Source organism: Lepidochelys kempii, chromosome 4 (genome assembly GCF_965140265.1).
Source record: "Lepidochelys kempii isolate rLepKem1 chromosome 4, rLepKem1.hap2, whole genome shotgun sequence".
Lineage (NCBI taxonomy): Eukaryota > Metazoa > Chordata > Testudines > Cheloniidae > Lepidochelys > Lepidochelys kempii.
The window spans coordinates 37,899,348-38,394,686 of record NC_133259.1 but is presented as its reverse complement, the minus strand read 5'-3'; the positions used below and the strand labels follow the sequence as shown (position 1 = coordinate 38,394,686).

Here is a 495,339-nt window from a genome sequence, read left to right as displayed (position 1 = left end):
TACCACCCTATGCCTATAACATGTCCGTTTGCACATACAAATTAAGCAATTGTACCTATATGTGCACACACAAACCTGAGAAAAACTTGATCCTAAACATATTACAGCCTCTAATATTGCTGAGCATTATGGATGTTCAGTGACTGATATGTAAGCATTATTATCTTTCTTAGCACCTACCTTACTTCCTGGTATGTCACACTATAAATAGATGTGGTCCAGCAATTCTATAGGGGGGAAACCAGGAAGAAGGGGAGGTGGGGGACTCTTACTAGTAAAATCATCATTTGTTACTTCCCAACATCAGAGTTGCTATAGGCTCTGTACAGTATTAAAAATCAAAAACTCAAATAATTTGCTGGAAACCAGGCCCAAATATGTATACATTTTCTAGTTACAATTATTACATGGTTACAATTTTTCATGTTGAAAGTTTTCCCACCAGAACACATGATTTTGTTGAAGCCAAAATTTTTCATTGGGAAAATACCAATTCTGAGGAAAAATTTCTTCTGGTGAGACATGTCAAAACAAAAACTGTTGTTGAACTGACCTTTCAAAAGGAAACTCTGGCATTTGATGTCAAAATGTGGATTCAGAATGACCATTTTTGTTTTGATCAAAGATGTAAAAGTTTTTCATTTCAACATTTCTGATTCAAAACTTTTCAGAATTTTCCATTGTTTGAGATGTTTTAATATATCAAACTTCTCTTCTGTTTTGGAATGGACTCTAATTTCAAATTTTCCTGCGGGATAAAAATTCCATGTTCCAAACAGTTCCAATATTTTTTTCTCCTGAGTCAGTACTGATGTTATGAACAACTGAAGCTTTTGTGAGTTATAGCCACCAGATGGGATGGAAGAGAGAGTCTCCTTTCCCTAATGAACTTCCACCTAGTGGTTACAATTTACACAATGTGAGACTAAGTGAAATAGTGTGTATGTGTCAGTGTGTGCTACTGTCAATGCTGCTGCTCCTATGGTTGAGCTGTGGAGGCTGACCTCTGGGAGCCAGAAGAGAAGGAGCAGATCATAATACGCTTACAGCCCATTCAAGAGCCATGTTGACAAGCTCCAGAGAGAATTACACACAAATTTACCTTTGCATATAAGGGGAGAAGAAGAAGAATCACGTTCCCAAAACTAGAAATTTCACACAAAGGTTTGCCTTTTCAGTTAGCAGACCCCTTTCACTTGAGCCCACAGTGATAGCATGTCCACCCCACACAAGGCCCAAAAGGGTTAAGGTGGCTTGGTGGGCCAGTTGACTGCCCAGGCTACACCTGAATGAAGAGCTAGGGAGCAGGAATTAATTAGAGAAAAGGCTCAGCTGAGCAGGAAAAGAAGTGGCCTGGATAAAGCCGAGGAGCTGGGAGCAGAAGGGGGTTGCTGGCAGGGGTGCAAGAAGAGGGTGAGCCAGGGGACCATGGCCCCATTACTTTTTAAAGTGTGAGTGCTATGCCCTTCTACTTTTTACCAGCCTTAAGGGCAAGTGATGGGGAAGGGGGTGGAGAGGAGCAAATGGAGGGGGGCGGGGATCTTGAGGGTAAGAGGCGGCATGGGGACTGGGCCTCAGGGGAAGGGGCAGCCCAGGGGTGGGAGCTCAGAGAAAAGGGCTAGCATTGGGGGTGGGGCCATGGTTTGGATGCCAGTGCCCTCCCCGCTCACACACACACTTTTAGGGAGCTTCTGCCTTTCTTGGCTGCTGGGAAATAGGCTGTAGTTACTCTGTGGGAGGAGGGAGTTGGGAGGCTGGAAAACCTGGGGTGAGGGGAGAGCCAGGAGGTAAGGAAAGAACTCAGGGAAAGGCAGTAAGGTCTAAGGGGGAAGACTTTGGCTATTGACTAGCGGGTCCCTGAGCTGGAACATGGACTAGAGGGTGGACCTGGGTTCCCCTGCCAGGCACTGGGGAAGTGCCACCAGCTGGGCAGTGAATGGGAAAACTGCCCGAGCTCATTATTAAGAGGGGACCTCGATACCCCAGAAGGGGGAAACATGCTGAGTGACCAGGCCAGAGGGCTGAGTCAGACAGAGAAACCAGGAGCTCCTGGAGCAAGAGAGGGGCTGCAGACCCAGAGAGAGAGAGGTGGAGAGATGGCATGCAACTGTGGGGAGGGGTGTTGACCTCATGAAGCTAATCCCCAGAACGGCCAGGAGGAGACATCATCCTAGCACTGAGTAGCGCATCCTGTCACAACATGGTGGAGAATGTAGGCACACGATTACCTAAATAAAAGAGGAGGGTGAAAGACTGTAGGTGATTACAACTGATAAAAGGGGAATGCAAGAGACTGTGGTGGACTGTGAAGGGCCACATATAAAGTGGTCATCCCTGATACATGGAGGAAGTGGAAGGCCACAACAGAAAAAAAGGTAATGAAATAATGGAGCTGCAGTATGTGGCAGAGTATTTCTGCAGAGGGCACTTATACAGAGATGAATGTGGGCCGATACGGGCCAGTATGGCATACCAGTAAGAAGTGGCCACCAGTACACAGCCCACGTTAAAACGCTGCCATGGCAGCACTTTAACGTTGCTGCCCACCCCCCAGCCAGAGCTGCCGACTGGGGGGGAAGGGTCCGTTGCCCTGGGGCCTGGCGATTTAAAAGAGCAGCAGGCGGAGCCGTGGGCCCTTTAAATCACTGCTGGAGACCCAGGCAGTACAGGCCAGATAGCATGGTAGGGCTGGCTGAGGGAGGCTGACTCCCAGCCCCGCCCCTTCTGCCTGAGACCCTGCCCCTTCTGGGGGCGTGGAGCCCCCAGTAAGCCTTTTATCTTACTATCTTATCATACTTATACCTTCTCAGGCTGGACTCCAGAGTTGCCACCCCTGCAGAAGGGAACCAACAAATGGCAGGGAAGGATCCAAGCCCTGCTGAGGCAGGTGCTACGGAACAACAGAAAAGATGGGAGTCAAGCCCTGTGATACCACTGTCAGCTGCTCTGATTAGCTTCTCTTGGTCATTCCTGTCTAGCTCACCTACAGTATTGGAGGGAATAAATCACAACAGGTTGAGTAGATGGTCACTAGAAGGATGTTCTCTTTATCCCCACTCACCTGGATGATGCTTCTTAACAAACCAAATTTGAAACAAATTGAAGTGGCTCTGGAAAAAAAGAACCCTATGAAAGCAGAAAATATTGTTTTTAGGAAACCAGATATAACTTATTGGCATTGATGCTGCCAGTGGAAGTTGAAAAGTAAAAGCTTTCACATTTGCTATTTTGATAGTATAAGTAGAGGGAAAACATTACTTTTTCCCTCTGAAGAGTACTTTTATAAGCCATGTGCAGGAATAATAGCCATGTAGAAGATAATTTACAGAATCGTTGTATAGGGTCGCAGCCTGAAAACTATGGAAATTCTTCTCAACACAAGGGGAAAATATTTCCTATATTATCAATGTAAAAGACCTGTACATTCATCAAACATATCCTTCTTCTCAACCGAGAATTGCTCCTAATTCTTGCAATGCAAGTTTCCTCCTGCCCAGTCCAGTTAGGCCCAATTCTACAGTCCTTATGAAAGTGTACTGCTGATGGGGAGAAAAGAGGGAAGGGTGGCAGGGTGTTCAGTTTAGTCTGGTTTTTTTTTTTTTTTTTCAATGAACAGATTAGTTGGGTGTGTTCCTAACAGATATGAAAGAAGACAGGCACTTTCTTTAAAAACCTCCATGTTACATATGGCTAATCTAACCACTATCTTGCTATCTAACATGCTATCAGTAAAGTGCTCCCATGAAATCTCAGTCCTTAGGTGCAATATCAAGAGGTTATTATGATTACTGGATGGATATTCCTCCTTTATCTATAACTAGTAATGTGTAACCTTGAATGTTTAGGTTAGGTTTAACTGAACTCCAACAAACTTCCAAGTACAATGCCCTACGGCTGGAATATTTGGCTAGATTAAATTTTATAGGCATCTAATAAGAAATATAAGATGTGACTGTTATATATAGGTACAGAAGAGTATAGAATATCTGCTGGGAATGAACAGAGATGTAATGTCCCAACAGGATGAGCTTAATTTACTTCATTGGGAGAATGTACATGGTAGGGCTGTAGGCTCATGCTACTATATAAAGTTGTACAGGAGAAACCTATTTAAGTCTGCTGAATTTGGAAGTCTTTGCTCCTGGCTCAGCCAGGGATCCCAGGGCTTCTAAGTTTTTGACATTTCTAATTTTTTTCAGAATTTTACTTTGAACCTTTGGAAACTAAACATTTTGAATTTTTTTTTTCAAAATGAATTTTTTGGGGAATTTCCCTTTGTGGGAAATTTCTACTTTTAGTTCCAAAATGGAACTTTTTTTTTTTTTTTTTTTTTTAAATTTCAGAATCCCCAAGGAAGGGAAATGCTAAATTTTGACCAGTCAGTCTTCTCCTTCCAAAGTGCTGATTAAGGTAGTGACAGTTTCTGGATGCTCTGGCGGGTCAAAGGGTTTTAATTTCAGAACTTATACTCACTGTGTTCACAGTGACCAACTTTTGTGTCCACCTCTTAAATCTGTATGTGTGCTGTAAGAACACATCTCAGGAATTTTAATTTTGATTCATGAAGTAAGATGGTAGGTGGACAAGAAGTAACCTAGAGGCTTCCAGACAAAACATGGATACCAGGGGAACGGACTATTTGGGTAAGAATAGCCAAATCTCCCATAAAAATAAAGATGCAGTATAAATTCCTAGACTGAAATTAAAAGTGGGATTTTTCCAGAAGCACTTAAATGACTTACGTGTCCAACTCCCCTTGAACATCTACCTAAAAGGGAATAACATCCAGAAGAACCAGCCAGGTTAGCAGTAGAAGGAACCTTGTGTTTAGCCCCCAAGCAAGTCCACAGCCATCAGTTTATCCAAGTAGCTCTAATAGTCATAGGTTCTTAGAATCCACTTGCTAGAAAAGTGGCATTGCAGACCTTGGTCTGACACCCTTAACTTTCTCTGTGTAGCTTGGGTTCTGCTATGGTGGCAAATTATAGGACTGACAAGGCAAGGAGGAAAGGGATGCTGCATGCCTATCAGGGGGATTAGCAGAATGACATCTCTTGTAAACACATGCATGTCCCCCTGATCTTTGGAATGTCATTCAATTTCCATAGTACAGCTTTACGTGATATGTTCTTGATTATCAGTGATGGCATGATTAGATGGCTGTGCTGGTTAATTATTTCTTTCCACCCACTTCAATTAGAGGTCAGTACCTGGCAATACAGATCAAACTTCAATGTTAAAATGTTGTGTAGTCTATTTTCTGCACTTTAAAACTGATTCAGATTGGAGAGGAGGCCTCAACCGGAAGCCTCAAATTCAACCAGGTAGGACTCCATGCTATACAATGTCATGCCATGAGCAATACTAAGGGACAGATTTTTCAATAGTATCCTCAAAAACTGAAGACACAGTTTTCAAATGCAAACCTGTGGTGTCAAAAATTGCACAGACAACCTCTTAGAGGAAGAAAAAGGCATGCAAAACAAAAGCATGCACAACACCTCAGTCACGGGGGGGAAATGACTACAGGCCTAATTAGAAAGGCCAGGTCGAGGCCTCATTTGGGATAAAACAAACAAATGAAAAACAGTGTTTATTATAAGAGCCATGGCAGAAAAGATTTTAAGATGAATAAAGCTGGCATAATTTTTACCTGTGAGAAAATCAAGATCAGATTTTACTGTATGAATATTCTAAAACTGCACAGGTGAATTGTGAGGGTGGAAAAGTACAGCATGTTCTATCATTAAAAGACCACGAGGCTTCAGAGGGACAATGAATGTCTATGTGGCGAAGTGTGTGGGGGCCCAGAAGGGTCCCATGCTCCTCCCCAAATGCTGGAGGGCAAGGGACCAGCAACCACCACGGCCAGAGCCAGAAGGGAAGAGGCAGGGCCAGAGCTTGCCAAGTGCAGTACAGCGGGACAGAGCCCCCCAACCCCGGCAGGTAATGTGGGATGGGGAGGGGAGGGGATGGGGAGAGCATGGGGCCCCGGGCTCAGGGCGGGTAGGAGTCACGTGGGGAGGTCACGTGCCCCCCCCTTTAGCTGGTGCCCCCTTTTGTGTGTCTCCCACGTGTTGCTGAACATCAGGGGGGAGGGATAGCTCAGTGGTTTGAGCACTGGCTTGCTAAACCCAGGGTTGTGAGTTCAATCCTTGAGGGGGCCATTTAGGGATCTGGGGCAAAAATTGGGGATTGGTCCTGCTTTGAGCAGGGGGTTGGACTAGATGACCTCCTGAGGTCCCTTCCAACCCTGATATTCTATGATCACAAATACAGGTCCTGTGGCAGATCTTTCCATTTATCTGCCAGATCTTCAGAGGCAGATTAAAGCAGCATGCTTGGGATTCAGATCCCCAGGAAGAGAGGTCAGCATGGAGAAATGAGAGAGAGCCAAAGCAACAAATTGTAATGGAGAGTACAGAATACAGATGATAACTGCCCACATGGCAAGTTGACTTGAGCTGGCTAGTCAGCTTGACCTGGGAGAAAGACCAAAGACCCATGAATGGAAGAAAGACAATAGCCCAACTGTGAGATGAGTGTGTGAAGGAAGATTTACCCAGGAGTGGGAGCTGTTGGGTGGAAGAGACTACACAGAAGTTCTGGGTGCACAGAAGTTTTGGTGAATCCAGGACTCCTTTTAATTAGCACCTGGAAGCCCCCTGAACACAGAAGTAATTTTCTTTAAATGTTCGGAAGAATTGTGGGATAGAGAAACCCTTCCTGGCCCACCACTACTCAGAGTCCTTTTGTCAGTAGGAATAGTTTAAGGTGATACTTTACAGAGTGAGCGGTGTTAATAATAATGAGGTAGGGAAGTCAAGCAGTAATAATGTATTTAAGCAAAAACTGAACAATGGCATGATCTTTATCATGTTCAGCTCAGTATTTCCTGAAAGAGATTTTTTCCAGAGGCTACTTGAGAAAGAGAAGTTTTGAAAGGGGATTGAGGCAAATTCAGTAGGGTAGCCCTCGAGCAATTCTGTCGAGTGCTCAGTGATCTGAGTTGAGCAGGCTTTTGCCAAAATGAAATCCCGTTAGATGCAGCTCAAGTTACAGCCTCATGTGACATCAATATTTAGGTCCTCCAAAGATACCAGCAACTCCTTATAGCAAGAAAAGGAAAAGGGAGAACCTGACAGATACCTCTGATGTGAAAAAAAATAAGTATTATAAAACCTTTTAGAAGTGTAGGAGGCCGTCTTTATCCAGCACAAAGGAGCACTAAAAGGCAAAATAATTTTTTTTTTTTTTTTTAGCTTCATAGTTCACTTCCCTGAGAGATTGGGACACTGAAATTGGTGGGTAGCTTTTCACAAACAAAGCAGGGTAAAGCCAAGAAGTAGGTTGCTTCTTTCAGCATGCTCCAAAGAAATGGGAATAGTATACCTATTTGCTGGACATTATATGCTTCCAAATAATGTAAATCAAAGGTCTCTTTCCACTGTTTCCATGCAAAATTGAAAATGTTCCTAGTTGCTGACAATAGAGGAGCATAGGCAGCTAATTTTCTACAGCTGTAAAGTGTTAGGAGTGCTTGGTATTATGTTGGACTTGAATTTAAGGTGCAGAAGCAGCATTGCAAAGGCTTTCTATTTTACTGGATTGAATAGGAAAAATACATTATTCAGAAGTTGCATGAGGCCAGTGGCAATAGATTCAGAGGTGGGAAAACTATGGCCCGCAGGCCACATCCGGCCCGCGGGACCCTCCCATCCAGCCCCTGAGCTCTTGGCCCTTGAGGCTAGTCCCTGGCCCCTCCCATGCTGTTCCCCCTCCCCCGCAGCCTCAGTGTGCTGCGCTGCCGGTGCAACGCTCTGGGCGGCCAGGCAGCGTAGTTGCAGAGCCACGGCCTGACTCAGCGCTCTGGGCGGCCAGGCAGCGTAGTTGCAGAGCCATGGCCTGACCCAGTGCTCTGGGCGGTGCAGCTGTAGCACCTGGAGCACTGGTGGCTGCCGGCACCGTGATCAGGGGGCGGGGGGTGGTGGTGACTAGAGGGCAGGGGAGTTCGGGGGCTGTGGTCAGGAGTCAGGGGTGTGGATAGGTGTCAGGGCGGTCAGAGGGTGGGGAACGGGGAGGTTGGATGGGGCAGGGGTTCCGGGGGGGAGCAGTCAGGAATGGGGGGGGTTGGATGGGGGGGTTGGATGGGGCGGCAGGGGGCAGTCGGGGTGGGAGGTGGGTGGTCAGGGGACAGAGAGCAGGGGGTGGTGGATGGGGCAGGAGTCCTGGGGGGCTGTCAGGGGACAGAGGATGGGAGGTTGGATGGGGCAGGAGCCCCAGGGGAGCCGTCAAGGGGCGAGAAGCGAGGGGGTCAGATAGGAGGCGGGGGCCGGGTCACGCCTGGCTGTTTGCGGAGACACAGCCTCCCCTAACTGGCCCTCCATATAAATCTGGAAATCCGATTCAGCCCTCAGGCCAAAAAGTTTGCCCGCTCCTGCAATAGACTCACCACTGTAAAAACCATGAAGAAAATAAAGTTAATAATTTATTAACCATCAGTAAACTGCTATGAACTATAATCAGACACAAAGCATCTATAAACTTAACCTATAGTATCTGACATATAGGGAGACTGATAATTTTGGAGATCAAAGGAAAATTCCAGTGTAATAAAAAAGAGAATTACTATATCTGCTTGCAAAAGAAGAGTAATTCATCACTGAGGGCTTGATTATGCCTTGTAGACACAGCACACAGTAAGCCTCTAACCCCAGTGCTCCAGGCAGCACAACAGAGCCAACATGGGGAAAAGTGATCTCTATCTGCTAAGGCCCAGTAGATTACTTCCCTCCCCACCACCACCCACCCCCAGCTCCCAAGCAAACAGGATGGGCAGGGAAGGAATTGTCACTCTCCAAGTCACACTTCCTTTCCAGGGTTGCACACTGCACCTTACTCAGGGCAAGACGCAGTTTTAATTTTGCCCTTAATGCAAAAGGGATGCAGTGCTCAGTGCTGGAAATGATGTTTAATGTCTGATATTTTAACCATCAAAATGATCTTTTATTTTTCCACCAAAAAAAAAAAATTGCCTGCTTTTTTTGAGTGTGCAAAGTTTGCTTTTTGCAAATTTGTTTGGAACTTTTCCATAAGCACTATGTAATGTTAACCTGCATTTAGACATTACTATAGAGACTTAAATGTTGTTGTTAAGGCAGCTCCCCTCCCCCCCCCCGCCCCATATATATATATATATATATATATATATATATATATATATATATATATATATATATATATATATATATATATATATATATATATATATATATATATATATATATATAGGACTATGCAATTTTGCTCCATACTCTGCATTTCTTTACTCAGAGTGTTTCACATTTTATTTTTTAGGGTAGAAGAAGGGGCATGTTAGTTGTGCTACTTTATTTTGCTTCTCTGGTACGTTAGCTGAATAAATACACTGAAACTGGCTGGAGTGAAAAGCCATTCTACATTATCTGGCATAACAATCCAAAGAATTATCTTAATTGATTTTGAAGTTACACTTTTAATGAAAACTTACCTTCTGTCTTGCAATCTGCAAAGGTAGAGGAGCTCGAACTATTGCAATGACATCTGGCACTGTTATAATTCTACGTGTAGAGAGCAATCAATCACACAGTGTATCAGCCAAAGTCCAATCTAGCGAGCTACCACTCAGCCAGCTGGCACTATTCACCTGAGCAGTAGGGTAACTTCAGTGAATTAAGAAAAGGAGTACTTGTGGCACCTTAGAGACTAATGAAGTGAGCTGTAGCTCACGAAAGCTTATGCTCAAATAAATTGGTTAGTCTCTAAGGTGCCACAAGTCCTCCTTTTCTTTTTGCGAATACAGACTAACACGGCTGTTACTCTGAAACCTTCAGTGAATTACTACTTTTCACCACCATGTGTAACATGAACACAGTAACTATTATATCTTTTAAGACAGAGCAGTCAAGTATTTCGTAGTTTGACAAGGTGGGGCAAAAAGACAGGTCACTTGAATATCCAGTCACTTGACCTTGAAGAGGTCACATGATGAGCTGAGCTTTAGCCAGCCACATCATCCTGCAAAGATAAGACAGATCATAAATTCCCTTTTTAAAGCTGAGCTGCATCTCAGGTTGACTAGAAGCTGTCTCAAAGAAGCTCCTGCTTCAGTCAGAAAAATGGCATTTGATGGCAACTGGAAGGTAGACAGAAGTGAAAACTATGACAAGTTCATGGAGCAGATGGGTAAGCTTTTACTTTTCCAGTTCCTCATTATTGTCTAAGAGCAATCACTGAATGCTAGTGCTGTCCTTGGTCCTCCTCCTGTTAACTGCCTCTCTGCTGACCTCTCCACCTGCTGACTACTTCATATTTTCTTCCAGAATAATCTTTTTTTCCCCACTGTAGAAAGAGACAGCATCAAGATTTTGGGACAGATTCTGATCTCTGGAGTAACTCTCTTAATGCCAGTGGAACTACTCCTGATTTACGCTGGCATAACTGAGAAAAATTTTCCCACTTCACTGAAGTTTTTTTCTTTTTTCTTATGGAACAGTCCTATAGAATTTAAAAGAATTATAATCGTTCTGTATAATTCTATAGCATGAATATGATTTTCCATTACATTTGATAAGGTGGGTTTAAAAATACATAGAAAGATCATTCTCTCTTAATATACAGGTTTTAGACTTATTTCTAGAGAACCTATTTATTTCCTATAGACTGCATTTGGTTCCGTCCCTATTAAATTCTATAGCACTTTTCCATAAAGTTCAGAAAGAGAGCAAGGTAGATTACTGCAGAAATATTCATTGACATGTAAAGTTCTGTAGGCAACATGCTGACTGGTACTGAGGTGTAATTTAGGTGTCTAAAACTGGGGATCCCATTTTAGAAGCTGCTTTTGAGAATGTCCCCTATTATGGCTGATGGGCTTCAATGTCTGGAAGGGTGAAGAGGAATTTTCATGTGCAGTTTTAGAAACAGGGAAGACAATATAGAGCTAAGCAATCATTTATGTCTTGTGATATTTAATTAATTAATTTCTGATTAGTTTAATTGCTCGGGGTGGGGGGAAGGGGAGATTGGGAATTTTCCTGCTTTTTCGGCCACAGGACTAAATCATCAATGGGGAAAATGAGTTTGAAATGAGTTTGGTTCAGTCAAAGTGCACCCACAAACACAAGGCACCATACTGAAAGATTAGGCACCTGGAAATAAAACAGAAAAAGAAAAATAGAGATTAAGTTCTGCACGTATGACCAGTCCAACAAAGGAGCTGATTTGCCACTGCCTTGCACCCTGTGTAGTCATTTAAACCTCTGCAAAGTGGGTGGGAAATGCAATCATTCCCTTGGCAGTGTCTTGCACCAACTTTGCACAGGTGAAAATGGCTACACAAAGTGAAAGATGAAGGTGAAGAACCTGGACCAAAGAGCTCCAGCAAGGCTCATAGTTTATTAAATTCACTTGCCCAAAAAAGGTAATTGGAAAATATACAAACCTGATGCTGCAATTTAAGTTGCTTGATGTCCAATTGTTTTTCTAGGTATTAATATAATGAAGAGAAAGCTAGGAGCCCATGACAACTTGAAAATCACTATTCAGCAAGAGGAAAACAAATTCACTATCAAGGAATCAAGTACTTTTCGAACCATAGAAATAATATTCATGCTGGGAGTCCATTTTGAATACACCCTGGCTGATGGAACTGAGCTCAGTGTAAGAAATCCACTTTTATATGATAAGCCTGTATTTAATAAAGTTATTGCTGGGATGTTTTATTCATCTTTCTGATTTTATTTTAAATTGTACTCTGTCTAGGAATGTGAACCCATGTAGCAGAGAGCAGAATCTGTCTTTTTAAGCATAAGGCCAGAGCAATGAAATATTTATTCACTTGCTTTATATAAAAATCAAATCCCTTACAATGAACAAGGATATCAATGTGGTGTGAGCTAACAGGAGTGTATTACACTTGCCCTTTAGCAGTTGCACTGGTTTCATGTTTGCCTGAGCAATGTCCAAGTGTTGACATTACTGTAGGAAATTCAATGTGACATCGGACTGGCTACCTGAGAGACAATCTTCTGCCACATGAATTACAGTGGCAGCTGAAATCAGTTAGAGGGATTGACTAAAAAGGATCTAGGAGAAATGCTGGTACCACTGAAGTCAAGGAGAGTTTTGTCATTGACTCTAATTGAGCCAGGATTTCATTCCCTAGCTTTGAACATGATAGGTTTGTAGGCAGAGCCTTCTTACAGGCCCCTAATTCTGCAATTCATTGCCTGAGCTGGTCTGGTGAAGCAAGGGTCTTTTGGCTCTTTGAGTGCAATGAAACACCCACTGTCTCTCTCAGACATTTGTCTGAGAAGTAGGGAGGGTCAGAGTCCATTGTAGGGTGTGATAGAGAATGAAATGGGATTGGTTATTTGTGAGGGACTATTCTTTCTATGTCAGAGAAAGTGGCAGATTAATGTATTCATTTAATTATGCGTATGGACCCTGAGGTCTGTGGGAAGGAGAATTGTAGTCACCCAATACATATTATAATATTTATTATTATTATTTGTATTACTGTAGCAGCTAGGAGCCTTAGTCCTGGACCAGGGCCCAATTGTGTGAGCGGCTATACAAACACAGAACAAAAAGATGTTCCCTATCCCAAGAGGCTTACATTCTAACTATAATACAAGAGCCAACAGATGGATACAGAGAGGTGGGGGAATACAAGAAAACAATGAGACAATACTGGTCTGCATGATAAGCAGTGGTCTAAGCACACGAGCAGCCTGACCGTTGTCAAGCTTTATCTATGCATCATGGTAAAACAATTCTGAGTAGGGATTTGAAGGTGGATAACGAAGCAGCTTTGTAGTGGTTTCTGGGATGCAAGTCCCAAGCATGTGAGATAGCCTGGGGGAAAGCATGCAAGTGTTTGTCTGGAAATTTAACAAGTGGGCAGTGGAGGCTGGCATCATGGGCTGATCAGAGGTGAGCACAGACCGCTCAATGGTGAATACGAGATGATATATAGGATGGGCATTGACTGTGAAGGGCCTTGAAAGTGAAGATAAGTAGCTATATTTGATATAAAGGAGAAGGGGGAGTCAGTGGAGGGATGCAAAGATGGGTTACATGGTCAAAGTGACAAACTAAAAGAATGCTTATATATATATGTGTGTGTGTGTATGTGTTTATAAACTTTATATATATAATCAAAACTAGAAGTGCTTTGGTTGTTGTGGAGGGGGTAAAACTCCTTTACTATACCGGCCATTTTGCGAAAACCTGATATTCATTGCTTTACCACTTTGGTGCTTTTTTAACAGCCAAAGAATACATATATAAGATCAACATTGTCATGAATTCCTTAGATTTTTTTATTTTTACACTGTAGGGTACTTGGAATCTGGAAGGAAATAAGCTTGTGGGAAAATTCAACCGGAAAGATAATGGGAAAGAGCTCAAAGCATTCAGAGAACTGGTAGGAGATGAATTAATTCAGGTGAGTTAAGTCAATTTTTTTCCTTTATGCACAGCATCAAACTATAAAGATCTGATCCCTCTCTTAAAGCTGAATGAAACTGGTAAGTATCATTAATTTATTTTTTAAAAAGCCTATTTTTTATTAAAAATTTAAAATTTTGAAATTCAAGAAATCATTGAATTTCAAATATTGAACTTTTTTGACTTACACTAATCTTTCTATTTTCCTATCCACTTGCATTCTTTTCAATTATCTGAGTGCAGCCTGAGCTAACTCTAAAGGAGCCCAGTGCTGAGTCCATGCTTATTCTGACCAAAGGTCCTGAATCTGTTAGGTTCTGTTAAGGCCATTCTCACAATAGGATCTGAGTTCCTCACAGCTGGTAATGAATATGTCTTCTCAAGCCCTTATGAGGTAGAAAAGGTATATTATCCACATATTTTAGAGATGGGGAGTTGAGGCACAGTTATATTAAATGACATCCCAAATCACACAAGATGTCTATGGCAGAGCTGCACATTGAAATCTGGTATCTTGAGATCCACTCCTGTGTCATAACCACAAAACTTCCATCCTCCCTTAATGATCCAGCCTTAATCTTCACGCCTGGATTAAGGGCTTGTCCACACTTGAAACGCTACAGGGGCACACCTGTAGTGCAGAAGCGGTGCCACTGTAATGCGTCAGTGTAGACACTGCCTATCCCAGCAGTTATATGGGCCTGTGGTGCCCCTGCTCCAACAAATTCAGGGCCTGGGGGCCTGGCTCCACCAATGTTTGAGGCCAGGTCTCTCCCCCGGCCCCACCTGCTGCCCCCGTGCACCTCCCCTGGAGCATCCCTGCCTGCATCCTGGGCAGCTGCCCTGCTGCTCCGCACTGTGCTCCCTTGCCAGTCACTGCTGGCTACAAAAGGGAGAGGCAGCGGCTACAGAGGGGGGAGGTGCACATGTGATGGGAGCCCTCCCTGCCCTCCTGGCACCCACCACAGGGGAGGCAAGGGGGCTTCCTGGACCTGAGAGGGGCCCAGCCCCTAGGAGCATGTGCATTGCCGGTGTCGGGTGAGTGTGCTGCCTGGGGGGAGAGGGCTGGGAGGCCTGTGGAGTCCACCTCTCTGGCCCCAGCCCTAGGGCAGCCTGCCTGCACCCCAAACTCCTCATCCCCAGCCCTGCCCCACCCCAGAACCCGCACCCTAAGTGAGAGCCCTCACCCGCCCCCGCACTCCAGCCCTGAGCCCCCTCCTGCACCGTGAACCTCTCATCCCCAGCCCCACCCCGCAGCCCTCATCCCTGCACCCCAACCCTCTGCCCTAGGCCTGAGCCTCTCCCACACCCCAAACCCCAGAGCCCTCAGCCCCAGCCAGAGCCCTCATCCCCCCACATCCCAACCCTCTGGCCTAGCCCTGAGCCTCCTCCCACACCCCAAACCCCAGAGCCCTCACCCCCAGCCAGAGCCCTAATCCCCCCGCACCCCAACACTCTGCCCTAGCCCTAAGCCCTCTCCCACATCCCCCAGCTCTCACCCCCCCACCCTCTCACACATTGTGCAATATAGGGAAACTGTTAAACTCTTACTGTTTCCAGTACATTTTAACATTATTTTAAAATATGTATCAGCTTACAAGGCAAGCGTGCATCGGGGGGACTTGGACCCGTTCAGGCACCACCAAAAAGTATACAAACCTGCTGCCCCTGAGGAGGGGTTCTCCTGTCAGTGTAGGTAACCTACCTCTCTGAGAGGCAGTAGCTAGGTTGATGGAAGAATTCTTCTGTCAATCTAGCATTGTCTATGCTGAGAGTTAAATTAGCTTACCTATGTTGCTCAGAGCTGTGGATCTTTCACACCCCTGAGCAACATAGCTGGGGTAAGCTAACTTCTTAGTGTAGACCAGGCCTAATTAAGGGAGTGCGGGTCTAGGTCTGAATATTTTAAAAATCCACAGTCCTGACCTATAGTCTTTCTCTTTGATTTTGATGGAACTACTCACATGAGTGAGGGTTACTGATGTAGTGGTTACTGGATTGAGCCCTTAGGCTGTAAACCTGTGATGGATAATAAACACTCTCTTGATGGGAACTGTAAAATAAATCTCAATGGAAACAGTAAGTGATGAAAGTCTTTTCCTCTTCATTAATCTCTTTCAGACTTACATATATGAAGGAGTTGAAGCCAAGAGAATCTTTAAAAGGGTTTAAACCTCAAGCTCAGAAAGAAATCTGATGCGACAACAATCATGTTGTATGTGGCAACTATTTCCCTTGCCCAACAAGCACCAAGTTACTGATTGATTAGTCTTGATTTAAACACAGGCCAACATTTTGCACTTCCAGTCTGCCAATATTACATATTTGTATTACATATCAATAACTGTTTTGATATATGGCATTGTTAAGGGCTGTAGAAACTATTTACATTCTGTAAATGAAAATAAATATTGTTTCTGCACTGATTTTTCAAGTGGCAATTTGCTTTTATCACCATAAAAGGTGTTTGTTGTTGTAATGTTTCTTCATGTATTGTATATTGAATCACATTGGTTGTATAATTTTAAACAAACAAAAAACAAATAACCTCCCCTGCAAAAAAACAAATCCCCAAGATCCTGCAGCCCTTCCACATACATAACTCCCGGAAGTTTGTGTGTCTGTAGATGTAAAGATTGTGACTCTGATAATATAGTTCATTTCCGAGAAAGATCAATCCAACTCCTGCTGATGTCAATGGGAGTTGGATCAGGCCCTTACTATACATTTACTTGTTTGTTTTTTCAGTGAAGTCATGCAAAAACAAAGGACCTCTAGGACAGCAAATCCAATAATCAATTTTAAATTAATAGAGATATATGTGGCCCATGCCCTTATCTAATTTCTTTTCTAATATTTTTACTGTAACATTTTGGAACAGGTTGTAGATACCAGAGCTGTAATCCAATCTAACTACCTATTATTTGATGTAATCTGTGTATGGGCCAATTCGGAAGAAATTTGGCCTTCTGTGTTTTTCCTTCTATATTCTCTAGCTCACTAGCCTTTTCCATATGATTTTTTCCAATGGGATTGTCATGAAACTTTGCTAAATAAGATAAGAGAGTACAACCAAAGTCTCTTTCCAACACAGCACAGGAAATGGAGATATATTCAGTGATATTAACAAACTCAGAGAACAGGTAGGTAGGATCCCCACGGGAAGAAAAGATAATGGAAAAAGTAGTTCAGGAGAGGTGGCAGTTTCTCAAAGAGACAATATTAAAGCCACAACAGCAAACTATCTTGTTGCAAAAGAAAAATAGGAAGACTCGTGAGAGCTGCTTAGTGACCTGAAAAAACAAAAAGGAATGCTACAAAAAATGGAAACATGGATGAATTGCTAAGGATACGTAGAAAAGAGTAGCATACAAATGTAAGGACAAAATCAGAAAAGTTAAGGCACAAAATGAGCTACACCTTGGGACATAAGAGGCAATAAGAAGCGAATCTGTAAATGCATTGAGGCCTCACCTGGAGTAGTGAATCCAGATAAAGAAAGAGAGAGGCCAGAGGGGAGCAACAAAAATGATAAAAGGTTTTAAAAATCTGACCTGCAAAGAAAGGTTAAAAAAACTGGACATGTTAATTTAGTTTTAGGAAAAGAAGACCGAGCGGGGACCTGATGGTTTTCAAATATGGTAAAGGCGGTTATAAAGAGAATGGAGATCAATTATTCCCTGTGTCCACCGAAGCTAGGATAAGAAGTAACTTATCTGGGGCTTAATCTGCAGCAAGAGAGATTTAGGTTAGATATTTGGAAAAGCTTTCCAACAATAAGGCTTGTTAAGCATTGCAATAGGCTTCCAAGAGAGGTTGTGGAATTCCTATCATTTGGAGGTTTTTAAGAATGGGCTAGACAAATACCTGCCAGGCTGGTCTAAATTTGCTTGGTCCTGCCTCGGCACAGGGGGCTGGACTAGATGACCTCTCAAGGTCCCTTCCAACCCTACACTTCTATGATTCTATTACATGCATTCCAGATACTGCAGTAGCAAGTATGGAGGAGGTGGCCAAATAGCCCATTTTTCAAAAGAGATTCATATTTAGTGGTCCTGATATTTGGAAACACCTGCACCTGAATATGATTATTATTTGAACTGACTTTCCACCTCCCCACTGCAGGACTGGACTCCATTTCTTTACCTTATATAGACTTCTGAAGGAAAGGGGTGGAGGTCAGACACAATGGTCCCCTCTGCAAGACCTAGAGGTTACCTCTATGTCCTGCTGCAGAAGAACTCAGTGAAAGGGAGGCTGTCCCCATTCAGGAAACGCTGGAACCTAATGTCTGGGGAGAGCAGCCATACCAGACTGGCTCCCCAAAGAATCAGGATAGGGGAAACATGTCCACTGGTTGATCCCTAGAGAAGTTTATAGGAAAAGGTTGTGTCCTGGCACAAGTCAACTTTTCTTTCTCTTGGGCTGTTAAGGAATCACATATCCAAACAGCCCCAGGAAATTGATGTACCAGAAAACATCTTCCTTACCCTCCAACAGCTGTAAAGAATTAGATCTGACTGAAAACAACCTTTGTTTTCCTCTGCCTGAGGCCAGTGGAGGGGAGAGTTGGGATATGTCCTCTCCTCCAGCAGGACTTGGAGGAAAGGGATTGAGGTTTCTGCTGGCCAGGCTGTAAAGCTAGCTGTACAGCTTAACTTCTCTAGCTCAGGTCTGTCAGCACTTCTGGAAGCAGCAGATGTGGGATGGCTGGTTAAATGCTCAAAGAACATGAATATGGATAAATAGGGCAACTATTTGTGATGTTTATAGATTCTTAGATTTTAGGACCAGAAGAGAACACTATAATCATGCAGTCTGGCCTCCGGTATAGCACAGGCCATAGCATTTAACCTAGTAATTCCTGCCATGGAGAAATTATTCTTTCCCACTATTTAAGTAAACACTATCAAGCACAGTAACTTGTGGTTGAGATAGAGCACTGCCTTCAGAAAGACATCTAAAATCAACACAAAGGTTCCAAGTGGTTATGAATTTACCATAGCCTTTGATAAGCAGTTCCAATGGTGTCCTCTCATTGTTAAAAGGTTGCATCTAACTTCCAATTTGATTTTTTCTAATTGCAGCTTCCATCCATTGGATCTTGTTATGCTTCTGTTTGGTATATTAAAAGCCCCCTAGTGGCAGATGTCTATCTTCTCCCTGCGTAGGTGTTTATATATCATGATCAAGACCCTCTTAACTTTTTCTCTTTAACAACACATGTATTGAAGGCAATCTCTCATTTTTAGGTTTCAGAGGAACAGCCGTGTTAGTCTGTATTCGCAAAAAGAAAAGGAGGACTTGTGGCACCTTAGAGACTAACCAATTTATTTGAGCATGAGCTTTCGTGAGCTACAGCTCACTTCATCAGATGTTTACCGTGGAAACTGCAGCAGACTTTATATACACACAGAAATCATGAAACAATACCACCTCCCACCCCACTGTCCTGCTGGTAATAGCTTATCTAAAGTGATCAACAGGTGGGCCATTTCCAGCACAAATCCAGGTTTTCTCACCCTCCACCCCATTTTTAGGCAGGTTTTTCAGATCTCAAATAATTCTTGTAGCTCTTCTCTGGATCCTCTCTAATTTTTCTACATCTTAAAGTGTTGACAGCCAAACTGGACTTGGTATTCCAGTATTTCAGTCTAATCAATTCAATATAAAAATGCAAATGTAAGTAAAAGAATTCCCTAATTCTGTTTGATATTCCCCTGTTTATACATTTAAAGATTGCATTAGACTTTCTCAATACAACATTACATCAAGAGTTCAAGTTCAAAATTACATACAAAATTACTGAAGACAGTTAAGACCCAGACAGACTGTGAATAGCTACAAAAGGATCTCTCAAAACTGGGTGACTAGACAACAAAATGGCAGATGAAATTTAATGTTGATAAATGCAAAGTAATGCACATTGGCAAGCATAATCCCAACTATACATACAAAATGATGGGGTCTAAATTAGCCGTTACCACTCAAGAAAGAGATCTTGGAGTCATTGTGGATAGTTCTCTGAAAATGTGCAATGTGCAGCAGCAGTCAAAAAAGGGACAGAATGCTGGGAATAGTTAAGAAAGGGATAGATAATAGGAAAGAAAATATCATGTTGCCTCTATATAAATCCATGGTATGCCCACATCTTGAATACTGTGTGCAGATGTGGTCGCCCCATCTCAAAAAAGATACATTGGAATTGGAAAAGGTTCAGAAAAGGGCAACAAAAATGATTAGGGGTATGGAACGGCTTCTGTATGAGGAGAGATTAATAAGACTGGGACTTCTCAGCTTGGAAAAGAGATGCCTAAGGGGAGATATGATTGAGGTGTATTAAATCATGACTGGTGTAGAGAAAGTAGATAAGAAAGTGTTGTTTACTACTTCTCATAACACAAGAACTAGGAGTCATCAAATGAAATTAATAGGCAGCAGGTTTAAAACAAATAAAAGGAAGTATTTCTTCACATAATGCACAGTTAATGTGTGGAACTCCTTGCCAGAGGATGTTGTGAAGGCCAAGACCATAACAGGGTTCAAAAAACAACTAGATAAATTCATGGAGGATAGGTCCATCAATGGCTATTAGCCAGGTTGGGCAGGGATGGTGTCCCTAGCCTCTGTTTGCCAGAAGCTGGGAATGAGTGACAGGGTATGGATCATTTGATGATTACCTGTTTTGTTCATTCTCTCTGGAGCACCTGGCACTGGCCACTGTCAGAAGACAGGATACTGGGCTAGATGGACCTTGGTCTGACCCAGTGGGGCCATTCTTATGTTCAGCTGGTCATCTACAAGGATCCCTAAACGCTTTTCACAGTCACTTCTTTGCAGGATTAAGTCATCCATCTCATAACTCACCACTCATTGTTCCTATTCATTTGAGCTTGCATTTGTATTAAAACACACTTATCTGGTTTGTTCCCAGTTTATCAAAAGATCAAGATTTCTCTGTGTCAGTGACCTGTCTTCAACATTACCTCCCGCCTCACCAATCTTTGTGTCATGCAAACTTTATCAATAATGATTTCATGATTTTTTTTCTAGATCACTGATAAAAATATAGAGTTTGATTCATCCATCTCTTTAAAAAGAGCTAAAAGGTGAATTCACACTAAACTGGTCCTGGATCCACAAACCTTTACCACTTACCATGGTAGCCACACATGTGTGCTACTCGTCCTTGAGTTGCTTGCCTCCTAGCCATTCCAACCCTGCCCCACTTCCCTTGGTTCACATCATTTCCTTAGGGTTCTGGTGAACACCTTGGACTCTAGATGCATCTACTCCCTGGATATTGTACATGCAGCAGATGGCTAGCCAGCACTCTGCCATGTATTATACTGCTTGCAGCTTCTAATCTCTAGGATCCTCCAAATCCCAAGGCTCCTTCTTGAATCTTTTCCAGAAAGAATACATTCAAATAAACTTTGGTGATATTAATGGCTTTTGGAGCAGCTATTACACAGTAATTATTCTGGCTATTTCTTTCTTAATCTTCCTGGACTTTCTTCCTTCTGGGCATTTAAAAATTTTTCTTTAGGTGAATTTTTTGGCAGTTTCTGTAACTTCACCGACCAGAGCTATTATTTTCCACAGAGTCTAAGAGCTCCATCTACTGGTTAGATGCTATCATGAAACACTTTTAAAAACAGTAATAGCCTGATTCACCAACTAATATTCCAGTTGAATGTGCCATAAAGAACGGGGCACCCAATCCTACATTAAGGATTAACTAAATTTGTTTTCAAAAAATTACATATATCATTTATTTTAATATACTTATGTATATCAATTTATTTTATCATACAAATATATATATATATATATATATATATATATATATATATATATATGTAGCAGGGCAGCCTGCCTCTTTAAGGGCCTGTGGAACCAGTGAACAGCAAGCGTTGGCCTAAGGAGAGCCTGTGACATTGCACCGCATAAGGCTTTATGGAAATATACTTATGAATGTATATATGACATAACTGAAATATGTTTTATGCTACATATGCCACGTAATATATCTCTGTAAAGGTTATGATCTATTGAATCTATTCATCCTATTTGTATGCATGTATCATTTTTGTATTCGAAGTTATGAATATTGACTGTGTACTTGCTTGATTTTTAAGTAGCCTTAGTAAAGCATTTGGACAGCTTCTTGAGAAAGGAAGGTGCAAATTAAGTGCCCAATCAAGAAACACTTAACAAACAGGTTTCAGAGTAACAGCCGTGTTAGTCTGTATTCGCAAAAAGAAAAGGAGTACTTGTGGCACCTTAGAGACTAACCAATTTATTAGAGCATAAGCTTTCGTGAGCTACAGCTCACTTCATCAGATGCATATCGTGGAAACTGCAGCAGACTTTATATATACACAGAGAATATGAAACAATACCTCCTCCCACCCCACTGTCCTGCTGGTAATAGCTTATCTAAAGTGATCATCAGGTGGGCCATTTCCAGCACAAATCCAGGTTTTCTCACCCTCCACCCCCCCACACAAATTCACTCTCCTGCTGGTGATAGCCCATCCAACTAACCAATTTATTAGAGCATAAGCTTTCGTGAGCTACAGCTCACTTCATCAGATGCATATCATGGAAACTGCAGCAGACTTTAACTAACCAATTTATTAGAGCATAAGCTTTCGTGAGCTACAGCTCACTTCATCAGATCACTTCATGGGCTATCACCAGCAGGAGAGTGAATTTGTGTGGGGGGGTGGAGAGTGAGAAAACCTGGATTTGTGCTGGAAATGGCCCACCTGATGATCACTTTAGATAAGCTATTACCAGCAGGACAGTGGGGTGGGAGGAGGTATTGGTTCATATTCTCTGTGTATATATAAAGTCTGCTGCAGTTTCCACGATATGCATCTGATGAAGTGAGCTGTAGCTCACGAAAGCTTATGCTCTAATAAATTGGTTAGTCTCTAAGGTGCCACAAGTACTCCTTTTCTTTTTACTTAACAAACAATGGCTCTTGGAAGGCTCCAATCCACATAAGAAGTCTTCCCAGAGACATTCAAGATAGCATGTGGGCAATGGCTGCTGCCTGTAAAAACTGAGTCATGCATGAACATGTGACTTGCCCATGTGATTCCAAAACTCTATTTAAACCCCTGGGAGACCACTCTATTTTGTCTTCAGCTGGCTCAAGAGATAGCCTCTCCACCCCAGAGGATACCTGAAAGAAACTGGAACAAAGGACTGTAACCACAGGGGGTGTGAATGATTCCTGGACCCAGACTAGAAGGAGATTAGTCTGTATAAGGAAGCTTACTGGAACTCTTCTGAGGGTAAGGTTTTATCTGTATTCGGTTTTCTTACCGTATTAGGCATAGACTTGAGTGTTCTATTTTATTTTGCTTGGTAATTCACTTTGTTCTGTTACTATTTGGAACCATTAAATCCTACTTACTTTATTTAATAAAATCACTTTTTACTTATTATTTAACCCAGAGTATGTATTAATACTGGGAGGGGGAACAGCTGTGCATATCTCTCTATTAGTGTTATAAGGGTGAACAATTTGAGTTTACCCTGTATAAGCTTTATACAGGGTAAACTGGATTTATTTGGGGTTTTGACCCCACTGGGAGTTGGGCATCTGAGTGTTAGAGAGGGGAACACTTCTTACGCTGCTTTCAGTTTAGCTTGCAGTTTGTGGGACGTGCTTCAGACCTGGGTCTGTGTTTGTGGCCAGCAAGCATGTCTGGCACAGCCAGGCAGGGCTCTGGAGTCCCAAGCTAGCAGAGGCAGAAGTAGTCTTGGCACATCAGTTGGCAGCCCCATGGGGGTTTCCGTGATCCAACCCATCACAAAGCCCCAGCAGATAGGTGTTGGAAATCAGCTGATCCAGCTAAGCAGCAGCTAGTGATTGGCTCTGATTCCCAGCTGGAAGATATAAATGAGATCCCAGCTCTCCAACAGAGAGTGAGAATTTTTCTAAGCAGTAACAGAGGGTTAGTCTGCTCTGAGGCTAAAGAAGAACTGTAAAACTTAAGCAACTAGGGAGTGAAGGACCAGGTCAGGACTATCACTTTTGTTACTTTTTCATATTTCTTACATTTGTGTGGCAGAGGAATAAAAGAGTCTCTGTAGAAGGCTAACACAGAGTTGGGCTTGGCTGACTGTTTTGTCCCCAAGCTGGTGGACAGACCCATCAGACAATAACATATTTCTGGAGCTAGCATACATTATGAAGATGGCAATGTTAACTTAAATGGGACTAATCACATGAATAAAGATGTGTAAGGCTGGATACTGAATGTAAGTAGAAGTAAATAACTTTCACCCCTGGTTCAAATCCAACTACAAGACCAAAACTGAATGTGATGGAATTTTGTATGCTCATTGGGGAAAGATAATGGCCTTTAAAGAAAAATGAGAGAATGGGTAAAGAATTGACCTTGCAATGAGCTTCAGGTGAGTAGATTGACCCCTGTGCCTGTATGAACCCTATTAACTTCAACGGGGCTCCATGCAGGTATGGGGGCCTACCTACCAATTTCAGGATTGGAATCCTAATAACAAAAAACATGTTGCGGAACTGAACCTGTGATGCATGGCATGCTGTCAATATTACTACTATACTATAAAGGACAAAACCGATGAGGCAGCTTCCAAATTTTCAAGGATTCAAACGAAATGTTTTTTGAGCCCATGAACACACGCTTCATTGACTAAGAGAAATATTGAGTCTCATGATATGCCTTTTCCTTTCCCCTTGAATTAAGCATGCTGCCTCTGCAACCCTAGATCTTTCTGGCTAAGGAAGTGGGAGAAAAGCAATAGAACTCCAACCCACATAGTCTACTGATCTAGAAACCCAAGGGAGGTGAGGTAATATCTTTTATTGGACCAACTGCTGTCTGTGAAAGAGACTAACTTCTGAGCTACACAGAGCTCTCCTACTGATCTTCGGCATCTGTACCACACCCAGCACTGTAACATAAGTATCTGACACATGGCTACCACTAGGCTACAGGATCTGTTTTGACTTGTTTGTTTGGAATGTGTTTCTACAAGTGTTGTCATGTGAAGGTGTGATTGCTAGGGACACTACTTTATTGCTACTGAATACCAGAGAAAGGAGACTGTGTATCAGTGGATTTATACATGAAATCCTCAGGTAAGTGACACAAAATATGAGGTATTATCATAAATACTCACTGGAGACTATGTAACACCTCTAGTAAAGCATGTCCATTGGACTGCTCATCAGCTATATGTTTGTGGTGTCAAATAAAAACCGCACATCCTTCAGCTTCAAAAACCCAAATCTCTAGCAGTCTCTAAATCAGACTCCCCATTAGCACAGAAAGGTGTTTATGCCCTTTGTAAGCCATGGACAACCTGATCACACACTTAAGCCAATACATGAAATAATAATTTCAAAAGAATAAGTAACATCAGCTGTTGTGCTAAGAAACTTTGTTTCGTTCTGGAGTGCTATGCAGAATAAAGCAGAGTGCCATAATTTCAAAACCCATTCAGAAAATGATTTACCTCAGGAAAGGTGTTATCCACAACTAGACTATGTATGTAGATCTACAGATTAATTTTTAGTTACTCATGTTGATACTGCAGTTTAAGAACACATTTTACTTAATTAATTCCACATACTTAACTGGAATTTTATTAAGGCCATGTCTACACTTACAAGCTTACAGTGGGATATCTGTATGAGAGCTCATGTAGCCGTGTTATGCTGATAGCAGAGAGCTCTCCCGTTGACATAATAAAACCAGCTCAATAAGTGACATAGTGCTGTGCACATGAGCACTTATGCCAGCAAAAGTTGTCACTCGCGTGTTTTAAGGACTAATTAAGTGGCTTTAGGTAGTAAGATAGCTGGAAACTGTACAAGCCACCACCTAATGTGACAAGTCACAGGGAAAGGCCTGAAGAGAAGCCAGCCCTGTGGGCTCCAAAGTTCCCTGCTTGCAGACACAGGGGCTAGGGTTTTGTTTTGGCAAGCTGTGTGTGTGTGTTAAAGGAGAAAGCCAGTGGACAGGGAGAGAAGCAGTTGTGAGCACAGCTCTGAGAAAGAACAGAGACAGAGCTCCATGGGGCACAGAAATGACTGGAGGGGCAGACTTGCAAACTGAGTGAGGAAACTGCTGCTTGTTGTTGTGGTGTTTTCTAGTGTGTTCAGGGAAACGGACTTTTGTGTACATTCCTTGTAAATAGATGGATTTGCACTTAAGAAATACCTGACTGAAATTAAACAGAAATTAAAAGGTACAGTGACTAGAGTGAAATCCTGCCAGCTGCATGGACACTTTTCAAAGACACCATAATAGAGACCCAACTTAAATGTATACCCCAAATTAAAAAAACACAGTAAAAGAACTAAAAAAGAGCCACCGTGGCTTAATAACCATGTAAAAGAAGCAGTGAAAGAGATAAAAAGGTATCCTTTAAAAAGTGGAAGTCAAATCCTAGTGAGGTAAATAGAAAGGAGCATAAACACTACATTAAGTGTCAAAATGTAATAAGAAAAGCCAAAAAGGAGTTTGAAGAACAGCTAGCCAAAAACTCAAAGGGTAATAACAAAATGTTTTTTAAGTATATCAGAAGCAGGAAGCATGCTAAACAAACAGTGGGGCCCTGGACGATCAAGATACAAAAAGAAAAGGAGGACTTGTGGCACCTTAGACTAACAAATTTATTTGAGCATAAGCTGTCATGAGCTACAGCTCACTTCATCAGATGCATGCAGTAGTAAATACAGTGGGGAGATTTTATATACACAGAGAACATGAAACACTGTTACCATACAGACTGTAAAAAGAGTGATCAGGTAAGGTGAGCTATTACCAGCGGGGGTGCGGGTCGGGGAGAACCTTTTGTAGTGACAATCAAGGTGGGCCATTTCCAGCAGTTGACAAGAACATCTGAGGAACAGTGAGGGGGGCAACAAACATGGAGAAATTGTTTTACTTTGTGTAATGACCCATCCATTCCCAGTCTTTATTCAAGCTTAAGTTAATTCAAGCTTAACCATTAAGCTTGTTAATTAAGTTTGCAAATTAATTCCAATTCACAGTCTCTCGATGGAGTCTGTTTTTGAAGTTTTTTTGTTGAAGAATTGCCACTTTTAGGTCTGTAATCGAGTGACCAAAGAGATTGAAGTGTTCTCCAACTGGTTTTTGAATGTTATAATTCTTAACTTCTGATTTGTGTCCATTTATTCTTTTACGTAGAGACTGTGTCCATTTTGGCCAATGTACATGCAAGAGGGGCATTTCTGGCACATGATGACATATATCACATTGGTAGATGTGCAGGTGAACGAGCCTCTGATAGCGTGGCTGATGCGATTAGGCCCTATGATGGTGTCCGCTGAATAGATATGTGATCACAGTTGGCAACGGGCTTTGTTGCAAGGATAGGTTCCTGGGTTAGTGGTTTTGTGTGGTATGTAGTTGCTGGTGAGTATTAGCTTCAGGTTGGGGGGCTGTCTGTAAGCAAGGACTGGCCTGTCTCCCAAGATCTGTGAGAGTGATGGGTCGTCCTTCAGGATAGGTTGTAGATCCTTGATGATGCGTTGGAGAGGAGGCTTTAGTTGGGAGCTGAAGGTGATGGCTAGTGGCGTTCTGTTATTTTCTTTGTTGGGCCTGTCCTGTAGTAGGTAACTTCTGGGTACTCTTCTGGCTCTATCAATCTGTTTCTTCACTTCAGCAGGTGAGTATTGTAGTTGTAAGACTGCTTGATAGAGATCTTGTAGGTGTTTGTCTCTGTCTGAGGGGTTGGAGCAAATGTGGTTGTATCGTAGAGCTTGGCTGTAGACAACGGATCGTGTGGTGTGGTCTGGATGAAAGCTGGAGGCATGTAGGTAGGCATAGCGGTCAGTAGGTTTCCGGTACAGGGTGGTATTTGTGACCATTGCTTATTAGCACAGTAGTGTCCAGGAAGTGGATCTCTTGTGTGGACTGGTCCAGGCTGAGGTTGATGGTGGGATGGAAATTGAAATCATGGTAGAGTTCCTTGAGGGCTTCTTTTCCATGGGTCCAGATGATGAAGATGTCATCAATGTAGCGCAAGTAGAGTAAGGGCATTAGGGGACGAGAGCTGGGAAGCGTTGTTCTAAGTCATCCATAAAAATGTTGGCATACTGTGCGGCCATGCGGGTACCCATAGCAGTGCCGCTGATTTGAAGATATACATTGTCCCCAAATGTGAAATAGTTATGGATGAGGACAAAGTCACAAAGGTCAACCACCAGGTTTGCCGTGACATTATCGGGGATACTGTTCCTGACGGCTTGTAGTCCATCTTTTTGAGGAATGTTGGTGTAGAGGGCTTCTACATCCATAGTGGCTAGGATGGTGTTTTCAGGAAGATCACCGATGGATTGTAGCTTCCTCAGGAAGTCAGTGGTGTCTCGAAGATAGCTGGGAGTGCTGGTAGCCTAGGGTCTGAGGAGGGAGTCTACATAACCAGACAATCCTGCTGTCAGGGTGCCAATGCCTGAGATGATGGGGCATCCAAGATTTCCAGGTTTATGGATCTTGAGTAGCAGATAGAACCCCGACCAGGGGTATTCTAGGGGTGGGTCTGTACAGATTTGTTCTTATGCTTTTTCAGGGAGTTTCTTGAGCAGATGGTGTAGTTTTCTTTTGGTAACCCTCAGTGGGATCAGAGGGTAATGGCTTGTAGAAAGTGGTGTTAGAGAGCTGCCTAGCAGCCTCTTGTTCATATTCCGACCTATTCATGATGACGACAGCACTTCCTTTGTCAGCCTTTTTCATTATGATGTCAGAGTTGCCCCATAACCAACAAACATGTGGACAAGGGGGATCCAGTGGACATAGTGTACTTCAATTTCCAGAAAGCCTTTGACAAGGTCCCTCACCAAAGGTTCTTACATAAATTAAGTTGTCATGGGATAAGAAGGAAGATCCTTTTATGGATTGAGAACTGGTTAAAAGACAGGGACCAAAGCGTAGGAATAAATTGTAAATTTTCAAAATGCAGAGGGGTAAGTAGTGGTGTTCCCCAAGAGTCAGTCCTAGCACCAATCATTTATGAATAAGTTAAATAGGATCTGGAGAAAGGGGTAAACAGTGAAGGGGCAAAGTTTGCAGATGATACTAAACTGCTCAAGATAGTTAAGACCAAAGCAGACTGTGAAGAACTTCAGAAAGATCTCACAAAACTAAGTGATTGGGCAACAAAATGGCAACTGAAATTTCATGTGGATAAATGTAAAGTAATGCACATTGGAAAAAATAACCCAAACTATACATACAATATGATGGGGGGCTAATTTAGCTAAAACTAATCAGGAGAGAGATCTTGGAGTCATCGTGGATAGGTCTCTGAAGACGTCCACACAGTGTACAGCGGCAGTCAAAAAAGCAAACGGGATGTTAGGAATAATTAAAAAAGGCATAGAGAATAAGATGGCGAATATCTTATTGCCCTCATATAAACCCATGGTATGCCCACATCTTGAATAATGCGTACAGATGTGGTCTCCTCATCTCAAAAAAGATATACTGGGATTAGAAAAGGTTCAGAGAAGGGCAACTAAAATGATTAGGGGTTTGAAACGGGTCCCATATGAGGAGAGATTAAAGGCTAGGACTTTTCAGCTTGGAAAAGAGGAGACTAAGGGGGGATATGATAGAGGTATATAAAATCATGAGTGGTGTGGAGAAAGTGAATAAGGAAAAGTTATTTACTTGTTCCCATAATATAAGAACTAGGGGCCACCAAATTAAATTAAGGGGCAGCAGGTTTAAAACAAATAAAAGGAAGTTCTTCTTCACTACGTGCACAATCAACCTGTGGAACTCCTTGCCTGAGGAGGTTGTGAAGGCTAGGACTATAACAGGATTTAACCTCCATGAATTTATCTAGTTTTTGTTTAAGTCCATTAATGGCTATTAGCCAGGATGGGTAAGGAATGGTGTGCCTAGCCTCTGTTTGTCAGAGGGTGGAGATGGATGGCAGGAGAGAGATCACTTGATCATTACCTGTTAGGTTCACTCCCTCTGGGGCACCTGGCATTGGCCATGGTCTGTAGACAGGATACTGGGCTGGATGGACCTTTGGCCTGACCCAGTATGGCTGTTCTTATGTTCTTACTGATGTAGCCAATTTCTCCTCCCAGTGGAATCAACCATTAAGGCTCCAATATTGACTAACTGCTTGCCCCAAAAAAGCAACACCACCTATAAGCCTCTGCCAAAACTGATTTAACCTGCCTTCCAGGTCCATTGCTGAGAGTTCTCTCTGCTGAGGGTTCCAGTATTACTATTCAGAAATTTATTGGCACATTTCTCTGAAAGGCTTTCAGCACAATTTGGGGAAGGTCACTTTGAGCCTTCTGTCTCTGGTAAATCTGAGTTGCCTTAACTCTTTAGAGTTAGAACAATACTAATTCCTAATCCGGTGGCAGGTTGCTAAACAGCATGATGCCATTTCTGCCATCTCTTGCTCCTTTCTTTGAAGATCAGGCACCATTTTTCTTTGTCACTTTTTGGTTAGAAGTCTTCTGATGCCTGACATTTTGAATATATTCTCTTTTTCATTCTAGTAGAAAGTATTTCTTTATCTCAGAATTCCTCTCTTGCATTGGCTGCATAGGCTCTCCTCTCTGGGTTTATTGTGCTTCATCTCTGCCTCTTTACAACCTCTAATCTGTGGTCACTGAGTCTATATCTAGTGAGAGTGTACCTCAGGCTTGGATATTTCACTCCAAGTGGTGGGGTAGTTTGCTAGGTGACAACCAGGGTTTATGTCTAGTTTTAAACTGAACCCGACTTCATTCCCATATAGTAGAATAGGTTGGATTACAGCCATCAAATAGTTTGAGTAGTAGTCTTATTGGAGAGGTGTAGATATCTAATGGTTTCTTTATGGTGTTGAAGACCCACAGAGTTTCAGCCACATGAGGACAATTGGAAACCATCTCAGATTCCATGAACCTCTGTTGATACAAACATGTGTATGATAGTTGAAATATTATGCAAGTTTGTTTCTCTAGAGTTCCATTTATGCTAGAGGAAAACTGTTAGCCACAACTGTTTATAATATGGCTCTTCCCAGAAAGGTGCTTGTACAGTTTCCTGGGCTAGACTAGAACAAAACTAAATCATGTTTAAAAACATTTTGGGCTAACCGTTTCCATTTAGTGTAAATGGGAACTAAGCACGGGCCGGGAATCCTTGTTCTTAAAGCCACCTTTGGAAGGCTGGGATGGATGGAACAAAAGAAGGAATGTTTCACTGATGTTACATATTTTAGGCAGTAATTTATTTTAAAAATAATGATAGAAACATAATGTGTTTATCAGATAACAGCTGTGATCCATCTAGTCAACTCGCCTGTGTGGCAGTGGCCAGAGGGACATGCAAAATCAACCGTAACGGGCAACTGTGAAATCACATGCTCCTATAGGAGAACTTGCTAGTGGATGCATTATGCCCTGTGGGTTTCTGTTTGGGTGGACGTTTTCGGAAGCTCGTGTAGGAGTTTGACTTACCCTGTCTATAGCAAAAAGAAAAGGAGTACTTGTGGCACATTAGAGACTAACAAATTTATTTGAGCATAAGCTTTTGTGAGCTACAGCTCGCTTCATCAGATGCATTCAGTGGAAAATACAGTGGGGAGATTTATATACATAGAGAACATGAAACAATGGGTGTTACCATACACACTGTAACGAGAGTGATGATCACTTCCGGTGAGCTATTACCAGCAGGAGAGCCGGGGGGGCAGGGAGGGACCTTTTGTCGTGATAATCAAGGAGGGCCATTTCCAGCAGTTGACAAGAACGTGTGAGGAACAGTGGTGGTGGGGGAGCAATAAACATGGAGAAATAGTTTCACTTTGTGTAATGACCCATCCACTCCCAGTCTTTATTCAAGCCTAAGTTAATTGTATCTAGTTTGCAAATTAATTCCAATTCAGCAGTCTCTTGTTGGAGTCTGTTTTTGAAGTTTTTTTTGTTGAAGAATTGCCACTTTTAGGTCTGTAGTCGAGTGACCAAAGAGATTGAAGTGGTCTCTGACTGGTTTTTGAATGTTACAATTCTTGACGTCCGATTTGTGTCCATTTATTCTTTTATGTAGAGACTGTCTACTTTGCCACAAGGGGCCACAACAGTGGTTCCCTTAACCCACCCAGCAATATTGTTAATCTATCCAACTATACTCTTACGACAGATTCTTCTGCTGGGCTATCTCGGAGCCTCTCCTTCTGCCCCTCCACCCCCACGAACATGATACAGTTCTGTGGTGACCTAGAATCCTATTTTCGATGTCTCCACCTCAAGGAATATTTCCAACACACCTCTGAACAACATACTAACCCACAGAGACCTTCCTACCAAGACTACAAAAAGAAGGATTCTGGATAGACTCCTCCTGAAGGTTGAAACAACAGACTGGACTTCTACATAGAGTGCTTCCGCCGCCATGCATGGGCTAAAATAGTGGAAAAGCAGCATCACTTGCCCCATAAGTGGCAATTCTTCAACAAAAAAACTTCAAAAACAGACTCCACCAAGAGACTGCTGAATTGGAATTAATTTGCAAACTGGATACAATTAATTTAGGCTTGAATAAAGACTGGGAGTGGATGGGTCATTACACAAAGTGAAACTATTTCTCCATGTTTATTTCTCCCCCCAGTTCCTCAGACATTCTTGTCAGCTGCTGGAAATGGCCCACCTTGATTATCCCTACAACAGTTCCCCCTCCACCCACTCCTGCTGGTAATAGCTCACCTCACCTGACCAGTCTCCTTACAGTGTGTATGGTAACACCCATTCTTTCATGTTCTCTATGGATACAAAGTCAGGTTTTAACTGAGAGCTCATTCTTAATCTTTCCCTGTTTATGCTGAAATAAATGTGTTTGTTAGTCTCCAAGGTGCCCTAAGCAAACTCCTTTTCTTTCTAGGTCTATAAATCCCCACTGTATTTTTCACTGAATGCATCCCATGAAGTGAGCTGTAGCTCAGGAAAGCTCATGCTCAAATAAATGGGTTAGTCTCTAAGGTGCCCCAAGTCCTCCTTTTCTTTTTGCGAATACAGACTAACAGGGCGGCTACTCTGAGACCTGCCCCTAGCGTTCTTTCTTTGTGTACTTCGCCCCTACAGCGGGGCGCGGCAGGGCGCGCGAGGGGGAGCTCTGACGCACGGGCTGCCTGCAGCGCCCCTCCCCCGGCCACGGCCACGGCGCTGGCAGTTCCGGCCGCGAGCGCAGCCGGCTGGGCAGATAGGTTGCGTAAGTCACATGCGGAGGCAGCTCGCCCCCGGCCCAGCTGTAGCGCTGTCACGTGACCAGCCCCGCAGGCGGCCGCCGGCTGCTTTCATTGGTGCAAAGAGCCGCCGCCCCTGCCCCGGAGCGAACAGGTGCGCATGAGCGGTGGGGCCACGCCCACCGCCCCGCTCTGGGAGGCGGAGCTACTGCGGACGGGGAGCGATGGAGGCCGCGGAGCCGGAGCGGACCGCGGCGAATGGCGACTGCAGCCGCCCCCTGTCGCTCTCCGGACAGTCCTACTGGCTCGACGTGTGGCTCTTCGTCCTCTTCGACCTGGCGCTGCTCGTCGTCGTCTATCTGCTGCCCTGAGCCCGCGGGTGAGCGAGACCCGGCCCTGCTCTTCCCCCGGCCCTGCTTCCTCACCGGCCCCGGCCCCCCCGTCGGTGTCTTGCGGTAGCCCCGCCCCCCCCGGCTCTCCGCTGCACCCCCGCCTCCTGCGCAGCCCTGCTCTTCTGGGCAGCCCCGGGTGGTTATTGTTCAGGGGGCTTCATTTACGTGTGGGAAGCAGGGCCCGGCCCGGGTGTTGCCCCGCGCTCTTGGCCGTCGCGTGTAAGTTGGGCGAGGGGACCGTAGACTGCTTTGCCCAGGTTAGAGAACGTGCTGGCTGCTCGTTCTTGGAGCAGCCCAGGTGTGGCCATGCTTTGGAGCAGGGACTTAAACGTTAGCACGGGGCAGCCTGGTGTCTGGATCTGCCTTTTGCTGTTCCTGTAAAAATTCACCCGCCTTGTAAACTTCTGAAACGCTGCAGTTTGTACGCGCTCAGCAGGGGCTTGTTAGCAGCTTAGGACGGGGAAGGTTCTGAGCATGCCACACCCTGGTGCCGAACAGGAGTTTCCTTGCACTTGTAGTTTTGGGCTGCCTCGCGCTGTTGTGGGTCTGGGTCCAGACACCAGAACCGAGAGCTGGGAGACTGCCTCTTTGTGGGGCTCTCAGTGCCCTCCCGCTGTGCCCAGATAGCTGGGTGCTACCTGATTTGGGAACATGCGCCAGAATTGCGGGGGTAGGAGCCAGTGGGGGACGGATTAGGGAACATAGGCTAGGATTTGGTGGGAGTGTCAAATTGAGTGGCTGGACACGGTAACCAGTATGAGAGGCGTGAGCAGTGGTGACTGGGCCTAAGTGAAGAGAATGGGACTAAGAACCAGGGTGGGGAACAGGTGGGACTAGGGTTGAGAGGTTGGAGGGGAACAGGGCAGGAAGGGGTCAAGCTTGGGTATGAGGGGGAAGGAAGGAAAAGTCTGTGCTTACTAGATCACACTCCCCTCCAAAATCTGCAGTGGAGTCACCCTTCTTCTGCTGTCAGCGTCTATGCAAGTGGTAAAGTCTGTTGCTTTTAGAAGTAGAGGATGACAGTCTGTCAGTTACTCTGTTAGCTCAAGTGACAGAGGTCTGTGCTGTGAATCTAAATGTCCCAACCCTGTTGATGACCCATTTGAGTGTCAGTGTGAAGCCACATGATGGAAACTAATTTTTGTTTGCTTTTTTAAATAAAATCTTGGAAATGACACACTCTATATTAAGAGTATTATTGAGGATGTAAAGTCAAGCTAGTTAGGAAATGCCAGAATGCCCACCCAGTTGTAAGGAGTGCCAAAGAAAAGCCCATGAGGAGGGTTTGATTAAGGTGCAGGAAATAAGGCATAGGGCTGCACACTGAACAATGGGAATGTAATATTAAATAGTTGCTCATTAAGTGAGCACTGTCCATCCTGTGCACTGAATGAGCCAGGAATTCAGTGGGAAGAAATACGATTCATAGGCACAAGGGTTCTGAATTAAAGTTGTCTTAATTCTGGCATTTCCTAACTAGACTGCTTGACTTTTCAACCTTTATGTTCTTCTAACATAGATTTTTGGTTGTGTATGTACATATACCCACGATCATCCATCCCTTCTTTCCAAATAAAACACCTTGCAGTTTCCACCAATTACTCATGAGATTTCCAGACTTGACTGTGTATATCTGTGACAGGATGCTTAGCTAAACTACAAAGCATCTTTATATCTGTGGCTTTGTCAATAAAGGGTAAGTGCAGAAGTTAACTATCAGTAATGGCACTATAATGAATATCACTAACAGTAAAGCTGTCCGTTGCCAATATACTTTTCCTGAGTGGTTGTGTCTTGCTTGAATATTTCTATTTTAGGTTTAGGAATCATGTAGAAATGCATAAGCCCAAGATATCCAAAATGAGTACAGAGCTTCTGATCATGGTTTGCATCTTGCATTAGAAGGTATAAGTTCAGATCAGAAATGTCAGTTCTGTCTCCATTTCTGTGGGTGGGAAATGACGACAAATAAGCCTTATTTAACAGTGTTGCTGACTAAAAGAACGTCCTGTCACATCTTGCATCTCTGTGAATGATAATTGCAGTATTTTATACACCTTGGAGGGCTTTTTCAAATGGCATCCAAATGTGCAAGCATAGAAAAACATTACTCCCTTTGCAAAAGGAATGCTGGCACACACAGGGCCAAAGTTCGTGCCTGTGATCTCATTGGTATATTCCTGGCTCTGTGCTACCTTCCCTTCCCTTCCCCACCCTTTTTCTAGAATGTGGTAGGACAGAATGAGATGTGGGTGAAGTGTGCTGTGGTTTGCAGCCTGCTTGGGGTAATGCTCCTTCAGGAACTGTTAGAAGTAGTACAAGTTGGAGCAGTCCTGAATCTATTCTAACTTGTTCCAAGGGCCTAATCTGCTCCTGTAGCCTTAAGGTACAAGGAAGCACAATGGTTTAAAAGCAGTCTTCCCTTTCTCGAAGAGAATTGTTGTGTTGAGCAGAGTGCTGGCACATGTAAGACTGGAGGTGACTAAGCTCAGTTGGGTGTCTTAAAGTGGAAATCTGCAACTAGAGCTCTGATTAGATAAAGTATGGTGAATAAGCCAAAGTTCTGACAAACAATCTTTCTACCAAAAATAGATCTAAAAGCTTTTGAATTTAAAGAAAGTTCTGTCCATGCAGTTTTCCCATTTACTTTTTTCTCCCTATTCTAGTTCTGTTTCTGTTGTGCTTCATTTGTGACAGAAATTAACTCTGAAACTTGAACTTCCAAGCAGAGATTAGGAGGAAAAATCTATAACAAACATGTCAAACAGCCACAGTGCTATCACTGGTAACACAGCAAATTTCAGATGTTTAAATTTCAAATAGTGATACTATTGACAGATCCTGCTCTGGTTGGTAACAGATATTAGTATTAAATATAAAGTCTTAAGTAGATAAACTTTTTGATAAGTTTATAGCTCAAACAGCACTGTCCTGGTATAAAGGTAATTAAAGTCTGATGTTCCCTTTAGTATATTGAAGAAAACAGCACCTAATGTATGGGTATAGATGCTTCCTACATTGAGGGAAGGGGTTTTTCCCTCTGTGTAGTTAATCCACCTCTCCAAGAGGCCATAGTTCTAACCCTATCTACACAACAGATTAGGTTGACCTACTGATCAATGGTGCTCAGGGATGCAAAATTTTTCATAGCCTTGAGTGATGAAGTGAGGTTGATCTATTTTTTTAAGTGTAGACGTATGCTTATTTCCTTCCTTCCCCTCCTACTGACCTTATACCACTGAAAATGTAACCTGCCTTTTCTGTTCCTTATAGTGGCAGCTCCTGTTCAAGATGATGATCCTTATTTATGAAAACATTCTTTGGAAGAAGAAGATGATGCATGCAACAGGACAATGAGAAATGACTCTCAAAACTGTTGAGCCATTGAGTGCTAGTGATACACATTGATCCATTCATGGATGTACGGATTTGAGGGGGTCCAGTTCATCTATAGCCTGTTTGCCCTTGAAGTAATGTAAATTGTTCAAGTTAAATTACTTGAAAAGTTTGAGGATATTCTAGTTTCCATGGCAGTAAGATGGATTGCTCATGTCTTTTACATAATGTTTAGTGTTTGAATAAAGATCAATTGAAAAAATGGAACTTCAGACTGGCTGAATAGCCCCATCTGTAGGAGAGATGGATTGAAATAGAATTGTGTAGGAAGATGTTGCCTGGTTTCTCCTGGGTTAGTTTATTAGTTATAGGTTTCAGGTTTTATAGGTTATGCCTAAATTTGTTTAGTCTCTAAGGTGCTACAAGTACTCCTTGTTTGTTTAATTGGGTATGACCTCCTTTTCTGGCCTGGCAAGATCAATTCCCTCTTTGCAGCACTTCCATGCAGCTCTATCCCTCTAAGGCTTTTTATAGGAGCTCTGTCCAGAGACAGGTAATGGCCATAATAGTAAGGTTTTATTGGTGTCTTAAATTACCCAACATGACTCTGGTTACTGTGCTGGTTGATTATAACCACTATCCTTTCCTAGAGGAATAACCTGTAGTGCTGTAAGTACACAGGGTCCTGTTCCTTTCTAAAGGGGTCTTCCTCTGTGCTAACCACTAAATCTCCTCTGGAAGATCATGCAGGTTTTGACATCAGAATCCCATTGTAATTAAGTAAGGAGTGTAAAAAGGCAAGCCTGGCTGCTTAAAGCTTTCCTACATTTAAAGGGCTGCCCTGGTAAAGATGTCACCTACACCACTGGGGGGGCTTTTCCTGTTGGCATAGGTACTCCACCTTCTTGAGAGGCTATGTTTATGGCAGAAGGTGGACCATTGATAAAAATCTTAGAAGAATGGAGGTTGCCTGGTACGTGGCGAGATCCTGAATGCAACTAGCAGAAGATAAACTTCATTTTTTTTTGCACCTCCAGCAAAACAGATGGTTCAAACATGAGAGATCTGGTCAACTTCAGTATTTATGCTCTGCAATGTTAAGCAAGCTGTCAAATATAAAGGGAAGGGTAAACCTTTAAAATCCTTCCTGGCCAGAGGAAAAACCCTTTCACCTATAAAGGGTTAAGAAGTTAGGGTAACCTCACTGGCACCTGACCAAAATGACCAATGAGGAGACAAGATACTTTCAAAAGCTGGGGGGAGGGAGAAACAAAGGGTCTTGGTCTGTCTGGATGATGATTTTGCTGGGGACAGAACAGGAATGGAGTCTTAGAACTCAGTAAGTAATCTAGCTAGATATGCATTAGATTATGATTTCTTTAAATGGCTGAGGAAATAAGCTGTGCTGAAAGGAATAAATATTCCTGTCTTTGTCTTTTTGTAACTTGAGGGATTCTCTATATTTTGAATACCCTGTAAGGTATTTACCATCCTGATTTTATGGAGGTGATTCTTTTTACTATTAAAATTCTTCTTTTCAGAAACTGAATGCTTTTTCATTGTTAAGAGCCAATGGTTTGGGTCTGTGGTCACCTATACAAATTGGTGAGGATTTTTACCAAACCTTCCTCAGGAAGTGGGGTGCAAGGGTTGGGAGGATTTTGGGGGGAAAGACATTTCCAAACAACTCTCTCAGTAACCGGTTAAATGTTTGGTGGTAGTAGCGAAAGTCCAAGGGCAAAGAGTAAAATAGTTTGTACCTTGGAAGTTTTAACCTAAGCTGGTAAAAGTAAGCTTAGGTCCCGCCGCGCCCCCCCCCCCCCCCCCCCCCGGTCCAGGTCTGTACCCTAGAGTTCAGAGTGGGGAAGGAACCTTGACACAAGCCTTCTTTTTTTAAAACACTGTTCGTGGCTAATATGTTTCAGTGAAGATGTATCATCACTGATCAAATTAGATAGGTGTTCCAGCATTTTGTTTCACCACTTTTAAATCACCTGTTTAAAATAATACAGAGACTAGAGGTAGCAGCCACCATAGTAGTTAGATTTTTATCTAATAGTCTGAACAAGCAGAAAAATGTAACTTGGCATGAAAATAAAATTCTAAAGACTGAAAAATATTAGTTACAATACCTGTTAAATGCATTAACACATTACAAAATGTCTGTTCTTATACAAATCTATAACCAGGACACTTATAAAAAAATAAATAGGCACTCTAGCTAAATCAATGTCAGATCACACAGTTAACAAATATTAAATAAACATAGGACCTGTAGAGTAAATATAAAAACTGAAGGTGTCAATAAAATAGTGCACATAAAACTTATCTGGTAAACAGGTCATATACAAAAGATTTTGCCTGGGAAGACTGCTTCAAGGAAAGACTAATTCATCTAAATGACTTCAATGAAGATTGTTGCATTTCAGAAGAACTTAAGAAGCTATTCTTGAATATGCTCACTAGCTTTCCAGAAACCAAATTCACTTGTGTTAGGAATTCACTTTGTTCCTTTGTATATAAGTATGAATGTTTGCTATGCACATTTAAGAATATTAAGTTTGCTCTTATATAGTATTCAGTGTTGTTCTGTTCATATGTTAAATTACTGCAATTTCAAATAAAAGATTTCTGGAAAAGCTTGACAAGTTCTAATACTATGTATTTAAAAGATGACATTTTAATTAAGTAGCTGTGTACATTAAGTAATGCCTATCTGATATGGGTTAAAAATGTCAGCTATTTTGAACAAAAACAACAATGGTGGGAATCTTCCATGCTTTCACACATCCAAGTGTTCTTAAATCAAGTTCTTTCTCCCCACCCAGTCTTATCCAGAATGTAAGGATTTACAGTAAGTTCAATTTCATTTGCATTCATATCTATACATGTTGAAAATATTTGCTTTATATATAACAATATCAATTCCAGAATTCATTGTTTCAAATGCTACTGGGTGATTGAAAAGTGTAAAGAGGCTGGCTTGAGATATTTAGTCTTCAGCATATCATGGTAGCATATTAAAAATGACAAATCTTATATTGAGTTCATGGTAGGATATTGGCAAAGTAAGCACAGCTTCTGTTTTATATTTTGGATAACTTAAAATACACATGATTGTCACCATTTGGCTGAAGCACTAATTCACATAATGTACAAAAACATTTAAACCTGTCTGACCATAGAACAAGTATAACATACATATGTAGCATTAAGCTCAGAACTAAAAGGCATTTTACACTTATTTTTAAAATTGGGTGGTACTGATTAGTTATGCAAGCCATGAGCTTCAACTACTCATTTTACACAGTCCTGATTTGATAGTATTCATTACAAGTTACATTAGTTATTTCAGTGGCTAACAAATGGTACAAAGCATGAATGGATTACCGTGAAGCTGAATTATGAGCCTCCCTAAAGGGTGCAGATTCAATTAAAAGCTTATCCAAAGGGGATGTAGATTTGTTTAGCCATTCATTGAAAATACAATCTAGAAGTGTTTTGGAGTGGGAGACTGCTAGCTGGGGACAAAAAGTTCTGTAACAGTAAGTCTGACTGACTGATCCCATAAATTTGCTCAGGTTTATGTGAACCATAGTGATGTATTTTCAATAGGGAACGGGAAAAAGACAGACAGGTAGGTACACAGTAGGGATGAGTTTGCATACAGCTGCTAAATCAATCTGACCTGAAGACTAAGGTCTTGAATGTAAATGTACTGCTTCTTAAATTAATCTGGTGTAGGTACATGTGACAACTTCATATCCTAAAATATATTTGTTTCTACAGCACATTGCAGACTATATTAATTTGTAGCTTACATAGCTAAATTAAATTTCAGTAATAAGTTAAGGTATCACAGCTTTGCTTGTGGAACACTGAGTAGAATTTAAATTAAAGGAGCAAACAGTTGGGTAAAAAAGTGTACAAATATGGAACTAGAGTTTTAGGATAATTAAAAAATTCTAATTCCCTTGTAAATTCCTTTCTTCTGTCCATGTAGACTAGACCAATTTGTAAAATCACTCATTAAGGCAGCATTCTGAGTACTAAAAATCCAATTCTCTGGGTAAACTTGCATTAAAAAAGACACTTAAGGATAAAGGAAATTAAGTTAGACTTTCACAGAAGTCAGATGAAGAAATAGGGAACATTGTTACTCATTAGGAAAAATGGTTCCATAAAGCAGATGTTCTGTATGTACCATGCTATGTATGGTACTGTACTTATTAGCATATCACTAGCTAGTTTAAAGGATTACAGGTTAATTTACACCTTCTCAGTCTGTGGCACTAAGCCACAAGTGTATTAAGTTCTTCAGTAAAATGAACAATTTTAAGTTAATCTTGTATGTGACTGATCTACCTTGGTATTAATTAAAAGCACACACTTTTAAGGGGACCATTTGTAAGAGACTTACAAACTTATTCAGCATCATTACATGGAGGTAAACATAGTTAAGGCAAGAAAGAAAAAGACAAATCCATGAACATAGGGCCAAAACTTTAGCACCTTTTCCCCTGCTCACCCAGATTTGCAGAATCATTGAAACAGTCATCTCTCTTAAAAGCATGGCTGACAGGACACCTAAGTATGCAGTGTTGTAGTTGTGTCCATCCTAGGATATTAGAGACACAAAGTGGGTGAGGTAATATCTTTTATTGGACCAACTCCTGTTGGTAAGAGACAAGCTTTTGAGCTCTGGATACCTGTCACCAAACATTGAGAAGTCCATGCAAAATGCATAAGGAGGACATAGATTTGACAATTTACCTGTTGCAGTGTATGCCTTCTATGCTAGGTTTGTATCTCTGTTCAGATGTGGGATGACTGGAATCAAGAGTACCATGGTATACAATGCCCAGATCTAGTCCAGTTGGTGGTAGATGCTTATCTTTGTGGAAGCCACCACTGTTGGCAAAATACAGCTTGGGTCTCTGATGGTATTTCATCCTGTATGTATCTGTCATGCAACTATCTACTGAAAAATAGGTTGTTAGACATACACTATCATTTGCATCAGGAGAGCTAGCTCTTGGTCCTGTGTGCTGAGATCCTTTATTAAAAATACTGCCAGATACAATCTGACAGTCATTAACTGATGAGCTAGGTGCGGAATCCAGTTTGTGAATGGTGTGCTCATTCCCTTGAAATGTTTCTTTAAATCTTTCTTCATTTGTAAATGCACCTTCTGATGCAGTTTTTGAAGCAATAGCTGTTTGCCTTCCAAAATTTGAAGGGTTACTCTGTAACACTTCTGGCAATTTTAAATCAGCTGTGGATTCATTTTTTGATCCCAGCAAAACATTCAGAGTATATTTCTTTGGAGGTAAAGGAGGTGGAAGATTTTGGTAAATTACTTCTGGACTCTGAAGATTATTAGTCCTACCAAACGACTGAACAGCACATTCACCAGATAAAGACAGCTCTGTGTGGGACTGTTCTAACAGATTCTGTTGTACTAACGATGCGAGCTCTGACTTTGATCCAAGAGTTCTTGTATGAGGAGACTGCAGCTGAGATGAGAGAAATTCATTGTTTTTCATTCTCTTTCCACACACAACTAAGAGTTCAGTGTTACAAGGGTGGGCTGAGCTCTCAGCACTGTAAACTGGCATACTGATTGTCTCAAGTTTACCTGGATTAAGCCACTCTGAAGAGCTCTGTTCATTTAACTTGCCGATCTTGGTTTCTCTATTAACGTGGTCCTTAAAATTTGGCTGTAGAGTCGATGAAGGGAATATTTTCCTGTGTGGCATCTCTACTCTAAAATATAAATGTGCACAGGTATTTTGGAACCAGTCACAAGAGATTTCTTCACAAACATTTACACATGCAGTTTTTTTTTTTTAAAGCATACCCCACACCCATAAATCCTAAGTACTGTGAATGTATCTTTTTTATAATGGTGTTCTTGGAGACATTTAAATATCCTTTACCCTGATCTGACTGGAGGATTCAGAGACTTATTTAACAAATATTCATTTAGCTCCAAGGTATATCAAATCATTGCAGATTTTCTTTCATAAGAAATTTGAAGGATTAACAAAGTTCTGCAAAAGATTCATAGATTCACCTCCAATAAGGAAAGAGGAATCTTGCTAAAGCACGGAATGGAGTCAGGTCTGGATTCTTTTCCTGATCCTACCACACTGACTTTTGGACAAGTCAGGTATGTCAAAAATTTGAAAAAATGTCCACCACTTTTGGTTGCCCAATTTTACACTCCAGGTCCTGATTTTCAGAGAGGCTAGGCACCTGCAGCTCCCACTGACTTCAGTTGGAGCTGTGAGTACACATCACTTCAGAAAGGCAGATCTAGGTGGTAGGTAACTGGCTACCCCATTTTTAACTACAGTTTTCAGAAGACAGTTTGACCAATCATTATTTGTTGTATGAATGTACAAAAGACATCACTTTAAACTCCTGATCTAGTTAAGATGATTAAATATCAGATAAAGGGCCAGACTGTTAGATGCCTAAATCCCTTTAAAAATCTGGCCTAAAATTTGGTTCTCTGTTGGCTGATCCTTATAAACATCAGTCAGGTTTCCTTGCGTTTTCAAAAGGCAAATTTGTCAGCCAAGTCATTTTTGACACACTAGGTACAATATTAAAATAATGTCTGAAGACTAGGTTTGAAATGCATTTGGATACATTATAGGTTCTCTTTCAGTCAACAAATGGAGCTCCACATGGACACTGTATTTCAGAGAGAAAAGTTTCACAGTAAGAAACACAAAAGTTAATTACCTCTTCAGTGGAGGACTGTGCATCTGCAATTGAGATTCTGAAGGAAAGTTAGTGTGTGGTCTGTAATTAGCTTCCATAGTCATTTGATTTTTCCTCAAGTCTGGAAAAAAATAGCCCAGTTTTACTTTACAATAAGTAAAATGCTTCCTCTTTCTTAAGGGTTCATTACAAGTTACTTACACTAACAAAACAAACCTCCACTAAACAGGATACTGTTCATTATTTTCAACATTACAATGAAAAGAATATGGATCAACAAAACCACTTCCAGTAAAAAACCTTCTACACTGTTTTTCACAAGTTCGATTTGTTACACTTCAAAAAGGGGCTTTTTAATAAGAAAGACCTAATAAAATATCTACATACTGAAGAGCTTAATTACTAAAAATATACCTCTGATTTCTCTGTTAATATCACATGCTTAAACACCTAGCAAGTGATGGACACAGTTCATTTCTAAGATTTCTAAATGCTGTGGGTCCATGGAGGCACAAGGTTAAAGGTTAACTTCAACTCCCAGAAAAGTATATAGAACAGGTATTTAATCGTGCAGTATCTGTGTTCAAGATATATTTACTATATATGCTACTGGTATCCATGTCCCCCATGTGCATAAGGTCAGATTCTTTTCACCAGCAATGTCCACTGGGACCATGCCTGTGCCCTAGATGTTCTCATGTCCCCACCATCCAAGTGCATAAAGGGGCAGAACAGGCCCAATTACCCTTAGTTACTTCACCAATATAGAATCACAGAAAGGTGGACACCATAGCAGCAGAGAAAGAAGAGTCATTGAATCCACATGGACAACACATTTTGAAGAATCACAATTACTTTAAGTAACCATTCTTCTGAGCAATTGTTTACATGGATTCCACTCTGGGTAACTAACCAGCAGTTGCCTGTTTGCTTGGAGGTAGATACTAGAGTTCCTACTTAAACAATGACTGCAGGACAGCCCTACCAAAATGGGCATCCCATCTGGAAGTCTCTACACCAAGGTGCAGTGTCTTCTAAAGGGTAGGCCAAACTCCCCACACCTGCACCACAGATTGCAGGAAGAGGGACATTCTTCAAAAAGACAACAGAGGATGCATGATTTCCAGTAGAATGAGCTCTAATGTAGCAAGGTGAATTTAACTTGGTTAACTCGTAACATGTTCTTATATAGCTGGAGACCCACTTACATAACCTCTGTGATGGTATACATTGCCCCTTAACTATCAGCAAAGGCCATGACTAGATTGAGCATGTTCTTGAATGATTTTGCCTTGTTGATGTAGGAAGACAGTTATCCTTACTACACTAATTGCGTGTGAAGTTTAGCTTCTCCCAGGGTTGAATGAGGTTTGAGACAGAAAACTAGGAAGCAAATCGATTGGGTCATATGGAACTCAGACCACCTTGAAACTTCAGTGATGCCTAAGAGAGACCTTGTATTTATGAAACCCTGTATAAGGGGAACCTGACATGAAAGCATAAGTTTCCCCTACCCTTCTAGTTAATGTACCAGCCACTAAAAAAGCAACTGAAAAATAGCAACCTATTCCCTGTACCAAAGGTTAGGGTGCGAAAAATCAATCCTGCTAATACCGTATTGACGCCTTTAAGGAATCTTGGCACAGTAGTGAGAGAAAATGTAGTATGGCCCTGCATAGGAGGGTAATGCCCAGATATTGCTCCTAAATGGACCCGGACCCTGACCCTTATGGACCTGATAAAGTTCAGATTGTTTCACAGCTAACCATCTAATACTGCTGAAACTGGGGATGTCAAGAGAGGCAGCTGGTGCTGAGATGCCCTAATGGAAACCCTCTTCCATTTTGCTTGTAATAATTTTGCTTTGTAGTCTGGTTGAAGGTTTCCTTCTTTGGAACAGAATGTTCTGAACTTCAGTTGAACAGCTTTTTTTGGTAGATGTCAGCCAGCCGTATCCAAGCTGTCAGATGTAATGAAGCAGTGTTCAGGTATAGGATTAAGCATTGTTCTGAACAACAATACTGAGCAGGGCCCGTAGACCAATGGGGGGGAAGGGGGGAGGACAGGCTGTGTTGAAAGGTTCATCAGTTGTGAATACAGGAACTGCCTATCCTATGCTAGGGCTATCATAAATGCTCTGTCCTATGTCTTGATTCGCCCTCCTCAGAACCCTTGGTATCACAATGAATCAGCAGACAGGCATACATCAGTCCTGGCATCCAGGAGATGAGAAGGGCATCTGTCAAGGGGCCTGGGCTCGAAACGCCCCCTGGAACAAAATATCTGACACTTGTTGGCCTGGTCTGTGGCATACATATGTTTCTAGGAATCCTCACTTGCAAAAGTTATTCTGTAGTACTGAATATTTAAAACAGACCACTCTTGGTTGTCTGAGAACTTCCAGCTGAGTTGATCAGCTAAGGTGTTCTAAAGGCTGGGAAGGTGCTGATCCACTAGGTGTATTCTGAATAAGATCCTACAATTCCAAAGCTGCATAGCCTCCCAACAGAATGGAGATGATCTTGTTCTTCCCTGCCAGTTGACATGCACAGGTATGAAGTTGTCCGTTGGCACTTGTACTGTCGAATCCTGAAGAGGCAGGAATATTTGCATGCCAGGCAGATGGCTCTGAGCTCTAGGACATTTATATGGAGACAGGCTTCTTGAGGAGACCATAAAGCCCTAAATCCAAAGGTGATCGAGAAGATGAGGAAGAGGCTACTGAATAGAGGACTCAGAGAAGCAGCCGTATTAGTCTGTATTCGCAAAAAGAAAAGGAGTACTTGTGGCACCCTAGAGACTAACAAATTTATTTGAGCATAAGCTTTTGTGAGCTACAGCTCACTTTATCGGAATGCATCCAATGAAGTGAGCTGTAGCTCACGAAAGCTTATGCTCAAATAAATTTGTTAGTGAATAGAGGAATGTCACCCAAGTCTCGGTAAGCAGAGGGTAGAGAAAAGTACTTTCTTGCAGACCTGAAGAGGATCAGTCTTTCCACCAGTTTAATGAGATTACTTCTTGTGGGACCATGATCATCACATGCACATGGTGTCTACTGTAGATATACTGATTTGAACACTTGAATAGAGTATGGGTGAAATCTGGCAAACTATGTCATACAGGAGCTTGAAGCCATGTGTCCAAGAAGTCCAGCATGTTTTCACTGATTTTCTTGGGTGATCTTGAAGTTGGTTGGTAAGATCTATTATTATTTGGAATCTTTCCTTTGGAAGGTAAACTGTTGACCTAGAGACCACTGCTCCTGCTCCAATGAAAGCTATACTCTCACCATAGTGGATTTCTCTCTGTTGACTGAGATCCAGGAAGGCAAAAAGCTTTAGGGTTACCTGAACTCAGTTGTTCACCTGGTTGGGGTCATCTTCCTTGAATTAGTTAAAGTATGGACAGAACTGGATTCCTGCCTTTTTTAGATGAGCTGCCACAATTGCCAAGCACTTGATGAACACCCTTGGTGGTGTGGAAAGACTAAAAGGCAGGACCCTGTATTGGTAGTGTAGCGAGGCAGAGTGGTTCCCTGCCGCCCCAGAGTGGGATGAGCCCTTCTCCACACCAGAGAGAGCACAGCCAGCGAGTCCCATGCCCGCCCCCCAGAGGTCAAGGCACAGGACAGGAAGTATAAAAGCCCAACCCCAGAGCTCACTCAGGAAGCAGCTGCTGGAGAGGCCAGACACCGCCGGCCTAGCTCCCAGTTGGGAGACCCCGGTGACCTACGGCGGACCTGAGGACTGGCCTGACCTGCCAATGCTTGACACCGACCAGAGCCTGGAGGAGCTGCCCAGCCTGCTCCTTGCCAGTTACCCAGAGGACCCCATGGTGCTTGACCTCACAGAGGACACGCACCGGACCCAGGTATCTCCAGAGGGAGAGTTCGGAAGTAGCCCGGGGGCAGCCAACCCTATTCTGGCTGCAGCACTGCCAGAGTTTATGTCAGTGTGTTGCGGCCAGGATCCCCACTGACTCCACAGCAAGCCTTCTGCCAAGATTTCTTAAAATAAGAGGTGGTTGCCATCAGGAGGCCAAGACATTAAAAATATTTCTCAGGCTTTTGACAGTGGCATCAAATTTGTTGTCTGGTGAAAGCCCCAGACTGAAGAGGAAACAGAATAGGATTGCCTATGGTGGAATCTCTCTCTCCTTCAGCTGATCTGAGGTCCTCTTTTGTCCGATAGTAATACTTGGCAGAGGAGTGCTGTCTGAAAGATGGCTACTGGCATTTGCACTTTTTTCTTGAAGGAGGAACCATGGGTCCAAAGAGCAGAAGTCAGGAAAAAAGGTTGCTTTATCTTAAGAACCTCATACTCAAAGACATTCTGCGAAAAATGTCTTAAAATGTTGTTCAATAGAAAAAAAGTAGACATTTTGTCTTGAATTCCTCCTCCCCCCGCATAATATATTGACCTGAAAATATAATAAGTTTAGATCCAAAATTAGAATGTGGGCATGGAAGAAGTTTAACTTTTTAAAGTAAAAAAAATAAGCTAACAAATACATTTTAGCCTAACAGTTGCTACTAGGTTTTCTGTAATTATACTTAAGCTTTTAACATGCAAACTCTAAATTTATATCTTACATATAAATCATTTGGTTTTTATTTTTATCTAGATATGTTTTACACACAAAATTGCTCCTTACTCCCCATAAAATGACAAATGTGAACTGCGGTTCCTAGCTAAACAATTCAGTTAATGATTTTACTGAATTTTGTTTCAGGAGCTGTGAAGTCCCTCGGTTGGGCACAAGGAGGCAGCAGCGATTTGCAAGCAATCACTAGAATGTCACTGGGGCAGGCGTTCAATCACAGCCGCTCTCAGACACCGGGAGGTTGTGCATTTGGAATTCCAGCTAATTTAAAAATAGCTGTGCTATTTTTCTCTTCTGCTGACATGGAGATCCATGCATGGTTAAAAGGCTGGGGGTGAGGGGGGGGAATCTATAGGGAATTTTGGCTCCAGGTTCTTTGCAAACCTAAATACAGTATGGCAGATGTTACCATACTGCACAGCAGAAGCCTCAACACCATCATAAAAAACTCAAACAATAAATTAAAGATAATTTTGGCATTTCTCAAATACAAGCCAGTCAGATTTTTGGGATTTACCTTCTCACTTAAATATCTGAATAGATAGCCTTGTTTTTAAAAGACAACAGCCATTCTTCTATCCACCGAGTAATCTAACTCCACCACCACCACGCCACCCCAAAAAGGTGAAGATTGTATTTCCACATGCTTTAGAAAATATTTTCTATTGTATTGTCGAAATATTGCAAATAAAATATACAATACCCAATTTTAGTAAACAAAAGGAACTTCACTCCTTTATGAATGAATGTGTCCAGCAGTTCAGATTTGATTATATATATTTTAGAATAAATGTAGAACTATTAGTAAGAAGCCAAAGTATAATGACTGACAGTATTTTCTGTGTGACAAATGTTGTTTTTTTTTTAAGGTTATATTTGAAGAATTTACAGAGGGATTTAAATTTGGGACTGAACCTTGGAAAAACTAGACTATAGTATTACTGTCATGGATGTTTTAACAGAAATGAAATGAAGGACCTTTGTAATTAACAGACATCCACTCTTGTTATATACCCTCCCTTCACTTGGACATGCACATCGCACTTGCTTATGTACTTTCAGAAATCATTGTTTAAAAAAAGATCTGATAAGGCTTAATCTGATTGTCAGAATTAGTTTCATCTTGATCCATGTTAGGTTTCACGGTGCTTTCACTCTACTCAACCCCCAATTAAAAAGCGCATAGTATTCTTAATTTTACAAGTAATCCATCTGCACACATTTCATGACTTCTCAGAAACCTGCAAATTAAACATTTCCTTACCTCCACTGCATATACACATTGATTTAATAACTAGAATTGCCAGCAATGATTTCTACCCTCCTACACCACTTTCTCCAGTGGGCACCAACTAGTGGGCAGCTTCTCCCTCCATGCTACAAAATTAAGCACAAATTTTATTTGGGTATTTATTAATTGTTCCTTCCAAGTTAAAAAGAATCAAAAAAGATCTTTAAAAAATGGAGGGCCTGAGTTTTAAACTGGCTATTGAGAGTGCGATTTTAAAAGCCCCCTAAATAATTACAATCCAGAACTTTCCCATATTAGATTAAAATAGTTCCTCTTCATTTGGGGGAGGGCAGGGGAAGAGATGGAGGAGAGGTAGGCTCTATCACTTCTCTCTCCTGGGGCAAGCATCATGTTCCACTTTTCTCCGCCTCCCATAGGAGAAGGAAGAAAGGGGAGAACTGGGCCTCACTCCATCCAGCTTTTCCTCCCTACAGAGGAAGACTACATTGCTTCTTTACATCCCGATTTACATACTCCTGAATGGTTTAATCTCCTCCTTTTCAAGGAAAGTCCAGTATGTGGCAGCGGGCCCTAGGTTTTGTCCCTAGGGTTCATGCAAACTTTGCGCGTGGGTTTCAAATAGCAACCTGGCTGAAAGAAGGGTCAAGACCAAAATAAGAAATTAAAGCACACATGTAGACAGAACAATGGATCAGATGTGTGTGAAGGGGTGTCTTGTAATAACTTTAAAAACTGGATTTAAATTGGTGTTTCTTGTAAATATTACCAGATTTTTTTTGTGTGGGGCGTGGGGAGAAAGATTTAGTTTAAGGGATAGATTAAAATCTTGTGTTCTTGTTATTTAAAATTAGAGACTGGGATGTCATTTCACACTTACTTGCACTGATGTAATTGTTATAAAAACAGGCTTTTAAAAGAATCACATTTGTCATCACAAGACATTTTATCCTCTAACTATATTTGACTAGAAGGAAGACTTTAGACAATTAAATATGGAGTAAGTCACAACTAAAGCCACTCTAAACAAATATTCTTGTTATAGTTCATGGTTCACATTATGCAAATTAAATAGCTGTACACTTCAGTACACAGATCTGTGAATATAAAACAAGAGAGACTGTCATATACGTTTACTGTGCCTTTAAAGGCAGTGACTGGATTTTGTTAAAGAAGCAAAGAATAATATGTGAAGTTCATTTGGACAAAATTTAAAAGACATATTCCTATTTTTTCCTTTGTAAATTTATGCTTTGAATTTTCACTAGGGGAATGAGACATCACATTTCTCCTGAGTAAAAAGTATCCTTACACTACGTCTCTTTCTTCCCCCGTTTTTACTCAGGTAGAGATGTGACGTGACACCTATCCTCAAATGAACTGAAACAATTTGAGCCTTGTGTTTGAATTCATTGTTTTTTTCCCCCGTTATTAATTCAAAAAGATTTCAAACGAACAGTTGGTTGTCTGATGCTGTTAAAACAATTGTGTTTACAACAGATGAGACACTGTATTAGCAGTATGACAGAGCTAACATTTTATTTAAAAAGCACTGCAGGCTTTAGTAATGCAAGGAATTAGTTGTTAATTCCTAAAGAGAAGAGAACTGGGAGCCGAGGACTAAAGATCTGTATTATCAGTTTTACCCTTAACTCACTTCACTCATTTGCAGAATGTGCAGCATTTCCCTTCAAGATCCTTGAATAAGAAGGTGCTATGTAGATGGGGAAGTAGCCATGGGGAGCAGAGGAAGCTCAGATGCCCAGAGGTGCCAAAGAATAGGAGGAGGAAGTAGGACAGAGCCCAGGAAAATAGCAATCAGGTCTTGGAGTAAGTAGACCATAGCTGCAGAGCACAGGGTCCCTGTGTGGGAACATGGAGTACAGGGTGGGCCTGGATTCTCCTACCAGCTACTGGGGAAGCTGCACCGCCTTAGACATAGAATGGAGGACTGCCAGGAAGGGCAGGGCGACAGTTAGTCTGGAGGGATTTTGACAGACCTCAGAAGAGAAGGTATTGTGATCCAGTTAGAGGGCCAAGTCATGAAGAGGGAGCAGCCAGAGTCCCAAAGACAACGGCTACCCTGAGTCCTGTAAGACTGCGACAACAGCTGAGTGACCGCAGGAAGGGGAGCTATTGGTAACCAGTGGTGAGCTATTCCCCAGGTGAGCCATGAGGAGGCACGCCAGCAGAGAGTAGTGAACCCTGTTACAGCCTCAAAACCCCATTCTAAGGAGAGCAGCCTAAAGGGTGACAGGGTAATTCCACTCTCCTTCAGTCCCTAGCATCTGCAGTTGTTTTGTGAACACTTAGCCACCAGGATTCAGGTGAAGACTCAACTCCTTCTACACGTCACTAAAACCTTTATGATGAGAAAGGCTTTAGTTATTATGGAGCTTCACTAGCTACAAACATCCACAATACTCACAAAATATTCCATAACCCTTTATCAATTCTCTAAAGTCCTAAAATCTCTACATATTGATGACTAACAAAGGCCAAAGAGAGAAGTGTCTGAATATTTCCACATCACTGCATTTAAATGGATAGTTAACTTTATATATAGAGACTGATTTCCAGTTCACCTTTTCCATCCCATTCATCAGGGTGAAAAGATATATAACAAGAGTTGTTTTAATGAGTCATTCATACATGACCATGGCAAAATAAATTATTTGATTGAAATACTGTAATTGATATTTATAAATTTTGCTTATAATCCTCTTGCTTAGTAGATAAGTATGAAGTTTGAGACACATTTATTGAAATTTTACTGCCTCTGTCAGAAGATACAGAATGGATCTAAGGTCAATGGAGAATAACCATATTCAGTTTGGAAATAAATTATTATGATAACATATGATTCAACAAAAATGTGATAAAGCAGGCAGAGAAAAATCCCAATACAATATGTAGACCTACCGCATTATGTCAGAGAGGGAGTCATCATGAATCAATTAATAAGTGCTCTCTCCATTAATTAGCATGGACAGGTGTCCACATTGCAAGAAATTCCATTAAATAGGCTTAAGTAACAGGCTGTCTGTAGGCAAAAAGATGGGAGATGAAAGTAAACTTTCCTCTCACCCACGAAGGAGGTCTCTTCAGCTTAGAAGTTTGAGAAACACTGGCAGGGACAGCTGGAAAGCTTGCATTGCCACTGCTTATGCCATCTCTCCCTTCTAAAATAAAAGGAGTTCAGTCTCTTGTGCAGTCAAGCTGGCAGCTTTCTTGAACACTAAATTCACTAATAAATATGAATGACTATGCAAGTGTTGTATCAAAACTGATCAGAGTGAACAGCTGAGTCAAGGGTGGGATTTTCAAAAGTACTCAGCACTTTCTAACTGTACAGTAATTGATAGCAGAATTAAAACAAAGTTAATTCCATGATAAAGATGGAGAGGAGGGGAAAGGGGAAACAAGACAAAACCTAATCAAACAAGTAGCCAGTGAGAGCTGGAATCTGAACTAGATTGAATTCCGTTTTTCTGTTCGGGGTATGTGTAACTTTCTACAGTAATATTTCTTGTACACCCCATCCCTAAGAGGTTAGTACAATAGCTGGTCGGGGACTTTGGTTGGTTTAGTTTGACTACTTATTTCCTTAACTTAATTGAAAGGCACATGAAGTGCCAGACAGACATCTTTTTTGTATATTTTAGACAAATCAAAATAGAATCTTTGGCCCAATGCAAACTTAAAATTTACAAGTTTCTTTAAACAGACAAAAGCATCTCTATTTCCCTCTGCCTCCAATAAGGTTTGTGGTTACACCTATGTATCTGAGCATATGCCAACCTGATTTGTTCCTTTAACTGCCCTTTATCCCAACATTACTCCCCCAAGTGAACTGTTAGAATGCACTATACCCATTACTTACAATTTACACTAATTACACTTGCTTTAAAAAGGAAAAAAATTTGTTGCAACTTGTAAATACCCATTTTGATCTGGAAGAGTACATAGATTCTGAATAGTTTAACAGTAAATATTTAGTTACTGAAGTGGAATATTTAGGATTCTGTATACAAAACATCAGCATCATTTGGAACTTATGCATTTTTGAGGAAATATTTGCCATACAAATAATATTTTTAAATGTAGTATTTGAACACAGTTTATTCAGTAACCTCTGAATACCTCAGCAACTGAAAATTTCAAATATTGTTTGGTTATATCTAATTTGCATTAGGTACTGAAGGTATCCTTTGATACATTGCCACTAACTTATTCCTACTGCCGGTGAAGACCAGTGTCCATTCTCCCACTGATACACAAAGACAAAACAACAACAATTTGTAGTAGCATAAACGTAAAGGGCAAATATATTCTAGGTAATCCACACAATATCTGGCAATTTAAGTTATTCACTTCATGTGACAAGGAAACCAGATTGAAAAAGTAGTCCTGTATATCCAATAAAGAATTAGAATAATGGCAGAGAAAATATACTGTAGATTTGGATTTAAGGTTAAAAAAAACCCCAAAAAACCAAACTACACGAGTCCAACAGAGGAGTAAAAAAAACAGTTAGGTAATTATAAAATCAAGTGTCTTCTTAGCAAGTGGCCTAATGTTCATTGCCAACAGCTGACAGATTGCTTTGTACAATTACAGAAAATGTAACTTTCACAGACATGAGGTCATGATTTTGGCTGACCTCATACTATTTCCTGTAATATTTATATGCTGAGGCACTTACCAACCTTATAAAAATCCAGACATTTTAATATGTAAAGGAAGTTGATTTCCTTATTGTAAGTATTTCCTCCTAATATTGCTACATATAGGATGAAAACGAAAAGCTTCTGACTGACGTGTACAGCTATTTAAGATCTGACTTAGTACTGAGTTTATACCCAGCAGAAGATCTATAGTTCTGGAGAAGAAAATTCCTGAAGGGCACCCAAGGAATTTAAAAAGGCTTAACAAAAAAAATGTTATACATTCTCATCCTCATAATAGAAAGATACTTATAATGGCTGTCGATTGTTGGCGAGCAGTAAAAATGGAGATTTCAATTTAACAAGTGGTAGAGAAAAAGTTTTGAAAGGCAGACAGAGGAGATGGAACTCTGGGACTATTTCAAATAAGGGTATATAGGCTAGGTTTGGAAGGACTAAATTTTTATTGGTAAATGTTGATTTCACCTTTGTGACCCAGAGAACTCTTGGTGCCAACTGGCAGGGACAACAGGAGTGCATAAGGGCTACAGGGATCCCTTGGCTCTGGCATTTACTTTGCTAGTTCACCAAAGTATATTATGTAAAGTTTCTAATGAAAGCTAGTGTCCTACGAGTCCTCAATGATTGTGAAATGATGGACAGCATGTACATGGATAGCATGCAAGGAGTTATGCATATATGATACTGAAAATTATGTTCTTAAGTTCTCTGATTTGGGGCTGGTCACCAGTAAAGGGGTGAGAGAGGTTTATGTTTATCCATCTGTCTACACATAAATTGCGTAACGTAAGGTTCACAATGGACAACCCACTTACAATCTGAGCAGAATGCTAATCAAGTGATTGCGAAGGTTCCAGAGGAGAAAAAAAAAGTACATGCAATGAAGGTTATCCTGTCTGCAAGTGCAGACAATGAACTATAACTTTAGGGACAGGAAAAACACCCCTCTGAATTTTTCCACTGAGAAGGCACAACAGCATGCTTGTTTCGTAAAGGAAGATCACAGCCAAGCCTGGCTGTAATACCATGGAAGGATTTTAGGTGAGCTTTTGTTTTGTCTTATGAATATATCTTTTTAGTTAAGTTTAGCCTCTACTATGCATGTTATGATTTTACTTTATATGTAATCCTTGACTTCCAGTGTTTCTGCATGCTATCATTTGACTCAGTTCTATGTTGCATAAACTTGCTTTCTTTACAAACAAAGCAAAGTGCTGTGTGTTAAGTGGAGCTGTCTTCTATGATATCACTGGTAAACTGTGATGTACTGTTCCTTTGGGTCTGGGAATTCTGTGAGCGTCCAGTGGATCAGGGGCTAGGCACTCCAGGCAGATACTTGGAAGACTTGTGGGTTGGACTGTGCCTATCATTAACCTGTAAAGAAAGAGTAAGGCCTGGAAAGCAGTTCTTGTATTGCCAGAGGCTGGTGGTATTGGGAAACTGATCCACAGCAGGCACAGACAAGGTGTCGTCTTGCTAAGGGCAGGCAGTAGCAAGGTTCCTCACAACCCTGGGTAACCCCAGGAAACATAACCCCTCTCCCCCCCCTGCCAAATATTTCCATCAATAATAACTGAAATTTACAGCTAGGCAAAGAAAGAAAGACGCTGTTTGAGAACGTAAGAGTTTGATTTAAGGATATTTCGTTTGAATATTTTGATATGTGATGTTGACAATTTGTTCTAACAGCTATGAAGCTTTAACTTTTTGAATCTCTATGTCTAATGTCATTGGATAATTACTGTTCAACCTCCACATTGTCTCCCCTCCCTCCCACCGCATGATTTCCCAAAATTATGAACATTTAAATCTATAAAAAGTGAAAAGCTCAAAATTATTAAAAAAAGTTGAATTCTGCCATGCCTATGTATAGCATACATAAGGAAGGATAAGTTGTTTGTGTGACCTAGTGCTTAGAGCACTGCACTGAGACTCAGGAGACCTGGGATCTATTTCCAGCTCTGCCACTGGTCTGCAGGGTGACCTTCTACAAGTCACTTCCACTCTCTGTACCTCAGTTTCCCACATCTATAAAAAAAGTGCTTGGAGATCTACCAATGGAAAGCACTGTATGAGAGCTAAGTAAACTGTAGAAACAAAGGCAGTCTAATTCAGCATGCTGAAAGACATGGGTAACCAAAAAATTGCACTAGCGCACTGCAATCTGAATTAGGTAACAGTCAACTCAGCTTTACAATGAAACATGATTTAAGTGATAATTCAAGGATTCAACAAATATCAGTTAACTAACAGAGAGGATCTTCTAATACATGGGTACGTGACAGTCTGATGAGCCTCATGACCAGATTGGGGTCATAGGGTCTCCCAAGCTTTTCTCTGTTGCAGCAAAGGGTAAACAGTATGGAGAAGACAAGAACTACTGTTCCAACACACTTGAGTGGTTGGTTGGTTGTTTTTAAAATCACTTGGTGTGGTTTCTTAACAAATGAGGCTGCCTAATAAAGGAGCTCTCTCATACAGATTTATTAAAAGTTGTAAGTGTTCCTAGAACATGTAACATGGTTACCGAAATACCAAACAGCATCAGTTTAGCCTGGGTTACCAAGTTGTGATGTGAAAAACTCAAAATTATTAAGATTAGTCAGAACACTGAGTAATGGAACAGTATTTGAAGAATAAATCAAAATATCAGTATTCATTGTGGAGAAAGAGAGCCAGCTTGCCACCAGGAAGACAGGAGAAGGCTACAAACACATAGGATATGTACAGAATGGAAGCAATGCATCTCTCCATGGGAAAATGGTGGCCCAGTGGGACATATTCCCAGTACTATATAGATTCTGTTCAGATTCACCCCAATACAAATTAACTTCACGTGAACTTGCCCATTTTGCCAATGCAAATCTAAGACTTGGTCATCTAATATTAAGCAGCAACAGTTGGCATAGTAAGAGAAGGAGAAGTTCACTTTTATTGGGTTGTCAACTCTGCAAATTTGAACTATCAGTAACTATGCAAAGTCTATCTGGAACCTTTCAACTTTTTACACAGTATTAAAATTTAGTAATTGTTAAAATAGCAATTTTGGACAACAGCACATCTAGAGTTTCTTTAGAAAACTTTGTAGTAAATATGCAAGTTAAAATTCTCACCATCAAAATAATTTCTGTTCTGCTGGGAGGTAGACTGCAACACACTTTCAGCATATTTGATCGACAGATTCTGGTCACTGAAAAATAAAATAGACCTTGTAGTTTAAAATTTAAATATTAGTGCACAATTACAGTTGCCCGTATATGTAAGTGTACACACAAAGAACTGCATGTATTATAGTATAAAACATTAATTTGGCTATAAAAACATTAATTTAGGACCTAATCCTCTCCTTACAAAATTTACAAGTCTTACGGTTTAAGCAGTATACTCTGCAGGTGAGCAGAATATCTATAGTTGGTTCTCAAAGTTATCAGTGATTGAAAAACGATGTGCTGGATGTGAAAGGTGACTGACAACTTACATTAGTTGGGAACAAAAATTACTTGAAACTTGTCCTTAATGAAGGCCTGGGAAAAGGCAGGATATAGTTTTGAAAATTTCCCCCTTAAATGATAAATATTCCAAAGCATAAATGGGAGTTAGGTGCCCAATTCCCATTTTGCCTTTAAAAATCTTCCTCTCAGTTACCAGAGTGAGAAAAAGACACCTTTTAAAGAAAGGACAAGCTCTCAACTCCAAATATTGATGAAATTTCCAAATGGGCACATGCAAAAAAATGTGGTTTTAAATATTTAACTTTTCAATTCCTCCTCTCCAGAAAGATTTTATATTATATACAAACATACATACACAAGCACACAGACACACAAAATTTTATAGAGTAGTAGCTGTGTTAGTCTGTATCAGCAAAAGCGAGGAGTCCGGTGGGTTTTAGCCCACGAAAGCTTATGCCCAAATAAATGTGTTGATCTCTAAGGTGCCACAAGGATGACTCATTGTATTTACACAATTTTATGTTATTGCCATTTTCTTCAAAGTTTTTTTAATTTTACCATGCAGTTAGAACCTTCCTTATGCACTAAAACTTAGTTTAATACCTTCAAGGCAGAAAAACATTACCATGTCAAAGTTAGATTGTCTGAAACAAGCAAATTGGTCAAATACAATCAAATGTGGTGTTACAGAGCCAGAATTACATTCCCACCCCCTGCCCCTATGTAAGCCTTAATGGAAAAATAGCACTTCATTTTGATTTGAGCATCCTGAAAGATTGCAATAATACATACTATTGATTCAGCTTCAAAGATGAATCTTGTAAAAGTACATGAACATCCAGCTACAAAGAGTAGAAGAGTTACTCTTCCTCCCTCTCTCCCACAATTGTCAATTGCTCAACAGACTAATAATCTAAAACTCTTTTCAGCGCTGTACAAGCTATAGAAGGAAAAAACAGCTCTGCCCCAAAGGACTTTTAACCAATATAAGGGAAAATAATGGATCAGACAGAATCTGTGGACCAGATAACATCAAAACTCAAAGCAATTAAACTGGAAGTTTGCTTAATTTATGTTTAAATATTACCACCTACTGTAATGTTCTTCTTTAGAAATCTTTAAAGAAAAAGTCTGTTTTGAAGAGAGATCTCAGTGAAGAGAAGAATGGTCTTATGTTGGGCTATAGACTGTTTTATTATGCACTTTTCAGATTTACATTATTAGATCTGTGCTTATGCTGTGGTAAACAATGGATAGATTTACCATGGCAGTTGCCACACAAAAACTTTGGTAAAACTCATCCTCAAAATACTACTTCTGGCAGAAATTTTCAGCAAGGGTACTTGGCTTTGGAATTTGCTTCCTTCCTTATTTCAGAATATGGAAATTTTCAGGTCATGCTGTAAGACCCATCTGTTTACCTCTTGGGGAAGAAGGGGGTTGATTGTGCAGAGTGAACAATTAATGGGACCATAATCTGGGGAAATATTGCATGTCATTTTCCTTGAATGAAATATGGGCCCAAGTGAATGTTCCATGTCACTTTTACATAAAACTATTCCAGAAAAACCATTAAAATAAGTATGGCTTAATTTTTGTCATTCTTGACACAGGAGAAATGGATTTTATGATTTTTCATTCCAAAAGAGTTATATTTTGACAGATATTTACCATCACATCCACCTAGATACAAACAACTGAAAATATATCAAAGTGTTACAAGTTTAAACCCTAAAATGTTTGGGGGTTAACACAGCAGAGCCTTGTGCTGACCACTAACCACTGACCAGCTAAAATATTTTTTAAAAGCATAAAACCTGTTTACACTAGGCATAACACATTTTAAACACAACCTATTTTCCTAGTCTAGACATGCATTTACTCATTAACATCTTGTTTGTATCAATATTAAAACTGAACGAGGAGTACTTGTGGCATCTTAGAGACTAACATTAATTTGAGCATAAGCTTTTGTGGGCTAAAACCCACTTCATCAGATGCATGCAGTGGAAAATACAGTAGGAAGATATATATACACACCTACACACACACACCATGAAAAAATGGGTGTTGCCATACCCACTATAACAAGAGTGATCAGTAGGAGAGAAAAAAACGTTTTGTAGTGATAATCAGGATTGCCCATTTCCAACAGTTGACAAGAAGGTGTGAGTAACAGTAGGGGGAAAAATAAGCATGGGGAAATAGTTTTACTTTGTGTAATGGGTCATAAAAGTAAAACTTTTGTCTGTCGGGGTGTGAAAAAACACTTCCGACTGACAGAAGTTTTACCAATAAAAAGCACCGTTGTGGGCAGTGCTTTGTCAGCAGGAAACACTTTCCCACCAACAAAGTTACCGCCCCTCATTGGGGGTGGTTTTATTTTGTTGGCAGGAGAGCTCTCTCCTGCCAACAAAGAGTGGCTATACAGCGTATCTTACAGCGGCACTGCTGTAACAGCACAGCTGTGCCACTGTAAGGCACACAGTGTAGACATAGCATTGGAAAAGTACATATAAAAAATGGTATAAGCAACTTGCCACTGAAATTCAGTTATTTATCTGCAGTATTTCTACTACCAAAAATAGTCATTGGCTAGGAAAGTAAGGACCATTTTAAGTGGCAGAGCTTGGTGCTTTTAAAAAACCCCACCATGGTTCAGAGGAAGAGAAAATTTGGATTCCTAGCAGGTAGAACCCACTACTCAAGGTCTTCAGTATTAGAGAGCCATGAAAATAAGCTGTTGAAGGTTTATATCATCTAATGTTCATTGTTTCAGTATATTACAGTTTGCAAGAAGTTTAACAAACAGTGCTTAGGATTTGTTGAACTGGTGTGTTATAAGCTCTTTGAGGCACAGATTTATTTGGCGCACTTTACCCACTGAACTGCAAGATGTACATCTAAAGTTCTATATAAATTAAATGTTTCATTCTAGATTACATGCAACAGTGCTTTCACACCATTCTCACCGATTTGTCCATCAGCCTTCTCATAAATTCTACTCGCTAAGGTACATGTAAGGGCTGCAGAATTGGTCCAAGTCTCATAAGAATTAATGAGAGTTTTGAATGGTGAAAATGTTGGGCCATGGTGATTATACAGAATTCATAATTAGTCTAAGAGTTTATTTGACTTTGCACTGGTTTCCTACACAACCTCCCCCATTCTCTAGGGCCCAATTCCAGTCTTTCCTAGTTTTCCACAACTGTTTCCTACAATAAAAGATGGAACGTTTCAGACAGTTAACTTTACCCACAATCCAGAAAACACCATATGGCACTAAAACAATTCACACTTGGTTAAGACTCTTATTTAGAGTATTTGTTAGCATTACCTGCAGGAAAGAGTTTCTTTAATACCCTTGATGTCCAGTGGGCTAGTTCCTTCAACAATAGGCGAATCCAGATTGGCAGATTCATTGCTGATATGATCACTACTTTCATATCCAGACTCAGTCCTTTGCATCTGCCAACTGTCAGCATGGATTTTTCTCTCTGTAAATCCTTTAATTTTCTCAGTATTTCCTTTTCCTTCTGAATCCAAGGAACTCCGACTTCCTGTCTCCTGTTTTGTTTCGTCTTCATAAATAGTCATTAACCCTTTCTGGGTTTGGTTCTCTTTTGGCCAATTGTTAAAGCTCTGCTCCTTTTCATGTTTAGGTTTACTGCTTGGACTTGCCTTATGCTGTGGGCTATGCTGCTTCTTCTCAGTCTCACGGAAAATGCTGTCCACATTTAGTGTCTCTCGCATAGGTTTCCAACCTCTGTTTCTGCTTCTGCTGATACTTCCTTTGTCCCTAGAATCTTGGCTGCTGTCTGTATCATAGCCAGTGGCACTGTCAGCTCTAGCCCTGCTCATCATTTTCTCCCCAGCAGGAAAAATGTCTCTTTTATTTGACCCTAAGACCTGGGCAGCAGGCCTGGGTTGGTTTGGTACTCTTTCATGGTTGTAAGGTCTTCTTCCCTGGCTACCATATAGGCGCTGATCAGTGTAGTGTGTAAATCCATTTCCAGCAGGAGGTGATCCGGACTTAAAATGAGAGCGGTCTTCCCCTATTAGATCTTGTAAAATGAAAGAGAGAAAGAGAGAGAAAGAGCTGTATTGAAGTTCTCCTTCAAGTACATTCTTTTAATAAAAATCTTCCCTGTCTGACGTTGTGCATAAGACAGCTATTTATTCCTGCTATGCCATCACAATTTAAAGAAAAAAACAAAACCACCTCGAATGGCACAAATTTTAAAAACATCTGTAAGAGTGGAGACTTTAATCTTGGGATTTTTTTTCTTTAACTCAAGTAGCAAATTTAGCACATATCAATTTGTCTAGATTAAAAATGTTATTTTAGCCATTTGTTTCTAAAGTTTGATTTTTAAATGTACCTCTTTGTCTCCCAGAGTCTCTTCTTGGTCCTCTATCTGCAGCTTTTCTTAGGTAGGATGAAAAGTTTCTCATATCAACTGCCTTCTGGGCACACTCTTTGGAGATGTCCTTTAATTTGTCCTTCTGATCACTGTGCCCTAACTTAACTGCAAAAATATTATTGCATCTTATCTAAATAGCCATGGCAAAAAGCATGTATAATTATGCTTACTATACCTTCACTTTCAAGTTAATGTTAATAGAATTACTTAAAAAAAAAAGACCACATAACCACCTTTTATCTACCTCAGATTTTAAAAATCCCAGACAGTCTGCACATAGCAAAATCCATTAAGGTTAATACAATAATATATAAAACTTACCTTAAAGGGATCCTTACAAATATAAAGTTATAAATTTGACAAAATAGGTACATTAACTGCGCTTCATATAATCAAGATTTAATTTTAGCTATTGAACATACAGTAACTCCTCACTTAAAGTCGTCCTGATTAACGTTGTTTCATTGTTACTTTGCTGATCAGAGAACATGCTTGTTTAAAGTTGTGCAACGCTCCCTTATAATGTCGTTTGACAGCCACTTGCTTTGTCCACTGCTTGCAGGAAGAGAAGCCCGTTGGAGCTAGCTGGTGGGGGCTTGGAACCAGGGTGGACCGGCAGCCCCCTATCAGCTCCCTTAAGTTCCCTGTGCGGCAGCCACCCAGCAGGCTATCTATTGCCAGCGGTTCAGCTGTCCCTCCCCCGACTGCCATGTGCTGCTCCTGCCCTCTGCCTTGGAGCTGCTCCCCGGAGCCTCCTGCTTGCTGTGCAGGGGGGAAGGTGGGGGCTAATGTCAGGGAGTCCCTCTCCCCCCTGCGCCACGTTTACCCCATTTCCATAGAGCGGGGTTGGGGGGGGTGAGAAGATACGACAGGGCTCAGGACGGTGGTAGCTTCCTGGCAACAGCTTCTGTCTCAACTTGCTGATCTATTTAGAGTGGGGTCAGCATACTTAAAGGGGCAATGCACATCCATCTCTCTCTCTCACAGTGTGTCTCTCTGTCTTTGTCTGCCATGCTGCCTCCCCTCCCTCCATTCATGCTGCCTTGTAGAGTGTGAGGCTTCCTTAACGAGTTAACCCTTGAGGGCTCAGCTGATTGCTAGTTTATCATTTAGCAGTAAGGCATTCCCTGGGAAATATCCCACCCTCTGACTTCACCACCTCAACCAAGCTTCAGAATCATCATTGCTGTGTACCAGTATTAAATAGTTTGTTTAAAACTTTATATTATATACAATATACACATACACACAGAGTATAATATAGCCTTTGTCTGGTGAAAAAAAATTTCCCTGGAACCTAACCCTGCCTATTTACATTAATTCTTATGGGGAAATTGGATTCGCTTAACATCGTTTTGCTTTAAGTTGCATTTTTCAGGAATATAACTACAACGTTAAGCGAGAAGTTACTGTATTTGATCTGAATGAAAATCAACCTTTAGGGCTCATACTAAAACAAAGCAGAGAGTTAATACTTATTACTGCATCAAAAGCAAAGCTTTGTTTTTGAGAATATAGTAGAGTTTCAAGTAAATAATCTTGAATCTGTTTTATTTAAATTGATATTTCCCAGTCAGTGAGCAGTCTCCAATTTTGGGTCACCCTGGGTTCCAAGTGAGTTAATAGCAAGTTGAACGTCTTAAAAATTTACAATGAAAGAAAAAAGTACTTTAGCCATCAAGTCTGATTTCAAATCGTAAGAAAAAAGTAATTTTAGCTAACATCTAGACACTAGGAGACAGGTGGGGTAATTAACAGAGAAAAGAAATAAATCTCTTAATTAAGCAGAACCAGTTTCTCTTGGTTAGGTCCTTCATTCCTTCTCTCTTACTGGTCTTTAAGGTGTAAACCACATTGGCAACCCAATAAAGGGGGGCGGGGGTGTGGAAGTGAGGGCAAGTTGTGCCCTTCCTGCATCAGCATCACTCAACTGTGATATCCTGATAGGAGTATTTTGTAGTTTGTCAACTTGAAAATCTGATTTACACAAAAATGGACTGATGTTTTAACAAATATAGCAGAAACCCACCATAAAAAGGAAGTGACTATTGCCACTTATGCTTTCCAAACATATGACAAGGAAAGATCAAATAAAAAGCAAAGAATTATATTAAATAACTACATCCCAATATTATTACAATAGTGGATTTTTAGTGGGGCAGGAGGGCAGTGGAGACTTATGTGTATGTATAGTCATATGGTGGCTAAGTTCAAATATAGTTTTTCACGTCATTTAATCATTCTCCATGGTAGGTGGACTGAAAGTTCAGTATCAATGATGTAACTATTTCAGAACAAGCTTTGCAGCTTAAGAAAATGGATCTAAAGTAACAGTGCTGTGACAAAAGTTAGCAAACTACATATTTAAGAAGGTACTTACCTGGCCCCCTACCACCACTTGCTTGAATAGGGCTTCTACTGAATGCTGAATTGTCTGTCTGAAATTTTTTAATGCCCTTCTGACTAGCACATTCTCCAAATCCATTCTCTTTTGTGAGATCTGACTTTGGAACGGATGACTTCTCAAATCCTACAACATTAAACATAATTAATCTTCAGAAATGAAATTCTTGCTCATTTAGATCTTTACCACATTTATTTTTAATTCCAAGAATTAGAAAGTTTAGTTTTGGATCACTAAGTTTTACTTAATAGTTTACTTAATAGTTTGTGGCATACAAGAAGATTTTTGTAATATGTTACATATTATGCAATTTGCCAAAAATAAATATGGGGATGGCATTCAATTCTGATTTTCTTCCTTGAGATGGCCACCATCAGGCAACAGTGCACAAAGTGAATGGGAACAGGCCAAATCCAATTTTCCTTTCGTCATCACTTTCAAATTTTATAACACAGATAGGACCACTAGAAAACAACAGCCAAACACTACAGAGTTGAAGGGCTAGATTCTGACCAGGCACAGAGACTACACTGCCCTTCCATAATGAATCCCTAAATAAGATGTTTCCTGCAACCTCAAGGCTTCAAGGTTATGAACTGTTATCACTTGCTCACAGTTTTTCCTCAAAACATTTTTTCAGTTTTATCCTATTTTGGGGGTATCAAAAAAACCAATACAAATATACCGTCACCCATCTACTCTCATGCAGACAAACATGCCATGACTACATATTCAATACTGTTTACCAAATAAATACAATTAGTTATACTATTTAGTCACAAACAAAACAGAACCCCACACAATAGAAAAATCAAAGTTCTCTCTTTCTCGGTTAAGTGAGATCACTTAGGTCAACATAAGACCATAACAGCAGCCATACTGGGTCAGACCAATGGCCATCTAGACTAGTATCCTGTCTTCCGACAGTGGCCAATGCCAGGTGCTTCAGAGGGAATGAACAGAACAGGTAATCATCAAGTGATCCATCCCCTGTCGCCCATTCCCAGCTTCTGCCATACAAAGGCTAGGGACACTTCAGAGCATGGTTTTACATCCCTGCCCATCCTGGATGATAGCCATTGATGGACCTATCCTCCATGAGGTTATCTAGTTCTTTTTTAAACCCCATTATAGTCTTGGCCTTCACAACATCCTCCAGCAAGGAGTTCTGCAGGTTGACTGTACCAACTTAGAGAAGTAAGTTTTACTATATTCTTCCAATGTGTAATTTTAGTTTTTTAGCCATGTGAATTTTTACAGTTAAAGAACGTTTCTAGTTAGGAATCCTTTAACTGTGTGTCAATCTACATTTTTACATTTGCAACAAAACATTATTTTTGATAGTTCTAATGTTAAGTATACACACACCAAATGCTATCAGGACATTTAGATAATTATTGATAAAGGCACTTAAGATCAGGACAGCTAATCAATTACCCCCCAGATATTGGTCATATTCTATTAAAAATGGTATTAGTCAAAACTTTTATTACCCAAGTCATCTCCATGTCCTGCAGCTGCTTTGTAATGAGACCAGTGAATGATATGCTTAGGAGCATCTTCCGTTGATACAGCTGTACCATCTGGGTTAGCATAAAATAGCAGCAATGGCTGAAAGTGACATCGAATGCACTTGGAGACCACATCTTTCCATTTTGTTCCAACCTAATAAGAAAATGCCCATATTTTTGCAAATATAAAACTAATTGGTACTTAAACCCAAATTTCAGCATATCTTTATAAAACAAAGACATTTTACATGAATTGAATGTCTGATCCTGAAAACACAGAACAACTGCAGCTGTACTATTCATTTTAAATGTATGCAAGTTAGGGCAGAAAAGCAAACATTTGCATATGAGTCAGCATAGTAAACATCAACACATTACAGATACCAGCCAGAGTTTATCATATTCATTACTTATTAAACCTATATTTTTAAGAAAAATCGCACTAACATCTACTATCCAATTATTGCACATTTTAAGAACAGTGAAGTTCATTTTTTTTTATAACACTTAAAACTGACTTGTCAAACTACTTTTCATGAAAATGAGGACATTTGTTTGCATTTTAAGTCTGGTGTCAAAAGAATAAGTTCTGTTTTAATGCAGAAAAAATATTTGGGGCGCAACGTACCATTAAAAAAATAAAGGTCATTAAATCTAGCAGCAATAATACAAAGCCTACCTCTTTCACATTTGCATCATCGAACAGCACCCACTTGCAACTCTTCGTATGAAAGGCAAAGGCACAGTAATGTCGACTCGTGTAGCAAATCATACCCACAAGAAAAAGTTCACTATTTTTGGCCTGTTCATCTGTAACCCTATAGAACAGCTGTAAAAATGATTATGTATAGATTAAAGAAAAAGCATGTCTGAGATTGTAAAGTTAGATTAAGTCAAGGCTGCATGCATGTCTTCTTGTGTGTCTATCTGCATTATGACAGGAGTTACATGAGCATGTAATTTCTAAAGTATCCCTGCCTCATTCTGTGTACAAGATGACTGATGCTCAGAGAACTAATCCATTGTGTGATGGACAAGTATGTTTTTAGGACTTTTGCTTCATTTGCTGCAGAAATTTGAAGGTATACAGTGAATGAGGTGAGGACTGCAGGAAAAGAAAGGATGGTCTCATGGTTAAAGCAGTTGAATGTCACCATAGAGAACTGATACTTTGGAATCACTTAAACCAAGTTTTCTACAAGTGGCCACTCACTAGGTGTTCATTTTCTGGGTACTCAATGTCGATTAGACCTGTGCCTTGAACATATAAAACACTATAAAAATGCTATGAAGTCTGAAAATCAGGCCCTAGCCATCTCAAGTTAGCAGACACTTGACAATTTTGCCATTACTCTCGATGCTTCAGTTCCCCAACCATAAAATGGGGTTATCATCACTTTACCACAGATGTGTTGTGAAGATTAATATAATATTAGTTCACACAAAATATACTCCCTGATCTATTTTTTAAAATGTTAATTGTAATTCCAAAGTTAGGTATATATCAACTTATTTTAAGAGGAAAAAAAAAAGATACGAGGAAAGGCATGAACATGATGCATCAGCTGTTGGGACTGAAATTTTAAAAACAAGATAGATTAGTTTTAATTCAGATACCCCAGGAAGATAAAGTTGTGTTGCCAGATTCCGCATGACATCTTCTGTCAGGTCAGAATGTTCCGAATCCCAGACTAAACCAATTGTCACAATCTCAGGGCAGTTCATGAGAACACGACGGATTTTTATTTTTTGACCACAGTTACTCTAGAAGAAAAAAAAGTGACACACAAAAGAGTGAACATGCCAACAACTTAGAAAATGAGAAAGTTATTGGATGACCAGAGTAAAAATAAAGAAGTTCCACACTTCTTTCCTAGCCTCAAGTTTAAATTTATTACCTCTAAATTGTCAGTAGCAACCATGAAGACATGTAATCGCATACTGTTATAAAATATTGGACACACATCCTGATCATGTCATCTTCAATGTTAGCTAGGCTTCATTCCCCCCAACCGCTTATGGCAAACTTATGAGATGGAGGACACTGACTTTATTATTATTTTCTTCTCTTTGATCACTGTTTAGTATTTTTCTGGAATATTTCTCTATGGCCCTGAAACAAACAGTACTAGAACACAAAGGCAGACAATTATATGAGAGAGAGAGAGACAGAGTGAGAGGAAGGCAGGCATAAGCAAGAAAGAGGAGACTTGAGATGAACCAAATGGAAGACAGTCTGTTTTATCAAGCCATACCACTACCAAAAACCAGCCTAAAGGAAACTGCATTTAGTCAGCATTTATCATTCAGGTTCATCAAGTACAGCCATGTAAGTAAGTGAAGAGCTTCAACTAACAAAATATGGACTTAAGTACCTCATTTTCACAATGGCCATTTGTGTGTCAACAATTTCGTATGTGCAAACCCTCATACACAGATGATAGCTGCATGCATAGGTAAGTACTGAAACTGTCGCTCAAAGAGTAGATAAAGCGTTTGCATGTTTAAAGTTGAGCTGCACTCAAATGCAGTTCAAAATATTACTGAATCTGAATCCTAGGAAATTATTTCCTGTGTCTAAACCACAGAAATGTAAGAATTGTTTATTCTGTCTACTTACAGGGCACTTCCTGAAGTCATCAGTAGTATTTGCTGCCTGTAGCAATTCTGCAAACATTTCTGGCTTGAGACGCTCATGCCTTTCCATCATTCTGTCAACTTCATTGCTGTAAACATGAAATAAAAACACATTTCATTAGAAATCATTCACCTTAATAGTAAACAGATTTAAACTACCTCAGTAATGCTTCAAAAATTTAGTGTGGCAACGTATACCTAAGAATTAATGCAATTATTTGCCAATATTTTTTCTTTAGTGAATTTATTTCTCCTGAAATTGTAGATTAATCAGCCCCGAAGCCCTCTGTCAAGATAGGAGGGTTATAATGTGGACTGCAGACAAGCACACGTTTCCCTACAATTGCACTGCAGTGTGTCTTAAACCTGACCCGATTATGTTTCAAGTGAGAGGGTAGTCCACTAGGAACTATGCCATAAAATTAGTTGATCTTAGTAAAGAGTCTGCTGAACAGCAGAATTTTTGTATGGAATAAGTTAACTTTAACCTCTTACTGAAATAATCAGCTTGAAAAAGTTTACAATTGATGGAAGCAAGAGGTGACTCATTAGAGGTTAACTCTAATGTATAGTAATTGTTTTCAACCATAGGAACAGAAATACTGGGTCAGACCAAATGTCATCTGACAGTGGCCAATGCCAGGTGCTTCAGAGGGAACAAACAGAACAGGTACTCATCAAGTGATCCATATCCTGTCACCCATTCCCAGCTTCTAGCAAACAGAGGCTAGGGACACCATCCCTGCCCATCCTGGCTAATAAATTCATGGAGGATAGGTCCACCAATGGCTTATCTAGTTCTTTTTTGAACCGTTATAATCTTGGCCTTCACAACATCCTCTGGCAAGGAGTTCCACAGATTGACTGTGTTGTGTGAAAAAATACTTCCTTTTGTTTGTTTTAAACTGCTGCCTATTAATTTCATTTGGTGACCCCTAGTTTGTTTTATGAGGAGTAAAAAAAACTTCCTTATTTACTTTTTCCACACCCGTCATGATTTTATAGACATCATATCTATCCAAGCTGAAACGTCCCAGTCTTATTAATTTCTCCTCATATGGCAGCCATTCCATACCCCCAATCATTTTTGTTGCCCTTTTCCGAACCTTTTCCAATTCCAATATATCTTTGAGATGGGGCGACCACATCTGCAATCAATATTAAAGATGAATTTATATAGAATTTATATAGAGGCAATATATTTTCTGTCTTATTATCTATCCCTTTCTTAAAGACTCCCAACATTCTGTGTTAGCTTTTTTGATTGCCACTGTGGGAACACTGCTATTTACCTCTCTCCATTCTGAAAACTGACCATTTATTTCTAACCCTTTGTTTCCTATCTTTTAACCAGTTACCAATCCATAAGAGGACCTTCCCTCTTATCCAATGACTGCTTACTTTGCTTAAGAGCCTTTGGTCAGGGACCCTGTCAAAGGCTTTCTGAAAATCTAAATACACTATATCCACTGGGTCCCCCTTGTCCACATGCTTGTTGACCCCCCCCTCAAAGAATTCTAGTAGATTGGTGAGGCATGAGTTCCCTTTACAAAAACCATGTTGACTCTTCCCCAACAAATTATGTTCATCTATGGGTCTGACAATTTTGTTCTTTATTATAGTTTCAACCATTTGCCTGGTACTTAAGTCAGGCTTACTGGCCTGTAATTGCTGGGGTCACCTCTGGAGCCCTTTATAAAAATTGGTGTCACGTAAACTATCCTCCAGTCATTTGATACAGAAGCTGATTTAAATGATAGGCTACAAACTACAGTTAGTAGTCCTGCAATTTCACATTTGAGTTCCTTCAGATCTCGAGTGCATACCATCTGGTCCTTGTGACTTATTACTGTTTAGTTTATCAATTTGTTCCAAAATCTCATCTAATGACACCTCAATCTGGGACAGTTCCTCAGATGTGTTACCTAAAAAGAATGGCTCAGGTTTGTGACTCTCCCTCACATCCTCAACCATGAAGACCAATGCAAAGAATTCATTTACTTTCTCTGCAATGCCCTTATCGTCCTTGAATGCTCTTTTGATCATCCCCACTGGTTGTTTAGCAGGCTTCCTGCTTCTGATGTACTCAAAAAAATGTTTTGTTATTACTTTGAGTCTTTGGCTACCTGTTCTTCAAATTCTTTTTTGGCCTTCCTAGTTATAGTTTTACTCTTCATTTGTCAGAGAGAGTTTATGCTTCTTTCTGTTTTCCTCACTAGGATTTAAACTTCCACTTTTTGAAGGATGCCTTCAAAAACCATGAAAGGAAGATAAAGTCCATCAGGCAGGGAGTTTGCCCATCAGTTTTCATCTCACTTCCATACAAGAGTTCCCAGTACACCAAGAGAACATTTTAAAAAAATATTATGTGCCCTTCTCTATGCTGTTTTATGGATATATAAAGAAGGCCTGAAGAGTTTATTTCCAGTGTTTGTGGAGGGATTTCTTATATTATAAAAACCTCCACATGACCCTCTCTATATAAACAGCTCCACTTTCAGGTAACGCACAAAGTTCACAAAACACACAGACACACTGGAGATACTCCTGCAAAACCAGAGGAGACCGGACCTGATGACATTAGATTAAAAAAACCTCTCATACCTCAAGGAAAAGCAACAACAAAAATTAAGAATCCTTTGCATGTCACCTTTAACTATTTTAGGAATATTCAAGAGTTTTTCTAATAAGAGAAAATTTAAGACAAGCATTTGAATTGGCATGCAAACCATAAAAAAAAAAATCACAATTTAATTTAAGATTCCACCATCTTTCTTGTCACCTGGGCTCATAACCTTGTCATTTTTCACTCTTTTCTTTCACACTACTAAATCCTGTTACTTTTCCAATCTATAACTTCTCAAAAATCCATCATTTCCTCTCCATTATCACAACTAAAACCTTGTCTGGTCACTGCTCATCTCACTCTTCAACTATTGAAACATATTTCTCTCATGCCACCTTCCTGCCTTTTACCCCAGCATATATCCATATTACTGCCAGTAGTAGACCAGCTTGTCTGCTGTTCCAAGAAATATACAGAAGTGTTTATACAAATATAAATAAGGAATCTGAAAAAGATACAGTAGTGGGCAGTAGGGGAGAGGGATTTTTTGCATTACTACTCGTATTTTAGTGACCATAAATTTTCCATCCTTCTCAGAAGGCTAGCTCCAGTAGGTGTTTGATCCTCCTGCAGCAGTCAATGACACAGGTGAAATAAGCACTGCATGAAGTATTTTTTTATTACTTCAAATTAAAGAGCAGTCAATTTAGAGCACTTCCTTGTTCAGTGACAGGTTAAACAGAAGGGAAAGCTAGTTTTGCACCATATCCTTGATTCTGAATACCTCGATCAAGTCCTCTCCACCCTCTTATTTGCTATTTAACATTTTTTTTTTTGGATCATTTATCATATGTCAATTTCAGCAAAGAAAAAACATACAAAATATGAACATTTATAGGACTAATTTGCATGGAATTTTGAATTTTGCAGGGGAGGGAGGAGTTGGACAGGGGAATGAGGAGAAAAGGAACTTACCACAGGGCTGTTGTAGAAATGTAGCGCACAAATTCTGTAAAAGGCAAGGGATCTGATGATGCCCCACAACTTCGGCATACACACTACAAGTAAAGAGGATGTTTTTATTTTCACAAATTCATAAAATTGGAAATAAAACAGATAAAGTTGTAACACAAAGATCTTACCTGTTCATATAGTGTCATAGCAAACTTCTGATGAGTGATGCAAGATTTAGAAGTGCACATGTCTGTTTCACAGCTTGGCACAAGGTGGAAATGAATTCTCTCAAGTATATTTTCCTAAATGAAATGACGACGTTGTAAATAGCTGGATTTTTATCTCTTATCAATTCACTTTCTGTGAACATTACCAGTAGTGTATTATTCCGGCCACCGCTCCTGTTAGCTCCAGCAAATTTACCTCCTAAATGTTGGCAGGCAATTTGCATTGATCACTATCCTGGTTCATGACAGCCTATACCCAATCAAAGTTTCTAGCATTAAGAAAACAGAACTGCAAAATAAAATTAGTGTTACCTGAGTGGCCTTCCAGACTTTGGTCTCCTTTGTAAAAAGTCAATTTATAAGCTGGGACCAAAGTTCTCCTTTCTGCAAGAAGTACCTTAAGGGTATGCCTACACTGCAACATAAGCCCGGGCTCAGACTCAGGCTTGAGCCCAAACCTCCATTCCATCTACACACAAATTGCTCAGACTCAGCTCAAGAGTCCTAGGGCCCTGCAGAGGTGGTAGGTCTGAGCCAGAGTCAAGCTGGGATCCGGGATTCAAACTCTATTGCTATGCAGTGTAGATGAAGCCCCCTCGACTGGGGTCCCAGAAGTCCACCAAAAGTGTCCCACAATCATAGAAATGTAGGACTGGAAGGGACCTTGAGAAATCATCAAGTCAGCTGTGACAAGGACCAAGTAAACCTAAACCACCCTGATTGGTGTTTGTCCAACTTGTTTCTAAAAGCATTGAACAATGGGGACTCCATCTCTATCCCTGGAAGCCTATTCCAGAGCTTAACTACCCTTATACTGTAGTTAGAAAACTTTTCCTAATAGCTAATCTAAATCTCCCTTGCTGCAGATTAAGCCCATGACTTCTTGTCCTACCTTCAGTGGACATGGAAAACAACTGATTACCATCCCCTTTATAATCCCTTGGGCCAACTGCCTTTGTCTTCTCTATCCCAAGAATTTCCAATTGACTCCAGAGAAATGAAAGCAACCCCCTACTAATGTAGTTCACCAGTTTGGTGAATCTGCATTTAAACCATTGTCACCTACTCGGTAGTTGAAGCAAGGCTCAATGGCATAATCATCATGGATCAGTGAGAAATACAAAGATGGAACAGAGACGCAATGACAGATGATAGCTGATGTCTATGAATGCAAAGAAGTTTCTTGTCTCCACCACTGCTATGACAGTCCAGATAGTCTTGTGAGAAAGAAAGGAGTTAATCTATGTCAGATCTAAAAACTAAGCTCAGGTCCTGTGTGTGGGACCTTCACCCTGCCGTGAGAAGCCAGGGAAACCCCAAGAAACATGACCCCGTCCCTTTGAATGCATGGCCTCATCCAGCATGGGAGGAGCTAGAACTGAGCCAGAGACCTGGAGAAGTGTGTAGTGGGGTCAGAGTGGCCTCACATCATATTTTTTCCCTCTTTTACTCTGTTTACAGGATGGAGGGGAGAGCTCTGTATTTTCCTCTGCTTGAAGTGTCTGCATCACAGGGTATCATTTAAGTCTCTTCCCCCCACCCCCCCGCCGAGCACTGTTAGGAGCGGTCATCATCCTGAGGGAAGCGCTACCAAGGGGCTTTGTACTGGGTGTGCCTGCCAGGTATTCCCGTCTTTACTCTGATGGAGGGCAGTTCATTCAAGGACTTTGAGACAGTGGATGGAAGACGCTGAATGTTTTCTTGAAGAGAAGTCCCTTCCCTGATTCAAGAGCAAAGAAGGGTGTTGAGGTTAAAGACCTGGAAATGCTCTATGGAAGAGTTGAAAGTCTAGTGCTCTGGCTTCCTCCAAGTAATATTGCTGGCAAAAGAACTCTGGTTCTGAACATAGGAAGGAGCTCTGTGGCACATTCATACTGAGAACTGGCCTCTGGAACTGAAGAAATCTACCTCTTGCTCCTTCCCTCACCAGGCTTTTGCTGGTCCCTGTTGACTTCCCAAGAGATCCTGTTATAAGTTTCTCTTCCAAAGATCCAAACAAAGGCTCCCAGAAACAAAAGTAAGCCAGTATAGTGTGCCAAGCTAGATGATAGTGTTAAGTCTCCCCTTTCCTATCTTGGGTGGCAGGTGTGAATTCTTCTAGCAGCACAGGTACACATCCAAGAGACACTGGATTCCCTGTGTGGTGTGATCAGGAAACTTTGTGGACTTGGCTTCTCTCCTAAAAACTTGCAAATTAATCTATTCACCCATCTCCTTCTGCCCAGAAAAGACTGAGGCTGTAGGCAAGGCTTTGTACCCGTTCCCTGTATATGAAAATAGTAGTGCAAATCCAGGAGCAGAAACACTTTGTGCTCAGACACTATGGTGACCGTGGAGGGGGGGAACCCTACTGGAACCACATAGAAACGTACTCTGCTGTTTGTGGTACTGAAGCTGTCCAGAGTATCTAGAACAGAGGTGGGCAAACTACGGTCCAAGGGCCACATTCGGCCCATGGGACTGTCCTGCCTGGCCCTTGAGCTCCCGGCCAGGGAGGCTAGCCCCCAGTTCCTCCCCTGCTGTCCCTCCTCCCCCACAGCCACGCCGCCGTGCGAGCGGCGCAGCTTGCGCCCTCCCACCCACCTCCCAGGCTTTCCAATAAGCCAGTACTGCTGCTGTGAGCAGCATGGTAAGGTGGCGGGGAGCAGGGGATAGATAAGGGGCAGGAGGTCCCAGGGGGCAATCGGGACAGGGAGCAGGGGGGTTGGATTGGTCGGGGGCAGTCAGGGTATGGGGAACTGGGGGGTTGGATAGGCATGGGAGTCCCGGGGGGCCTGTCAGGGGGTGGAGGTGTGGATAGGGGTCGGGGCAGTCAGGGGACGGGGGGGGGGAGGGTTTGGATGGGTCACGGGTTCTGAGGGGACGCAGTCAGCCGGCGGGAAGTGGGAGAGGGCGGACAGGGGTGGGGTCCAGGCTGCAGAGGCCCTCCATACAGTTTTACAGTTTGGCCCTTGGGCCAAAAAGTTTGCCCATCCCGATCTAAAAACTGAGGATACACCACAAACTGCAGCAAGAAGGGTCAGTGCTAGGTCGGCACAAGTTGTCGAACAGCTAGCGGGTGGAGCTAATCAAGCTAGAAGAACCAAGAGGAACAGTGGCCCAGTTGCAGACTGGGACTGCTCCTTGCAGAAAATTAATCTAATTATAGTAGGCTATAACATTAATCAAAATGAAATACTATTAAGCTTGATATCAATCTTGTTAATCGATACAAACAGCACCTCAGTAACCAATTACTGTAATTAGTTACTAGATCACTTCCATGCAATCAGGTATCAAATCGGTGCATTACAAACAAGCAAGTTTTTCTAAGCAATCTTTTCATTGCTTTTCAGAGTATGAGAAACAGGGCCAAGTCCTCAGAATTCAATGGAGATGTGCCAATTTACACCAGTAAAGAACTTGGCTTACGTTTCAAAAGGTCTTGTCCCATCAGTTTCATTATGAAATATGAAGGAGAGTAGTAATAACTTAAATGAAGCAAGCAGTAATTTTTTATAAAGCTGCTCTGAAAATCTTAACCATATTGGGACAGACGGAATGTTTACTTAACAGTCATGTAGCACTACATGGACACAAGGTGATTTATTTTCACTAAGGAGCTTACAATCTAGATCAATTTACAAAAAAAGGAGAGAAAGTGTGTCAGCCATCCCAAATTTGTGCATGGAAAACAAGAGTTGAAATACAATAAAGATACAAGTCATTCATTGGAGTCTACAAGCCATTAGAAACAATTTGAAGCTACTGGTACAATAGTGTGCCCCATCAGGGATGACAGGATCTGTATGAAAATTTAAGACTCTCTCTACATTAACATTTTTTCAGGGATCTCCCACCAATGCAATGAGCAACTTTACATGACAGCATGGTAAAAGAAGTCTATCTTTGTCTACATTAGCATTCCCACCATTGGTTCTAGTAACACTCTGGTGCTAAACAATAGGAGGATTTCAGATAAGATTTGCCTACATGAGCATTTAAGACAGACATACCTCAAATCATACCTCAAATCTATGATCAGCAGGCACCATTTCATGTTATATAATATTTGAAGCAATTACCTTTTGTGGACAACCCTCACATTAAATGAGCTAAACACCAGGCAACTGACTAGTCTACATGTCCAGCGAAATATTTCTTAGATGTGTGAGCTATGTTTTAGTACATGAAATACAAACAGAAATGGCTATGTCACACTTATTTAATCTAATGAAAATGTGAGTTTCTTTCACTGTGTTAAGCACATCTCATTGATCAAGAGTATACTGTATTTCATTACATTAAAATAGCAACTCAGTTGGGTAATCTGAAGAGCACAGTTCAAGTCTTAGAACTGCTGACTGGGTTCAATGCTCTTTCTGTACTGAACAGCTTATTTTGAAAATTTTTGTACAAGATGGTACTTTCAACTGGAGAGGAGAAAAAATCACTGGTAAATGCATAATATCCACTTGGTAAAAAATAATGAAACACTGTGTTGTACAAGGGCCTTAATAAATATAATAAATCCTTCAGGACCTATTCCACTACTCTGCAAGAGTAAACTGTCAGAGTTTAATGCAAGGAGCCAATTTGGCAACGTAACAAAACACAAAAAAACCCCAAGAAAAACTCTTAACAAGAAACAAATTAACACCATTGTAAATACTTACAAAGCATTCCGCTGCATCATCCATTAAGCCAAGCTGAAAACGCTGTTCATCTTTAAAGCTTTCAGCCAAGGCATGCCTCATATTATCTGATGGTAGTGCCTTTTCTCGACTGTGTTGAAACTGTGCAAATATTGTCTGGAAGTAAGTGAAATGATTGATAACTTCACTGACATTTCTTTTTCATATTATATCAGCACAGGCCAACAATTCATAAATAAATGTTACTGCTGAAAGGAAATTATGCCACTGCATTTAATACAAAATTCTGTTTAAGTAAAAAAATCCCATTAGCTTTCTTTACCTATCCAATGTTAAATGGATATAAAAACATACAATGTAGTAATTGTACATTTTGAAATTGATCAATCGTTTCCTTCCAAATCAATCTCATTTCTGTGTTTTTGCTGAGATGTGGTCTATTATACACTTTACTCTGACTAAGCTGAGCCATATCATTATAGAGCAGGCAAGCAGATTTTACACTTGGCCTATTAAAATCATAAAAATGTATAGAACTGTGATTAATACTTATTCACGGCTTTTATACTGTCCATATTTATAAGCTTACTTTATATCTTAGTCACTAAAATAGTTAGCAAGCCATGCGTTATCTATCAGTTTAGCTTTACAGCTGGTGTGCATTCCACATGGATGAAATGTTAGAGTAACCTGAGCATTATTTAATGAATGACTGATTTTGTAAAAAATAATGTAAATAGGTAGATTATAAAGATACACCTCTCTCTAAAATGGTAAAGAAATATGCAAAATACTTGTTTAGAAATTATACACTTCCTCCGTTAGGGATGGCTACGATCAGCACCCCATTTGTTTTGTTTTTTTAACAAGAAGTTTGTATAGGGATACTAAAAAATACTATAATTATGTCAGTTAACTGCAGAACCAGTGAAAGTTATAAGAAGCTGGGTCAGCTGACGCTAGAGTTAAGTATACTGTGGGTGCGTGCTTGAAATAACTATGGAACAACTTATTGAAGGTTACATAAAGACCAAATAACTTTAGCCCAGCAGAGGTATTTGTATGTACTGGTCTAGTTATTCAAAGCTAAAAAATTGAGGGGACATGAAGTTAAGTAGTTGAAATAATTTGAGACATTAAACAACAGGCAAAAACTAAGGTGGTAGGTGAAGTCCATTTCTAGGAATTAGTTTTAGGTTTCAAATTCTTAGTCTTATAAGGAAAGTCATATCAACTCTAAATTCTCCACTTCTTTGGATGCTCTGTCCAACAGATCTTCAGATACAACAGTTAAGCTAGTCTTGGATGTTCATGAAAAAAGGTGATGCTACAAACCATATTCCAGTTAATATCAAAATGGCAGTACAATATTTAACTTCTCCCCTGCCCCCCAAAACACCAGTTACGATGTTATTACTTTGATAAAAATTACAAGCAAGGCCTCCAGAAAATGGAGGTTAACATTTATAAAATCAAACATTCAGTTCACTTTGATTTGTAAATATTTATCATGTGCCACCTCTCTGCTCTGCCCGCTGGTTCAGTTTTTGGATTCATCAGAGTATTAAACTTAAGAATCTTGAGATCCTGTATGAGAACAGGACTTTTAATAATTTAAATGCCTTGCCACTTCCAAGAAACACAAGCAGTAGGCAGGGTTGTATAGACAGTCACACTCATGAACCAAAACAAAGATTTTTAGGTCTACCTTCAAGCCTTTACAAAAGAACAACTGAATAAATTCTGAACAGAAGAAATACAGAAAACCTTTGGGAATTTCTCCCCAAACCCCCACATGTAGGGCAAAGTGTTCTTCCTATTCTCTTATTTTTAACCCTCCCATTTTATTTTATTTTAATCACCCCCTGTACCTCAAAATCCAAATCTTGTTGCCCGATTTCCTTTCAACTCCCTTTCATTCAGTCTTCACTTGCACCATTCTAGTCCAGTTGTGCTGCACAGCATGTAATACTACTTGTTCAGAGGCACTTTGAAACCCACACAGCCCAAAGGAAATGCAGCTGACAACCAAGCTGTTCTGCTCCTTATCTGTGTGCTGTACACACACCTCGGACCACAAATTCAGGCAGTACAACAGATAGATGTACTCCCAAAAAGCAGGGCTGTACTTACATACAAAGTAAATGTACCACAGGCAGAAAAGTATCTCTTCATTGAATGTATTTTTCCCCATATTCCATGTTGTATCAGCTACTCTTAAGTTCTACATATCACTACCCATTCCACATGATCATATTAGAATCTCAAACGTGTTTACTGTGGAATTTCAGTTAGCCAAGAACACACACAGGAATAAAAATACACGCAAAGCGTGTGAGGTTTCCCCTTAATCTTACTTATTTGGCTATTTCCCCCAATGTTAAACATAGGCAATCAAATACTACAATAAAGAAGGCAGCATAAAAACATGGACTAGAACAGAACATTTGTTTATGAACTTCAAGGAAATTTTGATGCAGTTTTAGATGTAAATGTGTCAGACAATAGTTGAAATATTTAGATTTGATGCTGATGTACAAACATATAGCACTTACGAGCTTTATTTTAATTATCCAGTAACTACGATAACTGCTCACTGCTTTCAAACGGGGAAAAATAACCCAAATACACTTAAAGTCAATTATTCAGTTACAAACGTCTTAGAACTTATAAAACAGGGTTACCTTTTGATAAGATATGGTCAACTTAAAACTTAAAGCACAAGATTCCAAAACGGCAAACTGTATCATGCTAATTATTAACTTTCAAACAGTTTAAGTCATCTATGCAAGGGACAAAGTTGGAATTCACATTTTGTTTAAAATATAAATGTGCCTCTGCTACATAGATGTGAACAAAATTTTGAAACATTGGCTGCAATTTACATACATCTAGAGATCAACTCCTCATTAGTAAGGTCTCTCTCCACAGCAGACTGAACACGTGTACCAATGGTTAGTGTCTGAAAAGTACTACTTTATTCTGATGAAAATTAGTCTCCTCATTTCATGAAATAGATAGAAAAACTGGAAGTACAATTTGATTTAACTTCCATTTGAAATATTCAGTATTTACCTTTAAAGCACAAAATATGCAAGCATCTCCCTGACAGATATGTCCAGTTAGGCCTCTTAAACTCCGTCGGAATATGTCAAGCTGCCATAAAACCTACAAGAAAAATAAAGTGGAACAGAAAATAAGGATCCTAGTCCAAGGACTTCTTACCTAAAAATGTAAGATTCATTTAACCATATTTATTAGACTATTTTTTTTTAACTTTATGTGGCATGTACAATATTAGCATAATAATTACTACAAGAAATAAAGATAGATGCTAAAATGAATAAAGTACATTTGAAAAAGTCAGAGTACAAAATACTTTTATAGGTGGGAGGAAGGGGAAAGGGACAGAAAAAACAACACACTCCTCCTTATAAAAGGACATTGTTGTCTATTATCTCTCCTCCAAATCCTCTGTTAACATCTGTGGATTGGTGGGTGGTAGGACTGTCTAAAACTATAACTAAAAATGGACTTTGGGTTTAATTTTAGGGCACCCTAAGGGAAAAGCAAAACTAAACTGAACACAGGTCAGGTTGTTCCCATTAAAATGAATGTAAAGCAGCATATTCATTCTGCTGTATCCATATCATTCCATGTTGGTTTAAATAAAAATACAGCCAGACAATTTAAAAATAGTAACATTTTGACAGCTGGCATAGATCCATTGATGCTGCAAACTCTTTGTCAAAGGACAAAATTGCCACCATAATCTAAAGAGTACTGCAATGTAGTTACGCTGGTATGATCTAGAAGGCTACACATTGTTTGTATTGTTTAGCTTTTTACATAAAACTGTTTTACAATAGATCTCACTAAAGTGTAGTACAACAAGAGACCGATGTTCCCTTTCATCCTTTTTAAAGATAGCGTAAATATCAAGAATAGGAAAGATGCCCTACAGCAGGATAACGAAGGACAAACAGAAAACACAGCAATATGCATGTTAAAAATTGAATTTCACTAAAAATTTTGTTTGACATCAAAACCTTTTGAGATCCAACACTACTCAGACTGATTTTTGTTGGTATTCTGCCCACTGGCAACATGGGAAAGATTATCATATATTGTGGAACTAGGTTTTCTCCCACGCTAACAAGGGCTTTTTATTGGGCTGGCATCACAGTTAGGAGAATAATATGCATTTGTGGGACTGACCTACAGAACATAAAAAATAGCTCTATATTTAGGCACAAAATAGCTGCCCTCTGAAAGGAAGTTTATCACCAGGAGAATGCCTTTAAGCTTTATTTATGGTAAATTTTGAAACCTACGATGGTATTTAGAACATGTTGATAGATGAACTACAGTTCTAAAAAACATGCAGTATGTAGCAAGACATACACATGTAAGAAAATTTTTAAATATATTTTTAATATATATGCTTTTATACAGCAAAAGCAAATCTATGTTTTATTTCCTTGATAAGAAGGGAACATGGAACAAGTTTCTGATCATAGATACTATATAGATTTGTTGCTATATACACATGCCTGAGATTAGAATCAGGTCTTTGACCAAAAAAAGGATAAAACAGAATTCATTCCAAGGTACCAACAAAAACAATTTGGATTAAGCAGCATAGATTTATACACTAAATTCTCAAGTGACAGTAGTTTCGGTAAAAAAGAAAAACCCTGGTCCAATTAAGAAAGTTGTCTGGTACACCTTGTGAATTAATATGACTACAAACATATCCTGCCCAACATAAATTCAGTATGGATCATTATCAACAGATTAAGAAAAGCATGATCACAGTCAAAACCATAAATGAAAAACTTACTGTACTTCTACAGTGCAAGAAACATATACATTACATAAAAGCTTTAAGAGCCTTTCAAAAAGAACAGATATGTATTCATAATACAATTTTCTGTAAACATCAACTTGTTTACCAAAAAAAAAACACGTGTAAAAGTGGTGACAATCTTTTCTTACCTGTACAGCACTGTTAAGAAAGCAACTGTTTTGTCCTGGCTCATTTAACAAGCCTTTGGTAGGGGCCAAGGACAACATACTTCCAGGCTGATACACTTTTCCAAGGTTACCCGCAGGTTTCCGCAAGAACTTCGCCCACGCCATTATTTTTTTAAAATGTATATAAAATCAAGCTAGTTGCACTTTTAATATTTTTAAGGATATGATGAGTGCAAGGCAAAGAAGGACGACTTATGAGAAGTGCCTTAAAGTCATGGCATTCTGTTCAGATAGCACAATGGCATCCACGTAAAGAGTTTGTCTTCTGCAGCTATTGGCTATTTATCAGGAACAGTCTGTCAACTGAACTTGTAATCCCACAAAAAGTTTTGGAGCTTTGGAGACTAAAAAAGAATGAAAAATCCATAAAACTGATGATGTCCTGTTAAGATTAAAATATTTTGAAGGTCCACCTTTGTTAGAATGAAAGTTCTTGCTGAGCATGCCACGCAGTATCTGACCTTTCCTTCTAGGGATGTCTTTGTTTCAAAGTATTACTGGAAAACACGAGTTGGAAGAGAATTCTTAAACACTATGGCCTTAATATATTACAAAAATAGAAAATTCTTGTCTGGTTTTATATTGCTGTTCTCTCATTTCCTTAAGTCTTCCTTTTCCTTCTAACAGCATAGGGTCTCTCCCCACTGGTCCATGAAATATATTCCAGTAGAGAAAACTCCGTATTTTATTTCGTTATTTTCCCAGTAAATCTGTAACAGAGAAAAAAAAAGTTTTAAAGTACGTCCTTTAGAACAGTATGTTAAGAGAATAAAACCAGGTAACAATTAAAGGTAAATGGAGTTTCATAGAGAGAGGAGTTAAACACTATTAAATGGAAAAAGTGTTAAGATGGAAAAGGTCAATTTGATGTGGTTCGGTATTCATCATAGTCCAGATATTGTTTGTTCTATTAAGACCATAATCAGATTAGTTTGGGTGTTGACTTCTGAAACCATACAGCACAGTTGCATGAAATCTGTTTTTTCTCACTTAGGACCTCAAAGTTGAATTAATATTGGGTTGCCTTTGATAAGCTGTACATCATCATGTCAGGGTTCCCTCCCCACTCTGAACTCTAGGGTACAGACATGGGGACCCTGACATGGTGGCAGCACAGTGGGATCATTTTGAACCAGAAGCACAGACCTTAGGATTTTAAAAAGAAAATATTTTTTCTTTTGGATGCTTGAAGTCAGGGAGGTTTTTTTGTTTTGTTTTTAAAGGACACTTTTGTTTTTAGCTGAGAGCAGCTGGAGGTTTTTTTTTTTTTTTTTTCCTTCTTCTTCTGTACCTCAGGGCGAAGTAGTTAAGCTACAGCAAGATAATTCACAAGCTGGGTTTTGTTTTGGTTTTTTTCTTCTCTTTTTCTTTCCAGCTCTCAGGTTAGGCTAGATTAAGCGCAGGGAGGCTAGGATGACAGAAAGTGATGTCCAAAAGAAACTAGATTTAGCCAAATTGGAAGCTGAAGGAAGAAAGAACGTACATGAAAGACAACTGGAATTAGAACAGATGGTGATTGATGCACAAGTGGCCAGAGAAAAGCTGCTACGGAGGAGAGGGAAAGAGAGAGGCAGCATGCTGAGAAGGAGAGAGAAAAAGAGAGGAAACATGAACTGGAGGTGATGGCGTGGAAATGACAGAACCCTTCAGCCGCTGGCTCCACCTCCCCAAAAATCCACACATGGGAGCGACTATGTCCACAGTATGATGAATCCAGTGATAGTGCTGAATATTTCATCACCTTTGAGAGGCTGTGTACCCTCCATGCAATTCCTGAAGATCACAAGATGACCACATTGGTAGCAAAATTGACTGGAAGAGCTCTGGACATATTCAACAAGATGCCTATTGAGGATGCTTCTGACTATGGTAAATTTAAGGATTTGGTTTTGAAGCAATTTCAAATTACACCTGAAACTTACAGAGTAAAATTTAGAGCCCTTAAGAGAGGGGCTGGACTAAGTAATGTGGCTTATGTAAACCAGATGAAGGATTTGTTAGATAAATGGGTCAAAGGAAGGGGTGTAACTAGCTTTGAAGGAATGTGGGATTTGGTTGTCCACGAGCAGTTCCTGACTATGACCAATGATGATGTAAAACAGTGTTTATGGGATAAGAAAATGGACTCAGCAGAAAGTCTTGCTTCTTATGCTGATCGATACGAGCAGTCCCAGACTGCCAGAGAGGCAGGGCAAATGGGAACAAAACGGATGGAGGTAGCAGAGAGGAACAACCCTGGTCGCAGTTCACGGGGATAGCAGAAGGGGCACCCCAAGACCACCCCATACTACCGGGGGCAGCCCCAGGCCCCACCTACACCCCAAGGAAAACCTCAGATACCTTATCATCCCACCACACCATTCTCCAGCAACCCACCTCGCCCCAGTGACCAGTCAGCTGGGCGATGTTTTAAATGTAACGAGCTGGGGCATGTAAAGGCCAACTGCCCCAAGAACCCCAATGGATTGCAGTTCATTGCACCGGGGTCACACCAAAGGTCCTCAGACCCAGATGCCTCCCAGATATCCTCAGAGTGAAGGGAAACTGAGTGTGGGCGGGAAGGTGGTTATCGCGTGGAGGGACACTGGAGCACAGGTGTCAGCTATCCACCAATCCCTAGTGGACCTCAAATTAATCAACCCAGAGGCCCAAGTGACGATTCAACCCTTCAAGTCAACCTCTTTTGACTTGCCTATAGCCAAGTTGCCTGTCCAGTACAAGGGCGGGTCAGGAATGTGGACTTTTGCAGTTTATGATGATTATCCCATTCCCATGCTGCTGGGGGAAGAGTTGGCCAACCATGTGAAGCTAGCCAAGAGGGTGGGAATGGTCACTCTCAGCCAGGCTAAGCAAACCTTCACACCTCGCTCTGTTCCTGAGCCTTCTACAAGGGCCCAGTCTGTGTTACCACAAACCCAGACTGAGGTGTTGGAACCGGACCCCATGCCAACGTCTGCAACAGCAGTAGTGGATCCAGTCGCATAGACCCAGCCAGAGCCAGTCCCAGAACTGGAACTGGCAGAGCAACCAGCAGCAGAACCATTGCCAGCACTGAATCCAGCGCTTGCAACCCCATCGGCAACTCCAATACCAGAGGGCACCACCAAGACCGCACTGGCAGCAGCAGCTAAACCTGCGCAAGAGGCTCAACCGGAGCCTGAAACACAACATAGTGCACCAGCGGACAGTGGTTCACAGTCAACAGAAACTGTCCCATCACCTACATTGCTTTCAGAGGGACCAAGCCCAAATCCTCAATCCAGTGAGGAAGCCGAGCAGGAAGCAGATGAAAGCCTCCAGGGAGCTTGGATGGCAGCACGGAACAACCCACTGCCTCTCAGCTCGTCTAATCAATCGCAGTTTGTTATAGAAAGAGGACTTTTATACAAGGAAACTCTTTCTGGTGGGCACCAGGAAGACTGGCATCCTCAAAGACAGTTGGTAGTTCCAACTAAGTACTAAGTAAAGCTCTTGAGCTTAGCCCACGATCATCCTAGTGGCCATGCTGGGGTGAACAGGACCAAAGACTGTTTGGGGAAATCCTTTCACTGGGAGGGAATGGGCAAGGACGTTTCTACCTATGTCCAGTCTGGTGAGGTGTGCCAAAATGTGGGAAAACCCCGAGACCAAGTCAAAGCCCCTCTCCAGACACTCCCCATAATTGAGGTTCCATTTCAGCAAGTAGCTGTGGATACTCTGGGTCCTTTTCCAAAAAAGACACCCAGAGAAAAGCAGTACATACTGACTTTCATGGATTTTGCCACTCGATGGCCGGAAGCAGTAGCTCTAAGCAACACCAGGACTAAAAGTGTGTGCCAGGCAACAACAGACATTTTTGCCAGGGTATGTTGGCCCTCCAACATCCTTACGGATTTGGGAACTAATTTCCTGGCAGGAACCATGAAAAGCCTTTGGGAAGCTCATGGGGTGAACCACTTGTTGTTACTCCTTACCACCATCAAACAAATGGCCTGGTGGAAAAGTTTAATGGATCATGGGGGGTCATAACACGTAAGTGAGCACTCCAGTGATTGGGACCTAGTGTTGCAGCAGTTGCTCTTTGCCTACAGAGCTGTACCACATCCCAGTTTAGGGTTTGCACCATTTGAACTTGTGTATGGCCGCAAGGTTAAGGGGCCATTACAGTTGGTGAAGCAGCAATGGGAGGGGTTTACGCCTTCTCCAGGAACTAACATTCTGAACTTTGTAAACAACCTACAAAGCACCCTCTGAACCTCTTTAGCCCTTGCTAGAGAAAAACCTAAATCATGCCCAGGAAGAGCAAAAAGCCTAGTATGATAAACATGCCAGAGAACATTCCTTCAAAGTAGGGACCAGGTCATGGTCTTGAAGGCACTCCAGGCCAATACGATGGAAGCATTGTGGGAAAGGCCATTCACGGTCCAAGAGCGCCTGCGTGCTGTTAACTCTCTCATAGCATCCCCCACCTCAAACCTAAAGCCTGAAGTGTACCATGTTAATTCTCTAAAGCCCTCTTATTCCAGAGAATTAAAGGTTTGTCAGTTTACAGCCCAGGGAGGTGAGGACGCTGAGTGATCTGAAGGCGTCTACTACATAGGAAAAAGTGACGGTGGCATGGAAGAGTTGAACCTCTCAATGACCCTCTGACATATGGAGCGACAGCAGATCAAGGAGCTGTGCACTAGCTTCGTGCCAGTGTTCTCAGCCATCCTAGGACAGACCAAACGGGCATACCACTCCATTGACACAGGTAATACTTGCCCAATTAGAGCCCAACCTTACCGGGTGTCTCCTCAAGCCAAAGCTGCTGTAGAACGGGAGATCCAGGATATGTTACAGATGGGTGTAATCCACCCCTCTGGAAGTGCATGGGCATCTCCAGTGGTTCTAGTTCCCAAACCAGATGGGGAGATACGCTTTTGCGTGGACTACCGTAAGCTAAATGCTGTAACTCGCCCAGACAACTATCCAATGCCACGCACAAATAAGCTATTGGAGAAATGGGGATGTGCCCAGTTCATCTCTATCTTAGACTTAACCAAGAGGTACTGGAAAGTACCACTGGATGAATCCTCCAAGGAAAGGTCAGCCTTCATCACCCATGTAGGGCTGTATGAATTTAATGTGCTCCCTTTCAGGCTACGAAATGCACTCGCCACCTTCCAAAAATTTGTAGATGGTCTCCTAGCAGGATTGGGAGAATCTGCAGTCGCCTACCTTGATGTGGCCATCTATTTTGATTCATGGGCAGAACACCTGGAGCATCTACAAAAAGTCTTTGAGCGCATAAGAGAGGCAGGACTAACTGTTAAGGCTAAGAAGTGTCAAATAGGCCTAAACAGAGTGACTTACCTCGAACACCAGGTGGGTCAAGGAATTATCAACCCCCTACTGGCTAAAGTGAATGCTATCCAAAAGTGGCCTGTCCTAAAGTCAAAGAAACAGGTCCAATCCTTCTTAGGCTTGGCTGGTTATTATAGGCGATTTGTACCGCAATACAGCCAAATCGCTGCCCCACTGACAGACCTAACCAAAAAGAAACAGCCAAATGCAGTTCAGTGGACTGAAGAGTGTCAGAAGGCCTTGAACCAGCTTAAAGCGACACTCACGTCTGACCCTGTGCTAAGGGCCCCAGACTTTGACAAACTTTTCCTAGTAACCACAGATGCGTCCGAGCATGGTGTGGGAGCAGTTTTAATGCAGGAAGGACCGGATCAAGAATTCCATCCTGTCGCGTTTCTCAGCAAAAAACTGTCTGAGAAGGAAAGCCACTGGTCAATCAGTGAAAAGGAATGTTACGCCATTGTGTACACGCTGGAAAAGCTACGCCCGTACGTTTGGGGACAGTGTTTCCACCTGCAAACCGACCATGCTGCACTAAAGTGGCTTCATTCCGTCAAGGAGAGTAACAAAAAACTTCTTCGGTGGAGTTTAGCTCTCCAAAATTTTGATTTTGAAATACAAGACATTTCAGGAGCGTCTAACAAAGTGGCTGATGCCCTCTCCCGTGACAGTTTCCCAGAATCAACTGGTTAAAATCGTCCTTGAAATGTGGAAAATATTGTTAGTTTTTATATAATCAGTAGTATATCTAGAGGTGCATGTGTCTTACTAATTCTGTTTTCTCCTAGAGCTCCAGGAAGAAGTCACAGCCAGTGTGGAGCAGGGTGTCCAACACCATCTATGATTTGGGTGGGGCGGGGGGGCTGTCATAAGCATACAGCTAAGGGTAGCATAAAATCCCTCCTTTACCTGTGAAGGGTTAAATCAGTTCCATTAACCTAGTTGGCACCTGACCAGAAGGACCAATGGGAAAAGAAGATACTTTCAAATCGGGGAAGGGGAAATTTTTTTGTGCTCTTTGTTGTTCTCTCCAAGACAAAGAGAGAGACCAAGCAAGTAATCCAGCTCCTACTGAATGATACTATTTCTGTAAGTAATAGCAAGGAAATGCATTAGAGTATCTTTTGTTTTAGCTTGTGAATTTCCCCTATGCTAAGAGGAATTTCCCTTATGCTAAGAGGGGAATCCTCTGTGTTTTAAATCTTATTACCCTGTAAAATTACCTTCCACCCTAATTTTACAGAGGTGATTCTTTTACTTTTTTTCTTTATTATAAAGTTCTGTTTTTAAGAATCTGATTGGGGTTTTTACTGTCCTAAAAACTCAAGGGTCTAGTCTGTGCTCACCTTGTTTACTCTCAAGCCTCCCCAGGAAAGGGAGTGAAGGAGTTTGGGGGGATATTTTTGGGAAACAGGAACTCCAAGTGGTCCTTTTCCTAAATCTTTGTGGTGGCAGTGATACCGTCCACGGACAAGGAAGAATTTGTGCCTTGGGGGAAGTTTTTAACCTAAGCTGATAGAAATAAGCTGAGGGGGTCTTTCATGTGGGTCCCCACATCTGTACCCTAGAGTTCAGAGTGGGGAGGGAACCCTGACATCACTACTCAGTAAAGGTTTTGATTTGATAATCCTAATGTTTCTTTGTGTGAAATATCTACTGATAAATATTTGTTTTTTTTTTTAAAAAATCGAAACAGATGATAGGGATGGATTTACTTGATACCAGGTTATACTGTATTCTCATTATTTCATAGAATTGTCTATGAATGTTTTGAAAAACATTTCTTTAATAATATGGCAATTGGGTTAGCTGAATTCTCCTACATTTTGTACCAGTATCAACTGAACTGGCCACCTGAGTACTCTGTTGTCACACCTCGTGAATCTTTGCATCAGTTCTGGCTTCTCAACGTACAGCCACGAAGTTGTTACTCTTGTATATACATTATATGACAGCAAGAAGGTTATCATCGTTACATATTCAGAGCCAACATTTTAAACTCAAAATACTGGATTATCCATTTAGGTCTGCATCACAAAAGTCACTGGCATACTATAACTTATTTCAGAGAACAGCCCAAAACAAACCCAAGGATTAGCTGCTAGGCAAGAAGAATTAAAAGTCATGTGTATAGAAAAGAGAAAAGGAACCAGGGATAAAAGTTCTTGATGGCAGTGAGGCCAGGAAGCCAGAATTTCACCCCAGATCTTAAAGTGCACATAAATAAGCTACTAAAAATAATATACTAACGGTTTTGAAAGCGCAACTTCATCCCTATAATCATCTTTTCCCCCATACTGTGGCAACCTTAAACGTCATTTAAGTGCCAATTAAGGATTACAATTTTTGTTTAGAATGCTGTAAAGAACAGATAATTGTTTCATCCAACTATGTAGTCCCAACAAACATTTTTATGGCTAAACAATTCAACATCTTTTAAACTGTAAAGAAAACGAGACTGCATATAGAACCAAAAATATTTGCCTTTCAAAAACATCCCTAATGAGAAAAAACTTTGCACCCCTAAAATTATCTCCCTTTTTATTCCTAGATTTCCTCTCATCTGGATGCCTCATCTTTAAAGGGCATATTGGAACTCCGTGTTAGTAAGAATCAATAACTGGAACTTCACCAAAAGTCTGTGTTGACTAGTGCATAACCCCATGATTTTGGTTTACTGATTTTACTGTATCTTAAAAATGCAGGAAACAAGAAGCATGATCTACAACTGCATTGAGCAAAGAATTTAAGAGATTTCAATATAAAATTTAAATCTCTATTTAAAAATGACCTCAAAGTCCATGGCAATAGGTTATTACCAAAATGTGATGATTTCATTTTCCTTAAGATTATTTAAATATACCCAGAAGAAAAAAAGCTCCAATTTAATAAAAATTGTGAATGCAAACCAGATGTATAAGAAAACATCTTATAGAACCTTAAAATTATTAAAACAAAACACCTGAACGTGAGAAAATTCTAAGGGGAGAGTCTTATAGCGAAAGTGTCCTTCGTTACGTAACTGCCATTCTTCCAAAAAGGAGCAAATGCAATTTAAGCAAAGGAAGACAGAGGTGAAGGTAACTGCATAGTACTGATCAACATGAAAAAGGACTTCTGAAGTCAAGGCAAGCAGAAGTGACAACAGATATGCAAAGTATTGTTGTTACAGTTGGAAGCTTTACTGTGAAACAAATAGATAATAATGGAACACTGCACTAAGGAGGAGTTCAGAGAGGATGCAAGGAGAGCAGTGCTGCAGAGGCCAATGTCACTACTCAAGGAATCAGCACTTCAAGGGCTTTCCTAGCATACTGAAGCAGCAGTGCTACAGAAGACCCGTGGCGCACCAATACCTCAGCCCAGAGAGAGAGAGAGACTGACACTATTCCCATAGCACTGCTGCCTCTGTACGGTAGAGAGCTGATGCAACAGTGCCAGGGAATTCAGATCAGAATCCAGAACTACCCTTATTGAAGGAAAAGCTGAAATAAAACTACAGTCTTTTCAGTTAGTGTAAATCTAAACAACATTCTTCCTTTTCCCCCTCACAACTATCAAAAGTCTTTGAATATTTCTGGGTATAAGATTTGTGTGTGCATACTAGAAAAATATACCTAGCTTGTGATTGGACTGGAATGAAACAAGTACATACATTGTTTCTAAAACAAAGTTATGCCAAAGAATTTTCAAAATAAAGGAGTGTTTAATTCCGAAAACCTTATAGATTTGTGTATAGCGTTTTACAGATAGCCTAGAAACAAAAATCTTCCACGATGTATGTATTCCTTTTCCCTAAATTTGATCCAACAACTACAAAGACTCACTGCAAGAGCTGCATCAAAACAAATTCTACACTCACTGTCATGGCAATTCACAATTCTCACTCTTTTATCTAAGACTCCACAGAAATAAAATGAATTTGACCAAAATAATCACATCAATGAGATGCATGTTACATTTCACAATGCTCTAATGAAATTCCAAAGTAAATTTACTGTCCTGTTTCAGTAAGTTTTTTCTGCAAAGTCAGGGATTGACCCATGAGACATAGTGATACTATGTTCACATCTAAATTACTAGTACTACTACCTCCAAGAGGGAATCTAAATAAGATTCCTAGGTCACACAAAATTTATAAACCTGTAACTGTAACACTGCAATGATAAATCTGGAGAACTGTCTCTTAAACCACCACATTTATATAACAATATGCTCAAATTACTGTTTCTCCGAATACAAATGGCAAATTGGCATCTGTTATATTAATTCTTTAAGTTGTTTGTGTCAACCTAAGAAAGAAGCCAAACAAGTTGATATTTAACTGCATATCAAACATTTTAGAGGTCCAAGAACAGAATGCCATAAGACTTAACTGACTGTGCAATCCTCACGATCATGCACCTTAAAAGATGCTCCCACAATTCTTCCCCAGGCAAAAAAGTCTGTTCACTTGGAGCTGCACCTCCCTCCAATTGAGCATACAAGCCCATCACCAGCTAGATAGAGGTCTAGTAGAATTTTGAATCTATTACCCTACCTCTCTCACCTTCGCTAGCATGCTAGAGTCACCGAGAACCAGCTCAACACAAGTGACAGGAAGAACTTGAATGCCCTGAGAAGGAAGCCTTAGTTCTATTCCCACTTAACAATCTGACCAATGACACCAGTCATCAGTGGTGTGGAGCGGCTAGAGTCACCTCTTTCCTGTCCACAATAACACCCCATTGTTATTATTCTATATTATATAAATTCTGGTTACACAGGACTTGGTTTAGAGGGAAGTAAAGGCAGCTGTAAAAAAACAAGTAAGTATAACAAATGGAAGAAAGGGGAAATTTATATTAGTGAATATAAATCAGAAGTTAGGAACTGAAGAAAACCGGTAAGCGAAGCAAAGGGACAGAAAAATCTATGGCTAGCAGAGATAAAGGACACTAAAAAGCAATTTTAAAAATATATTAGGAACAAAAAAGATTCGGACAACGATAATTGTTCATTACTAGATGGAAAATGGTACAATTAATAATAAATAAAATAAAAATACAGAAGTATTCAATAAAATATTTTCATTCTGTATTTGAGGGAAGACAGATGACAGTATCATATGGTGACAATCCAGAGATACCAGTGGAATGAAAAGAATATGTTAAACACAACAGAAACCACTAAAGTCAGACATTTTTAAATCAGCAGGTCCAAAAAACTTGCATCCAAGAGTTTTTGAAGAGCTGGCTCAGAAGCTCCCTGGACTATCAATGTTGATTTTCAATAACTCTTGGAGCCCTGGTAAAATTCCAAGATGGGAAGAAAGCTATTGTTATGCCAATTTTTTAAAAGAATAAAAAAGGACGACCATACCAGCTTGACCATTGATTGAGCGAGTTAACGGAGCAGCTGATATGGACTCTATTAATAAAGAATTAAAGAAGGGACAAATAATTAATGGCAATCAACATGGGGTTTAGGAAAACAGATGTCAAACTAACTTGATATTGTCTGTTGATGAGATTACAAATTTGGTTGATAAAGGTAACAGTATTAACTCACAGACTTCTGTAAGGCATTCGACTTGGTACTACACAACATTTTGATTAAAAAACTAGAACATAAAATTAACATGGCACACACTAATAGATTAAAAACTGGCTATCAGATAGGCCTCAAAATGTAACTAAATAGGGACAGTCATTGAATAGGTGCGTTTCCAATGGGGTCCCACATGGATCCGTTCTTGGCCCTATGCTGTTTCACATTTTTATCAATGACCTAGAAGAAAACAAAATCATCACTAATAAGGTCTGCATATGATAACCATTAAGGGAACAGTAAATAAGAGAGGGAACAAGCAGATCGTTCTGAATCAGTGACATCACTTGGTAAACTTGTCAGAAGCAAACAATATGCATTTTAATATGGCTAAATGGATATAGCTACGAACAAAGAATGTAGGCCATAACTTATAGTATGGGAGGCTCTATCCCAGAAAGCAGTGACTGACAAAAATTTGGGGGTCATGGTGGATAATCAGCTGAACATGAGCTCCCAATGTTATTCTGTGGACAAAACAGCTAATGTGATCCTAGTATGCATAAACAGGGGAATCTCGAATTGGAGTAGAGAGATTTACCTCTGTATTTGGCACTGGTGTGCCCACTGCTAGAATACCATGTTCCAATTCAAGAAGGATGTTGATGAGGTTCAGAAAACATGCCTCAAAGGGTATGTCTACTCTGCAATGAAACACCTGTGGTTGGTCATGTCATCTGACTCAGACTTGCGGGGCTATAACATTTCAGTTTAGACATTGAGGTGTGGGCTAGAGCCCAGACATCTACACTGCAATTTTATAGCCCCACATGTCTAAGTCAGCGGACATGGGTCAGCTACACGTTTTATTGCAATGTACACATAAACTGAACAGACTGTGCTCTTTGGGTATCCAAGAGGTTAAGGGTGACTTGATGATAGTCTAAGAATCTATACGAGAACAGATATTTAATAATGTGCTCTTCCTGTCTCTGCTAGACTGAACACCACACTCCAACAACTGGAAGTTAAAGTCAGACAAATTCAGACTGGAAATATGGTATACACTTTTGACAGAGAAGGTAATTAGTTGCTGGAACAATCTACCTAGGGACATGGTGAATTCTCCATCACTGAATTTTTAAATCAAGATTATATGTTTTCCTGAAAGATACCCTTTAGGAATTATTTTGGGGAAGCTCTATGACTTCTGTTATACAGGGGGTCAGACTAGATGATCACAGCAGTTCTTTCTGCTCTTAGAATCTATAAATCTTATACTGTGTGCAACCACTATTGTGAGGAAGACATTAAGCAACATGACTACCATCTGTCACATTTGTTCTCTCATCCTTTCCACAGCATACACGCAGTGAAGTAGGGGGTGGGGGGATTTTATTTATATAGAGAGACAGAGAGAAAGAGAGAGAAAGACATGTTACTATGCTTATTAGAGAAGGCAAGGTCAAGGAAAAGAGCCTTGCACTTCCGAAGGTGGTGTAGTCTGTGATGGTTCTTAATTCCTGCGGGCATTGATTCCAGAGTCATTGGCCAGCCTCTGAGAAAGCTCTGTCTCCTGCAGAGATGAGTTCACTCTTACTGTAGAAAGTTGCACTATGCCAGAGGAGCAAAGTTGTCAACCACAGTCTTCATTCCAGAGCTTTTGGCAGTCTTTCAGATACCCTGAGCCCATGTAACTGAGCACCTTAAAGAAAAAGGACCAAAACCTTGTACTTGACCTGATATTCTACAGTAAGCCAGTGTTTGGATTGGAGAACCGGACTGATGTGTTTGCAGTAAGCCAGTAATCCTGAGGAGACAATGCTGCAGCATTCTGTACCAGCTGAGTTTCCTAAGCACTGAAAGGTCCATGCAAAGATATGCTACATTGCTGTACTACAGTCAAGATGATGAAGGCATGAACAACTGAGGCCAGGTCATCGTTCTCCAGGAAGGGATGGAATCTTCTAGCCAACCAAAGGTGGTAGGATGTTGCTAGGTGACAGCTTTGCATCAGTGAGGAATCCAGGAGTACTCCTGAACTACAAACTAATTTGACAAATTGTGAGCAAGTACCTTCAACCAATGGAGACTGCATTGCAGCTGCAAACTCTTCAGAATGCTTTTCTTATCCCATTAGAATAGAATAGCAGCAATGTAGCACTCAGGGACCTGGGCTTCAGCCTCATGCGGTGGGGCTTCAGCTTTCTGCCCTGGGCCCCAGCAAGTCTAATGCTGGCCCTGCTTGGAGGCCTCCCTGAAACTTTGAGGCCCCCTAGGGGGCCCCACATCCCTGGTTGGGAACTACTGTTCTCATCCATCTCCCCTTGAGCAGGCAGAGTTAAGTATACCTAGACCATTCCTGACAGGTATTAGTTTAACCTGTTCTTAAAAACCGTCTCCATCTGAAGCCTCAGCAATGCTCAGTAGACAACAGCAATGTATCTCCCTGTGTTTTACATGCAACATTCCTGTGAATACAGAATAACATTGGTCCTCTTTCTTTCTTTCTCTCTCTTTTTTTCTCGGCACAACAGAACATTCCACTACAACCTCCTGATTTTTTTCAGCAGTAGTACTGTCCAGCCAGGTATTTCTCATTTTGTAATTGTGCGTTTGATTTTTCCTTCTTAAGTGTAGTACTTTGCACTTGGTCTACTGAATTTAATCTTATTTATTTCAGGCCAATTCTCCAATTTATCAAGACCATTTTGAATTCTAATCCTGTCCTCCAAACAGCATTCAACCCCTCCCACATCGGTGTCCCCTGCAAATTTTATATGCATACTCTCCACTCCATCACCCAAATAGTACCAGACCCAAGGCAGGCCGCTCTGGGACCTCAGTTGACATGCCCTCAGAGTTTGAAAGAGAAATATTAATAACTACTCTTTGTGTATAGTCTTTCAATCAGTTGTGTACCCACTTTATAGTAATGGTGTAAATGAGGTATTTCCCTAGTCTGCTTATGGGACTGTGTCAAAAGCTTTACTAAAGACCAGATAGGTCATGTTTACTGCTCCGCCCCCACCTGCAAATGCACTATAGGATGCTTTGGCAGGATTTGTTCCCGACCAAATCAATGCTGGCTAATACTTATGACCTTATCATCATCCAGGTTTGAACAAACTTTTATAATTTTGTTCCAGTATTTCTCCGGGAATCAAAGTTAGTCTAACTGGTCTATAATTGCCCAGTTCCTTTTTAGTCCTCTTCTTGAAGAGGACTAAGAGCTATGCTTTTTGCTCACTCCAGTCCTCTGGAACCTCACCTATCCTCCACGAGTTCTAGAAGATAAACACTAATGGTTGCTTTGTCTAGTTCCTTAAATACTCTAGGGTCAATCTAATCTAATTTACATATTCTTTAACCTGTTCCCCTATTCTGGCCCAAGAGCCTTCACCCTTGTTAATATTGTGTTAAGCATTAATTGAGTTAAACATTAATCACCTTTTTAGAGAATACCCTGTATGTTGCTTGGGTTCAGCTTCTATTAACTATTCTTCATCCACAAGCTAATCTTTTCCAAGCACTGGACCATCCTAGTGGTAGTGCTACGGTCACACATAGCAAAGGGTAAGTCATCTGATTAGTGCTAGCACTTTCCTTTGCAGTGTCCAGAATTTTGTGATGCATCAATGCACTGCACTCCAGAAATGCAGGTGAGCATAGGTGGAGGAAGCTTGTGATGAGGTCACAATGAAGCCTCTTGTCTATAACAGAAAAGTTGTGCCACTAACTAAATTAATTTAGAAACAGATTTCATTAATTCAATACACCCACTTGTGCACTCATTTCAGTTTAACAGTGACTAGTATCAATTTAACTTTTATCAACTTAAGCTAAATAGAAAAGACAGAAAAAAAATGAGTGTCAACACAAGAGGGTGCACTATATCAGCTGCTAAACTGATTCAGTTCAATAAGTCCATGTTTTAAGATCTAAAATGAGAAGAAATAAGAAGCGGCAATAACCAAATGCATTGTTAGGGAAAGAGCAGAAGAGGAAAGAAATTAAATGGGTTTAATTTGGAGTGGGGAAATCAGACTGGAATTTTGGCTAGTGATTTAATGAGATCATTACAGATATGAAGTGAGCTGTAGATCACAAAAGCTTATGCTCAGATAAATTGGTTAGTCTCTAAGGTGCCCCAAGTACTTCTTTTCTTTTTGCGAATACAGACTAACACGGCTGTTACTCTGAAACCTGTCATTACAGATATGGTCATTTTTTCTGCTAGAAGCAAATGACAAATCCTGCAATCAAGACAGGCTGAATTTCAGTGTTCTCTGCAGCATTTAAGTGGATATTTAAATAAATAAATAAATAAATAAATAAATAAATTCTAGTCCTGGTTATTTGGTCTTCCTACTGTAGTGTAGTGTCTCAAGGCCCCAATCTAATCTCTTTCCAAATGTGAAAGAACTGAGTGATGCCTCTTCTTGAAACTACAGAATGAGACAAACCATTTACTCTGGAGGTGTGAACCTCATTCATCTCAATAGGATCGTAACTCAAAAGTCAATTGAGAACAGTGACCAAAAGATTTAAGTTTCATTTCAAGTGCAGATCCAGTCTGCTCTGAACTACATTAAGTTTGTCATAACAACTGGTCTGTTTTGTAACAGTAATAATATCCAAATATTCTACTTTAGTGCAGTCACCTGCCGGACCTCGTCTAGACATGATAAATCCATCCCCGAATCGACGCCTGTACTCCACCATGGCAGGAGGTGTAAGTGGAGTCGACAGGGGAGCCGCCGCAGTCAACTTGCCGCTGTGAGGACGGCCAGGTAAGTCTAATATACTTTGACTTCAGCTATGCGAATAGTGTAGCTGAAGTTGCGTATCTTAGTTCAAAACCCACCCCCAGTGTAGCCCAGGCCTAAGGGTATGTCTAGAGCAGGGAGATGGGTTTTCCAACTCAAGTAGACATACGCTTACTAACTTGGCTCAAACTAGCACCTAAGAATAATGGTGTGGCTGAGGCAGCATGGATGGTAGCTTGGCTAGCCACCTGAGTGTATACCCTGGGGGTCAGGTGGGATGATTGATTGTATACTGGCGGCTAATCCAAGCTCCCGCCCTTGCTGCTGCCACCACACAACTATTCTTAAGCACTAGCTCAAACAGTTAGTGCATGTATACGTACCTGAGTTGCGAATCCCATCTCCCAGCTGCTGTATAGACATACCCTACAAAAGTTGTCACTCTTATGTTAGCTTTGAATAGGAAACCACATACTTTTAAGCTTTTGAGCAAAATATTGGCTTAGAATACCAATTCCGTTCCCCAAGTCCCTGCCTATGCAAAACAAAACTACCACTGAAATAGGAAATCAATAGCATATTTAATCTATTTAAAGTACAGTTATTCTCCCATAGAAGTTCCAATGTTCTACCCTAAACTGATAATGTAACACCAATTTTCCATTTGTTTACTTTGAACAGAAATGAAGAATAAGTTTTTGGTTTACAAAGTAGCCTAACACATTTCATGAGGACTCCACTTTAGAAATACCCATCATTGCAATGCTGAGCAAAATTTCCCCAAAGCAACAGGTCATCTTTGGATTTTGTCATAAAGAGACAAATTTCCACTTAAATAAAAGTATCAGCATACAGTTTAGTACAACAGCTTTCACCAAAGTCTCTTAACAACCTCTTTCTGTTCAAGTCTCAGAACTGGTATTCTTTGCCTTCCTTGTGTATTCAACACAGTTAATCATGCTCCCATTTGAAATTTTTTCCTGCCTGGGCTCTTATTCTATCTTCCTGCCTCTCTAATCATTCAGCATTTTGGTTTCAGGATCCTTCTCATCCCCATTCCAGCTTTCAGTGCAGGTTTAACAGGCTCAATTCTTGGCCCCCTCCTCTTTTCATACCACAACCTCTTTTGCAGATCTCATTCGAAGACATGCCTTTATAACTATAATCTTTACACTAAATGATTCACAAGCTTATCTAAAATATTGGTTGGGCATCCACAAGGGTATGTCACAGGCCATCAGATTACACTCAACACAACCAAAACGGAGCTCTTTATCTTCCCCCTACAAGCACTCCCCACTTACACCATCATCATCCCTCAAGTCTGTAATCTGGGAATCCATCTTTGACTCGGACCATTTTCTCAACATGTGGAAGGTATCTAAGTCTTGCCACTTCTTCCTGCACAACATATTTAAGATGCAGCCTTTCCTCTCTGTCCATACAGCTAGAACTCTGGTCCAGATTCTCATTTTACAGCTTCAGTACTATAACATCCCCCTTTTGATCCTCACAAATGCCACCTTGCTCCCCATCCATTCAAACAGCTGCAAAAAATTGCACCCCCCCCCACACACTTCATGCATTTCCACTGAATCCCCATCTCTACTACATCAAGTACAAACTACTTGTCTTCACTGTAAAACCATACATCGCTTTTCCCTGCTGTACATATTATTTATATTGTACAGAGCCACCAAAACAGCCCTCTGTTCCACAATACCAGCCTTTGTTCTCCTTTAGTGAAGTTTTCCAACAAGCACCTTCTGCATTCTCCCATGCCACCCCATATACACAGGCAGTTCCCTGTAGTAATCCTCAAAGCCACTGCCGTAGCCTCCTTAAAACTCACTTATGCTCACAAACATTTGGCATGACTAACCAGTTTGCTGCTTATTACACTAATCAGGATAGCGTCACTGTTATTTTGTGGTACCCCTGGCTGTTTGTGATATCCACCTGTTGTCTGTCATCATATTCTTTGGAGCAGGGAATCCTCTTTTTATTACATGTTTGTACAATGCCTTGCTCAATGAAATCCCGATCTAGGACCCTCTAGGCACTACTACAAGTAATAAAATAACCCTGAAATGAGTACATCAAGAGTTTCTTAGACTGAGATGGCATCACTGGAACAATGCTGCACTATCAACACAATCTAATTTAAAGTGACATTATTGATCTCATATCTATAAATGAAGTTTGCTCTAATATATTTGGATGGAAATCACTGACCTCTACTGTACATGCACAGATGCATGATCCATTTCCTCTCTGAAGAGATATTTTTAAAACATTACTTTTATGTAAAAGTTGCTAAATATTTAATCAAATGAAGCTGTTTAATCATGTTTAGTAGGAGGACTCTTGAGAAATGTGTTATCTGCTCATGGTGCCATACAACCTTTAGAAGGCAGGTGCTACTTAGCTATACCTTAACAATTTCTGTTAAAGCATCATTAGTTAATACATTTACTATACATAAAAAAATAGAGGGCACATTGACAAATATCTGTAAGAACAGGCTTCAGTGTCTAAGGCTAAAAGTTCCACTCCCCATACTATTATGTACTAGTTGTTCAGCTACTATTCTCCAAGCCACAGAGATTTGTATATTTCACTGTGATATGTACTTTGTAATGTATTTTGAGATTCTAAGGGGAAAAAGAGATTTTTGCAAGATTAGTTGAACTACGTTTTCCTCAATCAGACATTAGTACAAACAATTTATCATTTCCATAAGTAACATTGCAAAAGATTCTTCTGCAGCAGGTATCATCAGTTGTTGTGAAGCTTGAGATGCTTTATATGAATACTAATGCAGTCTTTGTATTTATTAATACTGACTTTATATATATACACACACATACACTGTGTGTGTTTCTATACGTACACACCCACCCACCCCCCTTCTGAGGAGGCTTTCTACAGAATTCTGTTAAAAATGTTGATATATTTCATACATGTTGAAAAACTGTGTATGACTCTGATTCAGTGAAGTATATCCTTAGAAGGGTTTTTATTATCTACAATACACATTTATAAACAAAAATAGTTGATACAAATGTTGTGACTTTAATAATAATATTGTTTACTTTTGTTATAAAAACCTTTATTGGTAACAAACAGCACCACTTTGGTTAATCAAGCTGCAAAACTCTACTTTTCAAAATATGGTATGAACTCTCACCCTCTTAATACCTCAAATTATGCCTTCATTCCATAAGAATAGGATAGTAAAACAGAAATGAGTCAACCATGTTTAGATTCACAAATGTACAGTAATTTCAATACATAATCCAAAGTAGCCTCTGGGGACCTAATCATGGAAAAGATTTATGCTTAATTTTTGGCACTCTGAATGGTCCCATTGACTTCAAAGTTAAGTAAATGCGTAAGTCTTTATAGGATTAGGATGCAAGTAAATATATTTAGCAGATGCTGCATGTTTTCTTTTATGAAGCACACCAGGAAAAAGATGGTTTACAGAGAGAATGGACAATACAACTACATTTCTCCATGTTTGTTCTTAAAGGTCTGAAAAGCTTGTCAGACAATGAAAGTGCACAGAAAACCAAATATGTCCAATTAAGGAATAAATTTACATAACTTCTACATTTCAGGCCCTGAGTGTGCAGTTCACACATAGATATTTTATATGAAGAATGTTTCAGAAGCTATCTATCTAGGAGCTGTATATTATGCTACAAGTGATCAAATTTCAAGCAATGGAAATCCACTCCATTATACCTGTACTTGCATTTCCTGTTTTCAAAGAATGTTTACAACAGGTCCATAAGATACTACTTAATGTTTAACCTAGCTGTCACATGCCTCGATAAAACCTTTGCATTATACATAAATATGAGCTTGCATTGATTTAATACTACAGTCGATTAGGAAGGGACTAAATCAATAAGTTTGTTTATAGGAGTTGTAGTAACATGTAAAGTATTAATATCTTTTTTGAAATACGTTTTAATGTAAACACACCACTGTTCTCAATTTAGAGGGCAGAGTAGCATTTAATCCCTCGTTGCACCACCAATGTAACCACACTATCCCCCCCCCCCCCCTTCCGCCATATATGCCGTTTAACAAAACGGCCACTTGAAAACCAAATAATAAGCAGAAGCATCGCCCGGAGGAGAGAGGCAAATAGTTACCCCGAGACGTTCGCATCTCTTTAGAGCCAGGGTGGCACTACCGACTTTAGTAAAAGACATTTTAACAACTGATCACGCCGCGCTGGGAGAAGGGGACGGGTGGGAGGAAGCCTGAAGCCAAAGGGGGTTAGGAAACAGGTGGGGAGGTGCGCTCAGGCTCCGCGAGGCTGGTGAGCACCAAGACAGCCAGGGCCATGTCACTGTAAAGTCCCCCCACCCCGACACAGCCCCCACCGCAGGGCAGAGCGGGGGCAGGCGGCTGCGCTCGGCAGGTCCCCTCTCCCCGCGGGCGGGCGCGCAAAGCCACAGGGCGAGTCCCCGGGGCAGGCGGACCGACCCCCCGCGCCAGGGCTGATCCCTGCCGCCGCCGCCGCCCCGTCCTTCCGCCGCGCTGCCCCACCCCGCAGCTCCGGGAGCCGCAGCCTGGCCCCGGGACCCCCCGCCTGGAGCGGCGGAGTTGCCGCTCGCCCACGCTCCGGCTGCAGACCCGCGGCTCCAGCGGTCTCACCTCCAGCCCCGGACGGCCCCGCACGCAGCACCCGTTTCTCCCGGCCCGGCCCGGCCGCGACTCCGCTCCGGCTCCGCCCTTGGCAGGTAACTTTCTTCCAATGCTCCCCGGCTGGCGCGTGACTTCTTAGGTGGTTTGGCGGCGCGCGCCCGAGAGCCGGCGGCGCGAGGGGAGCGCGTCTCAACAGCCCGGATCGTCAACAACCACAGCGACCTCCGGCGCGCCCCGCAGGTGAGGAAGACGCGGTCTTCGCGACCGGGGCGAGGAGGGGAGTGCAAAGCACCCTGACGCCGATTGGAAGAGCAGGGGAGTGACGTATAACGCGCCAAACCAATTAAAAAGTCGTGTCCCGCCTCAACCGGAGAGCGCCTGACGGGAGGGTCGATCGGCGGGGGAGCAGCGCATGCGTGGTTAGTACTTGTGACTAAAAATGTACTAAATACTGTAGTGTTAAAATGGCAAGATTTGGCCACATTCCCTCTCCTGCCCCCTGTATGTTTAGGCAGGTGGGTCCAGAGGGTGGACTCTGCCCCCACCATCCGGGCAAAGGACTCTGTTTGGCTTGGAGAGGGCTTTGTTACTTATTAATACCACAGTAAAAGAGTCACTCACGATGGAGTGGCAGCGAAGGCACACGTCCCTGCGGCTCCCCCCGCTGTCTGTCTAGACCAGAGCTGGTGATCCAGCCTTCAATCATTGATTGTCAATTAATTTGAGTTAACTAACACACTTGTAAATTCAAGCCTGGGCAAACCCTGTCTGTGTTCAGACGGGATCACAACTCTACGTATAGCCACAAAGGCCTTCGTTGAGAAAGTTTTAGTGGGTTTTACAGGTAATAACTGAGCCCTGGTCTACACTAGGACTTTAGGTCGAATTTAGTAGTGTTAAATCAATGTAAACCTGCACCCGTCCACACGATGAAGCCCTTTATTTTGACTTAAAGGGCTCTTAAAATCGATTTCCTTACTCCACCCCTGACAAGTGGATTAGCGCTTAAATCGGCCTTGCCGGGTCGAATTTGGGGTACTATGGACACAATTCGATGGTATTGGCCTCTGGGAGCTATCCCAGAGTGCTCCATTGTGACCGCTCTGGACAGCACTCTCAACTCAGATGCACTGGCCAGGTAGACAGGAAAAGAACCGCGAACTTTTTAATCTCATTTCCTGTTTGGCAAGCTGCAGGTGACCATGCAGAGCCCATCAGCACAGGTGATCATGATGGAGTCCCAGAATCGCAAAAGAGCTCCAGCATGGACCGAACGGGAGGTATGGGATCTGATCGCTGTATGGGGAGAGGAATCCGTGCTATCAGAACTCCGTTCCAGTTTTCGAAATGCCAAAACCTTTGTCAAAATCTCCCAGGGCATGAAGGACAGAGGCCATAACAGGGACCCAAAGCAGTGCCGCGTGAAACTTAAGGAGCTGAGGCAAGCCTACCAGAAAACCAGAGAGGCGAACAGCCGCTCCGGGTCAGAGCCCCAAACATGCTGCTTCTATGATGAGCTGCATGCCATTTTAGGGGGTTCAGCCACCACTACCCCAACCGTGTTGTTTGACTCCTTCAGTGGAGATGGAGGGAACACGGAAGCAGGTTTTGGGGACGAAGAAGAAGATGATGATGAGGAGGAGGAGGTTGTAGATCGCTTGCTTGCTATGAGCTGAGAAACTGGTTTTCCCGACAGCCAGGAACTGTTTCTCACCCTGGACCTGGAGCAAGTACCCCCCGAACCCATCCAAGGCTGCTTCCTGGACCCGGCAGGCGGAGAAGGGACCTCTGGTGAGTGTACCTTTTTAAATACTATACATGGTTTAAAAGCAAGCATGTGAAAGGATTACTTTGCCCTGGCATTCGCGGCTCTCCTGGATGTACTCCCAAAGCCTTTGCAAAAGGTTTCTGGGGAGGGGAGCCTTATTGCGTCCTCCATGGTAGGACATTTACCACTCCATGCCAGTAACACTTACTCGGGAATCATTGTACAACAAAGCATTGCAGTGTATGTTTGCTGGCGTTCAAACAACATCCGTTCTTTATCTCTGTGTTATTCTCAGGAGAGTGAGATGTCATTCATGGTCACCTGGTTGAAATAGGGTGCTTTTCTTCAGGGGACACTCAGAGGAGCCCGTTCCTGCTAGGCTGTTTACCTGTGGCTGAACAGAAATGTTCCCTGCTGTTAGCCACGGGGAGGGGAGAGGATTGAGGGGGTAGCCACGCGGTAGGGGGAGGCAAAATGCGACCTTGTAACGAAAGCACATGTACTATGTATGTAATGTTAACAGCAAGGTTTACCCTGAAAGAGTGTAGCCACTGTTTTATAAAATGTGTCTTTTTAAATACCGCTGTTCCTTTTTTTTTTCCCCACCAGCTGCATGTGTTTCAATGATCACAGGATCTTCTCCTTCCCAGACGCTAGTGAAGATTAGAAAGAAAAAAAAATGCACTCGTGATGAAATGTTCTCTGAGCCCATGCTGTCCTCCCACACTGACAGAGCACAGACGAATGTGTGGAGGCAAATAATGTCAGAGTGCAGGAAAGCACAAAATGACCGGGAGGAGAGGTGGCGGGCTGAAGAGAGTAAGTGGCGGGCTGAAGACAGGGCTGAAGCTCAAATGTGGCGGCAGTGTGATGAGAGGAGGCAGGATTCAATGCTGAGGCTGCTGGAGGACCAAACCAGTATGCTCCAGTGTATGGTTGAGCTGCAGCAAAGGCAGCTGGAGCACAGACTGCCACTGCAGCACCTGTGTAACCAACCGCTCTCCTCCTCAAGTTCCATAGCCTCCACACCCAGACGCCCAAGAATGTGGCATGGGAGCCACCGGCCAACCAGCCATTCCGCCACAGAGGATTGCCCAAAAAAAAGAAGGCTGTCATTCAATAAATTTTAAAGTTGTAAACTTTTAAAGTGCTGTGCTTAAAGTGCTGTGTGGCATTTTCCTTCCCTCCTCCACCACCGCTCCTGGGCTACCTTGGTAATCATCCCCCTATTTGTGTGATGAATGAATAAAGAATGCATGAATGTGAAGCAACAATGACTTTATTGCCTCTGCAAGCAATGATTAAAGGGAGGAGGAGAGGGTGGTTAGCTTGCAGGGAAGTAGAGTGAACCAAGGGGCGGGGGGTTTCATCAAGGAGAAACAAACAGAACTTTCACACCGTAGCCTGGCCAGTCATGAAACTGGTTTTCAAAGCTTCTCTGATGCATACCGCGCCCTCCTGTGCTCTTTTAACTGCCCTGGTGTCTGGCTGCGCGTAACCAGCAGCCAGGCGATTTGCCTCAACCTCCCACCCTGCCATAAACGTCTCCCCCTTACTCTCACAGATATTGTGGAGCACACAGCAAGCAGTAATAACAGTGGGAATATTGGTTTCACTGAGGTCTAAGCGAGTCAGTAAACTGCGCCAGCGCGCCTTTAAATGTCCAAATGCACATTCTACCACCATTCTGCACTTGCTCAGCCTGTAGTTGAACAGCTCTCTGACTACTGTCCAGGCTGCCTGTGTACGGCTTCATGAGCCATGGCATTAAGGGGTAGGCTGGGTCCCCAAGAATACATATAGGCATTTCAACATCCCCAACAGTTATTTTCTGGTCTGGGAATAAAGTTCCTTCCTGCAGCTTTTGAAACAGACCAGAGTTCCTGAAGATGCGAGCGTCATGTACCTTTCCCGGCCATCCCACGTTGATGTTGGTGAAACGTCCCTTGTGATCCACCAGAGCTTGCAGAACTATTGAAAAGTACCCCTTGCAGTTTATGTACTCAGCGGCTTGGTGCTCCGGTGCCAAGATAGGGTTATGGGTTCCGTCTATAGCCCCACCACAGTTAGGGAATCCCATTGCAGCAAAGCCATCCACTATGACCTGCACATTTCCCAGGGTCACTACCCTTGATAGCAGATCTTTGATTGCGTGGGCTACTTGCATAACAGCAGCTCCAACAGTAGATTTGCCCACTCCAAATTGATTCCCAACTGACCAGTAGCTGTCTGGCGTTGCAAGCTTCCACAGGGCTATCGTCACTCGCTTCTTAACTGTGAGGGCTGCTCTCATCTTGGTATTCATGCGCTTCAGGGCAGGGGAAAGCAAGTCACAAAGTTCCATGAAAGTACCCGTGCGCATGCGAAAGTTTCGCAGCCAGTGGGAATCGTCCCAGACCTGCAACACTATGCGGTCCCACCAGTCTGTGCTTGTTTCCCGAGCCCAGAATCGGCATTCCACAGCATGAACCTGCCCTATTAGCACCATGATGCATGCATTGGCAGGGCCCATGCTTTCAGAGAAATCTGTGTCCATGTCCTGATCACTCACGTGACCGCGCTGACGTCGCCTCCTCGCCCGGTATCGCTTTGCCAGGTTCTGGTGCTGCATATACTGCTGGATAATGCGTGTGGTGTTTAATGTGCTCCTAATTGCCAAAGTGAGCTGAGCGGCCTCCATACTTGCCTTGGTATGGCATCCGCACAGAAAAAAGGCGCGGAACGATTGTCTGCCGTTGCTCTGACGGAGGGAGGGGCAACTCACGACATGGCTTACAGGGTTGGCTTCAGGGAGCTAAAATCAACAAAGGGGGTGGCTTTACATGAAGGAGTATTTCAGGCAGGACTTCACAGAGGGTTCCAGTAAGAACCCAGTGCACCTAAGTTATTGTTCTTATTGGAACAATGAGGTTAGCCTGGCCTCTGATTGATACATGGCTAGATTTACCTTGCTGCACCTTCTCTGTGAGTGACTGCAGTGTGACCTAGAGGAATGAGTCCCCTAGACGGGGGAGGGGGAAGCAAATGAGTACAAAACAAATCTGGTCTATTTCTTGTTTTGATCCACTCCATCTATCTTTTACATCTTTGGCTGGCAGCAGACGGTGCAGAAGGACTGCATGCCATCCACATCTCATGGCTGCCCGGCAGAAGATGATGCAATAGGACTGCTAGCAATCCGTATTGCCTGCCTGCTCACCATAAGACGGTTCAATAGGACTGACTGCAGGACTAAAAAGAATGACCTGGTCGAGTCACTCCAAATTTAGTCCCTGCACCCATATCTGCCCAGGCGCTCCCAGCCGACGTGGCCAGGAGCACCTCGGACATGACGAGGACGGCTACCAGTCGTACTGTACTGTCTGCTGCCACAAGGCAATGGGTTGCTGCTACTGTGTAGCAATGCAGTACCGCGTCTGCCAGCACCCAGGAGACATAGGGTGACGGTTACCTGAGCGGGCTCCATGCTTGCTGTGGTATGGCGTCTGCACAGGTAACTCAGGAAAAAAGGCGCGAAACGATTGTCTGCCCTTGCTTTCACGGAGGGAGGGAGGGAACGGGGGCCTGACGATACGTACCCAGAACCACCCGCGACAATGTTTTAGCCCCATCAGGCATTGGGATCTCAACCCAGAATTCCAATGGGCAGCGGAGACTGCGGGAACTGTGGGATAGCCACCCACAGTGCAACACTCCAGAAGTCGACGCTAGCCTCGGTACTGTGGAAGCACTCCGCCGAGTTAATGCACTTAATGCACTTAGAGCAATTTCTGTGGACACACACACACATTCGAATATATAAAACCAATTTCTAAAAAACCGACTTCTATAAATTCGACCTGATTTCGTAGTGTAGACATACCCTCAGATGATTGGAAGCACTTTACACCTCTCAGCTATTGTTTCAAGGTATCTGCATACTTGATCTTCTCTTTAAAAGAAAAGGAGTACTTGTGGCACCTTAGAGACTAACCAATTTATTTGAGCATAAGCTTTCGTGAGCTACAGCTCACTTCATCGGATGCTGTAGCTCATGAAAGCTTATGCTCAAATAAATTGGTTAGTCTCTAAGGTGCCACAAGTACTCCTTTTCTTTTTGCGAATACAGACTAATATGGCTGCCACTCTGAAACCTCTTTGAAAGCATGTATTCTTCTCAATTAGGGGTTGATACAAAATCCCATTGAAATGAAGGGGGATCTTTCCATTGGCTGCAATGGAATTTAGTTCAAACGTTTAGTCACTAACTATCCTATACATGTGGGTTACCCAGAAATAATCACAATATCCCACGTGCAGTCAAATGAACAGCTTTTACTCTGATCCATAATGGATTGTTCAAAATACATGGGACAAAATAGCACTGGACTTGATTGCCTCCATATTGCAGAGTTAGCTCCTTTCTAATTTGCTGTCCAATAGGATTCCTAGCTCTCTCTTAGCATTACTGCTTTCCCATTTTGTTCCCTTCCATTGGATATCTATGGTTTGGATTATTTCCCCACAGATAATTTTGTTATCTGTTCATATTTCTAGTTGCTATATTTTTTCTGTCATTGCTAGTATTTGGAACATCTCGTAGTTTAAATATCATATGCATATTTAATTAGCATACCTTTTACTCCATCTGCTAGATCATTAATGAATATTTTAAATATTACCACACCCAACATCAATCCCTTAGAGTACACTATTAGACACTAAGTTGGTACATTATTCATTTTTCCATTATAAACTTTCATTCTGTATAACATTGTTCTCTTCCACACTAATCTGAATTAATTTTATGAGCAGTGTTAATGAGGTACTGTCTCAAATACTTCACTATAATCCATAAATATTGCATCTACTATGTCTTATTTATCCATTTTGTTTATTTTATATAAAATAAAATCATTAAGCTTGTTTGCAAAATTCATTATTGGTTCCCTTTCCTTGGCAGTGATTATTTGATCTTAATATTTGTTCTGTTATTTTACTAGCGACAGAAGTAGAGTTGCTGGAAGTTTTCCAAATTTTAAGGTTTTTTACAATTTTTTAAATCCATTTTTGAACCAAATAATTTTTTGATGAAAACTTTCACCAACATTTTTCAGGTTTTTTGACTTCATCATAATTTCAAAATTTGGACGTGTTTAAAAACAGTAAAAAAAAAATCCACAACATTTTTACTAGATAGATAGAATTAGATACTGTAATTAGAGCACCTTCAGATAGAAATTAGAATTACACCCAGTAACTACCAGCTTCATTATTCTTTCTTTTTATGATTAGTGCTACATTTGCTTTTCTTTAGTCTTCCAGTGTTTTCCCAGCTTTCTATGACTTTTTTCAAAATAATTGGAAAATTCAACAGCTAATTCCCTTAATATCTTAATATGCATATCATATTGGCAAGATTACTTATATCTGTGTATTCCTTTACCAGCTGTTTCCTGATAGCTGCTTTTACTTCCTATTTATCCAAGCTTATTTTCTTTATTTTTCTTGTTGAAGACAGATTTTAAAACAGAGTTCAACATCTCACCTTTTTTAAAACTCATTGTTAATTATATCTCTGTCATTACTTATTAATGTATCTAATATTGCTTTAGCACTTCTTTTTTCCTTTGATATATTTGTAAAAACCCTTCTTATTCCAGCTACCCCTTTGGCTAGCATCAATTTAGTGCTCAATTCTGCATTACTTCACTAGGATGCTACAAAGATTTGTGGATCCTAAAGCAGGATTAGGGAGGTTATTCTGAGTTTTTGCTTATCTTTTCCCTTTTCTCTGTGTATTCTTATTCTGTTGCTTCTTACTTTTTCCAGTACAAATTTGTTTTTAACTTCTGATCTTTGAGCTGTCCCTCATGAAGCCATATTGGCTTATACCCATTTCTTCTAGTCTTTCTTCACAGAGGAAATCTAGTCTGTTGCGTATTAATTATGGTATATTTTAAGATTCCCTGCCATTTTTCAGTCTGGAGAATTTTAATACAACTGTCACACTATTCAGACTGAGAATGACACAAGTGGCATAGGAATCCTGAAAGGAACTTAAAAGAGAGGTTTTTTTAAAACTAGAATAAGTGGTACAAACTCATAACAGTACTATCGGGATTAAAAGATTTTCTGCTGTAGTCATTGTCAAGACATGACCTTTAGCATACATAATCAAGGGCTGTGGAAGAATGTGATCATGTTATTAGAATTGATGTTCATTTCTGTAGAATATAGGGATATTCACATCCTAGCAGAATGTTTAAAACAGTCGTAAAGTGATTGTTTTGTTCAAAGGGAAAGTTAAAATAGGAGGTATAGTTCCAAACTGGATGACTATGGGGAGCAATTAATTATGGCCCCAGTCTGGCAGGATATCCACACCATGTTTTCTTGGGAATTACGAGAGTAGATGGGATCTTAGAAATTAACAGCGGGGGGCGGGGATGGGGGGGGGGGAAGAAGTAAGACACAGGGCCCAATACAAGTGTGGGGAGACCCTTAACATGTCGGAGGGTCTTTTCCCATATATTGGATGTATTGGATGTTTAGAGAAGACCTATTTAATCAAGGGCCATTCAAGTTTGGAAAAGATGTGCACCAAAAAGGGACCCCTGCCCTGGAAAGTTAGGGAGATACCAGGAGTCATTGTTATGTCTATGTCTATTTCAACAGTGCCGATATCTTTTATTGCAAAAAAGTTTTTTGTTCAACTATTCAAATGGGTGTTTCTGTGCCTTTATATTCACTCCAACTTTATGCAACTTACACAGTGGACACACAAAACATTTTCCCATGATGAAGACATATTGGCCAGGTTTTAACAGGAACTGGGCTAGATCTTCTAAAATTCAATAAGCCAAGCATGCCTTTCAATTGCTTGTTTTTATTTAACCTCCAACAGGCAATTTTTTAAACATCCTTTTTTCTTATGAAAATAGGTACAAATAAACAATAAAGGATTTAAGGGGGCTGTGCAGTGCGGGAGAAATACCTACATGGCACAGAGACCAGGTCCCAGTGATCTTACCACATCTACTGTGTATATTCCAAATTGCATAGTGGAGATTACAGTGGCTGTGGAGTAGCTGGGGAGATTCTTCTCCCTTTCCCATTGCAGATTTCCCCAGTACAGTTAATGTACCATCACACTCAAAATTGCTGGTAAACCACTATGAAAGATAGTTTCAAATGCGTAGACACAATGTGTTAGCCATAAACAATGTTTGAAGTATGTCAGGGTCTTCCGAAGCGGGGCCACTGTAAGCCATGAAGGATCACAGGCGTTATCTCATTAGGGGAGCTTTCACAGAGCATAAACACTCACCCCTTTTTTCTTCTTCCTCACTTCACTCTAGACATGACAGCAAACACAAGGTAAACTTTGCTTTTCCTTTATTTGTTTCATCTACACTAAACATTGTTAATGTTTCTCCAGTTTATTTATCAACAGTGCTATAACTTCTCTGAAAATGCTAAGTGTAGTGCCAGGAGCAGTTTCCCTGAAGTCATCTAAAGCTTATTTATTTCCTATTTTCAAAGATGGATCCCTAAAGTTGGAGTCCTAAATCCATATTTGGGCCCCTAAATAAATGACTTGATTTTCATAAGTTCTGAGCAACCAGCTGTACCCATTGACTGCTGAGTGCTCATCAGCCCCTTGTTTAGAAACTGAAATATAGAGTTGACAATCAAACCCTAGGGACCCATTCTTGAAAATCTTGGCCATAGGGTTTTCTGCAGGAAAATTTCACTGTTCTGTTTTGTTTCAATAACCTGTGGTGAAATGCATGCACCCACTCATGGACACCAAATATACACTCACAGACCTAATCTCAAACTGATGTCAGATCTAGGAAGGGTTGATAGATACTGTATACTGTGCTGTAAGAAGAGGATATGAGTGCTGTTGCCTTGTAGTACACAAAGGTTGCCAAACTTACAGCAAGTTCTGGATGATTTGTGTTCCCTCCTATCAGAGAAACACACTGGTATCTGGCCTAGGGCAATTTCCTCCTGCTTATGTTTTCATTCTCAAACCAAAACTATGTTCCTTTTTCTATCCTGCTGCTTTCCACCTTCCTTCCCATGCTGTTTCTGCCCTCACCATTGTTATTGTTCACAAAAGACTATCTGGCAGAACTATAGACTGAAGTACCATGTAACATGATGAGCCTGGGATTTTTTTCCTCAGACTCTTTGTGTTTTCCCTCACATTCTGGCTTCAGCATTGCTTTCTCCCCAGCCATCCCCCAGTCAGTCAAATATATTTCAAACATTGCAGAGCTTTAGCACAGAATAAGCACGTTCCAGTTTAGTTCAGAAATGAACACCTGCTGTAAGTGGTCAGCTTGCTCACCTTCTGCCTATTTGAACTAAATATTCTTGTTTTTATGTTTCCCTGAAAATATCTAAAGTGTTCTGATTAAGAACTCAAGGAATGACTCAGTGCTGAAATTTAGCTGTTAGAGTTACTGAAGGGGAAAAACACTTTTATTTAGTCTGACCTCCCGTAATGAGATAACACCTGTGATCCTTCATGGCTTACAGTGGCCCAACTTCGGAAGACCCTGACATACTTCAAACATTGTTTATGGCTTACGCATTATTTCTGCTCATTTGAAACTATCTTTCATAGTGGTTTACCAGTAATCTTGAGTGTGATGGTACTTGAACTGTATTGGGGAAATTGGCAGTGGGAAATGGACAAGAGCCTCCCCAGCTACTCCACAGCCACTGGAATCTCCACTATGGGATTTGGAAGGGATGAATATAAACAGATGTGGTGTGGTAGCACACAGGGAGATCTCTGGGACTTGGTCTCTGTGCCATGTAGGGATTTCTCACTCCCTTCACAACCCCCTTAAAACCTGCTCATTCCTTTTCCCCCTCCCACCTCAAAGGAAATGCACTAATTCTGTTGCAAGAGGGCCTCTACACCCATAGAAAGGGGGGAAAGATTTGTAGCTACTTTGGTTATTGTTTATTTGTATCTATTTTCATAAGAAAAAAGAATGTTTAAAATATTGACTGTTGGAGGCTAAATAAAAACAAGTAACTTTTAGAAAATGCATTAAATTCTGTCTTTCAGAGACAGCAGTGTGAAAAAATTCCTGCATTAATAAGTCTGCTGGTACAATCATCTCCCAACTTGGCAGAGTTCAGAATGTTCTTTTTGCAACCCTTATTGAACATTTTGATCTCTACTTGTTTTTGCAAGAATAACTGGCTCACTTCATTCTCTGCTACTTATACACTTACCGTGATTTAGGGATCTCAGAGCCTTTCACAAATATTATTGAATTTAGTCTCACAATATCCTTATGAGTTAGGGAAATATTATTATCTCAATATTACTAATGGGGGAATTGAGGCACAAACAGATTAAATGTCTTGCCCAAAATCAGCCTGTGACAGAGCCTGGATTTCCTGACTCCAAACCTTATCCTTTAGTAACACAAGAACAGCCTTTCTCCTGTTATCCATTTTCTGTAAACTTTGTGTAGTAAGTGTAACTTTCATTTCAGTAAATAATGGCTGTGACTTATATGAGCTGATTTCTAACTTGATTTCTGTAGTATATAGTCATTAGGTATGGACATTGAGAGTGAAATCCTATCCCATTTTAGTCAATGGGGGTGCTATTCACAAAGGGTATGTCTACACTATGAAATCAGGTCGAATTTATAGAAGTCGGTTTTTTAGAAATTGGCTTTATATATTCGAATGTGTGTGTGTGTCCACAGAAATTGCTCTAAGTGCATTAACTCGGCGGAGCGCTTCCACAGTACCGAGGCTAGCGTCGACTTCTGGAGTGTTGCACTGTGGGTGGCTATCCCACAGTTCCCGCAGTCTCCGCTGCCCATTGGAATTCTGGGTTGAGATCCCAATGCCTGATGGGGCTAAAACATTGTCGCGGGTGGTTCTGGGTACATATCATCAGGCCCCCGTTCCCTCCCTCCCTCCGTGAAAGCAAGGGCAGACAATCATTTCGCGCCTTTTTTCCTGAGTTACCTGTGCAGACGCCATACCACTGCAAGCATGGAGCCCGCTCAGGTAACCGTCACCCTATGTCTCCTGGGTGCTGGCAGACGCGGTACGGCATTGCTACACAGTAGCAGCAACCCCTTGCCTTGTGGCAGCAGACGGTACAGTACGACTGGTAGCCGTCCTCGTCATGTCCGAGGTGCTCCTGGCCACGTCGGCTGGGAGCGCCTGGGCAGACATGGGCGCAGGGACTAAATTTGGAGTGACTTGACCAGGTCATTCTCTTTAGTCCTGCAGTCAGTCCTATTGAACCGTCTTATGGTGAGCGGGCAGGCGATACAGACTGCTAGCAGTCGTACTGTACCATCTTCTGCCGAGCAGCCATGAGATGTGGATGGCATGCAGTCCTTCTGCACCGTCTGCTGCCAGCCAAAGATGTAAAAGATAGATGGAGTGGATCAAAACAAGAAATAGACCAGATTTGTTTTGTACTCATTTGCTTCCCCCCCTCCCCTGTCTAGGGGACTCATTCTTCTAGATCACACTGCAGTCACTCACAGAGAAGGTGCAGTGAGGTAAACCTAGCCATGTATCAATCATTGGCCAGGCTAACCTTCTTGTTCCAATAAGGACAATAACTTAGGTGCACCATTTCTTATTGGAACCCTCCGTGAAGTCCTGCCTGAAATACTCCTTGATGTAAAGCCACCCCCTTTGTTGATTTTAGCTCCCTGAAGCCAACCCTGTAAGCCGTGTCCTCAGTCGGCCCTCCCGGCGTCAGAGCAACGGCAAACAATTGGGCATCTGAGAGTGCTGTCCAGAGCAGTCACAATGGAGCACTCTGATGGGGCTAAAACATTGTCGCGGGTGGTTCTGGGTACGTATCGTCAGGCCCCCGTTCCCTCCCTCCCTCCGTGAAAGCAAGGGCAGACAATCATTTCGCGCCTTTTTTCCTGAGTTACCTGTGCAGACGCCATACCACGGCAAGCATGGAGCCCGCTCAGGTAACCGTCACCCTATGTCTCCTGGGTGCTGGCAGACGCAGTACGGCTTTGCTGCACAGTAGCAGCAACCCATTGCCTTCTGGCAGCAGACGGTGCAATACGACTGGTAGTCGTCCTCGTCGTGTCCGAGGTGCTCCTGGCCATGTCGGCTGGGAGCGCCTGGGCAGACATGGGCGCAGGGACTAAATTTGGAGTGACTTGACCAGGTCATTCTCTTTAGTCCTGCAGTCAGTCCTATTGAACCGTCTTATGGTGAGTGGGCAGGCGATACGGACTGCTAGCAGTCGTACTGTACCATCTTCTGCCAGGCAGGCAAGAGATGAGGATTGCTAGTAGTCGTACTGTACCATCTTCTGCCAGGCAGGCAAGAGATGAGGATTGCTAGTAGTCGTATTGTACCATCTTCTGCCGAGCAGCCATGAGATGTGGATGGCATGCAGTCCTTCTGCACCGTCTGCTGCCAGACAAAGATGTAAAAGATAGATGGAGTGGGTCAAAACAAGAAATAGACCAGATTTGTTTTGTACTCATTTGCCTCCTCCCCTGTCTAGGGGACTCATTCCTCTAGGTCACACTGCAGTCACTCACAGAGAAGGTGCAGCGAGGTAAATCTAGCCATGTATCAATCAGAGGCCAGGCTAACCTCCTTGTTCCAATAAGAACGATAACTTAGGTGCACCATTTCTTATTGGAACCCTCCGTGAAGTCCTGCCTGAAATACTCCTTGATGTAAAGCCACCCCATTTGTTGATTTTAGCTCCCTGAAGCCAACCCTGTAAGCCGTGTCCTCAGTCGCCTCCCTCCGTCAGAGCAACGGCAGACAATCGTTCCGCGCCTTTTTTCTGTGCGGACGCCATACCAAGGCAAGCATGGAGGCCGCTCAGCTCACTTTGGCAATTAGGAGCACATTAAACACCACACGCATTATCCAGCAGTATATGCAGCACCAGAACCTGGCAAAGCGATACCGGGCGAGGAGGCGACGTCAGCGCGGTCACGTGAGTGATCAAGACATGGACACAGATTTCTCTGAAAGCATGGGCCCTGCCAATGCATGCATCATGGTGCTAATGGGGCAGGTTCATGCTGTGGAACGCCGATTCTGGGCTCGGGAAACAAGCACAGACTGGTGGGACCGCATAGTGTTGCAGGTCTGGGACGATTCCCAGTGGCTGCGAAACTTTCGCATGCGTAAGGGCACTTTCATGGAACTTTTTGACTTGCTTTCCCCTGCCCTGAGGCGCATGAATACCAAGATGAGAGCAGCCCTCACAGTTGAGAAGCGAGTGGTGATAGCCCTGTGGAAGCTTGCAACGCCAGACAGCTACCGGTCAGTTGGGAATCAATTTGGAGTGGGCAAATCTACTGTGGGGGCTGCTGTGATGCAAGTAGCCCACGCAATCAAAGATCTGCTGATATCAAGGGTAGTGACCCTGGGAAATGTGCAGGTCATAGTGGATGGCTTTGCTGCAATGGGATTCCCTAACTGTGGTGGGGCTATAGACGGAACCCATAACCCTATCTTGGCACCGGAGCACCAAGCCGCCGAGTACATAAACCGCAAGGGGTACTTTTCGATAGTGCTGCAAGCTCTGGTGGATCACAAGGGACGTTTCACCAACATCAACATGGGATGGCCGGGAAAGGTGCATGATGCTCGCATCTTCAGGAACTCTGGTCTGTTTCAAAAGCTGCAGGAAGGGACTTTATTCCCAGACCAGAAAATAACTGTTGGGGATGTTGAAATGCCTATATGTATTCTTGGGGACCCAGCCTACCCCTTAATGCCATGGCTCATGAAGCCGTACACAGGCAGCCTGGACAGTAGTCAGAGAGCTGTTCAACTACAGGCTGAGCAAGTGCAGAATGGTGGTAGAATGTGCATTTGGACGTTTAAAGGCGCGCTGGCGCAGTTTACTGACTCGCTTAGACCTCAGCGAAACCAATATTCCCACTGTTATTACTGCTTGCTGTGTGCTCCACAATATCTGTGAGAGTAAGGGGGAGACGTTTATGGCAGGGTGGGAGGTTGAGTTAAATCGCCTGACTGCTGGTTACGCGCAGCCAGACACCAGGGCAGTTAAAAGAGCACAGGAGGGCGCGGTACTCATCAGAGAAGCTTTGAAAACCAGTTTCATGACTGGCCAGGCTACGGTTTGAAAGTTCTGTTTGTTTCTCCTTGATGAAACCCCCCGCCCCTTGGTTCACTCTACTTCCCTGTAAGCTAACCACCCGCCCCTCCTCCCTTCAATCACCGCTTGCAGAGGCAATAAAGTCATTGTTGCTTCACATTCATGCATTCTTTATTCATTCATCACACAAATAGGGGGATGACTACCAAGGTAGCCCAGGAGGGGTGGTGGAGGAGGGAAGGAAAATGCCACACAGCACTTTAAGCACAGCACTTTAAAAGTTTACAACTTTAAAATTTATTGAATGACAGCCTTCTTTTTTTTGGGCAATCCTCTGTGGTGGAGTGGCTGGTTGGCCGGAGGCCCCCCCACCGCGTTCTTGGGCATCTGGGTGTGGAGGCTATGGAACTTGGGGTAGAGGGCGGTTGGTTACAGAGGGGCTGCAGTGGCAGTCTGTGCTCCAGCTGCCTTTGCTGCAGCTCAACCATACACTGGAGCATACTGGTTTGGTCCTCCAGCAGCCTCAGCATTGAATCCTGCCTCCTCTCATCACGCTGCCGCCACATTTGAGCTTCAGCCCTGTCTTCAGCCCGCCACTTACTCTCTTCAGCCCGCCACTTACTCTCTTCAGCCCGCCACCTCTCCTCCCGGTCATTTTGTGCTTTCCTGCACTCTGACATTATTTGCCTCCATGCATTCGTCTGTGTTCTGTCAGTGTGGGAGGACAGCATGAGCTCGGAGAACATTTCATCGCGAGTGCGTTTTTTTTTCTTTCTAAGCTTCACTAGCCTCTGGGAAGGAGAAGATCCTGTGATCATTGAAACACATGCAGCTGGTGGAGAAAAAAAAAGGGACAGCAGTATTTAAAAAGACACATTTTATAAAACAGTGGCTACACTCTTTCAGGGTAAACCTTGCTGTTAACATTACATACATAGCACATGTGCTTTCGTTACAAGGTCGCATTTTGCCTCCTCCCACCGCGTGACTACCCCCTCAACCTTCCCCCCTCCCTGTGGCTAACAGCGGGGAACATTTCTGTTTAGCCACAGGCAAACAGCCCAGCAGGAATGGGCTCCTCTGAGTGTCCCCTGAAGAAAAGCACTCTATTTCAACCAGGTGACCATGAATTATATCTCACTCTCCTGAGGATAACACAGAGAGATAAAGAACGGATGTTGTTTGAATGCCAGCAAACATACACTGCAATGCTTTGTTCTACAATGATTCCCGAGTACGTGTTACTGGCCTGGAGTGGTAAAGTGTCCTACCATGAAGGACGCAATAAGGCTGCCCTCCCCAGAAACCTTTTGCAAAGGCTTTAGGACTACATCTAGGAGAACCGCAAATGCCAGGGCAAAGTAATCCTTTCACATGCTTGCTTTTAAACCATGTATAGTATTTTAAAAGGTACACTCACCAGAGGTCCCTTCTCCGCCTGCTGGGTCCAGGAGGCAGCCTTGGGTGGGTTCGGGGGGTACTGGCTCCAGGTCTAGGGTGAGAAACAGTTCCTGGCTGTCGGGAAAACCGGTTTCTCCGCTTGCTTGCTGTGAGCTATCTACAACCTCCTCCTCATCATCATCTTCTTCTTCGTCCCCAAAACCTGCTTCCGTATTGCCTCCATCTCCATTGAAGGAGTCAAACAACACGGCTGGGGTAGTGGTGGCCGAACCCCCTAAAATGGCATGCAGCTCATCATAGAAGTGGCATGTTTGGGGCTCTGACCCAGAGCGGCTGTTCGCCTCTCTGGTTTTCTGGTAGGCTTGCCTCAGCTCCTTCAGTTTCACGTGGCACTGCTTTGGGTCCCTGTTATGGCCTCTGTCCTTCATGCCCTGGGAGATTTTGACAAAGGTTTTGGCATTTCGAAAACTGGAACGGAGTTCTGATAGCACGGATTCCTCTCCCCAAACAGCGATCAGATCCCGTACCTCCCGTTCGGTCCATGCTGGAGCTCTTTTGCGATTCTGGGACTCCATCATGGTCACCTGTGCTGATGAGCTCTGCATGGTCACCTGCAGCTTGCCATGCTGGCCAAACAGGAAATGAGATTCAAAAGTTCGCGGTTCTTTTCCTGTCTACCTGGCCAGTGCATCTGAGTTGAGAGTGCTGTCCCGAGCGGTCATAATGGAGCACTCTGGGATAGCTCCCGGAGGCCAATACCATCGAATTGTGTCCACAGTACCCCAAATTCGAGCTGGCAACGTCGATTTAAGCGCTAATCCACTTGTCAGGGGTGGAGTAAGGAAATCGATTTTAAGAGCCCTTTAAGTCGAAATAAAGGGCTTCATTGTGTGGACGGGTGCAGGTTTACATCGATTTAACGCTGCTAAATTCGACCTAAAGTCCTAGTGTAGACCAGGGCAAAGATACTTAGGTGCCTAAGTCCCATTTTTAGGCAACACTGCAGTCCACAAAACTGCTCAGATGCCACCTAATCCTGTAGGTGCCTTAACTCATTTGGTGCCCAAGTTTTTGCGGTAAAAGTTCCCTAGGCACTTATGTGAATGCCTCTGAGAATGCACACTGGTGCCTCACTCTAGATGTCTGGACACGTATCTCCTGCCTAAACCCCAGAGCAATTCACAAACCAGGGAAGATAGGCATTCAGCCAGTAGTATGCAGGGGCCCAGTCAAGTTGGTGTGCTCAGAGAGACCACATTTTACCCCGCTGATAAGGTCATACAAAATAGACAGGAGTGGGGAGGGAAGGAGAACCTCCTTTATCACATTTGACCTAGAGTACAGATTACTCACTCAGAATGTGGAAACCTTCCAATTCAAGTTATCCTCCCCTCCATCTGATGAGAAGTGATTTGATGAGGGATCTTCACCTCACAGGTGAGTGCTGTAGCCATTAGGCAATGGAATAGTCTGATGTGGGTCTCCCTCAATCTCTCCTATTAAAGTTGTTCCACTTTAATTAAACAATTAAATATCAATTTGGCCAAAGAAAGTGTTAGAATGACTCTATAGCCTCGTGGTTAGGGCACTCATCTGAGAGGTGGCTGCTCCCTGTTCAAGTACTTTCTCCCCACAGGAGAAGGTGGGACTTGAACAGAGGGTTGCCCACATCCTGGGTTAGTACCCTACCAACTAGGCTTAAGTTCACCCTCCTTTTTCCCTGCCTGTTTTGTTTCAGCCCCACAAATGACTGGAATGCCTGTCATCCCCTGGTTCATGGATCAAAAACAGAAATAGGCACCTCCCTGCAGCCCAGACTTAGCACACATCCCTCTGGTCAGCATCTTCCATTGGCTAGTTTTGGCAGCCCCTGCCTAGTATGCTGGCTTTGTGGATTGCATTCTAATGTGCCTATCTCTCCCCATTCATGGTATAGGAGTCTAAGCACCTTACTCAGGCTTTGTGGATTGCAGTATTGTTTCTGTGATTTTTCTAGATGCCTAAAAGGTAGGTGCTGCAATGCTCAGGGTTGCAATGCCTACATCCCTTTGTGGATCCTACCCTGGGAGTTTTGCTGCTGACTTTTTACGTGGATCAGAATCCCATCCAGAATGTAGAAGGGTCCTAAATACGATGTCCAAATTTCACATTTGGATGCTCATAGTAGCACTTAGCTGTATATGTTTATAATGTACATTCCTAAGTACCCTCATCCAAATGAGGGATGTGGCTGTCTCATGGAGGAGCCCCAATTGAAAATTGGACTTCTGATGTGTATTTCTTATGTGAGTTTGGTATAACAGCGTCTCTGATGTTAACAGCATTTAATTGACTGACCCATAACATTTTAACACCATGTTTCTCAAACTTTATCAGTGTTGCGTACATTTTAATACAGAAATTATCTTCTGGAGCACCTTCTGTCTCCCTCACAATATAATATCTCTGTGGCAACTACAACAACTACAGACATGGAAAGTAATATTAGGAAATAATTTAATGTATAATGCCTTTCAACAAAATGTAGCCTCTGGAAATAATGAGGAAGAGCCAGCACCATGTGACCAGCCAACTTTCTGGGAACCACCAATAAGTGCTTCACAGGACTGCTTGTGATCTATGGACCACAATTTGAGTAGCTCTGCCTTAACTTATATAGTATTTCATTTTCCATATATGTCTTTTATTATCCCTTTTCAAGGATAGTTTGTTATCTTCATGTCCTAGGTATGTCTCAGAACACTTTGTGCAGGTTACTATGATGTGTCAGGAACGGCAGCAGCTGGTCATTAGGTTTTAGGCCATACAAAAGCTGAGCTGGAAAATAGTTCTTAGGTACCAAGAAATTTCCATACTGGTTCAGACCCATTGTCCATCTAATCCATAGTTCTGTCTCTGACAGTGGCTAGTACTGGCTGCTTCGGAGGAAGATGCAAAAAACACAAAAGTGGACAGTTATGGAATAACCTGCCTATTAAGAGAATTTCTTCCTCACCTCTGTTTGGTGAATTTGTCCTTGTCATAACATATTCCTCTTTTTGTTGAATAATTCTGTTTTTTATTGTAGTTTCAATTAATCTACCTGAATTTTGGAGGAAGAATCAGGACAGTTTCCATCTTTACCAATGCACTCAGTCCAACTTCCTATATGGTTAGCCCTATTCCTTTATTCTCACAACATTAATTCTGCTCTTGGGCACATATTGGATTAAATAGTGGCATAAACTTCACTTACAAATATTGTTTGATATACTTTGTGATCTGATAGAAATAAACTACATGTAGAGTGAAATCCTGGCTCCACTGAAGTCCATGGCAAAATTCCACTTGCCTTTAGTAGGGCCAGGAGTTCAATCCTTCATGTTTTCTTCTATCTTCAGATTAACCAGGTAATTTCTGCCTCTGAGATTTGCTCAAAATAAAATCCTATTAAATAAATTAAAGCACACATTATTGGGGTTAATATAATCTGGATTTATTTCCAAAAGAGTGAGATATTTGGATTATGAAGAAGAACAATCAGACAGATTGACACAATCAGGACCTCTGAGAAGTGTATATGTAATTAGGGAACTTTACATCAAAGTACAGGATAAACATGAGAACTTCTTCAGTCTAACATTTCTTTCTAAAGGCAGATACTTGGTAACCTAAGACTGTAATATGGGAGGCACATTCTCATTTCCTGGAACCAGCTATCAAAGACGCTCTTTATGCAGCAACTAGAAGAACAAATTGGCTAAAGATCTTGTTGAAACAGGGAGGAAGACCACATGGATTTAAGGCTAGCTTTCTTTCCAACACATAGATGCTGCCATCTCCAACTCCACCTCTGTACAAACAACATCATAGTTACAGCTGATACCTGCATATCCTCAGCCTTATATAGCCATAGGAGGCCATGAACCCTGACTTTTCTTGACATTTGTTCTGGTTAAATAGGAGTACATTGCATTTACCTTTGAGGACTTTTACTCTATGGAGTTTTTCATCCAAGTACTCCCCTTCCACTTGATTTTGCTTACTCTAGTAGGAGGAGAATATCACACAAAATATATTGCATAATTTGAAAAACTGAGGACCTAGTTCTCATTTATACTAAGGCTCCTTTACGCATTCTGGCAATGGAAATGTTTACTGGAGCAGTGTAAAGGTGCCATTCGTAAATGAGAACAAAGCACAGAAAATTTTAGGGACAAGAAAGGACCTTCTAGCTCAATATACATATAAAGGACTTCTGGCCTTTTCAAAATGTGCCCTTACTTCCTCTACCTTCGTGCATTTTTATCATACCCTACTATCCTCTCCTTTACTGGAAACAAATATAAGTGTCTCATGGACTCATTTGTACTCTGCTTCAGTTACCTTTGCTGGTAAATTATTCCTTAAGGTTGTTTACCTATGCATAAAACAGCTGTACCTTAGTTTCCCATTTAATCCATTTTCTGTCATGTTTCTTAGTTTTAGAAGAACCAATGTTTAAAAAAAAAAGTTTCTCTTGACTTTGCCAGTCCCTGGAAACTTTTATTCTGTCACGTCAAGGCCATCTTTTTATCAGCAAGGATAAACCCAAATCCTTACTCTTGAATCATGAATTAGACTGTTCAGCATTGCCCTTCTCTACATATCCAAAGACAATAATATATTTCCAGTGGTATTGTAACTGCATGGAGTATCCCAATGGCATCTTGCAAGTGCCTCACAAAGTAAATGCCCAATCCAAAACCCATTGAAGTCAATGGAAAGGCCCTAAATTTCCAGTCCTGCAAATTGAAGCTCCCTGAGTGGACCTTTACACAGGTACAGAGTTTGTGTACTTTAGTGGAACTCTGCACAGTAAAGGTGGATCAAGCGGATCATTTTGCACATTTGAGACCTAGCATAGTATGATTTGGAGTGGGAGGGGGCTGCTGCGTCACTGCAGTGCTTAGTGAAGACTCTACCTATGCCAATGGGAGAGCTTCTTCCATCAGTGTAGGTACTCCAACTCTATGGGAGGTGGTAGCTATGTCAACAGGAGAAGCCACTGGCAGTTAGGTCAGTATACATCACTCAGGGGTGTGGATAGTTATACCAACATAAATTTGTAGTGTAGGCTAATCTGCAAATCCTTTTCTTGATTAAAATGCTGGATTATTCTGTTATTTATCTCATATTCCCCTGACTTGATCCATGCTCACAGAGTAGTTTTTTGCAATTTGATGCATTGAAATGTGTTTGTCATCTGCTGGTTCAATCATGAAACAATTCTGATCCCTTTGAATCTGGCTGTAAAGCTCCTCATTATTTACTTTACCTCTAGTCTTTTTGTGACACCTGCAGAATTGGGGAGCTCCTATTTAGTATCATTACCCATATCATTTTGTATGTTAACAACAATAAATATGCTAAAACTGACTCCTGGGCTGGATGGGGTTAAATTTTAAAAAGCACTAAGGCCCAACCTCTGTTTCGTAGGTGCAATTGACACCTGTACAATTTATGTTCAATCTTGTGCTCCAAAATCAATTGCAGGTGAGAAATCAGAGAATTTGTGCCCCTAACTACCTGACTTGAACCACAATTCAAATGCCTGTGCAATTTTTGCAGGTACAAATTACAACCACAAAAGTGGAGGGTAGGCTTCAACTCATTTGGAAATGTACCTCCATCACCTCTTTCCAGTGTTAAAACTATTCACCTATGGTTACTCTTTAACTCTCTTAAGCCTTTTGATCTCCCCATTTTACTTCTTATTCTATGACTCTTTACCTCAGTCACATCTGATCCTTGCTGAATCACTCACTTTTCTAGCTGAAGCCATTATGGATCAATACTATCAGTTAGAGAAATGCCTTTGAAAAAGTAGTGTCCTGATGCATTTCATTTGTCTAGCCATTGTTACGTCATATAGGCTATGGCTACACTACAGCTTATGTCAACAAAACTTATGTTGCTCAGGGGTGTGTATTAGCCACCCCCTTGAGAGGCATAACTGACTTAAGCGCTGGTGTGGACAGTGCTATGTTGGCGGAAGAGCTTCTCTGCTTGCAGGGACTAGGGTGATTAAGCTGATGGGAGAGCTCTCTCCTGTTGGCTTAGAGTGGCTACACTGGAGAGCTTATAGCAGAGTAGCAGCATAGGAGCAGCTGTACTGCTGTAAACTCTCTATTTTAGCCATAGCTGTAGGGTGGGGTTTAATTGTGATCTAAAGTTTGGGGTTGCATGTAGTTGTGGATCTTGTAAAACTTTATACACCTCTGCTCGTTTCACAAGAAAAACAGGCATATGAATGTGTATATTTGTGATCAGAAAGTTAACGTGAGTCACATGCATCATGAGCCCCTTAAGAATGGACTCAGCACACATTAAAAGAGAGCTTTCACAGCCTATTCCCCCAAACTAACATTCTTCATTCAAAATGTAATGTTACCATATTGTGTATTTAAAAATATAGCATGCAAATGTTGTATCCTTCCTAAACAAACGATAAAATTAATGAAAAATCAGTTATTACTTTGATGTTTTGCGTCTTATTAAAAATGTGGTTGTAATCTGAAAAAGACACTGTAAAAAGGGCACCTTCTTATTTAGTTTATCTGCTTCATGTGTGTATCTGGATCATATCAGCTTCTGTTCAGCCTAATCCTTCACTTTCCTAATACATCGGGGCTTACTACTGTACAACATGCAAGAAAATTCTTACACACTGTAGTAAGCCCCAATTCTAGTCTGTAACCTGGACAGAAAAGAAAAGCCACTTATGCAAATATACGTTATGGCTATTGAAGGGCTAGGGAAGTATTGCTCAAGCAGGGTACTCATTTGATATAATGACCTATCTCATTTTATTAGTACTTGTTTGGCATAAGTACTTCACTCATTCAGGTCTTTGCAGTTGTGAATAACAGAGCCACCTCAAACTCATGTAGGTATAACCTTTGTACCTCACCATACCATTCTATAGTCTCTCTCTTTCTTATAACTATATCTACTGTATACTTTCTACACGCGTCTAGCTAAATTTACTATTGGTGGTGATACAAGAGTCAGCAAAAACATAAGTGATAAGCCTGCTCTCACTGAAGAGCTTTAACCTCATAGGGAACAAGATTGGAACCCAAGCTTCATTTCCAAATCCCAGGATAAGCAGGCAGTACTGACAGTATATTGAACAAATCTGACATGGTATCAAGAGGATCTGCTAGGACCAGAATAGAAATGGAATGCTATGATGTCAGAGTCATTTTTTCCTCATCACAACTGCTCTTAATGTGGCAATGCAAAGGTTTGAAACAACATTAAGTTTTCATTAAAGAATAAAAGTGAAAAAAGTAAAATGTATAGACAGACAAAAGTCAAAAATGTGTCAGTGAATAGTTGCCAAATTATTTTATTTATATTAGGTTTGTAGATGAAATTAAACTCATGAAAAGGGATACTGTATCAGAAGTTATTAGTTAAACTCCAGCTACCAAGGGAGGTTGTTGCAAGGAGCATCTATTAAAAGTCAAAATAATTACACGTTGATTTTTTATGGTCAGCTTTCAGCATTTTGTATCAAATATAAAACAACAGCTTCCTTTTTACAGGTCATCCGTTTCTGGAACAGTGTTGGAATCCGAAGGCTGGATGAACACTATGGGAATATTCTCAGACGTCCATCCCTTAGGAGTCCTGTTGAAGGACCTCCTGGTAGAAAGAGGGTTAGCGAGGATCATGAACCTGGGATCATTTAGCAGCAGTAGATTAAAATCTGGTACCTTGAATTTAACCAGCTTTGATGCTCTCTCAAAACCACCAAATGGAGTGGCAACTCTGTAAAGATGGTGGGAGGGAAAAATAAAAGTGAAATGTGATTTTAACAATACCCATTTTTCTTTTGCCCCAAGAGCTGAAAAAGAATAATCTGTTTTTTGTTTTGATTTGTTTTGATTTGTTATGACATTTTTTCAGTACAGTAATATGATTCCTAGCTTTCTGAGATCTCTTGAAAAACTTTTGGAAAAGCCATATGTTGATTATTTTTCTGGCAAATTCTCTTCAATGCCCCTCTTTTTTGTTCCCTTTTACATACATGTTTTTATTCTCGGCCTCTCTCATAGTTACAACCAATTGTTCAATCATTTTTCCATCCAAATATTGGGTAACAAAGTGAGTGCCTGATGATTGCTGATTTAGTCACTGAAGGTATTTTGTGAATGATAGAATCATAGAATATCAGGGTTGGAAGGGACCTCAGGAGGTCATCTAGTCCAACCCCCTGCTCAAAGCAGGACCAATCCCCAATTAAATCATCCCAGCCAGGGCTTTGTCAAGCCTGACCTTAAAAACTTCTAAGGAAGGAGATTCTACCACCTCCCTAGGTAACGCATTCCAGTGTTTCACCACCCTCCTAGTGAAAAAGGTTTTCCTAATATCCAACCTAAACCTCCCCCACTGCAACTTGAGACCATTACTCCTCGTTCTGTCCTCTTCTACCACTGAGAATAGTCTAGAACCATCCTCTCTGGAACCACCTCTCAGGTAGCTGAAAGCAGCTATCAAATCCCCCCTCATTCTTCTCTTCTGCAGACTAAACAATCCCAGTTCCCTCAGCCTCTCCTCAGAAGTCATGTGTTCCAGACCCCTAATCATTTTTGTTGCCCTTCGCTGGACTCTCTCCAATTTATCCACATCCTTCTTGTAGTGTGGGGCCCAAAACTGGACACAGTACTCCAGCTGAGGCCTCACCAATGTCGAATAGAGGGGAACGATCACGTCCTTCGATCTGCTCGCTATGCCCCTACTTATACATCCCAAAATGCCATTGGCCTTCTTGGCAACAAGGGCACACTGCTGACTCATATCCAGCTTCTCGTCCACTGTCACCCCTAGGTCCTTTTCTGCAGAACTGCTGCCTAGCCATTCAGTCCCTAGTCTGTAGCGGTGCATTGGGTTCTTCCGTCCTAAGTGCAGGACCCTGCACTTATCCTTATTGAACCTCATCAGATTTCTTTTGGCCCAATCCTCCAATTTGTCTAGGTCCCTCTGTATCCTATCCCTGCCCTCCAGCATATCTACCACTCCTCCTAGTTTAGTATCATCCGCAAATTTGCTGAGAGTGCAATCCACGCCATCCTCCAGATCATTTATGAAGATTTTGAATAAAACCGGCCCCAGGACCGACCCCTGGAGCACTCCACTTGACACTGGCTGCTAGCTAGACATGGAGCCATTGATCACTACCTGTTGAGCCCGACAATCTAGCCAACTTTCTACCCACCTTATAGTGCATTCATCCATCCCATACTTCTTTAACTTGCTGACAAGAATACTGTGGGAGACCATGTCAAAAGCTTTGCTAAAGTCAAGAAACAATACATCCACTGCTTTCCCTTCATCCACAGAACCAGTAATCTCATCATAGAAGGCAATTAGATTAGTCAGGCATGACCTTCCCTTGGTGAATCCATGCTGACTGTTCCTGATCACTTTCCTCTCATGTAAGTGCTTCAGGATTGATTCTTTGAGGACCTGCTCCATGATTTTTCCGGGGACTGAGGTGAGGCTGACTGGCCTGTAGTTCCCAGGATCCTCCTCCTTCCCTTTTTTAAAGATTGGCACTACATTAGCCTTTTCCCAGTCATCTGGGACTTCCCCCGTTCGCCACGAGTTTTCAAAGATAATGGCCAATGGCTCTGGTATATGCTCCAGCCTCTTCCCCTCCTATTTTGAGAGTCAGAACATATTGTCTTCTAGACATATTAAGGACCAGGTTCTACTGTCTTGTGCACTACAGACCTCAAGAAGGTGAATTAAAGAAGTAAGGGCCTGATTCTGATCTAACACCGCTATAATTCAGAAGTAATGAAGTTGAAGTCAGTGGATTGACAATGTACGACCATATCTGCTCACAAGTGTTGTTGTATTGATTTAGCTAAATTGGTTTAGAAACTGGCTTAGTTAAATTGGTGAAAAACAATGTTGTAATTGAAACCTACTCTCTGAAGAAGACTTTATGCCTCAAGGGCCCCGCCTGGGGTTTTTTCTTTGGTAGAGGCTTGCAGAAACCCAGGCCGAATCTAGCCCATTATCTGCTGCCAGTATTTTTAATATTATTTAAAGGTACCGGTAAATGTTCCTGAAGTGATTAGCTTAACAAATCAAAAGATAAGAAACACTTAGCAAGCATATACAGTTAAATGAATTTGCAAATATTTTAAAACAATATTTCCACATACAATTTGTGATTTCTTTTGTACTTGCAGACTCCTGGGCTGAGAGTTTTCTCTTAGCTGTTCCAGAACCCCATGTGTAAACAAACCTGACCAAACAGAAATAAATTGTACCAAATGTGGCCATACCTGTTGGTCAATCAAATAGTTTTCCTGGGATATATCTAGATTATGGCTAGTAAAGAAGCAATTTGTTAACTGGACCTTGATTCTTGGTTGCCAGAAAACCATATAAGTAGTGGCACAGCCAAGTGAATTCCAGCTGAAAACGGAGACCTTTCAGTTGGCCCACTTGGTTTTCTGGGTTTGATACAGAGTAATAGATCCATTGGTCTAGAGTTCCTGGGGCTACTGGTCCTCCAGTGCAGACCAAAACAAATAATTGAACACCAGCAGGAACCAAAAGAGAACAATTGAAGATGTTACTGGAATGTTAGCAGGCTATACATGGTAAAACAATACCCACTGCCAGATGAGCAAACTCCAAGATTCAACAAAAAAAATCATAGGGAAGTATCTACTATAGACCAGACTGCTTTATGTGGTGCATAGAGATTGCTCACTAAAATTTTGCAGTTCGGTACATAGAATCCTAGAACTGGAAGGGACCTTGAGAAGTCATCTAGTCCAGTCCCCTGCACTCGTGGCAGGACTTAGTATTATCTAGACCAGTCCTGACAGGTGTTTGTCTAACCTGCTCTTAAAAATCTCCAATGATGGAGATTCCACAACCTCCCTAGGCAATTTATTCCAATGCTTAACCACCCTGACAGTTAGGAAATTTTTCCTAATGTCCAACCTAAACCTCCCTTGCTGCAATGTAAGCCCATTCCATATCCTCAGAGGTTGAGAAGAACAATTTTTCTCCCTCCTCCTTGTATCAACCTTTTATGTACTTGAAAACTGTTATCATGTCCCCTCAGTCTTCTCTTTTCCAGACTAAACAAACCCGGTTTTTTCAATCTTTCCTCAGAGGTCATGTTTTCTAGACCTTTAATCATTTTTGTTGCTCTTCTCTGGACTTTTTCCAATTTGTCCGCATCCTTCCTGAAATATGACACCCAGAATGGGACACAATACTCCAGTTGAGGTCTAATCAGTGTGGAGTAGAGCGGAAGAATTACTTTTCATGTTCTTGCTTACAACACTCCTGCTAATAAATCCCAGAAGGATGTTCACTTTTTTTGCAACAGCATTACACTGTTGACTCATATTTAGCTTGTGGTCCACTTTGATCCCTAGATCCCTTTCCACAGTACTCCTTCCTAGGCAGTCATTTCCCCATTTTATATGTGTGCAACTGATTGTTCCTTCCTAAATGGAGTACTTTGCATTTGTCCTTTTTTACTTCAGACCATTTCTCCAGTTTGTCCAGATCATTTTGAATTTTAATCTTATCCTCCAAAGCACTTGCAACCCCTCCCAGCTTGGTATCATCCGCAAACTTTATAATTGTACTCTGTGGGCCATTATCTAAATCATTGATGAAGATATTGAACAGAACTAGACTGAGAACTGATCCCTGCAGGACCTCACTCATTATGCCCTTCCAGCATGACTGTGAACCACTGATAACTAGTCTCTGGAAATGATTTTCCAACCGGTTTTTGCACCCATCTTATAGTAGCTCCATCTACATTGCATTTCTCCAGTTTGTTTATGAGAAGGTCATGCAAGACCGTATCAAAAGCTTTACTAAAATCAAGATATACCATGTCTACCACTTTCCCCCCCATCCACAAAGCCTGTTACCCTGTCAAAGAAAGCTATCGGGTTGGTTTGACATGATTTATTTTTGACAAATCCATGCTGACTGTTATTTATCACCTTATTATCTTCTAGATGTTTGCAAATTGATTGCTTAATTATTTGCTCCATTATCTTTCTGGGTGCAGAAGTTAAGCTGACTGGTCTGTAATTCCCTGGGTTGTCCTTATTCCCCTTTTTATAGATTGGCACTATATTTGCCCTTTTCTAGTCTTCTGGAATCTCTCCTGTCTTCCATGACTTTACAAAGATAATCGATAATGACTTTGATATCTCCTCAGTCAGCTCCTTGAGTATTCTGGGATGCATTTAATCAGGCCCTGGTGACTTGAAGACATCTAATTTGTCCAAGTAATTTTTAACTTGTTTTTTTCCTATTTTAGCCTTTTCTGATTCTACCTCATTTTCACATCATCCCAAGAAGAGCCAACTCTGGTTCCAAAAATTGATCCTGGCAAGGTGGTAAGTGCCTCATGAAAGGTTCTGATCACCCACACTCCATGGGAATGGAAGGTGGTTTTTGGATCAGGCTCCAAAGCTACATCTTCTGACACATAAAGGACCAGATTTTGTAGCAGCAGCCGCTTAACGCACCAGATTCTCTTTGAAATCAAAGGGAGTTCTTCACACACACACACAGTGACTGTCTAAGTGAGCCTGGAAATTTTCTTCCAGGTTACACATGACAAATTCTATACTGTACCTTACTGATTAAAAATAATTACTTTATAATCAGCACAGAGTGAGTGCAGTGACCTACATGTTATTGGAAAATAATGATCATTTTAATTGCTGCTCTAATTAAGATGTCTATTCTCGTGGTAGTGTTCATGTAATCTTTAATGTTTATGGATTTGTAAGTTAAAAGGATAATCAATGTTAATTTTTGTGTTTGTGTTTCAATATTATTATTATAGTATTTTATATCATGAAATAATTGTTTCCCTTTATAATTCTGTCTATATGTAGACCACATAGGAATAGATAACACATTCAAATTTAAAGGAGTACTTGTGGCACCTTAGAGACTAACCAATTTATTTGAGCATAAGCTTTCGTGAGCTACAGCTCACTTCATCAGATGCATACTGTGGAAAGTACAGAAGATCTTTTTATATGCACAGAGCATGAAAAAATGGGTGTTTACCACTACAAAAGGTTTTCTCTCCCTCCACCCCACTCTCCTGCTGGTAATAGCTTATCTAAAGTGATCACTCTCCTTACAATGTGTATGATAATCAAGTTGGGCCATTTCCAGCACAAATCCAGGTTCCCCCCCCCCCCAACCCATTCTCCTGACATTCAAATTTGTATGTCTTATGAAAATCCACTAAATATCTTTTGAACTCACAAAAAAAGAATAACTGCTATACAAAAGCTGGCCTCGCTGGGTTATGCATTAACACATACCTGTGTGCTATGCAGAAATACACGATGATCTGCATGAAAGAGAGTGCAGTAATCAGCTAATAAATGTTAATTCGTCCTTCATGGCATCAGTACATTTTCCTGTGAGAAATAACTTGGATGACGACAAGGTGCTGTAATACCCTGCACTGTTTGGAAACTAAGCAAATAATCTGAGCTCTGATTCATGGTCTGTAACTCAAAACCAGTGCCTAAATTCTGAATAGTCATTGCACAATATAGGAGAAAGAATGATGGTTCCAGGTAGTGGCAGCAGGAAGTCTAGGGGGTGGTTTAATATTCACTTTGCATATTCCTAAAAAGTGGATGCATGATTTAAAAACATCATGGCACATACGTGTATTTTTTAGCCCCGGCTCTATATGTGCACATTATTTTTTTCCTCATTTTTAAAATCATTATTAAATTGTCCCTATAAAGGAGAGAATTTTTATCTGAAATTTTTGGAGGTTAACAGATTGAGAGAGAGAGTTTTTAACTATACTGGTTTAGCTGCTATAGTTATATAATTAAAGTAGTAAAAAAAACATCTTCATTTGCCTAGAGTTCTTTAAAAAATGTGAATAACATTTCCTAAACATTCTGCTAAGAGCTGTGCAGAGACCTGCCCCTGACACACCCACACACTCTGGAGAAAGTAGAACTCAAGTGGTATCGCCTCACCCACCAGGATGTCTTGGGGAAAAACTGAAGAGGATTGGAACCATGCAGAGACACCATTGGGTAGGACAATCTGAAGAAGCAGCCAAAGCAGGAAACTTTGGACATTCTAGAGACCTTTCTACAGTTTCCACTGGACTTTCTCTTGCATGTGCTGACTGGCTGTTTCTTCCAACCCTCTCCTTCCCCTCCCTCACAGTCTCTTCACCTCACCTTCATTCCCTCTTACCTTCTTCTCCCAGTCCCTATGCCTCTCCCCCTTGCCTCCTTCTCTTCAATGTCCCCACTCCCTGTACTTTCCTTTTAATTTAACCGTTTCCCTCCTAACTAAACCCAGTCATAAAAAATATATAAATCATGGCACTAACAAAATGTTTGCTGCTGTCTGCTTGTGTGTTATACACTTTCCCCTGTCCTATGTCTGTCTTGTCTATTTAGATTGTAAGCAATTTTGGGACACGGACGGCCTGCTAGACTGCGCTAAGACAGTGCCTGCCTCTTGCAAGTTGAGGGCACTCGACATGAGACACTTAGCATTTTGTAGGATCGGATCCAGGGTTTGTAAATCAATAAAGCAAAGCATTAGCCAGCTGGACTGGATTCCTTAGTGTTTTGGAAGCAATAGATTGGGACGGGAGAGGCCTGAACAAGGACTGATCTAGTTGGAGAGGAAGAACCAGTCAAACCTGTTTGTTGTCAGATGCAGGCATGCTGCAGTGCTTTATTTATTTGTCACCTATAATTCTATTTGACATTTTTCTCCACTGGAAAGAGAGTGGAAGGAAGGGATTACATTAATTTCCTATTATAAACTAATTAGCAAAAAGAATTCACACTGGCTTTTCCATACTGATTCTTGGATAGATTCTTCCAGGCTGACATTCTTACCTTTGTGCCAGTTAATTTTCCTTGTGCCCCCTGGGACACTCATCTCTAAAGGAAAGCAAGTGGTTTTGCCATTTCCTATTGCATGTCCATTAGAGTAGGGTACCTCTAATTTTCACCAGGAGCTCCCCAGGTTCCTTACCAGCAGAGTCTGCTCAAGGTATTCTCTGAGCCAGTGTATTCTGGTCACCCTGACTATGCAGTCTACTCCATACCACAAATATTTTAGATTGCACTGACGATCTGTAAGCCCTTTGCAGGGAGGCAGGCGACTTCAGCTGCTTTTTGCTGCCACAACCTCCTCCTTGGTGGATTTACCAGTGCTGCCAGGCTCCTGTTGTGTAAACCTAACCCCAAATCAGACCATTAGCTGTATTAATTCCTGAGATCTGATCCTACTCCCATTAGAGTCAATGATTAAACTCCCATTGATGTGTGGTCACGATTGAGCCCTGTATTGCTGGAAGGGGCAAATGATACATTTCCGCACAAAAAAGTTCTGAATCCTTTTCTAGCTTCAGTACACCTCTAAAATAGTCCTGATTTAAAGTCATCTATGTCTGAGTCTTATTCAACAAACCTAACTCACTTCTTAGTCAGGAAAAACTTCTGGTGAAGTCACATTGATTTCATTAGTAATGGTGCTTGAACAAGCAGATCTGAAAGGATCCTAAATTTGGTCTCTAAAATCAAAGAATGTCATTTTAAGAAATATAGCTGAATGTACTAAGAACAATTTGAACACTATGTTTGGAGTTCCGTGCCAGGCATGCCATCAATCCTACTCCTTCTGCTGATTAATGGTGAATGTACCTATGCGTTGCACTGTACATGGGTTGCACTGTACATTACCAAATCCTGAAAGTGGTTCTTCCTGGTGTGACACAGTGGGATTGGAAACCCTGACTGATACTAGCTAACACAGTGATGTCACTATGACATCACAATTCATCTATTAAATATTTTGTCAACTGCATGTTCCCAGGATTGTAATTAAAGAAACCAATTAGCTAGACACTTTCTGCACTAATAGTGACTAGAGATCATAAATATAAAGGTATCATACACATCAACCAGTCAATCTAGGCCTGGCATAGTTTGGTGCTTTTTTCCAGATAGGACAAGGTATGTTTTTATTTAAAATATGAAGGATTACATCATTCTGCCTTGCATTTTGAATTTACCATTTCCACTGTTTAAAACTTTCTGGATCAAATATAAGACCAAAACCTGAATTTCAGTGGCAGGTTTCAATTTGTTATAACAGGTAGCAGGGATAGTATTGACCCTTCCCATGTACAAATGCACAAAAGAGGAATATGTACCCCAAAAGATGCAGTTACACCACATCATCCTTGTGGAAAAATAAGACTGGTAGCGATGAGAAATGTGCAGTGGACAAAATCTTATCTCCCTGAGAAGCTGAAAATCTACAGAAGACAGCACTGGATATCAGCCAGACCTCAGATCACATGTTTATAGCAATTCTGCTTCAGTGCAGCCCCCTAGTTCTTCCCTTTTCCAGCAACGGCAGCATGTATCTGACTCAGTTGCTATCTATAAGTGTCTGTCAGGTTTTCTGTAGTGCTAGTAACCATAATAGCTAAACTGTGCTGCTATTGTTCCCATGGTGGCAGTTGTGGTCACATGAGCTCTCCAATCAGTATCTGTCATATCATTTTCTGAGGGGAACATGGCATATTTAGGGGAGGCTATGCAGTGCCATGATGTGATAGTTGTATTTCCCTCCTCACCCCCATAATTTAGGTCCACTTGCTTACCTCCATGCTCCTGAATGTAGATGTTGGTCTTGACAATTTCCTACAGATCTACATTCCCACTATCTCTCATTTTCTATGGAAGCAGATTGCCACACAGCTGGGTTTGTTTGTTTGTTTTTATTTTTTGGCTGGTTTTTTGGTTTGGCTTAGTGGGAGCTAAACAGAAGCCATTTAAGAAAAAAAGTGTGATTTTAATAAAAGAAGATATTGTGCACAATATGAATAAAAGTGGGAGGCACAGTCTAGATGTTTTTTAAAGCCCCCCAAAATAGTTCCAAGTTCCAACCAATGTCAACATAACACGAGGTTCCAATGAAAACCACAGTATGCCAGCTACCGTGTAAATAACTTCTCTTTCAGCTCCCTGCTGGCTCCACACTCAGTACCTTGTTTTGAGTGCCTAGTTTTTGTTTTTGTGACCATATTTTGCAGATTTAAAATTGAAATCTCTTAGTTTAAAATGTCAACAGAGATTGCAATGGCCTGTTAAACATGATGGAGGGTCTGATACTTCAGGTGATTGAACAGCTCCTGTGAGGGCTGAATGCTCTCAGCTTCTCCAGGCTTTTAAGGGCAGCAGGTGAGAGTTGAGGGATCAGACCCTAAAATACAAATCTGTTGACTATGGATTGTAACATAAAGAAACAAAAATTGATATTTCCTATTATAGTCCTTATGAACCAAACTCTAACCAGAACTCTTCTATGCACAGTGGTCACTTAGCGCCTGATCCAGTGCCCACTGAAGTCATTGGAAAGATCAAATAAGCTTTGGATCATGCCCTTGCTGTGTCGTATTTATTCCATCAAGTCAGGCGTGCTAGAACAATTTGTATAGTCGGGGTGTTGAAAGCCATTGAACCAAACCGTAAACCCTGTATATAACGGAAACCACTTCAAGCCAGGGGGTGTGGTAACACCCCCCAGCATCCCTAGTTCTAGCACCTATGCATCAAATTCCTCATTTCATTGGATATTGTGTTCTTCTCTTACTTTTCCTTCTTTATTTAATTATTTCTTAGTCTTTTACTATGACCTTCCTCTTGTGTTGTTTATGCTAGAGCTTATTTTAGAATCCATTCTTTAGATTTAGACTAATTGTGCTTTCCCCTTTAAAGTCTTTGGTGTATGTGCATGCACGCATGTGTGTGTGCGTGCCTATGAACCAGTTTCTTTCCCTATAGTTTGGTTAAAAAAAAAATTCCACTTCACATAACTATCTCTGCTGTCCTGTAAAATTCGTCTTCCTTCCTAAATTACCTGTTAAAGCTCCTGTAGTCAGGCAGATCTGGCTTTGCTTCAGGCTTAAACAGTCTAGGGTATAAAGCCTCCAACAGCTCTGGGTCATTGCTGATGGCTTCTATCCAGGGGGACTGATAATATTTTGGCACAGAAGTAGTGTTGAACCTCTCAGGAGGAATTTCCTTTAGTGGTCCAGAATATCCTTCATGGAAATAAATCAAGGATAAATAATTATAATCATACATTTCATTTTATAGCACTTTTCACCCAAGTATCTCAAGGGCCAATCACACATATTTATTACCCTTAATTCTCACTACAGTCCTATGTAGTAGTTAAGAATTATTATATAAGCATTTAACAGAAGGGTAAGCTGAATAACAGAGAGTGTTAAGTTACTTGTCCAAGACTACAAAGAAGTAGGAAGCAAACATAGGGGATTTGTATCACTTTAGTTAAACCAGTGCAAAAGGCTTTGTAGATGCTCTTATTTAGGTTTAAGCGTGGTTTATTTTGGTTTAGCCTGTTTCTTGTTGATTTAAGCTGGTTTAAACCAAAGTACCAGTGTCCACATAGCCTCTTGCACTGGGTTAGCTAAATGAGATTAAAATTAAACCTTTAGTTAAAATAATTCAGTTCTGCCTGTAGACTAATTTTTGGGTGGGCTTTTTAAAAGCACTAAAAGGAGTTAGGAGCACAAGTCCAATTGCCTTTCAGTGGGACACGTGCTTCTAATCCCTTAGGCACTTTTGAAAATCCATCCTGTATGCCTGGTTCTCCATTGTCTTCTACCATGCAAGCAAGTGAAGAATCAGACCCATTCTCTCCCTCATCAGTGAGGGACAGATTCTGACATGCTTACTCCTGTTGATCAGTACCTTACTACACAAGTAGTTCAATTTACTTTAGTGGGATTACTTCCATAATTTGGTGCTACACGACAAGAGTAAGGGTGGCAGAATCTAGCCCTTAGTATATAGTTGAGAGTATTAAAAACAGCAAGGGGTTGTCCTAAGATTTGAGCCAAAATTATTTGTTGGAAGAAGAGGGAAAATTATTCCTAATTTTTTACCTCACTAGGTTTCTAATTCTCTACATTAACACTATTGCTCCATTTCAGCATAAAAAACACTGTTTTGTTTCCAAATCAGAAAAAAATTAGAGTTCAGACAAATATTTCTGCAGACAAAGAGCTCAAAGATCGCACCTCAACTTTGGAAACAGAAATTGCACCCATTCACATTGTATTGGGCTTATGGATACACAGTGTACTAAAGCTCTTAGTACTTTTAGCAATCACTGATAGAGTGGCATTGATCCCGTTCACATTGGCTGGAAAAAGTCTACACAAAACATGCATGCACTGAATAATGTTGAACAAAGAATGACTTTGTAAAAACCTCTGCCTGCTTATGGATAATTCACAACCAGGAGAAAGAGCTACATTCACTGAATAAATTATTTGTCACAAATTATTTGGCCAGCTCTAGTCTTTAGACTTCCATGTAGCTCAGGGCTTTAAATAAAGAAAACAGGATCCTTGCAACCAAGGTCTTTAAAACAGAAAAATATCTCTGCAGCCAGAGAGACAAATTCTCCTCTCGGCTATTCCTACATAAAGGGCTGAATCAGAACCTGCAGTGACTTTAGATTCACATTTAGAAGCTGTAATACAATTAGTGATGCTGAAGCTCAGATGGCTGAAAATTTTGGAGCAGATAGACAATTAAGATTGGTAGGATCAGATCAATGGGGTTATGCAGATTTAGGGTCTGATGATCTGGCCCCAGATGTTTATTCAAACTTATCAAATATACTTTGGCCTGGAAATCAGGCTGAAAATTTAATTAGACTAAATGTCTCCTGTTTCTAGGGATTTCTAGTATTTCATGGCATTAATTAGCTCAGATATCATGAGAATAGCCTCTCCCAACTTATCTATGTATTTCCACTTGTGTGTGAAACTAGACAATAGAAGTATATGAAGATTTTTATAAACCACACTGAAGCAAGTTAACAAGTCTGATTTGCATTTAAAATGAAGATTCATATAAATTCTTTAAAGTACTTCTAACCTCATTTGAATCAATTTGCTGATCCCTTATAAATATCCCATTAACGATCATGTAAACAAAATGCTCTACTGTTTTCTGTGCTGTGAAATAGCTGAGTACTCAGTACATGCACAAATTACAATAGTTTGTACTTTACCTGGTGCAATGTTTTCGGGATTTGGTGGGCTCCGTGGGTCAGGTGTATTAGGAGGTGTCATTGGTGCGTGCTGTTGGCCAGCTTCAGCACTGCTAGTTTCCATTTTAACATTCTGCATAGGTTCACTACGCTGCATTAGAATAGAAACAAATACCATGGATAGCACGTGCATATCAAGAGATGTTATTGACTCTCTGAAGTATGGAAGTCTTATCTTCATATTACAGATGGAAAACCGAGTTGGGGATACAGTAAGTGACTTGCCCAGGGTCACACAGGAAGTCTGTGTTGAGCTGAGAACTTAACTCATCTCCTAGTCCAGGACCCTATCTACTAGATCAGTGTATCTCAGCATTTTCACTTTGGTGACCCCTTATTCAAAGACAAAGCTGTTTGTGAAACCCTCCACATGTACTATAAAAGTAAGAGCAAAAATAATTTAGGTGTGTCTGTGTTTCAAGAGACTAATAGAGAATACTAGACCTTGAAGGGTAAGTGTGTATGGGAAGTGGGGGAGCAAGATTCCTTTGGTTTAGATTGCAATAAAAATTTCAATGCCTTAGGACTCCCGTCCCCCGATTGTCTTTTATGACACCTCCCCTTCCCCACAGGTCACGAACCCACTGGATGAGAAATACTGCCCTAGATCATCCTTCCTATTCTAAGATTCAAGCAATCTGGTGGATTAATGTAAAAGCCATTGATTCTCTATAGATGCTTTTTGTATACCAATTGAAAACACATCAGCCACACAAAAAGTCTATACACCTTTGTGGGAATGTTTTTTCTTGTTTTACAGTAGTCACAACAACCTTAGTGCAGGCCACCTCTTGGAGATTTTTGATAGGCTGGAGTTATCCCCACCTCCCATCCGGTCATTAGTTCTAAGGAAACATCCAAAGCCTTAATCATTGTTTCTTTAAATACAGAATCAGAGGCTTGTAAAAAAAAAACAAAAACAAAAACAAAACAGTCAGTAACTTATTTTTAGCAATGAGAGACAGTCTAAAAGGAACTTAAATATAGAGTGTGTTGGAGTAGGATTTCCTTAAGATAGAAAAAAACAAACACTTTTTTTTTAAACTTGAAACAAAGGAAATGTTTTTGATCAGGTCAGTACATTTTAGAATGCTCTTAAGGTTTATTGGAAAGATCATTTTAATCATAGCAGGCAAAATGATCCACTCCAGTTTAAGGCACAGAGTAGATCAAGGCCACACAAGTGCTGACCAAACTGGCATTTAAGGGAGGTCAGTAGAAACTAAAAAGGCATCATTCTCTCCTTTCCCCAGGGTCTGTTTGAATACTGAACGGCTGCAGCTCAGCTTGCATTGTGGAGAATACCAAAGAGGGAGCAGAACAAGGAACTGACAGCAGAAATCCTATGTGAGTTATGGTGCTATTATCAGACTTAACTTTGGCTGCATAGCTCCTATTGCCTGTTGCATAAGGAGTTAACATGCAGCTGCCGGGGAAGGAGCTGTCAGCAGCATATTTCCTCAGGAACTGGCCAATTAAATCTGTTTTATGGCTGCTTTGCATTACCAGAGCAGTGCAAATCAGCCAGAGTGTACTGGTGAATCTGGTCCACAGGCTTTCAAAATCTTAGGCCCACATCCTCAGGTAGTGTAAATCATTCATTTCAATGGAGCCATGCTAACTTACTCCAGCCCTCAGATTTTTCAGCTTAAATAAATATTAAACCATAAGGTCAAAATGTTCAAACTTGGATGCCTAAAGTTGGACACTTTTGGGTGGGATTTCTAAAAGTGCTCAGCTTTCAGATAACTTTGCTCTTATGGTGTTAGTGGGAGCAGCTAGGCCAATGCTGAGTGCCCTTGAAAATCCAACCCTATATCTACATTTAGGACCTAAATAAATGGCCTGATTTTCAGGGGTACTGAGCACTCAGTATCTTTGAAAATCAGCACTTCTAAACATCAAAACTTGGTCCTGGTCCTCTTTTAATTTCGACTGAGTGAATGAAAATCTGGAAGCTCCAGTCAGTCACCAGCTGTTTTCCTTCTACTCATTACAAAAAAGTGGATATAAAATCTTTTTGTCTATGACAGGATTTTGGGACAGATTCTCAACTCTGGGCAAAGTCCATTTATTGAGCTGAAAAGACAGGGGCTTCTGAACGATAACAGATCACAGAGCTAAGATTTCTTCCTTAAATAGGTAACAAGGCAAGATATTGGAGAGTTCAGGCATGATATTGAGGATTTCAACCCCTTTTATGAATATAACCTTATAGTCTCTGATTGCCATGGACTCCCTCAGCATTCTGATTAGTATGGGCAGCGGGGAAGAGGGAAGGCTCTTCTACTAGTCTGCTACCCAAAGCTCCACATCATGAACTGGGCCAAAAGCGTCCAGGAATCCAGCAGATGATACTGTTATTTTATGGCATTATTTTCTGATGAATTATTAGTACTAATAATTCTGTTTCTCTAAGACCAGTTCATAGTAACTTAGTCAACCTGGCTTCAGTATAGTACCCACCCTCCCCCCATGTTTACAATTGTAAAAGAGTTGCTAAAATAGCTTCTCAGAGCAAAATACCTGATGCTGTGGTGCAATATATAGTTTTCCTTGACACTTGGTGCTTTGCCACTCCTGAGTAATGTGCTACTCATCCCATGCTCATGCCAATAAAAATGTTATACTACGTCACATCAATACTTTATTTATATATATATATATATATATATATATATATATACACACACACACACACATATACACACACACATATACACACACACACACACTTTTTCTTGCCCCAAATGAAGAATCTGATCCAACTCCAATTGAAGTCAATGGAATTCTTGATTCACTAGCAATTGGACTGGACCCAAAAGCATTAGCACCACCATCTAAAATATCTTTGTAAGTTTTAAAAACTGTTGGGGGATGGGAATTGCTATTTAGCAATAAAAGTTTTGTAGGTTAATTAATAATAATTATACTTATATATACACCGATACAGCTCTCTTCATCTTCAAAGCAGTTTAAAGATGCTGGGACAAATTGTGCTCCTCAGTCACATGCTTTCATGTCTGAAATCAGTGGGGAAGTATGCATGGAATTGAGATGCAGACTTTAGTTCAATAAGGTCCTGAACCAGCACTGAAGTCAGTGGGGCTACTCACTCACTTACAGTTAAGCCGGTGTTTTATTGTTTTGCTAGACTGGGACTGAAATGCTCAGAACCTTGTAGATTAATTAGCCCTAACTAATTCACCTAGCTCTCATGTGTGTTGTGAAGTTTAATCTATAAATGTAATTATCACTGTTTCTACAAATGTAGAAAACAAGGTGGAGAGGTTACATGTATTACCCCTGTCATAAATAGAAAGGGAAGGGTAACAACCTTCCTGTATACAGTACTATAAAATCCCTCCTGGCCAGAGGCACAAAATCCTTTTCCCTATGAAGGGTTAAGAAGCTCAGGTAACCTGGCTGGCACCTGACCAAAAGGACCAATAAGGGGACAAGATACTTTCAAATGGAGAGGGGGATTGGGCGGGGGGGGAGAAAGGATTTGGTCTGTCTGTTCTGTGTGCTTGCCGGACACAGATCAAGGAAGCAAGCAATCCAGCTCCATTAGAATCAGTAAGTACTAGCAAGGGAATGTGTTAGCCTATTTTTGTTTTGGCTTGTGATTTTCTCTGTCCTGGGAGGAAGGTGTATTCCTGGTTTTCTTTTTGTAACTTTAAAGTTTGGCCTTGAAGGAAATACTCTGTGTTTTGAATCTGATTGTCCTGTAAAATTACCTTCCATCCTGATTTTACAGAGGTGCTTCTTTTACTTTTTTTTCCTTTATAATAAAGTTCTGTTTTTTAAGAATCTGATTGGGTTTTTAGTGTCCTACAAACCCAAGGGTCCGGTTTGTGCTCACCTTGTTTATTTTTCAAGCCTCCCCAGGAAAAGGGGTGTAGGCTTGGGAGGATATTTTGTGGGACTAGGAACTCCAAGTGGTCCTTTCCCCGATTCTTTGTCTAAATCACTTGGTGGTGGCAGCATACCTCAGTCCAAGGACAAATAGAGATTTGTGCCTTGGGGAAGTTTTTAACCTAAGCTGGTAGAAATAAGCTTAGGGGGTCTTTCATGTGGGTCCCCACATCTGTACCCTAGAGTTCAGAGTGGGAAGGGAACCCTGACAACCCCAGAAGGAATGAATGTCAAAGCTAGTATTAGAATATAGAAGCATCTGATTCCCAGTCAGCAGTTCCTACTACCCTGCCAATGTGCCTCAACCCTATTCCTTAGGGGCCAGCTCAAGGGGCAGTTTTGTCCCCATGGCCCATTTAATTCCTTACTCCTTTGCTAAGAGTGCCAGCAAGGAAGACTATTAGTGCCAATTGCACAGGTGATGTTACTGGCTAGGAACTGGAATAAGACCACCAACATAGTTTTCATAGTAATAATAACAATAATAATATTAATACTTGCTGTTTATATAGAACTTCGCATCTTCAAAGCCTTCAGCTGTTATTAACAAAGTAATCCTTACATCATTCCTAAATCAGCTGTCACATGGTAATGACTTTTGGTCACTACTGACCTGAGTCAGATTTTGATGTGAATACTTTCAACTTGAGGCCCTTGAACCTTGTTGTCCCATTCTGTGGGACCTAAAAGCAGCACCCAGATCTGAGCCTTTTTTGATTTGTCTAGAAGACCACAAAATGATACAGCTCACTTTGAGCTTCACACTGGCCTTGTTCCAGGTCATGGTTCAGTTCACATCTTTTCCTAAAGCTATGGATAATTCTTGCAGTCAGTACCATGCAAATCATAGGTAACCCCACACCAGTCTCACTGTATTGTATTTAGACACTTGTAATACAAAATACTCACATTCCTTTGTTTATTTGCTAAATAATGATAGTTTTCATAGGTGTACTTGTCAGATCTCCTTTGACGCATCTTAAATAGCCTTGCACCTCTGTTGCTGGGTATTGATAGTTCCTCCACCATGATGTCTCTGGGGATGCTGATTTTCTTTCCAAGGTCTAGGCCATCTGACTCTGTACCACAACAGACAAGCATATGCCTTATGAAATATTCTTCTCTGCTTTCCTTAAATGCTGCTTTTTGCTAAATAATGCTTATTATTATATTCCCTATATCTGTAGTCCAACAAGAAATGCACCCCAGTTCCCCAGTAACATCCTCCTGCTCCATGCTGTATTAGTGAACTCAGTCATTTTTTTGGGGAGTTATGAAGTACACTGTAGCCTGGAATGAGCTTCTGCACTGAGAGCCAGATCTACAAAGGTGATGAGCGCCCACAGCTCCTGTTGATTTCAGTTAGAAGTGTAGGTGCTCAGCTTTTCTGAAAATCAGACCCTTGGTATCTTACAATATAATTTCTTAGTGATCAGTAAAATCCTACTTTCACTGAAGTCAGTGTCAAAACTCCCCTTGACCTCAGTCCTGGACCCGGCCTAAATCAATATATATCCTGGACTGGACAGAGAAAGAACTCCTCAGCCTATTTTACACATATCTTCCTATTTCTGATTGCTTGCAATAGTTTTTGTCTCAATGATTCATTCACATTTTTTAGATTTTTTAAGGCTAGCTACCTCCTGTAACAGAGGTTTGAATTGGCTGGGAGCCACTACTTAATAGTTTTATTTAGAGAATTTCAGAATAAAGGTCCAGTTTATGAAAATGAAAGATGTAACAATGAATTAAAATATACTTCTAACAACTTTTACATGATTCCTTCAGAATAATTATCTATTTTTTTCCACACTGCAATTAACAGTTCTCATCAATAGGAGAATTACAAGCAACTCTTTTCAAAAGATTAACAAGTGCTGGAAATCTAATTACTGCTGTCAGTGTTACTTAGGTCCCTGCTTGGGGAAAAGATCACTTCCTTGGCTTTACATTGTAATTCTGGGGAACTTTGATAATGAATATGCATGCATGGGTGGTGGTGGAGGGGGAAGAGTAAGAACCAGGGTTTTCCCCAGGAATTGAAATTGGGGGTGTGGGGGGGGTTGAATTTACAGGGAGCTGGAGGAGGGTCAGGGCCGATGAGGGGTGAGACCCTGAGTGTGAAGGTGGCTCTATGGCACCATAGTAAAAACTGAAAAATGTTTCATGACCATTCAATTAGATTTAACTCATGTTTTAAAATCATCACAAAAATTAAAGTTGGCTACTCAAGCCTTCTATGAAGCACTACATCTACATCCTTATTGGTTTCTTGTTATAATTTTGCACAACTCTGTTAATGAACAAGATGAATGCAATGCGTTCATCTTTGGTGGCTTCCCGTGTGTCTGGTACTTCCATTCCTTTAATTGGTATTCTCATTAGATCATTCACATGATCAGGCAGAAGGCAACTTCTTTCAGAACACAAAATTCTATTCAATGAGGCAAAAGAATGCTCAACTGTAGCTGTTGTGACTGGGAGTAACAAGAGATGAATTCCTACTTCTTTCATCCCAGGAAACATAGCACAAAGATTGGGTCAAGCCACTAGTGATGATAAAAAAAAGAAGTTGAAGTCAAATCTTCATTTATTCATCGTATGATATTCCACTGTGTGTTCAGATTCCCTATTCTGCCCTGAGCACATGGCAGCCCCTTTGCTGGTAGTGCCTCACTCCACTCAACTGTCGGTGTTTTATAGGACCTCTGTGTAAAAGCTATGTAGAGGTTGAGTAGAATCTATCAGTCACTGTTGTAGATTTTTAAGAATCAAATCTGTGTACTTTTTCAGTTGTCTTAACAAACACTTCTTGTCCTCTTCACTTAAGGATTCAATATAAATGCCTTCATTACTCAAACTTCTGGACTAAAGTCTTTGCTTCTTCCAGTACTTTTTCAATGGGTAGCTCTCTGATTGATCCAAATGTAGCTTCTATTGCTGGACAAAGATCTACTACTGTTGTAGCAGATGCCTGGATGACATTGTTTAATGACCCAAGTGGTTTCAAAAATAGACTTACAAGGGAGAGAATGGCAATAGTTTTCTCTGAATGTAGTAGCAAAAGTAATGCACCAGCCTCACTACTTAGATCCATCCCATCTTGGTAGATACTTTCCAAAGCCAGTAATAATGGCTGGAGTAATTTTAAGACAACAGCCAAGGATCGCTCATGAGAAAGCCAGAGGGTTTTCCCAGGTTGGACTAATTTGAACTTCAGTCCTAGTGTATCTTCTATATTTTCCAAGATATTCAGTCTTTTTGGACACTTGCTGAAAAAAGAATATAATGAAGACACTAAATTTATAGCTTTTTTAATGTCTTTTGAAGAGTCTGCAGCTCGTACTAGCACTAGTTGGAGTAGATGGCCTCTGCAGTGTGTATAGGAGAGATTAGTGTTACACTTTTCTCTGAGCAAAGCTTGTACTTCACCGTGTCTTCTAGAGAAGTTTGCAGCTCCATCAAATGCACAAGCAGCCATCTGTTTGGGGTCCAATTGACCAGCATTTAACTCCTCTAAGATGTGGGTTGTCACAGCTGCAGCCGATGTGTCTTCTACAACTTGAACATCTAGAAATGCATCTATTGCCCTACCACTGACATGAAGATAACGTACACAATGACTTAATACTTGATGCCCATTTGCATTGTTGCATTCATCAGCCATGTATGCAAATTTTTTTGTGGTGAGAGAGTTCTTCACTTTTTCAACTGTTGAGTCTTTCACTGTTGCACCACATACCTCTAGCCAGTCAGTTGAGTTTCTTGCAGAAAGATAGTGAACATTTGCTGGTCTTGTCCAGAACCAGTGTTCAACTTCAGGATGAACAAGTGACAATCCACTTAACATTGGCCTCCATTTTGTAGTGTGTGGTATCTCTTGCTTAAATAGCAAGTATGATGCCACAGCCATGTTTGTTCTCCTGAACTGTGTTGTGTCTCCAGCATTCTTAACAGCCTCATTAACACTCACCGGTGTTGTCCTTGGTCAGTGGAGACTCAGAGTTCAGAGGTTCTCTCTCATGAGTTCACCTCCCAGGTTGGGGGAAAGAAGGCACCTTGCTCATTCCTCCAGCTGCTCACTGTTCACTCTGGCCACTGTTATTCATTGTGCCACCGTTCACTCCATTGCTCTGTTGCCAATGGCCCTGCGCCGTCACCTTCTGCTGCCACCTGCCACTGTGACCTCTGCAAGTTGGTCTCTTGAGGTTCCACCCAGCTCTCAGTGATTTCAGCTGAGCTCTCAGTGGGGGAACCTCGCTGCTAGTGCAGCCTGGGCCATCTCTTCCACAGAAACACTGTCCCACAGCAGGTCTAAGCACTTAGACCTGATTTCAGCTGTAGTGGTCACTTAACAAAACAAAAGACTATCTATGGAACCTAATCAGCTCTGTCTTTAAACAATGGAGAGGGGCAGGTCAAATAGTACTTGTGACTCAGGCAGACCATCAAGCAAAACTCCTGTCCCCACCTTCTCTCTTGATGCCCTCAATCAGCCCAGGCTAAGTACAGTTCTACTGCCCTTTACTCATACAATAATAACAACAACATTTCATTCCCCCCTTCCCCGCGCATTCAAGTGATTTGTAACCCAACCCCAGCCAAAATCTATCTCTTGGGCAACGCAGCTCTGTTTGCTGAATACCTAGGTAGATTAGGTGTGAATGTAAATAAAATCTGGTCGTGAGGCCTTTCCCCCCAGCCCCTAGGTCATCACTAGCTGTCAGGGAGAGCTCATTTACAAATCATAATTTGAAACTATTAGGTTGGCCAACATCACCAAAATGAATGCACTGACATTGTCATAAAAAACAACAGCTGTATAAGGAAGATAGTCTATGTTTATACTTTTCAAAGCTATTATACTTTCAGATACACATATTTTATCATACATGTATATGCTTTTAAAGTGTGTATTCATGTTTCAATTTCAGTTCAGATTTCCAAACAATCACTAAAACATGATTTTTTTGTAACTAGTTCACAAAACTGGGGTGGGCGGGGTATTGGGGCAGGGGGAGGAAATCCCTGAGTAAAACTGCGGGCAGAGAACCCTGTATGGCATAACCTTCATTGGTCAGTCTTATGGAGAAGTTCTGGAAGTTGGGATACTAGTGGCACTGAGTATGCTGACACTGATTTGAAGAACTCTTGCCATTTGGTGTCCTCAATTTTAAAGCCCTTGCTTACTCTTTACACCATGATAACTTCAATGCTTAGCAAACTATTTTGTTATTCATTTCTTACTGCCAGGGTTTGGAAAGTAGCCTTTTTCACATGTGGCCATAATTAGATCATCCAGTAAAAATAATATTGTTAAGCATCTTCTCCGACTTCGTCATTTACAGTTACCCATGCTCATTATTTTAATAATTGAACTAGGGTATGTCTACACTGGCAGAGTTACATCACCAGCAATTACATCACCGCTCAGAGAGTGCTGAAGGGAAACCACTGTTGTGTGTTCATACTCTCTGCTGCTTGTGCAATAGTGTGTTCACACTTGCAGCACTTGCATCGGTATTCGGAGCGGTGCACTCTGGGCAGCTATCCCTCAGAGCATCTCTTCCTCTTTTGCCGCTAAGAGTTGTGGGAAGGCGGAGGGGGTCACAGGGCATCTTGGGTCCTGTCCCAGTGCCCCATGATGCATTGCTTCAAATCCAAGCAATCCCTGTGCTTAGTCCACATTTGGCCCCATCTTTCAATGGTTTGTGTACTGCATGCTCTGCCTCTTCGGTCTGCAGGAATGGATCCTGCAGTGTTGACAAATATGCTGCTTGCTCTCACTAACACATCACAGGTGGCAGTGGAGTTATTCCTTAAACTACAAAGGCAAGAGCAGTTTGACATTGATCTTGTCATATGTAGTAGCTACGACATGAGATTGCTTGTGGCATTCACGGAGGCGTTGACCACACTGGAATGCCATTTTTGGGCTTGGGAAACAAGCACTGAGTGGTGAGATCACATCATCATGCACATCTGGGATGATGAGCAGTGGCTGCAGAACTTTCAGATGAGGAAAGCCATGTTCATGGGACCATGTGATGAGTTCGCCCCAGCCCTGCGACGCAAGGACACGAGAATGAGAGCTGCCCTGTCATTGAAGAAGCACGTGTTGAGTGCACTGTGGAAGCTGGCTACTCCAGACTGCTACCAATCGGTCGCTAACCAGTTTGGAGTGGGAAAGTCGACCATTGGACTCATGTTGACGGAAGTGTACAGGGCCATTAATCGCATTCTGCTCCAAAAGACATGACTCTGGGCAACATGAGTGACACTGTGGATGGCTTTGCACAAAAGGGCTTCCCTAAATGGGGAGGGGTGATAGATGGCACTCATATTCCAATTCTGGCACCAGATCACCTAGCCACCGAGTACGTTAATTGGAAGGGCTATTTCTCTAGGCGCTTGTAGATCACCGTGAGCGTTTCACAGACATTAACACAGGCTGGTCCGGAAAGGTGCATGTCACACGCATCTTTTGGAATACTGGCCTGTTCAGGAAGCTGCAAGCTGGGGCTTTCTTCCCGGACCAGAAGATCACCATAGCGGAAGTCGAAATGCCCATTCTGATTCTGGGAGACCCTGTCTATCCCTTAATGTCATGGCTTATGGGAACCTTGACAGCAGCAAGGAGCAGTTCAACAACAGGCTGAGCAAGTGCAGAATGACTGTTGAGTGTGCTTTTGGCCCTTTAAAGGCCCGCTGGCATTGCCTATATGGAAGGCTGGACCTGGCCGATGACAATATTCCTGTACTCATAGCCATGTGCTGTACGCTCTGTAATATTTGTGAAGAGAAGGATGAAAGCTTCACTTAGGGCTGGACTGCTGAGGCTCAGCACCTGGAGGCTGAATTTGAACAACCAGAGACCAGGGCTATTAGAGGGGTGCAGCGCAGGGCCATAAGGATCAGGGATGCCTTGAGGCAGCAATTTGAAGCTGAAAGCCACTAATATTTGTTGCTATGCTCAGGAGTGCAGTGCTTGTAATGCTAGGAGGTGATTGTGATTGGTGTAGCCGATGCACTGTGAAGGTTTAAGAAAATTGCCTGTTGCTTTGCAGGGCTCTGTTTGCTTTCAGTTAATGGAATAAAGATTGCTTTCAAACCAAAACAATTATTTTATTAAATAACAACAACTAGAGGAGAGTGACAAACAAAACAGATCAGCACTGTAGGGGATGGGGGAAGAGAGGGTCCCAGGAGGAGGGTGAGTTCCTGGGACAGTTAAAGATTTGTGTATGTCCAGATATCACATGCAACCTTGTCCTTTGGAGTAGAGTGCAGTGGGTACTGTTCTTCAGCAGGGCTAAATTGCAGAGGGATGGGTGTTGCCCTCAGGGGCAGGGGAAATCAGTGTTCCAGGACTGTACTGTACACTGAGCACGTGGCTCTTGGGGAGAGCCAGTACTGTAGGGGAGGCCTGATAATCATTCCTATTCCCACACTTTCCACAGGCTGTGTTCATTATGGAAGATATCTCACTGCTAAGGGTGAGCAGGGAATCAAGGGAGGGTCTTCTCCAAGACTTCGACTTCCACTCTGGTCCTTATGCAGCTCGCCTGTGTGCAGCAATGGTCCCCCGCCCCTCCCAGTGAAGGCAGAATGGTGCAGGAAAGTTACCCTTAATGGGGCAAGAAACAAAGCAGCTCTGCCAAAGAACCTGCAGCAGTTGGTTGCCCAGTATCTCCATGAGAGTTTCGTGGAGATCTCTGAGGCACATTCCATGAAGTGAGGGAGTCAATCAACACCCTGTTCCACCGCTCATACTAGGTATGTGGTGATATGCTCATCATACAGACAGAAGCCTGCTTTCTGCAACCCTCTTGCCCCCAACAACTCACTTTAGCAATTCCCAAAATCAAAGCCACATACCAGGGGCCTCCTCTCCTGTTTGCGCTTCACCAAGCTCCGACCCCTGTGACTGATTAGCCTCCTCTGGGGTTGAGAAGATCTCCTGGCTGCATGTATCTCTGACCTCTGAGTCATCCTCTGCGTCTGGGTCCCCCTCCCCCTTTACGTCCTCGGTCCATTCTCGACTGGCATGCGAGCCATCGAAGTATCCACAGTGGCCTTCGCAGTGGAGGTGGAGTCACCACCGAGTATCACGTCCAGGTCTTTGTAGAACTGGTAGCTCGTGGGGGCAGCACTGGAGCAGCAGTTTGCCTCCCGCACCTTGTGGTAGGCGTTCCGCAGCTCCTTCGCTTTGACCCTACACTGCAGTGTGTCCCGGTCATGGCCCCTTTCTGTCATTCATCATGATATCAGTCCATACATATAATTCCAACGGCTGGAACTCAGCTGGGACTGGACAGCCTCCTCTCCCCAAATGCTGATGAGGTTCAGCAGCTCGGCATTGCTCCAAGCGGGGGGATTGCCTGGTGTGTGGAGCAGGCATGGCCACCTAGAAAGATGCGCTGAGACCACTGCACGCGTCCCTGAGCAAACAGGAAGGGGACTTTCAAAATTCCCAAGGAATTTAAGGGGTGGGGCTCACAGTTGGTCATCTGAGGGCAAGGCAGTAGAGTTCAAACCAATGACCAGAGAGGTGAGAACAGGTATTGTGGGACACCGCTCGGAGGACAATCACAGCGCTGTAATCTACTAGGGTGTCTACACTGGCATCATGGCGCTGTAGCCCTGGCACAGAAAGCTGTACGCCTCTCGTTGGGGTGGTTTTTTTACAGTGCTGCTACTGTGCAGTTTCTGCGCACTAAATGGCTTGGCAGTGTGTACACCTCGGAAGTTACAGCGCAGAAAGCTGCTTTACTGCACAGAAACTTGCCAGTGTGGACAAGGCCTTAGTCTCTGTGGGTGTTTATAAGCTTCACGACAAGATATGAAGTAACATCATGCTATGCAAGACCGCATTGAGGCTCCAATATGAATCAGTTTTTCTCCCACTCCTAAATCCTTGATCTTCCACTTTCACTTGCACTTGCAATCAGGTAATCATCAGCACCAGTCAGCTGTGTTTTGAGCTGCACTGCTGCCTGCTACTTTGTCTCTGTCCCATTCAGGCCTTCTCCTGTCATGGGTCCTACTTCCCAATTCCAACGACTTTTTCTTAATCCAGATATGGAATCAATTCAGTCCAGGATCAGGTGAAGGCTTGGGTTGTTTCTCATACCAGTTCCCTATGCCTAATCTAGAGTCAGTTTTTTAAAAGAGAGGTCCAATTGTGTGTGTGAAAATGTGAGCAATTGTAAATTGAGTGTTGCAGTTACCTTGACTACAATTGCAAAGTGGATATTTACACATGCCTTTGCATGCATAAAGTTCTCATCTGTACTCATAATTGCAAGAACTGTACATGTAAAGGTAGGCACATATTTTTGAGCATGGATCTTAAGCCTCTACATTTAAAAATTTGACCCATTAACTAATTTTGAATTAAAACTGGATGTGGCCCACAGCAAATGCCTAAATGACCCATTGGATGATTTAACTGATCACTGTAATCAGCTTTAACAAATGAGTTACCTAATAATAAGATACTTCAGAGACAATTATATCATATGTGGAACATCTAAATAATCCTTAGTTGGCTTCAGTACAGCTTGTTTTACATAGTCTTTAAATACAAAGATATGGGATCCAGACATGGCATCTACAAAAATATTAAAAATGTCTCTCAGATATTAAATGGTTTAATATAACTGCATTTAAAAAATATCTAACAGGTATATTTACAACAAAATGTGAAAGGAATGGGCAGGCACTTACACGGGCAGATTCTTTTTTATACATATACAAAGGGCCTGATCCTACTTTCCTTGGAATCAAATTTGTCAGTTAGTTATCTAAGTGGGTTATTTGTCAGTAAGTTATCTAAGTTATCACAATACATGTGAGCAGGAGAATAAATCCAAGAGTTTCATAAGTAGATTTAAAGTTAGGTCCTTAATTTATAGTTAGGCACCTAAACCAATGGCCTGATTTTCAAAAGTGTTGAGTTTTAACTTCCACAGATTTCAAGGGGGACTGCTAGATGCTCAGCACTTTTGAAAATTAGGCAACTTATTAAAGCACCTAAATAAGGTTCTATGGGTGGAATTTTCAAAAACATCTGAGTTAGGAGTACAGTCCCAGTGAAAGTCAAGGGGACATGTGCTCCTAAATCACGAAGCACTTTTGAAAGTCTCACGTTAAGCACCCGCTTTTGAAAATCAAGCTAAGATTTTCATAGCTGTTTCCATTTCCCTCAAAATGGCAACAGAAAAGTTGAATTGCTGCTTAAAAGATCAGCCAGTGACTATGTATTGGAGAGAAACGACAAGAGCTAATAAGGTTTATTAATCCCAATAGCTAGCTTTGAGGAGAAGGAGAATATTGATACAAATATTTTTGATCATGCATATTAAAAGAAATGGAAAACAGGAAAAAAGATATAGACAGATAATCATGTTTTGTATATGAATAGTCTTGCAAAATGGAATCCAGTCATGATATTAGCCCCAAATAATATTCTGAAAGGCTATCCAAGCAGAATGTACATCAGCTGTTAGATTACTTCATTCCTTCACAACAGTTGTTCATCTGAAAATAGCTTTCAAATGAAAAGAGACAACTACAAAAGGATTAGTTACCATAGGCGGCATGATACCCCCACTAGATTATTTATGGCAGAATACCCAGAGAAAGAGCTGTAAGAGAGTTAAACTGTAAGATTAAAAAGAAATGTTAGGAAGGAGCGAAAGGAACATAGGACATACAGTAACCGGTTTTAGCTCTATACCATTTCCGTAGATTTCCTTCATAATGGCTGATGCTTGTTGTTTCCTCTCTTTGACCATGGCAGAATGTGATAACATTGTGATTGTCTGGTGGGGTTTTCCTCACTGAAAAAAAAAATCCACATTTTTACATTGTTGAGCCAGTGTGTAGAATCCAGTTGACTTTTATTTCAAGCATTGTCTTCAGAATAATTAGTGACTATACTTATTTCTCATTTGGCTAAGATGTCTTTTTAACAATGCCAAAGACACTGGCAATCACTCCTTGCAAACATCTGATCAGAGACACATTCTCCAACTCAAAGATAAGAAGTCCTGAGTGACATACTGTCTTACATAAATTCTGTAGCAAGATCTGTGGCAGTGGTCTGGGCCTTCTGATTTCCACTCACTATGTTTAAAAAAAATGCAAATCTGTGATTTATTTCAAATGCTGTCTTTTGTTAACCCTTGATCTACAGTCTCAAAAATAGGAAAAATTCTGGCAAACTGCTGAAAGTGACAGCGAAAAGGTTGATGAGCTTGTTAAAGCATCTTTAAATAAGCAAAGAAAGTGGATTCCCCACTAGATAAAAATATACATCATATTTTATTCCTGAGATAAGATGTTACTTAAATGTCTTCTATGCAACAGATTGTAGGACAAACAATGTCAAAATATTTCAGGAAAAAATACACTTACCCTGTTAGGCTTTGTTGTGCAGAAAAAAGCAATCCCAACCCCTTTTGGTGAAGTTTCTGGAGTTTGTTATGAATGGGGATGACCTGACTGGTCCTGGATGGTTTCTATCCTTCTGGTTGGGTCTGCATGGTACCTAGTACGAAGACAAACTGGGGGCTGACCCTCTCCAAAGAGACTGGCATCCAGCTGACATCAGCCAGCTATATATAGAACCAAACACTTCAGCTAGTCATATCTTCCTGGCGAAAGAAGAGAACAGAAAGGATTCAGCTGTACCCACCACAAAGAGAGTGTATCTCTTCCAGAGCTTATTGGGAGATTTCGTGGAATGCTCTCTTCATACTTGTTCAGATCATCCCATCATTCTGAAAGAAGAATAATCTCCATGTTATAACCAGGGGAAAGACATTTAAAAATAAGGTGATAAATATATGATGAGAAAGACTATATTTGATGGGAATGGAATGGGCTAATCCTTCAGTGAAAGATAAAACCATGCCTTTATAGTAGTTGATGACTAAAGTTAGTGGCAGACGGTTGATGTACAAAGCCTACTCTTAAAAAGAAATCAGAAACCTGCAGTGTTATTTGTGTTAAGACAATACTTTCACAATAGGCTACAGTTTCTCTCAAGAAATAGTACAAGAATTTGTCTCAATGATTTTTTAAAATTGATTTCTGAAAACTGCAATAATTTAGAATCCATTAATACCCAATATACTGTATCACTTTATGCTAGAAACTTGTTTTATGTAGGATCACAGGTGTCCCAGGACAGTAGCTACCTTGTCCACCTGCCAAAGAAAACATTCAGGTTGTGCCCCCCCTCCTTTTTATGTATAAAAGGTATCTCATGGTAGGGGAGAAGGAGATGAGGAGGCTGTTTTTCTGGTTTTGTTTTTGTTGGGTTTTTGTTCTAAAGAAGTTCTGTTTTTTGCTCTCTTTTTTTCACATCAGAAATTGAGTTCTTGCCTTCCTGGAAGACTCAGTAGATGACTGGTAGGAGAAAGGCTGAGGACAGGTATTAATACCTGGTGGTATGGGCCCCTGGTGAGGGCCTGACATGCTAATTGCACTTCCTCCTTTCTCCACTGTGGAATATCAGAGCTAATTTTGATTCCATTAGGAGTTTAGTTACAGGTTGCTGAGCTGAATTCACTTTGGGTCAATGGTGCACCAGCACTGAGGCTCCCCTACTACAAGCTGAAATCACAAAAGAGCTAAACTTACTAAGAGCTGAAATCACTGACTGTTGTGTTAAGTAGTGGGGGAGCCTGAAGGCACATTTTGCGGAGCAGTTTGCGGGACAGCTGGCAGAGCAGAGCGGCTCTTGGAGCAGAGCTGTTCGTGGGATGGCTGGAGCGGCTCATGGGACAGCTGCCAGAGCAGAGCGGCTCTTGGAGCAGAGCGGTTTGCGGGATGGCTGGAGCAGCTCATGGGGGCAGCTGGCAAAGCGGAGCAATTCGTGGGATGGCTGGTGGAGTGGAGCGGAGAGGTTGGGGAAATTGTCTTAGGACCACGTAAGGTGCCCCTTAACTCCCACAGTATTCTTGCCAGTAAGTTAAAGAAGTATGGGCTGGATGAATGGATGATAAGGTGGATAGAAAGCTGGCTAGATTGTCATGCTCAACAACATGGCTCCATGTCTAGTTGGCAGCCAGTATCAAGCAGAGTGCCCCAAGGGTCGGTCCTCGGGCCAGTTTTGTTCAATAGCTTCATTAATGATCTGGAGGATGGCGTGGATTGCACGCTCAGCAAGTTTGTAGAGGACACTAAACTGGGAGGACAGGTAGATACGCTGGAGGGTAGGGACAGGATACAGAGGGGCAAATTAGAGGATTGGGCCAAAAGAAATCTGATGAGGTTCAACAAGGACAAGTGCAGAGTCCTGCACTTAGGACGGAAGAATCCCATGCACCACTACAGACTAGGGACCGAATGGCTAGACAGCGGTTCTGCAGAAAAAGACCTAGGTGTGAAAGTGGATGAGAAGCTGGATATGAGTCAACAGTGTGCCCTTGTAGCCAAGAAGGCCAATGGCATTTTGGGCTGTATAAGTAGGGCATTGCCAGCAGATGGAGGGACGTGATCATTCCCCTCTATTCGACATTGGTGAGGCCTCATCTAGAGTACCGTGTCCAGTTTTGGGCCCCACACTACAAGAAGGATGTGGAAAAATTGGAAAACATCCAGCGGAGGGCAACAAAAATTATTAGGGGGCTGGAACACATGACTTATGAGGAGAGGCTGAGGGAACTGGGATTGTTTAGTCTGCGGAAGAGAAGAATGAGGGGGGATCTGATAGCTGCTTTCAACTACCTGAAAGGGGGTTCCAAAGAGGATGGCTCTAGACTGTTCTCAGTGGTAGCAGATGACAGAACGAGGAGTAATGATCTCAAGTTGCAGTGGGGGAGGTTTAGGTTGGATATTAGGAAAAAATTTTTCACTAGGAGGGTGGTGAAACACCGGAATGCGTTACCTAGGGAGGTGGAAGTTTTTAAGGTCAGGCTTGACAAAGCCCTGGCTGAGATGATTTAGTTGGGGATTGGTCCTGCTTTGAGCAGGGAGTTGGACTAGATGACCTCCTGAGGTCCCTTCCAACCCTGATATTCTATGATTCTATGGTTGTGACATCACAGTACAAAGGAAGTGAAATCTGGATAATTGAGTTTGGATGTGATTTTTATTCAGATTCTTTAAAACAGATATATACTTGTTAATACCTTGTAAGCAAGAGGCCCCCTCCTCCTAAAAAAATATATACCCACTGTATAAAATTCAAACAAACATACTCCTAACCATGAACCTCAGCCCGAGCTTTCTCCTCAAGTTTGGCTTTTCCTAAACTCAACCTTGTAGAACCTCTCTGTTGCAGACCATAGTTCTCTCTGCCCATGAGCAAGGCTCATTTTTAATCCTTGTTAAGAGTCAACAGAAACCGCATACTTGTATACTTGACAGTAATTCCACTGCTCTTTCATGCAGAGTTCAAGCATCTGATAAAAAGGGTGCCTTGACAAACACTTGATAAAAAAAACTGTTTCTTAAAGATTCAGTACTTTTCACCCATTCAGTAAAAGACCCAGAGAGCTCCCTGTTTCTATGAGACCTTTAGCAAGTCCTCCAGCAAAAGCCACGAAGACCAGTCTTGATAAACCTGAGATTTCCAAGGTAAAAAACAAACCACAAAACCAATAGCAACCTCTCTACAAAACAAAACAAACAAAAAAGCATATACACTTAAAAAACCCTTTGAAACCATCTTTATACACCATACAATAAGAAGGCAGGGAAGCAGAGGAGCTAGGAAAGCACGTGGAATGAGGGTAAAGCGGAGAGACTGTGAAGGAGGTGAGACAGTGTGTGTGGAGCATAACTTGGGTCATCACATACCTCCTTTAACTCTGACTACAGCACTTGTTTTTTTCTCATTTCCTGACTACACATAGTGTATATGGAGCAGACAGTCAATATTTTGCCAAGACAGCCAGAATTTGGACAGGCGTCTCAGTGCTAAAAATTCAGAGTTATGCCTCCACAGCAGGTAATTTACAGATTTTCATCTGTGTATAGACACAAGGAACATGAGAATTTCCCCCTTACAGTTGTTTTGTCTTCTTGCTTCGAAAGTAGAAACAGTTGTAAGGAAAGAAGATACAAAACAACAACAACAAAAACAAAAATTCAAAAGAGTAATTATTTCTAACAATCCTAAAGTTATTTTGATCACTTAGATCAGTGCTTTGTTCTTATGGGGGTTAGGTATTGGGTCTGGTATTTATTTTTGTATTTGTGTTTTCAGTATTTTGTATTTGTTTTCAGTGCAAATCCTGAAGTCCTGCTCAGTTTTTGTTCAGCCCATGTACAGGTAGAAGTCCCACTGATTTCAACTGGAGTTATGTGTTTTATTTATATTTATGTTCGTCTGAGGCTTTTGCTTTAAAAATAGGAGCCATTTCTGGGGCTGATACTCATGACATTTCAGTACCTGATTAGTGGAAATGCCATGAGAAGATCAGGTCTCACATTCTTTCAGCACTATAAATTGCCTCTAAAGCAAAAGTAAGTAACACAAATATGGAGATATTTCATTTTATTTAAATTTACCCCCAGCTATATTTGTCTTAAAACAGGTAGCTATGGATTTTGTTCACAAGTCCAAATTTTTATGGCCCCAGTTCAGGTAAGCAGGTGGCTGGAAAGTAGCTAATGGAAAGCCAATTTTTAAAAAGGGCTTCAGAGGAGGTCATGGCAATTACAGGCCAGTATGCCTAACTTCAGAACCAGGCAAATTTGTAGAAATTATAGTAAAGAAAAGAATTATCAGACACATAGATAAACGCAATTTGTTGGTGAAGAATCAACAGAACAAAAACAAAATGAAATACTTTTTCACACAGTGGACAAGTAACCTGTGGAACTCATTGCCATGGGATATTGTGATGGCCAAAAGTATAACAGGGTTCAAAAAAGAGCTGGATAAGTTAATGCAGAATACGTCCATCATGGCTGTTAGCCAAGATTGTCAGTGATGCAACCCCAGGTTCGGGGCTACCATAAACCTCTGACTACCTGAAGGCAGTGGTGGATCACTCCATAATTGTCCTGTTCTGTATGCTTCCACTGAGGCTCTGGTAATGGCCAGTGTTGGAGACAGGATACTGGGCAAGGTGGACCCTGGTGACACACAATATGGCAGGTCTTATGTTCTTAAAGCGCTTAAGAATACGGCTAATTTTAATCACATACTTTAGTACTTTGTTGAACTGGGGGCTACATTCTATTTGCTCCTTTCCCATTTGTTTATCTCTCTGGCTTCAGTGTCATATCTTACTCTGAGAAGAAAAGGATGGCACCAAATCACAACAGAAAAGTTCACTGTGCAGAACATTTAACTGTGAACTTTATGGTTTAAAAGTTGAACATTAAACAGCCTCTTTGTGAAGATTATTCAAAGGCCCAATCCAACTCCCATTGAAGCCAATGGGAGTTTTCCCGTTAATTTAAACAGGATTGGTCATATAATGAGTTTCATCTGGGGTATCGATGCGACCAGTAAACTTTAACTGTAACATTTGCAAACAGAGAATCTGATCCTGCAGTTTACTATGGGTATCTCTACATTGCAATAAAAGTCCTGCAGCAGGGCCCTGTCTGGCCAGGTCAGGTGACTCAGGCTCACGGGGCTATAAAAATGCAGTGTAGACATTTGGTCTTAGACTGGAACCCAGGCTCTGAGAACCGTGGGGGGGAGTGTCTCAGAGCCTGGGCTTCAGTTGGAGCCCAAATATATGCACTGCTATTTTTAGCCCAACAGTCCAAGCCCCAAGTTAGCTGACCTGAGCTCTGAGACTTGGTACCAGTTTTTTTTGCAGTGTAGACATACCGTGAGTGCCCCCAATTCCCATAGTAGTTAGTAGAGATCAGGGTGTTCAGTATCTGAAAATATCAGGCCATGAGTTACTAAACCCACTGTGTGTATATGTGACTCTCATAATGTCCATAATAAGGAATTAAAAGTTAAAGAAGGTTAAAGACTTATAGCACTGTGATACAGCATACCAAACCAAAGCAAATCATGCATTTCAGTGAAAGGAAATATTATTAAGCTCGTGGTGAACTTGAATACTTTAGCCACCCGATGAAAAAGGACAAAAATTACCTGTCTTTTTCCTATATTGCATTTTTATTTAAACTCAGTAAGACCTTTCCTTTTAGTATTGTCCTTCGTAGTTCTTTGTGGGATTTTTCTTACCATGTTGCTTTCTCCAGATTGCATAATTTACCAGAAAGGAAGTGCAGCCTTAAAAGTGAGGGGGGGGAGGGAAACAGACTACCTACAACCATTTCTTTTCTGTATTTCTGTTTTTCATTCTTATACACACCAGGGAATCAGTTCAGGCAAAACTCAAACTGAGGTCAATGGGAGTTTTGCCTGAGGATCCTATTCACTTCCGCAAAGCACTTAAGTATGTGCTTAATTTTACACATGTACTTATATTCAACTCTGGGTCCTGATTCTTCAAAGATTTATGCACAGGCTTACCTTTACTACCATGAGTAGTCCCATTAAATTGAACTCCTAGCAACAGCAAAAACTTAAGCACGTGTGTAAGTGTCTCCAGGATCAGGATTCTGTTCAGTGCCTGAATGAGATTTGCAGGGTCAAGTCCCTGGTATACTTTCAGGCTTTTATTTATTTATTTATTTTCATTTTTTTTCCTGTGAGGAATGTCTCCCTCTATCTCTTTCTTTCTTTTTTTGTAGTATTCACTTTCCAATAAAGAGAACAGTTCTTACAGAAGGAGAAAAAGAAAGAGGGGGATTGTATACCAGATTGCCAAGAATATAGTCAATGGTAAATTCAATACTCAACTTCAGGTTTGTTTTTGTATAAACTCCTTAAATTCAGATATTTATTGAAGGTTATGGTGGTGACTGTGGACCACTTGGCAGAACCCAGAGGGTAAATTAAGTAAATTACGCTCTCATGCAACTTGAAAGGTGAACTGCAAATCATAGATAGACAGACAGACATACTCAAACTTACTTGTTTTATATTTTGACTGTTCCTTGATTTTGCAGTTCTGCTGTCAGTTTTGAATTAATTTTTTAAAGCTCTCTCAGTCTTATAGTCTAAGGTAAGTAGTATTGTCCAAAAAAGAAAAAATAAGATAAAAAGGAAAGTAAGAAGTGAGAGATCAGAAAGGCATCATAAGCATAAGGGATGAGTGGACTTTCCTCTACAACAAAATGTCCACCCCGTCTTCTTTTTCAATGCTTTTTCCCACCTGTGCCAGCAATGAAATTGTTAAATTTTTAACCACAAATGGAAAACTCAAATGTTTGGTGCCCAGCCTCACCCCTCCACTGACAATTCACCCCCAACACACAGGCTATTGTTGTGCCAAAGTCACGTGACATGTTCATAATGAGTGGAACCAAAGTAAATAGAGGTGGATACCTGGAAAGAGCTACTGTTCCATATGTCAAGAAACAAATTGCCAAAGCAAGCCTACTTTTTTTTCCTATTTGATTATATAATTCCAGTGTCTTATCCAGAGACTTTATCACATTTTCCTTCACGGCTCTTGCCAATGTTTATTTTTCCTTTAATACAGTGAAGCATTTTCTGTGACAGTTATCTCACCTGCAAGAAAATCTGCACCCTTGTCTCACACAAATTTAGCATGACCTAATTTTAAAAAGGGAAAAGAGTTTGTTTTTTCTTTCAATTGAAACCTTCTCCAACAGTGAATGCAACCCAAATACAACAGCACTAGAACCCCCAGTGAACCGAAGGCTCTGATCCTCCCATCATATCCATGTAGCCCACGAAAGCTTATGTTCTAATAAATTGGCTAGTCTCTAAGGTGCCACAAGTCCTCCTGTTCTTTTTGCGGATACAGACTAACACGGCTGCTACTCTGAAACCATCCATATGGGAGGATTCCTGAACACATGAAGAGTCCCAGTGAAGTCTCAAGGGTTCTGCTTGAGTGCAGGGTTCCACCTGCATTGATCTAATGCCAGGACCGGTACAATAAAGAGAAAGCAAGACTGACCTGTCTATTTCAGTGTCCAAGTTGAGTGGAATAAAAGAAAACTTAAATGTAGAGCTGGTTGGGAAGATACTTTTTTTTCTTCACAAAAAATGTCAACAAAAACAACAATTTTCCATTTCCATCAGTATTTCTCCTCAAAATGTTTCAGGTTTTTCAGGTTAAACCCCAAACAATTTCCAGTTTTGCTTACTGAAAACCAAAAAGATTTCAGTTTTAACACTGAATAATTTCATTTTTTGATTGCTGAAAACTGGAAATATTTTGGTTATGGGATGTTCACAAAAACGCCAACATTTTGGATGAAAATCTGAATTTTGTTTTTTATAGAAACAGATTTTAACGAAAAGTTCTGTTTAGTCAAAAAGCCAGTTTTATTCAAAAATAAAAAGTTTCAATGATTTTTTTTCAACCAGCTCCACTTAAAAGTTAAAAAATTAGTTATTTAAAAAAATTATTTCAATTTTAATAACTAAGGTGTTATTAAGGCATAAGGGTGGAAATTAGCACTTAGATGATGTGATGTGGTACTGTACTGTACCATGCATGCTCTGTAACTATGATGGACTTGGACAAGTAGATAGATAAAGAAATTTGTATCCCCTTTAACTTTCCCTTTTTGTACGTATGCTTCTCTTTTTTTCAAAGGTACAGCTGCACTTGTGGAGGCATTTAGAGTACAGACACTGCACGCCCAGTTAGCATGGGTATAAATAGCCGTGTAGACAGTGAGGCACAGTTTAGGTGAGTAGAGAAGAGAGCCCTACACATCTGCATTCCCGGGGCATATACAGTTCTCTATATGCCCAAGCAGTGCCTCCCATGTCTATATTGCTATTTTTGCTGCCTCCCTGCTGCTGGAGCTTTTCAATACAGCATGTAGATACACGTGTAGTACTTGTGCTGTACACACCAGCATAAGAGTAGACAGAGCCTAAGTGCCACTAGCATTTTCTTCAGAACTTTCTTTTCAACACACACATTTTTCCGATCCTTTTCTGGAATTGGTACCAATGCCTTCTGTGAGTTAGTGTCCTCGTGTGATACCTTTGTTTCTTTGGGGAGAAGGGTTATTTTGTAGGCCTTATACCTCTGTCCTGCCAATTCCACTAACATTTTAGAGAGCACTAAGAAAACAACACCTCATCTCTTAAGGTGTCCTATCTATAAAGTCTTGCAGAAACGGAAGGTGACAGTTACTCCTTACAGTCTATGTTAGCATGTGGCTGGATTAAAGCAATCTTGGGCACTAGGCAAGCCCACGGCTCTGCTCCTGCAGCCTCACCCCCATGCCATGGGACTTTCCCCTATGCAGAGTACTGGTGGCAGGGGCCTCTCCCCTCCCAGAGAGGCTGAGGCAGTGCCATGGGGCCTCCTTCTCCCAGGAGTGTCAGCAGGACTTCCCACTCTTTGAGGCTGAGGTGGCAGCAGGAGCCTTGCTAGTACTTACCCCAACAGCCAGGCTGTATCTGCCTCAGTGGGTGGGCTGGGTATATTGCACTTTTCTGCCAAACACACAGAGTCCTCTGCTTGGGGTGGTTTTGGTGGGGCCCCTCAGAGCTGTGGGTTTTGGAGAAATGTAGGGCTGGAAGGGACCTCTAGAGGTCATCTATTCCATCCCCCTGCACTGAGGCTGATCCTGGGGCTGATTACCCTTTAAGGGGAGACAGGCTCATCCTTGCCCGCAACATAGCAGCTATACCTTAGCTGTCCTGATCTGGCAACTTAATTATAAGTAGTTACCCCAGCTGTGAAAGGATCTAGAAAAACTCGCGAACAAGGAAAGCTCAGTTAGAAAGGCCCCATGAGAGAGGAGGCGGGGAGTTCCCACTCTCTGAAAGGGAGACTGAAGAAAGCTACAGGGATGGAATTAATGCCTGTGGTGGATCCTGAAAGCGGGTAAGGCCCAGAAAAGCAGTTGTGAGGATTGGTGTTTCAGCAGAGAAAGAAGGAGGAGAAGGAGAAAGATGGAGAAGCTAGAGGCCTGAGGGGCTGTGTTAAGCACAGGTTTCAGGGAAGCAGCACAAAGGGCTTAGAGGTAGTATGTTGCCTAGGGAAGTAGCTGTGAGTCTGAAGGAGCAGACTTAGCTGTGTAAACCAGGGTCCATGGGCTGGAACCCAGAACAGAGGGTGGACCTGGGGTCCCCAACCAGCCCTAAGGGAAGGGTGTACAAGCCCTATGTAAGGACTATTGAGCCCAGGGGCTGAAGACTAAGCCTAAAGGATGAGCCAAGGATAAGCCCAGAGGGGTCAGAGGGATGAGTTGTGTATAAAATCTGACCACTGTAGAGTCAAAATGAAAGCCAGCAGGGGCAATAGAGACAAAGGCTCCTGCAGCACCACACCCAGATGCAAGAGGGTGCTATGGTGATGAGTGCAATTGCTTACAACCTTTCTCATAGCTATTGTTGCAGATTCAGATAGACATCATTGCATCACTTCCTCTCATGTCATACTTTTAAGATTTTCTTCATATCCAGGAGGGTTATACATTTACCACTTAAAAAAAATGAAAGCTGAGATTCTGATGTAATTACATGACTTCAGGAGCTAAGGCCCTAGACACAGGTCTATGGTGCCTATGACTTAATCTGGCCCTTATTCTGCTGCTTGCCAGGAAGCTTGAGTTTCATACATGTAACTGCTGTTTGAGATGATCATGAGTTGAAAAGTCAGACATTGCTGCTGGTGGTCATAAGGGTGGTGAAAGGGTTTTTTTTTTTTTTTTACCTTATTTGCTTTTGAACATTAGTCAAAAATGTGGTAAGCCACCAAGCTGTTTATGATGCTGTTATGTGTCGCAGTGTCATAAACAGCTGGCGTGTGCCTGAAGGATAAGCACCTAAAGAGCAAAGTCACAGATCTTAAACTTTTCATGAAAAGTAAAATGTTCTCTGTATTTCTGGCACTGCTGCATCCGCTTGGAAATGGGTACTTTTAGTATCATATTGAACTCTCATTTCCTTTCCCTTTACCCAGTGAACAGGTCAGCTAGAGGCCTGCAAAAAAGATCAGCTTTCAAGGAGTCAGTTGCCTGACACTGTTTAATTTTAGTTTGGCTTTTTTTAAAAACAACAATTTCAGCTGCATGTTAGTGGTATTGTATTACCCCCTTCCTCTCCCCAAGGAAAAATAAGTTCAGAGAAAAGTTTCTAAAGTTCTTAGAGTTCTGCCAAGGCTTTAAACTTCTTCACTTTGGTGAGAACAGTCAGATTACTAAACTTGGCAAAACTGCCCGGGATGGGAGGGAATGTTAGTCTGAAATATCGCCAAGGTAAAAGGTCACAGGACGTGGTTGTGAGAGACATACTTCAAAGGCAGAATGTGGTGCATTCTTAAATTGTTTTCTGATATTCAGGAGATTAAGGGGAAATGGCACGACTAAATAAGCTGGAATAGAGAGTTGTCAGTTTATTTCTTCAGCACATACAAAGTAATGCTTAATGCTGATTTTATTTAATCTCTAACCTCTTTCTGATGTCTGTATTTCTGCAACATTTAATGAAAGCACTGCCTCCTCACTAGACCCTGATCAGTAAAGCATTTAAGCACATGCCACTTTCCACATCTGATTAGTTCCACTGATTGCACACAGCCCCCGTACTGTCAGACCCAAGCACTAAACAGTCATGAGTCATGTCCCCAAAAATCATGAGACTGGCTTACAAATCATGATTGAATTAAAATAAATTTTTAAAAAATGTACTCAGGTGAGTGCTTTTTTCTGGTTTTTTATTTTTCAGGTGCGCTTGGGTCATGTTCTCAAGCTTTTCTCGGCAACCATGAGGGCTAGAAATTTACTATTTCTTTATTGAAAGCTGAGATTCTCTTGAGTCCAGGAGCTTGGACTTAAAGAAAAAAATAAATATCATAAGACTCAGGATAAAATCATGAGAATTGCAACACTGCTGCCTTGCCAGCATGGCTCAACCCCAGGCCTCCCCCAAACACACATAGATGTGCAGAGGCATAGGTGGCAGAGGCATAGCTGGAAGCAGCAGCCCCTCAGCATATCCAAGTCCAGCAGTGCACAGGGAGTGGGCTTGGCCACTGGGGTATGGGGCAGGGGGTCTACCCCAGGGCCCTGAGTCCAGCTGCGGCTGCTGTGTGGCCCATCATCCACTGTCTTACTCAGGCAGCCAGAGCCCAAGCCACTCAGCTCCAGGAATCAGGCAGGGGATCTTCCTCAGACGCTCTTGAGAGCCCTCTGGGGGTCCCCTCTCAGCCTCCCTCAGTGGAGAGGAAGCCCCAGAGCTGTGATTCCTGAAGCTGGGTGGCTTAGGCCTTGGCTGCACAGGTCCGGGGGCTGGCAGGTCCCACAGTGGCTATAGCTGGGTTTGGGGCCCTGGGGAAGATCCCCTGCCTCACATCCCAGTGGGTGGGTCCTCTCCCTGCTCTAAACCAGGTTCAGACCTGCTGAGGGGACACTCTTTCAGGGGCAGTGGAACTGGGTTGAGGGCGAGAGCTATTGCCCCACAATGGAAAAATTGTGGGGGGATGAGCTATATTTGTGCCTTCACGCATCATTCCCTGTAAACTTCAGGCACGCATGGAGGGAAGAAGCAGGAGTGGAACCCAGAGGGACTGAAGTGGCTTCTGTGAACCCATAGAAACACTCAACCTGAGTTCCCTCCATAGTAAAATTTGGGTTGCACCCCTGCTCAAGCCTAATCTGTAGTTAAGAGGATAGTGTAGTTGCCATAAGAATGGCCATACTGGGTCAGACCAGTCTTCGATCTAGCCCAGTATCCTGTCTTCTGACAGTGACTGGTGCCAGATGCTCCAGAAGGAATGAACATCACAGAACAATTTGTTGAGTGATCCATCCATTGTTATCTAGTCCCAGCTTCTGGCAGTCAGAGATTTAGAGACACCCAGAGCGTGCAGTTACATTCCTGACCCTCTTGACTAATAGTCATTGATGGATCTATCTTCCATGAACTTAGCTCATTCTTTTTTTGAATCCAGTTTTATAATTTTGGCCTTCACAATGTCCCCTGGCAGCAAGTTCCACAGGTTGACTGTGTGTTGTGGGAAGAAGTACTTCCTTATGTTTGTTTTAAATCTACAGCCTATTAATTTCTTGAAGGGGTAAATGATACTTCCTTATTCACTTTCTTCCAACCATTCATGATTTTATAGACCTCTATCATATCTTCCCTTAGTGATCTCTTTTCTAAGCAGTCTTTTTAATGATTCCTGATATGGAAGCTGTTCTATATCCCTAATAATTTTTGTTGCTCTTCCTGACATTTTTTCTAATTCCAATATATCTTTTTTGAGATGGGGCTCAGAACTACATGCAGTACTTAAGGTTTGGGCACACCATGGATTTATATAGTGGCATTATGGTATTTTCTGTCTCATTATCTATCCCTTTCCTAATGGTTCCTAACATTCTGTTAACATTTTTATCTGCCGCTGTCTCTTGAGCAGATTTTTTCAAAGAACTATTCATAATGACACTACAATCTCTTTACCAAGTGGTAACAGCCAATTTGGACCCCATTATTTTGTATGTATAGTTAGGATTATGTTTTCCAATGTGCATTACTTTGCAGTTATCAACATTGAATTTCATTTGCCATTTTGTTGCCCAGTCACCAAGTATTGTGAGATCCCTTTGTAACTCTTTGCAATCACCTTTGGACTTAACTATCTTGAGTAACTTTTCATCATCTGCAAACTTTGCCACCTTACTGTTTTTGCAGATCATTTATGAATATGTTAAACAACACCGTTCCTCTACAGATCCTTGGTGGACCCTTCTATTTCCTTCTCTCTATTCTGAGAACAAACCATTATTCCTAACTTTTGTTTCCTGTCTTTTATCCAGTTACTGATCCATGAAAGGTCCTTCCCGCTTATCCCATGACTGTCTTCTTTGCTTAAGAGCCTTTGATGAGGGACCTTGTCAAAGACTTTCTAAAAGTCCAAGTACACTATACCAACTGGATCACCCTAGTCCACTTTTGTTGACCTCCTCAAAGAATTTTAATAGAATGGGGAGACATGATTTCCCTTTACAAAAGCTATGTTGACTCTTCCCCAACATATCGTGTTCATCTACGGGTCTGATAATTCTGTTCTTTACTATAGTTTCAACCTATTTTCCTGCTTCAGAAGTTAAGCTTACCAGCCTGTAATTGCCAGGATCGCCTCTGGAGCCTTTTTTAAAAATCAGCCTCTGGTACAGAGACTGATTTAAGTGATAGGTCAAATACTACAGTAAGCAGTTCTCCAATACCATAGAGTTCCTGGTGACTTATTACTGTCTAATTTATCAATTTGTTCCAAAACCTCCTTCACTGACACCTCAATCTGGGACAATTCCTCAGATTTGTCACTTAAAAAGACACGTCACATTCATTGCAGTAAAGACCAATGCAAAGATTTCATTTAGCTTCTCCGCAACAGCCTTGTCTTCCTTGATTGCTCCTTTAGCATCTTGATCATCTAGTGGAACTACTGATTGTTTGGCAGTCTTCCTGCTTCCGATGTACTTAAAAAAATTTTGCTATTAGTTTGTGTGTCTTTTTGTAGTGGCTCTTGAAATTCTTTTTTGGCCTGCCTAACTATACATTTATACTTGACTTCCAGAGTTTATGTTCCTTTCTCTTTTCCTCAGTAGGATATGCCTTCAAATTTTTAAAAGATGTCTTTTTGTCTCTAATCACCTCTTTTACTGTTTCAGAGGAGCAGCCGTGTTAGTCTGTATTCGCAAAAAGAAAAGGAGTACTTGTGGCATCTTAGAGACTAACAAATTTATTTGAGCGTAAGCTTTCGTGAGCTACAGCTCACTTCATGTGTTGTTTAGCCATGGTGAGATTTTTTTCATCTTCTGACTGCTATTTTGGATTTTTTATTTGGGAGTATATAAATAATTTGAGCCTTTATTATGGTGCCTTTAAAAAGTTTCCATGCATCTTGCAGGCATTTCACTCTTGTGACTGTTCCTTTTAATTTCTATTTAACTAGCTTCGTCATTTTTGTGTAGTTACCATTTTTGAAGGTAAATGCTATTGTGGTGGGTTTCTTTGGTATTTCCCCTGCCCTGACAAGAATGTTCAATTTAATTACATTGTTGTCTCTATTACCAAGCCGTTCAGAAAGTCTCATCTACTTGCCTCTCTGTCTCCCTTAGCTCCTACAGATCAGTCATTCTGGTCACAAGAACCCATATTCTGTCTCTGAAGGCCATGAGCTGCTTGCACCAAACACACATGCCACCTGGCCACAAAACAGGTAATCAGACATGCTGCATTCAGTGCAATAAACTGGATAGCCCCCACTATGCTCCTGGACTTCTGCCCACATTATATTTACTCTTGGAAGAGTGTTTTGTGTTTGTTTCCCATATCCATTTAACTCTTGATCTCTCTAGTGAGACTGCTAAGAAGGTTGATAATTAATGTTAATGGTGATGGCAATATTTTTTTTACATTGATACCTGTTCAACAGTGTCTAGGATGAAAACTTTGGATCTGATTCTCCACCCATTTATATAGGTGTAAATGGGGAGTATCACACATAAGGTCAGCTCGTGTCCATGTGAGGAGAACTGGGCTTTTTGCCCTCTGCTCACTGGAGCCAAATGTTGACTTGCAACACCAGAACCTCAGTGAGTGACACTGGCTCAGACTCCCATAGAGGAGATTCTGGGTCTAATTGTGCCTTCAGTTATACCAGTCTAATTGCAGAGTAACTCCATTTATTTCAACCGCTCTGCACCTAATGAGGTTCAGTCTGGACTTGAGAAAACTGAGATGCAAAGAACTTTAAAAACTGCTCTCAGCCATTAACACTTGACTCTGTCACCACATGTAAACTGTCTATATGAAACACATTGACTTAATGCGACTGTCCCTTTTCCTTAAATTTTGGGACCAATCCTTTTTGTCTTTTTTTTTAGGGTAGTCCAGTGAAGTCAATGGGACTGTTCATGTGAATAAGGTAAGTGGGATTTGTTCCTTTAGCTGTTTTATAATTCATGTTGTTATTTTTTCCTTTCAGAATAAGAAAGTCCAAATCTCAAAAGCAACTCTACAGTAATAAGCCACTGTGAATGTAAAATGGAGAGAGAAAAATCAGTAGTGAAAATAGATTTCCGATTAGAAAAACAAAGATAAAGCCTGATCCTACAAACATACAGCTGCTCAATTTTACTCATGACATCAATGTGATAACTTCTGTGAGTAAAATTAAGCACATAACTGTTTGCCAGATCAGGACTTTAGTAATCAAAGAATGAATTTTCAAATACCTCAACAGAGTTCTCTTAGTTCACAGAATTAGTTGACGAGAATTGGAAATGAATTTGAACAGAAAATATGGGCATCTGAGTTTTCTGTCACTCATGACCAGGCATGAGAGAACCTCAAGTATGTGCAACAAGTATGGTTGAAATAGTTGTTCAATCTAAAGGAATTTTAAACTAAACAAAATCTGTCCCTCTGAAAATCGCACCTGAATTCAGCATGCATAGAAATTAAATTGGAACGCTGGGTGACTGGGAAGTGTCAGGGCATATGCTCACAAGGGATTAGGGTGGTCAGAAATAGGCGGGAATCAGGTGGTCAACTGTTTTCCTAAAGAAAATGTTTGGAAGGAAAATATCCTTATGTAAGAGTTCTGAACAAATAAACTGACCAGCTTACTTTTTTTTTTTTTTTTGCTTACTTTTCTTTCCTTAAGAAAGAAAACAGTCATCAGCATTTTCACTTGCTTCAAAAAATAGGCAGCCTGGCTGGCAGCCATAGGCAGCCCTGCTGTGAAAACATTTCTTTTTGGTTGATACTAATATTTTATGGTGACCACAGTCAAACAGGTAAGAAACACAGTACAGAAAGTTAACACAGCAACTGTTGTAGTGATGAACTGAATCAGTGATTCCAACCACTTTTTCCTCTCACTAACATGTAAAGCAATAACTTTTTCATTCCCTATAAAATGACACAAACAAAAGCAAGCAGTTTTCTAAAACTGTCTCATCCAATCTACTGCTGAAGGAAGCTCAAATATTATTTCATTATTTGAGCAGAATTGAATAGCAGAGAGCAGTTGCCAAACGTCTTTAATCCTACACTCCTTTATTAATTATTATTTACTGTTTTACAGCAACCAAATGTGTTGGGCCTTGTTACAGTATCTTCCCTTTGTACTTGTTCAGTGGTTAGTCTAATAAGGCCCTGATTTTGACTGGGGACCTCAATATAATTAATAAATCATCTTAATTCCAATTTGTTTGTTTTTTATAGTAAACTTACCACTAGGATCTTAGTTTCAGTTAGCATTTGCCCTTTGATTCTTTCCCCTAACTGGTAAGCTTATTGGATGTATCTCATTTTCTCATAGAATTTTAAGGATCAGTTTAATCCTTCGTGGAAGCAGAAAATTTAATTCTGATTTCATAGCTATGATCTTTTCCACAGAGGTCCATTTTCTACCTAGAATTTTCCTTTTCTAGTTTTTTCATTTTCTAGACAGATTCCTTTATCTGTATGAGGAATATGATCTAACATGACTTCTAATTACTGCTTTTACAGCGTCCCACAATGTGCCAACACCCACTTTATTATTACCATTAACTGAAAAACATTTGGCTGGTTTTCCCTTAAGGGAAGTAACGAGTTCTTTTCTGCAACAAAGAAAAACATCTCTTTTCTCTGCTTTATGATAAACCTCCAACAGAGTTCCTTCCAGTGGTAGGAACATGAGACATGATCAAAGATCAAAGAGTACAGTCTCCCAACCTCATGACTCGATATACCCCACATCACTAATAATTTGTTTCAATATAATCATGTCTCTAGTGTGACTTATGTTGTGAAGTTTTTTTCAGGAGGATATAAAATGTCTTATGTAGCAGCTAATTTAAAATTATTAATATGTTTAGCTATTTTTTCATCAAATTTTGGTTATTTTTCACTGTTAGGCTATGATCAGCTGTTGTAGGACCAAGGGATTAAGTGAAAGTACTGTATCAATTTTATATTTCATACATTCTTTAGTGTCGTTTCACATTTAGGATTAATGTAATATCAGTTTAACATCAGTTACATCTACTGTCAGGAGATCATATCCTGCCTTTTCTGGTGGTTATACTCAGTGATCTAACAGATCTCTTCCATCACTATAAGCATATCGTTTGTTTTGATGAGAGTATATAACTTAAGGAAAATTATTTATTAAGAGTTTCTAGGGCTACTTCAGTCTGTGACCTATAACTTGGACCCACTTTTCCTTGGTTGGTGAAATTCTGCCGGGGTAACTGATCTATTGGTGATCTATTGGTGGAGCTTATCATTACATGTCTCCAGGAGGGCAAAGGGCCAGCATCTCCTAAATCAGGATGAGTTTGTCATTTTTCCAAAAGCCCTGAGTAAGGGGCAGAGTGTAGTTGTGCTACTCCAGGAAGAGATCAAATCTTCTATCTTTCCCTCGTTCCCCTTGTTCCAGTAGGGAAGTAACCTGCTACTGGATATAGCTGGCACAGATTACCTTCCCCCCTGCACCAGCTCATCTGCACTGGCCAGATCACATGCACTGGGGGTGTGGAGTCATTGTTCTACCCACTTCCTGACCACCCACTCATCAGCACAGGAGAGGGAGTAGCAGTCCAGCAGAGACTGCTATCCCTTCTAATTACAACCTCCAATATAAGTAGCCGATGTAGCAGGGTAGTAAGGGTAGGTCTACATTGTAATAGAAGGTGTGATTGCAGCACAGGTAGGTGTAGCCATGCTAGCTTTAATCTAGCTATTACAGCTAAAAACAGCAGTGAAGAGGCAGCAGCACGGGTTAACACCACAAGTAGTAACAGAGTCCCAGGCAGGCTTGTACATCTACACTGCTATTTGTAGCCATGCTAAATAGATTAACGATAACATGGGTATATCTACATACGCTGCAATCGCACCTCAGATTGCAATGCAGATACACCCTGAGTCCATGCAAGGGCATGTAACACAGGTTGTAAATGTGCACTAAGTGATTATTAGGCCCATACTCAGAACACCATCTCTTGATGCAAGCAATCTCAGCAATAGTTGCTGTTCACCTAACCTTTCCAGAGCAAGGTTACTGAGAAGGTTTGAGCAAGGCAGCTCTGGGGAGGCTCAAAGGTCCTTAGATTTCCTTGATTCCTTTCAGTCTGGTTTTAAGCCTAGGTACACCATGCTAATTGCACTATTCTCTATATGGTGAGGGTTGTGGGAGGGAGTTCTTCTAGTGCTCTGGACATTGCGTCAAGTTAATTGTGGTCCTGTATGGTCTTTTAATGGTTTTTCCTGGGGATATATTGATAGACCCACTTTACCATAAATTGGAACATATATATATTCTGAAGTACATTGTAATAAAAATGGAGATAGGTCTGTCATTGGAAGCATCTATACAGCAGAGTTCTGCTCCCTTTAAACTTATTGGCAGAGCTCCTGTTCACTTCAATGGGAGTGAGGCCAGGTACACTTTCAGCAACATACAGGATGTTCTGTTAAACACGCTTCATACCAGCATGCAGCAAATTTCTTTCTTCTTTTAGAATTGTTATGTTTTTCTAAATTACCTTCCCATTAATCATAATAGCTGCTCCCCATTTTCTGTGTAATTAGCCTGCCCTGTGCAGCCCTTCCCAAGTGTGAAAACATTTTAAAGAAAACAAATAAACACTATGATTGGTTCAGGGAGGGGACAGTCAGCAAATGGGAATGGGGGTTATGCTGCTGCAGAAGAATGAAGCCATGATGTGTCTCTGCACTCACTGGCTTGCAATGCTGTGTGGTAGTATCAACTGCCAAAGAACATTTTAGGTGACCCATTCCCCCATTGGCATGTGCTCCATGCCCCTTAATGTCAGTGGGAACTGCATGTGTACACTGAAGGGAGACCAGATCCACAACCGAGAAAAGGTAATGTCAAGTCCTGCAGGCTTATCCTTTTATTTTTACTTCTGAAAAAAAGTTTGACTGGATAAGTAGTAGTTTCTAGCAGGCAAGGATATGACTGGCAAAGAGACTCAATCCCTGTGCTTGTTACTAGGGCCACTTGTTTTATTTTGGACTATTTTTAGAAAGCACTCAGGCCAAAATTTTCAAACTTGTAAGTTTTACCATTAGGCATCTAACCCTATTTGTAGGCACCTAAATAGAAGTGGCCTGATTCTAAGAAGTGCTCCTACAGCACCTTTTAATTTCAGGGATTCAGCACTTCTGAAAAGTAGGTCATTTTTATTTAGATGCCAAAATATGGATTTAGGTAACTAACTCTAGGCACCCAAGTTTGAAAATTTGGGGCAATGTGGCTCTTGTACTTTATAATTTGATGCTGGGCAAATGGACTTTTGGAGCAGCAGTTTCTGATTATGAAACCACAAGGTTAGGCCTGAATTATCTGAGTGACTGCCTGTCTCCCTGTGATACACTACAGCAAGTGAGACCACTTGGGAAATGTGATATGGTGCATTGATTCCCCACTGGGACATCCAGGAAAGGGTTAATAGATGGACTCTGTACCCCTCTAGCTGTGACTAAGAAGCCAATTAGCAACAGCTGTCATAGAATGTTGCAGAGAGTGGCCTTCAGGAAACACCTCAGTAGCTGGCTGGGAAGAAGCCATATGAGGAGACAGAACTCCAAGGCAGGAGGAGTGAAGTTCATGGCCCTGTGCAAGATGTGGACAAACATGGAAAAGGTAGGAGCAGTCCAGGGAAGCAGTGAGGGATTGTAAGGAGTCGCACTTGACTGCCTAACACAGGGGCCCTGAGTTAGAACCAGTGGCGGATTAATGATTTCGCCGCCCGTAGGCCCAAAAATAATTGTCGCCCCCTCCCAGCAGCTCCCCGCCCATCCCCCACCTCCACTCCCTCCTCCCATGAGCGCGCCACCGGGTACTGCTTCTCCCCGTTCCCTGCCAGTGCTTGTGCGCAAAACAGCTTCGTGAAGGAGGGCGGAAGGGGGAGAACATGGCGCGCTCAGGGAGGAGGCAGGGCTGGGGAAGGGATTTGGGGAAGGGGACCAATAGGGGCAGGGAGGGGGCGGGGAAGGGGTGGAGTTGGGGCAGGGCCAGGGGCAGAGGGCGCGAACTGGCCCCGGGGGAAGCAGCCTATGGCTGCTATTATAAATTTGCTGCCCCTGCAAATTTGCTGCCGTAGGCCTAGGTCTTGTCGGCCTAGGTGTTAATATGCCACTGGTTGGAACCCAGAGGAGAGGGTGGACCTGGGGTCACCTTTCCCAGCAAGAGGGGAAATAACAAGCCTCAGAGGCAAAGACTGAGTCCCAGATGGGGGCTGAAGTCCTGGCATGAAAGCCATTGGACTTTTTTTCTTTTCCTGTTAGTCCAGTTGGGGACTGAACTGAAAGCTGACTTGGCTGGAGGGCAGGTCATGGAAGCTACAGACTGCCACAGCAGAGCAGAAGAACCCCTGCAGTTCCATGTGTTGGCATGAGGAGGTGCTTTGGCAGTGAGTTTGCTCTGTGACGCAGAGACTGAGATAAAAGCCTCTAGATTTAAGGATGAAAGGGCTAGTGACAAGTGGAGGTGGGTCCCTGGAATTCACTTCCCCAGTCCTTCCAACAGAGCCCATGTTTGTCAGCTTTCAGAGCATAGTACAGCTTTCCCCAGGAGATGTTGGCTGGGCTGGGGATGTGAACTCTCGAGGTGCGACCCATCCACTGAGAATTACCTTAGGTATGTCTACATGGGCTAGCATGGTACTAAGATGTTGCACTGTCATACAATTTAAACCCTTTGCAGGGCAAAGACACTGTACAATGGTTGTTCTTAGTGTTACTGGATGGTGTCCCTCTGGATAGTGTCTAAGTGTTATGAATAATCCTTGTGATTAAATTTCCATTTTTGTAGTTGTTGTTGGAATGGTTTTGCTGGGGTGTGTAGATCATTGTAAATTACTATTTCAGAGTATTTTTTTTTTTGAGGGTGGACAGTAGTGTTATGTATTACTTGTTGAGCGTTGACACTGTTCTTTCAGTGACACTTGTATTCCTCTGGCCAGTATACCTGATTTACAGCTCTACTTTCACCAACATAACATTCAATAAAATGTATCTAAATAAGTCTGACATGCTGAGTATATAACTCTAAAGGATGAAGAATGAAAGATCCAAATATTAAATCTTCACTATTGTCACTTCTGTTTTTGAGCAAGGAAAAACCTATGCAATGAGCAGTTATTTGTCATCTCCACTCCTTTACTTTGAATGGATATTTTTCCCCTTTAAGGAATGAACAGTTTATTCCCTGCCCCTTCCTGACTGCTCACTTGTTTTGCAAGGTTGATGTCATAACAAGCTGTTTTGCTTTTTCTTGGTATGATAGCTTTTAGAACATGTTAGGGTTTTATTTGTGAGGCGGGGGGGGTTCTTTCACTTTGTTTTTCATTTGTTTCTTTTAGCTTTACAGACCTTCTTAGTTTAGAAACACTTAATTATTAATGGGTATTTTTTCACTGGATGATTAACAGAAAACAAAACTCCTACTAGCAAATACTTTCCATTGTATAGCAATCCAACCATACCAAAGATACTTTCCATTCTCAGCCCTGACTTCCTACAAATACAGAATGTACACCCCATGAATTATGCTGGAATCATGCATATACAGTTGTATTTGACTTAGTATTCCTACATCACCTGGCCACTCTAATTATGGGCAGTATGCCCAGTTGAATAACACAGTTTACCGACACTGTTACACACCTTAATACATATAAAGCTTATCTGTAAAATCAAATAGAAGCTGCTAGCTCTTGCAGATTATTTACTTTACTGAAATCCCCTGTTTAGGATATTGAATACAACTAAATAAAACAAGGAACTATTAAGCACAAAAGCAGTGAAGCTTGTCACCTAAAACTCCAGCGTTTCAACCAGCCTCTACCAGAGCCAGTTGTCAGGGACAGGCACTGCACGGGTAAACCTCCTGCACGCAGGAGTTGGGGATTTCTTTGCGGCCATCCATGAGCGTTGCACTCACTCCCTTAGAACATAAGAACCACCTCTCATCTTGTCACTGCCCAGTCCAAGGGCAATGCACCTTTCTTCAAAGTTGCTATTATGAGTAAAAGCAAAGTGCACATTTAAAACAAAAACAAACAAAAAAACTCCATTTTTTTTTCCTGGGGAGAGGAATGGAGAAGAAACAGCACCCAATGGTTTTTAGTCACATTGCTTTCAGTGCTGCATGCCTCAAATACCAATTAGCAAGGGTGTACATTCTCAAGATCTTTCAGAAACCGTGCCCATTCCTTGTGTCTAGGGCAACTATACATCACTGGGATGTACTCTGGAAATGGTATTCAATTTTGTGCTACCCTTGGATGCCCAATTGGTAGCAGTAGTGAGAAATGTCCCTTGTTCTACTTTCTGTTGATAAGACAGCCATGTCTACTCTGAAACATGGAAGCCTGAGTACAGGAATTCAACTGTTTTTTGCCCTTTATACGTGGGTATCACGCAGTTACTGCAGCTGGTCCAGGATGCAGCAACCCATCTTCAACACAAGAGAATATTACACTGCTCCCAGTAAGTATTGGTTCTAATTCAAGGTACTAGGCCTTCCATGTCTCAATAAGCTAAAGCCTGATTAGGTGAAGGACTGCCTCTCCTGCATCAGCTCTAAAATACTGTAATTACCAGGTAGGCATGAGCAGCTGTTGGTACTCAGAACAAAGTTCATCAGAGCAGTCAGGAGGCATCTGTGATGAAGGACACCCAGTTGTGGAACTTTGCCATAGAAGAACTTTCAGAGAGCAGAGTGCAAGATTCATCCATTCACCCTCAGCTTAATTTAGGAGAGGAGGCAATATGCTCACACTCACTAAAAACAATGAATCCCAATCTCCAAGGTGGAGCAGATACCATCACCAAACCAGGACTATGCAGATGCTTGATACTGACATGCATACACAAACCTACCTTTATGTTGGTGCCTAGATGCTGCTATGATTGATTCATTTTAGATAGAGAGAGGTCTTTGGTAATGGAGAAGAAAAAGATAATGTATTAGTGATATATATTCAGGGCTGTATATACCTTGTCTTGGGTTTTTTTTTTCTTGATATAATCCTTGAAATTGGAAGCTAAATGTAAACAAGTAGTTCTTATCATAACTGGATTTGGAAGGTAAGGAAGCTGACTTATATGCATGGAACCAAACAGGCACACCTAAGTCTGCCATGACTTAGGTGCTCCATGTAGCCCCTTTTAATCATGCCAAGTTACTTTTCATTATCCCCTTCACTGACCTACCTTTTCTTTCTCACATGGTCTTAATATCAGTAGAGAAAGTGGCCGACTTGTTCGTTTTTGTGTCTGCAAAATGGGAGCTGTATACATGTACTTACTTACTATAGCTCTGACTGTAGAATTCTGTGTTAATTTTAAGAAGTACTCATGATTAATGGGTGTGTTTATCTTCCCACTCCTTTTGCCTCATCTTGCTAAAAGCATTTATATTTAATAGGAGTTGGCAGTACTAGTAGGCCAGCACTGATCTACCTTTAAGTTTTTGTTTATAAAAATATTCTGTTGAGAGATAGGTGGAATAATAAAGAGAGTCTATCTAGGAATAGAGGTAGCAAGCCCCTTTGATAAAGTGGAAAGTTATCGCTGTAATGAGAAGTTAGGGTTATTTTCAGCAGTATTCAGGGAATTGCGGTAGAGATCCCTACACCTTCTCTAACAACTGCATATTAGGTCTATTATTCCCCTCCATGTTAATGGAAAAAACGACTGAATTAAAACTTTTGCATTGGTGGCTAATTGCCTTCTTTTGGTACCTGGTGTGACAAAGCTCTGTCCTTGCCTCTGTGGGTCCCACGTTGCCTGGCGGATTTTGCTAGCCTCAGAGGCTCACTGTGACCCTCCACATAACCCTTCTTTCTCTAGTGACAAGGGTCACAGTCTACTGAGCTATTTTCATCATAAGCCAGTGAGGGAGGTGAGGAGAAGTTATCCTTCCTTGCACAGTCTCTGTTGTCTCGCAGTCTCAGTGATTAATCAGGGGCAAAGGTGTGTGTGTGGGGGAGCCCGGGCCCACCCTCTACTCTGGGCTCCAGCCCAGGGACCCTAATAGTATCAGCTATGGTAGCTGACCTTTTAGAAACATGACATGTACAATTCCCTGGGCTACTTCCCCCCACAGCAGCCCTCATTTCCTCAAGCTCCTCTTCACCCTTACCTCAGGGCCTCCTTCCTTGTGTCCGATTTGGTGTGTACAACTTAGCCTCTCCAACAGCACAGCTCCTGACAGGCACACCCACCTGACTAACTGGGAGGCTTTTAACTAATTTCAGCCAGCCCCTGATTGGCTTCAGGTGTCCCAATCAACCTACCATTCTCCCTGCCTTTTGGAAAGTTCTTAATTGGCCCCAGGTGTCTTAATTGACCTGGAGCAGCTGCCATTTCACTTATCTTGGTATCAGGGATTTGTTTAGCCTGGAGCTAATATATCTATCTCCTACTACTTTTTTATAGACATCTGGCCTTGCCCCGTCACATGTTGCCCCCCTCCCCCCCCCCCGCTCAACAGCATAGAGTTGGGCATCTTGGGATGCCAGGCAATATGCTTGTGACAGACCATCAGCATTGCCATGGTGGCATCCAGCCCTGTGTTGTATGCGGAACTGGAATGGTTGGAGGGATAAGAACCACCTGGTGACCCTTGCATTCTTATCCTTATTCCGCTGCATCCACTGGAGGGGTGCATGGTCCGTCACAAGAGTAAATCGCCAGCCTAAGAGGTAATAATGCAGTGTCTCAATAGCCCATTTGACAGCAAGGCATTCTCTCTCGACTACTGCTACTACTCGACTACTCGATTTCTGATCTCTTGGGAGAAGCTTTCTGCTTAGTAGAGGATCGGGTGTTCCTCTTTTCCCACCATTTGCGACAGAACTGCCCCCAACCCCACCTCGGAAGCGTCTGTTTGTAAAATAAATTCCCTGTTAAAGTCCGGGGCTATGAGTACGGGGTCATTACAGAGGACCATCCAAAGGTCTGTAAATGCCCCCTCTGCTGCATCGGTCCACTTTACCATGTCTGGACCTCGGGCCTTCAACAGGTCCATTAGGGGACTTGCCCTAGTGGCGAAGTGGGGAATAAACCATCGGTAGTAGCCTACCACGTCTAGGAACGCATGGATCTGCTTCTTTCGGGTCGGCCGGGGCCAGCTTTGAATTGCCTCTAGCTTATTCATTTGGGGCTTCACTATGCCCCTTCCCACAATATATCCGAGGTACCTAGCCTCTGCTAGCTCTATGGCGCATTTAGCGGGATTAGCAGTGAGGCCAGCCCGCCTTAAGGTGCACAGTACTGCCTCAACTTTCTCCAAGTGGGTTCCCCAGTCTGGCATATGGATGATGACATCATCTAGGTATGCAGCTGCATAACTGGTATGGGGGCGCAGCAGCTTATCCATGAGGCACTGGAATGTGGCTGGGGCCCCATGTAGCCCAAAAGGGAGGACGGTGTACTGGAATAGCCCATCCGGGGTGGAGAATGCTGTCTTTTCTTTAGCTTCTTTGGTCAGAGGAATCTGCCAGTACCCTTTTGTCAGATCCAGTGTAGTCAAGAATCGGGCACTACCCAGTCAGTCAACCAGTTCGTCGATGCGTGGTATGGGGTATGCATCAAACTGGGATATTTCATTCAGTCGGCGAAAGTCATTACAGAATCTCTTGGTACCGTCAGGTTTAGGCACTAGAACAATTGGACTGGACCACTGACTGCAAGATTCTTCAATAACCCCTAATTCTAACATTTTCTTTACTTCAGTCTTGATTTCTTCTCTTTTGGCTGCTGGGATTCGGTAGGGTCTCAATGTTACCTTGGCTCCGGGGATCGTGCGGATATGGTGATAGGTCTCCGTTGTCCGCCCTGGTTTTGTAGAGAACACATCTCGGTTGCGATTAATCATGTCGGCTGCCTCAATCTTTTGGATCGTCGTCAAGTCGGATGATATCCTCACTTGCTCGTGTAAGTTATCCTCCTGGGGAAGGGTCTCCTGCATGACTAAGCATGCCTCTCAATCATATCAAGGTTTTAGAAGATTGATGTGGTAAATTTGCTCTGATTTCCGGTGGCCTGGCTGCCTCACCTTATAGTTCACCTCTCCCACGGCTTCGATTATTTCGTAGGGTCCCTGCCATTGGCCCAACAGTTTACTTTCTGCTGTGGGCACCAGTACCATCACCTGATCCCCTGGTTGGAACCGTCGAAGCTTCGCTTGGTGGTTATAATGGGTTCGTTGGGTCTCCTGTGCTCTCTCCAAGTGTTCCCGTACAATGGGCGTAACTCGGGCTATCCAATCTCTCATCTGCAGTACATGCTCAACTATGTTCCTTCCGGGATTTGGCTCCTCTTCCCAGGCTTCTCTGGCTATATCCAATATGCCCTGAGGGTGGTGCCCATATAGTAGATTGAATGGAGAGAAACCCATGGAGGCTTGCGGAACCTCCCGGATGGCGAACATGAGGTAAGGCAATAGGGTATCCCAATCTTTCCCATCCTGGCTCACCACTTTCCTGATCATGGCCTTGAGGGTCCTATTGAACCTTTCCACAAGGCCATCTGTTTGCGGGTGGTATACAGAGGTCCGTAGGGGTTGTATATGGAGCAATGAACAGAGATCTTTCATCAACTTGGACATGAAAGGTGTCCCTTGATCAGTCAGTATCTCCTTGGGTAGCCCAACCCGGGCAAAGATCTGTACTAGCTCCTTAGCTATTGTCTTGGAAGCTGTGCTGCGCAGGGGAACAGCTTCTGGGTACCAGGTTGCATAGTCCAGTACAACAAGCACATGTTGGTGGCCCCGAGCTGTCTTCTCTAGGGGCCCTACCAGATCCGTTCGAAAGGTACCTCTATTATTGGAAGAGGTATCAAAGGAGCCTGCAAGTGCGGGCAAGGGCTATGTAACTGACACTCCGGACAAGAGGTGCAGTATCGCCGGACATCTTCATGTGCTCCTGGCCAGAAGAACCTCTGCAGGATCCGTGCCTGGGTTTTCTCTACCCTTAGGTGTCCTCCAAACAGGTGACTGAGGGCGAGACTCAATATGGCTTTTTGATGTTTTTGTGGCACCAGAAGTTGTTGTATCTCTTGCATTTGCACCACGCGGTACAGGAGATCTTTCTTCACTATAAAGTAAGGTCCGGGACCCTGGACCTTCCCATCCACGGGTATCCCATTGATCTCGGCCACCTCTTTCCTGGCGTTATCATATCTGGGGTCCTCCGCCTGGTCCCGCCCAAAAGTCTCTCTCCCGGGACTAACCTGCCCAAGCTCCCAGGGGCTGGCTTCTGCTTCTTCCAACAGCTCGCCGCCATCATGGCTGGGGGCAGCTTCTGGTTCACCTTCTGTGGTGGAAGTTTCTCTGTTGGCTGCTCGCGTCCATCTGCCTACTAGGGAGGTCTTCTGGTCCTGGGTCAGGATCTGGGTTCCCAAGGTCTTCGCGGCCTCCCTCTCTTTTTTTTGTCTTCTGTGTCTTTTGGGGGGCTGAGAACAGATCCTGAGAAATCTCAGCGAACATTGGGGGTTGACATTCCCCCGGTGATGAGTTGCTGTCCTCAGGGTCCCCACCTCCCTCCAGCCTCTCCGGGGGCGGGGGGGTAAATGATCAAACCCTGGATAGTCCGTCCCAATGACTACAGGATATGGGAGTTTAGGAACTACGCCCACGGTCACCTCAATGGGGTTTCCCTGAACCTCTGTCTCCACTGGGATGGTGGGGTAATGGCTCACTGCCCCATGCACGCACATCACTGCTACGCGTTTGGCTTGTAGCAGCTGACTACTTTTTACCAGCTTACCCGATATGAGGATGATAGCACTCCCAGAGTCCACAAGAACTGTAGTCTCTGCTCCATTTATCCTCACTGGCCTGGTGTAATTATGTGGGGCTAATGTGACCCCCGCAAGGTGAATAAGGGAGCATGGGACCTCCCAATCCCCCAAGTTACATTGCATAGGCTCCTCGGTGCTGGGACACTGTGCTGCTATGTGTCCCCACTCCCCACATGTATAACAACTATAATTACTTTTAATCACTCCCCTATCCCAGGGTTAGGGGTTTAGTCCTGGGGTTCCCCCCACTCAGGCCAATCCCTTCCTTCTGGGGTCCCTGCTGGTTTTCGCCCCCCCCCTCTTCTTCCACCTAGGACTCCCTGCGGGTTTGGCTGCCCAACTTTCCAGGGTTGGGGTTGGGGTCGGGTGCTTGCTTCGAAAGGGGCCTTCCTTGGGTAGTCAGGTCAGTTCCCTGGTTGTCATCTGTCTTTCTACCAGTGTGATCATCTCATCGTACGTGGACGGATCGTTTTGGCCTACCCATTTGCGGAGATCTGGCGGCAGTCCCCGCATGTAATGGTCTATGACCAGGGTCTCCAAAATCTCCTCTGGCCTGCACACCTCGGGCTGTAACCACTTCCGTGCGAGGTGTATGAGGTGGAATAGCTGGGTCCTCGGGGATTTGTTCTCCTGGTATTTCCACTCATGGAACCCCTGGGCCCTTACCGCTGCCGTTATCCCTGATCATGCTCGGATCTCTGCCTTCAGACGGGTATAGTCAGTGGCATCCATGGCAGGCAAATCAAAGTAGGTCTTCTGGGCCTCTTCACACAAAAAAGGGGTGAGAATGCTGGCCCACTGCTCCTGGGGCCACGCCTCACGCTGAGCAGTCCTTTAGAATGAGAGGAGATATGCCTCTACGTCATCTCCTGACATCATCTTTGGCAGACAACCAGTGGCCCTCAGGGTTCGCATCCTGTCAGACCTCTGGGCCTGGGTGGTGAGGATCTTCAGCTGGTCTACCACCTCTCTCAAGAGGGCATGATCTTGGGTTGCCTGGCTCATCAATAATTGATTGGTTTCCTGCTGTAGCTGTATAGACTCCTCTTGTGCCATTGCCTGAACCTGGGTGGCCACCTGCTGGGTTGCTGTGGCTTGTACCAGAGCTCTTACCACCTCCTCCATTGTGGTACAAAGCAAACAAACAAACAAAAAAAACAAAACCCCTGTGCACTTCTTTTTTTAAAACCTCTTTCTTCCGCCATGCTGTGACAAAATCCCACTTCTGACACCAGTTGTGACAAAGCTCTGTCCTTGCCTCCGTGGGTCCCACGTTTCCTGGTGGATTTTGCTAGCCTCAGAGGCTCACTGTGACCCTCCACGTAACCCTTCTTTCTCTAGAGACAAGGGTCACAGTCTACTGAGCCATTTTCATCATAAACCAGCGGGGAAGGTGAGGAGAAGTTATCCTTCCTTGCGCAGTCTCTGTTGTCTCCCAGTCTCAGTGATTAATCAGGGGGCAAAGGTGTGTGTGTGGGGGAGCCCGGGCCCACCCTCTACTCCGGGCGCCAGCCCAGGGACCCTAATAGTATCAGCTATGGTAGTTGACCTTTTAGAAACATGTCATGTACAATTTCCTGGGCTACTTCCCCCCACAGCAGCCCTCACTTCCTCAAGTTCCTCTTCACCCTTACCCTTCACCCTTACTTCCTTGTGCCTGATATGGTGTGTACAACTCAGCCTCTCCAACAGTGCAACTTCCTCCCACAGCTCCTGACATGCACACCCACCTGACTGACTGGGAGGCTTTTAACTAATTTCAGCCAGCCCCTGATTGGCTTCAGGTGTCCCAATCAACCTAGCATTCTCCCTGCCTTTTGGAAAGTTCTTAATTGGCCCCAGGTATCTTAATTGACCTGGAGCAGCTGCCATTTCACTTATCCTGGTACCAGGGATTTATTTAGCCTGGAGCTAATATATCTATCTCCCACTACTTTTTTATAGCCATCTGGTCTTGCCCCGTCACACTGGGTAAATGGCTGTAACTTTTAACAATACTGTTTATCTTCTTGGCAGCAGGAGCTATACATTTTAAAATATTATTAAATTAGATTTGACTAAGACACTTAAAAATATCGATTACAATTGTCCTTCCTTGCAAGAAGTGACTGCTCCTGTGCAGTCAAGATACATTGGTCCAAACAATCAAGGACTCGTATTTGTGTATGGCTGAGGAGATTGTGGCTAGTAAACACTTTGTACATAAACTCAAGGAGAAACTCTTAGACTTTGATTATTTGGGTAAAATTTCTTTGCTTTATTATATATTCTATGGAAGTTTGCACAGTGGGATTGTAATTGTGAAAATCCACATGGTATGAGGATGGGTCATGTTTCCATGGGAGAAGGGCAGATTTTACATAAATAAATACATCTTGCATTTTACTGTCTTTTGAGTTGAATCACTTCTCAAGCTTTTTTTAAATATGACCCTTCTCATAACCTGATCTAAGCTCTTATACTCTCCATAGATGAGGTAGAAGGATTTTGCTTGATGTACAGGATCATGGCTTAGATTGTGACTTCAAAGACTTGTGGCTCCAGTGTGGTTTTCTTAGATCAGTGGGAGTGTAATGCCCTGGTTGTTGTGTAAAACTCTACCATTACTAACAGCTAATTGATTGCTTGTGCATAGATGTGTGTGCCAAGAATGCCTGAATTCTAATTGCAGCTCTGCCACTGACTCACTGTGTATGGCCTTGAGCAAGTCATTTGATCTTTCTGTGTCATAGCTTCTACATCATTTTAATGGGATAATTATACCTACCTACTTCATAGAATTGAGGTCAGGAATAATGTTTGTACAATGCTTTGAAAATATAAAGAGCTCTGTGTAAATGCCTACGATTTATTCTACTTTAGCTCAAGCTGTAAAGCTGTAGTTTTTTTGGAAACAGAAGGCCTTGAGTTCTGTTCCCACTGCAGCATCTATGTGGTTTAGCTGGTAATTGTGCAGTCTGTACAAGTATGCAGACACTGATCATTACAGATTGGCATCTGGCTGCTGGGTAGCACTGCTGTGACCTCCATATGCTCTCTAGCTTTATCTGGGAAGAATATGTAACATATTGGCTTGTGTGCATTGCATACTACTGCTCTCTACTGGATAGAATCAGATTTAAGAATATATGATTGTCTTGCTGTTTTGTGCTTTGGACCTTTCAAAGAATAGAGCAAACCTTTTTCTCTTTTTTCACAAAAAGTAATTTGACTTTTTTAAAAATACATTTGCTTTGTCTGTGCTTGTGCTTTTTCATCTTCTCTTTCCACAGATATTAGAGTAATGTGAAGTTTGTTGGCATGAGTATGACTGTTCATGAAAACTGAACATTGCAAATACACCAGCTTGATTAACGGTGCTGGAAGCATTTGTGCACTCAGCCAATCAGTGAACAAAAACACCCTGTGATTTCTCTGGCCAATCACTGCTAAGCAACAATTCAAAGTTTGAATAGTCCAAAGAATTCTATAAAAAGGTTTTTTTAAATGAATACATATGGCAAAGTGACAAAAGGCTGATGGAGAATCTGAGGAGAGATTAAATTCATTGACTAATTTATTTGTTTGCAAATTATGTGCACAGTTCTGGTCCTGAACACCCCTTCCAGTGCCCTCAACTCCTTGCAAAATCAAGCTCTTATTGAAGATGGATCTGTTCTCTGAAAAAGCTATTCTATTGAATTAACAGTTGTGTGTGTTGCACAGATGTGGGAAGAAAGTAACTTATTTTCCTCTGATTTTTATCTTCCAATTTTTCTGATTGGGTTAGTGTCACCAGTGACCAATGACCTACAAGAGGTCAGGGAAAAGATATGTTATATTTGGAACCAGCAGAAAAGGAGATGGACGCAGACACAGGTAGCTGATAGAAAAAATTGTCTGCTGTGGTACCCTTTATTGTTCTTGCAGCAAAACTGAAACTAACACAAAAACGAAGCTTTGAATTAGGGATGTGGGGGAGTTCTCAAACATTTAAAGGGAGAGGATGTCACAAATCCAGCCTTCCAAGGGGAGCAGTAGGGGCAAAAAAACCTAACTGGCTTCAAGACTGAGCTTGATAAGTTTACGGAGGGGATGTATGATGGTACTGCCTACAGTGGCATGTGGCCCATTGGCAACTGCCAGTAGCAAAAATCCCCAACTGCTGGAGATGGGACACTAGAGGAGGAGGGCTCTGAGTTACTACAGAGAATTGTTTGCCAGGTATTGCTTGCATGCTCTGGGTGTAACTGATCACCAAATCTGGGGGGAAATTCCTTCCTCACCCCAAGTCAGTTTGGCAGAGACCCTGGGAGTTTTTCACCTTCCTCTGCAACATGAGGCATGGGTCACTTTCAGGTTTAAACTAGTGTAAATGGTAGATTCTCTGTAACTTGAAGTCTTTAAACCACGATTTGAGGATTTCAGTAACTCAGCCAGAGGTCAGGAGTGGGTGAAGTTCTGTGCTTGGCAATGTGCAAGAGGTCAGACTAGATGATCACAGTGGTCCCTTCTGACCTTAAAGTCTATGAATCTGCGTCTGTTAGCCAGCTGGCCTGCTGATATTACTGCCCATCATGCTGACTAGTATCTCAGCTTCCTTGTGTTCTGTATCTGTCTGTGTCCACCTAAGCTCCTTAGGTCAGGGAGAGAGAGAGTGTACGTGTGTGTGTGTGTGTGCGCATGTGTGCCTTGCACAGTGGGGACCAACTGACCAGCCAGAAGAGCTATAGGCCTGTGCTCACATACTCATACAGTCCCTCTAACCCTTACCAAGTTTTGGAAATGGACACTTAGCAGTCTAAACTGGGCAGGAAATGATGATTCAATTTCAAGACTTTGTAATTTATTTTCATGCTGACATGGACTGTCAGAACATCACTGAAATCAAACTCTCTCTGCAAAATGTTTCAATCGCAATAAACTGGCAAATTCAGACAAACTTTATTGGAATTTTTCTGACCAGCTCACTTATGCTTATGGTCCAATGCCCTTATACACAGGTTCACCTCCACTGCCTTACAGTGCATGCTTTCTTATAATCTACCTACTGTGATGGGGTCAGGCCAGATGGCTATAGGAGAATGATCTTATTGGGTGCTGGGAAATGGGCGGGCGTAAGCCCGGCCACAGCTAAAAGCCTCTCCCCCAACCTGTGGAAAAACTGCTGAGCCCAGAACTCAACTAAATTCGGGGGACAACAAAGGAAAAAACTAGGAACAGGCATGAGGGTCAAAGGGCCAAAACTAGGGAACCTGAAGGGGACACCAAGCAGAGAACCCCGGACAGCGCCCACTGCTCCTCAGAGGTATCCAAGGAGCCAGCAGACGCGACCCAGAGGAACTCAGTCGGGAGATGTGAATGGATAAAAGAATGAAAACAGGCCCCACAGTCACAGAGCACCCCCTTAGCCAACCTCCTGTCCCGGATATTATAAATGGCCACCTTGGCCATAGCTGGGAGGAGGCTGACGAGGAGGCCACTTGACTTCATGGAGCCACGGATGGAGTGTGCATAAGTAAACAGGTGTGGGGAAAAGTGCAGCCAGAACCCCAGTAAGAAGTTCTGGAGGAGCTGGAAGAGGGGCTGCAACCTGGCACACTGAAAATACAGTGTATTTTCAAAATATTTTGAAAATACAGTCTGTAGAGCCCCCAGAGAGACCCAGTACAGTTCTTGCCAACCCTCCCCCTCCCTTCCCCAGAACCAACTTCTGGAGATCAGCAGGAAACCTGGGGCTGGGCACAATGTGTTGAGCTGGGTGCCAGAGCATGGACAGGACCAGTTTGGTGAAGCACCAGTGCCTTCCCCCATAGGGAGAAGCACCAGAGCAGTCCTGACCACCTCTGCAGCCACTCAGCCACCAAGTAGATGGCTTGACAGGTCTCCGTCCGCACCAGGTCACCCAGGTCCTGGACCATGAGGAACATGTCATGGGCATATGCCGACAGAACCAGCCACATCTCCGGTTCACGGAGCACCATCCCAGTCAACCTCGTACGGAGGAGACTGAGGAAGGGTTCAATGGCCAGAGTATACAGCTGGCCTGACAGTGGGTAGCCCTGACTTACCCCTTGCCTGAAGCTGACAGGTGCAGTCAGGGTCCAGTTGAGCCTGAGCAAGCACTCTGTGGAGGCGTACAGCACCTGGAGAAAGCCCACAAACTGGGGCCCAAAAGTGAACACCCACAGAGTACTCAGGAGGTATGCGTGGTCTATCCAGTTGAACGCCTTCTCCTGATCTAGAGACAGGAGGGCGAACGACAGACCATCCCTACATCCTAGCTGAAGGAGATCCCGGACCAATTAAAGGTTATTAAAGATGGTATGGCCCATGACGGTGTACGTCTGGTCTTTTCTGGATGGACCATGTCAGCCAGCACAGACTCCAGCTGCAGCGAGATGGCCTTCGCAAAGACCTTATAGTCCATGCTGAGGAGTGAGACAGGACGCCAATTCCGAAGATTGCAGCTGTCCTCTTTCTTTGGTAACAAGGTGAACACTGCCCGCCAGCACGACAAAGGGAGGACACCACTCCCTAGGATTCAGCCCAGATGATGGCAAGGTCTGGGCTGAGGATGTCCCAGAACAGGTGGTAGAACTCCGTGGTCAGCCCGTCCATGCCTGGGGACTTATTGATCGGCATGAGATGGAGGGCTTCTGATAACTTGGCCAGAGTGAGAGGCAACTGCAGCCGGTCCCGGTCGCCTACGCTGACTGTTGGGAGTTCATCCCAAAGTACTCCGCAGGCAGCAACGTCGGTCAGATCCAGGGAGAAAAGACCAGCATAGAAGGCCCTGGCCCTCTCATGCATCTCCACCGGATCCATGAGGAGGGCACCGTCCTCTGAAAAAAGGCAGGTGATGTGCTTTTTAGCCCCCCTCCTTTTCTCTAGAGCATAGAAGAAGCGGGAGTCACGATCCATCTCCCGCAGGAGACAGATGCGGGATCGAACAAAGACACGCTAGGCCCGAAGGTCGTCGAGGGCCCAGAGCTCCTCACACTTCTCCCGGCATGCTCCGCAGAGGGATGGATCCCCAGGGCTGGCAGCCAGACGCCTCTCCAGCTCTAAGATCTCCCACTCCAACTGCTCTATCATAACATCCTTCTGCTGGCTGCCCTTCGGGTGTAGCTATGTCAGAAGAGCCGGGTGCAAACCTTCCCCAGGTCCCTGCTCTGAGGGAAAGGCATGCCTCTGCCCTCGCCAGGCCAGCCAACGCTCCCGGAAGGACACCATGAAGCCCAGCAGGCTATTGTTAAAATGCCAGTAGGCTGGCCCTGGCCTCTCTGGAGTAAGAGGGGCCGTTATGGCCATCAAATGGTGGTCCGAGAATGCGGCCGGCCGAACGCTGGAGGTTTAGGAGAGTGATATAGATTCTTTAATAATAGTTACAGCCCCAGGATAAGCAGGTCCGTTTTCCCCTGGTAATTGAACAGGGGTTACTCCAGGTTAATTAAGACCCCTGGGGCCAATCAAGGGCCTGCCAGAACCTGTTAAAAGCCTCCCCTCCAGTCAGATAGGCATGTGCAATAGGAGCTGTGGGGAGTAGGTGTGCTACTAGTGAGTCAGACCGTGCAGCTACTGACAAACGCCAGGAGGGAGACCTCACAGATACAGAGGTGAAGAGCAGGAGAAATCCCGCTCAACAGGCATACAGCCCTTTTGGGCCCCAGAGGTTTTGGGGGAAAAGACTCTGCCAGAGGGGAAGAGACTGATCTGGGTGTCTGGCCTCCACTACACCCAGAGGAGCTACCAGAGACTACGAGGCTCTCCTCCCCCTCCACTGTCGGGGAGGCTAGAAGGAACTTTGTCTGAGCAGGGATGGGGACAGTAAACCCACGGATGTGGGGAAATTCCCAGGTAGAGATGAATTCCCCCATCCCACTGCTAAGAGGAAGTGTGGAACCCACTGAGGTGGAGAAGGAGCTCTGCCACGCTACCTACCTACTGTTTGTTCTTATATGGCCCCTGAATGCCTTAGATGAGTCTGTCTAGCCATCACAATGCATTGAATATTTTGTTTAAAAGGCTTGATCAATAAATTATAATACACAATGTCTGAAAAAAAGAATGAAGAATAGCAAAAAGGAAAACCAAGATATAACCAATCAGAGTAAGACATCAACAGTGAAGTTCACCTCTGGCACAAGCTGTCACAGCTCCATTGCCTTTGGTGGAGAAGCCCCCATTTGCTCCAGTGTTGAATTTAGCACTGACATTTTCATTCTCCATGATATCTGTAATACAGTTGATAGCAGAGGTGTGGTGAGTAGAAAAGATGATGAAGGTGTGAAGGAAAAACAAAGCCACTGTTGCTGCTGTCTAGAAGTTATTTACCCAAATTTCTACCAACTGTTATCCCAAACTGGTATTTAAGCTGCCATTCAGTTTAAGTTAAACACAGAGGAGTCACTAGAAATAACGAATATCCAAAACTAAACAGTCTGTATGTAAACCTGCCAGGATGAAAAACAGTTTTTTTGACTAAAAAGAGAATCCAGCAGAAGCTCATCTTAAAACTCAGGAAGAGATGAGTTTTTAGTGATCCTTTCCTCTGAGAAGTCAGCTTCTTGCTTTTGAGCTTGAGAAACTTAACAATTTAGAGTTCAGAACCATCTTGGCCTCACCAAAATAAAAGTCTAACAGTGTGCTCACCCCAACACAACCCTTGTTGAAATTTGTCTGACCTGTTAATTTCCCCCCTTCCCTCCCAGGGTGAAATTGACCCCTGTGAAGAGGGCCAGGGCCAGAACAAAACCTAATTATCACTTAGGACCTATATTGCTGACTATATGTACTCACACAGAGACTCTTGCTAGGTATCAGAAAGAGGGTAACATTCTTTTAGGAAACCTATTATTTTTTTCACTTACATTTTTATTGTTGTTGCAATGGGCCTGACAATATTATAGGGTTGCTGACTGTGGCTAATCCAATGCCCTGGGTTTACCACCTACTGTATTTTGTAGTACTGCATATTCCCTCTTTGGGTGAAATCCTTTGGCTTCACTTGGGCCAGAATTTTACCCCATTTGTCTAAAGGATTCTCTTTTCACGATTATCCTTCTATTCGCATTTTTGGGCCAGGTTTAATTCTCAGATACCCATAGGTCAGTATATGGGTTGGTTCACTTCACCGATCTTTTACTTTGGTGCCATTGGCAATGCTGTGGAGTTTAAAACAGTCTGAAGGGGAATAAGAAAAGGCAATGGAACATCACGGCGGGGGAAAGGAGGAAAGGAGAGAGTACATGGAAGCAGAGGAGTTTCTCAGAATTTAGAGGTTTCCCTGTTTTTGCTAGTATATTAAGGTGACTTAAAGATGGGATTGTTTTTTTTTTTCCAGGTGGTTCATTGGACCATAGCAGCAAAGCTTTGTGCTTCTCCATGTATCATGGTATGCTAACTATTTAATGAGCTAATTTGCATGTTTGCATATAACTTGTAATTCCCCTTAAATTTGAGCTAGGTGGAGCAGTGCTAAAGGTAGGACACAGAGCTTCACAAAGCTTGGTAGCTGTGGCACGAGTGCTCAAGGATGTCTTTGGACATAGCTGCATGGGGAAGTGCGGGGTAACTGGGATGCTGGCTGCTGGGGGCTCCTGGGTTGCTTGACCAGGAAGCTGATGGGGGACTGACATTGCTCATGAGGGGTAGAGGCTACTGCAGGCAGGTGGGTGCTAAAGCAACAGGGTGCTCAGCCTGCTGAAGGACAAGGAGCTCTGAGGGGTGTGTGTGAAGGGGTTGTAGGTGAGGCCCAGGATAGAGAGTCCTTGGGAGATTGAGTGGGCTGGGGCTCTTTCAGGAGGGAGAGGTAGTGTTGGGGCACCAGGGGTGCTTTGGGTAGCTGGGCTTGGGGAGAGACACGTGCCGTTAGCTGCGGGGAGAGGGGAACCTAAGGCAGCATCTAGGCCCCTCACCTTGTGCTGTTACTGCAGCCTCCCTGTTCTCCTGCAGAAGAAGCAGCTAGAGGGGAAGGGCATGGCTGTCAGATAAACTGTGCCACCATCACTACCTTGGCCACAAGGGAGAACTGTAACCTAATGCTTTCAGCTTTCCCACAGCTCAGCCAGATGCATGAGATTCAGATTCTAATGCAGATCAGGATGCCAAATCCATGAATGTCATGTGAGATGCATAGCCCAGGCAGCCGTATGGGCCTGATTCCCCATTTCTCTGCTTCTGTGTAGGCATTTATATTTGCACAAAGGGCAAAAGGCCACCAGATCAGAATGGTAGCATTCTACACCCTCACAGTGTGTACTTAGTACAGACATATATGACTGCTTGAGTGCCGAAATAGAAATTGAGGTAAGCGCCTCAGTTTAGGGTGAGGTAAATTATATTTTTCTGATCTGTGAAGTCCTCTTGATGGCTCCTGGTTCACCACAATAGTCCAGAATACATCATTCTGCAGCAAATTTCAGAAATCCCCACCCTCACAACTCATGTTGTCCATGGCATTTGCAATGCCACATAATGACGAATCTTATGGTACAAGAGGATTTCAGACAGAAACTTCAGTTAGAATTTCATTCTCTGCTGAATGTGCCAATCATCACCTTGTTCACTTATTTCCATCTAACTTCCCTATTCCCAGCTCTGTCTGGATTTGTGTCTCTAGGGTACATCTACACTGCATGAAAAAACCCTGCGGCCAGGTTTCAAACGCCAGGCTCCAGACACAATGGTGTATCTACACTGTTATTTTTAAGCCTGTAGTTGTGTAGTGTGAGCCCAAGTCAGTTGACCCAGTCTGTAAGACTTACTACTATAGAGTTTGTTTACAATGTAGTTGTGCCCCTGGACTACAAGACTCTGCTCCAGAGACCTATTTGTAGCTGTGTTTGTACTATGCCCAGCACAGGATCTTTGGGATCTCCCTAAATGCTTGTTAATTCCTGTTGTTCGAATTTCTTAACCACGTCCATTTTGAAGACATGTAGTTTAAAAGTCAAATACCAGACTTGAATTAACATAATGGTCTCCCTTTTTCCCCCCTGCAAAAGCTAAATATGTGTATGTGCACACATCCTTCAAAACAAATAGGTTGAAAGAAGTGGCTGAGTCAGCTGCAACAGAGCTGTTACTTTGAGTTACTCATAAACTCTTAAAAAGAAAAGGAGTACCTTAGAGACTAACAAATTTATTAGCGCATAAGCTTTCGTGAGCTTATGCTCTAATAAATTTGTTAGTCTCTAAGATGCCACAAGTACTCCTTTTCTTTTTATGGATACATACTAACACAGCTGCTACTCTGAAACCTGTCATAAACCCTTGCATGTGGATTTTTCAGTCTTTGTAATAATACTTGTTTGGTTTTGTTTTATTTCAACGTACCTGGTCGCATTGATGTTTTGGCCATTAAGCATTAAAAAAAAAAAAGCAGGGGGGAGAAAGTCTGACCTCTTCCTCATTCCTTCTCTCAGAAATTATACAGCTTTCACATTGGAAATTACATCCACAGCCTGATTCTGAACATGCCCAATCTTTGGGGAAATGAGGATCTGGATCCTGATCTGAATTCAGTGGCTTCAAACTGTATATTGGGATCAACCAAGTTTTGACCCAAACATCTCTGAATTTAGGTGAAGTTTGAGACCAAATCTAGATCTGGACTTTGCAGTTTAAGTGCATCTCTACATGGGGTTAAGGTGTTCTAAATGAGTTTATCATGAAATAACAAACAGCTGATAACTTTCATCTTGAATAAAACAACAGCTTTGATAATAGCTAAACTCATGCAACTTTTCTCTTTACTAGTATTGTTTGTTACACTGAACATTCATTGCACTCAACTAGTTTCTTTATACCATACTTAAGCACCCTAGAATTTAAAAAAACCCAAATATATCTCTGAATAGCATAAATATAGCTTCCCCTTCATATATAAATGCTTAATTATACCAAAGACTTACAAAGTGCCATTGTCAAGTTTTACTGGTTTCCAAATTTTAGCTACATGCTCACTTTTCTTATCTTTATATTTCAGCCAAATCCTACCTGCCTTACTAATGTAAAAGGTGCTATTGACTTCATTGGGACTAGTCACATAAATGGAGGAAGCAGGATTTGGCTTTTTATGGGCCAGACTGTAAACACTTTCTTCAGATTGATGAGCAGCTACTGACCTGGGATGTGTGACAGAGTTAGCAGTGAGTTCAAAAGAAATAGCTACAGAGGGACAGGTTGCGAAAACAGCAACTTTTTGTTTAAAAAAATAAAACCCCAATAATCCAGTTCTTCTGAAGAACCCCATAGTAACTAACAAGGTGTTTACATGCAACGGTGATAGACAAATAATTCTGGAGGGAGGCAGATCAGTGTCAAGCTTCAAAGGGGAACCATGCTGAGAGGTAAGAATTAAAATGTTGCAAACTGCCCTGAGAAAAACACATGTAAAATGACAATTTCCTCCGCTTACTCAGTGTGAAGATGAAATTCTACTTACTTTGACATACTGTCATTTGATCTGATAATGACTTAAGCTTCTAGAAGCTCAGACCAGCTGTGGGGTTGCAGACTGGTAAATTCAGTGAATCTAAAAATGGTGCAGAATAAGCATTAAACTTTGTTTTGCTCTTATTCATTTTTAAATTATTAGATTATTTCAAAACTAACATGAATAGGGAGAAAGCAACATTGCCTTTCATCTGATTGGTGAAATCACTTTATTAAATGATACAATTTACATCTCTGGCATGCTCTCTTCAAATAAAGTGTCCTTTGTAGTGAACAAACAGTATGTAGAAGTGAAAATCCATTTATAAGGCTAGCATAGACTTTTCCTACAATGCAAAAATGTCATGTGACTAGATATTTAATTGTAATACAGCTAACTAAAATGAAAACTAATTATGAACAAGAAATGTGAATATCTATATTCTAGTATAACTACAGAAACTAAACTCTTGGTTACATTTGCATATTCAAATTCTTTGCATATTAACAAAGACAACTCTGAAGTTTAAAAGTCAGTTCTAATGTAAATAGTAGTCATCTAAGATATCGGGGGGGGGGGAGTATTTTCCTCACGTTAACTGAGTAGATCTGTGCATTCACAAACAATAAAATGTAAGAAACACTTTAAATGAATATTCAGAGCTGACACACAACACAATCACACGATTTTGGGTGAAAAATATTTTTGCCAGAGATGGGATGAGGGAGAGAAAGAAGAATGAAAGGTGCAGAGTGATGCTTCAGAAAGGTCTGTATGCACTGTAATATTAGTATCTGAGGCCTGATATTGTGGCGATTGAAGTTAATGACAAAAATTCCATTGAAATGAATAAGAGCAGTGTGTGAACCTCAGTTATCCTCTGGAAAAGAGCATTCCTATTTGTCAGTATAACACAGTGATAGATTTACGTTCTCTTTAGACTTGGTGTATTTACAAACCGGTTTCTACCCCCCCACCCCCCTTCAAAATCCTAATGCTTATGGCTACCTTCTAGGTTTCATTTAGGTGGAATTGACTTACCCTAGTTTAAAGCAGCCAAAGAGACAGCTACGTAACACACAGCTTCCTGTCTATACAGGGTGATGTGTGGAGGGGCAGTACTGCAGCTCATCCTGCAGCCTTTACTCAGGCTCATTACATTTGACATTGATTCCATGGACATTTTCCTGAGTAATGGCCACAGAATTGGTGCTACTAAATACCTGATCCAGCTCCTGCTGGAGTCAATGGGAGTCTTTCTACTGACTTTAGTGGGAGATGAATCAGTTTAAGTGTAAAAGCCCCTGCCCTGAATAGGATAGTGATGAAAAGTTGTGTATAAAAATTATAGGTATTCTTCTAACCATCCATCTGGAAGTATTCTGGGCCTTATATATATATATATATATAATAGGGATTGTTCCATTTTTAGGGTTCGATCCTGCAAACACTTAGGCACATGAGTAAGTTTACAGCAAGTGAGTTTACAGTAAATGTTTGCAGCACTGGGCCCTCATTTAGTATAATTTTTGTTTCATAACATTTGTAATATTTTAAAATATGGGCATTTTTGGAAATGTGGTGTAGGTGTTTTATTTCTAACCATGCATTTCCATACTTCATTAGGATGCATGATATTATTTTCAAAGGAAATAAAAAGCTATTTTCCAGATTCTGAAAAGTGAAATGCTTTTTTCCCCTAAAGTTGCATTTGGCCAAATTATTATTTTTCTGAACATTGCTTAATTCTGTTCCCAGTATAACAACATAAAGGATACAACTCAAAACAGAAACCAGATAAGAAGTCAGCCTCTTGCAGAAAAAATATTACATTGGTTTATAACCTGGTTTCTGTGTACGCTTTCTTATTATGCATGTGAATTTTAATTTTCTTTTCAAATTGCTCTGCTTACACCTATAATATGGTTTAAGTACAGCTATTCAACTATATTTCAGCAATATTTTCAAGTGGCCGTGCTTGATAGATATTTGAAGAATGTCCAACAACTGAGGATGGTGCAGTGTGCTCTGTAAAACTGGGTATTCATTTAACACCGAACACTATCTAAACTACCCAGTAAGCTTGTAGTATATAGCTTAGCCACATATGTTGCTATTAACTAAATGAACTGTAAATGTAAGATATGTACGAGCAGTAACAAAATTTTTTACCATCTCTCCAACTCCATCAAGACCTTTTTAACACTCTAAGAACGCTCCAAATATGTGTTGCCTTAACTAGACTCAGACCATGTAACACTTATCATAAACCATATTCCGCATACCTCCTGCACATAACATGAATTGTCCTTGCTATATAACCTATTTTGGTCTTCCAAAATGAGACTACAAATCTAAAGCCTTTCAAGTATTCAACTACTAGTAGCAGAATCTGCTGCACTAAATGTTCAGAAAGTTAAACATTTCACAAAGAAATAAACGTAGTTGTTATCCAACACCCCCACATGACTGACATGTATTTGTTTGATTGTTTATTACAGTGGTCACTTGCAACCCAATTTAAATTTAACCTGACTATATTAAATACTTCTCCGATTCATTTTGTTATTCAACTATCATATCAGTAGTTCATCATAACATCACTCTCTTTCCTGCTGTTTTCAAACTAGGGTGGGTAATTACAACAGCCAAAGCTTAAAATGGAGAGTTACCCCCCTAACTTCCTTGAAATCCCTCTGAACTGCATGATTACATATTAACATATGTTAATGTGTACCAGAGCTTCAGGTAAAATGACTATAGAAGTATTGTATGTTTATCATAGTAAAACTAAGATTTACTTTGCAAGAATCCCTTTTTACAAAAAAATTCTACAGAGAAATTATATGATCAATATGCTGAGTAAACCTTTCCAAAGTTTGGAATTCCATTGGAAAAATAACCTTCTGAAGTCTGGCTATGTCTGTGTCCTAAAATTCAGATATCAAATATACCCAGAAATACTACAGATCCCACCAGAAAATTTCATTTTAAAAAGCTTTTTCATTCTTTGGAAATTTCATTAACTCATCTGTAAATGTTTTTGTATTCTGTCCAATTAAAGCTTCTACATGTGCTTTGTCAGAAGCACATTGATTATCCCACCTACACAAATTTGACCTTTTTAAAAACAAACAAAAAACCTGTCGCCTGGGAATAAAATGGAATCTAGTCTAGAACTGAAACCCCTGAAATATCATGAAAACTGCACCCTTCTACAAAACTTCCTCATTCTTTCAGTTCAGAAACTGTCAGCCAGCAAGAAGCTATTCAGACAGGTCACTTTACTCCTCCAACTGTGATCTAAGGCTGGTGAAGCTGGCAGGAAGGAAATATGCCAGGTTCTTCTGTCTTTCATGTTTGTTGCTTCCATCCCCTTGGATGTGGATTGTAGTTTGAGTTGGCCATTGACAGGCAGTAGTCGGACCTGGAATCCATGGACATCATGTCAGGATCTGTTCGGGATCGCTGACCATAATATGCATACTGAAGCCGAGAGCCACGCTGAAAAGTGGAGTTGGGGGCAGACATGCTGCTCTTTGGTGGGGATGTGATACCAGACTGCCTCGTTCCAAATGATGCAAAGCTAGCATGAACACCTGGGCCTGGAGGCACACAGGAAACCCTTTGTTTCCAATCATCCGGTGGCTCAGGGAGTGTTTTCCTGCGAGCAGCTGATACTACATTAGTAACAATGGATTCTTGAATGTTTTGGGGGCCAAAAGCATCATCCACTAGGCCAAGAGGGGACTTGGCTGCTGCTTCCCAGGGAGTCAATCTCTTGCCAGGCTTGTCAGCTGCTGCTGCTGGTTTGCTGAAGTAACCAGGGCCAGGTTGGAACATCACAGGTGAAGCGAGGGACATGGCTCGAGAGGTGAGTGAAGAAGGCCTCTCAGGAAGTGATAATGAGCAGCCACTGCCTCTTTCCTAAGAACAACAAAACCTCAAATATAACCACAATAATTGAATATCAATGACAGAAGCCCTTTTCCTTCATTTCCAAACTGAAGCGAATTATTGTTGGGCTATTGGCATACAGTTTAGCATGTTAGTATATGAGAGAGTACAAGAACTTGCCGGCAGCATAAGGAACAGCTCTCTAAAAACACGTCACCCTACATGTAGCTGTGTGTGTGTGTGAGAGAGAGAGAGAGAGAGAGAGAATTCAAGTGTTTGGGAAAGACACCAGATTGACAGACCTGAAGAAGTCTTCTATTAATGAACAGGTACAGTATGGATAGCAACACTGCAAGCTTCCCTCCACCTCCTCTACCCTGCTAATATGCCCTGTCCTCCCCAATAGGTGGAAAAGGAGATGGGTGGGAAACTGCTCTTACCAGTCTGACTATATCTACAGGATGCAGGCATAAACTTACTTACTTGGTAATTGGCTCTGTCCAATAGATCTAGTCAAGAGTGTATTTTATCCATTCTATATTAAGGAGCTCTTTTCCACTGAAATTATTAAATTTATCCTGGGTGGCAAGGGGACAAAAATGAATGAAAAAAACTAAAAATGCCAATGCAATAATTTGCCTAATACCATTGTAGGACATTACTTAACCTTGCTCCTTTTAAATGACAGTGCCCTAAAAATTTCAGAACACTCTGACCCATTTTTAGGAGAAATCCATTCATATTCCACAAATCCTAATCTTCTTAGTAATGCAGCACTTTCAAACAAAAAATCTGTTCACGAGAAGGGTTTTGTCCTCAGCAGTCTTCATTCAGCAATATACAGTACAAGTACCCCATTTTTGCACGCATGCCAAATGTGCACTCTGCATCAGACAAATCACATGGTTCCTAAATTAGGAAGAACAATATGGACAGAGACTACTTAACTGGCTACATCCTCTGATTCATACCCTGAAGTCTGGGAACAGCCTTTAATTCCCATACTTTGTTTGAAATCAGGCATTAAGGTCCAGATCCTCAAAGGTATTTAGGAGCAGAACTCCCATTGATTTCAATGGGAATTAGGATCCTGAATACCTTTGAGGATCTGGCTATAAGTGGCCAAGGGCTTTGCTAAATGTCTATCCTGAAAACAGTGGCCTGAATTACCTTTCCTATATAACTTTCAAAGACCAGGGGCTTAACCTAAACTAAGCCTCCTGAAGTCAACAAGAGCCTGAATCATGCACAGTGAAGATTTATCCATTAATGATTTTGTTTAGTATTCAATATTGTTAATGCCATACTTCACTTTTTTTCTAGGCCCTTCCATCAGAGGATCTATATGCACTCAGCAAAATTTAATGACCTATATATCATATTATTAGATCCATTTCAGAGATGTGGAAACTGAGACAGGAATGGCTCAATTTTCAAAGTTCCTGAGCATCTGCAGTTTTTATTGATTACAATATGTTTGTTCAGTCACTACCTATTAAAACCTAGGCCATCAGTGACATAGCAAAGGTTTCATAGTGTTCTGTTTTACAAGAAGACAATCCTCCTCCTTGCCCATTTGAGCTAATCACCAGCTATCCCCAACATCAGAAAGAAATGCCACACACTTATTAACGCCCTCCCATAACAAATGGCAATTTTCCATCTTGAGAAAAGGACTGTACTTTGTACACTTGAGTTCAATTAACTTTTAACCTATAAGGGTGCACATTGATGTATGAGTCACCAAACAAACTAACTTTTACCTGGATAAGACTCAGCTTGGCACTCAAAATGTACACTTTAAATAGAAAAGGAAAAATTATTCTTTCTTACCCTACAGAAACACAGGAGAATATAGTTATTTTGCCTATGGATTAAATGATCATACCATTAACAGTGAGTTGGAGTTCTTCCGGATCTTCATATCATGAAAGGGCAGTACCTGTAAATGGCTTTCTGTTCAGTAGCGATCACAATGCAGATAGATAGGTGTTCTCTGTGGCCAGATTGGCCCATGTGTGTCCTCCAATCAGAATTAAGGATTCCCCTCCACCCACCTTCTAGCTACTACAAATGCTCTCCTCAGTTGGTAGCACAGTCAATTGCTTTCTTGGCAAGTAAAGTTCATATGCTTCATTTAACCACTTGGCAAGAAAAGAAATTTTAAAAGGTTGTGAACTTATAAAGAATTCGGTGCAATCTGAGACACAATTTCTATTAAATAAATTACTCTGACAACCTGAACAGTGACACTGTTTACAAGATAAGATTGTAAAGGTGGCAGGGGGGAGTTCCCATCTGAATTAGCAGGTCATCAGAGAGTTCCAGATTATTGTCTCTGCTGAACAGAAAACCATTTTACAGTTAAGGAAAATTTCCCTTTCTGTTCAATGGAGCTTCCAGTTTAGACAGAAGAGTTCTAAGTCCATCAGACCATGTAGGATCCCAGAGATAAGTAGGGGATGGGAAGTATACTATTCAGAGAATTGCTGTCATAAGGATCTGACATTCAAAGGCTGAAGATGCTATGCTTGTCTGTCATGTTTGGAGAAGGTCTCTAGAGCCTTCCAAGTTGCTGCTGTCATGGTTTTGACTGCAGAGGTACCTTCTTGTTCTGCCCAGCCCTGGTAGAGTGGGACTTAATCTTAAAAAAATAATAATAATAAAAAATCCTATCCAATAGAAATTGATAGGCCAATGAAATACATTCAATAATCCATCTAACAAGTGTCCCCATTCCATGACATGAAGATGAGGCCTTCAGAGATGCAGAGTAGATAAAATTTAATGGCCTAGAGCATGTTGGATTAGGGTAAAAATTTTTTTTAAGAGGGGGAGTATCAGAATAGGAAGAAAAAATTGTTGGAAAATCAAACATTACCTCAGTTAGGATACTGGAAACCCTTCTGAGGACAGCTTTATCATGGTATAGGGTGAGGAAGGGGAACTGATAGAAGACAGCTGAAAGTAACCTTGTAGAAGAGAATTTCTAGGGATATTGTAGATAGGAGTTCAAAAGGAGAATAGCACATGGCTTTGACAACCAGATTTAGGTCCCAGAAAAACCATGCTTTACCAACTCAAGGGCTTAATTTGTTCATAACTAAGAAGAACCTCATGATCAAGGGGTGGTAACCAAAATTCTTTCCAGTCACAGACCCTCTAATGGCTCCCAAAGCATACATTTATCTTTTTAAGAGTTGTCGCAGAAAAAGGAGAATCTATGCTACTGAGAACTGGGATGTAATGACATTCTTTGGCTTGCACTATTTGAAAAAATATTCCAAGTAATTTAATATGCCTTAGACATGGAGGATTTTGCTCACAAATGAGCATATTATTCATATTGTCTTGCAGTTCTGCCCTTCAGATGACAAACCTTTTGGAAGCGTGTCTCTGGATTTGGGAGTAATATTAGACATTGGGGGAAGAGGTCCAGATTGGTAAATGGGAAGAAAGGATGGGTTTATCCATTGTGCCTCAAGAATGATGCATCTGATCATCCTTTGCAAAGTTAGTGATAGTTAGTTAGATAGATAGATAGATTGCTTGAACTTAGTTCTCCCCCCTCCCCCTTTTGTGAGACTTTGGGGGATAAAATGACTGGGTAGGAATGCAGGTAATGTCATCCTTAACCCTGAGAGGGAGAACATATCAAGTACTTAAGCTTTTCTGTCCTTGTATCTACTGGAGTAAGGGATTGCCCAGTGAATCCCCTGTGAGATGAAAAGGTCCATGATTGGTTCTCACTGGGGAATCCATCATCTGGAATATTTAGGAATACAATTTCCATGCCCCCAGGTACAGTGGAGTGACTGAGCCACTACTGGTGCTGGAAAGCATTGGACAAATGAATCACCTTCAAGGTTGATAGGTGAGATTCTTTTCTACCTCTGAACCAGTACAGCTTCCCAAAACAGATGCTGATATTTATCTTTTATTTTCATTTCTTGTCCATTTACCCAAAATAGTATTTGCATCTTTCATTATTTTCTATTTGTTAGACTAACATATATGGGTTTGTCATTAGCCAATTGGATTCATGCTCCATTCTACATACTGTATGAGTAGCCACCACTTGAGAGATACCCTGGAGGTGCTGGAAAGAAGGATCGGGTAATCTATAGAATGGTGTCTCTTGTCCCAGTGCAATACCAGAAATCTCCTGTTGAGAGTTTTATCCTGGATCAGGTACATGATCTGCATTACTGAGACTATTCAACGATTAATTCTCTCATGATGGTGAGGAACAAATCACTTTGCCTCATAGAGAAGGAAATTCCCAGTCCAAGATCAAACCCAGAATAATTGTCACGTGACTAAACACAACACAATGAGTTTGCCAACTCTAGCTGATTCACACACAAAAAATGGAGTTCTAGTAGCATATTCAGGCCTGTTTTGGCTTTCCTGGACTGCTTGAATTCTTAATACTTTCCCTGAGCTAACATTAGCAATTACTTAAGTTTAGACAACTTCCTGATGAAGTCATTTGGCTCCTCAAGATTAAAATGTATGTGAGAATGGCATTCCTCTTGATCTACTCAGGAGACAGATATAGTAACCTCTCCTTCCTTGGAGGAGGAGCCAAGGTTCCCCCTCTCCCCCGGTCATTTCCATGTAAGTTTAAATCTCTTTAACGGAAGTATGCTTTTCTGGATCCTGAGGGGAAGGATTTTTCCAGGACGTATTCTTTGGAAAGAGGCTGAAATAAGCAAGAACAAATTTGCCCTTCTTGGTGAGAGGCTTATGGAATTCCACTATTTTGGGACATAGCTAGGAGGTTGGAAATGATCCTGCCACTGTCTAGGTGGGTACTTACCTCAGAACACACTCCACCACACTCCTGAACCTTGGATTTGTCTGTCTGGTTCTCCAGTGTGGAGAAAGGCACTACCATCATTACCTTGTGTCTTGGACTAACTGCAATCCTAAAGTAATGTGCCTATAGTTGTTGCGGAGAGAGGCTCTGACAGAAGTTGCTGACTGAATTCTCTATGGTGTTCAGTGAGAGACTGGTGGTGATTCTGTTGAAGTTAGGTAGAGCAGAAATTTGAGAGCCAAGCTCATGTTCCCAGAAGAGGAAAATATCTTTGACTACAGGGTACCTCAGTTATACTGGACCAGAAATTTTTCTGAACAGAAATAGCAGCCACCTTCTAGTAAAAACAGAAAATAATTCTGTTTAATTCCCTCTGTTCTTGCTACTATTATTTTTTTTTTAATTTCTTGGGCTTTTTAAAATTAATGGGCCTGACTGTGTGCTTTCTTATACTGGTGCAAATCAGGAATAGCTCTATTGAAGTCAGTTTGTATAAAATAGGTGCAACTGTGTGAGAGAAATCAGGCCCAAAATAGATCAGTAAGGCTGGACTCATAAATTAGAAAAATAAATACTGGCGGTCAAAGCATGAAGTCAGTACATGGTTTTTACTCTCCTTATCCAAACAAAGCCTAGTTTCAGTGAGATTAGAACTGAACTGAATAAGGATTGAGTAAAACCTGAGAAAGGATCTCAAGAATTGACCCTAAGAGGAAAATTGTCAATTACAATGTAATTCATCATAATTCAAAATGTACAGACATTTAAATAGGAAATTAATTTGTGTTCCTGGCCACAATTTACAATATGTGGCAAAACCTGTTTTACTTCTTTAGTGTACATTGCTATCTGAACTAAATGTATGATGCAGTGATTAGTTTAGCTATTCATAAAGGTGTAATGAATAACTACACAGAAATTCCATTTTAGGCCGTTACTCCTAGTACCTCCAATGATTTCAGTGGAGATACTGTACCTTTTCACTGATGTAGCAGAACACAACTTGGCTCTAGGGTCCTGACCATAAAAAGACTTGTACACATGCTTAATTTCATGCACAGTGAGTAGTCCCATTGAATTCAATGGGACTACTTGCATTCTGTAAAGTTAAACATGTGCATAGGTCTTTGCAGGGTAAGGGTCTAAAGTTGTATTGGCTATACTGTACTAAGTCGATATTATGCAATATGGTATTTTATCTTTATGCTTCATATGTCTGATAAGAAATGTAACTTCATGGACTGGATTTGCAATAGTATTTGTGCAAGTTTTTGCAGTTTTACAGAGAAAACCATAAAACAAAATGAAATAGTTATTTTCTTCTTGGGGCCAAGTCAGAAACCCATTTAAATCAATGAGGGTTTTTCCATTTGTTTTTGGGGGATGGTGGTGTTTGATTCTACTGTCACTACTGTACTAGGGAAGGAAAGAAGTCTCTTTTTAACAATTTTTCAACTTTGTTTTACTATGGAGTTTTAAATGAATATATTGTTTGCTGAGCTGACAAGGTTCTGAGGGCCTGATTCTGTCATGTGAACTTTATATCAGTGTAACCCCATTGATTCAATTTGCACTGGTGTAACACTAGAATCAGGCCCTGAATTCCTCTCTATATCCATAGAAGTAATACAGCACAGGCAGTAACAGTACAAGATTATCCACTGTGCCCTGCCAATATGCCTCCATCCTTACCTCACGTTCACCTACCCACTAAGTCCTTGGCCTCCCAGCTGAGACTTCCAACGAGTCTTCCAACTGGTGCCAATTATGGTGGTGGCTGTTGTAATGAAGACCATTATCCACTAGCAATCTGCATACCTCTGTGTGTGTGTGTGTGTGTGTGTATAATTACATAAAATCAGGTAATAATTTTGCAGTCACTTTCTCAGTTTCTTAGTAAGAATACTTCTATTTTGTCTGCTTCCACGCTGTTCTGGAATTGCATACTCCCTAGGCTTCATTGCCGAAAAGTGCTCCATCTTTTTACACACTTCAAAAAACAGACCTTTAAGGATTTTCAGGAATGTGTAGTTTATGCTAAAAACACAAGCATATCTCCTATTTTTTCACAGGTAAAGACTGGGAGATGATACGTTAATTTTATATTGTTGTCATTAGAATTACTACTTTGTCACTAGAAGAGATGGGCCTGAACCAAAACGCTGGACCTAAGCATTCCTGAAATTGGATCAAAATCCAGATTTTAAATGCATGACTGACTCCTATCAGTAATGGGCTATTCAGAACTCTGGACTTAACCACACAAACTCATGGCTCATGCCAATCTTTAGTCACTAGAATTCACTCACAATTCATTTACCAGACAGTGTTAACAGCACAGTGATACTCAACCTCTTGTTCTCAATCCATATTCTGTCCTTCAAGATCCATCAAGCAGTTTTTATTATGCCATGGCTTGGAATGTAGCTGGCCTTACGTAGAATATACAAAACAGAGATGACACATGAAGCAGTGGGGAAAGTAACAGGCAAACAGAGAGGAATTAGCAATCTCTTCCTTTCCCTGAAGCATTAAATAAATTTAGAAGAAGGGAGATCGAGAAAAAACTCCCTTTTAGCTTTCCCTTCCACCAGCCAGAAAGGGAGCATGGAAAGAGAAGAGATATGGCATCAAATGAAGCAGCAGAAAGCTACAAAATAATCACAATACCTTGGGGATATCCTGTTGCAATGTTTTCGTCTTCGTGTGATGAAAGAACATCATGATGTTGTGTGTGATGTTGCAACATCATGACAAGTCAGAATGTCACTCTGTGATTATTCTGTGCTTTTCCATTAGTCTGGTTGAAGCTCTTCAGGAAAGAATACCACTGCCCTACAATAGTTACTGAATGGAGGCAATGGTTTTTAGATAAGAGGAGGATGAAAGACAAATAAGTTGTCTACCAGAATCATAGGGAATCCCTAGAGCTGCAATTGGCTTCTCCAACATACACGAGAACAGTTGAAAGGCTTGTTACATTAACATTTAAAAAAGAAAAGTATTTATAAATGTGTTCAATAAAGCAAACATTTATTTTACCATATACATATCTTTAATATATTTGAAGTGTATATTCCTATACACTAAAGCAAAGGTAGCATTATTCCCAAAAGTAATTTACTGAATTAGGTATATAGAGGTGAATCAATGCACACACAATTATTATTTGTGTGTGTGTGTGTGTGTATATACATAGAAAATGTGTGTCTATGTCTATATGATTTGTGAAATAGACACAAGTAATTTGGAAACACCATAATATGGAGCTAAGCATTATTTATTAGGTATGAATTAGGCATCCGAGCTCCAATTTTAGTGTAGGGGGAGAACAAGGTGCCTAAGTAAGGAATTCTCAGAAGCCAGCAAGCCAGGCAGGGAGGAGTCCATCTCCACTTGGGATTCTCATCCATAAACCCTCTCCTGGAATCAGAGAGACGGAGATTCCCCACCCACTGTAACTCATAGTTCAGTGCTTAGCACTGTCCTGAGATGTGGGAGACTTGTTTCCAAATCCCTGCTCTGCCTGATTTGGAGTTGAAATTCAGAGACATGAATCCAGATTCTCCCACATGTCAGAAAAGTGCTTTTACACCCCCAGTTATGTCCCCTGTTGAAGTTATTCCATGTTGTATAAATAATTAAATATTCATTGGGCCAGAGACAGAGAGAGAGGAAAAAGCAAGAGATTGACTCAATAGACCAGTAGTTAGGGCATTCAGCTGAGATGAGGGAGAGTCAGGGTCAAATCCCTGCTTTGGTGGAGAGTTAATTATTTATACAAAGTGGAACCACTTCAACAGGAGAGACTGAGAGTGCCCTATCCCAGAATACCCCATATCCTGGGTGTTTAGGAAACTGTCCTGGGAGACCTGTGTACAAGGCCATCCTCCAAATAAGGATGGCCAAATAAGGAGCCAACTGGGCTGTTGGCTATAATGTGGGGTGCACGTGCTCGCCCTGGCTGTCCTTTGTTTTGTTTGAGTTAGGTGTACTCAGAGCATGCCTACTGGATTGGGCCCTGCAGGCAAGATAGGCATGCAATTGTCTGGTTTGAGAATCCCACTGGCGGTGAGGCGTGACCCAGGATGCCAAGCAGCTCAGTGGCATCAGGATTTAGGCAGCTTGTTCAAGCTCACTAGTGGAAACTGATGTGCATATAGGGTTAGGTGGTAGCTTTGTGGTTTTGTCAGTGTTAATGGTGCCTTATTGCTGGATTCAGACACCTAAAGAGGCAGTTAGGTGTCTAAGTCCTTTTGTGAATCTAGTCCTTAAGAGCCTACATCGTTCTCAGAGAAAGTCAATGGGACTTGGGCTCCTAACTGCTCAAGTCACTTTTGAAAAAGGGAGTTTTAGGCTTCTATGTCACTTTGGGATTTTGAAAATTTTGCCCCAGTCCATAATTCCATGTCAAAGGCATGTTCAATCCTGAACTAACATTGGCCTCCAGCTGGAATATATGCAGAGTACCAGTATTGCAGAAGAAGGAGAAAAGAAGGAGGGAGGAAAGGGGGGAGGTTGTGCCACTGCAAAGGATGTGCCGCTTTTCCAGCTTTTAAAGGCCCAAAGTGGCGTCACCCATTTCAGGGGCATTTTACATTGCACAGTAATAAAAATTTCAAGCTATAAATGCAACCATTGGGAAGGTGGGGGGAGAGGGGCTTGATTTGACTGCCCCGAACCAAGGTTTCCAGGCTCCATGGTTCTAGAGAAGCTCACCACACAGGCTGCACTGGAGCTCAGGGCATTCCCATTTATAGAGAATTTCAAAATTTTTGGTTTTCATTCCAAATCCAAAGGAACCCAAGTTTCAAAATATCTAAATCCTCTGCAAAATGGAATTCCCTTTCTATGCACAGCTCTACTGCTAACCACAGACAAGTCAGATATTGACTTAGCTCAGTATTCTTTAAGCAAAGGAAAATGGTTGCTTTGGTTTATCACATAACTTTCACATCAGATCTGATTGTAAAAACACAATAAAGTTTTATCTGTAATATGCAAGGGACTGGAGATTCTTTTGGCTCACAGAAATCCCTATTTTCAATTAAACAGAGGAGTGGACATGGCATATTTCCCAGAGGAAAGAGCATTTGCTGCCACCTATTGGAGTTTAACAGTAGCATGTTCAGTGTGCATGTATAAGTTCTGGTTAACTAGGATAAGAAACCAAAGAGCATTTCAAAATAGGTGCAGTTTATGAGTCTGGGTGGTTTATGTTCTGGCTAGAAAACTATTAATGATTTAAGCTGTGTGAGCTCCACTTAAAGGCCAAATCCTGTACTGACCAAAAATAAAGAGCTGTGTCTGGCAGAAGGCTAACCACCAGCTGTCCCAGGTACTTATCACTGGTTACTCTGGTGACTGAAGAAGAGTCATTATTTTTGCTCCAAATGGCTGTTGTGGCTGGATTTGGGGGGTAAAGAGGATTCCCCAGTGCCATCCTTGCACTCAGTTCATACCACATCCATATATTGTCCTTACACTCCATGGTACAAAGTTGGTGTGTACAGGGGAAAAGTCAGGAGTGTGCATACACCATAGAAATTTGTGTAGGCTACAGATGCATACAGCTGTGATCCTTCTCTGATCACCTGCTATGAACCACTGCCTCCCCACACACACACACACATTCTCTATCCTGCCATGGAAAGTGAAATAGGATTGCCCCTGCCCCCCAGAGTGCACATGTCTTTTTAAAACAAACATGGATCTAAAATAGTAGTTTCTGTCTCCCCTGTGTTGTATGGACAATGAAGCAATCTTAAATGAATACAAAAATAAAGCTGCTGAGTAAATGACTCTGTCCCAAAGTGCAAAACATAAATACAAAACACACAGTATATTCTAGGCAGGGCTGGTAGTTCCATCTACTGTAATGTTGTCCAGCACTTTCCACTATAAAGACCTTGTTTTCAGTTGCTTATAACTTTGCCAGTATGTAACCATTTTAGCTGAACATTTTCATGTGTGGTCTGCCTCAGACTGATTTCTTTTGGAAGATTTTAGTCAAAATAGTTCAGCTGTTTTAGAGAATGAGCTTTGGGGAAAAGACATTGTTTTGCTCATTATAACATTTTCTGGTGATCTGTTATTTAAAAAGCTCTAGTGCCCCCATGCTTTGGAGCAGGAATTTGAAATGTGGCAGGAAGTGGCCTTTGTGTCATGGATGCGCATTTGCCATACCCTGGAAAATATGCTAAAATTTGGCCAAGATATAAGCCTTTGAAAAATTGTAGAGCGCACATTTTCAGTACAGACTTTAGGAAATTTAGCTGCTAAAATCCAGGAAGAGTCTATCTGGGGCAGAGCAGAGTTTTCCCTGCAACTGGGCTGCTGAGTGTCATGCTAGGTCCAGCTCTAGGCACCTAAACTAAGAACAAGGAGATTCTCTCCCTGTGCTCTCAATGACCTGGACCAAGGCAGTGGGGAGGTGGAAACTGCCTGATTCAAATGAAGACGAGACAAGAGCTGGACCAACAGGGGTTGGGGAAAGAAGTTGAGACAAGGTGCCTTGGGGAAGAGGGACACTGGGACTGGGAGAAGGAGGTGGGAAAAGACTGGGACTGGCTGGGTAAGGAGATTGCAAGCCATGGAGGGAAATGGGAATGGGGGCAGAGCCAGTAGGGTGGAAGGAGACTGAGCTCAGAAGGGTGGGAACTGGGACTAGCTGGGTGAGGATATTGCGACTCTGAGGGGGAGACTGGGACTAGATAGGTGGGGAGAATGGGACTGGGATGATGAGCCAGGCATGGGGAAAAGAAAAGACTGGGACAAGCTGGAGTAGAAGTCACACTTGGTGGAGAGAGGGCAGAAGAGTCTGTGCCACTGGAACACACTCCCCTCCAGACCTGGAATGGAACCCATGATGTCTGACTCTGAGTCTCACCATTCCTCTATGGTGAAACCCACTGGCAAAGTGTCTCATTCCCTTCTGTTGCTGGTCCACATAGAGAATGACAATCTACTACTGTTGTCAGTTACTCCATTAGCTCAAGTGGCAGAGGTCTGAGTGGTGGATCTAATGTTCCAACTGTGATGATGACGCGTGTGGGTGTCAATATAATACCACGTGAAGGAATTTTTCAGTTTGCTTTTTTTTTTTTAAACCTAGAAAATTACCTGCACAAAAATCTGTGTTAAAAGAACATTATTAAGGTCACAGAGTTGAACACGCAAAAATTAGGAAATGTCAGAATGTAGGTTGCCTGTGAAGAATGCGATTTGTTGGGGAAGAGTCAACATGGTTCTTGCAAAGGGAAATCATGCCTCATCAATCTACTAGAATTCTTCGACGGGGTCAACAAACATGTGGACTAGAGTGAACAAGTGGATAAAGAATGCTTAGATTTTGAGAAAGCCTTTGACAAGGTGCTTTACCAAAGGCTCTTAAGCAAAGTAAGCTGTCATGGGATAAGATATTGCTCCCCTGGATCAGTAACTGATTAAAAGATAGGAAACAAAAATTAGGAATAAGTGGTTTCAGCAGAGAGAGAGGTAAATAGTGGTGTGCCTGAGGGGTCTCTACTGGGACCAGTACTGCTCAACATATTCATAAATGATCTGGAAAAAGGGGTAGAGAGTGAGGGGCAAAATTTGCAGATGATACAGAACTACTCAAGATAGTTAAGTCCAAAGCTGACTGTGAAGCTTTACAAAGGAATCTCATAAAACTGGGTGAATGGGCAATAACATGGCAGTTGAAATTCAGTGTGGATAAATGCAAAGTAATACACATTGGAAAACCGAATTCCAACTGTACATATACAATTATGGGGTCTAAATTAGCTGTTGCAACTCAAGAAAGAGATCTTGGCATCATTACGGATAGTTCTCTGAAAACATTCACTCAATGTGCAGCAATAGTCACAGAGTGTTGGGAATCATTAGGAAAGGGATAGATAAGACAGAAAATATCATATTGCCTCTATATAAATCCATGGCCCACATCTTGAATACTGCATGCATATCTGGTTGCCTGTATCTCAAAAAAGATACTGTGGAATTGGAAAAGGTACAGAAAAGGGCAACAAAAATGATTAGGAGTATGAAACTGCTTCCGTGTTAGGAGTGATTAATAAGGCTGGGACTTTTCAGCTTGGAAAAGAAACGACTAATGGGGGATCTGATAGAGGTCTATAAAATCATGAGTGGTGTGGAGAAGGTAAATAAGGAAGTGTTATTTACTCCTTCTCATAACACAAGAACTAGGGGTCACCAAATGAAATTAATGGGCAGCAGGTTTAAAACTAACAAAAGGAAGTATTTCTTCACACAACGCACAGTCAACCTGTGGAACTCTTTGCCAGAGGATGTTGTGAAGGCCAAGACTATAACAGGGTTCAAAAAAGAACTGGATAAGTTCATGGATGATAGGTCCACCAATGGCTTATTAGTCAGGATGGGCAGGGATGCAAAACCATGCTCTGAAGTGTCCCTAGCCTTTGTTTGTCAGAAGCTGGGAATGGGCGACGGGGAATGGATCACTTGACCTGTTCTGGTCATTCCCTCTGAAGCATCTGGCATCGGAAGACAGGATACTGGGCTAGATGGACCCATTGGTCTAACCCAGTATGACTGTTCTTATGTTCTCACTTTAAGTTGGCCCCTTGTGCATATGCACTACGATAGTCTTTAATTACAAGATCACATACCATTTTTTCCACGGGCCCCCTACAGTACCACCTTTTTCAGACTGCTATGTAGATAGAAAGATTAATAATAATAATTCTTTTCCACAGCTTGCTCATTTACATCTGAACTGTAATTACCTAGCAGCCCTGTAATTTATTTACCTTGTATACCCAGCAATGTGAAGGATCTCTTCCCTTTTAAAATTCCTTATCTCAAGCCGTATAACAGGAATCAAGAACTCAAGCTTTAAAATAGTTACTGCTACTATATTAATTTGATTGCCTTAAACAATCAGCCTTGTGCCAGAAAATAAATCCCCAAACACAGGTTAAGAGAAGTATTTTCTCCCCTGAGTAGAGCCTCCTCAGTCTAGGGCAATGCATAGTTATTACTAATGTGTTATAAGGCTGTGAAGATCAGTATGATTATCCTTAGGTTCTGCCCACACTGAATTTCAAACTGAATTATGAACATTGGTGTGGGCAGAGAAGGGATTTTTTTCCCCAGGAACAGTGAAGACAAACACAAGGCTTGACTGGTATGGGGCTTGTCCTCGCTGCTCAGGGAATCTGCCTAGAATCATGATAGCACCACCGTTTGGTAATTACTAGCATTGCTCCAGTGAAGTAGGTAAGGGCCTGGAGGTTTGCTGCTAGAAAAGTTCCCTCCAACATAACATTTCACTGAACTTTGGGGGGCTTGTGTGAGTTTTAATTATTTTGCTGGGGAAAAAAACAAAAAGCTTCCTGCAATAAATGCTCAGCTGGATATCACTTGTCAAACATACCTCTTGAGTGGCTCGAACTCTTTCCTTTGACTTTGTCAAGGGAGTAGGTGGTGGTTGTGGGCTATGAAGTTAGAACAGTCATATATCTTCCCAAGAAAACTGCTGGCAATGAATATATTCATAGCTTTTGAATCCACTGTTTTTGATGATCTTATTGTCAGTTTGCTTCTTTGTATAAAAATTCCAATTTTGAGCTGAGTAGAGTCATTATAAGATAACATGCTGCCAGGCTGTAATAGTGAAGTCTTACACTTGCCAGGTTTAACTATAAAAGTGATCAGTAGAGTCTCGGGTGTGTGACTGTAAGCGAAGCCAGTTGCATCATGTCCAGTTATAGGGCAATGTTGGAGCAATCTGTTTTTCCATAATGAATCAATTTTAAAAAATTAAATACCATGCAAAGTCACGTAATATCAATAAAAGTCGTGAAACAGTATAGGGGAAAATCTTCCAAAGTTCTTATGGGAATCAGTGCCATTGCTTCATTGGTATTTTCCCCATCTCCCTACTGCGGGAGTCTGTCTTTTTTTAAAAAAAAACCCCTCACATCTTCTCCACTGATTCATGCTAGGAAAGAACACTGAGATTCCCATACATTTGAAGGCTATATGTACAGTACATGAGAAAAATCATGGCTGGTGATGGACATAACTAAGAATAAAAAAAATTGCCAGGCATAGCAAATCTAAAGGCTGGAGATCGATCAACTACTGAAGGGCTTTAAAATTAAATTATAAACCTCCTGAATAACTTCCTAGGGCTCCTTTTTCTCGAAAGCAACCTAACGACAAAGATTGGTGAAGCCTTCTTGGGTGGTGGTTCTCCTCTTCTCCTGTTTTCACTGCCCACCCTTTCCTTGTAGCTCACTCTCCTCCTCGGCTCTGGCTTACCCTAGTTGTGGCAGTTCTTCCCTCACACAACCAGTGCTCTCCCACTTGTCACTAACACTCCCTTCTGCCTCACACTACTGCCCCTTACTTCCTATTTGTTGTCTGCTTGCTGATACCCTGGCACATTGATAATGCCTTACTTCAGACACAACCTAATTCTTCTGAACGTTCATTACAAAACCCAATGATACCAGTTTGGCAGAAAGGAAATGTGGAAATTGGCCAGAAAAGATGGAGGAAAGTATTGTTGCCTGGACGGTTGGTGGTAGCAGCACTGTGTGATGTGGCAATTTCAATATGAACCTTGTGTCTCTGGTTCCTTAATGTCTCAGGCCAAAGAAGATCAGAAGTTGCATGGAGGGTAATACGATTAGGCTACAGGGACAGAGTGAGTTGAAGGTCCCTTGTTATTCAAGTGCCTACTGCTAGCTGATCTGAGTGGCATTGGCCTCACACAAGTCTACTCATTTTCCCTGCTAGCTGTAGGAAAGGCACTGAGCCTGTGGCTACTTCAAGGTAAAGAGAATGTCAGGAGGTTAAATAGTAGGTCACCCAAGAACCATTACATGTGCATGGCCTTGATTAGACAAAGGATAGATGTAAATATATTCCACTGCAAAAACTACCCTTCATACTAGTGTATTGTGAAGCCCAAAGAACTTCAGGACCAAAGGAACATGTATATCCTACTGCCATGGGACATCCTAGGGCATATTATTACTCTTACAAAATGGTTCCCTATGTCTAAGGGGCAGAAAAAGGAGGAACGAGTCTTACTTCTAACATAGTTATGTTTTTACTCTTTTTAATGTTGCACCAGAAAAAGCATTTTTCCTTGCAGTATATTTTCCATTTATTTCTTACTCAGTTAATTTTCACTGTCTAGGAATACAGCAAGACTCTAGGCTCCTACAGTACCAGCATATTGACAGTGGCTTTCAGGATATCTTTCTCTTTTTTAACCCAAGCTACAGCCTTGCAACCTGACCCCAACCTGACCCAAACCAACTACAAGTATCGGGGTCAGGTCGGGTCTGAAAACAGCCTGACCATCTCGGGCTTGGAGTGGGAAGGCTCTGATCACCTCCGCTTGCCCATGTGGTTGGCATGGCAGTGGCTGCATGCCCCACACCTGCCAGCCGCCACCACCTCGCTGCACTGCACATGCTGCATTGATGCTAGGGTCAGCAGGCAGCCAAAGACGGATTGTGAGCATGGGTCATAAGGAGCAGGAATCCCCCACCAGCCAAGCCCCCAGCCCAAGGTGGCAGCACTAATACAGGTTTGGGGGGAAGTCTCATGTCCAGGTCAGACTGGGTTGGGTCTGAAAAGGACTCAACACGCTCAGGTCAGGTTTAAGTCAGCTGTCCCTGGGTCATGTTCAGGTCCCAGTCAGCTTTAAAATTAGGCCCAAGCAGACTTCTAATGCACGCTGCACAAATTTATTCTGGAGGCAGAACATTTGAAGTCAGTGCTGTTTGGGAAAACAGCAGCATTTTTTGGGGGGGTGGGGTGGAAACCGATTTAATCCAATTGCTTCCATGTTCTAAAACCTCCAAAAATTGCTTCTCATGGAGAAATGCCCACAGCACAAAACCCAGCTATTCAAACGCTGTCCTTTAGTTGTCTCAGAAGAAAGCCGAAGTTTGAATAGCCATGGAACCTCAGACCTAGAACTGGTCCCTCTAGAACTGGTCAGAATTTTTTTTTCCCATGGGAAATTTTGATTTTTTTTTTTTAAACAAACACTGAAAGTCCCAAACCCAAACAGTTTTCAATTTAGTTTTTTCAGCAGGAAGTCAAACATTTCCATGGAAAGCAGATATTTTCCATGAAAACGTTCATTTAGTCAAAAATTGAATTTTCTGTCAACCTCCCTCCCCCCATCACCACCACCACCAGTTTTCATGGGAAAAGCTTGACCAGCCCTATTCCCTTCCGCTCAGGGTTGAAGCATAATGACAGGGAAGGGTGGAGTAGCTTATACTGCTGCTGCCTGTGCTGTGGCTAGAAGGATAAACAGCCTGCAGCATTGGGTTTGTCTATCACATTCCATGAGCACTTCATTTGTTATTAAAAAAGTATCGGAAAAAGTTTTAAAGTATACTCCAAGTATACAACATTTCTGAAGGGATACAATTTCCTCCTTAGCCACTGTCAAACAGCCAGGAGTTTGAATAGACAGTAATGGGAGGAGCCTGGATCCCTGTGTCCTTTTGAACCTTGGCACCACTAAGAGAGACCCCTTTATTCTCACATGCCCCCACACCAGCTAGAGAAGACCACCAGAAGTTAAAAGGTTCTCTGCCAACCTCAAAAATAAAGGGACTCACAAGACTGAGATAATTTTCTTGGTAAATTTATGAGTCCTGGATTGAAGTAGCTGATTTAATGGAAACCTCTACAGAATTTAAGCTCCTCTAGCACCCTGAAGTATGCAGCATAATTTTATGTGGTAATAATTAAATACACTGAAAACAATATGAAGATCTTAAAGAATTTTTGAACCAGATCATGAACATATTGGAAGTATGTCTGCTATGGTCTGACTTTGACTTCCATAGTCAAATGTACTCATTCATTGTGCCCAAGCCAGTGTGTCCTCATCAGAATATATTAAAAATAATTCAGTAAATCAAATGGCTCCTTTACATATAAACTATTGGTTTTCTTCAGCTCTGTGTGATATCATCCTTGGCCTCTAATTTAAACCTGAATGACAATACTCAGCTGTCCTCTAACGTCTGTTTCTCAGGAGATGACGTTACAGGTAAAATAGGTAATTTAAATAGCTCAGTCTTACGCTGAAATGCTATTAAGAGCTGTTGACTTACCATACTATTAGAGATGGGCTTGAAGCAAACCAGAGATCCAAACACTCACAAAATGCATGTGCCGTGTGTGTGTGTGAAAGTATGTGGTAAGGGGAAGGTAGTGTTTCAGAATCTGAAACTCGATTCAGACCTAGATGGGGTTTTCAAAAAAGTGTAAGTTCATTAGGTGCATTAGTCCCACTGAAAATCATTAGGGATTGTATTTCTGACTTACTTGGATGCTTTTGAAAACCCAATTCTTAAGGTATAGCTCCTCCTATATCACTGCAATGTGTCAAACCAAAAGTCTGGAATTGAACACCACTGGAAATTCAAAATCCAGACACAAATCCAAATTTGCAACTTGAACTCATCTCTCTCTTTTGGATGAAGTACCAATATGCTTAGCTAAAAGTTATCTTCTAAGATTGCAGCTACAGAAGCTTGCATTTTACTCATCTCTGTATATACGCGCAGGGTTTTAACTGATTGCCTAAATACATTTTCAGCTTGTCTGTGTGACTGCATGCAATGCATTTTTCTGTTCAAATTTTTCAGGCGAATTTAGTGCTAGTGGAAGGTGCTGGCTTGATGGCCCAGGAAACTGAAGACCGCTCTTTATACCCACAACATTTTCACGTTGCGCTGCCAGTGAGGCTCATTCCTCCTTGGGAGGTGAGCACCTCTGGGGATGAGAGTGTAGGCCAGTCTTCACGTCCATTCAGTCTTTGTCCTCTCTGCAGATACTTCCAACAAGAGTGCCAGTTCCAGTTCTGAGTGGATGGGTGGGGTGGTTTGGTGATGCAGACCCCTCTACGTGCTGGAAGCTGGACTGAGATCGTCCATTCCTTTCACATAGGCCACTCAGCAGCTGGTCATGACTTCCAGTAATTAGTAACCCAGGCCACAGCTGAATGGGGGATCAAGAGGTGAAAGGCACTGTATCTTATTACTAGAGTCCCCAAGCACTCTCCATACCCGCTTGAGTTAAAAATTAGAGCTGTCAAGCAATTAAAAAAATGAATCATGATTAATCGCACCATTAAACAATAACAGAATACCATTTATTTAAATATTTTTGATGTTTTCTACATTTTCAAATATATTGATTTAAATTACAACACAAAATATGTGTACAGAGCTCACTTTTTATTTGTTTTTGATTACAAGTATTTGCACTGTAAAAAAACACATAAGAAATAGTATTTTTCAATTCACCTCATACAAGTACTATAGAGCAATCTCTTTATCATGAAAGGTGAACTTACAAATGTAGAATTATGTTTGGTTACAATTTGCAAGAGATAATGCTGCACACGTCTTGTTTACAATGTCACCTGAAAGTGAGAACAAGTGTTCGCATGGCACTGTTGTAGCCAGCATCGCAAGATATTTACGTGCCAGATGCGCTAAAGATTCATATGTCCCTTCATGCTTCGACCACCATTCCAGAGGACATGCATCCATGCTGATGATGGATTCTGCTCAATAACAGTCCCAGGCAGAGTGGACCAACATATGTTCATTTTCATCATCTGAGTCAGATGCCACCAGCAGAAGATTGATTTTCTTTTTTTGGTGGTTTGGGTTCTGTAGTTTCTGCATTGTAGTGTTGCTCTTTTAAGACTTCTGAAAGCATGCTCCACACCTTGTCCCTCTCAGATTTTGGAATGCTCTTCAGATTCTTAAACCTTGGGTTGAGTGCTGTGGCTATCCTTAGAAATCTCATATTGGTACCTTCTTTGCATTTTGTCAAATCTGCTGTGAAAGTGTTCTTAAAACGAACATGTGCTGGGTCATCATCTGAGACAGCTATAACATATATGCAGAATGTAGGCAAAACAAAACAGGAGACATACAATTCTCCTCCCAAGGAGTTCAGTCACAAATTTAATTAATGCATTATTTTTTTAATGAGCATCATCAGCATGGAAGCATGTCCTCTGGAATGGTGGCTGACGCATGAAGGGGCATATGAATCTTTTAGCGCATCTGGCACGTAAATATCTTGCGATGCTGGCTACAACAGTGCCATGCGAGCACCTGTTCTCACTTTCAGGTGACATTGTAAACAATACATGTGCAGCATTATCTCTTGCAAATTGTAACCAAAGATGTTTGTCTGAGCAATTGGCTGAAGTAGGACTGAATGGACTTGTAGGTTCTAAAGTTCTACATTGTTGTTGGGTTTTTTTTAGTGCAGTTACGTAACAACAAAAAAAGCTACATCTGTAGGTTACACTTTCATGGTGAAGAGACTGCACTACAGTACTTGTATGAGGTGAATTGAAAAATATTATTTCTTTTATCATTTTTACAGTGCAAATATTTGTAATCAAAAATAATAATATAAAGTGAGCACTGTACACTTTGTATTCTGTGTTGTAATAGAAATCAATATATTTGAAAATATAGAAAAACATCCAAAAATGTTTAATACATTTCATTTGGTATTCTATTGTTTAACAGTGCAATTTAATCGTGATTAATGTTTTTAATCGCAGTTACTTTTTTTAGTTAATCGCATGAGTTAACTGCGATTAATCAAGAGCCCTATTAAAAATATAAGTAGTTCAAAGTCTTCTCACCAAGAGGAAGTTAGTTTTTTAGCGTGATTACAATATACAGGTGTCATACTGTTCAGAGAATGGCTTTTATTGGGGAATACTCTAATGTCCTAGTCTTAAAGTGACTAGATTTATTCGGCAATTTTTATCTGTCTAGATAGCTAACTATCTGTTCCTGAAAAAAGTGTGATACCCCACTACCCTTATCTCTGGCAACAGTAGATTAAGTTCTCCTGTGTAGATATTATCTTTTTTGATTTGTAACTTTAGCTAATTAAGGTATTTAATACTATTATGACATTATATGAGAAAGAAAGAAAAGATGATCAGTCTAGATAGTAAATGAAATGCATGGAAAATAGAAACAGCAGGAAAATACATAATCAATGTATCCATATAAATGAAAAAAAAGCAAACAGGTAAAGAAGAATGGACAAGTTTAATGGTAGAGGAAAAATACAGCAGATTGACAGTGGAAAATGGATGGAAATAAGGAGATCACAAGAGGATTAAAATATTGATACCATATGCTCTTGGGCAAGTTATGTTTGCAATATAGTTCTCTCTTTACTTTTTCATGCAGAACTGATTGGTTTTCCTGCAGTTTCCAGCAGTTATCCTTGATTCCTAGTGTGAGTTGATTCACGCAGGCTGTGGTCCCTGATTGTTCCCCATCACGGTCATAATTCAAAACCCACTGAAGCCAGTGGAAATTTTTCCAGTGACTTCAGTGGTCTTTGAATCCAACCCCTGGTGAACGGCATTGTCAGGGAACACTTGACTTTCACATGTACAATAAAGTTTATTGTTCTCAAACTTAATAGCAGTTAATTTAATATTATGGGGATAAATTGGGGAGGTTTCACTCACTGATGAGCACTCGCTCATGCATATAATAGTTCCACACTGAAACCAATCGGATTACTTGAGTTAGTAAATACTTAACACTCTGTCACTGCTCCATAATCTGGCCCACAGCCAGTTGGATGGTGGCTCGAACAAATATATCTAAACTAGACTCTGCCACCTTTACCCACACTGAGTAGTATGAGTATTCCCTTGGGTAAGATTCTGACACCCTTACTCATGGTGAATAGCACTTTGCTTCAGAAGTGATCCCACCGATTTCAATGGAACCACTTAAGGAGTAAAGTGCTACTCAGCATGAGTAAGGGTGTCAGAATCTGTCCCTTTGATTTCAACTGGCCTCTCTGACCTGGAGTAGGATATAACTCAGCATGAAATTTAATGGCAGAATCTGGCCCTCTCCGAGTAGGGGTTTGCGTGGCAGCAGTGCCTTGATCCTCCTGGTCCACAATACATGAAGTAAAGGGTGAAAGTGCAAGAACAGAGTAAAAAGAATAACAGCTGAAAAAGCACCATAAAGCCCAAAATGCAAACAGGAAAATGTCTGTGAGATACCAGTAGTAAGGTGAGGTAATAATAATGACATATCATTATACGCTGATTTATATGGCATGTTCTAGTCTGGTTGCAAAAATCAGTACTCTTATTATGTATCCCTTCAATTCTTAGTCACTGTGCTTTCATGAGAAAGTATTGCATCACATCACAACTGCATAACCCAGCTCACCCATTTTAACTGTTCAACAATCCTAATTTACTAGCTTCTATAATGAGTCATTTGTTGGAGTCAAGGCAAATGGTTATTAAAAATATGCCTGCACTGGGGGTGCAAACTTCAGTTTAAAATTTCCTAAAAATGGAAAAACCTTAACACCTTTTCCAGCCACTTTCCTATTTCCTCTAAGTCAGTCTTTTTCAAAACATTCCAACATTCCTTATGGTACATTCTCTGTGAAATCAGAGAAGCAATTCATGATTTTGGATCAGAGCTGATCCACATAACTTACACACTAAGGCCCTGATCCTGCAATCAGAAACCTGTGGGAGAATCCTTGTGCCAATGCACCATCTTCCACTGAAGCCATCGGGGGTCCGTGTGGGCACAAGGGTCTGTCCGTAAAGATCCAACTGGAGATCAGGGCCTAAAACTGTATTTTGTATGCTACATTAGTACTAGATATTATTATAAGGCACTTTTAAAAATAAATCTAAAATCAATACATGTTTAATTTTACTCAAACCCTTGGGCCACCAGAGCACAGTTCAGAAAACCAGTATGAAGGCTATTTCTAATTGTTTGAAATACAGGGGATACTGCTCACTGTCATATTTGTTTTCATCTTAAAGCATAAAACCTAGCATCCGGCTTACTTAATACAATAGTATGTGTCCATTTCAGGATGTTATATGTATAAAATGTGTGATAATATTCATAAGTGTTATCATCTAATTTTATAACCATTTTGATTCATTTTAAAATTTTAAATAGTTTGGACTCAGATTTGAGGGGATACATCTGAAGTTATTAAGTAAGCTAAGGACTGCTATATGCACTCTTGGTGTGCCAGATCACCACTGCAAACAATTCATTGCAAGCAAAGTGGACACTGAGTTGCAACTACAAGATTTACTCTTCAATGATTGATGGCTTCCACACCTGGGCTGTGACACCAACTTTCTTTGCTGAAAACTTTGGCCTTGGAGCAGTAAACAAAGAGGATGTGATTGATTCTTGCTTAGAAAATGAGGGGTAACCACTAGGCTCGTAGGACTCATTTTTTGGAGTGGATGAATTCGACTGGAACCACGGTTGTGAACTGTAGGCTGGTACGGAGTACACTGAAGATGCTTGGACATTAGCAGAAGAACCAGCACTGAGTGGTCTTGAAGGCAGAGCATATTTTGAGGCAGACACTGAGTCGAACTTTGTAGACTGCTTAGTAGGTAGGCCTTCCTTAGTAGCAGAAGGAGGTTGAAAAGTAAATAAAGATGCATTAAGTTGATATGGCTGATGCTTCATAACATCCAAAGCACTGAGAACTTTCTTAGGTTTTCTTTTGGTACTTTTGGTAACAGCAGGTGATTTAGATTGGGGTTTAGTAGCAGCAAGAGGGTAAGAGGGGGACTGGATGGGATTGTAAGCAACAGGTGGAGGTGCTCGAACATTAGATGAATACTTCCAAGAAGCTGGTAAAGATGGAGTTGGAGATGAGGCCCGTGCCATGTGTGCCTGCACAGTTTCTGAGTCTACCACATACTTCTCCATTCGGGATTGCCTTTTGGCAAATAACTGTGCTCCTTTTCCACTAAAAGCTGGTGGCATCTCAAAGGCTGGCCCCATTCCTCCAGCGAATGCAACATTTCCTATTGGTGTGGTAGGTGTTTTGGGTGTATAATTTTGATTTGATACTGCTGCTTGAGGCCCTTTAAAAGGACCAGCTATGTTAAGAGTACTTGGAGGTTGGGGAGGATGAGGAGCAGGCTGTGTTACTTTGATTGGTGCAGGAACTGAAGCTTGTGGTGAGTTTGGAGTTGGGAAGGCAGGAGGCTGGGCAGAAGCCACAGCTGGAGGTGACCAGACTGGTGAAATGGGAGTGACAGCAGTAGGCGAGACTTTGACTGAGGGCTTTGGAGCAACAGGAGGAGGGGTCTTTTGTTTTGATGCTTGGATCTGCATGAAATTACAAGCCTCTGCTCCCAAACTAAGGTAGTCTTCTTCAGGTCCCGATTCAAAGCCAGTTCCAGTACCTCGTTTGCCTTCTGTATTCTGTACAAGGGACAATAGGGCAGGGTTAGGACTCACTTTTGGAGGTTCTTTGAAAGTAAACATAGGCTTTGCAGTGCTTCTTTTCTTTGCTTCTTGTAGTATTCCAGTTCTTTTGGCTGGCACTGCAATCCTTTCATCTCTGGATGCTATCTGCTCTGTTGGTGACCAAATAGCTGACTGAGCTCTGCTGGCCACTGGACTCGAGATTGCTCTATACAAGCCTTGAGGCGGTGGGCTAATTGAGGAATAGGAAGGTGGTGCTGGTAAGTCTGATAGAGGGTTAGTCACATTTCTTGTTGGTGAAAATGGTGGTGCTGCTCGATTCTGTATACCAGGAAAAGGTTTAGCTGTTCTGTTTAATGGTATTGATTTATGGGCACCAGAAGACTGAAAGGAGATGTTTGTCTCTGATGCTCCCCCAATGCCATTTTGTTGTACCATTTTGCCATGACTGTGGCTCACCTCTATGTAGCTTTTGCTCACACAGCTCTGCATTCTTGACGTTTCTTTCTCTTTTGCCTGATAGGATGAGGAGCTCACTTGTTTGAAGCTCTCTTTTGGAGTGGCTTCTCTTTGTTCCTCTGCATGCATTCCGTGCGACTTCACCTCTTCTTGCTCAGCTGTGATCTCATCCATTCTCTGTCGTCTCTTGGCAAACATGAGGGCCCCCTTGCCCTTGCTCTCTGGCAGCATCTGCATCTCGTCTGCACCTTTTAGTTTCTTTTCAATCTCAAGCAGACCAGTGTCCCAATCAAATGTCACAATCTGGCCTTCGTGGTCAATGTCAGAGAAGAAATCTTCATCTATTTCTGACTCACTTGTTCCAAATAAAGTTACCTCAAAAGTGTTTTCTTTGTCACCTTCTTCACCTTCCCTTTCTTCACCCTCGTCGTCTTCACGTTCTAGTTCCCCAGTGCCGTAGCTGACTAAAGTGTATTTTCTGGCTCTTTGGCGACGCTTCTTGAACATCAACACCCCCTTGGAATTGGGATTGGGAGCTGCCGTCAGCAGCAGGGCAATGCTTTTACATTTAGATTTGGCTTCTTTCACCTGCTTCTCTGACAGACTCTCGCTCCGCCGGAGCCCTGTGAGAAGGATCAAAAGATATAATTAAAGAAATACACTCCATAGAAATATGTGAAGGTGTCTGACTACAAGCAATGCAACATCTATATGGAATGCCACTTCCTAAATGTGCTCCTCTCCTCTCTTCTTTCTTTTCATTAATACTGGAATCCTACCTGGCAGCAGGACTGACTTCATATCCGTAGTTTACATGTATTTCTACGTGTGTTTTTAATATAATATATATATAAATCTATAAGGAAGGTATTAAAATTAATCTTTTCCCACAGTAACTACTATGGCACAAATTCCATAGCAATAATTCTTCTTTGTGAGACATGCCTCAAAGTTTAAAGACAACACAGTTTTCTATAGGACTTTGCTAGTTCAACTTACAAGAACTTTTTTGTGTCACATATCTATTTCTATCATTACATACATATTATATTCTATGATTATACATATAAAATCTCTCCTATATGCACTATACATTATATATATAATACATTTATATGTATAATATTACAAACTCACATAAAAATACGTATAAACTAGGGATATGAATTCAGTCCTGCTGCCATTGAAGTCACTGGTAGTTTGGCCTTTGTGTTCAATGCAAACAGGTTTAAGCCCTTTAAAAGGAAGAAGTGCTTTCCTAAAAGGTAATTCATAATAATAAATAATAGAAAATGGACTGAAAAAATAATAGATTGTTTATCATAAAAATGTATTTTAAATACATTAACAGGGTTAATTGTGTAGGATATAACATTTCTAGAGTATTTCTTTAAAACACGTAGCAAGGATAGCAACTTCCTACAATAAATGCTGTTCTGGAACTAGTTCAGGAAGGCATAACTAACTCCTAAAGAGTATTCAATAGTATATTATAGTTCCATGTATCTGTTAATGCATAAATTAATGGTCTTAATAATTTATATGGACTGCAGTTGGCCTCACTACATTCTCTCCTTTTTTTTTAAACTAGTGTGCATCCTGCTCCTTTTAAAATTAATGCTCAAATTCCAATTAACTTCAAAGGGAACAAAATGGATTGCTTGTGTATTATTCATGGTAGGGCAATAGAGCAATAAAAAAATGTTTACATCTAAAGTGTTTTTAACGTACACGTAATAACCTCATTAAAGAAATGTATGTAAAGCATTTTATAATTGATCCTTTCAGTCATGTCAGGAAAAAAAAATATGGAACGCTGGAAGCTGATCCTTCTCTTGTTGAAGAAAAATGTAGTTTGCCATTATATTAGGTGAGAGCATGACCAGACCCATGGTTTTCACAAAAAATGATAAAAGAGGATAGAACATGGGTCCAATCCAGCAAAACTTCCACAGGGCCAAATGCTGAAATCCTCTGCTCAATTCTTAGTCAGGCAAAATTTTTAGTGAAGTTACCAGGGGAATTTGTCAGAGGAGGGGCTGTACAACCAGAACCATTTTTTGAAGATTAAGGTAGTTACTATAGTATCTAAACAGTATGGACCGATTCTGCAAATCTAACTCACAAGTAATCCTTACTCATGCAAGAAGTTCCATTGGCTTCAAATGAGGCTACTCTCATCAGCTCAAACTACACTTGTGGGAAAGGATTTGCACCTATGATTTTGTAGCAAGGAATAATTTAAAATATTCTCTTAACAAATATTTTTACAGCTTGTTTACGTCGGGTTTAACCAATAGATTCAAAAGAAAGTTTAAATGAAGAAAAAATGCCTGCTTGATTAAATTTAATCAGATTGCTATTTGCAGGGAAATACCCCTGTTAAAGAGATCAAAACATCACAGTGCTTTATCTGTTCTAGTTTAGAGTCTTAAACACCACATAACAGCTTTTTGCTTCACAAAACAAACATGTTTTATATGCACCATACTTGCTGCTTCAAGCAAATCTCTTATGTATCTATGTATGTCAACGGTACCTAAAGTCTTAGATAAGCTCTTTAAAATGTTTTTATCATTCAATCAATATCTCTGTATGTATAACTAGTGTTTATTCTTCAGATACAGTTGATTTAAAATTTACAGTCCTGCCAATTGATTCAAAATAATTCAGATATTATATGGGAAAGGGAAAAAAGGCAAAATATTTGTCCTAAGCAGAACAAATTTAATGTAAGTACATTTTGTTCCACATGATAGTTCATCCTGTACTAAATAGGATTTGCCTCACACTTACCCCTATCTTATTAGACAGCCAGTGCATTACAGAACTGACAGACCCTGTTCTACAATTGCTGCTAGCTTCACTGCCAAAATATAATGCATGTGCACTCTTCTTTTATACTCCATTTAATATGCCATAAATATGTGGATTACATACAGATACTTAAAGCGTAAGTAACGGCTTAACGCACATGCCAATAAGGATGGAAATGGTTATCATTCTAAAAATATGCTTACAGAGGAATTAGCAATGGGTTAGGAGACTTATTCCAACACTGCATATAAAATAACTCGTTGCTACAGTATATCATTGCTCACATTCAAGCACCTTTGCCATACTGCGATTAAATCCCTAAACAGGATGCTTGACATTGTCGGAAAAGAACAAACAAGCAGTAGAAATTACCTAAAAAATAAATATGTGTGTGTGTGTGTGTGTATGTGTATATATATATATATATATATATATATTTTAAAGCAGCATTGGATTCAATCACGTTTTCAGTTTGTTTTCAGTTAAACTCCTTAGATACATTTTGAGGCTGACCTCTGGGTATGGAAGGCAGAAGAAATAGTAAGTTCACTTTACAGTCCAGAGAAGACTTACAAAACTCAAAGGATCATATAACTAGCCAGTAATACACATGCTGGTGTCTGTCAAACTGACTTCTGCAGGCATCATCAAGCTTTCCTACTAGCCTTCTTTATTCATATCTACTTTTAACAGCAGTGGCATAGCTTTGATTTTTAAAGATGCAGTTGAAGAGAGACAGTTTTTTGCTATAAATGGAGAAATCCAGAACACCCAACTACGTTCAAGAGATGATCTTGCTTATTTGGTTAACATTCTACAAATCATCCTTGTAATGTACTTTAGAAGCCTAGCACAATTTACCTCTCTTTGTGCAACTAAAAGTACTTGAATTTCCAAAGTGAGGTGTCACATTTTAAAATAAGTAGTCTTTAAAATAAAGTAAAGTAGGCTACTACAGCAATGTTGTACAGTACTGTGAAAGCATGGCTAAATATCTGGCCTGTCACTTTTGCAATTTTTTTGTTTTAAAAAGACACATGAATCTTGAATAGAAATATCAATTTAAAAACAAAGAGAGAGAGGAGTTAGAACACTTGAGAAGAATCTCTTTAAAATATTTACAAATGCAGGCACTGTTCTGAAAAGCTGTTTCAAGTTACAAAATTTACCCTCAAGTCAATGCAAATGATTTAGATGCAACATACTTGCGTGTCTTGCCCTGTGCTTGTGAGGTCTGCTGTGATCTCTTTCTGAGTGCTGGTCGTCTTCTCCCTGCTCTGTGCCTTCTGATGAGATTCCAAAGGAGACTACAGAAGGAGGTGCTTCTGATTGCCCTCCTTCCTCTTGAGAATCAACACACCCCTTTTCAGCTAGAGACCTGGACACTTCCTTCTGTCTGTCTGAGCAATCTAGGATCACTTCCACTATGGGGAGAGATGGATCGCTTGCTTCTGCTCCTTGGATCACCTTGACCTCTTTGCCACTAGGAATCTGGAATGTTTTGCTTGACCACTGGACAGTGGCCTCTTTTTCACCCAGGGGGACTGCAGTTATCGGGCTAGTCCCATCTTCTTGCACAGTGGGTCCAGTTTCTGAAGGGGTACATTTTTCAGCTCCCAGGAAACTAACAGCAGGAACACTGGTGCCCTTGTCCCTGTCATGTGAGAGGGACAACTGCAGCTCAACCACAGTGCCTGGCCTCCTTTCTTTTGTCTTCTCTTTGAAAGCAGCCTCATCTGTCAAGACTACTCTTGAGGTTTCTATCACTTTAGGAGCAATTTTGTGGCATTGTATTGTCTCCTTTTCTTGTTTTGTCCCAGAAAAGTCAAAGTCACTTTCCTCTGCTCCAGGGGGAGCTTCATTGTGTATCTCTGTGATGTAGAATTCCCTCTGGGGCATTTCCGGGGCTGTTCTGATTTGCAGTGTGGTACTCTCCCTATACTCCTCATTTTTTACGTTATCACGTTTTCTGTTTTCTGTTTCTGGACTCAAGCTTTCATTTAGTCCATTGGATGATCTGCACATATATACACATACACACACAAAAATAATAATTCAAGAACATAAGCTGTTGTAAGTACAATTACAAAAGAGATTTTCTTGTTTAAATGGAAGTACATATTGTATTTTCCCAGGTCCCTGCCCCAAAGAATTTACTATCCAAGAAGGCAAGTCACATATAAAGGGCAGGGAGAGAGCGATAAATACTTAAAATACTTGTTTTAAAGGAAATTCCTTGTTTAAAAGTATCATCATCCCTCTGTGTCATTAAATGGTTAAACTTTAAGGGCCCAATCCCATGACATATGCCTCTCCCTGTGAAGTGCTCAGTGCCTTTAACTCCCACTGAAATCAATGCAAGTTGAGGGTGCTCAGTACATCACTGGATCAGTCTATATATTTTAAAATGGGACTTTTCTGATTGGTGAATCTTGCTTTAACCCTACATGTCAGACTATATCTTCATTTTTCTATTTATTCCTCTCTTCCCTCTCCCCCATTATAGGTTCCCTTAAAAGTATTATAAACTTTACTGTAACCTCCAGTTCCCCCTTTCAGTGCTGTATGCCTCAGGCGTGTACTATTAATTTCAGTAGAAACTATTTCAGTGCAGTCTGACACAGTGACATATTATTCATTTTTACATTTGGCTGTAATGTAGCAAAACTTTTTGGTAATTAATAGACGCATTAGGTGCCCTCAATAAACTACAAAGCATCAAGTACTATAAGAGGAGTTTGAAATCAAAAGCAGGCTCCTGGTATTCTAAAACTATTGGATCACACTGCAAATAAAGGCCAGAAATAGCAACAGAAAATGACGAGGTAAATCTATCACTGAAATGACTTTAACTCAGTATAACTCACATTTATAGCTTCTCTGCATACTGATTGAATCAAACTGGATTTGCCTCAATTAGGAAACAATGTATAACATCTATTAAACCACATATGGGGCTACATAAGGGTCAGACAGACTTTCATTTAGGAAACCCTGTGTCTCTATCTGGATTCTATCATGTTGTGCTATTTGGACAATCAGTTGTGCGGCTGCTGACTGCAGACAAAATTGTATGAATCCATAAACATTTCCTTGTAGGATATAAGACTGGGTGTGGGCCAGCTAACTTTTAGCCTTTATTGGTAGTTGAACGAGTGTGTGTGTGTGTGTGTGTGAGAGAGAGAGGGAGACTTCCACCTTAAAAGGCCCTCACTACTTACAGATATACTGTTTATAGACACTGATATGTGTCCAGTGGTACAGTACTGTATCTGGTCTTTTTTGTTTTATTTTTCATTCTATTTTGTCAGATTCATTTTTTTAGGTCTGCTCAGTTCACTGGAAGATTTGCAAAATCTCTGAGTACCCAGAAACTTGTGGTATAATTGCAGGAAGGAAGTAGAGCTGTGTGGAGGGAACGCAACAGGATTTGGTCCAAAATGGTGTTTACAGACTGAATGTTACACTTCAGTTTGCTATGCACTGAGCATGAGCCAATCTTTTTACTTTCATGGAAATATTTCATGCTTTCCTCCCGCAGCAACCCTCTGCCTAGTCCCCAGGTCCTCACATTCTTAACATCCACTGGGAGCTTTCTACTCATCCTTGAGTGCTTCAGGAAAGGCTAGTGGCTCTCTTCCCATTCCCACTGCTTCTTTGATACCTCCCTCTAGAGGCTTTCTGGAAAGTCAGTAAGACATTCCCTCCATATGGTCTCTTTAGGGTAGCTGCCAAGCAGGGCCTTTCCCTCTCCACTTGCAACCAATCCCAATCCCAAGGATTTTGCAGGGGAGCATCAGGAGTGTCACGGTTCCTCCCCCACTCTGAACTCTAGGGTACAGATGTGGGGACCTGCATGAAAAACCTCCTAAGCTTATCTTTACCAGCTTAGGTCAAAACTTCCCCAAGGTACAAAATATTACCCCCGTTATCCTTGGACTGGCCGCTACCACCACCAAACTAATACTGGTTACTGGGAAAGAGCTGTTTGGACGCGTCCTTCCCCCCAAAATACTTCCCAAAACCTTGCACCCCACTTCCTGGACAAGGTTTGGTAAAAAGCCTCACCAATTTGCATAGGTGACCACAGACCCAAACCCTTGGATCTGAGAACAATGAAAAAGCATTCAGTGTTTTACAAGAAGACTTTTAATAAAAAATAGAAGTAAATAGAAATAAAGAAATCCCCCCTGAAAAATCAGGATGGTAGATACCTTACAGGGTAATTAGATTCAAAAACATAGAGAACCCCTCTAGGCAAAACCTTAAGTTACAAAAAAGATACACAGACAGAAATAGTTATTCTATTCAGCACAATTCTTTTCTCAGCCAATTAAAGAAATCATAATCTAACACATACCTAGCTAGATTACTTACTAAAAGTTCTAAGACTCCATTCCTGTTCTGTCCCTGGCCAAGACGACTACAGACAGACACAGACCCTTTGTTTCTCTCCCTCCTCCCAGCTTTTGAAAGTATCTTGTCTCCTCATTGGTCATTTTGGTCAGGTGCCAGCGAGGTTACCTTTAGCTTCTTAACCCTTTACAGGTGAGAGGAGCTTTCCCCTGGCCAGGAGGGATTTCAAAGGGGTTTACCCTTCCCTTTATATTTATGACAAGGAGGTAGCCTGACTCCAGTGCAGAGAGTAGCAAGAAACCTTCCTCTAACCAGCAAAGAGCCAGAAGCATTTAAAGACTTAAGGTGGGATTTTTAAAAGCTATAAGTGTTGGACTAACTCTGCTCCCATTAAAGTCAATGGAAAAACCTCCACTACTTAGTAGAAGCTGAATTAGGCTAACACTGAATGCTATGGAAATCCCACTCTGATTATAGCAGCCAGGAAAATAGTCAAAGGCTTCCTAGCAAGCGCACAATAAGAAGTGAGGCTTCCCTACTCATACCTGCAAAAGTAAAAGGTTAATGGTGCTGGGATGCAAAGATCATCCAAGGAATATATCACGGCCCTTCACAGCCTAACCCTACCATACCTATCATCTCTCATTCACAATTGAAATTTCGACTCCTGCCTCCACTTGGCCCATGATGCCAGCCTCTATTATCCATTTGTTAAATTTTCAAACAAGCACCATTATGCTTTCTCCCATGCTGCCCATCCCATTTGTGATGTTGACAATTAGTATTTTAACGGTTATAAAGCTTTTTGAATCTCAGGGTCTACTATCATTAAATAATTATCTGACCCTCCCCATACTGCAACTGCAAAATTTCCCATAACTGGAAAATTTAAAAGTTTAAAAAATGCTTAAACCCCATAATTTATGGAAAAAAACCATAAATGTGAAAACTGAAAGCTATACAAATAAAAAAGCTTAAAAATAAACATCTATATTATCTTTTGACATTTAAAATAATAAAAATCAAATTCTGCATTGCCTAGATATATTGATTTATCTTAGTTAGGAATAAGAGCTACACTACAGTAGGTAAGCTGGAATCCTCAGCTATTCCAGTGATTTCATCAAGCTGAGTAAATTAGTCAGCCCACAGAAACAAGCAAACATAAAGCATTCAAACCCATCTCCTATTATATATTAGATTAATTCCACTCAGTGACTCTCTCCCTCTCAGGGCAGAGCACGCTTTTACCCTACTGGACACATTGGAACTGTCCTACTGTACAGCTGTGGAAGTCCCCAGAGTAACTCTGTCTTACTCATTCAGAAGTCTCCTGAAAAAGCTACAGGGGTGCACATGCTGAAACAGGAACACTCCAGCCTTTCACAGGATGTTGCTCTGTTAGTATTCAGGGAGCAAGGACATAACCCTCCTCGCCCTTCTGGTCTCCTTTAGGAGAGCTAATTTTGGAGGGGGCACTAGTTGAGAGCACTGGCAGAGTTCCCTGCCCCTTTAGTCTTTAAGGTGCCACCAGACTCCTTGTTGTCCCTGCCCCTATTGTGGCTGGCCTCTGCATAGGAGGAAAGGTCCTTGGGTCGTCTCCTTTTCTTACCCATGTAGAATTTATACTATATATTAGAGGGGTAGCAAGACTGAACGCAAGACTCAGAGAGTTTTATAAAGGAGAAAAAATATCTCTATCACCAATCTATAGATGGAGAAACTGAGTCGTAGAGAGGTTAAGCAACTTGCCAAAGGGCACATAGTGAGTAAGAAACAAAAATGGAAGTCATATCTCCTGGTTTCTAGTCCCTGTTCTGCATGGACTATCTCTCAGGAAACTCTTTGTCATGTCATCTATGCACTGTGCCCTTGTCATGTATACAATCTTTGTTCTGCTTAGGCCTCATTCAAAATGCCTCTCTTGTATCACTCCTGCACACTCATATTCCTTCCTTTCCACTCCCTATGCTTAAAATTCCCTCTCACCCTTAAGTGCCAGATCATCCTTGTGACATCCCTCCTGAAAACACATTACTTTTGGTAAGGCTGTCACTGGTAAGCCATAATGCACGAACCAGAGAGCTGTGGTCTTTAACTGGAGAGGAAGGTTGTTCCAGTGGTTAGGGCACCTGCCTGGGAGATGGGACAGATGAGTGTAATTCCCTGTTCTGCAACACATCTTAGGCAAGTCACTTAGTCACTCTGTGCCTCAATACCCTGTCTGCGAAATGGAAGTAATAGTAATTCCATACCTCACAGAGGTCAACACTCCTTTGAAAATAAGTCCATTAAAGATTCTGAGGCACATGCTATGGTTACGGGGGGGGGAGCATATAAGTAGCATAGATAGATAAAACTGTGCCATAAGGAGATAGTACCCTGAATCGATGCATCATATGTACCTGGACTGTGCTGTCTGAACTATCAAGTGAGCACTTTGTGGCCAGGAATTGTGTCTTCCTTTACATTTGTACAGTGGCAAGCAAACTGTTGGTGATAAATATATAAATAATAATATTACTATATATTGGAAATTCACAGTACATGTCTATAAAATGGACATGCATGCACCACCATGTTTTGCCAGTAAGTTTAGGGAGCAGAATGTATGCCAAAGCATTCTGAACATTTCTTTACCTCTTGATAAGCAGCTGGAGGGCATCAGTCAGACCTTCCATAAGAGTGATAACTTCAGAATAGGTTAAGTCTGCACAGGACTTGCCGTTGATAGACACCACCTCATCCCCCTCACACAGCCCAGCCTTGGATGCTTTGCTCTTGCTGCGAACCTGAGATGAGTTAAAAGTAAATTAAATTCAGAATTGTATAATTAGAGTTAATTACAGCAACTCCATCCCCACATTCTCAGTAGAAAAAAAATGGGTTCGTGTATATACTTATTTATAGTACAGTAATACTGAGGAATCCAAATCAAGGATCAAGCCCTGTTGAGCAAGGTATTTTACTGGAACATAACAAAAGATAATCTGTCCCAGCGAGTTTACAATCTAGGTATCAAACAGAATGCAAAAGGCAGATGAAACAGACCAACGGGGTGGCAATGGCATGAAAGGATGAGGTAACAGTACAAAGAACAGAGTTCAGCAGAAAAGCAAAAGATGTAACTCACCACTCAGCTGGCTAATGAGAGACTACCAGGGGTTTATGTAGATAGCCCAGTAAAATGAGGATCTGACATCCTCTTAGAAACCTAGGCCAAGTTTTCAAAAATGAGTCCCTAACGTAAGGCTCCTCAAGGCCAAGATTTTCATACTTGCATGCCATTTGACTTCAATGGGAGCTATGGGTGCTCAACACCTCAGACAATGGCACAAACACTTTTATTTAGGTGACTAACTATAGGCACATCACTCTGGAAAAAATGTTCCTCAATTCAGATTTAGTCAACTTAATTAAGTGCCCTGATTTTCAAAAGTGCTGAAGTGAATGGGTGCCACTGGAGGCTCAACACCTTTGATAATCAGGGCAGCTCTTGAATGGACTTAGCAGCCTAACTTTAGGTACCCTTGTTTTTAACCCTAATTTTTGTACACAAATACATACACCTGCCACAACATTTTCTTGCTCTTGAACAACAGTTCAGCTCTACAGATGAGTTAATATAATGTGCATATTTATATACGGTACAGAGAGAAGGAGAAAACAAATGGGCTAAACTGTAACTGGGCAATTAAAATAGTATACAACCTGTTGCAATGAATCACTGTTAGGAAGGAAACAAGTCATCATGATAAATCAGGTAAGTATCATGAGAAGAAATCCTATCTAAGTAATTACTGCTGTAAGGGGGAATAGCATATTAAAAGATCAACGAAGGATTTTCAGATGTATTTGTTTTTGGCTTCTAAACTATGCACACTCTCTTGATGCCCTTATGAACATCACATGATCAAATAACCATTCACAGAAAGTCCAAAAATAAATAAATAAATAAATAAACTCTCTAAATCCCACTAGTTAACCCTCAAACTCTTTCTCCGTCACCACCTCCCCTCCCCAAAACTTTTGCCTCTAGTCATGCTAGAAAAAGTCAGGAAGAATAAATGGGGTCAACAGGTCCAGGTTCTTCCAAACAAAGGCAGAAAACAAACCCTATCGTTTGGGATTCCTCTCCAACAATTCCTCATCTCCAACGCCTTTGTGATTAAATTGGAAAGATGTCATCTCCAGATGTCATGACCTGGACTATCTCAGCTGTTGTAGTATCACATGGGGAGAGCAATGGCATCTAAGATCTAGATCTTAGGCATCTAGCCCCCAACCCATTTAATTCATTATGAGTCCAAAACAATGTCTTAAATTATTGGAATTGGAAACTACTTGTTGAAGACACTCCTCATTCATTCCTTTTAATAAATAGAGTGTACCTCTTCTTAGTGCTAACAGAAGCTGTAAAGCCACATGGAGGAATACTCTAAAATGATTGTCACAAACCATTTAGGTGCCTAAGATTCCCTCATGCATCTATGTATTCCTCCCAGGGACCTTAAAGCACTATATATTCATTAGCCAAGCCTCACAACACTGCTGGGGAGTACAGTTGGTGAGGGACAGATAGGGATCGCTTCGCTAAATAATAAAGGGCATCTAGCTTTGTGGTGAAAGGCGACAGCTATTCAAGAGTGCACAGCAACACATCAAAACAGTTTAGGACAAGAAGCGAAGACAGATGTTGTATATCCTGCTGCAAATGAAGGGAGAAGTTCAGCAGATAGAAGAATGTAATTACCCAGCATGGAATGTGGCTATAACTGCAGGGTTAACAATTCTACTTTCGCAAAAAGTGCAGTGGGAACTTTAATAACCAAAAGTGGCTAGGATTTACATCACATCCATGGAAGAACACCTCCTGCCTTCCACTGCCCCATTACTGATGCTGGGGTATTAAACTAGTACTGGTGCAGAGGAAAGAATGTTACCTGTTGGGATTACCCAATACAGCATCTAGGTTTCCCATCCAAGTCCTAACCCAATCTAACATTTGCTAACTTGTGCTGTGCTCTTGCTAGATCTTTCGAGGTGGTACACACACAAAGAAAGCTTCTTTAATTCTTCTTTGTTGTCCCAAAGGGTTTTATTCTCTCTTCTCAGCTCCTTAAGCTTAGGAGTATACTGATGGGAGAGCCCCATTATTGTTTTAAGCTCCTCTGTTCAAGAGCATAACCAGATCTGTCAATTAGCACAGCCTGCCAAGATTCTCATTAAAGAATCTATCTGATTTTTTACTGCTCCGGTCCTCTTTCCATTTCCAGTACAACATTGTGACCCATCATAGTTACTTTATAAGAAACCATAGACATCTTCAACACCACTCAAGGAATGCCATCCAATTAACTGCTATTTATAAAATACATATTTGGCAAATGTTGTTATATTAACCAGGAAGCGTGCAAACGTGTATTATAAAACAACATATATACACAAAGGGGCTGTCATGGAATCTGAACTCTGAACTCTCTATCTTTTGGACATGTATGAATACTTCAGCCTTAATATTGTGTTCATAGGTTATGCCATAGACATAAAAACACACATACACATAATCAACAATAATCTTATTAGCTATTTTATTTAATGTTATCACAGGCTTGGTACAGTAATGTAAATATGTATAGTCCTCAAAACAATTATTTGCTAACCGTGCATCTTGGTATGTATACCACACTCATTGGTGTGGTGTCGGCCCATTGTTTCCAATAGGATTACTCCCAGTTTGCACTGGGGCCATTAGTATCTGAGCTTCTGTATAGGATCCCATTTCTGGAGGCAATTCTGTGAGGCAACCCATTTCTGGAGGCAATTCCTAGATTCATAATGCTATTTGAAAATAACAGTGGGACTATAATCCTTTTTTGCTGCTGCTGGCCATTCATTTTGACTGTTAAAATTTATAAACACCGGTGTGTCATAATATGGCCTTCTGGACATTAGAGAAACAATAATCCAGTGCATACAGGAGCCAGTCGCCACCTTGCAGAGCAGCTAACATCTACAAATATGGAGTGGTATGCTGTGTTTATCCTTTTCTAGCAGGACTATAAACATCCTGGCACTTTGGGAAGCAATGATGGCTTAGATAGTCTTTAGTATGTTTCTCTGCATAAATGAGGTTGGATTTATTTTGTTTTTAAACGTGGATGACATTTCCCTTAAAATGTTTATAATACAATATAACCCTTAAAGTAAATATTTAGTAGTCATGTTAGAAACAAATTAAATTTACACCAGTTTTTAAAATGCAGAAACATTAACAATAAAAATATATGAACGTTGAAACAGTGTAAATAGAAAATAAATAATTGCTGTGATTTTCACTATAGAAATAAGGAATTCCTATGATGTTAAGGGAAATCGCCTGTTTCTGTCCTTTCACTTCTACTGTAGGTTGCCAATTTGAATCGGCTCAGGTCAGCAATTATTACCCAGTTCATAGCTGTTTGGTGATCTATGTGAAATAAATCAGGGGTCTCCATTCGTTGTCCAGTGGCAAGATGTCTACATGACTAAGCTGACCAGTAGTATGTATCATCAATTTTTAATTAGTCTTACTGGCAGCATCAGAACGAAATGGGCAGCAATTTTCACTCTCCCATTCTTAGACGTGATCCTTTCAGATTAGGGCTCAGGCACATTCCATTGCCCTTCCTACTACCTGAACTTTTCAGTGAGGTCCCAAACCTGTGAGGTGGTGAGCACTTTCTTGAGCTTCTTGAGAAGTGCTGAAAACCTGCAGCTCTGGGAGTTGAGGGATGCTCAGATCCTTAAAGGTGATCATCTTGTGGGACTGGGCATAAATAAAAAAATATTCATCTTCATGGCCAGGCTAAACATACACAGCTTTTCTGTCAGCACTTCAGTTATTATGTTGTCAGCTACCAGGAAGTGTTACTCTGAATTTCCTGATTTACCAGTATAAGTCAAACCCTTAACATGATTTTGCTGTCACACTGTTGTACTATATTTCCTTTTATTTTTTATTAAATATTTGTAAAGTTCTCCATTAACAAATAGTCTTTTATTTTTAATAATTCCCCTTCTCCTTCTACAGCTCTCCATTCACACCTCTGCTCCTGTGGCTTCCCTCCTTCTCTCCTTTCCCTCCACTCCAAAACTGACCTCTTCTTTTTACCCACATAGTAAGCAAGCTCTTCTCCTGACTGTTCAGAAGCCCCCTTCCCAGCATAGGCCAGCCAGCCAGCACCTAGCTACACTCTGCACCCTTTGTGTTCATTGAGAGGTTTCTGCTGAAATCAAGGGGCAGAGAGCACTGAAGAAGGAACTAGAAGCCAGCTAACTGGTAGTAGCTGTTGGACAAGAAGGTGCTGCTGTGCTCTGAGTGCAGAAAAACCACGTTGGCTTGCTATTGGCCTAATCTCAAGATATTATCAGGGATTGTAGTTTACCCATAACAGAGTGGGTAAACTAGTGGTGGTCAGAAAATGGGGTGGGGGTGGTGGTTAACCCCACTGAATATTTCTACAAACTGGGAGGGAAATGGTTTTCATCAAAATTTTCAATGGAAATCTTTGACATTTAATTGAAAAAAAAATGAAATTTTTCTGTTTTCAGGTTTTTGGTTTTCTGACAAAAGATCAAAAATGTTCAAGGAAAGCAGACCCTTTCTGCATTTATTTACTGCAAATTATTTACTCAAAAACCCTATTTTCCATTACAAAGTCTCAACAGAAAACACTTTTACCAGTCCTAGAGAAAACTGAGAGCTGTTTTTTCTGCTGACAGCCATGTAATTTGATTACACAGTGGAAACTGAGGAACCTTTCTTCAGTTGTGGGGAATTCAGCGGCAAGACTCTCATCCATGTAAATCACAAGAGACTCCACCAAAAACTCACGAAAGCTTATGCTCAAATAAATTGGTTAGTCTCTAAGGTGCCACAAGTACTCCTTTTCTTTTTGCAAAAACAGAAGAGTGTCACTAGTATAAAATCAGTGAAGCCTCATGGCTCAACCTGAGCTTTTTTGACACTATCTGCTCCCACCTTCTTTGGGCTAGTGTTTCTAAAGGAATCAAAAATTTCCTTTCTCTAAAACTACTAAGTAGGTTGTCATTACTAGGGAAACTTCTGTAAAATTCCAATAGCTTCTCGGTGTTTATAATTAATTTTGTCATATAATCATCACTGCTGCAGCCTTCCACCACTTGTGCTGAACCTGTCTAGACACCAGCTGCTCTGCTGGAATGTTCTAGTGCTTTACTTCCTTCCCTCTGATGCAGAATGTGTTACTAGTGATGAAAGCTCCGTCCCTGAATGTGGGACTCCTTTTTTTGATCATTCCAGTTATATACCACCTGCTGTTTAGAACTGCAGACTACTCCATTATTTCTTCACAATACAAAATTAACATTACCAAATAGTGAAATGTCAACATAAATGGGAACTCTTATGTTTGTCACATAGGCAGGACAGCAACACCATGTTGTAACTGCCAATACTATGCATGTTCATTAGGTTCTTCTGCATTTTTGTATCATTGTCAGTTCATTGTCCTTGTGTATTCTGAAATAGTTGAACAGTGGAAAAAAATGCAGTTTTTGGAAAATAAAACTGTCCTTATTGCCTATCCATTATTGAATATAGGCAAAACCAATAATCTATTCAGCACTATGTAAATATCTCCTGATAGTAAACTGGATATTATGCTGATTTGTTTTAAGTTGGTACAGCATGTCTAACTATTACTTGTTATAATGTTCAAATTTTCAGATCATCTCCTTCTGGACAGTTTGATTACAGGACTTGAAGAATGGCTCTGGATTATTTTGACAATTTGGCAAATTTCAATAGGACTTGGGTGCCTAACTCACACAGACTATTTTGAAAATCCCAGCCAAACTATTGTTCATGCTACAGAACTGCTTAAGGATCCAGTCCTGCTCCTACTGAAGCCAATTGACTTGACTAGAAGCAGGACTCAGCACTAAGAAACCATAGGAGACTATAAGAGCTCTACTGGTATTTGTTAACTATTTCAAAATCAACCAAAGCATTTTAAGATCAGATGATGCTTGCTGAAAATCTTTTTATTTAGGTGGCAAACTTACCAAATCCATATTTATAATGACAGTACTGATAATCGTAGGATTACTGCTAGTTGCTGCAGTAATCAAATAAAAATGTTAATTAGATATATTCAAATATGCTTCAGAGACTGCTCAGTTTAAAGATAGCTTAATATAATCATACATTTAATTTAATATAGTTAGACATTAAATTTACTGTAAGAAGTGTTTCATTTTTTCTGGTAATCAATATTTTCATTAATTTATTTTCCCTTGGTCACAAAGTTTATGATCTCTTTTCCTGAGAGTCTTTCTTTTATATTTATGCTAAAAAAATTATGAAATTTCATTTCCTCTGTTTATAAACCCTACAGCAAATACACAGAATTGCAAACCCATTTAAATGTATTAACAAATTATCTGTCAGTTTAATAGAATTAGCAGTGTACAGTACAGTATGTGAGATTATAGGCAGGAAATGGAAGTATCGAATGGTGCAAACTGTTAAAGGATATTAATGCTTTTTATTTATTATTAAGTCAGAGAATTAAAAATATTGTGACTGAAAATGAACTTAACCTGAATTTAGCTTATTATAAACTACAGACCCTAAGTCCTAATTCTGCAGTCCCTTACACAGGAGTCCTTCCCTGATCACACAAATAGTCTAATTGATGCCAAAATCATGAGAGAGATGTTAACTCTGGCTTAGTCCACATCAACATACGTTAATCTTCCTCAGTTTTCAACACTGCTACAATTCCTTTTCTGAGTCTTCCCATGCAGATATTGTCAGATACACTGAATTCCATACTGATTTTGTGCACCTATGGCCACTGAGACCACCAAATTCACTGCCCTTATCATGTAAACACATTTCGCTCAGGGCTCCAGTAGCGCTCAGTGATTACTCAGCACTTAAACTGCTTGCAAGAGCTCTGCTTTATTCTGTGTCAGGTTGTAACTACTGTGTGTAAATTATAAGAGCTTCAGAGTGCCCCACCCTGACTCTCTGTCTGGGAAGCACAGCCTTTAAAGCTAGGGTTGCCTTGCCTTCTGGCCAGTTTTTAACCAGCTTGGCTGATTTTTGTACCGCTTTGTCTTAAAAAGATTTAATGTGCCATTTTTTCTTCATTTGGGATGTTAGCATGCTCTACAATTCACACTCTCCTAGTCCAGACTGTGGCGCCATGTTAGGTTAAGGTTAAAAAAAAAAGTGATAAAAAAACATAAACATACACATATTGTGTTAGGGGTATTTTGTTTGTTTGTTTTGTAAATGGTTATCTAAAACATTTTAGTAATAATTTGCTATAGTTGGCTCTGGGACAGGCAGCCATTGACTGTTTTTTCTGTGTCTCAGAGGTGGTGGCAACCCTATTTAAGGCACAGCTTCTAATACCACAGCATTCATATTTCCTGTTGTGTCATTTACTTCCCCCATCTCCAAGTTTTATATCTTCAAGCAGAAATACATTTACCATTAAATGATCTAGACTGCCCTACGTTACACATTTATAACATCACGGTCTGGGTATACATGAAGGTACAGAAATATAAAACAATGCTTGTCCCCTCTGAGCAAAATGGGCTTGATTCTCTGTTGCTTTCGCTTTATGTAGTTATTTATATCAGCTCAAAGTGAGTACAAACATGCTACCAAATCAGAATTCTCTGCTCATTTGTAGTAACAGTGGCACTTTACACTCATTTTGCACAGGTGAAACTTTCTAAAGAAAATGTAAGGCAGTGGAGAACCAGGCCCTGTGCTTGCTGCTTTTGGTGATTTTCATTGTCAATGAATATATACAACTTCCTATTTTGAACGCAGCCCTTTCCCTCACCCCTTGTATGTTGTTTGTTTTGAACTTGCAAACACATATGCGTGCATAAATTTCCTCACGTGAGTAAAGTTACACAAAGTGTTTGCTGGATTGAAACCAGAGAATTATTTGCTCTTCAGGACCACAGATTGTAACTTCCCATAGGCATATGGGCACTTTCTAACACTTGGGTGCTACTAGAACACACATTGTAATAAAGTGCTGCATGCTCTGTCTCCTGCATTGAGCCAGAGTCTTGCTCCTTCTGTGGGTTCTAGAGCAGGCAGCTGCATTCTACTTGTAATGTCTTCGTGCTCCCGGAGCCCTAAACTTGCATGTTACATTTGTGAGCATATGCTGTAACTGTTCGTACATTACAGAATGTCCTTTTATAATGTTAGTTACACATAGATATTCAGGGGTATTTTGAAAACAAAAATATGCTTATTCCAGACATAACTACGTGGGTGGGGGAGAGTCCAGCCAGTCACATGGCCAAATCCATGACCTTTCCAATCCTTTGTCCTTCTTTTATCCCTTTTGGTCTCCTCCTCCCCCCCTTCATCCGTAATCCTGTCACTATTTAAAATAGTATTCATAGACGTAAATGCCTATGTTTGGTCTGTCCTCCCTCTGTTGCCAGTAGCCATCAAACTACTAGACTTCTGTTGTACTACAAATCAACACCTCTGGAAGCAGTGACACCCTGTGTCAATCTCTCCCTATGCCCTGATTCATTGTACAGAGCAGGTCAAATCCTGTGCCGGCATAAACTCCATGGAAGTCAATGGAATTAGACCAGTAGAGATTTGGACCCAGGGTGTGGAGGGGAGCTAACAGTGACTTCCTAGTCACTTGCACAGGCGGGCCTTATATTTAAAAAATAGTGAGACAGACTGAAGAGAGAAGGCCAAGAAAACGTCTGATGATACCATGGGCTATAATAGAATTAAGGTAGTGTTTTAGCTGATTTAATATCTAGACTTAACAATAGCTGGGTGCATGGTTACATACAGTAATTGGTAAGCAGAAGAATGGAAAACCTAGAGCATAGTCATATACTGTCTGTAGAATGCTGATTTACATGAAAAGCACTGTTATGCCCAAAACAGAACTCTTCAAATCTGTAGGGAACCTAAGAAGTTCCAGTTTCCAGGGGACCTCAAATGCTGTCACTGGAGGGTCATGTTCTCAGCTCGTATAAATTGGCATGGCTCCATTGAAATCAGTGGAACTGTACCAATTTACACCAGCTGGAGATCTGACCCAGAGTGTTTAATCAGCTCCAGAACTTGTATTGTTTAGCTCCCCAGCCCACTCTCTCTGACATTCCCCAAGGAATATTTTTGATTTATATAGTGTAATCCCAGCAAGAGCCCTTGTCTTTGATCTCTTTCCAAATCCAACATATTTGCATTACAAGTCTGGAAATATAGGCTAGAAACAGAAAAGTGCAGGCTGAAGAGGGAGAACTCCATGATTCACCCATGAATGTAAAGTTGGTTTTTCATATCAGATAACTTTAAATGTAAAGTGTTTCTCTCTACTGTAGGGTAATCTCTTTATTGGGGCGTAAATAATAACATGAGAGTACAGCACGAGGGAGATGTAGGGAGAAAAGAAGTTGTGTGTTTACACGCTCACACATTTTTCTGTTGCCCACATCTATATTCAGTTTCAAATGTAATCCTTTTGCACTTGCTAGATCCAACCTAAACCATGGCTTTTCCCTCCAGGTGACAGAAGGCCTCATCCTACACCCATCTGAGTCAATGGGAGTGTTGCCATTGAGTATAACAAGGGAAGGATTAGACCCTAAATTACCTGACATTGGTGTAAGGGCAGAACAGTGGTGTATCAGCCACACATTGTACTAGACTGTGGGAAATAGATGTCAGCTGAGGATTTGGGTTTACTTGTAAAAAACACTAATACATTTACAAAACTTAAATCACAGTGAATCATGTGATTGTACTACTTCAACAAAGGTTCAGTGCTCATCCCCTGGCTAGAGAATGCAGTATTTTTACTGTGTACATTCTAATCAGATTTATTGGTTTAACTACTTAATGTTACATCGCATTGTTTAACACTCTGGTTTTCTTCCTGTTGCTTTATATATGAGGAATTCCATTTTGCATTGTCTCAACTCAGAGATGTCTATGTGCAGTACCTGCTCTCTCCCCTCATGAAAAGAACTGGACCCTAACTATCAGACATAATGCAGAAGTTCCAATTTTTGTAGTGCAAATCAATCAAGTGATGGTTGTAATAAAAAATTACACACATGCTGCTACAGTGGAATAAAGAAGAAGGTCCCACTGTGTATGAACTGTGGAGTATTTGTGTTACCCAGAGCCAGAGAGCAGACTTACCTCAGTAGATGGAAAAGCTTGCCCGAGTTTCCAAAAGCTATTCCTAAATGTACTAACAGTATAATCTTGCTAATGGTTGCCTTTTGCTCTGGCAGAAATCCAAGGCTAGCAACTGAAGAAGGGATGAGGTAATGACCTCCAAAATATTGATCTGGTATGCTGACGACACAGCAAATTTCCCAACAGTGAGCCCTGGGCCTTACTTTAAGGCTATGCATTATACTGACAGACGTGCTGGATGAGTGATGGTTTTCTCCAGTTATTATTTTTATTAATACAATATGATGCTTGGTGTTACATTGCACACTTTTAGTTGGCATTTTGAAGTGTCCTGTTTTATATAGCAAAGGATCACACCAACTTCCTCTACTAATGCTCCCTTTGACTTCAAGTGTGTATGACTAGGGGCACGGCTACACTAGAGAGTTTTCAGCAGCGCAGCTGCACCAGTACAGCTGCGCCACTGTAAACTGTCTAATGTAGCTGCTCTAAGCCGATGGGACCAGCCCCTGCAAACAGCAGAAGCTATGCTGGTGGGAAAAGCTCTCCCGCTGACATAGAGCTGCCCACACTGGCGCTTATATCAGTGTACCTTATGTTGCTCAGGGGGTGATTTATTCGCACCCATGAACTACATAAATTATGCCAACATAAGCTGTAGGGTAGACAGCATAGAAGAAGAAAAAGGGAAATACTGCCACTCAACAAGTTGCAGTGGGGAAGGTTTAGATTGGATATTAGGAAAAACTTTTTCACTATGAGGGTGGTGAAACCCTGGAATGCGTTACCTAGGGAGGTGGTAGAATCTCCTTCCTTAGAGGTTTTTAAGGTCAGGCTTGACAAAGCCCTGGCTGGGATGATTTAACTGGGAATTGGTCCTGCTTCGAGCAGGGGGTTGGACTAGATGACCTTCTGGGGTCCCTTCCAACCCTGATATTCTATGATTCTATGATTCTAACAGGATGCCAGTCCCTGACCTATTCCATTCCCAGTCTCACTTTTTTTCCTATCACCCTTCCCTACTGGTGGCCTGCTGCATGCTGCCTGACTTATTTTGCAACCCTAATGAACTTTTATTTTTTCTTGTACATAGCATCTATATCCTCCTTTTTTCTACTGATTTTTCTTTTTCCTAGGCAGAGAGAATAATTGAATTGCCACTGCCCTTTTGAAATAAAGCGAGAACAATGCTACTTCAGTGAGCGTGTTTTGTTATTCAGATAGCATCACAATGATAGGGTACTTCCTCTCCTTTTCAGCACTGGTTGTGAGATCAAAGATCCTAGAAATGGGAGAACACTGTGGCCTAAAAATGCATTGCCTGTATTATAGCAACTGCACCAAGGTAGCCATGGTGGAAGTACTAGCTTACAGCGAGCTCACATCTAACTTTGAGCAATAATACAAATGCCTATACCAGAAGGTTAGCACCAGTGCAGTTGCAACATTATTATCATGTATTATTTATTGCTGAGAGTGCCATCAATGTGCTAGACACTTTCTAAACAGAAAAGGCAGCACTGTCCCTCTGCTAAGAAGCTAATAATCAAAAGACGTGTAAACAAAGAGTAAGGGGCATGCATACAACAAAATATGATAGCCTGCTTCATGGTAATACAAGGTCATGTAAATACAGTTTTGAAATACTAGAGGTTATATAGAAAAGGAGTACTTGTGGCACCTTAGAGACTAACCAATTTATTTGAGCATAAGCTTTCGTGAGCTACCGCTCACTTCATCAGATGCATCTGTGCATCCAGTGAAGTGAGCTGTAGCTCACGAAAGCTTATGCTCAAATAAATTGGTTAGTCTCTAAGGTGCCACAAGTACTCCTTTTCTTTTTGCGAATACAGACTAACACGGCTGCTACTCTGAAACCCAGAGGCTATATAAACTCTTCCCTGTTCCTGGCTCTTGCTGCAATATGTCACTGCACAGCCTGCGGCAAAGGAGGAGGCAAAAGGTGTTCTAATAGTATTTCTGTCACCATTAATGTAGCATTTAGGTATGTGGGCCCTAAAAATAAGTTAGCTCTCAGACCCAGATGTTCATTTCTTAAAGGGACACTGCCAATTTTTTTAAAAAATCACATTTCTGAATTTTTGCTATCTACTGTTGTTATAGGTAGCACTCAAGGTTAGCAAACTTGAAAAAAATTGGGGTGGGGGGAACAGGTGAGGGAGGGAATTACTTCTTTATATTCTCCATTTGTTTATTTTGAACATCAGACGGCGTTTTCTGTAATGTCTCTCTCACATAGTCACTCAGTTTCCCCTTTTGGTTGTGTGGGGCTTTCACACAGCAACAGGGGAAAGAAAAACTTCTAAAAGAATAGGAAAACATGATTTTAAAATCACATTGTGTTTCTGTACACTGGCCTATTTTGTCCCCATGTGCCAGGCAGATCCCCTAATGGATCTGTGCCCGGAGACTTGAGGCAACAAGGGACCAGAAATAGGCCCTACAATCACAGAGTACCTCCCATCCAGCTTCTGCCTCCTGATCTGATGGATGGCCATCTTGGCCAGCACCAGGAGGAAGTTAACAAGGAGGTCTCGTGACTTTGTGGGGCCATGGAGAGGGTGTGTGCAAATCAACAAGTGAGGAGGAAAGTGCAGCCAGAACCTCAGCAAGAGATTCTGGAGGAGCCAAAAAAAGGGTTGAAACCTAATACACCCTACTTTGTTTCAACAGTGTCAGAACAAGACATCTCAGTTTTTTCTAATGATTTTCCTTCCCTCCCCCTTTCTTTTTTCAGTTTAAACTAATCACCACATTAAATCTAGTGTCTATACTAGCTTTTGTCCTAGAAAAGCTCCCACTAATTTGGGTATAGATGAAGCACTGGTTTAGACAAGGCTGCAGGTGCCAATAATGTGTTAAGAATGCACATGTTGCCTAAACTTGCTCAAAACAGGACTATGTGACATAGTGATAGAAATGCTTGCAACCACCAGGCTCTTATCTACACTTTATCTACCAATGGTGATAAAGTGTTACCAATGATGATAATTCCCACCTTATCTATCACTGATGACACTGCTCTGATGGGAAGATTTTCAGAAAAAGACTAATGTAGATGAAGCCTTAGGGCCTGATCCTGAGGTGATAAGCACCTTTAACTACCATTAAGTTCAGTCCAGTGTTTGGATAGCCTGGGGTCAGCCTACAGGAACAGCCATAGTTGGAGAAAGGGACATTTTGTGGATCCGAGTTAGGCTTGGAATGATAACAGTTCATTTGCTTGGGCTAGGATAAGTGCTAGGATCAGACTGTGGGCCTTAGCTAGGTTAGACTGGGTCTGTGTGAACATAAAAACAGTGAATTATAAAGGTCATCAATAACAACGTCTCTGGGATCTGAGATAGGATTGGATTACTCACTTTGCTGCACTGCAAGCATGCATCACTTCAAACCAAGTGTCATTTTATAGAGAGTTAAGTTTTGTACTTATATCTGGGATTATGTATTGGTTTCTGTAAGTATAACAACAAAAATATTAATTCCATAGAATGTATTACTGGCAGGATTATTCTTTGTTCCACAGTGTTCTGAAAAGAATGGTGCCTAGAAAAGTGCAAGAAATCTGGTGGTTGGGGTTTTTTTTTTTGCTTTTGTTTTTTGGAGGGATAGGGGAGGTGGGTGTTTGCTGGAAATCTTTCTTCTCCACTTAGCTTCACCTCAAGAATATGTTTGTGAATCCACTGGTTCCTCCTGCCATCTTCATCTGATCCCCCTGCGCTGATTTTCCTGACTAGCTCATTCCTAATTAATGATGTGCGCACCATAAATTCACCCTACTAGCAGGCAAAGGAGCCACTCGCTACCAATATGCACTTACATACACATGCTCCTATCTCTATATCCTGCATCAATTACTCACTCCTATGTGCCTATCCAATCTCATTTTCATTCTATCAGTCATCTGCCCTAATTCTGTTGACCTGGGAGGTTTCTCATTACAAACTCAGATAAGAGATAACACGCTTGATCCTTAATGCAAAACTAGTCCAACAGGAGCTACAGTTAAATCTTTATTCTATCTTCCTGAAATGGTCTAGTTTATGATAATCCCCTAACATTATATCATGAGTTTTCAAATATACAAGTGTAACCCTTCTGCCCGTCAGAGTTGGCAGCAACAAGGGCCAGGTTCAATATCTAGTTGATCCATTCCAATAACACAATGTAAACCGGCTCGAGTCCCCACCCAGTGACCTAGGACAAATATATACCACCCCCGCTGGGCGCCTCCAAGAGGCAATACTTCCCCTCTCGCAAGCACATAGTCTGAGTGTAGCAAAAAGCCTTTTAATAACAGAGAGAAACAATGTGGCATTATGTTGGGGAAACACCACCAACAGGATTCATAACACAACCCATGTGCAAAAAAACCCACCCCAAGCAAATTGGAGCATGCCCCTTTCCCTTTGGTTCTTGAGTCCAGCAACCCCAAATCACCCAAAGTCCCAAAAGTCCAATGACCCAAAAGTCTCTGTCCCTGGTCAGGGCAGCCCCAGAGTTCAAAAGTTTATCTGCGGAGCTTTACCTCCCAACCTGGGTGGAGATGGGACGGGGGTAAGAGGCACCTTACATGATCTGAAGCTGACCGCCCCACAGCTCCATAGGCCTTCGCTTCGCTCCGATAGCTGCCCCACGAACTCCTTCGCTCAGCTCCGCGACCCACCAGCAGCTCCCACCGTCCCACGAACTGCTCCACCAGCCGGTCCACAAACTGCTCCGCGGCCCACCAGCAGCTCCCGCCATCCTACGAACTGCTCCACCAGCCTGTCCACAAGGCACTCCAGCCGTCCCACAAACTGCTCCACAATATATCTTCAGGCTCCCCCACTACTTAACACAATGCTCAGTGATTTCAGCTCTTAGTCAGTTCAGCTCTTTGGTGAATTCAGCTTGTAGTAGGGGAGCCTCAATGCTGGTGCACCATTAACCCAAAGTGAGCTCAGCAGCCTGTAACTAGACACTTAATGGAATCAAAATTAGCTCTGATATTCCACAGTGGAGAGAGGAGGAAGTGCAATTAACATGTAAGGCCCTCACCAAGGGGCCCATGCCACCAAGTATTAATACTTGTCCCCAGCCTCTCTCAATTCAGAGTTTGAAAACCCATGACCCTTGCCTAGCGAGTGCTACTTAGTTGATGGTGAGTCCCTCCATCATAACAAAAGGCGAAGTACAGTTCCAAGCACAGTTCCCATAATCAGGGTAATAACAATTTATTCTTCCTGCCCCAATAACAGAGACACTGGGGATCCCACAGCAGCCAAAGTGACCGTTTGGGCAGCTATGGCCTCATTCTAGGCGGGGTGGGTGTGCCTATGCAAATGAGATCGGCCCCTGAAGTTCTTTTCCACAACTTGCCACACCTCACCACCTGATGTCAGGGTGGAGCTCATCCTGACACTGCTTACACAAGCAAGGCATTTGTCTATCTGCTTGAAAGGAATAGCAAATGAAGCATAATGAGAAACAAGTGTATTTTTATAGGTTTCTTTTTCACTAAGTACCACAGCTATCCCCATCAATGATGTCACCGTGTTATGACGAAATGTGCACCCAATGATGTATTTTTTGCCACTTGTCTCACTGCTGGCGCAGCAATTCAGTCAACACCAAAAGGGCCATGAGATGAAAAGGAGTGGTTCTGTCTCACTTCTGCTGAGAATGCAATGGCTTTACGTTATTAAACGCAGGGACTGCCTTTTAATATGTGTTTGTACGATGCTTAGCATAGTTGGGCCTGGATCTCAGCGAGGGCCTCTAGGTACTACTGTAATAAAAATAAATAATACTCAAATCATGCAATAATACAATGGAATAAAAAAAGTGAGTAGCTGTTAAAGGAATAAAACCATTAAAAGAATAATCTTCCTGTACTAACATACACAATAGGGTTCTTTTGAGAATAATACCAGTCCCAGTATAGATGGCCCTTAAAAACAAAACCACAGACCTGAAAGTCCCCTGGATCCAAACCTGCTCAGCTGAGAGCACAAAGTTGAGAGTTGGTTCCAAACCCAATGATTTGGGCCCATTTCTAAGTGGAATATCCAGTCAATCAAATGATCTGATTATCAAACACATTTAAAGGTCCCAACCTGTTTCTGTTTGAGTGATTCTGCAGCTCCTTCCATTTGGTTTCACTTATCAAGGTGAAATTCTGCCAAGTTCTGCCATTCTTTGATTGGTTTAATTTCAAACCAGGCAAAACTTGCAGAAGTTTCACACAGTTTCCCCGTGTTCGGTTGAAAAGTGGCCAAGAAATGTTAGAGAATCTTGCTGAACTTCTCAGTGGACCTGGCGTAAGTTTAAGGCTTGTCATGAAACAGGAAGCCAGGCAAGTTTTTTTTCAGCTGGTGGTACAAAAGTTACACGCAAATCCAGTTAGCAAGCTCCTAACTTGCTTGACAATTTCCCCTCCATCCCCAGCTATCCCATTTCAGAATAACTTCCTGATCACTGTTGTCCACACTAAGGATTGCAACATGCTTAGCAACTTAGCTCTGACAAGGGAAAACTCCACCAAGCAGACATGTGGACTAGGTTTTGTTTTCTGTGTGGAGATGTGCATGTGAAAGAGCTGTCATACATGCACCTTGCCCTGCCATCCCTTTGCTCTCCCTGACAGCTCTTTTCTTGTGAGTCAGCAGGGGATTCTGAGTTTCATCAGTTTCAGACTCCTGCTGGTTCAGAATAACAACTAACAGGGCAGCAGAGGGATGAAGATCTAAAGTTCATGCATGCATCCATAGCACATACATGCCCACAATGGGAAGCCAATAAACCCAGTGTTCTGACTTAGTTTTATTTGTGTTTCCAAGCTGAAGAAATGAGGTTTTAAGGCTCAGCAAGCCTCAGGCAGCAGTGCTGGAACTAGGGGTGCTGGGGGCACAGCATTAATAACAACCAAATACCTGGTTTCTGCTTTCAGCACTCCCACTATAAAAATTGTTCCAGCACCTCTGCCCTCATGTTGAAGGGACCGATAATAAAATAAACGATTGGTGGAGATTTTGAAACAAAAAAATCTCATTTTTCAACGGGATATGTCCCTTCAAGAACTCATTGGGGAAGCAGTTTGTCCAGTGATTTAAACTGAGACAGAACTTCTGGATTCTAGTCCTACTTCTGCCACTGACTCTACCACTGGCTTGATATATTGCCTTGGGCAAGTCCCTTTGGCCAAAATTTTTAATACTGGCCTCTAACTTTGGTTGCCCAAATTGAGACAGCTAGTGCCTCAAAATGGTCACGAAAAAATTAAGGCATCCAAACTGAAGGGGGTATTCCTGAATATTGGGCCCTTAGCCTCTTTCAGGTCTTGTCTAAACTCAGAGGTTCCACAGGTTCAATTTAAATTAGGTTTTAACCTGATTTAGTTAGGTTGATGGTAACCCTTTGGTGGACACTCTTTTCAGTTTGAGTGGCTTATTTAGATTTAGTTTAAACATGTTCCTAATTGATTTTAACCTAAACTGAAATAAACCTGGTTTAAACTGAAATTAGAGTGTCCATGCAGCTTTTGGTGCTGGTTTAAAAATCAGACTGTAAGTGAAATTGTGGCAACTTTCTTGTGTTGACCAGCCCCTGTACAATAATACACCCTTCACGGAGCTGTTGTGAGGATTAGTAAGTGCTCAGGAATTGCTTTTTGGTCCTTAAATAAAAGGTGCTACAGAAAGTTTTTCTATAGAATTCCAATCAAAGGCTTAACTCTGTATATCCCAGATATAAAGAGTTCAGATATGAAATCTGCATTGGAATCAATGGGTCCAAATCATGGCCATCTCCTCGTATAAGGGCTTAAGGCACCAGGGTCCATTTGCATTTGACTTGTTGTTTAGAAATAATATCATTCTTAGAATAGCATGAAATGCATGAAATTACATGAGCAGCGACGAAAGAGAATAATCAAGCAGCAGGATATTTTAACGAACATTACTTGGTTGTGGGAAATGGTATCTTCCTTTCCTGACTTTTAGCCCTCAGCTATGAACTGTCTACTTGTGGGCAGCACCCAAAGCACACACATGCCTGAATAGGGCTGATCCAGAGAGGTACTGATACCACAGCTCCCATGAATTTCAAGGCTCGGTGTGCTGCAGGATTAGGCCTACCCTTAGGTTTCTTTTCAAAGCAGCTGCCATTGACTTCAGACTTTGTCATTTGTTGTTGACAATTGTCTTGTCATTAACAGGTTTCAGAGTAACAGCCCTGTTAGTCTGTATTCACAAAAAGAAAAGGAGTACTTGTGGCACCTTAGAGACTAACCAATTTATTTGAGCATGAGCTTTCGTGAGCTACAGCTCACTTCATCGGATGCATACTGTGGAAAATACAGAAGATGTTTGTTTTTATACATACAAATAATGAAAAAATGGGTGTTTATCACTACAAAAGGTTTTCTCTCCCCCCACCCCACTCTCCTGCTGGTAATAGCTTATGTAAAGTAATCACTCTCCTTACAATGTGTATGATAATCAAGGTGGGCCATTTCCAGCACAAATCCAGGTTTTCTCCCCTCCCCCACCCCCCCCCAAACAAACCCACCAGGATTATCATACATCTTCTGTATTTTCCACAGTATGCATCCGATGAAGTGAGTTATAGCTCACGAAAGCTTATGCTCAGATAAACTGGTTAGTCTCTAAGGTGCCACAAGTACTCCTTTTCTTTTTGTCATTAACAATAAGCTATCACTGACTTCAGTAGGAGCTGTGGGCACTCAGTGTCTCTGAAAATCAGGCCATAAAGGCCTCTGTGTTCCCTTTTCCCTTTGCTCCTGTTCAATGGTACAATCCCTTTTCCAGTACATGTATTTTTCTGTTCCTTAGCAAAGCTGGTCCACGTTTTTCAAATTTCAAAATTAAAAAGAGGAAACAAGTTTGAAAAAGCTTTGGTGGAAACAATTTTCTTTTTCTTCCACCAACTTTATTTTCCAGTGATACACTCCTCCAAATAAGCACACTGAGAAGGTCAAACGAAAGATGCCATTTTAGCTAACATAAGGAAATTAGATGATTTCTCCCAAGTGCTCTCTTCCTGCATATGCTCGCCTTTTCAGCTCCTCACCCCTAACAATGTGAAAATTACAGCTACTGGCAAGTTCAGGCCCGTTGGCTACTTCCGACACCACTGACTAGTTTCCAGTGACCACACCATACAGCTTTATGTACTGTTGGACAGGCAGGGACTTTACAGAAATCATCTAACCATTGCTTCATCATTCAGAGCTCTCTTATTCCTATAGGGCACTTATATGTCTATGGCCGAGTCAGGGAATACAGTTCCAGTATAACATGACAGAAATTCTGTTTGCTTATTATATATTTTCTCATCCCTGTCCTCTCAAACCAAGTAGTGGTTCCTCCAGTTCAGGGATATTTCACAGTGGCAAGGCCATCTAGAGAAACCGGCACTAATGCTGGCAGTGCTGTACTTGCTCTGTGGAAAAGGGAGAGCTATAGTCTCCACGGCTGTAAATCCAGCACCTCTTGCCAAAGCATTCATTCTTTTTTATTATTCATTTTTTAATATTGGATGCTTGTTGGATGCTAATGAAATCTCCTGTCATCAGAGTACAAAACAGGCCAGATCATGCATATTTGACATTTGTGGGACACTTACAAAGGAAGTACAGGGCACACCTTCCAAAACTCCAGCTTGAAATATAACAGTTTCCATATTGCCTGGCACCTGTGTCAAAGAGAATTCTATTTTTAGAGTGGTGCTCCACTGAAGCAGCTATATAAGGTTGTGCTGAGGAGATCATTGCTTTTGTATAACATATCAGAATGCCCATTATTCACTGGGGGAGGAAAAGGGCCTGATTCTGCTCTCATTTACACTTGTTTGTAAATCAGGAGGAATTCCAGTGAAGTCAGTGGTTTAAAAAAAGAAGTATGAGATCAGAACCAAGGCCAGTATTTTGGTTTTGAATAGTAAAGATACATATTCTCCTTTTCCCCCAGAGCGTAACATCTTAAAGATAATGTTCTAATCTTTAAAAATATGAGAGCGGGTTCATGATTAAACCAAATGATGCAGGGGAACATGGATGTTCCAAGTACATGGAAATGAGATCTGTTTGCATAGTAAGCTAACAATAGCCTCGTAAACTAGTAATAGACTAACAGGGGAATCCCACTAAAGTTTCTACTCTTGTTCCATGAAGAAATTACTGGATAGGATACTTGATATCTACTATAGTGGTATTTAGATTTGATAGTAATTTGTTTTCAGCTATAATTCTATTAGTTGCACTGGATTTGCAACAGTGAGGACTAAATGAGATATCAGGGCTAAATTACCACTGGGTCCATTTCTGCTATAGAATTTAAGCATCAGGATAAATAAAGGCAGCACTGGACTGATTCTAGTCTTCTTTACATTGGCTTTACGCAGTTGTATGTAACTTCTCTGACTTCAGTCCTGATCTAACCTGTTTTGCTTCAAGTAATTAAAAGTATAAAGAGTCAGGCTGTCTCAGGCTGGACTAAGTAACAGCAACACACAAATTATAGGAGACTCTAAGGATGAGACACAGCAACTGGAATCAGTGTTCACATTCCAATAGCATAAGGCAAGGCAGCAGTCAGTGGCATGCTGCAGAACAGGATAAGGCAGGCCTGGCCTGGTGGCAAAGCAGAAGTCTGGGCAATAATTGCTGAATAGTCATGATCAAGACATTCTCCTACCCACCAAACATGCTGAGCCAGGAACAGCAACACAAGGGCATTCTCTGCTTCTTTGTGACATTCGAAACTCACAAGGAAAAGCTCTGCACAGTCTGGATCATTTCATTGCAGAACTATTAAATCAAATGATTTTCAGCAGAAATAAAGTGCCAGTCTTTATGGCAAGCAGTTCATGCATGGCAAGGTGCTCCAGCTCCAGTTTACAAAACTCTATCCTTTTTCAAGCTATATAACTCATCTTTTAAAATAGCTGCATCACTTTTGAATATAATAGAAGAGATTTAAACAGAACAGCTGGACAACCTTATGGTGACACAGAACATTTTCCATGTAATTGTAGGGACTGTTCAACATGACATAAGAAAGGCTAGAAAGAAGTTAGCAGGCTAAACAGAGTTAAACTTTTCAAGGCTTTTAAAATAAAGCAATACTACCCTCTACTGGCAAAGTTCTAAGCCATGCCAATATCCAATCAAAGGAGTTTCAGAGTAACAGAGTATAACCAGTACTTTTTTGTTAATTAGTTATAATCCAAAACACTATCATAATTGGCAGGTAATTACAGTAATTAATATGTTGAATTTCAGAGAACAAGTCATACAGCAGTTCTACCATAAGAAATTTAGTAGGACTTCTAGTGCAATGCAGCATTCACTCTAGCGTACTAAGAAAATATCAGCTGCTCATCCCTCCCATTCTACCCTTAAAGCTTCTAATTCTCCTCTGAACTGCTCATCCCTCTCTCTCCATCCATTCTACAAGGCATTTTACACTCTCCCAGGTCTCTTCTCGTATTCGTCTAGTACACCCAGAAAGCACCCAAAAAACCTTCCTCCTCATTGCAATTCTCTTCTACTTCTTGAATGTCCCCTCTCACCACTGGCTTCTTCATGACACACACAAAAGACATGAATACCCCATTTGATCCACTTCCCAGATGTCAATCTCAGACCGGATTCCTAATATGCCTCTCCCCAATCCCTGACCAGTTCCTCTGTGGGACTGGCCTTCTACACCCCTTAATCACAGCTCCCTACTCTCACCCACCAAGGAACTGTAAGGGTTAATTCATATCTTTGTGGACTGCGCATTTGCATGCTTTTATAATGGAAAGGAAAATATACGGAACTATATTCACTGCGGTACTGGGGGCTGTGCCTTTAAGGGTTGAGTTTCTAGACCAAGTCTGGGTGGGGCGCTCTGCAGCTCTTGTTATGCACCTGAGCTGGACTTAGACCCAGGGTAAAGCAGAGTTCTTGTAAGCACCAAGGCCCAGATCAACAAAGGGACTTAAGCGTCAAGTGAGCTTAGGCACCTACAGGATTAGGTGGCAGCTGTGCAGGGGTTTTATGGATTTTAGTGGCACCTAAAACAGGAATTTCGGCATCTAAATCTGAGGTTTAGGCACTTAAGTTTCCAAAGTAAAATTCTCTAGGCACCTAAATTTCTGCCTCTAGACATGCTCACTGCTGCCTTGTTCTAGGCATTCAGCCACCTAAGCCCCAGTGTGATCCACAAGCCAAGAGATAACGGATGTTTCTTCGCTTAACGGAACTCATTGTAAGTCCTCATCCAGTAGGAAGCTCAGAGCATTTCTACCAGATTAGGCCCCATGCAAAACCTGGCCAGAGGAGGTTGTGGTGCCTATATTGTAACTTGCAGCCAAATGGTTAGAGCACTCACCTGGGAAATGGGAGACCCTGATTTAACTACCCTGCTGCCTGAGGATTTGAACAGGAATCTCCTGCCTCTCAGGAGAAATGCAAATGTGGTGCCACTGAGAGAACTATTAGCACTGAAAGAAAAGTCACAGGCAGTAAAAGGTAAATGGGGGAAATTCAGGACTTACAGTGGTGATGTTATCCCCACTAAGGGAGTAGGTGACCTAAATGTATATGTAAATATCAAACTGGAAAACACACCATTTGTAATAGTACCAGGGAAAAGAGAAGGAAACTTTGGCTGTAGTCCATGAATGTAAAAAGTTTCACGTCTTTATTTATAGAAGCCCTATTTTAAGCTGAAACTGACCATAACCCACTTACTGCCATTGCCAAAAGGGGCCTGATAACTCCCTTTCTTAATGATATAGAGATTATTCTTTCAGTTACAAATGTATGCTCTGCAAATTGAATATAAACCTGGGCGGGATTTGGTGACTGCAGGTTGATATATACACAATCTTGCTCTTGAATTTCCTCCACTGCCCTCTCAAGAGCTGTCATAAATATAAAGGGAAGGGTAAACCCCTTTGAAATCCCTCCTGGCCAGGGGAAAGCTCCTCTCACCTGTAAAGGGTTAAGAAGCTAAAGGTAACCTCGCTGGCACCTGACCAAAATGACCAATGAGGAGACAAGATACTTTCAAAAGCTGGGAGGAGGGAGAGAAACAAAGGGTCTGTGTCTGTCTGTAGTCGTCTTGGCCGGGGACAGAACAGGAATGGAGTCTTAGAACTTTTAGTAAGTAATCTAGCTAGGTATGTGTTAGATTATGATTTCTTTAAATGGCTGAGAAAAGAATTGTGCTGAATAGAATAACTATTTCTGTCTGTGTATCTTTTTTGTAACTTAAGGTTTTGCCTAGAGGAGTTCTCTATGTTTTTGAATCTAATTACCCTGTAAGATATCTACCATCCTGATTTTACAGGGGGGATTTCTTTATTTCTATTTACTTCTATTTTTTATTAAAAGTCTTCTTGTAAAACACTGAAAGCTTTTTCATTGTTCTCAGATCCAAGGGTTTGGGTCTGTGGTCACCTATGCAAATTGGTGAGGCTTTTTATCCAACATTTCCCAGGAAAGGGGGGGGTGCAAGTGTTGGGAGGATTGTTCATTGTTCTTAAGATCCAAGGGTCTGGATCTGTAGTCACCTAGGCAAATTGGTGAGGCTTTTTACCAAACCTTGTCCAGGAAGTGGGGTGCAAGGTTTTGGGAAGTATTTTGGGGGGAAGGACGCGTCCAAACAGCTCTTCCCCAGTAACCAGTATTAGTTTGGTGGTGGTAGCGGCCAGTCCAAGGTGTAATATTTTGTACCTTGGGGAAGTTTTGACCTAAGCTGGTAAAGATAAGCTTAGGAGGTTTTCATGTCACGGTTCCTCCCCCACTCTGAACTCTAGGGTACAGATGTGGGGACCTGCATGAAAAAGGCATGAAAAAGCCTCACCAATTTGCATAGGTGACCACAGACCCAAACCCTTGGATCTGAGAACAATGAAAAAGCTTTCAGTGTTTTACAAGAAGACTTTTAATAAAAAATAGAAGTAAATAGAAATAAAGAAATCCCCCCTGTAAAATCAGGATGGTAGATATCTTACAGGGTAATTAGATTCAAAAACATAGAGAACTCCTCTAGGCAAAACCTTAAGTTACAAAAAAGATACACAGACAGAAATAGTTATTCTATTCAGCACAATTCTTTTCTCAGCCATTTAAAGAAATCATAATCTAACACATACCTAGCTAGATTACTTACTAAAAGTTCTAAGACTCCATTCCTGTTCTGTCCCCGGCCAAGACGACTACAGACAGACACAGACCCTTTGTTTCTCTCCCTCCTCCCAGCTTTTGAAAGTATCTTGTCTCCTCATTGGTCATTTTGGTCAGGTGCCAGCGAGGTTACCTTTAGCTTCTTAACCCTTTACAGGTGAGAGGAGCTTTCCCCTGGCCAGGAGGGATTTCAAAGGGGTTTACCCTTCCCTTTATATTTATGACAAGAGCATTTGACAAAAGTGCAGTGGAGGAAATTCAAGAGTTAGATTGTGTATATATCAACCTGATTTTAAAAAATCTGTCCTCTACAAAAAGTAATTAAGGCTATTAGCACAAGATGGTGGGGGCAGCATATTCCCAGCCCCTGTTGCCAATTTAATGGGGAGCTCTCAGTGTTAGACGTGATTTTGTTTAAATACACCGGACTAGTGATTCCTAAGATATTATAGAAAAATATGTTGAAAGGATACATGAAGGTCAATTAGGGATTGAAAAATCTAAAGGAAAGGCCAGAGACATTTTATATAGGCCTGAAATGAATAGTGACATGAGGAAGCTGTTAAGACTTGTTGCATATACCAAAAATATAGGCCAAGTCAAGCAAAAGAGCCCATGTAGATGGCATAGGAAAAATTGGCCTGTTGGAGCAAAATAGGGATAGTATTTTCCAGCCAACATTAAACAAATCTATGCACTTGTCATAAACTACTATGCTCACATCCCTGAGATAGCCTTACTAGAAGATGCTGTACTATAAATAGGAGATTAGCTAAAATAAATTTCATATGCACAGATGTGGTATACTTGGCACAGTAATGTCTGACAATGGACCACAGTTTAGTTCAAGCAGTTTGCAGTGAAGTTTGAGGGTTGGTGGAAAATGGTGCCAAAATAATAAAGCACCTACTGAAAAAGGTTGAGGAGTCAGTCTCTGATCTGTATTCAGAACTCTTCAATAACAGAATGGCACCAGTGAGGTATGGGTTGTCACCTGCTGACATCTTATTAACCAGAAACCCCCCAAAAAAGAATGCCTGCTCTGTTAGAAGCTGATGGCAGAGTCACTGGGGGGCTTTCAGATGTATAAGGAGACAGATAAGTCAAAACAAGAAACTCAGTATTGTTTGGAGTCCCAGAAGCTGCTGTCACCACTACTTCATGAAAATTATGCTGTGAGTATCTGCAATGGGAAACAACGGTCACAAACAGCAGTGCTGTCACAAGAGGTTGCCCTGTGGTCATAAGAGTCCAATGCCCCCAGACGGACACACACTATGGAAGAATAAGTGACATCGTCCCCAAATCCCAGAAGCAGAAGCAAGTTAACAGGTGCTGAGTCTACTGTTTTGCCAGAGAGGGTCTCCAACAGGCAACAGCCATAGCAGATTGAGACAGTGGATTCCCAGGATATACCACCAGAACAAGTGGCCTTGTCAGCTCTTGAGAGCAGCACTGTTGATTCAGGACAGGGCACTCAAAGACCAATTGAACATTGTTAGTAAATTTACTTATTAGATTGGTTATAAATATTAATAATTGTGTGTTATTGTTAGTTATGGCTTGGAAAGGAAGATGTGATATTAGGGGGGTGTACCTTTAAGGGCTGAGCTTCCCAGAAAGTGTCTGGCCAGGGTACTGTGAAGCTCTTGTTAAGATCAGAGGCTGCCTACTGAATCAGGCTTCTGAGGCAAGTTAGCAGAAAATGGAGTATGACCTCCCTTAGTACCTTTAGCCTAGTGTATAGGTTACTCACCCAGGATGTAGGAGACCCTCTGGGTCAAGTCCCCCTCCTCTTGAAGGAGAAGAGATGGGAACTGAGATCGGCTACTGCTCAGGTGAAAGCCCTAACCACTAGGCTATGGGACATCCTGATGTGGGCACCCTCAATCTCTCCTATTGAATTTGTTCCACTTACCCCTAAGTAATTGAAAAATTAAATATTAATTGAGCCAGAGAAAGAGTTTGAATGACTCTATAGCCTCATGGTTAAAGCATTCACTTAACAGTCATCTGCCACTTCTTCAAATCCCTTCTTCTGCACAGGAGGAGGGGGGACTTTACAGGAGAAGAGGCTTTTGTTTCCACTGCACACTATTGTTGACATGTCTGTTAGATAATTCATTTAATGATATTAAACAATATATATGACTGAAGGATATGATTGGAGGGAAATACCTAAGCCTTTCTTCTCTTTGTTCAAGATATTCTGAAAAATACAGCAACTTGTACTGAAATCCTGCTCAGGCATCTAGAATAGACAGATAAGATTAACTAATAGCATTACATTATAAACAAAGAACACCATTTTGTAAGTCATCTGGTTAAACAATGATTTCATCAGACCTTTTCTGATTGAATAGACAGAGGTTAAATCAGCAAAGCAAAAAGCACACAACGTTACTGAAAACAGCTGCATCTTTTTATACAAAAACCTGCATTTAATTAAAGACCATGATTAGAAATATGTTTATAAATGCTTTGGTCATTACTTTATTGTTTTTGTTTTCAATTTAAATGGAGTCATTTGATGTAACTGTTTCAGAATATATGCTATGGCAAGTATATTCATAATATCCCAGATCAACAAGTGAAATAAACTGGGTTACAGGGAATCTTATACTAAACCAAAGCAAACTGGTAAAATGTTTTTTAAAGTTACTTTAATACTCGTGGAAAATGGAATTTGATCCAGCACAGGCAGTAGCAATATACAAGTGTGAGGAACTGTTGTCACATCAGATATATGCAGACAGCACAGGCTACGGAGAGAACTGAATCTTTAATATTAAAAATGTGTGCCCCTGCCACTCCAGCTGAAACAATAACTCCGTTAGCTTTAAGTAAATAGCAGGCTGTTATTTGTTGTTGTAACCAGCCGCTGTATGGAGGCTTGGTCACAGATTAAAGGGTCTTCATTGCCAAAAAACAAATGTTTCCTGAACTTGGGTTAGCTAGCTCTGGTTAAAATAGCTATAAGGACACGATAACTTGGCTTTTAACTTGGGTAAACAGCTCAAGTTTAACTCCAATTCTCCTATAGGGTATAACTGGAGCTGCTAAACAGAGTTAAAACCAAGTTGCCAAATCTTCACTGCTATTGTAACAAAAGCTAAGAACACACCTTTGTTTCCGTGAGTGAAGTTTTACTTGCTTGTCTGTTCCACCTCACAATATGACACAACCTGACCCAGAGAGGAGCTATCTTTTGGGGAGTTCAGTCTGAGTCCTTTGATTCATTCCTGAAAAGGTTTCCAACTTCTGTCCATTTTGATGGTTATAGGAACATAACCAGTTCCACAAGGAACTGGACTGAATACTAACAGTAGCCACTAACAGAGGCCGTAAGACAGCCTGCAGCTGGTGGCAACATATTTTATTTTTAAATTAAGCACGTTGCAAAAACCCTGAGAGATAATTGCAGCCATTTGATATTCTGAATAGAATTCTTTCAGGTTATCTTTACAGAAAGACTAGTCAAGCACTTTAACCCCCAGTTTTTTTCTTTTAGGGTGCACCTTGATCCTGCAAGAAGCAGTAATGAGCAAAGCTTATCGAAGGGATACAGTCTTCATGTCAGCACACAGCCTCACCAGCCAGCACACAAGGAATGTTCACAGATGAAAAACATGTTCTAAGAGCCTACTGCCCGCTCTTACCCCACCTCCGCCAAAACAACCTGAAAGAGAAGGGGAAGCAAGACAAACAGAAGCAAGGAATGAAAAAGCAGAAGGAGCCCTGCTCCACAGAGAGTGCACTTAAGAAAAGGTAGGATTTTTAATAGGGATGAAACTAGTAAAGTAATACAGAAATTATTCTAAAAACCTATGAAATCTAAATAAGCTTTATATCCTATGTGTGTGTGAAGATAGATAGATAGAATTTATATCCCTGCTCTGGAATCCTATGGGTGAAATCCTGGCCCTAGTAAAGTCAATGGGAATTCTGCCATTGACTTCAGCAAGGCCAAGATTTCTCTCTGTATGTTTAAAAAATCATAGAAAGCTGCTGGTTCTCTACTGAATTCTATTGCATTTGTTTAAGGAATGGTCCAAGGGACAAACAAGAATGGTGGTTGTCTGTGGAGAACCCTTGCCCAGGGTTCCTTCATGGCACCAGAGTTGTGCATCTGGGAGCAGCAGCAATCCAGTAAATGTTTTGGTTTTAAGTAAGAGATGAGAGTAGTGGGAGCAGCATGTGGAAAGAGGTGACTATAGTGACAAGACGGGGGCGGTGGTTTGAAGAAACTGGCACACCTCCTTTCCCCCACAAAGCAATTTGTGCACATCTTCTAAACTGTGTAAGACTGGCACTGGTGCCCATGGAAAAGAGAAGAGTTCAGAGAACTCTCCACCGTCTCGCTGCTAAATTAGCTGGACCCACAGCCAGATTCAACCCCAAATCCTGGACCACTGCAGACCTACCAAGTCTACGGTTTTCCTCTATAAACTACAAGTTTGTTGCCCTTTTTCTAGTCTAGAGGGACACTCAAGCAGTTCTTCTCTTTTTTCTGATGCCAGTGCAGGGGTGCGGGAGGGTGGGCTTCATACGATTTATGTGTTTTAATGAGAAATAGTCCTGGCACTAAAATGTTTCATAGTCCTCTCTGTTTCCCTAATATCTCTTATAATTTAGGTTGTCCAGATTAAATTCCCCAGACCCTTTCACAAGACAGAATTCTAAGCAACATTTCTCTCAAACTTGATCAAATGTCAAATTTCTTGTATCATGCTATCCAAGTCTGAACTTTTCAATGAGAACTTCTTGCATGTCCCTTGGAATTTTCAGGTTATTTCCTGGGTTCAGAGAGCAGGAGGAAAAAAAATAGGAATTCATTTTTTTTTTATCCCTGACTTTCCAGTGTCTGGAAAGTACAGAATGGTTCTCTTCTGTATTTTAATGTCTTCCTGTTCTGTATTCCTTGAACTATATGCCCACACAATATTCAGAGAAGGGGGAAGGTAAGTAAGTGTAATGTGTTTGATGTTCATGTAAACATCAAACACGTTCTATAATGTTAAAAATGGGAACAGCTGCAAAAGTGTATCCAGGAAATTTAGATTAAGAATTGTGATCCTATAAAAAACTTTAACATCATGATTCATAATGCACTCTATTGTGTGTCTGTGTTCTGTTCTCTGTGTGTAACTCTCCTTTACCGTTTGATGTATGACAGTTATATTCCTTCTAAGAAAAATTTATATTTCCAGTGTAGCATGGTGTTGAGATTTCTGCTTAACAGTCCATATTAGAGCAGATCCATGCTAGGAACAAATGTATTTGAAAAGGACATCACACTTCTTCTTACCAGTGTGCAGTGGAACTTTTCTTATTGAGAACCATGTTATAAACCCATGCAACAGAGTACAGACTATGGTGATAGGCCGTTGTGTAATTTGACTGGCAACGTTTTCTGAAAAAAGTCTCTCTCCATATCAGTTAGGGAATAGCATATTAGCAACCGCTGTGTTTAAGCATGGTCATTGCTAAAATGGTGTCAGCCACAGTGTGGATAGTGCCTAAATTGTCTTCTATTGGTAATTAAATGTCAATCAGTATGTAAATTAATACTGCCAGGACTGTGCAAGCCCTGTACACTGTACAAAGATCTTAGTTTGGAGACCAGGCATGTACACTGTTAGCTCTCTGAGATAGGGACTGTCTCTTCAACTTCGTTCATACAGTACCCAACACAACAGAACCCTGATCCTGACTGGTGCCTTTGAGTGCTACCAGGGCTGATGAGAGTGTGGGGAAATGGGAGACAATTGTACTGTGGCCCCAAGCTCAGGAAGGGCCCCGAAACATCTGTAACTGGGATGAAATGAGGAGTAGGGGGCAATGAACATGGTGTACCTGAGCCCCAAATTTCTCTCAGCAGATCAGGGTGCTACTTTTATATATATATGAAAAAAGATGATGAGGTATGGGAAGTAGCAGGAAGCTAATGAGTGCCTCACTCACCAGTACTCTATATCACTGATGCACAGTGATAGTTTGCTGTGTGTTCTGCCAAGATAATGAAAGCGGTACGTGGGGAGTGAGGGAAGCGCATTAACCACTTAAAGGTAGTGTTCTTGCACTTTGGATTGAGAGAGGTTTTCAGATTCAGATCCAAATTTTGCAGCTTAAGGCCAAGCTCTACACAAAACAGACATTTCTGAAATATACCATATGATATTAATTTTCAGTGAATGTACAATTCATGTATACAAAAACCTCAGCACAAGGCATTTCCTGGGGATTATTAATTGGCTGGTTTTAGTGGTCTCTTGGCCATCTATTCATCTTGGTTAGTCATTCTGAATCTCAATGATCGTTGCTCAAATAATTATTTCAGCATTGTTTGAATGCACACTGAGAAGAAGTGCTCAGCAGATTTATGAATTAGGATCTAAATACCTATAATATGGCATTCTCGTAGTGAATCTGTAGAAGTGGCTATGGAGGTCCTGTCATACTAAACATGACAGGCTATGGTGGCCCTGTCATACTAAACTAGCATGGTATTATACCAATCACAAATTCCCACCCTTTTTTACTCTAATGCCCAGCTCTACAGGACTCATGTTTTTGTTTTTCTTTTCTGTCATTGTAGGTAACATTTTCAAAGATATTTAGACATTGCTCCACTTAGTGTTGCAAGGTCTAAGTGACTTAGGAACCTATGTTCAATTTTCAGAAGAGACTGAGGCACTTATCAACTGACTTTCAGTGAGACTTAGACCCCCAAGTGTCTGTCACTTTTGAAAATGAGAGTTAGAAGCCGCTCTCATTTGGATATTTATGAAAATTTTACCCTAAATCTTTCTGTGATACAGAGTAATCTAGTACAAATATCTCACTTTCATAAAACAATTCCAAATTTCACCTTTGGTGAACTCCTTTGTTGTTTTAAAGGAAAGCTCTGCTATTAGTCGAAGGTCTTGCTCTTCACAAGAAATAGTTCAGATTTTTAACTGTTTCATTGTTCCAATGTTTCCAAGGCAGGTAAAGTTTCATTAGGCATGTCAGCAAAAGAAAATGTTCCCTTAAGTTGGTAATAATGGTTTTGCCTGAAATCAACAGATTCTGTATCATTGTTCTCATCTAGGGCAGTAGAGGGCAGTGAAGCCACTGCTGAGGGGGAGAAAAATTCACGACCAACTGGGGAGAAATATCATATTTCTTTACAACCACATTTTTTGGTCATTCCCCATCAGAAATCTATGCCACAGTTCATATGTGTGGAGGACATTTTTAATTCTGTGATGTACTAAATTAAACAAAATTGTTTTAGTTTGGGGGCCCAATCCTGGTCTTATTGAAATAAATACAGCTTCTTCAATAACTTCACTGGGAATTAAATCAGGCCCAGTGGGTACCAGAATTGTCAGATTATACTATGTGATGCACAAAAATAAATTATGCTGCAGAGTTTATTTCCTTGATGTGCTGCAGAGGGAAAGAGAGTAGGTAACTTAGGAGTGAGTGAGAAGGAAACAGAGAGGGATTGAGGTGGAGAGAGAGACAGTCAGACGGACCACAGGAGGAAGCAAAAATCACAAAAATGGAGATAGCCAATAGTGAAGACAAAGACAAAATTCCATGTGATTGGATGTAGAGTTCAGAAAATGGGGTTTTCCCCTCATGGAAAGATAATAGTAACTTTTCAGTGAAAACCTGAAAACATTTAGGCTAAAATAAAGCATCAGGGTTGGAAGGGACCTCAGAAAGTCATCTAGTCCAACCCCCTACTCAAAACAGGACCAATCCCCAACTTTTGCACCAGAACCCTAAATGGCCCCCCTCAAGGATTGAACTCACAACCCTGTGTTTAGCAGACCAATGCTTAAACAACTGAGCTATCCCTCCTTTCTGACATAGGTGAGAGGTTTTTCACAGGAGTGGGTGGGTGAAATTCTGTGGCCTGACTTGTGCAGGAGGTCAGAGTAGATGATCATAATGGACCCTTCTGACCTTAGTATCTATGAATCTATAAATACATTTTCAGCCCAAAATTTCCAGGTTTTGGTTTTCTGACAAAAAAACTAAAAGTTTTCAAAGAAAGCAGATACTGTCTGCAGAAATTTTTGTTCTGTTGAAAATCCAGTTTTCTGAAGAAAAGCAATTTGATAGGAAATTTTCAAACAGCCCTGTATGGAGCATAATTGAAATAATTATTAATAATAACAAAAAATAAATCAGAATTCTAAAACACTTGGATTATTACAAATTGAAGATCTTGCTACTAAGGCAAGCAATGATAGTTGTTAAAACATGATCTTTAAATTTACAGCATCCCTTTAAACTAGGTAAGCATAAAAATTACAAGGTTGAATAATCCTTATCCACCAGGGCATAAACTGATCCAGCTGAGATTAGAGAGAAATGCATCCCACTTGTTTAGTATTGGCCAACTAGTTCATTCTGGTATAGCCATTTCTGTGCCCCTACATCTTACTTCTCACACATTGTTTGATGTTGTACCATAAGTAGGGCTCTACCAAATTCATAGTCCATTTTGGTCAATTTCACGGTCATAGGATTTTAAAAAAAGTAAATTTCATTATTTCAGCTATTTAAATCTGAAATTTCATGGTGTTGTAATTGTAGGGGTCCTGACCCAAAAAGGAGTTGTGGGTGAGAGGGTCACAATGTTATTGTAGGGGGAATGGGATACTGCTACCCTTACTTCTGCGCGGCGGCGCTGCCTTCAGAGCTAGGCAGCTGGAGAGCGGTGGCTGCTCGCCAGGAGCCCAGTTCTGAAGGCAGAACCACTGCCAAGAGCAGCGCAAAAGTAAGGAGGGCATGGTATGGTATTGCCCCCCCTTACTTCTGTGCTGCTGCCTGCAGAGCTGGGCCATCAGTCAGCAGCCGTCACTCTCCGGCCACCCGGCTCTGAAGGCAGCAGCGCAGAAGTAAGGGTGGCATGGCATGGTATTGCCACCCTTCTGCGCTGCTGCTGGCGGGGCGCTGCTTTCAGAGCATGGCACCTGACCAACAGCCACCGCTCTCCGGTCGCCCAGCTCTGAAGGCAGTTCAGAAGTAAGCGTGGCAATACCACAATCACCCCTAAAATAACCTTGTGACCCCCTTGCAATTCTTTTCTGGGTCAGGACCCCCAATTTGAGAAACTCTGGTCTCCCCATGAAATCAGTATAGGGTAAAAGCACACAAAAGACCAGATTTCATGGTCTGTGACATGTTTTTCATAGCTGTGAATTTGGTAGGGCCCTAATCAGAAGACGTGTTCCAAACCTCACTGTGAAGAAGAAACAAAAGAAAAAGATCTGCTACGTGCTGAAAAAGTGACTGAGTTATAATTAATTGAATCTTCTATAAGTGCCTCTTTTCTCTTGGAGGAAAGACACCGCTGTTTAGTAAGGGTGGAGGAACTGAAAGATTCTGTCTTTAATCAAAAGACTGTTAAAAATGATGGGCTTGTAGAAAACAGCTAATGATTATTACCTATCCATACAAGCATTTATGAGTCACCCATTCCTGCCATATCTGGATACATTTTACAAGGTTTAGATGTACTAGCAAACTGTATATTCCAAAAAAAGGAGCATATACTCTTTGATCAGCTGCAGCACTAACTGTGTAACTTTATAGGGGGAAAACCCAGCCAGTAGGCTTAGTGAGAGGGAATTACAGAGAGCTGTAGTGCAAGATATTAGGATGGCCTGCTATTAAAAATAAAACAAAAAAACCCTCTTGGATTGTACTCTAAATATGGCCAGGTTTGGTCTCAGACATATTCTTGAGGGAGTGAGTGTGTATAAAATGCACCCTTGAGAAAGGCAGTCAAAACACCCCTGCTACACATAAATGATTGGAAATAGAGGGATGATGGTGGCCTAGAGGGACAGAGTGTGAGATAACCGAAGTGTGGACTGTTAGGATATAATGACCAGAGCCCTGCTTTTCAGCTAGAAGTTCATTGGCAGCCAGTGCAGAGGGCAGAGCACACATATAACATGATCTCACCATTCTGCTCTACTCAAAGGCAGGCAGCTATATTTTGCACTAGAGGAAGGTTCTTTAAACATTAACACCAGATAGAGTGCACTGTGGTCATCTAAACATGGATGATTATGGCAAGGTCTGCATCTGCCTCAGGTCCAGATTCTCAGCTAGTTCAAATCAAGATTGGTCTGTGAATCTGGCCCTTAGTCTCTTGGTCAGCCATTGATTACCAAAATTCTCACCATTTCTGGAATATAAATGCTTTTCAAAGTATGTTCTAAAAGGAGTTAATTGGTAGGCTGATTTAATGCACAAGTTCTTCACCCCTTTTTGACCCAAGTTCATATCTAACACAGGGATTGCGGTATGAGTTTGATCTCAATCTAGCGAGTGCTCGCTCCCCTCACAATTAGGGCACATTTCAACACTATGAGTCACCTCTGCTGAGGAGAGGCCCAGCATTATAAGAGCAGGTCAAGATTGAGTGTAAATAGCTACACAGGAAGATTCCACCAGTACATATCTCTCAGGCTTGGTGTACACTGAATTTCTGGAGAATTCTCCTATTGTTACTGTAACGACAGGTAGACATGCTGGCAAGAAATAGAAATTTTAGTTCCTGGACCCAGTCACATGACCTAACATGGGGTGCCAAAAGTTAATATTCCTGTCATATGATACTGGACCATATCTTCTGATTCCAGGGGCTACTGCTACAGTTACCACCATGTTGTGTAGACCTGCTTTGAGCAGCATTAAATTACACTGTGATAACAACATCAATCCACTGTTTATACTGGTTAATAATGAAACAGAGGAAGATCCCAGAAAGACTAATATAGGCACAGGCTTAGCCAGCGCTATTACCTTGACACTTACATGTGGATTTAATACACCTCTTTCTTTGTGATGTATCTATGAACAGAAACATTAACTTTTGAGATCAATTTGAAGAAAAAGTGCTAGTATGTCACCTCTCTCCTCCCATTAATACACACATACACACCTGGACTATGAAGAGAGTGAAAAAAATCTTCCCCCACAGTTGGTTGTAACTAGCTCAGATATTTATTCCCTTACTCCCTACCCCCGCTCCCTTCTCCACCCCTCACTCAGGCTTTAATTAGACTGCTGTTAGGGGAATAAAATAAAATATATTGTAGATAAAATCAGCATAGTGCACAATAGCAGAGGGAAGGGAAATATTTTCCAAGGGCAAGCTCTTAAAAATACCACCACAGAAGCTTTAACCTACATTGACAGCAGATAGGATATTGATTATTAAGGTGTCATCTGAAAATCCTATGTAGTAAAGTAAATGGAACTCACCTTGTCTATCTTAGAAGGTTAAAGGACTGAGTTAACTCTGCCAGGTAGTTGTTTGAAACATGATGTGTAGCCACCTCTCTGCCTTTTGAGGCCACACTTCTCCCCTCCACTGTGCATGGTAACAGCCTAAGTATTTCAGATGTCCTTCACAGGATCCTAATTACCTATAGCGAACATTGCTGACTGATGGTTTCTCAGCAACCCCGTGTTCTTTGATCGTCCTGAAATCTACCTTCTCCTTAAAGTTTAAAGCTACAACCAGTAAAATTTGGAAACATGCTATGTTATAGTTTAGATTATCCTGCCTCCTTGAAACAGCTGCTCCCACCATTCACTGAACCCATTGCTGAAGTAACATCCGATCTGAGGTAGGTGAATGAATCATGTACTAAGAAGGACCTAAATGTGGTACTGTAGTTAGGCAGCTAAATAGTTGGGGAGAGAGGAGAGCTAATTCCGACTGGCACTAGTTAAAGTTTCCCATTAAGTTCAAGTTTCTTGGCCTCACTTTCAAGGGCCTTTAGATCTATTCCCTCCCTAATTATCATTTATTGTTTCCCACATCCCCTCCAACTCTGCAATGACAGCCTTGACCTCACCACCCATGTGTTTGTTTCTCCTACAAAAGTTTCCATGCTTTCTGCCACGCTGTCCCATATATACAGAATGAAAGGCCACTACTCTCTCCTTCAGATCCCTCTTCAAGACCCATTTCTACCAAGGTGGGCAGGGGGGGGAAAGTGCATGTTAATATACTACTACCCAAATTCAGGGTCAGATCACTCCCTCTTTTGGTAAAAGTCCTCAAGTTTTTTCCTCTAAGAGTTTCTCCCATATTGTTCAGTCAGGAGTGTAGGCTTGGGCCCGCTGCAGTATGAGACCTAAGTCCAGTCCCCAGACACATCGGATGAGAGCCTGGTCAGGTCACTCTAATGTCAATGGGAGTTTTGCCTTTGACTTCAGTGGGACCAGGATTCCACACATGGATCTCAGGAAGCAAATGCTATTTACATAGAGAGTGCTTGTGTCTGTGTCCCAACACTTCAGTGCCTAGCACAGCTGCCCCGGCACTCCCCTGAGAGGAGATTCTCCACTGTAGAGGGGGACCATGGGGAAGTTAACAGAAGTCATATTAGCTTTGCTCCCTAATTTCTGCAGGGAAGAGTTGGGGGTGAACAATGCACATCTCACAGCTTGCTCCCACTCACCATTGGCCTGCCCCTCTCCTTGTATGAGTCCTGTCTCTGTAGAGAGCACTCCAAAGGTGTCAGGGAGTGGTAATGGTGCCATGAAGGTAGCTGACCAACCCATTCCTTCCACACAGGAGGGGCAAAATCTGTAGACTGAGCATCCCCTCCATTCATATGTACATAATAACTCCTGAGAATGTCCAAAGAGCATGCAGAAATGTCAGGCCAGTTTCAGCTGTTCTGTACTGATGTTCCTATAAGAGCTGGGAATGAGTTCTTCAGGTTACCAAATGGGAAAATCAGAAAGGCATTCCCATTATTTTCTTTCTGCAAAAGAGAGTTTGCTCTCTGACCCCAGTTCTCACACTGTAGCAAATAGCAAACTCAAATGGGACTTGCAAGAAATATGAGAAACACAGACATTTAAAAAATGTTTTCTTAGAATTAATCACTCAGAATAGGAAGCATCTGGATCTGGATAATCTAAATTGAGGGAGAAATCAGGGAACCAGCAGATAACATTTTAGTGCAGAACTATATCTTAACATAAACAAATAACTCTCTGATTTCTTTTGAAAACCCCTGTTCTGAGCCCGGTACCAGAATATGTAATACAGTGGTTGGATTTTCCAGAAAGAAAGTCCTCAAAGCCGTAGTCTACTTGGGGAAGCAGATCTGAACAATCATTGGCCTGGGCTCAATTCTAGCTGTTGCGTTTGTGATGAATTAGAAAAGGACATTTTTCCGATTTTAGTGGAGTTTTAAATGGAACTGTGGGAGCTGAAGAAGAAGAAGAAGGGAGAGGGTATTGTAATTTCAGAGGGAAACAGACCAACTTTTTGCCCTGAAAAACCGTTTCCTCAGAGGAAACTTGGATTTGATTAATATTGAATGGAACATGGGAGTAAACCCTACAGTCCTGCATGCAAGCCTCAAAGTGGGGGCAGAGATGGAAAAATGTGTAGACAGGAATTGTGTAATTCTATGTGTTTGTACCACACCCAGCACTGTGGGGTCAAACTGTGATTAGAGCCTGGGGTACTGTAGTTAGATGTTCAGATGCATGCATATGTTCTTTTTGTGTGCTGCATTGGCTCTGGCCAGATAGCCCATACAGTAGGCTCCTATCAAACTGTCCAATAAGACCACAAGACTTGGTTTACTAGTGAAGGTGCCCAGCCAGGTTTATTGTCAATGTAGCACGGTAATGGCACTTGGCAGATTCTACGAGGATACTAAAGACATGTATGCTCGTGACAACGGCCGCAGCTCAGTTAGTGGCAGGACTTTCCACGGCTTTCTAGGCTAGCCAAAGACACTCCCTCTGAGATACATCTTTACACACAGATACAAACAAATTACATATTGCCCCTGACGTATCACGGTGCCATGCTCTGATGTATTAGGGTACCACCCATTGCCTTGTACTTGTTGGTTTGATTAAAACATTTTTATTTATTATGCTGGTGGTAATACTAATAAATAAGTGCAGTTTCCATGCACTGACTTTCCTGTATCTTCCCCACACAGCAGAAATATAAGGTGAAATCCAGGCCCCATAGAAATCAGTGGCAAAACTCCCATTTACTTTAGTGAGGGCAGGATTCCACCCATTATACAGTGGATCTCAAGTCTCATCTAGTCCTCCTAACATCGTACAGGAGCAGCCATAGCCCAGCTACAGGCAAAGCCCTTTTTACTCAGGCTTTGCTTGCAAGACCAGACCTTTTCCCCTTACTGTCCAGTTTAAATATTTTTGGCAATATTTTGCTGAATCAGCAGCATTCCCTTTGCAGAGAACAAATGAACTAACCATCTCTTGCTGTTTTTGCTTTTTCTGTTTAGCTGGAACGTGCAGGCTTGTTCTACAGACACAGTGTACAGCATTTCCAAGAGCCAAAGGTCACCCTGAAATCTCACAGCACACTGTACAAAAGCCAAGCAAGGAAATGCTCAACAAGCTTTTGGAGAGCAGTATCCCAAAATATCAGTTTATTTTACTTAACAGTCATGCTAACCCCATATGCCTCATGCCTTGAATTTTCCACCTGGCTTGACATTAATACAGAATAGCTAACTATCTTCAATACAATGTGGTCTCCAGTTATAGGATAGTGAAATGTCATGAGAGAGGCACATCCCTCCATCCCTTCACACAAAAAAAACAAAAAGGAACAGTGTCTCATTTAAATAGCCTACGCAATCTATGCTGTTTGCAATAAAAGGGTTAGATTTTGCTCTTTGTTAATCTGAATCTACACCAGTGCAGTTCAAATCAGAATCTGTCTCCAGATATCTTTTTTCCACTATAGCATTCTTCTTTAAAAAGACTCTATAAAACATTGCAGCATTCTACTATAATATCGTACTAGCTGGTGGCATTATGTAATATTAATATTGTTTGCTGTAGTGGGGCCAATACTATAACATTTCTCTCTTTTTTTTAAATAAAGGTATATAAATGTTTCATCATATACATTCTGAGAACAAGAATGTGTTCTAAACAAATACTCCTACATTTGGACCTGATTCACCACTGATTCTTCCCTAACACGATATAAACCACACCTATTGACTTCAGCAATAAGTACTCATATTCTGCAGTGGGAGAATATGACTCTTTGTTTATCAGTTTTTAAATGGGTCAAAGAATAAGGTAAAACATTACAGTTCAAACCAGTAAAAGGAACATAGCTTTTCAGTTGGTACATTGGACTGCACTGCATGCATCTCACTAGTACTTAGGCACTGTTTACTGATATGGGAAATTGAACCAGGGAAAAAAAGAAATCAGGAAGTTACTGTCTAAATATGTCCCAAATAAATGGGATGCAGCCTATTTGGAAACATTGTCCCTCTGGGTACAATAAAAATAACAACAGGATATAAATGAATAAAATCATGTCAAGGTCTAAGGAGTGGAATGAGTTGGGGAACTTCTGCATCTTATGTGTACAAAAGTCCTTCATGTTTTCCATCGACTTTGATAGTTTTCAGTTAAATGAGATATAAATGCACAGTCTGATCCTACTTCCTCACAGTCAAGGGCAAATCTTCCACTAACTACAGTGAGAGCAGAATCAGGCACAACAATTTCAAAAAGGGCCAGACTCAATGGCAAGCAAGTGTGGATAAAATGAGAACTCCCCTCTTCCAAATCTTTGCCCAAACTCTGATCACACCATTTTTGAGGATCAAATAAATGTAGCTAAAATAAGTATGAAAGTTAAAGCAACAACTAAAGAGCTTCTGCCCTTCTTAGTTTTCATTGGAGCCAGAAGTGGAAGTGCCAAATGAATACAAGTTTTCATGAAATGTTAATTCCAGCTTAAAGCTAGATAGTTTGGATAAGCATATGGACTTCAAAGCCCTCAGTTGAAATACCAGATTTGCAGAGGTTCCATCACTGCTATTTATAATATGTACAAACATGTCATCTGTGAAGCAAAATGTGTACCACATTATAACATTGTAGGTGTAGCTCTATTGTGTATTCACAGTATCTAAGAATCTGCTAGACTTTATGCTGCCGGATGTATGTACTGATCCTAGTCCTCACTGAGGCAAAACCATTCACTGAAGTCTACAGAAATTTCACCTGTAAAAGTCCTGTAAGATCAGGACCATTATTTTTAATCTTCTATTACTATATTTCAATTCCAAATATTTAAAATGATCCAATTTCTGTGACTCTCATTCTGGAACATGGACATCATTGTGACAAGTTTAGAATTACAATTGTAATTATTTTCTTTATTTCCTATCCTGTTATTTACTAAAGTCTAAATTCTGCTGCTGGGGAAATCCTTCACTAATTCCTATTTTCCTCCTTTCCTTCTTTGTCCATTTGCATTTTTTGTGTGGTATGTGTGTGTAATGAATTTACCCCCTACTCAACAGTAGGATACTTTAAGTGATCTCATTCCCCTTAAGCAATAATCCATCTCTCCTCGAAACAAAAATAAAACAATCTTGTGCTGTTTTAACACAATCTAAGAGATAGAGAAGAGGGCAGCTCAGGGGACAAATATCAGAATATAGCTACTCTAGATCACTGGTTCATTCTAGCCAAGGTAAATGACTGAAAGTTGTTACTGTCTAATGGCTGTTCTGTAGTCTTCGTGAAGAGTTTGTCCACCGAGTTCTCAGTGCAGTTATCTACATCAGAACTGCACCCTAGCTGACTGGCTCACTATGAAGGTTACCAGCCCTTCTCACCCCTAAAGGAGATCCCTCCAAAACTGGGTGAGGCAGGCTGTCTGGGAGGTGTAAGGAAGCTTGTATTTATGCTCCTTGTGCTGTACCCATTCTGGATAGAGATGATTTTAGTCTTCAGGGCTGACATTACATCACTTTTCACCAGCAGTACTGTAAGTTATCGCACACAACGTGTAAGTAATGACACAACAGAATGTAATAAAAACTACATATTTTACTTGCTGAGTAAGATTAAGCACTAGACGCAGTCTTACACATTGAGCAGTAGTAAGTCTTAAATCCCCTGGTCAATCAGCTCCTTCACTCATGAGTGCATAAGGAAGAAAACAGGGGCAAGGATTGGGCAAAGAATAGGTGTTTGTGGACATCTGGACTTAAGAGCTATCACCATCATTCATTCCCTTAATTCTGCTACTAGAGAACAGCAAACTGGTAGTTGCACAATGGCACACATCAAAGCAGGACTCAGTAATTTTTTACTCTGTGCTTACATGTGCAGAATGCCAGTGCTGTGAGGGAACAAGTTCTCCGTATACATATACATCAGTGTGAACGAGAAGCTCGAATAACATATTGTTTGTGACATGAAAAAATAACATCTCTGCCTTGTCAAAAGTGACAGATTAAGACTTGGGATCAGGGGCAGGAGAAAAGGCTGAGTACATTTTTGGCAGAAAACATGAATGATATTGTTATATTAGATGTTAAATTCACTTTGTGGGCTGGAGAAGAAAGTCCACATGACACACCGAGGTTTACTCTAACAATTGCATAAGCTCTCCAGAGTTTGCTGTTAGGAGAGGAGGTTTTCAGGAAACATGGCTCTTCGAATGAGATCGTTGGAAGGATATTGACAGATCTCAAAGTAGTTGCACATTGACAGTATTATGAGGGAGAAGCTGTTCACTGAAGTTATTTTAACTTGCAGAGTGTGTCTGGTTAAAGGGACATATTCTCATCTAGATGCATGGGGATTTGTACCTATAATTAAACTCTGGTGAGAGTTTATAGGCCCTTCCTGCTATCAAGAGAATACAACATAAAACAGTCAGCATGATCAAATCTAGACTGTTGAATCTTTGCACTACAGTAAAATGTTAGGGGGGGAAATGCAGTAAGAGAGAATATTGTTTCACTTTGCCATTTGGGGCTTATTATACACTACATTGGTTCTCTCCACATCTATCAATAAACTCTTGGGGTGAAATCCTGGCCTTACTGAAGTCAATGGCAAAACTTCCATTGACTTTAACAGGTCCACAATTTTACTCTAGAATTCTAGTTATACAGTTAGTTGGTGTCTTTGTAATTCATCCTTCCCCCACAAGGTTGCACATGAGAAGGGCTGCTCTCTTCTTTCCATTGCTACAAGGTGGCAAAGTGGCTTTCCAAAACCTAAGTAGAGGTTTGCAATGGCTACGTTTGGTTACTATTTTCTTCTGCTTGGTTATTGTTTTCTTATTTTTGTTTGTCTTAAGTTTTTTCATTCCAAAAAATGATTTTTGTTGCTGCAGACCCATCCACAAAGAGAGCATAATTGAACATACCTTATCCCCTGAGCTGTGTTATAGACATCACAGATTATGTTGGTGCATGAACAGGAAGCAAACAAAGCTGAGTAATGTTGTCTTATGTTCCATAAGAAACAAGGGGGCAAAGGGAACACTGTCAGATAGATAAGGGCATAATGGATAAGAAAATTATTTTCAAGCTTCTAAGAGAGTATTACCTGCAATAATAGATAAAATACCTGTTTAAGTAAAAGGTATATGAAAGTAACTCTTTAAGGGAAACTCAAGCTCCACCTGATTTCTGCATCTATGCTTAACCAAGTAGTAATCAGGTTGAGTTGTAACTGTGGTTTTGATGTAAGGATAAATGGAAATTCTTGGGATTAGGCGCCCACAAATCAGACCGAGGATGGAGGGAAAGACTTGTATTTCGTGCGAATACAAAACAGTAACACTATTCTTCTTTTTTATTCTCTATTGTCCTTTTAATGTCCACAAAAGTCTACACATGAAACCTATTTAGCAAATTCCTTGGAAAGTGCAACAAACTTCCAAGTTAAATTTGGAAGCTGTGATTGGCTCTTTAAATAAAAGAGGCTGAGCCTTATGTTTTAAATACTGAGTTGATGTGCTGGCTGATATAATAAATTCCACCAACTCTGATACCCTCATATGGTTATGTGAAATTCCTCAGTTGGTGGCAACAGATCCCTTGGAAAGAGATCTTGGCTTTTGTTGACTTTTTTCATTTTTATTTTTTTACAGAAACTAAATTATATAGCTGCTGACAGTTTTATAGGCCGCAGTTCAGCCATGTACTTAAGCATGTGTCTAACTTTAAGCATGTATTTCCATTGAAGTCAATGGGGGTAATCACATGCCTAAAATTAAGCACATGCTTACGTTCCTTGGCAAATCACAGTATTTCAGACACTAGTTACAGCTGAGGAAGTAGATGGTGGCTACAGTGTAAGAGTTGCAGAATCAGACCCAAAATGTGGAAATAGCTGCAACTGTTTTTGAGAAAAATGCTCTATGCTTTTTTTCTTATACGCACCCACATCCCCACAGGCAGTCACTGGTCTGTTGAATGCTTAGTGTATACTGTGATTCTCATAGAATCTGCATGCACATTTTTTCAGTTGTACCTTTCCTCTGATTTTAGTTGCACATTCCATAAATGGTGATGATTAGCCTGTATAAATGTTCTTTTGTATTATAGATTCAACTCTGCGCAAATGTGGGTTCAGATATCATACTATCATACCTATTACAAAAACATTAGTGCACGTATTCAGAAAAGAAAAGGCAGGTATTTTAGAAGTATTTATTTCTAAAAAATATAGAAACATTAAACACTCAGTTTTGACATCTTAAAATTGAATAAACATTGTTACCAGTAGAGCTATGAAATCTCAATGGTTTTGCTTCAGGAGTGTGTGTGTGTGTGTGTGTGTGTATACACACTGTATTTGGTGTCAATGCACAGACGTTCACACACCTTGACAGTCACATTTAGTTTTGAGTTTGAACTGAAAAAAATCTCACTGCAAAACACAGTTAAGATTGCCACACTTCACCTATTTTCACATAAAAACTAAAGCAACGACAACAAACATTGCATGATTTTGATGCAAGCCCACATTCATATGAAACTGAGCTCAGGTTTGCTTAAGGGTATGTCTACACTACAAAATTAGGTCAAATTTATAGAAGTCGGTTTTTTAGAAAGCGTTTTTATACAGTCGATTGTGTGTGTCCCCACACAAATGCTCTAAGTGCATTTAGTGGGCGGAGTGCGTCCACAGTACCGAGGCAACCATCAACTTCTGGAGCATTGCACTGTGGGTAGCTATCCCACAGTTCCTGCAGTCTCCGCCAACCATTTGAATTCTGGGTTGAAATCCCAATGGCTGATGGGGCAAAAACATTGTTGCAGGTGGTTCTGGGTACATATTGTCAGGCTCCCTCTTCCCTCCCTCCCTCCATGAAAGCAATGGCAGACAATCGTTTTGCGCCTTTTTTCCTGGGTTACCCGGGCAGACGCCATACCACAGCAAGCATGGAGCCCGCTCAGCTCACCGTCATCGTATGTCTCCTGGGTTCTGGCAGATGTGGTACTGCATTGCTACACAGCAGCCGCTCATTGCTTTTTGGCAGCAGACAGTGCAGTATGACTGGTAGACATCGTCGTCGTACTCCTGGGTACTCTTTTAGCCGACCTCGGTGAGGTCAGTCAGGGGTGCCTGGGCAGACATGGGAGTGACTCAGCCAGGTCATTTCCCTTTTTAAGTTTCATCTCATGGAGATTCAGTCCTACCGGCAGTCGTACTGCACCGTCTTCTGCCGAGCACCCAGAGATGACGATGGCTAGCGCACCGTCTGCTGCCAGCCTAAGATGTAAAAAGATAGATGAAGTGGATCAAAACAAGAAATAGACCAGATTTGTTTTGTATTCATTTGTATTCATTTTCTCCCCCCTCCCTCCCTCTGTGAAATCAACAGCCTGCTAAACCCAGGATTTTGAATTCTATCCTTCAGGGGGCCATTCTGTTTCTCGTTGATGCAAAGCCACCCCCTTTGTTGATTTTTAATTCCCTGTAAGCCAACCCTGTAAGCCATGTTGTCAGTCACCCCTCCCTCCATCAGAGCAACGGCACGCAATCGTTTTGCGCCTTTTTTCAGTGCAGACGCCATAGCACTGGGAACATGGAGCCCGCTCAGATCACCGTGGCAATTATGAGCACTATAAACACCGCAAATATTATCCAGCAGGATATGCAGAACCATAACCTGCAAGAAAAGCGAAACCAGGCGTGGAGGAGGCGACTGCAGCGCAGTGACGAGAGTGATGAGGACATGGACATAGACTTCTCACAAAGTACGGGCCCCTGCAATGTGCACATCATGGTGTCAATTGGGCAGGTTCGTGGTGTGGAACTCTGATTATGGGCCCGGGAAACAAGCACAGACTGGTGGGACCGCATAGTGTTGCAGGTCTGGGATGATTCCCAGTGGCTGCAAAACTTTCTCATGCGTAAGGGCACTTTCATGGAACTTTGTGACTTGCTTTCCCCTGCCCTGAAGGGCAAGAATACCAAGATGAGAGCAGCCCTCACAGCTGAGAAGCAAGTGGCGATAGCCCTGTGGAAGCTTACAATGCCAGACGGCTACCGGTCAGTCAGGAATCAATTTGGAGTGAGCAAATCTACTGTGATGCAAGTAGCCAACACAATCACTGAGCTGCTGATATCAAGGGTAGTGACTCTGGGAAATGTGCAGGTCACAGTGGATGGCTTTGCTGCAATGGGATTCCCTAACTGTGGTGGGGCGCTAGATGGAACGCATATCCCTATCTTGGATCTGGAGCACCAAGGCAGCGAGTTCATAAACCGAAAGGGGTACATTTAAATAGTGCTGCAAGCACTGGTGGATCACAAGGGACGTTTCACCAACATCAACGTGGGATGGCCGGGAAAGGTACATGACGCTCACATCTTCAGGAATTCTGGTCAGTGTTAACAGCTGCAGCAAGGGACTTACTTTCCAGACCAGAAAATAACCGTTGGGGATGTTGAAATGCCTATAGTTATCCTTGAGGACCCACACTACCCCTTAATGCCATGGCTCATGAAGCCATACACAGGCCGCCTGGACAGTAGTCAGGAGCTATTCAACTATAGGCTGAGCAAGTGCAGAATGGTGGTAGAATGTACATTTGGGCATTTAAAAGTGCGCTGGTGCAGTTTACTGACTCGGTTAGACCTCAGCAAAACCAATATTCCCATTGTTATTACTGCTTGCTGTGCGCTCCACAATATCTATAAGAGTGAGGGGGAGACGTTTATGGTGGGGTGGGAGGTTGAGGCAAATCGCCTGGCCGCTGATTACGTGCAGCCAGACACGAGGGCGGTTAGAAGAGTACAGGAGGGTGTGGTGCGCATCAGAGAAGCTTTCAAAACCAGTTTCAGGACTGGCCAGGCTATGGTGTGAAAGTTCTGTTTGTTTCTCCTTGAGGGAACGCCCCCACTCCGGGTTCACTCTACTTTCCTGTAAGCTAAGCACCCTCCTCTCCCCCCCTTCGATCATAGGCATAAAGTCATTGTTGCTTCACATTCATGCATTCTTTATTTATTCATCACACAAATAGGGGGATAACTGCCAAGGTAGCCCGGGAGGGGTGGTGGAGGAGGGAAGCACCGGGTGGGGTGGTGGAGGAGGGAAGGACAAGACCACACAGCACTTTAAAACTTATTGAATGCCAGCCTTCTGTTGAAAGAAGGCCGGAGGCCCTCCCACCGCATTCTTGGGCATCTGGGTGAGGAGGCTTCAGCCCGCCATCTCTCCTAGTGGTCATATTGTGTTTTCCTGCACTCTGAGATTGTCTACCTCCAGGTATTTTGCTGTGCTCTGTCAGTGTGGGAGGAAAGCATGAGGTCAGAGAACATTTCATCGCGAGTACGTTTTTTTTGCCTTCTAATCTTTGCTAGCATCTGGGAAGGAGAAACATATGCAGCTGGTGGAGGGGAAAAAAGGGAGCGTGGTAGTTAAAAAGACACATTTTATAGAACAATGGGTACACTCTTTCATGGTAAACCTTGCTGTTAACATTACATAGCTCATGTGCTTTCATTACAAGGTCGCATTTTGCCTCTTATTGAGGGTATGCCGGTTTGGTGTGAGAGATCACTCACGCAGGGCCAGGCAACAGAATTCGGCTTGCAGGCAGCCATGGTAAGCCAGTCTTTTGGCTTCTTTAACCTTCATAACATGTGAGAATGGTTTCAAACAGCAGCGTCCTCATTTCCCATACAAAGTAGCCGTTGGGTTGGTCATTTAAAATGGGTTGGCAATTTAAAAGGAGGGGCTGCGGTTTCCGGGTTAACGTGCAGCAGAAACCCAACTAACCCCTCCCCCCACACACACACAATTCTCTGGGATGATGGCTTCACCCCTCCCACCACCACGTGGCTAGCAGCAGGGAAGATTTCTGTTCAGCCACAGGCAAACAGCCCAGCAGGAATGGGCACCTCTGAATGTCCGCTTACTAAAACCACCCTATTTCAACCAAGTGACCATGAATAATATCACTCTCCTGAGGGTAATACAGAGAGATAAAGAACAGATGTTGTTTGAATGCCAGCAAACACTGGGACCATACGCTGCAATGCTTTGTTCTTCAATGATTCCCGACTGCGTGCTACTGACCTGGTGTGGTAAAGTGTCCTACCATGGAGGACGGAATAAGGCTGCCCTCCCCAGAAACCTTTTGCAAAGGCTTTGGGAGTACATCCAGGAGAGCTTTATGGAGATGTTCCTGGAGGATTTCCGCTCCATCCCCAGATATGTTAATAGACTTTTCTGGTAGCTGTACTGGCCGCGAATGCCAGGGCAAATTAATCATTAAACATGCTTGCTTTTAAACCAGGTATAATATTTACAAAGGTACACTCACCAGAGGTACCTTCTCCACCTTCAGGGTCCAGGAGCCCGCCTTGGGTGGGTTCGGGTGGTACTGGCTCCAGGTCCAGGGTGATAAACAAATCCTGGCTGTTGGGGAAACTGGTTTCTCTGCTTCCTTGCTGTGAGCTATCTACAACCCCCTCCTCCTCATCATCATCTTGCTCGCCCCCAAACCCTCTTCTGAGTTGCCTCCCACTCCTTGGACGGAGTCAAAGCACAGGGTTGGGGTAGTGGTGGCTGCACCCCCTAGAATGGCATGCAGCTCATCATAGAAGCAGCATGTCTGGGGCTCTGAACCGGAGCAGCCATTTGCCTCTCTGTTTTTTTGGTAGGCTTGCCTGAGCTCCTTAATTTTCATGTGGCACTGCTGCGGGTCCCTGTTATAGCCTCTGTCCTTCATGCCATTGGAGATTTTTTCAAATATTTTGGCATTTCATCTTTTAGAACGGAGTTCTGCCAGCACTGATTCGTCTCCCCATACAGCGATCAGATCCCATACCTCCCGTTCAGTCCATGCTGGAGCTCTTTGGCGATTCTGGGACTGCATGGTTTCCTGCGCTGATGGGCTCTGCATGGTGACCTGTGCAGGTGAGCTTGCCACGCTGGCCAAACAGGAAATGAGATTCAAAAGTTCGCGGGCCTTTTCCTGTCTACCTGGCCAGTGCATCTGAGTTGAGAGCGCTGTCCAGAGCAGTCACAATTGAGCACTCTGGGATAGCTCCTGGAGGCCAATACCGTCGAATTGCGTCCACACTACCCCAAATTTGACCCAGCAAGGCCAATTTCAGCGCTAATCCCCTTGTTGGGGGTGGAGTAAATAAATTGATTTTAAGAGCCCTTTAAGTCGAAAAAAAGGGCTTCGTCATGTGGACGGGTTCCAGGGTAAATCGAGGTAACGCTTCTAGAATCGACCTAAACTCGTAGTGTAGACCAGGCCTAAGACTTGTCTAAATGGGGAAACTAAACAGCAGAAGTATATGCTGGTGTAACTCCTCATGTAGACACTTTATTCTGGAGAAAAAAATGACTTTATTCCAATATAATTACTCTGTTCTGCTCCTCAGTTTTCCCATATAGACAAGACTTCAAGGGTGGGTCAGGTTTGAATTTCAAGTCTGTAATTAATACTTGAAAATCAGGCTACTATTGCTTTGATTCCCTTGTAAAGATATTGCTCTGCTCCAGTTGATTCTACATCCAGATTATGATGTTCTGAACCACGTTAGAATTAAATTAAAATGCTTTTCTGTTTTTAAATTGTTTCTCCATTTTGAGATGGAGCACAAAAATATGCAGAAAAATAGATGAAAATAAACAAGATCACATTGCCTTTTGAAGCTTATAATGGGTATCTGCACCCTAATTCAATCCAAAGAAGTGATTTAGTAGCATTAAGATGAACTGTTAGAGACTTTTCTGATTTAATGTATACATTATATAATAATAACAATGGTTAAATTATCCTTCAAGGGCCTAATCCTTCAAGGTGCTGATTTTAGGAGTTGAGGGTGCTCAGCACCTCACAGAATTGTGACCTAACAACACACACACACATACTTGAACCAGTAAATCAAACATTTCAAATCTGGTGAGTGCTTCAACTTTGTAGAAAGAATCTACTGCCTGTAGCTTCTTGTTTAACAATTTCCCTTCATGGAAGTTGGAAGTTACTCATGTGGCTGTTGTTAGTAGGCCAGGACCAAGAGATTTTACTCTACCTAGTTTAGTAAATCTAGAGCTTATTAGACACAGGTTATATATACACCTGAGCCTGATCATCCACTGAAGTCTACATTTAAAGTCAATAATGTACTTAATGCTGCTATCTGGGGATATGAAGTAAGAAAATAGCATTCAGCATTATTCACTTACCTAAAATGCCAGAAACAACAACTGCAATAGATTAGGCTTCATGAGCCTGTTGGAGAATCACTTGTGCATTATTTCAGGCATTTTGTATTAGCTTTGCTTGCTTGTTAAAAATAACACACATTCTAGTCTGAAAATTCTGTACTGGAACTGGGTATTTTCTGAACATTAAGACTTTTTAAATGCTTAATTTTTTTATCTGCTAAAAACAAAAGTGCTAACAATGGGATTTTGAGAGGGGGTAGATAATAAACTAAATATGGACATTAAAAATTAAACCAACATTATTAATCAACTTGATTAAGTTTCCCCTTTGACTGATTCATCACCAGTGGGAGCGCAGAACATGTAATTAATGCAATGCCTGTATTCAGTCAGAACAGCTGCTTTAGGGAAAAAAGGGAAGGGATTTGAGATTTATACCAGAATCATGAAACTACAACCATTAAAGGTCTTAGTGGCTTTTTTAAAACTGCAAGAGAGAGCCTGAGGGTTTGGGGTGGGAATCAAAGATGCAGACTCATCCTCTAATATCCAATTTCTGAGACAAAAAAGAAAACAAGACAAAAGTAGTGCCTGGGGATGGAAAAAGAAGATATAAGGATCATTCTGCGTGATTGGAACCAATTACGTAGCTTTTTATTGCACAACAACACAGGATCAGTGTTGCAAGGGTTGTTACTTGCCTTGTGTTATGCAGTTCCATATTTTGTTCTTTGTCCCTGTCTAAAAATGAGTAAGAAATCCAGAATGTCCCTTCTTAATGAGTGTGTTACTGTTGCTAGTAATGGCAGAGTTGTACACTGGGAGATTTTTATAATACCAGTTCTCCAACTTCCCCCAAAGAGTCTGGCAGCTTTTCTTTTACACTTTCTTGGTCTCGCTCTCTCTAGCCAGCTGCTTTGGGAGGGGCTGGTATAATGTACTGGTTTTGCATGTGTGTGATTTCATCTTTTTATGGCCACAGAGAAGATAAAGGACCATCAGCTTCTGATAATAAAAGGGAGCCGAGAATGGGATGCCTTTGTTTTCAGACTTAAAGGGAAAGGGCTCTGGTCTTGGTTCAGTAGGAATGTGTGTGATTCTAACAATTGTGCCTGTCATCAGCAGCATATAAATTTGCTACACTTGGAGAGAAGAGAGGGAGACCTCTATTTTTACAGATGCAACAACAGTAAAGGGGCCTATTAGCCCAATCCACAAGTCCTTACTCAGGCAGAACTCCTAATATTTTCCTTGTCATCTCCTGGGCTCTGTGTTCTGGTTTATGAACTTAAACGAATAAAACCAGAAAAGATGTAAGAGCAAAACTGACCTTGTTCACCTATTTCTGACACTCCTCAGACTCTCAGTGCGCATTTGAGAGTCTGAGAATGTTCTTATGTTAAAAAGTGGAAAGTTAATCACAAGCTTAACTACAGAGAGACCAAAAGCTCTCCAATAGTGTATTCTTCCGTAAATATACAAATATGACACCATCATCTCTTACTTGACCTTGACACTGATATATTTTCATATATTTCTATTTTCAGTATATGTTTCACAAATTCATGGTTTGATGTTTTTATGGTAATAGGCTGTAATTATATAAATGTTACAAGTACTGTACAAAGCTGAGCCAGTTATTAGTGTCTTTGCCTGTAAATAAAGATTTGGCAGGGGGAGGGGAGGAAAGTGGAGACTAATGCAGGGTTTATAATCATGAACTTGTTTCATGTGGTTTTAATCAAACGTGGGATATCTGGAATTAAGGGTCACCACCCTGCTAGGCACCTTGAGAGGAATTTCTGTTTCAAATAAGACTAGGGCTGCTGCTGACATGAATGTGTCTGTGAAGTTATGTTCTGCTGGAAACCAGGCATAACAGCAAAAAAAAAAAGAAAGCTAGTATAATGCTTTGAAGAAGGGAGATTGTGGCGTTTCATAGCATGTCTTATTACTCGCCCCACCAAAAAAAATTTTTTTTACCTGACCCAAGCTCATTTTCCAAACACATATATTGTATACTGTAAATTATTTTTCCAATTTGGATGGTAACAGATTGTAGCTGACTGATAGGTTACGGAGAACTTGTTTTTGTTCAGTTTAAACTACTCTAATCTAGAATTTGTAGGTTAGATTCCAAGGCCAGAGAGGACCACTGAGATCATTTAGTCTGACCTGTATAGCACAGGCCATGAGATACAAGGATTGAGAATGAGATAAAAGGAATTAAAATAGAATATTCATTTGATAGGTAATAAAACCACTTTTAATAAAAGGGAGGTATATCAATGAGGCAAAGTTGGAATGTAAATTTCAGCTTTCCAGAACTTTGTGGTAGTGATGGTGGTGCTGCTTATATTGAGATTTTGGTTTGGCAAATTATGGAAATAAGAGACAGGGAACAGATTCTGTGTCTAAGAATCATGGTGTTTGGATCCGGAACTTTGCTTTTGGTTTCCTCTTTAAAAAATCACTTGAGAAAGCCAAAGCACAATGCAGTTATGACGGAGCAGAGATAACTGTTACCTGTTGGGCTCATCAGCACCAAAACACAGCCATTTAACAATGGTTATTTTATTTTGATTTTATTCCTTATAAATACTTATTTACATCAATTCATGTCTATATAATTATTATATGAGATGGTTTGTAGTTTGAGAGGGAAAGCAACACAAATCATACATTCCTCTTGAAGATGTCAACATGACTTTGGACATTTAACTGGAATTTTATGCTGTTTTCCCAGCACTACTGTGCCATCTCCTCAGATTGTGTAGAGTACCTGATTTGTTTTTTCAGGGAGTTGTACCACTAAGGCCTTGTAAAATGGGAGGATAAGAGAATTTTAAACACATAGGCCGCAGTTCTATAAACACTTAGGCATGTGCTTAACTTTAAGCATGGGAGTAGTCCCATTGAAATCAATGTTTACAGGATCAAGGCCAGAAAGTGATCCATGCCTCATTGTTCTCAGCATTTCCATGGCATCACTTTGTTATTAAATAGATATATAGCTGCTACTGAAAGTAGCACTGAAGTTTCTAAAATGTTAAAAGTCTCGGTCCCCTATGCGAGTGACAAGTGTTATTATTTAGCTGGTCCTACTGCTGAATCTCAGTGGTGCACATCAGCATGGAAAAATATGTAAAATTAAAAGAAAAAATATTGGACCCAATCCTCCCTCTATTGAAATCAATGGCAACATTCCCAAAGACTTAAATGGAAGCAGGATCAGAACTAGAAACATGCTCAACCCATCTCCTTTTGTATTCTCACCTTTTCCATCTTCTTGCTGTTTAAAGAGAACAATTTTTTTTTCTGCTGCCAATATCCCAGTACTTCAGCGATCAAAAAAATGCCTTGTGTGACTGCACTGCTGGTGCTTGTTTAGGACAATCTTTAATCAGATCTGTCACAGTCACATGAAAATGAACTGCCTGATGTGTTTTGCAGTATAAGCAGAGGACTGCAAGGGAAGTACAGGCTTTGGCTATATTTGCTGCCAAAATCTGTACTGTTTTAAGATGAAATCCCAACTCCATAATATTTAGTTTGGGGTGGAAAGGAAATGGAAGGAAGATGGAAAAAAGTCTTTCCAGTATACCTATTTATCATACTCATTGCATATAGTGGTGGAAGAATTTTACTGTCTGGTTTGAGTGATGATGTGGATGACATTGGTTAGTGCACAACAGGACATCCCCAAGGCTGACCAGCCCAGCCAATCAGAACTTGATTTTGACTTCATTCCAATTTGTGTATATGCAATATCTTTGAAAATCGGGCCATGTGCATCCCTACCCGAACCATATTCTGATCTGGAAGATAATGCTGCTATGTTTTGAAAATAAGCACAGCACACATCTGGCAGTGTTAAGGACATCAAGGGGGGGGTACATTGCACTTCAACCTTAACAACAAACAGGACCAGTTCAGCCTTTTCTCCCAGCATTATAAAATGCAGCACAATTTTTCCAAGCTGTTACTACTGTTTTCACCTGTAGACCATGCATATTTTGCATAAACATTTTTAAATGGCAGGTGTTTGGCTGGTGGGTGAGTGGATGGATGGCTAATACACACACACTAAAGCCATCCCATTATCTAAAGTAGTATACAGCATTATTCAATGATAAAACTGTTAACACAGTGTACTGGGCCATAAAAATGACTACATGATAGTTATTTCAGAAGCCCTTCTTTTTTAGAAAAATATGATAAATACATTTTAGAAAAGCCAAAAGTTTACAAAAACAAAAGTCAGCATTTCTTCAAAGCTATCTCAAATATACAGACATGCCCTTGTCATGAATCAAAACAGTTCTCCCCACACATCCACCCCTGGCTTGAGTAAACTTATTCAGCTGCATAAATGAAAAGAATGTCATGCTGAGTAGCTGTCCAGTTCTATGAAACAGGTAGATCGACTGTCATTATTGTTTATATCATCTTGTGCACACAGAATCTATAGGAAAGTGATTGTTACACTTAAGTTTAGTGTTCTTACCAATTTGATAAGCCTCAGACTCTCACATAGAAATTTAGTTCCATATCATGTAATATGAGTACAGATTAGCTTTATTTGGCATTGTTTCTTTAATATAACAGTCTCTCAAACACTTTAAGCAGCTAATGGCTGAGGGAGAAAGAAATTAGAAAGGCAAGAGAAAAAAAGACATGTATTACAATACATTTGAAATGAGATGGAGAGTCTGTGAAATGCAGGAAGGCTGTTCCAGATGGCAGGAGGAGCAAAGGGAAGGCTCTCACATCAAAGTAACAGGAATTTATGGGAGGACATAGAAGAGGCTAGGGCCAGATAAGCAGGGGGGAAGTGTAGAAACACAAAGAAAGACCAAGAGTGGGAGGTAGACTGGGGCCAGTAGATGCAGGGCGCTTGAACTGAGTCCTGATATTATTGTGGAATCCAGCGGAATTGCTTGAGGACAAGGATGATGTGTTCTTGTTCCTTTTTATATGTGAGAAGGTAGGAGCAGCATTTTCCATGTGTTGGAGTCTGCAGAGGTGGTATTTGGAGAGGAGGGAGTTAAACATAAGAAAACGTCCAGGAATAGATGAGGATCTGAACAGAGGTAGAGTTCAGGAAGTGATATACTCAGGCACTATTTTAGAGGTGATGAAAGACAGGTCTGCAGACACAGAAGGTAAAGGAGCAGGTGGATAGTCTAGTATCATAAATATTTACCAAAAGGTTGTGTCTGACTATTAAGTTTAGATTTTAGGTTAAAATATTGCAGTTATTCTAGTATGAGGCTACTTCACATGGGGTCTTAACTCCATTAAAACTCTCTTCAGCCTCTTCAATCTGCCATGACAAGCATACATTTGGGGCCAATTCCTTCGCTGGTGGGATCAATCAGCATAGCTCTGTTGAAGTCAATCAGCCATTCTGATTTACACCAGCAGAAAATCTGCCTATAGGTTCCTAAGAAGAGTCTGACTGAATATAGACAGCCAGAGCTGCAAAATTTGGATCTGGATTTCAAATCTTCCAAAATCCAGGAGTGTTTATAACCAGAGATTTGACTTGGGCATTGCAGAGAGAGGAGCCAGATGCAGCATCCTGAACTGGATCAGGATTGGGATTCTGAATCCCTCATTCTAGCATTTTGGTTTGGGCCCCATCTTTAATTCTGAGGGAGCACACAACTGACCAGGCAAACTGATTGCTAGGCCCTGTTGTCACACATGCTCTGTGTCCCATGCTGCTTTGTATCAGAAGTCATTATTGCAGTTACCCAACTTGTCTGAAACTAACCATGCTGTGTCTCTTGGATATTTGGATTTCAGTTGCCTTTTTAAGGAACATATTAAAAGTGATATTTTGCAGACTTGGCCATATTGTGGGTTACTTTTATCAGAGATGGACTAAACTGCCACTTGGTATTTTTGCTGTTGGCAAGAATGGCTAATTGCCAGCTGCACTGGTCTGCTTTCCAAAAAAGGCATTCAAAAAAATCTTGTAAGCACTTTCGTTTTTTATTTCTCTATTTAAAAACCATTTTAAATAGTGGGAATAATTCTTTTACACAATTAGTTTTCAAGTTATCCCACTGATCACTATTTTTAAGCGCTGAGTTCAGGGGCTTGTTGTTTAGAAATGAACGCAGACACATATGAGGATGGAAGCTGTCCAGGAACATATTGCTTTGAGTTAGCAGATGTATCCTCAAATAGTTGGGTCCTCTAACCTTGTAAGAAGGAGCACTAAGAGGGGAAGGGAATAGGAATGGCAGAGACTGAACTCCTCAATTTTAAACTTGACCTCTCACGGACATTTTTTCTGCTCATGGAAAAAAATTAGAAAGAATATGGGTCCTCACTATGAAAAAGCTTGAGAACTCTGTTCTACAGACATTTGCCTTTTGGAAATTTTGGGAAAGGAAGGGAAATATATGTACACATTCCAAAACATTTTTTCTGAGGAAACATTTCTATGTAAACTTCCATTAGCATATTTTCTATTTCACTTCCACTGGCATATTTTTCCCTGGAAATAATTTTGTACTCCCTCCATATACCTTTTTATGAAAATGATTTGTTTGGTCTTATGTTTATAAGTGAAAAAGTGGTTATTTTAGAACCTGAAGGTATTTCCTCAACACTCATTTGAGGGAACCACAGTACCAGCATATCAGGATACTTTTCAAGAAACAGTAATGGATGCTAGGATTTTCTCTGTGTAACATTATATTGGGTCCTCGATTAGTCAAAATGAGCTGTGAATCATTTCAGTATATGCCACTTTCTCCTGTTTTCATTATCAAAATATTTTATGTCTCTCAAATGATACTTTGTGACAGAGTGCTGAGGCCTAACAGATGGGTCAGCACTCTGATCACTGTGGCCTCAATTAGTTTCCCTAACAATGGCTGATTGAGCAAATTGGGGGGAATTAGCAAATCAGATGAGGAAGCTGGAAGAGTTAAGTAGCTGATTGGCTCATCAGCTGACTAAATTGACAAAAGGTAGGAAGGAAATGTTAGAAGAGGGAGCATAGGACTAGCAGTGCCTAGACTGAAAGTGATTGCAAGGAAGGAAGGACCGGCCAGCCAGCCAGGATGAATGTGGGCTGAAAGCAATAGGGTCATAGGTATTAGAATTGTTGTATTGCAAATTGTTGCTGGAGGGGACTTGAATAACATGGGGTGGACACTAAAAGAAGGGAGTCTGAGTGGTTTCTGGTGTGACTCAGGGTGGGGGACAATATGGTCTGTTACATACCTGCTTACAAGTTCCACTGTGATACAAAAGAGGTATAGATAGTATGTATATATGTTGTGCTTTATATATACCACAGCCACTGACCTGAAATGCAATACTGTACCTCTTGGACTGCACTCGATTGTATAGATATCTATTTATTAAATGGGATAATTGAAATGCATAACCACCATTGCAATCAAGTATTTGTTGACTGAGAACTGCATAAACTATTCCTTTGCAGATTAAACCCTATAAGCGCCAGGACAACTAATAATTTCAAGATGCTTCCATTTAAATGGGGAAAGATCTCTAAATAAATAAAACAAATACTTCAAAAATCACCTTCACACACTTGCAACTCAGCCAGCATTGATTTTTGAATGTGGGACAGTTGAGGTAGGTTCATGGGGCCAAATTCAGCTTTAGTGAAACTAGCTATCTAAGAGGAATTTTAGACCATGAATTTTGTTAAATCATCAAACTGTCTTCTAGAACAATAGTTCTTACCATTGGGTGCATCCCAAAAGCAAGCTGTGAGGTCTCACCCCTCTGGAAGAGAGCAGCAAACCTTGCAGCTACTAGGAGCCAGCAGGAGTCCACAGCAGAGGGAAGGAATAGCTGGCTCCATCTTCCTTCTCCTGCTATTCCTTCCTCAATCTCTCTTGGCAGAGATGGCTCTGTGCTATGTGGCAGTCTGCCACTGGATGAGGAATGGACAGTAATGACAAATGGACACAGGGGATCAGACCCAAACACAGAGTGTAGCCCTATCTTGGGTGGGTGCTACCCACCTCTGACAGACCTGAGAATTTGTCGTTTTCTTACACTTTGGCAACCCGTGTCTAGCTTGTTATATCAATGAAGTCTCATTGAATTGAAATTAACTACCTCCTCTCTTCTCCCAACTCCTCAGCTGTCAGCTCTGGCACAGGCCTTCCAGGGACTGCAGATCCATCTTTACAACCCTTTGGAATAGCACTTCTACTGCTGTGGAGGTGGACACTGAGCACGCAAGGTAGAAGGAGAAGGAGAAGCTCCTCATACCTCACAACCCTACTGTCCCCAACAGCACCACTCTATCCCAACCCCCAGACACCAGTCCCCCAACCACATAAGCTCTTCCTTCAGCAGCAGCACCAGTCTCCTCTCTCTTAAAACCATTCCCCACCCGCCACATATTTTTGAACTGCAACCCACAAAATGGACACCAAAACAAAATTATCCCAGGACTCAAATCCCTCTATTCTAGGCATCCATAAAAGACTGTGGGATGTCAGAGATCATGGATGGAACTCTTGGGGAATTTTGTGGATCCTGGACTCAGAAATTATCAAGAGTTCATGCTTTAGACCTGTGTCAGATATACTGTAGAAAATACAATCTTGACTTTGTTTGATCCCTGGACTCCCAAAAATTAGAATATTTCTGAGCTTGATTCAAACATACATGAGATTTGTTTGGTTAGAACATTCTGAGTATCTCAAACCTGGTATATGAAGGAATTTTGTTATTCCAATTTAGCCTTAAAGACAAATACAACTGCATCATATTGCAATTGCCCTCAGAATGACTCTAGTGTGTTTAAAATAATGAAAATTCAAAATGTCCAACATTTTCCTGTAATCTTTGAAAGAGTGGGAAACTGGGCACAGGATGATTTTAACAGAATATTGTTCATTCCAGCTTTATAAATGAGCTCAAAGCAGGCTTGATCCAACTCCCATTGAAATCTGTAGTGTCCTTTCTACTGACTTCAGGGTAAACTGGATCAAGCCCAGAGGGAACACTGAAGGGGAAAATTCCTTAATGCTATATCAAAGAAAAACTATTTTTTTTGTAAATCATCCCACTGATGCTTTAGGAGACATTAATTGATCCACATGGCCAATATTAGATACACATGTTCACAACAAAATTAAGACATTGCAGCTGCTGAATATTTAATGATATAAATAGGTACGTCTTTAGATGTGATAAATATAGTAAACTTCTCCACAATATATACGCACTGTGAAAAAGCAATTTAAAAACTTACAGATATACCTATCTTTGTGGGGGACTGAGAACTTGGTTTAAAATGAAGTAATTGCAAAATGTTTACAGAGTAGAGATTTTTTTTGATTGTACAGTGAGAAACTGACCAGTTATGACCCAACAGACTTATGCCATCATTTCTTACTTCCTTGGGAGGTTCTTTAACTTTAATACAAAATGTTTTTTTTTCAGTGTATTGTACTTCTTTCCAGATGGTTTCTACAGAGTCTTGGCAAATATACTCCAAGATTAGGATTGTTGCCCCTCTAATCTCTCACTTTAAATAGATATTTTTATCCAAGAGCTTTTACAAACTGTTTAGCAGATCTATAACTAGGCTCATTATCACAACATCCTGGCCTATTGCATGCATGTATTATCTGAACATTCAGGTATTTTAAGTGAGGAATATGTAAAAGACCATTGCTGTTCAGATTCAATGTACTTTACACAAACGCCTCTTGGTTGAATGGAAATAAGCAAACAGCTAATGTCAAAGTTAGATAAATTCCACTTCTCAGGTGGCTGGCATGATGTACTTCAGATACAAGTCAGCATGCTCCCTCCCAATTCTGGGTATTGCACCTTGAATAAGAGAGAGAAGGTGGGTGAGGTAATATATTTTATTGGACCAACTTCTGTTGGTGAAAGAAACAAACTTGAAAGCTTGTCTCTTGCTCAACAGAGGTTGGTCCAAAAAAATATTACCTGACTCATCTTATATATATTATAATATAGTACAAACACACTTCTCATATGCATTCCTAATAAGGATAAACGTGAGTCCTATTAGGACTCAATCTCATGATCCTTAGGGCCAAATTCTCCCTTTTCCCACTGAAGAATTGGAGTATTACTGGGGTTGCGCTAATGTAAATTAGAATTTGTCTCTGACTTTAAGTGTTCTGACCTGAGTTCAGACACAAAATTCTGTCCCAGTAAAATCTAATATAGTGTCTGTAAAAGCCAAGGAACTCTGTTTCCTTTTCATCACCTGTTCTCTTTCTGATCAGACTCTCATCTTGGATGACACACTGAAGTAAGCTGAAATATATGTTAATGTCTCTTTAGGGTCACACCATGCTAAGCCAGCAGTTTCTGTAGTATAATACTGAGCAGTATTGAAGAGTTAAGAAGTTCTGCCCTGTGCCACTGTCCCAGCTCATCCTGATAGGTTGCCAATGGCCAGACAACAAAAATGTGGAAGCAATGTGATACCATTTGGGAGACTTGGTCATATAGGCTTTGTTTACATTAGAGAATTTTAGGGAAAAAATCTTACCAAAGCTTCTACCACTACAGCTGCTCTGTTGATGCCTGAGGAAACCCCACTGTAAATGAAGTTCTGGTGACCGCTGATTAATTTTACCACCATGTCAGTTAGCCAGCAGGTGTAAGGAGCCACAGGTCTAGAACCCTGGGTTGCAGGTTCCTAAGAGACTGATTGCTCTATACCACTACTGGGGAGCCAGCCACAGCACTATCTGACAATTACTGGATGGTTATGCATTGTAGGAAGTACTGCCTGAAGAGGCCAGAATGACAGAATGCTCCAGCTGCCTGATTGGTCCACACCAACTATTTATACCAGAAAGTGGGTCCTATGAGCCCTCAGAGCAACAATGCAGACTCTGGTTTGTTACTGATATAGACCTTGTCTTTTGATCTGCCTTTGACCCTGGTGCAGCTTGATGTTGGTAACAGTTTCCTGACTCAGCTTGGTAACTAATCTCAACTCCTCCCTTTGACCCCAGCCCAGCGGACACTACTGGCTTGACTGCCTATGCCCTGGCCATTACAGCAGGCGAGAAATCAGCTGGGGAGAAAATGACAAATGCATTTTAATGTAGCACTTGTTTGATACAGCATGCTGGTTTGTATGGTTTATGTAATTTAGAATGAAATTACTTTGTTTCTGTAGAAAAAGAAAAGATTGGAATTTGACCCATCCTGTTTAGGTTTTGTAAGGGTTCCAAGGAAGCTAAAGTGTATGAAGTACAGAAAAAGTGTTGTAATATCTAGGCAGAGCTGAGTGAGCTATTTTGTTCCTGAATATATAGAATTGTATAATTTTGTATAATTTGTATAATTTTTCTTCTCTTTTGGAACTTAATGCTTTGTACTGCCAGCTATAGAATCCCAACACTAACTCTGACAGAGCAGAGCAATGCAATTGGAATTTGCCTGTGAGCATAGGTGCTGGAACTAGGAGTCCTGGGTGTGCAGCAGCACCCCCTGACTTGACGTGCTTTCCATCATATGCAGGGTTTACAGTTTGGTTCACTGACTCTCAGCACCCCCACAATACAAATTGTTCCAGCTGCCTTGCCTGTGAGAATAGAATTTTTGGTAAGTAAAACTAAGACGAGTTAAAATTAGATCAATTTTGTCTTAGAGAACAATGATAATCTATAAAATATTTTTCTTTAAAATTTACCACCGTCATGCTCAATACAGAATCTAATCTGGCTCTATCTTATTAAAATCCTGTCTGAACTCTCTATTCTGTAGCTGTGCTCTGCAAATGAGTCATACCATAACAATTCCCACTTTGTAGCCAGTTCTCCAGAGAAGCAGAAGAAAAAAGAAACAACTTCCTTTTATGGGAATCAGACCTGTTTGTAGTGATAAAACTCTTTCCATTTCTATTTGAAGACATTCTCCATAACCTAAGACTTGATAGTTATAAAAACACTACCTACTTTATTTGGATTCCAAAAACATGCATAACTATAGTTCTTTGTTTAATATGTTGCTTTAAAGTGTATGTACGTACATGCATAGATACTGTACAAGTTACACATGTGAAATTTCAAGAGAACACCTTGTTTAGTGCATTTATCAACATCACAGCTTGGAAGTTTTGTTTAATTTTATTTTATTCAGTGTTTGAAACAAGCAATCTGTATGGGGTAGTGAAAATTGTTTAATAATATGTGGCCACCAATTAAAGCACCGCAGCAGTGGCTATTGAAGAATTAACTTCTGGCAAAAGTTATCACACCATAGTATCTCAGATACCACAGCAGTTTCCTGGCCTTGGCATAGAGGGAAGTTACTGTGTTATTTCATATCACTGTGTGGTAACTTTCTGACAGTTATCATTGTGATGGAGACCACAGTGTATCACAATAGATGCAATTTTAACTTCTCACCATATAAGTGTAGTATGTATTTAATTGGGTTAATGTGCCTCTATGTTCATCGCTAACTGTGATTATTTCAAACTGTTACAGTAGAACCTCAGAGTTACGAACACCACAGGAATGGCGGTTGTTCATAACTCTGAAATGTTCGTAACTCTGAACAAAACATTATGGTTGTTCTTTCAAAAGTTTACAACTGAACATTGACTTAATACAGCTTAGAAACTACTATGCAGAAGAAAAATGCTGCTTTTGCCTTTTTTTAGTAGTTTACATTTAACACAGTACTGTACTTTATTTGCATTTTTTTTTGTTGGGGTGGGTTGTGTCTCTGCTGCTGCCTGGTTGCGTACTTGTGGTTCCAAATGAGGTGGTGGTTGACTGGTCAGTTCATAACTCTGGTGTTTGTAACTGTGAGGTTCTACTGTACTTATAACTTTGCTACTGATAAATAATATTCTGCTTTCCTAACTTTGCCTAAGCAATACCATATAGGGGTGGACTTAGCCATTAAAAATATGTGGCTTTCCTTATAGGAAATCCATTGCAGGAGCTGAGTGCTTTGCAACATTAATGAATCTGAGAAGTAGGAAACTATTTTCCCCATTTTCAGATGGGGAATTGAGGGGGCAGAAGGTTAAAATGACTTATTGTGCAATAGTACTCCTGATAGCACAGGACTAGGTTTAACGACAACATTATCTTTTCCCTTGTGCAATTATTTTTAATGGAATTGTATTCCAGTAATGCCTAGAGGCTCCAGCTGAGATCAGGACACCCTGGTACCACACCCTCTGGGTGCAAATGGGAATTGAAGGGCATCCTGGCTCCTCTTCCCCTAAAGAGAAGAGCAGGTGTTGCAAAGCTCATTGGCTCCTCTCCTGCATGGGGTGAGGTTGTATGTGCTGAATCCCTCTACGCCACAGCCCCTTAACCCTCATTGATCTTACCCACTTTCTTATTATAAAATGGGGTAGAAAATGGCCATGGGGTGTGGAAACATAGTGAGAGTCTGGACAAGGAGAGGGAATGGATTTGGAGGACAGTGGAGTTTAGGTAAGCGATTAAGGCAGTGAGGGGCAAGAAGAAGAGACTGCTTTGTACATCTTTCTATCCTTCCCCCACTCTTGCATCCTTCCTTGCCCCAAAACAATGTTTCCTCTCACAAATTCAGAAAAAATAATCCTATTCTCAACACCATGCACTAGAGCTGGTTGAAAAATTTCTGTCAAATGTTTCCAGGAAAAATTGGGTTTTTAACTAAACAATTTTTTTCACAAAATGTGTCTGCTTTCCATGAAGAGTTTCAACTTCTTTGCCAAAAAAGAAAACCCTGAAACATTTCTGGTTTTTCGCCAAAAACTTTTTATATTAAAAAGTCATATTTTTTTTCAGAGAAAATGAACTTTGGGTTTGTCTAAACACTTAGTTCATGGCAAGCTGGGATTTGCATCTACCCTTCACTCTCCTGCCATGGACCAACTATCCATGTGGACCCTGCTCATATGCATTAACAGTTCATTATTGTGCTTTGATCCAGTCCAGGTTCAAAAATAGATCAAAGCACATTAGCAAACTGTTAATGTTCATCAACAGGGTTCACATAGTTAGTCTGTGGCTTGTGGAAGATATTCAGACTGCAGTGTGCTGTGAATGACCTATATGTGGAGACAAGACTCTTGTTTCATTTTTATTGTAAGTTTTTGCAGAGGGCAAAAAACATCTTGCGATGAGCTGTACTGTTCAGTGACCAAAAAATACTGTTCCCCACCACACATTGACCAATTAGTATCCTGCCTACTAGGCTTATCTATTAGTACTGCCTCACCACATAAAAGCCAATTAATTCTGCCCTCCCACACTACATACCAGCCACTTCATTTTATACTGTTGGATCATATTAAAGAAGTTCTGTATTAAAATCACAAATGAGTTTGATTCCCCAGAGTTTAAATTCCAGGGTATTACTAATTAAGAGGTCTCTTGGGTTTTTGGTACTGTTTCTCTCCTTCTATGTGCGAAACTTGCAAGCTGCTAATTGTGTTAGTACATTCTAAGACAGAGTCTGTTCTCAAAGCAATTCACAGAGAGAGAGACTCAAAGCAATACTCTAACAACAGAAACAGCACCCAGAGACTCCCCACCCTTTTGTTGTATTAACAATTGTGATTAAAATAGAGATAGAGGATGTATGTGGATGGATGCTTGGTGTGGATAATAACTGAATGATCAGGGAGGTGCCAGCCTAAGAATCCAGTGTCCATCGGCTGAAGAAGGCGTCAAGTGGAAATAACCAGAGGACCCCCCCCCCCGGAGGGCAGACTGGAATCCACCCAACAGCCTCAAGAATGGGAGAACCAAAGAACAAGATAACACCTTGGAGCCGTCAGGAATGTGCTATCTGCTGATTGATTCAGCAACAGCATGATGAAGCAATTCCCATAGACTGGCATAGGAAGAAATTCCTATAAAAATAGACTCTAAAAAGTGAGAACTTTGGGGTCTGATTCTGCAAACCAACTTCCAGGAGCATCAGATGAGCATCTGACAAGGCCCTGCTCCCTCCTCATGTCCAGGCCACCTGGCCAGTGGCTTGGCATGAGCAACTCTAAGGCTGGTAACTATGATAACAACCTTGCAGAACCTGTGTGTTTGTATGAATGAATGAATGTGAGAATAAATATGAGATTGAATGGAATGTTATAGCTATAACTAACTGCTTACTATGATTCTTTCTGTATTCACAATAAATGTGGTATTTTGCCTTTTTCCCTTTAATAAGATCCTGCTGGTTTTTTATTTTATTGGTACAACATTTTGGTGGAGAATTGCGAAAGGGGGAATATTGGTAAAAAACCTCAGTTATTGTAAATATTGGTGTGCACACCACCAGCTCTAGTGAGCTAGGCATTTCTATTAGCTTAACCAGACCTGCTGGCCTCCGAGAAGGTAGCAGGGGACCTGCTGGCCTCCGAGAAGGTAGCAGGAAAAACAGATTAAACCAGACCTGCTGGCCTCCGAGAAGGTAGCAGGAGACCTGCTGGCCTCCGAGAAGGTAGTAGGGAAAACAAATTAAACCAGACCTGCTGGCCTCCGAGAAGGTAGCAGGGGACCTGCTGGCCTCCGAGAAGGTAGCAGGAAAAACAGATTAAACCAGACCTGCTGGCCTCCGAGAAGGTAGTAGGGAAAACAGATTAAACCAGACCTGCTGGCCTCCGAGAAGGTAGCAGGGGACCTGCTGGCCTCCGAGAAGGTAGCAGGAAAAACAGATTAAACCAGACCTGCTGGCCTCCGAGAAGGTAGCAGGGGACCTGCTGGCCTCCGAGAAGGTAGTAGGGAAAACAGATTAAACCAGACCTGCTGGCCTCCGAGAAGGTAGCAGGGAAGAACAGGTTAACCGGACCTGCTGGCCTCCGAGAAGGTAGCAGGGAGAAACAGGTTAACCGGACCTGCTGGCCTCCGAGAAGGTAGCAGGGGAAAAACGCATAGATTAAGCTATGATTTCAGAATCTAGGCTGTGTCACTTGCTAAGTAATACCAGCAGTGACAAAGAGATTGAAATATCCATGTTAAGATGTTTAAAAGAAAACAGGGTAAGCGAGTACCAGAGGGAGGAATGGAGTCAGAAGGAACTCCAACCTCACCTTTTGTTAAAGAAATTACACCTTTTAAACAAATCCTTCAAAAATTTGGGCACAGTCCTTGGACTAAACAAGCCCTAGCTGATGTCTGCACTATTTCGGACCTAGAGGATAGATTGGCTCAGTATATCCTCATATACAAACCTTCTAGTGCTGCCAAAAGAGATGCAGCAGCAATTTGGTTGTTGTGGGAGGCATGTAAGGATTCTTCCCTCCGCTTGTCTTCATGTAAAGTGGAAAAGGCACAAATGGAAAAGGGAGCAGACAATTGGAAGGTGCTGGCTACAAATATCCAAAGCCAGCTGAAAATAGTGAAAGAGGCACTCCAGGAATACAAAAAGAGTGAAAAAGTTAACTCTGCAGAGGCTGGAGGGAGGCAGGTAAAGGGGGAGAAAGTCCTATGTACGGCACCACCAGGCATAATTACAAAGAGAAAAGAGAGTAAAAAAAAAAAAAAAAAAGTTAACTCTGCAGAGGCTGGAGGGAATTAAGCAGTTAAACTTTGTATTTCACCCAAACAACTTTTAACCGAAAATGTTAAAAAGGAAAAGTGTTAGAGCATTCTTGGTTTCTTTGCAGCCATTCTGAAAGAAAAATGGGCCCTTTTCCAAAGGAATGTCTGTAAATTAGCCAGGCAAAAATAAACTATCTGATTAAAATCATTTGACTGGACAATTTAGTCAAATTTGCTAAAAGAACATAAGAGGGTTCTATTGGAACTTAACTGCCTCAAATGTATAAAGGGAATGTAAGATGTAAAAAACAGAGCAGTGTGGAAGGGATGTTAAGGAAAAGGAAATGTGTATGTATCTGTCTGTGTGTGTGTAAATATGTAAAGTTCTAAGGACCAGTTAGTTTTGTTTTTGTTTTAAATAATGCCACTAAAAATCCATTTGACTCTTTAATTCAAAGTTGCAAAACTGACAGACCTTTTTGCTAGACACAGGTAATTAGTGTTGTTTGGCTTTGGGATTTGGCATTTAACCCTTAAAAGGTAACTCAATGCTTTACAAAATTTAAAATGTTTTTAAGTTGTGGCTGCAGCAGGGCAGTCAAAATCAGGAGAATATAAAAAAAAAAATTTTGGATTCTTTTTGTTTGTTTTTTGTTTGTTTGTTTTTGTAACAAAATAGCAGATGAGAGTTGTAGTAAAAAAAAAAAATTAAAAAAAGACAGTGCCTCTCTGAAGCAACAGCAGGGGTGAGGTGCACAAAACAAAAAGAAGCAATGTTAGAAACACTGAGTCTTAAAATGGCTCTGAGTAATCAGACTGTCACTTTGATAAAGGTACATGAAAACTCTGTAAGCAAAAAAGAAATAGTGACACCTTATGTAAAAATGGATCTGGATAATGTTATAGAAGTTAAACTATGGAAGAAATGTGCATTTGCCCCAGAACATGTGCAGGGTATATTGTAGAAGGGGCAAAAGAAATGCAAACATACCATGCTACTTAATTAAAATGCTATTAGGGCTCCAAAGGGAGCCACAATAGGTTGGGTTTTCTTTTTCAGATTGCTGTGTGTTTTGGAAGCAGAAGTTAAAAGTAATCAAAACTCTGGTGAAAGTTGATTGTGTCCCTAAGACAGAGTCTCTGAGCTGCTGATGGCTTTAAATCCAAAAGCAGGAAGTTTCTGTGAAAATGCAAATTACCTAAATGATAAAGGAAGGAAAGAACTAGCAGCACAAAGGAGCTGCAGATAAAGGACATACCTGGTCAGCAAACAAATTGTCTAAATAAAAGTCATGGGATAACAAGATAATTTTAATAAATTTAATGATAATAAGTATCCCTGTAACAACGTATAGTGTGTATGATTTTTGGAAAAAATCCTTTAAGGTCGTATGGTAATGATGCTTCTCAGTTATTACCTGTAAATAAAACTTAAAGCTTAACACAGCAGGAAAAACATTATAAACTTAGTCTGCTGTATAAGGGATTTAATGACTAAACAGTGGGATAATTTCCCCATAACCCTTAAAAGATAAAAGCCTTTGAAACCTGGCCTGCCTATAGAACAAAAACAGGAAAATATGGGGGCAATTTCTCTGTTTTGCCTGCAATCAGCACGGGTATTTGTAAAAGAAATATTTTAAACAATAATCTGCCACCCCAAAAGGGGTAGAAACATGTTCTTTTTGTCTTTCAGAAAATCAGGAAAAGCTGCCAGCTGAAAAGCAACCCAATACCATGAATCTACTGTCACAATAGAAATTGTGTTCTGTGTTCTATGTTTTGTCTTGTGTTTTGTGTTGTTGCTAGCACTGTTGTGTGTTTAAAAAAAAAATACTGAAGACCTGCAGGAACTTAAAAATAAATTAAGCTTTCTGTCCCAGCTACAGGACAGCCTGATACAAAAACAAGTACATGCCAATGTAGACTTGGTCCAAATTGGTCTGGGTAACCTAAAAGGCCGATGGAATCTTTAGTAATGGCTTAATACTACCACATGGCTTATCCATAAGAAAAAAAAATATTAGAAATAGGAAACTACACAGCCATAGCTATGGGATGCACTGAAATGCAGATACTTGCACTAGCTACTTTGGAACACAAAATGTTCTGGGTCATACTGGGAAATATTAAGGGTTTGATGCATTTGTTAAAAAAGAAAGAGATCATTGTTTGACACTTATCAAAATGAATGGATGCAATATGTTTCCAGTATTGTAAACCAGACTTGTTAATGGGAGAAATTGTTGTCAAAATTGCACACCAACAGTCCCTGGAGGCAAAGGTATTGAAGGTTAACCCACTCCCCATATTACACATGGGATCCTTTTGGCTACCCTGGACCTTGAGCCAGTGGGCTGGGGAGGGAGGGAAGCTATTGGACACTAGAGGTTGTACCGAATGGACTCCTCAAAAGTGGGTGTGCCTCACCTTGCCTGTTGCCCCAGAACCTTGTAGTAAAGATACATCACTAGGATCATGTATGTGGCATGAATTGGAATCACAAACTCAAATTGCCTCACAGTACTTTCTCTTGAATAGGCTACATAGAAAGTGACACTGACGATTATAAATCTTAGTGTCAAAAGGGGGATTATGTTGGATCATATTAAAGAAGTTCTGTATTAAAATCACAAATGAGTTTGATTCCCCAGAGTTTAAATTCCAGGGTATTACTAATTAAGAGGTCTCTTGGGTTTTTGGTACTGTTTCTCTCCTTCTATGTGCGAAACTTGCAAGCTGCTAATTGTGTTAGTACATTCTAAGACAGAGTCTGTTCTCAAAGCAATTCACAGAGAGAGAGACTCAAAGCAATACTCTAACAACAGAAACAGCACCCAGAGACTCCCCACCCTTTTGTTGTATTAACAATTGTGATTAAAATAGAGATAGAGGATGTATGTGGATGGATGCTTGGTGTGGATAATAACTGAATGATCAGGGAGGTGCCAGCCTAAGAATCCAGTGTCCATCGGCTGAAGAAGGCGTCAAGTGGAAATAACCAGAGGACCCCCCCCCCCCCCGGAGGGCAGACTGGAATCCACCCAACAGCCTCAAGAATGGGAGAACCAAAGAACAAGATAACATCTTGGAGCCGTCAGGAATGTGCTATCTGCTGATTGATTCAGCAACAGCATGATGAAGCAATTCCCATAGACTGGCATAGGAAGAAATTCCTATAAAAATAGACTCTAAAAAGTGAGAACTTTGGGGTCTGATTCTGCAAACCAACTTCCAGGAGCATCAGATGAGCATCTGACAAGGCCCTGCTCCCTCCTCATGTCCAGGCCACCTGGCCAGTGGCTTGGCATGAGCAACTCTAAGGCTGGTAACTATGATAACAACCTTGCAGAACCTGTGTGTTTGTATGAATGAATGAATGTGAGAATAAATATGAGATTGAATGGAATGTTATAGCTATAACTAACTGCTTACTATGATTCTTTCTGTATTCACAATAAATGTGGTATTTTGCCTTTTTCCCTTTAATAAGATCCTGCTGGTTTTTTATTTTATTGGTACAACAATACACCCCCCCATTACTTTTTGGCCCCATCACCCACAGACCAGTTAATCTGGCTTTGCTCTCACCTGTTAATTCAGTTTCTCCCCCTCCCATGCACACATTTCTCATCAGAGCCCCTCAGCTCATTTTAATTCCCCTACCCTCCTCTTCTCCCAAAAGCCTCCTCACATACTTTCCCAGGCCAGGAATGGAAAAGGCTGATGGCATCAGTATTGCCCTATCCCAGCCTTAGGGGTTTCTTGACACTCCCTCCCTCCCACTGGACCAGTGTTGTTGTGGGGTTAGCTCCAAAACCTTAGAAACCAGGGCATGGGACCCCCTCCACAAAGCTTGCTAGAGCATCCCAGGCAGGATCTTCCTCAAGGGCCTGGCACGTTGTTGACTATGGGTTTTCCTTAGAGAGGGAGGGAACAGTTGGGATGACAGGCTTTTCACAGGAGTGGAGTGGGTAGAATGGAGGGGAGAATCAGCTATGAGTTGTTGGGTTCTTTCTACTCCCTCTGTTCCTGTGAAAAACATTTCTGCTTAGCTCTGCTCCACTCCTGCCTTCCCCGCTCCTCTAAGAAGCTAACTATCATTTCAGGGTAGGAGGAAGAGACAGTAAGATGAGCCAATACCCCTTTCCTAGGAGCAGAGGTTGGAGATAAGGGAGCAGAAAGTGCTAGCAACTCAGGGTTGGATCTACTTTCCCTTCCTCCTTCCGTCCTGTGGAAAAAAACATGTGTTGGCCCAGATGCCAGGCTCTCCCTCCTCCCAGTCTTCCTCTCATCTACCTGTTTGGCTGTCCTGTCCAAGGAGGTGAGAAAATGTGGACAGGCAGTATGGCACTGGTGTTAGGGCTTGTGCCTTTAAGGACAGTGAATCTGAGTAGAGTGCTGTGAAGCTTTTATTGTGCACAGCCAGCTGAAGTCAGACACACAATAAAGCAGAGCTCTTGCTCTCTTGCAGCACCTTAAGAACTGAGTTGGGATTTTCCCCACAGACCTATAAAGTCAGAAAACTAGTCTGTGGAAAACTGATAGTATGGGAAATTTTGTTCTCTTGTCTGCCCATAGTGATGGTGAAGAGTGAAACAACAGTATTGCCAACCCTAAGCATTCGAAAACGATGGACCGGGCCCCAAAAAGTCATGAAACTGGCTTTAAAAAGATATTTAAAAACTAATAAATTTTGGAGTTCTTTTTCTTTGCCGCCTCGTATAGCATCACATGGAGTTCACAGTTTCAAGTTTTTCTCGGCTACTAGGAGGACTAGAAACTTACTGTTTTTTTTAAAACAAGAACTGCAATTTGCAGATAACTTGATTCCAGTAGCTTTGGCTTTAAAGAAAACTGCAGATATCACAATATTAATGATAAAACCACAAGAGTTGGCAATACTTACAATGCTACATTCAAGCTTTTTTAACACCTGATTCTTGAAGTGAAAAACAGGATTTTATCTTGATAATAATTTTAATCCTATAATGGGGGCATTTATGCATATATATTTCAATATTTTATTGTACATTCTACTTAAAGATGATCTGTAATAAGGATTGATATAAGAAACGCCGTTACAAACTTACTAAAAATTTAATTAAATATGAACTGGTGGCTCTTTAATACCACAGAACTAGAGATGGATTTTTCAAGTAATATTCCCACCAGTCTAGCAACAAACCACTGGCGCTATTGGTTAATTGAGAGGTTGAGACAACACAATGCTTTGTAACATGGATTTATATTACCAAAGGAGCTACAGTAGAGTTCTATATCATTAAAGTAAATTAATCAAAACATCAGGGGAAATGTTGTTGAATTACAAAGGTTACACTAGTCACAAAGTTTAAAAGTTGAATTTATAAGCAAATCCAGGGAGCTATGTCATTTTGGGAAAGGGCCAAACAAAAATTTAGTTTAGCCATTTTTAACAACTCTTACATTAGTTCCAGAATGTGAGAATCTGAAGTATTTTTTTCAATTAGTAACTTGACAGAGTTTTATTTAGTTACCTTCCACCAGTAATAATTTCCATACAGTTATATGGTTCCATTACTCCTGAATGATTCCAAAGTACTTTATGGACTGGGCCAGATTCGGTCCTGGATTTCATAGTGCTGTGCTAGAGGTGTATCTACAGCCCCTATATGTAGGCCCCACTTCACATACTACTGAAATGCAGTCACTCTAACTGCAGCACTGTAAAAGATGGTTTGCAGGAGATAAACTTAAACTATAGGGAGGATTTAATGTAGTTGCAAAGTTGGAATTTGGCTGGGACACTAAGATTAATAGCCCAAGCATTGCACAAATAAATAAATAAAAGCAAATGACCAAGAATAGTCAGGACGCCAGTTTTATATTTCACCTGACATATAGCACCTCTAGCAGCGCAGTTCTTCCTGGCACCATGGGGGGACACTGGGTCAGTACTAACTCAGCAGAAACAGTGCCACCTACTGAATGAATATCATTAATTTCTGCAGCATTTCAGCTTTCCCATGGCAGAGAGACCTTGCAATGCTTAGGAGATCATAAAGTGATATGGTTTAAGGTAGTTGTACAGTTGCCAGTTTTAGGAGTATAACACAATGCCTCTTTATGAAAACATAGTACTAAATGAAATGAGGTTTGACTCCTCATTGCATCCCATGGTGGACAATAGCCCGTCCCTATAGATACTACAACAATGGGATGGATGGACAAACAGTACAGCATGGCAGGCAACCACGGGCCTTCATTTGGGCTGATTGTTGCTTAGAATCCAAACCTGTGTCTACTTTCATTTTGCTTGGCACTACTCACAGGGGATGCCACGAGAAAGCGGTCATCCCTACTGTGTCTACTGCCATATCCTCTCAGAGTCACAGCAACTCTGAGGTGCAGAGACAAGCACACTGATGAAGTTCAGAAGCCCTAATTTACATCCACCTGTTTGCAACCTGGGAGGCAGTTTCTGAACTAGGCTTAACAGGCTACTGTCAGGAACAACCAGAGTGCTGCCACAATACAGAAATTTGTCTTAGTCCAATCCTCAGAGTATAACTGTGGAGCAGCAAAGCAGATGGTCAAACATGGTGTAGGAATGCACAATGAAAAGGCTGGAGAGAGTGGACTGCAACACCTTGCTGCCCTTGTTGTTCAGCAATCTAACTGCTGCATCAATCTAGATATCAACTTGTGATGGATACAAAAGATGTCTCCACCATTTACCAACAGTATTGTCACAGCTAACAAATGCCCAGCCTTAGCCACTCCCCTAATCTCTCCTTCTCAGAGAAGAGGTGGTTTACCAGAGTACTTTGGAGGTAGTGTGAAAGTTACTTTCCCACACCTGCTGTAACAGTACTTGAGCATGTACAAACGACCTCATTTTAAAAAACAAAAAGATAATACTACTCCATGTCATGTGGGGTTCGTTTGTTTTTTTACAACACTTAGGAAAACATGGAAGACAAAGAAGCAGTCAGTCACTCTTAAAAGTCAGACTCCACAGGGCCTTTCCAAAGTTATGACTAAATCATGCCTTCCTTACAGGATTAGGCTCTTGGGTGGGTAATTGGATAATTCGGGCTACTAGGGGGACAAAGTTTTGTGAGCCATTTAGGCCCAGATCCTCCAAGGTAGTTAGATGCCTAACTTCCTTAAACACTCCTCTGAATTTTTGCTCTTATGGAATCATCACTGACTTTTATATATTTATGGATGTCAAATATTTGACATCTGCTATAAGATAATTACATCTCTAAAGGGTAATATGCTATTCATAGTTGGCTCAGGTTTCATTGTTGCATCATAACCATAACATCCAGTAACCTTCCTGTTCCTATCATACATATATTTTTCTAACTGGAGAAAATATGCCAAAAAACTCTTCTGGTGAAGTTCCATTGACTTCAGGGGCATTACACAGGGGAGAGAGATGCCCCATTGCATCTAGTCTTACTATAATAAATAAACACTGGAATTTTAAATGTTCAGCTTGTGTTCATAATTTTGGTATGAAAGAAAAGGGAGCAATAGAAATAGAAGGAGGGAAGAACATGCAGAAATGCTACAGGGAAATAAATTTGTATATTGTTCAAATCATACTCCAGCTGCTGAAGTGATAACTAGTCTAAAGCATTTTCTAAAATTAACAAAAGCAAAATATTGAACATGATGATGACAAACATCTGGAATATATAAGATGACATGAAATAACTACCATTTTACAGATTTAATTTAATAACTCACACGGTTCAAACAGATTAGCCTATCCCCCTAAAATACCTACTTGCCATTCAAAATACTTCACCCCTGTAGCAAGCTTTTGACATATATAGCGGGGTGGAGAAACTTACTGACTCTCTGAGTTGCATGTGACAATCTTCAGACATTTGAGAGCTGGGGCATACTTGCCGCGGCTAGGGACTTCAGCACGGTGGGAGGCGCTGGCTGGGGTTTGGGGTTCAGCCTGCTCCTGCTGAAGCCCCAAGCCCCAGCAGGAATGCCTTACAGGGCTGAAGCCCCGAGACCCCCCTTCCTGCTTGGCACAAACCCCTACCCCACCACCCCACTGTGAGGCAGAGGTCCCAAGCTCCCCCCAGTCTGGTAGGTGGAGAATGGGGGAGGTGTGGGGGGATCCACGAGCCGCACTTTAAAGTGTAAAAGAGCTGCATTTGCCTCGCGAGCCACGGTTTGGCCACCCCTGATATTTAGTTATATTAATATAAGAGATGGATTTTCCTTTTCATTTGGTGTTTCTATTATTGCTTTGATTATTTTGTAGACTCTTCAGCTATTGTTGCAGCCATTGAGTTAAAGAAACTTCACTATGGACAGTTTCCAAAATAGTGCTAGATCCTTCCAGTTTATTTTAGGAGCAAGCATAGCTTGCCTACATAAGAAAACAGAACATTTTAGTTTCTACAGAGTTAAAAGGAGCAATTTACAAATACTTGTGCTCATGGAGATTAAGGAAGTGGCAGCTATAAAAACAAAAATCCTCAGTGTAATATTTCCCGCTCGATCTGCACCCACTCCCAGAGTAAGGTCAAATACAAGCTCAAAGAGATGAGATACAAAGAGAACAGGAAATGGAATTCACTCCATCTATTCCTTCAATCACATACACTGTGCCTTTTTCAGAAGCCCTTAGTGAAAAGAAAAATAATGCAGAGGAAGTGTCTGACATTGACAGCACATTAGTCATGGAGGATAGTATCAGAATGAGTGTCTGCTGTGATCTGTGACATAGTGGGTCCCAGCACTAGGCATCTTTTGAAGGGATTGAGCTAAGATTAAGAACAGGAAATCACCCACAAGAACAAAACCAACAAATACAAAAATACTCACGTGGACAGGTATTGAATTAGTTCATGAAAATATTGGTCAAATTCTGCCCCAGGATGCATGTGATCCATACCACTTCAAGTCAATGGTTATTGCATATGCTTTTTTGGCTCTACTTCAGCTTATTTTTTTAAAGACACAGCTATTTGTCCTACACAGCTCAAAATTCCATTATGGTAAGTTATCATTTAAAGAATTGGTGACACTGATGATAATAATAAAGAAGTCATTTTGTGACTGAGAGCACTGTGAGCAACAGAACAGGAATGTAATCTAATGTGCTGCTTTTCTTCCCCTAAAAAAAAGACAATCTGACTCATGTTGTCTAAGATAATGGCTATGACTTTGCTGGGCGCACTTTAACTGATCTAATTCTGGGAGGAAGGGCCATTTTGACATTTTGTGTTGTAGCAACTGTGAGTAGCCTCTCAAGTTTCCCTAGGAATCACTCATGTTAAGAACTGGATAGCCTTTAAACAAGTCACAAGTCATTGCCTTTATACACAAAAATAAATTAAAATGAAAAGTCAGAGCTCAGTTTCCCTTTCTCCATTATTTTGCCCTGAAACTTATCTTTCTACTAAAAACCTGGACACGTTCATTAATAAAGTAGCTATGTGTAACTAGGGAATTCTTCTCTATAGCTTGTGTCTCCTACTTATACTCAACCCTCTTTGACCTCCGTTCTCTAATCCTTACTGAACAGTCTGCTTATAGTTGTGCTGAAGAATTAATGTGACTCATAATATTTCAGTGTGAGTATGACTTAAGGCACAAACCCATACAAAAAACATCCCTTCAAGCACACATGGGAAGTCAGGAGCAGCCCTAGCCATTTTGTCGGCCGGGTGGAAAATGTTTTTGGCTTCCCTCCCTTCCCCACTTTAGCAGTGGATCAACCTCTCCCCTGCCCCAAAATGGCTGGCCAATCAGCAGAGCAGTATAACAATCTGGTGCTCCCTGGAAGCTGGCACCTGGGGGTCTACCCTAGGACCAGTCATTTGGGAAGTACATCTGTGTCACTGAATCAAAGGGAAATTATGTTGCTTTTCAAATCTATTTTTTTTGTTCCATTTTTCCATTCAGGAACCCAGGAATCTGTATAGGGAATAATCCCTACTTCTGACCCCTCTGAAGGTGTGAAAGATTCTGAACCTAGTGGGACCAGCATGGTTCAGCTAAACAGGCAGTTGGCTGTAGGAAGTCACTACAGGGAGTCTGCACCTCCATTATACTACTGATCTTCCAAGACCTGTTGCAAAAGCATTTTAAGGTATGGGGGCATGGATCTGTGATAGTGCTGCCACAGGGGTAAAAGAGGACACAGTGGTGGAGTGACCCGGATAGGAGAAGGGAGAGTCCATCCTCTCTCACACACGCAGCTCATTTACACAGGCTGTATAGTGGCAAGTGGATTTCACCTTGGACATTCCCTAGAGTGGTCTAACCCTTCTGACCAGTGATGCTCCTAGAGGCTTTTACAGCAGGATCTTTACTATGAACTGGTTCTGAGGGCTGGTCTGCACACCGTTTATGTACTGCTTTAACTGTGTCAATCTGAAACCACTTTAGTTAGAGCAGAACAGTCTGCCAGTGTGGACACAGTTATACCATGTATAGACCCCTTTCTTCCATAGCCATTAAGGGGTTAATAGGTATGCTTGCTATCTCCTCAGCTGTAGCTAATTGCTGGGCCAGCAACAGCTGGGAGATAAGAAGGCTGCAGCTCAAAGGAGAGGATGGTTCCTAGAAAGACTACTGAGAGGAGAAGTTGAGTCTGGAAAAAGCCTATAAGAGAGGTGAAGTAGGCAGCAGCAAGGGACTGGGAGGAACTGGTCCTAGCTGCTTAATTCAGGGTTCCTGGGCTGGAACCCAGAGGGGTGTGTGGATGGGAGGATCTGAGTTCTCCAACCATCCCCAGCAAAGAGGTCAGGACTCTCCTGGGGGCTGGGATTATTCACCCATTCCTAGGGACATAGGACTTCTGGTCTATTGGACTGATTGTTTATTGCCCTGGAAGGGGTGAGACTATCAACAAACCAGCTACAGTCATAAGGAGAATCCATCTGGCACAGAGCTAGATGAGTTGTGGGGTAGGAAAACTGAGGCAAAATCACCATTCTACCTTGCAAAGCCATGGAAGGGGTGGGTGCTGGCTGGCAAAGTCACACTGGGCATACTATTGTAAAGATGCTTGTGAAAAAACATCTATACCGTTATAAAGCCCCTTTGTACTGGTATGATTGTGTCCACACTAGGCTTTCAATTTTACCTACCCTTTTTCAGATATCATCAGTTTCCACTCCTCCTGGCTGAAGACCATACTTAGTTCTTGGATACACATTGTACAACTCTCGTAGGAGTCAATGGAAATTCCTTGGACATATCCAAGGACAGAATTTGGCCTTTAGTGACTAATTCTTTTTAGTGGATCTACATGTATTTACCCGGTGACACGCTTTGTGTATCTTGGCTTCTTTCCCCCCCCCCCATCTCTTCTCACCCTCTGCCCTTCCGACTGGGTGCAGAGCAACCTGAAGTGAGGCTATAAAGCTACTTCATATCAAATAGCAGAGGGGGCTAATTGTGTAGCAAACTATTCCCCTCTCTTACCCAGGCAGCAGCATTGCACAAAAGCATTTCAGAAGCTAATAGGACCAGAAATCTCAGAGAAGTCTGTTCATGTGAGATTTCCACCACATTTTGTAGCTTCAAGAACTTTGCTATACTTATCTAAACCCATCCTAATTTTTAGACTCCATGCTGCATCCAGTGGGGTTGCTGAACTCCCATTGAAGACTGGGGAGGCTATTGTTACCTTGCAGGATCAGCCTCATTTTGGAGGTTCACTTTTCACTTGTTAGAAACCTATTAGCAGAAATTTTAACATTCTTTAGCAAGTGAATGAGCAGCAGCAAACTACATGGGGCAGTGTCAATAGGTGACCTGTTCTGAGCAGGTTGCAGGAATGTAGCCATGACTCTGACATAGGGAGAGGATGTACACCAGAGATGGTTCCTCCTGGTTTGAAAAATGTACAATATTGTAGCAGTTTCCTTTCCAGCTTTGGTTGGCGCACACCAAATGAAAATGAAAATGAAGTGAAGGGGGGAAGGTACATTGATCATTTTCAACCCTCAAATGCTTCAGTTCAAGGTTTGGGAGAAATTTCAGGTTGGTTCCTATCTTATGTGAATTGGTTTACTCACCCTTGGTCTGGAATGCCTGGAAAGAAAGTATTTGTCACTTGGACCTGTAGCTTCTTCCCCACCCTTTTCAATTTCAACTAAGATTTTCCCAAAATGTGGCTCAACTGCTGTTCCTTCATTTTCATTGCATGGCCCAGAAGTATGATGAACCATGCTTGCTCTTAATTGTTCTTCAAAGCTGATTCAGGAGGAATCCAAAGGGCCCAAGTCTGATTTGAACAGTTCGCTGCGGCTCTAATTTTAATTTCAATCAATAACACCAAGCATGAGTCTGTTAATTCTGATCTATGCAACTTTTTCCAGGACAGCTATGCTAATCATCAGTTGAAGAAAACAACAACTGAGTGACACACAAGAGTTGTACCATTATGCCACCATTATTTCAGTGAATGCATTTGAATGCTTCATTTAGTCATGTAATGACATTAAAAAAAAAAAAAAAAAAAAGACAGGCCACAAGGATGATCTTCCCAGACCTAATTATTAACTCCTTTGCCTTGTTCTCTCCAGTGTAGTATAAAAACACCCAGGATCTTCTCATATTAGTTGAATTTAGATTCACTAAGTTGCTTTTCACAATTGCTGTACAGTTTACTAGAGGAAACCCCTAACTATGACGGTTTGAAACTCCCCCCGCTAAATAATACAAGTTTGTAAATCACATCATTGTTTGAGTTACAAATGATCCCATGAACTCAGAAAGCTTCTGGTAAAGTTAGTCTGATGACCCTGAAAAATAGAAGACTCTGATAACTTTGTCACAATCTAGGGCCTGATGCTATCTTCACTGAAGTCAATGGAAAGATTCAAGATTTTCCAAGCAGAAACAGGCCCAAATTGTAAAATTCAGATGATTTAAAAAAAAAAAAATTGGGGGGCATTAATTCCAGGATTTTTGTCCCTCCTGGGACCTCCTGTGACCCCACCCCCTATTCAACCCCCCCTGCTCCCTGTCCCCTGACTGCCCCAATCCCTATCCATACCCCCACCCACTGAGAGCACCCCAGGGACCCCACCCCTATCCAACTGCCCCTGCTCCCTGTCCTCTGACCGCCCCCCCCGAACCTCTGCCCCATCCAACCGCCCCCTGCTCCCTGCCCCCTTACCATGCCGCTCAAAGCAGCAGGAGCTTGCAGCCACACCGCCTGGTCAGAGCCAGCCACGCCACTGTGCTGCCCGGCAGGAGCGACAGCCCAGAGCACAGGCGGCGCAGTGAGCTGAGACTGCGGGGGAGAGGGGACAGCAGGGGAGGGACCGGGGGCTCAAGGGCTGGGCAGGATGGTCGTGTGGGCCAGATGTGGCCCGCGGGCTGTAGTTTGCCCACCTCTGATCTAAAACCTAAATAGACTGGGTTACTTGCCCAACTTTCAGAGGTATATCTAGGCAGATTTTTGGGTTGGGTCCATCTCTAGTACAGACTGTAGATTTGGTTCAGATCAGCACCAAAAGTCTTTCTTTCAAACCTGGCTGGATATTTCACAGTGGCAGCCTTCCCCCACCCCTGCAGTTTATTACAGCTATCCCCCACTGTGAAGCACTCTTGGAACCCTTAATGTACAAAGTTTCCCACTGATGGCAGAATTCCTAGGAAGGTTAATTTAGGCAAGAAGAAGTATTTTAAGTGTATCCTACTTCATAATTAATTATTTTAGGGCATCCACAATCTGCTAGGTACTTTACAGATATATAGACACACATGGTGGCTGCCCTGAAGAGATTACAGTCTAAATTCAGACATGATATAAGGAGTGGAAGTAATAGATAGCAAGATGTGGAACTGGAGGGGAGTGGGGCAGACAGTTGTAATGTTTTTGATACTATATACTTCTTGTTCTGATTTACATGTATAGATATCCTGTAGGCAGTAAGTAGTTCTGTAAGAAATGATTTCATCAGAAAGGCTAAAGCAATATCAAACTTTGCTGCATGATATGCAACAGCTTCCACGAAGAAAAAGCACCATAACTAACACATATTTCTCAACAATGTAACTACCTCCACATTCAGTTAAGCAGAACTTGTAAGACTGTATGAAATAGCAACATCTGGCAATTCTCAATCATGTGACTGCATGATGATCAGATGTTTACTCAGCTCAGGCATATATACATGTTGATAGTGGGATTTTTGGATTATTATAATTGTGATCACTTAAATTACCAGAAGCACCCCATATAATCTCTGACAGGTAGCACACATCTGGGAGCTAAAGTCAGCCCAGATCCCGTTATCTAATTAGTTTGTCCACTAAAATAATACATAAAGTAAACGTTGCTTACGGTACCATATGTTTAATAATCAGTTACATGAAAACCTGTTGTGCACGTTCTGTAACTCAACCCTATACTTCAAATTGAAGAACAGTTCCTTTGTCCTGGTCAATAACCTATATAGACCTGAATCACTGAGAATGTGAATGAAACCATGCTGGTTGTCTAGGCACCAGGCCGCCCTGCAAGCCTAGCATTTTGCACATTTTGTTTTTTATTTTAGTATTGCTATGAATAAGATCAAACAAGTACCTCCCTGCACAAAACGTACCTTCCAACACATTAAGTAGTTTTATGTGTTCCCAGCTTCCTTAAAATAGACAACCTTATATAGTAATAGTTCCTTCTACTTGGAAGAATCATGTGTATAAGTCTTCCGCAGCTATTCTGGAATATTATTTTGATGACTGTTCAGGGAAATGGCTATGCAATGTTTACTTATTTAGCAAAAACTTTTTGCTATTCCCTCACAATGTAGGAAATTATTCCTCCCTCTTAGATAATTTCGATATCCTTTTTTGTAACTAACTCAATTAAATTTGTCAACAGGTGTTTGACATGAACTCTACAAAATATAACTTGTAGAACAACCTACTGAATGGTGCGCAGCAGTTATATTAGCTGTTCCCTGCTAGCTTCTGCACTTCTATGGCAAGCGATAGTTTGTTCTAAGCAGAAAGTTTTCAGAACCTTTTAGAGATTCCAAAAGAATTCTGTTTCTTATTGGTGGCAATCAGTCAAATAGCAAGTAAGAAGAATAGTTCATAGAGTAAGGAAAGAGAAGTGTGGGCAAAAAATACAGCTCATCAGGCAGCTTTCAGCAGAAGCGGGGCAGGGAGCGGGGAATGGTATGCTTAGAATCCAGTTAAATAAAAGTGTTCTATTCACTACCTCAGGATGGAAAAAGCAAAACACCAAATTAGCAGAAAAGTGCAGCAAACAAAAATATCCAAACAAGATAAATAGTTATGGTCACTTCTGGCAAGAGGCATCCAAACCCCAGCAGATTTTTGCTGATCCCAGACAAGGCAGAAATATCTACCTGTGTTTTCCTCCCTCGCCAAATGGAAAAAGCAGGTCACTTGTGTGTAAAAACTCAGCAAAAGGTGACCAGGCTAGCCCCCTACTGGGATCTGGATTCAGCAGTTCATCCATATTCAGCAAAACATTTAAGCATGTGCTTAAGTCCACCTACATTCAGCAAATGCAACTTAATCACATGCTCATAGTTAAGCACATGCTTATATTCTCTGCTGAATTGGGAACAATTTTCAAAGTTATTTGGGTACCTAAGATGCAGATAGGAGCCTACTGGGATTTTCAAACCTAACTTGTCACCCTTGGTGGCAGAGAGAAGCCAAGGATTTGAATGGGCATGGAGGACTAACTAGATGTGGTTCCTTGACGTGATAGCTGAAGAACATTTGTGGGGTATCATGAGGGAGTTTGTACAGCTCCAGTATGTGCCCCCTGTATTGTATGAGGGTTTGTCTATGAGGGAAAGCTTCACCAAGTATATTTGTCTGTGTACTTAAACCACTGTAATTATGTAGGTATAACTCCCCATGTAGATACTCTTATTCCAGAATGAGTGGCTTTTGGGGGGGCTTTCTTTTATTCAGCTTCCAAAGCAACATAAGCTTAACCAGAAAAAGGCACCTTGTACCAGTATAACAATAACCACACAGGTAGTCATACAAGCGTTACTATAGTGACTTAAATTCTCACCTTACCCAATGCACATCTAACTTTGCTGTGTAGACAACACATCAGTAAGCCAAAGTCCTCTAGTTTCTAGTGCCGTCATATAGCACACTTCATGAGCACCATTTTTTTTTTAAAAAGTACAGATTGAAATGTCTTCAACTCAAGACTGTATAGCTTATCCTCTGTATAGACTTCCAAGAAATGCATGGAAATGAAACATACATTCAGTAGTAAACACGTTTTTAGCATTATATCATTGTCATTACAGTGCCTAAAAGGTATGCTAGGTGCTCTTCAGGACAAAAAAAGGAGATGTGATTTCTACTCAGAAGAGCTTACAATTTAATGTTAAACATGATGCAAGCAGTGAGGGTGCAAAATAGATTACTCCACCTCTGTCCCCCAAATAGTTCATTCTGTCATTTCATTTAAAGCTTTACAGGATTCACACACTTTTGCAACAAGCATCTATTCTAACTGTTCAGGGCAGTAACCGATCTCTACAGCAGTCAGGAAAGGTTTCCCACATGCTTATGACACTTAACACATACAGAGCTTTCAGTGTGGCCATTATACTCAGATATACTCTCAAAGAGCCAACGGGATGACTTAAGCAAGCCTTGCCCCCAAGAAGATCAAACCAATATCCTTATCTGGTTCAAACTGGCATAATTCCATGGAAGCTGAAGAACTGGCTTCCTGTGTATGATACCCCTGTCCTGATCAGGAAGAATGGGAGAAGGACCCAGCAAAGGCAATAGGTAGTGGATCTAGAACTGAAATGTATAGCTATGGAGACAATCAGAGAAATAGGGGTTGGAGGTTGTGTATTAATCAGGAGGAAAGGATCCTTTCATGTGCCCCAGTCAGAACTGCAATAGATGGCATATTACCCAGGGGGCCCAAGTTTGAAGCTCAAAGTTCCAGTCAACATGAGAGAGCTCAGGGCTAGATTTTTTTTAATTTAATTTAATTTTTTTTTCAGAAAAGCTCAACTCCGATTTAGGTGTTTAGGCACCCAAATGAAGTGGCCAAATTTCAAATGTGCTCAGCATACATCCATCTCCCATTGTTCTCAACGGAAGTTGGGTACTCAGCTCCTTTAAAAGATTTTGGCCCTCATACTCAACATTATACTACACTGGAGTGTGAGCAGCAAATAAAATGCTATGCCATAGCCGGTGTAGGTACCACCTATGCTGATGAGAGGGATTCTCCCATGAGTGTCAGTCATCCACCTCCCCAAGAGGATGTCTACACCAGGGGTTAGGTTAGCATAGAAACATCTCTTAGGGATGTGGATTTTTCACACACCTAAGAGATGTAGCTATGCTGATATAATTTCCCAGTGTAGACTAGCACTGGTGTGTGCTCAAATCTTGCTGCTTTGTCCATCCTCAACTTGGAGCCTGATCCTGCAGCCCTTCCATTATCGTCTAATGTGACTGGTGCACTCACAAGGGCTGCAGGGTCTGATGAGAAAAGGGAACTACCTGAAGAAAGTGGGAATAAAACCATGTTATATGAGGAATGGTGAATCGTTCCTTATATAACATGGTTTTATTGGTCCCAATTTTTAAGCCCCTCAACCTGCCCTCCAATTTTGTGGTGTCATTTTTGTTCCTGCCAGCGATAGCTGTAGAAATGAATTCTGGGTTCAATCAGGTAGCTCACTCTCTAAATGTGCTCATTGTTGCCCACAATTAATTGCAGGGACAAAAAAAAGTTCCTCCAAAACTAGAAGCAATTTCTTAAAATAAAAGCCATTTTACAGTGTGATAGGCTCTGAGCATTAATCCCCTGAATAATGGGCCCCTTCAATAGTTTCTGCTTGAGAAGATACGTGTAAAGCAACCCAGGTTCCACACTGAATGCGAGAGCCCCCTTCCGTGATACGCACAAGTACTGGAGTTATCCTTTCTAATGACCTGACACAATCCTCAAGGATATTATAAACATCATTTTCTGTTGTGCTGTTTTGCTGCAAATTTAACTAAGAAACCTTACTATCAAGTTAATGGCAGGAAATACAAAACAATAAAATATAATGTCATACAATACACTTTAAATGTTTCCAGCAAAGGGTTCAAATGATGAAGCAAAGCACTAACAAAGGAGCTAATGTAATTTTAGTATTTAGATACAGACTTTACTTTCTTAAGTTATTTATATTGAGCCAATATGTACTCTCTCCCACTGAAAACTCTCTTGGCATAGAGTTTTGAAGTTTATCTATTAGAAACAAACACAAATGAATATTTGCCATATATCCAGACCATATTGTATTTGCATAAATGCTTTTGGAAAGCATGCCAAAAACAGTTTGGTATGGAGGCTGCATATCCAAAACAGGGTATACAGTCGTGTCAGTTCTGCTGTGCAGTACTACACTAGTGCCTTAGTACTAAACTCTTCCATTGGCACTGCTGCTGGAGTACGAAGCTTTCCTTCCTTCCCTCTGCAATGAAATTACTTAAAAACTCACAACCCTACACTTTGGAAGCCCCCTCTGGTAAAGGTATATTACAAAGGATTTCTTTTTCATTATTTAGTCAGTGCCAGAAAGACAAACATAGTATTTCAGCCTCAGAGTTCAAAACTAGGCACTTTCCACTTGATTTTGGCAAACTAAATTTATTGTTTCAATTTTCAAAATGATTTTTAATCAGATCTCTGAAATGGCCTCCTGCTGCCCCACTGAAGTGAATGGAAGTTTGCCATTGACTTAAATAGGAGCTGGATCAAGTCCTATGTGCACAGGCAAAATTTTATTGGTTATTAAATTGGGTCAGTATCAGTTAAAGGACTTAATAAAACCTTCTTCAGAAAAGAAACACAGCCCCTCAAAACAACTCCTCAGGCAAAAGACTGTGTGTAAATATGCCTTACTTGCCAGTCCACCCTAATGAGACTTTCCACTGCTGGGGGCTTCATTTTATGGACAGACATCTTTAGCCTTTAGTGCTGTCTGCCTCATACCCTTCACGAGCACTAAAATCAATAATGCTTTAAAAAATAAAATCGGGAGGATTCCCCCCTAAACTTTCAAGGTATATATTTTTGATTACTCAGCTAATGCATGTGCATATATTTTCCTATAAGGCTTAAAGAGCCAACAATGTTAAAAAAAGTAAGGGCCAGATTCTCAACTGGTGACAGTCAGAATAGCTCGATTGAAGTCAGCAGGTCACCAGCTGAGGATCTGGTCCTAAATATTTATTTCTGGCTTCCTGAGCCAGCAGGAGCTGGAGAAGCTGCACAGATTTTGCTCTTATTGGTGCCTGGTGCAGTATGAGTACTGTGCAGAACTGATGTGCTCTGGAGGGAAACTCAGCCAGCCTCTACAGCCAGCGAATAGTAGCTCTGAAGTGATGCAGCACACAGGATGAGGAGGTGTGGAACAGAGAGGGAAATAAGATAATCCATGGAGCACTCTCAAAGACAAGACAACAACAACAACAACACAAAAAGCCCCACACAACCCCCCTGAAATCAATTAATTTTTCTGTGTTCAGCAGCATGGCTTTATCATTTAAAGAGCTGATGGAAAAGTAGAGGTTTTCCCCCCAAGAAGTTTTAAGTATTTTCTCTGAATTATTTTTGCTAGGAATAATCAAACAGAAAACCTCATCCTGTAGGTATGACTCCAAACTTAGCATTAATATTTATGGCTAATAATTCTGTAAATATTTAACAGAGTTTTACTTAATTAAAAAAAAAAGAGTTTGAGCATTCTATGGATGTGGTAAACTAGAGCTATTCTTTTCAGTGACAAAATGTTTATGTACATATTATTGCTCCAAGAGAATGAAATGGCTTTACTGAGTCTCATCTATTAGAATGCGTGTTTTCTTTAAAAAAAAAAAAGTACTTAGCTATTCAGAGTAATAGAGAGTACAGAATGGTTGAGACCAGTATACTAAGGCTTTGATTCACATAATACATAATACATGTACTAAGGCCTTGATTCACATACGCATTCCCTGTATCAAGGGAATGGTTCTGAAATAACAATGAAACTGTCTAAAAAGCCAGGCTGCATGAAATTAAGATGATATTTTTTATCTTTATGTTCATGTGCCTTCTGTGTCCACCTTGACATAAGTGAAGGACCTGGATTTTTTTTAAGTTTTTAATTTTATAAAATATAAAAACTAAATTAAAGAAAAAATAATATCCAGAAAATCACTTCAAAGAAAAACATGACTTTCCCACCTAGTTATGTGAGTTTTCATAGTAAACACTTAACATCCATTATATATATAATGGGCTAGATTAATTCCTCCTATAGCTCTGTTGAAATCAGGTAAGTTAATGGAGTTATACCATGGATTAATTTGATCCATTACATGTAACAAATATGTAAGCAAATGAGTTCACATGTAGCTATGTCAAAGTCTTGTTAACTTAAGATAGGAGACTTATTTGCAGAGTAGAATTATTCAAGCATCATAAGTTCCAATACTCAAACCCCATGACGCTTCAAAGGATATTCAATCCTTTCTCCCCCTAAAAGAAAAAAGATTTACCACTAAAGGTAAAGAAGAACAGTCTCTAATTCCCTGTGAGGTTGTGGGAAAATTAACACTATTGAGAAGTGTGCCTCACTGCTTATTGATTTCTGATCAGCTCTGAGAATACACTGGTAAAAAAAGATTATGCCAATAAAAAGATTCCTCTCTGAAGGTGTCACACTACCATGTTTTATCTCTGTGGGCACAAACTTTGGGTCTGATCCTTCTCTCATTGATATCAGTGGCAGAACAACCTATAACTCAATTGGTAGAAGGACTGGGCCTTTTTTGAAAAAACAATATTAGAGACTTTACATGCTTTTTTAGCACAACTGAATTTGTTGTAGGCTTCAGAACAGTCTTTATAAAATGGAATAAAATCCACTGCAAATTTCCCTTCCTTTGTTTTAAACCATACCAAGCTACAAGTGCAACTAAAATCCTATTGCACTGAAATGTCAAAAGCTGTGTATTTGGGGGTGGGGATGGGGGGAAAGAGGAACCATTTCGCAATTCTTTATCCACTGACCTTGCACCCAAGAAATTTGCTTTCACACAAAAGGCATTTTTTTTCTTTCCTCAAAACATGAAACAAAGTGAAAACCTTTACTTTTTAGGTTTTCGTGTTCTGTTGTAACTATTATTCACAGACCTACCTGAAGCCATGAGATATTTGGCTAGTTTAGAGTTCAAATCAAACAAAACCAACTAGGTTCTCTCCAAACATTTTTAGTGCTCATAAACGTTTTGCCATAACTCTCAACAAAACGTTTTGCTGTCTCTGGATAATTTTTTTTAGACTGTTTTACCTCAGATTTAGTAATGAACCATATGGCAGTTGGTTACATAATTATGTTAGACTCAAGAACTTCTGCAACAAAACTCTCTGGTTTCGATATGGGTTTAATTTCACCATATTTTGTTCAAAAGGAACCTGAAACCAAAAGTGAAATGCAAAGGGTTTGAAACAACCTGAAACAATACTGAGAAAAGTTCATGCTCGCGTACAATTCATTAGTGTTTTATAAGCCATATAGGGGTTGGGTCCTAGCCATGTTAGAGATTGACTCTCTCCCTGTATTGTGACCCCGAAATTAAAAGCAGCTGAAGGGCCTGGTATCTGAAGACTGACAGCAGGATATGTTCAGCAAGGGGCCTTTTAGGACTTGTCTAGACAGCAAAAATAAGTCATGCTAGAAAATGAGTTATAAAAAAATAAATGTAGCTGAAGAAAAGCTCTGTGTAAGCTCAAAACTTGTCTCTCTCTCACCAAAAGAAGTTGATCCAATAAAAGATACTATCTCATCCACCTTGTCTCTTTCAATTTTAACTAAGAGTTTTAAACACTATTTTGGGCAAGTCATGTTGAGTTAGTTGATCATGGTCAACCATAGGGGAAGACTAGAGTTATCCTCAAACAGCTGTTGTTTTTTAAACTAAACTAGGTGCACATTAATTGAAGTGTGTTAGCTAATACATTCCCAAACATAACTTGTTTTCCCAGTCTAGACAAACCCTTACTCTGAAATTCACTCCTCTTGCTGGTCTGACAGAGCTCATGCTTGTTGATATGAAGGGCACCAAGTAAACCCCAATCTGCCTAGGCACCCAGAACCTGTCAGTGCAGCCCATCAAGTAGACAGGGCTGGCTGACCGGGAGATCTGCCAATTCAGAACATCTCTCGGGGAGTCACACAGCAGGCCCCTGTTGAGCCCTGGCTAGATTTTACCAGTACTCTCCCTAGTTGGTCATGATAGGAAAAGGCATGTTGTGGGAAAGGTATTGACAAGTTGGGGTACCAAAAAAGTTCTTGGCCTTGTGAAGGAGCAGCGTTGGGCCAGTCAAAAGTGACAGCTTTCAGTCCCTAGTGATCTGGGCCATATCATAACCAGCAGCTGAGGAATTAAAACTCTGGTACCCATAACCAACTTCATGAGACATTAGTCTACAAAGAGTCACTGACAAATATATATAATATAATTTTATTTTTATAAAGCTTGTTCTAAAGTTTTTGCATTACTTGGCCATTTGATTGGTTTTAATTACAAGTAAAACACATACTTTCCTTAATGATCCTTTCTAAAAACGATTGGTTCCTGCTTTTAGAGATTAGTCACAACTGTAACCACTTGGCTAGTTCTCCCAACCTCAGGGTTCAAATGGTTTAGTGGTTCTGGTGAGTTAGTTTTAGGACACATCCAAACTATCCCTGGTTCTGGGTTTGGGTTTTTGTTTTTTGTAAAACCCCTGCCTTTACCCATCTTTGTCTGTAACAGAGATGGGTCATACCTGAACCTTGTGTCAAAAGTACCATGGTTTTGCTTTGCTTTGACAAAACAAAAGCTACCCCAGTTCTATCCATCTCCTTTGACTTTTGCATTCCTTGATGTTTCCACTAGGTGGCAGGATTCCACCATCACCTACTATTGATGAAGTTACTTGCAAAGAAACATTTGTGTGCAAACAGGTTTTGATTCTTTTAAACAAAAAACGCTGGTAGAGTATTGCAAAATATTTAAAAATAAACATTAAGAGACAATAATACTTACAAGTGATAAGTGAAAAATATGTTCAATAAACTGCAGCTTGATTATTGAATAAGATTAATTTTATGGCTGAAAATAATTCAGAGAAAACAGAATGAAAGATGTTATTTTCCTAGCAAAAGAACGGACACAAGCCCCTGGTTTTAAACAAGTAAAATCCTTTTCTCCCATATCTAATATTTCTGCTATATTGGAAAAAGTAACTAACTCAATTAGTTTAATGCAACTCTAATTAGTATGTATATTGCCAGCTAAAAGAATTACAAGATTAAAGAACTAGCTTAATAATGCCCCAAAATCAAATTCCTAAAAATGTAGCAACCTACCTAGTACTGAGTACTATGTGATAATGAATATACCCCTTTTTTTTCTTGTTTCCTTTTTTATTTTATTGGTATAAAATACATCTTAATCTCTGGACTTCAGGTTAATCTGCCAGGATTTATTATATTCACTAGTCCAAAATCTGCTCTCACAGTATTGAATTTGTGCCGATACCATAGCTGTGGACAGAACGGCCCCTTGTCTAAAATGACAGGATGCGGCAACCCAGCTATCATTCTACAATTCCTAATCACCATAAAAAACCACAATCTGTAATAAAATGAATATTTGTTTTAAACCAAACTAATTTTTTTTTAAAAATGTTCTAAAATTTTATGGTTTGAGAGCATTTTCTTTCAAGTTGTTTTAGACTTTTTGTTGTGTACTTTCACTTCATATATAAATATAAACTGTGATACACTCAACAATTTTCAGGGTATAATCCATGAAATACATACCAGGGCATGTTTGGCAATGATTAAAGCTGTTTCCAGAGAATGTACTTTTCATTAATATGAAGTGATAACTCTCTGGGTAATGCTTTCCAGGAGTCCCAAAATAGTAGGAACACTTTCTCGTGCTAAATCATTTATTTATTCCATGCCAAGACTAGAGAAAGTGTTGCAAATCAATAGTCAAAACTGGGATTGCTAACTGGGGACCCCATCCTGTGTGGTGCTGAGTGACTTCCACCACACCCAATGAATTCAGTGGACACTGAAGGCACTCATCACCTCATAAGCTTGTGCCCTTCCCATTCAAGAAAACAGCTGTGGTACTTGTAGGTAATCAAAAGGTAAGAATTGCCTATCATTTAAAAAAATCACAATCTGCACCTGTGGAAGCAGCTCCCCAAATACATTTCCAACAAACATAGCAAGCCCCACAATAAAACTTGCCTCAAGGTTTCTGACTGGAAGCTATATAGATCACAACAAGCTTCTTTCTTTCTTTCCCTCCTTGTCATAACAGACTGATAACATCTCTCTCATTGTCCTACCTTAGCGATTTGCAAAGGCTGCTTTTGCTCCTTGCCACCTTGCAATCTAAAGCCCCAAGGTGCCCCTCCACTCATGGAAATGCAGATATAATCCCCTGTGCCCATTTTCCTGGTGCGGTTAGGCAGAATTCATCTGCAGAGGAAGATGAAAAGTTCTCTAGCTTTTGTAGATGTTCACTGAACTTGAGGCTCGCCTGCCAGGCAGAGCTGGAGAAGCAGAGCACCACTCTGTTGCTGCTGTTGCGTACTGCTCTCTATAATGTAGTAATTCACAAGAATGCAAGAGCTCTCACAGATCAAGGGCCCAGCCCACTGTTTCGTCAGACTCTCCTATGCTCAGCCCACCTTCAGAGTAAAGTAAAATAATGCTGAGAAACCACACACAAAAGAGACTGAGCCATGAGGCTAAAAAAGCTATATTTAACCACAAGAGCCTCTGCCTGTGACAGCTACATCAAAACACCAGAGCAAGTAGTGTAAATTTCCCAGTGATGATTTAAGATCACGTTTATATTTTGTACATGGAACCAGGCTTGTTAAACTTTAATCTCTGTATTTCTTGATCTCACACTCCAAAAAAAGAAGGGAATAGAGGATATCAAGGGAAACTCCATTAAGATCAGCTGAATAAAATATATTCTTAGATTCCTACTACTACCCACTATGCACTCGCTGCAGCTTTGGGGGGGTAGGTAAAAGAGGCAGTTGTGACTTCCTCATTCTGGAGCTGGTTCTATGCTGGCCCAGTCCTTATGCAGCCTTCAGGTTCTTCTAAATTGTGCCAGCCAGTTATGGTCATAAGCAGTGTTCCCTCTAATTTTTCCCACCCATATTGGTGCACATAGCAAAATTCATGTGGCGGGGTAGGGTCGAGAGGTTTGGCGTGTGGGAAGGGGCTCGGGGTTGGGGCAGAGGGTTGGGGTATGGGGGGGTGAAGGCTCCGGGCCAGGGGTTCAGGCTCTGGGGTACGGCCAGGGATGAGGGGCTCAGGGCTGGGGCAGAGGGTTGGGGTGCAGAGGGATGAGGGCTCTGGCTGAGGGTGCAGCCTGGGTTGGGGCCAGGGGAAGGGCGTCTATCCCCCAGCTACAGCAGGTTCGGGGCCGGATGAGGGGTGCCTGTCTCCCCAGCCGCAGCAGGTTCGGGACTGGGGAAGAGGCGCCTGTCCCCTGGCGCAGCAGGTCCAGGGCTGGGCTGGGTCGTGGCTGGGGGAAGGGCGCCACAGCAGGTCCGGGGCTTGGGGAGAGGCATCTCTCCCACCCTGCAGCCCTGAGCACCTGCGCAGCACGTAATAGGCAGCTGCGCGGCTGTGCAGCTTAGAGGGAAATTAGGTCTCAAGGCACCAGTATGCCCCCAGAGCATCACTGAAGCACTTCAGCCACGTCTCCTTCCTCTCAGACATGCACCCAGCATGCCCACCACTTGAGAAGGAGGGACTAGACATGAGGTGTAGCAACTGGCTTTACTGACACTATCCACAGATGGATGGAATTCATCCACCAGAGCAGGCCATATTATAGAATAGGAATGAGCTAGACTTGGACTTAACAGTTAGTTAATGCGCTTTGATCTAGCACTCAAACAACACTAGCTCAAAGGGCTCTAATAAACTGTTAACATGCCTTAGCAGGCCCCCACACAGTCAGCTAGACTGAAGCAGGCTTGTGTGATCTAGATTCACTCCCTAGCTTGCCACAGTCTTGGTTCTGTAGACAACCTCGTAGACTCTCTGTGCCTTAGATGGCCATCTTTAAAAAGAGCATAATAGCACATCATTACCTCTCAGGGGAGAGGATAAATACATTAAAGATTGTAAAGTGTTCAGTGATGGGAGGGTATATAAGTACCTTACATGAAAAGTAGGAAAAATTGGCCCCTAAATTGTAATGCCTTCTTGGATGGACTGTATTTTCTTATGACTGCAAAGTGTTATGCAGATCTATGACGCTGGAGAAGAAACACTATCATACTTTGGTATATTCAAAGATTACTTTTGGGAACATCCTGGCAGATGATCACAATGAATTGAGAACTACTCTCTGAAAGAGGATACCAATCAAATACCTCAGACTGAAGAAGCTGTGCCTGCTATTAGTGCTGTCAATTAATCGCAGTTAACTAAAAAAAAATTAATCACAATTAAAAAAATTAATTGTGATTGATCGCAGTTTTAATCGCACTGTTAAACAATAGAATACCAATTGCAATTTATTAAATATATTTGGATGTTTTTCTACATTTTCAAATATATTGATTCCTATAACACAGAATGCAAAGTATACAGTTCTCACTTTATATTATTTTTATTACAAATATTTGCACTGTAAAAATGATAAACAAAAGAAATAGTATTCTTCAATTCACCTCATACAAGTACTATAGTGCAATCTCTTTATTGTGCAAGTGCACCTTACAAATGTAGATAATTTTGTTACATAACTGCACTCAAAACAAAACAATGTAAAACTTTAGAGCCTACAAGTCCACTCAGTCCTACTTATTATTCAGTCAATCGCTAAGACAAACAAGTTTGTTTACATTTACGGGAGATAATGCTGCCCACTTCTTATTTACAATGTCACCTCAAATTGAAAACAGGCGTTCGCATCATAGGCGCTGACTCCATGGGTGCTCTGGGGCTGGAGCACCCACGGGGAAAAATTAGTGCACCCACCGGCAGCCAAGCTCTCTTCCCCTCCACCCCACCTCCTCCCCCCCGCCGAGCACGCCACATCCGCACTCCTCCACCTATCTCCGAGCGTGTCCCACCCAGCCACTGCCAAAAAGTTGTTTGGCAGCGTAACAAGCTCTGGGAGGCGGGGGAGGAGTGAGAACATGGTGTGCTCAGGGGACAAGGTGGGGAAGAGGAGAGGATTTGGGGAAGGAGTCAGAATAGGAGCAGGAAGGGGTTGGGGTGGGGACTTTGGGGAAGGGGTTAGAATGGGGGTGGGGCCTCGTGGAAGGGGTAGAGTCAAGGCAGGGCAGGGGCAGAGGAGGGTCGAGCACCCACAGCAGGAGCAGAAGTCAGTGCCTATGGTTCGCATGGAACTTTTGTAGCCGGCATTGCAAGGTATTTATGTGCCAGATGTGCTAAACATTCGTATGCCCTTTTGTGCTTTGGCCACACTTCCAGGGGACATGCTTTCATGCTGATGATGCTCATTAAAAAAAAAGTGTTAATTAAATTTTGACTGAACTCCTTGGGGGAGAATAGTATGTCTCCTTGTAGCGGTGCAGTCACCCCACTCTGGCCCTGAAGGAGTTAAAAACAGCCCTGGGAAAGGGCTGCCCCAGGGAGCCAATAGGAAAAGGCTGGGAGGCAGCCAATCAGTGCCAGGCTGGGCCCTATAAAAGAGCTTCAGGGCCAGAAGGAAAAGGAGTCTCACTCTAGCCCTATAGTGGGAAGGGCTAGCTGCCTGGGAGCAAGGTACCTGAAGCAGAGCAGTACTGGGGAAAAAGGCAAGAGGAGCTGAGAAGCTCCAGCCTGGCAACTCTCTAGCTAAGGCCTTATGCAAGGCCTAAAAGGGTACTGAGGCTGCAGAGGGGTAGCCCGGGTTAGGCAGAGGCAGCTGGTCTGACACCTTGCCAATGATGAGTGGCCATTACAGACTACAGTTTGCCCCAGTGAGAGGGTGCTAGATGACGACTGGCAATAGCCACTGAGGAAAGGTGGGCCTAGAGGGAGGGGGTTCCCCTGGGAGGGGAGACCCAAAGTGTGGGAGTACTGCTGGGGCACAACCCTGAGGTAAAGGGGCACTGGGGTCCGGGAGGGACACGGGGGCCTGAGGCAGGCAAGACACCGGCCAGCAGAGAGTGCTCCGAGGCTAGGAAAGAGCTAATTCCCAGATGACCAGCAGGAGGCGCTGGGCCGGTGAGTCCACGACCTTGCTACGCTCCTGCTCTGTTTTAACCTCATTCTGCCCTATATTTCAAGTTATAGCAGTCTCCAATGAATTTGTTAGTCTCTAAGTTGCCACAAGTACTCCTTTTCTTTTTGCGAATACAGACTAACACGGCCGCTACTCTGAAACCAGCACATGTTGTTCGTTTTAAGAACACTTTCACTGCAGATCTGACAAAACGCAAAGAAGGTACCAATGTGAGATTTCTAAAGATAGCTACAGCACTCCACCCAAGGTTTAAAAATATGAAGTGAATTCCAAAATCTGAGAGGGATGCATGCTTTCAGAAGTCTTAATAGAGCAACACTCTGATGCGAAAACTACAGAACCCGAACCACCAAAAAAAAAATATCAAACTTCTGCTGGTGGCATCTGAGTCAGATGATGAAAATGAACATGCGTTGGTCTGCACCGCTTTAAGCAGAACCCATCATCAGCATGGACAGATGTCCTCTGGAATGGTGGTTGAAGCATGAAGGGATATGTGAATCTTTAGCGCATCTGCCACAGTGCCATGCAAACACCTGTTCTCTCTTTCAGGTGGTATTGTAAACAATAAGTGGGCAGCATTATCTCCTGCAAATGTAAACAAACTTGTTTGTCTGAGCGACTGGCTGAACAAGAAGTAGAACTGAGTGAACTTGAAGGCTCTAAAGTTTTACATTGTTTTATTTTTAATGCCGTTATTTTTTGTACATAATTCTACATTTGTAAGTTCAACTTTCATGATAAAGAGATTGCACTACGGTACTTGTATGAGGTGAATTGAAAAATACTATTTCTTTTGTTTTTTCCAGCACAAATATTTGTAATCAAAAATAAATATAAAGTGAGCACTGTATACTTTGTATTCTGTGTTGTAATTGGAACCAATATATTTTAAAATGTAGAAATCATCCAAAATATTTAAATAAATGGTATCCTATTATTGTTTAACAGTGCAATTAATCACGATTAATTTTTTTAATCGCTTGACAGCCCTACTTGCTCTATGACTCCGGACAAGCTAGTCATCTCTTTCCTGCTACCACTGTGCTCTCTCTTCCTCAATTTACAAAGGGCAATGATGACTTGATACAGTAGATAGAAAAATATGTTTCTCAACCTTCAACTTTTTACTACCTCCAGGGCAAAATATTTTTACAGCTCGATACAAAGGACAAGAGACAGCACCCCCCCCACCAGCTAAAATGACACAGCATTTTCATATAGCTGACCTGTGGTGCTGCTGTAGTAGAAAGTGAATCTCATAATCCATCCAACCTTCAACTTTAAGAGCTTCTATGATCAAGTAGTGGAATTGTTTGTACACTATTATCAGGACACTTGAAGCTTGTTTTTAGGCTTTTTTAAATCATTAAGTCAAAAGGAAAAGATAACATTTATCTTCCCATATCTGATCTTCTGCACAGCAGTATGAGTGCAGTGTTATATGAAAGAGAACCATAATTACATGCACCTGTGTTTGGATGGTCACATATCTGTTTGTGGAATGTGTACGTGGACAGAGATTTCTACCTTTTTTGACCACGTAAGAGAACTGTGTAAAAAACTGTGACTGGAAACAAACAAAACACAAACAAAGGTTAGGTCATCACTCATCAATAGAGAGACTCTAGCACTGAGTAAAAGCCAAGAACTGGTTGACTCTAGTGCATACCATATGAGAACTGCCTCCCTACAGCCTACCTAAATCCTTGGCATCTGGGCTGCCCTTTCAGACATGCCTAAAAGCTGTTTCCTCCACATCTATTTCTGTTCTTTTAGGCAATATGGCAAGGAGGAACACTCTGAATCTGAACATATAAAGACAAAGGGGGGCACAATAATGGGAATAAGCTGAATCTGCATACCTGTACAGTGTTACTGACATTTCTTGGAGTTTAAAAAAACCTGGTTTTCTACAGTAGTGCAATAATGCTGTAGTAGCGATAGTTTGGGGGCTATTACTGTAGAATGCTTTAGCAGGTAGTCATGGAGTATAAAGCCAGATGGGACCACCAGATTACCTAGCTTGACATCCTGTATATCGTAGGCCACCAACACCACCCAGTACTTGCACACTAAATCAAGCAACCAAAATTAGACCATAGTATTACAGCCCTACTATGTGTGCTATTGGATTATCCACCTTTTGAAATCTAAGTGGTGTTATAACATATTATTCCCTTGATATGATAGAAGCAGAGGCAACATTTTCCAGGGGAAGAAGGGAGCTGGTTTGATGGATGGAAGGGAAAACTCTAAAGTGATGACAGCAGCTGTTGGCTCACTTCTAACCTGGAGCATACACTATTCTGTGATGCTGGGACTGAAAGCCAAGATCACGGTCCTGCCAGGATCCCAAAAGCAATGTATAATTCTTCTTTTCACTTTTTTTTTTTGCGTGTTAGTACAATTGTATTCAGTTCAAGTGACTTCTATTTTCTTAAGACCGTGCTTGTTGCATGTACCCAGTGACAAAAACAACTGAAGTTTGTGACTCCCACATTCCCAGAATGGAGAGGTCAAAAGCTTCCTAATCCCTAGGAAATACTCTTCAATGAGCACTAAAGAAAAACCTATTTGCCGTATGATTTTCTTAAATGTTTATGCATCAGAGTATCTTGCTTTTTAATGCTATTCTTATCTTTTTTTCCACATTCTCTGCATCCTTTGGGATTTCTGCTCAGAAATCAGACAAGAGTCCCTATAAAGGCGGAGTAATCCATGTTTGTGACATTTGTGCAAGATAAAATGGAGGCTGATGTAAGCCGGACTGAAAGGAATAAAACAAAAGTTTATCCTGCAACAATTTTCTCAACTGCCTCTTCCTGCCCCCTCCCCCTAAAATAACAAAAACACTGATAAGATTTTTATTTGGCCAAAGCTTCTTGATTGGCTCCAGCACCAAAGTGAATTATATCTGGCAAAACTTAAACAGAAAAAATGTTGATTGTCCCTGCTGACTCAGATCTGTTTCCCCACCCTCCCACCCCGCAGTTGGTAAAACTTGGCCTGGATCTGATCTGAGACAAAAATAAATTCCCTGTATGAAAAATGGCAAAATGGAGATGCTGTATCAAGCTCTGTGTGCCTGCTTTTGAAGTTTTTGATACCTAAGATGTGGATTGGTCTTGCCATGTCATCACAGTTTCAACTAGCAGCTCTTTATATAGGTTATTTGATCATTACAATACTACCCAAGTGATACTGAACACCTTCACTATCAGTGGATTTGAATAAAATCAGCTTTCAGTTGGGTAGCTCTTAACAGGAGCCAGATCAAGAACATGGATCTCATTGCCAGAAGAAATAAGAATGTCCACCACCCTTACCTCAGTCAAAGCTATCTGAAAACCGTTCTCTTCACACAGGCTTTCCTCCAGTAATACCCTTGCTGTCATGGATTCATTTAAAAAAATAAATAAACCCAAAACTCTTGAGCTTGCTTCTTGGTAGCAGGGAGAGAGAGAGAATGAGCAAGAGAGAAGAGAGATTATCATCATCAAACTTACAGGAGGCGTTCAGAGACTATGGTGATGAGGGCCATATATAAGTATATAGATAGGTAAATAAATAAAAGTAATGTCCTCTTTAATATGTATGTCAGTTTCCTTCTGTAGCAGATATACATAGATGTTTTATTTGAATTCATAGATGTTAGGTTTATAAGGTTTTCATTACAGATAGGAAGTCTGGATAAAACAGTTATATATGCGTGTCTTAGCTTTACAACAACATATCAACCACTGCTACAATAGATTCTAATTATATCTGCTATAAAATAATTTTAAAAACAGACCTTCTTGTGATCAGCAGTAGAATGTGACTTTTTTAGGATCTGAACAGGAAAATCAGCATCAAAAAGGCAAGAGTATTTTTGCCAATGCCTTTCATTTGTTAAAGTTACAAGGAAAATGCCTTTAAACAGCCAGTTAAATGGGAAAGAAGGATAATTATTCAGGAAAGCATAAATTACAATCTCATCTACATAAAACAAAAGTGACCTCCTAAAATATTCTCTTCCTGATAAAATATCTTGCTCATGCAAATCTAACTGCAGAAGGCCCAGCCTTGAGTAGATTCTCAAGCTAAATCATGTTGAACAGAATCTATTCTAACAACTACAGCAAATGCAAGCAAATTATAAAATCATAGATTAATGCAATTTATCCCAAGCCTAATGTAAGTAAACAGATATGTCTCTGCTTAATTCCTGCCCTAGAATATTAATAAATTTTCTGTCATCCTGTATTTTTGAAAAAAAAATTCTAACATTTTTCCACCAATAAGAAGTAAAAAAGGAACAGACCCACAGTTAAATAATTCAATTTTCACAAATGGTACAAAATAAGAGGCAACTGAAAACATGCTGAGGAAAACTTCAAGTCCACAGCTCAAGTCAGATAACACTCATTAAAGTTGATTGCACTTCATCTTTTCTCCTCAAATTCCTCTCATCCTGCACCAGAAAAGAATAGAATCCAGATGTTGTGATTACATGAAAGACTTAGCAAAGTATTGGAAACAAAAGAAGGCCTGCTAACTGAAGGCAAATACTGGCAGAGAGACACTATTATTAAAAGAGTAATACCAAGCGCTTTGTACAAAAAAAAAGAAAATAACGACAGTATGTTATTGTCAGACAATGTCAAGGAAACTGACCCCCATACCTTCAAAAATACACCTACAAAAAGAAAGATTATGAAGTCATTACTCACTTGAGTAGTATGACAAACTGCTTACCAAGTCTTCAGAATCTGGTATATAATGTGGATTATCATTTGTGTTATGTGGTACAAGTCATGGATTTCAGGATTGTTTCTGCCCCAAATTTCAAATATATACTAGGAAAACCAGAGAAAGGATCTGGATCTACTGATCTACAGCTCTTAGAGATTCTCTTCCTCAGATATCATGGTGATAGAATTATGAGAATCTGAGTTCCTAAAGCAATGTTGATAATGTATTCAAAAATTAAATAGTTTTCTCTGAACTAAAATACACAGGGCTGTGCTACCAAGTTTTAAAGAGATTAACTTTACAGCCTGCCCTGGGCAAAGAGCTGTGCCTAGCTCTGGGACCCCATGCATGGGATGGGTCCCAGAGCCCAGGCTCCAGCCCGAGCCCAAATATCTACATCGCAATTAAACAGACCCATAGCCTGAGCCCCATGAACCTGAGTTAGCTGACAAGGGCCAGCCATGGGTGTTTAATTGCAGTGTGGACTTAACCTAAACGGCCTCCTCAGTGTGGGAGCAAAACAACACAAGTCAACTGAGTTCAACTGGAAACCAAAAAATTTTCACGCCAGGCCCAAGAAGGCCCTTCCCTTTTCAGTGATTGGACTCATCCCAGATAGTCTTAATGGGTTTACTATGTGTGAAGAGCTACACAAAGGAAGCCATTTGCAGCGCACAACAGCAAGGAGTTCTACTGGTCCTACAAAACCCAGGAACTATGCTATATATTCTTCAATATCACCTACTGGCACATTATCAACGGGGAAATGACCATCTGGTCACACAGAAAAAGAGACTGAAATTTCCAGAGACAGCAGGCCATAGGGCCTGCACCATTTAGGGGAAAGCTGCAGCCTGTTGAGAAGGGGGGACTGAGTGGTTGCTGGAAGGGAAAGGCTCCATGATACATTAGGGGATGGGGGCTACTGGGAAATTGGAGATAGAGTGTTGAACTGCAGGAGGAGAGAGGAAAGTACGGGTAATTCAGATAAATATCCACAAGTTTGGATGACTATGTGAACAGAACCTATGTTTAGTTCCTTGTCTGGTTTGCCCATCACTAGCTAGAACAAGCTTCATTCACCAGGAGATATTCTCCTTAGCTCCTGGGTGAATGAAGAAGTAGAGGGCCTACTTACCAGCTCTCCAGAGGCTGCAGGAAGGGCTTCCCTCAGAGGCACTGGAGCTGGGATGTAGGGGAGAAATAATGTGTAGAACACCCACAAAAGGTTATGTTAAAGGAGAAGGTCTCAGGGACTGTTTGTGGGAGAGAGAGTAAAACTCACATAAAATGAACTCACCAAAAAGTTTGTGAACCTGGGCAAATTTCATGAATCTGGACCTCAATCTGCCTGGTGTCAAGTATCATTATGCTAGTAGTTTTGTCCAACCCTAGTGCTTGGCTTTAGCAACTCAAGATTAATTTCATTTTGACTCTCTGCAGAAGAATATGCAGAAATGGTTAAATTTCAGTTCCATTAGTTGGGTGAATTTCTGCTGAAACTATCCAAAAATCAGGGCTCCATTTTGTGTGTGTGTGATGTTTTCCTTTCGTTTTACACGGAAGAGTTACCTAAGATTCCATTTTAATAAAGACCACAACTACAGCTTCTTTACAAAAGCTTTTGGATCTTGAACTAAACAAGGTATATAAACTCTGTTCTGCATTTACATAATACTCTGCACTGACCTTTCAGTTACCATAAAAGGTGAAGCTTAGCACAAGACCCCTTCATCTATCTATTCAGTTTAGGCAACCTGCTTTTATAATCTATCATCTTCTTACTGAAAGAACTCCATGCAACATTTGATGACTAGTTAATCTACTAAACTAAACTCTGCCCCAAGTGACACTTGTGTAAACCCAGAATAACCCTGTCACCATTAGCAGAACAACTCTAATTTGTAAATGGCATATGTTAATGCAGAATTTGGCCCAGAATGGTCTATTAAACTGTAGCTGACCCTGTTGAACTGAAGGTTTAATACTAGCCTGACATTTATATACTAGATCTAAATTTCCTCTCTAGTTTTCATTTACGCAACTGTATTTTTTGGTTTTGTAGAACGGAGTATTTCAGGACATTTACATATAATACCAGTTAGTACCAATATGATCCATTCACTGAATATAACTCTAATAAATCAGAGTGAGTGATTACACAAAGGGTTACTATCAAGTATAAAAGTTGGTATCGGCAATTTTTTCTTGCTTTTTTTTTTAACAATCTTTTTTACATGAAAATCTCATAAGATTCAATTAATCACTGGTCAAACCTAGGTGCAATTCTCACTGAAGAAATTAGAAATGGAAGGACTGGGCCTCAGGAAACCTGGGTTCAACTCCTGGCACTGCAAGAAATTTACTGTGTGACGTTGGGTAAGCACCACAGTTCACTGTCTATAAAATGGGAACAATAACCTCTCCCTGAATTTTTTCCTACCTTGCCTATTTATAAATGTATTTATAAATTCAGGACAGGGAACTATCTGTTGCTATGTATATGTACAGTACCCTAGCACAGTGGACTTTGATCTCTATTGGAAGTGCTAGATGCTATTGTTACTGTAATACAATAACAATAAGTTGTAGTTTGCTTATGCAGGACTGGATATGGCCCATGAACTCCAGTTTCTTCATCATACGTTGTCCACTCTTTAGCTGCATATGGCTATCATTTCTGTAACTCTCAAGGTATGTGCGGCGTGCTTGGGATTGTATTTAGTGGGTAGCTCTCCTCTTAGACTTCTCCCTCCCACAGAGAACCTGTCTTGATGATGGTTGGTATTCTTTTATTTGCATTACTGCAGCACTTAGGAGCATAGTCATGGACCAGAACCCCATTGTACTAGGTGCTGTAAAAACACAGAACAAAAAAGACTATGACACAAAATATCTCATTAGACTGTATCCATTTTTCTTTTTGTCTTTTCCTTTCTGTCATTGTCTTTACTTACTAAATACCTCAGGATACAATCCACTGACACGTTGTTTATCTCAGACTAAATTCCTACCAACTCACCTATATAAAATGTTGGGACATTTATTTTTAGGGGAAAAAAATCAAATTTGGATGACCAAAGCTAGATGCCTAACTTCAGTCATCTGTGACGTAAAGGCCCTGGATTAGGACTCAGGAGACTAGAGTTTAATTTGTGACTCTGCTGCAAACTCTGTGTGATCTTGGTCAAGCTGCATAATCTCGCTTTGCCTCAGTTCTCAGTTTTCTACTTGTAAGTTGTATCCTTTCCTTTCATCTCTTTTTCTGTCTTATCACTTGAAACTGTAAGCTCTTCAGGGCAAGGGCCGTCTCTTACTTAGGGTGACCAGACAGCAAATGTGCAAAATTGGGAAAGGGGGTGGGGAGTAATAGGAGCCTATGTAAGAAAAAGACCCAAAAATCGGGATTGTGCCTATAAAATCAGGACATCTGGTCACCCTACTCTTACTGCATAATTGCCTAGCACAATAGGGACCTGATACTGGTTGGAGCTTCAATGCCTATCATAATAATTGTAAGAGGGGAAGAAAGAATAAAGAGAGCAATTAAATTGGATCGCTGGAGTTCAGTCCCAGGTTTCCTGAGACTCTCCCATTTTGACCCACCAAAGCCCCTGTCCTTGTTGATGTGGCTGTTCAGTTTTGGCCCAGCACTACTGACAGGGGGAGGAGGGCATAACTGAGCTAAAAATGAGTGACTGGCATGCACCAGGTCATAACGCCACTCACTCAAATTTGGTCTGCTCCTGTCAAGGGGGCCCAGCCAAACCTGAGCAGCTATGTGACCCCATGCGCCAGGTTGCAAAACCCAGAGTGTGGAACTGAGCCCAGCCAGTCCCACAGAGCAGAAGACACTGCTGCAGAGTGCGTACAGGTTGGGTTTGCTTTGCAACTCTTTTTCCTTCTCATCAAGAAGAACAATTTTTCTCCCTCCTCCTTGTAACAACCTTTTATGTACTTGAAAACTGTTCTCATGTCCCCTCTGAGTCTTCTCTTTTCCATACTAAACAAACACAATCTTTTCAATCTTCCTTTATAGGTCATGTTTTCTAGACCTTTAATCATTTTTGTTGCTCTTCTCTGGACTTTCTCCAATTTGTCCACATCTTTCCTGAAATGTGGCACCCAGAACTGGACACAATACTCCAGTTGAGGCCTAATCAGCGCAGAGTAGAGTGGAAGAATTACTTCCCATGTCAAGCTTACAACACTCCTGCTAATACATCCCAGAATGATGTTCGCTTTTTTTTTGCAATAGTGTTACACTGTTGACTCATATTCAGCTTGTGGTCCACTATGACCCCCAGATCCCTTCTGCAGTACTCCTTCCTAGGCAGTCATTTCCCATTTTATATGCATGCAAATAATTGTTCCTTCCAAAGTGGAGTACTTTGCATTTGTCCTTATTGAATTTCATACTATTTACTTCAGACCATTTCTCCAGTTTGTCCAGATCATTTTGAATTTTAATCCTATCCCCCAAAGCACTTGCAAACCCTCCCAGCTTGGTATCATTCACAAACTTTATAAGTGTACTCTGTGTGCCATTATCTAAATCATCGATGAAGATATTGAACAGAATCAGACCCAGAACTGATCCCTGCAGGACCCCACTCATTATGCTCTTCCAGTATGACTGTGAACTACTAATAACTACTCTCTGGGAACAGTTTTCCAAACAGTTTTGCACCCACCTTATAGTAGCTCCATCTAGGTTGTATTTCCCTAGTTTTTTTATGAGAAGGTCAAGTGAGACAGTGTCAAAAGCTTTACTAAAGTCAAGATATACCACATCTATCACTCCCCCCCATCCAAAAGGCTTGTTACCCTGTCACAGAAAGCTATCAGGTTTGTTTGACACTATTTGTTCTTGACAAATCCATGCTGACTGTTATATCCTTGCTTGCTGGCTTATTTCTGTAGCCTTTCGCTCCCTTCCTCACTGGAGCAGCAGGTTATATACTTTCTGCTGGGAAACTGGCAGGCTAAAAAGGGCCACTGCCCAAGAATACTTAACTGCTTAGCCCCTGCTGCTCCTAGATGCTTCACTGCAGTGCTGAGTTTTCTCTCCCAGGATCGGCTTGGGAGTGTTGCAATCTGGAGGACCAGTCCACTCCATTACAACTTCCCTTCCCTCACTCCTCTTATTCTCATTGTCCTACAGTCTGCATTCACAACTATTCATTAGATCTGTCATATATAATGTGATTGTTTTTAGCTCCATTAAAAAAAAACTTTACTGGTGGAGATGGGGAGGATGTTTAGTTGAAATTTGAGTTGGGTAAACACAGAAAAACAGTATTCTTGAAAATAAATATTCTGGCAATTAAAATAAATATTCTGGCCAATAACACCCATCAACTTACTTTGCTGGTATTTGCAACCTCTTTTATTTGTAAATATTCAGAAAGAGGATTTTTTTCCCACAAGAATGTTTATGGAAAGCGAAAATCTGGTAAACACTAGTGTGAATAAATATTCACACTAAAGTATTCACAGCTGAAGAGCTCTCATGACCATTTCAAAAAGCTCTTTTTATCATGCAATAGTTTCATCCACTGTTATGAATGGTCATGGATAAATAGGAAAAAAGCTCATCCTGCTTATAAAGTTTGGTCATCCAATCTGGGAGGAGAAACAATACCATGTGACTTACAGTGACTTACTCATAGTGAGCATTTTACAAACTGTCAGTTGGCTGAAATTTGGTACTCAAACTATTCACTGGATAACTGGAAATAACAGGTGTGACAACAGAAAAAAGAGTAAAATTAACTGAATAATTAGTTTGCTGTAAATAGTTTGCCTATTTCTTGTTGAGATATGCAATCTCTGAATTTACCTATGACAATACACTTATCTGAGCTCTTTATGCATGGCAAGCGTTTAAAATATTCAGCAAAGATTTATGAAATGCTAAATGAAAACCAACAAAAGTGAAGCTACTTTAAATGCCTCTGGATGAAAGGGTGAAAAATATCAAAGCATTTGAGAAATGCCAGCACACAGTTCACCAAGCAAACATCAAAAGTGTTGCATAACTCTCTGTACTGTCCTTGATTTGGAGGTCACTGACGGTTTCATGTCTATTTAAATGCATCACACTTAAAGCACGAATCTTTAGGAGTTTGTGAGTGATGCTCATATTTATAGTCTGCATGGCATAGTTTTATTTCACATAAATATATAACACGGTAGTGAAGTTATTTTATATTTTAAGAAATTACTAATGCTCCTGTCTACAGCTCTTGAATAGCTAGACAATCACTGTTAATTAAAAAAAGGATTAAAATTCCTTAGCTGAAACATCACAGCAATATTCTCAGAACACTGGATCCAAATGATGAAAATGTTCCAGATCAGCTTGCCAGAATGCTCATTTCATTAGTATGGCAGAGTAGCGGTAGCCAGTGTGAGTAGTCAGAGCCTTGCAACTTTCTGATATTTAGCTGTCTGGATCCATTCTTTGATTTACCAGGAGATCCATCTGAACCTTTTAAAATAAAATAGGCATATGTTTTGTAAAACACATTCCATTCATAATGACACATCTCTTGTATTTCACTTTTCACCCATATACCTCAAAGTACTTTGCCATGGAAGATGCGGAATCTTAGATTTAGAGAGGTGAAGCAACTTTCCCAAGGTCAGACATCAGACCTGAAATAGAAACCAAGACTCCTGATTTCCAGTCTAAGGCCCTAACCATGGGCCCACGTGGCCTCATAGGAAATAATAATATTTTGCGCTTCTATAGCATCTTTTCTTCAGCTATCCTCCATGGAACTGCATTATACCATGGACAAACCATTAACAACATTTTCTGGAAATGGCATTCCCAGCAAGACAAGCTGTCATGTACCTTCTTTTGGTAAACATCTCTTAGAGACCCCTTTAATGTCATGTGAAGCTTATCTCTACATGACATAACTTTGTTTACTGTACTAGTAAAAGGAATCAAGCTGAAATCCAGGAGATTTGCTAATAACAGAAAAGGGTGCAGTTTTCTTTTCTAAATTTAGAAACTATTGGAGTTTTATTAACTACTCCATATGATAAAGCAGCTTTTTAGAAAAAATCACATGCATAGTGTTACCCTCATCTTCCTCACCAGCATGGTTTGAATTTCAAGCTGTTTTATGGTATAATTTGATACAAACATGGAATGCTGAACTTATTGCAGGTATTGTTCTCTTACAGATATAATGCTCCATATCATGCTAGCATGTACATCATAAACGTTAATAGACTGAAGGGCTGTTAAAAACACAGTGGATGTACTAGTAATCCCTAAATTCAATTCTGCACTCCTTACTCAGAGAAAACTGTTATTCAGTTCAATAAGAGTTTTCCCAATACCAGGCCAAAAAAAAAAAAAAAAAAAATTAGTGAAGCTCAAGTTAAGATTGAAAATACATATTTAAAAGTAAAATATTCTTACCTACTTTTTGATAGCTACAAAGTTCTTATATCTCAAATCCAAGAAATTCAAAGTTAAAGTTAAACTTACAAGAACCTCAAACATATAAAAGTATGAAAGATGACACTAGCCACCTTACCTCAGTCTCTGAGAATTATGATGTCAGTAAATCCAATGTATGTAGCCCATGTAAGCGGGAGGACCCTCAGGCCCATATCAGCATTTTTCTCTTCCTCCTCCATACTCTCCCCGCCCCAACCTCTCTTAATTTGGTTTTCACTCTGCTCCATTTGCCCCCGCCCCTATTTCCCCCTCTCCAGAAGTCCCTTTTCTCAGTCTCTAAATGGAATATGAACCCAATAATGTTCAACTTTGAATTGAAATTTCAGACCCTGTTGTCAGATGATGTTACATAGTATTGTGATGACCATGGCATAAATATATAGGTGGGTAAAGTATAAAAGTAGTCAGGAGGGTCAAAGACATCCACATTTACTTAGACTGTAATCTCTTTGGGGACAAGGGCCATCTTTTCTGCATTTGTTTTGTACAGCAACTAGCACAATGGGGTCCTGGTCCATGACTGAGGCTCCTGTGTGCTACCACCAGACAAATAATAAATGATAGTGATGACTTTGTTTACCTGGAACCCGTAGAAATATAAAATAATGAGGAAAAAATTGTTGGCCATCATGGCATACAAACAAATCACATGACAGCAAATATTTACAAGGCAGCACACTTAGGCCTGGATGACACATTAATAAGTATAACAAAAACAGTGATGTAAGCATTAACTACTGTATACATGTTGTTGTTTAAAGAAAAGCAAAAGCAAAAACACCTCAAAAGAACTGCTGTGCCAAACTAATGTGTTTAATTCTAAACAGAACTCCTGGTACTTCTGTGAGTTCAACTAACTGTGCTGAGTACCTGTGGAATTCACACATTGTGTGCATTAAACAATTATGCAATTTATTTGCATTCCCGTTTTAATTTGCTACCAGAAAATAGCAATGTAGAACTGCCAGTATCATGAGAATTAGATTTCACTAGCTTTCAGGTTATCACTAATGGAGCAACAGGTTGGCCTGACACATATTAGAACCCTATGCAAAGAGCTATTTGAAGGACACCATTGATGAAAATTATAGAGGGAATATTTCCCTTAAATCTCACATTTTCTTAAGGCAATCCATTTTGATATGCAAGTCCTGAGTCCTGTATTGTTACTCACACATGGCGTCGCTACAATGACTTCAATGGATCAGGGCCTAAATGATCAAAAATGAGCAGGAAAAATCCTCAAAGTCTTCCTCTGTGACCCAAGATTGGATCTGAAATCTTGTACAGAACTAGACAAATATCAAAGGAAAGAGGACTGTTGTTTTTCTCATTTTCAGATCTACCTGAAAATATCCTAAAGATAATGTCAACAAACCCTCTCTTTTACTCCTAGTTTTCAGTTCCTTACTAGATGCAATAGTATACAAATTTAGAATCAAAGCCCAAATTCTCCTTTCAGTTACAGGCAACCACACTGTCTCCAAATTATGTTGTAAATTAAATTTGTGTAATATCATTAGGCTTCAGTAGTATTGCACATGTATAATTTAGCATATAATCTGGTTACACAAGTGCCAATCAGAACATAATTTAGCTTGCAGGATCTCCAGTACTGATGATGGTGCATAAGAAAGAAAGAACCCACTTTGACTCTCAGACCCTAGAATAAGATTGCAGAACTGGCTGTTACATAAACATATTTGTATTCACAATGTGGGCAAATTTCATCTGGAGTTATTGAGGGACAATAATCAGGAAACCTCGCAATGTCATTTTTACCACGTTGCTTTCCAGAGCAGAATTACACTTCACGCTTTAATGGTGTTCCCATATGTCTTACATTGAGGACACATATGTTTGAATGCCTAGGAGTTATAGCATCAGATAAATACTAATCCTGGCATAGTTCTTAGAAACTTGGTCAAATCCTGCAGAGAGTGCTGAGTGTTTCTTCTGAAGATTCTCAGTGCCCTCAAATTCTGTGAAATCAATGGAAAATGAGCCTACCCAAAACTTCAAAAGAGGCTATAGTCCACTGAAAGATGGGCCCAAAATGAAAGGAAGTAAAAATTATCCAGGGATTTTTTTAGCTATTTTTTTTTTCTTTTTCATCTCATCCTGCCAATTTCAGTGGAGCTAACTTCAAGAGGAAGAAATGTGATAGTCAGTATTCAATGGCAAAACTCAGTGCAGGGTTCATATGTGCTGAATTATCCACAGCTGCATAATGTTTAATAGCCAAACTCGAGGTACTGGCAAACAGGAGGACCAAAGGGGCTGAGTCCATTATCTTTGTACAAAATATTCAACTTCAAAACTTATATAGGTCACTTAAACAATAGTTATACTCCCCTTAGTAGTGCTATGTTTCAGAAAGAATTTATATTACTTCAGATAAGCACACTTTTTTATAATCATGAGTATTTTTTATAAGAAGAGAACAGGCACATCTCAAACAACAGCAGTCACACTGAGGAAAGACAACTGTTTCTGTACCTTGCTCATTATGCAGCCACTGGGAATGCTCTAGCGAAAAGCATGATTACCTAAATATTCCATCCTCTATCCCCAATTCTCCATCCTAATTATAGTGATGTGAGTTATCTGAAAATTTTGATTAATTTTTTCCAATATATATCATATGTCTCCAGTAACACATTTAGAAACTGCTAACCTTGTAGCTGTTCAATGAGACATTTCTATCTTTTAATTTTAATGGGCATTGTGATTTTTTTCTGATTTCTGATTGTATTAGTAATTTTTATGTAGTAATGTTTTTGGACAATTTTTCTTATGTATCCATTACTTTTTAACTCTATTTGACAAAGCATGCGTATATGCAGATACAAATTACATTAAAAATCCTACATTAAAATAACTCTAAGGTTGCAAAATCAAGCATTCAAAAGATAGAAAATGTTATGCAACTTTAATTTTGGCCCCTTGTGCATATGCCTGATGATACTAGTTTTTAACTTAAATGATATGCTATGTTTTTAGGCAAGTTCCTGCTTCATTCAGTACATGGATTGCTTTTTCCTAGCTTTAGCTTCAGGTTAAGCTTAGGGAGGGAGGGGCTTTTTTGCCTGGGAATAACCACTACATTCATTTTAATAGTACTTTCTTTTCTTGTATTGCTCCACATGATTCTACTGAATTAATTAGAAAAATATGGAAGACCTTCAGTGACCAAAATAATCCTGTAAACTCCCATGCATGATCACTAAAGATAGAGTAGCCTAGTGGATAAAATAGCTGCATCATGTTTCACACTTAATGAGTTCAGTCTTGAAAATAATGTTGCACCTCCCTCATGTGTAATGGAGTGATGCTGCACTTGGCTTTTGAAGGATTTTTATACAAACTGACACCACTTCTTAATTTTTGTTATGATTTTTCAGAGAAGAATGGAGTTCATAAACCATCTGCCAAATTAGGCTATTTATGCCTTTGTTTATTAGCAACATCTCACGTACAAACTAATGAATAGAAAGGTTATCTTGATACATACTAAGGTCTCGATCGTTCGAAGACTTACACATGTGCTTAATTTTATGCACGAGCGGTCCCAATGACTTCAGAAGGACTACCTGTGTACATAAAGCTAAGCACGTGTCTTTGCAAAATCAGAACTAAGGGGTCATATTCAGCGTTCTCTACTCAAGCAAAACTCCCACTGAAGTCAATGGGAGTTATGCATGCTCAGCAAACTCTGAGGTGCCTCAGATTGGGAACTCAAAAATTAAGGTGTTCAAAATTAGTGGAAACTCTTTAAAATGTTAGTCTTCACCTCTCCATGCCGCAGTTTACCCACCTGTAAAATAAGAGCAATGTTTTTTTCCCTGTCTCCTGGGTGTTGTGATATTCAATTACAGTTAAGATTAAATGTTTGCAAATTCTGCAGCATTTGTATGTTGAACCACAATTCTCTATTGTCTTCAGATTTTTCTAAAACTGGAAAACCTCCAGCTCTTATATATACATACAACAGAAATCAACAGAATTGAGGAATAAAATGTTTCTTTTGTATTTACTTATTTGGAAAAATACTTCTGTCACAAAATGAATCGTTTCCATATTGACCTAGGGGAAGGTCTCCAAATTAGTCACTGGGTACAGGTATAAACAAAGTGACCTGCAGCAATACCACTTTACGCTGGGTTCCCATCTGCTCTCATAAACTAAATAGCATCAGGCCAGCTCTGTGCTAAGGATGGGAGATGAACAAGGAACACCCAGATATTGCAGAAAGTGATTTAGTGAGTAGCACTTCTCCCTCTGATTCAGCAAGGACTCAATACCTCAGCGTGGTCTATGTTACAGAGAGTGGTGACTTTTTAAATAAGGTGAATAAACAAGATCCTAAACCACCAGTAGTCATTAAAAAGTCTAAGGCACGTTCCCAATGTAGGGTATTAAACTCTCTGTGCTGGCAAAATTCCATCTTGGGTAAATTACTTTCTGCTTATCTGAGTTCACCTTGCATTTTCAAATGGATATGGCATGTTTCTCCTCCTGCCTTTTAAACTATTGTTTAGTGTTGCTATTCATTGTTAAAAAGGTGCCACCTCTCACTTCAGAAGTGGCGCCATTATAGTGATGAAGTGATTGCCTTATATAACTTCTATAACAGCTTGTAAAGTGTTTTGTGATTCTTTGAGTTATATAGGTGCTATATAAATATAAAATCATTATCAATTAAGTCTGCTTAGTGGGGGCTGCTGTCATAGCCTTACTCAGCTATTTGTGGGTGAAGCAAGTCAATTAGGTCTACTGCAAATGACAAAAGGAGTGGCCTGAAACTGTATGATCCTCAGCCTACAAATCTCTCCAAGAACAGTGGGTTAATCCATCAAGGTGTTCTGAGAATGTGAGCATGTAGTCAGGAGGAGTTTGACCAAGTCCGAGGCTCCAACAGCGGGAACCATAAAAAAAGAGGGCGGTAGTAATTTTAAAGTGTCTCTGATGGAGTACCAGAAGAGGCACTTCAACAGAACAGGGCACTCAAGCAGAGTCACCAAACTGGGAAAAGGGAGGAGATAACAATATAAATAAAAGCACCCCAATATCCTGAGAGCACCCAGCCTCCTGTAAAGAACTGGTACGAGTTATTTGGGTTGGGGCAATAATCAGGCCTCAAGTCTAGTTCTTTCTTAAAGCCCCTTGAATATGACCTGGACCTAGCACTCAGCAACCTCCACAATTTATATTTATTACTAGCAGCCTAGTCATATATGATGATTCTGTGCCGGGTCCCATAACTGTGGCAATCAAAACAACCAGTCCCATCTAGCTAGTTATCCTGGAGTTCTAGCTCTTTGGACTCGTTATTCGAGTGACAAGTGATCAGGGGAGAGACTGCCCGTCCCATTGGTTTATTCTGAGGGGCAGAAGGGAAGATACATAAAGGTCTAAAAGTTGCACATTAAGTTAAATAGCATACTATGATGTAATTTGCAAATAAAAAATGAAAATATAAGATCATTTATAATAATAGGGAAAATAATGTCCCAGCCAGAGGACTCAGTGAACATTTGGAGCCAGGGATCAAAGAGCTTGGAAAGGAAAGCTCCCCTTACAAACAAATCATTGACCTATGTAGAGGTCCTTCCCCCTCCCCCGTACCCCTTCACCCACACACACACACTTTAAGGTTGTGTACTATATGCTGTGAGATATGGAATCAGTCTGCCTTATAGGAAACATTCCTTAAATAAAATTACAAACTTTACTATAGACATGAACAGGCAGGCTTCTGCACAGCTTCAATGCCAGCTTTGTCTCTCTTTTTTTCATCATGGACTACCCCTGCCTGGAACTCTATACAATTCACACAGACATCTACTGGCCATCTTCCTGAAAACACCATCCTGGCCACTATGGATGTAGAAGCCCTCTACACCAACAGTCCACACAAAGATGGACTACAAGACGTCAGGAACAGTATCCCCAATAATGTCACGGCTAACCTGGTGGCTGAACTTTGTGACTTTGTCCTCACCCATAACTATTTCATTTTTGGGGACAATGTATACCTTCAAATCAGCAGCACTGCTATGGGTACCCGCATGGCCCCACACTGTGCCAACATTTTTATGGCTGACTTAGAACAACGCTTCCTCAGCTCTCGTCCCCTAATGCCCCTACTCTACTTGCGCTCTATTGATGACATCTTCATCATCTGGACCCACGGAAAAGAAGCCCTTGAGGAATTCCACCATGATTTCAACAATTTCCATCCCACCATCAACCTCAGCCTGGACCAGTCCACACAAGAGATCCACTTCCTGGACACTACAGTGCTAATAAGCAATGGTCACATCGCTTTTACAGGTCCAGACTAACACGGCTACCCCTCTGATACTTATCACATTGTGGAAACTCCGCAATGTATGTCTTGCAAAAGATTAAAGGAAACAGACCTCTCCCTATACCAAACTATGAGGGTACCACTTTCAGCAGTGAAACATCTGTTAGTCTTCAAATGGTAATCCTTTCTGCAAGGTGCAGCGTGATTTATGATTCCCTCAGTCTCCGGAGGCCTTTTTGATCAATTTAAATGGTTTCACTGGGTCTGTTTGGACTTTTTAATCTGGGTTCTCTTTAATATTGTCCTAAAATTACAGTTTTTCATTGAACCAAGGTCTGTTTGCTGCTGGTAAGGGTGGTATCAGATTCACAAGTGGCCCATGAGATCACCCTATACTAAGGGTCTCTGTTCATGATATGTAGGGCCCTACCAAATTCACTGTCCATTTTGATCAATTTCACAGCCAGAGGGTTTAAAAATTGGTCAGTTTCATGTTTTCAGTTGTTTACATCTGAAATTTTATGATGTTGTAAACGTGGGCTCCCAAGCCCAAAGGTACCCAGAGGTGCGTCCTATCCTTCCCCAGCCCAACAGGGACTAGCAGCTAGGAGCCCCCTGGCTGGGGTGCTCCTGGCAGCAGCAGGAGATCGGACCCACCTTCACAAGCCTCCTCCAGCTGAAGGAACTTCCAGGGCTGCTGCCCAGCTGGAGCTTCCTCCAGCGGGGGAGGCACTCCGAGGTGGCTCTGATCTCCCTCCCCCTCCCTCAACCGCACCCCTGACTCCTGGACAGTGGCCGTGCAGGGGATGGACAAGCCCTGTCCCTCCCCAGGCCAGCTGGGACTTGCAGAGAGGAGCCCCCCAGCTGGGGTACTCCCAGCAGCAAGGGAGAGATCAGATTTCATGGGGAAGGGCTTATTTTACAGCCTGTGACACATTTTTCTTGGCCATGAAATTGGTAGGGCCCTGACAATATGAAAATGTGCATATAGCTCAGGGACTCCAAATTAAGCCTTGTTTTTTTCCCTCGGTGGTTATGGCTTCTGTCACTTTAAAAATATATTTGAGTATTTTAAGTATTTTTATGAGCTGGGTTAAACTTTGTTATGGGTTGAGTTAAAACCATATTGAACCTGGTGTTTGAACATGCCCTTTGCTTAAAATAGCTGGCAGAGACAGTTAAGGGGCCACATCTAAAACAAGGCCTAATAGTCTGCTCAGAAACTAGGTGGAGGTTTCCTCAGAATATTATTCTGACCAAGTGGACGTGTGTGAAAAAGACATGCTGGGTTGCAGGCAAAAAACAGGGAGAGACTGAGACCAGAATAAGGCCAGGTCTACATAAAAAGTTAAATTGACACAGCTATGTCACTTAGGGGTGTGAAAAATCTACATCCCTGAGAAGTTTAAGCCATGTCTACACTCAAGCCCTGCACCATCAGAAATCTTTCCCCCAGCTAGGGTCTTAGACAGTGATCAAGTCACCATTTAATGTTCTCTTTGATAAGCTAAATAGGTTGAGCTGCTTCAGTCTCCCACTTGAATCATTCTTGTAGCTATTTTCTGAACCCTTTCTTATTTTTCAAACTCTTTTGTGGATGCCAACACTGGATACAGTATTTCACTAATGGTTTTGAGCCAGCAGGGGGTCATGTTTTCCAGCTCCCCTCCACCACCACCAGCCAGACTCAGTGACAGCCTCTTTAAGCATAAGCGGAGAGTCTCAGGACTCCAGGAGCTGGGGCTTTAAGGAAACAGCAAATAACGAGACCCTGCCGCGTTTTCCTCCCTCTCTGCATTAATTTTCATCCCTTTCCCCTTCCTGACAGCTGCACAGCCCCCTAGCTGCTGCACCACTCCCCCCACCCCAGCCCCACTGCGGCTCCTCTACCCTTCCTTCTCCAGTCCTCGCCCCGCTCTGCTTAGGGAGCCGATTCGGCAGGCAGGTGAGGGCGGCGGCTTCAGGGTTGTGACTGCGCTTGCTCGGCCTCCTCTCTCGGGCATGCGCCTGAGTGAGGGAGCGTGGTTCGAGCCGGGCTGTGTGCGCCGGCGCGTGTCCGCGGCGGCTCCCGGCGCTCGCTCCCGGCGCTCGCTGTTAGACGTGGCAGTTCACTGGGCGGCCGCGAGCCGAGAGGAGCCGGGAGCCTCGCGCCGGAGACAGCTGCTGTGTGACCGGCCCCGAGCGTGCGAGCCCCAGAGACACGGGGGAGGGGGGCTGCACACAGTGCACAGGTAATGGAAACCTGGGGCGGTGGTGGGGAGCAGGCTGCGTTATGTGCGCTCAGCAAGGGGGTGCACCCGATATATACTACCTGTTAAAGTGCTGCAGGGGCTGCGTCCTAGACACACAGCACTGGCGGGGGCTGCAGGGTGGTGCACGACCTATGAGTACAGCTTGGGGGGTGCGGCGTGAGGGTGCACCCTGAATACGCACCAACTGGGACTTGGTGGTGCAGCCTATATACACATAATTGGAGTACAGTTTGGGATGTGTCTTATATGAACAGCACTGGAAACTTGGGGAAGGAGTGGATACTGTCTATGTACATAGCATTGGGAGGACATGGGGAGGGGGGTGTATAAGGTATATACAGAACTGGAGACTTGGGGGAAGAGTGCATCCTATATATGCAGCGTTGGAGTATGTTCTCAACACGGAGTTGGAGTATTGTGAGGGACTTGTATCCTGTATGCACAGTATTGGGGAGCAGCAGACTGGAGTGCCTCTTATACACACATCCCAGGGTGAGGGACATGCATCCAGCACATGAGAGCAATGGGAAGGGGTGTACCCCATATACTAGGTAACAGTGAGATCAGGGGAGCATGCACCCTACATGCACGGAACTAGGGGGGAGCCCAGGTGAAAATGTATTTCCTACATGAGTAACCCAGGTTGGAGGAATGTCTCTCATACACAGTATTATTAAGGGGAAGATGCATTCTATACACAGTACAGTAATGGGATGAAGAAGGAGAGGGCATTGCTGTTGCGTTACACTGTGTTGTAATTGAGCCTATTATATTGAAGTAAACAATAACTGCAGTCTTAATAATAAATTGTGGGGGGAATTACATTTACTCTTCCACAACTCCTTGCAAGATGAATTAACTCCAATTAAATATACTTCTATATAAAATATACACACAGTCTTCACTGCTTTCAGCTTGGACTGTTGTCTGGCTTTCTAGTATATAATATGCCAAAATTGTACTAATTATCTAAGTGTAAGGTGCTAGGGGCAGGGACTCTGTCTCCCTCTATGGATTGTGCAACACCAAAAACACAGTAGCACTTAAATCATAAAAATAACAACCAACTCCCTTCCATTGGGGTGAGAGTGTTTTTATATTATAGTTAAAGTCCCTGATCTTATAGTGGAATCTGTGTGGATGGGCCTGTGTGATTTTCGAGAGCCGCATCGATTTCAGTGGAACTTTGCATGGGCACAGCAATTATGCTGAATAGACACAGCTGAAGGATTACAACCTAGCTGACTACTGATATCATTTGAGTTAGTGAAGTGTCAGGGAGGGCTTTGTTGTTTGGGATTGGGAAAGACATAATAGCAAGAGAAGGGAGAAAATAAAACTTTTTTCTATTTATATTTATATGTAGGTATATCAATAGAGAAACTTGTGAAAAGGACAGCACATACAATAGAAAACCCCTGGTTTAAGAGGCGATCTTAAAATTTCCTGTGTAGTTTCCTGTACAGTTTTGTACATCTCTAATTAAAGTCCAGCATTGACTAGTGGATCATTTTATGCTGGTATCTTGGGTAGTATTTTGGAGCAGGTTTCCCTGTGTGTTCTATATATATGTATATCTGTGTATGAGGAGGGTTATTTATTATAGATATGAAATACAGTATGAGATGAGTCAGAACAGTAAGTTGGCATTATGTTTGTGTTTGAGAGTCCCTCTCCTTCTTACACATTATCTCTCTGTTTTTTTTTAATGTGTGGGAAGTTTGACGTGGCAAGGTTTTTTTGATGGTTTTTTTTTTTTTTTTGGGTGACTGAGTAGTGGAGGAAGTCATTTCCCTTGGATACTGTCAGGGCTAAGAAAGGTGTTGGCTGCTGAAACCTTCTTAGAGTGAATATTTCTCTCTTCCTACATACTGTACGTTAGAGCTGACTGTTAGGTAAATCTATTCTAGAGTGACCAAAGCTCATGTTGCCACGTCTCGCTCTGCTGGGGAAAAAAAAAAGTACTACTGGCAACAAAGCACCCTCTGGGCTTTCTCTCTTTTTCAAGCTTTGCCTTAGTAGCTAAGGAACAAATGACAGCTCTGTCATCTTATCTGTTTGGAACTGCTGAACATTCAACAAAAATTTCTTAAACAAGTGGGGAATCTTGTGTATAGGAGAATTGTGAGCTATCACCACGGGACTGGGTGTAAGGAGATCTGGGTCTTGTTCCCGGCTTAGCCGCTAATTTCCTGTCTGACCTGGGAAGGACGCTTAGGCAACATTTTCCAGGAGTGCCCATTAATTTGGGATGTCTCATTTATTGTGTGTTTATGTGTGTGTGCGCGCAACTTAAGGCCCCTTGGGTGCTGAGTACTCACAGCTCTCCTTGACTTCATTTGTGGTTTTGGATGCTCTGTATCTCCGAACAATCAGTCTCATGTTGGTTACCAAAAATCAGTTGATTTTATTTTTTCAAATTTTGAACTTAACCTCTCTGGTTACATAAGAACATAAGAATGGCCATACTGGGTCAGACCAAAGGTCCATCGAACCTGGTATCCTGTCTACCAACAGGGGCCAACGCCAGGTGCACCAGAGGGAGTGAACCTAACAGGTAATGATCAAGTGATTTCTCTCCTGCCATCCGTCTCCACCGTCTGACAAACAGAGGCTAGGGACACCATTCCTTGCCCATCCTGGCTAATAGCCATTAATGGACTTAACCTCCATGAATTTATCCAGTTCTCTTTTAAACCCTGTTATAGTCCTAGCCTTCACAACCTCCTCAGGCAAGGAGTTCTACAGGTTGACTGTGCACTTAGTGAAGAAGAACGTCCTTTTATTTGTTTTAAACCTGTTACCCATTAATTTCATTCGGTGGCCCCTCGTTCTTATATTATGGGAACAGGTAAATAACTTTTCCTTATTCACTTTCTCCACACCACTCATGATTTTATACACCTCTATCATATCCCCCCTTAGTCTCCTCTTTTCCAAGCTGAAAAGTCCTAGCCTCTTTAATCTCCCCTTATAGAGGGTTTGGTTTGGTTTCTTCACTATGTAAAAAGAGGGCAATGATAATTACCTAACAGGGCTGGGTAAGTAAATAACTTTAATATCAGTAAAACATTTTCACATCCCCTGTTGAAAGGTGCTATGTAAATGCAAAGTAGTGTTATGAAATGTGTTAGCCTAGCTCAGGCATAGGCAACCTATGGCACGCGTGCCAAAGGCGGCATGCGAGCTGATTTTCAGTGGCACTCACACTGCCCGGGTCCTGGCCACCGCTCGGGGGGGCTCTGCATTTTAATTTAATTTTAAATGAAGCTTCTTAAACATTTAAAAAACCTTATTTACTTACATACAATAATAGTTTAGTTATATATTATAGACTTATAGAAAGAGACCTTCTAAAAACATTAAAAGTGTATTACTGGCATGTGAAACCTTAAATTAGAGTGACTAAATGAAGACTTGCCACAACACTTCTGAAAGGCTGCCCACCCCTGGTCTAGCTCAACACTGCCCTATACTTCAGAGTTTTATATTCATCTTAATTTTTAGCCCCACTCAGGGAAAAGCACTAGTAAGTATGCTTGTAAACAAAACCTTCCTGTAACAAACAGATGCCCAAAGTGTTATTACAGGTGAGATCCAGCTTTCAAACACAATGAAACGAAATTCCTGGCATCAGAAGGTCTAAAGTCACGTGGGAGTTGGTTTTTGTTTTGCTTTAAATCAAATGCTAATAAAACAGTGGGGGCAGAAGAAGGGGGAGAGTGGTGGCTGAAGTTATCCTGTGGCTAGGTGCTGGCAGCACCCTGGGAATGGGGTGGCAGCTTCTTGTCTATTGAAACACTTATGCATTTGCTAGAAGGATACATGTTCTGGTGACATTGAGCAGGTTTGTCTGGGCAATCAATGGAAAACAAGATTGGATCTGTCGGAGTATAAAGCAGAAAGATAAAGGAAAGCGGTAGCTAGCTAGCTGGTTGGTTGGCTGGGGTCTGTAAAGGCTAACTGGAGGGAGACTGCCCAGCCAGCCATCAGCTGTGAATATGAACCCAGGCTTGGTTAGGAAGCAGGTCTCCTGTACCCTGTGTTGTGATTACTGAGCCTCCTATGCCCCATTGTCCAGCCTGCTTCCCTGTGACCAGAGGTTGGCTGGGGAGGTCTGTAAGGAGCACAGCTGGGTAGCAGGGAGTCAGGCTGGAGCAATGGGGTTAGGGAGGCACTGTCAGATAACTGAAGTAGCTGATGTTTGACATATGTGCCGGCTTCTCTTGGAGTAATAAAAATGGCTATGACAAAGCGAATAACTTTTTGTTGTGCTTAAATCTGAAGGGGGGCCAAGGCCTGAGCTGTGGTGCTAATGCAGATGGGTGAGATGTTCTGGATTTGCAGTTATAGAGATGAATTCATCCGTGCACTGTAGGCCCTTTGCTCCAGCTAAACCAGCATGAAAGGACCTTGAATCCTCCCTCACTACTGGAAATATGTCTGGTTCAGGAGGCTCACTGCACAGCTTGCTTCTGCAAGATAGCCTGGTGCAAAGGGGGTATTGGGGTAGGACCAGCGTTTGCTGGAGTGGTCCTGCCCCACCCTCATTCTGCTTTTTTTGCACTTCCTCTGTATCTTGTGGGATCTGTGGTGTCTGGGGAGCGGACCCACATTCTGTTCTTTGGGGGCAAATGCAGCCCGTTCTCACCGCCTCCTAATAGAACAGTTCAAAGAGTTTTCTTCCACAAAGATCACCAGCCCCCCCAAAAAACCAAACCCCCTACTCTGTAGTCTTTTCCCCTGGGATAGAATGACTATGTCCAGATAAATTAAGTGATTTGTTCAAGTTCACACAGTAAGGCTGGGGAAGAGATGGGAACAAAAAGTTGTTCTCTTCTTGACTCTGTTTGTGTTGCCTTAAGGTTTTCATTGTATCCCTTTCAGTAACAAAAATGTGAGTCTCGTAGGATGCTATGGAGTAAGAGTTGATAGAAATCTTTCCTTTACAGACTCGTAAGGAAGACTCCCATTTGGAATGAGAATAATATCGGAATGAGCCAACAAGGTTATGTTGCAACACCTCCATATTCCCAATCCCAACCGGGTATTGGAGGTTTTTCTACAGGCTTTGGACCACCTACATCTTCACCTCTTTATGGGCATTATGGCAACCCAAACCCATCATACTCGGCATCTCAGTCAGGTAAGGCAGTACTAGTGTACTATATACTCAGGGCCTGATTCTTAATTGTCTTGCATCTCATGTAATCATTTACACCAGTGAAAAATTCTCTGTTCTGATTTGGTGGTGTCTTATACCAACTTCGCAAATGATAAGACAATATGCAGAGCAAGAAAGAATCAGGCCTTTCATGTATACTTACACTGCATGTGAGGTTTGCTTTGCAGGGAACAGTAAGTAGTATTTGTGTTTGGATACCACAGTGATAAGAAATGCCTAATATATGCAGAGAGAAGGAAAGAGTTAAAAATCTTTTCTGAAAACAAAGAGAGGTGTTTCCTAAGCTAACCTCTTTGATGGGAGGTGTCAACTTCAGAAATGAGCTGTTTTCTGCTGTAGGACCAATAATTGATTTAAAAGATTAATGAGATCCTAACCGGGATCTAGACTGTGAACATCCAGTTGGTACTGTACTCAGTATTGTACTCATTGAGATTGTCTTTTCAGTGGTGGGGTCAGTTAAAAAGAGGAAAACATAGGCCAGCTATCTGATCATATAGGAACCAATTGGCTTCTAATAGGGAAAATAGCCTGGCTAGTTTTTATAGGCTGGGTGGAAAGTTGCTCACTATATCTCAGTATGATGTGTCTACTGATTAATACATTGTAATTGACAGACATCAGATAAAGCAAAGCAGGACAAACATGTAGCTGCAGTGAATATTTGTACTTACACCTATGTCAGGATACAAAACTCAAAAAAAGATTGCCAAACTGGGGCTCCAGATTTTTTAAAAAGTAGAGAATGTGATTGAACTTATATAGGATTGATGCAAGAAAATGACCAAAGATTTATACTGGCAACCTATATAAGACCAGATTCTCTACTCGCTGACCTGTGTAAATCAGGTGTCATTTCAATGAAGTTAAAGGAGTATATACTGGAGAGAAAAATCAGGGCAGTAGCCTTTAATCAAAGAGTAAGGCTTAAAAAGGGGGCGAGAAAAACTTAACAACATTGGTGGGCAGGATACTGAGTCTGCAAAGGGAAATGACATACAAGTTTTGGCCAACATCAGAGAGGCGGGTAGAGCACATATTAAGGTGTTTGAGCTGTCCTTCAAGGCTTTTATAGAAGGTAGGTAAAAGAGGACTATAAGAAGATGAAAACTTAGATTAGGATTTACATTTTTCAGATATTAAGCAGGATCGACAGCTAATTAGAAGGCTGATTTCTTCATATTGCATAAGATTGTATATGTAGTTTGTTGAATAGCCTGTCTACTTTTCTTGTTCTCATGAAATGAGTGACAGGAACAAATTCAGCCTAGAGCGAGGAGCCAGGACTCTTTATCAAATGCAGTGCAACCTTCATACCAAGACTGAGTTTGGACAAATGAAATCGAAGAACCTCTAGAAATTAGAAGTTTTTTTGATATGGAATATTCAGAAAGGAGAGTACCAAAGTTGGTAGCCATCCAAACTTTAACTTTAAGGAAAGTTAACCTAAAAGAAAAATAATCCAAGAAACACTGATTGGAACATTAATTGTGTTACATTATTGTTCTTTATAAATTGTAATCTCCGTACCGTTGGTCAGCAATTTGGATTTCTCAATGTTTAAGCAACACTCCTACTGTAGGGATACTGGTTACAGGTGAGCTGCATTCTTATGGTAAGCCTGTATTGTCAGGCTCTTTCAGTTTTCTGAAAAGGACTGTCTTACTGAGGAAAACTTAACTGTTGGTGTTTCTTCTTACTAAAAAGCTTAATGAGTAGGCTAGGAATTCCCAAATAAACTTTCCGAATAAAAGTGCACAGGTCCTTTCCTGCACTAATTCGGAGACTCTTTCCTAGCTCTTAATTTTTTTTCTCATCTTTCCCTTCCCTACCTTTCTTAGAATCCTTTTCACCTTCCTACTCTGATTTTTTTCTTTCCTTTCCTGCACAATCTCTTTCCTTCTGTTTCTCCTTCTCTTCCCCCTTTGTTCCATTGTAGTAACCTGGGAACAAGCACCTGCTGCCAACCAAGAAGGGTAATAGAGGGCCTGTAGCTGAGATGCAGCAACACAGAGTGCTGTCCTGGGGAGAGATGGCCATTGAGAGGGCAGTTTGAGTGATGGGGCTTGGGATCTACTGGAGAGGAGGTATTTAGAAGGTGGTTAGAGAAGAAGGAGGCGAAAAGAAGCGTCACTAATGTAAAAAGGGGATTTGCTGAGCAAGCTGTATTAGAGGAAGCTGGACCTTGAAGGGCAGCATGCTAGGAGCCTGGCTGCAAGGGTTATAGATCGTATGCCCAGTGAGGTTGACCATTGGGACACTGATGGAGGTACAATCTGGGAAGTGGGCGTGATCCTCCGGCTTGAGGATCTGTTGTTTGTGGGTGAACCTGTTGGAAAGAGTTGTGGTCATCACAGTGCCAAAGCAAAGGAGTATCACAAGCCGGAGAGAGATGAAGCTGGACTTTGAAGCCAGGGTGAGGAGTTACTGATTCCCTCTTGGGGTGACACAAGGTGGTGTTGAAAAAACTTTCTATTTTGATGGTAACTTTAGTTTATTTTCCTAAGCAAGTATTTGATGTTACCTTATATAATAATATTATTTTATTATTTATATTGTTCCTGTCAAATTTCTGGATTTACCCCTTTATAAAGTTTAACATTTAAGGTTGTCGCCATAGCATAGCTGAGGCCTAGGTTGCTGTTTATAATCTGTGCTTATTAGTGTACAAAAACTAGCATCCTTGAAAGCAATAAAGGAATGGGAAATGCTGAAAAAGAGAGGAAGGTGAGAAGGAAGTCATAAATGGTGAGCATTGTTGATGGATTTTTTTAATTAATTTCTGTGCCTGGCTCTGAATTCATCCAGTCTTGGCTATTGGTATTGAAACCGTAATTCTTATATCTCCCAATTGTTCTGTTCCAGTAAGTCCTCATTTAATGGATTTAATGCATTTTTATATCTATTATAAATGTATTTAAATGTGACTTATTTTAGGTATGTTGAAATCTACTGTGCCTTTTGGGTCCTCTGCTCCTGTTGGATCTCCACCTCCTGGCACCCATCAGTATAGCCAGACCAACCTCCAGAATGGCCCCCATTCAACTGGACATCAGCCACACAGGTGATTTTCAAGAAATAGCATGGATTAGATCTAACTTTTTCTTTATATATTTTTTTCATAGCTGATCCATAGGTATTCAGCCATTTCTGACCCATCTAACTTGAGGACTGTTCAGTTTCCAGGTTTAGCTTTTAAGTGAAAGTAAATTTTGGGTCACAAGTTGCTTTGAAATGGTCAGCCAGTCTTCTGGGGATAGGAAAAAGGAGAAAGCGTCCAAGAAGGAGTAGGTAAATTTTAGGGCTGTCGATTTATCACAGTTAACTCATGATTAACCAGGGAGCATTTGATTTAAATCACTAGTCAGGAAGACTCTATTTAATCATGGATTTCTACATAGAAGTGCATTCTTGTTGGTTGTTATAACCTTAATACATATTCTTCACAACTCAGAGATAGGTGTAGGTTTCATTTTTAGAAGGTACACACGATGTATTTTAAAAGTGATTTATTTTGAAAACTTTTCAGATTAGTTTTACAGCTATATCAGAAAATGAATGATTGTTTGGATATTTCATTTACCAAAGGTAATTGAAGCAGATATTTATGAAGTCACTGGGGGGGGGTGAACTATCTCCAATTCAACAGGTTAATCATTAATATTTGGAGGATTTTCTTTCCATGCTGTATTAGGAGGAGAACATCACCAGACAGACATTTAAATTATTTTATTTAAGTAAAACAACAATGTTATGTATTCTGGATTATTTTCTTCAACAGCAAACATATAATATTTTAACAAAACAAGCATATGAATTTTTGAATTTAGTTAAACATTCAAGTTATTTAAAATCAGGTTTGTTTTTGTTAAAATTGTTTTTAACTAAAATAGTTATGAAATATTTAAAACAACAAAAATTAAATGGACTGTCAGCCAGGTCAACATGAGAAACTTAAAATATTGGCTTCTGCAGCTAACTCTGTTGTCTTCACCTTCATTTTCCTGTTTGTTCATAATCTGGAAAAGAAAAACAAACTTTCCTGCTTTTTCAGGTCTCACACGATTTCTCAATTTGGAATGAATTAGCCCAAGGGAAGAAAATATATTCTTTTTACACGGGCAGAAGAAGCTACTGCTTTTAAAAGAGAGATTGACACTTCAACAGTCTCTGAATCCAAGTGTTTAAGTGACTTCCACCAGTTCACTGATGTGACTTTCTTTAAAACATCAGCAAACATATATTTCTTGAATGGTTCACCCTGAGCTCTGAAGTTTATTATAGTTGGCATTATGGAGGGATGATTGCTGGATGTCCATGTCAGAGCCATCTCCTCCTCTTCAGCAGTTAAGGTTTGACCCTGGTACCGAGTATTGAGAATATTTGCAAGAAAATGAGCTGGAGATCGTGCTTGTCCCATTCGTTTTTTAATGCTTGTAATTTAACTCTGTCATTGCATATTTCTCTTTTTAAGATCTATCTCAGTTCCTTCCAGATTCAGCAGCATCAGCAACAAAAAAGCTATTTCCCTGCATTTTGTTCAAGGCTACAGAAATATGCTTCAGGGTACTCAGCATGTGTTCGACACATCTCTTAAGCCCAATGTTGAGAACTTTGGCTGTGATAGTGCCGTCTATTTTTTCACGATTTTGTTCACAGATTGTCATCAGATTAGGCCAGTTCTTGGTACAGTGCTCAAAACAGTACACTACTGAGTTCCATTGTAAGTCTTGTGGGAGAGTTGGCTTGCTTCCTCCCACTTTTTTTCAGAGCAGCTGCTGCAAAGTGGTTGTTTCAGAAGTATTTTGCAATTTCCACATTAGCCTTTATTTCTGGAACACTGAAGTTTTTGGCTAAGAAATGCATCAAATGAGCACAGCAACCATATGTTATTAGCTTGGGACTCTCTTCTAAATTTCTTCTCATCTTGGATACATTTGCAGCATTGTCTGTTACCACGCTGTGTACTAGACATTTGAATTTTTCCCCACAGTTTGTTATAGCTTTTACTGCTACTTCTTGTAAGTATTCTGCTGTGTGTACATTTGTTTCTGTAAGGAAGACATTCCATTCTTCTGTTGTTACCCAAGCACATACAACAGGATCATTGTGGACATTGCTCCAGCCATCATGGCTCAAGTTAACAATTTCACCCTCTAGACCTTTTGCACACTGCTCAATTTCTCTTTCATACACTTTATCCAGCAATTTGCCTGCGATGTCTGCTCTGTTGGGTGGACTGTATCCTGGTCTTAATGACTGAACCATGTTACTGAAGTGTGGGTTCTCAATCATACGGAAAGGAGCGTTTGCGGCAAAAACAAACAGGGCAATTTTTTTTATCAATTACCTCTTTTTGTAATCTGCTGTTTCTTATCACAAAGTTATCTACGGTTGTTTCTGGATGATGGAGATTTTTTTTTCTTTTTGCTATAGGTGATATACTGTGGCTATGTGACATACATGATGTGACTGAAACACTATCATTAGCAGATAACTCTGAAACTATAGAAAATGATGGTGATCTTGAAGGTGGATAGTCTTCAGAATCCTGTATGTTGAGGATGGATTCTCCCAAACAAAATAAGTTATTTAATTATTATTACCATACTGCTTATTTAGTATTTCTCATTGCATTCACTGACATTCAGTACTATTTTAAAGGTGAAATTGTAAAAGGAAGATCTGCCTATTTCAGCTATTTATTTTTTTATCACAACTGCATCTAAAATGATAGTACAATAGAATAACAACTATATTTTTTGCTCAAACATGAGAATTCAAGAACAGTCCAGAAGAAAGAAGTATGGAATTAAAAAAGTTTACCAACCTGAAGATCCCGCATGTTCAGACATGTTCCTTTCATCATTGTCAATGCAGCTTTCTCCTGAGAAGGAACACTTCTCATGATGTTGTTAATTTGGGCAACCAGGCCTTGCATTTCTTTGTTGCACTGTTTGCATTTTGCACACATGCCTCTCTTACGCACAGGTGTAGAGGAACTTCATTAAAATATTCCCAAACTGGGTCTCTTTTACGGTCTGCTGCCATTATAGGTTTTCCCTTCTAGTGAGAGAATGGTATGGTAGATCTCAAATCAATGAAGGCTGCACTCAGAAAGACCTCAAGATTTCTGGAATATGTTGCTCAAAGAGTTTCATTTTTGTTCTTACTGCCTGTCCCTCCCTTCTCATATTTATCGCCAGATTACTTCTCCTTGTCCAGATCTATTCTGTCCCCACCATCTTCTATTCATTGAACTTTTTGAAACGTTGCACTTTTAGAGAGAGGTAAGGGATTGACTTTGTGTGCACAAATTTGCATAGGGACAATAGGGTTGAGGTCTGTTATTTCTCACCTCTATATATTGTTTAAAACATTTTTGCTGTTAACCAGCATGTTATCCAGGGGTGAAAGTAAAACTGAGCTCTTACCAGAATGGGCCCAGCTCTGGCCTCCGTGGAAGGGACGGGGCCTTGGGCGGAAGGGGCGGGGCTGGTGTGTCAGCGTCCCCCAGCCAGCCCATCTGCGCTGCCTGACCTGCATCGCCCGGGGCTCCAGTGGCGATTTAAAGGGCCCGGGGCTCCAGCAGTGCCTTTTAAATTGCGGCCCCGGGGCAGCTACGTCTTTTGCCCCGCCCCACCCCGCGCCACCCTGTCGGCGGCCTGGGGGCGGGGAAGGGGCAATGACATTAAAGCGCTGCTGTTCGGACCGGTACTGGTGGCCACTTTATGCCGGTACGCTGTACCGGCCCATACCACTTTACTTTAACCCCTGATGTTATCTCTGGAGACGCAAATCCACAGTTTGAGAACTGCAAAACGAAACATCTCTGACGGTATCGTCTAGACTGAGCACTGAGTCCCATTGGGTAGCTAGAAAGATGAACCTAAATAATCAGTACAGAAGCCTGTGGAACCCCATAAAATTGGGTCCCTAATCCATGAACTACTGGAACTCATTTACAAAACTTTTCTTAAACATTACATGAATATATTGTCTGACTATAGAATTAGAATTTATAATCCCTATTCCATGACGAGATCTCTTTGAGCTATAATGTATCTTAATTAAAACTATCTTTAGATTGCTTTTTTCCTCAAAAAGCATTCTATCAAAAAAAAATCCAATTTAAATTTTAAAAAATCTAATTTTTTTAAAAATTTTTTTAAAAAAAATCATTGATTTTTATCCACGCTGTGATTAACTCAGAAAAAATTAATCATGATTAATCGCACTTTTAAACAATAGAATATCAATTGAAATTTATTAAATATTTTTGGATGTTTTTCTACATTTTCAAATATATTGATTTCTACTAGAACACAGAATACAAAGTGTACAGTGCTCACTATTGATTACAAATATTTGCACTGTAAAAATGATAAAAGAAAGTATTTTTCAGTTCACCTCATACAAGTACTGTAGTGTAATCTCTTTATCATGATGGTGTAACTTACAAATGTAGGTTTTTTTGTTAGGTAACTGGACTCAAAAACAAAACAATGTAAAACTTTAGAGCCTACAGGTCCACTCATTCCTATTCTTGTTCAGCCAATCACTAAGAGAAACAAGCTTGTTTATCTTTATGGGAGATAATGCTGCCCGCTTCTTATTTACATTGTCACCTGAAAGTGAGAACAGGCATTTTTGTAGCCGGTGGTGCAAGGTATTCATGTGCCAGATATGCTAAACGTTCGTATACCCTTTCATGCTTCAGCCACCATTCCAGAGGATGTGCTTCCATGTTGCTGATGTGCATTTAAAAAAAAAACACATTAATTAAATTTGTGACTGAACTCCTTGGGAGGAGAATTGTATCTCTCCTGTTTTACCTGCATTCTGCCCTATATTTCTGCCCTATAGCAGTCTCGGATGGTGACCCAGCACATGTTCGTTTTAAGAAGACTTTCACAGCAGATTTGTCAAAACGCAAAGAAGGTACCAATATGAGATTTCTAAGGATAGCCACAGCACTCGACCCAAGGTTTAAGAATCTGAAGTGCATTCCAAAATCTGAGAGGGATGAGGTGTGGAGCATGCTTTCAGAAGTCTTAAAAGAGCAACACTCTGATGCAGAAACTACAGAACCCAAACCACCAAAAAAGAAAATCAACCTTCTGCTGGTGGCATCTGACTCAGACGATGAAAATGAACATACGTTGGTCCACTCTGCCTGGGATTGTTATTGAGCAGGATCCATCATCACCATGGACGCATGTTCTCTGGAGTGGTGGTTAAAGCATGAAGGGACACATGAATCTTTAGCACATAAATATCTTGTGACACCAGCTACTACAGTGCCATGCGAACCTCTGTTCTCACTTTCAGGTATATTGTAAACAAGAAGCGGGCAGCATTATCTAAGTAGGACTGAGTGGACTTGTAGGCTCTAAAGTTTCACATTGTTTTATTTTTGAATGCAGTTATTTTTTGTACATAATTCTACATTTGTAAGTTCAACTTTCATGATAAAGACATTGCATTACAGTACTTGTATTAGGCGAATTGAAAAATACTATTGCTTTTGTTTTTTACAGTGCAAGTATTTGTAATCAAAAATAAATATAATTAAATACCAAGGCATGCTGATTTAACACACAGTATTATGGAAAATATCTAACACAAAGAATGCTTGATAAACAGTAAAGTGAAATTTTTAAAATTGTACACTTTATATTCTGTGTTGTAATTGAAATCAACATCTTTGAAAATGTAGAAAACATCCAAAAATATTTAAATAAATGGTATTCTATTATTGCTTAACTGCGATTAATTTTTTTAATTGCTTGACAGCCCTAGTAAATTTACAAATAAATTGGGAACTATTCTTCTATTCCCAACTTCTGTTTGGACTTATTTTTAAGGTGGAAGCATAGATTGCATAAACAACCCAAGATTGTAGTTTAAAAATACTTGTATTATTACAAAATTTACAATTAAAAGCTTTATTGTAATAGCGATATGTATTCACTGTGCACCTTAATATGCTACTGGTGCTGGGCTGCTGGTATATTTAGGTGATTGAAGGCAAATGGCTTTTGTCCTTTTTCTTGCAATACATCCATGCTAGACACCAATAGACTTCTCATGCTCATTCTTGTATATTGGTGCATTCTGCTTTTCGGAGGAACAAGTCAGACCAGCTGTTTCAAATGAATGTTGTGCTCTGGAATGGCTATTGGGGTTAGAAGTGTAAATCTGATTCACTGGGGAAAAACACTGATCTTTGGATTCGTGGATCAAGTAACTATCTAATGCAGACTGAGGAATAATTTGGACCATGTGTTTCATACAACCTTTATGTAGGATATATTCCCTGAATAGAGAATCACCTTTGACCTTCTTTTCTATGTTTGATTAGAAATATAAAAATAGAAAGTGAACCAGCACTGAGAAAAGCTTTAGTATTGATTACACTTTTTTGTCTCCTCTACTTGGAGGAGACAAAGGCAACAAACAGGTGTTAGAAATACCATCTGTAATAGAAGTTACATTAATTTTCTGTATCTTTCTGTATCAAGTTTTCTTCTTATGACTAGAACCTCTTGATTTGTCATATAATGATGATTGCATTACATCAGTTGCCAGCTAATAGAGAGTAGAAGCTTGTGCATGTCTGTGCATTAATATTCAGTTTGCCTGCTTAGCAGTTTCTTTAAGCCAGCTTCCAACGTCACAGACAAAACTCAACAGCATGCCCTAAAGATATGAGGCTTTGTCAAATTCTTGGAGGCTGGTGGCTGCCTTCTCTTGATATAAGTTCTGTGATTTACTTTGGAGAAGAAGGTTGATGTTTGGTGAGCTTTGGTAGATGTTTGGGGAAAGTAGAGCGAGGACAAAGGGTTACAGGAGTGGGTAGAACAAGAAGAGTGTGAAATGAAATAGGGAAAGGATAAAATGAAGATGGCAGGAGGGATAAGAAGGAGAATGTGGAGGAAGATAATGAAGAGGGAGAAAGTTGACCACAGAGTGGTTCAGTAGCAATATTCGTAGTTTGTATAGTTTATAAATAAAAATATGTATGTAGCTGCCTTAGAAAAAAAGAAAATAGCTTAAATAAAATGGCTTCCAAGGAGTAACAAAAAGAATTGTATGGTAAGTTTCTAAATCCTTAGCTGTAACTATTTTTGGTTGCATGTTCTTTATTAATTTGGTGCTGTCTAGCAGCAATGTCTTAGACATCAGTGAGTCAAACTACTGTCTTCACATTTCTATTTTAGTTGTCGTCCAGATATATTTGTGAATAGTTTATTTTAAATAAAAATGTATTTGTGTGTGTTTTAATTAGATGTCAAAATTAGGAAGTTTTAGTTATTGCTAGTATTGTGGTAGAATCTAGAGGTGCCAGCTCATATTGGAGCCCCATTGTGTTATGCCCAAACACTTTTAGTGAGAGTCAGTTCCTGCTCTGGGTAGCTTGCAGCGTAAATAGACAAGATAGATGAAGGATGGGAGGGGAATCAGGGACATGGAGTAGCAAGGTGACTGACCTAATGTCAGGTCAGTGGTGATGCCAGGACTAGAATTACATCTCCTGACTCCCAGTCCTTTACTTCATCCGCTGTATATTGTGTACTATATCCTGATCCTATCCCTGTGTACTGCACATATTCTTACATTAGAAAGAACTGGTATTGTAGTTCAGGACAAAATAGAACAAGATAGCAAGAAAACAAAGTTATATTTTTCTTAAAGGAAAGGGCAGTTCCTTCATGTTCAGAGGTGAATTATGGTCAGAACAGTGTAGAGACCAGAACACCACCCACTGCTTCCCACACACAGGCTGTTCCTCTTTTCTCCGCATACAGAGATTCTTCAACTCTCTCCCCATTATTCCTCTCCCCCGCACCCCGATACATACACACACTCTCCCCTTGTTAATACAGTAGGAATCTTCCTCATCCACCCAAAACTAAGGCTGTCCCCTTGTACCCCACAGGTGGAAAAGGGGACAGATTATTTGACGTTTGGGTTCAGAATTTCAAAAGAACTTTTTAAACTGCACCAGTAAAATCTTACATACAGGTTTAGTTGCTTCTAATAAGTAATTATGTGTGCAAATGAATATTTGTTCTCTGTATAGGCACACCGTTTCCTCTGTGTGCGCACTTCATTTCTATTGTCATAAAAATATACATTGTGTGGGGACAATCTGAGGAGACTCCTTTGTAATTTTGGCCCTTATAGTCAGAGGTATCAGTGTCATTTGTGAGGAGATACTAGACTTTCTGGGTTGTGATTGGCTGAGATGATTTTTTTTCATATATATATATATATATATATATATATAACATAGTTTAATTTCTCTTCTCAGGTTTCAAGGCCCTTCACCTCGCAACAATGCAGCACCTTCCTATCCCCCATACTGCCCTCAATCACAGCCATCCTATCCAAATACTGCATCCTCTTCATCCACAACACAACTGGCTAATCAGCTCAGCACCCTGCAAATAAATAACTATGGTAATGGTTGCGTTATCATTTATCCATTTTCATCAGCTAAAGCTATTAGTAAAATATGATGAAAGAGCCAACAATTTATCTATTTTGATGTTTTCATAATGTTAAATAAGTCAAAAGTAAACTGTAGATTGCTCTTTGAGACCACTGTGTTGAGCAATGTTACTTACTCAGGTTCCTAAATGTCAGTCTCATCCTGCTCCTTCAAGTGTGTCTACCTTTAAATGTTCTTGTAAGAACCATATAGGGCAGTAGTTTTCAACCTGTGGTCCACAGACTAAGATTCCCAAAGGGGGCTGTACCTCCATTTGAAAAATTTTAGGTGTCTGCAAATGAAAAAAATTTGAAAACCAATATAGCCTGAAGATTTCAGAAGTGCTGAGTGCTAGTTTAACTGTGCTATCGTTAAAGGTAATAGTAAAATTCCCATTGACTTCTGTCGAAAGAGAGTTAGGGCAACACTATGAACTTTTAAAAATTCCACTTTACTGTTTATCAAGCATTCTTTGTGTTAGATATTTTCCATAATACTGCTTGTTAAATCAGCATGCCTTGGTATTTAATTGCTATTCCCACTAATGGATATTGAGACTAATTTTAGAAACTTGTCTTTTTTTAAAGTTTGGTTTGTCTTCGAAAGTGACTTAAAAAAAAAAAGGTAACTCAACAGATATGCTTTCTGGGTGTACTGAAAGTCATATCTGCTCACTTTAGAGTGCATTATGTCTTTACTCCGATTAACGCTGTAGAATGAACACAGCTATGAGAGGAGTGAACTGGACTCTATTCTTGCTTGCATAACATCATCAGAATTGTTAACAAAGTTCTACTTAAGGGCTTTATTGTGCCCTCATTTAAAACTGTGCACCTACACTGAAGACAATGGTGTTGCATAGATGTAACAGATGGCATAATTTGAAGACCATTACATTGCACAGTTGTAATGAAATCAGAATTTGGCCTGTAGAATCTTTTACCAGTAATGGTGTTTGAGAGTGAAAGAGCCCAGCTTGACTTTCAGATCCCAGGGTGAATTTGCTGTGGTGCCAATTAGAAAAAACTAATTTTTATTTGAAAATCAAGAAAACTGTGAAGTGAAGTTACTGGGACAGAATAATCATGGGACTCCTTTTGTCATTTTTTACAGTTACTTTTCAGAGTTGACCCTCACTTTAGTTTGATGTATAAGTAATTAATAATGGGGTTGCATAATTCACTAGCATAGCAGTAAACAGACTTAGCTTCCAGTGATGAAGTTCAGCTATATCCTGCTTTTAAAAGACCTGTTTCTGAAAGCAGATAACATAGGCATGAATTTTATGATGTTTGAAAGGTAATCTGGAGCTAAACACTTTGTGCTTTTTACAGTAGTAGCACCATTTTATAGGGAACCTTTTTGAGTCATTGTGCCAACCTCTGTGCTGACTGCCAAGTTCCCATATGCATTCATTTTACTTGTGCTGGAAGAGAGCGAGTGCTGTCTTTCTAGGCATATCTTTAAAAGTTTGATACTTTGATTTCTGCAATAGCAACCAAAACTTGAATGCAAATTAGAACAAAATCTATGAAAGCAAATTAATTGCTCAGGTCCACCTTTTCACATCCGCGCGCCTATTCTCTTTTCACAAAACATCTGGGTGAAGCATTTGGGTCTGCAAATTTTGGGTTTGTGCAAGAAGACAACTAGAAGACAAGAAGATGTGTAGTTTTCTAATATGGCATGCAAATGAAAGACTTTCATTTGCAAGCAAGCTGTGTGAGTGCCCAGAATATGTGTGTCACCCCTTCCGTGTTGGGGACTGAACTCTGAAGGTTTGGGAAATATCTGTTGTAAAATCATTTTCTGGATGAAGTAGGGATCCAAGAAGTTACAAAATAAGGTTTCTAACTATGCTATGATATGGTCATGAGCCAAACTCTGTGGCCTTTCATCAGGCAAAACTTGGGTCATTGGGCATTTTGCTCTATTTAGGAGTGGAGAATCTGGCTCTCTGACAATAAGAAAGTGCATGTATTTTCTTACCTACTCAAGCTGATGAAGTTCCCTTGGAATGAGGATTATATTGGGATCATATAAGAAATACTGTGCTAATACAATTAGGGATCACATAATTCTGAGAGTTATATTATGTTACTAAACCTGTTTTCAGCTTTGCTGGAGCTACTGCTGGGTTCTTGTTGAAATATCAACTCTCACATTAGTTTTTGTGCTTTTTGTTGACTCTGTTGCGATAGTTCTTTGTTCTGTTCCCAGCAAAGATTGGTTGGTTTTTGTGTTTATTTTATTTTTTAATAGTAGAGTTTAAATTTAGTCTGTATGCAAACCTCCCATTGACTTCAATTGGTTGGTTCTATAGACCTACTGAAAGTTACAGAGTGCAAGCTTAGGGCTGGATCTCATTCATATCAGTTTGGAATTTACCTTTGACTTGAATAAAAGCAGGACTGGGCTCCCATCTCTGTTTGTGTGTCTTATTTTGGGGTTTTTTTGACTGTCACCTGTGTTGTTTAGAAGGATTAATGAGGACAACTACAAAGTAGTATGATACCAGATAAAACCTTCCAAATTCAGGAGTAGATCCCTAGCTAGCATAAGTTCAGTATCACTCCATTGTCTTTACTAGTTGCTGACTCCAATGAAATGAAACCAGTTTATTCTAGCTAGGATCTTGCCCTCAGTTTGTGCAATTAATTGCAAAGATGGGGATGGGGGGAGCTTTTAAAATATTCCTTAGCCTAACGGATTAAATGCACTGAGAGTGCAAATGCACAGTGACATTATGCCTGCTTTACACAGGGCTAGATTTGGTCCAGCATTTTTATTATACTTCTGTAAGATGTTTCAGACTAGGCAAAAATAATTGATTTGTGTTACTGTTAATAGTTTGCCTTTAGAAAATATTTTTTTGCCATTCCCCTGTCATTTAAGTGTAGACCTTAAATAGTCCTTAGTCTACTGAAGGTATACGTTTTACACGGCTCTGTTTCTCCTACTTACACTGATATTTTGGTTGACTCCAAAGCGAAGCAAGAAAAGAAAATGTAAGATTTAGGGACCAGATCCTCAGCTAATCTAAATTGGCATAGCTCCACTGAAGTCAGCAGATCCTAGGCTATGTCAGTTCATACCATCTGAGGATATGGTGGGCTTATATTTTGTAGGTGAGGGTTTTGTTTACTAATTAAAATGTCTAACTAAATATCTTTTAGTGTTTTAAGCTTTTTGAGCAAGAAGTCATTCTACAGAGTTTTAGTTGACGTACTTTTATCTCTCCTGAAAATTCTTTCTTACAAGGTCTGTCAGGTGAAATTTGACTCAAAACGTAAAAAAACCAAACATTTACAATATGTAAGCCCCAAAGCAATATTTCTATAAGCATGATAATTTCATTTGGAAATAGGTTGTTTTTCTTATGAGCAGATAAGTATTCCTGTGCGGTGTGTGTAAAACATACATTGCAGCATTTAGTACCTGAGAACCTGAAACTGAAGAGGATTGTAAACAACATGAAATGAGTGGCATGTTTTTTCTCCAATGGACCAATCCTAGTAAATTGGAGAAAGTAAACACATCATAAAAAGAAAATTGGATATTTCAGTATTCTTTGCTTTTAATAACCTAAGCCTAAACTTTTAAAAGTAACTAGTCCCAGATCAAGATACCTTAAGGGCATAACTTTTCAGAGGGTTTGTACTTAACATTTTGTGAAAATCAGACCTCAGAGTGACAAGTTGGGCACCCAAAATTACTAAGCACTTTAGAAAACTTAAGCTGTGACATGTTATTAATAAGGATTATTAGAGGCACTGTCAGTTTAAAGTACAGTATTCTTACATAGGCTGAAAACATATTAGCAACTAATAACATTAAATGATTGTTAGTATGTTATCATTTTCGAATAATTTGATATATCACAGGAATGTTCTTGCACAGGTCCTGGTGCTTCTCAGAGTTCTCTCATGCCTTCTGGGATTCCAACATCTTTTCAAGGTCCATGTCCACCACCACCACCAACACAGCAGCAAATGGCCTTGCCACCTGGATCTCAGATTCCTCCGGCACCAGCAAATAACCTGAATGGCGTTTGTACTCCACCCTCACTGCCTCCAGTGGCCATGCAGGATGGGATCCCAGGATCTGTACCCCCAAATGCCAACTTGCAGCAACTTCCAGGACAACCTCCAGTGCCTGGGTATCATCCACAGCATGGTAAATATGGATGTTTGGTTTCTTATTTAAAAACATGCATTAAATATTGTGCGATAGAACTGCTGTCATCTCATGAGTAAAGCTGAAACTAAAGGGGCAGTTTCACTTTTGACACGTAGGACTTAATCAGTCCTTGGAGACACTGCTGACTACACCACAGCAGCCACATGCAGGAGGAACTTTGGTACCTGGGCATGTCATGCCTAATTTTAGGCTTATCCTTCAAACAATGAATCATGGGTATAAAAGTGCAGGAGCTTTTACTTGCACTTGTAAAACTGTATCTACAAAAATAGAAGTCAGGCTAAGGCCTTTGTAAAATGTGGCTATATCATATTATAAAACTACTCTCTCTCCCTTTTTGGGGGAGGGGAGAAACTGAGCTGAAAAGTGTTTTTCTTGTTTTGTTTTTGTTTTAAATTATTCATAAATACTACTTCAGGGAGATTTTCTCTTTCCCCCTCTCCATCCCCTCCCACAAAGAAAGCATATTTTGCAGGAAGTGGGAAATACACTGTGTTTTATTTCATTAACATTTGTATGGCAAGATAAAATGCCCAGACATTGGATGGAACAATGTAAGAGCTTCATGACAGAGTTTAAATGCTTTAAATTTGATGAACGGGCTTTTGTAATTCTGCAGCCAACTATGGCCCTCAGATGGCAGGCTCTCAGCTCTCTTATCCTGGTGCCTTTCCTGGGGGTCCAGGACAGCTTGCTGGTCCACAGCAGAGGAAGCTTGATCCTGACTCCATCCCCAGCCCCGTAAGTAATATTGTATTTAGTTAAAAGTGAATGCTTTCATATTAGAATGTTACAAAGAAATATCAAAGCTAACTTCATGTTTTTATGTTGTTGGGTTTTTTAGACTTCTAAAATATGCTGTGCCACATGGCTCATAGAATATGTTCATAATATAACATAATTCTTTAATTATGTGGTATTCTGTACTTAGAGGGGTTATGTTGTCACTTTTAGATGAAGTGGCAGCAGCATGTAGCTTTAGTGCCATTTCTGGAAAATGTCCATGAATCTTGTTAGAAAATTAGTGTAGACTTTCTACCCTGCTAATTCATTGCTTTTTTTAATGTGAATTCTGCTGTGTAATATCACAGTATGGTTCCCTTCAGCAACACCTGATCTGTTCCCAGGGATCCATACACACAATTACTACTCGCAAACGCTTCAAATAAACCACCATCTCCTGTTACTACAGGAAGATCTAAAACTTTAACTGTATCTGAAATATTATAATTTGAACTAAATGCCCAGAGGGTTGAAAAAATCACCCAAAGCATCGCTGGGGATCTGTAAATGATGGACAGTGAAGCAGTAGGATGTACAGGCCTAATCTACTGTTGAATTAAAATGGCTTTTGGGAAAACTTTTCTACTGTTTGCCTGATTTTTTCCCCCCCCTCGCTTTCTTTTATGCTGCTGAAGGCGGTGGATTTACTCTTCGTTTACATGGGTTGGAGTGAGATCAGAATCAGGCCTTACATGTTATGGCAAACGTACAAAATGTTTTGAACTGTATTTAATCTCTTGGCTGGTCATCTCCCTGTTGCAATAAATTATTTACTCAGCCACTAATTGCTAATAAGATTTCACACTCCTCTAGAAATGCTTTATGTTCAAAGACCTCTTTAACTATCCACTGTTACTGACAGCAGCCCTGTGGAGTCTAACCTTGCACAGCTAATTGGACTATTAGTTTCCCAATTTTAGGTATTACGTACTTACAGTTTTTACTGTCCTTCCATAAAAAAGGAGCATCTATTCTTTGCTACGTCTTAATAATATAGCCATGCAAATGAACTACTTCAGGCGCTCCCCTCTGCCTTATCACTAACATAACTCATAAGCCAGCAACTGAACGCATGTCTCATCTTTTATATTCTACTGCCAGAGTTGTCCTAGTCTCTCTTTGCTTGGGCAAGCCAACAAACTGAGGACAATATTGGACCAGAGGAGGGGGAATTGCAGGGTGGGAAAACAAGTTCCAAAGCTGAGGAGCCTTTGCCAAAAATGTGCTGTTAGGTGATAGAGTGTATCCCTGTGTTTAATTGGGGCTCCAGCTCACTGAAATATTTGTAATATTTTGTCTTGGACTTAAATGCATATATCTGTTAGCTCAAAAATGTTAAAGGGTGTGATTTCAAAAACACCTAAGTCACTAAACACCTAAGTTACTTTTACCCAGATTCTCAAGGATTTAGATGCTTAGCTCTAGTTAGGAAGTTAGGAGCCTAAATACCTTTGAAGATCTGGGCTTTAGGTACATGTGAAAACCCGACCCAAAGCTACAAGTGGATAGACAGCTGCACCATAGGCGCCGACTCTGTGGGTGCTTCGGGGCTGCAGCACCCACGGGGAAAAATTAGCGGGTGCTCTGCACCCACCGGCAGCCAAGTTCCCCCAGCCCTTACCCCCTCCTCGCCTGCTCCTCCCCCAAGCGCACAACGTCCCCACTCCTCCCCATCCCTGCACTTTCCGCCTGCCGTCTAACAGCTGTTAGGCAGCGCTTAGGACTTTCCAGGGGGGAGAGGGAGGAGTGGGGACACAGCACGCTCAGGGGAGGAGGTCGTAAAGAGGGGGGTAGGGGTGGGAACTTGGGGGAAGGGGGTGCAATTGGGGCTGGGCGAGGGTGGTGCGGGCAGGGGGGACGAGCACCCATGGGGCAGAGGGAAAGTCCACGCCTATGAGCTGCACTATTGACTATGCATTTGTGGAATTTCGTGTGTTTTCCACCATGTGTAAGGAAGAATTTACATTAAAGAAATATATTGTTAATACTCCATGAAGCAGCATATAGCTGCTGGGGCAGGAGGCTAAGACCACTTCCTTGATCAGTTTAGACTCCATTTGGGTTGTCTTTAGGCATGGATGAAGATGGTATATAACAGTTGACACTGGAGAGAAGGAACCTTGAGGGAAAAGGCTCTCAGTTGCTCACTTCAGATGTAACTAAGTGTGACAAACTATTATTTTAAAAATATAAGTGTTTTTATGACTTGCAAGTGTAGGCATTGCCTTTAATAGGTAAGTCATAGAATCATAGAATATCAGGGCTGGAAGGGACCTCAGGAGGTCATCTAGTCCAACCCCCTGCTCAAAGCAGGACCAATCCCCAACTAAGTCATCTCACCATTTCCCATAAAGCAGTATAACGTGTTGAATTCTATCTAAAAAATATCCCTGGAATAATCTGATGTCTTGTTTCAGTTACCTTAGGAGAATAAACAAACTTGACAGTGACAGCAGTGTTAAAAAAAGGTTGTTAAATGGTTTGTTTTAGCAGCACAGTAAGGATCAGAACAACATGTTTAAAAGAAAAGAGATCTGGGTCAGTGACTGTAAAGGGCAAAGAGCTAATTGACAATCAGGAATAAATATCTCCGTGTGTGTTAGTTATGTTTATATGATAAAATTACAATAGTGTTGCCAGCTAAATGCTTTTTTATGTATAGCCAATGTTGATTAGATTTTTCTACAAATGTTAAAGATTCATCTGAGCTCTAACAACATCTATGAAATGCAGCATCTGTACTTTGTCAACAGCTAGTTCCAAGAATGATGATATATTTCTGTCAGTTAACTCTTCAGATTACCGTTTACATGCGTTTTCTACAGAGCTTAGTCTGAAAAAGGTTCACTTCCTTCAGCCAATGGACTTTTTTTGGAGTAAATAATTGGTTTTCCCTTTGTGCAAGCAGCTAGCAATCGGTACACAATATGAAGAGTAGAGAGGAAGTCAAGCAAGCTAAAATGCAATACAGAAATGTTGTAGCCATTTAAAGGGACAGAGTCAGTTACGTTGGGAAAAGTTCAAAATGGTACTTGCCCCCAAGATTTTTCCCAGTGTATTGGGAATATCTTTTGAACAACAATCAGTGGGCTCTATCCTGATGTATTAGGCTCTATCTCTGCTGTCTGACAGAGACTTCATGAGTTCTCCCAACCGCAGTTAAATTTCAGGTACAAGCTAAGCTGCTATAAAACAGGCTTAAACAAATGTAAGACTGTCCACAAACAGCTCACCAGTTTAGCTAAATCTGTTCAACAGAACACCTTTAGTTAAATCATTTCCACTTCTGTATTTTAGGTGGGGCTGAAGAAGCAACTTGCCATGCTAATTTTGGCCTCAGGTGGCTATTCATTTCTGTGTCCACCCCAGGGGCAGATTAAAATTTCACCCAGCGTGACAATTTGCCTCCTGGAGGCAGCTGCTGGCTTTAGAAGACCTGCCAGCTTGGCTCTTCTGACGTTTGTTACTCAGGGAGAAGTCTCTCCTTTCATTGGAGAACTTTGCTGAGATTGCTTCCCCATTAGTCCATTCCTGTAAGTTTTCTTGCAGAAGAGGGAATTGAGCATTGACTGTCTGACCTTCTTGGTTTGCCCATTATCCAGGTGTACTATGACAAAGTTCAACGCTAGGCAAATAGGAACTAAGAAGGGGTATGAAACAGTTATGGGCATAGATATATGTATATTGTTTTGATCCTCTTTGGACAATACATGCTACAATATACTCCTTTTCTACTATGCACATCTATAGAGATAATGAATGCTAATAGGGTTGCCTGGGGTGGGCGTTTACCTGTAAACTCTCTATGAAATTGAGGAAATCCATAATCTCCCCTATTTCATGTTTTTCTCTTTATTTCTGATTCATCAGATTCAAGTAATTGAAAATGATAAGGCTTCCAGAGGAGGTCAAATCTATGCTACAAACATCAGAGGCCAAGTTCCTCCTCTTGTCACCACAGATTGTGTGATCCAAGATCAAGGTAACTATTTGTGTGATCACTTTGGGTTTTTTCCTAGTTGAAATGAAGTTAAAAAACAATTATTGACTGAAATTTTCAAATTTGGTTACTTCAAATTATGCTCCCAAATCCATGTGGGGAGGGATAGCTCAGTGGTTTGAGCATTGGCCTGCTAAACCCAGGGTTGTGAGTTCAATCCTTGAGGGGGCCATTTAGGGATCTGGGGCAAAAATTGGGGATTGGTCCTGCTTTGAGCAGGGGGTTGGACTAGATGACCTCCTGAGGTCCCTTCCAACCCTGATATTCTATGATAATTAGGCACCTAGACAGAGGTGGTGGCATGACTTTCAAAAATGCCAAGAGCTCCTGAACCTCTCATTAATTTCAATGGGATATGTGATTGCTCAGCACTTTTGAAAAGATATTTACTAATTAGATGCTTGTGCCATAAATAAAAGGCAAAACCCATTCATGTATCCTTAATTCTCCTTCATTTCCATTGTCTGTTGTGTCTGTAAAACATTGCTAATTGTTCTTTTTCACCTTATTCGTTAAGGTAGCATGGAAGAGAAATGACCATACAAAATGTTAATAGTTCAGAGCAATGCAGTCACCATTACTGTATTTCCATAGCAGTATTGTGTAGAACAAAACAGTGTGTGTGAGAGAGAGACAAAAATGCAAACTTGTAGCACGGAAATATTCTGTGTACCAGAATTGACTGAGATCTTTAGACCTCAACCTTGTATACACCATAAGCACATGCCTAGTTTACAATTCTGAATGCTCCCATTGGCTTTGTTAATATTTGGCTTCACTGAGATTATACATATGCCTAAGCATTTCCAGGATCAGGGCCTTGCTGTGCTGTTTGAGGGCTGTCTGCTCTAGAAGAGGCTGCGCGACTGGCAGCTCCTCCAGTAGAGGCAGTGAGAATAGGGGAGTGTTCCGCTCCTCTCAGGATCCGGCCCTTAGTACTGCCAGCTCCTTCATAGCAAAACAACATAGCATCTAGCGTGGCTTCCAAGTAGAGCCTTGAATCTGACAGGAGTCACCTGAGCACAGCCCTTTTTCCTAATAACATAATCAAAAAAGCCTGAGAAGAATAGCAACCTTGTGCCCTACAATCCACACGTAAACTCGTGTCACAGTTCAGAATTACTTCACTTCGTAGCAAGAGTTGCACGCCCTAAAACAGTCGTTCTCAAACTTTTGTACTGGTGACCCCTTTCACGTAGGAACCTCTGAGTGCGACCCCCCCTTTTAAATTAAAACCACTTTTTTATGTATTTAATATCATTATAAATGCGGGAGGCAAAGTGGGACTTGGGGTAGAAACTGGCAGCTCGTGACCCCCCATGTAATACCCTCACGATCCCCTGAGGGGTCCCGACCCCCAGTTTGAGAACCCCTGCCCTAAAAGCACTGCATATGAGGGGTAACCTGGCTGGCTTTCCATGTGCTGAAGGACATTGTCAAGGAATATATGCTGTATCCTTTCCCAGAACTGTTGGGATTTATAATAAGCGTATTTCAGTTACAAGAATAAGCCTCAACTATGAAATATGAATGACATTTTAGTCAATCTTCTTCTCATTTGAAATAAAATATTTGAGTAGTTTAATTGTATAAAATAGTGGAAATAGCTATGAAGATTTTTTCTAATTAATGAAGGAATCCTCTTCACCTTCCCCTGTGCGCATGCTGCCGTTTTAAAAATTTTTGGCCTTTAAGATGGGCAGGAAAAGTAATGATTGAAGGAATCATGCAGACGCACTGCTGAGTCCATGCTGGTTAAAAAGGTTAAAAATTGACACTTGCCAAGTTTAACTTGTAGTATACTGGTCATTTCTATTCCTGAGATTCAAACTATATGGTCAGAGTACAAGCTCAGTCACTGGGTTCAGTTTTTCCTCTTGTTTATGTAGCTCCATCCATTTCTTTCTTGGCAATCTGCCAGTCCCCCAGCTAGAGTGCTTGCCGATCTCAACTTCCACACGCATTTCGTGATGGCAGAATTTGTGCATGTTATAACTCAATACAAGACTCTCCCTCATGTAAATTAAATTTGTGATGCCATTAGCTCCGCCTTCATCTAACTGTGTTTGGATAAAGTCTAGTTGGGAAAAATGTATAACTACATATTCTTCTGGCTTTTGGAGGGGAGGGAAGGGAAGGGAGAGAATGTCTTTTAAGCAAAGAAGTCTCTTTCAAATAACTAAGTAGTACAGTTTCAGGCTGAACTTTTAAAAGGAGTCTGAGAGTGAGATGCCTAGCTCCCATTGACTTTCACTGGCAGTTGGGAGCCCAGCTCCATGGGGTTCCTTTTGAGATCCCAGCCATGATTTCCACACTAAAGGGTTTTCTACTGGAGCATCAATAGCATATTCATGCCAGGAATAATTATTAATGATACAGCAACATATGTGTGGAAGACACTGACAAGTACTGAAAGAAAACAAGGTTCCTGCCCCAATGAACTTTAAATAGCTTTAGTATGCTGAAACATTGAGGAAAGCCTATCAAGAAGAGGTGTAGTGGGATGATAGCCCATGAGAGGAAAGGGTGCAGAAGCTCACATGGGAAGAGGAGGAAACTTTTGCTAGTATATTTATTTTATGTTCAGTGTTTATATTTGAATTGTCACTTTGCATTACTGTTTTGGCTTTGCTGTCCTTTTTTTTTTCTCTTACAATCCCAATGTGGATAAGAATCCATGACGTTTTTAAATAAAAAAAATTGGATATTTAAAATTTTTTAATTAAATACAGGTTTATTTTTTTAAATTAGTCTATTTAAAATTAAATTTGAAATTGAAACCTATGTTAAGATCAAAACTTCTTATCTGTTAAAATCATTTAAATTTAAGTTAAAAATAATTCAAGAAACATGTTTGCCAAGTTTTAAAGGAAGTCAAACCCTTGCTGGAAGTCACTGGCTGAGCACCTGGAACTAGAGTTTGTTGAAGTGCTAACCCAGCAGTAGCCTCTTTTTCCAGGTGCAGGGAGAATATTTTCTTTATTTCAATGTATTCCACTAGTTCAGTTCCATTATTAATTTATTCAGAGTTAAGAAATTAATTGGAAGTTGGAAAAAAGCAGGAAAACTTGTTTTCTGCTTCTGACGTATGAATAAAAGGTTAGTGTCAGAGGGGATACCTACTAGTTCTAAAATCTTGAAGGACGTGGTAACTAGGAACAGTTCCATTCACTAACTACAGTGAACACTTCCTTTGTTTAATAAATTATTTTTAAATGCAAAACATGTTTTGATAAAAAAAAATTTCATACATATGCAACACATTGAAGGTAGCTTTATTGAATAAAAAATGCTATTTTGACACTAATAGCAAGTAAAATATTAATCAACATCTAGTAAAATGTTAAGCTGTGTAATTTCTTAAATAAATGTGTATAGATACAGTTTATCCTCCTGGCTAGCAAAAAGAAGCACCAAAATTATGTAAAGATCATATTTAGGTGAAAATAAAATGTTCTAATTGTTACCAAGCAATGAAAATCAACTTTTCTTTAAGAAAATAACTGAAAAGTGCAAATGCAGAACACAATTAAAATTCATTATTTAAATCAAGGTTTCCTGCTTGTTGATTTAAATCATGATTTAAAATAGTGATTTAAATTGCTTTGATTTAAGTCAATCCACCCTACATAACCCTATCTCATAATATGTTCTTTTAGGCAATGCCAGCCCTCGTTATATTCGATGTACTGCCTACTGCTTCCCATCCTCTTCAGATATGGCCAAACAAGCTCAGATTCCACTGGCTGCTATCATCAAGCCTTTTGCTGCTGTTCCACCAAACGAGGTAAGGGATCAATAAATACCTATCCAAAAGACCTACTTCATGGTTTCTCATATTATGATTTTATGTGACAGACTAGTTCTTTCGTGGTCAAGTATTTGTATTTACCCCGGCATTTTGGGGAGAAAATCTACATTTCTTGCAGTGGTGCAACTCCACTGGTGTTAGCAAGAGTGCAAATGCTAATGTAGACAGGGTTTGGTGTCATCAGGACTACAAAATTAGGCATCATAGATTACCACGTACCCATACCCAGCTCCACAGCAGATCTGTTGCTCCTGACTCCTTAGTTCCTGTCCTCATTCTTGGAAACAGTTCAACAGTTTTGGCTGAAATTTTCCAGAAGGATTTAGCATGAGGTAGACACCCAGCATGAAACATTCTAGCGTGGCTGGTAAAGTTTGACAAACAGAGTCTTATCATTAGAAGTGTTGCGCAATCTTAGTAGGCGGTGCTGAGCCCCCTCCGAAAATTCCTCATCTTTTCTGCTTCTGCTAAAATATGTAGCTCTGTTTTTAAGTCAAGATCACAGTGAATAAAAAGGCTCTTTCATATGGAGAAAACCTTACAAATATTAAGCAATATCAATATCAATTTTTTGTTTTAGAATTGCTGATGTTTTCTAATACTGAAGCCATATATTTCTTTAAAAAAGGGATTCCTCTTTCCCTTGTGAACTATGGTTTTAAATCTTTTGCTTCTTTGTAGCCTTTTGACTTGACCAAGGTAGACTATAAAATATCTGTGAGAGAGTGTGTGTGCACTAATATTTCAAGTCTCTCACCCAGTACTTTCTGACTAGAATTAATGATGGCAGGTACAAAATACCCATGCCTTCGGAATACTGAGTACTTCACAGGAGCTCCCATAAATGCAATCGAGCAGCATTCTGCAGATGGGGCTCACGAGAATTAGGTGCAAAGTGAGAATCCATCTTTGAATAAGTTGCAGCTCACTTTGACATTTGATGGCTTTTTGATAAAGGAAGGGAAACTCTGGTTTTTACTGGTCATAGTGTCTCATTTGATTAGCTGTAATGTCTCCTCTCTTCTGCAGTTGCTAAAACGCTCAATGCTAGCAACCAACAAGTTTAATTTTGTTTCTTTTATTTTAAAAAAACACACACACAAAATAGCACAGAATGTATTACTAGGACTCGGTGAACCATGGCTACAACATGCCCGCCTGTACGCTATTTTTGCAGACTCTTTGGTGTGACTTGGATCAATTAAAGGAGCTGCAAATGACAGTTGAACTATAAAATTGATTTTATTTACCAAGTCAATGGCACAGTTGGCATTTGGTTTCCTTTAATACTGGAGATCTAGATAGATAAATTTTCATTATGATGGCAAGAACTTTATAAAATACCTACATTATTTGCACTGAGTCCATCATGATGAATGTATATTGTGTATACCAAGTCTCACCGATATAAATAACATTTTAAAGGCTATGAGCGAGGGTTAGGTTCACTCAATTGCATAATAGTCCTCTGGGTGCAGCTTAAATAGTAAATACATAAATTGTTATTAATTGGCCTGTGTGGTTCTTTGGGAACCATTTACGCTTCAGGATGAATTCAGAATAGGATATAAAATTCACCTGTTACAAATTGCGTTCTTAATGGTCAGTGTTGACAAAGGAGTTTGTGGATTGTTTTTTGTTTATAGGAATAAAACTGCTGGAAATGTAGGAAAAACCTTGTCTTGTGTCAATATCTGAGTGAATTGATGTGCCCGTACAGACTGTGGTGATAGCATCCAGTGGTGCTTGCTCTTCCCTTCTGGAGTCTGTTATCTGGAGCAGGGATTCTGATTTCATTATTGGAGTTATTGTTTGCATTGTGGAGTAAGCCATGTTACTAGGCAATCCAGCTGAACAGAAGTTGTGTATAAAGTACTCCCTCACCTTTGCTTTTCTGGCAGCATTTCAGTTACTCTAAACTGTACCTAAGCATTGGGGAATAAATGAAAACATGGATAAATTCATCCTGTAAACAAATTCAGGTCTGAGGTTGATAGAATTGTGTATGCTTACTTCAGGGCTGAATTTTGTCCAGGGGGTCATAGGTGTGGAGCCTGTAGCTGGCTGGAGAAAGATCCCCTGCTTTTGAGGTACATGTTGGTACCAACTAGAGAGTTGCACACTTCGCTTCTTCAGTAGACCAGTTGGTACGCCCTATGAGAGAAAGCAGCAGCTTCATACTGTATGCTGCCTGTGATGTATAGACAGACACAGGGGGCACCAGAGAGATTCCTCTCGACGCAGCATTTTGGTGGTGGTTGTGGGGAATGGACATGGAGATGATGTGGGGAGGAGTTACAGACACTCCTCAGCCCCTGAACTCAGAGCTGCTTTGTTCTTTACCCTCCAGATACTTGTTAACCTGTCCAGCCACACACCTGTGGACCCTTCTTTTTCCAGAGTCAGTATTTGCAGAGCTTGAGATGATCAACCCAGAGTTCTTTATAAACAGGCTCTGCTCCTCACCCTGCTCATCTTCCTCCCTCATGGTCCCTGCTTTCTCCTGCGGCTCTCCAGTCCCTCTCCTTCGGGTCTCTGCTTCCCTCATCACCATTGCCTCATCTTCTCTCCACTCCTACTCTTTCCCTGCTCCCTCCAGGTCCCCACTTTCTCCCCCCTCACACACAATTCCCCCCCCCCGCCCCCCATCAGTGGTCCCTGCTTCTTTCTCCCCATGCTGAAAGGCTTTTTTATGTCTGTTAGATCCCTGGCTACACAGTCTCCCCATGCAGCAAATTAAGCTGCTGCTCAGATTGGTATAGGCAGCAGCAAAGGGTGTCAGAGAGATTTCTCTATCTGCAGCACCCAGCAATTGGTAGCTTGATTTTCCTCTAAACTAAGCTTTTCGGATTTCCCTTCAATTGACTAGAATACTCCCTGAAATTTTTTAACTGATTGACTGTGGTGTTCAAAAATTATCATGTTCCATACAGACAAACAGAAATTCCCTCAGGTATAGGGCTCACTTTACTTGGCCAATGGCATATGGAGATGTAGGGGAGAGATCTTGGAAGCTAAATGTGGACTATGAGGTAGAAGTGTTGGGTCCAGGGTCTCAGTGATAGCTTTCTCTGAAATGCTTCTGGTCCCACATGCAGGTCCAGCTTAGCAGAAGGAACTGCAGAGTCTCAGTGCATGGTTGAGAAGAGGAATTTAAGTTTATTAGGCACTGGAGGGTATTTTGGGGAAAGAAAAGCATATACAGAGGTTTTTGGGATACTCCTTAATCAAAACAGAAGCTGACTGCTGGCATTGTAAAATAAATAAGATATTGAGGGAGTATTTAAACTAAGAGCTGAGGGAATGCTGGCACAAGCTGAGGAGCACTAAATTTGGACAGAGACATCTGTTAAAGGCATCTGTAATACAGTGGTGTCTGAGTATCCAGCAAAGAGTCGGATACAAATTACAACTGAACTAGTGCAGAGACAGGATCAGAACAGAGGTAAATTCTGTAAAATCATCAAGGTGTCAGATTAAGGAGTTAAATAAAAGCAGGCCCCTAGTCAAGAACAGAAACAGCAAATGCCTGTATGCAAATGCAAGAAGTTTTAAAAGCAAAAATAAACAAACTAGAATGCCTTGCAGTAGACAAGGACCTTGACAGAACAGTCATTACAGAATCTTAGTGGAATGACAAAAGCCAATGAAATACTGTTATACTTGGTTATAAACTACATAGGAAAAACAGACCAGACCAAAGAAGCAGGGGAGTAGGGCTGTATCTAAAGGATTGCACAGAACCTATCAAGATAACAATTCTGAGTGGAGAGGAGTACACAGCTGAATCTATGTGGATACAAATCCCAACCTGTACGAATGTAAATATTAGTAGGGCAATACTACCAGCCTCCAGACTAAAAAAAAAAAAAAAAAAAAATTCCAAGAGGAAGTAAAATCTAACGCATTGATGATAATGGGGACTTCAACTACCCACATATAAAATACTGAAGACACAGTTTAGGGAAATAATTTCTCAGCACTTCAGTGATAGTTTCTTAAAGGCTAGTTGTGGAGCACACAAGAGGAGAGGCTAATTCTTGACTAGTTTTAAGTAAAACGCAGGAGCTATTTCAAGTGACAGTAGCTGAGCCACTAATAGTGACCACACTATATTTAGGTTCAACATTCTAGGGGCAGGTAGGGCACCAAAAAGTGACACTGAGACATTAATTTGAAGTAAAATTCTTAAAGGTGGCATGGATACTACTTAAACAAATCCCAGTAACAACCTCAGAGAGTGTGTGTGTGTGTGTGTGTATGTATATATATATATATATATATATATATATATATATATATATATATATATTGCTGCAGAAGAAGGGAATCAGAAAGACTAAGCCTATACGGCTAAATGACAGGGTTTGAGAGGCTATTTGAGCCAAACAGAAATCCTTCAAAATTTGGACTTCTGATCCTAGTGAAGCCAATAAATAGAAGTATAAATTATAGCTGGCAATAAGTAATAGGGAAAATGGATTCCTAAGAATAAGTAGCTAACAGTGTAAAATGAATAAGAAATTCTTGAAGTACATCAGAAGCAGGAGGTCTGCTAAAGAATTGGTGGGTGTGCTGGGTCATCAGGGTTTTAAGGGAGTAATTAAGGAAAATAAGGACATTGCTGAGACTCTAAATGGTTGCTTTGCCTCAGTCTTCACTGACGAGGATTAGGAAGATACTTACCCTGGACCTGCTCTTTTCTGGTGATAAAGATGATCTGTTCTGAGATTGAGGTGACAGAAGTGGTAGTGCTGGAGTAAACTGATCATTTAAAATGCAATAAATTACCAAACCCAGGAGTTGTAAAGGAGCTCAAGTACGAACTAGTCGAGCTGCTAACAGAAAATGTTAAGCTGTCATTGAAAACAGCCACTGGTCCAGAGGATTGGAAGGCAGGAAATGTTGTACATATATTTAAAAGAGGTTCTAGAGGTGAGCTGGGAATTATAGATCAGTAAGTCTTAAATCTTAAATCTGGAAACTGGTTGAAAGGAAAATTAAAAACAGAATAACAACTGGACTTTTTTTCTCCCTTGCCAAAAGGCTAATTACTGTAGACATTACAGTATCTTATTTATACTAACTCCTTATTTATTATTTCACAGACAAATCAGTTCTTTATCTTCAATATCTTGATTTGGATGATCTATGAAAAGTATTTGTTTGTGATAGTTTTTTGAGAATACACTATCATTGTTTGACAGGACTTATTTTTAGCTGGCACTGTTTTAGCAACAGACTGTAAAAATAAACGTAACTCTCTGAGTTATCATCATAGACCAGACCCTACATAAGTTTGTTCTGGAGATGTATGAATGTTTCCAAAGCCTGGATAAAGCATGTGATCTTTGTTTAACATTTAATGCTGCTTGCTATTAATATTATTTTAGAGGAGTATTTTACATTTTTAAAAAGCAAACATTCAACAATTCAAAAAAATTAAATATAAAGTTTTCAGTGTTTATAAATATAGGTGATTTAGTTTGTGTTTAGAATTATTCTCTAATAACTAATGTGTCTTGCCCTGTTTTACAACACCACCTAATTTTAATTTGACTTCATTTACAGAAATATTTGCTGGTGAAAAAATTATTTTAAAATAATGTGTAATTTTCTTCCTTTCAAAACAGTAAATCCTCTGGTATTTGACAAGATTAGCATGACATAACCATACAGAACTATAGTACATTAACCAGATACTTGAACTTTAACCAGTAGTCCAGGAGTGGCATTGTCCAAGGAAAACCCTGAAATCAGGAATGGAGTTATCTCCCATAAATGAACAAACAGTCTCTGATCTGGAAGCTGGTCAGTTTTTTCAGTTAGAGAAATTTGGAGGAAATTATTGGCCTCAGTCTAGTTGGGCTGGAAGGAAAAGCCACATTTGTGGCGATGGAAAGGATTAATAAACTAACTTTGAGAGAGACCATCCCCAGTAGCTTTAATTAGAAAGGTCCAGTGCTTCAGTGCTGTTAAGCTAGAAGAAGGTAGGTATCCAGTAAGGTGAGTGGTAGTAACTGGCTGTAAGGAAGGTAAGTGGTAGACATATGTTGTAAACATCATCATTTTGTCAAGAGCAAACTTGTAATGGCTGTAGCCGATTTTAAACAGCAAAGTAAATCTACAGTGCCTTTTGCTCTTCCTATTTTTTCTAAATCTTTGCAAAGAGCACAGAAAGCAGCCCAGCTCCAGAGTTACTATTATTCAGCCTCAGTTGGTAGATTCATATTAGTTGCCTTTGGTGAAGCTAGCTGGCTTGTCACAGATCACTCCACTGCCAGGTGTGTCAATACTGCATCCATTCATTCACTGCTCATTCCCATCTTTCATCCTGGAGACTTAAGAGAATCCCCACAAAATCACACCTCCCTGCAGTCTCCCTGGCTTGTCTTAAAATAAGCAGCAGACTTAATACAAGAGCTCTGCTGTGCTCCGGGGAGTGGAAGGAACAGAGTTGTTCTGAGAGTCAAATGTTCTATTGTCTTCCCAGCTAATGAGGTCGGAACAACTCTGTCCGAAAGGGACTGGCTATCTTATGGGTAATGTTCCTCCAAACAGATATGATGCAGACAGAGAATTAGAGCTGAAGGATTTATTAACACTATATAGAAGGCTAAAATCATAAAGCATAAGATGGATGGAATAGACAGAATTCACATGACTAAGTTATCCATGCTACTTGAAAGCTTTGTCATAGCAGAAGATAATAGGCTTAAGAAAACTTTCTGAAGGACTGGAAGGAAAGTTGCCTATCTAGCTATCTGTCAGTTTATTTTAAAATGTCATGCCCTTTTTCATATTGGTTTATATGACAGTTGACTAGTGACTCCAGCATGTGTTTGAGGCATTACATCATTAAGAGGCCTCTCCTCACCCTCACTGTTACTCAAGAGTCTAATGCTAAAGCTTATGTGTGTTCTCAGTTAGGGGAATCTGACCTTTTCCTATATGCAGGAAATTAATTTGTCTGCAGTAGAGTTTGTCTCTGGGTTATTCAAGATCTCTTCACATCACTTGAATTCAAACGAAGGTATCGATCATGCAGAAACTTCCCTCCCTCCAGTCTCTTGACTAAAGATTCCTTCTTTCACACTCAGATTCTAGAACAAAGGCAACAGCAGTGGAACCAGGGACCATGTAACCTATGAGGACGTGTCTATTCAGTTCCATTTTCCCTTGTCACAATCAGGATCTGAGACTCTTGTTAAATTGTGAACATTTCCAACGTTCCATTCTCCTCTTCAGGTTGATGGCTGACTCCTCAAGCCTTCACAAAGGTGTTGTTAGTGGGGGGTAGCTTCTCAAAGCAAAGTCTAGGTCCTCCCTGTCCTCCGGGATTGGCACGTCAAGATCCTTATCGCAGAGCTTCTCTCTAGTGCTGAAGAAAATAAGGGTGATCCAGTGGGTATAATGTACTTGGATTTTCAAAAAGCCTTTGATAAGGTCCCTCACTGAAGGCTCTTAAGGAAACTAAATGATCATGGGATAAGAGGGAATGTCTTCTCATGGACCAGTAACTGGTTTAAATGATAGGAAAGAAAGGGTAGGAGTAAATGATCAGTTTTCATAATAGAGAGAGGTAAACAGCAGAGTCTTTCAAGGATTTGTGCTGTTCAATGTATTCATTAATAATCTGGAAAAGTGACAAAATTTGCAGATAAGAAATTTCCAAGATAGTTAAGTCTGTGATATTAGACTGTGCAGAGTTACAGAGGGATCTCACAAACCTGGGCAACTGGGAAACAAAATGGCAGATGAAATTCATGTTGACAAATGCAAAGTAATGCACATTGGAGAAAAAAATCCTAACTGCATGACTAATTATGATGGGTTCTAAATTAGCCAGTACCACTCAAGAAAGATCTTGGAGCCATTATGGATGGTTCTCTGAAAACTTCAGCTCAATTTCAGGCAGCAGCAGTCAAAAAGGCAAACAGAATGTTAGGAACTTTTAGGAAGGGATAGAAAAAAAGATGGAAAGTATAATGTCACCATCTAAATCCATTGTACGACCGTGCCTTGAATATTTGGTGCAGTTCTGGTTGCCCTATCTCAAAAAGAATGCAGTGGAACTGGAAAAGAGAACTGCTACAAAGATGATCAAGCATATGAAACAGCAGCCACATGGGAGAAACTAAAAATCTTAGGCTGTTTAGCTTACAAAAAAGATGTTTAAGGGGGGGTCGTAGAGAGGTCTATAAAATCATGAATGGTGTGGAACAAGTGAATAGAGAAATGTAATTTACCCTTTCTCACTATCCAAAAACCAGGGGATGAAATTAATAGGCAGCAGATTTAATACAAACAAAAGGAAGCACGAAGCACTTTTTCATACAATGCACAGTTAACCTATGGAACCCATAGCCATGGGATGTTGTGATGGCCAAAAGCATAACCAGGTTTAAAAAAGAAAAGGAGTACTTGTGGCACCTTAGAGACTAACAAATTTATTTGAGCATACGCTTTCATGAGCTAGAGCTCACTTCATCGTACTCCTTTTCTTTTTGCGAATACAGACTAACATGGCTGCTACTCTGAAACCAGGTTTAAAAAGTAATTGGATAAGTTCACAGAGAATAGGTCCATCAATGGCTACTAGTCAAGATGGCCAGGGAAGCAGCCCCATGTTTGGGGCAACCCTAAACTTCTGACTGCCGGAAGCCGGTAGGGGAAGACACAGTTGGATCTTTCCAAAATTGCCTTGTTCTGTATTTTCCTCCTGAAGTCTTGGTACTGGCTACTATTGGAGACAGGATACTGAGCTAGATGGACCATTGGTCTCACCCAGTATGGCAGTTCTGATGAGAGTTGCCATTTATACACCTTATCTTCCCAGCATACTTTGCTGCTGAGCAGAAACCTGGAACATAGTAGTGCTGATCTCAGGGGTTTCCTTTACAGCATACACTCTCCCAAGTCCCAGTTTGGAAGGTCGTCCAGAAGCAGTGAGAACTGTGGTCCTCACTAGAGTCTGGGTTTCCTAATCGGTCAGGAGAAACACTTTCTGGAGCGTACTGTCTGTTAGGCCACAAAAGTGCTCTCTATCAGCTACAAATTTGCAGAGTCAAAGTGAGCAAAGGATGTGGCCCTTAGAGTTGTTGAACCATGGATGAAGATAGATGAATAGAGTCTAAAGCATAAAAAGGAAAGCTTTTTTCTGCAAACTGGATCATTCTAGAGTTTTATCTGCTGTTGTGGTGACTGATGATGAATATTTTATTTTAACAGTCAATAGAGATTATGAAAAATCTTGTTAAATTTACTCATTTTTTGGTTGGGGGGCTGATGAGGGTGCAGAGGAGAACTCCCTTTTGAAGAAATTGTTATCTTTAAGAATATTTTGGAGCCACACTTGCCGCTTTTTGTTAAAGTATAAAACAAGTATTAGTATCCCTCCTAAGCCATAGAGAGGCTTCCGCTTTGGCTGGAATAGGTAAACAGGGGAGTCCCATATAATGATCATAAGCGTATCATCATATAAAATACCAGTTTCGTTTCTTGACAAATTAAAGGCCCTATCTGTCAATCAGAATGTTTTTCCTATCGTGACAAACCTAAGCAAATTTAACTGTGCAAAAGAAAGAATAGGGAAATGGGAGAGTAATAGTCACCTGAGTAGCAACGTGTTAGTTTGTTTATATAATTTAGGTTACTAAGAATAAAATTATTTGAAGTTGTTTTTAGATAAGATCTGTAACTTAAAATAGCTATTGGAATAGCCTCTTTCCCTGTGCATGTGAATTTCTCTATGCAGACGTCACCATCCGGAAAAGGGATAAGATTCTCCTCTTCTTCACTTGCCAAAGTTGATCATAGCAACAGCAATAAATTAAACAATGTAACGTTGTGCAAACTCTGACATTAAGCCTTAAGGGACATGACTCAGTTTCTAAGGTAACATTATACACTATGAGCAGAGTGTTTGACATGCAGTTTTTAGTAGGATCAAGATGGAAAGTTTACAGCATTTGCTTTTAAAACTGAAACGATACTTGACCTCTTTTTGTACATTTTATTTATTGCTGCACACTTCTTGCACCATAAGTTTGATTATAATTGCCCTCTAGGATGAGTTTCCGTAAAAGGGATTGACTTCTTTTGAAGCTGACGAATAAGCAGCTGACCTGGATTTTATGGTCTGGTGTTTTCATTTTATTGGATTTTTCCTTTCGGTGTCACATGCTTCAGAAGAGTTCAATATGTCATTTGTTACTCTAGGAAAAGGTGTCTTTGGTGGTTCTACTTGACTGTCAGATACATATTACATCAGACTGCATTTAGGGCCAGATCATGGCTGGCACTGCCTCAGCTCTGCAGGAAAGTAAGCCCCCAGTCTGTTAGGGTTTTAGCTGCATCTTGGCTCCAGTTGCAGTGGGGAAGCAGGTCCTGTGGCTGCTATTCTCCTTGGAGAAGGACTGGGAATGGTTGGCCAGCAAAGCCAACAGGGCATGCTAAGTAATCCACACAGGTACAGGGTGGTGCAAATTACTCCCCTGGCCCTAGAGTAAAGGGGCATCAGGGAAGATTGTGACTGTGTAACAGTTCCTTCACAGGGCTCCTGAGATGGTGGTTTAGCTCCACACTGCCCCTTACCTCATTCAAGCTCTTAGTAAAGTGTAGCAGAAAGGAAAGCAGATGAAACATTTCAAATGTCTGTAAAGTGCATGGCATGATGGGGCCTTGATCCTGTTTGGGGCCCCTGAGTATCACTTCTGAACAAGTCCTAATAAAAAGAGAACTCAGTTATAAATCACTAATCTTACTAGATATGGTGCTTTTTAAACTGACAACCAATTTTGATATCAAAGCCACAAAGATTAAGCTGCTACTTTCCAGGGGAAGGACTCTTGAATTAATGTCTCTTTTACAACATTTGCTCAAACGTTTTGGTACTGGAAACAAATACATTCTTCTGTATTTTCTTAATCATTTTATTCTTCTTATTCTTGCCAAATACTTCAGTGGCAGATGTAAACGATCACCATTGGCCATGTTACTGTAACTGGCCTTATGCAAGTGGAGCCTTCTTTCTCTTCATTCCCAGTTCCACTACCCCCAACAGTTTCTTCCACTAGGAATGGGAATCCAATAGCATTGGCCTTCAAGTCACATTTTCAAATCATCCACCGCTGTTTAAATCACTGCCATGAAACCTGTCTCTAGTCTTTTAAGTACAATTTACTATAAAGAAATATCCTACTGCTATTATAAAACATTCTCTGGCATGGCACTATGTACAGTCAGTCAGCAAAATATAGTTTCCCTAACCAAAATCTTAATACTAGTCCCTCATAATGAGAAGACCAAATCCAAAAGAGAAACAATTCAGTGTCTGCAACAGGAAACATGGAGCGAAAAAATCTTCCATTTATCAGTCCTCTGATGCCATAATCCTTAAATCAGGGATGACTGCTGTCTCAAAAAATCCTGGATATCCATGGAAGAAGGAAAAACATACACCTGACATCTGTAGCATGCCCTTATACTAATAGGCTACTGCATAATGAGATCCAACTTCATTTTTCATTCTTTCTGGAAAGGCATTAATGACTGTTATGTACAACCCTCTTCTTATGTAGCATCCAGTCCAGGTGAAGAGGTACCCTTAAACTCACAAAGCTACACTTAGATTTATTTGCAAGCATAAAATTGTGTTCCTCCAACCAAAAAGCATAAAGAGCATATTCCACAACCACCACTTGGAGTGTTGCTTGATTGGCTATCTTAGGGGTATTCCACAACCTATTAGAAATGGTAACAGCTGTGTTTGTGTTTAATGGTCTTTGACCTTTATAATAGAATTAATCTGTTGGTGTATCCATTATGTTTGCACATGTATTGGGTTGAACCAGTATTTCACATTGTGTGTGTTCCCTTTTTCCAAGATTGCCAAGTACATGATAACTCTGAGGGAAACTGACACAGATACTTGCATAGAGCAGACAAAAGAGACTTCATCTTTGTCGTGAGGAGCCAGCAGTGTTGTTACTTGCAGCTCAAACTCTGAACTGTTCATTCTTCTTAGAAGCTCTTAGGGTCCACATGTAATGCTGGAAGGGCATAATGAATGGGGTCCTGCAGGGATCGGTTCTGTGTCCAGTTCTGTTCAATATTTTCATCAATCAGTTAGATAATGGCATAGAGAGTACCATTATAAAGTTTGCAGATGATACCAAGCTAGGAGGGGTTGCAAGTGCTTTGGCAGATAAGATTAAAATTCAAAATGACTTAGACAAACTGGAGAAATGGTCTGAAGTAAATAGGATGAAATTCAATAAGGACAAATGCAACGTACTCCACTTAGGAAGAAATAGTCAGTTGTACACATACAAAACGGGAAATGACTGCCTAGGAAGGAGTACTGTGGAAAGGGATCTGGGGGTCATAGTTGATCACAAGCTAAATATGAGTCAACAGTGTAATGCTGTTGTAAAAAAAATAAAAGCAAACATCATTCTGGGATATATTAGCAGGAGTATTTTAAGCAAGACACGGGAAGTAATTCTTCCTCTCTACTCGGCTCTGATTAGGCCTCAGCTGGAGTATTGTGTCCAGTTCTGGGCGCCACGTTTCAGGAAAGATGTGGACAAATTGGAAAAAGTACAGAGAAGAGCAACAAAAATGATTAAAGGTCTAGAAAACATGACCTCTGAGGGAAGATTGAAAAAATTGGGTTTGTTTAGTCTGGAAAAGAGAGGACTGAGAGGGGACATAACAGTTTTCGAGTACATAAAAGGTTGTTACAAGGAGGAGGGAGAAAAATTGTTCTTAACCTCTGAGGCTAGGACAAGAAGCAAGGGGCTTAAATTTCAGCAAGGGCAGTTTAGGTTGGACATTAAGAAAAACTTCTTAACTGTCAGAGTTGTTAAGTACTGGAGTAAATTGCCTAGGGAGGTTGTGGAATCTCCATCATTGGGGATTTTTAAGAGCAGGTTGGACAAACACCTGTCAGGGATGGTCTAGACTCTAGATAATACTTAGTCCTGCCTTGAATGCAGGGGACTGGACTAGATGACTTCTCGAGGTCCCTTCCAGTGATACTATGATTCTATCTAATGGTCTGCATAAAATAAAATAAATACAATTTTGAAGAGAGGAGCACCTCGTGTCACTACATTTACTGCTGTAAATGGCACTAAACCAAATATTTGTCAATTTTTGTGCTGTTTAAGAATGGCTGTCTGTATGTGAAACAAATCAAAATTCCCTCTCTCTCTAACTCAGATTTCTGTTTTATTGTGAAATTTCTGTAGCCATTAGAGCTAGACTACATCTAGCTGTTACTTATTACTCATCACTCCTGTATACAAGCTTCCTGGAATCTGCCTCTTTGTCTTATTATTTACTGTTCTATATTGTGGTAGCTCCTAGGAGCCCCAGTCATGAACCAGGACTCCATAGTGCTATGCTCTGTACAAACACAGAAAAAAAGGCAGTCCCTGCTTGACTTTTGACTGTTTTAAAGTGCTGACATTTTGAAGGTCTTGTCCCCCATAGTTTCTTGATTATCATCTCACATTCCAATTTCATGCTCTTACTTATATCATCAGTTAATCCTTCACTTGAGATGCAGCATGTTACTACATTCAAATAAGAATCAGCACTTCAAAGCTGAGAAGTAGCTGGAGAGCCCTTTCTTATTCATGCTTAATGTACCCTGTTTGGAATCCATAGTCATAAAAATATGTAGTGCTCTTCCTTAGTGTCAATACTAAGCATTTTAGATTTGCTCTGTCCAGCTGGTACAATATTATTGTATTAAATAAATGAGCTGATCTAAGTAGGAAAATTGTCTCTCTTTTCTACTGGAAACGGTGGCTCAGTCATTATACGAATAGCATATTAATATTTATAACAGTATACAATTTACAGGGAGAAGTTACTTTTTAATACTCCGTTGTACATTTTGAGATTTGATCTTGCATTTCCTGGTTACTCAGTGTATTATGCATCTGCACTATACTGTCTGTCCAGTTTAAGGCCATGTTTGCAGCCCCATCAGGAAAGTGAGAGTTATATCTCAGTAAAGACCTTACAGGCCTGGATCAGGCCCTGATGCTGTAGGATTGGATCAGGCACCAAATTGCTTCAGATGAAATCTTTGTAGGAATGGCACCAAGAACACTGATAGCGTTCAACATATAACAGACAACAATAATAGGCCAAATCAGTTCTGGCTTCAGAAGGAATTTTGTCTGGAAAAAAAGTTGCAAGATAAAGCACAAAGGGAAGTGCTTGTCTTTACACTTTAATGTGAACCATTAAAGCCAACTCCAAACCTAAGGATTATTTGTAAACTGGTTAATCTTTCCCAAAAATAAATTACAATTAATCTGTCAAAAACTGTTGTGAGATATGTACTCCAAAAACATGTATTTAATTGAAGCAACAAAACACAGAATTATGTATTTTAAAGTTCTGACTAATTATATTGAAATAAAGTTTCATTTCTGCTTAATTTAAGAACATGATGATGGTCAGACTGGGTCAGACTAATGATCCATCTAGCCAGTATCTTGTCTCTGACAGTGACCAATGCCAGTTGCTTCAGAACAGGACACTTTTGAGTTACCTGTGCCTGGTCATCCAGTCCCGCCTTCTGGCAGTCAGAGGTTTAGGGACACCAAGAGCGTGGGGTTGTCACTGCCCATCTTGGCTAATAGGCATTGAAGGAGCTGACCTCCATTAATTTATCTCATTCTTTTTTAAACCCAGTTATACTTTTGGCCTTCACAACATCTCATGGCAATGAGTTCCACGGGTTAACTGTGTATTGTGTGAAGTAATTCTTTTGTCTGTTTTAAAACTTCTTATTGTACTAATCTATGATTTTGATTTGAGAACCTACATTTTTTGTTTTCTGTAAACTTTGTTCACAGATGTCCTTTTTTTGAAACTTTATAAACATAGTATCAGGGCATATCCTTTTATACATCAGTCTTACAATATTCTTGTAATGGGTTGGATCACAGAAACCCCCTTGGAGACTGCCACCTGATGTGTTGAGACTACTTCTGCCCCGCTTTCCCTGCCAGCTTGGGACTTCAGTGCCCTGCCTGGTTTGAGCCAGACCCGCTAGCCTGCTGCAAACCCAGACCCAGGTCTGAACCATGTCTCTTGAAAGCTGCAGGCTTAACTGAAAACAGCTTAAGGGTATGTCTACACTACGAAATTAGGTCGAATTTATAGAAGTCGGTTTTTTTGAAATCGGTTTTATATATTCGAGTGTGTGTGTCCCCACAGAAAATGCTCTAAGTGCATTAAGTGCATTAACTCGGCGGAGCGCTTCCACAGTACCGAGGCAAGCGTCGACTTCCGGAGCGTTGCACTGTGGGTAGCTATCCCACAGTTCCCGCAGTCTCCGCTGCCTATTGGAATTCTGGGTTGATATCCCAATGCCTGATGGGGCTAAAACATTGTCGCGGGTGGTTCTGGGTACATATCGTCAGGCCCCCGTTCCCACCCTCCCTCCTCCCGTGAAAGCAAGGGCAGACAATCATTTCGCGCCTTTTTTCCTGAGTTACCTGTGCAGACGCCATACCACGGCAAGCATGGAGCCCGCTCAGGTAACCGTCACCCTATGTCTCCTGGATGCTGGCAGACGCGGTACGGCATTGCTACACAGTAGCAGCAACCCCTTGCCTTGTGGCAGCAGACGGTACAGTACGACTGGTAGCCGTCATCGTCATGTCTGAGGTGCTCCTGGTCGCCTCTGTGAGGTCGATCAGGAGCGCCTGGGCAGACATGGGCGCAGGGACTAAATTTGGAGTGACTTGAGCAGGTCATTCTCTTTAGTCCTGCAGTCAGTCCTATTGAACCGTCTTATGGTGAGCGGGCAGGCGATACGGACTGCTAGCAGTCATACTGTACCATCTTCTGCCGAGCAGCCATGAGATGTGGATGGCATGCAGTCCTTCTGCACCGTCTGCTGCCAGCCAAAGATGTAAAAGATAGATGGAGTGGATCAAAACAAGAAATAGACCAGATTTGCTTCCCCCCCTCCCCTGTCTAGGGGACTCATTCTTCTAGATCACACTGCAGTCACTTACAGAGAAGGTGCAGCGAGGTAAATCTAGCCATGTATCAATCAGAGGCCAGGCTAACCTCCTTGTTCCAATAACAACGATAACTTAGGTGCACCATTTCTTATTGGAACCCTCCGTGAAGTCCTGCCTGAAATACTCCTTGATGTACAGGCACACCCTTTGTTGATTTTAGCTCCCTGAAGCCAACCCTGTAAGCCGTGTCGTCAGTCGCCCCTCCCTCCGTCAGAGCAACGGCAGACAATCGTTCCACGCCTTTTTTCTGTGCGGACGCCATACCAAGGCAAGCATGGAGGCCGCTGAGCTCATTTTGGCAATTAGGAGCACATCAACCACCACACGCATTATCCAGCAGTATATGCAGCACCAGAACATGGCAACGCGATACCGGGCGAGGAGGCGACGTCAGCGCGGTCCCGTGAGTGATCAGGACATGGACACAGATTTCTCTGAAAGCATGGGCCCTGACAATGCATGCATCATGGTGCTAATGGGGCAGGTTCATGCTGTGGAACGCCGATTCTGGGCTCGGGAAACAAGCACAGACTGGTGGGACCGCATAGTGTTGCAGGTCTGGGACGATTCCCAGTGGCTGCGAAACTTTCGCATGCGTAAGGGCACTTTCATGGAACTTTGTGACTTGCTTTCCCCTGCCCTGAAGCGCATGAATACCAGGATGAGAGCAGCCCTCACAGTTGAGAAGCGAGTGGCGATAGCCCTGTGGAAGCTTGCAACGCCAGACAGCTACTGGTCAGTTGGGAATCAATTTGGAGTGGGCAAATCTACTGTGGGGGCTGCTGTGATGCAAGTAGCTCACGCAATCAAAGATCTGCTGATATCAAGGGTAGTGACCCTGGGAAATGTGCAGGTCATAGTGGATGGCTTTGCTGCAATGGGATTCCCTAACTGTGGTGGGGCTATAGACGGAACCCATATCCCTATCTTGGCACCGGAGCACCAAGCCGCCGAGTACATAAACCGCAAGGGGTACTTTTCGATAGTGCTGCAAGCTCTGGTGGATCACAAGGGACGTTTCACCAACATCAACATGGGATGGCCGGGAAAGGTGCATGACGCTCGCATCTTCAGGAACTCTGGTCTGTTTCAAAAGCTGCAGGAAGGGACTTTATTCCCAGACCAGAAAATAACTGTTGGGGATGTTGAAATGCTTATATGTATCCTTGGGGACCCAGCCTACCCCTTAATGCCATGGCTCATGAAGCCGTACACAGGCAGCCTGGACAGTAGTCAGGAGCTGTTGAACTACAGGCTGAGCAAGTGCAGAATGGTGGTAGAATGTGCATTTGGACGTTTAAAGGCGCGCTGGCGCAGTTTACTGACTCGCTTAGACCTCAGCGAAACCAATATTCCCACTGTTATTACTGCTTGCTGTGTGCTCCACAATATCTGTGAGAGTAAGGGGGAGACGTTTATGGCGGGGTGGGAGGCTGAGGCAAATCGCCTAGCTGCTGGTTACGCGCAGCCAGACACCAGGGCGGTTAGAAGAGCACAGGAGGGCGCGGTACGCATCAGAGAAGCTTTGAAAACCAGTTTCATGACTGGCCAGGCTACGCTGTGAAAGTTCTGTTTGTTTCTCCTTGATGAAACCCCCTGCCCCTTGGTTCACTCTACTTCCCTGTAAGCTAACCACCCTCCCCTCCTCCCTTTAATCACCGCTTGCAGAGGCAATAAAGTCATTGCTGCTTCACAGTCATGCATTCGTTATTCATTCATCACACAAATAGGGAGATGACTACCAAGGTATCCCAGGAGGGGTGGTGGAGGAGGGAAGGAAAATGCCACACAGCACTTTAAGCACAGCACTTTAAAAGTTTACAACTTTAAAATTTATTGAATGACAGCCTTCTTTTTTTTGGGCAATCCTCTGTGGTGGAGTGGCTGGTTGGCCAGAGGCCCCCCCACCACGTTCTTGGGCATCTGGGTGTGGAGGCTATGGAACTTGGGGAGGAGGGCGGTTGGTTACAGAGGGGCAGCAGTGGCAGTCTGTGCTCCAGCTGCCTTTGCTGCAGCTCAACCATACACTGGAGCATTCTGGTTTGGTCCTGCAGCAGCCTCAGCATTGAATCCTGCCTCCTCTCATCACGCTGCCGCCACATTTGAGCTTCAGCCCTGTCTTCAGCCCGCCACTTACTCTCTTCAGCCCTCCACCTCTCCTCCCGGTCATTTTGTGCTTTCCTGCACTCTGACATTATTTGCCTCCACGCATTCGTCTGTGCTCTGTCAGTGTGGGAGGACAGCATGAGCTCGGAGAACATTTCATCGCGAGTGCGTTTTTTTTTCTTTCTAAGCTTCACTAGCCTCTGGGAAGGAGAAGATCCTGTGATCATTGAAACACATGCAGCTGGTGGAGAAAAAAAAAGGGACAGCGGTATTTAAAAAGACACATTTTATAAAACAGTCGCTACACTCTTTCAGGGTAAACCTTGCTGTTAACATTACATACATAGCACATGTGCTTTCGTTACAAGGTCGCATTTTGCCTCCTCCCACCGCGTGACTACCCCCTCAACCTTCCCCCCTCCCTGTGGCTAACAGCGGGGAACATTTCTGTTCAGCCACAGGCAAACAGCACAGCAGGAACGGGCACCTCTGAGTGTCCCTGAAGAAAAGCACTCTATTTCAACCAGGTGACCATGAATTATATCTCACTCTCCTGAGGATAACACAGAGAGATAAAGAACGGATTTTGGTTGAATGCCAGCAAACATACACTGCAATGCTTTGTTATACAGTGATTCCCGAGTACGTGTTACTGGCCTGGAGTGGTAAAGTGTCCTACCATGAAGGACGAAATAAGGCTGCCCTCCCCAGAAACCTTTTGCAAAGGCTTTAGGACTACATCTAGGAGAACCGCAAATGCCAGGGCAAAGTAATCCTTTCACATGCTTGCTTTTAAACCATGTATAGCATTTTAAAAGGTACACTCACCAGAGGTCCCTTCTCCGCCTGCTGGGTCCAGGAGGCAGCCTTGGGTGGGTTCGGGGGGTACTGGCTCCAGGTCTAGGGTGAGAAACAGTTCCTGGCTGTCGGGAAAACCGGTTTCTCCGCTTGCTTGCTGTGAGCTATCTACAACCTCCTCATCATCATCATCTTCTTCGTCCCCAAAACCTGCTTCCGTATTGCCTCCATCTCCATTGAAGGAGTCAAACAACACGGCTGGGGTAGTGGTGGCTGAACCCCCTAAAATGGCATGCAGCTCATCATAGAAGCGGCATGTTTGGGGCTCTGACCCAGAGCGGCTGTTCGCCTCTCTGGTTTTCTGGTAGGCTTGCCTCAGCTCCTTCAGTTTCACGCGGCACTGCTTCGGGTCCCTGTTTTGGCCTCTGTCCTTCATGCCCTGGGAGATTTTCACAAAGGTTTTGGCATTTCGAAAACTGGAACGGAGTTCTGATAGCACGGATTCCTCTCCCCAAACAGCGATCAGATCCCGTACCTCCCGTTCGGTCCATGCTGGAGCTCTTTTGCGATTCTGGGACTCCATCATGGTCACCTGTGCTGATGAGCTCTGCATGGTCACCTGCAGCTTGCCACGCTGGCCAAACAGGAAATGAGATTCAAAAGTTTGCGGTTCTTTTCCTGTCTACCTGGCCAGTGCATCTGAGTTGAGAGTGCTGTCCAGAGCGGTCAGAATGGAGCACTCTGGGATAGCTCCCGGAGGCCAATACCATCGAATTGTGTCCACAGTACCCCAAATTCGAGCCGGGAACGTCGATTTAAGCGCTAATCCACTTGTCAGGGGTGGAGTAAGGAAATCGATTTTAAGAGCCCTTTAAGTCGAAATAAAGGGCTTCACTGTGTGGACGGGTGCAGGTTTAAATCGATTTAACGTTGCTAAATTCGACCTAAAGTCCTAGTGTAGACCAGGGCTAAGAAGTGTTCCTGTCTCTTAACACTCAGATGCCCAGCTCTTAATGGGGTCCAACTCCCAAATAAATCCATTTTACCCCATGTAAAGCTTGTACAGGGTAAACTCATAAATTGTTCGCTCTCTTTAACACTGGTAGAGATGCACAGCTGTTCCCCCCCCCCCCTCGCCGAGGTATTAATACATACCCTGGGTTAATTAATAAGTAAAAAGTGATTTTATTAAATACAAAAAGTAGGATTTAAGTGGTTCCAAGTGGTAACAGACAGAACAAAGTGAATTACCAAGCAAAATAAAATAAAACACGCAAGTTTAAGCCTAATACAGTAAGAAAGCTGAATATAGATAAAATCTCATCCTCAATGAGATGTTTCAAAAAGCTTCTATCACAGACTGGACACCTTCCTAGTCCGGGCACAGTTCTTTTCCCTGGTACAGCCCTTGTTCCAGCTCAGGTGGTAACTAAGGGATTTCTCATGATTGCAGCCCCCTTTGTTCTGTTCCTCCTCTTTATATATAATTTGCATAAGGCGGGAATCCTTTGTCCCTCTCTGGGTTCCCACCCCTCCTTCTAAATGGAAAAGCACCACGTTAAAAATGGATTCCAGTTCAGGTGACATGATCACATGTCACTGTAAGATTTCAATCCCTCATTCCTCCCAGCCTGACTCACAGAAAGGCCTGCAAGTAAACAGAGCCATCCACAGTCAATTATCCTGGTTGAGGGAAGCCATCAAGATTCCAAACCACCATTAATGGCCCACACTTTGCATAACTACAATAGGACCTCAGAGTTATATTTCATATTTCTAGTTTCAGCTACAAGAGTGATACATTTATACAAATAGGATGACCACACTCAGTAGATTATAAGCTTTGTAATGATACCTTACAAGAGACCTTTTGCATGAAGCGTATTCCAGTTACATTATATTAACACTCATTAGCATATTTTCATAAAATCATATAGAGTGCAACGTCACAATTCTGTCTGCTGTCTGTAGCTCTGTTGAACATGGAATATCATTTAAACTGAAGTGACAATAATATATGACCTCAAAAGAGCTGCACATTAGTATGGTTCCCCAAAAATAACTCCTGGGGCTAGCTGCATTCTGCTCAGTAAGGAAGTACCTGTTTGGAGATGTTCTCATACTTTGGAAACAGTTATCTAACATGTCTGTGTGCCAGTATCCTAGAAAAGCAGATTCCCCCAAAACAGGTGATTTCAGAAAGGCATGTTACCCTATATGTTTGTCCATTGAGCGATTTTTGCTGGTGAAAAGGCAGCTTGTAATATATAGCATGACTTGATACGTTGATAATGGATCTAGTAGTGTTGAGTAATTTGTGATTGACACACTTGCAAGGAGGATTTTGAGAAATACGTGGCAATTCTTGTTCACGTGTATTTCCAAAGATTTTGTGTTCCTGTCAAATATAGTCAGGCTTCCGAAGTGAGGGCCAAGCAACTGCACAAGCTTAGAAACTCATACCTAGTAATCTATGTGCATGAATGCTAGGTGCACCCAAATGTATGTATGGAATTGAACGAATTTTGAAAGTCTGGCTCCTAATGCTAATTAGGTTGAGATGATTATGTCTGATAAAGGAACATCTTCCCTGGAAGCCTTCCCTGAACCTGAAGGGCAGAACAAGGTGGATGGCAGAGACCTATATATTTATGTAGGTTGAACTCTTACTCACATTTGGCTGAAGTTTGGATATAGAACTCTTCCCTGCAGCCAGATCTGTGCACACAAATCTACCAAGGAAAACAGGGTAGCATGCTCTGTACGTTTTGCTGATTGGATGGTGCAAAGAGACAGTTTCCTTCAACATTCAGAATCTGCATCCTTTTCTCTTTTCCCCTATGCATGTCTCATTTTCTTCATGGAGTCCCACTCCACTGAGGGGCAGTGAAGGTGCAAGTGCTATTCTTCTAATGGATCAATCTATGGCTCTGTTCCTGCAATGTGATTTCAGTGACCGCCCGCATGGGCACAAGGAGTTCTGGACAGTGGATCAGAGCCTAATTTAGTAGTGAACAGCCTAACCATAGTGAGAGCAGTAATTCAACCTGATTTATGTCAGGAGTGAAGCTTTCTTTTTGTTAGAACGTGAGAGAGAATCTGATTTTGGAGTGACGCCACCGGTATCTCTAGGGCTGGTTTAATATTTCATTGAGCCCTAAGAGACAGTCTGAACAGGAATATTTTCAAAATAAAACTCACTCACTCTGAGACTAGTGGTGGATTAAGTTAAGATTTAATGGCTCAGCTGATCCAGGACTTGCACTCCAAAGGAACCCTTACGTTCCTGGGAATGATAGGCCTCACGGTATCTATCCCTTATGGCTATCCCCCTTCACTTTAACATAAACAGGACCACAAGTTTCTCCATGTTGCTCTCAGCAGACGCTCTCTCTCTGGTCAATCCAAGCCAAATGTAGGCTATAGAGCACTAGCTTTACTCATTGTTATTGATATTTATTTATATTATGGAGATATCCAGAGGCCCAGAATCAACAGATAGGCATTCCATTTTGTTCAGACTATGTTACAGTCTCCATCTCGCAGAGAGCTGTAGCTGACTACTAAACACATATGTTTAATACAAAGAATAGTTATATAAAATTAGTTTTATTATTTTTATAATGGTAGCGCCTAGGGACACCAAACAAGGTAGGGCCCTTTTTTTGTGAGGAGCTGTACAAACAAAATAAAAGATACAGTAGAACCTCAGAGTTACAAACTGACCAGTCATCCGCACCCTTTGTTTGGAATTAGAAGTACTCAATCAGGCAGCAGCTTAGACCAAAAAAAGGAAATATAGTACGGTACTATGTTAAATGTAAACTACTGAAATAAATAAAGGGAAAGTTTAAAAAAAATTTGACAAAGGAAGGGAACTGTTTCTATGCTTTTCATTTAAATTAAGATGGTTAAAAGTAGCATTTTTCTTCTGCATAGTAAAGCCTCAAAGCTGTGTTAAGTCAATGTTCAACTGTAAACTTTTGAAAGAACAACCATAATGTTTTGTTCTGAGTTACAAACATTTCAGAGTTACGGTCAACTTCCGTTCCCGAGGTGTTCGCAACTCTAAGGTTCCACTGTACAATCTAAACAGACCAGATAGACCAAGGGTTGGGAGGGAAGGGGTGTAACTCACAAGGAGAATGATGGTTTGGAAACATCATTGGAATTCAGTGATTATTTTTTGTTCTTGTGTTTTTTTGTGTTTTTTTTATTTCTTTAAATAATTGGAGTTTTGTTAGGAGAGGGTTAGCTAAGGAGAGAGATAAAGGGAAGGAGAAGAGACACTGAAGGAAGAAGGATATAAGAGAGTGGGTAGGTAGAACGAGGCTGAAGCAAAAAGACTTTGAGGAAGAAGACAGGAGGGAGTTGAGCAAACAGACTGTCATCAGAAGGGAAAAAATGTCCAGTATAAAATTGTAAAAAGCCATTGGGCACTGATGGCTTGTTTTAAAACAAAGGATCAGTTGCTTAATCTTCATTAATTTTAGCCATTTCAGTCAAGCTAGAAAACCTCCAAAGCTTTAAGAAAGAACTGAAATGCTTTGAAAAATTTGTTACTTATGTTCTGTTTTAGAATCTGAATGATCAAAAATGCATCATTTCCCCCCTGAGATTATGATCCAGATTCTGTAAACCCATAGTAACTCCAGTGACTCCAGCACAGCTACTCTGAAATTAGGGTTGTTACCAAGTTTACAATCTGGTCTAAGGGTTTAGCTTTATTCAGTAATAAATTTTGTTTGTTTCCTTTAACTTTGTTCTGCTTTTAGCGAATAAACATGTAAATATTGGGGGGAACGGGGGGAACGGGAACACAAGCAAATCCTCCAACTAAAACAATGCTAGTTAACTTTCATACCTGCTGTCTATATACTTTTTGCCATGCAACTCAACCTACTCTCTCTCTACCTCTTAAACTAAAGTGATAGATGGAGACAATATAATAAATGGGCTCAACTTCATTTATCTGCCCATTTATTATATTGTCTCCATCTATCACTTTAGTTTAAGAGGTAGAGAGAGAGTAGGTTGAGTTGCTTGCTGCCGCTTAATGTTTGGAAAATGACGCCCATGATTATTATGGAAGAGGCTGGTCTGTTCAGTTTCTTGTTTTCCATCAATACTAAATATGGAGCCTATTTATACACAAACTCAAGAGCCAGTGGCCACTTTACCCATGAGGGGGGAGGAAATCTCTGAGGATTCTCTTCGCTGGGCTTTCTCCCCTACTGTTCTACTGAGAAAGATGGTGTATGATGGGGCTGGCAGCCACAATCTGATTAAGAAAACTGCAGGCTGTTTGAATTAACAAACAATAGGTCTGACTCTCCACTAACTTACACCAATGTAAACTGAAAGTAACTCCATTGATTTCAATGACGTTACAGTCGTGTAAAATTATTGAGGGGAGAATTAGGCCCTATATATGTAGTGGGTGGTACTCTTTTATTACACTACAAATAATGCTGTACTATGCCAAATCAAGGGGAAATGGTGTTGGCCTGGTATTTCTAAATCAATTCTGGACATTATCCCTCTCCACTGATTTTATGACAGTTTTGCAGTTGATTTCATGAAACATGAAACATGAGCGCGTTCTCTTCATATGATTTTCTGGTGCACAGTGACACCTATAGAAAGTAAGTTATAGCACATAGAAATATGGTTTTCATAAACAACATTACTTTTTGGCTTTAGGTAGTTACAGTTCTTTTGGAGTATGCTTTTGTGTTTTTTTTCCTTCAGTAAATATTTGTAATTGCATTTAATATAAAGCCTTGCAAAATTATCATGAACATATTCCAACCCAGATACAAAAACAACTATCACACCCTGATAAAGAGAACAGTAACAATTCTTTTAAAATGTATAGTTTTTTACTCCCCATCCAAAGAAAATTGCCCATCCTGAGTGGGTGGCTGGGTGGGTAAACAGAAATTTGCAAGGCTTCAATGTTGGGTGGGTATCTATATGTAGCTATTAGCTGAGGCTTTCTTTTTGATTTAACAGTACTGTTTGTGCTGGCCTTGCCCTTCAGATCACTTTAACTATTATCAGATGTCTTTCATTAGTAACATAGTCATTTAAAATAAAATGGAGATGCATAAAATGTATTGTAATGAGATGCAAACTTCAGTAACTTTAAGGAATGATATAAATATGTGCATCCAGTACTGCTTTCAGGGATATTTACTGTCATGATATTAGGTAAGAACTTTATAATACTGTGGGTGTCCTGCATGATGGTGGTGGTTCTACCAGAGTATATAATTTTGTTGTTTTAAAGAGTATTTTTTTCTAAATAGCCTGATCCTATAATGTGATTTCACTGGAATTGAGCTTGATGTACTCTAATGTATGTTAGAGTAGAATCAGGCCCAGGGGAGGTTAAGAGAAATAAGTATTCTTAGGCTGTATCCTACAAAGGCATATGTTTAACTAGATGCATTGTGCATAGTCCCATTGACTTTATGGGGACTGCTTGTTGTGTAAAGTTAAATGTGTGTCTTTGCAGGATTGGAGCCTTGGGCTGCTGTGTCTCCTAACTTGTGTTAATGAAACAGCCTCCTTTGGTGACTACTTTTTTTTAAAGTGGGTTTAGGAGGAAAAGTAAAAATTCCACTCCAAATGTGAGAACAGGAGAAAGATCTTGTTTGGGTTTTTTTGTTTATGAAATCTGTCTCCAAGAAAGTAATTTATTAAATATGGAGAAGGCAGTAGACCCATGCGCAGGCTCTGAACTTAAAAAGAAAGTGCACTTTTCTGGCATTAATTTTAGTGAGGACTCTTCTTCATGCTTTGTGCTTAAAGATCTAGTTTTCTTTGGGGCATTTTTTTAAAAATGCAGTTGAGACAGTTTTCCATTTTCTTAAGATATTCGTGTTTTTTTCTATGTTGTGTTGTGAAGTAATCGCCCGGTACTAAATGTATTATAATTGAGGTTAGAAAAATTATTTGATTAATGTGCATAAATACAAATCCAATGTCTGATTTTTATCAGGCCCTGTCTACACAGTCAATTTGGTGGTAATAACAGTCAATTTGGTGTTCAATAGATCTGAGGTTGTACAGTGTGAGTGATGCAACCTGACATGCCGTGGTAGAATAGCACAACAGAATGACACCTGGAAAATTGCAAACTAATTAGCAATCACAAAAGTGTTTAAATTTTATTTTTAAAGCACATGCAAGTGGTGCCCTTTGGCACCCATGTCTGAAAATTTTCCTCGACATTTTTGGCAAAAATGTTGCTAGCTGACATTATTGGTTACTTTGTATTTGACTCTGCCTTTGAGTGGGAAAGAAAATAAACTAATGATACTTCATTGGAGCAGAAGGACATATTTATGCAGTAAAATTTTGATAATATATGTAAAATCTTTGCCAAAATGTTTAAAACCCTTAGGAGGAATAAATGAATGAAACAACTGCCTCCATAAAAACATAAACAAACAATAAAAGATGTTGTAAACAGTGGGTACTAACAGGAAAAATAAGGATTGCTATTTACCAGTATCTTATTCACGTCTGTTAAACTGCAATAAAAGACAAAAGTACATTATAGTGCTGTTTTGGAACATGCACATTCTTTGTGAAGAGACAGCATAACTTAGATGCAAAGCTCCAGTGGATTTACTAGTAGAAATCTTAAAGCTTTTAACATTCTTCCCCTTTTGGAGAGTTACCTCATATTATCCTCTGGATTTACTTTTTTATTGTTTAGGTTCACTAAATGGGGGCTGAAGGTTAGAAAAAAATGTAAAATGAAGTTTGTGCATAAGAAACCATCACTGATAATTGAAGAGAACACTGTTTCATTTATTTACTGGCTTCCAATATGCCTTTGCAAACCCATGAAATATAATTGCAGGAATCCTTCAATTACTGCACAACTGTTACTGAGGGAGACATCTGGAAAGTGTCTCTCATTAATTCTGATTTTGACAGAGGCAGTAATCAAGTCTGCTCAATGTAATGAAACTGACCAGAGTCTGAGATACTACATTTGTTTGTGGCTTGTATTTTCCTTCACTGAATATTAACATTGTTTCTAAATCTTGCACTCTAGCAAGTGACCCTGACATTCTGTAAGTTTTGACATGCTCTGTACAAAAGAGCGAGATACTACATCAACAGAGACAGGTGTAGGAGAAAATATCCTTGGGCTGAAAGCCATATATGTTGGATGTGAAGCAGATTGATTCCAGAAGAGCAGAATGTCTTTGCAGTTCCCTGGGAGTTGTGGAACTGCTTTGGTTGGGGAAGGAAAGCCTGGAGCACTAATGTAAATAAACTTCCCCCATCCTCATAATTACCTATACTCTACCTGTACCCCTCTACCCATGCGTAACCTGCAGCACTTTCTACAACCTCAGGATTGGATTAATTCCCATCATGGGCCCTTTGTCTCCCAAGATCCAATCATCCAAAGCATTGTAATTTAATTATAATGACTTTAATTAAATCAGAAGGACGAGTAACATGGAAATGACATACCAGCAAAATAATCAAGTTAGCACAGTCCTTGTTTAAAAGCTACATCCTGCCCCACTGGAAGAGGAAGAATTGAATGATCAGAGAAAGCACTATTCTCTCACCCCGAGGGTGAGCACAACTCAGGGTTGAAGCACATTGGCAGAGAATGGTGAGGAAGCTTGCACTGATGCAACTCCTGCTGTACCTGCTCTGTGGGCAAGTGGAGGACCTGTGTATCATCAGAGCTGGCAATTCAGTAAACCTCACAAATACTAAATTAACGTATTTTGAAAAATATGTTGGATCCTTGTACTCGGAGTTCTCTTATAACTTCTGGAAATCCTGCTGTCTCTTTTAAGCAGGTTATTAAAGATAGTGGTTTGGACAAACAAATTTGAGAATGAAATCCATCGTGCCAACTGAAACACACACAAGGAACGTGACACATGTTCATTTAGACCTCATCATTTTGTATGTATAGCTGAGATTGTTTTTTCCAGTGTGCATTACTTTGCATTTATCAACACTGAATTTCATCTGCCATTTTGTTGTTGCTGAACTATTGTAAATTAAGGGTATGATTCAGGAGAAGCACTTAAGCACATGCTTAAGTCCCATTGAAGTTCAAAAGGACATCGGTATGCGTAAGAGAGATGCTTGAATAGAGATGCTTTTCTTATTCAGGTTCTGTATGAATCTTATTTTTAAAAGTCTCATTTGTGCATGTAATTGTGGCTGCTGTTTGCAGAGAATAACTGTGATAGTGCATGAAAATGCTGATATAGGTTTCTAAGAGCCAAATTTTGCCTTCCTTATTCATACTGAATAATCCCTTATTATGCAATTAGTCGCACTGATTAGGCTTAGTAAGACACTATTTGTTGTGAATAAGGATGGCAAAATTGGGCCCTAAATGGGGGTAACTGTAGTGCAGGCCAGTTCTCTCCCGTTTTAACTGAATTTGGAAGGGTTCATGCAGCTCTAATGAGAAGACACTTACCACAACTATTGTAATGGAACACTTCAGCAAGAAGAAAACTAGCCTCTTCTGTAGCTTGCCCACTCTGAGGAGTGCATGAGGCCCTGCTCTTATCAAAATTTAAGGTTTCAGCATTTGGGTGAATCCTGGATAGAGTTTAGCTGATCAAGAAGCAATAATTAACAAGAGAGTTCAGATGCATCAGTATATTTCCAGACTGTTTTTAGGTTTAGTATTTTAGTAATGCTTTTCATGACTCTATTTTCCATTCTGTGTAGACACCTCTTTATGTTGTTAACCATGGGGAGACTGGGCCAATTCGATGCAACAGATGCAAAGCCTATATGTGTCCCTTCATGCAGTTCATTGAAGGGGGAAGAAAGTATCAATGTGGATTTTGCAACTGCATAAATGACGGTAAGTGACATTTATCTACTATTTGTGTATATTCATTCATTCATTAATGCTAACCGGAAACTGCATCTGTAGTATTATTTTCTTGATTTACTTATTTGGAGTCAAATCCTGGCCCCATCAAAGTGAATGGGAGTTTTTACCATGCATCTCTATGGGACAGTCAGTACTTCATCTATGGAGTCTTTTTGGCATGTTATTCTCTATGATCCAAATTCTCCATTCCTAGTCAGACTGAATAACTTATTTAACTTTTGAAAACATTTATTGGTCAGATTCTCAGCTTTTGCAAATCAGCTTGGTTCTGTTGAAATCAGGGAAGCTGCTCTGATTTTCATGGAGGATCGAGCCTTTGCATCTTGTATCAATAGAAAAGATTTCAGGAAATATAATTGAACAAGTTTGAAGAAATAGCAGTACTTGAATATGTAACATTACAAAAAATAAAGTTCAGTCAAGTTCTTCTGGTGACACCTTCACTCTTCTGTTTCCTTTTATGGAGGTGAAAATATGGAATTGGATTTCTTCACTATCACTTTAAACTGGGCATAACAGCTCTTTAACTGGTGCTGGGGAGACAGAACATTGCAACAATTAAACCGCACTTTCTTTGATGATGTGGCCGTGAATGGATACAAATACTAGACCCAGTTATTCTTTCTGTTATGGCCCTTTTGCTCCACTCCACAAAGGCACTGTAAACTTAGTAAAGCCAGCAGTTATGGAATTCATCCAGTTTAGGCTGAATCTCAAAACGACTTAGGCAGAGTAATGGGGGCATTTCCAGTGAAAAGTGCTTCTGCTCCTTAGTGGTTCTCCTGCTGCAGAGCAACTGGACACAAATTTGGCCCCTGTGGCTGCTCTAAACAGTCCTCAGACAGTCCCAGAATAAGGACAGCATAATCATGGTGTAAAGCCACTTTTGCTTTCAGCACCGCTCTGTTATTTTCTATATATTCCTTTACCATGCAGCCGGAACAGAGAATTGGGGCCCTACGTTTGATGTGCAATGCAACCACAACTGGAAGATGATTTCTTGACAACATCCTGTCATATGATGGGCCTTCAGCTAGTTGTTCTGCGTATGAAAATTATTAGTCAGATGTGCCCAGTAGGATTCCATATGAATTATTTTTTAAATAGTTTACTAAGAAAATATGCAGAAACTCTTTGGTCAAATCCACTTTTAAAAAGAAATGTTCTGTAACAAAATATAGCCATGCAAAACAATGAAATCCTGTCTGTAGCTTCATCAAAAGTTTTCTTTTTTAAATGCTTTGTCAACACAGGATATGTTTTTGCTCTATTCCAAACTGCCAGCTAGTATTTCAAATGAAAATAAATGTATTTAAAAATGCTTAAGTGCCTGGCAAAGAACAAATATTTAGAACAACGTAAGAGTAGTCATGTCTGTGACCATGCATTTAATGGTTAAATCACCTATTAATCTTACTGTGACAAGCTTGGTTTTCACAGAAGATACCATGCCATATTTGTTCAAGTGTGCTGCATGTGACTCATAAGTAAGCGTTCTTTTGCTTTTGGCTGGATCCCAAATCTTTGCCAGAACTAGTCTTTCTAGACATTTGTATCAAGTTGGATTTCCTCAGCAGGATCACAGTGGTATAGTGCTTTCCCTAATACAGTAATCTTTTCAGCTCTGAAACATGAACCTTGAAAGATTCATGCCAACTCCTTTTTGGCTTGAAGCTCAATCTTTTGGGCATAGTATAGCAGATAGCAAGTTTTATTGTTTGTTCAATTTAAATTCTCATAAACACATACTGCGTGCATTATAAACAGTGTAAATATCGTCATGTATTCATTAGAATATCAGTTTAAAGCATACTTTGTACTTCTATGGTGCCTTTCATCCAAGAGTCTTAAAGCACTTTACAACCTTTAGTTGAGCCTCAAAACTCCCCCCGCAAGGTAGGTAAGCATTGTCCCCATTTTACAGGTGGGGAAAACTGAGATGTAAAAAGCTTAAGTGAAGGTATCCGAGAACTAACTGGCGAAGGGTTGCTGCCTTCTCTTGCTCTAAAAATTAGAGAAGAAATGTTATTGCCATCCTCCAGTTCAGATGCAACTATTTAATTTTCTTAGGACTCATTTCCTAAGGTTGTCAAGAATCCTGCAGTGTAATCTGTGTGATTCACTTTTAGTTGTGAAGTCCTGCACCTCTCCTCTATGATTGCGGAATGCTCCCGACACAGTGGAACAGAACAGAAGGCCAGGATTTGTAAACCCTGTTAGAGCAACCTTCTGTGCAGCAGGACTTGTGGGTGGAGTGGGGCTGTCTGGTGGAGAGGTGGGGCTGATGACTCTGACTCTGCAGATCCATCGGCATCTCTCACTGGAACTATGACAGCTTCAGTTTTGCAGTAGCTAGCCTGGAGTAGTCCTTCTGTCCTTGCATCCTTGGAAAGGCAGATTCTTCTCCCCAGCCTGTACCATCCACAGCTACTCAAGCTTGTGCAGGATGAGTGCGGAAGATTCAAGTGTTCACGAGAGAAAACACCCAGTCTTTCAAACACAGTAGGAGCACGCATGTGACAATAAGCACAAAATAACTTTTTTCTTTTTAAAACTGTGCAGTTTCTGCATAAAATTAGTTTCCCAGCTAAGCATTTGCATTCCTTCCTCAAGTGGTGAAATGGGAGACTGCATTTGTTCTGTTGTGTTTATTAAAAGAAGAAAAATTAGTTTTACTGTTTTTCTTTAGTCCCTCCATTCTTCTTTCAACATCTGGATCACATTGGCAGAAGAACAGACCACTATGAGAGGCCAGAGTTATCTCTAGGATCATATGAATATGTCGCTACATTGGATTATTGCAGAGTAAGTATTTCCAGCATGGAAAACTGTTTACAAATGTAGGTAAAACAAACTGAATTTTTTAAATACCTAAAGCAGAATAAAGCTTTTTCTACTTCACACCAGAAGTTCAGAAGTCTATGAACATTTTTAAAATTGAAGCATGGAATAATATACCAAAACTAACCTCCTCCTCCCCATCCACCCCCACATAAACACTGTTGCTCGTGGTTTCTGTTATAACAATTGTTGAATTATATCATTGTCAAATAAGAATTACAAGGCATTGCAGCAAAGGTGGTGGATCCACTAAGTTTCAGCTGGGGCCTTGATTTGGTCCTAACTGTATGGCATTGTTCTAGAGGCTACAGTTGAGATTTTCAAAGCAGTGTCACGTGTTAGTCACATGTCTTCTATTAATTTTAAAGGCAGATGTGTGGCTAAATCTCATTCTCTGCTTTGAAAATCTCAGCCTAAGAATTTGACCTGAAACTTTTCATTTCTGGGAAAACTGGTGTGTTTGACCACTATGTTAGCTGTGGAAGTATGGTTTGGTCTTCATATTATGAACTCACTGAGGGCCTCATCCAAAGCCCATTGAAATGAATGAAAGTCTTTCCCTTGATTCCGGTGTACTTTGGGTAAGGCCCTTAAACTAGTTGGGGAGTGGAGGAATTAAGAGGATTCCCAATAGAGCTTGAACAGTTCAGCATGGTTAATTGTTAAAATAAATCATAATGGTTGTGGGTGGCTGAGAGATCTGAGCTTTGGGTTTGAAACAGACTACTTGGAGTCCCAATTTCATAACCCAGCAGGGTCACATAAACCCTTTACATCTCTGTGGTTGATAAACTGAGTTTTCTCTGTTCTTTGTAGATGTGAATGATCCCCTGGTACTTTTGGTAAAAGTAACGGTTTGCCTAATGTTCTTGGCTAAACATACACTTCTCATCCCCACTTGTGTGCACACAGGTTGCTGTGCGCAGCATATCTGCTTGGCTGCCTTCCTACTCCAGAAGTGGCTTCAAATTGTGAACCTGTCCTTAACAGGAGTTCATTTTTTAAAATAATTGCAGACACGTCTTGTGCTTATCTTCAGAAACAGTTTAACTCAGTCAGATGTCTAAGCACATTGTTCTTAGAGCTCAGACATCTAAACACCTTAAATGGAGGAAAAGATTTTAAAATCCAGCCCTTTGTTAATTTACACCATGTACAGCATTTGTGTGCAACCTTTTAGATTTTTCTGTCTTCTTCTGTGGGGAGGTCAGTAATAGCTTATCAAACTCCTTATCCATGTTAGAAATGTGGCCAAAAACTAACGTAAGCTTAATCCAGAAAAGTGTTGGTAAAAATAAAGTGTAGGTACATGTTAAGTCTGTTGTAAAATCAAGACACATTAAAAATGCCCCCCCAACCCCCAGTGAGACTGATAAAGTAAATAGCTTTCTCAAATTAACATTAAGTAGCAGACCACATCTCTGAAGATAGATTGGGCTAGTATTTGATCATGGTTCCTGTTAATAGTAAATTGGTGACAATTAGTGACTGAGCAGTGATGGAGTGTTTCCACTCACAGAAAACACGTGTGGTTATTTATATTAGCTTACATAAAGAATTATTTTCCTACAGGCCCTAATCCTGCAAGGAGAAGTGTGTGGTTGGATCCCTATGTCCACATGGAGCCGTATGGGATTCAGGAGGGTTCAGTGCAGGTGGAGGGATCTGTCTTGGTGGTTCTAGGGCACAATCAAGGCCTGAAAGGACAAAAAATGGTTTATCGTTTTGGTTATGTCCTAGATTTGTTCGAACACACATGCCACGCACATAAAATAATTTGAGAGAACTTGCTGGTATTTTCCCAAGTATGAAGTATTTAAATTCTTATTTGAACATGCCTTTGCTAGCTTTTAGCTTAATTCACAGTATGTCAAGTGTGATGTTCTCCGTCCATGATGGAGCTCTAAGACATCCACATTCAGTTCTCATCGTAGACCAACAAAACTCCTATTAGCTTCAATGGAGGGAAGATCAAAGTAATGATAAGCTTAAGAATTCAGTCGGAGCCTGCATAGTCTTGAATGCCCTTAACGTCCATTGAAGTCAGGGATTTGGCTTCAGAACATCAACTTATTGCTAAGATTTTAGTCAGTATGTGTTTTTGTTGTTAGTAAACTTGAGGAACTCAGCAGGCTGATTAGCTGACCTCATAGTTCACTGGAGGCCTGATCCAAAGATCACTGAAATGATTGGGAACCGTTTCATTGACTTCACTGGGATCTGGATCAGGACTCAGATCTGAAATGAGCTCAAGTAGGAATGAATATATATATATTCAATCCATTTACTGTAGCTGAGGTTCCTGCACAATATAGGGAGGGGGAGGAATAGGAATATAATGCGGGAACCTTAGCTACAGTAAATGGATGTCTCTCCATCAGTGTCAGTAGAGCTGTGCTCATTTATGGCAGCTGAAGAGCTGCCCCATAACTTTTGAAAATTAATTTGTCTATTGGGTGTGTCCACTAAAATATCTTCAAGATACTTTTTGTTTGTTCTAGAACAGTGTTTCCCAAACTTGGGATGCCGCTTGTTCAGGGAAAGCCCCTGGCGGACCCGGTCCATTTGTTTATCCGCCGCGTCCTCAGGTTTGGCCGATCACAGCTCCCGCTGGCCGCAGTTCGCTGTGCCTGGCCAACAGGGGCTGCGGGAAGTGGCATGGGCCGAGGGACGTACCAGCCACCGCTTCCCGCAGCCCTCATTGGTCTGGAGCGACGAACCGTGGCCAGTGGGAGCCGCGATCGGCCGAACCTGCAGATGCGGCAGGTAAACAAACTGGCCCGGCCCGCCTGGGGCTTTCCCTGCACAAGTGGCATCCCAAGTTTGGGAAACACTGTTCTAGAATATGATTCTTTTTGACGCTTGCATCTTCAGGTAATAGTTTTATATCCAAAGCTCTTGACACAAAGCTTAATTCATTCAGGAGTTCTGAGAAGTAGCTTTTTGTCAAGGAGCATGCTATTATAATCTTCTTGTTACAAAAGTGCACGTTGGTGTGGATTTGTTTCAAGATTTTTTTTTAAAAAAATAAATCCATTAGAAATATAAAGCCTCTTTGGAAGTGTTAAGCTATTGCCTGTTGGGAATCTGACAGAGTTATTTGATATTTTTTTCCTTTGGTCTGAGTCAGTAAAGTTTGTTTCTTTTCTAAATCTCAGACCAAAACTGAAGGATCACTTCCTTTGGGCTTATCAAACGATGAGGACGAACAGCTACAGAAAATGTTAACAAATAACAGCTGTTTTGTATTATTGCTCTTCTGTTAGGCGGATGTGGCAAAAGCACAACATCTCATTTCTGTCCTATATCTGTCAGAAATTAGCCAAGATCTTTTTATAAACTGCTGTGGGATTTACAAAAGTATATTTGATTTTTTTGAAATAGGGTCCAAATACTGAAATAAAAACAGCTTGTATAAACATGGCCTGATTTTCCTCCCAGATCAGTAGAACTCCTGCCTTACAATGGTGTAACTGAAGGGAGAATGAGGGCCATAATTTTAAGTTGAGGGTAAATGTATGGGGGATGGGAATGTTATAATTGAGGGGATAGGTAATGAGAAAGTGGAGTTTCATTTATAGGGTTGTGTTTCAAATACGACTCAATAAGTGACTGGAACTATTTATCTGATGGCTGTGGAACAGCATACATGATTGGCTTTGGACCATTTCCTAGTGGTTGGGTGTCCACCTCATAAAAACAAACAAGCAAGCAAGCAAAAACACCATTGCACGAGACCTTAAATAACAATCATTGCTAGTTTTAGTAGGGAAGCTAAAGACTGAATAGTCATGGAAACTGAACTGCTGTCACCCCTAGCAGTGCCTTTAGAACAAAGCCAAGGAACATTTTGTGAAACATTTTAGGCCAGGTCTGTACTACAGAGGTTTGTTGCTTTGTTTGTAGCTATCTTAGTGGTGTGAAAAAACCATACCCCCAGCCAACATAGTTATGCTGGCGAAGCCCCTGTGTAGACACAATTATTCTGGCAGAAGAGTGCTTCCATCAGCTTAGCTAATTTGTTTGGGGAAGTGGTTTAGCTACTCTGATAAGAGCAACTTCTCCTGTTGGTATACGCTGTGTCTTCATTAGGGAGCTCTGCTAGTACAACTGAACCAGCAATAGCATTTCTAGTGTAGGTAAAGGGTTAGAGAAGATTGCATCGCTGCTGCCCATGCCGTATTTGATTTCTGTTGTGAATAAAGGACTTCAGTGTCTGGGTTGCATTAAACACACTTAAAACCAACTTCACCAAACAAGGACATTCCACCAGAGAAGTAGGTTGCATCATGGATCGGGCCACCCAAATACCCCAAGAACCTCCTTCAATCTGGCAATAAAACTCCCTCTGACTGTGCACCCTTAGTTGTTACTTACCCTGTATATTTTGCAGTGTGGAGTGGTATCATTAAACAGTGACAACCCATACTCAATGGCGGCGACCACATTCTTAAAGAAATCTTTCTTGAACTCCTTCTTCTGGCCTTCAAACAGCCCCCCAGCCTCTCCAAGCTCATCATCAGAAGCAAGCTCCTCACAGACCAGGACACACCTGCACTCAAAGCTGCAGCAGACCCTGCCAGAACAACAGATACGAAACCTGCAGACATTTCTTCACTGCTACAATGATCAACAACCCACCTCTCTGCAAAGACACACCTTTCATGGTTCCTAAGCATGCTTAGGCAACATGTGGTATCCCCACCAAAGGCCCTAGTACAACAAATGGGTGAAACCAGTCAATCACTATGCTCTTGAATGAACTCTTTCACAGAAAAATAAGACAAACACTTTTCACAAAACAATCACTCCATACCTGACCTCACAGTCTTCATCCTCAAAAGGAAACCTGCACAACACCTTCAAAAGATGAGCCTGGGAGCTTAAATTCATAACTTTGCTAGACATTAAAAATCATGGACTGACTAGACACACTCGATTTACGGCTTATGAGAACAGTTTATAACCCACTAACAAACCTGCACCCCTCCCTGGCTGCCATTTTATTTTTCCCTTCCTTTCCCTGTGACTGAAGCGATGTTAATGGGCCACTTCACTTTACATGGCTCCTTGAAATACATGTTAACTACTTATGCTAAACAATCTGTTCCACTCTGAGGGCTAGTGTACACTGGCGGTGCTAAAGCGCTGCCATGGCAGCGCTTTAACATGCCTTGTGTGGTTGCGGTGCAAAAAAATACCTCCACGGGGGGGTGAAGCTCCCAGCAGTGGGGCACTGTCTACACTGGCACTTTACAGCACTGAAACTTGCAGCGCTCAGGGGAGTGTTTTTTCACACCCCGAGAGAGAAAGTTGCAGCGCTGTAAATTGGCAGTGTAGACAAGCCCTGAATCTGAGTATGTTTCCCAGACCTGAAGAAAAGCTCTGTGTAAGCTTGAAAGCTTGTCTCTCTCACCATCAGAAGTTGGCTCAATAAAAGAGATTACCTCACCCACTTTTTAACAACTTTATAAATAAATGTTATATATAGAAACTTGGTGTAGCTTAGTACAGTATGTTCATCATTTTTACGTTACCTGCAGTACGAACAAGAAATAACATGTAAGAAGTTTTACCCAGAAGAATCAATACCAACCCAATATGTTGCTGGGTGCCTAGCTCTTGTTTACATATAAATGATATGAGCTCATGCTTTATTTATCTTGTATAAAATCAGCTGTTTCTCAAAGTACAGGGGGCCTTTCAGTGGTTCTAAATTCAGCTGTTGTCAAGATTTGCTGGAGCACAAAGCATGCTTATTCACAGCCAGTCAAAGTGCAGGAGTTGCACTTCTGAGGAGAAAAACGTCTCCCAGGCTGCAAAAAGAAAAAGATATTATATGTTGTTAAAAAGAATATTGTAGACAGAAAAGTTTGGTATCATTTGTAATGCTTCTGGTGAAAGTTTTTTATCAGGCCTGGTCTTGGCCCTGAAAATGTTGAAGAGCATGCATGTCAGAATAAAAAGCACTTAACACAGCAGGGATCCTGAGGAGACTTGAATAAAGACAGTTAAGAAAGATGATCTATCATGAAAACATTAATATAAAGTACATGTAGAGTACAAAGAAAACACACACAATTCCTATCAACAACAGGACTCTGAATAGGCATAGGTTTCAGAGTAACAGCCGTGTTAGTCTGTATTCGCAAAAAGAAAAGGAGTACTTGTGGCACCTTAGAGACTAACCAATTTATTTGAGCATGAGCTTTCGTGAGCTACAGCTCACTTCATAGGCATAAAGGCCAGTCCTAGCTAATCTCAGCGCAGGATCAGATCCTAAAGTGACTGAGTTGTTTTGTTTAATTCCGATTGGTCTCCTATAGCTTATCAGTGTTAATGCTGATGGAAATTGAATTGAAGAATTTATGCTAGTGAAATGCTATTATACAAATATACATGGAATGGAAAAATAAAAGATGTGCAAAGAGCCAAAGACCTGTTGTTTAAACATTTGAAAGTTTACAGAAAACTTCCTGTAATATTTGTCCACTTCCAATAAACACCTTCACATTGATGTTTTAGACTAGTAGGAAACTATTATCCTGTAATAATGGTTTATTCCAGAGATGGTGCTTTTCAAAGATTAGATCATCATTTTAATTATTATTTATTTATTTAGTATAGGTGTCAACCATCAAATAATTATTTGGATTGCCTGTTTGAGCTGTCTGTAGATTTTGTTGGACTTAATGTGTCACTCTTTCTAGTTTTGCTTTGTGGATGTGGATGATGATTGTTTCTTTTCTGTAGAACAACAAGCCTCCAAACTCACCAGCCTATATCTTCATGATCGACGTGTCCTATAGTAACATCAAGAGTGGCCTTGTTAAACTCATATGTAATGAGCTGAAGACTGTGCTGGATAAACTTCCAAGGTAAAGAGATCACAGTGTGTTTTGTATAATTTTCCTCATCTCAGCAACTCACTTGCTGAACAGAGAAAACAAAAAAAGCTTCAGAAAATATCAAAATTATGATAAGTTTTAGGACAATAATTGGCAGATCACACTAGACTACATATTTAACATTGTTGACAGTTCTAAAATAGTTTGACTGGCATCGAGGCTTGCTTAACTCATTAAGGGTAAAGAGCAGTTATGCAAGTTAAAGATTTGGTTGGTTTTTATGGTTTTAGAAACTTGAATAAAGACAGTTAAGAAAAATGATCTATCATGAAAACATTAATATAAAGTACATGTAGAGTACAAAGAAAACCACACACGATTCCTATCGCCACCAGGACTCTGAACAGGTATAAAGGCCTGTCCTAGCTAATATCAGTACATGATCAGATCCTAAATACTGTAATTAGATTTTTTTTAAAACACATTTTCGTCAAGAATTTTTTTTGTTGCTTTCATATAGTTTTTAATTCCTTTAAGGGAATTATTATTAAGATTATCCATATAAGGCAGTCTAACAAAATTTGCTGATTTTCCCCCCCACGTTTCAATGTATCTTTGCACTCAGCAGCCGTAGTTAAAAGCTTTTGCAGGAAGATGAGATGAAATTATAATAGATATCACCCCCCTCATTAAAATTATTGTTGTTGTTATTATTTATTATTATATGCATTTCCGAGATGCTAAAGGAATTGCTCTTTGCCTTTATTGTAAGGAGAAGGGATTGCTGTTATCCTATGATGGCATGTGGATGGCCTAAGTGGGTCCAGCAGACAGGCAATTAGCTCCGTGCCCATGCCTCTGTCAACCGTATCCCATGGGGGCAAGGTTTATGGTAATAAGGAAGTATATCTGCTGAGGGCAATTGGAGCTAAGGGCTTATGCCAGGCAGTCCTAATGAAATGGCTCACTGATAGGCAGGAGAAAGGGCAAGTGAAGCGGGTAAGGAGTAAGCCCAGATCCTCAAAAGTATTTAAGCACCTAAATGCCTGGAAGGATCTGGGGCTAGGTTACCCCAGGAGTCTCAGAAAAGGCAACTCCCATACCAAGTTAAAAGGGATTAGAGTTTTCTGTAGCCTTATCAGGACCTCTGTTTTTCCCCTACTTGCTTAAAACTGTTCAACTAAAACTAAAATGTTCCAATTTGGGTGCTTAAAACCAGTCCCTCAAATGTATATTTAGGCACTGAAGTCTCTGGAACTTGTGGGTGCTCATCACCCTAAAAGTCAGACTCTGAATATTAGGAGTTAAACCCCTACCAGGCAGGCTCTAAAGAGAACTGTGATGTGTTTGAGCCATGTTAATTAACGCTGTCTGCTTCCACATCCATGACTAATCTTTAGAATTGTGAGAGAGGAAACTGCAAAATTCACTATTGAGGTGATATGTGAAGAGTATCCTCTTATAGAATTGCCTAGATGCATGTTGCTTAAGGGTGTTTTGGTTAACTAGCTAATGTGTGCATCTCTTTTCCACACAGTAAAGGAATATATAAGTGGAGACTATTACTAATCCCTTGGCCTTGTCAAGATACTAAATGTTGGAATAGCCTTCTTGGTGGTTACCTCAGTAACTGTGTCTGAGTGGCAGGGTAGAATTAGAACCTTCCCTTCGGAAATGATTCATCTGTCTAGGTGCAGTTTGCGAAGTTATTTCAAATAAGTCATAATGTAGCCCAGGAAGTATAGACCATTGATTTATTTTTGATCAAAATAATCCTTTTATGATCCAGCTGTGTTTCCATGAGCCAAGAATGGCAGATTAACATTCTACACCGACATGAGAATTACAGATTGGAGAAAGGAAAAATGAGTATTTTTACATTTTAAATTAACTTTGTGAATCGCCATAGGCAATTCATTTTTAAGATATCTTGAAAACAGCGAGATCTGATAGGAAATACCATGTCAGGATTCTTTTATGTAGCTAATTTCTCTTTATTGCTTGACCCTCAACAAAGTAGGAATTGTAATAAAACACTGTTTTTATTTCACCTTTTCCCCCTGCTTGTGGGTACTGGATGTCCAGAGCATAAGCATGGGCTCATCCAAAGGTCAGATCATGGGCTAGAGTCTCTGTTGGGATGACTCTACTGAAATCAGTGGGGTTATGCAAGCAGAAATGTTGGCCTCAAAAATGATACACTTTGACTAGCGGCTGATTTGTAGAGAAAATATTTCTGTAGTAAGATAAGAGGGCTTTTTATTTAAACACTTATCTTTACAGTTGTTGTTCCACTTAGTGTTAATTAACACTGTTGTTATTTAATGACTGTATATACAGCAGGGACCAAGAGAACAAAACATACAGGGCCAATTAGTGGGAGCATGTACGTGTCCATGGGCAGGATTGTATCCACAACCAAATGCTGACCGTGCTATGGTAGAAATAAAATAAAAATTTGTTTTTTTAAAAACAACGGGCAAAGTATTTCCTCAGAGTTTTTAAAAATATTCAACTGCAAACAATCAGGACCAAATCCTGACTCCTCTGAAGTCAAGGGGAGTTTTGCCATTGACTTCAAGTGGGAACAGGATTTTACTGTCACTGAAGGACAAATATTTTTTAGAGTATGGGTTCTCTATCTGGACATTGTGAACAGGTTTCGAGGTCTCATTTGCCAAAACCTTTTTTCTGTTGTAACATTTGGGTGGAGCAAGCTGAGACCTGATTTTCTAGAGAGTGGCACATTGGTTGTTTGTGATTTGCACTAGGTCACAAAGAGTACATTTTACCCTGGTGTAGAGGAGCAGCCAATGCCTCACTCAGGTCCTCATGATGGTGGTTTCCATCCTATCAATGTGCTTTTGAGGGGCCTCAGTACATCACAGATCAACTCGTAGACTATTGCAGACTGCCACAGAGAGAATCTGGCCAGTCTTTTCTGGACAGAGATGGTGTCCAGCTGACAACTCATATTTGAAGGGTAAACCCGGGGCAATCTTCATTTATCTTGACAAATGAATTTTAATTTTATGACTAGCTGACAGAGTTCTTCTCTGAGATAAGTAATTTATTTGCGTGGGTGAATAAAATACCTGTGGTTTTTATCATCATCCTTATCATAGGAAAGGGTAGGTAATGATGCTGTTCCTAGGCTGGTAGATTTTTTTTTAAACAATTTTGCAAAACTGTTAAATAGTATGATAACTTTTTAGCATACGGATATATGTACTGTAGTATATTTTATACACTTAAATTCCTAGTAACATGAGACTTTGCACATTGGGGTATTAAATTTTTGTGGGGCATATGAGTGAAACCTCTGGGAGTTTGTTTGAGAATTACAGTATCTGGTTTGTGGATTAGTGACTTTCTATCATGTTAATTTGTTCCATGCACAAATGGCAATCATACACTTTTACACTGAATGACTTCTGTTGTAGATTGATTTTCCTGTTTCCCTTAATCTAAATAATCCGAGTCCTTTCACTGCAACTTCTGAGTGTCTTGTGACTGTTAAAGAATATGTAGATGTACATCCCTGAGAGGTAGGGAAATGCTGTTATCCCCGGTTTACAGATGGGAAACTGAGGCACAGAGAGATTAAGTGATTTGTCCAAGGTCACACAGGAAGTAGATAACCGAATTGAACCTGGATATCCCACATTTTGTTTTGTTTCTTTTTATTTTTTTAAGCAATGTTGTTGTGTTTTAATGGGGGAAAAGAATCAGACAAATGTTCTGACCGGCACTAGTAGTAATGTTGCTGCCCAGAGAGCTGTAGAGGTGCTATCTTCATAAGAATAAGGGCTGAATCTGCTGTTTACAAAATTCCTGGAAGAGGGACAGCTGTGAGATACGCGGTATGGCAGCCCCATACCGGTTGTTGACCTGATAGGAGCAAACAACAAGCAGTATTGAACAGTTTACACGGTACATAACACAGCTATGGAGGGAATGAAAGTGGCTGATAAACAGAAAGAAGAAACATGAGATTGACTCTCACAAGTCCCAAAGTACCATTAGATCACCAGAAGATGTTCCCAATAAGTGGAATTACTGTTCCATCAGTCATTAGCAGTAAGTATCATTGAACTTTAATCTGTTTCCAATAAAGCAGATTTTTCAACTAACTGGGTCTCCTTTTTAGATTATATGTGACTGTTGCTCAGTTGATTCCATATTCGGGACTTGCCCTTTGGATGGGAGGCACATTTGATAAGATAGATTTAAAGAAACCAAACAAACAAACAAAAAGTTTATATCAATTAATTTAATTAGATTATATTAACTAGCACTAACTCTACGATTGGGACATTCCATCTTGATGTTGGTTGTTCTACCACACAGACGTTATCTACCAGCACCCTGGCATTTCAAACAAAAACTGGCAAAATAAATGTTACAAAATTATTTCCAGTTCTGTTTTATATTTTTCTCACAGAGAAGAGCAAGAAGAGACCTCAGCTATTCGAGTTGGCTTTGTCACCTATAACAAAGTTCTCCATTTCTTTAACGTAAAGAGCAACCTAGCTCAGCCTCAGATGATGGTAGTATCGGATGTTGGAGAAGTCTTTGTTCCTTTGCTGGATGGTTTCCTTGTCAACTTTCAGGAATCACGATCTGTTGTGAACAAGTAAAGAACTAATTTTTCATTTTTGAATATGAATTGAATATTCTTCATTATTGCTTACAGCAAATAATGATCCTTCCAAAAAGTCAGCCAGAAATCTTGGAAGCAGAGAGATCACTACCTTGAAATAAACTGGATTATTTGTTTTTATCTGAAAGTCTTAGAGGCGAGCAAGCATTTAGAAAGCTTGTACCCTAGTTTTCCAGTTCTGAAACACAGAAAAGAGCTATCAGCTGGCCTTTTCAAAGCTGAGATAGAAAGCAAAATTTACCCCATGTGTGACAGAGAACACAATGTACTGGACATTGCTTACAGAATATTGGAAAAGGGATTGGAGCATTGTGTAGTATACTGCATGTATTTCACTCCACTGACATGTATGCTACAAGCTAACCATGATCTTATGTTCCTGAAGTCCTCATAGTACAGTTACTCCCCAAATTTAAGCTACTCTGCTTTTTTTATTTCAGTATCATGTGTGACTTGACATTATTTTATAATTAAATTTAAAAGTGTAAATTTTGTAAAATTTAAAATCCAGACAGTTTTATAGTGGCTGGAAACCTACAAATTTGCATTACTAAAATTCCTTTGAATTTTATTTTAATGGAAAGCAAGTTATTGTGTAAAAAGGCTTGATGTGTTACAGATTTTTAGGTATTAACACAAGTATTCTAACCAGCTGAAACACTTGATCCTTTTTCCCTTTCATAGCTTGTTGGACCAGATTCCAGAGATGTTTGCAGACACTAATGAGAGTGAGACTGTCTTTGCTCCTGTTATCCAGGCTGGCATGGAAGCACTAAAGGTTAGAACGTTCCTGTGTGTGTGAGAACAAAGTCTTTACTAGGATAAGCTACGAAAATTCACTTTGCTAATGACTTTGCCAAGTTCTCCCACAAATTGCAGTGGGAAACCAAAAGAAACCACTGATAGTTTCCAGAACTTAGATTCCATTATTGACTGGGACGGGCGGGTGAATGATTGACAGACACCTGGGATGGGTTTCAGCAACAGGCCACAGCTTTATTAATTATACCTTGGGGAGGGGCACTACATTGCCCGCCCCTGGTTCTCATGTAGCAGGCATTTAATTGGGCCCAGTAAGAATTACTGGGCTTTTACCACAAACCAGACAACTCAGGTAGACCCTCCCCAGTCTATCTCAGGAACTCAGCTCAGTTGTGAAACTCTTCCTTCCATCACATCCTCCACAGAAGGGTGGTGGAGTAACCCACAGGGCTGGGTGGGGGAACCTCTGTCCACAAAATCTTCAGACGACTCCTCCACTCTGAGCACTAGGTCCAATTGCACATTCTCGAGGCTCATTTACCTCTGGGCACTGGCCCTGTTAGCCTTTACCCGAACTGGACAACAGCTGAAGGTAGTGATGAGTCGATAGTCATAACAGTGTGATATGAACCTTGTATCCCACTATTTCTAACCCAGATGTACCTCCAGGTGGCTGCCAGAAAGGTGAACAAAAACAACCCACTGGACTACAAGCCAGTTTGGTCCAATGGAAAAAATTACTTCCTGACCCCCTAAAAACAAGGGGTCAGTGAGACCCCCACAGCATCATAAGCAGCACAACTATAAGTAGAGGGAGAGAGGGAGGGCAGGGCACCTAACTGGACAGTTTTGAACAAGAGGCTTTTGAAAAGCCAGGGTTAGCTTAAATAGGTGGTTGCAGGGAACATAGCAGCCAGTCAGCTGGCCTTGCCTCTTTTGCCCAGCCAGTGACTAAGCAGAGAACCAAAGTGGGGGTTGAGGGAGGCAGTAGCCCCTGCTTCCTTCCCTACCACACATGTGTGTTGGACTTCTTTCATTCCCTGCTGGCCAGTCTGAAGACCTCCCCCCACTAAAGGTGGTAAGGGGGTATTCTAGCAGCACCTTCGAGCCACTATACTGAAATTTGGGTCGGTGTTTCCATTTTAATATCTATTTTCTGATTTTTGCTCACTGAGAGGCAAATGCAGACCCTAGTGCCCAGTCTGCATAGACTGGACACTTGAGAGAAGAAGGGGATCAGGCTGTGAAGCAGCTATGGAGGTTACTTCAGCCTGGAATCTTAAGTAATGTACTCTGGGCACTTACCCAGCCCACTTACTCTTATGTATACAGGGAGAATGAGAAGAGTCAATGCAGTGGTGGGACCCTCAGTCCTGCCCAGGCCCCAGCCCCAAGCGTACTCTTCTTTGTGTACAGAACTGCATTAGTTCCACTGAACAGGACACTGCCACGGCTTTGCAGGAGAGGGCTGGATTTTCCTCTTAATCAACAAGTTTTAGTAGCTTGAATACATCAGAAGGTGAAATACCCTGGACACAGTGCATCTCCAGTGTTTTCCCATGTGCCTGGTAAGTGCTAACAGTGGCAATTAAAAGAATGCCACCAGGCTGCACCGTAGCTTTTACAGGGACAGAAAGCAACAGCTAGTGGTTTAAAATACAATCACTTTGATTATCTGTGAACTGTCTACAAAGAAAGCAAAAACCCACAAGATGATAATCTTCTTGCACTAAAAAAGGAGACTATTTCCTAGGCCTTTTTGAGCTATTAATTTAATAGCTCTTCTCATGAACTATTCTTCAGTATCACAATGTACGTGTGCAAAGATGATGTATTCATTTAATCTGTTCTTCTGTCAGGTCCTTTTTCTAATGGTATTTACTTTTAGTTTTAAAAAAGTAAAATTGCCATTCAGAACTATACAGAACTATACAAATTCCCTCCGATGTTTGCAAAAAAAAAAAAAAAAAAAAAGGGGAATGACCCTGATATTAACCTGTAAAGAATAGCTACGAATAGTAACTGCTATTCATAAGGCTTTTAATGCAAAGAGCACACATTCTATGTGCATATTAACAAGAGAACCATTCCAGTCTAAAAGGGAAAAAATAGGTTAAATTCATACTGGTGGAGATATATTTTGGCCCAGTACATATACATAATTAAAACTGTCTAGCATATTTTCAATTCAGAGCAGTTTTAACCAAGAGCAATGCTAAAGTAAAAGGACTTTCTGATTTTTAATAATGTGATAAATAAGATGATGCTATTAAGCTTCAATAAAAGATGTTTGTTCTAACATAAATTGAGGAAATTGACATACACATATTTTCTTTTAAAAAAAGCCATATGTCTGAGTGAAATCCCAGCCCCATTAAAGTCATTAGGAGTTTTGCCATTGACTTCAGTGGCGCCAGGTTTTCACCCCCAAGAATTTAAAAGTTTACATTGAAACTATCCACTCAGAATGCAGTTCTCTCATGTCAGTGGGACTGTCAAGGTTCAATTTTGAATTTCCCAGCTTTTCTCAAGGTGCCAACACCTTAATTTACTGAAACCTTGGTTTGTTTTTGTAAAGTGCATACACTCTTGGCTGTGTGTAGTACAGTGTCACTGGAATTGCAAGTATAATTTAGGTGTGCAGTCACACACATTCGTGTGTCTTTTTTTTTTTTTTTTTAAATCAGGAACTTTAATATTTAAACAAATCACAAAAAGGGCCATTATAATTTTGGTTTCCACTCCAGTGGGCAATCTCAGTGGGAAGATGAAGGATTAAATAAATGTGGATTTATCACTTCTGGATAGAAATGTCAATTAAAGTAGAACAGGGTTGGGATACTTGTACTGTTGCTGCATCTGCTGTTCTGGGAATTGAGCACATGAGTCGGCAGGGTGGCAATCTGAAGCTGTTGACAAATACCAAATTTTGTTAAAATTTTAAGTGTAAAAAAAACTTGGAATATAATTGCATTTACCGCATCCCTTAATTACAGGAAGAAACTTTTTTTTACATGTGTAGATACTGGTAGTTTTGACTTTTCCATCTAGAAGTGTAATTTTTGATGCCAGGCATTTCCCTCAAGAATTCATTCATTCATTCTTAAATTGAAAAAAAACCCTGAATAGTGGCTCATGTGCATTGAATTAAATATTTTTAGGACTTTTACAACAAAAATCTTTTAAAAATATTACACATTTATATATAAAAAATTAGAAAAATGCCAAATGGAATAGGCATCTCTCACGAAGGAAAGAAATAAACAAATATACAGTAAGTACAGGCACAAGAAAATTATAAACCTAGTAATGAATTCACTTTATAACAGGTCAGTCTGGACCTGGCTGGAAACTTCTTGTGTACATTTATTCCTCAAGTCATCCGATTAGCCAAGTAGACTGTTTTTCTTTGTGTTCCTGTATCTGTAACATCCCACACTTTTGCCAGTCGTTCTGTTCACTTCAGTGCAGAACATTCCTATTAGAATCTAACAACTGCTGTCCTGCCAGCTGTTAGCAATTATTAAAATGATCACACTGACGGTCTTCATAAGTAGGTGAAATGGAAGCTTAGGTAAAATTTTGGCAGAAGACTTGTGGTGGTGGTGGTGAGTTAGTTGAAGAATATAGAGAACTCCTAAATACCGTATGAGGTCATTTTCTTAAAATTTACCACCTATGCTAGATGCTGGACTTAGCAAAAGAGGGCCAGATCCTCAGCTGGTGTAAACCAGTGTAGCTCCACTGAAGTCAGCATAGCTTTGCTAACTTTCACCAGCCAAGGATCTGGCCCAATGTCTTCTGTGTACACAGACAGCCCATACTGACTTCCCTACAACCTATGTGCATCTGGTCTGAGTTGGAAGGACCACCTGAGAAGGTTTTTTCAATTTCAGCATCCATTCAGTCTTTGGATTCCCTGCTGAGACTTCCATCAGGGTGGTAGCTTTGTGTGATGTGGACACTTGTTCAATAGATACTGGACTAAGAATACAAACTTACTTCATGCAGGTGGTCAAACAGTTGCCAGCACCAAGCCACATGATATTTGCAACCTCGAGCAGAAAGGCTGTGGGTCCCTTTACCAATCTCTTCAGCCATCCTCTAACCCCATAATTTTTCTTTTTGGGCTTGTCCCATATTGTCTGTGGGGTCTGATCCAAAGCCCATTGAAGTCAGTGAAAAGAGTTCCTCAATTAGATTTTGTTCAGGGCCATAAAAATATCATGCCTGGACAGCACAAGGTTTTTTTCTGGCTAGCAAGATATATAAACGTACAGGATGAATACAAAGAATCTTAAAAAATCTGGAACACCATAGCAATCCTTCTTTTAGCCTAACTGTTAAGCTTTGCTCAAATATTAAGGGATCCCATGAGCAAAGTTAGGCTATTGTCTTCAGACCCTTTAAAGATTCCTTGACTTCAGCCTGGGTGTTCATATACCCCTAGTGATCCAAGAAGAAAAAAACTCTCTCATTCCCCGCAACATATGATTTAAATTGGAAATTGTTTTTTTTTTAAAAGAACTTCTCCAGATATAGATATATAATTTTTATTGACATTATTCAAGTGGAGAAAAAAGAATTGTGCGGGGGCCAGATTCTTCTGTCGTTGTTCACACACCACTCTGACTGCAGTGGGACTCACTCATGCGTAAGAACTACAGAATTGCACTGTCTGTTTATTCTTTATTGCATCTTGTTGTTTAATATTTATATTGCAGTAGTACCTTCTATTTAACTCATGGGCGTTAAAAAAAAAAATTAAATTGACAGCAGTCTGGGATACGTATTGTTAACTTTGTCCATCGAGACTAGATTCCTATGTGGAAATCACTGAAACACCACATATGACCAGACATATCTATGTTAGATTAAGCTATTTATGGATATTAAATTCCCAGTGATTTTCTTTTGGGATTTTGGTGCCATGAAGAGTTCAGTCTCTAAACAAATGGACAATTTAGCTTACGAGGATTTAGGGAAAATTTACAATTTTGTTTACACAATTGCATGAAAATCAGGTTAATCTGTTTATACCACCAGCAGAATAAAAGGTTGTTACTGTGTATTTGTAACAGGCAGCAGAATGCGCTGGAAAGTTGTTTATCTTCCATTCTTCATTGCCGACTGCTGAAGCACCAGGGAAGCTAAAAAACAGAGATGACAAAAAACTGATCAATACGGATAAAGAGAAGGTATTTCCTATTTAGAACTTACAATGATTTGAGAAGAAAATTGCGATGATTTTTGTTGTTAGGTTTCTTCAAAGAATGGGGTAAATTTCGATAACTGCATATTAATTACTTTTATAAAGTTTATTATGTTCCCATCATCCTGGTGCATGAGTACTATTTATCTAATTAACTCACATTAATGTCAATCCTAAATCAACAACAAAGTAATACTGCCCTAAATCATAGAATCACAGAATATCAGGGTTGGAAGGGACCTCAGGAGGTCATCTAGTCCAACCCCCTGCTCAAAGCAGAACCAATCCCCAACTAAATTATCCCAGCCAGGGCTTTGTCAAGCCTGACCTTAAAAACCTCTAAGGAAGGAGATTCCACCACCTCCCTAGGTAACCCATTCCAGTGCTTCACCACTCTCCCAGTGAAAAAGTTTTTCCTAATATACGACCTAAACCTCCCCCACTGCAACTTGAGACCATTACTCCTTGTTCTGTCATCTGCTACCACTGAGAACAGTCTAGCTCCATCCTCTTTGGAATCCCCTTTCAGGTAGTTGAAAGCAGCTATCAAATCCCCTCTACACCATAAATGAAGCCTGCACAAGGAAAAAAAAAACAAAACGCCATTCCCTTAACAAGAAATTTTGCTTACTGTTAACTCAGTGCTTTTTTTCCTCCAAAAACTTATGTTGAATCTCAGCATTTTGATGCAGTTTCCTAGAGCAAAGATGACCAGATAGTGGCTGGCATAGGTTTTAGGATCCCTGGCCTAGTTCTCTACCTTAAAAGTTGAACTTCAGTGCTATCTGTACCTGTCCTGGGCTTCTGCGTGACACCTCCTTTCTAAATGGCTGCGTGCACACTGGGGTCTGAGGCATCACAAGTCCTAGCTTCCACAATTTGGTAGGCTCTGGGATTCAAAGGGTTCCATGCTCCATTGTGAGCCAGGCTTCCCAGCAACACAAAAGGAATGTGCTCAGTATTGGGCCCCAAGTTCATTTTTTCATTTATGAGACAGGCAAGGAAGGGGCATCGTTTCAGTCGTCTTGGCCCAAAAAAAGGGCATCAAGAAGCAGAGGAATGAAGACACCTTGCCTGAGACACCTTGCCTGCTTCTTGTACCCTCCTATAACCAGACCACAGTCATGCTCCCCTTTCACAGTGATATATGCATCTACATCCAACTGCGTATCCTTTCCATTCCCAACCCATCCAACTCTCTCACACTTCCACACTTTCCAACAAACCCTGGTCTCTACACGAGTTTTTGTTGTGGCACTAGATACTGTTGCAAAACTGCCCCTGTGCTGGTTAGTATGGATCATCCCCCTCCATTTGTGAGCAGGACCTACATTTAGCTAAAAATCGATGGCCGAATTCTGCTCTGCTACATGCATGCAGCTGCCACTGACTTCAGTGGGAGTTGGGTGTCTGAGGGCTAAATTGGGCTCTCAAGAAGTTAGTTTAATTGCATTAGCTGTGTCATTTTTAATTTTTCGAGTAGATGGTTGAATTTTGACATATTCTCAACAATATCTTAGGTGATGTCCAAAGAGAAATTACCATGACTACTTTTTTTTTAATTCTCTGCAGATACTTTTCCAGCCACAGGTGAATTTTTATGAGTCCCTGGCCAGAGATTGTGTGGCTAATGGCTGCTGTGTGAATCTGTTCCTCTTCCCAAACCAGTATGTGGATGTAGCCTCCATGGGTCTTGTCACAATGTACACTGGAGGAACTCTTTACAAATACAACAATTTTCAGGTAAGTGCTAACAAATTCCCTATCTGTCAGATTAGTTGCTAGGAATTTACTGTTTTCTTTCCATTATAAAGGAATATCTAGTCTAGTCTAGCATAAAAAATGAGTGAACCTGAGGAGAGCTTGTGTGTGTCCACTAGTGGGCAGAATGCAAAACTTGGAAGTGACCAGTCAAGCTCAAGTTAAAGACTTTCAAAAACATGTTCAGTCTCTGAAATGAGCTGGTTAGTATCTTAAAATGAACCGTGCTTACTTAAATACATTAAGACATTTGAATGCATTGACTTCTGAGAAGGTACAGCAATCATTGTTGAACATCACAAATGGAAATACTTATGTCCAAAAGGAAATGGACATTCTTTGGAGAAAAATGAGAATCTAATCATTTACTCAAAAAGTTGTGGGTGTTTCCCAGCCATGACAAGACCAACATGCTCAGGATTCATATCTTTCCAGTACAGCAGTTTATAGGGTGAAATTCATCCCAGTGTAGAGGGGACCCATATTTGAGAATTTCTGTAGGCAAAAGGGGATTTTCTCTGTGCTCAAAACTGATCTGCACGTGCATTTTCTTGCTGACCAAGCGGGAAACACACACAATGCACACAGTCCTGGCTGGGGCCTTAAAATCCATCCTCCAGGCACCCATCTGCCAGGAAGGTAATGTCAGTGCAGCAGCTCAGTAGTTGTCAATGGAACGCACCCTGACTCACAGGGTGATCCCTTTTGGGAGTAGAGGAATTCTAAACGTCCAGGATTGTAGGAATGTTTACTGTTGAATTGGATTATTCTTGCACATCCTCATATCTGTTCAAAGGGACATGCAGAATACTGCAGATGGCTCATGTTTAAAGACTACAAGTAAAGAGGAGGATGTTTTACGTACACATCCATTTAAAAACATAAACTGTTTTAAAGACTATGTGGCATTTTTTGCTGTTTGCTGCCATCCAGTGGTGGATGTCAGCTTTGGTTTTGATTTGTGTTTTTAGGTACATTCTGATGGTCCCCAATTCCTGACTGACCTCAGGAAGGACATAGAAAAAAGAACAGGATTTGATGCAATCATGAGGGTTCGCACAAGTACAGGTAACAGTACCCTTTTGGAATAAGAATTAACTTGAGTGCACGTTTCGGTTTTATGCCACCATATTCATAGTTTCCTGGAGAAGAGAATTGTTGAGTGCTAACAAATCATATTATTTTAAATAATAGCATGTTGGAAATTTTGTACATGTTGTTTCTACGATGCCTCGGATTATTTTACACCTTCAGGGCACTTTGCTAGAAATAGAGGTTGAGGGTCTACTTGCAAAAAATGTACATGCCTTTACATTTGAATATGCAGAGTTCTGCTTGAGCATGAAATTAATCTGCACATACAAATACAGATTCTGCTCACATTACACACACCTCAGGAGCTTGGTTTTTATGTAAACCACTTCTATCAGCCGTTGTGCACCCACTTGTTCCCAGGTTTTGTAAAATCCTCTGTTGTAGTGAAAACCTGTTTTTCCAAACAACTATTCTTCCTACAAATGGAGGTATTCCAGGACCAGCTTTAAATAGAGCAGGTGTCCAGAGGGGCACAAACTCTTCTGTGGATGTTGCAGCCCAGCACCAACTCTGCAACAGTCCTTCCTTTACTCTGGCTCAGCTGCCAGATGGGGAGAGAGTCTTCTGTTACCATGCCTCTTTTTGGCAGTGAAACCAGACATGGCGGCCTACCAGAGTACCTGGGGCCGCTCAGATATTGAGGTCACTCTGTAGTTCCACTCTCATCCTGCACAGCATATTGAACATCAATGAATAATGGGTCACAAAGCTACATTGCTTTAAAAAAATTACAAATACAAAAATAATTTTCTTTGATTTGTTATCTGACTCCAGGTTTCAGGGCCACTGACTTCTTTGGTGCCATTTACATGAACAACACCACAGATGTAGAGATGGCAGCAGTAGACTGCGACAAAGCGATAACAGTGGAGTTCAAGCATGATGACAAACTGAATGAAGACAGTGGAGCCTTAATTCAGGTGACAAACGTTATATCTGTGTCATTCCGTTAGATAATGTGCCAGATTTATTTTTCAGTAATAATAAAATACCTCCCACTCATGGGGTGGATGTAGAGTATTGACTTGAGTCAGGCATAATTTAGACAAACTCAGAGCAGTCTTGCCAGTGCCGTTCTGCCAGTTAAGATTCAGAAGCATGTTTTAACGGACAACAAAGTAGCAGTAATGCTATTCCTATACACCTTAAGTAGAGAAGGTCGAATCTGGCCATAAGTGATTGGCCGAAGGTCATTCAAGTAGTCTATGGCAAACCCACATCTGAGTCCTAGACCTCTGCTGTCGCCACCATCTGCATGTAAGTATGACTCCCATTAGGAAACTACGGTCTTTCAGTCAGAATCACAGCCACCTGGCATGTTGTTGCAGGACACCATAATTGGTTGGCCCATAAAGCTCAAAGTTCTTGCAGCCATCTGTCAAGTCATTTCCTCACATGAGGGCAGGGAATTAAGTTCCCCATAAACTTCTGCCAGTGCACCATCCATGGACTCTTAGCAAACACTTCCCAACATGTCAGCTTGCCTAGTAGTTGTGGTGGGCACAAATGAGGACTCAGTTGAAACTTCTAAAATACATTTCATGTTTGACTCCAAAGGTGAATCTCAGAGTATGAACCCATTGCTGTGCCAACACCCTGCTCACTTCTACATTTGTTTCTCATTTTAATATTAAGAGGTAAACGTTTCCATAGGTTCAGATTCCTTTGTTTAAAAGCTTGGTTTTTAATTATAAAAATAATTATGAACATTATTTTAAAATTGTTTTTTAATTATAAAATAATTTCAGGATTTTTTTAAATATTTCTCATCCTTAAAGAAATCCTTACAGAAATAAACTACACCTGGACTAGGAGAGTATCGTCTCCCAAACTTGATTTAAAATAAATTATGTGGAAACATTATTATAAATCAGCAACTATTTGTAAACACATACAAACATTGAGTCAACTTCACTCAGGAAATGGAGTTTCTTTGTTAATTCTCCATTGGCAAGGGTAGGGCTTGGTCCTACTTTTTCCCTAGAGAAGAAGCTCAGAGCGCCTCTCCAGTGCCTGGGATCCCCCGGTAGCCACAAGCATTGGGCGTCCACATGGAAACCTTCTGCCCAAGCGTCCAACTTCCTGCATATCAACTCCCTATGTAGGAACCATGTTTACCAGGGACTCTGCCCACCAGGAAATTGCATATAATGCCCCCTCTCCTGCTAGAGTGGTTATACAGCACAGAGATGGAAGTTGTACAAGATTGTACTGCAAGTTGGGTTGGGGGGTTTTTGTCTGTGTGTGTAGTCTATGCCTCCTGTTCAACCCCATCACTTTGCAAGACCGTGCCTGACCTAGTCTCGGAGGAGCCCTGTGGAGCCTCCCATGACAGAAGGCCCGTCAGATTGGGGGTGATTGGGAAGCATGTTCTGGAGATGTAGGACTTCCTCCCTGCCTGGAACCGCAGGCATTCATGGAAGTGGAAGGGGAGGATGGGGATCCTTGTCAGGAGCGAATGGATGCACATCTAACGCATATGAAATTGAATAGTTGGGAGCGCTCTGCTAGCCAAGGCTGATGCCATCGCTGCTTATGCTTTAGCAGTAAAGTTAATATCTGTTCCCAATAATCTGTCAATGGGGGTATTCTTGGAAGTTTAGATTTAAAAGCTGATTAGGGTTCAGAATTTTCTGCCTTTAAACTTATTGGCGATGCTTGTGATACATCCATCTAAGGAATGTAACTATCCCTCAGTGTTATCAATGAGAAATTGTCACCAATTATTATAGCTGTTTATTCGTGACTTCTCTTTTTAACCCCCCAGAAAATGTGACCGCTTATGATCTTCAAAGCTAAACCACAAAATTACCTAAACTGTTATTTTTGCGGTTTTCCTTTTGTCATGCTCCTAGAAACATAATGTATGACTCAGTAGTTAATCCTTGGGTAAATACAGTTCTATAAAACATAACAGGCCTTGTGTGAAGTAATTTCCTAGGGCCACGGTACAATATTGACACTGGCTGTACATTCCTTGTAGACTTTAATTTTACATCTCCATTTCAAATGGGAGCTGTTCATAAAGGGTCTGATCCAAGCACACTGAAGTCAATGCAGTCTTTCCATTTACTTTAGTGGGCTTTGGATTAGGCCCATAAAGAACAAAACAGTGAGTTTCATTCATATTGGTGCATTGTGAAAAGCATTACAAGGTACAATATCCTGATTAATACGATGCAGGAAATGTGTTTGCCAAAAAAAGAAATCCTGTTCTCAGTTCCTTTCTTATTCCATACCAGTTCCCCTAAATACTAGCACCATATTTAAACAAAATAGAATCAGATTCCAGTGCAGTAAATCAGAATGATAAAAAGCACTCAAGTGTTAGAGAACAGCTTAACTTTTTGAGATTGTCTTATTAATCTTTTCCTCATATTCTTTTCCTTCCTCCCCTTTTTTTATCATGTGGTGACAGCAATAATGTGATGTGTCGAATAGTTGTCAGATAGCTTCTGCCTATTTTGTGGCATGTATTCATTTACAGTTACTTGCTGAAATGTTTTCTTTAATAAAGTTTTTCAAAAATTAAACAGTTAAAACCTTGTGACTTTCTAAAACAAAGTTGCTGCCAGTTCTTGCTGTTTTCCAATGATGTCATCTGTCTGTGGCGCCATGAGAGCAGCAAGCTTTTTAATCACTCCTGTTGTTGTTGTGTAAATTTTAAGATTAGTTGCTTCTCTGATGGGTTTACACATCAGTGTATTTACATTATGAATGTTGAGGAAATTGTTCCTAAAGCTCATTAACATCTGATGAATGTTGCTAGTCCCGCCTCGCATAAAGCATCTATTATTGCTGTCTTATGTTGAAAGTGCCGAAGACCAGTCGATGGTGGGTTTTTTTGTTTTATACTAAAATAAAGTTAACTGTGGTGAAAACTAGAACTTCTCTTATCATTGCAGTGTGCTGTACTTTACACTTCGATAAGTGGGCAAAGACGACTCCGCGTACACAATATTGGCTTAAACTGTAGTTCCCAGTTAACAGATCTCTACAAGAGTTGTGAAACTGATGCACTTATAAACTTCTTTGCTAAATCAGGTACATTTATGAACTGTCACTTATATTTTTTTTCTAAAACAAAAATATACATATGGAGCGTGATTCTCCTTTAATTTAGACTAGTGCAAATCTGGAGTTACACCAGTGTACGACAGAGAAGAGGTTCAGGACCATATATTTTCTAAGCAGCAGACACAGCTTTTTGTATCTGGAATATACTTAGACAAAGTTCTTAAATATTGTTGAGTTATTTGTAAGTCAGGCAGCTGAAACAGATAGTGACTTAAAATAGCTGCAGAAATAATTTTACTTGCTTTCTTTAATATTATATGCAGGTTAAATATGGGCCTCTGAAACAAAGTTTTTTATGTCTAATTAACTTTAGGATGATCTTTTCTTTATTCTGTAATGGTAGCTTTCAAAGCCATTCTAAGCCAGCCCTTGAAGACAATCAGAGAGATCCTGGTGAGTCAGACTGCTCGTATGTTGGCATGTTACAGAAGGAATTGTGCCAGCCCATCTGCAGTAAGCCAGGTAAGATGCAGTCCAAGGAAAACGCTCTGTATCGGAACTTGAACCTGAGATAAATAACTTTGCAACATTGCAAAAGCAGTGATGCCACAGATTAAAATTTCAGAGTAAGGTTTAACTTCCTTTCATTCTCCAGAGGGAGTTTTTTCTCTTTATCCCCCCCCCCCCTTTTTTTTAAAAAAGAAAAGCAGTGATTGGTTACATTTGAAGTGATGGGTTTTAAATAAGAGTTCTGAAAGTGCATGGTATTTCTCATTATCAGATATTTGACTTATTACAACCATCTGTCACCCACTAACCCCTCTTTTTGTCCTATGACTACAAGGGTGTTATCAGGCCACTTCACCTTGAACGGTCCCTTAGAATATGTGCAAACTGCTTATGCTAAACTAACTGTTTGACCTTGTATTTAGCTGTGACACACAAAGTACCTTTCCCAGACCTGAAGAACAGCTCTGTGTAGCTCAAAAACCTGTATTTAGCAAATGGTGTAATGCTAACCATAGAGCAATATGTAGGTGAGGAGGGAAGTTTGAATTCCCTAGCTTGGAAGTTCTTTAATGTTGCCAGCCAAGGAGCAGCTAGTCTAAAAAGGGTTTTCCCCGGCTTTCCCCAAAACCCTATACTGATAAAACACTGATGACACACTGCTTGTTTGTAGTTGCCAGCAGGGTTTTAGTACCAGTGTAGTAATCAATCACACTCTGGAGTTGAATCCAGGTTGAATGAAAAGCTACTTTAACTTGTAAAGAGAAGGGTCATACTTTTCACAATACTGTGTGGTGATCTACTCTGAAGGTAAAGTAGAATCATAGGACTGGAAGGGGCCTCGAGAGGTCTAGTCCAGTCCCCTGCACTCATGGCAGGACTAAGTATTATCTAGACCATCCCTGACAGGTGTTTATCTAACTTGCTCTTAAAAATCTGCAATGATACTGATTCCACAATCTCCCTAGGCAATTTATTCCAGTGCTTAACCACCCTAACAGGAAATTTTTCCTAATGTCCCACCTAAACCTCCCATGCTGCAATTTAAGCCCCTTGCTTCTTGTCCTATCCTCAGAGGTTAAGAAGAACAATTCTTCTCCCTCCTCCTCCTAACAACCTTTTATGTACTTGAAAACTGTTATGTCCCCTCTCAGTCCTCTCTTTTCCATACTAAACAAACCCATTTTTTTCAATCTTCCCTCAGAGGTCATGTTTTCTAGACCTTTAATCATTTTTGTTGCTCTTCTCTGGAATTTCTCCAGTTTGTCCACATCTTTCCTGAAATGTGGTGCCCAGAACTGGACACAATACTCCAGTTGAGGCCTAATCAGTAGTGATTAGACAGGACATGTGAGGCAGTTTGTCTGCTTTAAATGCTTTTTCTGTATATAGTAGATTCAGGGTATCTGTGCCTCTACAGCGTGGTCCAGTGGAGAAGGCTCAGAACTGGGGATTTGAGACCTAGGCTCTGTTCCTGGTTTCCCCATTGGCCTGCTGGGTGACCTTAGGCAAGTCACTTAATAGTTCTGTGCCTCAGTTTTCCCATCTAAAACTGGGTGTTATATTATATTTCATTGCAGAGTTACATAATTAACGTATCTTTGTTTTCTTCCTTGAGGTGGAACCTATCAATTTAACTGACTGCTGATTACACTCACTAATAAGATTATAACTGTTGCTTTATTTAAAGCATTTATTCAGGTTAAGTCACTCAGTGCCCATTTATACATTAAGAATGTTTGTAACCACACTGGCATTTTAAATGTTTTAAACTGATTTACAACAGGCTGATGTTTTATTCTGAGCATCACATTTTCATACAAGTACACCAAATACTGCATTCTATGACCAAGTGTACATTAGAATAACATCCTGCTCTCGTTACCCACTCACCTTCCGACTTGTTTATGATTAATGTAATATTGTTCTACATCCTTCACTTAGAAAATTGGGTTGGGGTAGAGAGCTGAAGTAACTTCTCCTGCATTTTATTAGTGCTTAATTAACGATTCCAAATATATTTCATAATTGACATATCTTAAAAATAAATGGTAAGATAGTATACTTAGAAGCAGCTTATAAATCCAATAGTAGACTGAGTATATTAAATAACAAGAACTTTGTCTTTCAGCTTATCCTTCCTGATGCGATGAAGGTGCTACCGGTTTATATTAATTGTTTATTAAAAAGTTGCGTGCTAGTTGGCAGACCGGAAATTCCAACCGATGAAAGAGCTTATCATAGGCAGTTGGTCATGTCTATGGATGTTGCTGACACCCAGTTGTTTTTCTATCCACAGCTTCTGCCAATTGTAAGTATACATTAGCAGTGAATCTTTTCTAGTGGGGAAAGGCTATTTTTACAGGTTTTTCAGTAGAAGTGATAAGTGGCTTAGACATATAGAAGGCTCTTTATATATTGAGTGATTCCATGTTGTAGAGGTACTTTCTTGCTTTTGTGTAGTCTTCCGCTGATCAAGCAGATTGTCTGAAATTTCAATCAGATTAAAATGACTTGAGAAAGTTACTGACCAGAAGAAATAACTACATGGCACTGAGGACAGTGAGACAGCAGTTTATAGCTGTCTGTATATGCACGGATACAGTCACTTTGACCCAAATGTTTAGATAGTTTGCTAAAGAGTAGATGCTCTTACTCTGCTCAGTAGTGTGATAATAACCTCAATAGATAGTTTCCTTCATGCTGTTTGTTTCTTCTAAATGTCAGTATTAAAGGATGCTTACATTGTTGATTAACAGCTTTATTGGAATTTTAAAAAAATCCTGAATTAGGGGTAGTGAAAGATGACTATCGTTCCACTTATGCACAGGACAGGTAGTTCTGTCTTTCAGAAAGAATTATTATTAAGGGTAGCTCAGTAGCTTAATAGAAAATAACTACAGTAACAATTTATAAGAAGTTTTTTCTCTCTTTTCACTTTGTTCACTTCGTGAATCTGAAAGCACTTTGTATAATCAGTTTCACTGTGTCACCTCAATAGAAAGTCAGTCACTGTTCCCCTTTTGTGTCCTTCAAACAGCACGAGGAGAGAATCTCTTTTTAAAGATGCATTTCAAAACAATAAGAATAGGCAGGAGATTCAGGGGTAGGTAGTACAGCTTCTAAACTGAAATTGACTAGATTATGTTTATGTAAAGGGTAGCTCTACTCTGAAAAGTGGCTGTATTAAAAAAGGTAACTTCTTACCCAGCAGATTCACTCCCTGTGCGTATTCAAAGTAGTGCCTGCTTGCGTCAGTGATAACAGTAAGTTTTTACCACTGTCAGCCCTGCAGAGGCAGTACAGCTATGAGAGAGTGAGCTGGGTTCTTTCCTTGCTTTCAGATCATTCACAGGATTGTTAACTAAATTCCAGTCAGAACTGTGCAACCCAATTGTCTCTGTTTAGACAGTCAGTTACACTAAGGTGCATCAGTGTGGTACAGGTATAATTTAGCAAACCCTTTGGCCTGCAGAATCTCATGGGAGGTGATGTGTGAGCTAGAAAGAACACAGCCTGACTTCAAAAACTTACTAATTGAGATGTAATAAATGTGTTATGACCCTAAAATGCCATTTTTACATAGTTACTTTTTCAGAGTGTAACTCCCCATTAGCAATAGAACTCGACGCTTCTTTATATGACATTCAGCTACACTAAAGAAAAAAAGACTAACTGAATTCACTACTTTTTCCCCTTTGTCCTGCAGCACACTATGGATATAAAGAGTGATGCTTTCCCCACTGCTGTCCGTTGCTCAGAGGAACGTCTGTCTGAAGGAGGGGTATTCTTCTTGGCAAATGGGCTAAATATGTTCTTGTGGCTGGGAGTCAGCGCCCCACCAGAGCTTATTCAAGGGATCTTTAATGTGCCATCCTTTGCACATATTGGCACAGAGGCTGTGAGTATATTGTGGGGGAGTGGGGACTGGGCTGCAGAAAATGTGATTTCTATATAAATGGGAAGCCATTCTGTTGGGAAATTTAATTTCCAAATAAATAAGTGGTCCAATGGTTACACCACTAAGGTCATAACTTTGGATTGAAAGAAGAGCGTAGGTAGTTTAAGAGTCTCTCTTTCTGTGCTGGTCACCCATTGAGGGCACAGAGACAATACTCTGTGATTTAGGTGACCAGCAATCCAACAGGAATAGCAGCCACTGGACAGTTCACAAAGGGCTGAAAATGAGCAAATACTTCTGAATAATTAATACATTTGATGAAATGGTCTTAATTGATTTCTAACCAAATCAGTGATTAAGGCTCTAATTCAGCTGCTTTGGATTGCATTGTCTTATGGGCACCCAGTGGCCCTAAACTAGGCAGATCTATTCCCCAGAGGATCCCCTTACATAACGAAGCCTTGGATGATGTAGTCCAGCCAGAGTAGCTCCTACATTACTAACCCCGCCCCCCAGGGGTACTAGCATGGGGGTGCGGCTGGGCAAAGGGCTCCCTTGTGCCCTACTGATCCCCGACAGCTGTAATAGCCCCTCATGACTAGCCTTTGGCAGCCAATGCAGGTTAGAGCACCATTTAGGCTTCTTTAAACTGCTGGATGACTGTGACCAACTCAACACACCGTGATCAAAGGAGCACAGAAGACCACTTTCTTTCACTACCCTCTCAAGTCAGCTGAGGATCTGCCCCCAAATTCATAATCATATTAGTAATGAGTAGTTAAGCCAGCTTAGCCTTTAAGTTGCCTTATGAGGACACTATAACACACAATGCTAGATTTGCAAGGGTCAACACAAATCTGCAACTTCAAGTACTAGTTCACAGTCCAACTGCTTTGCACAGTGTTACTGGAGAAAAGGTACCACAAATCAGCTTCAGAATTTTCCACAAAGCCCAATTATTTGTCTGTCTAGCATGGGGTCGTTTTTTCCCTTTTGAGGAGATTGTGATGGCGGGGCAGGAGCATGGATTTTAGCAAGTGGGCTACTGCCTGGGGAGTGACTGCCATTCCACCACACTGCTGCTGCATAAATTCAGATCTAGTTGGCCCTCTTCCAGGCATCCCCCCAAAACCTCTTTTGCAGAAATCACTTCAGAGCTGGTGCAAGTCCTTCCAGGAGCCACAGGGCAAAGTGGTCATTGCATCACTACGGCACCTGCTGTGCTTGTGCAATTTTACTACTGGTGTTTAGTGGTAGAAAGCTCTGCTCCAAACCTCAACTTCTGCATGACTTTACCCTGAGAAAAAATGCTATATGTTTGTTCATGGTGATAATGGAGAGTACATTTCCCTTTCATTCTAATGGATGGTAATAGATCCATACAGTGGATGGAATTATTTTTGAAATTGCCTGCACCAAAAAACCCTAGCATATTGATTAAGCATAGTGAGGCAGAGTTAAGGTAACAGTGGAAAAACCTTAGCTCTGAACTTCTTCCCTCTTGTGACAACACTATGTTCAACTTTGAATGTCATTTTTCTTTTTCATGTAACTGCTATGGGTTGGGTATTAAGTAACCCTCCTGTTGGTTTTCCCATTGGAAAACTGATATTTCATTGAAGGCATACAGTTACTCATCTGTTTATATCTGGCCATTGGTACATCTTCCTGTTTGAAATGGGAACTGGTTACACCTTTCACAATCTGCCAGTATAATTTTGTGCGGTCTTGGACAGCCTCTTCTACACAGCCCTCAATGTTTAGTCACTAATGTTAGCATTGACTCTACTAGTGGTAGGTGTGTATAGCCATGTAACCATTTCATCACCTCTTACTTCTGTTATTAGACACTACTCCCTGAAGTGGACAACCTCTATTCTAAGAAGCTCAGATCAATAATGGATTACATCCAGAGCAACAGACCTTACTCCATGAAGGTAGGAGAGAAAATGAGAGTGACTTTATTTTACTTCAAAAAACTAATTCCTCTTGTCCTAAAGAATATTTGTGCAATGCTGGCTTTGACTGGAAATTTGTAGCAAAGGGACCCCTGTTCAGAAACCCTTATTGCTGCATGGGGTTTTGACGTCAGCAGGTTCTGTATCAGTGGAAAGACCTACCCCTATTCAGCTTTTTTTTTTTCTTGCTGGATGAGAAATTGTAGCTATCTCCCAAAGGGCTGGGTTAACTCTGCTTCCCCTGAAGTCCCTGGCAGTTTTACTATTGATTTAAATAGGAGCAAAGTAAGGCAAATGTAGTAAAAGCTTTAAGGCACATAGCACAGTTCACATGCAGTAATTAAATCAGGGTGGTGGTTTATCAGGGGCTTGCTTTTGAATTGAACACATGCTGATTATTTAGGGCAAGATTTTCAAAGACAGGTGCTTAAGCTGTTCCAAAATATTTACACATGCACCCAGAGTATCTGCAGTACTGTCATACCCAGACAGCTAGTCACCATGAGGGTTCTGCTTTGTTAGCATGGGTACGTCTACATGAGCTTCAGCATAGACACAGTACAGATGTAACCAACTGATCTAGCTAGCTCACAAAAGCAGGGAAGATGTAGCAGTATGGGCTCCCATGTGCTGCTATGTCCTCACTGCTATTTTTAGCTAACTAGATCAGTTTCCATGAGTTACTGACCCTGTGGAAGTGAAGTGAAGTAGTATACTTGGCAGTGCTCAGCTAATTTGCGTATAAAGCAAAGCAAACCCTTGCTGTATCCTGAATAATCAGTATTTCTCATTCCAGCTGCTAATAGCAAAGCAACGGGAACAGGCAGAAATGCTTTTCCGACAATACCTGGTGGAAGACAAAAGTCTTTACGGAGGAGCTTCTTATGTCGATTTCCTATGCTGTGTCCATAAAGAGATCTGTCAGTTGCTCAACTAAAGGAAGCTTGACATACCAATGCAAGGAATATCTGATGAAGTATGAGAGACCTTCCATTTGGTGACTAACTCCAAATGGTGCTTAACTAAGCTTTTCCTATGCTATTTTTGTACAGTTTCTAATTTCACATATTAGTGCTTATTTTCAGAGTATCTAGTTTACCTATTAATATGTAGGAAATTCTGCACTCAGGTATAAATCTTTTGGGAGGGGCTTTAAAGAGTGTCTGTTTCTAATTGACAGATGAAGGCATATTTCCTGAATATAATTCACAGAACATTCCAATGTCCTCAGTTATCTACTCTGGGTTTTTTCATATAAAGTGTACTATAATTGAGGAAAAAACTAGTTTTACATTTTGATATTTAATCAGGTCTCTTAAACATGGAAAAATTTGCAAGTGAGGGCAAACAGTTAAATATCCAGTTTGCAATAACATTGTTCAAGTGGGCTTCCATGGGGCCCTGTTCCTTTTCTGGTTGTCACCATATATTGTGTTGAGCAGTTGGGATCATCTATATGGTCCCTAATGAAGCACACAGCAAAGTAATTCTTTCCCTGACAAATGCAAATATTTACTTCTACAGAGGCAAACTATCAAGGGCTAATTTTGGCTTACTTTCTACATGTACCACAATGAAGCATGTTGTTCAGGCAGCTGGTTCATCTCAAGAAAAGCACCCATCTCAATCTCACAAATCATGGTGCTATTAAAGAAAAGTGTCACACTCTGAACTACTTCTGTTTAACCAGTTGCAGAGCTATAAGCATGTTTACCATGGGAGTGCAATAGTAATGGGGAGCTAGGCTAACTTTGCACATGACATCCTTGCTGTTGAACAGGGAAGGCTTTAAAAATTACACAGGGTCATGACTGAAGTCTTGTGGAGATGAACTGGCTCTGTATGTAAGTGAGGCATGGTGCAATGGTCTACATCCATGTGTGGATAATCAAGGATACAGAAGCAAGAAGTCTACCTACAGCTGGTCTCTTTGGCTTCTCATCATGCTCAGGAGATACAGAACTTGGCCCATAGAAACTACAGTGAAAGAAGGGAAGGGTAGCATAGTAATAAGTGTACCCACCAAATCCAGGGTAACTTTTGTTGTACTTAGCTGTAGTCAATATAAAGCAAGTCATTTACTAGTGTGTCTTCAACACACTAGTGTTGGTCTATAAAAAAAGTTTCTAGGTCTGAAACCTTAACTGTTAAAGATTGTAATCTAACTATACTGAATTAGGTTATTTACCAAGTGGAATATTCATAGCTTTTAACTTAGACAAATATTCAGACCAGAGTTGTGTTGCAAATTTTTCTTTTCTGAAACTCCAAGAACAGTTAGCACTTGTTTTAACCAAAGGTCACATAGGATGGAAGCAACATAATTTATTTACATATTAGTTGTGTATTTCTGTGACCATCTAACTCAAATATATTAAGACAGTTATTGCTTTAAAAAAAGCTAGATCACTGACTGATATTAATATTGATATTAAAGGCAGCGTTTGGAAGATTAAAAGGCAGTTTGCTTTAAGAGTTCTGTTGATTAGATAGTTTCCTTATATCAAACTGTTTGCATTCACACAAGATGAGAACATGATGATAAATCTCACCTTCAGAGCTTGTCTTGACAACGTATGAGAATTTTGGAACTCTTTCTTTCCAAACAGTGAAAGGAAAGCAAATAGCCTTCAAAGTGTAGAGGAGAGACTTCAGAAGCCTGCAAAAAATTGTGCCTTTTAAGAAATGTTTTAGCACATCAAGTGAATTAGAAGATCATGTAAAGTGGTTGTAAAGAGTTCAAAGCTCTCTTGATCAAATGGGGGTACTACAAAAGGACACTAAACTAAATTAAACTGGGAACTAGAGCTGATATTTCTTCACCAAGATAGATGGGAATTTGGAGGAGAAAGATTTGTTGCCATTCCAAGTCAGCATATATTATGAATTACACCAGCAACTTTTTTAAAAATGTAAACAAATGTTCATTAAATATCATTACTGTGTGTGAATGTTCATTTGTTGTCATATGCTCAGTTGCAGATTTGGTATATCACCGTGTAAGAGGCTAGGTGTCTTCAGCATGTGAACTGAAAACACACTTAAGGGGCTTTGTTCAACTGGCAGTGTGCAAACTGTCTCGTACCAACTAATACAGCTATTGACAGTACAAGGGACTGGAGCTGTAGAAGTTTTTGTTTGCCAGTACCTGAACTGGACTTTAGGTGTGATGGGAACTAAACTGGGCTCACTGGTTATTAGTTTCAAGTATGGAAGAGTTTTGTAAAGACATCTGGGAATTTGGTTGCGATGAGTCATCTCTGGTACCAGTTCTAGGGAAGCAGTGACTGAAAACTACTGCACTTTATATAGCACTTTATACTGCACTGCAGAAATTGCAAAGGCACTCAAGCTGTGGTCTAATATTGCTCCCATTGAAGTTAGTAGAAACAGACTTAAGTGGGTATCAGGAAAACTAGGCAAATCACTAACATTTGGAACTATAAACTTATTTCACTTTAGGATTTTATTGCCTTCTCACATATTCTGGCAACAGTAGTTTCTGGACTTTGCAAATGCTTACACTAGGCAGAATTATTTATGGGGTAGCATTTGAACTTTATTTCTAGCAGCACCAAAGTATAGCAGATCTTGGTTGTCATGTAGGGATGAATTTGCCACTGTAAAGGATGTAGGGGGCAGTTTAGTGGCTATAGGATTGGAGAAGGAGTCAGAAGAGCTTGGTTCAATTCCTGGCTCAGCCACAGACTTCTTATGACCTGTCACTTACACTTCAGGTTTCTCCCATTTCAGCAGATGTGTCAAGAGACCCATAGATATTACAGTAACAAGAGCCATATACTTACATAGACAGATGATGCTGGTTCACTCCTCAGGTCCATGATTTCAGGCTGTCTGCAGACAGAGGAAGAAAAAACTGTCACAAGGACTAAGATGTTCATATAATATCATTAGGGATGGCCTGCCTCTGCTAAAAGGCCTTGAACAAGAGAGGCAGCTTTAAGATGAAAGAGCACTTTATAAATGGAGAAAGTTATTTATGGTCTCTACTAGTCTGAGGTAGTAAATCCAGATGCTGTACATATACGATATCAGTAATACACTTGGAAGAGATCAGTCACCCTGTATTAGAAGTAGTATCTTCAAATACCACCTGGCTTTTAAAAAGTTCATTTTACTGAAGTCAGTCATCATCACAGAATGGTGAACAAGGCCCTCAGCTCCGCCATGAATTCACCGTATACTATATTAACATAGGCAGTTGCAGACCAGTTGATGGTGGATTGCTGAGTCTCCTTGTTCTTAGCTGCTAAACTGCATGAAGGCAGCTAAAAATGCATTATTTTCCTAATAAAAAATTGCTGTGGGTAGCTCAGGCAGATTAGGGGAGCTGGGCTACACAGTTCTCTCTCTATTAAAGAGGACCCACAAGGATTTTTTGAAGTGTTAGTCTTGTAGACTTTTTAAAAAACTCCTTTGTGTAAAAGGCAGCCTGAAGGTATTTTATCTCAAGCAGGAGGGGGAGAACCCACACACTTACCTTGGACATATCAAGTCTAGTCTTTCCAGGCTTTGCTGCAGGACAGCTTCAGTATATTGAGAGATCTCACTTTAACTGAAGATGGTGGGATACTGAATGAGTCCTTTAGCCCAAGTCATCATTAGATGCTGTGTACAGAGAGAGAACATCTATTTAATTCAAAAACTGGAACTAACAAATGTAAACATTGATTACCCTCTTCCCATCTCATTTGCTTAGCTTTCATCCTCTTGTGATATCAGTTCACTAGTTCTGTGGTCCCAAAAGAGTATTTCAGACTGAACAAGACCTGAGTTTAAAGACGACCAGCAAATTTGTTTAGTTTTTTTATATAAAAAAAAGAGTACAAGCCCAATTCCTATCTTTTAGGATGGTTCACCATATGAAAACAAGTTTGAGAATCCTTCTGTCCTATGTTAAGATTGAAACCCCCACATCTCCAAAGTGTTTATTTCTAGTAGTGTCTGTGGCTAAGAATAGTGTCAAATTCTGTGTGTTCCGGTTTTAGCTATAAACTAGTCAACCAACTGAACTGAGACAGAGCAATGGCTAATGGGGCACGACCCTAGAATAAATCCACTACACGTACTGTTAAATGGGCTCAGATCTTCATATAGTATCATTAAGGATGATTTGTCTCTGCCAAAAGGCCTTGAGAGAGAGAGGCAGCTGTGAAATGTAACCTTCATTTATAAAGTGCTCTCGTTTATAGTCTCTGTAACTAGACTAAGGTAGTAAATCCTCATGCTGTGCATATACAATATAAGTATCACACATGTGGAACAGAACAGTAACATTGTTCTAATACTCGCTTTGCTATGTGACATTGGGAAAGTCGCTATACCTTTGCCTCAGCCCTTACTACCCCCCCCCCTTTTTTTTTTTTTGGTCTATGCAGATTGAATAAACTTTGACACAGGAGCTGTTTGCAGCATCTAGCATAATATGCTCCCAATCTTATTTTGACAATTTGGTGCCACTTAATGCACCAAAGTAACCTGTAAAGGTGAGGACAACTCAAAAGTAATATAGAAGTTTCAGAGTAGCAGCCGTGTTGGTCTGTATTCGCAAAAAGAAAAGGAGGACTTGTGGCATCTTAGAGGATTGGTCAGTCTCGAAGGTGCCACAAGTACTCCTTTTCTTTTTGTTAATATAGAAGTATAACTGAAGTTTCATTTCTATTCCACTAGGTGGTGTTACTGACTAATTTACTGTGCAAAGCTCACAATATAAGCCAACGTTAAACTATTTATAAAAAAGAGAAACAGTTTCCTTAGCTGCCTTACAATTTCAAGAATCACTTTTCAAGTATAGGTTTTATTACTTTATATAGAATTGCTCTCCAGACAAGACATTTTGTTTGTTTTACCTTAATGAAAGCTACTAAAAGGCTGTACACAGGGCTATTTCATTCAAACACTTCTCTATTTATGAAACAAAAAGGCACATAACCTAGTCTATCCTAATTAACACATTGACAAGTTCCATGCAACTGCTTTTAGCACAATAACTACTCACTTAGACAAAGCTTCACATTTTCCCCAAGTCAAATCTTGATTTTTTTTTAAAAAAAAGTTAAATATTGGGAACTCATTTGCCCCAGGGATATTTCAGATGGCTAATACATAAATTGTTTAGGTTTTATATAGATAAAGCCACCAGCTTCTGTGAATTAGTCTGAAATGGCAGTTCAGTGAAACCTGGGTCTCTCTGTCTGGCCTGCCACCATCACCAGCACAACAGCAGCTACAAAGCTATAATTCAGTGCATGAAGGAGCCGCAATTATTATCTAATAAAAGCAAATTCTAGAGAGCTTTTTACTTGACATTAGGGGCTATAATCTTGTTTGCACTTGCGCAACAATCGTTTGAAAAATAAAATATTTGCATAGGCAAACGTAGCCATAGCCTGCTTCTCTTATTGAAAGGCAGTGGGAGGTTTGCAAGTGAGTTCAAGAGAAGCAGGACGGGATCCACTTTTTTGCCCATGAGAGTATCATTTCTGTGCGGGAGTTCAAGAGCTGGGTTCTGGCTCCTTTGGAAAGTAAAGAGAGAACAGACAAATCTTCATCTTAAAATGACTTAAGATTTGACAGAGCAAAATAGAAAAGAAGAAGAAATACATTTTAAATAAGAAGAGTAATTGCTGCAGTGGTGCATGTCCACACACTGTCCTTGGATCAGTGGTGTGCATCCTCACTAGGAGCACTTACACTGACCTAATAGGGACAGTGTGGGGAGCCGAGAGCCCGGTGTCTCAGCTCCACTGGCAGCTACCTGCCAGGAGCCTGGCTCTCCACAGGCTCCCAGCCCGCTGCCCCTGCCAGGAGCCATGCAGCCTTGTCAGTTTCACAGCTTCAGGCCAGAGCCATGAAATTGACAAGACAGCCAAGGTTCCCAGCTGGGAGCAAGAGAGTGAGGGGGAGGGAAGCTGCCTGGGCTTCTCACTGCTCCCAGCCAGGAGCAGGGTCCAGCTGCCTGGCTCTCCAGGGAAGAGGGGGCAGCTGGGCTCTAACTACTAGGCTTTCTTGTCAATCTCACAGCTCCTGCTGTGAAATTGGCAAGACAGCCAACAGCCCAAGTAGCACAGTGTCTACACAGACACTATCATCTTAAACTACACTGACATAAGACCTACACCTCTTTTGGAGGTCTAGTAGTAAGGCACTTACATCAGCAGGAGCAAGGCTGTACTGTAGACACTGACAATTAGGTCAATGTAAGCTGCCTTACGTCGACCTAACTGTGTAGTGTAGATCAGGCCTCAGTCACCTCTCAGCCCTTGTCTACAGACAGAAGTTGTACTGCTTTAACGGCACAAGTATAGGTAAAGTAGTACATTACCCCTGAGTGTGGACATAGTTGTATTGATTTAAAAGTGCTTATATCGGTATAGCTTATTTTTTTACAGGGTAAGGGGAATAAGGGGATATACCAATGTACCTTTTTACCAGTACAACCTCTATGGTGGATACATAACTATATCAGTAAAAAAAAGCCCCACACCCAACAGTTAATACTGGTATAAAAACTGTACAGACCAGGCCTAAGTTTAAAATAATTTACATAGCACTAAGACTACATACCCTTTTACAAATAGAGTAAGACATGTTCTGATCCCCAAATAAGTTTAGAATCTAAACAAAACAAGACTGGTTAACAGCTCGTAGAAGGAAAGGTGTGGGATTATTTATAAGTAGAAGAGGGAGGTGAGATTGCTTGAAGAGAAGCTGCGAAGGAGGAGAAAGAGTATGTTTGGTGGATGAGGACAGGAAGCAATGTTTCACAATATGTTTCAAAATAAGGCGGGGCTCTCATTGGACCAGTAATACACCTTTCATCACTATCTTGCACAGTAAGAGACAAGGATGTGATGCTGATACAGGACTTGATCTGGCAAGATATTCAACGCTCTGGCCCTGATCCAGCAAAGCACTTAACCACATACACAATTCCATTGGAGTCAATGGGACTGTTCATGTACTTCAGGTTAAGCAGGTGGCTGATTGCTCAGCATCCTGCAGGTTCAAGCCCAAAGGAAGACACACAGATGCTGCAGCTAAACTTGTCTGTGCCACAATTTGGTGTTCATAAAAGCAGCCAGTGTACTGTTTACAATACCTCTCAGGAAATGAAGCTTGAGTATGCTAACCACTGCCCAAAACATTCTGAATACCTTGTTTTCTGTGTCTGCAGTATCAATTCAATTAATATTTGTAAAGTGTTTTAATTAATGCGAAGCATTATTCAGAATTCAAGTGGAATTCTTCTATCAGAAGCAACAGCATTATACGGGTATTCGAGGCTTTCATTAAAGAATGTATAAGAAAAAACATTTCATGTTTCATCACAGAGCATACATGTCTATACTTGTCTCCCGCCCTCCACACCCATGTGGGAAAGACTTGTTGACAATGGAAGGAATGATGGAGAATAAACTCTTCCTCATCTTATTACATATGCTGTGCTAGCCAGACACTTTCCATCAGCCACATATTTATGGACCTTCTCACCAACGGAAACATTTTCAGAGCAAACATTTATGCACTAATGAAAGTGGACAAAAAGGTGGAATGAAAAAAGACAGCTGTGGAGCAACTGAATTATTGGGAAGAAGTTTTCCTTTGTATATAACACTTCCCCATCCTAATAAATACAAAATAATTACAGAATTATAATGTTGACATAGTAGTAGATAAGTATAAGATTTACTTACCTTTAAACTTGATGGTCAAAACATTCTTCTGCCACGCAAGCATACGACCACTAAAGACAAATGAAGTTTTTAATGTGAAACAAAACATGGAAGAAACCTTTGACAGAAGGTTTATTTTGCTAAGCTGTGGATTTTTCTCCTGCGTAAGAAAAAAAATGAAACCCCATAAGTTGTGATCAAAAGATGCTATGGACTAACCCCCCTATAACCAATGTTAATCTACTATAGCATGGCTTTATCAGCAAGTCAAAAGTGGTTTTCAAAGCACTAGAACCATCCAAGTCACACCTATGCTTTTAACTCACCTGTATCTTTCACAGTACCGCTTCCACTGTAGAAAGAACCTGAGTCCTGTCAAGTAGCACACTAGTTTTCTCAGCAAAATGGATGAAGAAAGCAAAGCAGTGCTGAGCTGGGATAGACTGCTGGGGTAAACAAAACCCCACCCCTAAAGAGACTGTAGTTAATGGTCAGATCAGCAACCCAAGACAGCTGAAGTCAAAAATAAGATTTTTAAGAGGCCTCTGCATACCCAATGTATGAATTAAGGACAGATGCCCATTTAGGAAGGTCCCCGGTGATTGAAGTGGCATAAATCTGAATGCTAAGGAGCTCTTGTTTTTACCTCCTAATGAACTTTCCAGAGCTGGAGAAAAGTCTAGGATATAGCATAGAACAGGCCTTGGCCACACAGTCCGTTACATACATTAGAATGGCCAAACTGGGTCAGACCAAAGGTCCATCTAGCCTAGTATTTTGGCTTCCAAGAGGGGCCAATGCCAGGTGCCCAGAAGGAATGAACAGAACAGGTAATTATCAAGTGATCCATCCCTTGTCACCCATTCCCAGCTTCTGACAAACAGAGGTTAGGGACACCATCCCTGTCCATCCCGGCGAACAACCATTGATGGACCAATCCTCCATGAACTTATCTAGTTCTAACCCTGTTATAGTCTTGGCCTTCACAACATCCTCTGGCAAGGAGTTCCACAGGTTGACTGTGCATCATGAAAAAATACTTCCTTTTGTTTGTTTTAAACCTACTGCCTACTAATTTCATTTGGTGTCCCCTAGTTCTTGTGTTATGAGAAGGAGTAAATAACACTTCCTTATTTACTTTCTCCACACCAGTCATGATTTTATAGACCTCTACCATATCCCCCCTTAGTCGTCTCTTTTCCAAGCTAAAAAGTCCCAGTCTTAATAATCTCTCCTCTTATGGCAGCCGTTCCATACCCCTAATCGTGGAATGGCTGCTGCATGAGGAGAGATTAACAACACTTGACCAGATGCACTAAATCTTAAAGAAACTGGGCTAAAGGGGTCTATTTAAAAAGTTTACATTAGACTGTCCTGACATTGCCTTGGAACCTCAATATCCAAGGGAGGAGGGAAAAAATCCTTACCTTGCTCCAGAAGGGAACCAAAAAGGCATCCAGCCCCTGGCAACGTAGGCCCAGAACCGGGGTATTGGGTTATGGTAAACTTTACAGTTGTTCACCAATTGATGGAACAAAGCCATATATGCTCATATATCCAGGTGAAAACTGTGGATACTATTCTTTAATATAGCATTGAACACCCACAAGCGCTACATTAACAGAAGTTTAAGGCTGCAAAGTCAAGCACTCAGAAGTTAGGCAGTGCCAGAATTAAGGTTGCCTGTGAGACCTAAACTTGGCCCCCTTGTGTGTATGCGCATTATGACTGTCTATAATTACAGGATCGCACTCTTCCCCTGGCCCCCCAGGATTCCTGCCTCATTCAAGTGCACAGCATGAACACTGTTCAATTAATGGATCATCATCCAGGGTTTCTTTTTATCCTCAACATTCATGGTGTGTGTGGCCCCAGGTCTTATGTATTACACACCATCCAAGCCCTGCACTGAATACAAAGTTATTAATTTCCTCATAGGCTATTCTATGGTATCTAAATTCTTAATGACCCATTAATGAATTTATCTTCACCACACAGACTCTTAGGAGATGAGGTGCGTTGTGGTAAATAATACTTAAAAGTATTTTTAAGAAAAAGCAAAAGTTGCAAAAATAGTGTTTTAAATTGTTGAAAGTCAAGTCATTAAAGCAAACCTTTCCTAAAACAACATCTTAGGTAACCCCCCTGGTTAACAAAATACCAACTTAATATAAGGCTGCTGTCACATTGATGGTAAAAAAAATCTCAAACCACCAAAACAGAGGGCTCTTTCAACACCGAACTTGGTGATTTTTTTTTTTTTTTTTTAAGTTTTGTTTTTGACAACTTTGGGTGTTGCAAATAACTCATGAATGCAAAAGTGGTTCTGAAAGAACAATTTTTTGCTTCTTTTTAAAGGAGGCAACAACACACTTGAGGAAAAAATGCCATCAGGGCTACAAATGAGCAAGTTTAACTACTAATGCATAAAATGTTCATGGTTTGTATAAATGTACAGCTTTAACTGTGTAAGCAGCAAAAAAGGGGGAGTTTTTTTCATCTTTGCCCATTCTGGGCATACAGCCAAAGACGTGATAAAAGCTGGTTTGTTCTAAAACATTCTACAGACATATAACAGCTGCAATTTTAAGTTTTGTTTAAGCTACAAATAAAGTGAGTTGTAAGTTCTTCGCTTTAACATCTGGAAAGTTTAATATGTAATCAACTAAGATTTGTAAATGCCAGTTTTGAGATAAGGAATTTGCAAACCTTGAAATATAACCAAGTACTCCCCCCGCCCATTTTCCTTTATATAGTTAAGGTTTTTCTTTATAAATATGATTTTATGAACAAATATCCAATCCTAGGAAAAATTAGTTCATAAAAAAGAGGGATAGCGTTCTGGTTACTGGGCCAACACATTTTCATTAATTGTTAGCTCAACTGTAAAAAGTATATCAAAGTTCATAAGGTGTTACAATAACTATAATACCAAATGGTAATGGAAAGTAAGTTAAGTTGCTTTCAATAATGTTATAAACAGGCACAGGAGAACCAGACAGACAAAATTAACCCAAACAAAAAAGGCCATATTGATAATTATGCTTAAAATTATGCTTACTAAAAACAGGAGATGTGGAACCAGAAATAGTTAACCAAAATTCGTGTGGCAGATATTAGGCCTAATTGGTAGACATAATATTGAGGAAGTGAGCTATTCCATCTGCCATTTGCTTTGTGGGTCCTTAAAGGAAGAGACTTCGGGAGGGTAAGGACAGACAGAGGCTACTGGAGTGAGCTTCACCATCACGGCTATCACCCCCACCATCTCCCTTCTTCATCCTAATACTAAAGGACGCCTTGACCAGATCAAGCACAGGGATTCAGATGACATGTAGCCATCCCTATCAGCTCAAGCTGAGTCCCCAGTCATCATCTGAAATGAAATGGGATCAGTCTAACAGCAGCAACAGTACCTGTCCATCTCAATCAACTTCTCTTTTCCCCAAAAGGAAAATTATGACCTTTAATACTATCTAAGAGACAGCCAGACAAGGTTTCCCCCCCCCCCTTATAATTCTCTCCAGCTAAAGGGAAAAGGGACAAGAAAGGTTGTTAAAATGAAAGCCTTACCTAACACTTCACGTCAGATGCTTTAACTGTTTTTCCTCCTCCTCTGTATCTGTAATAAAAAGTTAGAAGGATTTGTAATGGTTGGTTTGCCTTGGTAGGCTGAGGTCTCTGTATACCAAACCCTAGACTTTGTTTAATGCTGGACAGTGACAAAGGTATGTTAACACTTTTGACCTATTTCAGAGTAGTAGCCGTGTTAGCCTGTATCCGCAAAAAGAAAAGGAGTACTTGTGGCACCTTAGAGACTAACAAATTTATTTGAGCATAAGCTTTCGTGAGCTACTGCTCACTTCATCGGATGCATGTAGTGGAAAATACAGCGGGGGAGATTTTATACACAGAGAACACGAAACAATGGGTGTTACCATACAGACTGTAACAAGAGAGTTGTCAGGTAAGGTGAGCTATTACCAGCAGGAGAGGGGGGCAGGGGGAACCTTTTGTAGTGATAATCAAGGTGGGCCATTTCCAGCAGTTGACAAGAACGTGTGAGGAACAGTGGGGGGTGGGGAGGACGCAATAAACATGGGGAAATAGTTTTACTTTGTGGAATGACACATCCACTCCCAGTCTTTATTCAAGCCTAAGTTAATTGTATCCAGTTTGCAAATTAATTCCAATTCAGCAGTCTCTTGTTGGAGTCCGTTTCTGAAGATTTTTTGTTGAAGAATTGCCACTTTTAGGTCTGTTATCGAGTGACTAAAGAGATTGACATGTTCTCCGACTGGTTTTTGAATGTTATAATTCTTGATCTCTGATTTGTGTCCATTTATTCTTTTACGTAGAGACTGTCCAGTTTGGCCAACGTACATGGCAAAGGGGCATTGCTGGCACACGATAGCATATTATCACATTGGTAGATGCGCAGGTGAATGAGACTCTGATAGTGTGGCTGATGTGATTAGGCCCTATGATGGTGTACCGTGAATAGATATGTGGACACAGTTGGCAACGGGCTTTGTTGCAAGGATAGGTTCCTGGGTTAGTGTTTTTGTTGTATGGTATGTGGTTGCTGGTGAGTATTTGCTTCAGGTTGGGGGGCTGTCTGGGAAGCAAGGACTGGCTTGTCTCCCAAGATCTGTGAGAGTGATGGGTCGTCCTTCAGGATAGGTTGTAGATCCTTGATGATGCGTTGGAGAGGTTTTAGTTGAGGGCTGAAGGTGATGGCTAGTGGTGTTCTGTTACTTTCTTTGTTGGGCGTGTCGTGTAGTACAGAAGTTACCTACTACCATGGGTACCTGCCATTAGAGTGGGATGGAAACATACTTCGATAGTGGGTTTCACACCTGTTTGCTAGACAAAGAATGTTGAGACTCAGGGAAAATGGATTCCTTTCCAGGTCCTGTAGGGGAGCGTGCTTTAGTGGTTACAGACCCTTCCACCCCATCCCTCTCCTTCCACCTCCTTCTCCCTTTCAGCTCCTACCCACCCCACTCCCCAATTTTCCCCTGTGACTATCCCTCCCGGCTTCTACTCATCACCCCCATGCCTGACTCCTGCTCTGCTACAGTCCCTGCCACTCCTATTCTCCCCCCAGCTCAGTTTTCTCCCCTTTGTTTCTATCCCCCTCTGTTCCTGTCACTCTTCCCTTTCCAGCACCTGTTCCTCAGCTCTACCCCTTGCCAGCTTCTACCCCTGCCTGCCCTCCACCCCTCACTTTTCTACAGTCAATCAGGCCAACTCCTCCTCCTCCTCCTCACTAACCACACCCCCAGAAGGGAAGGCATTGAGCGCACAGGGAAAAAAGTTTCCATTCTCCCTCCAGCAGGACAATTGAAAAGAGAGTCCTATTCAGCTGCTGCAGCCCTGTGATGGAGCATGTTCAATAACTCTATGGGGAAGGCACATGCACACTCCAGTCGGCATGTAGAAGCTGTGAGGGGCTGGAGCATGATCAGAGAATTTAGCTGTCAAACTCTAACAAGTCTCTATTGAACATATACAGATTTTTCAAAGGCCTATAACTTGGCCACATGCAAACATTTCTGTAACAGAAGGGCAAACGGACATCCCACCCTGACACCAGGACGACCAACCGGACACATTTCAAGTCCTTGTTCCACAGAACGAAGTTGTGAGAGGTTCTCAACAAAGCAGATGGGAATTTTCAGCCATAACAGTTTAACTCTGGCAAAGTTACATGTAACTGCAAACAAGATTGTACAATAGAAAACGCTGGCCAACCTTAACTATAGGTGTCACTAAAATACCACCTACCACCAAAAATAATCAGACTAATAAAAGCCCACTTATACTTCAGAGATACCAGGTAACTTTCTGGACATTTTAAACAATCTTTAATAGGCTCTTCTACATCTTTTTGATTATAACTAAAACTCCAGATCCTTACTAGAATATCCTACCTGGCTGAAATTTGGTGCAGTTTCTCAGCATACAAACCAACTTTTTTTCTTTTTTTTGTGAACAGTTGTTACTGTATACAAAAATAGGTGGTGTCATTTATTAAGTGCTTTTATTTACTCTAATTATCCCTACGAGAATACATCATAATGGGTCAAAAAAAGAACAAAACTGACAGACAGATGCTTGTACCATAACAAAATGAAGACTTTCAGAGTGTTCTTGATACAATCATGAATGGACATTTCCTATCCCCTAGCCACAGTTTTCCTAACATTGTATTTAATCCTTTGAAATTAAAGGTCACTAAAGCCAATGGAAGAATCTTGATGAATTAAATTTCTTCATTGGGATCCAATGTGTGGTTGCTAGTGAAAAAAAAAATATTCACTGCAGTTGGATTGAATGCCATTTAACCCTCTCAAGTGGAGGGGAGGGATAGCTCAGTGGTTTGAGCATTGGCCTGCTAAACCCAGGGTTGTGAGTTCAATCCTTGAGGGGGCCATTTGGGATCTGGGGCAAAAATTGGGGGTTGGACTAGATGACCTCCTGAGGTCCCTTCCAACCCTAATATTCTATGATTCTAAGTGTATTCAAAGTTACCTTAAAGATAGGATCAGACTCCAATCCCTTGCAAGGAATATGAATACATTAACAGTGTTTGGATCTTAAAGAACCAAAATGCTTCTAAACTTTAGAGATTTTTTGAAAGCTGGAAAGTAATAAATAAACCCCAAAAGGTCAAGGCTGGAGATCAGGTGTTCCTACTTTAAGGTAGTACCCTGCACATAAAAGGTTCCAGGTGCGTAATGGATTGGAATAAGTATTAGGGGCAGACTATACAATCTCTCTTTAAATGTGCTATTGTCTGTTTCACAAACTTAAATCTTATTTCAGCAGTTTTAGATTTTTAAGTTTTCACTTGACTGTGTACATGAGGTTCCTGTTATACTTGTTTATAATAATGATATAACTATGGAGAGAGACAAGAACCCCATTGTCACAGAATACGCCTTCCAACTCCTACATAAGGGCTGAGAAAAACCAACCAATCCTAGTCAAAGTTCAAAGAGCTGGCATGCCTACATGCCATTCAAAGAGCTACAGAGCTCTCTGCACTGTGGCTGGTCCATAGAACTCTCTCACCACCTGCACTATGACTGGCCAAAACCGTTCTTTCATTGGTGCATTTCCTTGACTTCCATCAACATAAACTGACAAAATTTACAATATTCACAAAATGATGACTAAGGGCTTCCTACAAACCTCAAATTCCTACAAACATCCTACATCCACCAGTACCTTCACATAAAGAACCAAAGAGACATATCCTAAGTTTCCACAAGTACTAGAACCTTTGGAAGATCACTAGCAATCACTGTAGAAATACATGAATTGCGTTAGATACGTGGCCTACAAGGGATGCTAAGTTATACATAACCAGGCAGTGCTAATGGTATACTATTTCATGGAAAGACATTCTGAAAACATTTTCCATTTTTTCAAACAATTTAACAGTACATTTAACATTTCAACAAATTTATTACAAGTGACAGTATATGAGAGCAAAAAAGACTCAAGATGGCTAGTTTTACACAGAAAATTAGTCGATTGAGTTTTAAAATTCTTTTGAAGCAGTATGTTTAGCTGTCCCAATAGGCTAGCCCATGTCATTGTCAAATCCTTTGCTTGCTGCACAAATAGAACTTTGAAGACCACACTTTATAAGTAACTTCCTGAACAGACAGACAGGACGAGAACTAAGCAGCTATACTAGAATATGCTGCAGAAATAAGAAAGGTGGCATTAAGCACGTGACAAAATTTGAAATGGAGAACGTTCTGTTTGGTTCCGTCTTCAAGAATGGGAAGTGCTCGAATTAGCTAAATATGTTAGATAAAAGACTCACCTGATGTCCATAATTGGCTAAGTGTAATCATCACCCCTCTCCTGTGAAAATGCTCCTATCAAGAGACAGGATGGCCATTAGTAACGGGATACAAAGCCTTTCCTTTCAGAATACAAGTGCAAGTGTGGCCCAGGTCAATAGTGATCAGAAGTTACCAAATGGTGGCATTTTTACAGCCTATCTGAAAAGGTTATAGCTTCACTTTCTCATGAACAGAGGTCATCACCACAAAGCACTAATGTTGTCAGTCAAGGATAGATCAAATATGGATAATGTACTATCTTGTCACATGGAGACGCAGTCTCTCTGCATCAGTGCTGACACAACAGGGCACACAGCCCTAGTATACCTCTGAAGCACAGAAAACTGCCAGGATGACATTCAAGAATCCATATTTTCCTGAGAGTCAACATCATCAGTTGACAAGGAGCAAGTTTGTTTGTCAATGTGTATATGAGACTTTCACTGGCATCAATGGGAGCAGTGTGCATCCAAAGGCAGTTGAAGCCTTAGGAGCGATTAGCAGACATTTATTGCTTTCCCATCTTAAACAGTTTTCCCAACTCTGCCATTCTGACCTAAAGCAAGACATCTCAGTTCTCCTTTAAGAGTTATTTTTAGGTTAGAGTGCAGTATCGAGGATTCATTGCTCCTTTCATATTTTATGCCAGAATACTTGTTCTTCAACTGTAGAGAAGGCATGTATGAGGAAGAAGAATCAGAGGAAGAAAGCACTGGGTTAATATCACTTTCCTCCTCACCTTACAGAAGTTGTTTTCAGTGGCATGAGGGTGCCATCTGTAATGTTGAGCATGTACAATAGTCAAAGGTTGTGGCCCACAACTATTAAGCATTCTGGCTTGTTCCAGATGCAATCCGCTGCAAGCATCACTGATGTTCAAATGAGCTACTGATATTCTAGAAAATCAAGGATTCAAGGACCCCAACTCAACCAACTTCTACTTCGAGTCACTCCTCAGCTTTGCAGATGTGACACAGGTAGAAGTACAATGTATATAGTGGAGAGATTTATTCACCCATCACCAATTGCCATTTACAGTTACTAAAATCAGAGTCCAGTAAACTGTCCAAATTATAAAGCACGGGGGGGAGGAGGGGGAGGGAGGAGGTTGTGTGTATTTAAAAAAAAACCATTAAGCAAAAAAATGATGGGAGATTTCATCCATTAACACAATAGGAACCTCTGTTCCTTTATAAAGAAAAGCTGAATTGCCTAAGCAGAAAACCAACAAAATAAAAACTTTAAAGGCAAATTGAAGAATGAATAAAACCTACATTTAAATAAAACCAAAAAATTCTAGAAAATATTAGGGAAGATGTTTATCAAAAACAATACTGAAATAAATTTCATTATTCACCACTTTACAGGACATTCATTTAAAAGTTCAGTAGATAAGAAGTACAAGAGTCCCAGGGACAAATTCTAGTCCCGATGAAATCCACAGCAAAATCCCTTAGACTTCAGTGGGGCCAGGATTTGTTCATAGGCATCAAGTACTGTACAACTGATTTACAGAGCTGGCTTATCTAAAAACAAATACCACACAGTTACAATAAAGGTGAATCACTTTCTCTTTCAAAGTTGTAGTCTGAAGCTGATTTTCTATAAGACATTCTCATCCACACATCACTTACTATTTAAAGATCCACTGACAAAGCAAAGCTTGAACACAATTTTTCAATCTCTGAGCATTGTGTTTGCAGGTGAAGTTTATCCAGATTTCTCTGGAAGCACTTTCCCTCTTTATGGCTTTCTCCCCTTTCCCCAAATACTACCTCCACTGGGGCGGTTTCATTATTCATACTGCATTTATTTTGTAATAAAAACTTGGCTTTCCCTAGTCACAAATAAGACAGTAAACAGGCAAAGGGCAAGATTCTCTACGTTAAATCAATGCATGTCTACGTAAACAAAAGTCCTAGAACAAATATGGATGACTGCCACTTTTTGCTTTCCATGAAGCATTACAAGTGACAACATAGAATTGTTTCTGGTTTTTCAGTCCAAATATCAAAGATAAAAATGTTTTAAATATAAGTGAAAAATAAAAATACTACAAAACTACTCCCAGGAATGACTGGGGAAATTTAAAACAAATAGAAAAAAATAGAGCTCTATTTATTCAATATTACTCCTCTGTTATGAATATAGGGGAGGAAGAAATAAATGCTATTACAGACACACCATTTTTCCTTCCATAAATACAATGCAAGTCTGTATCATCATCATGCAAATTCAAATTGCATCTCTGAGTCCTGACCCATCATATTGATAATGGAAAGAAACTGATACCTACACAAAAGGTAAGGGGGGGGGGATCTGTTCAGCGTTTATAGGGAAGCATTAAAGAAAAAAGCTGAAAGATTTTTTATTTTTTTTTAAGTTGGAAAAGATCAGAGCAAATGACTCCTCTTCAAATCCTATTCACAGCTTGGGGAGATAACCCCTTCTGATGTTCCCAGGCTGCTCTGGCCTCCTTCCTGGTGAATGAAAGCTGCCAGGAGGCTTCTCAGCTCATTGCCATCAGGTGCTGGATCCCAACTGCCAAGTAAGGTGATGTGCCAGATGTGGGCAGGCAAAGTATCTGGAACTGCTTGCAGAAAGCACACTCAATTAAAAAAAAGTCATCTGGATTGAGTCCCTGGAATGACTCATCTTGGTGGAAACAGGACTAAAAAGATATGAAGAAGAAGAGGCATAGGACCAGAGGGAGAACTAATGACGCAAATGTAATCAGCGTGGGGGGAAGCCTCCTCTGTGGGTACCTCCGCGGCCCCCTCTGAATCCACCCCTTTCACCCCTGAAATTAGTTCTATTCCTCTCTCTGCCTCTCTCTCCCCGGCCAGCTGAAGTCCCGCCTCTTCCTCCTCCCCTTGGAGCTCCACCTCCTCGGTCCGACTTGGATTTTGGTGGTGGTGATTTAGGTCGAAGTCGCTCAATCTCTTCTGTACAACCAGTCAGATCTGAATTTGGAGCCGTGAAGTAGGAGGCATAGGTTTCTGCATTAAAGTTGCTGTTTGTGAGGGTGGGTCCCACAGTCAGCCAGCCTAAAGAAAAACAGAAGATAAAAAGTTAGCAAGAGCAGCAAACTGAATTTTATGCTTTAAGGACAGACTTGTTTTTTCTTAACATCTTCATGTGGATGTTGGATAAAGCTCTGAGTTGATAGCAATGTTTTCTGAAAAAAACATTTTTGTTAGGTCTATAAGAAGCCAACAGTGAACCCTTCTAAAAAAAGAAGTCTGCACGGAAAAGTTCCCAACTTATGGAAATGTGAATATTTCAGTTTGAAATTTACACTGGGTTGAGTGACAAGGCAGGTGAGGGAATATCTTTTATTAGACCATGTTCTACTGGTGAGAGAGACAAGCTTTCAAGATCCACAGAGCTCTTCTCTTTCATCAACAGAAACTGATCCAAAAAAAAGATATGACCTCACACAAGTTGTCTCTCTCCTACCCTGGGACAAACACAGCTACAGCAACACTACAAACAACTTGGTTGAGCAGGCATGTATGTGAATGCATAGTCCTTAAATTGACTAATTTACTTAAGAATCAAAATACCACTCAGGGAAAATGAAGTTACCAGAAAGATATTCAGGTTTAAGTCTGTACTGTACCTCATGACACTATGAGCTATATAAGTGGTCCAGTACTTCACCCACTGAAGAGAATTCCTGGAAACTGAACTTCCAGTTATATATCACTTACTAATGAGAAAGACAGGGTTTAGTGGACTGAGTGCTAGCAACAAGGAACAAATTAAAATCCAGGCTCTAATACTAACTTCCTGACCTTTGCCAGGGTCAGCTAAAACTTTGCATCACTCCCCCCCAGGTCCCAATTTTAAAATAGGGAATAAAAATACTGGGTTGGGTTTACATCCATCAGTGTTGTGAGGATTTGTTAGAAGTTGTTTGCAAAGCAGTCTGAAGATGAAAAACGCTACTTAAGTGCTAATCATCACTGGCGAGCAAAAGTGTGCTCTGCCAATTTTTGCCATTGCCTGAACAAACAAAAGAGAGGGGCCACTGTTATTCTACTGAGCTAAATATATTGTAAATAAGCATACAATACAGTTCCAAAGAACATGAGGGCCCGTCACTAGCTTAAAATACAGAAGCAGCCCAGTAGGTGACTAGAACATGAGATTAACGAAGTTATGTGAATCTCTGCAGTACAGTCAAAAGAAGCCTCAAGGATGCAATGTTCTCTCTCCCTCAAATACATGTAAAACTAAATTAAGACCGAGAACACCATCTAGAGAACAGTGGAAGGCTGACTAGATATAACAGAAGCTGGTTAGTAATAGATGTAACTTGCTACTGAAGAAGCCAGGCTACACGTTTGGGAGTGTACTGTTTGCAGTTGCTGTACCATTCTCCTTCCCATCCCAGATGGACTAATTTTGTTTTTATAATAAAAGCAAGCCTTAGCTCTTACAAATCGCAAGGCATAACATGTCTGCATAGTGTAATGCACTTCCCTAGTTTAGTGAAAACTAGTTACTCCCATTTACTACAACACATTGTTTTAATAAGAAAGCTACTTAAAGAGTCCATAGAAATTGAGACCGCAGCTTTGGAAGTTCCCTCGCAAATATGCATTTTCTTTTTAATAAATGTGTTACTATGCTGAACAAGTTGTTTAATATCCAAAGCTCAGACTAATGGGATACACAATCTTAGCACAGTCATTAACCAGGGGATAACATTCAGTGAGAGTAACAGCTGGAGTCAGCTGATTTTATCTTACGAATGGTAACCATTCCTCTGCAAACTACAATGCTTTTTTAAAACCAAATCCAGTTAGACTGCCAAAATCCACTTTTTATAAGGTTAAAATAGCATCTACTAGTGTTGCAAAACTTGGTAACAAGTGGGCATGAGAACGAATTCTATTCTAAGTCAACACGTTTTTCCTAGTGAAACTGCATTTCATTCAGGAAAGCAATGAAGGGAAGGGCCCACGACAGAGGAAATGTGCAACATTTTAGACTGAAAGTAACCTCAAAAGGTCTGATGCATGCACTGGTAACTTCTAGATTAGGCATGCAGTGGCTGTTGTAGTTTTAGACTTGGAGCCAATACAGGGACGTGTCAAATTGCTGGCAATGCCATTCAAGCTCACATGGCTAACCAAGGTAAAATAGTTTTCAGGAAAGAAGCCACACACAGGTCATGATTCTGACAAGGTGTAAAAGGCCATCATAGCAATCGAAGTATTTTATCTGACATTAGCTCAGCAATAATGAGGAAGAATACTTATAGCTGGCGAGGACGTTGATGTATGTTAAAAGAAAGGCATCCCTCTCCCTCTAAAAGCAACAGCTGCCACAGACTTTCCAGATTCAGCTGCTTTTTAGTGATTGCTTGGTTGGTGATGTGGGAGGAAATATTTTCTTAATTTACTTGAAATCTATCACCTGGCCTGGGACACATCTGTCTAAAAAGCTCTTTAGGATATTCACACAGATGAGAATTTACAACCAGCAGTGAGTGTTATTTTCTACCTTGCACATGATAAAGACATTCACATTCCAAAGCTGCTATGGAGTTTGGTCTTCTATTTCTTTTTTAAAATGAAGTCTGACAACAGAGGAACGACATATCAAAATGGCTTTAAAAGGTATAAAGTGTTTTGGAACAGTTTAAGCACAGACACATTATACGAATAAGTTTGTACAAAAAAGCTTGTAAACCTGGAGTTACGGCATTTTGTTCATTTTTAAAAGTAGACACAAATATCTGTACATTTTTAAAAGACAACTTACTAGTAAGCAGTGCTAAGCTGGATTCTTGGTCTGTCGCTGTACCCCTCACCGGTAGCCACATAAGCAGCAGCAGAAGTTATAACCCTAGAAACAGAATAACCTCCATACACCACTCCAGCAAGGAGGGGAAGGTACATCCCTTTCTTTGTGTGTATACTGTTCCATCTATAGATACACACCCTAATCTGCACTTGCAAGTGCCTCTTCTATTCTGATCAGTAGTGGGGGGGGAAGGAGGGGGTGACAGTAGCCCACGACTAATACTAGGGTACAATTCCTATGCTTCTTCACTGCTGGCAGAGTTCCCCAAATATGGCAAGTGATGGAATGATTCCCCACTTTCCCCGCCACCTCCCCACAGCCTGCACTCTCCACAATCATCAGAGTGGAAATCTTGTTTGCAAGGTGGAAGTCTTCTGCCCAATAGATCCTATGTCCTCCCGCTGGATGAGCTCCACGTTGGAATCACCACCACAAAATTTACTGTTGGCCACATGGCTTCCTTCAGTCAGATAAGGATTACTGAAATCCCTTTTATTGGACTCTTTAAGGTTAACATGATGTCTGACTAGTACAAACCTCGGCAATATAAATGTACATTAGACTAAATTCTATTTTGTATCAACGTTTTCTTTCTGACCTCATGAAATTCCATCTTATATGGAAGTTATCAAGGGAAGGGACAATCAGATTAAGTGAACTTTCACTTATTTCATAAAATAAATAGAACATCTACCTGGTCGGATTGTACTATCCCTTCCAAAAAGATGAAGGCGTCTTCTTCCAAGGCAGAAGTGTTCAATGATGTGAAAAATCTCTACAGGTTTTTCTATGTTGCCAATCTCAGGCTCTTCAGTGATAATTAAGTCAATATCAACATTAGCATGGATGAAGTCACCATCTGTACTACGGCGGACTGTTCCTTTAATACCCATAAGGCAGTGTTCCTAGACAGAACAAAAAAAAATTATGGAGGGTGTCATCCTGAAAGATTCTAAAGCCCATTACAAACCATATATGTACAATGCAATCATCTCTGGATTTTGGGAACTGAATAGTGCACAGCACAATAAAGTGTAGAAAATGTTCTAGCAAAGCCACATGGCAAACTCCTATCTTTATGATAATCAGATAGGACTGACCCAATATGAACTGTTTTTAAGGTCTTATCCAAAAGAATGGAACAAACAGAAAAGGTACCAAAAACCCTTCTAAAACAATGAGAAAAGAGATCCTAATTTAAAGAGTTCCTGATTGTGGTCCCTTTTCACAAAGTCACACAGTGCTACAAATCAAATTATTCATGGTCTGAAATAGGAATTTATTATGGACTCTAAAACTGTTTCAGATTACTACTAAAAGGGCATAATCATGAAGAGGTCTAAGGTGGAAAAGAGTCCTTAAACAGATTTCCTGAATCCAGTACAGTGCAAGCTGGTGCTACAAACAGTACAGAGTCAGACAGCTCAGTGCTGTTTCTCCTTCATTTTATTATGCATTGGCACAAACATTATATTAAATCATGATGTTAAGGTAACCTGTGAAAAGAAGATTCCATAATTTTTCTCCTTTATGGCCATGAAAGGATCAAACAATAGAAATGAGTGTAACAGCCAGTCCTTTACAGATTTCTTTTCATAGTATGCCTTTTACAAAGCTGGTCTCCATCCACCAATTCCTTCCTATAGCCACCATAGTATACAAAAAAATAAAACCAGTGTAAAGTGATTAGTGCAGTTTGAATCAAAGAACAGTATAATGCTTGAATTAAATGAAACAAGCACTGTGTTTCTTTTCCTTCTATAACATAGTAGGAAGTGACCAACAGAGGATCTACAAATGGGGAACCTCCTTACTGGATATGAGAGGAAATGAGGGCTGTGCATATTAATGTCAGAGTTCTGTTTCTGGGAGTACTACATTCCAATGAGAAATTTTCCTCAGATCATAAAACAATGATTTACTAAGCATCACCAGATGGTTCTCAAAAATCGCAGTGTATAATCATTTCCAGATTTTTGGCAGAAGGGCTAGAGGTTAGAGAGCGACTGCAAAGAAGCAAAGAAAAAAGTGATCTATCCAACATACTGAGCTTAGTGACAGCACTTACATTTTAGGTTTTTACCATTTCTCAAACAAATATTCAAGTAGAATAGGACGGAGCACAGAAAATCCCTAGGCAAATCACCCATCATGCCAAGTTTGATAAACCTGGTGGTTACCAGCATATCAGTGAAAAACAATCTTTCTAACATAGGGAATACGGTTTATAAATGCCTCAGGTATACATTACATTTAAGTAATATCTCTCAATGGCGGTTGTATCAATTTCTTGTCTTAAGTTTTGACACTTGATACTGTATAGAAATACTATCAGTGAATATTCCCTTCTTCACATTTGACAGAGAATATGAACTTGGCCATCTGACAGATCAGAATAAAATTGGCTCTAATTTCCCCACATATTCTTGTTATATAACCAATTCTGACACCAACCTTGATACCAAATTCATGTATACACAACAGTACACAGGCAAATTCTCAGTTACCAGCATCAACAACCTAACTCCTTTGACAAAACATGAACCTTATCTATCTCCAATGTACATAAAACCTTATTTTTATTCGTGAAAAAGTTGTACAACATCTGGCCTTTAACCACCATACACAATAAATATACATCCACACCTACCCATATTTACGTTAGAAAAGCATATAAAGGACTGGTCCAAATCCCATTTAAGTCAAAGAAGTAACAGTTGGATCACAACTAAAATAGTAACAACCATTAAGATTCTGTTTAATGATCTAAGCATATCAATTGGTGATCAGGTTAGTGAAATTTTAAATTGTTATAAGCCAGGCATTGAGAGACAGCTCCCTGTATTCACTAATACAAATGTGTTCCGATTACTATGTTAAATGAAATATCCTAAAACAGTTCCTAACGACTGCGGCCTATTTATGATTACCACTACGACTCTCACATAATACGTTGTTAAGCTTTCTAACCTACAACCTACTCTTACTACACTACTCATTCAAATACGCATCTAATTTAGTCTACATCATCAAGTAAATATTTAATTTGAACCAAAGTTCATCGTGCATCCATATGCAGTGAAAAGCCTCTTCCTTGTAGGACACTAGGAGATGGCTGTTATACAGCTGTAGTCCTTAAGGTCATGTTCTTTAAAAAAGTAGAAGAGGATGCCTGTGTTTGTTTTTCAACAGCATTTTTACTGTCAAAGTTAGATTAATAATGTGCCTTTACAGCGCCCATGTCAATTTATAACTTCAAGCTTTAAATGTTTAAATAAACATCTTTAAATAAATACTCAAGTTCTGTAGTCAAACTAAGTAATTTAATCAAAAGCTGTTATTCCCAAAAAACCTGTTGCCATTCTGATTTGGAAGAAGGTTTGTTTCTAAGCAACTGGTGTGCTCCAGAATTAAATAAATCAATCAGTTTCTATACAGGACTAATCTAAATCCCAGCCCAATTTCCATCTGTCATTTGAGCAAGTAATGAGGGGAAACATTTGTGAAGCCAGCATTTGCTCATGTAACGTGTATCATTTACATTTCAATAGTGGTTTTTAAAATCTGACAACCTAAAAGTCAAAAACAATCAACTCTACCAACAGGTAGGCACAATGAAAACAATAGAAAATTGTACACAGCTTTTATCTTCCTGCAGGTTGATAAACGGGAAAGCATTTCTACGATTCCCTTTCCTGTCTATCAACATTTCAATGAGACTTGAATGAATAAGAACATTCAGAAAATCAAAAGAACTTCCTAAAGCAACATTAGATGTGGATGATGACTGTATATTTAATCAAATTGAGTAAAGAATCTAGAATTGATGAAAAATTAATTACCCATTCTGTGAAAAACAATCTATGCAAGAAAGTAAAAAATCTAAAATCCTAGCACCTATTTTTCTGAAACTACAGAGACCACCAATTGCCATAGAGCACCTGATGTTTTTTTAGATCAACTGAGGAGGGAGGAGAAAAATTCAGGCAGAGCTGTACCTTTGTTCTTTGGAAAACAGCTTTAGGGTCCAGAGTCTTGGTCTTTCCAGGATTGTTTTTATTGGTTTTAATCCAACAAATATCTTCACATCGTCTGTAACCCCACTTGCGTAGACACTAAAATATTTAAACAAGAATAGTCAAAGATAAAAGATGCTTGTATTATATCAAATACTGGAACAATGTATTTAAGAATTAAGATTGACTTAGTAAGAGGTCATAGGTTTGTCTTCTGTGCTTGTTTGAAGGAGGGGTCAATCATCAACATATGAAACACTTATCTCCACACTTTAATTGTAACCATGTTCTGAAATCAAGTTTCCAAACATTGTTTGCATTCATACTATCTCATGTGTCTACATCACCCTTTTCTGGAAGTGTCACACCATCTCACTCTGTTTGGTGCAGCTCCTATGGAGCACTTGGGTAGCTGGATACTGGCGTTTTTATCTCTGTGACAATGACTTTGCTCAGAGCAGGTCTAAACAACGCAGTGGTGAAAATGCGGGCAGCTGTTTTAGTTCCATCTAAAGTAATGCTCCCACTGTTGCTACCACTGGTACAGCTGCATTGGTAGTTCAACAGTGGGAGACTGCACAAAAACAAATGTGAACAAGGACACAATGTTTACAAGTGCTATAATAGCTCTCTTTAAAAACTGTTCCTGCCTCCAAAGGAGGTTTGTAATTGGTGGAGACTAATGCCCAGTGTCTGCTAGCACAGACTGAAAAAAACCCTCTACTCTGAAACTGTGCTGGCTATTTATCACGTTTGAAAACTACTCAACTTACATAGTTTTGCTTCAATGTGACCAGAATCAAGTTTGCAGCAAAAGTTATTCAGTGAGCCTGTATCAAAAGAACTTAAGTAAAATGTACTATATAGAAAGAAATTAATGGCTATATACTGCCCTTCATTTGAATACAGAACATTTCATTGGCCTGAACCTCTCCCCCCTTCAGTATAACAAACAAACACAGCTACTCTGTTCAGCTAAATAAGCTACACTGTAAGAGAGATGAAAGAGATTTTAAAGCTCAAACACATTTCTACAGGGAACAGGATAAAAAATCTGACAATAAATAAGAGTACACCTGAATTTAGGGTAACTACATATATATAGATAGCTATATATAGATATATGATATATACAGATCTATATATAGATATATATAGATATATATAGATATAAAAATTACTGCATAACAATAAAATAGTCATGCTCTAACTTTATACAGCTCACTAAAAACATCATTAATAGCCTAAACTCAACCTGTTTAAAAAAAAATAAGAAGTCTAATATGTAAGAGTTTCTCGAAATTATGATATGACAACACTGGTGCCAGCCTGACAACGTTCACTGAAAAGCACACATTCTGCTAGGATTTGTTTGGATTTCTGTACAGACAGTGATGTAATCACCTAGAATAAGGCATCCTACTCCCACAGCAGCCACGAACAAACGAGAGATAAAACAGTAAGGTAGCTCTTTGGAGACCACAGATGTATTCATCCTCAGATATCTACAGCTACCCATAAGGAAAATAAGTGTCTAAAGGATTAATGCTGGATTAATTTCCCCTCTGCATCTCTCACAGTAACAAAAAGCCCGTCAACATTTAAAACTGAGGAGTCTATGCACAGAGAAGAGATCATCATAGCGTTCTTGAGTAAATATTTATTTTGTCTCAGCCTAGGTTTAGTTTAAAATATGTTCTTACCACTCTGCCAAGATCCAGACCCTCCCCTGAGCCACACCACAGAAAGACAAAAGACCTTAGGGATGCAATCTCTTCAATTTCCAGTTTCATAATCTACAAAAACAGAAAGGAACAAAATGTTAAATGCTTTCTGAATTAAGACTTTGTTTAATATATGTAGTATGGTCACAGATTATATCAGGAACAATATTTACATGCATAACATTGCCACCGCAACCTTAAGAATACATATTACTAGTGTTAATCTAGACCCTCATTCTCTTCACTGGTGCCCTTTCAATACATTTGCTGGAGAATGGATTTTAAATTATTTTACTAGTACCCAATCAGTGCCATCCATTCCCACATGTTCTGTTACTCTTCACGCTGACCTGGGCCATATATAGCAATCAGAACACTTTAGAACAGTGGTCCCCAAAGTGTGGTGCGCACCCCCCAAGGGAGGCCACAAAAACATTTGGGGGGGGGGAACAGGGGAGGGGGGCGTGTGCAGCAAAGCCCAGGCCAGCCCCCATGGGGGCACCCAGCCCCACTCCAACCCCATCTCTGCCATGCCCCAGCTTCACTCCTGCACGCAACCCCAGTTCTGCCCCCAGCCTCAGCGCCCGGCCTCAGCTCCATTCCTGGCCCCAGACCCAACCCCAGCCTTGGCCACCTTACTCCTGTCCATGCCCTCCCCTCTCTTCACCTAGAGCCACAGCCCCATGGGGAGCGGGGCAGTGCGACCGTGAAAAGTTTTGGAACCACTGTTTTAGAATGGAAGTAGGAGAATGGTCAGCACTACTCAATTAAAATGAATGCACTACCACTGCTTCAGCCACTTTTGGAAACATTAATACTTGTTGGCCATAGTGATAAGTATGCAACTTTAAATAAATCAAATATACACAGAAGAGAATATTATGGATTTAAAGTCCAAAAAGTATCTATAGCCAATATACAGTTTTCTTGAAAACATGGAGATTATCTTAGTCTCATCTCATTAGCAGTTTAAACCCAGAAATACTCAGCTAAGTCTTGTGACCAGTTTTAGATAAGTGAAGCAAATACATAGTCATTTATATGAGAGGCATTCCTTTCATTTCCAGGTTTAAATAGAAAAAAATATCAAGATCGAGGCTCAAAAACAAGAGTAACATTTAGAGTGAAACAACTTCAGGTTAAATAACTAACGGATGCATGCAGGTTGAAGGGATTATCTGTAACTTGCTAATACATCAAACCAAGTCTCATTTACTGCAATGGCAAAAAAAAAAAAAAAAAATGCAACAGGAACTACTGCAAGATAAAATAGTGAAACTTATAACAAGTTGCTCTCCTTGTACACTTTGTTTTTTCTTCTAGATTATTTGATGTGTTATGTTTCTCAACTGCTTCAATGTTTTTCTTGATGAATCCTAATATTGAAGTCTATTATCATGGGTATGGTATGACTGTTTCAAACTCATTCATTACAGTTGGATGCAAGTTTGCTTCTCCATTACCAGTTGCTTCTCCGTTATTTTTGCCTTTCATGTGTGCCCATTGAACATCTCCACATGTAGATTGGTCTGTGGCTCTTTGTCTGAACGGAAGCCATAGCTGTGGTCTTAAGTCATGACAAACAACTTGAGATGGCCATGGGTGTGTAAAATTAAATGACAACACACTGGGGTAACAGAACTAAGTCCCAAGACCCCATCTGTTTTCCTCGGGAGGTTAACATGTGGGATAACTGAGGGAAAATTATATAGTTCAGAGCTAATTGAGATTAGAACAAAGTGATTTTCTTCTTCATTATGTTGGAGTGGAGGTCATTTTAAAAGTGTATTTTATGTCTAATTTTCCTAGTGCTAACATAGGCAGAGTACATACATTTAAATAAAATAAATACTACAGTAAACATGACCTGAAAAGGGGAAAAAAACTGGATTTATATGATTTTTTGCTTCTTTATGATATATAAAGTCTGGAAAGTTTTATCAAGGAGCTTCCTTCTTTCTTTTTTACATTAGAAACTCTGTTCTTGTCTATCTTGGAAAAGTCTATGGAGACTTGACATTTAGTAAAAATGACATAAGAGAAACAACAATTAAGGGGAAGAATTTTTAATCAAACTTTTCAGAATTATAGTGGGCTTTGGTTGTCTTCTGTTAATACCTGTTTAACTCCAATACATAATGAACACTTGGGAGAAAGGATGTCTGTTAAAGATTCAATTATTGCACCTGTTCAATTAAGGAGCAAGTGATCCTCATACACATCTGAGACCTCCTCAAGAAGTTATCCAGCAAAGCCAAGAAAGACAAGACTGGCTATTCCTAAAATTTCTAAGATTAAAAACAAGCAGCAAAAATGAAGGGTTTTTTGGATGTGGGGATTGTTTTAAAAATCCTTTCAGGCCTTCTTTATACATTATGATGGGCCAAAAAAGGGCATAAGCCTAGTTTTGAAAAAATCCTTTGAGAGTCACCTTTAACAATTTAAGTGTGTAAATACAAATACACACACACACACACACCCCTTAGTTTTTGCAAGAACTCATTTTTCTCACACAAATCCTATGTAAAAATGCTGTACACCGAAATCTACACTTCAATCTATTTTATAAGGTATTTACAAAGACTTTTTGCACAGTAAGAAAAAAAGCTTACATCATCCCAAGTCCAGCATTTTTCATTGGCCGTGATGCCAGTCTCTCTGTAGTATTCTTCCAATGGAGGCTCCAAAAGAATCACATCAAATTTGGACTTTAGTTCTCTAATGTCAAAGGCTTCCAAGTCCGCTTGTAAATACCTATTTAAAGAGATAATAAACTATGACAAATTGCTTGGACAAAGTAGAACTGCAGTTCCCAAATTCCCACAGAGCTCTTGCTGGGGATCAGTGGAAAGATTTGTCTCCTCTTGGTTTCTAGGGGCTACAATGCATTAAATACATGTAAAAATATATTAAAGTTACCTTGAACATAAGTAAGTGCTGTAGTGACTACACAGATGTTGTGGAATAACGAACAGGAAAGTAGAAGATCCCAAAAAGTGGTCTACACCATTACACTATGAAAGTCCAATATAACTGAACTAATGATACTTTCAAAGAGGAGTCCTTTTAAGACACAGCAATAAGAATTTAGAGATAGCGAGTAAGGAAAAGGGCTAGACAACCGTCCACACATGATCTGGTACAGCATCAAGGTACAATCATTTACATGGAACGTTTTTGACAAATATCTCCATTTAAGAAAGAAAAACCAGTTGCTGCTCAGCTATATTTATATATACTATTCCCCCCCCCCCCCAAAAAAATCAAAGTGACAAATGGCAATGTTAAAATATATAGTTTCTATCTGCACTATATGAATCCTATATATATGGAGGGCAATTTGCATTCCCAATATGTAGAATGTGTTTTAAAACACTATTAGAAACTTTGCTTTTCTGAAATTCTGTAGGAACAGGGAGAAAAACAAAGAAATTTAACAAGGCAAGCCACCTCAAGCCAGTCTCTTGCTTCTCTTATTGTAAAGTAGAGCTAGATACCAATGTGGTAGCTACTATGCACGTGTGGAAAAGATACTTATTGTGAGAACAGCATTTTCAAAATATTTAGGCCACTGAACATTAAATAAAATGTCAAATTTTCTTAAAACAAGGTTTTCTTGTGGTTTGAAATTACATTGTTCTAGGTCAAGCTTTTTCATATATATTTCTCCTTTTTGGCTGCCAGATGTATGTTTACATCTGAATGAGGCTGAAAGCACAGTCTACAAAAGATATTTTACAGGCTTCATGACCCATCATGCTCTGGTAAGAAAATCTAATTTATATACAGACATCAATTAAACGCTAAATTAAATTATCCAAAATAAAATGGTTGCATTCTATTGAGGATTCTGTGATTTAATTTAGATTCACAAACCAGAAATAGAAAGTGTAAATCTTAAACAGGTGCTGAAAGATAAAAAGATTTGTGGCGCAGACAGCCAACATTAAGAGAGTCTGGAGAGCAGAAACCAGTTTCTAACAAAAACACTTACATGGGGGGAGTGTTAGATTTAGATATTAGTTCGTCCTTTAGTCTGATGAGCTCTCTAAGTTTGGGATATTCTTCAAACCTGTCTGCTAAACCTGAGGAAAATAAGAAAATTTGTTAATTTTCAATCTGTTCTGTGAGAATGAAATCTATACAGACAGCCAGTAGACAATCCCAACAAGTATCCTGAAGTAGAGCCAGATATTTTAGTAACCATATTTTATTTAAAAAAAAAAACAAAAAAAACACAACCTGTTCAGGTTACCCCAGTACTTTATAAAAGCCTGCTATTCTCAGTCATCCATGCCCAAAGTTACTGAATATTCCAGTGCACTGAACTTCTCTACAGTAATAAAGTATAGAAATATTAGAAAAGATTATGAATGATACCTTGTCCAAAAGTCTCCAAATTTTTCTAGAAGTCCATGATTCACTTTTGCTCAAATTAATTTGGGCAAAAGACATACAGTGGAGTTGTTTTATGTTTTTTTCTGTAATTTTAGTTTAAGTTTATTAAGTATACTAAAGCAGGGTGGATACAAACATTTTGTGGTAACAAATATATATTACTGTTTCTAGAACAACTGTTTGACCTTTAAAGACCACTTTTAATAGGCAACTGACTGTGGCTGGTCCCTTAGGCAGTCACTTAAGCCAGGTTTAATTGTAACTGTAACACTACCATACACACATACACAAAAGTTTTAATTTCTTAATTACTTAGACTTAATTTTAAAAACCTGTATCAGAAAGGCATAATTTTGGCTCTGATATGTGTAAGACAGAGACCTTGTTATACTCTTAGCATTTAAACACTGGCTGTGAGCACTGCTCCCTATAAACCCCCTACAACTAAAAAAAAAAAAAAAAAAAGTTAAATGGAAGTATTTTTGTAAATCCTAGTAGTACCCTAAATAGGAGAAAACAAAAAGATTGTCATGTAGTTCCCTCCCCCAAAGAAATATTAGCTCAACTTCATAAGTGACCTGCAAAGCTTTTCTTTCTTAAATTTGTCCACTTTGTCAGCTTATGAGACTTGGAAACCATAAAGATTCACTTGTACTTTATTTTTTTTTAATCAAAATTCTTGTCCTGATTATTTTAATTAAGAATAGTGGCTATGGCCCCTGCCTCCAATTTCACGGAAAAACTGGTGTCAGAGATTCTTAAGCTCCACCACAGCTGACATTACAGCTATTTGTATCCAATGAAATGCAAATAGTATCTTTTTTCCCCCCTCTCACATACATATTTTATTTACACATTGCATTAAAACAGTTATGTTTTTAGTTACAGCTGCTACTTTGTTGCCTCCCAGCACATTGTGTGTGGGAAGTGGAAAAGCCAAAAATCTCAGACAGTAGGAACTCAAACCAGCGGAAGGCAAAGGGGTATTTCCAAAAGATGATCTTCAAGGATGAATAAGAGTCTATTTAAAAATTTAAAAAGTGATGGATACTAAAATAAAAATAAAGCAGGTTCTATTGCATCAGGAGATAAATTGATCTTGCAAGAGAAGGAATCAATGAAAATGAACTGGTGCTGACAAGGCACCCTGTAACTTTCAACAGAGATATATCAAAAAGCTATTGTCAGAATTGCATCTAAAATACAGTTTGGGTCTACATACATGTTTAATATTCAGTTAGTAACTATGATCAGCTAACAGTGCATCACACCTACCAGCTGCCTCGTATGGCACACAACTGTCTTCCTGTAACTGGTTTAACATATTTGTTTCAGAAACAGGACACCACAGTCATATCCATGTAATCAGTTTGGCCAGCCCGCCTTCCTCCCAGCTCTGCAGGCAGAAGAACACCCCAGAGTGTATTGCCTCAAATGCTATTGTGTGCATATCCTCTGGGCCCTCAATTCCCAGCTAGCACTATGAATACCTGCCTAGAGTTGATTAGAAGGATTGTCCAATGATTAGAGCAGTAGCCAAGGAACTGAGAGAACCAGGGTCAAAATATAATCTTTTTCCAAATAAATCTGTGTAAAGTGAAATCTGAATTTAATACAAAATATCAGACTTATTACAGTCTCTTAAAACATTAAAATAAAAAATAAGTATGATGAATCCAAGAGCCTCCATCAAAAGCTTTGAGTCAAAGGCTGCTTTTCTATATAAAAAAACACAGGGAAAACATCTAACTATGACTCAATAGGTCATGTATTGTATTAAGGGCTTGATCCCATGGTGGGAACCAGGGGCTATGCTACTGGGTGCAAGAGACTGGCAAAGTCATCACAGGCATTCAGACCCAGCTACTGACTCCTGGAGACATCATGTACCTCACCAGGATCATCCACTGAGCCCACCTGTGTTGTCTCATTGTCCTATTTTATACCTTCTCCCTACCTGAGCTCTGACTGGTTCAGTTCTTAAATTATGAATATTTATGACTCCACCCATCATGGAAACTTACTCTCCTGCTCATGAAAAAACACTGATCTTCCCAGTAACTACCAGACCTTGCTTCTGGATGGTTCTGGGCACTTCCAGTAAATAGTCTTGTTCTGTCTCCTTGCATGTATATACAAAGATACAAATAAACAGAAATCCATTAATTTCTCAACTAACTCCTTCTCTGTTGCTAAACAAATAAAATACTGCAATTCAAAAGGCACAATTGTTACAGCAGCAGAAACTTTGGGTTGTTGTTAGTTCTTTTATTTTTCTGGGGGAAAAGGGTAGAGTAGTTAAGTACCAGAGGAGAAGGAGCAGAGTGCAACCAGAAAAGAGAAACACTTGGGTCAACACAGAGCACTATGGGGGAAAAAGGGACAATATTCCTTCAGAGAGTACAGTCTCATGTTGTTTTCAACACCTGGAAACCGGAGGGGGAAAAAACTGCTATGGCTGCAGGTCAGATTTGGGAATATTTTCAAGAAATTCCCTGTACCTCTGGGTAAAAAAAGGAGCATGTGCCAAATGCAAACAGTGGAACAAAGAGATGCAAACCCTGGTTGTCAGAATGAAATGTTATGAAAAATCCTCCTCAGAAGGCAATGCCTTTGAAAACGATGATGTGGACATGTCTGAACAATCTGGATCAACTGGTTAGTAAACTTATTTTTGCACCATTCTTATGGACAGCCCACCATGTCTTACCATACGAGTAAATAATTTAGACTGTCATAAATTTGTTTACAGAGTAGATTACCTCTTTATGAATCAAAATATAACTGGCATGTTAGTTTATTGTGGAAGTATTTATAAAATACATTTTTATTGTTGCTCCTGGACTTCTCAAACAATTTTTTATTGGTCAGTATAATCAAACATCCTAGGTGAAGATTTCCTGTTTAAAAGTAAAATTTTATAAGGCACTTATGAATTTTAAAACTTAAAAAAAATGGTTTTTTTACAGCTGTTTGGTATGTTCCTAGAGATAAGGGTTTGAGTAGATTTAGGTAATCCTTATAATTTATTATATTCCCTATAAAACTCTGTTTAAAATAAATCATATGATTTAAACACTAATACAAACAGCTGCAGTAGGAAGGATCTTCCATTTACAATTTCTTTTAAAGCAATGCACTGAGTAAAGCTCTGAGTGATTGACTTGATTTTACCATTTTGTTTCAGGGTCCAGCTTAGACATAGGATTTATGAATGTCCATCATCTCCAATACCATTAACTGCAGAGCCATCTGGCTGATACCAGCAGCAATGCTGCAAATGAACATACGTCAGGCAGAACCATACCTGCATCAAAAAAGACTTTCTTCATCACCCAGTAAAATCATGGATGAGTTCATAATCAGGACTGACAGATTCCAGAAAGTTTCCATAGATGAAAAGACTGCTTTGTTAATTTCTGCATCGAATTTTCCTTTTCATCTTGCTCAGAACAAACATTTCATTGACATGGTTCAATCATTACAATCAGGCTACACGCCACTCTAAAAAGTAGACGTTGCTGTAAGGTTTATGCATACACTGTATGAGAAAAACTGACAGGAAATTCATTAATCTGAGTCTCGATGGATGAACCAATTTACAGAGTGAGCCAGTAATACGTCTGTGTGAAACAGAAGATGGGGTTGTCTATCTTACAAAAACAACTAATACATCAGGAAATACCCATACAGAATAATACATAGAAGTAGCAGTAAAAGCTATAACAAACTATGAACAAAAATGCAAGCGTCAAGTACATAGCTTTGTCACAGACAATGCTGCAAATGTAGCAAGTCAAGAAGAAATCTAGAAGATAATGAAGGGAACCTGAAACTTTTACCATATGGAGGTAGTGCTCATTTGGTGCATCTTTTAGCCAAAGACTTATGCCCAACTCTAGGAATAAAGGAAAGTGTTGCTGAAATTGCAAATTCTTCCCTAACAACCACTTTGCTTCAGCTTCACTGATGAGAGCAGGAGGATCCAAACCAACTGTCCCCCAAATGTACAATGATATTCAATGGTTGACTGTTTTGAGCTATTTATTTAGAACTGGCCTATTCTGATGACAATTTGTGAAGAAAGTCGTGACAAAACAGATGGCACTATCAGTCAAAATAGTCAACATCAGACTAAAGAGAAATGTGGAAGATATGTTGAAAATACTGAAAGCTTGGACAAACTGCAGAAAGATTGTTTCTGTATTGCTGATGCTGCTGAAATTCAGAAAGAACTTTGAAAACAGACATACCCAAAAACAACCCACAAGCAGTAAAAAAGAGGATGGATCAAGCACTCATTCCACCTCATTTTCTTGCCAATATTCTCAACCCAAAGTATGAAGATAGATGCCTAGCTGCTGAAGATGCAGCTGCTATGACACGGGAACCACCACCAATCATAATAAATTTCAGGCCTAGAGGTGAATCATTCAAGCAGTACATGTTTGCTGATGGTGTTTTAAAGAAAGTCACACTACTGAACTGGTGGATGTCACTAGCTAGCACCTGGAAGCAGAGTTTGTTGAAATAAGTGCTAAATCAACTTTGACAGCAGTGACCTCTTCTGCAGGCACAGAAGGAATATTTTCTTCCTTCAAAGCTGAGAAATCAACTGGGAATTGAAAAAGCAAGAAAATTTCTCTTTCTTCCAGTCTATGAATAAAAACAAAGAGGGAGTGGAGGAGATCTACTGGTTTTAGAAGTTTGAAGGACAGCCTAAGTAACTTAGGAGGCTATTGTCTCATTTTCAAGAGACTTAAGCAAGTAGGAACTTTCACTTAGGCATATCTGAAAAATGTCCCAGGTTGATCTAAATAATCAGTTTAATTCATTGACTACAGTTAATCCCGCTGTTCCTTTATAAATCATTTAGTTGTAAATGTGAAACATATTTTAATAAGTGTATATATCCAAAATATCAAAGGTTGTTTTAATATAAAATAAATTTTATATGCTGCTTTGTGTGTTTGTTTAAATTCCAGTTACCATCCTAATGCAGCTTGACACAAATCATGAGCAAAAAGTTAAATTACCAATGACCAATATATCATTCATGATTTTCTAACACACTGAAAATGTACCATTAATAAGAATCTAAAAATATTAAGCTATATAATTGCTTAAATAAATGTTCATAGTCATAGTGTACCCTCCTAGGTAGCAAAAAGATACATCAAATCTTGAGTAAAGGCTCCGTTTAGCTGTAAATCAACATGTTTTAATGTAGCAACCAGTGAGAATAGATTTTCTTTAGAAAATAACTCAAGTGCAAATGGAAAAGTTGATTAAAATCGAAGTAGTAAAGCAAGACTTTTCATTTGGTGATTTAAATCACCTTGATTTGAAATCAATCCACCCTGTACCAAAGACTGAGAGACAGTCAGATATTCTAACTGTGATGTGGGCCCAAGTATCAAAGAGAGATTTCCCACAGTATACATATATAAACAGAGCTAAGCTACAAGGTAGGTGCAAAAGCACAAATATTTTTCTGATGCCTGAAGAGCTGCCACATGGAGACAAACTGGGACCATGCCCAGGACCCTAAGTAATCACCAAATTTTTAAATTAAAAGTTATAAAATTTATTAAATTAAATATTGATATTAAAAGTTTAAAAAGCCCCAAAGTGGCAGTTTGGTGCCTATAACGAGAGAAAAAGGAGGCTACCAATTATCTCTCCAGTCTTATGTCTGCAAAGTGTGAGGGTCTAGAGAAACAGTTGTCCAGAGACTCCTTTTACCTGATCCTCAAATAGGTTTCTTTACTACAGAAGAGCCCGACTGCACACAACTGTGGTTCTCAATCAGGGTTATGCAGAGGTCTTCTGGGGGCGCATCACCTCATTTAGATATTTGCCTAGTTTTACAACAGGCTACATAAAAAGCACTAGCCAAGTCAGTCTAAACTAAAATTTCAAACAGACAATGACTTGTTTATACTGCTTGACATGCTATACACTGAAATGTAAGTACAATTCTATTCCATACAATTTATTTCATAATTATATAGTAAAGATGAGAAAGTAAGCAATCTTTCAGTAATAGTGTGCTGTGACACTTTTGCATTTTTATGTCTTATTTTGTAAGCCGGTAGTTTTTAAGTGAGGTGAAACTTGGGTGTGTGCAAGACAAATCAGACTCCTGAAAGAGGTACAATAGTCTGGAAAGGTTGAGAGCCACTGGCATATGACACCTCACGGAAATAACAATTTCAATTACATTTATTCTGTATTCCTTTTATGGCTACACAATACGTCAGAGCAAATATTAACAAGGCAAGCTCTCATTCACTTATCTTCAGACATACAGATTATTCATTATTCTCTCTAATTGGTAAAAATAGTGAAATAAGTCTTTCAAGCATATGAACATCTCATTCACTCTGAATATAAAAAGAAAAGGAGTACTTGTGGCACCTTAGAGACTGGGGTGGGGGGGAGGACAGGGGACGACCTTTTGAAGTGATAATTAAGGTGGCCCATTTCCAGCAGTTGACAAGAACATCGGGGGGGGGGGGGGGGAGATATGAAGAGAAATAAACATGGGGAAATAGTTTTACTTTATGTAACGACAAATCCACCCCAGTCTTTATTCAAGCCTAAGTTAATTGTTTCCAGTTTTCAAATTAATTCCAATTCAGCAATCTCTCGTTGGAGTCTGTTTTTGAAGTTTTTTTTGTTGAAGAATTGCCACTTTTAGGTCTGTAATCGAGTGACCCAAGAGACTGAAGTGTTCTCTGACTGGTTTTTTAATGTTATAATTCTTGACATCTAATTTGTGTCCATTTATTCTGTTAAGTAGAGACTGTCCAGTTTGACCAATGTACATGGCAGAGGGGCATTGCTGGCACATGATGGCATATATCACACTCGTAGATGTGCAGGTGAACGAGCCTCTGATAGCTTGGCTGATGTGATTAGGCCCTATGATGGTGTCAGCCTGGACCAGTCAACACAAGAGATCCACTTCCGGGACACTACGGTGCTAATAAGCGATGGCCACATAAACACCACCCTTTACCGGAAACCTACTGACCGCTATACCTACCTACATGCCTCCAGCTTTCATCCAGACCACATCATACGATCCATTGTCTAAAGCCAAGCTCTTCGATACAACTGCATTTGCTCCAACCCCTCAGACAGAGAAACACCTACAAGATCTCTGTCAAGCTTTCTTACAACTACAATACCCACCTGCTGAAGTGAAGAAACAGATTGACAGAGCTAGAAGAGTACCCAGAAGTTACCTACTCCAGGACAGGCCCAACAAAGAAAATAACAGAGCGCCACTAGCCATCACCTTCAGCCCCCAACTAAAACCTCTCCAATGCATCATCAAGGATCTACAACCTATCCTGAAGGACGACCCATCACTCTCACAGATCTTGGGAGACAGGCCAGTCCTTGCTTACAGACAGCCCCCCAACCTGAAGCAAATACTCACCAGCAACCACACAACAGAACCACTGACCCAGGAACCTATCCTTTGAACAAAGCCCGTTGCCAACTGTGTCCACATATCTATTCAGGGGACACCATCATAGGACCTAATCACATCAGCCACACTATCAGAGGCTCATTCACCTGCACATCTACTAATGTGATATATGCCATCATGTGCCAGCAATGCCCCTCTGCCAAGTACATTGGCCAAACTGGACAGTCTCTACGTAAAAGAATAAATGGACATAAATTAGACGTCAAGAATTATAACATTAAAAAAACAGTCAGAGAACACTTCAATCTCTTTGGTCACTCAATTACAGACCTAAACCTGGCAATTCTTCAACAAAAATCTTCAAAAACAGACTCCAAGGAGAGACTGCTGAATTGGATACAATTGATACAAACTGGATACAATTAACTTAGGCTTGAATAAAGACTGAGAATGGATGTGTCATTCCACAAAGTAAAACTATTTCCCCATGTTTATTCCCTCCTGCCCCGTTCCTCAGATGTTCTTGTCAACTGCTGGAAATGGCCCACCTTGATTATCACTACAAAAGGTCGTCTCCCATCCCGTTCCCGTTCCCCCCACTAGTAATAGCTCACCTTACCTGATCTCTCTCGTTACAGTGTGTATGGTAACACCCATTGTTTCTTGTTCTTTATGTATATAAATCTCCCCACTGTATTTTCCACTGAATGCATCAGAAGAAGTGAGCTGTAGCTCACGTAAGCTTATGCTCAATTAAATTTGTTAGTCTCTAAGGTGCCACAGGTAATACTTTTCTTTTTGCGGATACAGACTAACACGGCCACTACTCTGAACATAGATATACCTGACTCAGAATATGCAGATTTTCTTAGGAGTGATAATCAGAGCTCTCAAGATGAATATCCTGTTTATCCTGGAAAGCAGTTTGTTATCTAAAACCTCTTATTTCAATACCTTATGCCAAAAGATTTTTTTGAAGTGTTCAAAAGACTGTGATAGTATGTTTATACTGAGGAGGCACCCAGATGCCATGACTAAGATGTGCTAAGAGCTGTACAAACACACAATCCCTTCTCTGAATATCTTACAGTCTTATAATTGGTTCACAGTGAGATAAAATATTTCAGAGATTTTTTTTTAAACTACGTTGCCATGAGGCATCCATGTTGGAGGACAGGACCAAAGGATATTATTTTAATTTTACAAACTCAAAACACAGAGCCAGGTAGCACGTACATAGCACTTTTCAAACAGTTGAGTAAATTCACCATTGGCCTGAACATGTGAAACTACATTGACTTAAATAGTTATGCTCTTCTATATTAGTAGGCTAAATTCATTGCTAATGAATTCTCAGAACTAACTTATTTTGCAAAGTATTATTTTCCCATTTTATATGGAATGCACAGATGTAAAATGAGTTCTCTGGGGCAGCACAGTGAAACCAACTGCTAAACCAAGATTAGAAAACTGTCCATGGGACCTAGGGACAGTTGATCAGTCCACTAGACCAGAGATTCTTTACCTTTGTTTTCCTGCTATAAAACTCCAGGGCCCAGTTGTGGGGGCAGAGACTTTGACTTCCATTGGGGTGCGGGGGAGCGAGGGTTAGCGGGGCTCAGGCCAGCTGGGCACAGTGGAGTCCAGGGAGGGAACACCACCTTCAACCCAACTCACCTCAGGAGGCCACCCAGACTGTCTGGGTTGGGGGGCAACCAAAAATTACAACTCAAAGCGGGGACTTAGTCCCACGGGGGCGGCGCCGAGGCTTTGGGATTCAGTCCCATGATTCCTGGCTTCAGCCTCGCCTGGGCTCCAGGACGTGGAGATCCAGGTTTCAGCCATGGGGCCCTGCAGCCCCCCTGAAACAGCTCACAGACCCCTGGTTGAAAGTCACTGCACTACACCACACTGGAACATGAAATTCACCAGTTAAAAAGCTTTTAAAACTAAATAGTTTAAAATAAAGCGGGCAATAGCATTTTCCTACCTCTATAACACTGATACTGACAAAAACCAAGTCCCAGGTAATTTTATAAATGGAAGAACAGAGAGACACTTCCATTCCCTTTCTTATTTTCAATACCAGAAAAGACAGCATGCCCAAATACAAACAATTACAGTTTAGGGCGGGAGAAGGAGGGGTCGGGAAGAAGAGCAAGAGGTGAAGCTATATTACAGCAAACAGTGAGAAACTTTCTTAGTTAATTGTTTGGGCTATTCTGACATACCCACATCTCTGATAAAGTTCTGCGGCCTGTGTCCTGTATCCACAAAGTGTTGACAATAATCATTGTGAGGATTTAAGCTCTGGGTTCCCTATAGAAAAAAGGAACAAAAAGGGGGAGAGATGATTCAGGTCATGCACATTTCCAACTGATTTTACATACCACATGGCAAAAATTTTCTAGCTTACAAAATACTGTTCTGCCCCTTCCTCAACATATCATTCTACATCAGTGTTTCTCAAACTTTTGTACTGGTGACCGCTTTCACATAGCAAGCCTCTGAGTGCGACCCCCCCTTATAAATTAAAAACACTTTTTTATATATTTAACACCATTATAAATGCTAGACGCAAAGTGAGGTTTGGGGTGGAGGCTGACAGTTCGCGACTCCCCATTTAAGAACCTCGCAACCCTCGGTTTGAGAACCACTGTTCTACACTGTAAAGATTCCGCAATACACAAGTTATGTATTCTTATAAATTTTAGCCACTGGCATGGGTTCACTGATACCATGGCTCATTGCAAGCCTGAAACAGGCGAAAAATAGAACAGGCTGATAACATGCACTTTTGTGTCAGACACTGGCCAAGTGATTCATGAATAATTTAAAGGCCAAGTGTTAATTTCATGTTATCCATAAAGACCCTTCATTAACCTCACATTCAGAGGCATAAGTTCATCCCATAAAATATCTCAAACCGCTTCAGTTGCTGAGACAGCTTAATGCAACCACATGATGGGAGAGCAATGATTGCAAGGCGCAAAAGGGGATTACCTTCAGAAAGGTACTGGAATCTTTGTAAATCTCTTCTTCATAGGGCAAGTTCTCTTCATCCTGATGCAGCTCTACTTCATCCTTTGGAATAAAGCAGATTTTATATGCATGTAGGCACATGCTGTTTCTCTCCTCATTATGACTCCGCTTCTTAATGAAGGAAGAAGTGGGCTGTCTATGAATATAAGCCTCCTGCAACAGTAGATCATGAATGTTTCCAATGCCAGTTTTGGAAAAGAAATATAACTGACATGTTGCCAAAAAGGGCACTCTTTCTCTCATTACTATGCAGCTCGGGTTACCAACAAGGCCTTGAAAATAAGTAAGCATGTATAAAGCACCATAAATATATGTGGTGCTTTACACAACACAAAATCAGATATGCACTATCCTGAACAGTTTACACTCCCTTTTTATATATACCTACTAAAGTATTTTTTTGTGCAGGGGAAACCAGAAAGCCTTAGTAATTAAGACCCCCTCTTGTGAGTTACTGCCAATGTTTTAATGAGTAACCACAGCCCATCATACAAGCCAACACTTAACTCCTTCTCCCCAACCATATCTTCAAAAAATACCTAACTAACAAACAACTCAAAGCTTTTACAAAAAGGGTGACTGGCTAACTGCTACCGTTAAAAAACTACAAGAAATTTCCTTTCCCTGTAAAGGTAATCATCATGTATGTATGCTCAAGACTACAAAACTAGAAGGATGCCAATCTGGTACATTCACAATCTAAAGTACAACAGTGTCCCGAGCAAGTGCTGATTGGTTTCTACAGCAATACAAATCGTAAAATAGGCTACAGCAGCTAGTAGCAAGTAGAAGTAGCATGTGATCTATCAACAGTTCACGGAACACAATTTGAGAAATGCCAATATAAAAATACCTCTCTATTCCTTAAGCCTAGCAGTTAAATAATTCTTTTTAAATGGCACAGAGGAGAGAAAATATCAGTGCTACATACAGGATTTCACAACAACTCCTGAGAAACACAAAAAAAACTGATTTTGTACTCAAAAAAGTACAAGTTGCTCTTTATTTACTTTGACTTCAGTAATGTTAACATGGCAACTAGACATTAATGAATTATCTACATTACTAGCTAAGGCTCTTCTATCTTAAGCAACAGGATTTCAGTATCAGAAATTCCCAAGTGTCTAGGTGGGGCAATGATTTAGTGCACTACTTCTCATGTCTGAAAACCTGGGCTCAACCTTGCTTTAGATAACACAATGAGCTTTTTAGTCTCCATTATTCACTTGACAGATTTTTGTCTGTATAACAAAACCACAACATACTTAGGCATTATTAGCCACCTATGCTCACTATAGCTCTGGAATTAGAAGAATACTAAGAGTGTTGCAGGTCCAGACTGCAGTGAGAGATAAGCAGTAAAACCTGAATCAGTACTAGGTCTCTTGTTTTCATAAACCTGACAAATCAATCTATAACTGTTTATTAGTGTTATCCCAAGGGGCATATTCAGTCTAGTGCAGGCGTTCCCAAACTTGGTTCACAGTTTGGTCCTGGTAGGCCACGAGACGCTTTGTTTACCTGACGTCTGCAGGGACAGCCTCTCACAGCTCCCAATGGCTGCACTTCGCCGTTCCCAGCCAATGGGAACTGTGGGAAGCGGTGGCCCGCAAAATATACTGTACGTGTACTGCAAAATATTTATTCTTGGCCAGCAACTCATCTCCCATTTTGGTAATGCAACCTTTTTCTCTTTGGCCTCAACACATACATATCACAATTTCTTTTCATACAACATTACTAGTAACATGTTTCTAGCCAATTCCTATGACCACATCACACCTTTCTTTGAATCTGTCCACTGGTTTGCTCACCCTTCACCACCATACTCGTCTGTGCTATCAAGGCCCTCTCTAACTCTGCCCTTCCACATCTATTCAAACTTGTCTCTTCCAATACCGCCCATATTCTCACAGTAATCATCCCCATATTCCAATGACCTCCATGAGAAAAAAATTAAGCTTTCAGATGTTACTATGTACCAAGACTAGAACAGTGCACCACAACTGCATCCAAGGGGTTCTCCTCATCACCTAAACTTTCTCGCTAGCTCAAAGATGACCCATGGAAGACACTTAATCATTAAATATATATGTTAAACAGCCCTACATGACAGGTTTCAGAGTAGCAGCCGTGTTAATCTGTATCCGCAAAAAGTAAAGGAGGACTTGTGGCACCTTAAAGACTAACATTTATTTGAGCATAAGCTTTGAATGCATCCAATGAAGTGAGTTGTAGCTCACGAAAGCTTATGCTCAAATAAGTTTGTTAGTCTCTAAGGTGCCACAAGTCCTCCTTTTCTTTTAGCCCTACACGAGGCATATCAATACCATGAAATATAATCTAACAGTTTTAGTGACTGACTTCCTGAAATAAGTTTCCCACAAACTAATCTTTTATCATTCAGCACAGAAAGTTCACCACTTTAAAAAAAATCTGTTTCTTGGATTGTTATTTCACTGTCTTTTTAACCTTATATTCTTCAATTTCTTCTTCATCAGCCTCTCCCTCATCTGGATATTTCCGTTTTGCATTTGGTGCTGAAGTATCGTAAGAAGCCCTAAAAACATATAGAAAAGTTATAGATATAAAGCAATTTCTCTCTCTTTATTACATTAGAACATATTTCATAATCTGGGATTATCTGCAATGGGTGCATATTAGTTTCTGAATTGAATTTAAAAGCCTGGTTTTAATCTATAAAGCCTAAAATGGCTTGGGACCGCCTCTCTCATAATACCATACTGCCACAGCTTTGTGACAAAAGAACTCTTTTAAAGAGTTCTAACTTATTTTCTTAATTGCTTATATTGCTAGAACCTTAAAATAACACATTTACTTTGCAGTGTTTCAAACTGACCAGACCCTAATGGTCAGATTATCAATTCAGTTGAAGCAGTGTAAAGCCAGTAATCATTCCTATTGAAGTTAGAATTTCATTAGTGTAAATCTGGAGTAACTGAAATTAGTTTCTGTCTCCAAGGATTAGTTTGAAGATGGGGGCTAAATCCTGCTTGCCTTACTCAAACAAGCAGTCAATCACTTCAAAGGGATTTTTTCTGTGATTATGGTAAGCATGTTTTGGCTCTAATATTGTTAGAACTTGGTTGGCTAGGGTATTTCTTTTACTATTTCTGCGTTTATGTGTGTTGTACAGTTTTACCTTTTGTTTTTATAGTCCTCCAGGACTGGCTAACAACCACCTCAGTTCAACATCCAGTGTTGTACCAAGTGCTAGTTAAACAGATCTAACAAAGGCCTCTCTCCTAGTCAATTAAGAGCTGTTTTAAGGTTTCCCTTTGCAATCACAAGTGAAAGAATGGAGTTCTGTAAACACAGGAAAAGTAGGGACACTACTATGGCAAGGCTATTTTTAGAACAAAATCTCAGTAAGACAATAAGATTTATGAGCAGAGGCCTTTGATTGTGAAATATTTTTTAATTCTTCTTTTCTGATGTGGACTAACATTTCTTTACTTTTGTTAACCTGGATGAAAAAAAAAATGCTTGTCTTATGAAACTGATCCTGCTCTTTTCTCCCCCTCTTTCAAAAAACGATAGGTTACATTGAGCAAAAACTGATTTTTAACAGAGAACTGCTTCAATACAGACCTGCAGGTTTCTCTCGTTTCAGCGATTTCCCTCTGATCATCTTTGCTGTTCAATACGGCACCAATACTATCCGCACTTTCAGCTCCCAACTGAAGGAAGGGCAATACACACACAGAGACACACATATTACACCCCAGCAAAAAGTAACGGCCACAACCACCTCAAACCCAGCCTAAGCCCGCTAGTTTCTGCACCGGGGATGCTCTGATCACTGACCCCTCGCTATGCAACACTGACTGGCTCAGACACTGGCTCCTACCGCTACGTTCAGCACACGCTGCATTGGAGACCAGCAGCGCAGCAGCGTCGGGACGGGGCTGGGGGGCACACGCGGGCACGGCCCGTGGCACGCTGCCTCCCCCGCGCCACTAGCGCTCTGGGCCCGCCGCCGCCGCCCTCGCCCTCGGGACCTAACCACCAGGAGCCAAAGGGGGGCGGGGAGGGGACCCACGGGGCAAACCCGCACCTGCCAGCGGAAGGCCTAGCGCGCCTGCCGCAGCTGTGTGGGCGGGGTCAGAGCAGCTGAGACACACAGCCCTCCGCGGCGGGCGCTGCTCTCGGGGAGTGCTCCGGCCCGGCCCGGCCCCTACGTTCCCTCGTGTCACCCCCGCTACCTGCTGGGCCAGGAGCTGCCGGCGCAGTTTCTGTCGCTCCCTGATCTCCTGAAGCCGGCTGTTCATCGCCATGCAATCGAGGCGGGCTCGCCCCAGGCGCTTCTTTAAAACGTCATTTCCGCTTCCTGCCCTAACTCCCCCAGAGCCTCCGCCAGGCCGAGTCCCGAGCGCGCTAACCACGTGACGCAGACCGTTGCTCGCTGCCCCCACCCCGGCGGCCATCTTTGCTCAGGGCAAGAACCCTGGGAGGCCCGTTCTTCGCACGGGCAGCTGTGGTGGCTATGGCTAGACTGTGTTAGGTGTCTGTTAGTAAACAGGCACCAGGGAGGGAGGGGCCAAGTGCCCCAGGATCACATGGCCTCATCCCAGCCACTACCACGGTCTGTCGCTGCCTCACCCGTCCCTCCAGTGTTGGGTGACCAGATGTCCCGATTTTATAGGGACAGTCCCGATTTGGGGGGCTTTTTCTTATATATGCTCCTATTACCCCCCCACCGTCCCGATTTTTCACCCTTGCTGTCTGGTCAGCCTGCTGCAGTGACACCTCCCAGCGCGCCCCCACTGTAGGCTGTCCTGCAATGACAGCCAACCGGAAGGCACTGTTTGTCCGATTTATACTGTGCCTGACTCTGGACCACACGTGCTAGTGCGCGCTATGAAAGTAAACTCTGTTCCTTAGTTTTCACACTCGTGTCCTGTATTTCCTTGGCTCCTTGCTGGGCCCTGTACGTGTGGGGCAGACATGCCATGATTAAGGCCCTACCAAATTCACGGTCCATTTTGGCCATTTTCATGGTCATGGAATTTTAAAAATAGTAAATTTTACAATTTAGGATATTTAAATCTGAAATGTCACAGTGTTGTAACTGTGGGGGTCCTGATCCAAAAGGGGACCATAGCGGGGCGTCGCAAGGCTATTGTGGGGGAGGGTCACAGTATAACCACTGTGGAGGTTACTGCAGTCTGGGGAGGTTCCTGGCAGTGAGTCTGACCCAGCCCTAAGAGTGGTCCCTGCAGGCGAAGAGGAAGTCCCTTCCCTCTGCAGCCTGTCCAGACTAGCATCTGGAGACCAGCACATGGTAAGAGCCCCCAGCTCTGTCCCTCCCCTACACTAGCCAGATTTCACAGGGGATATCAGATTTCATGGTCTGTGATGCATTTTTCACAGCCATTAATTTGGTAGGACCCTAGCAATGATATGTCTTACAGTCTCACAAGTCAGCACTAATCCCAAGATGCAACAACACAAAAATGCCACAATACGATATCACCACATTGCAATAAAATTTCATATCAAAACACAACTCCTTCACTTCAGAGTGCAACTCAAATGTGGAACAATGCAATATTCTCATATTGCAACACAACATCCACATTAAAAATGCAACATTCTATTGCCAAAATTACTGGAAAATAAATGGACTACCGTGTTCTGCTTTTAGCAACAAAGCCATGAACCAGAATCCAATTGTACATGAATCCAGATAATATGCTAGATGTATATTTCCATAAAAGTTAGTATTTTTTAAAATTAGATTTAAGGATACATGATATGATTACCACCATATGGCTTTCACCATTTGAAATGTGGTACAGTTCCTAACTGTGCTAAGCCTGCCTTCTGCTATCCTCTTTATCAGTTGCTCTATTTTCTCACATCCTAACCTTAACCACATCCTATCACACCTAATAGCTGAGATTTTTATTCCATATCTGTCTACAAATCTAGGTTCTTATATGGCCCCTATGGCCATAGATTTTAAATGGCTGTAACTGAGCAGCATCTGTTGGAGAGTAAATCACATCAGTATTTAAATATTGTTAGATACTATTAGATACTATTTGTTCGATAGCAAATCACACCAGTATTTTTCAGCCTATTGGGCAAGACTCCAACTAGGTCACAGCCTATGATTTGAAGGGGAAAAAATCAAAATCAAAATCCTGAAGATACTAGGGCCTACCAGAAGCAAATAAAGGGGAAGCAAGAAATACTTACTGCTGTCAGCACCTTTGTACTCCTCATCTTAACTCTGTTGCAGTGAATCCCTCCCTCCTCTAATCTCAACACAGCTCTATGCTCCCAGGGAAAGTAGCGCTTCAAAATGCTGCAAAGTCAGTTTTATTCGGTTATTCCACATTTTCCAATCCCTAGTTGATCAGAAAAGTGGATTTGGAGAGACAAAAGTCAGGGGCAGGAGGGGGAAACAGACAGGTATCTATACTCAAGCATCTGTAGAAGCTTTGTAGCCTAAGAAATCTTGAGATGAAAGCCATCACCAATAATAGATGGAGCTATTTAAGCATATTTTAGATAAAGAAAACAAAACTGATCAGAGAAAATCATTCATGGAAGGTAAAGGAGACCAGACTGTTGACTAGGCTGTTTTGTAGTTAGACAAAGGAGAAACAATAGGAGAGTAGTGTATGAACTGGATCCTAGTTACCAAATGTTTGATTGGCTGAAACTGCTTAATGACCCTTAAGTATATCATTTTGGGATCCAATTAATGCCATAAAATGAGTGCTTTTCAAGACAACCATGTAAATCTTTGTGAAGAAAAAGGCCACTCATCCATCATCTTTTACTGTATGTGTCCCTGGAGTATTTAAACATATGGCTTTTTCTTGGGTTCATTCCTGATTTAAATTTAAAAGAGAGAGAGAGAGAGAAAGAGAGAGAAATTTAGGTGAAATCCCTTTTAGAACACTCAGTTGTAATCTCCCATTCACAGCTGCTGCCAATACTGACCTTTCAACTGTGTCATTTATATGAAGTGTTTTGTGTAAGGGATAAACATCAGTTCTACAGAAATGCCCAGTTAGCAAGAATTAGGATGATATTTAATGAGGATTTGATTACCATGAAACTGTGAAGTATGTGTGTGCATGGAACAGTTTTCTCATGAATAAGTGCAATTTGCAGTATTTTGCTGGAGAGATAATATGTAGGCTAAAATGTCAAGAAAATATTGGGGAAATTCTAAATAATAAACCTAACTTAAAATGTGTAAGCATCATCATATCATGGAGTAATTACACATATTACTTTGCAGGTCTATGGTGGCTTTTCTTCAAAAGGATGCTGTGACAGATATGGCAAGTTCCTGCAACATCCTGGCAAACCTTATTAAATTAAGTTTAAGTATTTTATGAGTTCATTGCATTAAAAATCCAAATATTACTGTGGACCGTATGTAACTTCTCTAAGAGCCATGACGAATGTAAATCTTAGGAAATGTTACGAGCTTCAAAGGAGTCTTTGAAACAATGTGCTAGCTAGATAAACAAAGGTAAGTGGGATTCCTAGGAAATACTTGGGAGGAGGAGAACGCCACTTCTCACTTCCAGACCCATCCTTTTGATGCTGCTGCCTGAGGAGAAACTCATTGTCTGCTGATATCTGTTTCTTTAGGACCAGACCAGAGACCCAAAGTGGATAAAAGAGTGACTCATAAATTCATGGGTGTGTTTGTTCTGAGCTAATGGCTGTTATGAACTTTGCAAAAAGAAAAGGTGTACTTGTGGCACCTTAGAGACTAACCAATTTATTTGAGCATGAGCTTTCGTGAGCTACAGCTCACTTCATCGGATGCATACCGTGGAAACTGCAGTAGATATTATATACACACAGAGACCATGAAATAATACCCCCTCCCACCCCACTGTCCTGCTGGTAATAGCTTATCTAAAGTGATCATCAAGTTGGGCCATTTCCAGCACAAATCCAGGTTTTCTCACCCTCCGCCCCTCCCCCCCACACACACAAACTCACTCTCCTGCTGGTAATAGCCCATCCAAAGTGACCACTCTCTTCACAATGTGTATGATAATCAAGGTGGGCCATTTCCTGCACAAATCCAGGTTCTCTCACCCCCTTACCCCCCTCCAAAAACCACACACACAAACTCAATCTCCTGCTGGTAATAGCTTATCCAAAGTGACCACTCTCCCTACAATGTGCATGATAATCAAGGTGGGCCATTTCCAGCATAAATCCAGGTTTTCTATTTAAGCCTAAATTAATAGTATCCAATTTGCAAATGAATTCCAATTCAGCAGTTTCTCGCTGGAGTCTGGATTTGAAGTTTTTTTGTTTTAAGATAGCAACCTTCATGTCTGTGATTGCGTGACCAGAGAAATTGAAGTGTTCTCCGACTGGTTTATGAATGTTATAATTCTTGACATCTGATTTGTGTCCATTTATTCTTTTACGTAGAGACTGTCCAGTTTGACCAATGTACATGGCAGAGGGGCACTGCTGGCCCATGATGGCATATATCACATTGGTGGATGTGCAAAGGCTTCACCTGCTGAATTGGAATTCATTTGCAAATTGGATACTATTAATTTAGGCTTAAATAGAGACTGGGAGTGGCTAAGTCATTATGCAAGGTAGCCTATTTCCCCTTGTTTTTTCCTAGCCCCCCCCCCCCTCAGATGTTCTGGTGTAACTTGGATTTAAACTTGGAGAGTGGCCAGTTTGGATGAGCTATTGCCAGCAGGAGAGTGAGTTTATATGTGTGTGTGTGTGTGTGTGTGTGTGCGCGCGTGCACGCGTGCGCCCCCGCCCCCCCCTGGGGGCGGTGAGAAAGCCTAGATCTGTGCTGGAAATGATCCACCGTGTAGATTTATTCCCGTGCTGTAGCAGGGAGTTTCTTGAGCAGACGGTGTAGTTTCTTTTGGTACTCAGAGGATAGTGGTCTGTAAAATGTAGTGTTGGAGAGTTGCCTGGCAACCTCCTGCTCATAATCCGACCTGTTTATTATGACTACAGCACCTCCTTTGTCAGCCCCTTTGATTATAATGTCAGAGTTGTTTCTGAGGCTGTGGATGGCATTGTGTTCTGTACGGCTGAGGTTATGGGGCAAGTGATGCTGTTTGTTCACAATTTCAGCCTGTGCACATCTGTGGAAGCACTCTATGTAGAAGTCCAGTCTGTCATTTTGACCGTCACGCAGAATTCTTCTTCTTGTAGTGTTGGTAGGAGGGTTCCTGTGGGTAAGTGCACTGTTCAGTGGTGTGTTGAAAATATTCCTTAAATAGGAGACAACGAAAGTAGGCTTCCAGATCACCGCAGAACTGTATCATGTTCGTGGGGGTGGTGGGGCAAAAAGAGAGTCCCTGAGATAGGACAGACTCTTCCGCCAGGCTAAGTGTGTGGTTGGATAGATTAACAATATTGTTAGGCGAGTTGAGGGTACCACTGTTGTAGCCCCCTCTGGCATGTAGGAGTTTAGATAGTTTACTGTCCTTTTTCCTCTGTAGAGAAGTGAAGTGTGCATTGTAAATGGCTTGTCTTGTTTTTGTAAAGTCCAGCTACATGGAAGTTTGTGTGGAAAGTTGGTTTTGTATGAGAGTCTCCAGTTTTGAGAGCTTATTCTTGATCTTCTCCTGTCTGCTGTACAGGATGCTGAACAGGTGGTTCCTCAGTTTCTTTGAGAGTGTGTGGCACAGTCTCTGACCATAGTCAGTGTAGTATGTCAACTGCAATGGATTTTTTACCTTCAGTCCATTTGGTATGATGCATGATATACAGGTACAATTGCCTTGTGGTATGATAGGTGTGTTACTTGATCCTTGTAAAAGTCCCATGCTCAGAAAGTTCCCACTGTGTGACTGTTAACTTCCCCCTAGATTTTACCTGTTTCAGTGCTGCCTAATTTTATAACCTTTTTTACATATGTATGGCATACTATTGATTGTTAGATAAAGGATGGGACAAAATACTTTTCCAGTGGTACGTCAGATACCAGATACAGTACATTAAGTTCCAATAAAGCACTTGTTCTCTCAGTGGAATGTCAACAATTCAAACAACATTACCATGCTATACTACCACATGGAGCTTGCAAGTGAGTACAGCCGCAAAAATATTTTAGAAAAAAAGAAATGCAAACACTTCGATTTTTTAAAAATATTTTATGTTACAGTTTGAGAGTAGGACTGTGACTTAGGCAAATCTCCAGACTGTGACACAGATGTGGCAGTAATCCTCCTGCAGACTCCCAGTACTCTTCACTTTGTGAGAAAACAAACAAGAAGCTTTTTGATGCATTACATATGAATTAAACCCAAATCACTTTTAAACATGAGTGGCCCAATGGGCTTCAGGCCTGCATATCTAAAGGGAAATTTGATTCCTGGTTATTTCGGAAATAATACGTCTTATTCTCAGTTATTTCGTTCTCGCACTTGTGGTAAGGAGGGAGGAGTGTAGGGGGGAAGATGGCTTTAAATCACGTTTATGCTTCCTGCATTCTGGGCTATGCAGGAGCCTGCCTTGCTTGCTATGTAAACTAGGGCAACTCTAAATTATGCTCTGTCTCCTATGGCATCCAGTGAACCCTAGGTGCATCTTTGCAACATTCCAAGATACATCTGAGCTGAAGACTGGGAGCTCTCTCTCTCTCTCTCAATGCTGGTGTTAAAATTACTTTTATGGCTACTTAGTTTCCTGACTTTTCCTTATCTAGTTTCATTGATTCTAAAGCATTGATCTTTTACACTTTGCTTGCATTTTTGTGATGGTTCAAAGGGTGTTTCTTGCTGAATTTTTATAGTGTTTTTCCTCTGATTTTTGGGATTTTAACCTTTTATTCATCCTTATTGAATTTATTCCAAATGGTTATACCACAAAAACCTATTTTTGGCCAATTAGCAATTGAAACAAATGGAAGAATGAAACAAGGATCACCAGGCTTGATTCAAATGCCTCTGAATAGGCTTCGGTTCCCGGTGCCTTCCTGAGAGAAACTGATGAAACAGTAAGGAAATATCAAAAATTGTCACAGTATTCTAACACATTTTAATCTTTGTTCTCCCCAAATAGATAAATTGTTCCTACACTTGTCAGACCAGAAAATGTGAACAGCAAGAGCTGGAAAATAGGAGTATTTAGTTTTATATTATAACCAAAGACAGTGTTCTTTCACCATGGAGAAGTCTAATGTGGTGCCAGATGTTACTCCGTGTTTCTGTTGTACCAGCTGGGTATTGGATGTCAACAATTTGATGCAGAGCAAATCTAAAACTGAGACAAGGAAATTACAGCAGTATGGATTAATGCAGAAAAATAATATTTTCACTCATTAACTTTTCTCAAGGAGATGGAAATTTCATACTACTATACTTCTGAATTCTATAAGAAGATTTAATACCTCCCTTAGTGACTAGTTACTACTTATACCATCCCATCTATAGAAACTCCATGGAAAAATAAATGCTATTTCAAACTACTGTACACTTTGCTAATACTGTTGGCTGTAATGAATACAGGAGAAGTCCCTGCACAGTAACAAAATCACTTCCTCTTGGATATATGGACTTCCACAAATATATATAGCTATGATGAAGGAGAAGTTTGTATGAGTATGCATGCTATTTTTAGAGCTAGTTGGTAAGACAAGCTAGTTTTAATTCTATTCTAAAGGCTGTGGAAAATAGAAG

The 495,339-nt window shown here is 40.9% G+C and overlaps 6 protein-coding genes and 3 long non-coding RNA genes across 14 annotated transcripts; 4 read left to right on the top strand and 5 right to left on the bottom strand.

The window, feature by feature from the left end:
- Nucleotides 1–10,090: 10,090 nt before the first annotated feature.
- On the top strand, nt 10,091–15,787 carry FABP2 (fatty acid binding protein 2). Its single transcript, XM_073340057.1, has 4 exons — nt 10,091–10,224; nt 11,528–11,700; nt 13,382–13,489; nt 15,613–15,787. Exons 1-4 carry the CDS (start codon nt 10,158–10,160, stop codon nt 15,661–15,663), a joined length of 399 nt encoding a protein of 132 aa, XP_073196158.1. The 5' UTR covers nt 10,091–10,157; the 3' UTR covers nt 15,664–15,787.
- A 16,862-nt stretch (nt 15,788–32,649) lies between these two features.
- On the top strand, nt 32,650–39,097 carry LOC140910335 (uncharacterized). The gene is made up of 2 exons (XR_012158539.1): nt 32,650–33,100; nt 36,387–39,097. It is a non-coding gene; the product is annotated as an uncharacterized lncRNA (long non-coding RNA).
- On the bottom strand, nt 38,522–102,149 carry USP53 (ubiquitin specific peptidase 53). 3 transcript variants are annotated; one of them, XM_073340994.1, is made up of 16 exons: nt 101,867–102,149; nt 81,531–82,279; nt 79,608–79,700; nt 76,554–76,688; nt 71,860–71,973; nt 71,693–71,775; nt 68,135–68,240; nt 67,132–67,278; nt 66,194–66,343; nt 65,497–65,668; nt 63,980–64,129; nt 61,558–61,704; nt 60,513–61,239; nt 56,837–56,913; nt 43,203–43,302; nt 38,522–42,215 (listed from the first exon to the last, which is right to left on the bottom strand). In XM_073340994.1, the coding sequence occupies exons 2-16, from the start codon at nt 81,672–81,674 to the stop codon at nt 41,219–41,221; spliced, it is 3,342 nt and encodes a 1,113-aa protein (XP_073197095.1). In that variant the 5' UTR covers nt 81,675–82,279; nt 101,867–102,149; the 3' UTR covers nt 38,522–41,218. The 3 variants fall into 3 exon arrangements, with proteins under 3 accessions (XP_073197095.1, XP_073197097.1, XP_073197096.1); XM_073340996.1 differs by lacking the exon at nt 67,132–67,278; XM_073340995.1 differs by lacking the exon at nt 71,860–71,973.
- Nucleotides 101,836–104,848, top strand: LOC140910337 (uncharacterized). Of its 2 annotated transcripts, none has more exons than XR_012158542.1 (3): nt 101,836–102,276; nt 103,054–103,648; nt 104,235–104,848. It is a non-coding gene; the product is annotated as an uncharacterized lncRNA (long non-coding RNA). The 2 variants fall into 2 exon arrangements; XR_012158541.1 differs by having other exon boundaries at nt 103,048–103,648.
- Nucleotides 104,849–125,696: 20,848 nt separating this feature from the next.
- On the bottom strand, nt 125,697–153,074 carry MYOZ2 (myozenin 2). Its single transcript, XM_073340998.1, has 5 exons — nt 152,999–153,074; nt 143,167–143,336; nt 138,301–138,430; nt 136,108–136,291; nt 125,697–125,928 (listed from the first exon to the last, which is right to left on the bottom strand). Exons 1-5 carry the CDS (start codon nt 153,072–153,074, stop codon nt 125,697–125,699), a joined length of 792 nt encoding a protein of 263 aa, XP_073197099.1.
- A 41,668-nt stretch (nt 153,075–194,742) lies between these two features.
- SYNPO2 (synaptopodin 2) lies at nt 194,743–324,224 on the bottom strand. Its single transcript, XM_073340999.1, has 5 exons — nt 324,075–324,224; nt 232,839–232,990; nt 227,048–227,859; nt 221,454–223,648; nt 194,743–198,446 (listed from the first exon to the last, which is right to left on the bottom strand). The coding sequence occupies exons 1-5, from the start codon at nt 324,177–324,179 to the stop codon at nt 197,874–197,876; spliced, it is 3,837 nt and encodes a 1,278-aa protein (XP_073197100.1). The 5' UTR covers nt 324,180–324,224; the 3' UTR covers nt 194,743–197,873.
- Nucleotides 324,225–348,512: 24,288 nt separating this feature from the next.
- On the top strand, nt 348,513–443,607 carry SEC24D (SEC24 homolog D, COPII coat complex component). 3 transcript variants are annotated; one of them, XM_073340990.1, is made up of 23 exons: nt 348,513–348,725; nt 353,699–353,892; nt 356,869–356,995; nt 365,249–365,397; nt 369,329–369,604; nt 370,248–370,369; nt 374,282–374,393; nt 378,071–378,198; nt 406,926–407,064; nt 409,787–409,902; nt 416,692–416,816; nt 421,231–421,422; nt 422,134–422,227; nt 427,293–427,409; nt 428,996–429,166; nt 430,156–430,252; nt 431,054–431,199; nt 434,185–434,323; nt 434,700–434,818; nt 436,935–437,114; nt 438,513–438,704; nt 440,552–440,641; nt 441,459–443,607. In XM_073340990.1, the coding sequence occupies exons 2-23, from the start codon at nt 353,742–353,744 to the stop codon at nt 441,597–441,599; spliced, it is 3,123 nt and encodes a 1,040-aa protein (XP_073197091.1). In that variant the 5' UTR covers nt 348,513–348,725; nt 353,699–353,741; the 3' UTR covers nt 441,600–443,607. The 3 variants fall into 3 exon arrangements, with proteins under 3 accessions (XP_073197091.1, XP_073197092.1, XP_073197094.1); XM_073340991.1 differs by lacking the exons at nt 348,513–348,725; nt 353,699–353,892; nt 365,249–365,397 and having other exon boundaries at nt 356,880–356,995; XM_073340993.1 differs by lacking the exons at nt 348,513–348,725; nt 353,699–353,892; nt 356,869–356,995 and having other exon boundaries at nt 365,324–365,397; nt 369,313–369,604.
- Nucleotides 443,384–454,350, bottom strand: LOC140910336 (uncharacterized). The gene is made up of 4 exons (XR_012158540.1): nt 452,932–454,350; nt 449,380–449,429; nt 445,164–445,291; nt 443,384–444,517 (listed from the first exon to the last, which is right to left on the bottom strand). It is a non-coding gene; the product is annotated as an uncharacterized lncRNA (long non-coding RNA).
- A 4,177-nt stretch (nt 454,351–458,527) lies between these two features.
- METTL14 (methyltransferase 14, N6-adenosine-methyltransferase non-catalytic subunit) lies at nt 458,528–488,013 on the bottom strand. Its single transcript, XM_073340997.1, has 11 exons — nt 487,891–488,013; nt 487,277–487,365; nt 486,137–486,224; nt 483,626–483,706; nt 482,854–482,941; nt 472,775–472,865; nt 471,393–471,534; nt 468,760–468,852; nt 467,039–467,155; nt 463,735–463,945; nt 458,528–460,270 (listed from the first exon to the last, which is right to left on the bottom strand). The coding sequence occupies exons 1-11, from the start codon at nt 487,960–487,962 to the stop codon at nt 459,957–459,959; spliced, it is 1,386 nt and encodes a 461-aa protein (XP_073197098.1). The 5' UTR covers nt 487,963–488,013; the 3' UTR covers nt 458,528–459,956.
- Between the last annotated feature and the right edge of the window lie 7,326 nt (nt 488,014–495,339).

Excerpts from the sequence above, each read along its gene's own strand:
- MYOZ2 (XM_073340998.1), bottom strand. The coding sequence starts at position 153,074 with ATGTTATCACATTCTGCCATGGTCAAAGAGAGGAAACAACAAGCATCA. Across the intron at positions 138,431-143,166 it reads TAGCAAATAAACAAAGGAAT|CGTAGTGAACCTATGCAGAA; the intron begins GTGAGTATTTTG and ends ATTCTAATGCAG. Across the intron at positions 136,292-138,300 it reads TCCCGAAAACATTGCACCAG|GATATTCTGGACCACTAAAG; the intron begins GTAAAGTACAAA and ends ATTTCCATGAAG.
- FABP2 (XM_073340057.1), top strand. The coding sequence starts at position 10,158 with ATGGCATTTGATGGCAACTGGAAGGTAGACAGAAGTGAAAACTATGAC. Across the intron at positions 11,701-13,381 it reads CTGATGGAACTGAGCTCAGT|GGTACTTGGAATCTGGAAGG; the intron begins GTAAGAAATCCA and ends TTTACACTGTAG. Across the intron at positions 13,490-15,612 it reads TAGGAGATGAATTAATTCAG|ACTTACATATATGAAGGAGT; the intron begins GTGAGTTAAGTC and ends AATCTCTTTCAG.
- SYNPO2 (XM_073340999.1), bottom strand. The coding sequence starts at position 324,179 with ATGGGCACAGGGGATTATATCTGCATTTCCATGAGTGGAGGGGCACCT. Across the intron at positions 232,991-324,074 it reads AGCCTTTGCAAATCGCTAAG|GTTCGCAGCAAGAGCAAAGC; the intron begins GTAGGACAATGA and ends AACTCATCTCAG. Across the intron at positions 223,649-227,047 it reads GCACAGGGCAAGACACGCAA|GGCTCCGGCGGAGCGAGAGT; the intron begins GTATGTTGCATC and ends TCCTTCTCACAG.
- SEC24D (XM_073340990.1), top strand. The coding sequence starts at position 353,742 with ATGAGCCAACAAGGTTATGTTGCAACACCTCCATATTCCCAATCCCAA. Across the intron at positions 356,996-365,248 it reads ACTGGACATCAGCCACACAG|GTTTCAAGGCCCTTCACCTC; the intron begins GTGATTTTCAAG and ends TTCTCTTCTCAG. Across the intron at positions 409,903-416,691 it reads CTACATTGGATTATTGCAGA|AACAACAAGCCTCCAAACTC; the intron begins GTAAGTATTTCC and ends TCTTTTCTGTAG.
- USP53 (XM_073340994.1), bottom strand. The coding sequence starts at position 81,674 with ATGGCGTGGGCGAAGTTCTTGCGGAAACCTGCGGGTAACCTTGGAAAA. Across the intron at positions 61,705-63,979 it reads AAGTGGTGGTAGGGGGCCAG|TTAAGTTAGGGCACAGTGAT; the intron begins GTAAGTACCTTC and ends ATATTTTTGCAG. Across the intron at positions 42,216-43,202 it reads CACAGTCCTCCACTGAAGAG|AGTAGAGATGCCACACAGGA; the intron begins GTAATTAACTTT and ends TTTATATTTTAG.
- METTL14 (XM_073340997.1), bottom strand. The coding sequence starts at position 487,962 with ATGGCGATGAACAGCCGGCTTCAGGAGATCAGGGAGCGACAGAAACTG. Across the intron at positions 486,225-487,276 it reads GAAACGAGAGAAACCTGCAG|GGCTTCTTACGATACTTCAG; the intron begins GTCTGTATTGAA and ends ATATGTTTTTAG. Across the intron at positions 467,156-468,759 it reads GTCTGGATCTTGGCAGAGTG|TGTCTACGCAAGTGGGGTTA; the intron begins GTAAGAACATAT and ends TAAATATTTTAG.